The 576,716-nt window shown below is 43.3% G+C and overlaps 5 protein-coding genes and 2 non-coding genes across 11 annotated transcripts in view; 3 read left to right on the top strand and 4 right to left on the bottom strand.

The window, feature by feature from the left end:
- TULP4 (TUB like protein 4) overlaps nucleotides 1–175,337 on the bottom strand; it is a 210,022-nt gene extending 34,685 nt beyond the window's left edge. The window contains 7 exon segments of the mRNA XM_045544642.1: nucleotides 5,987–6,153; nucleotides 13,158–13,292; nucleotides 16,134–16,314; nucleotides 31,661–31,822; nucleotides 40,768–40,896; nucleotides 118,874–121,097; nucleotides 175,264–175,337. Of these exon segments, the coding sequence (XP_045400598.1) occupies nucleotides 5,987–6,153; nucleotides 13,158–13,292; nucleotides 16,134–16,314; nucleotides 31,661–31,822; nucleotides 40,768–40,896; nucleotides 118,874–119,125 (1,026 nt within the window). The 5' untranslated portion in view covers nucleotides 119,126–121,097; nucleotides 175,264–175,337.
- Nucleotides 175,338–205,856: 30,519 nt separating this feature from the next.
- Nucleotides 205,857–208,393, bottom strand: GTF2H5 (general transcription factor IIH subunit 5). 2 transcript variants are annotated; one of them, XM_045544641.1, is made up of 3 exons: nucleotides 208,313–208,393; nucleotides 207,420–207,492; nucleotides 205,857–206,260 (listed from the first exon to the last, which is right to left on the bottom strand). In XM_045544641.1, the coding sequence occupies exons 2-3, from the start codon at nucleotides 207,452–207,454 to the stop codon at nucleotides 206,080–206,082; spliced, it is 216 nt and encodes a 71-aa protein (XP_045400597.1). In that variant the 5' UTR covers nucleotides 207,455–207,492; nucleotides 208,313–208,393; the 3' UTR covers nucleotides 205,857–206,079. The 2 variants fall into 2 exon arrangements, with proteins under 2 accessions (XP_045400597.1, XP_045400596.1); XM_045544640.1 differs by lacking the exon at nucleotides 208,313–208,393 and adding an exon at nucleotides 207,702–208,292.
- Nucleotides 208,394–208,432: 39 nt separating this feature from the next.
- Nucleotides 208,433–263,681, top strand: SERAC1 (serine active site containing 1). 3 transcript variants are annotated; one of them, XM_045544637.1, is made up of 17 exons: nucleotides 208,433–208,571; nucleotides 222,020–222,111; nucleotides 223,861–223,897; nucleotides 227,486–227,622; nucleotides 228,828–228,917; nucleotides 229,960–230,091; nucleotides 231,569–231,690; nucleotides 233,290–233,418; nucleotides 242,640–242,753; nucleotides 244,521–244,683; nucleotides 254,239–254,389; nucleotides 255,646–255,787; nucleotides 256,862–256,956; nucleotides 258,495–258,592; nucleotides 259,820–260,002; nucleotides 261,804–261,947; nucleotides 263,503–263,681. In XM_045544637.1, the coding sequence occupies exons 2-17, from the start codon at nucleotides 222,021–222,023 to the stop codon at nucleotides 263,637–263,639; spliced, it is 1,965 nt and encodes a 654-aa protein (XP_045400593.1). In that variant the 5' UTR covers nucleotides 208,433–208,571; nucleotide 222,020; the 3' UTR covers nucleotides 263,640–263,681. The 3 variants fall into 3 exon arrangements, with proteins under 3 accessions (XP_045400593.1, XP_045400594.1, XP_045400595.1); XM_045544638.1 differs by lacking the exon at nucleotides 229,960–230,091 and having other exon boundaries at nucleotides 208,456–208,571; XM_045544639.1 differs by lacking the exon at nucleotides 259,820–260,002 and having other exon boundaries at nucleotides 208,456–208,571.
- Nucleotides 263,682–276,300: 12,619 nt separating this feature from the next.
- SYNJ2 (synaptojanin 2) lies at nucleotides 276,301–359,190 on the bottom strand. Its single transcript, XM_045544636.1, is given in 30 exon segments — nucleotides 276,301–277,242; nucleotides 279,141–279,316; nucleotides 280,836–280,944; nucleotides 282,073–282,185; nucleotides 283,643–283,777; nucleotides 285,738–285,911; nucleotides 286,629–286,797; nucleotides 287,377–287,455; nucleotides 287,571–287,789; nucleotides 291,389–291,506; nucleotides 292,446–292,602; nucleotides 294,308–294,466; nucleotides 296,439–296,631; nucleotides 298,256–298,396; nucleotides 299,233–299,314; nucleotides 301,267–301,458; nucleotides 302,892–303,057; nucleotides 303,129–303,278; nucleotides 303,954–304,035; nucleotides 305,567–305,739; nucleotides 307,764–307,860; nucleotides 310,867–310,928; nucleotides 319,384–319,467; nucleotides 326,576–326,801; nucleotides 330,205–330,254; nucleotides 330,256–330,314; nucleotides 330,317–330,383; nucleotides 330,385–330,475; nucleotides 339,891–339,981; nucleotides 359,047–359,190. Coding segments are annotated over 30 exon segments (4,503 nt in total). The 5' UTR covers nucleotides 359,174–359,190; the 3' UTR covers nucleotides 276,301–276,480.
- Nucleotides 359,191–384,757: 25,567 nt separating this feature from the next.
- On the bottom strand, nucleotides 384,758–496,992 carry SNX9 (sorting nexin 9). Of its 2 annotated transcripts, none has more exons than XM_045544634.1 (18): nucleotides 496,723–496,992; nucleotides 453,542–453,628; nucleotides 447,450–447,524; nucleotides 445,685–445,810; nucleotides 428,437–428,602; nucleotides 424,641–424,791; nucleotides 418,392–418,476; nucleotides 415,193–415,318; nucleotides 414,954–415,071; nucleotides 407,258–407,388; nucleotides 402,571–402,674; nucleotides 400,765–400,868; nucleotides 397,148–397,225; nucleotides 392,840–392,916; nucleotides 391,593–391,682; nucleotides 390,378–390,492; nucleotides 388,247–388,338; nucleotides 384,758–386,443 (listed from the first exon to the last, which is right to left on the bottom strand). In XM_045544634.1, the coding sequence occupies exons 1-18, from the start codon at nucleotides 496,732–496,734 to the stop codon at nucleotides 386,396–386,398; spliced, it is 1,785 nt and encodes a 594-aa protein (XP_045400590.1). In that variant the 5' UTR covers nucleotides 496,735–496,992; the 3' UTR covers nucleotides 384,758–386,395. The 2 variants fall into 2 exon arrangements, with proteins under 2 accessions (XP_045400590.1, XP_045400591.1); XM_045544635.1 differs by lacking the exon at nucleotides 496,723–496,992 and adding an exon at nucleotides 496,024–496,041.
- On the top strand, nucleotides 395,510–395,571 carry LOC123633720. The gene has a single exon (XR_006733735.1). It is a non-coding gene; the product is annotated as a U7 small nuclear RNA (small nuclear RNA).
- A 57,704-nt stretch (nucleotides 496,993–554,696) lies between the features above and the next one.
- On the top strand, nucleotides 554,697–554,886 carry LOC123633582. Its single transcript, XR_006733629.1, has one exon. It is a non-coding gene; the product is annotated as a U2 spliceosomal RNA (small nuclear RNA).
- The last annotated feature ends 21,830 nt before the right edge of the window (nucleotides 554,887–576,716 follow it).

Below are 576,716 nucleotides of genomic sequence, written 5' to 3'. Positions count from 1 at the left end.
CTGAGTAACCTCCCCACGATGCTCAAACCCACAACTTCCAACCTGCACCGGGCCCTTGCTCCATGCTGTTCATTCTTTTGCTTCCTTATTTCTTTTTTTGCCCCAAAGCCTTATTATTTGCTTATACTCACCGTCTCTCCATCTCAGGTTACCACCCTCTCATCGCCTTCCGCACACCCTGTCCAAAGTCACTTGTATGTGTTGCCTCAACTTCTCTACTAGCTGCTTTGTCACTGAGTCTTGATCTTGGCTATTGCAGCTTCACCTCCAGCATCCGGAGCAACACTCATGGCTCAATACAGACTGATTGAATGAATGAATCTTTTACAATGTGACTCCCATCACTATTCTTCTACTGAGATCATTCTTTGGCTTTACGCCTCCAAATCAATTATTCATGTCTGCATCCAACTGTCGTTCTCTTTCTTGACATGTTTCCTTTAACAGTTCTTTATAATGTTCCTCTTCCAGCTCCTTCTTCCTTTTGCTGCGTACTAAGTGAAGGCTATTACTCTACCATCCAAAGTTTCATGCCTGGCCCTTTGCTGGTGTCTCCTTTCTCTCTAGTCATTCCCTCAGCATTTAATACAGTTTCATTTCTCCAACTATGGCCTCTAAGCAAACGATTCCAAATCTTGATCTTCCATCCAATCTCTTGCCTAAGTTCCAGTCCCACATCTCCTACTGTCTTCCCCACCCAGACGTGTGGCTGGGACCCGTAACTAAAATCGTCTGCTTTTACTGCCACTGGCAACCTTCTCCTGGGCATCAAGCAGCCAAATCCCCATCATAGCTCTGATCCTGTCTCCTCCACTCTATTTTCACTGTCCAGTTTGCCTTCCTCACTCTTTCAGGCTGGAATTATGGCAACACTGCTGGATCAGTCTTCCCAAAGGCCTGCCTTGCCTCTCCCTTGCTCGCATGATGTCTAAACATCTTGCCTAGTGCTATGCTCTGAAAGTTCTTGTTGAAACCTAACCCCCATTGTGGTGGTCTTAAGGTGGAGCCTTTTGGGAAGTGACTAAGTCATGAGGGTTCCACCCTCAAGAATGGGATTGGTGCCCTTATAAAAGAGATTGAAAGGGAAGTGCCTCTCCACTTTTCCCCCTTACACCTTGTGAGGATGAAAGAACAAGGTGCTATCGATGGAACACAGTCAGTGATACTCACCTGACACTAAATCTACCAGAGCCTTCATCTTGGACTTCCCAGCCTCTAGAACTATGAGAAATAAATTTCTATTATTTCTAACTCACCTAGTTTAAGGTATTTTATTACAGCAGCCCAAACAGACTGAGACAGCCACACATTCGAGAACTGATACATTTGGTCCTAAAGCACTTTTCTAGCCTTATTTCCTGTTATTGCCCTTCATATAACCCATGCTGTAGTCAAACTATATTCTATTTCTAAAAGTAATTTTTTATTAGTTTTTTTCTTTTTTAAGAAATCATGCTATGATTGCCAGTAGCTAAAGAAGCCAAGAGAAACAAATAGCAAATAATTTTAAGTTATGTGATCCCTGGGAATTACATAACTCGCTGAGCAATGCACAGGCGTAAGATGGGCAATCCTAAGGCTCATTAATTAATTCAACCAGTATTTGCCAAGAGTCTACCATGAGCCAGATACTGTTATAAGCATGGTGCAAAGCCTGGAAGAGTAGGCATCTGGTAAAACTGAGGAAGAGAAAAGTCCAGAATGGCAGGGTCAGAGGAGGATGGAGTAGTGAGAGCTAATTCTACAGAGGATGGAGGGCCAGCTTATGGTGGTCCCTTTAAGGATCAATAGATTTTTTGACTTTATCCTATGGGCTGTAAGAAGCTACTAATCTTACTTGTGATTTTACAAAATGACTGGGGCTGCAAAGTGAAAGAATAGTTTGGAAGGGAAAGGTGTGGCTCAAATACTGCAGGTGAGATGAGGGTGGCTTGGACTAAGGTGGTGGCTAATGTAGACAAAAGGATGTAGACACTGAGATATTTGGGAGGTAAAAATACCCACTGGGATTCTGTGGATAAAGAAATGGACCAGAAAAAGAGTCATGGCTGACTGTGGCTTCTGGTTGAACAGCTGACAGATAGATGGGCCACAACCTGGACGAGGAGCATATTTTCAAGGTGGAATACTCTGAGATTTGAGCATGTTGAATTTATAAGGCTTATGAGATGATTAATGGGTTTGTCAATTAGACAGTTGGATCTACACAGGTCTCTTTCCTAGACTTCAGACCTTTAGGAAGATAATAATTAAAACGGTAGGAGTGGTTGAAATTGCTTGAGGAATGCTGAGTGAGATCAGAGGAGAGACCAGGCAGAGCCGAAAAAATACCCACGAATAGCAGGTGTAAGACTTCTTTCCCCCAAGTTATCACAGCACCAGGTAAATGTTCTACTTCAAAATTTAAAGCATTCCTTTATAATTACTTGTCTGTCTTCCTTAACTAGCTTATGAGTTGCCAAGAGGCATGGCATGGATTGTGTCTTCCTTGTTTAGCTCCAAAATATCAGTGCTTAAAGCTCAGTGTCAGCCACACAGTAGCCCCTCAAAATATGTGTGCTGAATGCTTAAATGAGTGAACGAATACACTTACTTGGCCAAGAAGATATTACACTATCAAAAGATCTATTTAAATCTTATAACGTAACACAAAAAACAAATAAGCTGATTAAAAAATGGGCAAAGGACTTGAATAGACAATTCTCCAAAGATAAGCAAATGGCCATTAAGCCTATGAGGAGGTGCTCAACATCACTAATCTTAAGGAAAAGGCAGATCAAAACCATAATGAGATACCACTTCACACCCAACAGCATGGTTACTAGGAAAAAGACCACAGAAAATAGCAAGTGTTAGTGAGGACATGGAGAAACTAGAATCCTTGTGCCATGTTGGTGAGAATGTAAAATGGTGCAGATGCTATGCAAAAGAGCATGGCAGTTCCTCACAAAATTAAAAATAGAATTACCATATGATCTAGCAGTTCCACTTCTGGGTACATATCCAAAAGAATTAAAAGCAGGGTCTCAAAGAGATATCTGTACACCCATGTCCATAGCAGTTTTATTCACAACAGCCAAAAGATGGAAGGAAACTAAACGTCCATCAAAGAATGAATGGGTAAATGAAATGTGGTATATACATACAAGGAAATATTTTTCAGCCTTACAAAGAAAAAAATTCTGAGACATGCTACAATATGTATGAACCTTGAGGAAATTAGGCTAATGAAATAAGCCAGCCACAGAAAGATAAATATTGTATAATTTCACTTATATAAGGTTGGTAGACATAAACTCCTAGAAAAAGATAGTAGAATGGTAGTTGCCATGGACTAGGGAGGAGGGAAACAGGCAGTCATTGTATAATGGCTACAGAGTTTTAGTTTTGCAATATGTAAAAGTTCTGGTTGAACTTATAAGAAAGATTGGTTGCACAATAATATATGAAATTAAATAATTCAAACTTGAAATAATTCAAACCTAAAGCTGTTAGAAATTTAAATTATTCTGAGCCTTGAGAGGAACGTGGCTATGCAGCCTGAGTCGTGGCGTGCAGCTGCAACTTCTGCCTTTTCCCCCCGTAAGTAATTAAGATCAAATGATGCCAGAATAAGGCCCCCTCAGATCACTGCCCCTCTTCATAGAGTAGTCACGTAATCTTCCTTGGAATGTAGCATTCTGTAACTAATCAAATCATTGTAATATATGCACTAGTCTCATAAGGCAAATGGTGTAATCCTGCTACAGTTTCTCTGTCTCTGTCTATGGAAGTGAAATCTTAACTTCTCCATTTTGGAATGCTGACCCCATTCGTTTGGAGTCAGTGTCTCCCAGATGGTCATCCTCAAGTTTTGTGCTCAAAAATCTCAATAAACTAAAATCCTAAGGTCCCCCCAACCCCTACAACTGAACAAAGCCCCCACTGGCAAAGGGGACCTCAGAAAAACCTTAAAACTGAGCTCCCACCCATGAAGGGAAGGGAGGTTGAACCATTCCCTTACTCTTCCCTTTTGGCGTTTATATTAATTGCAAACTGGACCCAAGGCCAGGCAAAACAAAGGTGAAATCACACCTACAGGCCACCAATTTGCTTAACAGATCACTTTGAGTATATTGTGGCTTGCTCTGATTAACCGACCCCCTTATCTTAACTCAAGCATTCCTTTCTACTGACTCTAAGTCTTTAGACAAAGCTTTATTTCTTTAGCCAATTACAAATCAAAGAATCTCTGGACCCACCTATAACCCAAAAGCTCCTGCTTTCAGATGTCCCATCTTTCTGGGCCAAATCAATGTATACTTTCTATGTATTGATGTATGATTTTACCTGCAATTCCTGTCTCCCTAAAATGTATAAAATCAACTGTAACCCCAGCCCCTCGGGACCAGCTACTCAAGGCTTCTTGGATGTGGCTCCCCAGGCCATTGGTCACTCAATATTTGGTTCAGAATAAACTCTTTAATTTTGTAGAGTTTGGGTTTTTTCTGTTAGCAACTCTGTATGTAATATTTTAGAATCTCATTATTTAAGGTTGACAAATATACTTAATACTGCTGAACTGTACACTTAAAAATAGTTGAGATGATGAATTTTATGTTATGTGTATTTTACCACAATTAAAAGAATATTTAAATAATTAGTGCCTTCATCTAATTACAAGTTTCCCCAAATCTGGCATACCTGCCTCTCTGGTGAACTGCGTGAGGTTAGGCCATAAGAAGATTCTTGCTTGTTAACACCTCCACCAGTTGTCAACTCCCTCCCAGACCTGTCTCTGTTCCACCCTGCTGAGAATTTCACCCTCCACTACAACTGACCCAGAAATGGACTGGTCTAAAGACTTTTGGGAAATAAAAAAAAATAGAAAGGGGCCCACCTGTGCATACTTTCTTAAAGATTTTTAAGCTTTTTTTTTAAACGTATTGTTTAATAATAATTTAGTTAAAATGTAAAGTACATCACTGGCATAACAAACATAAAATCAGAGTGTGATGGATTCAGGATATGGCAGCCCAAAATATGACTGTAGGGGACCAGAATAAGCCACACCAAATATGCCTCCTAGGCATACGGATAATTGTGAGCTGGTTATTTCGAGAAACTGCAGACATAGGGTAAGCTCTGAAAAGTTATGCTTTTGTAAGAGAAATTTATGTCTATAAAGGAAATCTGCATTTGCAAGCGTGTTTCCATCTCTGCACCAGGTAGAGAAGGATGACTGAATTGCCTGGAGACTCTTAATCAAAGGAGCAGGCATGGGCTTCAATCTGCAGAACAAACCTCACCCATGTTTTATGAGATTTCTCTAAACTAGGCCTTTTGCCACACCTTTCTTTCTGTGTTTCAGCAAAGTATTTAAGCCTGAAGTCTAAGACAAGCTTTTGAGATGCTCTCTACAGATTTACTCATTTTTCTGGGTTAACTCCCATGTATACAGGAGGTGTACATGTTATTAAATTTCCATTTTTGTTTTTCTCTTGTTAATCTGTTTTTTGTTACAGGGAAGCTCAGCTGAGAACTCACAAAGGGTAGTGGGGAAAATTATTTTTCCTCCCCTATAAGTGAATACATGAAGATTCAGCACTCACTTCTCAAAGTTTCTGGTTTCTACTCCTGACTGAAGATCAACATCAGCTTATTCTGCTTATTCACTATCCACTCACTTGACTGGGAAATGGAATAAAGCATTCTGGTTAAAAAGCAAAAACTGCTTCTCCCCTCATTCCTCCTGGTTTGCACACCACAATTGAGGTAAAAAAAAAAAAAAAAGATTAAAATTTGTCAAAGAAAATTACAATAAGTATAATCTATTCATGAGTATTTAACAGAAACTGGCAGGGAGGGTGGGTACCAGCACAATAGTGTCATTTCTTGAAAGCAGGCTGTGATGAAAATGTACCTATTTCTTAGGAACATGCTCACCTGCGCAAGTGTGTCTTAGGAACATGCTCACCTGCACAGGTGTGTCTTAGGATGTGCTCACCTGCACAAGTGTGTCCAGTGTGAAGATGTGCTCCCCACGAACATTGTAGAACTTGACCATGGCACTCTTCAGAAGGGGACCGTTGGCAAGCTCACCAAGCTGGGCCTGCCGTTCCATCCCAGCGACTGCCAGTAAGTCCCCCTGCGTGCACCACTGGGCCACTACCTCTGAAATCCCAAAGAAGAAATGGTTAGCACAAGGACATGGCACTCTCTCCACCATTACTCAGCAAGGTTATTAGTTCGTTTTCAGTAGTTTAAAACATAGAGACTCTAAGCAAATACAACAGTGGCTCTTTCCCTTTCTCTGAAGGAAATAAGGACCTATTTCTCTAAAGACAATATAGACTCTATTAAAAACAGGTGTTCATTACATAAATGGGGGATTGCAGCTCCCCTGAAACATAACTAAATCAAGCAGAAACTTAGATATAATAAAACTGGCATGTTAAATATCTATCTCCAATACCAGCACTTCCATAATGAGACTTGTACAACTTATTTTTAGAGAAAGCAAAATAATAAAACCTATGACTATACATGATATAAGTGCTTGTTCCACTGCTGTGTCCTGCACTCCCAGATATGATTCAGATAATTTATAAATGCTAGGAGTAAAAAGTAAATCAAAAGCAAAGCCTAAGTTTACATTCATTTGATCTCTGCACACCACTGGGAAGATACGCTCCGATAAGGGACAGACATGCACATGAGGGCCTAACTGTTATTTGACATTTGATGACCTTGTGGGGGCTTAGAAAAGAAGAAAAATACTCCTGCTGGGTGGCAGTATTGTTAAAGGAATTTCCACATAGAGAGTCAATGCCCATTCACAAGCCACTCAGTGCCTAGAAGACAAGGCTATTAAATGGTTTATCTTATCTCCATGTGAGCTTTATTTATTTCTTGCTGGTCAAAAGAAGCTCTTAGTACCAATAAGATTCATGGCATATTTTTTTTTCTCCCTCAGGACCCTAAAACCATAATCTGGTTTATACACAGATCTCTGAAATCTAGAGCTAAAGTGGCCCGTTTCGCAGAGCAGCTGGAGGGACTTTAGAGAAAACGCTCTGCCGTGACGGGCACAGATTTGAGAGCCAGGGCCAGAATTCACCAGCTCCCGAGCTTCATCACGTCACAAGTGACCACAACATCCCTCTTATTCATGTGCGGTCATGATTCTGATGCTACCGTCAGTACATTCAGAGGTCACTGGTGTTCTTTGATTTCCCTTGAAAACTGGAGCATATTCCCTGGGGCAAGAGGGTCTTCTGTAGAACTTGCTCATAAAGTTAGCCACAGAGCAGAAGCTCAGGGGACAAAGAGGGCTGAGCCAAAGCAACTACAGACAAACACAAAATGGAAATACCTCCAGCAATCTGGAATAGTAAAAGCTTCAATAAAAGGTCCCCTCCCCCACCCCCGTTTTTTCTAATAAAGGGATATGAATAAAGTTAAGCACAAACCAGGAAATGAAAACTCATATAAAAGAATTAAGTAAATATCCTGGTGAGTATTTCTGTAAAGACAAGAGGGAAAGCTAGAGGATGTGTGCATATACTAACTGTGCCAGACACTCAGTGCCTAGATGCACCTTGAGGAAAACCTGGTCATGATCATGAGACTGAATGACCTCTCTGACAGCAGCTCTGGGTACACAAGGAAACCTAAAGGAGAAGCAACTAACATCAACATGCAAAGAGGTGACAAATATGCCAGAGGCTAAGGTTTCTTAAGACAGAAACATCACTGTCATGTTGCAGAAATAAAGATGACAGCACTAATGCCCAGGCTCCTCATCTGACCTGCTCTGGTTAGTGGGTGAGTCAATAACTGTACCATTCTTTTATTTTTTTTAGTTTTTATTTTTTTGAGACAGAATCTCACTCTGCTGCCTGGGCTAGAGTGCCGTGGCATCAGCCTAGCTCACAGCAACCTCAAACTCCTGGGCTCAAGCGATCCTCCTGCCTCAGCCTCCCGAGTAGCTGGGACTACAGGCATGCGCCACACAGCTAGCTAATTTTTTCTACATATTTTTAGTTGTACAGCTAATTTCTTTCTATTTTTTAGTAGAGACGGGGTCTCACTCTTGCTCAGGCTGGTCTCAAACTCCTGAACTTGAGTGATCCTCCCGCCTTGGCCTCCCAGAGTGCTAGGATTATAGGTGTGAGCCACCGCGCCCGACCTCTTTTATTTATTTTCAAAATAAAATTCTTTGAATTGTATCACTAGGTAGACAGGGACAGATCAAGTAAACCCTGGGCACTCGGGGGGCTCTATTTACTAGACAGGTAAGAATGAGACAAAATATTTATGAGCAAACTCTCTGAGACTTCTCTAATGCAGTTGCAGTTATACTGAGACAGCTGTCATCTGCAAAGGCAAGTCTTACTCTTCTAAAAAAGAATAAATTCCATACAAATAATGCCATTTCTTGTTCTGATGTTTACAGAGTTAGCAGCATCAAGGGATACAGTAATAGATGTGGGCTCCTCTGAGGTTTAGCATAACCAGCCCTGATCACAGGATGGCACACCAGTCACCAGGGAAACAGGCTATCGCCTAAAACCCTGACACAAAGACTTCAGGAGTGGGACTGAGAAAGAACAACCTTGAACTGTTCAATGTCAACGCGAGTACTCTCCAGGAGCTGAATTCCTAGGGTTGGAGATTAAAATTCTCATAAATGATGGAAAAATGAAAGTAAAAGCAAACATACACTCAATTTCTAGATGTTACTATGATGAAGAAAGGAAGGACATAAAAGCCTTGCTATGGTCAGGACAGAATTTTTCCATTTCAGAAATGTTTTATAAACTATGTCTGTCTTATTTTAGAAAATAATCACCAATATCTCTGCCCAAGGTTTCAGTAATAATTTTATACGTTTGAGTCTCTAACAATTTGTTCTAGAATACAACCTAAAAGGAACCAACTAATGCTCTGTTCAGCAGCCCTCCTTCCACCTTTCCTGAAGCTCTTGGCGTGGAGTCTCTGTCGCTTCCCATGCAGGGAGACAGGGAGGTCCAAAGCAGAGAAGGCATCCCATTCTCCTGAAGCACCTATTTTTCTCAATGATTTTGGGGTATGTTTGGGGTTTTGGCCTGTTGTATATTTTACACAAAGAAAATCAGCAGATGTACACTATTCTACTTCAGCCAGACAGTCTTAAGGGTCTTTTTTGGTAAAAGCCTGGAAAGTCATTTATAGTCAGAGATAATTAAAATTTGGTTCTATTGTGTTAACAAGAAGCCACTTGTGTGGTATTAGTGCTGGGTCAAAAAGATGCAGCCAAGTTTTAATAGAAAAAAAGTGTTGCTCTCATCAAATACCACAGATATTGCAGCAAACGGTTCCCTGTCCCTTAGGTTACCATGTCAATGATTTACCTTTTCATTATTCATTAGGTACTCGTGTGTGTGTATGTGTGTGTGTATGTGTGTGTGTGTACACACGTGTATGTGGGGGAGAGAGAAACAAATTAATTAGCAAAATGTGTGATGGTAAAATAACAGGCAAATTTTTTTTCTTTAAGAAGCGCGTCTGAAAAGAACAACTGTATGGTCAATCAATAGCTTATGTTATTTTAATGAACCTATGTATATTATAAATATATACATGTAAAAATATATATATAAGATATATATTATAAAAAAAGCAGTGTGTCTTTAGTGAGCACAGAAAGGTCTGAAAAGAAGGGCATGTGCTCAGCGAGGACGATGGTGACAAGTTGGTATCAGGCCAGCCGCAGGAGCAGACAACAACGTGAGCTGAAACCACCCCACCTCAAAAATTCCTTGATTTTCTTAGTGTGCTCAATGATAAAAAGAGAGTAATTCTGAAAAAAAATTAAGAAAACCAACAAAGCCCACGGGGTTTGAGTGCAGGAGGAAATGAGAAGTGCCTCTCAGGTCCGCTCTGCCACCGAGACACAACTGGCTTGGTGAGGGAATGTCTGGACTCATGACTGAATTGTTTTCCTCAAGGAAGGGCCAAAGTCACAACAAAGGATAAAAATCCCAAGTAAAGTGAATTAATTCAGTACTTATTGCGTGATGGACCGAAGTCCTCAAAGTGGAGTTACTCAGCAGACTTTTATCCACGGCAGAAATTCTTCAGCCAACACCGCAAAGCAAAATCAGACCCCACCAGCCTGGCCCCGGCCCCACATACAGATGTGCAGTGAAATGGAAGCGTCTGCCGATGCAGAAGAGGGCTGGTCACGGGACTAGGAGCTATTTGGGATTCTAAGTTCTCTTGCACATGACATAAATTACATGTTGGAGATAAACAAAAGAATCTCATGAGTCACCTTTCTTCCTTGGAAAAGTTCTTTGATGATTTTCCTTTGAGACAGCACCAGAGAAAAACCAAACGGATCTGAGACCTTGTCAGTCCACCTAGGAGACGAGTGACTGACCTGTCTGTAACAGAGCAGATGACCCTGTATGCCAACAGTGACAGCATTCTGTTTATCTCTTCCCGGCATTCACTAACATAGTTCATAGGTAGCAGATAAAGAATAAATTACAAAAACAAAAAAAATATTGTTGTTCATACCACATGTAAAACTGAGTCCTTAAAATATTCTGATACCAAGACAGAAAAGAGAAATTGCCTACATACATCACTGTTGGGACACAGAGAATGAGAACCCCAAGTACGATGCTCTGGCATGCTGAGCACTCTGAATTAAAAGAAACTGAAAGGCCTTAGAAGCTGCCTTAGAACCAAAGACTTTCTAATCTTCTCTTATTTCTCCCTTATTTTCCTAGCACAGGGAGAAATTCTCTCTGGAATTTCCTTATCTAAGGAAATTTCTTTCCAAAAGAAATGCAATTGTCTTAAGACTTCCCTCCCTAGGAAACTCATCAAATAACCAGGAAAGATTTAACCACTCCAGGTAGACTTTTCATCTGTTCTGAGGGCAGCTCCAGGAGATTGCCTGGGAGACTGTCTCTACATAACCAGACCAGTCTTGTTCACAGTGCAGTTCTGCCCCCCACCGTCCCAAAACTTGCCAGTCCCATTCAGTTTCCTAAGGGAATCCTAATGTCTGCCTCCTGGGTCCACTCATTTCCCCTAAAAATCACTTACTACACATCACAATTGCCTACTCCCTCCACCCTCATTTCCCTCTCCCCTATGAAAAGGGTATATAAGCTTTAACCATCTGGCCTGTGAGTCTCATATTTTATATGGCTCCAGTGCTTACACATGTTAATAAATTTATATATCTCTTCTCCTTTTAATCAGTCAAGTGTCAGTCGCTTCAGGGAGCCTTCAGAGAGGATGGAAGGGAAGCTTTTCCTTTGCTCCTACAGCACCTGTTGGATGGCACCCAGTTCGTTTCATTTTAATCTAACTTTCTGAAACTAGGAATACATGGTACAAAACCCTGTCCCCCCTTAAATGATTAAAGTTTTTAGATTAGATCTAGGCTTCTAGTTAGGTAATGACTAGAATGCTAAATTTGCTTGTATCTTTAGAATAAACCTCAACGAAAAAAATTTCACATTTGGAACAGCTACTTTGGGTCCCCTCCCCCATGTACCTCTCATGCGTTCCTGTTCCCATCCTGCACATGTGGTTGGAACGTGCTAGAAGTGCTTGCTCCAATACAACCTGATTTGGTAGGCATAGTACAAATGATACATTCAAGGAGAGAAAAATACAGTTTCCATAAGCAAGACAGTGAAAACTTAGAAAAATTCACCCAGTAAAGAATAAAAAGGAACTGAGTGGTAATTATATTATTTTCAGCCTGGACCAGATATTTGGCAGAGAACCAAAGTTCAGGATTTCAAAACTAGAGGCAGGTTCTCAAAAACATTAATAAACTTGATTAAGGTTTGAAAATGGAATTTTGAAGAAAAGAAGTAGAGCCTAAATTAGTAAATACATGAGAGACTTTATGATGATCATCCTTGTACTTTAGCTCCATGAAAAACAGAACATCTAGAAAAGAATTTACAGAAAAGCACAAGGAATTTAAGTTCATCATTATCACTAAAAATACTTGCTCAGTTCCTACTGGGGCCTATTTGTCGTATAAAGAAGGACTTCTTCTACATAGATCACGTCCCTCAGGAGTTTAGAGACTAAATAATCCCTTACAATTACAGTTCTGAAACAGTAGAATGGGATACCCAAAAGAGGGAGTATAATTTGCTTCTAAAAATACTCCATAATTTTAAATAGAATTAATAAGTGCTTGTGGGGTATAGGGCAGCTATGATTCCTGCCAACCACCAGTTAGATAGATGGACTCGATTCTTTACATCTGGTCATTCCCGAATAATTCAGACCAGCAGGAGTAACCCATGGCAGTGGCTCTCTAGACTGATGGCCAGCTTGGAACAACAGCAACCAGTTGTACCAAAGATGCCAGCTTGTCCTCCACGCCATGCAGATTACAGTAAGGAAGCCTAGGACGTGAATTTCCTAGAGGCAGCCTAGGACGTGAATTTTTAAACTTTTCTACATTGCACAATTCAGTTCTGAAGAGACAACTTGTTTTTCCAAAGAAGTCACCAGGGTCACAACATTAGTAGTACTCCTTAACTGCAAAATTCAGAACATCGTGAATGTCTACGTCCACTGATTTTATTCTGAGATAACAACACTTCCTAACACCTATCAGGAAGGTACCAGTGCTTGACTGCCGCCCTCCACATCAGTGCCTCAGTCTGGCGACGGTGGAACCTCCACAGGTCTTTCAAGGTAATTTCATTGCACAATGATCAGTTCTTTAATGAGCCTGCCAGATTCTTAAAATTATAGGGGCTTCTGCGCAAATGACGTCCTGTGTACCATCTGCTGCCTCAGGAACGGCAGGTGCTGCAGTCCGGTTATCGTGCAGACACAGTGCAAGCCAGATGCAAACACACCTGTACACCTGACAGAGCATCATTCTTGTCATAGTGAGGAGAAGAGCAGGGTAAGATGAAAACTGCATGTCAGGAATCCCTCCTCAAGATAAGACTAGGTGTCGACTTGTCAGAGAAGCAGAGGAGCTAAGGGGAAGTGACCTTAGTTAACGGACTCCATTAAGCCCAGGAAGGGTCACTGTAGAGGACAGAAATTAATAAGTATTGGGTGTATGACGCCACCTGGAAGGTAAACATGCACAGGGCTGCTCTGTGGGGATGGGCGTGTGCAGCGTTCCGTACCTTTCAGCCCTGAGCGGATGACAGTGGGTGACAAGTCATCGTAGTTGTTCATTAAGCTGATGTCTCCCGAGGTGAAGCTGACAGTGAGCAGAGGCTTGATGTTCTGCACCGGGATGGGGTACGCTGCTGGGCCATCTGTGGAACACAAGTGCCGAGTGAAAAGGAGGCAACAAGGATACGATCCAAATCCAGGTACCCAAGGCTGCAGTCCTGCGTGGCGCCTTACACATTGCCTGAGAATGCAGATGTGACTCTGGATTGGGGTGCTACCAAATAAGGCAGGCATTCTACACCATTCGGGGACCACACAAGGGCCAGCAGGAGGGCACTAACAGAGTGCCGAGAATATGTGCGAAAAGTTTATTGACCTGTATGTTAGCGAGTTATGTGTTCCTAATGATGTATAAATGTAAATTATTTTAATGTTATATAATATACAAGGATGGTGGGAAGAGAGATGAATGTGGATTTTTTTTTTTTTTTTTGAGACACGGTTTGGCTCTGTTACCCAGGCTGGAGTGCAGTGGCATCATCATAGCTCATTGCAACCTTAAACTCTTGGGCTCAAGTGATCCTCCTGCCTCAGCCTTCCAAGCGGCTAGTACTACAGGCACATGTCACCATGCCCAGCTAATTTTCTTGTTTTTTGTAGAGAAGGTATCTTGCTATCTTGCTCAGGCTGGTCTCGAACTCCTTGGCCTCAAGTAAGGAGTTCGCCTCACCCTCCCCAAATGTGTTAGGATTACAGGTGTGAGCCACCATGCCCAGCCAAAAATATTTTCTTAATTCTGGTATAAAACACAGAAAAAAAGTTGCTTTTCAATACTAAATGCTCTTTCAATGAATGTTATAGGAAATGAACAGCCACAACAGCCACCATCAGTTCCTTCCTGCTTAGGTTTTTACCATGAGAGACACTGGATGTGGCTCACAAAGAATTCTGCTGTATCTGCAGTGCATGGCCAGCATAAAGAAAACTGCTTCGTAAGTTCAGGGACTTTCGTCCAGATTTTTAGGAAGGGACCGTGATGGGCCAAGGACGAGGTCTTTCATAGGTTGTTTGAAAAAGTAAAAGGAAGTCCTTCCCATACACCTGGGTGAATCGGAGCTCTTTCAGGAGGCTCTTGTGGGCTTCACAGCCACACTGAGCCCCCTGCAGCAGCTGCCGAGGCCGGGCCTGCCATGCGTCTGCAGGTGAGCCCAGTTATTGCTCCCCTTCGCATCACCCTGAGACACTGCATCAGATCCACCTCTGCGCTCAAGTTCCCTGGGCTGCCACCAAGAACCCTGGTACCTCTGAAAGGCAATACCTGACATCCTCAAACTTGCCCCACTGCTTCTGAGAAGGGCAACTGGTCAGGAAGCCACCAGGCACTGAATTCTGCCCCTAGACTCACTCTGGGTCTGCTCAGAAGCTTGGTCTCCGGACCTTGTTTCTTTCAATATTAAAATGGGGATAAGTAGAACTGGATTCAACCTACTAAAGAGGAGTTCTGCTTTAAAAGTATGCTGAGACCATGTTATACAGACCTTGGCTTTATTACTATGAGGCTGTAGAAATATGATCAACACTTCCCTCAAGGCCGGCATCCTATTAGGGAAGGGGGTAGTTAACTCCCAAATGGATTTGTGGGTGTGAGAAACACCCACAAACACCCTCCCTAGACCCACTGATCCTAAAATGCTACCACCAATCTTATTTCTTTCATGTGTGAATGCCTGCTCCTAAAATGAATGAATGAATACGTGTGCACACACACGCATGTTGCTGCGAAGCATAACAGTATCTCTGTCTCTGTGACAGGAAGGAGAAAACAAAACAAGAGCACTGCAAGTACCAGTGTAGACAGACACTGATGGGGGAGAACATTCTTACACTGGTCCTGGGACCAGCCTTCACAGGACATGGCCTGTGGCGGCTGGAAAAGGCTGGAAACCGTCCAGCACACGCCCTCTGACCACTAAGTGCCCGGGCAGCGTGAGCACAGCCGTGCCAGGCAGGGCAGAAGCCTGCAGCAGTGTGTTCGTTTCCAATCAAGAAGCCCTTCTCTCCCATTTCATAATACATTTTCCTCTTGAAAAAAAGAGGTGGTTACAGCTAAATCAGAGGAATAAGTTCTAAGTTCTATATACCACTATAGGATGATTATAGCTAACAATAATGTATCACATAGTTTCAAGTAGCTAGAACACTCCTAACACAAAGAAATGATAAATGTTGAGATGATGGATACACTAATTACCCTACTCTGATCACTATACATTATATGTATCGAAACACCACTATGTACCTCACAAATATGTACAATTATTAAATGTCACTTAAGAAAAAAGAAGTGAATGCAGGGGATGGGTATTGGTGAATAACCAAAGCCCTGACTAGACCAGTGCTGAACACTGATTCTGGGAACCAGCTAGGGGTAGAGGAGGCTGGGGTTTGAAGTTACCCCCACCACGGTATCCAGTGCCACAGTGGGACGCACGGAGAGGCGCAGGCCTTCTGAACTGAGAGCGGGAGAGCTGCTTTCTGCCTGGAATAAGGCAGACGGACGGGGATGTGCAGTTGCTGCCCAAGGTGTGGCCTTCACCATGGCAGACTAATCCTTTCCTCATCATACTAAATTATATTAACCACATAAAACTGTTCACCTTTAGCTTTCTTCATTCTCACTAACCAACTAAGCCCCTCAATCCTCCAGGGACACAGGAAGAGCCAAGCGTCTCATTTCATGTCTAGGAAAGCCTAAGCTGACAGAGTGAAATCAACCAGCCCAATGACTCTGAGACAGCAGAGGAGACAGGTCAGAGACATGAGGCCAGGCCTGTCTTGCATTTCAGCTGGAGAGTGCTTCTCCGGGAGTTCAGGGGCTGTGCATATGGCAGACTTCACCCTCCCTCCTCCAGACGGGTCTGTCCCTCTCAACGCTCTCCCACTTCCTGCTGGCAGATGACAAGGAGAGCAGGGCTAACGAGTACCTTGGGGAGGAGCGTAGTCGTCCGAGTCCGTGTCGCTCTCGCTGCTGTCCTCCACCAGGAAGATGGGGTAGTTCCAGGACATGCCCAGGACGCCATCAGACTCGTGCAGGAGGACGTGGGCCAGCATCCTGCCGTGGCAGTCCATGACGATCACCTGCCCGTCGGCCGTGCCAAACAGCACCTGCAACCAAGGACCAGGACTCTTGACCAAGGGGGAGCAAGGGCTGTGGTTTCTGGCAAACCTCACTGCCTCAACTGGTTTTAGGAGGATAGAATATATTTAGAACTAAAACAAAAAAACAGTTGAGTAACTGAGGGGTGACACAAACTCTTTAGTAGAAGCTTAGCTGGCTATTACTGTAGGAATTTTAGACCTCTAAAACTGAAATGTGAACTGACTATAGAATTAATATATTATATGTTATATGGACATTTTCAAATAATACCAACAAAATCACTGTTTCACTATTTGTGGGGATTTGGTTGTTGTTTTGGTTGTAGGAGAGGGACTTAAAAAAGATAATATTCATTTACTTTTCTTGAAAATGAAGAAGTAGCAGAGATTCATTGTTATGATTTTCTCAAATTTAGAAGAGACAGTTTAGGATTAGATTTGACCAAAGAGAACATACATTTGGTTATGTAATCTTGTCGTCTAACCACATTGGGAAAAGAAGATGCTCCTGAAATAATGTTTTATTTCTAATGTTTAATGTCTAATGTTTATTTCACTGAGACTGATAATGGTATCTACTTATTAATTTATAATTAATTTAATGATGTATTAATAGTATTAATATATTCAATGAGTGCTTATTTTGTGCAAAGCACTATGCTAAAAGCTTTAACTCATTAATCGTCAAAGCTGTGCGTAAGGTACTACTGTTGCCGGTGTGGACCTCAGGTGGGCCTGCCATGTGAGTGTGCCGAGGACTGCTCCTAGGACGTTTTCCTGGGCTTCACCAAGCCTGGGGCATATGCTCAGGGATGTGAGAGTGTGGTGCAGACAGGCAGACGGCCAGAGCTAAACACCACGGGTATGAGGAGGCTGGACAGGTGTTAACCCCCTGCCATGAGAATGGCAAAGGAGCAGCCCACAGCTGCTGGAAGCCTCTCTTGACATGAGTGGCATAACCAGCTGGACTTCCTGAGAGGAACCTTGGGACCTGGATGGCAGGACCTCCACTGAGGAGCACGCCATGTTACTTTCTGCTTTGTGTGATGGTCTCCGTAGTTTCTGCGTTTGTTGGCATTAAAAACTTTACATCTTTTGTGTCTAATGGGACTTGTCTACCCATCACTATCTCACTATAACAACCATGCAAGTTGTTATCTCCATGTTGTAGCCCAGAAACAAGTCAAGAGAGGTCAAGTAAGCTGACAAAGCCATGAAGTGGTCAAGCCAGGGCTGTCTGTCTAAAAAGGCTAGAATTTGTCCAAAGGGAAAGTTATTTAGGCTTTTTTAGTCCTTGCTTCTTTTGCTTTTGACATTAAAAACCTTGGGGGCAAAGACTGTCCATAGCTATATCCCTGGTACCTAACAGAGCTTTGGGTACACAGTGGGTACTCAATACATATTTATGGTTAAATGAATGAATTGAACCCACAATCAAAAGGCAATTTTAGGACACAAAAATGCTGATGACTGAGATAGATTTAACTGCAAGGGAAAATACATTTCATCTAAGTAGTAACAAGTGCATAGAATTTACGGAGCTATTTTAGAATGAATCAATCATTCATCAAATATTCCTTTAAACATGATCTATATTTTAATGAATGAACACTTAAAAAGGCTAAAACAATTTTCCCCCAGAGGCAACAATGAATTTATTAGTGTATGCCACCTATAGGAAAGATAGACAAAACTATAAGGAACACAGTGAAATTCATTTCAGAAAATGTCAAAATTTTGGCTGTCAACAGAAAAAAGTAAGTATCTGATGGCACATTTACAAAGCCCTCCTGTGACACAGGCACAGGCACTGAGACACTGGAGCACGGGCCACGTCTGCTGAAGCCCTGGAAGAGGCAGGCGTCCAGCATGCTTGGTGAGCAGTTTTCAGTGATGATAAACATGGAACATGACTTCTTTTAATTTTCACTGAGCTGCATCATCGGCACATTTATAACTATTCTGATACGTTCACTGTGTGGTCTGATGTTTGTCTGCCTCTCATGTGGAACAGACCATGAGCTTTGAGGACGCTGACCATCATGGACTGCATGTTCACGCATCCCCTATGTTCACATGCTGACATCTGGAGGCGGGGCCTTTGGGAGGCAAGTAGGTTTCGATGAGGTCATGCGGGTGGGGCCTCCCTGATGGGACTAGGGCACTTATAAGAGGAATGAGAGAGGCCTGATCTCTCTCTCTCTCACTAAGGAGAGGCCACGTGAGGACCCAGGGAGAAGGTGGCTGTCTGCAAGCCAGCAAGAGGGCCTCCACCGGGAACTGAACCGACTGACACTTTCTTTGATCATGGACTTGCCAGCCCCAGAACCATGAGAAACATTGTTTAAGCACCGCAGTCCATGTGTTTCATTACAGCAACCTGAGCTGAGACCTGGACCACGTCAGCTTTGCTCGCCTGTATCTCCCTGGGACCTGTCCCAGTGATGGCCCATAGCATTAGTTGCGAAGGGAGGGAGGAAATGCCTCTGCATGGAAAGATCCTTTGGATTAACATGTATTTTTCCATTCTAGAGAAGAACAGATACCAGACAAGAGAATAGACATGTCATTGCTGAATAAAGGACGGGTGATTTCATGAGTTATCAGTGTCAGCATCACATTAAAGCAAAACAATAAAAAAAAACCAGTCCCCAAATCCCCCATCATTAATCCAAGCCAGCTACAGTTCCCATGGGGAGAAAATCCACCACTGAGACTGGAAAAAAGGGAGAAAGAAGTGCTGACAGTCTAGTTGTCAAGAAAGGATGGAGAAAGTTTCTGTTTTGGAACAAGCATGTCACAGACAACTGAAGAACACTGACACAACATGAAATCAGATTTTTAAAAATCTTCTCCATTACAAGTTCCTTTCATGCCTAATCACTTCCAATGAGATAAAGCTTATGTGAGCCAAGGACTGCAAGAGAACAAGACAGAAAAGTCTAATGATAATGAATACACATATGGCAAATGTGATCTCTGCCACTTCTGCTCCCGAATCCTGGTCACGTGCCGAACGTGTTCTGGACAGGCTAGTGCCAGTACCTCCTTCCCAGTCTCAGCGTCCTCTCCAGGCTGCTCCATGCCACTGCTCCTCAGGCATGGCCCTGGGCCCTCTTTCCTCTCCTCTCTAGAAGACCACAATCATGCCCACAGCCTCAAGGACCCCGTTCACAGCTGACTCCCTGCCAAGGCCTCTGCCCTGAGCCCCAGACTCACACATACAACTGCCTTTCTGTCCTCTCCCCCTGGATTTGCCAAGGGTCCTTCAAAGTCAACGTGCATTAAATGAAATGCACAATCGTGTCTTTCCTGTGTGCAACACATGCAGTGAGGTCCCTTCCAGGAAAGACTGTGGCCTGTGTTTTATCTCCAGCATATAATATACTGTTTGGTAAGTAACAGGGACCTGGATATCACACGTGAAGGCTCTTGGGACCCACCGTACAGAATTAATCTTGTTCTAACCACAGCCCCCACAGACTCTGAACTTGGCTCTGGTTCTGCATGTCTGTCTCCCAGTAAACCACAGCGTCTCGAGAGCAGGTCTGCATCCCCAGGTTCTCACATGCTGCTGTCATGAGTGGATGCTCAGCGACTATTAGTAAATAAATTTCTGCCCAAATCTTTGGCCTCTGCCCAAGTTTTCCTACAATGAAGGAGCAATCTCTTTCTTATTTAAACTATAAACCAATGCACAAATTCTCCCATAAAACTGGCCTCCAAACACTTTCAACAACAGATCCCATGAATTTCTCTCTCCTCTCTTCCTGCTGTCTCTGGTGGCTCACAGGCTTCAGTACGGCAGGACAATGCTCCCTCTGTAACTTGCACACCAAGACAGAACAGCTGGTACAAACCCCCATGTCAGGGCACACCAGTTCAATAGCTTTGCAGCCTTGAATACACTCACTGTAGGGCAGTTTTTAATAGCAATGCAATTATGGTATTCACACAATTCTTCATTTCAATGCATTTTGTTTTAAACTGTTTTTAGAAGCAATTATTTTAAAACAAATATAATTATTATTATCATAGTTTAAAGTGAACCAAGCTAGAACCCAAAGGGATTAAGGGAGGATATAAAATCATTGAGAAGATATGTTTTAGGAGCAGTGGTGTCTTATCAGTACCTTCACCTTTCAACCCTGGTACTTGTCTAAATTTTTGAATAAAACCACAGAAAAAGGTCAACTTTGATAATACATGCTTCTATAAATGTTCACCTATTTGGAATAGAGTTCAATTAGTAGTATTGGAAATAGTTCCTGAAGGAGGTGATTTTTCCCCATTTATTTGCTTTTATGATTTAAAGCTGGGGGAATCCGATTAAAAAACTGATTACAAATTCCCACTAGTGACTTCAGCACCACTGGTGGCAAACATCTGCACGTGTAGCTGTGGACATAGGAATGAAAGGACAGCCACGAGTTCCCTTTTTGCCTTGGGAAGGAACCCTTTCTGTTCTGAGATGCTGCTAAAGTAAAACTTTCTTTTAAAGACCTCCCTGTTGGGCTCCCTAACACTGGCCTTCATACATGCTTCAAGACCAGATGTCAGTATTTTGCAACTAAAGAAACATAGTCACTAAAATCAAAGTGTTGTAAATGACAGGAATGCTCAATTGACTAATAGAATATTTTGGTTTTTTTTTAAGAGATGAAATGTAATTTCATAGCTGACTGTATCTTTGGGCTAAATATGTAATTTAGAAGTTATTTCATCTCTTCACGGCAGAAGAGACCACTTATAAATTAAGATGAGAGACTATCTTATGTTTAAAGATTTTCAGAGAATGAGATCTTCTATCTGCCTCAGGCCTCAAATTTAATGTTAAATGATTCCCATTACTAGAATATTCTTCCCCAACTCTTTCAGGCTCCATTTTTAAGTGTATTCACCCTTCTAAGACATACCACCCACATAGCAATTTCTGGTGGTAAAGGGGAATAGTCTGACTACAGAAGCAATAAAAAATGCATTTGACTAGGTTGTCTCCAGAAGGGTACACAAGTAACTGGAAACTTCCTATCTCTGGTGGGCTTGAGGATAGCAGGTGGCACCTTTTCATCATATATCTTTGGAACATTTAGAATTTTACATCATGTGAACATACTATCTATTAAAAAATACTTTTAAATATACCTTGAATGAGGAAGACAAATGCTTCAGGAATACAGCCTTACAGCAGGTCTTTGAAATAAGGCACAAGCACCCGGGCTAGCCATTCACCCAGAGGCCCGAGGGAGTGGACTGCACTTTTTGTGTAAGTGGAAGATGCCAGGTGATGCTGAAATCTGCTTAGCCTATTTAGTGTAGACAGTCCAAACCTGTTGGGGAAACATCGTTTCCTTTGCAAAGTACTCAGGACTGGAGTCAGCTGGCAGGGGCCTAGTCCTGTTTTGACTCTTAACTATTTGTAAGGTTGATTATTCTGCCCCGAGTATCAGTCTCAAATCTCTTCCTGTTTCAAAATGCTACAACCCTTCAAAATATACCTAAATATGATGACAATACTAATTTATTCCTGTGGCTACTAATAAACTTCTTCAACAAACGGGCTGAGAGGAAAGGGATCCCTGGTCCCTGCAGCCAGTAGCAGTTAGAGACACAGTGACGCAAGGAGATGAAACAGCACTTGTGACTGGTGTCCACACCTGTGGAAACCAGTTGGACCCAAGTTAAAGCAGGAAGGACAGATTTTAATCAGTAATAACTACTGCAGCAGGGACGGGAGTGCCACGTGAACTGACCTCCACTCCGATGTGTGCAGAGGTGACTGGGCATTTTAAAGGGAGAACAAGGGAGAAGGCAGGAGGCATGGGCAGGACAGCCAGGGAACAGAGATAAGTGAAAAGCAGGAAGGGACTGCCAACATGATCAGGCTCTCTGGGTTTGCCAACTAGAGCTTATCAAAATTAGACTCCTACCTTCCTACAGAGACCGGGAGATGGGGCCCTGTCTACAGGTGTTGGCCAGGACAGACAGTTCTCTTGGCAACTTCTTTCCTAGGCAGGAACTTAAGAGGGCTGGAGCAGTCATCCTAGGGACACAGCCTTGAGTTGTTATAAACTATGCCAGTGTTTGTTCAAGAGAGGGGGAAGCAGGAGTGGGGAGGGAGTGTGCATGAAATCATTTGTGCTGAGAACCTGCAGTTTTCATAGGCCAAGGTTGAGGCCCAGTTGAGCAGAGGGCTCAGAGGGGCCTGGCCAGAGCGGGGTAAAGGAGTCTTTGTCTTGGTGGTGCACACATGTGAAACGGCACACATTTCACCTCCTCCCAACACGCACAAGGATGTGTTCACTGCCAAGGGCAGGGGCTGCCAGAGCAGCAATACCTGGTCCAGGAATGCCACATAAGGCCTGGGAAGATCAATTTTATAGTCAGCCATCTGGCCAAACATCGGCATTCAGGCAAGGCCTCTGTGTCAAAACCAAGGCCATCATTATGCGGTGGTATTAATAAAGGCATAGAATAAAATTTAACATTAAATTAACAAGAAACTGACTTTAAGAAGTGTACATAACAAAAGCCAGTATATATGAATAATTCCCTCCAGTCTCATTCTTAACCTAATTTGTTAAGCGTAAACTTTGAGAAAGATTTTTATTTAGCATATTTTCTAATTCATCAATACTGAGTGCTCTATCCAGTGATTCATCAATGATCTGAGTCCAGAGATAAAAAAGAGTAACCTGATTTTTAAACATCTTAATTGCTGCTATCAGCCAACCAAAACAACACTGACAGAAGAAAATGAAAGAGAAAACACACACAGCCACACTTGTTTCTGCTAAAGAAATAAATTTGCTTCCACAAAACACTCAACAAAAGTTCCAGAATACACCCAAAAGGAAATAACTCAAAACGAACCCATATCAATCGCTGGATACAGACAGCCCTGAAGGGCAGGAGGCTGTCTCCCAACTTCTTTCCTGAGCAATCCTTTTCAAATTAATTTCTTTGTGATTCCTGTGCTCCTTGCCTATTTTGGCAAGAACCATCCTATAAATGTTTAGTTCAGGGCTTAAAATAAAGATGGGCTTCCCTTTAGTAGTACACGCACTACTAAAAGGTCATGGGCAGATCCTGGCGGAGGGAGGGAAAACCATCACTCTTTGCACTGGTTTAGACTAAATCTCCCTTCAAAGCTGTGCTCCCACACGCGAGCAGCAACTCTACCCTACGGCCTACCAGTCACCAGCAAGAGACTTCAGTACAGGAAGGAACCACTGAGGTTTTACTTCAGTGGGTTTGTGGATTTTTTTTAAAAAAGAAACACTCTAGTACAAGAGCCTGTGTGAGAGAGATTACCATGTTCTTTCCTAGTGTTGAGCACAGTGGCTTTCAAGTTTTTCCAGGGAAACTAAAATCTATGCAGTGCCTGTAATTAACACCTTAAAGGACCAGGTGCAGCAGGATGGGAACCTGCCTGCAGGCTCCAGTGGGGAGGTGACAGCTGCTCTGTGAGGGACCGGCCCTGAGGCTGAGCCCTGCCCAAGGCCAGCCTTAAAGGGAGAACAGAGGGAAATGTCTTCTTAGAGTGAATAGAACACTCCTTGCAAATATGGCATTGTGACCCTTTGTACTTTGGTTTTGTGAAGTTTTACTTGTTTCTATCTAAGAGTGGTCCTTTTCTATGGGTTAGTCTTACTGTATGTCAAATACCAGCAAATTACTTTTCATTTATAAAACTGTGGTGTTTTTAGATGAGAAAGCAAAGGGTTACATTATTTTTTACAAGTTCCCTTTATAAATCATTCCCATCTGACAGGAAACCCTTCAGGAGGAAGGCATCTCCTTGATGCTGCAGACGTGCTCCTTCAGCACTCAGGCAAACTCCAGTCCCAAAGTTCCGCTTCAATCTGAGAAGAACCTTCTTTGAAGTAAACAGAGCAGGTGTGACAAGGGCACTGTGACTATGAAGGAAGTGCCACACTCTGAGGGGATTTATACTCAAGGGTGTTTGGGCCGGATGACATGCTATCTGGGATCTGCTTTAAATACAGCAAAGAAAAGAAGAAAAAAGGAGAAAGGGATAAAAAAGCAAATGTGGCAAAACATGTGGGTTCTTTATGCTATTTTTGATCTGTTACTGAAATTGTTCATAATCGAATGTAAAAATTATATAATTAAAAATCCCTACAGAGTGATTTATTACTTGGACTACTTTTGGGGAGTTAGAAAATCTCTTTGAGTTCTAATTTGGTACTTCAGTAATGACCTCATATTTCTAAAGTAAATGAATAATTATTCTTTTCAACTTACTAGTGTGTTAAAGTGTATACTAGTATCTATGACAGTTCATTTTCCAACAATATCTCTGAAAATATGTTTGTATGCTAATGATTTTTAACATTTATTTTTAAAGTCATTTGGATTAGATGAATTAAAAATTCTGCACTAAAATATTGTTTTTATTAATAATAATCCTGTTACGCTCCTAATTATTCAAGTCCTGATTCCACTCCACTCCACTCCCAATGGGAAATAAAAGTCATATTTCTTGCAAAGTGTGTACATAGAAATGGCTTTGGTCTCGCAGATGTCCCAGAGTGTGAGATTGTTGCTGTTCCTGTCCCCATGTGACACTGATATGTTTAACTGTTGTGCACAGCAGACTTGGGGTCATGCTCACCTTGGCACACATCAGACCACACTGTGTGGAAAACCTCCTTTCAGCCGATGAGAGGGGCCTTGGGACCTACCTTTGTATTCAAAAGCAAACAGATAAATCTTCCTTCTTTCTAAGTTAAAAACACAAAAGAGCATCAGCCCTGAGGCTACAGAAAAAAATGTCACCCACTTGCGCTGCATGTGCTGAAAAGCTGAAAGTTTTATCTTAGTGACTATTTAATACTTATCAGCCCCAGATCCTGTTTACCTTATTTGAAATCATGCTTTAATAAGAGTGCCTGAGAAAATATCAGGTCTATTTAAGACCCCTTCCTTTTTAAAAGTTTTAGTATTTATAAATAAACATTGCCTCTACTCATGGAAAACCCAAGTCTGGATATTGCTAGCAAAAAGATGTATTAGGTGACGAATTCTCATTTCACACCAACAACGCTTTCTAACTTCTACAGAATATTCTTTAAATAAGGAGATTCCCATAGGTGGGTATTTAATACATTGACTGTCACACACACACACACACACACACACACACACACACACACACACACACAAATTTTTCTTTGGAGTAACGGTGTTTTTTTACGAAAACAGAATAAAAACTTGAAAAACAAAATGATTCTAACTTAATGAAAAATTTGTTATTTTTTATTGTTTTCTATGCATGAGTTATATGCAATTAAATTGTCAATATTAATTGTAACAATAAGAACATCAACAAGTAAGATTTTCATGAACCCACTTCAGGGTTTTGCCCCACGGGGGAGGGGACCCATCATGTAACACGTATGCTATAGCATGGCAGCATGAGTTACCCGCACACCACTCAGCTCCCAAGGTCAAGGGACGTGTGAGAGTTTCATACATTTCATCAGATCCTGGACTCAAAACTAGCATGAGTTAAATACAACTCACGTGGCAGTATGTTAAAATATCATGTTTAGAAAAACTCATTTCACCTACATTTTTCATCCTCTATATAAAGTGAAATATATCTGTACCTGTATTTCAGGAGAACCATTAGCTTCTCTAGAGAGCAACACTGTCCTGGTCACATGAAACCTTAAATACTTTCATTTAAGCTATTCTGAGCACAACTTCTATACCCTTTAAATATAAATAAACAGTCCCTCACATCAGAGTACTCAGGAAGCAGAATGATCAGGACTTGGTGACTGAATGGAGGGTGGTGATCTAGAAAAGGGGATTCCAGTTTTGTTCCCAGTTTGGTCATGCGTGATGAGGAAGAGGAGCCTGGCTGAGAGGGGCTGCGAGAGGCGGGACAAGTTCGGCAGCGACTCCAGAATGAGCCGAGGTGCAGGCAGGGAGACGGCTGAGGGACAAGAGCGAGAGGAGTGCGGGATGGCACTGGCAGTGGAAGAAATCACCCAAAAGACAGAAAACGGGGCAAAGGCCCAAGGCTGGGCCCTGCAGAGGGTGGGCCAAGTGGGAGAGGAATGCGGAGCTCTCCCAGGAAGGGCAGGAACCACGGGAGAGATTTCTTCCCATCCCGTTGTACGTGTGCTCTTTAGTTTAGGATAGTTGTCACAAAATTCTTCCTTATTTAAACTACATTCCTCAAATGTGAGTTTGAGGCTCTTTCCTCAGTGGACGCTGTCACACCAGCTGGCCACTGTCCCCAGTAACACTGGATGAGGTGTCAGTGTCTCCACCTTTTTAACGGAAACACACCTCAAATTCTCAACAGCATTCTCTAGTTGCAAGGCTCGCAAAGTGAACTGATAATCAGCTAAGATCCAAAATGTGCTGGAAGGCCATTTTTAAACGTCAATGTCTTGAAGCATGTCCATGTGTCGAGCGGCAAGGTGCGCTCCCCAGACCCTTGGAGAAGGCAGGGAAGCAGCGCCCTCCCCACACACCTGTCCTGACGCCAGACCTCTGGGAACTGCAGAGCTTCACTGCTGCTTTACTCTGCATTAACTTGGGACCCAGATATTTTTTCCAGTCATATTTATATTTATTTCTTTGACATTTTCTATTTATGTCATTCTGGTTTTCTCCCAAGCCTACAAAACTGTTCTATTTATAAATATATCCCAAGTTTATCAAGCTGAACTTGTATCATTGTTTCTTCTATGAATTTTCTATTCTCCAAAATATTTTTTATCAGTCTATTATGAACCAAATTGTGTGCACCCAAAATTCATGTTGAATTTTATTCAACAAATTTGTCAAAACCCCCAATGTGACTGTATTTGGAGATGGCTCCTGTAAAGAGGTAGTTAAGATTAAATGAGGTGGTATGGGTAGGACCCTAAGTCAACAGGACTGGGGTCCTTGTAAGAGGAAGAAACAGCAGGAGTGCGGTGGTGCAGAGAAAAGTCCACGTGCGAATGCAGTGAGAAGACAGCTGTCCGTAAGCCAAGGAGAGAGGCCTGGGGAAAATCAAACCTGTCAACACCTTGATCTTGGACTTCCAGCCTGCAGAACTATGAGAAACACAGTTCTGTTCTTTAAGCCCCCTAGTCTGTGGTACTCTGCTGTGGTAGCCCCAGGGCACTAAAGCAGAGTCTTTACCCACTACATAAACTCCAGGTAGCACGACATTCCCTTCTTGCAATTTAATGGATGACAAATTTTGGCATGAAACAAAATGCATCATTTGAAAAATTAACTATAAATGTAGATGAAATTAAGAACAAGTGAAAAAAAACTTTGTTTTTACAAAGGTTCCATCAAACTCAGCAACCCTCACAGGAGGATAACATGATATTATACACCTTTCAGTGTGAGGTTCAGTATAAAAAATATAATATCACCTATAGAGTACTCTTACCAAAATGACTTAATCCAACTCTAATCTAGACTTAACTTCCAGTTTATAGGAAACACAAGGGCCAGAAGAAGTTAAATGATACTACAAGTAAACAATCAGACAAATCCAGAATGTGGACAGTCTAAGTCACCATGCTGAACTCGTTAAAAAGTCAATGTCATTAACAAAAAAAAAAGGAAACTGTCCTAGACTAAAAGACTGAAGAGACATAATAACCAATAGCTGTATATGAATTAAACTGGATCTCAGTTCCAAAAAGCAAAAAAAGAAAGAAATAGTCTAAAAAATACATTCTTATAACAATTAGGGAAATATGATGATAGCCTAGATACCAGAAAATATCCCTGCTCATTTCCTGGGTGTGATAACGCAGGTAAATGGCTTTATTCTAAGGAGCACAAGGTTGACGTGTCATGCTATGTGTAACTCTCTTTCAAAAACAGTACGACAGAAGTGTGTTCGTGGGGGAGAGGCGGGGCAGAGAGTGCAGATATGGCAAAATGTTAGTTGTTGAATTTAAGGAAGGTATATTCATTCCTTCAACTTTTCTGTACATTTGAACTTATTCACAACAGAAAGTCAGGGTGATTACCCTGAAATATCACCTCTAAACTATCTGGATCAGGACATGAAGGGGAGAATCCATGGATGAAATCCAGTGAGCTCCCAAAGCTCATGCAGACTGAGACACATGATCACATATGATGTATGCATATTATAGGGAAAGGGCTCACAATTCCCATTTGATGTTTATTCAGAGTAGTCTATAACTCTCAAAAGGGTATATAAACTACCACTCTAGAATGAAAAAAATATATGACAAATAGGAAAATGGCTAGACCTAAATAAAACTCAATGCTTGTAAAATATGTACTGCTTATATTTTTAAAAGTTGACAGGAAGTAGATTAAAATCCCATTATAATCTGAAATACCTCAAGATGTGAGGAGGAGGTTTTTCTCCTCGAAGCTGTTTTAACTCATATGAAAGGCAGAAAGTTCTCCAGGAAACAGGAAGAGACACCAAGTCGGCCTCTTGCAGCTCTGCTGTGACGTCCGCCCTTTAGCCGCCCTCCCCACCCACGTGAGGCTGATTTCCCCACCACACTCCTGACGGGACTGCGGTCCCAGTTATGCCCGCATCATAACATCAGGCTGGTTCTCCACCTGTCTTTGCACTCTTTCTTCATTAACAAAATCAAACCAAGCAAGAGATAGGGCAGAATGGCAGCGACAGTAGAGGGAATATTATTTTTCCACATCCCAACGGGACTGACAGAGTACCCAATGCACCTCTTCTATGTTAAATTCTTCCAAAGGTCCTTTATCACTTCATTAATCTGCAAACCTCTTTTTTTTTTTTTTTTTTTAGAGACAGGGTCTCACTATGTTGCCCAGGCTGGCCTTGAACTCCTGGGGTCCAGCGATCTTTCTAGTTTCAGCTTCCCAAGCAGCTGGGACAACAGGTGTGTGCCACTGCACTCAGCTGACAACTTTTTTCTAAAAGGCAAGGGAACCCTTTCCTGGAGCAAAATCCCACCCTTCATAAAAGCAGTCATCAGACAGAGGTTGGGGCCAGGAGCCCACATCTCCCACCCTGGCAGGTCTACAAAGCCCAGTTCAGGTCCAACACTCCCCATAGCCATGGCCTGACTGACTCCTCCAGCCCCACGAGGCCCCTCATATTCCACGAGAGCGCCAAACCACGCCCTGTGATACATGAACACCATGCTGTCTGTGCCTCACAACTTTGCTGGGCTGCCTAGAAGGCCACCCCAGCCTTGGCATGAGAACCACAGTCAGCCTTCCCAGGACACAGCAGCAGCATACTGTGCACGGACAGGTGCCCGGTCCCTTGCCAGTCACACTACACGTGTGCAGTCTGCTGGGGACACTGGCTGGCACAGCTCATCAGGGGACCATGAGATGAGCCTCACAGATGGCCCATGGGTTCCATCACTCTAGGTGAGGAAAGAATGTGAAGCCAAGACTTCCACTTACAGAGGTGCCTTCACATCCGTTCCCTCATTTGATCACTAGGAAAGCCCAGGAAATTGGGCAGGAAATAATTCACACTCCTTCTCACAGAGGAGGAAACCGACGCAGGAGAGGTCAGGTGCCTTGTACAAGGTCACTGAATGGGCTGCAGCACACGTCTCTTTGAGGAGACTCCAGTGATAGTAAACAGTTATAAAAATAAAGCTTTAAAATAAATCTATCTCAATGCTCCATATGAATACACACAAATGCTGGGGGATAATAGAAGTCTTTGGGGAAAGCAAGGGAATAAACTTGGAGTTCAAAATATCTTTTTATAAACCTCATAATACTAATTTTGAGAAGATAAAAAAAGTTTGCCTTTTTTACTTCAAAAAACAGAAACATGAAGTATATAGTGACTAGAAGAAAACAATTCAGTAAAAAAATAAAGTAGCTCAAAAATAAAAAGTGTTGGTTCCATATTACACTGCTTGCTTTTACCAATAATAAACTTAAACCTCTGCTATGAAATGGTCTGGCATTTTATGGATTCTGCTATACTTGGAAAGCATAAATTTTATGTTTACAAAGGTTTTAACTAGTCAATCCTTATATTTTAAAAATGACTTATTAATATATAATTTTATTAGGTTATTATATATTATCACAAAATTCAAACAGCCACAATAAAGAAAATTTCAAAATTAGATTTAAAAAAATGAACCAATGGCTCACTGCCATAAAATAACTACTTATGGCATTTTGATTCATTTCCTCACAGTTCTTTTTACTATGTGGATGGTTTTCTTTTGGTTGTTTTATGATGTGGTAACATACCACACATACCATTTTGTATCCTGATTTTTTTTGTTTAATGTCCTAAGAGTGACTCCAGATTATTACATGGTCTTTATAACCTCATTCTATAATTCACTACTATATAATCTTTTTAGTATTTATACCATAGTTTAGTTAACCATTCCCCTATTTTTAGACAAGTAGGATGTTGTCATATTTTTACTATCATATATAATGCTTTACTGACTGTAACTTTTATTTTCTTCCTTTTTGTTTCTTTCAGATAAGTTCCTAAAGTATATTATCAGATCAAAGTAGATGAAAAATTTTAAGACTTTTCACGTACTCTGCCAAATTGTTTCCTCAAAGGTCTAATATACATTACCAGCAATGAATGAGAATGTTTTTTTGCTAGTACTCTTATTAGTAATCAGTAAAATCATTTGTATCATTTTTTGTTAGTAAGTGAAAAATATACCCTGTGCTAATTTTGCATTTTTTTCTGAGAATATTTTCTACCATATGATTACTGACTAGTTGAACTTCTGAACGTCCTTTTCTGGAAATTATTTATTTATATCCATTATTCATTTATCAATTTGCTATTTATATAGATTTTAAAATAAATTTCTATGAACATTTTATATAATCAAAATGTTAACTCAACGTTTACCATCTTTGTGGGAAATATTATTTTTCCAATTTATGCTTCCCTTAAATTTTTTTGTTTTAATTGTTACCTGGACCATTTTATTGTTCTTTACCTTTATGATTCTTTTTTTTTTCTTTTTTTAAAGAAATGAGGTCTCGCACTGCTGTCCAGGCTGGAATACAGTGGTGCAATCATAGCTCACAGCAACTTCAAACTCCTGGGCTCAAGCAATCCTCCTACCTCAGCCTCCTGAGTAGCTGGGACTACAGGCACATGCCACCATGCATGGCTAGTTTTTTAAAACTTTTTTGTAGAGATGAGGGCTGGGTCTCGAAATGTTGCCCAGGCTGGTCTCAAACTACTGGCCTCAAGCAACCCTCCTGCCTTGGCCTCCTAAAGCACTGGGATTACAGCTCCCCCTCCTCCCGTCCCCTTCTTCCTTCTTGGCTCCCATGGTTTTAACATTACATACCCACAGTCCAGAGGCATTACCTGTTGGTCATCAGGAGTCCATATGCCACATGTGATCTGACTTTCCAAGTTGATCTCAGATGACCAGTGTCTTTGTCCACTGACAGAACCGACCAGGACAAACCCATCCCGGTATGAAATAAGCGCTTGAGTCCCATCATGGCTCCACGTGAAATCACTCACCTTAGGAACACACAGAGAGAAGGGGTCAATTGTAATATGAAAGAGTAAGTACTTTTGTCAAAGCCCAGATATAGTCATTAACTTATTCTTTTGGCTAAGATTGAGATGCACTTAAAGAAACAATATAAAAGACATTATTTGAAAAGTTGTAAGAAAAATAGTTCAAACCAACTACAGTACGTGCTGTGTGTCAGCACTGTTCTATGTAGTTCACATCTGTTAATTCATCGAGCCTCCTGACAATCACCTTTGGGAGGTAGTCTTGTCCCTATCTTCAGGGAAGACCAAGGCAGGAGGTAACCAAGTAACTTCTCCACAGTCGCACACAACAGGGAGGGGAGTGCCAGTGATGACCCCAGGGACTCTGGCTGCAGCGTCCTTCCAGCTGCAGCTACCCTGCCTCTCCTTACAGCTGGAAAAGATTCTCCATTAGTGTCCGTTGGTCACTTAAGATAGTAAAGTTCTAAGTTTCTGATTGCATTCTCTCTCAGTCTTACTAACAATATTCCCTCAATCAAAATGAAGGAAAAAAAATTAACTGCAAACATTACTTATACTTGGGTGATAAGTATAGCAAATGTATTCATTGCATGTATTCAAATTACCATATTTTTTCTCTATTACTCTGCTGTGGTAAATTACTGTATGGATTTTCCATTATTATACTATCCTTGCATACCTACAAGAGCCCAACGTGGAGGTGAAGTGTGGTATTTTATACCCACAGCTGAAGCTGACTTGCTAATGTGTTTAGAATCTCTGCGTCCGTACTCATGAATGTAACAGACCTGTGAGTTCATGTTTATAGTGTCTTTGTCTAGATTTACGAGTTACCGTAACTCCTCAGCATGAGCTGCAGAGTAGTCCTCTCTTTCCACTGCCTGGAAGAATCTGAATAAACTGGGATGACCTGTTTGCAAGTTTGTCAGAACATGCCTGTAGAACCACCTGGCTATATATATTTTTTTATGGGAAGATTTTTAACCACTACTTCAATGTAATACTTTTAGCACTAGTCCCAAACTTTTAAGCTTTTTACCTCTTCTTGAGATAGTTCTGATATATATATATATATTTTTTTTTTTAGGAATTTTCCCAGTTCACGTTAAGTTTTCAGAATTGTTGGCAAGTAATTGTTGATATTTATTTATTTATCCTTTTAATTTACATGCAATAAAATAACATCCCCCCCAGCAGTCAATCCCCAACCCTCACCCTTAGTCTTGGGAAAACAGCAATCTGATTTCTGTCCTAGCTGCTTGTGCTAGAATATTGCATAAATGAAACCAGATGGTATGTTCACTATCACATCTGTTTTACTTAGCATGAAGGTTTTGAGAGTCATCTGAATTCTTGTGTGCATTGGTAGTTCATTCTTTTTATACATGAATACTACTCTGTTGTATGAATATACCACAATTTGTCTATCTGAATTGATTTTTGGACATTCCCAGTATTCTCTTATTATAAAATCACTATGAACATCCATGTGGAGGACTTTTTGTGACACATGCTTGGTTTCATTTCTCTTGAGTAAATACCTAGGATGGAATTAATTGCTGGGTCACATGGTGAATTTATGTTTAACTGTGTAAGAAATTACCAAACTGTTTTCCAAAGTGATTATGCCATTTTACATTCACATCAGCTATGTATGAGAGTACTAGTAAATCCACACATTCACTAATACTTCGTGCTGTTGGTCTTTTTTATTTTAGCTATTCTAATAGCTGTACAGTGATATAACAATGACTAATATATTAAGCATCATTTGCACACTTTTTGGGGGGCATACTTCTTCAAATCTTTTGCCATATATAGCCTGCCCCCGGTATCTATGGGTTCTGTATCTATGGATTCAACCAACTTTGAATTGAAAATAATTGGAAAACATTACGTCTGTAATGAATATGTACAGACTTTTATTTCTTGTCATTATCCCCTACATACAGTATAAAAATTATTTGCTTAGCATTTACATTGTATTATATAAGTAAATCTAGAGATGACTTAAACTATATGGGAGGTTTATGCACGTTATATACAAATATTAATACTATGTCATTTTATATATCATAGAATAAATCATCCATGGATTTTGGTATCTGTAAGAGGTCCTAGAACCAATCCCCCATGGATATCAAGGGACAAATATGGTATTTGTCAGTTTTGGGCCTTCTTATTGTAAAATTTCTCTATAAATTCTAGATAGAATCCTTTTATCAGTTATGTGTACCACAAATATTTTCTCTCAATCTCTGGCTTGCCTTTTCATTTTCCTAACAGTATCTTTCAAAGGATAGAAGTTTAAAATTTTTCTTTAATGCAATAACTGAGAACAAAAAAAAGAAAAAAAGAAAAAAAGAAAAGTTTTCTTAATTTTTATTTATAATTGACACATAATAATCATATATATTTATAAGGTACAATGTGATATTTCAATGCATGGATTCATGGCATGATGATCAAATCAGGGTAATTACCATATTCATCACATGAAACAATTATCATTTCTTTGTGGTGACAACATTGAAATCTTCTCTTCCAGCTATCTTGAAATACATACTACATTGTTATTTGCTATAGTCACCCTACTGTGTGATAGAACACATAAACTTATTCTTTCTAATTATAACTTTGTACCATTAAATCCTGATGACTTCCCGTATCAATTTTTTTCTTTTATGGTTCATGCTTTCTGTGTCCAATCCAAGCAATTTTTGTCTAATCCCAGGCTGCAAAGATTTCTAGAAGTTCAGTTTTTACACTTATGTCTATGATTCATTTAGAGTTGTATGTAAGGTGGGAGTTAAGAACCAAGGTTTACTTTTTAAAATACAGATATTTAGTTGTTTCAGAACCATTTGTTGAAAAGATGATTTTCCCCCCCGAATTACTTAGGCATCTTTTAATTATCTTTGCTTACCTTGCAATCTCTACTTTATCAACAGTTATGCCCAACTTTTCATTAATAAAAATTTTTCTTTTTCCAAGACAGAGTCTTGCTCTGCTGCCCCAAATAGAGTGTAGTGATATCATCATAGCTCACTGCAATTTCAGATTCCTGGGCTCAAGTGATCCTCCTGCCTCAGCCTCTCGAGTAGTCTTCTATTTTTAGTAGAGACAGGGTCTCATTTTTTTGCTCAAGCTGGTCTCAAACTCCTGAGCTCAAGTGATCCTCCCACATTGGCCTCCCGGAGTGCTAGGATTACAGGTGTGAGCCACTGTGCCCGGCCATAAAATTGTTTCTCTTTCTTCTCTTGATCAGCTGTGCCAGATATCTTTCCATATTTTTAATTCTTTCCAAAGAATAAATTTTTGGATTTTGTTGATCGTTACTGTATTACTTTTTTCCCTACTGCATAATTTCAACTTTCATTTGTATTATCTCTTCCTTCTTCTTTCATTGGATTTACTTTATTGTTCAATTAGTAATTTTTTAAGATAAATACTTATTTGACTAATGATCACAGTTTTACTGATTTCTAATCTAAGTAATTAAGGATATACATTTCTCTCAATATCACCACTTCAGTCACATCTCACAAATTTTGGTATGTAATGTTTTCATTATCATTCAGGTCCAAGATTTTATAAATGTCTATTAAATTTATTCTTTAAACCATGAGCTATTTAATGATACATTTAAAAATTTCCAAATACGCAGGGATTTCTTATCTTTTTGTTATTAACTTCTAACCCAGATGCACTTCGTTCACAGATCATGACACCTGCCATGGGAACTCTGTTGGGGCTTTCCTGATGCCAAATCTGGCCCATCACCTATTTCTGTATAGCCCACAACCCAAGAATGGTTTTAAATGGTTGAGAAAAAAAAAATCAATAAATGATATTTTGTTACTCATGAAATTATATAAAATTCAAATTCTAGTGCCCATAAATCAAGTTTTTAATTTCATCAATAAAAAATTATTTGGAAATTCACTTTCTCTTGTTACATAATGCTTACATAACATTTAAAATTGTGATATTACTAAATGTATTACCTTTTAGGTAATAATAAAATAAATGAACAAACACCAAAAGGAAGTTTTGGCTGTTTTCTTAGCCAGGGTTATGAGTTTATGTTGTGTGGTAAGTAATGTCTCTACCATGAGAATGGCATGGAGTTGTGAGATAGCTCTTGACTTTTTTTTTTTTTTTTTTGTATTTTTTTTTCTAGGGTAGAGAGACGGGGTCTCACTGTGCTCAGGCTGGTGTCAAACCCCTGAGCTGCAGCGATCCTCCCACCTCTGCCTCCCAGAAAGCTAGGATTATAGGCGTGAGCCACTGCACCTGGCCATGAGATAGCTCTTCAGTAGCTGGTCTGAGATTACTAAAACAAGTTGTTTTCTCAGATAAATTCAGAATCTGAGCTTTACTGACATTATGTTCAAATCAATTATACTATCTAGTTTTTCTCAACAACTTAAAACAACATTTTTCAGAGACAACACATTACATTCTGGAATAAAATTTAAAAGTTCTTCCATTTTGTAAAGATAATGCTATTTATTTACATGCATTTTAATGTATCTTGGAAAAGATTTAGTACTAAAAGGAAAAACATCTTCTTAATAGAAGGCTAAAATATACAGTTCCAATAAAAAGAAGCTTCACAGAGATAATAGTAATCTTATATCACAAAAAGTAGGTAACAGAGGATGTTTATATGAACTAATTGGGTTTATTATTAAGTCAGCTTAAAGTGATAAGAAATACTGTAACTGGAAAAACAGGGAAAACCAAGCATGAAACACTGGGGGGAAAAGCAGAAATGTCCCTTCTTCTGGTTGTTTTTCAGTGGCAGAGGGTTGCAACGTTTTGCTTTACTAAAAAGAGTTATCAGACGTGGATTAATTCAAGCTGAGCAGCAAGCTCACCGCGCCACTACCTGAGGCAGCTTTTCATCAGACTGTCTCGGAGTGTGTGTGCCTGGCACGGCCATCCTCGGGGACTGATAGTGTAAAATAACGCATGCACTATTCCAAACTCATTTCTGAAATAAAGGACTCATAATCATTTCCTGAAAAAGAAACTGTTAAATCATCTCTTAGCTTTTGACCAGTATTTGATTACTTTGTGACAATGAAAGGCAGGCCACACGGATCTCCTGTCATTTCTTCTAAAAAGTAGTATTTTTCTCTGAGCTGGTTTCAAGGTTGCTCCTCCTCCAAGCCACAGACTGTTCCCACTACCAGATACTTTTTCAGGTACACAGAGCCACCACTCCCTTGATCAGTGATTCATCATCACCAGTGTGTCATGTCCTTTTTATTCAAATGAGATCTAACCCCAACTCAATTAAAAGCAACCAAACCTGCCAAAATGCCAGCGTTTAATGACAACAGCTGTTCAATTCATTCTAAGATTTGAAGAATCAGAGTTCCAAATACCAAAATTATATAAGAATCTGAATCAGATCACAATACACAGTGATTACCTTAGTCAAACCTGGTAGGCGCTTATGAGATTCTGGGTGCTTCCAGATGTTCTGTGGTCCATGTAAGCTCATTTGCCTCCAGGTCTGAATTCATCCTCCCTTTCCTGTTTCTAGGACAAGTGTGTCTGCTCCAAACTCTCAATAGAAAGAAATGCAAGCGGTGTGATGACTGCATTGCTGGTGGTGGTGACGCGTGGCTGCTAAATGGAGATGACAACAGGCCCCTGCTGAGAGGGGCTTCTGCCAGGAGAAAACCATGAGGCGGTGGTGCTGCCTGGCTCCTGGGGCAGGCCTCTCCAACAGTAATACAGTCTGAGCTCTCCTGGATATACAGTCATACGTACTTAATGATGGGGATGTTCTGAGAAATGCGTCATTAGGCCATTTCATTGTTGTGTGAACATCATAAAGTGCACTTACACAAGCGTAGATGATACAGCCTACTGCTCCTAGGCTATGTGGTACAGCCTACTACTCCTAGGCTACAAACCTGTACAGCATGTCACTGTACTGAATACTGTAGGCAACTATAACACAATGGTATTTGTGTATCTAAACATACAAAAGGTAGAGTAAAAATATGGCATACAAGATAAAAAATGGTACACCTGTAGAGGGCACTTACCACGAATGGCGCTTGTCTGACTGGAAGTAGCTCTGGGTGAGTCGGTGAGTGAGTGTGAAGGCCTAGGGCATTACTACATGCTACTGTAGACTGTACAGACACTGTACACCTAGACTGCACTAAATTAATAAAATAATATTTTTCTTTCTTCTATAATAAATTAACAGCTCACTGTAACTTCGTTACTTTATAAACTTTTTACATTTTTTTAACTTGCCTCTTGTAATAACACTTAGCTTAAAACACCAACACACTGTACAGCTCTACAAAAATATTTTCTTTATATCCTTATTCTATAACCTTGTCTGTACTTACTTTTTTTTCTTTTTTACTTTTTAAACTTTTTTGTTAAAAACTAAGACACAAACACACATATTAGCCTAGGCCTACACAGGGTCAGGATCATCAATATCACTGTCCTCCACCTCCACATCTTGTCCCACTGGAGGGTCTTCAGAGACGTAACAGACATGACGCTGTCATCTCCTGTGATAATAACGCCTTCTGCGGCATACCTCGCAAAGGACGTGCCTATTACAGTTTACTGTTTTTTTTCTTTTTTATAAGTGGGAGTATATTCTAAAAAAGTATAGTACAGTAAATATCAGTAACATAATTGTTTATTATCATTATCAAGTATTATATATTGTACATAATTGTATGTGCTAGACTTTTATACCACTAGGAGCACGGCTTGTTTGCACCAGTAATATTACAAACACGTGAGTAATGCTTTGCACTTTGCTATGACAGCTAGACGTTACTAGGTGACAGGAATTTTTCAGTTCCATTATAATCTTAAAGGACCACCATCATATAAGCAGTCTGTCTTGACCAAAATGTTGTCATGTGGCACATAACTGTACCATGAACACGTGCATTTCTGCCAAAAGAGAAAATAGTTTCTTTCTGGGAACAAGATAGTGTGGTGGAGCGTTTTTGACTCAAACAAACTGGTGTTTGGTTTCTGGCTTATCATCCATGAACTTCCTTGGACAAGCTACTGAACCTCCCTGACCTGGATTTTTCTCTTCTTTAACCAAGAATAACAGTATTTCAGAATAGGGTTCCTATGGAGATCAAAAGAAATAATACATGAAAAAGCCAAGCACTTGGTTGGCATTTGTCCTAGCTCCCCCTTCCCTTTCTTGCTCTGAGTAAGGATTTAAAGTCCTCTGGCCATCCTAAATATGAGGACACATCTCACCCCATCATGGGGACTTTCTAGGGAAAAGAGTCCTATGCTTTGGTTAATGGGAGAATTATAGCACTTTAGAGACCCATCTGGGCAAATTTAAAGAGGTCTCTACTTCACAAAAAACCATAAGAGTTGCTACCTCAAGGCCTGAAACTTGTCTTTGGTGATAACCTACGGCTACCGCTCCAAGGCAGGGCAGCTCTGTGCTAGGGTCTGTGAGGCGGCAGGCCCTGTGATAAGATGCAGTGACAACTGCTAAATGCAGACAGTACTACGAGTGCTTTCCATATACAGTCTTACTTAATCCTCACAGTGAGTATTGGAGGCAGGGAATATTATAGTCCCTATATTATGAGGAAACTGAGGCACTGACAAGTTAAATATCTCCAACTCAGAAGTCATGAAGTGAGACTTTTGGCCTATGTTGTCTGACTGCAGAGTTCATGCTTGTGACCACAAATCCACCCTCAAGGTGACAGAAACTTCTCATAGTCGTGGAGATGTCCACATTTGCAGCTCTACTGCAAGAAGGCCAGTTAGTGGTCAAGGGCAGCCCCTATCACTTCCTTTTCTCACTCCACAGAGGCATGCAGGAAACTGATAAGCCTTATCAGAGTCAGTTAATATTATTACACTTACCCTACCAAACAAATAAATAAACTCATAAAAATGCTCTGTCTTTACAAAGAAATAGGTTTGTCTTCTGTGACAGCATCTTAAACTGTTAGTAGATCCTCAGCCACTGACCATAACAGCTTCATTCCTTGCAATTTTATGTCACTTGACTGGTCTGTATCTTTCAAACTTGGGAAGCTCACAGATTTTTAAGGAATGGGTGGGAGACAGGAGGATGAGAATCCAGTACCTTAGAAGTGTATAGAAAGGCAGTTACTGGAAAATCATTCTGAGAGAGTCAAAATAGCCAAGAAACTTCTTGTCAATTAACATCCTTGGAGGACTCAGGTTCTTAAGTCATAGTTTTGTCAAATCCCCAGGACAGGCGCTGCCTGCTCTGATGTGTACAGAACATGTACAGAACATGAAAAGAAGAGAGCCAGGTATAGAGGACTCCGTGAAGCCTTTCTGGAAATAACACAGCTCAGCAGGGTGTCCTCAAAGCAATTGTTCTCCTCAGCATGGAGACAAATTTTATCAGAAAGGAAGAGCTGAGAGATGACAACAGGTGGCCACGCTAATTGAAACCTGAGAGAAGAACGTGTTAAAAACTCTTCCCTTGGTGAGTAGGTTGTGAGAAACAATCACGTAAAGCTCTCTGGGAGAGAACTATGAAGATTACAACACAGGGAAAATTCCTCTTAACAGGAAGCAAAAAAGTGATATGCCAGAAGCACTTCAGAGGACCCAAATTTAACATGTAATCACAACACTGAAGGGTAAAAACTGGTTTCACAGATCTAATTAAAGTTTGAAACTTGGAGAGTTCTCACAACAGCAGCATGGTTCAAGAGAAAAGGAAGTATGATCTCGCACTCTCTCTTTTTATCTAGTGACATATTCAAGAGAAACGACAGGCAGGATTCTAATTTTATTTATTTCTACTCCACCTAGTTCTGGGGAGAGGTTTCGGCACTGTGCAATGCTAACACGTTTGCTCTAGATACTTGGTCCCACTTTCTCTACCCAGAAGTCTTAGGTTTGAAGAGGTGCCGCCCACTCACCTGAGCCCCTCGGTCGTTGACCAGTTCCACAGACCACCTGCCTTCGTACTGAATCCACACAAATATTCCTCCGTCAGCATCACATGTGGCCAGTTTCTGGTATGGCTCATTCCACCTCACCAACACAACCTAGAAAAACCACCAAGAAGATATTTACCATAGGAGATAAATCAGCAGGCCAGGGTTACTTCTATGAAGTGATCAGACTTCAAGAACAAATTAGCATGCAGTCTGTCAAAGGAGAAGACTGGGGAAGAACGTGGGGACCAGTGGAGGGACAGGCAGAGCCCACACATGACAGTGCCACAGGGAACCTATGTACACGGCTTCCTGACAGTAACACACAGCACTGACGTGCACACTGCTGTACAAACAGAGGACCCAGAGCCCATCTGTGCCCAGCACCTGCCTCCTACAGATGCGCCTTCATCTGCTGCTCCTGTGTGTGGGTAAACTCTGTTTACACATTCACTACGTATTCAAATCAGGGTTCATTCATTTAGCACAGAAAGAGGAAAGGGTGAGTCCCACTTAATTTCACATTCCTCCTGAATCAAAATTTTCTACATATTTTCTGGACACCTTATTTCTTAAGAGTTCAGCATCTAAACATGACCAATTTTGAAAAAAACACACAGTTGAAATATCTAAGTTGTTTATCACAGAGGAAACATGAAGAAATTATAAGCTTCAAAATTTGTGAGTATAAGAACTTTGATTTTAAATTTCAAAACTTCTGAATATAGACAAATCACTTTCATCTTCCTCAACTATCACTTCCTTATGTAAACAGGTAGAAACTCCAGTAGGTGGTTTGTGAGAACAGGTAAATGTGGGAAGAGTCTGAGGAAAGCCCTCACCAAGCCCAGGAAGGGCAATGAGGGGACGAGGCTTCTGGGTGGTCCTAAGAGACAAATACCGGGAGGTTCCCATGGTGAAGTCCCCTGAGGCTGTCCCCAACTGGCCTGTCCTGGTGATCGTGATGAACCAATACAGACACTCAGCAGCATCTGGTGTGTTCACGCCACGTGACTACTACTGTGTGGGAGGCTATGACACACCCCGCCGCCCCCAGGTACACTCCAGCCGGGAAGTCAGAACGTCCACAGACACGTGGATGCACACTGTGTGTCAATGAAACGGGGACTGTTGTTCCTTAGCAAGATCATTCCTGCTATTAAAGAGAGATTCGAGCCCTACTCTACTCCCAGCACTTTGCGCATAATAAACTAATTATAATTGTCATAAACACAGGAAACCGGTGTAAACAGTTTCCAAATTATAACTTATATTCGAAAATACAAAGTGAGGCTGAGGACTGATAGTCAAGGATCAGGCCCCTCCTCACACCATCTGTCTAAAGTACGCTTCCTGCTTTCAGACCAACGCATAAATCCCATTACTTCTCAAAGTGATGCCACGGACACACCTGAGTTTAGATCTTTAAACTTGCTTCCAGGGTACCAGAGACCTATGAGAGACCCCTCAGAACAATCTGATTTAGTGTGCATTGAGCAGCCTTGGTTGGACACACTTGGTGGTATCATACTTGTAAAATGTATAACAAAATCCTCCAATTTTCCAAGATGAAATTATTACCCATCTAAAATGTAAAGAATATCATAGCTCTTTTTAAAAACTCTGCAAAAACTGGAGGAAGCTGCGAGGTTGCAGTCTTTCGAGACCTGGCAATCGCTACTTAAACGTAAGCGAGTTGGCGGCTCACCACGCTGAAGGCAGTATGGGTGGGTGCGGACATGGAGAGCTCCCTGGTGGCCCCATCAGCCGCAGTCCTCTGCGGAGCCCTCCTTCCTTGCCCTGGTCACAGCTCAACCCATGTAGCACGTGCACAACCCACTGTAACTGTCAGCTCGTGCCCACGGCCCCCCGCAGATCCGTGCTGCTTGAGGAAGGGGACAGAGGAGTGCTCAGCTCTGAATACTGACACGGCAATTTTGAATATATTGGGCCAAACAATAATATATAATTAGAAAATATGATCCTTATAACATCATATCTTTGAACTATAAAAGGTATTGAAAACTATTTCAAGTAGGTTGTTTTCCAGCTCCCAAAGGCATTTTAACAATTGCAAATACTGCTGCCTGCCTATGATAAACCAGACATTGTTCGGTGGCGAGAGGAGAGATTAAGACGTCTTTGTCCCTGTGTAGTTCAGCTGACTGAACGGTCATAATGCAGCGCTCTTCATGCATCACAGAGCTGGGAACACACACAGGAGGGGGCTCAACGCAGGTGGAGCGGAAGGCAACAAATCCAGATTCATTTTTCTAGTCTAGTTAGTAAAATTCTCTATTGAAATTACTGATTTAATTTTTTTTAAAGTTGAACTAATAACGAAAGTCTTTAAATTACATGGAATGTGTCATAAAATTTAGAATTTCCAAACGGTCAATAAAAACCAACATCACAGACTTCTTCCAGGTCCGACAATGATTTTGGCCCAAGTACTACAATTCACAAATGTACATGCGGCTACAATCTGGCCCTTAAAAAATACACGTTAATTATTTAAGCCCACACTCACTAATGCACTTCAAATGGCACCGTAGAATGGAACATAACAAATAAGAACATGATATTCATGACTGGCCAGTATTTAAATTATTTCCTCACATCTACCATAAGCCTCTTTGTAAAAGAATATTTGATGAGAGGGTGTCATATTCCAGAGCATAGAGGCTAATCACATTATCTATATTTCCCCCTTTTTGCCTTTAACATCCACCAACAACAAACCTGTCCTGCACGAAAACAGCCTGCACAGTCACTGCATGACACAAACACAAAAGAGCAGATGCAAAAAATAGTTTTAAATTTTTTCTAAAGTTAAAGATTTCCTGGTCTTAGGACAACACAGTTGCTGTTGTTGGGCAAGTGAAATGTTCACTGACTCAACTTCATCTTTTTAAAATTCTTAATCAGTTAAGATGCAGCTGTAAGTGGAGATGTGGCCCCCATTCACGCATGTCTTTGAGTTCCAACCGGTCAGAGACAGAAATCCTCCCCGTGATTCTCGGTTTAAAAGCAAAGCCAAACTGCTAATGCTGTTTCTCCGGACTAGCATTCTCATTTCCTCTCCTGTCTGCAGCTCACAGCTGACTGCCTTATCTCCCAGCGGCCCACTTCCTGCTCTCTAAACCCTCCAGTCTGCTTGGCAACGTTAGCACATACCAGTGTGCTGAGGAATTACCAACCAGGGCCAGCTGCGTTTCGGTCGCCCAAATTCTGTGCCAGGGTGCTATGGACTTGCCCAGGCATCCTAAGGTGGAGCTTTCCTTCCCTTTTAAAGGAAAATGGGTTTACTGTGGGCACCAAAGAACATCTATCTTTAGGGTGTTAGCTGAAGGGGTGTGTTCAACTAAAAAGTTAGAGTAAAAGCTAAGTTTTGACCTAGGCCTTTGATTATACGAAAAATGCCATCCTGTTACCTTCTCCAGTATGTCCCAGAAACAGGGCAGAACTGTTGAAAGCCTATCTAGGTTGTAATTTAAGGCTCTAAAATAAGTCACTTTACTTTCTATACCTAGAATTATTTTTATGGAGAGCAAAACAAATATCAGCCCATCTCAAGGATGCTCAGTTTTTAAGGCAAGACCCCTCCAAGTGGTCTTGATAGACATATTTATGCAGGAAGCCACCTCAGTGAACGACCAGTTATCACCAATGTTCAGAAAGATTTTCCTCAACCTAAAAAGAATGAACACTAAACACAAATAGCTCAAATAAGAAATCCCTGTGATTATCATCACTCAGTTCCTCTTATTCTGTAATTTATTACGTGAAATAGCAACAACTTCAATTGCACAAGAAAAACAAAATGATTGCCAGTTTAATTTTGGATACACTTACTCATTTTAACAAAGAACCAAAAGCATCTTGAAACACAGGCTGGAAGAAATTCAATGAGAACAATGGTTCTGCAGACTGCTGCCACCAGCACGAAGTCACTGAGAGTCAGGTGCGGGGGAGGGCAGGCCCTGGAGCCTGGCTGTCAGGACAACTCCTGGCCCCGCCACTCACCCAGCAGCTGCACAGCTGTGGGCAGCTAGCACGCCCTTGCTGCCCTTTCTCCTCTGCCAGCGCGGGCCCTCGCGGCACACCTGTCACGGAGTTGAGAAGAGCACCAGGAGAGAGGACCTGAGAACAGTGCCAGGCCCCGACCGCTCAGTAAATGAGAGCTCTGTATTGATTTATGAACTAAAAATTCCAGAAGATAAAGACTGGTTCAGCACAGCATTTCCTTATAAAGTTTCCTTTTCTTTAATACAGATGGTTTGAAAGTTAATCCCCCTTTCCAGACCCGACTCCTGCCACTGGCACCCCCTACCCAACTCCGCACCCTGGAGGCCAGCATCACTGCATGCTTCATGCCACCTCCGGCTGGGAGCACCCCCCGCCCTGGACGCCTGGTGGGCGACTCCGTCCCTGACGTGCCCAGCACTCCTGCTCCGACTGGGGCACCTTCTACACAGAGCTCCGGTGGCAGGTTCCTCACCAGACTGAGAACTTCTTTGCTTTTGTTCTCAGTGCCCTGCTGCGTGCCAGGTACAGAGCAGACATTCAACAGCTCTCTCTAAGCTGAACTAGTCTTGAAGGACAATTAATCATGTTTCTGTTCCCTTGCTCTTTCTCTCAACAGTAAGATGTTAAAACTGGTACAAATGAGATTTTGGAGCACGGGGTGGGGGAGAAGGGAAAGATAACATCTTTGTTGAGATAAAACTCACATATCATACAATTCACCCACTGGAAATGTACAATTCAATGGTTATTAGTATATTCACAGAGTTGCACAACCATTACAATACATTTTAGAACATCTTAATCATCCCCCGCCAGAGTCCCACACCTTCTAGCTATTACCACCTAACCCCACAATATGACTCTCCCTCCTCCACCCTAGGCAACCAATTTTCCTCTCTTGGGGCTATAGATTTGCCTATTCTGGACATTTCATATAAACGGGATCTTACAATATGTGGTGTTTTGTAACTGGCTTCTTTCCCTTAGCATGTTTGCTAGGTTACCTCCTTTATGTTGACATCTATTGTATGGATAGAACAGAGTTTGTGTATCCATTCATCAGCTGATGAACATTTGGATTGTTCCCACCTTTTTGGCTATTATGAATAATAATGCTATGAACATTTGTATACAAGTTTTTTGTATGGACATATGTTTGCATTTCTCCTGGGTATATGTCTAGGAGTGGAGTTGCTGGGTCAAATGATAATTCTGTTTAACTTTTTTATTTTTTTTGGAGACAAAGTCTTACTCTGTCCCCCGGCTAGAGTGAAGTGGCATCATCATAGCACAGCTCATTGCAACCTCAAAGTCCTGGGCTGAAGCGAACTTCCTGCCTCAGCCTCCTGAGTAGCTGGGACTACAGGGACATCACCATGCCGGCTAATTTTTCTATTTTTTTGTAGATATGGGGTCTCGCTTTTGCTCAGGCTGGTCTCAAACTCCTGATTTCAAGAGATCCTCCTGCCTCGGCCTCCCAGAATGCTAGAATTACAGGCATGAGCCACTGACCCCAGCCCTATGTTTAATTTTTTGAGGAATTCCCAGACTGTTTTCGAAAGTGGCTGTACCAATTTACATTCCCTCCAGCAATGTATGAAGGTTCCAATTTCTCCACATTCTCTCCAATACTTGTTATTATCTGTTTTTTAAAAATTATAGCCATTCTAGTGAGTGAAAGCAGTTTGATCTGCATTTCTCTGAATGCCAGCAATGCTGGGCATCTCTTCATATGTTTGTTGGCCATTTATGTATCTTTTTTGAAGAAATGTCTATTCAGATCCTTTGTCCATTTTTAACTGAGTTGCCTTTTTTATTATCAAGTTGTAGGAGTTTCTCTTCCTAAGCCCTCTGAAACACGGACTACATTTGGGGAAAAAATTTATATTTTATTTCCAGGTAATCAAATTTATTTCATTTCAATGTTCACAAATCCAGTTCTAATTCATTCATTTAATTCAATTTGTTGAAAATAGTCCATGAATGAAATGGTCCAGAGACAGTAAAGGAATTCAGAAAACACAGGTCATGGTTAGAGCCCTGGAATCCAAGGACCAGGTTATCTCTAGTTCTGAACCTGCACATGCTGAGGGACCGCTTTCTAGTCCCAGCTTCTTTGGGACACTTCCCAGGAAACTCACAGCTACACGTTCCTTCCTCCTATTTTCCAAGTCTTCCAGTTGGAAAATAACACATCACATTATGCTCAATCACATGTACGCTTCATAGAGTTGGCAAAGCACCTTCCCACCATGAATTAGCATTTTCCCCCATCATTATTTCCTACTCACTCTCAAATAAATACCTTTGGTGTATACAGTAGTCATCAGTAGTTAATTTAGAGCTAAAACAGACATAATAAACCACTCTGTCTCACAGATGAGAAAAGTTAGGCTAATAAGGTGAATGACTTGCCTAAGGTCACACAGCAGGTGCAAGGCTGGGTCAGGATCCAGGCCAGAGCCCCTGTCTTTTCTCACCTGTTCAGGGTACCTGCCAACCAAGCTGGCCTGTGCTGTCAATCACTCAGCCAATCGATGTGGAGGACGCACACACATGGAAGAACTGCCCTGCCCTCCAGGAGCACCTGGTAGAACATTGAGAGGAACCGCCTCATTTTTTTCTTTTTTAACAAGCATGTGTTCTTGCTGTCATGCATCTGTAATGCAACAATGTCCTAGAAAACAACTGTATCAACAAGTGCTAGTTCTGAGACAACAAAAATCACACTAAAAAGAAATAAATTAAAATGTTGGCCAGGCGCGGTGGCTCATGCCTGTAATCCTAGCACTCTGGGAGGCCGAGGCGGGTAGATCGCTCGAGGTCAGGAGTTCGAGACCAGCCTGAGCAAAGGCGAGACCCTGTCTCTACTAAAAATAGAAAGAAATTATCTGGTCAACTAAAATATATATAGAAAAAATTAGCCAGGCATGATGGCGCATGCCTGTAGTCCTAGCTACTGGGGAGGCTGAGGCAGGAGGATCGCTGAAGCCCAGGAGTCTGAGGTTGCTGTGAGCTAGGCTGACGTCACAGCACTCACTCTATCCAGGGCAACAAAGTGACACTCTGTCTCAAAAAAAAAAAAAATGTTAGTGGTGGTGTATTATAAACAGTTTTTATTTGAACTTTTTTATACTTTTCTGATTTTCTCACAATGAACATATTCTACTTCCACCTTCTCATACTTGTGAAAAAACTATCACTTGATGGTGAATTTGAACAATGTATTTTAGTAATAAAAAAAGTTTTCAAGTCATTTTTACATACATTAGCTTATTTTATCTTCACAAGTATCTTAGAAGGAGGTATTAAATATGACCATTACTATAATCTCCTCATGTTACAGATAAGAAAAGTGAAGCTGAGAGGTGAAAATCTCTCCACAGATTTAATAACTTCTAAAAGTTTTTGGCAATATTTATGGCATATATGATAAAGAAAAAATTACCAAGAAGTAGTCTCATTCCACTTAAGAAAATACCACCAGTATTATCAAGAGCCCTGTGTACTCCTCCCAGACCTCAATCCTCCCTCTTCTAAGAAAAAAACCTACTGTCCTGGGTAGTTCATGCTTTTAATTCACACATATTTTTTTACTTTTGTCATATATATATGACACACACACACACATATATATATATACACATACAATACACTATTTTGTGGGATTTTCTTTTTATTTTAAATATTACAGAAAAATTTTAATATATACCAAAGAAGAGCAATTGGGTTAATAACTTTCTGTGTACCCACCATCCAATTTAAAAATTATCAACATTTTCACATGCTGTAAGCTTTAAAGAACTCTATGTATTCTTTAACTCAACATTCTGTTGTGAAATTCATCCCTGTTGACAAGTGTGGCTCTAACTCATTTATTTTCACTGCTGCATAGTCTTCACAATGCAAATATACTGCAATTTATTTATTCATTCCCTCACTGTCAAACATTTAAGTTGCCTTTTCTTTCCCTCCTGTAATAAATATCTATTTTGCCTCTGTCCTCAGTTCCTGGCACAAAGCTCCTAAAACCCTTGGGATCTCCAGAGTGGTAAGAGTATCCTTTCTATGCTAATGGATGATTGATGGCTGGGGGGGGGGGGCGGGTGCTAAATAGCTTTGGGATGGGAGCTGGTTGCCACAGGAACCGACTGTGTCTACCTTGAGGGTAGAGCACCTATGTAGACTGTAACTCTTCTGCCTGAGAGATCTGCCTATTCTTCCCCATTTGTTTACTTTATCTGTATGGAGTCATGAATATTTATTTAATAGTTTGGGTTATAGTCTAATACAATTTTATTTATTTTCTTGCTCAAATTGCTCCAGCTTTGGCCACTGGAATTCTTTCAGTTGAATCTTGTGTCCCTTTGACGTATCCCCATCATTATGTGTGCCTTTGTGCTCTACACCTTACTTTCTGACAGTACAAGATGCTCCTGCTTAGTATAGTCCCGCTCTAGTCCTTGAATTAGACATTTCTCTGTGAAGTCATACTTCTGTTTATTGAAAAATGGTATTAGAATCAATATCTGGGCACTAGGTGTGCTCATTGCTACTGGGGTGGGTAAATGGCTTTTGACATAAACAAAGTAACATGTTATATGATGAGCCCAGGACATCTTGTTATACCAGAAGGTAAGGCAAATATCAAAAGACCTCTGGAACCAATTGAAGGTGTTCTCACTGACCAAGGATGAGACAATTTGAGCATTAAAAAATTCATATAAGGCATGGAGGCAAGTATGCTAAAATTTCTGTATGCTAAAATCCATGAGTCCATTATGGCCTTAAAAAATAAAATTCTCACTTTAAAGAGCAAATTTACTAGTCTGAAAACCAGTAAACAAAGGGAAAAAACCCAAACCCCACATTTATCCTGCCATTACTTACAAATGGTACCCCATAAGAACTAAACAGTTGATGAGGCAAATGTTTTCTTTGTGTGATCCAGTTAATAAAGAAGGAATGATAAGATTAGGATACCATTGCAACTACCAATGATGCAATGTTCCAGGCAATGACTGCTGAAATCATTAGTTGGAAGGCTGATGTGAATATAGTATGAACCAAATTGATAAGCCCTAAACTCACTGATAAATTTTAACATCACAAAAACAATCATATATTACATACCTTCTGATGGAAGTGCATTAAATAGGCTCAGAACAATACCCCATATAAACTTGAAGTTGCTAGACCTAACCAACTAGTTCACAAAAAATACAGAAGATAAAACACACTAATCAACATCACGGGACACAGGGATGTAACTGGAAAAACCATTTATCTTATAGACTTTCTCATGGTCTGGATTTTTCTAATGCAAGGAAAACAGAGATGTTTTAACCTATAGATTCAACCTATAGATTAAAAGAGATTTAATTTGTAGCTTTAACCTATAGATTAAAGGAGATTTAAAAGACACGGTGGCTCACACCTGTAATCCTAGCACTCTGGGAGGCTGAGGCGGGCGGATTGTTTGAGCTCAGGAGTTTGAGACCAGCCTGAGCGAGACCCTGTCTCTACTAAAAATAGAAAAGAAATTATACGGACAGCTAAAAACATATATATATATATGGAAAAAATTAGCCGGGCATGGTGGTACATGCCTGTAGTCCCAGCTACTCAGGAGGCTGAGGCAGGAGGATTGCTTGAGCCCAGGCGTTTGAGGTTGCTGTGAGCTAGGCTGACGCCACGGCACTCACTCTAGCCCGGGCAACAGAGCGAGACTCTGTCTCAAAAAAAAAAAAAAAAAGACATATCAATCTAATGCAATGTATGGACTGTGTTTGGATCTCTTATAACTAAAAAATAAAAATCAACCAATTTTTCTAAAAGGCAAGAGATTTGAACAGACCCTTCACCAAAGAAGAAAAGAAGATATACAGATGGCAAATAAGCACATGAAAGGATGCTCAACATCATTAGTCATACAAACATGCTAACTAAAATCACAATGCGGTAACTCCACACCTATTAAAATGGTAAAATTAACTTTTGAGAATACTTAGTACTATTATGTTCAAGTCCTGGTTTTTCTTAGTTGATCCTTGTACTCCTCTAGAACAAAGGAAATATAATACGTGTTTCCCTGATATAAATTTCGTAAGTATTAAGCCAGGTCTAACAGTGTCTTCCAGCAGAAAGGATAAGATTTGGATTCTACCATGTGGGTAATGGAAAGCCACTTAAGGCTGCTACTCTTTTTAAAATATGTACACTTTAGGCCAGGCACAGTGGCTCACACCTGTAATCCTAGCACTCTGGGAGGCCAAGGTGAGAGGATTGCTTGAGGTCAGGAGTCGAGACCAGCCTGAGCAAGAGCAAGACTCTGTCTCTACTAAAAATAGAAAAAATTAGCCAGACGTGGTGGCATGCAACTTTAGTCCCCAGATACTTTGGAGCCTGAGGCAGGAGGCTCACTTGAGCCCAGGAGTTTGAGGTTGTGGTGAGCTATAATGACACCACTGCACTCTACCTGGGGTGACAGAGCGAGACTGTCTTAAAAAAAAAAAAGTTATGTATACTTTATATAGATAGCAGATAATTATGATACATATTACATAAGAACATTCTTTTTGAGGTTTACAGTTATATTTTAGTTAGTATCCACTTAATCATAAGATTCATTAGAATCTAACATTTATTAGAGCCAGACAGTGCACCTCAAAGAGGGACAGGGGAACATATCAGAATCACAAGATTTGGGAGTGGGTGGGAGAGACGTATGAGAAACACTGGTGGCCTATAAGTCTTTGTTCCAAAGGAAGCAATGCTTCCACCAGGAGACATAACGATGATTTCAGTGAGCTGGAAGTTAAGCCAGCAGCCCAGCCTCTTTGGGCTCCTCATGCCTCTGAGTCAACAGGCAAAGAGGGGAGTTATGTGCTGGCTGGGGTGACTGGTCCTCTTACCTAGGGAAAACTGGACTGCTACTCCACAATGGAGGTAAGAAAGGGTGTGCCTGGAATACCGGAGATTCCATCCTTAGGGCCTCTCTTAGTATCACCACGCCCTGTGATTAACGTCAATGGAAAACAGCAATAACCTAATCCAGGCAGATCTAAGAATGGCCTAGGCCCTTCAGGAATGAAGGTTTGGGTTTCAACCATGACCAGCTGAGGTTCTTGCTAAAGGCAAAGGGAATACAGAATGGGAAGTGGAAGGTGGTTATAAATACTAGCTATGACCACGGACCAGTTACAGAGATGAGGACTGGAATTGTCACAAGTACTTCCTCCCTATTCTGTTATGACTGTGTCTGAGTGTGCAACACTTAATCCCAACAACAAAGGTGTGATGGTCTTCTTCTAACAGGTAAGCTCCTGACAACCCTTGCAATGACTCAACTTCTGTCATCACCTTTGCATACACTAATACCTTATTTTCAAATGATTTCACATTTCTCTATTTTGTATTTAAGCTAAACCACAAACTCATGTTAACTATCTAGAACCTTCTTGAGGAACTGACAGGAGCCCTGCCTTGATCACCACTCACTGAGCTTCAACACAGCCCTTGGACAGTTTTCCTTGAGGACTATCCCAACCAGACAGCTCTTCAGGCCTCCTAAACTGGTACAGCTTTCAGTTAGACGAGGGACACGGAAATGGCTTCCCAACTTTCTCAGCCATCAGGAGCAAACCATCCGGCACTGACTGCTCACCTGATACCACAGAGGGAACAAACGCAGCCCAGAGGACCCTCTTCAATGTGGAAAGCAACTGCTAGAGGACTACTCTTTCCACTGGAAAGAATTCATATAGACATAGCATAGATGAATGCTAATCACCAGAGTCAATTTTTTTCCTTCAAGATAATTTTTCAACTTCTAATAACAGTCACAGCAGTTAAACAGGCTCATTTCTTCTGAAAAGTTATCTGTTTTCCATGCTGGGAGGACCGGGTAACAAACCTCTCCTTAACAGACATGCCTGCCAACCACTTCCTGTTTGCCACAAGTTCCCTGGCTCAATGGCAGGCCCCTCCTCACACAGGTGGAGAACGGGAGGGTGAGGAACGAGGAACAATATAGTAATCTAAAAATACCAATGTCCAACTCCTCAGCTCCTCAGCCTTCCAGTAGGATGACTGCCGAGACCGGAGCCCGGGTTCCACTCCTCACCGGCCGTCCAGCTTTGGATGAGCTCCTGTTATCCTCGTAGGGCCGGTGAGGAGTCAGCGAGCTAACCCGGCTAACGTGGTTAGAGCAGGGCCTGGCAAACGCAGGAGCTGAGGAAAGGTTAGCTATTGTTCCTCCGTGTACCTTTCTATAGTACTAAAAGAAAAAAAAAAGGTGGGGGCTGGAGGTGTGTGAAAGGTATAACCTCAGCTTTAAATATAAAAATTCAACATTTATAGGAAACACACTCATTGAAGGATCACTTTTCCTCATCATTTTTATAATGAAAATTCAAAGCCGGGCCAAAACCCTGGGCTTCTTGTTCCACTGTCTCTACTGATCCCTGCTTTATTCCTTCTTCTCACCACAGCAGAAATTTTTAATCAAAATAGAAATTTTTACTCATTATTCCAGAGGAGGTGAGCATTAGTCAGAGAGCAGCATGAACAATATCTGCTTCCTCCTCCAACCACCTCTTTCTCCGCAGGCTGTCTTCAGCTCTGCCCTCCCCCAAGTGGTGGCAGACCCTCTCCCCGACCCATGCACCTGGGGACCCACAACACTCACACCCATGACTCTGGGCCACGAAGGAATAAGATCCAGGAGTGGAACAAACTGATCCAGACCATTCACATTATGAAGACCACCCCTAAGACCCACCTGCCCAAAGCTAAGAACAGACAAGCTGCTGGGTGAGGGTCAGTGCTTCTGCCCTGGCTGTGATGCCAACCTCCCAGAAGGGACAAGGACCACAATACCCAGAGCCACAGATGCCATAATGTGCTGGCTCTATGCCGCGGTAGCCCTTTCTCACTTGTGTCAAGTCAAACTTTGCCAGGCTCCTATGCCAAAATGCCTGGCCTAACACTTTCCAAGCGTCTCACAGGGAACACTTCAAACCTACTCAGCAGGTTTTGTTAGACTCTATGACTCGGTACTTATGCAAGGGCTATCGAACTTTCTGCAGAATAGCCATGGTCTTTTAACACCACAGCAGATCCTGCTAGGAAGAAAAATCTAAATAAAACAAAATTTTTATTGCAGTGCACATTCTGGCCTGAAAGAGTACGCAATATCCTGGGGACACAATGAACTCACCACGGGAAAGGTTTTAGTAAACTGAAGAGGGATGGAGCATGAGTGGACATCGACATTTCCACACCAGACACTAAGGAGAATTTGGTGGATGAGAGCTTTGAATTCTCCCAGCCACCAGGTGATATAAATGTTGTCATTCTTATTTTACGAAATAGGAAAATGAGGCTTAGAGAGGTTAGGTGCTTTGTCCTACATCACACAGCCACACAGTGGTGGCACCACCATTCAAACCCAAACCCCATTCCTAAATTATTTAAAGACACCATACACACAAGTGAACTCCAACGGGAAGAATTTTTTAGCTGTAAACCTAGATGACTAACTGCTAGATAGCTAGGTGATTAAGGCAAAAGAAAATCCCTGAATAATTAGATCCCCAAATTAAAATGCCAGTTGAACAAGGGTAGTTAGAAGCACCCGTGGAGATACTCGCTATATTAAAAGGGCCACAATAAGGAACAGAGAGATAGACTGTGGCTTGGGAAGGGAACAAGAGAAGAAGAGGCCAAATGCGAGTGAGCAGGGTGTGCCCCCCACCTTCAGAGCACAGCTCAGGAGCTCAGTGGGAGGGTGGACTGCAAAGAGCTGGTCTAGCTCAGCTGGTACAGCAAACCACTAGGAAGATTTCTGATGACTTAACATTCTAGTTATCCATCAGCTTTCCACAAATCGCTGGGGATTCATTCCCATAAGTTTTTCAATAATCACCTTTACTGTTCACATTAGCCATTTGAGAACAATGCTATAAATACATAAACTTGTTTTAAGTAAACACAACACAAATCACTGATAAGTTTATTGTGTGGTGTGAATATCTGTTGTTATTCTCCTAACACAAGCTGGCAAAAACTCCCAAGGCCAGGATTCTGGCACAGAGATAATTTACTTTCTAACAACTTGACAGTCATTATTTATTTTCTGATGTAGCTACAAAAATAACCTGAAGACCTTACAAAAGGTATACATTTCAATATGTACACTGTGTACTTTCTAAACATAAGGCTTGAAAGAAAGCTAACAGTTCAGTTTAGTCCTTTAATATAGCATTATCTTCCTCATAACCACTTCTTTTAAAAAACTGTAATACAACGAAATGTACAATGTTTTAAAGTTAATAAGGATACTTAACTTTTATTTTTTTTTTATTTTAACACACGTGTTAGCAAGGAAGACTAACAACTTTTAAAATGCTGAATTCTCCCTCCTTTAGCTAGGGAGTGAAAGTTTTTTTTTTTTTTTTTTGAGACAGAGTCTCGCTCTGTTGCCCAGGCTAGAGTGAGTGCCGTGACGTCAGCCTAGCTCACAGCAACCTCAGGCTCCTGGGCTTAAGCGATCCTCCTGCCTCAGCCTCCCCAGTAGCTGGGACTACAGGCATGCGCCATCATGCCCGGCTAATTTTTCTATATATATTTTTAGCTGTCCATATAACTTCTTTCTATGTTTAGTAGAGACAGGGTCTCGCTCTTGCTCAGGCTGGTCTCGAACTCCTGAGCTCAAACGATCCGCCCGCCTCGGCCTCCCAGAGTGCTAGGATTACAGGCGTGAGCCACTGTGCCCAGCCTGGAGTGAAAGTTTGATTAATTTTAATATAACTATGATTTTCTGCATAGAATGCCATTTCTGTTTTCCCATAGATGGCCATTCTTTACCTCCTCAATTTTTGCGATGCAAACAATTTTGAAACAAAAACCACAGTCAACACTGTCCACCAACTAAATAACACTGTCCACCAACTAAAACCAACCTGTGCCTCCATCCACATCCTCCCTCCTATCTTTCCCACTTCAGTTTAACTCCAATTAACAGCTGAGCATTAGCTTTGTGCCAGGCGGTGGAGGTACGAGAAGGCGTGGTACAGTGGCGCCACACTGGGAACGGGACAAAGTTGAAGGGTAAACTGAGGGGCCAGGGGTGGACCTGGGAGGGACGGGACAGCAGGGCAGGGAAAGCTTGCGACGGAAGGCACCACAGAGCTGGTTTCAGGCAATGTTGTTTTTGTTGCTGTTGTTGTTTTTATTACTTCTGAAGCTCAAAGTAGCTCTAAAGAATTTTAACTTGCCCTCATAATATTCACGGGAACCTTCGTATTACTAACTTTCTCATAAATCACAAAGCATTTTGCATATAGGAAAACATACACAAAAGTTTTCTTCTAAGACTTTTCCTGTACTTATCTGTAAAGCTAGTGCTAACATTCAGGATCCTAAAAATCAATCCAGAATACCACACTGCTTTTGACTGATTAATTTCGGCCACTCTGAGAAACAGAATGACACACTCTTACAAAAACCAGATTGTCACTCAAATTTTTAAAAATGAAACAAACAAAAAAAGAAAGTGAGGAGGTAGTGTCTGCCTACTAGGGCAGACAAGCACAGTACCTGTTAGATGACTAGTATGTGACACGAATGCAGAGCCAGGGCTCAGCGAAGTGACAGTCTTGGATGAGCAGTCTTTAAGCCATCGAGAGCTGACACCACCTGCCAAATGCTTGGAAGGGCTCGTCCCCACTCTCGGCCCCCAGTTTCACTCCACGCAGGTCTTCTTCGGTGCTTCCACAGGAGGGAGGCTCAGCACAGCTCCATCGTTCGTCACTAACCACTGTCTAACATTTACTTTTTAATTCTTGGGTTGTGGGTCACTTCACACCTATGACCCAGGACATGTTTAATAGATAAAAGCAAATAGCGCATGCACACACGTTCACTATGTTTATGCAATTCTTGTTAGTTGCCAGGGAAAAACTGCATTATAAAAGGCAGCTAAGCTGGAACTACCTGCTGGTTTTATCTCCTCAGTCCAGAGACCTTATTTTCTGCTTATTTTGCTATACAGCTTAGAATACCATAGTGTCCTCTATCAATGGTTCTATGCTAAGAACTGAAATGTCATCGTTCTTTTAAGTTATATAGTACATGAGAAATAGAAATATGCAAAATAAACAGGAATTATGAAGGAAAAAACCTTCTTTTCACATTCAATTATGATTCTTTGATACTTTAAAAGGCTAGAAACAAAATTCTGCATTCCCTAAACTATTACAAGGATGACTGAAGTCATTTCCAACCAATGCAATTATTTATAAAAAATACTGGGTTGTCTAGACTACAGAATTAATAAGTAATCAACACTGTGATAAATCTCTATTAAATGTATAAGAGAGACTGGAGATGCCAGAGGTATTTTTTACTTACTGAGCATTTACCGTATGCCAGATACTGTGCTGGAGCCAGAGAGGCAGCTAAATATGGCACTTAGCTAACACACTGAGAGCAATGCTCAGGACGGGGGAGACAGGCAGGTAAACAACCACACAACAGTGAGCTCAGCAATGCTAGAAGCATATGCAAAGTGTCCTGAATGCAGTGTAGAGAGAGTGTCAGGAGCTTCTTTAGTCATATGTCTCTGCAAGAAAGGCATTGTGAGATGTCTCCAAACACCCAGAGCAAGGGGAACTTTAGTACCCTCTCCTAAAACACCAATTACCTAGAATTCCTTAAACAGGAAAACAACTTCCCTTCTGCCCAGCACTCCCCTTTTACAGTTAAAATTGGAGTGGGTTTATTAACAGCCACAAACAGAAAATTATGATTACATGTTCCCTAGCATATGTAAGACTGCCCCCCGCTTAAAATATTTTTAATGTTGAATTTTCTGTGCGTATGTGCTGCTGCAGTATGACAACACTGGCACTCAGTCATCAACCTGAATTACCTGTAATAGACCTTGAATTCTTTCTTAACCTAAATTCCATTTTGGCAACTCTGTATTTATATTTAGTTACATGTTACTATTTATTAAAATTTAACTTTTTTCCATTTTGCTGAAGGATCCGTTACTTCGCACGTACCTGCAGCCTGTTGGCAGATACAAACATAATCTTCTTTTTGAAAGGAATTATCAAAGGCAGCTTAGATGGTCAAATAATTCAGCTACCAATAACTATAAAAACAGGAGTCAATTATATTCCATCATGAGGAGAGTTAATCAAAAACAGGATATACATATTTACCATCCAAGTAACTCTGGTGAGTTACACAACTCCCTCATCTGCAAACAAGGGCACCAGCACTTAACTTACAAGACTGCTGAAAAGAGTGTAATAACTACAGCAAATAGGAATTACTACTCATTCAGACTTGCCATCTACCAGCTTCTTCACAAGTATCTCACTTGATCCTCAAGCAAAACCCCTACCAGGTAATTATGACCATTCCCATTTTAAAGATGAGGAAACTGAGACTTAGGGGTGTCCATCAATTTGTACCAAATTTTCAAGCAAGTGGGGACAGAGCTAGGGATAACCGCAGGGGCTGACTGGACCCCAAAGCCTGTGCTCTGAACTCCCCTCCTTTCTCTGCAGATGCTGTAAGAACCCCCACTGGCCAGTGCCTGGACAGGACAAGTCTCCAGAAACAGCATCCACACCAGTGACCATTGAGCAGCAAGTACATCGTTGATGTTCCTATGAAATCCTCACCCAAGAGAGCAGGTGGGCATCTCGATCCCATTTTGTGTTCTCATAATTAGACAAAATCCATTTCTCCCTTCCTTTGGGGCCCCCAGACCCACCTGTGTCCCCTCCCTTCTGCTTTGCTCAGCAGTTGGAAATCCCACTCCAAAATGGGCATGTCCTCAAGGGTCACACCCTTGGGGAATCAGGTTCCCTCCCACACCCTCAGACACAGAAATTTTGGGGGCCTCAGCGAGATGAGCTGGCAGGCAGTGGGAGGCTGATTCCCACCTCTGCTGCTCCAGGAGGGAAGGGACCAGACACCCAGGCTGGCCCACACTGCCCAAGAGTGTCCTTCAACACACTGTTGGCACAAGAATCTCCACCTCAGGCTCTCGAACTTTGGAAAAAAGATACCGATGAGAAACTTGGTACCCTAGCCAGTGGTTCTCAAAGTCTAGTCTCAGGATCAGCAGCATCAGACTCATTGAGGACTCGTGAGAAAGGCCACTGCAGACCAGCCGCACCAGATTCTTAGGGGGCCTCCGTCCTCCCCCACAGTCTGTGGTTTAGCAAGTCCTCCAGCTCATTCTGAAGAAAGCTACTTTGGGAACTAAGTAAGTGCATGCGGAAGGCAAGGGGGCAGCTGAACCAATGTAGTGGAAGATGCGTCAGCCCCAGATGCTGTAGAAGCAAACCAGGCTTCTACCACATGCCCCAGGGGGCTCTGGAGAAGCCTGAGCAGAAGGAAAACAAAAACTGCAGAGGAAGGCCATGGCAGAAAGGTCCTTTATACATATTTGGTACATAGTATTTACTCAGTGGAAACAAAAAAGAGGAGATTCACTGTCTAAAATTTTTGTTAAGAACAACCACCCAAAAAGTGGACAAAAGATATGAACAGAAGCTTTTCAAAAGAAGATAGACAAGTGGCCAATAAACATATGAAAAAAAGCTCAATGTCTCCAGTCATCTGGGAAATGCAAATCAAAACCGCAATGAGCTATCACCTGACTCCAGTGAGAACAGTTTTTGTTAAAAAGTCCCAAAACAACAGATGCTATAGCATGGATATAGAGAGAAAGGAACAGTTATACACTGTTGGTGGGACTGCAAACTAGTTCAGTCTCTATGGAAAGCACTGTGGAGATACCTCAAAGAACTAACATAGACCTACCATTCGTTCCAGCAATCCCACTACTGGGCATTTACCCAAAGGAAAAAAAATCATTTTATAAAAAAGACACTTGCACTAGAATGTTTACTGCAGCACAACTCACAATGGCAAACATGTGGAAACAACCCAAGTGTCCATCAATACATGAGTGGATTAATAAAATGTGGGATATGCATACCATGGAGTTCTACTCAGCCATAAAAAAAATGGGGAACTAATACCTTTTGTAACAACTTGGATGTAACTGGAGACCATTCTTCTAAGTGAAGTATCATAAGAATGGAAACACAAACACCACATGTACTCACTATTAAACTGGAACTAATCAAACAACACTTACATGCACATATGGAAGTAAAACTCAATTGAAATCAAGCAGGTTGGGGGGGAGGAGGGGAGGGGTAAATTCGCACACTACCTGGGTGATCGGCACACTTATAACATTGACTCAAACTGTACAAAAACAATACATGTAACCAAAATGTTTGTACACCCATAATATTCTGAAATTTAAGAAAAAAAAAAAGAATGAGGGATTGACTTAGAAAAGTGAGGGCACTTGTAGAATTAACCTTAATACAGTCAAGGAAAATCTGGGTCTTTATAGTTAGGAGACTGAATGCTGCCCTGTGCACCTTGCATAACGTGGACCTATCGTCCTGGTGGACAATAGAGACGCACCACGTAATACTTGACCATTTTGAATATGAGAGACCATCAAGGCTTGGTGAAAAACAGTAAACTGCCTACCCTTTGAAGGAAAACCGATACAGTACAGTAAGGAAACCTGTGCTAAACAGGCCAGCTTTTAATCAAGGAGTAGCCTTAACAGAATTCAATCCAAATGGCCTGGACCAGGAAATGGAATGCTACTGAGTACCACTACCACCTTGGACGCCACCCAAAGTCTAAGAGGACTGTCAAAGACCTCACGGTAGGGAGATGCGGTGACCATTTCCAATGACCTGACCAGTAATTTCCAAAGAGGAGTGCAGGTGCCCCTAGTGTGTACAAAGACATTGAGTGAGGGAAGAAAACATTAACACTTCTCTTTGTAGCTAAACAAAAAATAAATGTTACTAGCAGTTAATATTAGTGACTGACAATGGGGCTCTCTGGTCCCTAACTCAGGAAGGCTACAGGTCAGGTACATAGGCCAGGCACCAGAGGGAGGAGTAGCATCCAAAACACGTTGCCACCCACTGGCTTACTGAATTCCACACCACATATACACCCAGGTATGTGCACTTCTGAGTCATGTAGGTTAACTAAACTAACCACACAAAATGAACAAGTAGTTTTAAAAGGTCGATGCCAAAACACCAAAGAGTGAAGATAAAACTAACTATGCAAGCACAAGCAAAGACAAGAAAATGGCACAAGTGACAGAATGGTTTCTTCGTCAGCTATACCATAGACCAGGTACAAAGATTATCTGATCAGATCTAACAAGACACAGCCCCCCCACCAAAAAAAAAAGAAAAAAAAAAGGAATTATCGAGAAAGAAATGGGCCAGGCATGGTGGCTCACTCTATTCCTAGCACTCTGGGAGACCAAGGCGGGAGGATCACTTGAGGTCAGGAGTTCGAGTCCAGTGTGAGCAAGAGCAAGAGCAAGAGCCCATCTCTACTAAAAATAGAAAAATTAGCTGGCTGTGGTGGCGCATGCCTGTAGTCCCAGCTACTCGGGAGGCTGAGGCAGGAGGATCCCTTGAGCCCAGGAGTTTGAGGTTGCTGTGAACTAGGCTGATGCCACTGCATTTTGGCCCAGGCAACAGAGTGAGGCTCTGTCCCAAAAACAGAAAAAGAAAAATGACCAAAATAACTGTTTTAGATACGGATCTACACACACAATTATGAATTAAAGCATTGCCACCTTAGATGTTGCCGTATAATAGAATGAATCCATCAGTTTGGCAAGACATTAAAAAATACTATTTATTTCATTAATATCTAATGCTTTCACAATTTCTCTTTTATGTTTATTTTACAATGTACATACTTTTATTACCATAGTGGTATGTAATATATAAATAAATATGCCATTTATTGGGGTGATTGCTCAATTGTTTTTTGCTGAGTGTGGGGAGTGGACTCTGTGGCCAGCGAGTGCACCGGAGCAGGCTTCCGGGAGTTGAAAGACGAGGCGGGCGGTGGCAATGGGCAGATGAGACATGTTCTTTATTGTCAGAGGGGGAGGGGAGGATGCAGCGGCAGCAAGAGCATGGCCGAGAACATGGCGAGCACTTATATATGGCTCAGAACAATAGTGGCAACATGCCACGGGAAAGCACGACCACATGGGTTCACATAGGAGATAACACCTTGGTCACATAATCGTCTAACTCATGCCTCCCCAGAAGGCCAGCGGAAGACATGCTGGCAATTATTTTAGTTTGGCCTAAGAAACCTGTAGAAATGAATTTCCCTTACACTGACAGGTGTTTGTTCAAGAAAAGTCCAGATCATGCCTATGTATAAAAATACCTTCACATTAATGCACTTCGGCAAATTTTAAAAGGTTTATAGATAAAGTTTATCAAATTAAAGAACATTTATCAAAGCAGTAATTCTCAGTGAATTGTTCACATTTTACCTGGTTAAATGTGATTTATATTCAACTCTGAGGCTAACAGACTGTTAAAACAACAGCTGTAAAATGCTAGTTATCACCGTCTCTTGCCTGAATATTGGGATCTGAAAATCCAAGTTAGAATTACCCGAGTGTCACGGGTGAATAGGAAGTTGGTGACAGAGAGAGGATAAAAATTCTCAACCTCTTTTAAAGTGTCCTTTCATCAAAATCCACATGAATGCTAAAGAGTTCTGAGTATAGTGTAATAGTTCCAAGAATGGAGTCTGATATCAGACAAACCTGTATGAATTCTGGCTGCAGAACATAACAACTTGTGGCTTTGAGCAAGTCTTGCCGACAAATAGAGAGGCTGTGAGGAATCAATTAAAACTAAAACAAAGTACCTGGCACAGAGAAAGAATTTAATAATTGTTATGTTTGATTATCTCTTACTTAAAGGTACACATTTGTGAAGTACCTGACCTCCTACCAGCCAGACTTGAAACACGCCGTTCCGCAGGCAGAGTGCTGAGGCCAGCGCGACACCACCGGCACACTGCAGTGCACTCTGCTGACTGTGGTCAACTCAAGTGTGGTCCTCGGACTAGCGGCAGCACCTGCGCCCTTGTTAACATGCAGACCATCAGCACCTACCCCAGTCCCAGTGATTAGAACCCGCATGGTAGCAGGTATTCCACATGCACATTTAAGTTTTCGAGGCAGTGAACTAAAGGAGAACTCATGGTCCAAATGGCTGGTTGTCATGTCAAATAAATGCTGCACTAGAGCTCAGCTGAGGATGAAAGGCAAGTGAGCGCTTCCTTTCTTGGGTCACTGTATAACCCACTCAGCATCTGTAGAAACGACCAAGATGAAAACTGCCAAGGGTTAGCAGGGTCAGCCCACAGGGTCATTCACTGCCTGGCATCAACCCTTCTTGTCTTTACACTTTCTCCTGTTACTTCAAAAGTCCTAAAACCATGGCCAATCTTTCAGATTCCCCACAAGTTAGGCATTAATGTGTATGGCTACAAACCTGAGGCCGAGGAAAGCACCTATTTTATAAGTGAACATCAATCCCTGTGAAAGGAAGATACTGGCAACAGTATACACCTGCACACACACACACACGCTTGTGTATACACACAAATCTGACAACTGAAAGATAAAAATAACCTGAAGGCAAGGGCTGGTACCACTAATCAATCAGACTAATACTCTGGCTTGCCACTTACAGAGTGGCAAACACATACCAGGACAAAGCAAATGCCAGTTCCTAGAGGGAACTAACCATATTAAAGAACCATATTAAGTTGCTGCATACTATGACCGACCCCCCACCGCCAAGAGGCATTTTTTTTTTTTTTTTTTAAAGAAAGAAGGGAGAGGCTGGCATTTGTGGCAATGTAGGCCAGCGCTCAACAGAAGCATCCTCTGGTCTCACCATGCAGCAGTGGCCCTCAAAACCCCAGTGGACAGACCGAGGTGCCCACACTCCTTGCTCACAGGGCCGCTGGAGAAGAGTGGGGAGCCAGCTCAGGTGGTGCTTGCTCTGGAGGCCACAGTGGGCAGGAGGAGGTGGTGCATGGTGAGCTGGTCAACAGGGGCCTGCCTGCTCTGAGCTTGGTCTGGAGACTGCAGAAATCTTTTCCCACACCTTGTATGTACTAGGGGTAATTTACTAACTTTGCACAGATGGATAAAGACTTCGGGCTCCACAAGTGTCACCCCTACTACCTGCAGAAGGAGGCAAGAGGCCTTGGCTAGTGTGCTGGGGTCTCTAAGTTCCTACGAGGTATCACCCCTGGACTGCTCACGTCTACACAGGAAGACCCAGCACAGACCTATTGTTTTATGGTGCTCTGGGACTGGACCTACCCTCACTGCCCTGTAGAACATCTGTAGCTATCCCCTTGGCTTTTAGCCTTTTTACTTTCAAATTTGCATAATATATGAAAAACCAGAGGGCCATTAGTATATTTTATGTATCAAAATAAACCTCTCAATGATGTAGGAGGAGAAGACTGCCAATCAAATAGAAGTGATATCAGAATTTCACCATGGCCCCAATCACCAGTAACCAACACCAGCCCCAGGAACAGCTGAATGGTTCTGCAGGGTTGAAGGCAAGGGCTGGTACCACTAATCAGTCAAGAGGGGGCTATGTTTTGCCACAATGACAAATAATGCCCCGAATCTCATTGTCTTAAAACAGCAAAGGTTTATATCTTGACCATGCTGCACAGCCCTGTGGGTCAACTGAGGCTCTGTTCCACACCGGCTTCCCTCAGCAACATGGGCTGAGGGGCCTCCAGTACCCAAACCATCATCAGCTGCAGCACCAGGAAGCGCGAGCATGGAAAATCAGGCATTGCTTTTCAAGGTCTCCACGCACATTCCATTGTACAAAGGACAGATAGTTGAAAACATCTAACTGAAGGGAAGGAGGAGTGTGATTCTACAGTGTCCTGAGCAGAGGAGAACTGGACAAGTCAGAGCAGCACACAAATGACCATAAACCTCCATCCCAGATTTCAGCAAGCACTTCAGATCCCGGCCAGGACTGACCCTTGCCCCTCACTCAAGAGGGTTTCCACAGTCAGATGGACAGACACTTGCCATCTGACAATTCCACTATCTGGTGGTTCCAGGGCCATTCCCCACTGATTCTCTCTGGTTGTTTTCAGCTTGGTTGTCAGTTTCCACCTAATATTCATCTTATTGTTGAAAATCTCTCTCCTGCTGAGCAAACATATTCTCACTTTCCATAATTGCATCAGCTATTCAATCCCATTGTGATCCACTTCCCTCACTCCCTAGTTAATGTTACAAAAACAGCCATGGCCCTCCCGCTGCCCTTTCATCAGATTACAGACAGAAAGCAGGCTGGCCAATGTTTCAGGACTGAGTGCCAGTGCTTAAGAAAAAAGGCACCCATATTTCTTTAGGGAAGTCAAAACATGGAACTTAAAAAAAACCTAAAACCTCTCCTCCTTGTGACTATTTAAGTGAAACATCTTAAGTTATATTACAATGTGTGTGTATAGAAAGCAGTCTGGAAGGAAACACACCAATGCAAATACTGGTCATCTCTAGGAGATGGAGTTACAAAAGAGCTTTACATTCTTTTTGTACATTTTAAACCTTTTTACAAAATAAATATATATATTATCTATATAATTTCATATATATAGTTACATAAAAATCAGAGAAAGCTATATTTAATTCAGTCCATTTAGTATACTTTCAAAGGATCACTTTCATTACTAATGAATTCCTTTTGCATGTTACTTCTTCCACTCTGCCTTCTTAAAGTATTGCACCTGAGGTAATGAGAGCAAAAGTTGATTATCATGGTACTTACTTGATTTGTTAAAATGGACCTCTGCCCCAAAGAAGACAGGCAGAGTTAAGCTCTCTGTAAACATTTCTTCATTATCTGACTGAATTGCCTAAAAGCAAAGGTGATTCTTTCCAAGAAGACGCAAGCGATGAAGCCAGCAAGAATAGGACAAAAGGGATGAGCCAGCTTGGGCTCTGCCCTGGACATCAAGGCCCAACCTGGGCTCTGCCCCTCACATGGTGGACACAACAGAATGGGGTTTGGGGAGAGGGAATACTAACGATAGCAATAATAATAATAATGACAGCTAACATTTACTGGGTACAGACACTCTGCTTCATTCTCCACTAACATTCATTTGCACATCTAACTCTGAGGATTATTCTAAATAGTAAGAACGACTATTTTCCCTACTTTCCGCAATGAGAAAACAGAGGCAGAGGAAGATGTCATAATTTGTCTAAGGTCTCACAGCTGCCAAATGGTGGAGCCATGATGTGAAGTCAGGCAATCTGAGCCAAGTGCTCATGGTCCTTAGCACTATGTTAAGTCACCCAACATCACATTACAAATCAACTCCAGGCAACTGAGCAAAGAATTAAAATGCCAAACCATGACAAATCCAGCATAAAACAGAATTGTAGAGATGTAACATCTTTGAAAAATGACAATTTTGTAAGCTTTCAGGCAATCAAAGAAAAGCAACAGACCCAGCTATAGAAATATATTAATTATGTTTAGGTCTATGGTGGAAATCCACTGTTTTCAGATGTCCACACTTTTGGTTTCTACAAGGGAGGGAACACCCTCTAGTCCATCCCAGGTGCTCTACAGAACCCCCTCACTGTGCCGCAGAACAGGCAGGCCAGCCAATCAGATCTTCCCTCTTCTACTGACAGTGATTGCTCCGAGGGTGAGCCATTAGAATCACTCCTGAAATTTTATAACTCAACCCTGGAGGTCTGGGGGTCCATGGTTTGAATATTTTTGTCCCCTCCAAAACTCATGTTGAAATTTGATCCCTAATGTGGTGGTACTGAGAGGTGGAGTCTTTCATTAATGGATTAATGGGTTATGATGGGAGTGAGACTGCTGGCTTTGTAAGAAGAGGAAGAGAGACCTAAGAGATAGCACGCTCAGCCCCCTTGGGGCTCTGCACAGAGTCCCCACCAGCAAGAAGGCCCTCACACAATCCCAAGCCATGCGCTTGGACTTCCCAGCCTCCACACTTGTAAGAAATAAATTTATTTTCTTTATAAATTATCCAGTTTCAGGTGTTCTAAGCGACAGAAAACAGACTAAGACAGAGAGAGGGTCTGCCTTTTCACTTGGCATTATGAGTGAGCTATTAGGATCATGGAAACCTGGGGCTACCACAGAAACACCTATGATGGAAGAAGCTGACAGGAGAATCAAGTCAACACATACAGAAAGCAGAGCTGAAGACAGAGCAGAGAGCTGCAGACACTGCCTAAATCCTGGGACCAAAATGTGCCCAAAGTCAGACCAATCTATAGGGGACAACTCTATTAGAAGAGACAATAAATTCCCTATTTTGGGTTAAGTTATAGTTGAATTTATTCAACTTAGAACTAAAAGTGATGTAATTAATGTTAATTGAAATTACTAAATTACTAAAATTAAAAGATCCAAATAAAATCTAAAAAATGTGTCTATCAAATGTTAACAAAAAGCTAAGAGCATAACAAATTGGAATTCAGGGTTTTGGTGTGTGTTTTTTTTTTAAACTTGAAGGTGTTACCAAATCAACAAAAACAATTTAAATGTTCATCAAGACATGGCTGAATAATTAGATAAACAAGGGTACATCCATTCATTTGAATAATAATCTTTTTCATTCTTTCTTTCTTTTTTAGATCTGGCAAGAAAAGTTATTCACATATAGTTAGGCAGAGAAAAAAAGGCAAGCTACAGACCAGGAGTACCATGATTGAATTTTGTTTTTTAAAAAGCTAAGTACATTTATATGCCTGTTCTTATGTGCATGAAAAAGTTCATAAAGAATACCATGCTGTTAATGGTTGCTTCTCTGGACCAGAGAAGATATATCATTTTATATACTTCCTTAGAGTTTCTCATTGTACATATGAAGGACTTACATAATTAAAATGCTTTAATACTATTTAAACCAAATAAAACCATCTGGCATAACTGCTGGCTCATGTGCACATACATTTTTGTTTAACAGGCTTGAACCTGGCTTTCCTCTCCAACAGATATTCCAATCACCAACCAAAGGGTCTTCCTGAAAATGGAGTGCGAGAGGGGGAGCTGGGCAGGTCCACCTTCTGGCCAAATCCACACTAACAGTACCAGATTTGTGTCAAAAGCACTGTTTGCCAATGCAAAGGAAAGAGGCACATCACATGATTCTTATGTTCTTTTATAACATTTTATAGTAAATTATATTAACTAAAACCTTAGAAAAAATTTTGTATAATAAAATCCTGAAAGCCACTTCTATTGATCTCCACATCAAAACACAATTTTTAAATGTATACAATAAGTTGTACAAGAAAAAAGAATGCTGTCTCATTTTTATCTCAGAGAAAAGTTGCCTTTTATGGATTTAGTGAGAAAAATCCTTGGCCTAGTAAGATACTTTCAGCAAAAACATACCACATCTGGCAAAATTATGGAATTACTGTTTATTTTGGCTTCATAAATCTCTGTGGAACTATGAACCAGTAAACCACATCATCTTTGAGTTGGGACACTCATTTTTAAAACCCAGACAAGGAATCAGAAAACCAGGCAGACTAACAACAGTAAATTACTGGTGTGTACCACGGCAGCTGCCCTGTCTGTGGTGGGAAGTGCCACCTTCGCTACCACACAGAGTACTTCTGTAGAACTCAGGGACAGTCTGTGTTCTAGTCTAGTCTGTGCATACCCTTCTTAGTGAAATCTCAATTATGATACTAATTGGCCATAATTTAGAATTAACTTACTTAGATGATTTCAGAAACTTTTTTTTTTAAACAGCAACTTTATTTTTCAGGTAATTGTTTTGCTAAACAATGATATAACTATACCTGTGCAGGATAACTATACCTGGGATGTAGGCTTTGTTTCATTCATTAGAAAATGAGTATATTATTTTTCCCTAAACAATTTATGTGACAGATAAGACTAATTTTATTACCAGTCTTCTATATAAACAAAATTTCAAGGTTAATTATTTGCTAGTTAAGCATAGAAATTATTAAATCTTGTGCTGCATAAATTAGATGTAATCTGGCAATTTGTTACAATAATAGAAAAGGGAAAAGATGAGATTATCTACTTTGGCTAAAACATTTAGATGTCTGAATCTCTTAAAACACATTTCTCCATCAGTAACTATGCTAATATGTACTAAATAAGACAGCAGAACTGATTAGCTATAGAATTCATCTGTTGTGGGGATGAGTTTGAGTTGTTCACATGTACTTTCATGAAAATGAATTTAGCTATGAAAACTAAGATATATTTGCAAAGATTCATTGAAGGTAGGTCACTAGGAAGAAGATTTCAATTGAATTAAGTCAGGGTGATAAAACTGTAAAAAATTAAAGATAACAATCCAGAGAGATAGTGACATTGCTAGCTTTCATTTGCAGGGGGCTTTAGAGTCTTGTTCAAGTGAACAGTTATAACCATTAAATTGTAGACAAAAACTTGAAACAGATGAATTGTATGACATGTGAATTATATTTCTGTAAAGCTGTTAAGAGGTTGTGTGTGTGTGTGTGTGTGTGTGTGTGTGTGCGCGCGCGCGCGCGCTCATGTGTACATGCAAAAAAGACAACCTGAAATTCTATTAGAACCTTTCTTAAACTATTGGCAGTGCCATGTTTTATAGCAAGTAGCACATGTCTTGGATGATGGAAAAAACATCATGGTATCCATGTGGTGAATATATGAAAAAACTATTTACTGATCACTCTGCTAATGAGAAATTATGCTTTAAGTTAAAGTAAAATGTTTAAAGTATTTCTGCATCATTTTTAAGTCATTCCCTATTTTAACAAACTTTTCTCCTTTCTTCAGATTAATCAACCACCTTCCAGTCCTAATTCCTTCAAATGAGAACACCTACGACTATATGTTGTGTTGGAGAACTTCACAAAGTTTTAAGGTATATGTGGTACAGGTGGTCATTTAATACTCAAGGGCAATACCAACTTGGATATTCCCAGGTAACAGTGGAGTTCAAGTTTGAATTTACACTTAGATGTTAACACAACGAACTTATATTGAGAACTTTAACTGACAGAACTATAAAAACAGCCCCACACTTGGCGCTGCTGCTGTCCTGGGCCGTGTGTTCCCCTTTCTGAGGACGGGGGTGGTGGCACTGCAGCCCCCGCGCTCCACCCACTCTCCCAATACATAGTTTCCCCCTAATTTTACCCTTTGTTTTTACTATGTTTTTCCATTTTCACTACTTTCTCCCAATTTTTCCTCACCTGTTTATTTTTGTAAACCACTATGAACTGAGAAATAAACAGAAAATAAACTAATTCCCTCCAGTTTTCAAAGTTTTAAAAAGAGCTAAAACTGCTAGATACAGTTTTAAGAACTTTCCAGGCATTAATTCATTTAGTCCTCACAATTGCTCTATGAGATAGGAACTATTACTGTCCCTCTTTTACAAATAAAGGATATAGAAAACAGAAGGATTTAGGAACTTTCCCAAGGTTAATAAATGGTTAAGTCATATTCCTAACCCAGGCAATCTGGTTTACATCTGTGTACTTAACCACTACGGTATACTGCCTTTCTAATCAAGGACAGTCCGATCTGAACTCTGTAGCTATATTAAACTATAGTCAAAGAATTAAAGATTTCTTCTTATACATGAGATACATTTATAACATAGTATTTTGTAAGAAAAAAGAAAAAGACATACAGTTAAGTAGTAAAAATTGTTTTACATTGCCTCTATTAGCATCTATGAATACCTTATGCAAGTTTTATTCTTTTGAATTAGGGGTAGAGTATATATTCATTAGTACTCTGTAAATTTCATTTGTCACCATGAAAGACTGGATGTTCTCTAAATTATTTCAAATTAATAAGGTTTTACTTGGTTACATTAAGAGCAGTCACCCTTCTATTAATGTTTCAGTACTGAAATTTCAAATTTGTTATTCTAATTCAGAAGCTAACCTCACCTGGATTTTATAATAAAACTTACAATTAATAGGGGTAGTGATCTGAGAGTTATGGCTACGTTTAAATTAAAAATAAGTGTTTTGGGTGAATATGTCAGCTAGCCAATTGCAATCTTTAAAATCAAAATATTATGTATTTGTGGGCTTCTCCTGACATAAGCTGAGTTGTATGTCATATTTGATGGCAAGAAAATTCTGGAGAAGGGAGGATAAAAATCAACTTTAAATAAGAAACTTAAAAAAAAAACTTTACATACCAAGTACTACACTATATATAAAAGATAGTATGTATATGTATATATTATAAATATATAATTAAATAATGTACGAGGGCTGTCTGGAAAGTATCCAGCCATAATTTTCATAAGTTTCCATATTATATGGCTGGACCCTTTCCAGACAGCCCTTATATACATAATATGTACATAATTATGTATATGTAATTATATGTTATATATATCATATTAATCATCACAACCCCTTGAGACAGATGTTATCACCATGTTACAGAAGAATTTGAGGTTCGAAGAGTAGCTAGCCCAAGGTGACACATTTACTGACCTGAAATCCAGGCCAGAGTCTGCTGACCGCAGAACCTATGCTCTTTCTGCCACAATGTACTGCTTTATTCTAACCAAAATCATCCCTTATGGCTATCATCTGTGGTACAACCTAAGGGCACTAAGCTGGGCATTCTGACTGCAGAGAAGTTGTGCCTAATACTACTAGTAGCCCAGTGACGCAGAAAACCAGCAGGAAGTCGCAGCATGCTTCACCTGTAATGAACCGTAATGAGAAGCCCCTGGTATTTTGATATTTTTATCAAGATGGTAATTTTGGACAGTGTGGAGGTAGAAAGTCAACAGGTGATCATGCACTTTTTCTGTTTTCCTCGGTAATTACTGAATAGTATACTCAGAACCTACATTCATAACAGCAACACACTGAGGCAGGTGAGGGCAACTTATTTTCAAATGAAAGCACCAGTTTGTTTATTTTAGTAAAATAATTCTAAACTCAGTTAAAAGCCCAACTTTGGGGTTGGTAGATACAATCTTGAATTAATTTCAGAATTTCTAAAACCTGCCTCTAGGAAGTTTTCCAAGCAGATCATTTGATTTTACAGTTACTTTGTATTAAACATACTCTAAAATTTATGAGATGAGCCCTTGTGTATCCTCTGAACCAGCAACTCCCTCAGTCCTCCACACCCCAGAATATCTTGCTCCCAGAGTCTTTCAGCCACAACCAACAAAGGCAAGTTCAGGTCTGAGGCCTCAATTAACATAGAGACACTGCTCATGCCTAGTTGGGGTTATAATGTCACCTCAATCCAATTTAGACAGCTGGCTAATAACTTGTCAAACAAATTCAAATGCTGGCCTGAAGAAAGGATCAACCACTGCCAACTAATAAAAGATATAAAAATAAATGCTACACAGGCATGTAGTTTTTATACTAAAAGTCAAATTTTCTAAATTAAATTACTTTGTCATAATGTATACAATATTATGGGAATAAAAGGGAATAAAAAATTGTCTTTATATACTAAAAAAATCTGCATTTGGAATATTTGAGATGATGTATTTCAAAGAACCAAAATATTACTGAAATTAAGAAGGCTAAGATGAGCTCACAGAACTTCACGGCTGTCTCCCTCAGCCCACCAACCTGACTCAGCAGTCACTGACAGACCCACCTCCTCCATCCACAGTCTCAGGATAATGTTTGGTTCTTTAGTATGAAGTCTCAATCACTCGCTCCCTGCTAAATCCAATTACTTCTTTTATGCTCATTTTCTTCCAAAACCTTATCCAAGCCACATTCAACTCCTAGAAGACAGTCACCTCCTTTGAAACCCTTTAAAGGGGAGTTTGCCAAATGTGTCCATCTAATCAGCCCTGCTGAGAGTTGTCCTTTAATTGTGAAGAACAGATACAGATTCCCTTGGGTGGCCTGCAGTCACCACACTACTCTCCCATCACATCCACGTGCCAAGCAACCACAACCGCCCATGTGCCCCGGGAAGGCTTTCCCAGATTTTTACTCTGGCTCTGCCTTCACACTCAGAATGGCCTGACATGCTCTTCTGTGTCCCTCGAGCCCTTCCCAATCCAGCTTAAAGCAAGCTCTCAGTTGCTGTGGACTCACCTGGTGTAAGTGTTCTGTCCATTCTAGAATGCTAATGGCACATTTCTATTCACCTTTGTAAGGTACATCCACTTATAGTTACCCACAACCTCGAAAATAGACCTCAACCCAAGCAATGTAAATTCACACCTTGATAATAACTAATATATGTATACTACTAATTGTTATATGTGCTGCTTTTTACTTTTACCATTGCATTACAATCCTCACAACAGTACCGTAAAAGTAGATACGACCATCCCACGTTAGAGCAGGGAACCTGGAATAAGATTTCATAGAATTTACAAAGTAGGTCTTTCATCACCCCCGATACCTACTGAAATGTATACTCGCAGGTGGTGCTTTTCTAAGTGAGAGTAAGGAGGCACGATGCCGTGAGAAGCACCTCAGGTCTGAAGTCACAAGACTGGACTTGAGTCCAGGGCCTACACCTTAATGGCCATGGGACTTTGAGGCAGGTGCTGAACAGAATGGTCTAGGGCAAGATAGGTTGAATTTAGTCACAGTTTCAACAAAATCTGTCAAACTGCTCCAGCAAATGCTTCTTATGACCCATTGGTGGCTAAACTGGCTGTGACCTTGAAGCCTGAACCTGAGTCTTCACTCTGGTTTTGGCACAGCCTCATTCACCTCTCAGGATCTCCTTTTTGACTTCCCAAGATTAATGGCATTTATGATGTTATTTGGCTCACTTATGTGAAAAGGACATTGCTCTAATTAATATGCCAATCCTTGCAATGATGACCTCTCAACTTCTCAAATAAATGCCAGAGGTAGCTATGCGCAAGTCTCATGGCTTACAGAGGGACTGCCAGTGCAGAGACAGGAATTAACACTTGTCCCAGCTTACCAGGTGGCTTGCCCTACACCACGCTATTTGAAGTATCTCATTTCATCCTTACTACCTCCCATGAGGTAGAACTTATCTATTAATCACCATCCTTTGAGAGGTGGGAAGCTGGCTCAGAGATTTAAGGTACACTCACTAAAATCAAACTACCAGGGAGTGGCAGACCAAGGACTCAACTCTAGGACTCCAAAGTTCCTCCTCACCCTCTGCTTCCTGGAGGAGTAGAGCAAATGGAGAGGGAAGGAGGGCAGACTCCATCATCCGCTTGGAGGAAAGCATCTACAACGTGGGAAGATTTGTCTTCCCATTCAATTACGAAGCAATTCAAACCATGAGAGAAAGTCCTCATAACTATATAGGGTACTGAAACCTATTCTTTGCCCTCTGTTTCTCAAGGAGGTAGAAGATGAGATCAGTCAGTACAAGGGACCCTGGATAAAGCCCCAAACTAAATCGGCAGATACAGACAAATTTTCCCCGATGCATCTAATCCCCAGTTAAATGCATTCCCAGAAATCTATTTCTTAAGGTTTTGCTCCTGACAGTTTAATACAACAAGAGATCACAATGACTCCTCTCTGGAGGCTTCTGAAGACCATGTGTCAGGCCAAGAGCCTCAAGGGAAGGACAGACTTGTTTTCTTATCTTTCTTTCGGGAGCCTGGCACAGCATCTGGGCTCTCATCAAAGAGAAAATCATCCATTGACGTAGTGATCCCGACTGTGGATGCAAACAGCCCTGACCATACTGCCCTGGCCCTCAGTGCAACAGTGCACACAAAACCTGGGTCAGGTGTGTTTCTTCCGGCATTTTGTTTTGCTTGGAAGTTGTTGTGAGATAACCAACTGAGCTATTTAAGGCATGGTTGCTAAACATAGAAAGGCCATTTAAGGGCTAAGAAACATTTATTCAGCATAATTGTCTCCTAGCTCCATGTTATTGCCAAAGCAAAGAGAACTGTGTGGTTTGGATGCTGGCAAGGGGCTGTCCAGAGTTCTTGCTGAACCTTTGTGGAGGCCCTTAAAGTATACTCACATCTCAACTGATAACAGTTTTAAAGTATAATAAAGATTAAAATAGAAAACTGCTGATGAGACCTTAAAGTAAATGAACCCAGGACACTTGTCCATTTTTATCTTCAAACTCTTAAGGTCTAAGAGACATCTTTAATTCCTCCTTTCCCTTAAGACCTTAAGTCAAGTCTGCTACCAAGTCCTTTTCATTTTTCTTTTAAATAACTGTTGAAATTCCTGCTCTCTATTCCCCCTGCCACCACCCTATTCCAGCCCCTAATCGTGTGCTAGAGCACCCCCTAGGTGATTTCATCAGACTAGTGGCTTTTATAAAAGTGATTTTAAATACACAAAGGTTCAGTAAGAACCTCGCTATCACACCTGTGCCACCAGCCTGGACTTCTTCCTAGATAACTCCAGCAGCCTCCTAACTGGCCAGTCTACTTCCCGCATGGCACTTGGACTTCTGCCACCTCCCTTTGAGAGTGACATCACCCTCATGGCTCCACCCATCACTCCAGGAAGATGATTCCAAAGAGGTCTCTCTTGAGCCCTGAATTCTCCAGGTCCAAATTTCCAATTAAATACAAGTTCACTTCTACTTGGATAACCCACTCTCACCTCTAACACAACATTTGCAAATTTAACTTATCTTTCCCCCCAAACTGGCTCTCCCATCTTTATTGATTGCTCAACTTTTATACATGATATCACCATACTCCCAAGATAGAAACCCTAGAATTAATCTTTCCTTTTAAGTCTCAATGTGCTTGGTATACATTACTATTATAAAACTTGGTATATATTACAATTTTGCAGACTGTAAAAATGGCCAAAATTCATCTTCTTCCCACCTTGCAATGTGTCTTTTCAGCTCCTCCCATCAAGAGGTAGAGCCTATTTCTCTATATCTGGGCTTGCCCTGTGACTTTGGCCAAAGAATGCTGCAGAAGAGAGGATGTGCCAGTTCCAAGCCTAGGCCTCAGGAGACCTTGCAGTCTTCTGCTCTCTCTCAGAATCCTGCCCACTGCCATGAGAACAAGCCCAGGCTAGCCTGCTGGATGAAGAGAGACGCGTGGCCTGGCTGCCCCTGGCATTCCTCCTGACAGCCTGCCAGGCCTCTGAGCAGAGCTTCTTCGCTGACTGCAGCTGATCAGACACAGCACTGAGTCTAGCCAAGACCAGAAGAACTGCCTAGCTCAGCCCAGGCCATCTGCTGACCCACAGAATCTTCAGCTAAATAAATAGTTGTTTTAAGTACTAATTTTTGGAATGGATTGTTATACTACAATACATACCATTACAAAATTTAATTCAGTGCATTAGAGGAAGACACATAAAAATGTCCTAGTACATAGAAAGCCCTCAATACATGTCCTGTGCCACTCCACATGTGGTTATGCAGAAGTCGGCCTCCCCACCAGACTGTGCTCCTCAGGGGCAGGGATCCCATCATGTCCATCTCCATATTCTCAATACCCAGCACAGTGTCTCGCACAAATGTAGGCGAGACTGTCAAGTGAAGATGTGAAATATTTGCAATTTTAGGGCAAATTTCTTTTAAATTACAATTAATACATTACATTACATAAATTAGAATACATCACATTTAAACTTAGGCAAGTTACTTAACGTCTAAATATCCATTTCCTCATCTATAAAAACAATGGATAAGAGTAGTATCTTGCTCAAGTAATATTTCTGAGGTTTAAATACCATAGTTCGTGTTGCCTGCATAGCACAATACCTGGCACATAAAAAGCCATATACACATGTTGAGAGTTAGTACCCATTTCCTTTTCTCTTTCCAAGTAAATCATTACAAGCTACTTAACCACAGTGCTGTTATTTTCTGCTTAAGACAGTGCTGAGCACGTAGCAGACGTGCTAAGTATTTCATTAACAGACTGATTACACACACTGCACAAGAAGCTCAATAGCTTCCCACTGCCCATTAAAATTTCAATTACTCTATGTAGTAATAATTTAAAAATCTTACCACCTCATCAATCCCATGTTATGTAATATCACATACTGTATCAATTAGAAAGACATTCAGGTACAGGCAACAGAAGCCTGAGTAACAGCGTCTCAGACAAACAGTTTTACTTTTCCATGAAACAAGAAGCCCGAGAGGCAGGCAGGTGCTGTCATTCACCCACTGGCTATCAAAAGCACCAGAGCCAGCTACTCTGATTCCCTCGGCCTCCCCTCGTGGGCACAAGATGGTTGCCACAGCTCCTGGCAACAGAGTAGGCATGGGGCAGTGACTGCCATATCTGCTCCTGTTATGTGGAAAACAGAAGTTGTCCCAGGGCTGCCAGCCATCTTCTCCTTATGTCTCAATGATGTCCCGTGAGAGAGGCAGAGAAAGCAAGCAGTTAGCTCTTCCAGCCTCTGAGGCTGCGGCAGACTATTTCCCAAAGAGGCTCACTAATATATTTCACTCTGCATGATCTTGTTAAATTGTGACACTGAAACTTCTCCATTGATTACAGATATTTTAAAGCTTAATTACATTCAGCCACATTATTCTTTTCCCCCACTACCCTGGCTTCTTAAATCTGGTACAGATTCTTGTTCACGGAGATCTCAACATATTCCTGTATCATGTATACCAGTGACTCCAAACACTTACAAGGTAAAGAGTAGGTGTTGAGTACGCGTAAATGAAACCGAATGCCCTGTGTTTTATGCTACAGTTTCTCTTATAAACCCCTCCTTCACCATAAAGCCAGCTTCCTCCTTACCACCCAGTGACAGGCCGTGTCTTTTTCTTCTCCAAACTCAGATCAGATCTGTCTCTGTAGATTCTTCCCTGATTAACTTCTCCCAACCCCAGAGAGAGTGCCTCTCACTTCTCCTTGTTGTCCTGCAAATTCCACACCCTTCTCATCCTCCCCACTTGTCCCATGACACTGGAACTGTGTGTCCCCTCCCCAAGCCCACTCCCCATTACTGAGGGAAGGACCACATCCTAGTCATCTTTTTATCCCCGGCACAAATGCTGACACACAGTAGGGATTCAACAAATGTCTGTCGGATAGAGGAAAAGGAACACACTGAATGGCCAATTACCAAAAAAAGAACCTATTAAATTAAAAAATGTCCATTTAATTGCTTAACTTATATTTGAGAATCTGACTTCTTTAATGCTTAGTTTAGGTAAGCACAAGGCCATAGTTTCAAAGAGAAAAATAACACCCTAGTAACTATGTAAACATATCAAAAATGTCCTTTACAAACTACTTTGGGAAAATGCTGCATTTCACACCTATTTTAAAACAAAAATATGATGAGTCCTAGGAGGTACCGTTCATGAATAAATTCACTGCTAAAAAGCTGAAACCAGGAATTCTCATATAATGGTAGTGGGTACATTACGATATTTCCTTTATTCATTGTTACTGTTGTTAGAAAAGGGCAAAGCTCTTAAAAACAACTTTCACTACTTGTAAGCTATGAAAAAGTAAAACAGTGAATTTCTGAAATTACATGCAGAATGAAGGAATAAACTGTGTTGCCTAAGTCAGTAGCAGACTGGAAGCAAAATCCCTGACCTCCTCTTCTATCCCTGTGACAATTCTCCTCCTTGATCTGGCAGAGCTCCTATGATAGAACACAAAATGGGGAGCTGATCCTAGAAGACGAAAGTAGTAGTTATCTTCTTTGAATTTCATAATTCTTCCCAATTTCTTTCCATTTTTTGGAAAAATCAATGTAACCCAAAGAATATCACCCATATTTGCAATATATCCACACTACCAGTTCACTCCTGGAAAGTGTCTGCTATTCAGTACTTTTTTTTTTTTTGACATGGGGTCTTGTTATGTTGCCCAGGCTAGAGCACAGGGGTTATTCACAGGCATGGTCATAGCTCACTGCAGCCTTGAACCCTCTCCACCTCAGCTTCCCAGTAGCTGGGACTGCAGGCGCCTACCACCACGCCTGGCTGCTGTTTATTTCTGATGAGCATGTGCATCCAAGGAGACCTTTGCATTATTATGTTATTAATAGCAACCTAATGGCACTTTTAAAACAAGTCAAGAAACAGTCTGTATAATCAAGGATCCCAAATAGCACGATGTGTCAACATAGAGATTCACGGTTTCCCAGTTTGAGATGTCTTACAAAACAAAGGAAAATAAGCCTTTCTCACACTCCTCTTAAAAGGACTGTGTAGCCTATTCTCGCTGGTCAGGTCTCCCGGTCTTCCTGCCGATATGAAGCCTACCTAGTCTTCAAGAACCAGCATGGTCCTAAATCCACATCTCCAGTCACACAGGAGGGCTCAATAAACATCTGCTGAATACATCAACATGAACAGAACCCTAAAATATGCCACATGACCAGGCAGTTGGCAAATGAGTATCATGAATAAGTCCTGGGGAAAAATGCATGTGGACTGAGGTTAAAGGCAGGTTCTTGGAGGAGTCTGCCTTTTAGATACCTAAGGATGCCATAACCTGTTTAATCCAAATGGACAGCATTACCACATGGAGATAAACTCCATAACCAGGAAGTGGAACTGAACAAATTGTTTTCAAGTCTGGTCCAGGTACAAAGTCACCTGGGATGATGATGACTCAACTGAACTACTGTGCATGTCACACTATGTGCCTGTTATTCAGAGCTTCCCTTGGCTGTCTCAACCTGAGGCTCCTCAAAGAACACCCCCAGCAGGAGGCAGGACAGGTGGTGAAGAACACCCTGCTGCACCTCTGCTTCCTGGTGAAGCTGCTGCCTCAGAGGGCTGCTAAGAGGATTCAACAGGTTAATACAGGTGAAGCACCTAGAACATAGTAAGAGCTATCTAGGGATAAACTATGATTGCTGTTGTAATTCCTGTTACCACCCTTATTAGACTCCACATTTTCACTCATACTGAAGACCTTTCTCTGTAAGAACCTGACCTAGCATTTATTTACAGGTCAGCTCCCACTCCCCTCTGCTCATGACCTATTTTAACCTTCAGGTTCTTTCCGTCTGAGCAATGTTGAGCTAGTCAGACCTTGTTCACTACTAGTAGTACATGCTGACACAGAATGCTATCGGCACTTTCCATTATTGCTACATGAAAACAACCTAAATATCAACTTGATTTCCTAGTTCTTTATACTTATGCTTAATGTTTTCTGGCTAATTTGCTACCAGTGTGAGCTGCTTTTTCAGACTATGAAAGTAATGAAGCAATGAAAACAGAATCATACATTGTATATTATATTTGCTGGTTAAAAAAAAAGATAATACTTTAGAAATATGGTAGCTAGGATGAGATAATCACATAAAAGTCCTGAGGGGAAAAAAGTCAAGATTATTATAGATGGGGGCCATGAGCTCCATATGCATTAGAAACATTTTATTATAAGGATCAGGTTAGCTACAGTGTATAAAATGCTGGTCATTTCAGAATTCACCTCTATTATTAAGAACAATAATTCTCAACCATTACTGAAGCACTCCAGGGCCTTGCCAATTATCTCATACTACTCAAATTCTTAAAATAGAAATTGATTTCTAATTCAATTTAGTCTTTAAAAAATATGCCACACTGCACTTTTAGGAAAGGTTGAGAAGTCAAAAAATCAACAATGATATTTCTGCTATTATGTAATACAATGGGTCCTTTGGTTCAACATTAACAGCTTTAACAAACATCCATTTCCATCTCCATAGTTGCTTGTTCTTCTGATTATTCTGCCTTGGAGGACCTGGAGAAGAAGGAAGAGCAGTTGAAATCATCCTGCAGTTGGAGGGTGTCATCTTTGGAGGGCCTGATCAGTCCTTGCCTGTTTTGCTATTGTTGAGTTTCTGTTTTTCAGTTTTTAAAAAATCATCCAATAGCTTTCTTTTTTCTTTCTTTTTTTAAAATAGTAAATAGAATGGAATTACATTTTTTAAAAAAACTAGAAAACAACAGGGGATTCAAATATACTCTCAGATAAATACTCTTAAACGGCCTCTGCTCTAGAACCTGTAGATCTCATGCTTCCTGGCTGCAATATACCAAAGAGATGGTTATTTTATCTTAAAGTATTTGGGCTTAAATAGAAGTAGAATATACTTGTGCCAGATTAGGGAACTAAATACTTTGTTATAATTTTTCTTGCGGGCTTCACTTCACTTTAGAATAAATTATTAGTAAAATGTAAGGTAGACTTCTGATTAAATATTCTAAAAATGACCACTGAGTGCTTTCTATATGCTAGGCGCTATACTTTACAGATACATGTCATTTAATCATCAAATAATCCTAAAATTTAATGTCATTACCTTTTATCAGTTAGAATTTTGATTTCTAACACATATTACAGGAAACTAAAGCCAAAAGGCAAATCAATTGGTTCCCACAGGCAGGAGTCCAGTCATCACTCCAGGGCAAGAACACAGCCCAAGCCAGGCCCAGCCAACGTCATCAGACACTGCATCATTCCATGCTCCCAGCTCTCCTCTGTATTGACTTTTTCTCCGGTTCCTAGTGTCAGAATGTCAATGAATGCTACTCCAAATCTCACATTCAATTCTCATGCAAGTCCAGTGGGAAAGAACAAAATCTTTTCCCTTGATACGTTACGCAAAACCTCTCTGCATCTCACTGCTCTGACAAGGTAACGACCCATTTCATTGTTGCCAGAAAAACATAAAGCCTAAGCCTAGGTCACTGGCCATCGCAGCTGGACTAGACCTCCAGCAGGAGCCCCGCGGGAAAGGGCAGGACTGGTAAGAGGGGTGAGTGGATGCAGGATGTCAAAAATAACAGATGTCTACCACACTGCCCCATTTTCTAGCAGAGAAAACTTAAGAGACTCAAATAAATTGCCTAAGGTCAGAGCTGCTGCTATCTGACTCCATTTACCACAGCAAACCAGTGAGGGGACTCCTGCTTAGACTGCAGAGCTTGGTTTTCTGTCCCAATATCCCACTTTGAATTAATTTTCTGATGAAAAGTTTCAAGGTCATCTTCCATATGCAGTTCACAATAATGCTCCCTAATAACACCTCTCAAATAAAAGAAACAAGAAAAATATGAAGACACCATTATATCTGAACAAACCCACTCTGAAGACTTATGTAATCTTGGTGTTTTTATTATTTATTTTCTGAATATGGATCTCATGTACCATAAAATTCAAAGGTAGAAAAGGGATGCAGAGGAAGCGAATCTCTCTCTTACCCTACCTCCTTGCCACCCAGTTCCCTTTCCAGAGGCAACCACTGTTACCAGTTTCTTGCATGTCCCTCCAGAGATATTCTATGCATATATAGTAGAAGCATACATGTGTAGATTTTCTAAAACCAAACGACAGCATCATCTGTTTTCTACCTTGCTTTTAAAAACATACCAGAGGACAGGTGTGGTGGCTCATTCCTATAATCCCAGCACTTTGGGAGGCCAAGGCGGGGGAATCTCTTGAGGCCAGAAGTTTGACACCAGCCTGGGCAGATGGCAAGACACCATCTCTACCAAAAAAAAATTAAAATTAGCCAGGTGTGTTGGAATGCACCTGTACTGCCAGATACTCAGGAGGCTGAGGCAGAATTGTTTGAGCCCAGGAGTTCAAGGCCACAGTGAGCTATTATTGTGCCACTGTACTCCAGCCTACGCAACAGAGTAAGACACCGTCTCTTGGAAAAAAAAAAAAAATCAGAAACTCATTCAGTTTCCACTTTTGAAAATCTCAAGTGAAAATGTCTAAATGCAAGATATAACAAACCTCTCTACCCAGATGGAGCCCTGAGTGTCAGGATCCCATTTTTGCCCTTGCCTCACTGGAAACCAACTCAAAGCCCCTTGATACTCAATTTTTCTTCCTTGTAAAATGACATTCATCATAAGCCATCATAACAAAATAGAAGCTGCACAAAAATAAAGGCTCTCCTGAAGTTGAAATCATGACCTTTACATGAAAATCTATGTGTATTTTTTAAATTGATTCTAATAAGATGTTATAAAGGGAGACGCTTCTTGCAATTTGGTACGATATTTCCTACAATGGCTCTTTGGTACTATTAATATAAAATAGAAGAATTCCAACAAGCACCTTCAAAACAGGTAAAACTACATCATGGCACACTTTTTATAAGGTTATAGTCACACAGAGACCTAGAACCACATGATAAGGATTCTTTGTACCATGCTGAATGAACAATCTGCTAAATATCATACAAATACTGCAAAGATAAAAAACATTAAAAATTTTTAACTTCTTGCTTGTTCCAACATGGACAACTACTATATATAATTTTAATGCACTTTAAAAAAGAGTGTATGTATAGATTTTAATGAAAATGATGGTACCAATATACATTCCATCCCCAAGTTGTGTTCCCTGAAATTGTTTTTATAACTAGGATAGATCTGTGAAGATCGATTCCTCTTTTGGGACTGAGGGTCTGTGTTCAGAAAACTGAAATAAATTGACTGGCTGACCCAGGGGCCGAAGCTCCAAAGAGTGATTTGACCAACTGAGCTAATTAGCCCAATTCACAAATGCCGTCAAACACTAGTAGGGACGGGCTCCTGGTATGCTTCACACACGAGACAAAAGGCATGTCCGATGTGGTTCAAAATGGCCAAGAGCATTACTGTTCTCAGCTGAGTCAAGAAGTTAAACTGAAGAGAACAACTCGATTCCGTTCTAAATCATTTTTTACATAGTCACTCTCTAGATAATCTTTTCTTCTACAGACAAACCAATCACCAGGCAACAGAATCACAGAAAGGAAATTCTTGGATAGCTCAAACTTCAACATGCTGGCATGTTGAAATCTGGCATGTTGGATCAGGTAGTGTCCATGTGGCCCAGAGCCCACCCACAGAGCACTGCTGCACACTCTGCTCTCAGCCCTCCCTGACGGAGCCGTCCTGCCCCTCCGTTACCTCCCTCCCAGTGCCAGGCCCTCTGCCCAGCTCTCCCCAACAGCACCTAGTGCCCAGTCATCTGCAATTCTTTCTTCTACTTAGAAAGTTAACAACAAGAAAACTTCTGAGAACCATCTGACTGGAATAAAATTTACATTTCCTCAGAATTTCTGCTCGCCAGATTTAATATGCTAGCTGTAAAAATTTTAAATTCATAGTCTAATTTTTAAAAAAATTAACCATGAATTAATTATTTTTATTAAGGTAGAAGGAGCTCTTTGGTTTGTATTAAGCCTTTTCATAGGTCTATTTTTTAAAATAGATTCTGCACCTCCAATTCTAAACAGATACCATATGGCTGCTTCCTTACTAAGTTATTTATTTTTCAAAAAATGTTAACTACAATTTTGGCAGTTCTTCATTAAACATTATTCATAAAATATAAACAAACGGCTCCAGCAATCATCCCTGAAGACACTTCAGAAGCTTGTAAAAAATCAAATTCCACCGCCTTCCGACTGACAATGACCCCTCTCTGTCCCTTCCTGAGTCCCCTCTGGGCCATGCTGAAATAGCTGGATTTCTGAACAACCTATTACAACTATCTAGGAGAAAATGAGTTCTCTGCTTCCAAGAAACCGTTGCTGGGAGCAACCAGGTCTCTGAAGGAGAGAGTGGACACCTCTATTCCCACAGATGTCTTATGGCCAAAGAGGACCAAGGCGTTATTCTTATGGGGTTTTTCTCCCTCCAAAAGTGAAGTCCAGCTTGGAAAATAATAACTGGGAAGGCCAAACCTGGTGTTTGAGAGGGAGCTGAGCAAAACAAGGGGTGAAAAGCTTATTCAAAGAAATAATAACAGAAAACTTTCCAAAATGTGAGAAAGACATAAATATCCAGGTACAGGAATGTCTTAAAACACCAAACAGATTCAACCTGAATAAGACTACCCCAAGGAATTTAATAATCAGACTCTCAAAGGGCAAGGACAAAGAGAAGATCCCCAAAGCAGCAAGAGATAAGCAGCAAATAACATAAAAAGGAGCTGCAATTCCTCTGGCAACAGACTTCTCAATGTAAACCCTACAGGCCAGGAGGGAGTAGAATGACACTTTCAAAGTACTCAAAAAAAAAAAAAAAAAAAAAAAAAACCCCAAAACAAAAACCAACTACAACCCAAAAATATTGTATCCAGAAAAATTCTCATTCAAACTTGAAGGAGAGATTTTCAAAGTCTTTCATAGACAAGCAAAAGCTGAGAGAATTCATCACCACGAGACCTGACTTGCAAGAAATGTTGAAAGAAGTTCTTCAACCTGAAAGAAAAAAAAACCACTAACTTGCAAAAAGAAAACTTTACAAGTTGTAAAGTCTACTGGTAAAATTAAGTACACAGACAAATCCAGAATACTCTATTAAATTGTGTTTCCAGTGTGCAATCCACCCATAACTCTAGTATATACCCCAAAAAACAAATCTATCAAAAACAGTAATAGCTATTACAACCTGTTAAGAGATAGGTAATTCAAAAATATGAAAATTGAGACAACTAACACTCAAAACAAGGGAGTGATGGAGTTAAAGTGTTTAATTTTTATGTGTGTTTTTACCTTTGTTTCTATTCTTTTGTGTTCTTAGATGTCTCTCTAAAATAACTTATTATATCTATAAAATGTATATTCTCCATTTCCTCCATGTTAAACACAAAATCATGATTTTCTTTCACTTATTTTGAAAGGTGAAGTTTTGATAAATAATTCATAACTGTTTTTGATTTGCACCTAAATGCAGAGAAATTATGTCTGTGCATCTCTAAACAAAGCTGAATTTTTCTTCTAATATGACAATAATTATTTCACTATTTTAATATGCATTTATGAACAGTAAGATTTTGCAAATAAGAATTGTGTGTATACAGAAAGATAATAAAAACAAAACACATGTTGACTGTCATGTATTTAACTCAGATTGGAAATAGGCACTGAAACAGTAATAGATAAAAATATAGCTGGTACTCTAAGTAAAAAAAAAAGAAGTGCCTTAACCTTCATGTAATAGTGATTCATATACAAATATTATTAGTTCCTTTGTGCAATCTGTAATATGTTAACACATTCCCTAGTAAAGTCATTTCCGAACTTCCACATCTGGATCCCAGAGCAATTATCTGTCTACTTTTAGGCTCTGTTAGTTATTTGTAACCTTGTATACACAGCCAGCAAGAGAAGTTTCTATAGTTTTTATGTGATAGAACAGGCAATAAAAGAAGTATTAATTTCAAACAGCATATAGTTGGACAATACTCCCTGGCCCTAATAAAAAGACTACGACTTTGTGAGGAATTTCAAGTTGGATTCATTACATGACATTTGGTGTGCACGGGTTAAGTGCAAATATAGACAATGTACAACCCCAGACACCAGAGACCTCAGAGAAGTATAAATACAATTATGAAAGTCCCTCAATGTTGGCTAGTCAAACCTGGACAAACTCCAAGCATAGTCTGTCTGTTATGCTTTCAGTAACTACAACAGTATCAGACTTCAGTGGAACAAGTTTGGTGTTTTCTACAAAGGATCACTTTGCAGGACATACCAGAAGATGCTGTGGTCACAGTCAGCACAAAAACCCAAAGACTACAGGTTCATATCCCTGAGCAAGAGCTGATGCTTCTCAGCAGTGTATTTTTAGACACAGGACAGTTATACAACAGAGCTATTTCAATGACGCTATGGTCCGTCAGTGTAGAATCCAATAAACGTCATCTCAAAGCAGTCTTTCAACTATTAGAGAAATTTCTGAAGTTGAGGAGTTCGAATATCCTTGAAGCAAAATGGCACCTAAAATTTTTATAGTGGTGATTGGAAAATGTTCTAAACTATAATATAAGGAGAAACAGGGTTGTAGACTTGTCTACAAATAAGTTAAACTCTAAAATTAGGAGGAAGGTGGTGTAATTTGGAGGAGTATATACTCTTTATGAGAAAGAAAAAGATACAATAAATGTAGAAGTGACGGTAGCCAGGAAGCTGCTCATATGCCTAACATGTTTCCCCCCTTCAGAAGGAAAACTAAGCTGTTTACCCTGTACATTTCTATATAGTGCAGATCTTTTATACTAAGAAAGTACATGTATTAATTTTAAAAAGAAAATAAGTGACTTATGCCTGTAGAAGAGGAAAATACTAAATGCTAAATGATGTGAGGAACAAGCTATAAGCTAGAGATTTACTTTTGATTCAATAATAAAATATAACACTAATCTAAGTAAGAAAAAACTAATAAAAAGCCAGGCTATTGGGCACATTAATTTTGTAATTTTTTAAAATTATGAAATGTTTTAAATCTTCAGGAGACAATTCAATAGACAACTATGTACTCACTAGTTGGATTTAACAAATGGTACTATTTTATCCTATTATCTTCAGTTTTTTGTTTTTGTTTTTTTTTCTTTTGAGACAGGGTCTCTTTCTGTTGTCCCAGCTAGAGTGCAGTGGCATCATCACAGCTCACTGCAACCTCCAAATCCTGAGCTCAAGCGATCCTCCTGCCTCAGCCTCCCCAGTAGCTGGAACTACAGGCTCACATCACAATACTCAACTAATTTTTCTATTTTTAGTAGAGACAGGTCTGCTCTTGTTAAGGCTAATCTTGAACTCCTGGCCTCAAGGGATCCTCCCACCTTGTTCTTTTTTTATTCAATCTTCTACATCACTTAGAAAACAGTATCAACTTGAAGACTCATTTTTAAAGCACACAATATACAATAAACCAACCTCTGAGGCAGACATTGATAGTCTCATTAGAGACTGCCAACCCAGAAGGCAGCAAGCTGAGGGTCTATCAGTTCCTGAAAGTTTCCCCTTTGAGGCTCTGGACCCTGCCAAGCCCTCCCGGATGGACAGACACCAAGAGCACACCGTGCTCCGGCAGGAGCTGGCTGCACAGGGCCACGGGCAGGGCTGCTCCTTGGCCAACAGGGACCTGGTGCTGCATGAAATCCGTAATTTGTGTTATTTATGGTTACCCTAGCCTCACTTTTTTTTTTTTAAAGAAAAAATAGGGATGGGGGAGGCATCAATGGCTTTATTTTATCAAAATCTAAAAATTAATTTGGACCCATAGCCCGGCTGGGCCCAGCAATCATCAAGTCCCCAAGGCCAGTGCCGAGGCAGAGGCCCTCGGGAGTTGCTACTGGCAGGAGCCAGTGGTGGACAGGAGCCGAAGGGCAGGCCTCGAGCCAATCCATGGCCAGGCCCACAGCAAAGTCCATCAAATAAGTATACAAAAATGTAAATTTTTTGTGCCAATCGCTGTTTAACTAGGAAGAGAGGGTAAACTCTCAGTTTTAAAATTTTTTAATTTATAAGTTTCTGATCATAGTTTCCTTTTGAGAATATAACCAGGAAGGAATACAGAAATAGTTACCAAAGATTTGTTTTCCTTTAAACAAAGCGGGTGTTTCTCCCAAGTGCCACCAGTATTTCCACAATAAACAAAGTGAGACTTTCATTTCCTTTCTAGGTAAATGGGGGAGGGGAGGGTGGTTGGCACAGAAATCCACACAAATGAAAACCACAAATTAGGGGCAAAATCTTCCTGTGAAAACTATCTTAATGTGTCACACCTTTCTCTGTATTCAGTACAAAGGAATTTGTATTGAAGAGAAGCCCACGTGGAATGAATGCCCCAAGGGCTTCTGTGGGCAGCCAGCCTGTCTCCTGCCCCTCCCAGCCCCCTCCCACCCCTGGCTGCAAACCTGGCAAATGCCCTGGGGGTAGCACTTGTCTCCCAATCTCAGTTAGGAAACCTCATCACCTGTCAAGACCCAAGTCAAATGCATGCTACAGCTTTTGAAAGGGGTTCTCTGACATCATCAAAGTATTTCCCTCTAGGTTATCACAGTCCTTCAGTCAGCCATTTACTCTAAATTTTCCATGACTGGTATATTACTGCCCTACGAGCATGTCTCCCACTCTCGAGTAAGAGCCTTTTGAATGCAGAACCATTCTCATAGGTCTTTTTATAACCAGCGCCAGCCAGACCTGAGAGGTAAGCCGCCTGTGGGGGGTACTTGTGCTGTTTACTACAAGAACCAGCAAATTCATTTATTATCCCTGTTACCCACAGTGATGCTGAGAAATATTTTATCATGAAGTTCTCTTTGCAAAACAGGTGCTAACTGCCCTAAACAAGGCATAAATCCACATGAGTCCATAAATTTTCCCAAATGAATCGATTCAATTAAATAAAGTGCTATGTATACATACCACAAGGACTGACAGGTTTGTTCAAATAAATAAAATACCTCATAGGGCGACAGTAGAATATTCTGGGTACAATATTCACAAAGTACACTTAAAATTTACACATAGAATCACTGTTGCTCTAAGAATAGTTCGTAGAGCTGTATCATCTTAATTCAACAAAGTCTTTAGTTTAAAAAAGTATCAAAGGTTCTCAGGTCCAAGAGCTCTCTCCCTTCCCCCACCTGCACCCCTGCCTGGTTTTGCAGAGAAGATTCTGAGAAATAGACCTTTGGGTGGCATGAGAAAGGCTGAAAGCCTGCAATTCAGGGTCTTCTCTAGATTAGCAACAATATTAAAAACAACTAATGTGTGTGGTGATTTAAAATGTTCAGAGTTCCACTTAAATTCTCCAAGTTAACCCGCAAAGCACTCCTGTGTGGTAGCTAGGGCAGGCACAACCACAACCCTTTGCTCACAGAGGTGGACACCAGGTTCAGAAGGGTGAGTGTCCAACCTCACTTCCTAAGTGTGAAACTGAGACTCCAACCCTGTAAGTCTTCAGAAATCCATGCTTTCTGAATACAGCATGTAACTGAGGTCCTAACTTTTACAAAGAACAAAAATTAAGAGGTCAGAGAGTGAAGTCAGCAGCAAAGATGGAAGTGAAAGCTCTCTGCCTAACTCTGCCCAACAAACCACAGTGACTGGAGAAGGCCAGCGTGGGCACATGCTCCTAACAGGGCCGTGGGCAGTCACTGCAGGGCAAGGCCAGGCCTCGGCACCAGAGAAACACTTTATGTTCCTTTTCTGGGCACAGGATCACAGCAAAGGCGTAGTTCTACTGGCCAGTAAAAACAGTGGCAGAAAGCGCAGGTCCTTCTCTAATCCTCTGACGGAACTGCTGGCATCTGTGGTGCTGTTGGCTTATGGTCATTTTCATGTAGGATCTCAGATATGCATCACATGCCAATACTGAATCCTGGGAAAGACAGTCTTCTTAGGGTGGTCCTCTAACCAAAAGTAAACATTTATATTTCAGAATGACTGTTATTAAGATGGACCACAAACAAATGACTCCACCTGCAGCTCGGATTTGAACCCAACACAGGCCTCTGCCCAGCCCTGCTGGTAACACCAGTGGTGAATCCTTTCACGTTTCAAATAAGAAAGCATGTTCTCCTCAGGCAAAAGGCTACAAGTCCCAGTGATCGCTGTCTCCAGCGAGGGTGGTCACAGATGGAAGCGGATGGATGATGCTGCAGTGCTCCCTGGGGACAGGGCACTACAGACAGATACTGTATCCCCCAGCTCAGAAAGCAATGCCTCCTAGCAACCAGATTAAAGAAAATGTTAGCCACTGTTATTCTGTGTATTAGTGACAGAAATCTGTTTTTTAGAAATGGAAGCACCCAGCCCTAAGTTGCTGGGCACAGCTGGGAAAAGGACAGCCTCTCCAATTACAGCCACTTCACAGTTTCTGGTCTCAACCAACTCCTAACCCTCCTCGGCAGCCCCTTTCTCCACCCTTGGCCAGACTCTTTTCCAACTGCTAAGGTGCCACCTCAAAGCTGCACCTCCTCCTTATACCACCGCCTCCGCCTGCAGCCAGCCTTCCACCTGCTCCCTGCTCCGGAGAAAGGGTGCATCTCCCTCCTTTCATGCCAGGTTCCTTGGTGTCCTGGCCCATCAATGCCCCCATCTATGATCCCTCCTCTTCTGCCAGAGCCCCTCGACCTATAAAAGATAAAAGGATCTCAAAGTTGTTAAAGACTGGACCCTGAAGCCCCCCACCACCTATCTGTCAAGTTTTCCTGCTCACTCATGGCCAGTATTCCTGAAAGAGAGCCTGCATCTGTCTTCTTGACTGTCAGTACTCTCACGCTCAGCATCTGCCATCAACCACAGCTGCACTGAAAAGCAGTGACCCCCAAACTGCCAAATCCAAGAGTCCTTACCTGCTGCCCTCTCCATACACGAAATTCTTGTCCTGGGATTTACGTCACTGTTCTCTGGTCGTTTCTGACCACTCCTGTTTTCTCCAAAGGCTCTTCTTCCTTCCCTCACCCCTTAAAGCTTAGGACCCTCTAGGTTTCTTTCTGTGGTTCTTTTCTCATCCTTAACACTTGGCTTGGATGACTTTATCAACTCCTAGAATTTCAACCACAGTATAAATACCACTTACCCCCAAATGTTTACTTATGTCTGGCCCAGATCTCCTTCTTGAACATGAATTTTTAAAAATCAACTTTAAGTATAATTCACGTACAATAAAATGCACATTAAAGTGTACTTTTTAAATGAATTTTGACACATTTACATATTGATGTAACTAACACCACAGTCAAGATTCCATCACCCCCAAATCCTCTTGCCCCCACCCACTTGGCCACCCAGGCTATCACTGATCTGCTGTCTCTTCTAGAGTTTCACATAGATGGAATAACACACTATGTGTAGTCCCTTGTGTCCGGCTTCTTTCACTCAGTATAATGTTCTTAGGATTCACCCATGTTGCTGCATGTATAAATCTGAACTTGAATTTTTAATAGATTATCTTACCTGATCCTTTAATCCCACAGTCCCCAAATGAAGTCTGTATTGTTTGTACTAGTCAAAGACATCCATTCATAAATCTGGGAGTCATTTTGGGCTCCACTCTTCTTCCACGCCAAACCCATCAGTAAGCCCACTAATTTCACCTCTGCACAGCTTGCAAACTTATCTTCTCCATTCCCATTTCCTGAGCACACCCTTTCTGCCTAGATTCTTGCAAAAGCCTTTTAACCAAAGTCCTAGCTTCCAGCCCCTCCCCTCCTCCAATTCAGAACCTACAGCATACATAGACAGAGCTTCTATACATGCAAACAACACAGGCCACCCCAGTTCACGCCTTCAGCTGCTTCTCATCATCACAGGACAGCGTCATTCCCTCCTTGGTATTCAGAGTCCCATACACTCATCCAGCTTCCTCACCTACTACACTGTCTCTTGGACAAACCACTCTGACAGACTTCCACTTTCAAACTCTGTGTATAATTCAACTGGTCTGAACTTCCCCTGTAGAATTCCCTCGCCTTCTCCTCACTGCCTCCTAGACACTTGTACACGTCTCTATCCAACTACTTATATTTCACTGTATGGCAATTATTTACCTCTGACAATGAGCACCTTGAGGGCAAACATTTTATCCTTTCTTCACATTTGTCAGTAAGTTGCCTCAAAACGAGTTTTTTTTTTTAAAGCAACAAAATGAGGTTTCAAGCATGGTGGCTCATGCCTGAAATCCCAGTGCCTTAGGAGGCTGAGGCAGGAGGATCGCTTAAGCTCAGGAGTTCGACAGCCTGGGCAACATAGCGAGACCCCGCTGTCTCTACAAAAAATTTAAAAATTAAGCAGGTGTGGCGGTGTGCACCTGTAGTCCCAGCTACTCAGGAGAGTGAAGCAAGAGGATCGCTTGAGCCCAGGAGTTCAAGGTTGCACTGAACTATGGTCACGCCACTGCACCCTAGCCTGGGCAACAGAGTGAGACCTTAGCTCTAAAAAATAATAAAATAAACTTAAAAAGGCAATGAAATGAGAAAACTGACACTCTAAGTATGCCTAATACAAACATTCCAAGTATACAAGAAGACAGAGTTTTACATTTATTCATTGTAATAACACCAGACAGCAAATGTGGTAACATATAATGAAAATGCCAGCCTATTATGACAACGGAATGTACACCCCATGGCTTCACTTGTTCCGTAATGATACTTTCCAAATGCCTTAAAGATGAACTAAAAGAAGTTAAAATGTATAAAAGCTACTCACATTTTAGCTTCTATCCTCACTAATTTCACTCTTTTTTTTTTCCCATCAACTAACAATTATTAAATACTTTCCTCCAAGGAGAAGTGCAACATTCTCCAGTAAAATTCCCTAAGGTACAGTGGTCATATAATTACCCTCAAAATTCCAAAGATGCTCCTTAGGAAACAGTGGCTGATCGAGAATGCTGGAGGGCCTTCAGGTGGGGACACATGTTATATAAGAGCATCTCCCGTGTCCAAAGAAAAGCATCCTGAAGGCTGGGGCCAATTTCCATAGCAACCACTGCAGATAATTCAGAGAGGACACTGTGCTCTGACATTTCTTAACTAGTGCCCACATTAAATAAAACCACTTTAGAGAATGTCCATGTATGTCTACTTACACGAATAAAGTTAAAGGCTTTATTTAAAAGATTTTTATTGTTAGGGAATTCACTGTTTCAATCTCCAGAAACAAAAAAATCTTAGTGTTTGCAGGGACTTTAAAGAATGATGTATTCACAGGGATCTAAAATTAAAGATACAAGATAAAAGTACTACTGTTCTTAAACATGTTAAAGAAGCAATGCAGTATTTTAAGACTCTTGGTATCTGTTAACAAACAAGCAATGCAGTATTTTAAGACTCTCCACAAATTGCACTCAGTAAAGAGACACCTAAACTAATAAAAGACGCTATAAACTTATAGCTGAAAGTTGGAAAGGTATTTTCAGGTAGAGTAGAAAAGAGAACACATTAAGAATTATATTAAGCACACTGCTCTCAATTTACAAAGAGTACTAAAATATATATACATATTAAATACGTTTATTGTCCTATGGCTTCAAAATTTCAAAAAAATATACATAGCTGTAGGATCTGGAAATAAAATTGGAAAGCAATCACATTTGCAAAAGACTAATCGGGGAGAATCAACTTAAAGTAGGATATAAGCAATCTATTTAAAGAAAATTATAAAACTCTAAGGGGAAATAAAGACAAATGGAGAGATATATGAGGATTCTATCTGGAATACTAACTATAGCAAAGGAGACGTGCCCAATTAATATGTAAGTTTGAAGCATTATCAAAAACTCAGTGAAAAGAGCCACATGGAGGCAGGGACGGGAGACACAGCACAAACTCCTGGAGCCAGGACGTCTGGAGGCAGACAGGCACTGCACGCTGCACAGCAGGATCAATCCCATGGAATGCTTCTAGCTGGTTCTCCCTTGTTTGGGGCCTGAAAATTGTTTTTGTCAGCAGGAACCTGCTCTCTATAGCCCTGGCTATTAAGAATTAAAAATGATAGTAAATTTTATCAGGAAAATTAGGAAGATAGAAATACCAAAGAATATTTGGAAAGGAAAAACTCTTGCTTTTTCTTTGTTATTTAAATCATAATAAAGTTTTAAAATAAATAGGTTTGTGTATTTATTTTAACTATAAAATAAAGCTAAATGTGATTATTAGAGATACAGAGAGTATGATTAAAGTAAAAGGGCTTTTAATATTTAAAAAAATATATTTTACTATATGGGGAGAACATGATACATGAACATATAAAAACTTACTATCCTCCCAAAAGTTAAAGAACCAGTATCAGTCCACATAGATGACAAATTGATATTATTTAAAATTGCAACCTAATTAACAAGTGAAGAAATAAAAACTAAAACCATGATATACTACTTTATACCCCTTAATTAGCCACAAAAAAAATTAAGACTCCATAACTCCAGAAGTTTTTTTAAAAAAAGCCAAAAACACCAAAAAACAAAACCTGGTGTTCAACATTCTGCCAATTTTTCCAAAGCAAATCTGGAAATACACAACAAAATTTAATGTTATTCAATTTGTTATTCCTATTCATCTAACTTTTGAGACTGTAGCTCTAAAAAGTAACTCCAAAAGAATATGTATAAAAAGAATAATACAGTATTTACTCTAAGGAAAATTTGAAAATATTTTTTTAAATGCCCTCGATAAGCAAATGTTTAAACAAATAATGGTATAGCAATACAAAAAGATGCTACTTTCTGATGACAAATTCACTACCTTTGTCAATACAGACAATCCCTGAATTACACAGAGTGGCTAAGTTTATGAAGTCCACATACACAGTGATAAAATATAGTTACATAAGAGAGTACATCCATCAAGGGTTTTTCCCAGGAAATGGCACCAGTGTTTCTTTGTATCTTAAAAACACAATATGTATAACTATCAGTTGTAAATGATTTAATCTGATAACAAGTCTTACTCTTTCTTTTGGCTAATCTGCAAAAACAGGTGTCACTGAGCCCTTTTATTCAGGGGCAATACTCTCACCAAACCTTGTGCAGCCTTGGCCTCGAGAGCAGCCTTGGCAGAGAGCTGGGGCACAAAACACAGTGCAAGGGGAAGAGCTACCTACATAGGCTGAGGCAGAAGACAGTTCTGCACTAAGAGAAAGGGCTTAACCAAGCATTCGTGCCCCACCTGGTTTCTCATCGAGATGCCTAAGTAAGTGTGAGTATGTGTGGCTCAGTACTACACAACTCAGGACCATTTTCCATGCAGGAAAATGCAAATGCAAAATATACACCCACCTGAGCTCTGAAAGAGCATATATAGACACTGATGAAGAGCAAACATAATAAAAATTATGCAAAGTCAACATTTAGGATTTACAACATATTTATTTAGGTTTTAAGTGATCAGTCACTACGAACATAGAATCTCAGCAAAAAAGGGATTTTAAGTATTTTACATAAAACATAAATGTTCAAATGAGATATTAAGATCAATAAAAAAATCCAGGTAGGAGAGCTTGCATTTTGAGAGATAAACAATTTAGAAAAGGCTTATAGATTTTTTTTTTTTTTTTTTTTGAGACAGAGTCTCACTTTGTTGCCTGGGCTAGAGTGAGCGCCGTGGCGTCAGCCTAGCTCACAGCAACCTCAAACTCCTGGGCTTAAGCGATCCTATTGCCTCAGCCTCCCGAGTAGCTGGGACTACAGGCATGCGCCACCATGCCCGGCTAATTTTTTCTCTATATATATTTTTTTAGTTGTCCAGATAATTTTTATTTCTATTTTTAGTAGAGACGGGGTCTCGCTCAGGCTGGTCTCGAACTCCTGACCTCGAGCGATCCACCCACCTCGGCCTCCCAGAGGGCTAGGATTACAGGCGTGAGCCACCGCGCCCGGCCGAGAAAAGCCTTACAGAGTCTTAATCAGAGAAGTAATGTAATCTAAATGTTATGTAGGAAAATAAAACTAAATTAATGGGGATTAATTCAGTAAACATGAATGACTCAAAAGTTAGGAGCAGCCCTATAATCTGAATGTCTATGCTACCGTTTCAGGTTTATTTTAATGGCTAATTATAAAAAAAATTCTGATAAAATTCTTTCCCCAAAAATGTATGTTGACTAGTCAAAAACTATCACAATTACTCCACCAAATGAAATTACAGATTCCTGAATATGCCCTACTGCCCACACAGTAAGCTTGACTCACTTCTTACTAGCAGATCCATATGCACCAAGCTCACCTTGCCCCTGTATTTGTGTTCCCTGAGCTCCATGACTGCTCTGGGGACTCAGTCCCACGCGCAAGCATGGGGAAGGCCCGCCCACCCAGGAGGGCTTACTCCTGCATGGGTGAGCAGTCATCAGGGACTCAAAGGAAGGGGGTCCTGAAAACAAAGCGAGGCAATGTTCCCCAGAGCCAGGAAGAATTTTTGTTACAGTCAAGGCCTACCTCAAAAGCCAGGTTCAGAAAATGTTCTATGATCATCCTCCACCTCCAAAGTACCTACCCCACCTCTGACTCCCAATCCCACCTGGTTCTGGCTCTGCCCCAGAGTAGGGTTCAGTTCCCTGGGCCCAGTTCACCTTCCAGCCTCTCTAGTCTCCACCAAAGGTGCAACATAATGTGGCTTGTTCAATGTCACAAATACTAAACCAGCCTCTATTACAGGGAAATGTATGATGCTAAATTCCCCAGGGGATACAGAGATGAAATGGTCACTGTCTAGCTTTGGAGCAATTCACACCTCTCCTAGGACAGACCTGGCCCAGAATGAGCCAGCAGATGTGGAGTGAGTCACGCACTTCAACAAGTGTACTGCATGAGAATGTCCAAAATAGGGTTTAATTGCAATATCATGTTCACCAAATTATGTTTCCTTTAACCCTATAATTTTCAATGTCTGTTTTTGAAAGTTGTTATTCACTACACTTCGAAGTATGATTTGTATGGAGGTGCTCCTGTCAGGTGCTCCCAAGGCAGCCTGTATTTTCTCTATCAATGCGCCACAGCCCTCTGTTGTTACTGCTGTCTAAATTCCACCTTCCTCCACTAGGCTGTGGGCTGTGTGACGGCAGAGGCAGCAGAGTAGACAATGGTTATTTCTGACACCCACTCCATTCACTCTCAGCTTCCAGTGCAGATTCCCCATGTTCCTCTGGGAACCACCATTGCCTACTCTCAGCCTACGGGCTTGAACAGGGACAACCTGAGACCCAAGACACCCACCCCTGCTCAGGGTGCATGTGGCTCAGGCCTGGCCAGTCAGAGCATTGCCCCCTTTGGGTTACAGTGACTGGTTTAGGGGTGGGCACATGACTAACTCCACAGAATAAGAGTCAAGACCAGCACTTTTATTGGAGGGAAAATGAGGTTCTCTTTTCACTGGAGCGAGAACTGGGAGACAATCAGCCTGAAGCAGCCAAGAGCAACCCGCTGAAAGAGCCAGCCTGAGAACAAAGCCCAACCACAGAAGCAGACAGTGGAGAGCCACTAGGTCCCAACAGCTCAAGCCATGGCTCAAACCTGATATCCTCTGGATATTTTTAGTTCTGTGAGCCAATATATTCCTTTTATTAATTGTTTAAGCCAATTTGAGTAGCTTTTCTGTGCTGGCAACCAAATAGATCATAATTAATAAAATTTGTGTTCATCGTATTCACCACTCTAATCATGGCACTTAGTGTGGTTAGTAACACACAGAAGATGCTTAATATTTTTTTCAAATGAGTTGAATGAATGTGGGGTCAAAAATATTTTACATAGCACTTTTAAAAATAAGAAATATGTAACAGTAAAACAATTACCACGATTCATCTTTACCAGGAAAAAACATGAAAAGTTGGCTTTCCAGGAATAAATGTATTGTAAAAAAGAAGCCTTTCATTTATAGTAGTTATTATAAATCCATGCAACTTAAATGAATTTCAGACCACATGAAAGGCTTGGTACTTCCTTCCAGATTAAGCTAAGTCTATGATACCCATCGACGGCCATGTGGCAACATGATTTGCTCTGCACTTTTGATCATTACAAAAGAGATGTAGGCTACCTCAAAAGAACATCTGGCTCTGGGTCACATCTTTAAAAATCTAATTGGCTCTTTTTCCACATAAGAAAACTAAGCTAGCTGCTCAACAACAGGGCCAAATGTTCCTAATAAATGTCATAGCAGCTGAGAATGAATTTTCTTCTTAATAATTAAATTCTCCATTCTTCAGACATGAAGGAAATTCCATTATACAAGTGCAACAGCAGAACATAAGCTGGGGTGGGGGGTATAATACTGAACGAGGGTTCAGTATGAATTCATTACCATATTTTGAGTTGTTTTTCAAGTCACAGGGACGGATCCCTGAATACCAAGGCACACTTTCACCCAATCCTTTCTGCACCCTCATGACCTCTGGCCACAGTTGTGGAAGGGTACACTTTAGAGCCATGAAACAAAGTCAGATCACTGGTCTATGTGATAATAAACCTGAAATAGTAAGGCCTACCTCAATGTCACTAAAGCCCTGGAACTGATTTTTCCTTCTGGAACTAAGTGACTACAAGAAGAAATACACTATTTACCTTTTATTTTAAGGTGCCAAAGCCAAGTCACTACTCCCATGGAGTGTACACTCAAGTAGAAATGACAAAGAGTCAAGTACACTCAATATCAATCAACTTATCTGACCAACACTCTTAAGACCCAGAGTACTCAAAAACAAAATTTTTAGAAGGAAATAAATGGTTTTTTAAAAGAAAAAAAGACTCAAAGGTGTATAGCAGTTTTGGAACTGTAACAAATATACTAAAAGTAGGAAACAGAAGAAACTAGAAGAATTTATGACCTAGGAGCTGGAAGAGTTTTTAAGAACCCATCATTTTCAAGATTAAGAACATGAAAGGCAGAAGGTAGCTGATGTAAAGCTGCACGTCATTGACTACTACAGCTGGACCCGAGCCCAAGCCTCCTCCCTATTGCCCCACATCCACCACTGCAGGCAATTTTTAAGAGACGATCGCTTGGCATTAACTCATTGCTCCCCGATCCCTGTCTTTGTTTTTATTGTATATCTATTTAAAAAACAAATGAACCACTACAGTATTATTTTCAAGTATTCAGTAACAAAGGGAACCTGCTCTCTGTCAGCCTCTGGGTTTAGGGGAGCTCAGTACCAGAGGGGGGCCCTTCACACAAGTCTCAGCAGAAAGGTATTTGAGGACCTATTTCTCAGTCCCCACCTGTTTCACACATAGATGTATTCACTATCCACCTCCTCAGACTGCGTCAGGAAGAACAGGCTAAGAAGTTTTATGGCTTGTAAACTTTCTTTCCAAATAACCTCAGTCCTGTGACAAAATGCACAGGGCTCTAAGACACTGATGAGACTTGGACTGGATTCAGAGCAAAATGCTCTAAGAAATCAGGAAGAAAACACCTTAAACAAAATGACTCATTTAATGGGCAGAATCTCAGAGTGGACTGGCCTTAGGGACTAATCCAAAACAGATCAAGAAATCAAAGAGTTTTTTTTTAAAATGACTTATATTCCCAATTCTGTCACTAAGTGAAATTCTAACTATACCTGAATGGTAATCTCTCTGTTCTTTAACTATTTCTAGAAGGAGTTTAAAAGCAAACTGCCTGGCAAGTCTAAGAGTGCTTAATTAGTATTTGTCCTGCTGTAAGGAAGCCATGGATGAAAGATTCCTTAGTGAGTACAGAGCATATGCTGATTTTCTTACCAGCAGTTTTCTTCTTGTTTTTTTTTTTTTTTTTTTTTTAGAGACAGGGTCTTGCTCTGTTGCCCAGGCTAGAGTACAGTAGTGTCATCATAGCTCATGGCAACCTCGGTCTCCTGGGCTCAAGTGATCCTCCTGTTTCAGCCTCCTGAGTAGTTAGGACTACAGGCATGCGCCACCATGCCTGGTTAATTTTTTAATTTTTTGGAGAGACAAAGGTCTCACTGTGTTTCCCACCCTGATCTTGAACTCCTGGCCTCAACGCCATCCTCCTGACTAGACCTCCCAAAGTGTTAGGATTCCAGGCATGAGCCACCATGCCTAGCCACCAGCAGTATTATTTTATGAGTCTTTTCCTGAGCTTGAAGAAAATACAGGCGAATTCCTCTGTAACCTACATATAGGAAAAGACTTTCTAATTATGACTCAAAATCCTGCCACAATAAAAGATACTAAAAAAATTGACCAGATAAAAGTTTTAAAAAAAAACCTTCTGCATGGCAAAAAATAAAATAAGCAAAGTCAAAAGTTAAATAACTGGAAGAAGATATTTGCAATATATGTCACAGATAAAGGACTAATACACAAGGAACTTAGAAAATTTGAAGACAGTAAAGTGACCAAAAATCTATAGATAAATGGATGAAAGATATAAATAGACAATTCATAAGATTTAAAAAATGCTTCTTAAGTATTTGAAAAGATGTTCAACTTTATTCCTAATAAGAGATATTCAAATTAAAACCATACTGAGGTACCATTTCTCCTCTACCAGACTAGCAAAAATGTAAAAGCTTGATAATACACTCTGTTGGTGAAGCTATGAGAGCAAATGGTATTCTCGTACATGGCTGGTGGGAAAGCAAATGATTCATCATTATAGAAAGGAGTTTGGCAATGTCTAACAAAACTACATGTCTTCACAGTTCAATGTAGCAATCTCACTTCTAAGAATTTACCCTGAAGATAAACCTCCAAAATATACACATGTTATTCACTGCAGCATTATTTGTAATTGCAAAATATAGGAAATTCCCTAAACATCCAAACTTAGAAATTGGTTGAATAAACAATGCTATACCATTATGCATATTTGAGGAAGACAAAATATCACAGACTGGGTGGTTCAAACAACAGAAATTTATTTCACACAGTTCTGGAGGATGGAAGTCCAAGATTAAGGTGCTGGCAGGTAGTTTTCATTCTGAGACCCCTTATTTATAGGCGGCCACCATCTCCCTCTGGCTTACGTGACCTCTTTTTTGTGCAAGTTCTCTTGTGTGTCTTCTTATAAGGGCACTAATTACCTCTTGAAGGCCCCATCTCCAAGTATCATCACATTAGGGGTTAGGGCTTCAACATATGAATTTGAGGAGGACACAAACATTTAGTCCATAATATCTTTTTAGTAGTTTTTTTAAAAAAAATATTAGTAGGGGTGAAGCAATTCTGAATGATTATTTTAGATGCATTATGGGAGAAGGAAATATCAACACGAAATGAAGGAAGGTATCAGGGTGGTCTGGAATTGGAAATATTAGTATAAATTCATGATTTCTAAAATATACATACATGCACATATATGTGTATGATGTGAATGTGTTTATATACACAGTATGTGTGTCAGTTTATTGTCTCTCAGCTCCAACCACACCCATCAATGTATGCGCTATAATAAACAATGGAATTCCTTTAAGCATTTCTCTTTTAAAGTGAGCACAATGTTAAGCTTGCTCAAGAGAGGGCACTAGGGACACTGTAGGAAGAAGAGACTTCCTGCAATTTCCAGGGCTCTTGGTGGTTGGAGGATGCCATGTGGGTATGAGAGAATCCAGTAAAGTCTGCCCATCCCCTGGCCCAGCACACAGTTTCTCTTGTGACCTAGGCACTTTGACCTAGTGACAACCTTTCTACAGCACCCTCAACATGGAAACCAGAGCTCCTGTCACTTGTCCTGTGGGGTCACACAGCGAGTGGTCATTCATTCTGCAATCCCTTGTCCTCCTCAACCCCTGCATGGCCCATTCACTTTGAAGGCCTTCTGCTCCCAGACTTCCCCTGCACACCATATAACCACTTGGTGATTGCCTGCTCCTCTGCCTGCACTCCAGAGGGTTACTTACTGCTTGCCCAGCAACTCTAAACCAACTCCAGTCCAACTAGGCCAACAAACTTCTCTGCTACGTGTTGGGCTAAACCACACCTTCTCCAGTGAGATATGAACCCCTTCCGAGCTTGTCCTTGTTTGGATGCTCTCCCACTTGGGTCCTCTCCCGCAGCCCTAGAGTACTATAAAGAGTTTCCTTATATCTTATAATTACTCTCTTATCAGTTAATCATTCTTTACATTAAACTTCTGTTTAACCTACTGTGTGGCTTCTGTCTTCCCACTGGACCCAGACCACTACTGCACGTGAGTATGTATGTTTGTATGTAGGTATGAATGTGCTGAAAGGACCTAGAAGCAAAGATGCCCAGTAGCAATGAGCACATCTGAGGCCAGATACTGGTTTCTAATACCATTCCTATTAAAAACAACAGCATTCCTAAGAGAAATTACTGTTTTCAGACCTGGGGCAGGGTAAGTACAAGATGAGGTAGAACATCTTGTTATGCCAGAAAGTGAAGAGGTACCACAATAATTGGGGTATATCACATGGACACATGAGCCAGCCTGAAGGGGCTCCCATCAGCCAAATCTGGGACAATTTTAGCAAATTTGGATCCAAATAATTAAAGACAATAATGATTAGAGGAAAACATCAAAATCCATGGGTTCATACTGATAACAGATAGGCAAATGGATGGATGGAGGAATGAACTGGGAGAACAGGATGCTCTTGTTTACATGTGTCAGCTGCCAACACTCTGTGGAGGGAGTACTGGAGCTGGAAAATCACCATTTTACCACTACCATAGAAAAGATTGGTTCAAGAAAGAATCAACAATGGGTCATAAATCTAGAGAAGCAATTCTGATAAAAAATAGAATATTTGTATGACTTTAAAATATCTCCCCACAGACTGCTTATCAAATGCTAGAGGGAAAAACAGTAACTACATAGTAGAGAAAATGGACAGCACTTTGGCCAGGTGACCAAAATTAACATCACCAATGAGGGGCAGATGGACACTGTGTGCCTCCACATGCCACACCCTGAGAAGGACACATCATTCAGGCAGTATTCTGGCTAGGAATGACAAATCTGAATTTAATTTTAAAAAAAAGGGGAAAGAAAGAAAAATCAAACAAACCCAAAACATTCTATTAAAAAAGGAGAGGGGTATTCTTCTAAAATGTCAACATCATAAAAGACAAAGAAAAACTAAAGAGCTGTTCCAGATTAAAAGAGTCTAAAGATACCTAACAACCAATTGCAACACCTGATCCTAAACTGGATCCTGTGTAGAGGAACAAAGAAAAGCTACAAAGGATATTACGTGGACAATCAATAAAAGTGGAGTATGGAGAGTAGTTTAAGTACTGAATCAATGTTAAATTTCCTGAAGCTGACAACTGTACTAGTGTGGTTATGACAGAGAATGTCCTTATTCTTAGGAAATACACACTGAAGTATATTGGGGTAAAAGATCAAGATACAAATGATGGGGGGGTGCAAACACACCCATATACATAGGAGAGAGAGTAGAGACAGTGTGTGCATGTGCATTCATCAGTATAAATGATAGAATAAGGAAAAAAAGTGAATAGGTGAATTTGAGTTAAAGAGTATTCTTTTTACTTTACTCCAATTTTCATGCAAGTTTGAAATTATTTCCAAATAAAAAAGTTTTAAAATGCCTTTTAGCCAAAGTCCTAAGACATGCATTAATGTGCTCTCTAGGTGAGCATGCAGCCCTGCCACAGCCCTCAAAAAGAAAGAGAATTGTATACAACTACGTGGTCCAACATGATAGCTACATGTGGCTGGTAGCTATCATATTGGAGCACTTGCTATGTGGTTAATCCAAATTAAAACGTGCAAGATTTCAAAGACTTCGTATGAAAAAAAGAGTATCAGTTATCTAACTAATAATTTCTACATTGATTGCATGTTGAAATAATATTTTAGATATACTGGATAATATAATATATATTATTAAAATTAATTTCACCTATTTCCTTTTACTTTTTAATGTGGTTACTATTTATAATTTAGTATTACATATGTGGTTCATCTTATATTTCTACTGTACAGTGCTGATTTAAAATATAATAATGTTCTTTTTAAAAGATGTGTTGATCTCTTAAGTATTTCATTATTAGGGGAAAATGTCAATTTACATTACAGATCCTGACTCCCCTAAGATGATTTCAATCCTGGAAATAAAGTAGATAATTAGGTTTTTTAAAGCATAATTAAGGGAAAAGAAAATTTTAAGGCCTAGGAGACAAGAAAAAGCTCTCTGGTCATATTGTTTAAGTAATTCCCTAATTAGTCACAAGTGCCATCTGTAGTGAATTTCCTAAAGGGGAAAAATAAGACCTAAAATTGTGAAAAATATCAACTGAATGGAGAGAGAGAGATGGTTTTTACACTTTTGTTTTCTTATGAATAGAATCGATTTCCCAAGCACTAAACATTAACTCATAGTGTCTTATAAACAAAGCCATTAAACACTTATCTTTGCTACCAAGGAATTTACATAGTAGACCTTACTGACAACAATGGTGCTTTTAAGGTTACTTATTTTTCTGTTTGAAGGTTCTAATTAATGAACTCTTCCTTAAACTCTAAAAATTTAAGAAGAAAGAGAAGAATAAACCAACAAACAAATTAGGTTTTGCTTTAAACATTGTTATAGGGATTACACACAGGGAGGAAGAAGCAAGGCTGGAAGTCAACTTTAACGGGAGGACTATTTCAAAACACAAGTCCCTGGGACAGAGACAATTTCCTCTGTATTTTAGTAAACCAAATCTAACTAGGCCGACTGGAAAAAACAACACATGTCAGTAAGAATTCCCTAAAACAGCAACAATGAGGAAGAGAAATCAAATGTAGGTTGCCAGAAGGTACAATAAAAACACCCAGCAGTATAATTTTGGGCAAAATGCACAGGCGTGTTTGTTTTGTAAGTTCAAGTCAAGTATGTGGGTAGAACCAGTTGGAAATACCAAACTGCTGCACCATACAGATCTCGCATTCTCCCTTCCCGCACCCTCCCCACCCCATTCTACACCATATCCCAGAAAAATGACTTTGACTTCTAGACAAAAACTCCCTAGTAAAATACGATACCCACTGCCCTGTGCACAAAGGATCCAGTGCTGTGTTTATGCCTAAAAGCCTCCCTGTCGAAGGATCAATATCAGGTTCTGCTGGCTTGGGTGGAAGCAAGCAGATGCATGAACCCTGAGTAAGATGCGTCAAGAATGTCTTGCAGATAAGGAACCAACACACATTAGGTACCCAGCCTCCCAGAATCTCAAACCTATCCACCCTCCCAGCTGGGACACCTCCCGCCATGCTGCAAACCCTCACCTGCCTCACACCTCACATTCCATTCCCATATTTAGCAATCATGAGGCCACTCCTCAGGAGAAAGGCCACAGCTCCACTGTTCCAGACTCAGGAGGAAATGCAGAGAAGTAAAACACCCAAGGACGACAGTGAGACCAATAATCACCAACAGGAACTAATAATTAAGGAGCTCTTTTCTATTCTAGAGGCTGTGATGCCCATTGTTCTATGGATCACAACTTTCAGTTATCACAACCACTTTCAGAGGCAGATGTGATCATCCCGGTACAGATAATGCTACCGTGGTATACAGAAGGCAAGTAACTTGCTCCAGCTCACACAGAAAGCTCAGTTCAAACTCAAGCAGTCTGGTTCAAGAATCCATAGGTACACCTATTAATAAACCATGGACAGTGATTATACAGTTAAGGAAATATTTGCCCAGGACTTCAGTAATAATCTAATCCACTCTCATTTCGACAAGATGCAGCTTGAAGCTGCTTCCTCATAAGGCTATTACCAAAAAAATTCCTACGTGTGCCCATATCCCTCTCCCATTCTTTCCAGTTAAAATGCACCCAGAAGACAGTTTTCCCGTGTATCTAAGTTACTTTCACACATGGTCATTTATTTCTATTAGGAGAAAAATTAAAACAGTTTGCTAAAGAAAAAAGAACAATGACATTATTTTGACAAATTATGTTTCCTAAATAAAATATATTTCCATCATATTCTGTTTTCAAAGGAAAATAAATCTACATTTAATGTCTTTAAGCTTTTAAAAATACCTTAACAGGAGATTTCTGATTTAAGATGGAAAATGAAGATGATTCTGATCCTTCTCTTGGAAATCACCTCAAAACAAGTAGGAGCATGAAAATAAACACAAACACCACCCTCAGGGGTGCCAAGGGACAAAAACTATAATCCTGTACCACAACATCCAACGACAGAAAACAGACAGAGGAACAGAGAAGGCCAAGCGAAGTGGCTGCAGATGGATGCCTGTGAGAAGAAACCCTAGCAAGGCTCAGGACTGGGAGGCTCCAGGGACCGAGGGAGGTGCAGCCTGGGCTGAGCTGAACCCAGAGGGCCCTGGAGAAAAGCTACATGCAGCACAGTTGAGCCCCTGTACCCACTACCAGCTCCTCCACAGCCCTCTGAGACACAACTGGGCAATTCTCCCCCCACCACCACCATCAGGCAGAGGGTTATCCTCTGGGCAAAGTTAGCCACAGAGACTAGTCCTGGGAACCCCAGGCTCAGCAAAGATGGTGACAAGGACTGAAAAGAGGAGTGATACTCTGAGAAGCTGAATTGCACAGTGGTCAAGAGTATAGAATCTGGAGGGTTCCTGGGTTCTGTTTCAGCTCTGTCAATTAGCAGAGATGTCTTATGTGGGGCAAAGTACTTAACATCTCTGTCCCTCAGTTCCCTCATCTATAAAATGACAATAATAACAGGTGCAAAGGTGCAGAGCTGACATGAGGATTAAGTAAGTTAAAGTACTTAGAGTGGTGTTTGGTACACAGTGCTCAATCAGTATCAGCAAGTCCTGCGGCCGCCGCCTCCTCCTCTGACTTCTAGAATCACCAGCTGTCGCCCAGTGTGTGCGCACACACACCGCTCAGCTCTCAGAACGCTGGCAACTGGAGTAAATCCCCAGGCATGTGACTGCAAGGGCCTTATCTAAAAAACCAGAACCACTTCAGAGAAAGATGCTTGGATGCTGACATTTGGCGGCCTCCATCAAAACAGCTGGTTCTCCCCAGATCATTCAACAACAAAGCCCACCTACTGAAACACTCCCCCCCAACACACTCAGAGGTGCCAAACAGCTTTATGGTACACTACCTTTAAATTTGAATAAATATTCAAGGATCATTAGGCATATAAAGAAGACATCAAATATGAAAAATGAGGGGGGCAGGAGATTCAAATAAAATCATCCCCACACACACTTACACATATCTCTAAAAAAGGAACCTCAAAAAACAGTAGATCTAATGTGTAGAGAAGAAAACTTGTTTAAAACCATAATTTGGCCCTCAACACAAGAGTTTGTTTAAAAAAAAAAAAAAGAAAAAATTAAATTAAATTTAAAAACCATAATTTGTATCCTCAGAGAGGTATAAGAATATACAGTATCCATAAAATAAGAACTGAAGCAGAAGATTAGAATGAGCTATTAGAAATGAAAAACATCATGGCTCCCAAAAACATTTCATTAGAAACACTGAAAAAATAAAGTGAAAAATCTCTCAAAGTCAAACAAGTAAAATTTAAAAAATCAGAAAGTTATTCTAAGAGGTTCAATATCTGACTAATAAGTTAAATAAAACAGAGAAAATCCAGGATGCAGGTGAGGAGTAATTATTAACAAAACAGTAAAAAATCTGTCCTGAAACCAAAGAACATTGTCTCTCCACCAAATGGGCCCACCACATTAAGTGAAAAAAAGACATTCACTAAAGCACATCATCACAAAATTTCAGAATACCTAGGAAAAACAGCAGATGCAGAAACTTCCAGATTTTTTTTTTTAGTCACATGTAAAGGATTTAGAAGAATAACAGCCAATTTTACAAAGCCCTCACCATATACCAGGCACTGTTCTACATGTTTTACATACAGTAACTCATTTAATCCTACAACATATCCTATATAGAGAAAGTACTATTTATAAACCCATTTCACAATAGCACAGGGATATTAATATTATTAATAAATAACATACAAGGGGATCTACAAAAAGTGCATGGAAAATGCATACTACAAAAAAACTATGCGTGGATTTCAAAATTTTTTCTCACCAAAATAAACTCATAATAACTTGTTATAACATGTCTAGGTTCATGAACAGGACCTAGTTTGAGACACTATTAAGGATCAGACATCAGTTTGAAAAAAGCCACTATCAGCAACATGAATTCTGCTAAAACTGAAGCAAGAACAAACATCAAACTTGTGGTGAAGCTTAGGTGGGAGAATGATGAAATCACTGATGCTTTATGAAAAGTTTATGGGGACAATGTCCCAAAGAAATCAGCAGTTTACAAATGGATAACTCATTTCCAGAAGGGACAAGATGATGTTGAAGATGAAGCCCATAGCAGCAGACCATTCACATCGATTTGTGAGGAAAGAATCAATCTTGTCCGTGCCCTAATTGAAGAGGTTTGACAATTAATAGCAGAAATAATATCCAACACCACAGATATCTCAATTGATTTGGCTTACACAATTCTGAATGAAAAATTATAGTTGAGAAAATTTGCCAATGGATGGGTACCAAAACTGTTGCGTCCAGATCAGCTCCAGACAAGGGCAGAGCTTTCAATGGAAATTTTAAACAAGTAGGATCAAGATCCTGAAGCATTTCTTCAAAGGATTGTAACACGAGGTGAAACATGGCTTTACCAGTATGATCCTGAAGACAAAGCACAATCCAAGCAATGGCAACCAAGAGGTAGAAGTGATCTGGTCAAAGCAAAAGCAAACCAGTCAAAAGCAAACATCATGGCAACAGTTTTTGGACATGCTCAAAGAATTTTGCTTATTGACTTTCTGGAAGGCCAAAGAATGATAACATCTGCTTATCATCTGTTTTGAGAAAGTTAGCCAAAGCTTTAGCAGAAAAATGCCCAAGACAGCTTCACCAAAGAATCTTTCTCCACCAAGACAATGTTCCTGCTCATTCCTCTCATCAATCAAGGGCAATTTTGCAAGAGGTTTGATGGGAAATCATTAGGCATCCAGCTTACAGTCCTGATTTGGCTCCCTCAGACTTTTGTTTCCTAATCTTAAAAAAAAATATTTAAAGAGCACCCATTTTTCTTCAGTTAACAAAGTGAAAAAGACTATAATGACATGGTTAAATTCCTAGGACCCTCAGTTCTTCGGGGATGTACTAAATGGCTGGTATCATCACTTACAAAAGTGTCTTGACGTTAATGGAACTTATGTTGAGAAAATCAAGTTTATATTTTTTATCTTTTAATTCCATTTTTCCATAAACTTTTTGAAGTCTCCTCATACTTAAAGTCACAACACTACTAAGTGATAGAGCTAGGATTTAAATTGAACTCTCAACTTCTATGCTTCTCAACAGCAACTCTGGAAGTCTGAAGACAAAATTCTGAAGGAACCTACCTAGAAATCTATACTCAGGCAAACTATCAATCAAGAGTGAAGGTAGAATTAAGATAAATTTTTAGAAATACAAAGTCTTAAAATGTATGACTTACCAATTCTCTCTTAGGAAGATACGGGTGATTATGCTCCAACAAAAAGGAGTTAAACCAAGAAAGACAAAGACACAAGTCCAAAAAAACAGGTTCTCTGGCAAAAGCAAGGGGCAAATGGAATTCCCAAGGTGGTGATAAAAGGAAGTTTAGGAAGTCAGCTGGGCAGCAGGCCCACTGAGCAAGCAATCCAGGGAGCAGTAACAGGAGAAAGGATTCCCAGACGAAGATCTTAAAAACAGAACTGATAAACCATCAAAATGGTTTGAATGTGTGGAACTGTAATGAAGATGTAGGAAGATTTTGCAATAGATAAAGAAACTAAACACTAGGGAGAAAAGAGAACTTTTATCATAGTGGGAAAAAAGTTTGTACAAAAAAGGAAATATAATCTGGCTCATCTGTGAACAATAGTGACATAGTTAAAATAAGGTTAACACTGAGTAATAAATTACCCAATTATTGTGATAAAGCAATAATGAGATGACTAGGTAGTGGGACAAAGCTGGGTTGAGTGAATAAGAAGAAAGAGAATGAAATCTCCACCTACCAAAATGGCAATGAAGTTAACAGACAAAATTCTAAAACTGGTTCATCAAAAAGATGATAATATGAGCCTCTGGTGAGTAGCCAAGAGGTAGGTGGGAAGAAGACGTTAGTTAGAACATGTCTATTTTTCATTATTAGCATTTACCCATGTGTAAGTATTACCGTAAAAAAATTAAAATTAATCTACACTACTGAGCTTTGGTATAAAAATAGATAAGCCAGTTTAGGTGAAATGAAATTCTGACCTAAATACAAAGCAGTAATCCCATTTCTGCCTCTTTGATAGAAAAGTTCCTTGTTTGGAATGAGAATTTATAATACACATTTATAAGAGCTGTTTCTCAAATACCTTCACTCTATAATAATTGGCTACATTTAAGTAGTTAGGCTCATTCATACACTATCATAGTATTATGGTGACTGATGTTTAGATTATCAAGAAATATAGCCAATGCTATCAATTCTCAGTTATCTACATTGGCTGATAAATGCACTGAAACAAACAATAATTTTTACACTTGCATTTGATTCTTTTCAACACTTCTATTTGAATATGATAGTATTCTAATAGTTGGAACACAACCCAAACCAAAGGCATTACCTTCTTGCATCCCACAAGCATTTATTACTATTGTTTTTATCATGATGATTTATGTCTGGTCCCACCTGCCCATCCTGCTTTGCTACTACTCTCCAGCACTTTGCCAAACTCCTCCATATCCAAAACATACACCACAATCATTCACAACTCTGTTTCTCTGCCCATAATGATGCCTCTTCCCTTCATCTTTTTGAAGCAGTGTCTCATAGATGGAAAAACATACAGACATGAATTCAAATCCCAGGTCTGCCATCATCTAGCTCTGCAACCTGGGACAATTTCTGTAACATCTCTGAATCTCAGATTCTTCAACAGTATAGCAATGATAATAATACAAAGCTGTAGAGAGTGCCAAATAAAATAATGAAAATTTAAAAATGGGCATATATATATATATATGGCAACTGTCATCAGCAGTACCAACATCATTGACATGCAAACATTATCTGTCCTCTGATGCAGAGGTCACTGGGCAGGAACAATTCCTTTTTCATCACTGTAGAGCCAAAGCCCAGCAGCGTGTAGCCTAGCATGGGATTTTAAATGTTTTATGGAACCAAAATGAACTTCAAGGTCCAGCTCATACCCCAACTGCCCCAGGAAGCTTCACTGACCACTCTGGCCCATGGCACTTCATCCTCTGACCTGTTACAAAGCTCTGTAGATCAGCCTAGCACAATAGCTACCACCCATTTCTTCAGGCCTGGTCTAAAAAAAGAAGAAAGACTTGCCAGGAAAATGAAGTTAACTATGGCTATATTCAGGGAATGTAAAAATATATTTCTAAAATATCTACTTTACTTCATTCACAGACTGCTCCATTCTCCCAGCCTCACTATGAAGATTCTTTCATTCGGTTTTTCCCACTTACGAAATCTTTAATAATAAAGCTGGCAGATAAAAATGGAACATCCACCAAATTCTAGTAGGTACATGCTATTGGTTTAAATTTTTTTCCAGGATATAAAATTAGGTAAGTTGCCATTATACATTTCACTCAATACAGTAAGTTTATCTGCAAAGAGTACAGAAAGTCCTCATTTTAACATCATTGAGAGGTTCTTGGAAACTGTGACTTTAAGCGAAATGATAGACTGTATGCCATAGTAACTCTACTCTTATTTATATCACTTAGCCTATAGTAAAACTGGTTTCATTATACAGTTCATCGTTTTGCTTAAAGTCACAGTTTCCAAGAACTTACTGATGACATTAAGTGAGGACTTACCATATAGGAAAGGGGTTGTGATTTTACAATTCATATCTCAAATACTGCACAGTTTTGAAATCTGCTGGTCATATCACCAAAGCCACAAACATTCAACAATGTAGCCCTGAGCTTCTCATGCCCCTATTACCACCTGTAGGTGATCCTAACGATGGCTTTTTTCCACTGATTACACCCTCTCTGGATTCAATGTACCTAAGTGAGGGAGGCAGACCTCCTACAATTGAATACATAAAGCTAATACCTAGAAAGGAAACAAGACAGATATGGTCACTTAACATGCTAAGATATGCTCACATAAATAAAGAGAGATGGTTGCTTTACCTGAAGAGCCACATAAAGTGAGTTACTAATGCCAAAGTCACTAATGAATTATCTTTAACTCAGGTCATGAACACATGATTATATAACTTTTCACACTTGACTACAACCACACACTGAATACTTAAGTACAGAAACAGTCATATCTTAGCACCTGCATAAATCAAATTATTAAGGCAGCACCCTGGTTAAACCATCTACTATTGAAATTAATCAAAGTACAGAATGTTTGAATGGATAAAAATCCCCATTTCAAACCACAAACATTTCACAGTACAGTCAAAAGGTGCAAAGAACATCACTGCCTGTCCAACAAGGACGATTTGCTCCAGGGCAAGCACAGACCTATATAGGTCCTTGTCCTTGTCAGCCGGGCCCCTACAGCATTTTCCTGCAGATGCCTGGAACTCTGACGAGGTAAGTACAGTCACATGCTCAGGTCGGGGCTGGGGAACACGGTGACCTTCTTATCTCACAGAAGAGCGAGATGTTTCTCTGAAGTCTGAATGTGGCTTAACCTTCTTGCCTCCCTGACAAAAATACTATCTAAATTCTAACAATTTCTCAAGGCCCCACTCAAAGGTCATCTTCACCACAAAATCTCTGGTAAGCCTCTTCCTTAACTTCTTGAACAGCCGAAAACTTTCTTTCTGTACTGAAATGAAAAGCAAATGGTGGAAACTGAAGTACACACCCCTCACCTTCATTGCCAGACTGGAGATTCCATGAGGCGTGACCTGGGATTTCTCTTGCCCCACAGTGGGAAGCATGCACAGTGCCTAGCACACAATAGGCATGCAATAAACATCTGCTGAACACACATGTGTTTTCAAAACTAAACTGAAAAACAAAAGTCAAGAAACAGTTGCTGGCCTCATAAGTCAGAAAAGTAACAATTTCTAGGTACTCGGTAGTATCACAGGACTGGAAAGTAAGAAGATAGTTAAGTATGTAGGGTGTAAGGTACTCCAATATCTCATTTACATACACATGGCACTTCCACCATTTTCAAAGCCCTTTCAAAAACATACTACCCTCACAGATTCTCACAACTCTGAAAGAAGGAATTATTATTTCAATTTCACTATGAGTAAACTAATGAATTGAATGACTTGGACAGGACCATACTAGCTAGTAAAGTGGTAGAGATAGAACTTCTTGGAATTAAGATCTGGAAAAACAAGAACAGAAAGGGAAAAAGAACAGACTATCACTAAAGGAATAAAACAGCCCTCCATTACATACATCATTACAATACCAAAGTTGATAATAACAAATTACTAAAAGTCACTTCCTATGAAGAATGAATAAGGAAGATAAATGATTTGCAGTGAGTTGTTGCTAGCTTTAATCCAAATGAGCCAAATTTTCTCATTAGAATTAGTATATAGATTGTTAACTATGTTAAATGCTATATAAACGTTTGAAAATCAAATGTAGTTTTCAAAACATTATGCACAGTGATGCAACACAGAGGCTGGCTGAGCAGGCCACAGTGGCTCTGGGCCTTCTTGAAAGGAGGGGGAGCCAGAGGAAGGTACCAGGAGGGTCTTCAGCATCACCACTGAGCACAACATAAACCTACAATTCAACTGCAAGGGAAATCTTTCCAGTAATCTAGAAATTCCCATGCTTTTTGGAATTGTGACATGCGTCATATAGTGGTTTTAGGAGAGAGAAAAGATAACTAGAGTACCTCAGAAGTAAATTTTTTAGAATGTTGTAACAACCCTTAAGAAACACTTAAGAAATTATCTACATTGTTTAGCAGAGTCCTCCACAATGGCTAAGTGGTAGAGTTTAAGCCAAGCAACATATGAGGAGGCTTGAGTGAGGCATGGGTGAAGGGGAAGAACAGCGGGCCTGTTTCAGGTATGACTCTGAGGTCAGATACAGCAGGAGGTCTTGCTAATAAATGCAACTGGGGACAAGGGGAGCCCAGAGAGATTCCTGAACTTGACTGAAGGTGGCCGTCTACTGAAATGGAGAAGATAGAGGGTGGGACCAGCTTGGTGGCTGAAGGGGCAGGGGAAACGAGTTCTGTTCTGTCTGGGGGGCCTACAGTCCGAGAAGCCTCCTGATTGATGTCCAGTTTCGCATCTCATATATAAAGCTGGAGAAATGGAGTCTACAACTAGAGGGAGATGGCAGACAGGTACCAATTTGGGAGTCATCAGCATACAGGTGGGTTTAAAGCCAGCTTAGAGAGAGAATCTAGGAAGACATGCATGCCTGGCACCCTCTCACATTTAAAACACCGAGGAGGGTGGAGAGTAGAGGCCAGAAGAGTAACAGGAAACCCAGGAGAGCCTGGTGGCCTGGACAGTGAGAGAAGACAACATTTCGACCCTGCTGTGTTGCCGAGACATTGATGCAATAGAGACCTGAGGGTACAGCAATGTGAGGTCACTGGAAAGGCAACCACCTCAGTGGAGTGGCAGGGAAAGAAACCACGCTGAAGTGGGCTAAAGAGTTCAAGAAAATTTTTAAAAAGTGCGTGACATTCTAAACAATGGAAGTGAGGAAGTTAAGACAGAAAGTATAAACAGATTTTCCAGTAAGTTTACAGAACCATGCAGGCAGGTAAGCACAGTGAAGCATTATCTATCAGTGCAACCAGGTCAGTTTAGTGCAGAAAGAGGCAGGGGGAAATCAAATAAAACATCTCAGAGGAGCCATCACCGAATCCAACAATTCAGGCAAAATCACTGCCACAGCGACTTGTCCCTATAACGAAACTAATTCCAAACACACATGACTGCTTATCTGCTCTTAAGGCAATCCCCTTAAACAAAAATCAGTACTAACCTTGACTAATTTGCATGACGTCTATAAGAAATTGTTTTCTAGAAGAAAAAAATTCCCAAATTATTTTCTGAAATAATCTTCATTCTGGAACATAATAATCATTTTGCATGATGTACATGCCCACCTATTGAAGACTCTTTTAAAAGAAAAGACTCATCTTTATTGAATGATTGAACCACTGCCATACTTTACTGTAAAAGGGCAAATAAGAAAGAATCACTTCTGAACCACTCACAAAGATTCCTCCTTGGAATTTCAGTAGGTAAGCACACAACTATCCCTCTCCCACAACACTGCTATCAAAGGTTTCAGCAGAGATATTGGCAAAAGGATGTTTTCCTGCCTACAAAAGCCATGTAAAGTTAATTTAGGAAAAGTTGGTTTGGTCCATTACTTGTCTTTTGTGGCAGTGGTTCTTTTTTGTTTTGTTTTATGAAAAGTGCTTTCAGGGGGGCATATTTTGACCATCTGACTAGAATCATTAGCATATTTATCAAATGTGAAGCTATTTATTACAGGTTAAGAATTCCCCTACTATATGTTTCACTCTAGCAAATATACCTGACACCATTTTATTGCAAATTTCCAACAGCAGAACACATAAGAATAGCAAACTAGTCTAGAAGGCTAGACACAAATATTTATAACAGTATCTAATTTCAGATTCAGTTTATTCAACTGAATACATTTATAATTTAAAAAATGTTAAGAAATAACATTTGTTAAATACTATACAATATAAAACAATTTTACATATTTGCTGTAAATAAATTACCTTTCATTCAGTTTTTTTTCCTTTTTAATTCAATTGTGAGATTAGCAGATTACTAGATCTGACATCTACAATTTGGTTATGTTCTATGGCCAGAAATATAATGGAAATCTTGTAGCAACAGTTCTTTCAATAGAGTTCTTAAGGCATGTCTGGTGGGGACAAAGGAGTTTTTGCTCATTGTGCTAGAAGGGGAGTGAAGCCAAGGTAACTAAGCAACGGACAAAGATGAGTTAATGTTATTCTTCCTGGAAATGAAAAAATAAAAATAAAACCTTTGGTTTTCTTTCATGATTTCTTTAAATAAAGATACAAGTTCATAATCCCTGATTCAAAAATCCTTGCAGACAGATAAGTTTTAAAATTCAGAATTGTTTAAATTTTAGAAAAGTAATACAAGGCAGATCCTATTAATTATCCAACTTCCTCATAATAAAACATAAGTATTTCTGCAGATGAAGTGATGGGATGAAGACAACCAGTGGCTTCACATCTATTCAGGTCTTGTCATTCAAGCAACTATACAAAAACTTTCCATTTTCAGAGCCCTTAGATCTCACAATTGTAGATAAGCAATTGTGGAGTCGCATTTAACACAAGTTTTAAGAACATAAAGATAAGTTGAAGGAATCAACTTATCTGGAATCAAGTTCAACATTCTGGAATCAAGTTCAGCTCTTCTCCATACAAATTCCATTAATTTAGGCAAGCTGTTTAACATCTATAAGCCTGAGTTCTCTTATCTATAAAATGGAAATAATGATACCATCCCACGAGTTCGCTGTAAACCAGTGGAAATTAGGCTGGAAGATGCCTGATACCAAGTTGGGCACTGAGCAGTAGGATGACCAACCATCTCAGTTTGCCTGGAACTTCCTTGGTTTTAGCAATGACAGTGCCACATCCTGGGAAATCAGGACAGTTGGTCACTCTACTTGGCAGACACTCAATAAATGGAACATATTCTAATATGAAGAACAGAAATAACTAAAAGTAAAAACGCCAAGTGTAAAAATCATACAAAATAGTTTCAATAGTGAAACAGCCAGACCACTGTCTGTGTTGTAATTCTCTCTTTTGTGGTAGGAAGAATTCTAAAATCACATCCCCTGGTGTGCACACCCTGTGGAATCCCCTTCCTTGGAGTGGAGGTGAGCTTAGATTCCTCAGCAGAGCCCTTTTCAGAGATGGAAAGTCAGAAAGTTTTTGAAGCTACAGCAGATGCTCTCCTGCTGGCCTTGAAGAAGCAAACTACATGCTGTGAATAGAGCCACACAGCAGGGAGTGGTGAAGGCCTCTAGGGCTCAAGGGCCTCAGTCCTACAACCCTAAGGAACTGATTTCTGCCAACAACCTGAATGAGCCTGGAAGAGGGGCTGAGCCTCAGAGGAGCTCACAGTCTCAGCTGGCACCACATTTCCCAACCTTGAGCAGAAGCCCCAGATACACCCTACCAGGAACAGAACTGTGAGACCAGAAATGGGTGATGTTTTAAGCCACCAAAGTCTTTGCTAACTTGTTACATACCAACAAAAAATATCCTTTAAGAGAATATTGACTTCATGAGTATAGACATATATGTATGTATGTGTGTCTGTATGTATATACCCTTTGTATTATGTTTAGAAGCATTTGTAAAATAATTTCTTGCATAAAACCACTGCTTTTGAAATTTAAAAAAGTTCAAATTCAAAAGAAATTTCTTAGTAAATTAAACTCCGGCTGGAAAAAAGAATCTCAAAATACTCCTGGCTTTATAAGTGAAACTTTCATACATTGACAGAGGTGTATAAAATGGAGCCACAACTTTGGAAAACTGGCAATTTCTACTAATCCTAAATGCATGGCAACACTGTGACTTAGAAATTTCACCTTATGCACATGTAGGAGGTCCACACAAAGACATGCACACCAGTGTTCACAGCAGCATTAGTCATAATAGCCAACAACTGGCAGCAATCCAAAAGCCCATAAACAGGAGAATAAAAAAACTGCGGCATCTTCCCTCAATGGAAAACTAACATCAATTAAAACGAACAAACTAATAGTATGCAGAGGCCTCATGAGTGGGATTAGTGAGTGCCCTCATAAGAGGACACAGAGAGACACTTGTGCTCAAGGAGAAGTCATCGTATGCAATACAAAAGACGGCCTTTACCAGAACCCTACCATGCTGGCACCCTAATCTCGGACTTTCAGCCTCAGAACTGTGAGAAATAAATTTCTATTGTTTATAAGCCACCCAGTTCATGGCATCTTTTTTTTATAACAACCCAAATGAACTAAGACATATGCTTCAAAAATATTCCTCCTCCTTTACAATAGCTATTCAATTACCATATAATGACATTTTAAGGTGCCTGAAAAAGTCATGGATTCCTCATAAGGAAACACCAAATAAGCCACTAAACAGTGAAACATGAATACTGTCAAGTACTATACAAGTATACCTCTGCAAGAAATTATCAACCATGCTCTTCCTTTAAACACAGTGCCTAACACGCATTATTCAATACATGTTGGTTGAATGAATTTCATAGATAATGCCACTGTTCATGGTTTAGAAGCTCAGAGAAATCTATATGTACAAATACACAGCCTAATAACCTCAATATAATATACCCTACAGATGTGAAAAACTATAGCTCTTGTCAATTGACTTCTTTCACTTCCAAGTACAAGAAATACAAGCCAGGTGTTAAAATATCACCGAAGAAACGCAGATGTTAACTGTGCAAGGGGAAGTGGGCACCATCTTCATTTTTCACGCTGTCAGTCTTACATGGAGCAGGGGCAGCTCTTTGCCATGGAGACTTGGAGCATGACAGGTTAGGTACAATCGTCTATTCCAACTCCCCACTCTGGTCTGAAAGCACCCTGGCCTCCCTACTGCTGGGCATCATCCCACTGCCTGGCCCCATCCAGAGAGGCAGCGGCAACAGGAAGAGGAGAGCAGGGGTGGGGGGGAAATGACCCACTCAGGGAGGGACAGGCCCTCCCTGAACTGCGTCTGCCTTAGCATCTTTTCACTGGAGCACAGGAGACAGAACTCATGGCATGAAAGTCTCACTTAGCAGTAGGTCTAAGAAACCGAAGCAAAGGAAGTTTCAAGTCCATGGGGGGGCTCAGAAAGACCACCGGAAGTGGCCAGACAAAAAGTGAAATAAAACCACAGCTCACCTCACTATTGTGGCCCCTCAGGTTGAAGTTTATCCTCTGTGGAGTACTCCTGTCCCTGCGGCAGTGGCTGGAGGTGAAAGTCACCCCGACCACTCCGCGCCCATTGCCCGTGGCCAGCCAGCCTTCCTCGTAGTAGCGCCTCCTGCACACTGGTTTCTCCTTCTCGCTCTTGGGGACGCGCCCTTTCCAGGACAGGCAGAGGATGTTGGAGTCGCTGCAAAGCACAGGCCCATGTTCCACCGCTGCATACATACTTTTTTTCAATGAACTGTTTTACTTAAAAAGTAATGCTCAATGCTGAGAAATTTAAACCAATTTCTTTCATTGGTTTATTTATTTTTGTGGTTGGCTTGCGTTGCTTTTTTCCCCCTTTAATTAAGACTGACCTGAATCTAATTAGAAGGTCAGTGTTTTATAAAGATCCACCAAATGCATAGTGAAAAAATTCCTCTATAAAAGATGGATGGCAGTCTGCTAAGAAAAGGTAATGCTTAAAAAAATGGGGTCCATTTTTATTTTCAAGTCCTTAGAGGAAGAACATGCTGATCCTTTGGAGAAAGAGCATCGTTAGTAAGTGGTGATCAAGAAACAGTTTTCTTCTTTTTATTCAACTTGGTTATTCTCATTCAGCCTGAGATTCCAGTTTAGTGTAGTATGATTCCAGAGACAAAGAGTTGCAAATACATATATTTCAAGTAACTTAAGGCTTTAAGAATCCCTCTAGCTGGAATTTCTTCCTCAGAAGTTCGGATGCAGAAACAGAACACACAAGATTATCTTTCTTTTGAAGCCACCCTCTAATATGTTTTCTGAACTAGACAAAGTTCTGCTGCTAAAGCTGAAAAAGATTGCATAAAGGGAAAAAAAGGCACACAAACCGTGCAAAACAGATCAGAGTTTGTGCAGACAACAGTCCAAATTTTAGGAAGAAAAAAAGACTCTTTCTCTGCTGTTCAGAACCAGAAGCACCCCACCTCAAAGCTTGGCCCTGTGTCCCTGGGGAACGCAGGGCTCCATCGGACCACTCCTCCGCCGGCTGAAGCACCCCTCAGTGCCATAGAGGCTAGAAAGAAAGCCCCTTCACTCAACAGAGGCAGGATGTTCTGATGCTCTTAAAGTGTCCCAGCATTTGCCTTGGGTGAGTCCTAAAGCCTCTTGCTGACAAAACAGAGCCACGCTCCAGGTTTCTGTTTCTTCCGCCTGCCTCCTTTCTCACTCCCCTAATTATTTTTCCTCTTTTCTGTCCTAAAGATCAGTATTTTTCCATCTTGATGAAAAAAACTAATCTCAGAATTAAGTCCATCAAGTAATCTTTCTCTCACAGGCAAGTCTTCTTGGACTCAACAGGGAAGATAATCTCTTGAAACAAAAACACAAGCCAGAGTCGGATTCTCCCCTCACTATTTCCCTGGAGAGTGATCATGTGTTGCTGGTGGGTGCTTTCCTGTGTGCACAGAGACCGTCTCCAAACACCACACCTGTAGTCCAGGGGAAAGGAAGCTTTGCTTGGATTTTCCTTGATATTTATTTTGTAATCATCTGTTTCAATTGCTCTTTTAAGATACTATCCTATAGATGCAGGAGAGGAAATGGGAAATAATAAATTAAAATTTCTTAAATACAGTTAACTAAAATAAGCAAAGGAATCAGTTCATTGTTCAAACTTGTCCATCAGACCTGAACTTGCTTTCCTCCAGCCATAACCACCATAAGAGTTACTTTTCAGTCCAGAATTTTAAAGTCTGTCCAATCACCAAACCAACTGAAAAACAAAAGTGCAGAAAGCACTGCACGATCCCACTGCAATGTTTCAAATCACGCTTCTTTCTTAGTCACCTTCTCACTTCGTTCCTTCTTTAAACTGGAGAGGTATTTTTGAGGCTTAATCTGTGCAAATTTTTTTTCTTCTTTTTGCAGACTTTCTTTACCCGTGAAGACCATATGGAAAACTGGCCACAAGTGATGTATTTTTCTCCCTAGGCTCCTGAGCCCAGTGGTGTCGAGTTGCTCAATGTGATTCTTAAATTAATTTTCATCAGTTGTAAAACTCTCAAGTGTACACAAGAATGAGCCTGTCTTCCCGTGTAAATGTGTATGTATAGAAAGAAGGTTTTAAATATACATAGACACACATTCTTCAACTGGCACGAGAAGCATCTGTTTGCCTAGTCACTTCAGGAACCATCAGATTATTCACGGCTAGAAGGCCCTGGAGTCTTAAAATCTGTAAAACAAAAAAGGATATAAAATAAAAGAACTTTAAAATACTGAAGAATGAAAGTTCTGACAGAATAATTGCTGAAATTGCATCTGGACACCCATCTTTACACTTAATATCTATCAAATGGAGTTATTGACTGCACTGATTGATAAAATTCAATAGTAAAAGGATACACCTTACCAACTTCAAGACAACACAACACAGGGGTTTGACTGCGCTGTACCACTGAATTAAATTTGTCAGTGGCTGGGCATATCTGAATGAATGCAATTATTACTGCCATTCTTTTGCACCACACTGTCCTTTCTAAGACTCGGGGCCCCGAGTGTGCAACTTTACCCCTCCAGAGGCCAGTGTCACTGTTTAAGCAGACATCCTCAAAAAGGAGACTAAAGAGGCTCAGGCAAGTTATTTGGACTGATTTTCTTCACTATCAGTAAAAGATATTCCCTGAGACACAAAGCAGCAAGGGCCTTTAAAACCTCTCTGTCCCTGGTTACCGGTAGGTCACAGAGCAAAGCATAGCTGTTTTCTTGGCTTTAAGTTGTCTATTAGCAATACAGTCCTAGAGAATCTATCTCTAGCAAATCCATCCTGTATTCATTCCTACTGCCTGAAGTCCAGGCCACATCACATCCTCTACAAACACTGAAAGACTCTGTCCCTAACTTCTCCATCTCACTTCCAGAAGGCACTCAGAGCAACCTTTCTGAAATTAAACAGTGATTCTCTAAGTCCCCGGAAGGCTAGCTGAAAGAGAGCCCAGCCGGAGCCCAGAGTACCGGACACTGCAGGGCTAGGGCAGGGCCCAGGTGTTTGCATTTCTAATAAGTTCCCATGAGATGTTAATGCTACTGGTCAGGGGACCAGGCTTTGAGAACCACTGGCCTATGGCATCAAGTCCCAGCAAGACCCTAATATGAAAACTACTTTCCTAGCAATACTAAGACATTATTTGCCTTCTTCTCTGTGTTAACATTTGTATCAATGGTACAAAAGAAACAGTGGGTTAAACTGCCAGCTCTTTACCAGGACTCAAGGTAAGGGTACCTATTACCAGTAGTCATGGATTTAAAAAAAAAAAAAGCCAGCTTCATTTAAGAATATGTCCTTAATATAGCTGTAAAAATTATTAATTTATTAAATATTGACCCTGAGTATATGGCTTTTTAATATTCTGTGTGCTATAATAGTAAGTACACAGAAAGTACTCCTGCTGACTACTAAAGTACCATGTTAACCCTGAGAAGAAGCGCTTGTGCTATATAGTTTAAACTGTAAAATGAACTACTTGCTTTTTTCATGGAACACCACGTTTACTGGAAAAAAATAAATGATAAATTATGGTTATTCTGGCTTGGGTACTTGGCAGATGTTTTCTCGAACATGAACAAAGTAAGCTGGTCACTTTAAGGAAAACAACTGACAGTATTTGTTGTCAATGATAAAATCTGAGCTTTTAAGTTAAAACTAGAATTTTGGAAAACCAGCATCTGTCACTATGAGCTTGAGTAGCTCCCCAGAACTTAAAGACATTCCTCATGCAACTAGGGGTGATATTAATAAATGTGAATTTTGATTTTGTATTTCATATTTCATTGTGTGTCAATATCTGGAAGATTCACATACTTGGTGAACCAAAATGTTTCCAAATGGCCAATGATTATACAAATTTTACTTCAGTAAAACATTCATTTGAGGTACAAGAAAGACAAATGGATTTTAATGTAACCAAGTATGAAAAATTCATATTTCAAATTTTATATTGCAACTAACCTTTAAACTCAAAAACTACCACATGTTGAGTTTTGGTGTAGTATCAAAGAAAAATATCAGTGATTACCTGGAAAGACTATTAAAATACTCCTTCCTTTTCCAATTACATATCTGTATGAGGCAGAATTTTCTTTATACACTTCAACAAAAACAACAGATTGCAACAGACTAAATGCAGAAGGAAATATGAGAATCTAGCAATCTTTTAGTAAGTCAGACATTAAAAATAATTGCCAAAATGTAAAATAATACACTCTTTTTAGTAAATTTTGTAGTTTTACAAAAAACTATTTTGAAAAAAAAAGTATTACTTATAACATTTAATGCGTTTATTTTTAAGTGAATTAGGGAATATTTTTAAATTTCCCAATTTTAATTTTAATATGGTAAATATCAATAAGATACTTCAATTAACAAAAGCTCTTTGAATCTTCAATAATTTTTAAGAGTATAAATGGGTTCTGAGACCAAAAAAGTTTGAAAACCAATGAATTACACTAACTCTCTAAAATGTAAATCTTAAATACCTATTATAGTAAGGTATACAGGATAAATTTTCATAGTAAAAGCACAAAGTGTTTCATTGTATATATGTTGTTATGGTTTTTAACCAAAATTTAAAAATATTTTTAAAATTATAAAGCACCATATATGCTAGACAAATACAGCAGTTATTTTAAGAAAAAATGGCATGCTACTCTATGTCTAACAGATACAAAAATCTAACAACAAAAAAGAACAATCACAGCATCCCAATTACTAAAAGACTGGTGCCAATTTTAGTGCTACCACTAATAGAAATGGGTAATGTTGGAGACTTCAATTCCCTTCTTTCTGCCTTGTTTTCTCATGAGCATGGGAAAATGAGGATGGTAACTGATTAACCAGTTTCTAAGGGATAAGAGTGTCAAAATCAACACTAGTAAGGGGACGCATTTGTATAAAATGATTAAAATCTACCCAATTGAAAGCAGAAACTTGAACAGATATTGTACACCAGTGTTCACAGCAGCATGATTCATAGTAGCCAAAAGGTGGAAACAACCCAAATGCCATCAATGGATGAATCGGTAAACAAAATGTGGTGTGTGTATGTATATATGCATATGTGTGTTTGTGTATATACGCACACACACACAATGGAATATTAATGTTATTTGACCTTAAAGAAAATTCTTATACACGCTACCATATAGATGAACTTTAAGGACACCATGCCAAATGAAACAAGCCAGTCACAAAAAGACAAATACTGTATGATACCACTGATATGAAGGATGTAGGATAGTCAGATTCAGAGAGATGGTAAATAGAAGGGCAGGTGCCAAGGGGATGAGGGGAAGGAAGAACAGGGAGTTAGTGTTTAAGGGGCATACAGTTTCAGTATTGCAAGATGAGGAGTTTTGGAGGCAGATGGTTACAAAACAACATGAATGTACTTTAATGCCACTGAATTATAAATGTAAATTATTGTAAATTTGACATGTATATTTCACTTTACTTTTTAAAACTCAAATTTTTTAAAAAGCAACTATTCATATAAAGTCTTTCCATAGCAGATGAAAGTAAACACTCCTCAGCTGGTCATTCTGATGTTTCTACCCTGAACACTGGGCAGGCCCACGGGCAATCCTGGAGTTCTTCGCCGGGAATAAGCAACGCTGACCTCTGTGGTCTGGCCCAAACCTCCTTCTGGCAATCACAGTTTACTTTCAGAACATTCCTATAAATCCATGAAAAATCCATTCCTGCTTTTAGGAGATTTCAGTCTTAAACCAAACAATACATGTGCCTGATCTTATTAATCACCTGACAGGAGCCTAGCAGCCAAGAATTAAGCTTGTAAGATGCTTCCACTCTCCCTGCTATCCAGTTCTAATGGCAAATCAGGAGCCCCAGAATTTGGGAAAGTACAGCTTAGAGACAGAATGGTACAAAGTTGAGAAAGGAAAATCCTACAGGTATTATAGACATTCCTGAGTTAATCAATCAACAAACCTTAACTGAACATCTATTAAATGAAAAGCCCCTGTGCTGTGTTCTCTGCCTCTCTTGTCCCCAGTTAGATACTCTACACTTCCTAACTTGAGTTATTTTCACTACAGTTTCTTTTGTGTTATCCGATTTCTATTTTCCGGCAACACGGATAAAATTTACTAACGGGTGGGGAGGTAAAAATGCATTTTTGGTTTGTTTTGCTTTTTAAATCATTTGAATTACTATTAGAGATCAGAAATAAATTAGGGAGGATATTTTCCATTTATATAATTTTGACAGAAATACAATCATTAAAAGTTGTAAGAATGCAAACACTCTGAAAAATTTATAATTACTCTTTAATGTATATGTGTGACATATCCTTCTACATGTATATCTCACAGCGAATAAGTTTTTTTTTAATTTAAGAATTCTTTCATAAACAGGTTTAACAAGCTGTGAACTACATTAGGCATCAGTCCTCTGGGATTTTTAGAAAAGTTATAATTATTAAGAAAGTTTTTTTTTTTTTAAATTATTGTAACCAACCTTAGTGAGTACTCTCCCAACTTAGAAAATGCCAATAAGGCATCAAAGATGCTATTTTAATTCTTAAGCTGAGGTCTCTACAAAGAAAACACATATTAACAGTAATGAATGAAAATAAGAGAAAATTTCAAATAAAGTCCTATTTCTTTCTAAAGGATAAAAATTTAAGACAGTGGTTAAAAAGAAGAGTGAGATAGGATGCAAAAGTGCTAAAGCAGGTTTGGGGGGAAAATATATAGATGTTAGATGAATGCAAAGCAGGGGGGTAAAAACACAGTAACAATTTTTCAATAAAATACTCAAAGACTCTAAAGTTTAAGCTTTTGACTACAGGTTTGTTTGGGGGTTGGGGAAAAGAAAGGGAGGGACAATTTCCTGTTTGGTGATTGAAATTAAACACATTCCAGTTTCTCCTCCAGGGATGCTGACTCTGCTGCCTTGGGGGCCTGTTGAAGTATGTTCACAGCTCTACCACCTGGGAAAGGGCTGGGGGCCCCCTCTCCACACCCAGGCCTCCCTGGCTGCCCCTTTCCACAGATGGCAACACGTCCTGAACTCTGCATTTCTTTTTAAGTAAAGTAACTATAATGACCTGCCTCTAATCACAGTCACTCCTTTCCTTCGGGAATTTTCCAGAACCCACAAATACCCACTGAGTACAAGGCAGTTCTAACTGTTTCCTAATTAGTTTCAATAGCTGCCTAGAGGCTACTTTAAATTTGCTTTCAAAGACTGTCTTTTAAGGCAGGAATACTCTTAGCAATCACTTGTTCTGTGACTACCTAGGAACACAAGGAAACACAGACATGAAAAACTGTAACACCACTGCAAAGATAATGGAGTTTAATAAGGACTTTACATATTTATTGTGTTGCCATTCTCCACCTCTTAATTCTCAAAACATGCTAGTGAGATAATAATGTATTTAGGATTAATGTTTAACATATTTAAATATATGTATAGCTAGACTTATTCAAAAGATGCATTAGTATCAAATCATCTTCCCATTGACTTACACTGTAACTTTTAGAGATGCAGTCCATAGAAAGCTCTGTCTTATTCAAAATACCACCAGCTCCTTTAGACACAGCACATGGAAGGACAGAGCATGTGAGCAGACTTGCATGGCAAGGGTCTTTTCTGTTTGTGGTAGAGCTATTTTCTCTATTTAATTAATCATCCCTACTAAACCATAAACTCCTAAACAGAGATTATGTTTTACTCCAATTTTTATACCATCTGCAATTCCCACCAATACCCTGTATTTCATTAAGTGTTCAATAAGCCACTGAGTATGGCACAGTGCCTCAAACAGTTTTTTAAGGAAGTAGGAAACAAATACAAACTGAATGAGTTTCTCCATATGAGACCCAGGTCAACACCAACCACTCGGAGCCTGGGTCTCCTGGAAGCCCAAGGCTGATGAGCACTACAGCCATGTGCATAGAGAATGTAAGAGAAAAGGCCGTGGGTCCACTGCCATGTTCAGAGAACCACTGAGAGGTATTACATCTTCAGGGCAAGTTACTCCCTATTCATTTTCTGTGCCTCATTTCAACAGCCAGTTCTAAGAACATGAACATCTAATTATCTGTACAGAGAAAGAAGGGAATGCAACTTACAAGACAAACAGCTTGTTTAGTAGTTTAAAAGAAAGTGGGAGTTAGATACTTCTTAGAGCGAATCTATGCCTGAAACTTGATGTTAAAATACTGTGGTACCATATTGGGGCTCACTAGTATCGAAAGTCAGGTGTCTTCATTAAAAAAGGACATTTATCAAAGTGACAAAGACTGAAAGAAATGATAATAACTAGTGTCACATAGGGTGCAGAGAAATGAGAAAGCAACTTGGTGATGTAATTCAAAAGACTTGAAATGCTGCAAATCTTTTGATTCATGAATTCTACTTCCAGAAATGTATCATAAGGAAATAATCTTGCATTGTGCAAAGACTTAGCTACAAGGATTTCAACCACAGCATTTTTATAAGGGAAAAATATGAAATAATCCATATGTACAAAATGGGATATTGGTTCAATAATGTTGATAAAGACATAAAACAGAATACTAATCCACTAAAAATTATATGGTAAAAGACTGTGAAACAACATGAAATGATGTTCTCAGTAACTTAAGTAAAAAGTGAAATTAAGACAGGCGCAGTGGCTGACACCTGTAATCCTAGCACTCTAGGCGGCCTAGGTAGGAGGATCACTTGAGGTCAGGAGTTTGAGACCAGCCTGAGCAAGAGCGAGACCCCCAACTTTGCAAAAATTAGCTGGGTGTGGTGGCGTACGCTTGTAGTCCCAGCTACTGAGGAGGCTGAGCCAGGAAGATCACTTGAACCCAAGAGTTTGAGGTTGCAGTCAGTTATGATGATGCCACTGCACTCTAGCCAGGGCAACAGAACAAGACTCTGTCTCAAAAACAAAACAAAACAAACAAAAACAGTGAAATTACATGTTACGCTTCCAGGATGCTCAGAAGGACCTGCCCACTGCTACATCTTGGGTAAATTACAACAAACATAATCACATACACACAAACATAAGAGAAAGTCAGGGTTATCCAGGGGGCAAATGCAGATACAGTAGAAGCACTGGAATCAGAATTCGGGTGACTAATCATCACAGTTTGCCAGAACTGTCCCAGTGTTAGCACTGAAGGTAGCACATCGCAGGAAGCCCCTCAGTTCTGGACAAACCTGATTGGTCACTCTATCAGACAACCAAACTTTGGTCCAACCACTAGTGGGAAGACTGAACCTGAATCACCTACATCCAGCAAGACCCACAGGCTAAAGCTGTCTCAGGATTCTAGCACCCTTTGGTTGTAGCTTAGAGCGAGTGCAAATCTTACGTGCATGTAAACATTCCCAATTTAGGTAGGACCTAAAGATTCCCACAGAGAAGATTTAACCAAAAATCTGCTCACAATCAAAAATTTGAAAACACACAAAATAAGTCACCACAAGTTCTACGTAGAAACAACATAACTTAGATCCCCAAACCTTTGGAAATTGGAATGAACATAAACAGAATTTAAAATAATTAGGTTAGATATGTTTTAAGGAATTAGAAAGCAAGACACTATCTAAAATGATCAGGGAGAACCAAATAAAATTTTAAAATGGAAAATCTAATTACTGAAATAAAATGCAGTATATGATTGAGACATCAGCTAAAAAAAGAATTAATGGACTGGATCTAATAGCTTAAGAAATTACCCAGCAATTTTTTTGTAGCACAGAGGGAGAAAGCGATAGAAATATAAACAAGAGATTAAGGGAAATGGAAGACAGATTAAGGAGGACAGATCTAACTGGAATTCCAGAAGGACAGAACAGAGAAAATGGAGACAAAATATCATAAGACATAATAACTGAGAATTTGCCAGAACTGATGAAAAATGCAGATACAAGAAGCACAGTATACACCGAGCAGGATAAATAAAAAAGAAAGTCACAACGGGCACATTTAGTACAACTGCACAATAAAAACACAAGGAGAGGAGTTCAGAAGCAGCCAAAAAGAGAAGGCAGGCCCTTACAAAGGAAAGACAGATACCACAACAGCAGCACTGGCCACCAGAAATCAATGAAATAATATTTTCAAAGCATGGAGAAGAAATACAGTATTCTGAACATATAACACAGAAAAACTGTCTAAGAATTAGAATGAAATAAAATTTTTAAAGGAACAAAAGCTGTATTTTAAGGCCGAGTGACCTCACAATTTAACTCCTAAAGAATATTCTTCAGGTAAAAGGAAAATGACTCAGAAGGAGGGTCAAAGATAGAAGAAGAAAAGATGAAAAAAGAAACTGTTAAACATGTAGGTAAAATTAATGTTCAAAAAAGAGTAACAACAACAGCAGTAACAGCAGACTCTTACATAATATATAAATCTTATTAATTGCTAGATACAGCTCTAAATGTTTTATAGGTACAGCATTTCTTATTTTAAAGCCTTAACCTTATGAGAAAGGTCCTTTTATTGTCCATATTTTACAGATAAGGAAACTGAGGCACAGAAAAGTTAAATGCCTTGCCCAGCAATGCTCATCTAGTAGGTGGCAGAGCTGGGATTCATATCAGGCTGCCAGTTTCTAATACCTGTGCTTAACAATAACCACTAGGCTATGTCTGTTGGGGTGGGGGGACAGAAAACTGAAAAAATAGACAATTTGATCAAAAGAAGAATGATCAGAGCCAAAGTCCTCTAAGGCCTTTATTTGTTTCAGAAGGGTGATTAAAATACTCATTAACTTTATACTTGATTATGCTAGGTAAGCATGATAAAATTTAAAGGGCAATCACTAAAAGACTTGAAACAAAGTATACAACTTCCAAATTGCTGGAGAGGGAAAAACAGAATGCACGCGGGAGGGACTCAAATCAATTCCCTAGAATGAGAAAAAAGAGACAAAAGGCAGAATAAATGAGAACAAAAAAGCTTCTGCACAGCAAAAGAAATATGCAACAAAGTGAAGAGACAACCCATGGGATGGAAGAAAGTATTTGTAAACTATTCATCCTGCAAGGGATTAATAACCAGAATAGATAAGGAATTCAAACAACTCACTAGCAAAAGACAATCTGATTAAAAAATAAGTAAAAGATCTGAATGTCTACACATTTCTCAAAAGAACACATACAAATGGCCAAGAAACATATGAAAAAATGCTCAACATCACTAATCATCAGGGAAACACAAATCAGACCACAAATTGATAACATCTCACCTGCGTTAAAATGACTACTATCTAAAAGTCAGAAAATTAACAGATGCAGAGAAAAAGGAACACTAGTACACTCTTGGTGGAAACGTAAATTAGTACAGCCACTGCAAAAAACAGTTTGGAGTGGTTTCAAAAAATTAAAAACAGAACTACCATAAAATCCAGCAATCCTGCTGTGGGGTATATAACCAAAAGAAAAAAATCAGTATATCAAAGAGATATATGCATTCCCATGTTTATTGCAGCACTACTCAAATAGCCAAGATATGGAATCAACCTAAGTGTTCATTAGCAGACAAATAGATAAAGAAATGTGGTATATTATACACAAGGGAATGTTAGCCATAAAAAAGAGTGAAATCCTGTCATTTTCAGCAACATGAATGGAACTGAAGGACAGTGTATTAAGTGAAATAAGCCAGGCACAGAAAAGACAAATATCCCATGCTCTCACTTATATGTGGGAACTAGAACAATTGATCTCATGGAGGTACTGAATAGAATGGTGGTTACCAGAGGGTGGGAGGGGCATGAAGAGGGGTTGCTTAATGGGTATAGAAATACAGTTAGATAGAAGGAATAAGATCTAGTATTTGGTAGCACAATAGAGCAACTATATTTAACAATAATTTATTGTATATTTCAAAATACTTAGAAGAAAAGATTTGGAATGTTCTCAACATAAAGAAATGATAAATGTTTGAGGTGATGGATATTCCAATTACCCAGATTTGATCATTACATATTGTATATTTGTATCAAAATATCACATGTACATTGTAAGTATGTACAAACATTATGTATCAATAAAATCTTTTTAAAACATGGTAGAAGTATTAATACAGCAGTAATCACAATATATTAATAATTAAAAGACCTATACTTGCCAGTTAAGAGTATCAGATACAATAAAGCAAAAAAGTTATATGCTCTCACAAAAGACATACTAAAAACCTAAGATCACGTTAAAAATGAAAATAAAAGTACAAGAAAAGAATATATGTCATGTATACAAAAACCAAAAGAAAGCTGAGGTAGGTAAAAAGACTACATTTTAAGGCAAAAGCAGTTAATACAGAACAAAGGGGGCCACGCAGTGATAACTACTCCTATTTACCTGTAACATATTGTGCCTCTAAACTGATAAATACCTAATAACATTGAAATACACAAATCAAAAACTGATCGGGGGAAAAATGAGTTATTCACCATCAAAGCAGGAGATTTCAATCAGCAATCTCAATTACATAAATCAAGTGAAAAAAAGAGTAAAGATCTAAAGATGTGAACATAACAAACTCGGTCCTGATATAGAATCTTGCATCCAATTAAGAAAATGAACACTGTTCTCAGGCACACAAGAACATTAAAAAAATTTACTATGTCAAGTGACTCTCAACATATTTCAAAGAATAAATGCCATACAGACCATATTATATAACTACAAAGCTATTAAATTAAAAATCAATTACAAAAAATATAAATTATAAAACCGCATATTTTGGGAAATTTTAAATACTTAAACACACTTCTAAATAACCTCTGAAATGAAAAAAATCATAAAGTTTAAAACACTGGATATTAATTAAACTGCTACATATCAAAATTTGGAGGCTACAGCAAAAGCAGTACTTTATAGGGAATTCACTGCCTTGAATGCTGACATTAGAAAAGAAGAAATATTATAAATTAAGGTGCTAAACATTCAACCTAAAAAGTTAGAAAATTACAGCATAAACCAAAAGATAAAGGAAAGAGATGATAAAAAATAAAAGAAAAAGAAACATTTGAGAAGCCAGACAAAGCCAAACATTGATTCTTTGCAAAAAGTAATTGAAGACACAAACCTCTGGCAAGACGGCCGGGCGCGGTGGCTCATGCCTGTAATCCTAGCACTCTGGGAGGCCGAGGCAGGCGGATTGCTCGAGGTCAGGAGTTTGAGACCAGCCTGAGCAAGAGCAAGACCCCGTCTCTACTAAAAATAGAAATAAATCATCTGGCCAACTAAAAATATATATAGAAAAAAATTAGCCGGGCATGGTGGCGCATGCCTGTATTCCCAGCTATTGGGGAGGCTGAGGCAGTAGGATCGCTTAAGCCCGCGAGTTTGAGGTTGCTGTGAGCTAGGCTGACGCCACGGCACTCACTCTAGCCCGGGCAACAGAGCAAGACTCTGTCTCAAAAAAAAAAAAAAAAAAAAAATCTGGCAAGATAAAGAGAGCAGCACAACTGAATACTGGAAGTAAAAAAGGGGATCTAGCTACAGACACAGTGAAACCTAAGATAAAATAATACTATGAACAACTTAATGCTATAAAATTTGATAACATGAAATGGACAAATTCCCAAGAATCACAATTTAACAAAACTAACTCATGAATCAGTAGTTTACAATCATTGCACAGGCTTGGAGCAGTGGCTCACACCTGTAATCCCAGCACTCTGCCAGACCAAGGCCAGGATATCACGACTAGCCTGGGCAACATAGTGAGACCTTGTCTCTACGAAAACAAAAAAACAACAACCCACAAAGAAAACACCAGGCCACATATTTTACAGACAAGTTCTACCAAGCATTCAAAGAACAAATCACTGCAGTATCACACAATTCAACCAGAATATAGAAAATGTAGTAACACCCACAACTAATTCTATGAGGTTATTATACCTTGAAACCCAAACCAGATTTGGAAAGTACAAGAATGGAAAATTAAAATCAGTATCATTCATGAATAAGACAAAAGTCCTAACATTAGCAAATCCAACAACATATAAAGAAAATAGTAGGTTGTGATCAAATTGGGTTCATCCCAGAAATGTAAGGGTAATTTAACATTAGAAAACCCATTAACTAGAAGTATAATTTATTAGCTATAATTCAAACTAAAAGATTATAGAGAGGGAAAAGATCATTACAATACAAACACAAAAAGTATATGATAAAATTCAACACTCATTTTTTATAAATTCCAAGTTAGGAAGAAAACTTCCTTATTCTGATAAAGGATATTTACCAACAATCTACAGCAAACATATTTAATAGCAAAACAAGATAAGAGTGTCTATATCATGCTGTACTAGGAATCCTACCCAGAGTAGGAAGATGAGGACCCTACCGTCACACTCTACAGGAGGTCCTAGCCAGCACAGTAAAACAAGAAAAAGAAATAAAAGGTATAGTAAGATTAGAAAGGAAGAAAACCCCTTAGGCTGAAATCCCAAACAAATGTACATACAATATTAAAGGTGATTTCACAAATGTTATGTCATTGAAGATTGCCACGTAAAAGAAGAAATTATTATTATCATTTTCTCTGTGAGAAAGTTAGGCTCAGAAAGGTTTTAAGCAACTTGCCCGAAGTTAAAGTCCACTAGCACATTAAGTGCAGAAACCAGAATTCAAACCAACTGATAATTTCAATGCTCTTAGCACTAACCAAATAACCTCCCCTCTATTACCACTCACCCATTTTACCATCAGGCTAAACGACAGCTGCAATAATACCATTTGTCACCTAAGAACAGTCACTTGATCACATTCACTGCCTCAGAACACCCTCCTCGCCTGGCATTCAGGGCACTTCACAGAATGGCCCCACGGCTATCTCACCTGCCTCATCTTTCACCTCTGTCCTCTGTAAAAATTATGCTCTTTCAAAGTATACTTACTGCTTGTACCAAGCCACAAGCTAATCCCTCGTATTATAACACTCATCCCAAATTCCCCCAATTTTAGCCATCTTTCATGATGCATCTTCAAAACTACCTATTCCATAAATCCTTGCCAGCTCCTCCCTAGTAGAGGTATGGACTTCTTTTCTTTAATCTTCACAGCAAATTTTTATTAAGTTGCTCATTCAATTCTACCATATTATAGGTACTTGAGCCCCTATCCTCCCTGCTAACTTGGGAGTTATTTAAGGGTGAGGACTTTTAAATGCCTGTCATCAAGATATCCAGCAAACACAGTCACACACGCGCGCGCGCACACGCACACACACACACACACACACACACACACACACTAGATATTCAATAAATGTATGTTCAATTGAATAAAAGTGCTTTTATTTGTACATGGTGTTAAAAATGATTTCTCCTAGGAACAAGTGACCCTATGTAGGAATAAAAATGCTTTCCCAATGATGTGATAAATTGTATTCTTTTATAGGCCAGTAAAATACTGGAAAAGTCTTTTCATTGCCACAGGCAGAAATAAACACATGCATGCATACCTTTGGCCACACAAGTGCTAGACAGAGCTTAATACAACTTCATTCACACTGTAATCTGAACCCAGACCTGCCTGGATCTCAAATTCATATGCTCCCAGTCTGCCTCCCCTCTTCACAGCAAACATCCCATTGTATACTAAGATTTGTTTCCTGGTTTATCTTTCCTACTACAATGTGAACTTTCTGAGGGCAGGAAAGGCCTTCATCACTGAATCTTCAGACCTAGAAAAGAATTCTAAATAAACACTTGCTGACAAATTACCATTAAATGTAGGAAGAAGCCCAACACTCTAACCCCTTCCAAAAGCATCACTGTGCATCCTCACAAAAAAATAGAGATGACCCTGATAGGTCTTATTATATTTTCCATTTTCTAATTAAGAAGGAAATTGTATATTTTAGAAAATTTTTCAGTGCAAGAGCTGAAATAAAAATTGGGGGCTCTTAAAAGGCTAAGTTGCAGTCATCTAAAACATCGTAGTCTTGGATGACAGTAAATATATTGAGCATAATTATATAATAAAATTCATCTTGAATTACTAATAAATGCCATTACAATAAAGAGTTCCAAGTAGCTAAAAATATCTCTAAGCTCCTGCCAATGTCCCACAGTTACATGGTGGTTATATGATATCACTACGCACACTGAAATTTACAATGAATACTACTAGTAAGAAAAGATCTTTTCATAGACACATGGTAACACAGAAAATTCAAACTAATATGTACATAAAAATAAAGTTTAGGTATAGTAAAAAAAATTACTCTCTCATCATGGCTACAGAGAAAATGCCAAACATATGCAGTTTCCTTTATAAAAAAGAAAAAACGTAGAAATAATTGCCAGGGAAAATAAAGGACATATAGAAACAATTTTGCACTGTACTTCCACTACCATGTTCCATATTCCTGAAAATTATCTGTACAAAGAAAGGTACAATTATGGTAAATCTGAATTTTAAAATGTCTTCTGGATTATTACTTAAAACTTTTAAAGTTTAGCTAGCACAAATTTCAATAAATTTTTAAACTTACAATTTGAAATTCTTTCCAAAGAAACTGAATTGAATAGATTGGAACAGACAATGATAGTTTGTAATTTTCCTAATTTTTTACAGCCAAATATTTTCATGAATACCTATATATTGTTAAACTAAAATGAAAACAAAACACCAATTTACATCATGATGAGTAAATCTGTTTTCACATCTGCTGCCATCTTTTTCACTTGCAAAAATAATCCCCTGGCATTTTCATGTTTTTCATATAGAAAGGGCTCAAATGGAGAGCTGAAATGCAGCCAGCGACTGAACAGAGCCCTGGCGATAGCCCAGCCGCAGTCGGGCTCTATGGAGGGGACGAGTTCCAAGTGATTCCTTCCTGGTTCCAATGGTGAGCAGAAGCGCCTGGCCCTTGCCAACAGATGGGCAGGGAAGACAGAGAGGGCATGCCCAAACTGTCCATGTAGGCCAGAGGGCAGGGCAGGACAGCAGAGGAACAACCTAACCCCTGGACCAGTGCCCATACAAAGGGACGCACTTCCAATCCTAAATATGAAGTGGCTGTGGGCTATTCAACAATTTCCAACACACAGAAAGAGTGCCAATGTGGTGAGCAGCACTCACAGCCGGGCCTGGCATGGAAGGAGCCAGCAGGCCCGGACTATAAGGGAAACAGCAGCAGGAAACCAGGTAGGAATCATCTCATCAATCAGGGACTGAGAGCAGAATACAGATGTCTACATTATAAACAGCCAGCAAAAATAGTTCCTTACCTTGCCAAAACTCTCACGTAATGACTTACTGGAAAGAAATATTTTCATTTCCTCATTACAAGGGCACTACTGTGTTTGCTCAAACAACAATAAACAAATACTATAAAACATTTACCACAGGAGGCTGAGGTGGGAGGATGGCTTGAGCCCAGGAGTTAGAATGGGGATAATATCTACCTCACAGGAGTGCTATGACCATGAAGGTTAACCAGCACATCATCTGCCCCGAATATGTTGTTGCTTCTTCTCCACCCTCTTTCGTAGTCACAGATAACACAATGGTTACCATGAGCTATAATCACACCACTGCACTCCAGCCTGGGCAACAGGGTGAGACTCTGTCTCAAACAAAACAAAACAAAACAAAACAAAACAACCTACCAAGAGATCAGTCCAAGACTAGGTAATATATAGGTAATATGAAAACACAAGATCTGGTGCCTGAACTTAAACAGGTCACAATGTTATGAAGGCAAAACTCACAAACATGAAATAATCAGAGAGCAGTGAAAAATGAAAGTGTAGAGCTCTGCATGGGCTTGAACAATCAAAGATCTTGAGGAATCACACCAGCAACAGAAAAGCATGTAGCCTGAGAAGTGGGGAAATAGACAGTCCCTGTACCATGTGACTATTAAAGGCGATGGAGCGGGAACCACAACATATTTGTGGCAGACGATGTGCTGGTTAACCTTCGAATGGTCATCGCACCCCTATGAGGTAAATATTGTCCCCATTCTACAGACAAGGAAACTGAGGTTCATACTTTAGGCAAGTTACTTAACCACTGTAGTCTCAGTTTTTTTCATTTGTAAAATAAAAGAACTGTCATAAATCAGAAGTTTTCAACCTGGGACCCAAAAGCACCAGCGTTTTCTGGTACTGACTCAAAACCCTAAAGTGGGCAGAGGCCTGGGGCCAAATACACCAAATCCTCTGGTCAACATCTCAGGACCCATTTCCTCATAGAATGTTTTGTCATTATAACAACACTGGGAATAGTACCTAATATATAATGAGTGGTCGATAAAAAAATTTAGGAATGAATGAATTACATAGATGGCACATCATAATCGACTCTAAGCTGATTCTCATTCATGGAGGCTCCTTTCCTTCTATGTCCAGCAACGTTTTTGTTGTTAGCATATTCAGAGCTTTGAATTAGTGGGCTAAGGGCAGCATTCCTCCAGAGGGGATTTGCATTTATTTCTGCCAAGCACCCCTGGGCGTGTCCAACTCAGAAGTATTTATTTAGTTAGTTTCTCAGCTTGGGGGTTTCCAGACCATGCAGGTAGCATAAATTCAAATCCCCAACCTAATAGTCTCAAGAGAGACTTTTTATTGTAAGTTAAGAAGCAGCCCGCTCAATTTGCTAAGCAATATTTTTGGGGGTGTTTATTTGTTTGTTTGTTTGTTTTCCAGCCTAGCCTTCATCTGGCCTCCCTGAGACCCAGCCCCCAGCCCTCGGTGCTCACTTACCACTCTGGTTTTAGACCTTCTTTCTCTCACTCTCTGGTAACACTCACTCCTCTCTTTATCACTTGTGGATTGCTCTCACTTTCTTCTGATAAAATTTTTTAAACAATATTTGTTGTATCTTTCTCAGTATTTCTAAGAGTTTATAGCAGGAGTGTTTTCCTTATTCTATCACTTTGAGACAGGGTCTCGCTGTTGCCCAGGCTAGAGTGCAGTGCCTTGTCATAGCTCACTGCAACCTCCAACTCCTGGGCTCATAACCTATCACTTTTCAACTTCAGATGTGATTTAGAAATCATCCCCAAGGTAAGCAAGAGCTGAAACCAGACAAGCAGGCAGAGGAGAGAACATCCCGCAGACTCCCAGAGTGGGTAAAGAAAAACGAGAGAGGCCAGAATTGGCTAGAGAGGAAGAGAAGCTGACGTGCATGGAAAAGACCTGTAGGGACAGAAGATGAGAAGCAGGAGTTATTTCATAATGTCAAGACAAATCTGCTAATCAGAAATTAGTTCTGAAGGATGACTGGTAAGTAAATGAAAATAATGATTATCTTTACTGGTATTTCCACCAAGAAGAGGATAGTTTAAGAATACAGTATCATCACTTGTGTATATAACTCACCAAAAAAATACACAAGCACATTGATACAAAGTTAAATCAAATTCAAGAGGAGACACCACATAGGAAACCCCACACAGAGAGATAAAAAGTGCATGAAGGGGATGTTCTGTTATTGGAAACAAATTACCAACTGTGCTATGCTAAAGTCATTAAGATTCAAAGAACAAGCCAACTCTTGCTACATTTTACACAAGAATTTTGTTATACAGATTGGAAACTAAAGGAACCACCACCAAAGGCTTGGAAGCATTTATTACTCTAATTGAATTATTATTGAATGTAGCCAGACATAATGCTTCAATATTTTTAAAAGTATTTCCTTTTATTGTAACAATAACCACATGCAGAAGATAGTTACAAGTTGGCAAAATGAGGCTCAGCGAAGCTAGATAAGGATCCACAGCCCCATCAGTGTATCTTAGCACGTACAGACCCACATCTCTATAGATTTTCATGTAATGTTCTGTACATGAAATAATTTAAAAGAATTCTAAACATAGAAAGGGTTGACATGAAACAAGGTTCATCAAGAAGTATCTGTGTTCCTATAGGATCCAGATGCCTGCTTCCCACAGGTGTCATTACGATAACACTAACAAGAATAAAAAGCATCAGGGAAAATTCAGTTGATTCGTGACTACTGCCGTGCCCTAAGTAGGTACAAAAATGTAACATGAGAAAATTAACTACAGAATTTAAATCTCATAGCTGTTCTTCCCAGAAAACAGCGTTACCACAAATAAGAGTAGACACTGAGTAGCAGGAAAAAAGATAATGATCCAAACCTTCCCTTAAACCACATTTCAATTAATGGCTATAATCATAGCTGGAGATAATGAACATGGGTTTGGGGTTTGGCAATGATTTACAACATCCAGCTTCTCAGAAGGATTCATAACCTTTTAGAAATAAAAGATCAGTTCTCTTTTCTTCAAGTTCTTATACTACAATCTTAAGATCTTAAATAAAATAGTATTTGTGCACCTAAATGTGGAGATATTCAGCTTGGCCCAGGACTAAACAGAAAAGAAAAATTTACTGGAGTTAGTGGGAAAAGGTTATAGAACCAACAAGCATAAATTCAATGGAAGTACTTAATGAATAATGAGTATGTGCTGTTAATTTAAAGAATCTATTAAAAACATGACTCTTTCCAAGGAAAATTTAAAGTACTTTATTAAAAGCACATACAAAATAACATTATTTATAATAACTTTTAAAAGGAAAAACAGAATTAAGAAACAGAAGACTGCAAAAATGTTAACACTACGCATAAAAAAAGTTGGCCTTAAGCATGCTTATGATGAGGACAAAGAGAGAAATGGGATGGATTATATAAATCTTATCAGAAATGAAGAAACTGTCTAGTTAGCCAGGAAAGATGTTTTTCCTAATATTGAATTTTGAAGGAAATTCACCAATGAAGTGCTAAAGAAGAGCCATCAGATGGTGGAAAGGATAATGACTATAACAATTTCACCAAATGCAGAAACAGGATCTACAATTATTTCCTATAGCCAACATGAATAAAAGCTTAACATTAATGAGTAACTCAGTAAAAACAATTTTTTAAGGACTAGGGTAATGTGGTCCAAAACATGCTATGAATAGAATAGACAAGAGAACATGTCCTTCCCCTTCTTCATAAAAATCAAAACTCTCAATGAGATTATTAACAAACAAGCTAAGGGCTCTAAAGCTCAGCACTGCATCTCCCTGTTTAGCTGTGTGAATTGTGACCACCTGTCCCTGTCATAACTTCAGGCTGATGGAAGGATAAAAACAAGAATGGGAAGAACACCTCACTATTTAGGCCAGTTCTGTAAATAAAAAAAGGCAAGAACTTCAACCTAGGAGTAAAGTCTGAATTACCTCTCTCAGATACCCATAAAATGCATGGAAACAAATGAGATGCTATTTCTTCTTTTTGAACATCCTGTCTTTTTTAATATTCTTCCCAGAACACCCCACCCCCAAGGTAAGGCAGCTCGACTGGTCCCATGTGATAATCCATTCCCCTCTCACCTGCCCAAAGAAATGGGAACACAAAGGCTACAAAATGGCTATTTTTCCTCAGATTTAACATATCTGCTATTCGTTTCTTTTTAAATAATATTTAAAAAAAACAAAGACCAACTAAATTTATTTATCCCTCCATCTGTCCACCTATTCACTCACTGTACAAACATTTTAGTACCTAACATCCCAGGCACTGTGCTAAACAGTGGGAAACCAATGAATAAAACAGCCTTAACTTTCTTATTTATATGACAAATGATGATGTTTCTCTCTCCCAATTTAAGCAGTTAAAATGTGTACTGCAAGGTAAGAATGCATCTTTCAAACACCATTAGAATGTAAGATTGTCTCCTGCAAACTGAAGGTGGCTTAGGGCCCCAAATACACAATCATACCTTCAATTAATCACCCAAGTACAGCCACCATCATACGGACAGCCAGGCCTTCAGTTCTGTCTCAACAGCCAGCAGTGTTCATAGCTGCAGAGGCACTGAGGCAGGGTCTCACTGAAGGTGGAAATCACACTGTGCAGGACGCCTTCTGGCTAGCTTTCTCCTCTGCCATGAGAAGTCTTTAATCTCACTTCTATAAGAAACTGAGCTTCATAAGAAAAATAAAATCTATATTCAGGCAGCCATTTGCTCCAAAAAGCTAAGAAAATGGATTCCTGGTGAAGAAAAATGAAGAAAAGATGACCTTAAGTAGGAAGAAAAAGGTAAGAAATGACCAGTTGAAAATACTGACAATAAAGAAGCAATAAAAAAGATACAATGGCACAGAAGATAGTATCATGCACTTGGCATGCCTTCAATTTTTCATTTTATAATACATAACATTTCCTTTCTTTAAATGCATTCCCATTACATTCACACTGAGGCCCAACTCTCAACAACATTCAAGTTGATAAATAAAAGGAAATGGAGATAGAAGATCTGAGAAATATGCAATTTTCTTGCTTACCAAGTCCCCAGTGATTGAGAAAGCCAAGCCCTCACATCTCAGTGACGAGTCTCCTGTCCATCCAGATGGTTAATGCCTCACACTTACGTTGGTCATAAAGTAGCATCACCTCATTTCACAACACCGTTCTGAAGTAACAGCCCTCTGGTCTAGGGAGTGACCGCCTAGGCAGAAAGGTTCACATGCTGAATTCCAAGCCAAACATGGATCAAGTGTTCACAGCTGTCTGCTGTTTTGAGAACTTCCTGGAAAGAATGAATAAGTCTGCTGTATATCTCAGTAAGAATATGGGGGACCTACACCATCCTGGGGGAGGAGGAGGAGACAGGCCAAGGATACTTTCCCAATTATGTTATTGTTAAATGGCCTGGGAGAGGCAGAATCTCTGTATTCTTTCTTTTTTATAACATAACTATCTGAATTTAAATAACGTAACTATCTGAAATTAAAACCAAATGAAGTCATTTGAAACTAATTTTTGCACCAGTTAAGCCATGTGTTAAAGACCTTCCTCATTAATGTATATAGATATCATATATTTAGACCAGAAAGCATCTTTTAAACATATTACTACCAAACACAGTATTACTGTCTCTTCCCACAACATTAAGATCAGAATATAGCAATCAAGGGCACAGAACATATCTTTTTTCTATCACACTTGAGCTGAAATCATGGACAGGTACTAAAGCAGTTTATACGTAAATTTAACAGTATCTTTTAAAAGTTTAAACTAGATGGTAGAAAGCATATGTGATTCAAATTCTGAATAATTATTAATTGCTCCAGATTATCAAAAACTATGGCTAGTATTCTGGATCCCCATGGAGTCTATGTAAGAGAATGCTGACCTCACTCAGGCAAGCTCCCTAAATAAAGTCTGTGACTTACCTCTGAATTTCCTTACTTTCTTTGGCCTTACCACAGTGCCCTACACATATAGGAGGTCCTCCAGAAGGACTTGTTCAATTAGTTGTTTTGTGGGGTTTTTCTCTAAGAGACAGGATTTCACTCGGTTGCCCAGGCTGGACTGCAGTTGTGATAGCTCACTGTAACCTCAAACTCCTGGCCTCAAGAGAGCCTCCCATCTCAGCCTCCCAAATAGCTAGGACTACAGGCGTGCAACACTACATCTGGTTAATTTTTTAGTTTTTAGTTTTTTGTAGAGACAGGGTCTGGCTACATTGCCCAGGCTGGTCTCAAATTCCTGGCCTCAAGTGATCTTCCCATCTCCACCTCCCAAAGTGCTGGGATTACATGTGTGAGCCACCGTGCCCAGCCCAGTTAGATGTTTAAAGGGGGAAAACATCAGGATCAAATAAAGAATATTTGCTGGCATCTATCTGAAAAACAAAATAGGCCAGGCGCAGTGGCTCAGATCTATAATCCTAGTACTTTGGGAGGCTGAAGTGGGAGGATTGCTCGAGACTAGGAGTTCGAGACCAGCAAGAGCAACATAGCCAGATCCCGTCTCTACAAAAAATAGAAAAATAAGCTTACTGTCCCACAGTGCAGCCTGGATACCTTTAGGAGTCTCAAGGGAGCTGTGAAAACACGGCCCCCAGCCTTCCCCCAATACTTCATCTAAAGCAAACAGAGGGCAGCACACTTGACTGACAAGCAACAGACGAGAGATCCTGGAGAGCTCTGCCACCTGCCTGTGATGAAGTTAGCACAAGGGGAAGGAGCCTACATCCACCTTCACTGAGAGAGCCCGACACAGACTGGAGTGTGGGCTCTGATACAGTGGGCCACAGTGTCAACAGAAGTGTAGAGCACCCCAGGGATAAGGTGATGAGGGCTGAAATGATGGTCTCTGAGTAACAAAAACAGAGCTGCCTCAAGCCAAGCTTCAGAGGGCCCAGGAAGACCACAAAGATTACTACTGCCAGAAAAAGAAGAGAAGGAAGCTCTCTAGTACCTGCACACCTGGGACTATTGTGGGAAGGGGCAGTTTTAGGATATCTGCATCACTGAAGTGAATGTTCCACAGCCCAAAAATCATCCCAAAGTGTGTAGGTATTAATATCTGATATTTAAATTAAGGTGCAGATTGACAGCATCCACACAAAAGCCAAAAGTTACTCTCTAGGCCACCAGAAAACCAAGCCTACTGTGACAGCAGAAACAAGACACCTTCCTACACAACCCACACTGAGTTCTTCCAGCAGCTGGAAAAGCAACAGAAGCAGCGAGAGGAGGAGGAGAAGCAAGAGGAGCTGTTCTCTCCACAGCCCTTGCTTCTGGTGGCCCTAATACAAACCTCCCCAATTAATCCACACACTATGTTGTTAAAGTCTTTTTGCAAACCAGTTGTTCAGAACTCTGAATAAATATTTCTAAAGAAGTAATGTCACAAACAAGTCATTGCTACACAGGCTAGTCTACAAAAGTCATTTTAACTCACAATGTACCTGAGCTGCAACACCAAAAGTACTTTCTCTGATATTCTTTAATATCAACGAAGAAATCTCATTTCCCTGAGTGGTCACTAAAGGTGACATTCAAGGCCCAGTGTATTCGCTCACACCTGTAATCCTAGCACTCTGGGAGGCCAAGGCAGGAGGATTTCTTGAGGACGGGAGTTGGAAACCAGCCTGAGCAAGAGCAAGACCCTGTCCTACAAATAAATAGAAAAATTAGCTGGGTGTTGTAGCATATGCCTGTAGTCCCAGCTACTGGGGAGGCTGAGGCAAGAGGATCACGTGAGCCCAGCAGTTTGAGGTTGCAGTGAGCTGTGATGACACCACTACACTCCAGCCCGGGCAACAGAGCAAGACTCTGTCTCCAAAAAAAAAAAAAAAAAGTGATATTCAGGATCAGGAGAAGCCAGGCAAGCAAACATTTGTGGATTCTAATAATTTAGGCCCTCTCTCTTTGCATAAAAGAAATACCTCAGTAGGTTTTCAGAGAAGGAGGTACTGCTTTGTACCCATCATTTCCCAATTATCCCAAATTAAAAAAGAGACTGCTAGGGGAAGGGATCCTACGACCTGTGTGGACCAAACTGGGACCATCTATATTGACTTGCTGTTCCCTGCATACATGATGAGCTCAGGACTGGAGAACGTTGCAGTAGGCATTCATTAGAGTCATGTTTACCCTTCCACTGTCAGCTAAGAACATGTTGTTTTTGTTGCTCTAGAAGAAAGATCTCCCTAGTTTATTACAGTCATTACTCATGCTCAGTAAGAGACAATGTACTCCAATTTGGAAACTATGTGCGAACTGCACACTCCTACGTCTCTTAGCAGAGGCCTACCCTCCCTCAATACTTTCACAGAATGACACTTCTTTGGAAATCACAGGGTCTTAAATAAAATGATTTATTGTTCTCCACAACAGAACTACAAATAAGATCTTAATTAATCTGCTAACAGTTATTGCCTGTTTACTAATATCCCAAATTCTATTTTTTTTCGCTTACTACAGAAAGTCTCATAAGACTCATTTCCTTGGACCCCCATGCTAAGAGGTTTGGTTATTGAAGAAAGTGAAAGAACTTGTCATTAAAGTAGTTGTGACATCAAAGGTGGTTTCAGAATCCCTAGGGACAGTGACACAAAGCCACTGTGGGTTACGGCAGGCATAGAAAGAGTTACAGGGAGTCGTGACTGTGACCAGACTTGGTGCTCAATTTGCAAATCAGTGCCAGGAGAAACTGGAGTTGGTGAGGGTCGGGCATGGGGCCCTTGAAGATCGCCTTATTCAAGGGCCTTTCACAGCGGTGATGAGGCCAAACCCCTTCAGGTTCAGCTCCTTCCCACGTGTGGGAGCCCCCCGGCTGGTTCCCTTCCGCCATCCACAGAACCATCCACGGAACCATCAGAACCTCCACAGTTTTGACTGCAGCCACCTCATAAAGTTCACACTCTATGGCACATGAGCAAGACTAGGAGGGAAGCAACAAAAAAATGCAGCTGCGGATGTCCTGCGGGTTCTGGAAAGCGGCAGAACTGTGCAAGCATTCTGCCACTCAGTGATGGGCTGTGTCCCAGCTGACACAGGATTCAGCTCTTTTGGATCTCAGAAATCATCTTTCAACTAGAATAAATTAGGTTTCTAATGCAGCCTAAAATTTAATCTGTACTTACTTCTTTCAACAGCTATCGTGCTCTAGCCCTCAGGGAGATTACACTTTAATGGGGAGACAACAAAAAGGAAGTAATAAATAAAAAGCTATGAAGCAAGAAAGATAGACGTGGGCACATATGAGGACACAGGAAAAGACGGGGGGAGGGTGCTTAGAAGAGGCCTCTTAGACAACAGAAAGGAGCTTATATTTTATCCTGAGTGCATGGGAAGCCAGTAGATAGTTTCAAGGAGTGAACCAAAATGTTCCGGTTACATTTCAGGACCAGCAGTGCTGCTCTGTGAAGAGGTTGGGAAGAGGCCAGAGCGCACGCAGGAGCACAGGGAGGACAATGCAGCCATCAGGGAGTGCCGCAGGCGGCCTGAACTAAGATGCTCACGGGGCAGGGCAGGCGACAGCGGCCTGGAGACAGCTCCTGTACTCAGAACCAACAGAACTTCTGCTGGCCTGGACGTGGGAGAGGAAATGGAGGGGTCACCACTTTGTCTACAGGATGTGGATAATCACAGTATGGCAGTAACGGTCACACGCAGTCTCTGCCAGGACTGTGTTCCAGCCCCACCACTTCCTAGCTGAGGGACCTTGAGCAAGTAACAATCTCCTTGTAGTTCAGTTTTCTTATGTGTCAATTAGAGATAATAATAGTATCTACCTCACAGATTTGTGGTGACAATTCAATGACTTAGTATTTATGACATCCTTAAAACAGTGCCTGGGACATACTAGGAGCTGCATAATCTATTACTACCACTACTATTATTACCATCTACCTCATGGTACTATTGCTAGGACCAAACAGACTGTGTTAATTCAAGTAATATTTTTTAAGGCAGTGTCTAGCACATAATAAACTCTCAATAAATGTTAGCTATTATTATTATGAGTAATTCCCAGGTGGCAGCGGCAATAACTGAGCTGAAGAAGAATGGGATTGGGGTGGGGGGTGCCATGAACAGACCCAGAGAACCTGTGGAATAGGTTGCATTTGACATGCTAAGTCCGCAACATCTGGGAGACATCCAGATGGCAGGGTCAAGTAACTAGCTGGACACTTGAATCTGAACCTCAGAGGAGAAGTACAGACTAGTAAGAGTCATCAACATAAAGATGAGTTAGCCACAGAAAATGGTGAGCTCAGCAAAAGAGAGGATGAGGATGGAGGAGAGAATCTAGTGGCAAACCCCATGGAACCCCAGCATCCTGAGTCAGGTAAAGGCGGAGGAACCAGCAGAGGAGAATGGGAAGGGAGAGTCTAGAGGGAGAAGGAAAACCAGTAGAGAGTGGACTCCCAAGACCTGGGCAAGGACAGGGCCTGCTGAGGGCCCAGTGGGATGAAGATGTTGGACATGGTCCCCTGGAGGTTACGTGTGACCTGGATGAGGACATTTTTACCTTCTTATATTCTCATTTCAACTAGACCTAATTTCCACTTACAACAGTATGTAAGAACATGCATTCCAAGGACGTTATAGTGCCGTGGGAAAAACTCTGAGCTGGGAGTCAAGAGACACAGGTGCAAGCTCCAGTGAGGTCTTAGGTAAGTCCCTCAACAACAAGGCCTCCATTTTCCCCACAGGTAGAATGACAAGCTCAGATCAGATTCCCAAATGCAGGCCATGAGTTCCCTAAGCATCTACAAACCCAATTATCAAATTCCATAAGCTTTTTTCCAATATTTAAAACATACACTAATCACTTCTCCTCAGCCTTTGGCTAAGATCAAGGATAAAATATGTACTGAGAACTATGCGCCTACTATGGTAAAGTTATACAAACTAAGCTGTCACATTTTTTTTTTACTGAAACACTCTATAAACCTGGGAAGCAGCAGTGATTAAGAAGGGGGACTTGGCCAGGCGTGGTGGCTCGCAGCTATAAGCCCAGCACTTTGGGAGGCCAAGGCATGAGGATCACTTGAGGAGTTCAAGACCAGCCTGAGCAACATAGCAAGACCCCATCTCTCCAAATAATTTAAAAATTAGCATGGCATAGTGTACACACCTGTATTCCCAGCTACTCAGGAGGCTGAGGCAGGAGGATTGCTTGAGCCCAGGAGTTTGAGGTTGCTGTGAGTTAGGCTGATGCCACAGCACTCTACCCTGGGCAACGGAGTAAGAGACTGTCTCAAAAAAAACAAAAAAATGGGGGGACTTCGGAGACTGACTGCCTGACTTCAGATCCGGCTCCATCACTTACTACTTCCTGTGTGACTGAAGCTATTTTATTTAACCACTCAAGGTCTCAGTTTTCCCATCTGTAAAATGGGGGTTATGACAAGCCTTGCCTCAGGAGTGTGGAGGGGTTCAGTGAGTAGCCTCTGTAGCAGCTCTCCACTGGCTTTCCTCCCCCCTTTCAATGCCTCTTTCTCCATCTCCTCTGCAGCTCTTCAACCTTGACTGGCCTGGGATGGGGGGCTCCACAGGGCTCCCCACCAGACCCTCTCCTCCTCTCTCTCTACCCTCTCCCTCGCTGAGCTCATCATGAAGCATAACAAAGGACTGAACAAATATGCGCCATTAATACCATTATCTTATACTGAACAAAGTCCTTAGTTACTAACAAGATCATAGCCATTGTGAGGCGGAAAAAAGAAAACAATAAAAAGAACCTGACAGTAAAAACACTGGTGACCGCTAGTAACTCCCAACGTTAAATTCATCAAAAATTCTACTTCTGGATGTCTGAAATACATCTGCCAACATATCATATGCTCCTTGGCACCTTGAATTAAAATCTAGTGGACAAGGCTTTCTCCCCTACCAGACTGTCACTTCCCAGATGGCAGGACCCACATCGATCTAGTGACAGCATATGATCAGCAGCCATGGGACTAATCCCTTGGTATGTAACCCACTCACTCCTAAATTCACTCCTAAATTTCAGATTCAGAAATTACAGATTTTAAATTTTTTCTGCAAATACTTTTAAAGCTTCCATGGCACAGGTGCCCCAGTAAGTCCTTGCAATGACTTACACCACGCCACACACCCCCCCTTTGTCTCACCTGAAGCAAATTCTACAGACTTTCAAATGTAGCATTTCAATAAGTTTCCCCCAGAATCGATTAATTCTCAGTGCTTTCCAACTTTGAAATCCAACTTCTCAGATCATTTTATTTTACTTTAGGAGGATAGTTACACTTGAATCAAAGCTACCCTTTCAAAATTTCTAAAGTGGAAAAAGAAGAAAAGAAAAACACCTCTTTGAGGTACAAGACAAAGCCTTGGGAGTCAGACGTTTCTCTGCCTTTCCTCTTCACCAGTGAGTCACGACACAACTGAGGAAGCTGGGTCAAAATAGCTGCCCCTTGAGTAGGCCTTAAATGCTTTCTCGATTCTCACACGATAAGCAGCAATTGATACTGAAACAAACAAAACAGGGCAGAGCAGAAACTACTGCTAAACTGCTTATATTAAATAAAACAATTACAGCATATATTTACACTAGGCGGCTACACAGCTCTGAGGCAAAAGTGAAGGCAGCGTGAAAGTTGCCACCGTTATGCACGAGCGAGCCCAGAGTAAACGCTTCTAACTTGGCAGTGATTTCACTGGTGAAGGATCAAGAACTTCAGGAAGAAATTTTGAAAGCTTAGAGAACGCTTAAAAGAAGGCAAGCATCAAATCAGAAGAAGCCTGTCAATTTTAGCTGCAATAGTTCAAAGAAAAGTGTGAAACAAGGAAAGCAGCCAACGGACACTCAAGCAAGAACCACATTCTGAGTGCCACTGCAAGCCCGGCCCTGGGCTGGTGCTGGCAATGCCAACTTCAAAGTCCAGTCCCTGGTCCTGAGAAGCACCCCACACAGTGAGAGAAGACGGACAAAACAGATAAACCTCAATATTACAAGATAAATGCTATAACCAGAGTTGAGAAAACAGGTCCTTGGCAGCGTAAATCCAAGAAGATGGTACAAGAGCAAAGCAAGGAGAGACCAAACTTGGGCCAAAGCAAGCAGAAGTGATGGACAAGAACTACACTAACAAGAATATCCCAATAATGAAGACTTTAAAATAAACCAGGAGAAAGTTAAACCAGAGTTCTTCAGGTTCAGAACTTAAGGTTCAGAACGTAGGAGGTTCAGATCTGGCTGGCAATTTCAAGGAGGAAAAAATCAAATCATATTTCCCAGATAAGAAAAAAGTATTAATGCTATAGATTAGAATTAACATTTAATAGATACGAATGCTCTATATTTGACACTTGCCATCTAACTTCATAATTATTAGCTTTTTCAAAAACTCAATCCTTTTGTTTCATTTTGTCCTACATCTAGATCTATAAGCAAGAGAGTGGGCTTAAGGAATACAGATAAAGGGAACAACCCCGTAAAGACCAGGATGGCAGCACAGTGACAGCAGCAGAACAGAAGCAGTTACTGGTACAGCTCTGCAGCCAGACCGCCTGGGTGTGCAGCCTGGTCTCACACTCCCCAGCTGGGTGACCGACCATTCTGTGCCTCCATTTCTTCCGTTTCCATTCCTAAGGAATGTTGGAAAGATGAAACAAACACATGCAAAGTACTTAATCACCTGCCTTCCACATGGTAAAGTGCTAAATAAATGTTGGACATTACTATTGTAATTTGATTTATATTCTACCCATTAATTTTTAAAATCTGGAATAGGCCAGGCCTGTAATCCTAGCACTTGACTCGGAGGCCGAGGTGGGAGGATCACTTCAGCCCAAGACTTCAAGTTACACTGAGCTATGATGAGGCCACTGCACAGCCTGAGCAACAGAGTCAGAGAGACCTTGCCTCTTAAAAAAAAAAAAAAAAAATTTAAAAATAAAGAAATAATCTGGAACAAAGTAAATTATCAAAAGGATATGCAGAGACAATTATTATTCACCCTGATTCCACTTGAAAATTAGGAATAAAGAATAGTGGGGGTGGAAATAAAAATGATCTCTGATTAAAATTAACATCTATCAAAATCTTCAAGGACCGACAATTTCCGCTAAACGGCCTTCGTATGTTAACAAACCTGGGGCTCCAAGAAAGGCTGACCAAGAACTGATGATTTCTGCATTACTAAGCAAGGGCCCACTCTGCCTGTTTCTCCACATTCACAACCTCCCAGTGAGACAATAAAATCCCCATTTTACTAATGCTTAAACCAAGGCTCAAAGAGTTTACGTAAGGTTATCAAAAGTCACCAGACTATTAGTGACAAAGCTAAGATTTGGTATCTGACTCTAAGATCCATACTTTTCCTACCAAACAATGTTGCCAAGATTAACAACAGTAATTTCCACTCCACACCCGTGTTGCTCTGGAATAGGGAGGGAAAGTTGTGTAATTATTTGGTGAGAACAAAACCATGTATGAACCCAAGCCAACTCTGTTCTCAGACTCCAGAATTTCTAAAGGAAATAACAAATGACCAAACCCAGATTTAATATTAAAATGACAGATTTGGAAGAACTTTCAAAATACTCTGGTCTCTGGGCAGAGGCGCAGATAGATGTAGGCGACAAACACACTCCAATTCTAGTCCACCTTTCCAGAAAAACCAGTCTGGCAATATGCAGAAAGTGACTAACAACAATGAAAGGCTAAAGTGTGGATTAAGACAAAGATGCCCACTAAAAGTGCTATTCAACATCATTCTAGAAATTGCAGGTAGTATGACAGAAAGAAAGGTCACATAAAAATGGAAAGAGCCAAAAATCACCCTTATTTATAAATAATATAATTTTCTATCTGGAAACCCAACAGAACTGAATGAAATCCAAATAATTAAGAGAGTTTGGTAAAATGGGAAAACATAATTGCTATGGTCTGAATGTTGGTGTCCCCCAAAATTCATATGTTGCAACCAAATCCCAATGTACTAGTATTAAGAGGTGGGACTGGCTGGGCAAGGTGACTCACACCTGTAATCCTACCACTCTGGGAGGCAGAGGAGGGAGGAGTGCTTGAGGTCAGGATTCAAGAACAGCCTGAGCAAGAGCCAGACCCCATCTCTACAAGAAACAGAAAAATTAGCCTGGTGTGGTGGTGTTCACCTGTAGTCCCAGCTACTGGGGAGGCTGAGGCAGGAGGATTGCTTGAGCCCAGGAGTTAGAGGTTGTGGTGAGCTATGATGACACCACCAAACTCTAGCCCAAGGGTGACAGAGCAAGAGACGCTGTCTCAAAAAAAAAAAAAAGGTGGGGCATTGGGGGGATGATTAAGTTAGGAGGGCTCCATTCTCATAATGGGATTAGTGCCCTATTTTAAAAGAGGCTCCAGTGAGCTCCCTCACTTCTTCTGTTGTGTGAAGACACAGCAAGAACGAACCATCTTTGAAGCAGGCAGCAAGCCCTCACCAGACAACAAATCTGACGGCACCTTCATCTTGGACTTCCTAGCCTCCAGAAATGTGAGCAATAAATTTCTATTGTTTATGAATTACCCAGTCTAAGGTATTTTGTTATAGCAGCCAAATGAACTAAGCATAATACACAAAAATAAACTGAAGATGATGAATGAGCCCATGTGTTTACCTAGTCCCTCTTCCAAATTCTCATTAAAATGATCAAACATATAAAAGAACAGCAACAACAAAAAAATCCAGCAGAAAACAGAGAGACGTAGCACTGATGGGCCCTTCGAAATTTCTAAAAGACATGGAGGAGATGGAATTAGACTGATGAAAAAGTACCAGAGAGCCTTCGTACAGCCAGGCAAAGGCAAGCACACCACCCTCAACTACACGGCTCTCCTCAACAGCTGTCCAAAGAGTCTGTGTCTACACAGGACCAGTGAGGACAATGGGAGTTTGACCTTGGTGGGCCTTCTTGTAGCACATCTGCATGGAGCAAGGAGGAAAGGGAGCAATACTCCAGTTAACGTCGGAACTGCACAATGAGTTGACTGGGAGGAGGTATAGATCCTGTGGCAAAGCAGTGAAATGCCCTTGTGATCTGAAAGATTTACTGTGAAATGGCTATTAACTGTACACAGAGGCCTAACAGAGCAGCAACAGATGTGGGAGAGTCAGAACTCAAACTGAAGACCTTTTTCTGGAATCCTCTCAGGTCCTATCCTCCCACAGCCTAACAGCCGTATAAAAGGAGGGCAGAGCCTACCTTTGATTACTCTGTATGAACCCACACTGGCTTCTCTTATCACTTAGTTGCTTTGACTTTCTGTGTTTGACATGTTGGCATACTAACCTGGATGTAAGATCTTCGGGGGTGAGAATCACATTTTCTAAATATATTATGATTTATCTACTTAGTGGACTATTACACAGTCTTCAAAAAGCATAATTACCAAATGTCCATCAACAGATGAATGGGTAAACAAAATGGCTATGTGCATGCAATACAGTATTATTCAGCCTTGAAAAGGAAGGAAATTGGACACATGCCAAGTGAAATTAGCCAGTTGCTGTATAATTCCACTAATAGGAGGTACCTACAGTAGTCAAATTCAGAGACAGAAATAAAATTGTGGTTGTCAGGGGCTAAGGGAGGAGGTTACAGAGAGTTATTTAATGGATATAAAGTTTCAGTTTGGGAAGATGAAAAAAGTTCTGGAGATGAATGGTAGTGATGATTGCATAGCAATGTTAATGTACCTAAAAGCCACTGAATTTTATGGCTATCCCTCAGTATCCACAGCGGGTTGGTTCCAGGACCCCCGTGGATACCAAAATCTTTGGATGCTCAAGTCCCTTATACAAAATAGCATATTATTTGCATATAATCTATGCACATCCTCCTGTATATTTTAAATCTGCAGTCCCCAGGCTCCATGTTGTGGACTGGTATCGGTCTGTAGCCTGTTAGGAACCGGGCCTCACAGCAGGAGGTGAGTGGCGGGCAAGTGAAGCTTCATCTGTATTTACAGCCGCTCCCCATTGCTCCCATCACTGCCTGAGTTCCGCCTCCTGTCAGATCAGCATCAGCATAAGATTCTGCATTATGGTGAGTTGCATAATTATTCACTATATTACAATGTAATAATAATATAAATAAAGTACACAATAAATGTAATGCATTTGAATCATCCTGAAACCATCCCCTCTCCTCCTAGTCATGGAAAATTTTTCTTCCATGAACCAGTCCCTGGTGCCAAAAAGGTTGCAGACCACTGCTTTAAATTATCTCTAGATTAGTTATAATACCTAATATAATGTAAATAGTATACATTTACTACTGTATTTTTATTGTTTTCACAATTGTTCTTTTCTTTGAATATTTTCAATCCTCAGATGCAGAACCCATGGATACACAGATCTGACTATATGATTAAAATGGTAAATTTTACATATATGATATCACAATAAAAAATTTTTCAAAAAAAGTTAATTATGAAAACCATATTGAGACATAAACAAATGTTTATGCTATGTTAAATTTTAAAAAACATACAAGGGTGTATATAGTCTTGATTACAATTACAAAAAAATAAGAACAGAATTCAAGAGAATGCTGTGCTTAAGAGTTGTAATACTAGTAGAGACTATAGGTGATTTTCCCCTGTTTTATAAACGTACTATAATATTTTGTTCCTTTTCATGTTTAAATGCATAAAAACAGCAAAATCTGATACCAAGATACTAAAAAGGCAACACTAAGGCAGTATAACCACAAAGCTCCCTCATTTGCTACTCCTTTCTCCATTCATACAATCCTAAATTTGGAGTGAAATGCAAAGGTTTTATATATGCTTAATATCTGGGGACTGTGTAATGACCTAAGAACTGGTGGGGACCTCTAGGCACACATGTAAGATTTCATTTTAATCAAATAATCAGTTTTCCTCTTATCCTCATTTTCAACATCTAAGAAGAAAACAAATATTTGCCTTACTTGAACCAAAATTTTCTGTCAACATAACTTCCTCCTTAGTCATTACTTTTAAGCTATCTCAAATCCTTTGTGGGAGAAGGCTAAGCTGTAAATAAAGTTATCATAAAACAAAATTTATTTTAAAAAGGAGGGGCAGGGAAAGTGAAATGGGAAAAGAATCAGAACAGGAATCAGAAGGCAGGTTCTGGCTGACCCGCTCGTTCCTGGCCAGCAGACATAGCACGGTGCTCAGCTACCCCGAAAGTCACCCTCCAATCTGCCAATGCACGCACTATCTACTCTGCCCTTATTAAGAACATTCTAAAGGTGACAGCATTTGTAAACATGCACTGAAGAAAATAATGTGCTTTATAAGCTAAAAGGTGGTGCCTTGTCGAATGCACGGTATTAATTTGATAGCTCTGCATTGTCAGACGCACCACATGAAATCAGCCCCTTACAGATGCTTTTCTGTTTTATCATTAATACTTCTAACTCATCATTTTGAAGGCACCAAATCTCCCCAGTCCTTAGAGCTCCCTCAGTTTTTCATGTTTGATAACAGAGGTATGGTTCAAGGCATTCTATTTAAGACAGGACACTGCGGGGCAGCCCCAATGGTCTGCAGAAAGAGGGTCACAAGGGATAAAGGGTTTCCCACGACCTACAGGCAGTGCTCCCAATTTCCACTCAAGAGCAGGGCTCTTTCAGCACTATTTTGGAACACCACTCGGCTGTTAAATCCTTTAAAGCAGCAAAAAAATGTTTCCCAGCCCTCTGAAGGTAGGGAATTTAGCAGGGTCAGGGGTATGTCTGAGCAGCCTTCCAGAGGCAATTCAGGTGCCCACTGTGCCCCTCCCAACTCACTCCACACAAGCCACATCTTCTGGGGAAGGAAAATGGTTTGAGTTTTAAATTTACATATACCAGGCCAAGAGTTCATGACCAGCCTGGACAAGATAGCAAGACTCCATCTCTATAAAAAAAAAAAAAAAATTAGCTGGATCTGTTGTCGCAGCTACTCAGGAGGCTAAGGTGGAGCCCAGGAGTTTGAGGCTGCAGTGAGCTATAACTGCACCACTGTGCTCCAGCATGGGTGATAGAGCAAGACCCTGTCTCTAAAGAAAATAAAAATAAACAAACAAACAAACTAAAAAGTCAAATGGGTAACAAACCACCTGCATAACTGATGTGCAAATAAAATAGATCCTGGACATCTGAGAAGACAATAAATCAGCACATATATAAATTCCCAAATTCTCAAATACCACTAAATCCCAGCATTATCAGACCAGTCTTTCTTCACATTAAATGTCCTTTCAGCAGCAGTGGCACTGCTTTCACTACTGGCCACTTCATAAAACCTTCGCACAGACTCCTAGATTTCTCCTGACAGCATTTCCATCAAGGCAGTGGGCTTTCTGTGCATGTCCCAATATCTCGAGCCACTTACACTTCCACTAAGTTTTGCCTTTTACTTAACAAGCAAAGTTTTACTAAGTACTCTTCTTTTTAACAGATTCATTCACATTACAGACCTAAGCCACCAGGAAATTTAATGTCTATTATTTAGCCAAAATTTCCATTTTCTAGCTAATAACACTTTGTCAGAATTTTCACCTCTGACAACAACACTAATAATTGTCTTTCTTCTGTAGAGCATTTTTCACAAAGAAACAAAGTCTTTAGCAGCTCGGGAGAGTTACTGTTTATAAATTAAACAGAAGATAACAAAACCACCTTGAGGTTGGAATGTGAGGTGACTGGCTAGGCTCACTCACTAGGCCATTCACTCCTCAAGTGTCTAGTTCTCATAGCCCCACAGCCCAGGCGCAGTTGCAATTGGTGCTTCAGCTAAACTACATGGCCCTTCAGAGTCGTTGGTAAACAGGTCAAGTCCTGACTATTAAATCCAAGAATGCAAAATGTTGACTGTACTCACTGCTGATAGGCTAAACAAAAGATGTTATGTCAACCTAAAAATACCTCTAACAAACTGTCAGTAAGTTTCTGAAGTACCACAGGTAATTTATTTTTAAATAGGTAGGTGGGTTCAACCGGGCACATGAATCATACACATATATGGATGCAGACATGTAGATACATCTCTTTGACTTCTTTGCCCTCAACCACCATATACACGGTATTAGTGGTATTGTTATGACTAATGGCAAGACATTAACATTTTCAAAGAGCATGCATTCAGCCACACAAACAATATTCTAGGTGCAGGCAGCAACTCCCTCCTCACAAAGGAAACATCTAACCTGGGGGAAGAGAGCTTGACTCCACCATCCATTCCAAAAGCAAACCAATTGCAAAATGTCCACGATTGGCCACAGACCAGAAAAGCAAGGTGATTTCCCAGGGCTCGGAATGATGTAATTCAGCTTCTCCTGACACTTTCCATTCTCATCCACTGTTTCTGGATCCCAGAACACCACCCTCCACCTTCCTTCCATCCCTCTCCCCGATTCTTTCTGTATCCTCACTGAATGGGGGCACAAAAGAACTAGAAAAATTATTGAACTAAGCTCCTGAAAGGGCAGGCACCCTGTCTGGCTTGTCCCCAGTGTGTCCCCAGCATTTAGCACAGTCCTGGGCAAGGAGAAAGTTGCAGGAAGACTTCAGTAGGCCTGAGGTCCGGGTGGGCTGAGGGATGCTACCCCTGGGACTCTGCCTCTGGAAACTGACCTCCAATTCACACTCTCCCAGGGAGCACTCTAGGCTTGTCACAAGTTACTTGAACCTGAGGAGCAGGCAGCCCACAACTAATGTCTCCAGAACATCTCTGAGAACAAAACAGGACTGCTGTGAAAGCCATGCAAGTGCACAAGGGGCTTGCGGAGAAGCCTGAGAATGCTGAGCAGGGACGATGGCGCAGTGTCTGCGACAGCTGGTGCCTTCAGAAACCTGATGCCAGGCAATGAAGGCGCTGGTGCTTCTCCCATCTGCATGAAGGTGCACCCTTTCCCCACCAAAGCAGAGACTGACAGGCATCTACCCAGTGTCCAGTCTCCCCTTCTTCCTCACAACAGAAGCCCAGTTTCATTTGTGGCAGCAAAATGCCCAGATTAAAAGACTCATTTCCCCCAGCCTCACCTGTAGTTAAGTGTTGCTGATGAAATGTAACTGGAAGTCAAGCTGCTGGGGGAAGAGGAGGCTTCCAGGAAGGATCTTTAAAAGAGACTGACTCAGTGGTGGTCCTCTTGCCTTCCCACCCTCTCTCTTCCTGCCTGGTTATGCTGTGATTGCGGAGCTCCAGCAGCCATCGTGCACCTTCAGGAACTCTGAAGCTAAGACAGTTAGAGAGCAATCTTGGGAACCTGACGACCAAAGGGCCACCAGCCTGGGCCTGTCTGCCTCGAATTCTACATGAAAAGCAAACATTCGTCTTGTATGAACCACTTGAGTTTTCTGCTATGTGCAGCTGAACCTAACACTTATTAATATATTTATACTAAAGGAATTCATATCCTTTGGCTGTATTTTTTAGATTCTCCATCATCCAAGTCACTGTCTCATTTTGACAATATTTATGTTCAGTAATATCTGATGGATAAATGAATAACTGGATCCTACTCCTAAAGCCCAAAACATTTATTTGGTTAAGTCAATTTCCAGTTTTAAAGCTCTCTAAATGTTTCAAGACTGCCCCCAGTAACCCAAGTCCTTGTAGGAAACATACTACAGTCTTAAGCCACCCTGAAACTTCAGCGCTAGAGCCTGGTGGCTGAGATGAAAAAGTCTACTTGTAGCCCTTATCCTTCTTAACCTTCTGACCACCTCCTCAGTTCAAAATGCACTGTACAAAATGGTAGCCACTAGCCACACATGGCTACTTAAATTAAGTACAATTAAATAAAAATATAAATTGTTTCTTAGTTGCACTAGCTATATTTAAACTGCTCAATAACTGTATGTGTCTAGTAGCTACCTTATTGGGCAACATAGATATAGATCATTTCTATTATCACAGAAAATTATAGTGGAGAGCACTAGTCTAGAAATACACTTTTCCCTTGGCTTCTACGACAACAGCTCTCCTTGCTTTGCCCAGGTACTCCCCACCCCTCATCCTCCACCTCTGCTCAAAGCCTGGCAATTCTCAGTGCTCTATCCAAATGCCTCTTCTCTCCTCACTCTGCCTAAGGGATCTCCTATGGCATCAACTGTCATCCATATGCAGAAAGCTTAAACACTCATGAACATTTTAATATCCTCAGAAACTTCCTACAAGAACCCAATGTTTATCTATATCATGACTCTGGTATAATGAAGACTGTACCTGGGTTCTGCCTGGTTCCTGGCACAGAGCTCCTAAAACCCTTAGAATTTCCTAGGTAATATAGGAAAGTCCTTTGTTATACATGAGAACCCACTTCTGGCCACATCAGAGTTTGTGCTAATGAGGCCACACAGGGTGGGCCCTTAGATACGTTCAAGGGCAGGGCTGGCCACTCCAGAAAGACTAAGCACGTGATTAGAGGGTTGAAACTTTTACCCCCACCCCGACCTCTGCAGAGGAAGAGAGGCTGAAGACTGAGCTTAACCACCTGGCCAATGACATAATATGACTCCAAACTCTGAACACCCAAGCTCAAAGAGCTTGCTGGTTGGTGAACACATGGAGGTGCCAGGAGGACGATGTGCCCTGACTCCATGGGGAGAGGGCATGGGAGCTCGGCATCCAGGGCCCTCCCAGACTTTGCCCTGTGTGCCTCTTCCATTTGGCTGTTCCTGAGTTGTATTCTTCAGCACAAAACTGATCTTAAATATAGTGCTTTCACTGAGTTCTGTGAGTTGTTGTAACAAATTATTGTACTTGAAAAGGTGGTAGGAACCCCCAAATTTATAGCCAGTTGGTCAGAAGTGCAGGTTGCCCCAAGACTTCCAGCTGGCATCTCCCATGAGGGTAATCTTATAGAGCTGCGGTCCCCAAGCCCCAGGCAGCAGCTCGGTACCAGTCCACAGCCTGTTAGCAACCGGGCCTCACATCACCACCTAAGCTCTGCCTCCCCTCCATCTGTGAAAAAACTGTCCTCCATGAAACTTAGGAACCAGGCCACACAGCAGGAGGTGAGCAGCGGGCCAGTGAGTGAAGCTTCATCTGTATTTACAGCCACTACAGCTGCTCCCCATTGCTGGCATCACGGCCTAAGTTCCGCCTCCCCGGCTCCCCTCCCTCCACCCTCAGCCCTACACCTCCACTCTGTGGAAAAACTGTCTTCCATGAAATCAGTCACTGGCACCAAAAAGCCTGGGGACCGCTGTGACTGAGCCCTCAAATGGATGGGTCTGACAATAAGTTTGGGTGGCTAGTGTCAGAATTGAGCTGACACCCTAGCTGTTGTCAGAGAACTAGTGTCACATTATGACCTCCTGGCCACTGTTCTGATATTCAGTCAAGAAAGAGTGGTTCATAATGGCAATCACTAAATGATACTTTCAATTCTCCTTGGATTACTGTATACAGGTTCACAATTCACACAAGGTATTCAATCTCAACTTAATTCCAATTCATACAGAGTTCTCAAATTCATAGAAAGTATCTATATGTGCAACCAAACAACCAAAAGAGGAACAGCTATTTTTCATAACCTCAGAAGTCAGTGGGGTGTGATCTGCTAATGAATCAGTGACCCTGATGAGCTCCGACAATAGCAAGGAAGGATGATCCACTGGTACACCCTGATTTGAGTGACTGCAATGTCAGAAAATTCAAATTTACAAAGTTAAATTAGTAGATTTTAGAAAAGGTTTACAAAAGGATTCCTTCTGACAGTAAGCTCTATGCATTTAAAATATAATCTAATTTAAAATATTTTATTTATACTCAGTTTTTCAGAAATGCATCTCCCACATCAAGCTACTCTGATTAAACTTTAGCCACAATTCCTCTGAGCTCAAACAATGCTGATATGAAAATAGACTATAACTTATCTTATTAAAAAAGAAATTTGATTTTATAAAAAGTAATTCCACAATTTATTTAGCAAGTTCATCTCCTCAATCTTGCAGGATTTTTTGTTAGTGGTGACGGTGGTGTTTTGTTTTAATTTAGTTTTTAGTTTTATTGTTTTGTTTTGCTTTAAATTTTATCTCAAGGCCTGGGTACTCTCACAACCTTGGTCCTTTCATATTTGTTAACTGTTAGTGGGTGTCCCTCACATTTCTGTAAACTGTAGCAGGGATGTCCCTTCTTCGGAACTGCAACAACCCCCTACTGGTTCCTATTCTCCCCACAGTTACCATGGCATCACCATTTTCTACAACAACTCAGTAGCTCTCCCCTGGAGCACAAAAAGAATAGTCTCTCTCTAGACACCTGGGTCATAACAGGAAAACCATGGAGCCCGGCAGCCAGGTTCTGCCCCTTGGACTGAGGAGCAGAGAATGCTGGTCTGTGACAGACAAGAGTAACTCAGAAGCACCAAGGGACCCAAGAGAGGGGAGAGAGACAGAGCCACGAGAGAGTGTCCTGGCCCCTTCCATGCAACGTCCCAGTCTCTGTCACCTGGCCTGGATTCTGTTGACAGCCCAGAATCCTTCCAATCAACTCCCTTTTTTGCATAAGTTAGTTCAGTTAGGTCTCTTTCACTGGTAACCAAGAAGCCCCTGACTAACAGAGGGCTCTAGCATGGTTTCAAAAGAGGAAAGACAGAAACCTGCAGATAGTCAACCAAGCCCAGCAGGGTCCTCAAGCCAAAAAGACGCCACCCACCCCTGGGAACCTGCTCCTGGGACAAGGCTTAAACAGCATAACCCCAAATGCACTGCTTCTCACCAGGCCTGCAGGGCTCCACAGCAATTTTCTGGCAGGCCCTTGGGCCACATTAACTCATCTAACTAACCTTCCAGCTAATTCTAGGTTAAAGAAGAAATGAGTTGTTCTGTATTCCACACCACTGCTCTAAGTGCAATATAGGAGCGACAAAGCAAAGTTCTCAGGACACCATCAAAGACACCATACCTGCAGTTCATCTCCTCAACCTTGCAGGACTTTTTGTTAGTAGTGGTGATGGTGGTGTTTTGCACCTTCTCCAGCTGCAAGTGCAGCAAATCAGACCCAGAAGAAATGTGGGCATAGCACCTCCATTTACCTAATCAACTCCCAGAAGGAAAGGAAGTAAGCGCAAGCTTAAAAACCAAAGGGACATCACATTGGACAGAACATACTGATTTATCACACAGAAGCAGCATCTGCTATTTTTAAGTATGACAAAGTACTTGGTTAAAACACAACACATCATGACAATGGCACAACAATATGAATGTGCTTAATGCCCTGAACTGCACACTTAAAAATGGTTAAAATGGTAAATCCTGTTATGTATGCTTTACCACTTTACCACAATTTTTTAAAAGACATACCATGCGAGTTAGAGACAGAATGAATCCCCTCAACTGCAAACACACCGTGGGCAGTGTACGCACAATAGTCATATGAATAACAAGTGCCCCAGCCCCAGCAACTCAGGGCAGCACTGGGGCTGACTTAAGTGGCTAGATTGGATGGGCAGAAAAGAGTCCTGGCTTTTTTGGGAGGAAGAGGGGGCGGGAGTTGTTGAACCAAGCAGCCATCTTCTGAAATTAGTAATAACAAAAACTCACTCCACAGTTTATTTCCCCCAACCTACTAATACCTGATCAGCACGGTCTTAACATCACTAGTTCCTAAATATTTCAACATAAATGGAACAGTTCCTCACTCCTCAGAAATCACTGCTGGTTTCCTATCAGCCACAAACAGATGGCAACTCAGAAGAGTCCTGTTCCCATTATGCCAACTTGGCAGGAGTCTCACCTGCTGCCACCTGAAACACCAATCCCTCCCACCTTTGCACAGAAGGCTCCCAAACACAACTAAAACCCTGCCTGGATGCCCACTGATCAGCATCCTTAAAAGCATGGGGAGAGAGGTCTCATTACAACTCCACTAATTAATAAACATAGGGAGGGACCACATCACATCCTAATGTAATTACAGGAATACTGTAGCTTTTCATTGCACTTCCACTATATGGTTCAGACAGGTTCTCTGCCTGATTACACTGGGATGTAATCCAGTTTTGCTAATATATCCATATGTATAAGATTCAGAGCAGATCATATCATATCAAACCTGAAGGAAAACTTTTAGAGATGCTAAAATGTTCCAAGTCAGACACATTAAAACATCCTTAAGATTTTATTTACAATGAAACCACCTATCTTGTTTCTATAACCTAAATACAGATTTCTTGGATGCAATTATTTTTTTACTTAAATAATCAAACACTAAGAGAATGACAGATTGTTCACAAATTACCCCTAAGTTAGAAAACATGAAAGCTGCCTCTGTGTGCACATGTGTGTCTGTACGGTACTATATTTTGCTACCATCTTTGGCTACTTAAGAGTATATTTAGCTCCCTGGGGAAATGTACCTCATTGTTACTGATAGCTATTATGGTAAAATAGCAGTGTCAGAGGTCCTCAGACAAATAGGCTGAGCTGTTAGTGCTGGAACAATTTTAATGTTCATGAAAAGAAGATTGGCAGTGCTGTTACCATATCCTGAGGATATACAGGATTATCTTCATACACAATCAGTTTCTTAAGCTCCAGACAACCCTCTTAGCCACAAAACCAGATAGACAAATTCAGCTCCAGTGGTTGAGAGATCAAAGCCCACATTATGAGAAGGCTTGTGCTGTGCACTCAGAACCCTGGGCAGGCACAGCTGGCATTTTAGGCAGCCAGAATTACTGTTTAGAGTTGTTAAATAATTAGAGAATTTAACTGTGTGTTAGCATTGGTCATATTAGAGAATGCCTTTAAAAAGTATTAACAACGTAGCTAAGAGACAGAATTTTAAGTTTAAGGAGGTTGGGTCACAGGGAGAGCTAGGTGGATGAACGTGGCTGACACTCAGGTCACATTTTCCAGTTCTCACAAGTAATTTGAACCTTTTCCATTTTTGTTCTTGTCATCTTTTCCCATGAAATGAGAAATCCAGTCTTATGTTTCATATGTAGGAAATTTACTTTTCTGAATTGATTTTGTTGCCTGAATAATGAAATAAATCTACAGTATTTGAAATGCTTAGAATAAAATACAACTCTTAATATTAATAAATGATAGAAAGCTCACAGTTTGCTTATCTTACTCCATTAGTAATAATTTTTAATACTGGGACAGAAAGGATAATCAAAGTGGCACACACACTGTTTTTGTCTCCTTATCCAGCTTTGATTCCAAGAGACTTGGGAATAAATGAAGTAGTGTAGCATGGGGTGCTGCCCGGAATCTCTCCTTTATGGCTCACTAGTGTGTCGGTTCCCAACCTTCCTGGATTTATGACATCCTGTTTGTGTTTGATTTTGCACCTTCCTCCTCACGACTCTAATGGCTATGACAGCCAGGTCTCTGTTATCAGTGGGGAGCAAAGTGCTGATATATGAAGTCCATGAATTATTACTCTAATTCAATTTTATTTAATTATATCAACCTTTAATTTTAACTAATCACAACCAGACCTTTTCTGGACTATTAACAAGCTTCATGATTACATTGCTATATGGAATATATTTATTTAAATTTTTTGACCAATTAAAATGTTGTTTTGAAAAATTTTGTGATACAGTATAAAAAGTAGTCATAGTGAGATTTATATCTTCTGTGCATTTATGTGCAAAAAGTATGAGAAAGTAGTATTAAGTATCATTGTAGGTCCCTTCTAGGCTAAAAAGGCTTTTTTTTTTTTTTGTAACAGAGGTATATTAATACATAGAAGCAATAATGTTTATGAGGTGTTTCAAAATCAGCTTTCATAAGTGCAATATAAGTTTACTGTAAAATAAAGAGTCTCAAGGTTGACCACATGGTGTAGAAATGGTAGGGGTATCGTTCTTCATTCTGAGAGCCCCGGGATATCATATTTTCTTCCCTTTCTTGGCTTTCTGTGTTTTGCAAGTAACTGTGGTCTCCTTAGCTGACTCAAGGTCATATAAATGCAATCTCTTTGGCTGTCCTTCACCCGTATTTGGGTGGTGAAGCTCTTTCTCCTTCACATGACCCAGAAAGATTACATGTGCTTGGTTTTGGGGAACTGACCTATTTCTCTGGTATATGTAAGACAGGCAGAACTTGTGGGAAATCAGGTAAGCATTGTCAGGTGGATGGTAACAATAATTTCTGGAGGTCAACTTAAGCCAATTACTTCAACCTTTTAATTTTAGTTATTATCAAACCTCTTACTAGATTGTCAATGACTAGCAATATTGGTTAAGTTGGACCTCATCTGGTATTAATGAGTGGTCCAAGGTGAGATGTCTGAAGAAGGAGGTGTGCTGGGGAGTTGGGCACATTCACAAATTAGGTCAGAATAAGCTCTTGGAAGTTAAGATTTGGTTTAATTCATTTCTCTTCATTTTGTGTCTACCTGGCCTTAAGTACTGTCTGTTACCAGAAAATATTATTTTGAGAAGTGAACTATCTTATAGCATGGATTTATCTAATGTTATTCGAAGACAATTGTTAATCACCTGGGATGCAAAACTTTAGCCAATGAATTTTTAGTCCAGTGGTTTAATTATGGTCACACTCTCTTCTGTGTGAAAAATGTTTTGTTTCTTCTTCTTGGCCTCCATGTGGTTTTGCTTGTGGAACTTCACTGTCACAAGAGATTTACAACCTTCTGCTTCTTAATTCTTTTTTTCTGTTGCCTGAGCTAGAGTGCAGTGGCATCATCATAGCTCACTGCAACCTCAAACTCCTGGGCTCAAGCAATCCTCCTGCCTCAGCCTCCTGAGTAGCTGGAACTACAGGCATGTGCCACCACACCCAGCTAATTTTTCTATTTTTTGTTAAGATGGGGTCTCACTCTTGCTCAGGTTTATCTTGAACCCTTGGCCTCAAACAATCCTCCTGCCTCAGCCTCCCAAATTCTTAATATGATAATTGAACTAATGTTAATCCTTAATATGATTCTAACTCTGACTTAATATAAACTATATATATAGGGACATCTTGAAAGAAGTGTATTTTCTCTTTTAATTCTCTGGTCTCCTTCTCAATTTAAAAACACAGAAATAACAATCAAAAATTACTGAGCTATATTGGCTCTAATATAAACTGTTAACTGAGTTAGAAGTAATTGCATTTTATTTCCAAAGACGCTTCTTTTTTAAATATGTGAGTTTCTCTAGAAATCCAGGTAAATGGACCTCCAAGAGAGAGAAGACTGCTCACCTGTGTTGCATGCTTTTCCGCTTCAGTCTCCTGTCTGGGCTGATTGGCTCGTGTTGAAATTTGAGTCTAGTTTTGACAGTGCAGTCTTTGCATGGTAGAACTTCTACTTTTGGTTTGACCATATCACTCTTGCAGGTACCAAGTAGCCAAGCTTGACATGTTGGACTCCAAGGGGAAAAGTTTTGGGTTCTAGAAGGGGATTTTAGTTAGGAATGGTCAAACAAATTAAACAGAAGGTAGCCTTTGGTGGTGCTTTCTCTAGCAGAACTCCCAGGCTGTGGGGAATCAGAGCCATTGGATGGTTGTGAAAAATATATGTGGTTTAAGAAGATTCTCAGTGTGAGTTTGGAATGTGTCATAGATTTGAAATATGTGAAAACAGCTGTAGCAGGTAGAGCACCTAGGCATGTAGACTTTTTTCTTTTAAAAAGTTTATGGAGTTTGCTATGTTACTGTTATAACCCCTTATATGTATATTATAAATATTGTTCACAGTTTGTTGGCTGCTGTGGAACTGTGTTCATGACATGTTGGCATATGAAAGTTTAAATATTCTATGTAGTCAAACCTATCAATCTTTTTTCCATTGTTTCTACTTTGATGGTTTGCTTGGAAAGTCTTTCCTCATGGAGTGTTTTTTTCTTTCTTTTTTTCTTAAGCAGATGTTGGGTACTTTACATTGTTTTTTAATAAGCTTTTTATTTTTGGAATAATCTTGGATTTATAGAAAAGTTAGAGAGTACAGATTTCCCTTACCCTTCTCCTGGCTTCCTCTAATGTTAACATCTTACATAATTATAGAACAATTAGGAAAACTAAGAAATTAACATTGGTACATTATCATTAACCAAACTTTAGACTTTGTTCAGATTTCATCAGTTTTTTCACTAATGTCCTTTTTCCCAGGGTACCACATTGCATTTAGACCGGGTAGGTTTAGATCCTGAAAACAGCATGTTTGATAGAAACTTTGCAGTTTTACAGTTCACAGAGCCGCTGTACACACATATATGTACTTTGGATGGAAAATATTCTTATCATTGGTCTTAATAGACACGTCTGCTCCATGAAGCCTACATCCTGGCAGGGGCACTGTTCTGTATGTACAAGGCCACAAGGAACTCAGACATAAAATGCTGTTCAAGTTGTCCAGACTATTAATCACTGCTTCCGTTTTCCGTTATTCATTTATTATAACTCCCTAAGATGTTTTGCTCTCACTCTGCTACCTTGTTCTTTTGTCTGAACCTGAGTGGAAAACTAGGATATGTTGTTGCTGACTTTTAAGTCTAGGAGAGAAAGTCACCCTCACTGTGAGGATCCTTTCTATGTTCCTACACATCAAAGAAACCCAATATGTAAACCATTATATCCCTGGCTTTGCCATCTAGAATCTGGGTGCTAGGCATGACCAGTCTTCCAGTTTTATGGCCTACCTGAAGCATGTTGCATGGATAAATACGTGTCTTACTCTTTAGACAGGTACTGAAAACATGGTGCTCAAAGGCTTTTCTACACAGAACTCTTGATTTCTCCAATATTGAGACAGAAAATTATACATGCAAATCAGAGGAGTAACAGCCTCAAGAAGTTTAAACTAATTTTCCTTTTGTGGTTGGCAAACTGGTAAAAGAAAAATCCAGTAAGATGAAAAAACTCTGAACCCAGTGACAACTGCCCATAACATTTAAGTGGAATTCAAAAACATTGAGTAACAGTTTTTGAAAACATTTTTTAGAACTTAGTGTTCCAGCTAGTAACTAGCCAGATCAATAGCTGAGACACAAAAGTAAAGTCTAAGACTTCATAAAAATCTTTTGTAAGGCTGGGCGCGGTGGCTCACGCCTATAATCCTAGCACTCTGGGAGGCCGAGGTGGGTGGATCGCTCGAGGTCAGGAGTTCGAGACCAGCCTGAACAAGATCGAGACCCCGTCTCTATCAAAAAAAATAGAAAGAAATTATCTGGCCAACTAAAAATATATACAGAAAAAATTAGCCGGCCATGGTGGCGCATGCCTGTAGTCCGAGCTACTTGGGAGGCTGAGGCAGTAGGATCGCTTAAGCCCAGGAGTTTGAGGTTGCTGTGAGCTAGGCTGATGCCACGGCACTCACTCTAGCCCAGGCAACAGAGCAAGACTCTGTCTCAAAAAAAAAAAAATCTTTCCTAAAAGATTATTCATTGAAAGCCTTAACCAGACATTAATAGATCTGACATTACAAAATAACACTTTAACCCAGTAGCTCTAAATGCCCCCTTCAAACTGGGAGATGTCCAAGAATTAAAACTACCAAGAAGGAAGAGCAGAAATAATGGTAACAACATAATACCTCATATAATGTTTCCAAATCTTTTCACACTCATTACAGTCAAATTGAGTCTTTAATTTTCAAGAAGTCAGAAATTAGTATCTCACATTGCAGTGTGTGTTATCTTTTTCAAAGCTCTCTCGCATCCACTTTAACTCTAATTGTGCTTCTGATAAAAAATAATAACAGTGAGAAAGATGTTCAAATAAATCTATATTATCTGCACAGCACCTCTGCATACCTACAGGGTAACATCCTACACTCTACAACCTACTATACCATTACTGTCGGAGGCTTTTCATAAATACTACATTTCAATTCCATTCTTAAAATATTCTCCCTCAAGGGTGAGTATCTTGATACCACATAAGTCCAAAGAATGCTACTCCTATGTACTGACATCAGAAAAATATATATATGATTCTGAATTAACCATATTTAAAGGGAAAAAGAACATTTTTTTAAATCCATGAATAATCCAAAATTTAATTTTGACCATTTTCCATGAAAGCAAGAAACCAAATAGAGTTGACCCACTGGTATAGGTCCTAACATGTTAAAGGGATGGTTTAAGGGAACAGAATGCCCCAAGTTTATCAGAGTATGCAGTAATTTTACAGAGATGTGGTAATTAATTTAGCATTTCTGAGCAAGGAAAGTATTTAACTATTAATAAACAGGCAGTACACTTATCTATTTTCTTGTCTTCCTGGGATGTCTTCCTCTTTCTTTAGTTAAAACAACCTCAACTCCCCATGTGCCTCCTCCCCCATTCTAGATGGTCTTTGTGGGAATGAGCAACCCTACACACACACACACACACACACACACACATACACACACACACGTGTGCACAAACAGGCATGCACACAGAGCCAAAGATGGTCAAATTACCCAAACTAAGTCAATCACATGCTCAGTCCAAGAAATCTGAATCTCATGACAGGAGAATGAAACTAGTTTGTGCAGTCTTTGAGACCATGGCAACCTAAACAATCTATCCATCAGATGGTTCTTGAAGCCTAGATCTTCTGAGGTTGGCCTCCAAAGCCCAGTTGTTCAGCACCTTCTGTGCCTATACTACATCTAAGTTCTACACCTACAGTTCTGTAATCTATCATTTTCATTCAATAATATATCATGAGAATCCTTCCAGACTGGTCAATATAAATGCATATCACTATTTTCAATGGCTGCATGCAATGAAATGCTATAATCTATTCAATTCCTTATTTAAGGTTTTTTCCTGTTCTTTATAGGATGTACATATATCTTTCCTAATTTTTCCTATTATTTCTTTAGGACAAATTCCTAACAAATGTTTACTTTCCCAGTTGAAGGCTAAGCACATTTTGCATCCTGATACCTAAGAGCAGCTACATAGAACAAGTACATCAATTTCTACCTGGATGGAGACTATCTGAGAGTACACACTCCCTTCACCTGCACCAGCACTGGAATTACCATCATCCTCATTATTCCCATTCCACACTGGGAGATGCCCAAATAGTAAAATTATTAAGAGAAGGAATAACAGAAGTCATCATAACACCATACTTTCTATTAAGCTTTACCAAATCATTTCACATCCAGAAAGGTCTAAACTGGGTCTAAATTACATTGTCAACATAATAATGAAAAACTGGCGTCTTAGTCTGCTCTGGCTGTCATAACAAAACACCATAACAACAGAAATTTATTTTCTCAGAGTTCTGGAGGCTAGAAGTCTAAGATCAAGGTACTGGCAAGGTATGTTTCGTTCTGAGGCTTTTGCTCTTGGCTTGCAGGCAGCTGCCATTTTGCTGTGTGCTCACATGACCTCGTGTACATGTGTGTGTGCACTCACGCACGCATGAGCATGTGCACTTACAGGAAGCAAGCAAGCAAGCTCTCTGCTATCTCCTCTTACGAATGCACTACTCCCATCAGGAGGACCCCACGCTCATTACATCATGTAACCCTAATTACCACCCAAAGGCCCTATTTCCAATACCCTCATGCTGGGAGTTAGGGCCTCAACATATAAATGAGGGAAGGAGAGAGCACAAACATTCAGTCCATAACAAATGGTATCTTATTTTTGCTTTGAATTTCATTTCTTTAATGACTAGTGAAAGTGGATATTTTAACATGCTTATTGGCCATTTATTTTTCCTTTTTTTTCCTCGTAAAAATGGTCTGTTCTGATTCCATGTCTGAAATAGAAAGTGTACAGGATGAACCTGCAACACCTATCTCACCACACCAGAAAGCGAGGGCGCTATTAAGATTACTAGATGCATGTCAGAAGGACTCAGGAACCAAACGAATAAGCCTCTTCTGCCCAAAGAGGGGCCAATTTGAGCATTAAAATGACAATAACTGCAATGGACTGAAACACACCATCTAGGCTCATAACAATACTCAAAAAAGGGAAGAAAACTCTCATCCATCACCACTGGAGGTTGCTAGGGGATCACCTCCTAACTTTGAAAACTGGTAAATCAAAGGAAATAATCAGACATTTTCTCACCCTTCCTACACAATCTATACCTAAAGGTAACCAAATAATTGATGGAGAATTTCTACTTGTATATGTATTTCAGCTAATAACTAAAGAGGGAATGATAGATTTAGAATGTAATCATACTGTAATCCCTCATGAATCAATCAAGAATGGCTGCTAATGGAATGCAGAACAGATATTTTTTAAAAAATAGTTGCTAACATCACAAAAAGAAAGAAGTCAGACCTCCTGATGAAAATAATCCTGCCCCCACCAAAAATAAAATCTGATTCTTCTGATGAAGCCTCTAAATCAAGCTACCAGTGTATAGGAAACACAAGAAATAAAGGAACGTATTTAACATTACAGGGATGCAATCAGTGAAATTCAATTTCTTCAATAAAAAATTTCAAAGAAAAGATAGAGAACCTATAGGTTAAGAGACAAACTATCCAAATGCAATGTATAGACCCTATTTGGATCTTAATTCAAGCAACACAAATACACACACACACACACACACACACACACGGCAGTCAAGAAGTACTGACTGCATTTCTGATGATATTAAGAAATTTTTAAAGATGAGATAATAGTATTATAATTATTTTTAAGGGATCTTTTTCTTTTAGATATGTACTAAAATATTTACAGACAAAGTTATATATTAATAACAGTTTAATTTGCTTTAAAATAATCCAAGGGGAAGGGTGTGGGAGGTATGGCTCAAATAAGATTACTGATGTTTCAAAACTGCAGAAGCTGTGTGGCAGATACATTGCTTCATCATTTTAGTCTCTACTTTTTTAATGTTTAAAAATGTCCATGATAAAAAGTTAAAATTAACAAAAAGGGATCTGTTCATGTCCTTAGCCCATTTTTCTAATGAAATGTTCATCTTTTTCTTACTGATTTTTACAACTCTGTATAAATTGAGATGCTCAATATATGTGCCATACATATTTTTCCTGCCTGTCTTTCATTCATGTCATTCTTTACCATACAGACATTTAAAATAAAGTACACTGTAAAAACTGTTTTCAAATCTTTTACCTTATAGGTTTTTGTTTAGTGTCAAACTTACCACATTCCTCACACAAAAATTATATTAACATTTACCTACGATTTCCTTTCAGATTTATTTTAAAGGATCCTCGTATGTCCTTCCATTCAGCAAAATATACTACCACTGTAACATCAGCTGAGAAACAAAATTATCTGCATCACCCACAAATTTCAGGAAGACATGCTGTTAAGTCAACACCACATGGAAAGGAAGTGATACGACCTAGCTAGGACTCAACACACTTACTGGTATCATCCCCATGGCCGTGTATGTTAGAGTTTCTATGCACTAAATAATAACTAATTTGTTTTGTTTTAACTAAACAAATGTTCTATAACTTCCAGTCAGAGTTCCTGATTGCATCTCAGTCTTCTGGCTAAGATCAAGGGCAGAGTTCCTGACCACCATGAGGTTACCACAGTTGTTAATATTTAGTAGACAAAAATTTAGGGCCGGGCGCAGTGGCTCACGCCTGTAATACCAGCATTTTGGGAGGCTGAGGTGGGAGTATCGCTTGAGGCCAGGGGTTCAAGACCAGCCTCGGCAACACAGTGAGACCCGGTCTCCACAAAAGATTGAAAAGTTAGCCGGGCATAGCAGCATATGCCTGTAGTCCCACCTACTCATAAGGTTGATATGGGAAGGTCACTTGAGTCAAGGAGTTGGAGGCTGCAGTGAGCTATGATTGTACTCCTGCACTCCAGCCTGGGTGACAGAGCAAGACCAGTCTCTTAAAAAAAAAAAAATTTAGGCCGGGCGCAGTGGCTCACACCTGTAATCCTAGCACTCTGGGAGGCTGAGGTGGGTGGATCGTTTGAGCGCAGGAGTTCGAGACCAGCCTGAACAAGAGCGAGACCCTGTCTCTACTAAATAAATAGAAAGAAATTAGCTGGACAACTAAAAATATATCTAAAGAATTAGCCGGGCATGGTGGCGCATGCCTGTAGTCCCAGCTACTCGGGAGGCTGAGGCAGGAGGATCACTTGAGCTCAGGAATTTGAGGTTGCTGTGAGCTAGGCTGACGCCACGGCACTCTAGCCCGGGCAACAGAGTAAGACTGTCTCAAAAAAAAAAAAAAAATTTAGAATGTTTATAAACAAAATGTAGTGTATACATACAGTGGAATATTATTCAGCCTTAAAAAGGAAGGAAATTTTGACACATACTACAGCGTGGATGAACCCTGAGGACATTATGGCTATGTGAAATAAGCCAGTCACAAAAGGCCAAACGCTCTGTGCTTCCACTGATATGAAGTACCTAGAGTAGTCAAATTTATAGAGATAGAAAACAGAGGGTGGGTTCCAGGAGCTGGGGGTAGTGAAAAATGAGGAGTTAGTTTAATCAGTATAGAGTTTCAATTTAGGAAACTGAAAAAAGTTCTGGAGACGGATGGTAGTGATGGCTGCATAACAATGTGAATGTACTTAATGCCACTGAATTGTACACTTAAAAATTATTTAAATGGTAAATTTTGTTACGTGTATTTTATCACAAAAAAAATCAATAAAGCATGTTAAAATTTAGTAACTAAATTAACACAATCCCAGACAAATTTAAAGAGATCTGACGTTTTAGTTATGTGCAGTCTCAGCAGTCTCACTAAGGGCAAACATACAATTTCTGTGAGGCTTTTGGTAATACTGAAAATATTTCACAGAATCCTAAACGGAAACCAATGCAGTAACTAAATCATAGCAATTCATAACAGAGCTTTTACTCAATTTTTAAATGCATTTTACAAAGCATACGCAAAGTGGGGCCACTCTACCTTCATTCTTTCTCCATCCACAGGATAGAATAGGAGAGAGATGGTAACTGATGTTAATGCCAGGGAACTGAGGAAGAAACAGATTCCCATCTTGCTTAGCCATCACATGGCAGCACTCAATAAGCCATCCTGAATTCAGACACTCAGAGACTCTGCAGCAAAACCAAAAACCTGGGCTTCACATTCTGTCCTACAAACTGTCTAGTGAGAGGGCTGAGATACAGCCTGAAGGCAGGCTGCTGTTTCTTTACCATTCTTTCATTACTTGGATCTCAGCATCAGTGTTGGATGATTCAATTTAAAAGTGTCTTCATGTACCACACATGCAGTGGGCACATTAAAATTCTTTTCTATTCAGAGTTTTTGTAGGAAAAAAGTGTGAATAACCAAACTGCCACTCTTATAGCTTCATATAAAAACTAGAAAGTTCAATGATACACAAGGCCTTTCTAAATAGGACATTATTTTAAAACACATAGTAGTCAATACATTATGCTGTTATTTCTCAGGCACAGGAAGTAATCGTGGCTTTCTACTTGTCTTCCATGTCTGAAAGCTCCATTGTGTTAATAATGTTTTCCCCATATGACTCTCTCACTCACTACCACATACTTCTAACTCTAGAGGTCAACACCTCCCCCATCACATAAAAAAAAACTGCTACTTCCACAGCCCTTACTAAAATGGAGCTCTTAAAATTCCTACGGGAAATTCACATCCTCTGATAACTCTTTCATTCAAATCAAGTACTATTCTTTAAATTGAGAAAACTAAACAGTAGATTTGGTTGTTCACAATTCATTCATATAGCCATTTCTACAATAGTTAAGTACCAAGATTAAGGAAGGACACTTGTAACTCCCATTCTGAAAGTGGTGTCACTGCCCAAAGCTGAGATCAGCTTCCAGAGTGCCTCTCCGGATTGCAATGTGATTATGTGCAAGGAGCCTTGTAGCTTCACACTCATCACACCCCAAACCCCAGCCATCAGCGCTGTGAAGCCTGGTGAGAACTTTCCAGGACCACAGCGCCCTTCCAAACTCCAACTGAGAAATGAAGACCCCAGACACAAAGGAAGAGGCACAATGAAAGCGACCCCTCACCCCAGCAACGGGTTTTGACATTCTCCAAAACCTTACAAGTAATTTCCTCCGTGCTTTTTTAAAAACCTGCCTACCGAGAGGACTAAATGGATATCCTTAAGGTGTAGAACTATTGTAAGACGAAAAAGAGAGGAGAGCCCCCAGATAGAAAAATCCAGGAAACGGCTCCCTGGCAAGGGGAGGTGATTGTCCCCAAGGGGAGAAGTCTGTAGGAGACTTTCTGATCACAAGGGCAGTTCAGCGGGTAGAATGAACAGGTGACTGACAGGAGCCTCACAGAGGACAGTGTCACTCTCATTTCCTTCCACAAAGCTAGATGGCCCTCACCTTCCCAACCTTGAAGCGGTGTCATGACAGGAAGAAGCAGACACCTCCCAGCTCCTTGCCCCAAACGGGTCAAACTTTAGAACCGGCATCGTGCCCTGTGTTTTGAAGCGCACGGCAAAGAGGAAGGGTTGGTGTTAGGAGCGGCATCTCCGTGATTTGCCAGAGGAAACAGCACAGACTCCAGACAGCAGAAGCGCCGGGATTTCCATGCAGCTGCCACGACAGGTGACCGGGCCCGCTTTGCAGACACCCCGCTCGCTCGCGGGGCTCCGCTGAAGGGGGGCCGGGGGGGCGGCGGGACCGCGGGCGAGGAGGTGGGCAAGTGGGAGGGAAAGCCGCTTCCCCCAGACGGTGGGGAGGAAGAGGAGCAGCAAGCCCCGTCTCCCCGAGAAAACCGTTTTCAGAATTGTCTGTCTCCACAATTAAGAGGGAAAAAATGGCTCCAAGCCAAACGCCTCCTGCTTTACACATACACACGCACACGCACACACACCCCGAGCTCCTGTTTCGCCTCGTTTTCTTACACGCTGGAACAAAAGGCTGAGACAGCGAGCGGCAGCGCCCACCGCCCGGAGCTCCGGGCTCAGGCGCCGTCCCCACGCCGCACCCTCGCCGAGCAACCCCGGCGGCCCACCCCCGGCCCCCATCCCCGCCCCGGGCCCTCCAGAGCGAGCCCCGGCGCAGCGCCCGCCCCCCGCCCGCCGCGCCCACCACGCCCGCCGGCGCCGGGGCTCCGGGACCCGCCGCGACGGACACACGCCCCGCAGGGCTCGGAGGGCGCTCCGGGCCGGCGCCCCCTCCCGCGGGACGGCGCCAGCGCCCCGGCGCGCCGCGGCGGGTGACAACGGCCCTCGCGCCCGCCTCACCTCCCGGGCGGCCGTGGCGGCAGCCCCCGCGACTCCCCCGCGCCTCTCCGCCTCCGCCTCCAGCAGCCCCGCCACCGCCGCCGCCGCCTCCCCCCGCGTCCCGACCGAGTCTCCGCCTCCCTCGGCCGCCGCCGCCGGCCCGACTGCGCACCACGTGACCGTGCCACGTGACCCGGCGCGGCGAGCGGCGCCTCCCCGGCCTGCTGGCCCGCCCGGCCCGCGCGCTCCGGCCGTTGGCGCCCCGCTGGCAGCCGCCGCGCCGCGCGCCGCCCTCGGGCCGGGCCGCTGCGGGGGGGGCCACCTGCGCCCGGCGGAGCCCCCGCCTCCGGCGACCCCTGCAGCCCTACGCGCGCAGTCCGCAGCCCCTCTCGCCCGGTCTGCGGCCGCACGCACAGCCCGCGCAACGGGGAGAGCTGCCGCTAGCCCGGTCTTCGAGGGCTCGTGACCCCAGGGAGCCTTACTCCCCAATAATGTCATGATTCGCGTGCTGTCCGAACTTAATTTCAGCCGGAAGTGAACGTCACAATGTCTTAAATTGAAAACCACCGGAGAGCACAGATTTGCTTGTACTATGAACCAGCGTAGCTCCCGCTGAGAACAGTCATTCATGTGTCTTTGGTGGCGAGGATCTCAGATAGAGTCTGCTTTCCAGTTGGTCTTATGGAGACAGGACCAGATAGTGTCATTTTAACTCACACAAGGAAGAAGAATTCACAGCCTTTTCCTCTCTGTTAAATTGAGGTCCTGCTAAGAATGGAAACTTCACGCATCTCTCCATTTTCCATCATGCATAAAGAAATAGCATTGCTGATTGTGTGACTATTCTCATGTGTAGTTTAAAATTTTAAAAAATAGTCGAAATCAGCTTCCTTTTTTCCTTAATTTGAAGCATGAAATTCCCTATGTAAGACTAGCAGCCACTCTTTGCAAGGGCTCAGCACTGTTGTCCATTTTGCCTTCATGCAAAAGTTAATCAAATCAGTTTCAGATTTAAGAATTATGTGAATTTTGTCAAAAGAAAAAGAGTTGGGCTGGGGGTTCATTAAGTTCTGAAATTCCATGCCTATAATTTTATAAATGTTGCCAATGCTACCTAGATATTTTTATTTTAAAAAAGGTAAGCCAAGCCGGGCGCGGTGGCTCACGCCTATAATCCTAGCACTCGGGGAGGCTGGGGCCGGAGGATAGCTTGAGGTCAAGAGTTTGAGACCAGCCTGAGCAAGAGCAAGACCCGTCTCTACTAAAAATAGAAAGAAATTAACTGGACAACTAAAAATATATAGAAAAAATTAGTCGGGCATGGTGGTGCATGCCTGTAGTCCTAGCTACTTGCAAGGCTGAGGCAGAAGGATTGCTTGAGCCCAGGAGTTTGAGGTTGCTGTGAGTTAGGCTGACACCACGGCACTCTAGCCAGGACAACAGAGTGAGACTCTGTCTCAAAATAAATAAATAAAATAAAAATTAAAAAGGAAGCCAGATTTGGTGGTGGCCTGTAGTCCCAGCTACTTGAGCCTGAGGAGGGAGGATTGTAGGAGCCTAGGAGTTCAAGACTGCAGTGCACTATAATTAGGCCTGTGAATGGCCACTACACTGCAGCCTGGGCAACATAGTGAGACCCTGTGTCTAAAAATATTAAATTTAAAAAAATACTTGAAAACAAGAATAGTTGCCTCATATATGAATGCACATAAATATAATGCATTTAATAGAAGTATTAATATCTGTATTATTTGATAACAATACTTTATCCAGGACCCCTAAACTTAATTTTGAAATCTTTAAGAAATAAAACTACATTTAGATCTTAGAGTACGTTAAACATAAAAAATAATCCTGACTCAACTCTATGTAACTCTATGCTTCAGTTTAGTGATCAATATTATGCAAAATACTGTGGGGAAATCAAGGAAGAATATAATATGGCCCTTGCCTTCAAAATTTATAATTTCTAACAGAGTAGAAGGGTGATTACCAGGGATTGGGGAGATGTTGGTCAAAAGGTAAAAAGTTTACTTATAGGATGAATAATTTCTGGATACCTACTGTGCAGCATAGTGACTATAGTTAATAATGTATACATGAAATTTGCTGAGAGGAGATCTTAAGTACTCTCATCAATACATACCAAAAGATAACTATGTGAACTGATGGATATGTTAATTAGCTTGATTGTGGTAGTCATTTCACAATATGTACGTATATCAAAACATCACATTGTACATCTTAAATATATACAATTTTGTTTGTCAATTATACTTTAATAAAGCTGGGGAAATTTTAAAAGTAAAAAAACATTGTGACTTAAAAAGTTAAAGTTCTGAGTGTCTAAAACTAGGTTGCAGAGTAATGTATATGATGCTATTGCATTTTAGGGGTGAAAGGGAAAACAAACATTCTACCAAAAAAAATCATAAACTAAACATTTTGTGATTGTATATGCCTGGAATAAGATTAAAAAGAATACCTATAAACAAAGTCAAATAAAACGAAACTATTTTCAATTGGAAAAAAATTATAATTTCTAAACAGAGTTACTTTAAAATATATACATAACATTTTAGAAACTCTCCCTCTCTCTTTCACACACACACACAAACTGAGATCTGCAATCAAAGGCCTGGAGCAAAGTATGGAAAATCTGACTCTTACTGTTAAACTTTAAAGAGTTAATGAAAGGATTGAAGGCAAAAATATGCATTTGAAGAACTTCCTTGACCCAACAAATACAATCTATATAACAGTATAAAAATGACAATATTAACAAATACCATCAAGACTAAACAACACAGTTTTTCTTCTGGAAAATGAAAAAATACTAACCTTAAAACCACTCTTTTACTAATACTGTAGTTTTCCATAAGGCCCACATGCATAAGCTCTCTTTCATGCAAGCACTTTTATGCAAGTTGGGTATATTGGATACAAATATACCCAACTCTCAGTAAAACTGTGAAGTCCCTCCACTTTGTTTTCTGCCTCTATAATTTCCCACAGTTCAGTGGTTTTGTGAATGTCTTTCAAGCAAGCATCTTCAGTGGCTCTACCACTCACTGTCAAGTGACAACAAGAACAAGATTCCTAACACTGTTTCTTTAACTGTACATTCAAATAACATCTACCTCACAGGGCTGTTGAAAGAATTAAATGAAATAATTTAGGCAAATTATGTACCTGACACTTAAGAGATACTCAATCAAAAATAATAGCTAAGGTTTACTAAATGCTTACCGTGGGCCACACGATGTGCCTTGTTGGGTCTTATTTTTACCATCCTTTCTGTCCCGTGTCCTTCAGTGGGTGCCCTGCATCCCCCACGTTACACCCTGCCCCCTCAGAGAATCTCCTCTCTCCCTCTGTATTTTCAGAACGAAAATAGTTTGCTTAAGACCTTTTAAACTTGGAGACTCATTTGCAGTAATCTATTAAATCTGTTGTGAACCTGCATTTTATACATTTTAAAAAACCTTTCTAATAATGAAATGAAAAATGTTCCCTCTTATTTAGAAATCTGAGGCATTTAAGAGCCATTAGGAGGGAGATTTGGCAATGGGGACCCTTCCACTGGCCTTTGAAATCCTTCTGAACCAATAATTCTCATTTTGTTGTATTTAAAATACTTTTGGCCAGGCACAGTGGCTCACACCTGTAATCCTAGCACTCTGGGAGGCCGAGGCCGGGGGATCGTTTGAGCTCAGGAGTTCGAGACCAGCCTGAGCAAGAGCAAGACCCCGTCTCTACTAAAAATAGAAAGAAACTAGCCAGACAACTAAAAATAAATAGAAAAAATCAGCCGGGCATGGTGGCGCGTGCCTGTAGTCCCAGCTACTCAGGAGGCTGAGGCAGAAGGATTGCTTGAGCCCAGGAGTTTGAGGTTGCTGTGAGCTAGGCCGACACCATGGCACTCTAGCCCAGGCAACAGAGTGAGACTCTGTCTCAAAAAAAAAAAATACTTTTAAACATTAGAATTTTTGGCAACACACTCGAAGAAATTAAACCAACCCACAATAATTGCTATAAGAGACAATATCTTGTGGCATTTGTGATTGTGACTATTAACTGGCTGTCCTTTAGCTCTAAGTTGAAGTTCAAGAAAAACTTCTTACCACTCTGACCAAGCTCCCAAAAGTTCTGAGAGATATGTGACCTTTCTTTGGAGGTTACTCTGTGCCTTGGTCACATAATGAACTCAGAGCTCAAACTGAATCTGATGGGCATTCTGGTAACAGAATGACTAGGTTGTGATATAAATATTGCACAGTGGTTAAATGTGGCTGTGCACCTGTAAAGGAGTATAGGAACTGCATTGTGGCTAAGCACCACTGTCCTAGTCCAAGCCTAGGCCCAGGGGCCAAGGGATCTGCAGTCACAGCGTGTGCCTGGGCCAACCTTTGTTCCTTTCTCCTCTCTCCCCACTTCCTTGCACTCCTCCCTCCCCATCACTCTAAGACACCCAGTTGCTGAAGCTCCAGAAGCTCCTCTCACTAGGCCTCTTCCCTGTCTCCCTATCACTGAGCATCCGGGTGGGCAGCTCCCCCTCCTGGCTGCGACATAACTCAGAGCCCAAAGTTTCTGCTGATGCAAGCTCTTCAGCCATGAAGACACTCGGCACTGGCAGGGGGAAACTGGATCCTGGGCACAGGGAGATGACAGAGGACCCAGGGCTTTGGGAGAATCAGATGCAAGCCTTTAGTCTTTCCGTGTGTCCTGAGAGACAAAAATGCCAGTGCCAGCTTAGGCTTCCTTACTGGAAGAACACCGTTTGGCATGAGGGAGGAAATGCCCAACGTCCCACTGTGCTCTGCAAAGCCATGCCACACCCAGACTGTTGCTCTCAGTTCTGAATGCTACCAGAGCCGCATGTGAAGGGACGTGACAAGTTGCAGCACATCCTATGACGGATGACCAGGGTGGTGAGGACTCTAGAAGCTGTCTTATAGTGTCATACAGTTTTATAAATAGCTGCTGAAGAAAATAAGAATATTCAACTGCAAAATAAACACACTTAGAAGACTCTGCCTGTGAACTCTGTCCCATAGAGAGTGGTCCAATGTGAGTGTTATCTCTTTTTCATCGTTTGTGGAGCTCCTGTGCAAAACAAGAGCCAGTGTGTGGGAATTTATGGGAGATTCAGTTCAGATAAGGAAAAGCCTTTAATGGGGGTTGTCAGAGCAGCCTTGAGGGGCAGCCTTGAGCCCCCCGAGCCCAGTCTCTCACTCTGGGCAGCTGGACACACAGAGCAATGCCAAGGGCCTGCTCATTGCTCTTCCTTGACACCTGGAGCCTCTGGTCAGCCAACTGCTTCGTTGTCCCTATCCTGCTCTGAGCCTCCCAGAGCACAGAAAAACCTGGACCCAAGGTCTAGAACCAAAAGCACTGCTTGGCTCATTCTGGAAAGGAAAAAATGAGACACAAGAGAAAATGGCTTTAAAAAAAAAAAAGGAAAGTGCTTTTATAATTGTTTCCTTGCCCTCATCCGGGAGGAGAGAGGAGGTGAGCAGTACCTTGCCCACAGTTGGAGCATCTTTCTCCTTCCTCCCAATCCTTTCATTGCTCAGGTGGTCCTTTAGGAGCCCTGAATTCTGACCAGACTCTTTCTGAGTAGATTAATGCAGTTGAGTACACATTTTTCTCTAAGCAGAGTGGTCGATGGTCTTCCAAAAGGCACTGAAGTTGCTGTAGGTAAGCCACTGTTAAGGCAGTTAGGCACTGTCATCTTAGGAAGCCAATCCTGCCAATTCTGTTCTCTTTCGTTAGAAATAGGCAAATGATCCTGTTCTGGCCAATTAAACATGAGGGGGTAGTCTACTAGGGAACCCTTTCACAAACTGTTTCTTACCTTTTTTATTTTTTTATTTTAAAAAATTTTTAGATGGGGTCTCTGTCTCCTAGACTTGAGTGCAGTGGCACCGTTGTAGCTCACTGCAGCCCCAAACTCCTGGGCTCAAGCCACATCAGCCTCCCAACCAGCTGGGACTATAGGCATGCACCACTACACCTGGCTAATTTTTCTTATTTTTTGTAGAGATGGAGTCTCGTTGTTACCCAGGCTGGTCTCAAACTCCTAGCCTCAAGTGTTCCTTCTGCCTCAGCCTTCCAAAGTGCTGGGATTACAGGCATGAGCCATTGCACCCAGCCTCTTAGCTTTTAAAAGAGGCATAAGGACCCCCTTTTCAGCACGGTCTTTGGGTCAAACTATTTTCATAATGCAAAGATATCATTTGCATCTCATTCTCATTTTCTCATGAATGTACACTGGACTTTTCCAGAGCCTACATGACGTGCGATATATAACAGATTGTACAAGATGCAGATGCGAGAAACCATCTGTCCTCTGTGAAGCCAACATTAAAGAGATTTGTAAAAATGTATAATAAAACAAAGCCACTCTTCTCACTAAATTTTTTTGCCTTGGAAAATACAGTGGTTTTTTTTTTTTTTTTCATAAAAATGTGTGATGTACGTTATCATATAACAGGTTTGTTATTAATATTTTAAATGAATTATCATAAGTAAATATTTTATTTTTTCTCAGTTTTCATTTATAAAATGGTTAATATTGATAGACATAACCCACATTTAAAAAAAAAAATCTTCTTAGGGACCTTAATTTTTAAGCATGTAAAGGGAAGAAGTCCTGAGAATGTCTGAGGACTGCTCCCACGGTGAGGCTGTGGTGCCCGGGGCTGCTGCTGCCATCTTGTGACCACAGGAGGAGCCAACCCCGAGGTGGGGACAGAAGAACAGAGATGGCAATGCAATGGCCTGCGTCTCTGACCCTCAGGAATAGCCATCATGTGTCTACGCTACACACCCTCACAATCTTGAAACGTCTTATTCTCTGAGATGATAAATTCCCTTGTTGCTTAAGAAATTTTAGGTTGGGCTTCTTCTTACAAAATCTCCCCAGCTGTTCCAGTTTACAGTTAGCTCTGAGGACTTCAACGACCGTTTATTGTGTGTTTGTGTTTCCACATCTTTGTGGATTAGTGACATTATTTACCAAATGAAGACACTGAAGCCCTGAGACAAAACTTAAAAAAGAGATAACAGAGGGCCGGGCGCGGTGACTCACACCTGTAATCCTAGCACTCTGGGAGGCCGAGGCCGGGGGATCATTTGAGCTCAGGAGTTCGAGACCAGCCTGAACAAGAGCGAGACCCTGTCTCTACTAAATAAATAGAAAGAAATTAGCTGGACAACTAAAAATATATCTAAAGAATTAGCCGGGCATGGTGGCGCATGCCTGTAGTCCCAGCTACTTGGGAGGCTGAGGCAGGAGGATGGCTTAAGCCCAGGAGTTTGAGGTTGCTGTGAGCTAGGCTGACGCCACGGCACTCACTCTAGCCCAGGCAACAGAGTGAGACTCTGTCTCAAAAAAAAAAAAAAAAGAGATAACAATAAAATGTAATAAAAGTGTCACTCATGAAGTTTAACAGAGATCATCGGTGCTCTGGAAAATCAGATGTCAAAAAACAGACAAAACATAGTGAAAATACATTAGAACCACACACTGTTAGGAAAATAAGCCTTCTGATTAGGACTATGTGCTTAAACCATTATAATTTCTATTTTTTTAAATCGTTAATTTTTATGTAAATGGCAGCCATATTCAGTTTAACTCAGTAAAAAGCTTAGATTTTGTAACTGCAAACTTCAGACTCTGCAAGTGACATTTGCCAATAGGACCAATGGCCACAAATATCAAGTGATACCTCTGTACCGTAATGAAGCATTTTTCCAATGACAATCACATATTAGACACTCAATAGATAATTTTTGTTATAGAAAAAACTAGATAAAGAGAATCTCTGAAAGACTTAAATATTTAAGTACTGTTTAAGTATCAGACCACAAAAGTAAGCAATCTCAGCAATGATTTACCTACATAGAAATGACTTTACTCACAGCTGCAAAGTCATGCAAGAATTTTGGATATTGTAGCAGAGATGGCCAATTGTCACATAAGCTCTTTGATATGATAGAGTTGTAACTAGGAAGTCTCTGCCCAGCAAGGGATATGTTTCCCAGTACCCCCTTCTGCTAGGTGGGGCCATGTGACTGATGCTTGCAATTGGAATGTGAGAGGAAGTGACGTGTCTCACTTCTGGCCAGGGCAGTTAAGAAATGGGTGTGCTTCTCCACATTCTCTCTTCCCTGGCCAGCCAGCTAGACGCAAAAAGCAGGAGGCCCCGGGGGAAAAAGCCACGAGCTAGAAAACGTCTGGGTTACTGAATTACTTGTGACTGGGAGCAGACTGCCAGTGAGAAACATCTCCATGGGACCGCTAAGGGAATACAAAATAAATTTCATTTTGTGAAGTCTCTGGAAAATGCAGCCTATATTAACGTAAATGCTAAGCTATTTCAAAGCATTGAAGTTCTTCTAAGTAGGCATCAGAAAAGTTTTTGATCTTAGGAGAAAAAAGAGCAAGTCTCATGTTTACTACTGTATCCCATCTTTAGTGCCTAGTACAGTGGCAGGTAGTGATTAAATATGTGATGAATAACTGAGTGGATGAATAAATAAATCAATGGGTGAATGGCTGAGTGAATGGATGGATAAGTTAGGTGTTCATATCAAAGCTGTCTTAGTCCACTTTCTGCTGCTATAACAGAATACTACAGATGAGGTAATTTATAAAGAAAAAATGTTTATGTGGCTCACGGTTCTGGAAGCTGGGAAGTCCAGGAGCATGGTGCTAGCCTGTGGTAAGAGTCACGCCACGGGGAAGGCTAGGAGGCAGAAGGCACCACATGGTGAGCAAGGCTTTGAGACAGAGCAGGAATCGGGGCCAAACTTATCCTTTTATCAAGAGCCCACTCCCTCTAAAACTAACCCACTTCTGTGGTCATGGCCTTAACCCATTCATGAGGGCTCTGCCCTCATGGCCTAATCACCTCTTAAAGTCCCCACCTCTCGACACTAGTACAATAGCAATTAAATTTCAACATGATCTTAGAAGGAGACATTTAAACCATAGCAAAGCTGTAATAGTTTTGAATAAAATAACATTAAACATTAGTGGGAACGTTTCTACATGTTAACTAGTATTTGTTTTGTGTATATTTTAGGTAAAGGAAGAACTAGATAAAGCTACCTTAAAAGGCAACAAGTTTTACTGGAGGTATTAAAGAATAGACCAGGCAACTTCTTGGCAGAGATGTGAGATGTGGGTAGACAGGTTCAAGCTTGGAAGGTAGATGGACTGGTTTTGCCTTGATAGTCCTTGATCTTTTAAATAAAGTGATTAGATACACTGGTTAAGGATATTTATCTTTAGCTATTTTAATAATGAGTACTATTTTTATTTTTTAAAATTACTATTTTAAGAAGTAGAAATATAAGTTGACAAATTTATATCTCTAAATGGTTTTCAGATCACATACCAAAGGAATCATTATAAATTGAGTACATATAATTATAGGCATGTAAGGTACCCTACAGGAAATTATCAGCTTCTGAAGTTCTGGCCTTGCAACCCTAAACACATAAAGTCACAATGATGAATATCAATTGATATGACAGTAAGAAAAATATTTGTCTTTGGTATCAATTTTAAGAAAAGTTTAGATTATATATGAAAAATTTCATAGGATTAGAGAGAAGATACACATTGACATTCCTTCATTTCCCTAAAGTGTAATTCTAAATATTAATTTTATTTCTCATAGTAAGACTGAAAGAAGGAATAGGAAGTTGGCTTAGAAAAATAAGTCAACACAAATTCCACAGATTAAATAGTTTTCCTAGAAATTATTCTATTTTAGAAAAAAAATCAATCAATCAATATATATATATATATATATATTTGTCTTAAATGGTCCACACTTTCTCCTAACCTTTCTGCATCTCCTGAGCAATACAATAGAAGAGATGCAGTGTAGACTAGTTGCCTAGCAACCTGAAATTAGTGAGACATGTCCCCTTTCGTTGACTTGATTTTAAATCAAGCTCTTCGGCCAGGCACGGTGGCTCACGCCTGTAATCCTAGCACTCTGGGAGGCCGAGGCGGGTGGATCGCTTGAGGTCAGGAGTTCAAGACCAGCCTGAGCAAGAGTGAGACCTCGTCTCTACTAAAAAAAAATAGGAAGAAATGATCTGGCCAACTAAAAATATATATAGAAAAAATTAGCCGGGCATGGTGGCGCATGCCTGTGGTCCCAGCTACTCGGGAGGCTGAGGCAGTAGGATCGCTTAAGCCCAGGAGTTTGAGGTTGCTGTGAGCTAGGCTGACGCCACGGCACTCACTGTAGCCCGGGCAACAGAGCGAGACTCTGTCTCAAAAAAATAAATAAATAAATCAAGCTCTTCAAGGGCAACTATGAGATAGATGACAAAAATGTAAAAGCTCCAAATGCTAGCACCATGAAGTGGGCTTTAGGAACAAAACTATATATATAGTCCACATATCAAGATATTGAGGTTGATTTGGAAAATATTAATTTTAGTCTAGAATTCTCTATCTTTTCCCTGTGATGACTCAACTCATTTAAAATGCCTCTTGCTGATGAAGAACATGGATCTCCAGTCTCTGTGTAGCCTTTTTATTTTTTTTTAATACAGTAAAGGGCATATGGAAACATAAGGATAAATTTGAGGTCTAAGACCAAGAAAGCCTTTGTAAACTCTTTTACACAGTGTTATCAAAAGAAGAAAAAAATATATAGAGCCTGTAATCCCCAAATCTAGAAGTTTACAAACTAGGAAATTATATACTCTTTTGCCAACACAATGTAAACACATTATTTCTCTAGAGGAAATTTAGTCTGAAATCCAAACCAAATTCATTTATTTCAATGTCCTTCTTCCAAGAAGAAAGAAATATAGGTTATAGTAGCATTTAATTTCCCTACCATGACACAGGGATCAAAGTAAGGACAAATTCTAGGGCATGGAAGTTTGGATCCCCCCAGGTCCATAACTTAACCTGCATCTGTGCTTTTTTAAAAATCATTATTATTATTATTATTATTATTATTTTGGAGACAGAGTCTCACTCTGTTGCCCAGGCTGGAATAGAGTCACTATTCACAGGCATGATCATCATGCGCCGCAACCTGGAACCCTGGGCTCAAGCAATTCTCCAGTCTCAGCCTCCTGAGTAGCTGGGACTACAGGCATGCCTGGCTGTGGCTGTGTTTTTAAAACTCCTGGTCAGGGCTCCTCCTACTGGAGTAGCTTGTTCAGCACCATGTCATATCAGACGGGATCAAGATTCAAGTTTTTAACACAAGTGACACAATGTTGCAGACTCAATAAGCCACAAATTCCTTCTTTGTGGCAGGGGAAAAGATTTCACACTAAATGCTGATTTTTAAAAAAAATCCATATCACCTTTTGCATTTACGTTATAATTGATCTGTACATTGAGATTTTGCTTAACATTTACACAGGGCTTATGACCTGCCTGGCAGTATGCTAAGTGCTTACATATAATTGTTGTAATCCTTACAACTATATGACAAAGGTATTACTAATCTTCACTTCTTGAGTGGGAAACTGAAATACAGAAGTGATTTTTGAAAAACAAAACAACTTGCCCAGTATCATAAAGCTAGTAAACGACAGACTCAGGATTTGAGCCCAGGCAGTCTGACCCCAGAGCCCAACGCTCTTAGTCATACGCTGCCATAAACCTGGAGTAACAGAGGATGTCACCATAAGTATTGAACAGATTCTACAGGGTTCAGAGTCAATGGTGTTGAGATGATCTTTTGAAATATTTTTTTAAAATTGTTTTTGAGATATAATTAACATATAATAAAATGAGCAAAACCTAAATGTTCAGTTGTATGATTTTCACAAATGTATACATGAATGCAAACATCACCCATGATAAGAAATAGTTTATTTCTACCAAACCGGGAAGCTCCCCTGAGCCCTGTCACAGTCACGCCTGACCATCCTTCCCTCACCCCCAAGCCCAAAACCACAGTTATAATTTTCATTACCATAAGTTATTTTTGTCTGTTTTCTAATGTCACACACATGGAATAATGTATGTATTCTTTTGTACCTGGCTTCATTCTGCCACTATTAGGTTTCTGAGATTCATTCATGTAACTAGGTGTCAGTAATTTTTTCCTGTTTGATTGGCAAGTGTCTCAATGTTAGAGAGGGAGCTATGTCTTACAACTTTTACTAAATGGAACTAGAAGTTTGATATACTTTTTAAAATCTTGTAATTTTGTCTGACCTGAAAGTTTACCAAACATAGTTAAAATTTGATTTTGAATTAATACATATATGCTAAAATGAAATGCAGAATAAAGAGATTCAAACTTCATCCATCACAGAATCTTTTATGAAAATACAAGTGGTCGCTGGTCCTCCCTCCAACGCCCTAACTTTCCACGTCACTGGAGCCGCTGCAGGAGTCAAGGAAAGCTCCCCCAGAGCAGGAGAGGAAAGGTGAGGCACAGGTTCTCGGGCACAGCCCTGGGGAGCTACAGATGCTGTGCGAGGAGGGGGCCGAGGGACAGGTTGCAGTCCGTTTTGTCGTCTAAGATTCTCACCGCTCTGTAAACCCCCATCTTCATCATACGCTATCCCTTGATGGAGAACACATGATCCAACTTGCTGGGAACACCGATGGTCCTGAGCCTGGTACTGCTGTCATTCCACACTGACTCTGTTTTCTTTTGTGGCTGAGTATAAGCTGTGTACCCTACATCTTCGTCTGTCCTGCTTTTTTTTGAATATATGCTAATGGATATTTCCTACCTCTGTCTCCACACCTGCAGCTCACACCGCTTATTGTCCTCATAGACAACATTAATTTCTCAGACCTCTATTTTCCCTCAATGTAAAAGGACTAAAATAGAAACTACAGGTTTAAAGGGACATCTAGTTTTTGGCTAACAGGACAAACAATGATATAAAATAAGCTCACCCAAATGTATAACAAAAATATTAAGGCCCCAAAGAGATAAGTAGGCAAACGATATGCCCAGATAATTTGTGAGAGGAAGTAGTCAAAACTGCAGCTGCCTACTGCACACTGTACATTGCTACGCCACATTGTTCTCCCAAATAGCAAACTGTACGTCCTGGTGCCACTGGGTTTCTGCCCCGCACGAATTCAACTTCTACATTCCCAAGTCAAGCACATTTTCCTCCTTAACCCTTCTTCACTTGCTTCCTGACTGGTTTAACCATTCCTCTCTTTCTCCCCCCACCCAACCTCCTAGATGTTATACCTTTATTTTACTCTTTTCCATCTCCATGGCAACCTCAACACTTGAGAACTCCGCATGTTTCACTGGGTGTGTGGAGACAACTTCCTAACCAGATCTGCTTCCGGCCCACCCGACTCCATTCATTCTGCATACTCCGGCCGGTGGCTTTCACCTTCTAAAAAGATACCAGAAGCAAATCTCTATCAGAATCTATAATCAGAAGTTAATGAAGGCGAATCATGAAATTATTTTGTTTAAAATGTTTCTGTAGCTTCCCATTGCCTACAGCAGTGGTCCCCAACCCTTTTGGCACTGGGGACTGGTTTCATGGAAGACAATTTTTCCAGAGTGGGGGCGGGAGGAGGCGAAGCTCTGAAGCCTGGGGGTTGGGGACCACAGGCCTATAGGATGAAATCCAAACATTTTATCATAAAAATACAAGGTCCTGAAGGACTTCCTCTCCTGCCACTCTCCCAAACAGACCCTATTTGTCCTCAGGCCTTACTAAACAGCTTGCAGTTCTTGGAACATGAGGCACTGCTGCACACCTCTATTGTTGTGCCCATGTCACTGTTTCTGCTTGAGGTCCCTCTCCTTCCCCCATGCCTGGCAAGTTACTCATTCTTTCCCTTTCAATGTGAATGTTACCTCTGTGAAGTTTCAAGCAGAATTAGATGTTCCCACCTGTTTTATACAGCATCTTATAAATACTTAATTATGGTATTTACCATGTTGTGGTCTCTTTCCCGCACTGGAGTCTAAGCTCAGCGACAACAGGGATTTTGTTTTCATTTCCTCGGACCCTAGCACACTACTTGTTTGCTGAATGATGGAAGCAGACATTCTGATCAGTGTACTATGAAACTAGTACGCTTGGACATTGCTGGTGGCATTTTCACCTGCTATCCTCATTTTGGAAAGCAATTTTAGAAACATACATCAAGGACCATGAAAATATTGCTATTCTGTAACCCGCTGACTCTCTATACAGGAATCTTAAGAAAACGGTCCAAAATTTTTTGTACAAGTTATTCACCATTGTATTACTTAGATACTCAAAATACTGGAAACCACCTAAATTCCAGCAATAGGGAAATGTCTAAATAAATTATGACATGATACAAAGGAACACTGCAGTCTTTAAAATTTGTGACTTTTGAGGAACCCAGGGCAACATGGAAAACTGCTTATCTTCCACCACCACATGATACACATTTACATGTGCACTCTGATGGCAGTAGTTCCCCTGGGGTGGCCCCAGGACCTTGCTAAGACCAGGTCTGCTTCTGAGATTGTCAGGGGCAGGCAGAGCAAGCAACCTGAGTCACTTGAGTCCAAACCAAAATCCTTCCAGGACAGCAGAAAGTCAGAAGACAGAGAAACCAGGCACAATTGCTAAGTTCAACAAGAGGTGGGGAACCTGCAGCCTTGGGGCCACACGTAGCCTTCTGGATCCTTGTGTGCAGCCTTTTGACTGCATCCAAATTTTACAGAACAAATCTTTTTAATAAAGGGATTTGTTTGGTGAAGTTTGGATTCAGTTGAGGGGCTACACCTGGGGATCTGGAGGTCACATGTGGCCTTGAGGCCACAGGTTCCCTAACCTGGCGGGCCTGTGAACACTATCGGTCTCGTGAGGCCCCGCAGCTGAAAGGACACAAGGCACAGGGTCAAGGCAGGCAGCAGTCAGTAAGGCGCTCTGTGCACAAGGGAAAAAGGACCCAACCTCCACCCTCTGGGTTCAGGCAGGGAGGAAACGGTTCTCGATGTACCATTTGGCCAAAGCAGAGTTCATGGTGAGCTGGGCTCTGGAGTGAGCCAAGTGGGAGCTCTTTCCAGGTCAACTGCCTGAAGAGGCCCTGGGAAAAAGCAAGTTGGCAACGAAGGGTGTCACAGTCAGGACAGGTACCTAAGCTGTTCACTGACATATCACTGAAGTAGAGAGCAGGGATGACGGGAAGACAACCTCACAGAGAAAGGGTGGGAATGAGGTGGGCAGAGCCCGCATCAAGGGGCTGTGGGTTGAAGGCCAGTTCTGACACTCCTTTCTGGGACGTGGTCCATCTTCCCCAAAGCAGGGCCTGGAATGTGTCTCTGGGCCAGGAGATGTCCACAGAGCTGCAGGGCACACCAGAGAAGATTTGAAGGAGATACAACAAAATGCTAATTTGGGTTGAATTAGGGTAGTGAGGTAGTGGTTGATGTTTTTATTTTCTTATTTTTCTGTAATGTGATATTATTTTTATTAGGAGAAAATTAACATTTAAAATAAGAAATGGCCTCTAATGACTCTAGAGCCAGGAACAGGCTGGATCTGCTGCAGTGCTGTAGATCAGCAAGGGAAGCCCGTTTTCTTGACTGGCACAGCTGGAGGGAGCCTAGTCCCCTCACAGGAGTGGCTACCCTGCTGTGTGCACACACGTCTTTTCTGTGCTACGGGGGTCCAGGTCACGGCTTATGGCTGCTCTCGGGCCCCCTGCAGACATGGGAGCCGAATCCTGTAGAAGGGCGCCTTTCTCTATACCCCAAGGCACTGGCCAGTAACAAAACCAGGCTCCTGCCACCTTTGTCTAAGTCACACAGAGACATTGTACACGGCAGCTCCATGCTTCCCCTCTGTAAGGCGGGGCCTCTCAGAATTTGCATTTCTTTTACTAACATAACAGTGAGCCTATTTCTTGTGAAGTAATGAGCCTGGCTTTATTTTGCTAAGGGTGCATTTGCCCCTCTCTGGCTGGGTGACATTATAAAGCTTCTTCACATTAACACCATACCCACATCACTTGTTTTTAATCCCCAGCTCCCCCCCAGAATTGGGGTGGGAATAGAAAGGAGGCTTTTAGGTCAGTGTCTGTAAGGTGCTAGGTTGATCAACAGCCAGATGATGAGTGCTAGGGAGAGACCCTCATCTGACCCCTGAATCTGCTATTTGTAATGGTTATTAGACTCTTGTAGGAACAAGCATGCCAAGAGAATTTAATAGATATCTTTTCTTCCTAACTATATGCCAAACAACCAAATGATCAATGGATAGGTCAGCTGGCAGATTTATGCAATGTCTATAATGCCATTCAAGAAAACCGTCTTGGGTTTGGGGAGGGAGACAGCACATGTGCCATAAAGCAATCAGTTCAAGAAATGTGAGTATTAGATGCTTGATAATCATGAGGAGAAAGACATTGATGGTAATGCATCTTTATCTTTTAAAGGGAAACTGCTGTCAGTTTTGTTTCATTTACACTTTGGGAGACAAATACACATAACACATATATAATATTCATAACCTATCCACATAGTCATATCCTCTGCCTCATTAAATATTTTCTTTAGCTTTTATTTCTCCATTATGCTGGTCAAATATGTTAATAACAGGAAATACAGATAACAACTCATAATCTCATCTAGGTACAGTTTGGTTTTGGTTATAATTCCAGTTTTGTGGGGTTTTTTTGCATAGCTATACACATTCAAATTCATTGGTCTGAGTCAAAATTTTTTCTCAGCGAAATGTTAATCATTCTTGTAATCAAGAGCTGGAAACATGTAGTTTTCCTTAGATTTAACCTGATCAGTCCGACACTGAAAGGAATGGAGACTTTAAGGGAGAGAAATGGAGATTTCAGTATCTGTGATGCAAGATGGATTAGATACAAATTTACATTTGGCATTTTAATTGGGTTTAAGCACTCTCTGTAATAGCATACTATGCCACAGATAATTGCCAGAGTACTCCATGAGTTTCTCAGTCACAAAATGAGGGATAAATAATATCAGCTATGGTAGGAGGAGTAAAACAGGGTATGATAATGGAATAATATTTTTTCACTTGGTGATTGTTTTTCATTTCCCACCTAGATTCAAAAAGGGTTTGAGGCTGTACTTTCTCCAGAAATTAGATTATTTATAAATCTATTTAGAGACATGAAAATCTTCAAAACTTAATGATTAAGACTTTTTTTTTAGCCACAGTGCTCAAATAGGTCTCCTCTGGTCCTAGCATACAACAGCACAACTCATAACAGTCACAATAACCATGTGCACAGACCACTCTCTCCTGTGACCAAATCACAGCTCAGAGGGTTGCCTGTGAACACGGGATTAGAACAAAGCAAGTGAATGTTCACATACAAAGTGTGCAAGGGAATGAACATCTGCAGGGAAGCAGAGCAACAGGACTGTCTTTGCTGTATTTTTATCTACCTCATCTGACTCTATGCTTTGGAAATTAGGGATGTGCCCTCCTGGGAAGTCCCTTGCAAGGTGCTGGAGAGTACATGGCAGTCACAGGATGAACACAGCACATCTTAGAGCATCGATTTTTCTCAAAAGTTTTGAATGTTTGCACTTCTGTCACTGGCACGTGCGAGTAAATAATTAAATTCTGCTTTTCTGGGTTGCCAAGTGAGGACCAAGTCTGTTTGATTCAATATATCCTGAGTCTGTTAGGCAGTGACTGGCATTTAGTGGGTGTGCAATAAATATTTGTTGAATGAATGAACAAAAAAAGCATGGATATTACTAACTTGATCATCTAATATTTTTACATAGAGAATTTGGTGAAGATATGCTAATGTTCAAAGCCCATGATTGTGAATTAACTGGTTTTAGTGGATACCCCTTCTATTGGCTGCCACATGGATGCACATGTTTGTCCCCAGTGTGTTTGTAAAATACAGGGCAACTTTGTCTTTCCAGATACTTGGCTGGGTCAATGGGCCCTTCTTAGGAAATTAGGAATTGGGACTAAAATGTCTTCGTATCCATCTGGCAGGAATCTTGAATGGACAGATGTAAACCTTAGAGCTGTGAGCCACAATGTTACCTCTTGAATTCAAGAGTGAGAAGCAGAGAAGGCTGGTCCTTGGCTGGAAGGAAGATGTGCCCAGAGGATGTCAAGAGGCAGAGAGCAGCAGGAAGATCTCTAATTTTAAGTTAGATGTGAAACTCACCTTCATCTTTGTCCATGGGTTTCATTGAGATACACCTTGATATTAATAATACATTCCTCTTTTTTTGGCTTAATTTAACTGAAGTGCATTTCTCTGTTAATTAGCACTAAAAGAGACTAAACTATAACAATATGCTAGTGAATAAACTTTCAGATTTTCAGTATGTATTATATATCATGCACTGTAACAAATGCATGTTTACATGCTTTATTTTATTTAATCTTTAGAACAACCCTATGAGGTAGGTATTATTATCTGCATTTTGCAGATAAAGAAACCAAGATTTAGAAAAGTTTAGTAGTTTGCCCCAAATCACCAATTATTAAATGGTAAAACTAGGATTCAAACACAGAATTCTGAATACCAAAATCCATGCTATTAACCATATGTTCTTCTTTATTATTTATTGAATCAAATATAGGCATATTGTATACTAGAACAAAATATTCACACTTAGAAACTTTTGGAAATCTTGAAGGATATACAAAAGCAGACAGAACAGTGTGATGAGCCCCACTGACCCACCCCCCCAGCTCTACCCCGTCATCAATTTCTCAGTCTTGGTTGACATAGCTCCCCCATCCCCACCCCACTATGGTTAGCATCGTACAATCTTACATAAGCATGATGCACTTGTCACAATGCACAAAGCATGATTGCTACATTATCATTAAGTAAACTGCAGACTTTGTATATTAATATATTGATTTTCTTAGGTTTCACCTCATATCTTTTATATCTTTTTCCTGTTCCCAGATCCCATCAGATTTACAATCTTATGCCTATTTCACATGTAGTCATCATATATCCTTAGTCTCTTCTGGTCTGTAATAGTTTCTCAGTCTTGCCTTGTTTTTCATGACCTTGACATTTTTGAGTACTGGTCAGGTGTTTTATAGAATTCCCTTCAATTTGTGTTTGATGCTTTTTCTCATGGTAAGACTGGAGTTACGGTGTTTTAGGAAGAAAACCATAGAAGTAAAGGGCCGTTCATCACATCAAATTAGAGGGACATGTTCCCAACATGACTGATCACTGAGTTAATCTTGCTGACCTGGCTAAGATGGTTTCTCCAGGTTTTGGCACTGCACAGTTACTTATTTTCCCTTTCCAGAATCTACTCTTTGGAAACAAGTCATTCAGTGCAGCCTCTACTCCAGGAGGGTTGGTAGGGGACTAAGCTGCACCTCCTGGTCTAGACAGTATCTACATAGATTATTTCGGATTCTTCTGTAAGAAAGACCCCAGGTGATTTTAGAAGTTGAGAGTCATGATCTAATCCCATCATGATGATTCTCTTTGCCAGGGAGTGGTCTGGGGATGGACATGAGGGGAGGTTCTGGGGAAGATTTTTCTCCCTGGTGAAAAGAGACAGTTATACGAGGAGGAAGTTTTCCCTTATTTTCTCTGCAGGGAAATGGAGCCTTCCTTTCTCTGTTTGGGCAGCTGTTGTGAGCACGTTAATCCTTGGAGTGACAGGATCCAAGGATCTATCTTGTGACCAGGAGACAGTAAGCCAAGGACAAAAAGCTCATACTATTAGGGTGGCAGAATAGAAGAGGGGTTTCTCCTGGAACTATTTGCCTGCAGACCTCTTGTTATAATATATGGGGGAATGAAGCTTCTTTATTGTTTAAGTCATTCTTAGTTGGTGTTCTGTTATTTGAAGTCAAAGCATTCCGATACAGGTACCTCATCCATCTTTTTTAGAACTATATCTATCCTCCACATATAAGATATGATAGACATTTAATAATTATTTTTTGAATGAATGAATTGAAGGTATTATAATAACCATAGAATAACAATGTAACTAATGCCAGTATATTTTGCAATTAGATACTGTACTCCTGTTTCTTCTCTCAAACACAATAAAGCTGTATAAATTCTGTCACTGGAGAAAATATTTATTAGCATGAATACATGATGGTGGTAAATTTCTTGATGTAAGTTTACCAAGTTCAAATTGAGGTTTAGTAAATGTATAGATACTTATGAATTTTTAGGATTTATTGACCAAAGTATATTTAGTATGGCTGAGGCATACAATGGAATACTGTACAGCAATGAGAATAAACTATAACTTCATATGATAGCATGGATGAATCTCACACGTATAATGAGTATATAATCTAGTTGGAGATGCCAGACTAGATACTGCAAGGGTAGACACTACATGACTCTATTTATATAAAGTTTGAAGATGGCAAAGTCTATCTGTACAGTTCAAAGTAAGAACAGTGTTTACTCTTGGGTAAGCAGTGACAGGAGGGTATATGAAAGAGCTTCTGGAATGGCAGGAATTTTCTTGATCTGGACACTAGTTATAGAAGTGTGTTCAGTTTGTGTAAATTCAGAGAGTTGTAGATTTATGATTTGTGCATTTTTCTGTTTTTCTGTTACAGTTCAATAAAAAGTTTGCTTAAAAATTTCAGCCTGAAAAAAAATCTATCTCTATCATCTTATTGATCAACTTTGGGAGGAGATAACCTCTTAAGCAATACTTATTTACAGACAGCTCAGAATGGTTTACTATTATATTTTTAGTGAAATATAGAAGAGGGAAAACTAGCTTATTGCAGGAAGTCTCCAATTTATGAATATAAGCTGTCATTGTATAACACCTCATTTGTAATTCAATTGTTACAAATAACATTTTTCCATGGGTTTAGCATTAGAATGATATCTAGGGTAAAGATCAACCCATAAAAATAAAAGTGAAGCTGAAATACTATATATTTCCCATTAAACCGACGGTGTATTATTTTTCCTGTTACATACACACATAAGACTGAAACAGCTTTCAAAAATGAATATAAAGATAAAACAAAGTTGAGATTAAATTCCACTTTAAATCCATCAGATTAGTAAAAAATAAAGTGTTGGTAAGGATGTGGAGAAATAGAAACTTTCACATATTGTTGGTGCAGCATTAATTGATTCAACCATTTTGGAGAGAAATATGGCAAGATTGCTTGAAGCTGAAAATGTGCCTAACCTCTGACCCCGTAACTCCACTTCTGGGAAATAATGGAGGAACAGTTGTATGAGAGGTCTTCAAAAAGTTCATGGAAATGTGTATTGTAAAAAAAAAACTGTGTATGGATTTCAAAATTTTTTCCACCAAAATAATCCTACACTAACTTGTTATAATACATATGAACAGGACCTAATTTGAGGCATTAAGAAGGATAAGACATCACTTTTAAAAGAGCCCCTATCAGAGGAAAATGAATTCTGCTGAAACTGAAGCAAGAACAAACATGAAATTCATGGTGAAGCCTGGGTAGAAGAATGGCGAAATCACTGACGCTTTATGAAAAGTTTACGGGGACAATGCCCCCAAAGAAATCAGCAGTTTACAAGTGGACAACTTGTTTTAAGAAGGGACAATGTGATGTTGAAGATGAAGCCCACAGGAGCAGACTATCTACATCAATTTGTGAGGAAAAAATTCATCTTGCTCATGCCCTAATTGAAGAGGATCGACAATTAAAAGCAGAGGCAATAGCCAACACCATAGACAACTGGTTCAATTTACACAATTATGAATGAAAAGTTAAAGTTGAGCACTTTCCACTCCATGGTGGCCAAAACTGTTGCAACCAGATCAGCTGCAGATAAGAGGAGAGCTTTCAATGGAAATTTTAAACAAGCAGGGTCAGGATCCTGAAGCATTTCATGGAAGAATTGTAACAGGAGATGAAACATGGCCTTCCCAGTGTGACCCTGAAGACAAAGCGCAAAGCAATGGCTATGGAAGAGGGCCTATCAAAGCAGAAGTGGACCAGCCTAGAGCAATGGTCATGGCAACAGTTTTCTGGGATGCTCGAGGCATTCTGCTTGTTGACTTTCTGGACAGCCAAAGAATGATAACATCTTATTATGAAAGTTTTTTGAGAAAGTTAGTCAAAGCTTTGGCAGAAAAACATCCGGGAAAACTTCACCAGAGAGTCCTTCTCCACCACAACAATGTTCCTGCTCATTCCTCTCATCAAACAAGGGCAATTTTGTAAGAGTTTCAATGGGAAATCATTACGTATCACCTCACAGTCCTTGTTTGGCTCCTTCTGACTTCCATTTTCTACTCTTAAAAAATCTTTTGGCCAGATGTAGTGGCTCATACCTGTAATTCCAGAACTTTTGAAGGCCAGAGCAGGAGGATTGCTTGAGGTCAGGAGTTCAAGACCAGTCTGGGCAACACAGTGAGACCCTGTCTCTACAAAAAATAATTAGCCACATGTGGTATGCGCCTATAGTCCCAGCTACTTGGGAGGCTGAGGCAGGAGGATCACTTGAGCCCAGGAGTTCAAGGTTGCAGTGAGCTATGATAGCACCATTGCACTATAGTCCAAGAAGCAGAAAAAGACCCTGTCTCAAAAAAACAAAAAAAATCTTTAAGGAGCACTCACTTTTCTTCAGTTAGTAATGTCAAAAAGACTACATTGACATGGTTAAATTCCCAGAACCCTCATTTCTTTGGGGATGGACTAAATGGCTGGTATCATTGCTTACAAAAGTGTTTTGAACTTGATGGAGCTTATGTTGGGAAAGCAAGTTTATATTTTTTTATTTTTATCTTTTAATTCTATTTTCCACAAACTTTTTGAAGTCTCCTTGTATAATGGGCAGGAGGAGACATACAAAGATATTTACTGCAGCATTATCTGTAACCTTAACATTGGGAAACCACCTGAATGTCCATAAAAAAAGAAAAAGATAATGGGTATATATTCACAGGACTGATAAGTAAATAACAGCTATAATTAACTGAAACCGTATATATCAACATGGACAGATCTAAAAACAGTGTGAAAAGAACTGTAGAATGAGTTTACAGTATGATACCATTTATGTGTCATTTATGTTTTAAAAACACACACAGAACAATAGTACGTATTTTTAATGGATACATACTAAGACAAGTAAAAAAGGTGGATGATTACACATCAACCTCACAGTGGTACTTTCTTTGGGAGAGTAAAACAGAGCTCTGTGATTAGGGAAGAACACAAAAGGGGATCCAACGCTGTACTATTTCTTTAAAAATAGCAGACTCAAATATGAATGTTAACATTGAGTGATACAGATATTGATATATGATTCAATGTATTTATGTATTTAGAGGAATTTGGAGTGAAGGAAAAATCAGGATATGAAACTTAAAAAGTCACAGCTAGGCCAGGCGCAGTGGCTCACGCCTATAATCCTAGCACTCTGGGAGGTGGGAGGATTGCTTGAGGTCAGGAGTTCGAGACCAGCCTGAGCAAGAGTGAGACACCCCCCCCCCCAACCCCCATCTCTACTAAAAATATAAAGAAATTAGCCAAACAACTAAAAATAGAAAAAATTAGCTGGGCATAGTGGCGCATGCCTGTAGTCCCAGCTACTTGGGAGGCTGAGGCAGAAGGATTGCTTAAGCCCAGAAGTTTGAGGTTGCTGTGAGCTAGGCTAACGCCACAGCACTCTAGCCTGGGCAACAGAGCAAGACTCTGTCTCCAAAAAAACGTCACAGCCAAATTAGTACAGTGAAAGGTGTTACAGGGCTGATATAGTTTCCAGAGACAGTTGACTAGTTCTCTAGCAGAATCTGCAAGATTAAAAAACAAAACAGAGCAATAAAGTAGTTTAGGAAGTATGCACCTTTGCTCTTGCTAAGAACTGAGGGATTTTTCCCCCTTCTAGGTCCTCCATTATTGTGTGATAGAGCTTAGCTAGTCAAACTACGACCTGCCAATTAGCAGCACTGCTAACACTTGGAAGCTTGTTAAAAATGAATCCCAGACCTACTAAATCAGAATTGGCATTTTAACAAGATTTCCAGATGATTTGTATTTACTTTAAAATTTGAGAACCACCAATATGGAAGCAGCAGCCCTCAACAGCATATCTGCTTTGATCATGACCATAATAATTTAATGCTGGAAAATTTTCAGAGCAGCTTTTGGACCAATTGCCCAGTACAGCCATAGTTAAAGGTTTAATTAAGCACTCATAAAACGTTTACCTTTTATTTTATTTTATTTTTTTATTTTTTTGGAGACAGAGTCTCGCTCTGTTACCTGGGCTAGAGTGCCGTGGTGTCAGCCTAGCTCACAGCAACCTCAAACTTCTGGGCTCAAGCAATCCTTCTGCCTCAGCCTCCCGAGTAGCTGGGACTACAGGCATGCGCCACCATGCCCAGCTAATTTTTTCTGTATATTTTTAGTCGTCCAGTTAATTTCTTTCTATTTTTAGTAGAGACAGGGTCTCGCTCTTGCTCAGGCTGTTCTCGAACTCCTGACCTCGAGCTATCCTCCCACCTCGGCCTCCCAGAGTGCTAGGGGTTTACCTTTTAGCACAGTAGCCTTTACTAAATTTCCAAGATGCATTAATTGCAAATTATAGCTTCAAATAGCATATGATTTAATGTGTTTGATAAAACTGACATAAGACTAACTCCTCCATTCCATGTCCATGGAAGTTCAAAACCTTCATCAAGATTTCTGTGAATTCTTCATGGCACTAAATTAGTTTTCTCTGTATATCTCACACAGTCCTGCCTCTGCTCTCCCTGTTTTTGAATGTGAAACTCAACATCTGTCCTTAATTTAACAAAACATATACACAAAGACCTTGTAAGTGTAGATGTTACTGAGGGGTTTGGGGAGACAGAGGAGTGACTATGAACTATGAGTTGATACTGAATATTAGACATCCACCTCAGAAAGACCCTGCCAGAATAATAATATATTGACATAGCTTAAGTGTTTGTTTCACCAAAAAAATTATGCATGGTAAACAGTAAATAAACAAATGACTAAGATATCTTGCAGTGAATTTGTTTTTTTTTTAAAAAAATCTAACCAATTAAGAGTGCTGCAATTGCTTTCCTCAATCTAATCAAAGGCTCCAAACCAAGCTAACTATCGTCAATAAATAAGATGCTGTGACTACTTGGGGAACCAGTTACCTAATTAGTGAATTTTAACAAAAGCTGGTTCCTTGCTGGGTAGACTCAGCATTTCCTTGGCAGTAAAAGGAAACAGCTGTGCTAGCAGATTAGCCACTGAAAACCAAACAAAACCTCCTACCCAAAGTGTCTACTGCACACACTGGCCCAGGGGTTCTCAGCTCCAGATACTCATAAGAAGCACCAGCAGAGTCTTTTAAAAGACGGTGATGCTTGGTCCCATCCCAGAACAACTCAATTTAAGTAACTGGGGACTAAGGCCAGGTATCAATATCTTTAAAAAGCTCCCCATGTAATTCTATTCACCCTACAAATGTACTCAAGAAATCAAAACTTTCTTTTGAAATAGAAATCCTGCTTCATGATTTTAATAAAAGATCAATAAAAATTAAGTGATAAAACAAGTGTCAAAGCAGTGCAATCTCCCTGGGATGAGAAAGTAGGACGTTTTTGCACATTTTTTTTCTTTATTTCAGAATATTATGGGGGTACAAACACTTTGGTTACAATTATTGCCTTTGCACCACCCAAGTTATAGCTACAAGCGTGTCCAACCTCCAGACATCACGCACCGTACCCATTAGGTATGATGTTTCTATATTCTTAGAAGGTTTGAGGGCTAGCGTGGTGGCTCATGCCTGCACTTTGGGAGGGGGAAGGGAGAATGGCTTGAGGCCAGGAATTCAAGACCCTCATCTCTACAAAAAATTAGCCAGGCGTGGAGGCATGTACTTGTAGTCTCAGCTACTTAGGAGGCTGAGGCAGGAGGATTGCTTGAGCCCAGGAATTTGAGGTCACAGTGAGCTACAATGGAGTCACTGCACTCCAGCCTGGGTGACAGTTTGAGACCCTGTCTCAAAAAAAAAAAAAATGATTTGAACATTGTCATCAAAATTTTAATTGTGGTTATTCCTGAATGGTGGGATTATGGATGAGTTGTATTTCCTTCTTTTGCTCCCCTTTTTCAATCTACCTGCAATCAATGTGTATTGCTCATAAAAAAAAAAAAAAAAAAAGAACTTCAATTAAAAATAAAAAAGAGGCCTGGTGCCATGACTCATGGCTGTAATCCTAGTTTGGGAGGCTGAGGCAGGAGGATCACTTGAGGCCAGGAGTTGGACACCAGCCTGAGCAAGACGAGACCCCATCTCTAAAAAATAAAAATAAAAAATAGAAAACTTAGCCAGGCATGGTTGCCCATGCCTGTAGTCCCAGATACTCAGGAGGCTGAGGCACAAGGATCCCTTGAGCCCACGAGTTTGAGGTTGCAGTGAGCTATAATGACACCACTGCACTCTATCCTGGGAGACAGAGCAAGACTGTTTCAAAAAAAAAGAAAGAAAGAAAAGAAAAGAAAGAAAAACAGAAGAGAAAAAAGGTACAAGTTTATCTTACCTTTCATTAAACAAAAACAGGGTGTAACAAGGAATAGTTTAAAGAAAGTAAAATGTAACCAAAAAGCTCTGTAGCCAAAATAAAACCATGTTGGAGGCAGTAGGAACAGGTTTTCCACTAAAGTAAATCAAGTTTAGTGATAAATTTGAAAAGTGTTCCTGGAACAGAGAATTAAAAAGCAATGAAAATAATGAGGTAACATAAAATATGTTAAACATGGAGAATTAACTAATGAATTAGTGTTTCTGAAGAAAACAAATGAAAAGAGTTGTTGAAGTTGTAATAATCTGCTCATCCAAAAATTACATTCCGGCTGGGCGCAGTGGCTAACGCCTGTAATCCTAGCACTCTGGGAGGCCAAGGTGGGTGAATCCTTTGAGCTCAGGAATTCGAAACCAGCCTGAGCAAGAGCGAGACCTCGTTGCTACTAAAAATTAGAAAGAAATTACATGGACAACTAAAAATATATACAGAAAAAATTAGCCGAGCATGGTGGCACATGCCTGTAGTCCCAGCTACTCAGGAGGCTGAGGCAGTAGGATCGCTTGAGCCCAGGAGTTTGAGGTTGCTGTGAGCTAGGCTGACACCATGGCACTCTAGCCCAGGCAACAGAGTGAGACTCTTGTCTCAAAAAAAAAAAAAAAAATTAAATTCCCCAAAGCAAAACAAACCAAACCACCTAGATTTTAAGAGCTCAGGAAGACTTATATATTCCTGGCAATATTAAGAAGTGATATATACACACTCTGGTTAAGTCTCAAAATTTTCAGAGAAATAGTAACAGTACAGAGGACCAAAGGAAAGGGAGGGATTAAGAATGGCAGCCAGGTAGAAAAAGAACAGGGTATGAAAGCAAGAGATGAGGTGTGACAAATTCCTGCAATCCAAACAGAAAAAAGTTTCCAAAAGAATAAATTCCAAACTAGATTCAGACAGTAAATGTCTGAGGACCATGAATTCTATACAAGACTGGTTAATCATTCGAGAATGAAGGCAAAGACAGGAATGATCTCAGGAATGTTAACTACCCAGACATCTTTCCTGATAAAGTTGCTCAGAGTCAGTTTTGAGGTTAATGAAAGCATTGGGTCCCTGCTGGACCATTTACCCCAACACCCTTTGCTAGTAATTTCCCTCCACTTTCATTTGCTTGTTCCTGCACCGTACTGTCATAGTAGAGAAAAAGATACATACATATATGTATATGCGTGTGCACTGAAATTTCTTTTTTCCCCATTATCACTGTGCTCTCCTAGAATCGAGGCAACTCAATTTCCTAACTATTGAATGGGCATTCCTGTTTTCACAGATGAGGACTCAGAGGCATAGAAAAATTCAATGTCACGTTTGAGGTCCCGGAACTAGTAAGCAGGGATCTGACACTTGGACTCAAGCAGGCTGGATCCAGTCAGTGCTCTTTTTTTTTTTTTTTTTTTTTTTTTTTTTTTTTATTTTAGCTCATCATGGGGGTACATAAGTTCAGGTCATATACATTGTCCCTGTCCCGCCCATCCCCCCGAGTCAGAGTCCCAAGCACGTCCGCTCCCACTCTCCAGACAGTGCGCCTGGCACTCACCATGTATTCATACCTCGATCCCCTCCCCCCCCACCTCCCCGGGTCTGCACCCTCAAGCATGACCAGTCAGTGCTCTTAATCACTTGCCTATCTTGAGAACGGTGCTTCTAAAAAGATTATTCAAGAATCTCATCAATAGACTTTTCAGTGTTATCTTTGCTGCAAATGAAACAGAGCTATGTACACTTGAGAATATTTATTGATTATACTTACAAACTGCATCATTTCTCCATCTTTAAGATATGCCCTGTTCCTGTTAAGTTTGTTGAGCAATGGAATGATTCCAGTATTCTATTTACAGCAGAGGCTTTTTATCAGAGCTTTTATTATCAGTTTCTTTTCTAAGTTTAATGTGTAAGGTACATTGTTTACCAACTTCTTAGAAAAAGTACGATTATATCAAATCATCTGTAAAAGCTAACATTAAGAGCAATGACATCATTAATAATTTTGATTACCACATATAGTGTCTATCAGAAATAAAGGACAGTAGTCTTTGTTGTCTATTATCAGTAATGTTCAGTTACTGTTCACCAAAACTGATTTCTCATTAGACATTTTTACATCAACTGTGATGTATACACAGGATCCCCAGAATTTTAAAATAATCACATGAAACTTTACAAGTAAATTGGGGTTCAAGGAATTAAGAATTTTTGACCCGATACGGTATTTTTCAAACAGGCTGGGCATGGTGGCTCGTGCCTGTAATCTCAGTGCTTTGGGGGGCTGAGGCTGGAGGATTGTTTGAAGTCAGGAGTTCTGAGACCCTCTCTTTAGAAAAAAATTTTAAAAAAATGAGCTGTGCGTGGTGGCACGTGCCTGTAGTCCTAGCCACCCGAGAGGCTGAGGTAGAAGGACCGCTTGAGCCCAGAGGTTTGAGACTGTATTGAGTTATGACTGTACCACTGCACCCCTGCCTGGGTGACAGAGCAAGATCCTATCTCAAAAAAAGAAAACAACAAAAAACCAAAAACCTCATCAAGAAGTATAACTCTAAATATCACAATTTTAGTGCATAGATATCTGTGATTGGTCAGCTACCTCCCATAAATTAAAATGATTCTTTTACACAGGAAATTTTAAGTTAATACTACCTTTCATAATATTTACAACTTTGTTAAAAATAAAGACAGTAGTAAGTTTCTCCAGTGCCAAGTAGCCAATGTCTCTTGTTCTGGACATCTAAACTATGCCAAATCAAATAATGCCAATCAGAGTCCAAGAAACAAAGCCCAGGGAAAATGTCATTTGTATATTTCCTGCTCACTCAGTTGGGGAAGTCAAACAAGCAGCCGCAAGTGGGCTTCCTATTGTCTCACTGTCTCATCTTTCTTAATACAGTGTCCAGAGAAACATATTTAACATTTGCCCCAACTCAACTTTTTAAAAATAAGAGCTAATGAAAGATTTTCCTTCACTTAATACTCCTTGCAGTCACTGTTCAATATAGTTTTCTCCTAAATACCTTTTCAATGCTGGGATTCTAAGAAAAATTTTCTCTAAGTTTCATGTTAATATATAAGGTATCAGGTGACAAATGCTGAAGCAAACTAAAAATTGATTTAGACCTGCTTGAAATATAACAACATTTCAGCATAGCTGGAAATTCTGAAGACACCTATCTTTTATTTAACAAGTTTTAGCACCAGATGTACCAGTAACATCAAAATTGTTTGTGTTGGTATGCGGGAATTGAAATTGTGTGGACTGAGTTATACAGGTGGGAATCATGATAAATACACCTAACTGTGGAAATTTCCAGATTCAGTAATGCATGTGTGAGTGAAAATGGTACACAGGTGCTTTGAATAAACGTATCATAAGGAAGTGGGTAAATTGGGTTTGGTAACATCATCAAAGTTCTTTTCTCTTTGAAAATTCCCATCCCAGGAACCCATCCCAATGACACTATCTTCAGGAGGGGAAGCAAAACCCCTATCAGTGTTATTGTTTCTGCCTCCAGTCAATTATAGAACTATATGCAACGTATTTTAATCTAACATGTTGCTTCCTGAAGGCTGACTTTGCTTCCGTCTATTCCTACCTTTCTTAAATAAATTTAATAGGGTTTCTCATAGGGAAAAAGGCACAAGACTGATTTCTTAATAAAAGAATGCTTGCCCTGATGGGAAAATGTCACCAACAAAATTTGAACAAGGAAAAACTAAAGATGCAAAGCAGCATGTGCCTTTCCCATTTGGTTGTTTCTAACTGTCTGTACTTTAAAAACATTATATTTTTAGACAAATGCAAACTGCAGTTTACATGTAGTAACATGAAGCGACATCTTCACCAAGAGAGCTGCCTGGTATGTAGATATCTGTGAGACAAATTTACCAAAGTTCCCATCTCGGCATATTTATCTAAACAGTAAATTTTTGAAGTTTCTAACTGAAAAAAAAGCAACCACATCCACACTACAAAAACCCATGATCATTAACAGGAACAAGGAAAATAAATACCTACGTCATACTGATAATTTAAAAGCACCTCCGTTATATTCTTAATGTATTAAATTGGTATTAAAAAGGCTGAAAAAATATAAACATTTATATTTTAATAAAGGATAATAAGTCAAATTACAGCCAACTGTTAAAGGTTTTTTTTGTTGTTTTTTTTTTTAATTCTAGGGTACAAAAAAATCAGTTCAGGGGGCTTTTTCTGGGCAAATGATCCCTCCGTCTTTCCCACAGCAGGCTCCTAAGCAAGTAAATCTTTCACATTTGCTGCTTATAATTCCTAAGTGGCCAATATCTAGTATTTTCACTTCTGGGTAAGCGAAAAAGCATTTTGGTCCATTAATTCACCCACTCGCTCCTGGAGCACACTAACCAACTCTGCTATTACAAAGACATGCGTTTCATCAATGTCTTGAATGATGAACTTCTTCCCCAGGGCATTGGACTCATCCAAATACAGCAGAAACTGCTTCATGGCAGGATCACTGTAGAAATAAACACACGATTATAAGACACCTTGTTGTCACATCACACCACAAAGACTTGAGCAATTAAATTTGAGCATGTAGAATTTTTAGAATGATTTTTAAAGTTCTGAACTGTTACTCAAAATCTCATTTTCTCTCTGCTTCAAGTGTTAACAATCTATAGACTTATACCAATACTGTATTTATAACACTCTTTTCCTTGGCATCAAATACAGACATGAGGAAAACTGAAGGACTTTTCCAGTTATCATCCCAACCTCTGCACCTGATTGTGACGGAGGATCCACCAGATCTGGCCATAATCCTTTATCAATCTGTTATTTGTTAGGCCTAAAGTCTTTTTAATGTGGCTACTAACAAATTTAAAACTATGTACGCGAACCACATTCTATTTCTGTTGGACAGTGCTGCTGTAAATGTTGGAAGTGTCCTAGGGCTTGGTCTTGCTCGTTGCCAACACAGCAAACAGTACCATCATCCATGCAATGGTTCATATTAGGAGTAAAGAAAGGTAGATAGGAGTATTTTCAGACAAAGGGAGTGTCCACAGGGCAGAGTTCCCAGATGAGACAGAATTACTGATGGGGCAAACAAGCAAGTGAAGACTGAGCAAGATTGATCCAGCAGTTCAGGTTTAAAAACTAGGTGATAACTAAGTCCTATATGTTGGACTACTCTGCCCATTATGGTTTCTAGCTTCTCCTTTGGAATATGTGCAAAGGAGTTCAAGAAACCTTCCTCAACTGGCTCTCTTGTTTTTCCTTCTCTTTTTAAAATTCTACTGTTTGTAATGGTGAAGACTTAAGTTCCCGAACTCTTGCAGGTCCTAAAATTCTAGTTAAGTCCTGATGGTTTGAGAATACAAGCACTGTTTCCCTAAAGAGGGCTAAATCTAACGAATATGCTGGCTCTGATCATAATGCCAATTGTATCAATTCAATAAAGAGACTGAAATCTGGCACCAGGAAGAAACTTATCAATAAAATCTGTCCCACATGTTAAATACGAAAACTGAAACTGACAAAGCTGAAAGACTTGATTTCATGCAGATCTTCAAAATAAAACAAATAAATGGATAGGATTTTAGAAACGATATACATGCAAATCAAGATTCAACATGTAAAATTAAAACTCACAAAGAATCAAAACTACTAACCATTCTATAAGCACTCCTTTCAAGACGTTGACCATCTTTTCCCAGTCAGAATGTGCAGATGACCTCAAGAATGCTAATAAAAAAGGTGACATACAATGCAAAAGCGTCAACTTCAATATACTTCGGGGATTTACCTCTGAAATGAGGCAAAATATTAACTGTCAATGTTAAAACAGTTAAATCTATGAATGACGGAACATTAAAAACACGGATATTCTGATCTTTTAACATAATTAAAATGAATCTACTTAGAATATCAATAATGAGAAAAATCTTACTTACAAACAAATTCTACCCACGAACAATTAATCCTAATGAGGGCAAGCGGCATTAACTCCACAGCAGCGTGCCCAACCCAAGTGTAAAACATGTCCATTATTCAAAGGCTCTCTTGTCCCATTCAGGAGAATGATAAAAGGTAAGTTCCTGGGAGGCAGGAATCACAGACTGGCAGTTCTGAAAGAGGCCTCAAAAATTACAGACTGAGGCCAACCGCCTCATTTCACAGGTGAGGAGACCGGTTGAAGAGATTAAGCCATGGCCTCCGGTCAAAGGAAAAAAAAAAAAGTACAAGCCAGATCTCCAGATCTTGTGTTTCTTCACTAAATGAACCACATCCCCCACGGCTCTACGCTCGCAGGAAACCACCCAGCGTCAGCCAACTTAACCCTTTCACGTCTACACCTGGGCGGGAAACCCACGACTGAATTGGTGCGGACAGCTGCCCGCGCCCGCTAGGAAGGGCCCGGAAAGCGGCGCGACACTGCCCCGTAACCCAGCACCCGGAGGACAGGCTCTTAGGTCTTCCCTCCTCCTCCCATCTTTTCTCCGGACCCTTCCGTCCTCCCTCCATCCCACTTTCTCCAGTCGCTCAGAAGCAGCTCGCCACCCACCTCCGCCCACAGACCCACGGGCGCTTCGGCGTCGCAGACAGAGTGCGCCGGCGCCTACTACGTCATCGCGCCAGACACGCACGCGTGGGTGGAGCGTGCTGGCAGGAGGCAGGCGTGGGCCGGGCCGAGGGGGCGGGGTCACGTGCCGCCCGTCGCCGGGTGGAGGGCGCGGGCTGGGAGCTACCGAGAAGGGTGGGCGCCCCAGCCGACTGGGTCCCCGGTGAGCGGTTGGGGGCGGGCCGAGTCCGCGAGCCGGCAGGTAGGAAGGGGAGGCCGGGCTCGTGGGGGCGGACGAGGGTGTCGGCGCAGCTCGGCGCGGCGGGGAGTGGGAAGCGGGGACCGGGCACGGCTGGGGCGCCCGGCTGAGGGCGCGCGGTCCCCGACCGACCCGCTGACCCGCCGCGGGGCGTGAGGGCCTCTGTGTGGTCCTCGCGAGCCGGACTCTCTCACGGTCGCTGCCCTTCTCTGGTTGCTGTGGAGGCTCTGAGAAGAGCACCTAGCGGTGCATCACGTCGGGCTGGTAGTCGTGGAAAGATAGTGCCAAGGAGTAGGGGACAGCCGCAGTCAAATCTGAGCTTCCCAGACCGCTTCTTGCTCCCTCTCTGACCGGGGAGGTGGACTAGATTGAATGCCAATAGGTCTCTAAACTCAGTAACGGTCATTTTAAAGTGAAAAATTCCAGAAGGTTCTAGAGTTAATCCCTTTCCCGAATTCTGATCTGTAGTCTAAGAGCACACGCTGTAATTATTTTAACTAGTTGAGATACGAGGTTCATGCTTTCTGTTCCTTAGGTTAAATTGTGCTTCCCTAATTAAGTTCATGCTGCTTTGGTATTTCGTGTGTTCATGTGATCACTTAGGAACCCACTTCTTCCATTTAGTTCCCTCTTTCTATCCCTGAAATCTTTTCCAACTGGTGGAAATACAGTTGCACTCTCTTTTTAAAATTTGCCTCCACCTATCGTTCTTCCCACATGTCTTTTCTTTACTCTTTTTCCTCTTGCATACATTCTTCTCCTTGACCATCTTATCAGTTCCGTCCCATTGAATGCCACTTTTGAGCTCCAAGTGTTGCCTGTGCATTAATAACCTTTGAGTAGGCTAAACACCACCTCTCAACTGAACTGGCTTTCCTCACTCATCTTCACTTCAAAACCTGCTTTTCTTCCTGTGTTTCCCCAAATCATCCAGATTTAAAACCTCCATTTAGTCACCAAACATTTTCATGTACCTAAAATGTTCCAGAGTCTTCACATTATTCACAACAGTAATTTCCCAGTAGATTAAATAGCTAAAGATGAAGGATACGTCTGGAAGATAGAAAAAATACAGGAGACTATTTTTCTCTAGGAAAGATTTCCTTTTTTGTTTGCTTTGTTATGGTAAAATACACATAAGATTTACCATTTTTACCATTTTGAGGTTAGTGTTCAGTGACATTCACATTATTATGCAACCATCACTACCTTCCCTCTCCAGAACTTTTTATCTCTTGGGAAGGATTTCTTAAGTTACAAAGCACCATTGAGGATGTTACCTCATTACTCCAAGCTAAAGATGATGGTGACTTGAACTGGACAAAGTGGTAGCAGTGAAGATGGAGAAAAGTGGATGGATTTGGAATATGTTTTGGTAGCAGAGAACAAATTTTGCATGGTGTTTGGATATGGGTGAGGGGAAAACAAGGACTCAAGAGCAACACCTGAGTTTTTTGCTTGAGCTATGTGGTAGATCATTTACAATCAGAGACCATTTACCTTTTGGCTGATGGTGATGGAAAAGATGAGGAAGAGTTTGGGGAGAAAAAACAAAGAATTTTGTTTTGGACAGCTAAGTTTGAAAGGCCTATTGGACATCCAAGTGGAATTGTTCAATAGTTGTTGGATACATGACTCTGGAAAGGTTGTGGCTAGAGGTACTTTGGGATTACTGGCATATAGATATTTAAAACTGTGGTGTGTTAAGATTAGATTCAGCTGTATTGCACAGAAAATATAATAGTGGCTTAAATATGCATATGATTACATAAGTAGGCAGTCCATGGCTGGTGTGGAAGCAACTCCATGATCATAAGGCTGGAATTCTTCTGTCTTGCTGGTCTGCCATCCTTAGGAGGATGCCTCATGGTTAAGGTGGCTGCTTTAATTCAAACTGTCACTTGCTCATTCTAGTAAGAGGGAGAAGGGAAGGATGAAGAAAGATACATTACTCTTTTTAAGGACACTTTTCAGAAGTTGCACGTGACACATCCATTAATATTCCATTAGACAGTTCTTAGTGACCACACTTAAGTGTAAGGAAAGAAAGATGATGTCTTTATTGAGTAATTTGTGTGCCCAGCTACAATCCAGGTTTTGTTAATAAGAATGAAAGGGTGAAATGATTCTTTTTTTTTATTAATAGGCTAGATCCCAGGGAGAAATGATGTTTAATTTCAGTGTGGTTTCTTCTTCAACCAGGACAATGAAGCTACCATTATGAAGACCCTAATGGCCTCCCTGTTAATTTTTTTTTTTAATTTCTTTTTTTTTTAGAGACAGGGTCTCATTCTGTCACCCTGGCTAGAGTGCAGTGGTGTAATCATAGCTCTCTGTAGCCTCAAAATCCTGGACTCAAGCAATTTTCCTGCCTCAGCCTCCAAAGTGTCTAGGACTACAGGCGTGTGCCATCATGCCCGACTCATTTTTTTAAAATTTTTTGTAGAATCAGAGTCTCACTGTGTTGGTCAAGCTGGTCTTGAACTCCTGGCCTCAAGCAGTCCTCTCGCCCTGGCCTCCCAAAGTGCTGGGATTACAGGTGTGAGCCACCACAGCCAGCCAGCCTTGTTAAATTTAGTGGAATTTTTGAATTTTATTTTATAGTGATAATCTCTACCTTTTTAATTTCTGTGTCTTTCTTAGTCTCCTCAGAATTTCACCTTTTTTTGCTACTTAAAATCAGTGTTTCAGATTTAATGTAATCACAATCATAATCTCAAAGGTTCTTTTAAACAGAAGTTGACAAGCTGACTCTAAAATTATGTGGATGGGCCAAGGACTTAGGATAGTTCATCTTGAAAAGGTAGAACAAAGCTGGAAAACTTGATACTACCTATCTTCAAGACTTACTGTAAAACTACACTAATCAAGACAGTGTAGTATTTATATAAGGATAGGCAGAGCAGCGGAATAGAGAGTCTAGAAATAGGTCCCTACTTATATAGTCAGTTGATATTTGAACAAGGAATTAAGTCAATTCACTGGGGAAAGGAAACTTGTTTCAACAAGTTACACTGAAACTATTGAATATTCATTTAGACAAAAAATCATCCTCAACCTCTTTCTCACCCCATACACAAAAATTAACTTGAGATGGATCATAAACCTAAATATAAAAGCTAAAACAAAAATATCTTTTAGACAGAAATCATAGAATATCTGTAAATTTTATGTAGGCAATAATTTCTCAGGACACAATAAGCTGTAAGCTGTGTGACGCCAGCAGCAGCCTTATACAACTTGTGTTTACCATGTCTCTTGATTGCATCATTTCTCTTGTGTTTGATTTACTCTCTTGTTTGGTTCATCATGGCCCGTAAGCATACAAAATCCATGCCTAGTGTTGCCAGAAAAAGGCCACGTTGAGTGATTGACCTGAAAATGAAATTAAATTGATTAAGGACTATAAAGATAGAAAATTAATAAAGGTTATTGCTCACCAGGCAGGCATGTCCCCTTTCCACTGTAGCTAAGCTCTTTAAGAACAAGTACAAAGTGGTGAAAACTGTTAAAGGGTCTGCTTCACTGAAGACAGTGAGACTAACAAAAATTCAAGGGGCCTATATCAGATATGGAGAAACTTTTAATGGCCTAGATTGAAGACCAGGCACAGAAGTATATCCCTCTCAGCACCATTTTCATGGCCAAAGCAAAAAGTTTACAGTATTCAAAGAAGAGCTGGATCTGACTACAATGTTGAATTTACTGCTATCTCTGTGTGGTTTAAGCCATTGAAGAATCATAATTCATTACATAATATGAGAGTGAGTGGTGAGTCTGTGAATGCTGATACGAAGGCAGCTAAAGAATTTTTGGAAACTGGATAAGCTGATTATGGAGGAAAATTACTTTCCAGGGCAAAGCTTCAATATGGGTGAAACCTCCCCATTCTGGAAATGGATACCTGAAATAACTTTCATTCATAAGGAGGCCAAGTTAATGCCAGGTTTCAAGGCTTTTAAGGACAGGATAATTTTGGGGGGCAGTGTTGCGTGTTATGAATTAAAGCCCTTTGTGACCTGGCACTGTGAGAGCTCCAGCACTTTCAAGCATATCAATAAGCACATGCTGCCATTGTACTACAGGAGCAGTAAGAAGTCTGGGATGACTCAGCGTCTGTTCCAAGATGCCCTTCCAAATTGCTGTGCCAACAAAATGAAGTAGGACTGTTTGGAGAATAATACACCTTTCAAGATTTTGCTTATTGTTGTTAATGCTCCCACACCTCCTCCTTTTATTGGTGATCTTCATTACAATATCAGAGTGGTATTTCTCCCTCCAAATACCACTTCTTTGATCCAACCAATGGGTCAAGGATTTCTAGCAGCTTTCAAGACCTACTATCTAAGGAGGACCTTTGCCCAGGCTATTGCTGCAACGGAGAAGGCACTGACGCAATTCTGGAAGGATTACAATATCTAAGACTCATCATGAACCTTGCTTGGGCTTGTGGTGATATCACAGGGAGTGTGTAATGGCATCTGGAGGAAGACACTCAGGAGATTCGTCCTTTTTTTTTTTTTTTTTTTTTTTTTTGTTTTGTTTTGTTTTTTTTTTTTTTTTTGAGACAGAGTCTCACTTTGTTGCCCAGGCTAGAGTGAGTGCCGTGGCATCAGCCTAGCTCACAGCAACCTCAGACTCCTGGGCTCAAGCAATCCTACTGCCTCAGCCTCCCGAGTAGCTGGGACTACAGGCATGAGCCACCATGCCTGGCTAATTTTTTTGTATATATATTTTTAGTTGGCCAGATAATTTCTTTCTATTTTTGGTAGAGACGGGGTCTCACTCTTGCTCAGGCTGGTCTCGAACTCCTGACCTCGAGCGATCCACCCGCCTCGGCCTCCCAGAGCTAGGATTACAGGCGTGAGCCACCGCGCCCGGCCAAGATTTTGCTTATTGTTGTTAATGCTCCCACACCTCCTCCTTTTATTGGTGATCTTCATTACAATATCAGAGTGGTATTTCTCCCTCCAAATACCACTTCTTTGATCCAACCAATGGGTCAAGGATTTCTAGCAGCTTTCAAGACCTACTATCTAAGGAGGACCTTTGCCCAGGCTATTGCTGCAACGGAGAAGGCACTGACGCAATTCTGGAAGGATTACAATATCTAAGACTCATCATGAACCTTGCTTGGGCTTGTGGTGATATCACAGGGAGTGTGTAATGGCATCTGGAGGAAGACACTCAGGAGATTCGTCCTTGACTTGAAAAGATTTATCAAGGATGAGGAAGTTGCAAAAATCAGTAGGGTTGTGGTTGAGGTGGTAAACAACTTCAATCTGTATGAAAATGTTTTTAGCTGCTTTATTCATGTTCACCCAAAACTGGAAACAACCCAAATATCCCTCAGCTGGGTAATGCATAAACAAACTAATATCTATACAATGGAATTGTACTAATCAATAAAAAGAACAAACTACTGATACACAAAACAGCTTGGTTATGTGAAGGAAGCCAGACTCATAGGCTACATACTGTATGGTTCCATTCATAGGACATCCTTGTAAAGGCAAATCCTTAGAGACAGAAAACAGATCAGTAGTTTTCAGAGCGGGGTGTGGGCGAGACTTGCCTACAAAGGGACACAGAAATGTGTTGATAGAACTTTTGTGTTTTCATTGGATTGTGTTGTCAAAACCCTTGGAACTGTACATTTAAATGTGTGAATATTAATGTATCTAAATCATACTTTAAGGTATATGAACAAAATTGTTTTATCACCTTTTCCTCCAAAACTCAGAGATAACCTACAATGTTCTTGATAGACAACTCAGGACCACTAATTTTCTAGAGACCAAAATTTTAAGAAACACTGTCTTAGACAAGGGAGAATTATTGGAAGACTTAAAGCAGAAAAATAATATGCTGAGATTTTAAAAGTTAAATTTACTTCCAGGCAGCATCCTTTCCTCCCTCTGTACACATGAAAATTCTAGGTAAAATGTAACAGAAGAACTTGGAATTGTGAGAAGGAAAAGAGGAAACTCAGAAGAAAGTCCTAGCACTGAGGCAGAAGGTTGAAGCAAGTTACAGAGTTATCAGAACCTTATAGAGACCTTAATTGCTTGGACCTAATGTGCACATACAGTTAAAGTCAGCTTAGCCTAAAAGTGGTAATCTTGAGGGAATATGCCTTCAAGGAAACAGGGACTAAAAAATTTCCTTCCAGTAGACAAAGGAAACACTGTGAAAAGTTGCTTTTAACAGCAACATGAAAGAGTGGAAATTGGAACTTTAATTCTATACTGCTTGTGGTTGTGGGATTTGAATTCATACTGTCCTCATAGTGCTGGGAACCCAAATTGAGAAATCCATAAATATGTAATACCTGTGGTACTTTGGCAGCAATGAATTTTAAACTGTAGTATAGACCAGAGCACATAGGACTCCCATAGGAAATACTCCTACTGAAGATGAGATGAGCTCTCAATCAAAGATTACAAAGTATGTAAACAAACAAACCACCATGAAGGATAGCCAGCCCTAATTACCAGAAATAGTGATTCCAACAGAGACTTTACAATAAGTGTGTTTAAAGTGTAGAGGAAAATTTAGAAACCACATATGTCAGCTTTTTGTAGCATTATAAACGATCCCATAGCCTACTGGCTAACCCTTTGTTATTGCTTACAAGTCTAAGGACTGAATATGGGGTTTGTAGGGTCAGCTAGAAGCTGGTTTATCTGGTGTAGCCTCACATGCTTGGAAGTTGGTGCTGGCTATCAGCTGGTACTTGTTGGCTTCATTAATGGGGATATTGGACGTTTGTCATCCAGCAGACTAACCTGGGTGTCTTTATACAGTGGTGGTCACAGCGTTCTTGAGCAGCAAGACAGAAGCCTCAGAGTGCACATGCTTTTTAAGTCTCTGCTTGCATCATGTCTCTATTGTTCTATGGCCAAAGTTACATATAAACTCAGTCTAAAGTCAGTATGGGAGGGAACTACTAAAGAACATGGTTATAGGAAAAGGAATAGCTTATGATCATTCTTTTTTTTTAATAATCTGCACTTTAAGACAAAAACTGTGTGTAAAAAGAGCAGGCAAATGTGAAAGTGAGCCAAGTAGAAGTTTTAGAACTAAAAAAAGTTATTGAAATACTCAGTGGATGGATGAATGGCATGTTTAAATACAGCTAAATAGAGGATTGATAATTTGGAAAATAGATTTGGAGAAACAATCCATAATGCATGGCAAAGAGATAGACAAGAAATATGGAAGAAGTTGAGCTTTGAAGGGTAAAATAAGAAAATCTAAAGTATACCTAATAGGAGTACCAGAAGGAAAAAGTAGAATGGGAGTCAAAGTGGTAATTGTTAAGAATATTGCAAAATTGAAAAAAATGTGAGTTCTAAGATTGAAGGAGCACACCAGATTCCTCAGTGGGATATGTAAAAAGAAAACTGCCAGATGGAATATAATATTGATAATGAGTAACATTATTGAACACTTAATTTGGAATAGGCACTATTCTGTGTGCTTTACATGCATTAACTTATGTAATATTTATAACCGTTTAAAGTAGTCACGTTATCATTGCCATTTTATAGATGAGGAAAGTGAGACACGGGTTAATTAGTCCAAGAGCATATGTCTAGTTGTATTTTAAAATGTGCCTGGGATTTTGTTTTAACCACATCTGGTAATATGATAGACACAGAGACAACTGCCTTGAAAGAAGAATTTATTATGTACAGTTCTCAAGGGAGAGTGGACACACGACACTACTCTAGGCCACGTGGGGAAGTACCAGGGTCAGTCAGGAGGCATAAGGAGCACCGGCAAAGCAGAGGCTAGAGCCTTTATTGTGGTTTTTGTGGGAAGGAGTGGGTGAGACACGGTAGGCATGCTGAACAAGTTTAGGATTGGACGGTTGGAATAATTTTGGCAGGTCAGAGGGGTGGTCCCTAGTTGTTCAGTACCTGGCTCTGAGGTGATTTAGGGTAGGAGAACATTGGCTTGGTGGGAGAGGGTTAGTTAAAGAAGGTGGTTGGGGGTGTGGATTCAAGATTAGTTGGTTTGCATGTGAAAGGCAGGCTCACAGGCAAGTTGTTGCTACCTCTAGGAGTTATCTAGCCTGGGAGGGGAAGTCATTACCTGACTCTGCACAGCCCTAAGATGTCAAAGAATCATAAAATAAAAAACATTAATATAAGTCCTTGGTGGAACTGGATTTTAAACAAGGCAGTGTGGTTCTACAGAGCACATTCTTAAACTTCTTTACTGTTATTTTGCCTACAGAGAGACAATAATTAGACTTACAGCAGATTTCTGCAGCAAGAAATATTGAAAATATCATCAATGTACATATCATTAATGTAACAGAAGGAAACCTACGGTTACTCTGACTTCTTAACCCAGAATTCTAAGGCCAGCTATTTTTTAGCATACCTAAAATGTAACGTTTTTAGGCGTGCTAGTGCTAAGATTGAGAGTGCTAACTACACATAGGCCTTCATGAAAAAACTGTCAAAGGATTATACCTTCATCAGGAATGATTTTAACCCAGAAAAAAGTTTAGATGCAAGAAACTATACTAAGGAAAGAAATTGGCAAAATGTCAATAAATATTTAGATTGACTGCTTTTAAAAATGACTTTTTGGGGAATGTTCTAAAATAAAATGGACTTAAAATACTAGACAAAAATACCTAAGAAATACGAGAGGTCATATTAGATTTAAAGCATTTTCATATTCTCATTTGGTAGGATAATGATAATGTTGTATACTCTATGTAGCATATTTAAAATGTAGTTATTTACTAAAGGAATAGAAGTAAATGATTTAACTTTAAACCAGTTAAAGGATAGTGAAGAAAACTTGATCTGTCCAGCATATAGTACATGTAAATTGATTAAACTCATTTATTAAAGACGAATTTTGAAATTATAAATTATACCAAAGGATTATAATCATGATGGGAAAAGCTATGATAAATACTTGTTAAAAGAAAACTGGCAAGGAAATATTAATACGTGAAATAGAACTTAAGGCAATGAACATTAATAGGGTTGAAGGAGGACAGTATGTGATCATAAAAGAAAGTACTAATAATCATCAATTTGTATGCAACTAATGACATACCTTTTCACATCATGACCAAAAACAATAGGTTTTGTTTGGCACACTGATTGGAGAGTTCTGCAGTAGAAAGTAAGATAGATGAAAGCAGGGGCATATTGTTCTGGCTCATCACTAAATTTCCAGTGCCTAAAAGAGTTCCTGGTTCATAGAGACTCATTTAGATAAGTGTTTGTTGTATAAATAACTAATTTAAGGAAATAATGGACAGCTCTGGAGGAAATTGACAAGTACACAAGTCAGTGTGAAATTTTTGAAAACCTTTCAGATACTGGCAGATCATACAGACAAAAATTAGTAAGGCTGTAGAAACTTTCAACAACACAATCAAAAAGCCTTATGTAATAGCTTTTTGATAATTCTTGCAACAAAATATAAGCTTCTATGATATATATAAATATTGACTGCAACCAGGTAACAGAGCAAGTCTTCACAATTCCCAAGAATCTATGCCCTGTAGTACAATAAAAAGATAATCTTTAAAAATTTCGTATGTTTGGAAACTAATAAAGACCATATTCCTGAACAGTTTACAGATTAGAGAAAAATCACTGGAAATTTAGAGGGGGAGTTTATAGTCTTAAATGCATTTATAAAAGAACAAGAAATGCTCATATTAAGAATTATTAAAGAAGTTAGGAAAAGGACAGGATGCAGCTAAAGAAGAAAATGATTAAGAGCAGAAATAGAAAACAAAACAATATAGAGACAATCAGCAAACCAGATGATTCTTGGGAAAAATTAATAAACAATTTTTATATTAATGAACCTCTAGAAAACTCAGAAATAAAAAATAAGAGACACAAATCTTAGGAACAAAAAATGAAACTTTAATGATAAAAAACTTAAGAATAGCATGAATAACCTTATACAATGATTTTGAAAACAAATGCACATTTTCTTGAAAATAGATATCAGGACCAATTCAAGAAGAAGGGGCCGGGCGCGGTGGCTCATGCCTGTAATCCTAGCACCCTGGGAGGCCGAGGCGGGTGGATCGCTCAAAGTCAGGAGTTCGAGACCAGCCTGAGCAAGAGCGAGACCCCGTCTCTACTAAAAATAGAAACAAATTAGCTGGCAACTAAAATATATATAGAAAAAATTAGTCGGGCCTGGTGGCACATTCCTGTAGTCCCAGCTACTCGGGAGGCTGAGGCAGGAGGATCACTTGAGCCCAGGAGTTTGAGGTTGCTGTGAGCTAGGCTGACGCCACGGCACTCACTCTAGCCAGGGCAACAAAGTGACACTCTGTCTCAAAAAAAAAAAAAGGAAAAATCTGAATAGGCCAATAATTAGGGAAGTAATTGACTCTATAAAAAAGGCACATTATCAACCAAATAGGATGTGTGGACCTTGTTTGGATCCTAATTCTAACAGATCAATAGTGCAAAAGAAAACAAAGTTTATGAAATAATGAGGATGTTAATCAGATATTTGATGATATCAAGGAATTATGTTTATTTTGGAGGCATAATGGTGGTTTTTCTTTTTTTCAGGAAAAGGATATACTAAAGTACTCAGGGGTTATGTAGGACATTTTGGATTTGCTTCAGAATAGTTCAGTGGTGGTGGTGTTGGAAAGTGAATATGGGTTAGTTTTTTTTTTAATTTGTTTTTTGTTTTTGATGGGAGAATATTGGGCATCCAGTATTTTTTCAGAAAGAGCTGAATGAGGGGGAGAGTGTGAAGATTGAGAAAGGCAGGTAGTTGATGAATCAAGGTCCCCGTGGAAGTGAGGTAAGATTTAGAACATAGATGGAACATTTTCCTTTGAGAAAGAGATGAGACCTTTTCCTCAGAAACTGGGAAGAACAATGCACTTAAAGATCTATTTGGAATCTGGTTAAGGTGATGCAGATAAATATATGTTTGTAGGCCAAGGTAGATGTACTGTGGAATTATGACATGTAAGGTTTAGGGTGCTTTACTTGCATTCGTCCTTTTGAGTAATAGGCATTACTCGGAGCTGTAATGTTCAAGGTAGGGAGGGAACACCAGGTTGTAATCCAGAAGCATTTCTATGTAAGCATTTCTGATAATGAAATTTCAGAGGAAAGTTACCAAATTTCTAAGACTTAAGCAACTTATCATGACTTCTTTTTTCATTTTAGATAACTTTCACTTAGTAGCTAATTTGGTATTTGTAACTTTGTGTTTCATTTTGTTAAAGAGTTCCACCCACCCCCCAATTTGAATAAACATTAAACTCCACAATACCTGGATTTGTCCCTGCTTGTTGGTGTGGGGACAGAAGTTAAGGGAGTTCATAGTCTTCATTGTCTGAGTGAGGTAAGGGACAAGATGATCTGAAAAGGATGGAGGTAGGCTAGGAGGCCTGGGCAAGGGTGTGTGGATTGTTTAGAATGGTCCCTGTGGCACTGAGAAGAGATCTGACTAGGATCTCTGCTTCTGAGAGCCCACACTGAAGTTGTCATTTATTCCCCTCCCCCAGTTTTGGCTGTACAGGTGTAGGAGCAGAGAAAGCACACTTTTCAGATTAGGGTTCCAGGATAGTAGAAAGGGGGGTTTTAGTATATTGAAGCAAGCAGAGAGGAGTTGGAGTGGAGGCTGGCGGGGAAGACAATACAGACAGCAGACGGTGCTCACTCTGGGAAAAGCAAGGGGAGGAGCATTTGTCCAGGCTGGAGAGTAGATGCACAATCAAGCCTTGATGAAATAATCAAGACCCAGATGAGGAAGTAGAGGAAGTATGTTTCCAGCATGCTCAGATTTATACCCAGGACTCGGTGGAAGGGAAGCCTGTGGAGGAGGTGAGTTTAAGTTATTAATAACACTAGGAAGGTTTTTAGGCCAGAGAAGTAATTGTAAAGGTTATTTGTATAATGTCTTACACTTGACTGCTTTTGTAGTAGATGTTAGGGTTGAAAGAAACAGGGTGTTTGCTCTGTGTTTTTTTAGTGTATTTTTTGTTTGTTTGTTTTTGAGACAGAGTCTCACTCTGTTCCCCGGGCTAGAGTGCTGTGGCGTCAGCCTATCTCACAGCAACCTCAAACTCCTGGGCTCAGGTGATCCTTCTGCCTCAGCCCCCCCCCCCCCCCCCCCCCCCCGAGTAGCTGGGACTACAGGCATGCACCACCATGCCTGGCTAATTTTTTTGTATATATTTTAGTTGTTTGGCTAATTTCTTTCTATTTTTAGTAGAGATGGGGTCTCGCTCTTGCTCAGGCTGGTCTCAAACTCCTGAGCTCAAATGATTCACCTACCTTGGCCTCCCAGAGTGCTAGGATTACAGGCGTGAGCCACCGCGTCCAGCCTTTTTAGTGTATTTTTATGTAATAACTAAAATACGAATCTGTTTACCAACACTGCCCTGGTTTTGTGAGCACCTACTTCGTCAGTCTTTATATATCATTTTTATTGCTATGTGTGTCTTACAGAGAAGTAGCAGTAACCCACTAAACAAGAAAATAAGAAACAATGACTCTCAAAACAATGACCTTTACAAGTTTACTTGTTGCCTAAATTAGTTTGCTTAGTCACAAATTGATGCAGTGGAATCACAATTAAGAAAAAATTTGAAAGTTTTTCATTTTGTGTTATTTCTAACAGATGTTTCTTACTCATGTATACTAATAATTTCTACCATCCCTATAAAGCTGCTAGAAGTTTTTAATATGTTGAACCAAAGGACCATTTCTCACATTAGTCCCTCATGGTACCTTCCTCCTTTATTACCCGTATAGCAAAAAGAAAAAAAAAAGTCTCATTATCCAAAGACAATCTGTTATGGTTCTAGAATACTGAGTTGTTCTAGAAATGACTATCATATTTACATCATCTTTACTCAGTTGATGAATTAGTTGGATGACAGTTCTTTTTTGATAAACAATTAAATTTTAAATATTTTATTTATTTATTTTTTCTTTATATAGGCCACCCTAATTTCAGAAAACTTAACAAATTTTAAACAATGTTGGATATCATCCTGAAGGAGCTAGAGAAAAGCTAAACACTTTTATGGATTCTAAGTATATCTTCTGTGTAGAGCTTCTCATTTCTGCAGGGCGTTCAGTCATCAGAGATAAATATGCATATATAATATATGCATATTCCTCTTTGGTATTCTAATTAATGATCTATATATTCTTGTTACCTGTTAATCACTGTTAACAATTGGACGCAGTTTGAAGAAGAATGATGAAATTACTAGCAAAATATTCTAATAAATGTGTTTTAGGTTTTTAAAGGAGAAATTTTTTTTAACTGAAAAGTTTTTTTCCTAGTCTTGAAAAATCTAATTCTTTGGGCAGTCAGTCCACTGCGATGGTAATGTGTTCTTATAGTTGAAAGAAATGTTCTGAATTAGATGCTGAATTACATTTGTTATAATTGTTCCACATGCACAGAATGTCCCTGGCTGCTTATTGTGTCATCTGTTGCAGAAGAATAGGAACCTCTACTCCCCCGCCAAAACGGGACACATACTGGAGAGAGATCAGTGAGTACAGTTTAAACAATAATATTTCCTTATAGAAACAATGATTAAAATTGTGGTTAAGTTTCCATGGTGGACCACACGAACTTATTTATTAATACCTCATGATTACGTCTCAGATTTGTTCATGACTTTCTGTACTAATGGTCTATCCAAAAATTGTAGGCCCAGAGCCATACATGGTCCTTTTTCTTAGAAATTCTTTTTCCTCCCCTACTTTTCCTGTCAAATTTCATACTCATCCTTCTAAACTTAAATGTAATTGCATTCTCATTCAGGGGATATTTATTATGCTCTAGCAAAACAAAGTGCCAGGCAGATTAGGTTTGGGGAATACAGTGCTGAGCAAGAAGGATGTTGTTGCCCTACTGGGGCTTGGAATCTGGCTGTGATCTAGTCCCCACACTGTAGCCTTTCGCTAGGTCCCTGACACCCTACACCAGGTTGGAGCTGTCACTTGTCATTTTGTAGAGTCAATATAGAACTTGGTTAATTATCTGACTTCCCTCATAGACTGTAAACTCTGTGAGGGTAGTGTTTTATCTTGTTTACCATTATATCCTAGTTGTTTATTCTTATATGTGGCATATAGGTCATCAAATAGAATTGTTGAGTGATAGAATGAAATAACCTACTTTCTCTGAGTACTATTTCCTTTATTTGTAAAATCTGATTGGCTACAGCTTACACAGCTAGCCCTAACTACAGAGTCATTGAGGAATTTGAATATTTTTAGGTGGTAATCAGGTTATGTTAGTAAGGATTAAGAGGCATGTGTATTGGGTAGGCAATTATTAATAGCAGTGTCTGCCAGTAGGATTTTTTTTAATATTAAAAAATGTTTTCTGGCCAGGCACAGTGGCTTATACATGTAATCTCAGCACTTTGGGAGGGTGAGGTGGGAGGATCACTTGAGTCCAGGAGTTTGGGACCAGCCTGGACAACGCAGTGACACCCCATCTCCAAAAAAAATTTAAAAAAAGATAAAAGCCAAGTGTGCTGGCATGCACTTCTACTCCTAGCTACTCGGGAGGCTCAGGCAGGAGGAATGCTTGAGTTCAAGAATTCAAGGCTGCAGTGAGTTATGATCACACCACTGCACTCCAGCCTGGGTGACAGAGACCCTGTCTCTAAAAATAAAAAAATTGTTTTCCAAGTTCCAAACGAAAATGTATTAAAAAACTTGTAGAATGTATCCTATATCTTACCCACCAATTATAATTACTTTGGGAAACATCATTTTGTATCCCTACTTGACAACACAATCCCTTAATCTAGTCCTAGTAGTCATAGGGAGCATTCTCCCCATTCCTTTATTTAATTGGTTGTTAACTAAAAGGGGTCAGAAGGTAAATGAGTTTCCTGGACATTGCATTCAGTGGAAGCATAGTAGTCCTGGCAGTGTCACTGGGGAAACGGGGACTAGGGACTCTAGTGATTTGGCAGGGGATGGAAGAATAGGAGGTAGAGGAAGGCGAGGAGAAGTATGAAGTGCCATGAATATAAGTTATATTTTTGAACCCAGCGCTTATTGATTGGTTTGTTTGTATCTGAGGATAGGAAACCATGTGTTGATAGCAACTAACTATATTATTAGAAAAATATCAATAACTTCTCTGATAATAATAGAAAAATATCAATGAGTTATCTGATAACATATGACATAGGTAGAGACTTACACTGCTGCCTATTTCCTGTTACACTTTGAAAAATAAAATTCATCACATTGACTTCTTTTCTTTCTTTTTGAAGGAAATATAATAAAATTTACTGGATCACTTCTTTTAGGGTAAGTTGTTAACTGACATTAATTTGGCTTCATTATAGTACTATTTAAAACCTTGTTGGAAGTGATTTAAGGGTGGCGTGGGATAGTCAGAGGGTATGGGTTTTGGAATTAGACAGATGGATTTAATCACTGGCTCTACCACTCAAATGTTATCTTGATCTGGTTTCTCTACCCTCTGAAGAATGTTTTCTTTAGATCCGAGTGTGCAGCACGGACTCTGCTCACCTGGCACTGTTGCTGTAAGGAAAACACTCAACATGTACACAGCAGGCATTCAGTTAGCTTTTGTACACTAAAAATCACGTCTGGTATTAGGTTCTAAAGTGGGTGAAGAAGGTGAAAATAGACTATAGTCAAAGGTATTTTTAAAAATCTCTTAAATCACCATAAAGTGTTCATGAAAGGAAATTGCAGCTGACTGAGAAAACGAACAGAGTGACATCTCCCATTTCATGTTCTTCCAAAGGCACATGCTTAAAGAATGGAGTGACCCTCTTTCTGCAAGTTGTTGTTTTTTGTTCTCTTTTCCATTTTTTGGGGGGGATATATATGTTAAATGTACATCTAATACACTCTATTGTATTTGTTAATACTTTTTTCACTAGTATAAATATAAAATCAACTCTTAGATACTAAAATGACAAAGGAGATACATTTGGCATTTTATCCAAATGCATGCATTTCTCCATGACACTGTAATTAAGGCGAAACATATTTAGATGATATTTTCCCTTTGACTCATTGAAGGATAAATGTACATATTCTCTTTTCTGTAGTATAGTTTCTTTATCTAGACCACAATTATATTCAGGAATATAATGAAAATCACATCATTTTAAAAGAATTTTATCTTTCTTGGAAAACATGATAAAAATTCTGAATACATTTGCTCCTTTTGGCTTTTCAGATAATTCCCCAAAAGAGCAGAGGATTGTGTAGAGCGTTGTCTGTATTCTCCTGGTGCTGGCCAGTGTCTGAACTTTCTTTCTCACCTGCTTACTTTAGGGTAGAATCAGAGGTCAGGAGAAAGTGTAGGATACAGATGTTGCCAGCTCTGAATCCAGGCAGCCTTTGTGTCTGGAGTGTATAAATCAATCTGATTAGGGAAAAAAAAGGCTTCGTTTTGGGTTGTACATATAACAAACAACACTTAAAAAGCTAATCTTTGTGGAGAAACAGTTTGACGTTATCTAGTAAAGTTGAATGATATTTATACTGTGACAAAGCATGATTTCTACTTCTAAATCTGTATCCTAAGGAAACATACACATATGTACACAATATAGATATGTAAGATGTATGACAGCATTGTTTGTAATAGACTCAAACTAGAAATGCCCTAAATGCCCATCTATGGTAGAGTGATAAATAAGTTGTGGTGTATCCATACAATGGATGAATCACACAGACATAAGGCTGAGCAAAAGAATACATATAATGTGATTCCATTCATATGAAGTTCAAAAACAGGCAAAACTAAGCTCTCTTGTTTAAGGATGCATATATAGATGGTAAAACTGTAAAGGAAAGTAAGAACATTATTATAATAAAAAATCAGAATAAAAATTACTTATAGAGATGAGTAGAAATGAGAGAATGGGTCAGGATCAGGGAGGAACACACTGTAGGCTTCTGGGGCAGTGTTAATGTTCTGTTTCTTACCTGGATATGATTTTGTAGCTATTTTTTATTAAACTGAAATGTGTGTGTATATATAACAGTTTTCCTAATAAAATTGATTTACACACTTCCTAGATTCAGACATAAAGGCTGCACTCTGCCTGCATTCAGAGCTACCAACATTGGTATCCTACAGTTTCTCCTGACCTCTGGTTTCTACCCTAAAGCAAGCAGGTGAGAAAGAAAGTTCAGACACTGGCCAGCACCAGAAGAATACGGACAAGGCTCTAGAGAATCCTCTGCTCTCATGGAGATTTATGTGAACAGCTAAAAGGAGTAAATGTATTCAGAATTTTTATCATGTTTTCCATGAAAGACAAAATTCTTTTAAAATTATGTGATTAATTTTCATTATATTCTTGAATATAATTGTGATCTAGGCAAAGAAACTGTATTACAGAAAAGGGTACATGCACATTTATCCTTTGCCTGGATATAATTATGCAGCTATTTATTATCCATTAAGCTGAAATGTGTGTGTATACATATATACATACTGTCATGTGTCTCTTAATGGTGGGGATATGTTCTGAGAATGTGTTAGGGGATTTCGTCATTGAGGGAACATCATAGAGTGCACTTACACAAACCTAGATGGTACAGACTACGACACACCTAGGCTCTGTGGTATAGCCTGTTGCTGCCAGGCTACAAACCTGGACAGCATGTGACTGTACTGAATGCTGTGGGCAACTGTAACACAATGGTAAGTATTCATGTATCTAAACTTAGAAAAGGTATAGTGAAAATAGCAATGTAAAAGATAAAAAAAAGGACACCTGTATAGGGCATTTAGCACAACTGGAAGTTGGTCTGGGTAAGTCAGTGAGTGAGTGGTGAGTGAACATGAAGGCCTAAGGCATTACTGTACGCTACTGTAGATTTTATAAATACTCTGCACTTAGGCTACACTAAATTTTTTTTAAGAGGGTCTCCCTATGTTGCCCAGACTGGCCTTGAACTTCTGGGCTCAAGAGATCCTCTTTACTCAGCTTCCTGAGTAGCTGGGATTACACGTGTGAGTCACTGCACTCAGCAGAAATTTTTTTTTTTCACTTTTTAAAAATTTTTGTCAAAAACTAAGACACAAACACACAGGTTAGCCCAGGCCTACACAGGGTCAGGATCATCAGTGTCACTATGTTCTACCTCTATATCTTGTACCACTGGAAGATCTTTGAGGCAGTAACATGCATGGAGCTCTCATCTCCTATGATAACAATGCCTTCTTCTGGAATGCCTCTTAAAGAACCTACCAAAAGCTGTTTTGCAGTTAATATTTTTTTTTCATAAGTGGAAGTACCCTCTAAAATAATGATAAAAAGTATAGTATAGTAAATACATAAACCAGTGACATGGCTGTTTATTAAGTATTATGTACTATACATAATTGTATATGCTAGACTTTTTTAACATAATAATTGTACATATTTATCAGGTACACAGTTATGTTTCAGTATGTGTAATGTATAGTGATCAGATCAGGGTAATTAGCATATCCATGACCACAGACATTTGTTATTTCTTTGTATTGGGAACATTCAGTATCCTCTTGTGCTACGCTTGTGTACGACTGGAAGTGCGGTAGGTTTGTTTACACTGGCATCAACCACAAATAAGCAAGTAATGCACTGCACTACAACACTGCAATGGCTGTTACGACACTAGGGGATATGAATTTTTCATCTCCATTGTAATCTTATGAGACCACCATTGTATATGCAGTCCATCCTTGACCAAAAAGTTGTAATGTGTTGCATGAGTGTATAAATATATTATATGCACATTATTGTATATGTGTTTCCAAGTAAAAAAGAAGTTTATCATGAAAAGCTTAATAAAGGAGAGTAGTTCTTGTGTTACATTTGGATCATGTATTTATGATGAATTTTTTTGTTTATTTTTAAGGGGTTCTTTATTTCTTACATATGAAGTTCTGGCCCTGAAGAAATCTTTGACATTAGATACTCAAGTGGTAGAAAGAGAAAAAATGAAGTCATATATATATCTCCACACAGTTTCTTTAGATAATAGAGAAAATCATGGTAAGTTTATTGTAAAGTAATCCCATCTTTGTGGAAAATGGAAGCTAGTTATTGAATTTAAAAATGAGCCTATTTAAAATAGTATTTTAGGATAAATTCAGCTATGTCTAAGAATCACCAAACCCTATGAGAACCAAATTCCTAAAGAATTAATTAAAGACCAAATTTTGGACTTCTGCATTTAACCCAAGTTTATAGCTCTTCTAGAACTAAGTGAAGTAAGGACTAGCTGGCTGTTTTAGTCTGAACTTGGAATGCCACACCTTAGTGGGGCCATTAATTCAGAGGCTAGCCCTCAGTTTGGCAAGTACAAAAATATGATTTTGTCATTTAGCTCAGAGGTATTTCTGCTTTAAGGGATTTATTCATGGAAACAAAACTCATGAGATAGATTTATAAATATGAATACCAGTTCAATTATTATCACAAAGTCTAGAAAACCTATCTCTACTAGTCAGGACATTCTCCTCAATATTTAGGTCACACGGAAGCCTCATTAATAATTGGCAACCAGATGGTTGCTTGGTGAACATGAAATTTTAGAGTAGAGGAATGTATTTTCATCAAGATATGGGTAGCTTGGTGAGTCACCACACTTGACTTACAGCTGCCTGTTCCTACATTGTCAGCCAGAGTGTGTCTGTTAGCACATGATGTTCCCTGAGTGGGGCAGGCTGTTCTGCCCCCCTGACTGTGAGCTGTATGTGTCACTACTCTGTGTTATTGGTATTTATTATCATATCACCTTGTTGCATTTCAGCATGCTTTTATGGTGTGTTTACAATTTCAACTACACAGATAATTGTTATAGTTTATAATTTACTATAGTGAGGCTTAATCTCATTAGTAAGGTATCTCCAAATTTCAGTTTGAGGTGAGCTTATGGTAGGGGCATTTTCCTGGATAGTGCTAGTTCTATATTGCGTATGAGGATTTTGTTAGCTTTATTTATGTAGTGTTTTTGTTTTGCTTTGTTTTTTTTACTTTTTCCCTGACTTGGAGATGATCTTATTTTGAAATCCAGAGCTCTGTGTTCCCATAATGTGTTTTAGTTGCATTGATAGTGACAGTAGAAAGGTAAAGATGCTATTTTATATTTTTTTATGAAAAAAATTAGAGTTTAGTTTATACATTTCTTTTTGAAGTATTGGAGCATAGCATTAAGAATACATAGTTGGTTTTATTTAAGTTTGTAATAATTTTAGGGATTGTCTACCAGGCAAGAAAAGAACTTCACAAAGCAGTAAGAAAAGTATTGACAACATCAGCTAAGATATTACGGAATCCATTTGCCAGTAAGTATGAAATATTTAACTTGGAATCCTTATCAGTAATCTGAAAGTTATTTGATGATCAGTGTGAGATTTTTTTTTGGTCATTTTTTTATACTAATATTTTTATAGCGATGGAAAATTAATTGAGGGACATTCTCTTGCATTATATTGAATTTTAAGGGCTTAATGCTTTGGGTAGTTTTCTTCCTTAGATACCTGTAAATAAATATGAGTTTAAATATACCCTGTTGTATTCATGAGTGTTTCATAATTTTAAATTTGTTAGAAAATCTGTTCCATGCCTTCCTATAATGAGAACACAATCAGGCAAAACTACTGGAGGTAGCTATAAAAGAGCTGAGCTGATCTCTTTAAAAAGTTGGCATCATGAAAAGGAAAAGGTGGGAAAACTTTCTAGAATTAAAAGAGATTTAAGAAACTTTATCAAATCCTCTTTTTAAAAAGCCTTAAAGATATTTTTTGGAAAAATTGGGGAAATTTTAACATGGAGTTAGACTGGATTTTAGATGATTTTGGAAGACTTTTGTTAATCTTGGGTATATAGCAGACTACAGCCTTATCTTTAGGAGATACAGGTGAACTGTGAGGGGGTAAACTGTCATCAGGTCTGCAACTTCCTTTCAAATAGATTAGAAAACAGTTTTAAAGGGATTTCATGCATATAGATGAAGCAAATATAGCAAAGTAATAAGTTATTGAATCTAGATGTGATAAGTTTATGGATGTCAGTGTATCATTGTTCAGTTTTCCATATATTTGATCTTTTTCAAAAATAAAACATTTTTGTGGGAAAAAGAAAATAAAATGACCACATAGCACAAGACAACAGAGTATATAAAACAAAAGCACATATATAATACTCAAAGTAACTATAATAAAATAATGACTGAACTGAGAGCAAATATGTCAGTCATTATCAATACCTACATATGGATTTATCTCTCCTTTGCAAATTTCAGATCTTTATAAATTACCATCTTAAAAGTAAGGATAAAAATGTTTTCTTAACTGTACATTATCTTTTTGTTTTGTTTTTGCAAAGCCCCTTTTAGTACAGTTGATATAGAAGATCATGAGTGTGCTTTGTGGCTGCTGCTGAGGAAGAGCAGGTCAGGGGACAAAATCGAGCGGTTGGAGGCTGTGCAGGAAATGTCAGAGACCCACCAGTGGCACGGTAATGAGACCAACTGAACAGGTGGCACACCCTCACCTAACTCTTGATTTCTGATATAAAAGAGAAGGGAATGAGATTAAGGAGGGAAAATAACTCAGGTAGTCTTAATGTATATAAAAAGTATTTTGGTTGGCCATGGTGGCTTCATGCGTGTAATCCAGCACTTTGGGAGGCTAAGGTGGGAGGATCACTTGAGCCCAAGAGTTCAAGACCAGCCTGGGTGGCAACATAATGAGACTCTGTCTATATAAAAATAAAAAAATTAGCTGGGTGTGGTCTTGTGCGCCTGTAGTCCTAGCTACTAGGGAGGCTGAGGCAGGAGGATTGCTTTGAGCCCAGGAGTTCAAGGCTGCAGTGAGCTGTGATTATGACACTGCATTCCAGCCTCATAACTAGGCCCTATTTCTTTTAAAAAAAAAAAAAAGTATTTAAAAAATTTAAGGGCCGGGGGCTGTGGCTCCTGCCTGTAATCCTAGCACTCTGGGAGGCCTAGGCAGGAAGATTGCTTGAGGCTGGGAGTTCAAGACTATCTCGAGCAAGACCAAGACCCCATCTCTACAAAAAAAATAAAATTAGCCAGGTATGGTAGCACACTTGTAGTCCCAGCTACTTGGAAGGCTAAGACAGGAGAATCACTTGGGCACAGGAGTTTGAGGTTGCAGTGAGTTGTGATAATGCCACTGCACTCTAGTTGAGGTGACAGAGTGAGACTCTGTCTCAAAAAAAATAAAAAAAATTTAAGAAGACATTTTATTGATAAAGAAAATAGAAAACTTGCTGACCTGGTAGTTAAGAGTGTTTGGTAGGAAGCAGCCTCAAAAATGAGGTGTATGTATATTGGTATAACTTTCTACCAGAGCAAAGTTTTGATTACATATTTTCTTGAGAGAAACTCTTGATTCCAATAGTTATTGCCTAATGTGCTTGCATTTTCTTTTGGTTCCTATTTAATGGGATTTTGTTTTTGATACGTAAAGAATGGCATGTTTAAATCAAAGTACTACCATCTGGAACCTCAGACTAAATATTCGTGGATATCATGGAATACCAAAACACCATGCCATCACCACAGAACAGTAGATTTACATGCAGCCTCATGTGTTTTGAGTAGTGGTCAGAACAGATTTTGAATGCTGGAATTATTAAAAAAAGAAGTTAAATTGGTTCTGACTTATCAGTTTTCACATTTGAGCTTCATTTTTTCCAAAACGTTAGACTGTGATCTGATTCCCAGATATATTAATATGTTAAGGAACATTGTGAGAGGAATCATGGAAATGTTGGGTATCTATTATATTAATAGCTTATAGGTAATGTAGGTGCAGTTGTAGTTGTGAAAAAATACTTGGGAAATTTTGGATTACAAATTTGCAGAGTGGTTTAAAAATTAGAGTGCTTCTGAGTAGTTTGTTCATTTAATGCTTGTGACGATTATAAACTAATTTGGGTGTTAACAAAAGATACACTTTTTTGATAGATTACCAGTATAGGATAATTGCTCAAGCCTGTGATCCAAGGGTTCTTATTGGTTTGGCAAGAAGCAAAGAGAGTGATCTTCGCTTTTTTCTTCCCCCACCTCCTTTGCCATCTTTAAAAGAAGTAAGTAAAATAATCCAGAGAGTGAAAAATAGCATCATCTTCACTTTGGGTGCAAAGTGAACTGTCAAAAAGTAGTTCTTGCCTTCTTTTCACGAGCAGGCAAACTAGGATATAAAACTAAAATTGTAGTTTTCATACAAAGATTTGCTTCCTCAGTGTTGTTCCTCTTGTATTATTTTCTGCCTCTGGGGATTGGGAGTCTGTGTAAACCACTGGATGACTCCATAACATCACAGCATATCAGCATCCATGAGCTGATCCCTTCTAAGGCTGCTGTAGATTGGGTTTTCTCAACCTTAACACTATTTACATTTTGGGCCAAATAATTCTTTGTTGTAGGAGGCTGTTCTGTGCTTTGTAAGATGTTTAGCAGCATCCCTGGCCTCTACTCCCTAGGTGCCAGTAGCACCTCCCAGTCATAACAACTAAAAATGTCCCCAGACATTGCTAAATGTTTCCTGGGCAGCAAAATAGCCCCTGGTTGAGAATCACTGCCACAGATTTGAAAGCATGTTTCTTGAGTACCTTTCCTAGACTAGACTATGAAACTCTTAAAAATTCTATGTTAGCAATCAGTTTTTGAAATGTAGAAAAGTGAATATACTAGATGTTAGGGTATGGAAAGCCAGTGCACATGAGTTTTGAGAAAGATTTCTCCAGATAAAGTTTAAGATGGGAAGAAGTTAATTTACTTTTTTCTGGGTGGAGATAGGGCCAGAAAAAGGACCAGCATGGAGGTGAAGAAAGGAAGAATGTGCTGGCCTCGAAAACCAGCTATTCAGACTTTTTAAAGGTTATATTATAAATTAGCGGCCTACAGTTGAGAAACTGCTGCATCTGCTCCTTTCTTTCTTCAGAAAGGGCGACAGGATGTCAAAATCCAAGAGTTGGCTCCCTCCACTTTGCCTAGGAGTAGAGATTAGCCTAGTGTGGGAGATGTGACTCTGCCGTGGAGATATGGCTGAGGCCTGAAACTCGCATCCTGCTGTGCACGCAGGAACTCTGTAAAAACGGATCTTCAAAAGCAGTCTTAAAAGAGAAAGATTTACATCTCTTTTCCAGTCTGTTCAGCTCTTTTCAGAAGTTGTGTAAAACAGAACTCCTCCAGGGTGCCTGTTAGAGAACTCATAGGATGATCTTTAACTGTTACTAGAAAATTGCAGGATTAGATATTTTCCTGTTAATTTTGCAAGGCTGCCCCTTTCACTAGATATTAATTATTAGAAAAATGAGATAGTAGTGAGCTCTGGATTTAAAAAGCAGTAGCTTTAGTTAGAAAAGGGTATAATAATTCATTTTGAGTCAAGATATCAAGAATGTCAAGGTGTCACTCTGAGGTGAAAATTGAGAGTTACAATTTGCAATAGGTCTCTCAGATTGAAGTAGCAGACCTGAAAATATAGAATTCAAAATTAAATGATTGTTTATTTACATGGCTGGGTGACTGCTTTCAGGACTGAAAGTACTAATTTATCTCTGCTTATATGTTTCTCTATATAAATATTGTATGTATACACATACAGCCTTTGATTCTTTGAGTATTTTTTTGTCATACTCAGTTATTGAGTTTATTTATGAGGAATTTCTCTTTTGTTTCAGGATTCTTCTATTGAAGAAGAGCTCCGACAGTTGCTGGCTTCTTTACCTCAAACGGAGCTAGATGAGTGTACCCAGTATTTTACGTCCTTGGCTCTTAATGAAAGTAGTCAAAGTCTAGCTGCTCAGAAGGTTAGCTCATTTGTTCATTCAGTAAATATTTTTGAGTGTCCACTCTTTTCAAGATACTGTGCCAGGGGCTAACAATTAGAACCTTAGCATAGTTATTCAGCCATAACTGAGTGAACATACTGACTTCTGGGTTGTGCCCTAGGCTAGGTGTCAGGAATGACAGGGGGGAAGGTAAGTAAACAGTCAAAGAGTGTGTAAGAGATTCAGGTTCCTTCAAGAGCCCTTTACTCTGCTTACGAGGTCATTTATAGCTTCACAGGAGGTAACTCCTAAATTGCATCTTAAAGAATGAGTAGATAGTAATTTGTAGTTTTAAATACCACCTGTATGCTGATGCCTGAATTGATATCTCTAGTCCTTTGTTCTCACCTAAGCTCTAGATTTGAATATTCAACCTCCTACTTGATGTCTCTGCTTGAATGTGTACTAGGAATCTCAGACTAACAGGTTGAACCTGCCCTTGCTCCACAAAACCCTTCCTCCTTTAGTAGTTTCATTTTAGTGAATAGCATAGCAGCCACCTAATTGCTTATGCTGAAGATGCATTCAAATCCCATCTCCGAGAGGCCAGCTGCCATTTTACATCTTCAGTCCTATGCTTACCACTTCTATGTTCTCTCTTCAATTCTAGCTCCCAAGGGTTTCCCTTTATTTCTTCTTTTTTAAAAATTTTATTATTAGTTTTTGTAGGGATGGGATCTCACTATGTTGCACAGGCTGGTCTTGAACTCCTGGCCTTAAGTGATCCTCCTGGTTCAGCCTCCCGAAGTGCTGGGATTATAGGTGTGGGCCATTGTGTCCGGCCTGTTTCTTCTTTTCTTTAGACCTTAGCTATGTTTTAAAATAGTTTTTATTGTATTTTATCAGACATTCCTAAATGTTTGTGGTGGGAGGGGTTCAGTAGAAGCCAAGTTCACCATCTTGTTGGATCTGGAAGACTTCCTCATCATTTCCCCATCACCTCTCAGCCAGACCTTGCGGCAAGCTCCTAACTGGTCTCTCCAGTTCCATTTCCTGAGGGCAGCCAGAGTGATCTTTTTAAATACATCAGTTAGGAGACTATACTTTCAGGGATCGTTTGTATGGTTTGGCACTAAAAACAGCAGTTAGATGCAGTCACGTCACTCCAAATGGCTTCCCATCAAATGTAAAATCCAAGTCCTTTACTTTTCATACTCAAGACACAGACATGCTCTTGTCTACCGCATGGCTTCCCCCAAGGGTGGTGCCCCCCAGTGATAGTGATTAAGATTGGCAGGAAGTTGCCAGTGGGCACAGTTGTAGGACTAAAGTTTGTTTGGTGGCAACGGGTGTGAAAACTGAAGGAGACCCTAACACAGGCCAGGAGAGCAGAGTGTGCTTGGCTGTGGGCACAGTCTCATCAGAGCTCTCAAAGTGCCCTAAAGGGACACTCAACTGCTGATGTCACCCTCCTCTGGAGTAAGGTGGCCTTTGGATGTGAAAAGTCATTCTGGTGACAATTTTGCTGCTGTTTTAGCTGTGGGCCCATTCCCTGGATCTAAATAACTGGTGTGAACCGATCCCAGTACATGCCAGAGGGCTGCTTCCCAGTGAGTCAAAGGGCAGAGTCCTAGGCGTAGCTTCCTAAACAGACTCCAACTCCAAGCCTCCTAAGAAGGCTGTTACTGAATTCCAGTATTCTTGGGGTATCATCTCAGCAAGTTTTTGTCCTAATAAAATCTCCTATCTCTAAGAGAAATCAGAACAAATAACCATTACTATTAACTGTAACTGTATTTTGTCAGTAAAACAAATCACAGTATTTTATATTCTTTTACTAATTGAATGGTTTATCTTCTCATTTTCCCTTTTATGAGAAATTAGGGACACGTCAGTAGATACAACTTCTCTAGTAGACTTTATAATAAATTTCCCCTTTGGGGCCATATTTTAGAATTTCTCTAGTGAGTTATAATTGTTGTATTCTTTTTGATGCTCAGAAGTCCATTGTGTGGCCACTAGAGCCCTTCTTTAGGCTGGCCTTCTTGTCCTTTTTAATTCTGTTCCCAAAGAGGCTATGAAGGCACCTTTGTTTTCTGACACTCCCTGGCTCTGCTTGATTCTTCCTGCCCTACAAGATTTGGCTGCTCCAATGAGATCTGGTTCTTCTTAGCAGAAAGTAGATTAGAGTCAACAACTCAGGCACTAGGTATGCATATTATATTGTTCCATACTAAGATAGAGCAAATGGACCCAGGGCTCCTAGACACTAAGAAACAGAACAATTACCTTTTTCTTAAAAGGCCTTAAATTCGTGATGACATTTTCAATCCAAATAACACCTTTATTAAGATATAATTCATATACCATAAAACCCTTTACAAGGATACAGTTCCTTGGGTTTTACTATACTCAGAGAGCTGTGCTATCATTACCACTCTCTAATTCTAGAATATTTTCACCCTCCCCAAAAGAAACCGTGTAACTGTTAGCAGTCATTCTCTATTCTGTGGCTCTGCAGCCCCTGGCAACCACTAATCTGTTCCTTCTCTCTATGGATTTACCTATTCTGGACATTTCATATAAATGGAATTATCCAATATGTGACATTTTATGTCTGACATCTTTCACTTAGCATGTTTTCAAGATTCAACCACATTATAGCATGTATCAGTATTTCATTTCTTTTTATGGCTAAATAATATTACATTGTATGGCTATATCGAATTTTATTTATCCATTCATCAATGATGGACATTTCAGTTTCTATTTTTTTGGCCATTATGAATAATGCTTCTATGAACATTTCCTATTGGAAAAAATAAACTATACTGTAAAAGAGAGGGAAAAAAACAGAGCATTTTTCCTACTTTCAAACACCACTTCATAACACTTCTGACACCAGATGTGTGGAGGGTTTATTCTTACACATTAAGCAGTTCTCCAGCAGACACCAGCTGGGTGTCCCCCTGTTCAGTTCTGACACTGTCTACCTGGAGATAGTGTCAGAGTCCATAGGCTAAGGGCTCAGTCCCATAGGACTGTCCCCTAGTTCAGATGCCAATAGCAAGTCCCAGGTTGTGACCTGTGCTTCTAATCAACCAGCTATAAATTGGGAGTTCCCATGACCCCCTGTTTGGGTTTGATTAATTTACTAGGATGGCTCACAGAATTCAGGGAAACACATTACTTACCCATTTATTATAAAGAATATGACAGAGGATACAGATTAACAGGAGATGGAAGAGATGTATAGGGCAAGGTATGTGGGAAAGGACGTGGAGCCTTCATGCCCTCTGCCGGTGAACCCCCACCAGACATCTCCACATGTTCAGCTATACAGAAGCCCTCTGAACCCTGTCCTTTTGGGTTTTCATGAAGGCTCCAATACATCAGCGCAATTGATTAAATCATTGGCCATTGGTGATTGACTCAACTTTCAGCCCCTCTCCCCTCCCCAGAGATTGGGGAGTGGGGCTGAAAGTTCCTACTCTCTAATCATGCCTTGATCTTCCTGGTGACCAGCCCCCATCTGGCAGTAATTTAGGTGCCCTCCAGCCACAGTCATCTCATTAGCATAGAGGTGTGGGGAGGAGACCAAATATATGTTTCTTATTAAATCACAACATCAACATTCATGTGCAAGCTTTTGTGTGGACATATGTTTTTAGTTCTCTTGAGTACCTAGGAGTAGAATTGCTGGGTCATATGGTAACTCTGTGTTTAACTCTTTGAGTAACTTTCAAATGTTTTCTACCGAGGCTGCACCATTTTACATTTCCACCAGCAATGTATGAAAGTTCCATTCTTTCCATGTACTTACCAACACTTGTTGTCGTCCATTTTTTATTACATCCATCCCATTGTGTGTGAAGTGATATCTTCATTCTGGTTTCGATTTGCATTTTCCTAATGATTAATGATGTCAAACATCTTTTCATGTGCCATTGGCACCTATAATATCTTCTTTGGAGAAATGTTTATTCAGATCCTTTGCCCATTTTTTTTTTTTTTACTAAAGTGGTTTTTGTTTGTTTTTATTTATGTTTTCTTGAGATGGGTTCTCACTGTGTTGCCCTGGCTGGATGGAGTACAGTGGGTATTCACAGGTGCTATCATAGTGCACTACAGCCTCGAACTTCTGGGCTCAAGTGATCCTCCCCCCTCAGTCCCCTGAGTAGCTGGGACTACAGGCACTCACCACCATGCCTGGTTCCCTTTGCCCATTTTTTAATTGGGTTACTTGTCTTTTTGTTGTTGAGTTGTAAGAGTTCTTTATATATTCTGGATACAAATCCCTTATCAGATACATAATTTGCAAATATTTTTCCCATTTTGTGGGTTTTCTCTTCACTTTCTTTCAGGGCCCTGGAACCCCCTGTCTCCAAATATCCCCGCAGGAGCCCTGGGCAGAATTGACAGTGGGGATTCAATTGACACTAGCTGCGTGGAGAGAAGGGTACAGGGGTGGGTAAATATACCTATTTGCACACATTTTTTTTCTCCCTGAACCATTTGAGAGTTAGGTACAGACATGGTGCCCTGAGGACAGTCTTTGAAAGAACCACAGTATAGTTGTGAAATTCAAAAAATTTTAACATTGATGTAATATTGTTATCTAGTATACATGCCATATTTGAATTTTTCTGGTAATTCCTTTATGGCAGTTTTTTGTTTTTTAAAAATCTAATCTAGGATCTTATTTAGGATTAAGCATTACATGTGACAGTCTTGTCTATTTAGTCTCCTTTTAGCTGGAAAAATTCTTCAGCCTATCTCTGTCTTCATGACATTGATATTTTTAAAGAGTACAAAGCAGTGGTTTGTAGAATGCTCCTGTTTAGTTGCCTTCTGCTTCCTCGTTAGATTTGGGGCGTGCATTTATTACAGGAATACAGTATAAGTGATTTCCTGTCCTTCCTAGTGGATCACACCCAGAAGCGAGTGATGCCAGTTCATCCCTTTATTGCTGAAGTTCACTTTGTTCACTTGGTTAAAGTGATGTCTGCCAGGTTTCCCTGCTTGAATGTTAATATATTTTTTATCTGAAGTTAATATGGGATTTGTATAGAGAGGAGGAGATACTTTGAGACTAGGAGATAATCCTGTTCCTCTTCAAACTTTCAGCCAGTGGTTTTAGTATCATTTCAAGGAATCTTGCTTGAATAACAATTATTGTTGTATGGTTGAAGAATGGTGACTTTTTTCCCAATTGTATTGTTCCTTATTCCGTTATTAGGAAGTGCTCTACTATAAGGAAAAGCTTTCCTTCCTCCTTCCTTTCTTCCCTTCCACCTTTCTTCCCTTCCTCCTTTCTTCCCTTCCTCCTTTCTTGCTTTCTTATCCATATGGGCTCATGGATTATTATTTTTATTTACTAGATTATAATCCATTACTATCCTTATTCATATTGATGCTCAAATTGTCCCCGATTTGGCTGTGGGAGCCGCTTCAGGTTGTCTCCCATGTCTTTTGGAAATGTCTTTGTTATTTTTTGAGCACTTCCGTATTTTCTGATACTAGAAAATATTCCAGGCTCATGTTAAACTTTCCCTGCTCCAGTGCTAGAATCAGCTGATTCTTCAAGAAGCCCTTGTTCCTTTTAGGGCTAATAGTATTTAGAAATCAAGCTCTGGGTTAGGTAAGCTCATTGCTATTGGCATTGCTTTTGGACTCTTTATGTAGAGCTGGGGAAGTGGCAGCTTCGTATGGTTCAATTCAATATGTAAATTATATTTTTTAACATACTAGTGTGAAGGCTGTTGTTGCTCCACTGAATAAGAACATTAAACTGTGGACTAGTTTGTAGATCAATATTAGTCACATTATTGATCTCAAATAATTGTTGCTAAGGTATACTGGAAAGAAGGGTAGATTCCAGATCACCAGTATCAGAATGTGCAACTTCACTCTTTGTTTGATAGTTGGCATTTAAAGGAATAATGAGTATAACCATATTTGCAGAAGGCTACAACAAATGAGATATGATGTGAATATATCTGTGCTTTCCATTGCTGACAGAATCGCAGATACTGCTAATATGACTGTAGTTTATTGTCTATGTTCATAATTGAATACTATGCAAAATTTCCGAGATTAGGAAAACAAAGGTGTAATTTTTTTTCCATTCAAGTTTACCTCCTGCCTACCATGAACTCTATCTATTCGTGTCCCTTAGGGACCCTGGTTTAAAAATTCCTGCTTTAGAATGAGCATTATTTTTTAAGCCTAGTTAATTTGCACAAATTGTATAGCTTGAAGGTTGTAACTTTTTATGAGGAAACACGAGAGATTAGCTCTTATGTATTATTGTTGCCTTTTAATTTTCATATCTTTTTATTATTGTTTTGAACATTTCACTTTCTCCAGATTTTCCTATGCATTTCTTTAATCCTTAAGAAATTATTTTTTGTTGTACTTTATGGAATTTGATGTGTAGCATTTGTTAAATCTTTATGGATTTATTTTATCTTGTTATATCTTGATCGAGTGATAAAGTAGCAATAAATATGTACATTTATTTTTATGTTAGGGGTTAGAATATAATCCATACAACCACACCATGAACTTACGATAACTTTGTATTCATTCCTTTTGGTTTGTACTTCTTACTGCCATACAATGTTAATACCAGTTGGTAAGTAATAAGCTTTGCCAACAAGAATAGAGTTGGAACTGTACTCTTATAATCACACTGCTGAAATGATTAAGAAAAGCTATCATTTTTCTTTACCTTCTCCCTTTTTTTTTTTTTTTTGAGACAGAGTCTCACTTTGTTGCCCGGGCTAGATAGTGAGTGCCATGGCGTCTGCCTAGCCCACAGCAACCTCAAACTCCTTGGGCTTAAGCGATCCTATTGCCTCAGCCTACTGAGTAGCTGGGACTACAGGCATGCACCACCATGCCCGGCTGATTTTTTCTACATATGTTTTTAGTTGTCCAGATAATTTCTTTCTATTTTTAGTAGAGACGGGGTCTTGCTCAGGCTGGTCTCGAACTCCTGACCTCGAGCAATCCACCTGCCTCGGCCTCCCAGAGGGCTAGGATTACAGGCGTGAGCCACCGTGCCCGGCCTACCTTCTCCCCTTTTTTTCTTTGAGACATTTAGGGTAGAAAGAGGCCAGATGATTCAAGGGTGCATGGTGGGAAGAGGGTTTGGGGAAGCCAGCTTGGAGGATAAATCTTTGAGAACAATCTCCCATTCCCCAAAGTCCACCAATCTACTGCTTACCATTGACTCTGCCAGAGAAGGGAATGACTTTTAATGAATTAGTCCCTTCTCAGTCCACAATTTAAATAGTGTGGATCTTTAAGATCAAAGTATGTTTAAATTTGGAAAAACAGAACATTAGAGAAGAAGGCATGAATAACATTTATAAAGTGACCAAAAATTATTTTTAGTATTTACTTGATTTACTGAACCATGGACCTTATAATTAACTCAAAATACAGAACCTTATGGATTATATTTCCCGTAGAGAACACTGGGCTTTATATACACATTTTTGAAAGACATTACCTTGTAGTTGTCTTTTTTTGCCACCAGGTGGCCTGTATGCGCACAGGTATGACCCCTAGCTTGAAGGTGAAGCGTGTCAAAAGCACCTGCTTTCCATCCCTTCCATCTCCCCCGTCCTGACATACATGCACACACAGACACACTCTTCTACACAAATGGTAGCTCATGACACACACACTGTTCTGCACCTTCTTTTTTTTAAGGATTTATCTTGAGGATTGGTATATATCAATCTATGAAGAGACTCCAGCATTTTTAAACCTGCCTAGCATTCCATTGTACAACTGTACCATAATTTATTTAACTGAACCCCTATTGGTGAATATTAGGTGGTTTTCAGTCTTTTGTTATTGCAAACAATGCTGCAGTGAACAAACTTGTATGTCTGTTATTTTACCTATGTGTATCTCTCTGTAGGATAAATTATTAAAGGGCATAGGCACCTGTAATTTTGATGGCGGTTGCCAAGTTGCCCTCTGTAGAACTTGTGCCTTTGGTACATTGATATTATCAGCAGCAGGGTGATAGGAATGCCTGTTTCCCCAGAACCCCCCTTGTCTGATAGGTGAAAACTGTAGTTTCTTAGTGTAGTTTCCACATGCATGCCTTTCATTATGAGCAAAGTTGAGTGTCATTTCATATGTTTTAGAGGCATTATGTTTCATATCCTATGAACTTCCTATTTATGACTGTTATTTATATTTCTATAGCATTGTTGGTATTTTTATCACTAATTTGTAGGAGATTATTGTATATTAGTCACATTAACCCTTGATCTGTGGTAAGAGTTGACTTTTTTCCTATCTTATTTATTTTATTTTTTTAAATTAAATTTTTAAAATTTTATTATTATTTTTTCATACAGAGTCTTGCTCTGTTACCCAGGCTGGAGTGCAGTGGCACAATCATAACTCAATGCAACCTTGAACTCCTGGTCTCAAGTGATGCTCTCATGCCTCAGCCTCCTGAGTAGCTGGGTGTGTGCACACTACAGGCATGTACCACCATCCCCAGCTAGTTTTTAAATTTTTTGTAGAGATGGGGGTCTCACTGTGTTGTCCAGGCTGATGTTGAACTCCTGGCCTCAAGTGATCCTCCGCATGGGCCTCACAAAGCACTGGGATTACAGGTGTGGGCCACTGTGCTCAGCTGGCCTATTTTATTCTTTATAATATGTTTTAATATCTATTAGGAGTAGTCCCCACTATTCTGTTTCATATTTTTTATAACTATTCCTATTTATTTTTCCATATGAACTTGAATTTCAACTTGGGAAGAATTAAAAGCTCTGTGATCATTGTTATCATAGTCTTTATTTTTAATTTGTCCAATAATGCTTTTTCTATTTTTTATTATTTTGATTATTAGACTTTAAGCAGACAATTAATCTGGAAAATAATATACTGTATTAACTACCCAGAGCTGAAAGAAATGACACTAGAATATTTTGATCAACTCTGGGCTCGTCTTACTTGAGAAAAAATTGTGTGTTGTCACACTTTCAAATAAGAGGATACAGAGGAGAGAATTGAGAAAGACTCAAAGATTGCTCTCTTCTAGGAATAATTCTGAATGTTTTATATTCTAATAAGCAACAGTTTGCATAAAGTTCCCTTTAAGTTTCTAAAGTATTTTGAGTCCCTACATACTAGTATTTTCTAATAGCCTATATAGTACAGAGATTTTTGTCACACAAAAAATATTAGTTTTTCAGTAAAATTTTTAATTATTTTAATTTTAGGGTGGCTTATGGTGTTTCGGAGGAAATGGACTTCCTTATGCTGAAAGTTTTGGAGAAGTTCCTTCAGCTACAGTGGAAATGTTCTGTTTAGAAGCTATAGTAAAACATTCTGAGGTAACTTACATTTTCAAAATGTGATTTACTTTTCATGATTATATTGAAAAAATTATACAGGTTGGTTCATGCAACGGAATCATCATTTATTATAAAAGGAAAAAACATTTTCAATTGTTTTAAATTTCTGCTTTTTTTTCCATTTTGTTAGAATTAATAATCATGATTTAACACCAATGTATGAGTTTCATTTTTGCCAAGTATTTCTAAAAATGGATTTAATCTTAATTGCATATAAAGAAAACAACCTATCATGGAAATATGGCATTCACCTTTGAGTTATGCTGTCTTCTACTACCTTTCTCAAATTATTCTTACGTATAATATTTTCAGGTAAACAATTTCCATTAAAACAACTGCCAAAGATGTGGCAAGATTTAAAAAAACAAGGAAATATTAGATGACCATATGCTTGAATTATAACTATAGACACATCAATGATTTTTAAAATTTTTGGTGTTGTGGAAACTTTCCTATCTTGATAACAGTTTAACTTGAAAAAAAGCAATAAACCTTGTGGTACTCAAACAGTGCAAAAACATCACGCAGGGAGTTTGTTTAAACATGTGTTTCCTGCTTGCCTTTAGCAACTTTAATTTAGTAGATTTGCTGTGGAGTCCAAGAATTTGCATTTGTAGACAGCATCCTTGGTAAGGTGAATGCAAGTGGTCCATCCCACAGCAGGAGAAACACCACCCTAGAGATTCTGAACTCTCTTGAAAAGCATGGTACCCTCTAGTCATCTTTAGTTCCCACCTGTGGAATGAGGCACCAAGCATGAAGCAGAGTGGATAAAGTGTTGTTGTACAAAAGGGAAGCGGGTAAACTACCTTCTGAATATTTTCTGAAGCAATATATGTAGCTTCAGTAGAAAGTGCAGTGCGTGGAACATAACAGTTACCTCTTCAGAAATCTCTCAAGTTATTACAGGTCTCTCTTGATACACAGTATGTCTAAAAGGCATATATTTTAATGCACTTAAAGTGTGATAAAACTTAATAAAAATTTAGAAAATGAAAATTGTCATGTATGCATGACTTGTGTCAGTGAACGAAACTAGTGATGGGAAGAGGCAAGGCCGTTACCTCGTGATGTTAAGAAGACTGGTTGGTCAGTTCTCTTACCTTACCTTAATATACATATTTCCTTTGGTTTTCTTTTTGTTTTGTTTCTTCTCTCCATTAAAAATTCAAATCCCTTTTTTCTTTATTTTTGCTTAATCTTTCTGTTTAAAGATTTTTTTCCAGCTTCTGAGTTTGGGCCAGGCTTGTAGCTGTGGGCATTGTGTGCGGTAGCACGTGGGGCCATGGCGGCTGCTTGTCTTTACCTGTGCAAGTCCTTGTTTGCTGAAGTGGAATCTGCCTGCTTGCACAGAGGAGTTTTCTGTTATCAGGTGGCAGATTCCTCAAGGGTAGAGAACCATTTTATGGTAGTTTCAAGCCAAAGTATCACTATAAATTGAAACAGTTTTGTGATAATGACATTGTCAGGTTACATCCAACCAAGAGCTAAGCATAGCAAGAGTAACAGTTTTAGAAGTCCTGGTGAGAAATGCCTTCTTGCGATTTTTTTCAATAATTTTAAAGCATATCCCTCTTAGATAGGGATTGGCTTATTTATTTAAGCTGAGATGAGAGTTTTGAGTAGTCTCCCCGCATCTCTGTCCTTGAGCAGGAGCTACCTAGCTGTCGCCATCAGCTTGCTATGTCATCTCTTATAGTGAATTTGTGCAACATAAAGTGAGCTTTCATTCATTTATTGTGCTAGATATCCACGCATTGTGATAAAATCAAAGCAAATGGAGGATTGCAACTACTTCAGAGGCTGTACCAGTTTCACAAGGACTGCCCTAAAGTACAGAGAAATATAATGCGGATCATTGGAAATATGGCTTTGAATGAACATCTTCATTCTGCTATAGTTCGCTCAGGTAACACCTTTATATACTTAGTATTTTTATTCAGTCCTTTGTTCTCCTACCTCTAGCCTCATGATCATAAATTTTTCAAAGGACTTAAGACTCTGCTTAGGGTTAGTTATGGGTCCTTAGAATGTATTATTTTGGTAGGGGCAAGGAATTGCTTGAGATTGTAGATAACCTATATTTAAGATAGTCACTGTATAGATGATCACAGGAGAGCAGGTTTTGACATGGTGACCATCTAATTTGTTTGTATAATTTTTAATATGATTTAGTTAACCAAGAGGCACAGTCAGACTACAGAGAGGCTCACTGTATGATTAATGATTTTCTCCCTTGTAAGTAATAAACTGGCTGTGGGGAGATACTTAAGACCAGGCAAATATCCTGCTTCTCATCCTCTGAAAATTCCTGCCTGATCCAGTCTTTACTTTGATGGATGCAGAATGATGATTTTTCCAACTCTAGTCTACCTTCTTCATTTACTTTTCAGCATTTTACATTCTACCGGAAGCAAGAGCCCTTCTTTCTCTCTCTTCTCCCTCCCTCCCTCTCTCCCTCCTTCCCTCTCACTTTCTCTCCCTATCAGCATGAATACATGAATTCTTGTTTTTAATGGTTTATAATTTATTGCTGTACTTAATAATTTGATGCCAGATTATCCAGCTTTGGCTAGTTGGAACCCCAACAAAATGGCCAGTGTCCTTGTGATACGCACGTATCCTTTCTGGTATAACAAGATTAACAGGCTCCTTTTTCTGAGTGACCCTGTTCCCTTTTAGTGGAGAATGATGTTGAAGACCAAGATCTAGGTGATAGGAGTGCTTATTGTTCCTGGGGTGTCTTTGCTTCTTGGCTCTTTCAGTAGAAAGAGCTAGGTAATACATATATATACACACATATATACATACACATACATACAAATAAGTACACAGAAGTGCACATATACATGTGTGTATTCATATGTATACATACATTAGAGACTATGAATTTATACTTTTGATAAGTTTTTAATTTTGATGAAGTGTAATGTAGGACTTTAAGAAATCAGCAAGCTTTTTCTATAAAGGGCCAGGTAGTAAATATGTTAGGCTTTGAGAATTATTCCTCTGTTACATATTCTTCTGAGTTTTTTTTTTTTACAACTCTTTAAAAATAAAAAGACTGCTCTTTATTATTTCCTGCCTTCTACTTACTATGAATTTTATTTGTTCTTCTTTTTATAGCTTCTTAAGGTGGAAACTTAGATCACTGATTTTTAACCTACCTTCTTGTTTCAGTTGTCTATTACCGTGTATCAAACCACCCCAACACTCAGTGGTTCAAACGATGGTCATTTATTTTGTTCATGAATCTGGAATTCGGGCCAGGTTCTGTAGGGAACTTAGCTCTGCTTCATGCAGTGGAAGCTGGGCAGCTCAGCTGTGGGATGAGGATACACTTAAAGGTTGGTATTGGCTATTGGCTGGGAAGTCACCAGGCTGGGAGCTGATGACATTTGCTCCTCTTCACATGGCCTGGGCTTCCTTGAAGCATGGTGAGTTCCAGGAACAAATGTCTCAAGGGAGGAAGCCAGGTCTTTGCCCTTTTATAACCTATCCTTGCAAGTCATTTCCTTTGTAATCTGTTGATTAGAAGCTAGTCACTAAGGCTAGCAAGGGAAGGGCTTTAGAGAGGGTTAGACTCATCACCTCTTGATGAGAAACTGTCAAAGGATTTGAAGACATGTTTTTATTTATTTATTTTTTTTGAGACAGAGTCTCACCCTGTTGCCTGGGCAAGAGTGAGTGCCGTGGCGTCAGCCTAGCTCACAGCAACCTCAAACTCCTGGGCTTAAGCAATTCTACTGCCTCAGCCTCCCGGGTAGCTGGGACTACAGACATGCGCCACCATGCCTGGCTAATTTTTTCTATATATATTTTTAGTTGGCCATATAATTTATTTCTATTTTTGGTAGAGACGGGGTCTCGCTCTTGCTCAGGCTGGTCTCGAACTCCTGACCTCAAGCGATCCACCCGCCTCGGCCTCCCAGAGTGCTAGGATTACAGGCGTGAGCCACCGCGCCCGGCCAAAGACATGTTTTTAAATCACCATAATTATTTTCTCATATTGGTATTTAAAACTATAAATTTTCTTCTAACTCTGCTTTAGATGCATCCCTCAAATTTTGGATATATTGTATTTTCATTATTTTTCAGCTTGAAGTATTTTCTCATGTCCCTTGTGATTTCTTTTTTATCTCGTGTGTGTGCTGCATAATTGCAGACATTAAGGGTTTTCTTGCTATTGTATGTCTCTGATTTCTAATTTAATTCCATTTGTTCAGAGAATACATGCTAAGATTTCAGTCTTTGGAAATTTGTTGAGGCTTATTTGATGGCCCATTTTACAGTCTATATTAGTGAATGTTCTGTGTGCAATTGAAAGGAATGAGCATTCTGCATTAGTTGGGGAAAGTGTTCTTTACATAACAATTAAATGAACTTGATTGATAGTGTTGCTTAAATCGTCTCTAGACTTTTACTAATTTTTGTCTAGTTCTATCAATTACTGAGAGATGTGCTAAATTCTTGAGCTATGATTGTGTGTTTTTCTGTTTCTCCCTTTAGTTCTGTCAGATTTTTCTTTCTGGTAAACTATTCATTTTTTTCAATGGTTGCATATTTTTATTTAGTTACTTAAATTCACACATAAAAATTGTATATATCACATACAGCATGTTGTTTTGAAATTTGTATACATCGTGAAATGGTTAATGAACTAATTAACATATGTATAACCTCACATACCATGTTTTTGTGGTGAGAACATTTAAAATCAAGAATACAATTCATTGTTATTAATTATAGTCACCAATAGATCTCTTCAGCTTACTCCTCCTAACTGGAATTTTGTGTCTTTTGACCAACATCTCCGCCACCCTCCCTCTTATTCATTTTTTATTATTATGTAATGTCTCTTTATTATTATATAATGTCTCTCACTGGTAATACTTCTTTCCTTTAATTCTACTTTGGTATTAAATTAGCCACACTAACTTTTTCTTATGCTTACTGTTTGCATATACATATTTTATCTTTTTCCCCTTTTATTTTCATCTTTCTGTGATTTTAAAAATAAGTGTGTCTTTTTTTTCTAAGTGTGTTTTTTACAAATGGCATGTAGTTGAATTTTTTAAAAAAAATTCAGTTTGGCAGTCTTTCCCTTTTAATTGTAGTGTTCTGTCTCTTTATTCCTAATGTAATTATTGATATTGTTTGGTTATGTTGATCATCTTGTTCATTGTTTTCCATTTGTCCCCTCAGGTTTTTTTTATCTTTTTCTCTTTTTTGCTGACTTTTCTTGGGTAAATTACTTGAACATTTTTTATATTGGTATTTCTTTTCTTTTGTTTTCTGTACAGTTTTGGTGTATTTTTAATTAATTAATTTTTAGAGCCAAGATCCTGCCCTGTTGCCCAGGCTGGAGTGCAGTGGCACAATCATAGCTCACTACACTCTCTAACTTCAGAGCTCAAGTAACCCTCCCTAGTAGTTAGGACTATAGGCACGGGCCACTATGCCTGGCTATCTTTTTATAAAAAATTTTTTTGTAGAGATAGTGTCTTGCTGTGTTGTCCAGGCTGGTCTCAAACTCCTGGGGTTAAGCAATCCTCCTGACTCAGCCTCCCAAAGTGCTGGGATTGTAGACGTGAGCCACTGTGCCTGACCTATTTGTATATATTTTTTAATGGTTGTATCCTTAACTTATCACAGTCTACTTTGAATTAATATCATTACCACTTGATATGATGTGAGAGTCTTTTTGTTGTTGTTGTTGTTTTGTTTTAAGCCATTACGTTTTGGTGTGATGTGAGAGTCTTACAACACTGTAATTCATTTCACATCCCCTGCCCTTCTTTGTGGTATTGTTATAATGTATTTTACTCCTACATATGTTATAAACTTCGGAATATGTGGTTGTTATTTATTTATTTAGAAACTAGAAACAAGGTCTTACTCTGTTGCCCAGGCTGAACTGGAACTCCTGGGCTCAACTAATCTTCCTGCCTCAGCCTCCCTAGTAGCTGTTACTATAGGCATGTACCACCACACTTGGCAACATTATTGTTATTTTTGTTTTAACAATTGTCTTAATCCTTTTTGTGCTACTATAACCTGAGGCCATATACATGGGGCTGGGTAATATATAAAGAAGAGAAATGTATTCTCTCAACAGTTCTGGAGGTTGGGAAGTCCAAGATCAAGGTGCCAGACTTTGGTGTCTAGCATTTCGCATGGCAGAGGCTAAAGGGCAGGCTAGCCTTCACATATTCATGCTGCATGAAGCCTCTTTTTTCAATGTTTTTATTTAAAAATTTTAAGTTTTTGTGGATTACATAATAGTTGTACATATTTATAGGATACAGGTGATATTTTGATGCAAGCATGTATATATACTATGTAATGATCAAATCAGGGAAATTGAGATATCCATCACCTCAAATATGAAGGTTTTTTTTTTTTTTTTTTTTGAGACAGGGTCTTGTTCTGTCACCCAGGCTAGAGTGCAGTGGCATCATCATAGGTCATTGCAACCTCAAACTCCTGGGCTACAGTGATCCTCCCGCCTCAGCCTCACTGGTGGCTGGGACTGTAGGCACTCGCCACCACACCCAGCTAAGTTTTCTATTTTTGTAGACTCAGGGGTCTTGCCATGTTGCTCAGGCTGGTCTTGAACTCCTGGCCTCAAGTGATCCTCCCACGTTGTCCTCCCAAAGTGTTAGGATTACAGGTTGGGAGCCACTGCACCTGGCCTCATATTTATTTATTTATAATCTCCAATGTTCTTCCTTTTTTTCTATATATATGAATTTATGTCTGATATCATTTCCCTTCAGCCTAAAGACATTCGTCAAGTATTTTTTGTATATTGGGTCTGCTTGGGTGCTGCTGGCAACAAATTCACCTTTCATTTTTTGAAAATGTCTTTGCCTTTATTTTATATTTGGAAAAATATACCTTTTCTGGATAAAAAATTCTTTGTTCACTTTGCATTATTTTTTTCTGTCAGCACTTTAAAAATATCATCTCAGTCTCTCCTGGCATCCAATGTCTGATGAAAAGTTTCTTCTTAGTCCCACTTCTGTTCTCCTGTATGTAATGTGTCTTTTTTTCTCTGGCTTCTTTTAAGATCTTTATGTTTGATTTTCAGCAGTATGACTCTGAAGTGCCTAGGTGTTGTTTTTATATTTATCCTGCTCAGTGGTCCACTGAGCTGACTGAATCTGTGCTTAATGTTTTTGATCAATTTTGGAAACTTTCCTGCCTTTATATCTTTAAATATTTAAGCTTTTTGTCCTTTTTTCTCTCTTTTCTTCTTCTTAGACTATGTATATTAGACCTGTTGATTCTGTCCCACAGGTCATTGAGATTCTGTTCATTTTGTTTCAGTTTTTTCCCTCTGTACTTTACTTTGGATGATTTCTATTGACTTATCTTCAGGTTCATTGATGGGATGGAGACTAAAGGATTCAAAGCAGGACAAAGACCTGATCAAGTCAATTATCTTACTAAAGAAAAAAATCACTATTATTGAGTCCTCAGCCCTCTTGTTTGACTTCAGCATCTCCTGGACAGCCCACTAACCACCTTGGCCTCTCAGTTGCATGACCTCATCTTCAGTGACTTCCTTCTCTGCTCCTGTGCTGTCTAGTACTCCACTCCCACTTCATACATTGAACTTACTCATTGCCTGAAAGCACTTCACCTAAAAATCAGTAATTCAGCTCTCTGAGCACATCCTCCTCTCATTCAGGCTTGTTTTTGCATCTACTCCATAAGACTGATTTTCTTCTCTGCTGAAATCACCTATGCACTGACCCCTTTATTCTCTCCCAAAACATCAGTCCTTTCTATTCTTCACTTCCCTCCTGACCCAGCTTCAATGCCTGGTCCATCATTTCAGTAACATTCTTGCCAGTACCTACAGCTCCCTTTCCATTCTGTCCTTTTAGCACTCCCTTGGTGAAGACCTCAGTCCCAGATGAAGTCTACCACCTGCTTTTTCTATGGCTGAGCATAGAATCATTGTAGATTGGTTGTCACTGTGCTTATGAGGTCAACAAATTAAAGGACTCAGCAGTCATGTTTCTCCAGTCAACATGCCTTAACTTTCTTAGCAATGACTATTCTAAACCTTCTCCATATTACTCAAACCTTCCTCATGTTCCTTCTCAGCAGATGACCTCTCTTCCCACTTTACTGACACAATTGAAGCCCTAAAAGAAATTTTTCCTCCATTTCACACTACCAAATGAACAAATTCTGTTCTTTCCTTTTCTCATTTTGATAAAAGGAAAAGATGCCACTTTTATAAGGCCTCCAGCCATGCTTCGGTCCTGTCTCTCTTCACCATCTCAGGAACTGCCACCGTTTCCTGGTCTTTATGGTCAGCTGCGCCCTCTCAGCCAGACCTTCTGATCAACACACATTAGAAGAAGATGTGAAAAACAAACTAAAGTCTTGACTCCACACTTCCCCCAACATCCATCCTCTTTCCTTCCTTTTATAGCTTAGCTTTTGAAAGAGTTATCTGTACTTTGTTTTGCTCAGCTCCCATTACTTTTCAGTATTCCAGTTTGAATTCTGCTACCTTACCCTGTTTTATTTTTTTCCTTAGGCATCTGTTATCTTTACCTGTTTTTATCTATTTTACATCAATCTTAACAGTATCAGATCTGCAAATCTTTGCCTTCAGATTTACAAAAATTAAAAAGCTTGATAATATCTACCGTTGGTGAAGGTGTATGAAAATTGGCCCTCTCATACACTGTTGGTGACAGTGTAAATTGATGCAGTTTTTTTGTTGGGACTTAGCATTTGACCTAGTGGTAATTCTTCCAGGAACTTCTTCCACCTGAATACTCATGGGTGTTCTTAAAGATCTGTGGTTAAGAACGTTGGAGTATTGTTTATAGTATGGAAAAATTGGAAACAAGTTAAATGTCTGCCAGGATGAATAATGGTTACATAAACAATGGCATATTCATACTATGTAATGCTATAGTTATTATAGACAGAGTGAAGTTGATGTATACAGAGAGCACTCCAAGACATACTGCTGAGGTATGAAATCAAGGCACAGAACAGTAGGGATAGTTTGATTCCATTTAGGTAAAAATTATGCATGCAGAGCTATAATGTATATGTATAAACTGCATTTTTCAAAAGGTTTAGAAGGGTGTCCACCAAACTTCTATTATAATTTTGGTTATTCTGAGGATATAAATGGAGTTGGGAAATGATGGGAATGCTAAAGCAAGACTTTTGTCATTAAATGCTGCTTTTAGTTATTTCTTTGTTTTTTACAATTAACATGTACAGACATGCATCAGCTAACAGTGGGGATACATTCTGAGACATGCATCATTAGGCAATTTCTTCTTTATGCAAACCTCATAGCATGTATTTACGGAAACCTAAATGGTACAGCCTACTATTATACACCTAAGCTATATAGTACAGCCTATTTCTCCTAGGCTGCAAACCTGTACAGCATGTTACTGTACTGAACACTGTAGGCAATTGTAACACAACGCTAAGTATTTGAGTATCTGAGCATATCTAAACATAGAAAATGTACAGTAAAAACAAAGTATAATCTTATGGGACCACCTTAGTATATGTGGTTAGTTGTTGACCAAAACATTATTATGTGGTGCATGACTGCATTCAGATATTATATAATTTTAAAACATTAAATAAAGACACAAGTTTATCAAAGGGCGTTTGATATTTTGTTATAAGGCAGACTGTCTTGGGCATTGTGAAAATGTTTTGTCAGCTAAAGAATGCCACAGAGATGGCTTGTACCATACTTTTTCTTGTGTTTCCTTTCTTGTGACTCCATTAACAATAAAGCCATATTTTTATACATAACAACAATATACTTGTATATTCTATTCTATAGGTAGAATTTTAAAATATTATTATTATTATAAAATCTTTAACAGATTTTGAAGAGGAATTTTTTGACCTTATAAATTTGGATATTGTTAAAGAATTGGTCTGAAGCTTCTTTTGGATTATTAAATTCTGGCTTCTCACCGTCACAGTGATTCACAACACTTGTCATAATGAGTGGGAGAAGGACGTAGGAACAGCTGTCATCTGTTGAGTGCCTGCTGGGCCTGCTAAAAGGCCCAGTGTTTTCACATACATTTATTAAAACCTCCTGTAGCTCAGAGTTGCTCAATAATTTGACTGAGGTTCCACAGCAAGTAAACAGGGGACCAGAAATTTCAGCCCAAGTCTTTCTGACCTCATGGCCTATGTTCTTTATTTTATGTTATATAAATAATATATAAATAGAGTCTCATTGTAAGTACCTCAGAAAACAGATATAGCAAAAAAGCTAAACCTACCTTTTTTACATAGATCTCTTCCAGCCCACCTCCCTCCTAAGAAGTAATAATGTCATTAGTTTGGTATATCTTTCCAGATTTTTGTGTGTGTATATGTGCACGCATGTACTTTTATACATATTTATATACATAAAGTTTTAAAAACAGAAACAAAAAAATGAAATAATACAATATATAGTATTATCCATGCCTTTTCTGTTTGCTCTTTTTCTTTTTCTTTTTTTTTTTTTGAGACTGAGTCTCGCTCTGTTGCCTGGGCTAGAGTGAGTGCCGTGGCGTCAGCCTAGCTCACAGCAACCTCAAACTCCTTGGCTTAAGTGATCCTACTGCCTCAGCCTCCCAAGTAGCTGGGACTACAGGCATGCGCCACCATGCCCGGCTAATTTTTTCTCTATATATTTTTAGTTGTCCAGATAATTTCTTTCTATTTTTAGTAGAGACGGGGTCTCACTCTTGCTCAGGCTGGTCTCGAACTCCTGACCTTGAGCGATCCACCCACCTCGGCTTCCCAGAGTGCTAGGATTATAGGCGTGAGCCACCGCGCCTGGCCTCTTTTTCTTTTTTTTTTTTTATTTCAGCATATTATGGGGGTACAAAAGTTTAGGTTACATATATTGCCCTTGCCTCCCCCCCCCGAATCAGAGTGTTTGCCTCTCTTTAAAAAATGGTTTTTCTTTTCTGAACTCCAAGTTTTACAAGACATTTGTGTATCAAACAAATCCATTGTTAAGAAATAATTTCTTCAGTTGTATTAAAGGCCGTTGATATGATTGCTGATCAGGATGAAATAACTAGTATTAACCCACTGAGTTTTATAATTCTTGCAAAAAGCAAAACAGCACACTATTTTGTTCACATTTGTGACCTCATCGCTAGTAAATGCAATTTGTTTTAGATTTTCTAAATAACGAAAATGGCTCTTGAACCCCTCTTTCCTTCTTTGAGATCCCTTAAAGGGTATGTGGTTGGGGATGTCACAGTATCATGTCGTGGGACTCTGAGGATCTTAGGAGGGTAGAATGAGAGTGCAGTGGTTGAGCTTTTCCACCAAGGGCAGACACTCGAGGTTTGCCTGTCTCCATCACATTCAGTTTGAATCCACTCCCAACAATGTGAGACAGATTCATGTCAGTATTGAGGATGTATGTTCTTTTCACCAGGCTGGGTTTCCATCGTGGCAGAAGCAATGAAATCTCACCACATTATGAAGGTTTCACATGCTGCCAGAATCTTGGCTAATCTAGACCGAGAAACTGTGCAAGAAAAATATCAGGATGGGGTGTATGTGCTGCACCCCCAGCATCGAACAAGGTAAGAAAACATAAAGCCTAAGAGGGCTTAAATTTTTAATTTATTTCTGCATACTTTAGATAAGTTAAATACCTTGTAAGTCAAATATCTTGTTTATTGAAACAGTTTGTCTGTAGTAACCTCAGAAGAATTGAAGATGGTTGTGAAAAGTATGTGAACTAGCTGGATTATCAGGTTATTTCACAAAGGGCTTACGATAAGCCCTTGCAGTAAGGCTGCAGTCACCTGTTATAAAGTGTTGCACTTAAACTTTGTAATACGCATTTTCTTTGTTTCAAGGCACTTTTACTTAGATCTGAGTTAATAACTGATTTGGATTCTAGAAATCAGTCTGAATAAGAAGGAAATATAACATTGTTGTCTGCAGGCAGCCAAATCAGCCTGGGCCTAAAACCCAAAGGACTACAGAGTGTTGATGCTGGTGTCTAAAGCACGTGTGGGAAAGACCGAGTGGTCATACATTTGACTCAGGCTCCTTCTTAAAGTTATTTGTGGTAACTATATCTGGTTGTATCATTGCTGAGACAATATAGAAAGGATCACAATGAAAACCTTACACATTTCTTGGATTTTCTTAGGGTACTTTTCAAAAAATACCTCAGAAAATAGCAAAAAACTTTTAAATTTGAAAAACGGATTCCCTGGTTAATTTGTTTATAAATAAAATATTATGGTAATATATTTTATATGTGTTGCATAATTGAGTGTGTACTATACATAGCTTGCAACTAAGACCCTATCTACAAGTTTTAGTGTCCTAATCCAAAGAAAGAATGTTACTTTAAAATCTCATTTTCTTTTTCTAATAAATATATTTTCCTTAATACATTTTGAAAATCTTTCATTTTTGAAAATCTCATACATACTGATTTAGAAACTATATTAGCATATTCTTATTTAATTTCTCAAATACTTTCATTGATTTGTAGGATATTCTCATGGAATTCTTCAGAGGGTAATCTAACTGTGACATCTGTCACTTGATTGATCACTAAGCTCATTATGATTGATTGTGGTGGGTCTGCCTGGCTAAATATGTTTCCATTTTTAGAGAGAGAGCATCAAGCATGCTCTGTGTATGTCTTTGCCAAAACTCTTTCTAGGGTTCCTCAGCAAACCTGTGCTTGTAAAGCTTGCTCTAATTAAGTTTTATTTTATGTCACATAAAACTGCTAAAGCACCGTTCGCAGAGAATGCTGTGTAGATTCTTACCAAATGCACTTATTCTGCTTCTTTTTAAAACTCTCTCCTGTTAGTCAGCCCATTAAAGCAGATGTCCTTTTTATTCATGGCCTTATGGGAGCAGCATTCAAGACATGGCGCCAGCAGGACAGTGAGCAGGTTGTGATTGAAAAGGCTTTAGAGGATGAAGACAGGTATACAACGTGTTGGCCCAAGGTAAGGAAAAGGCTGACTCTGGCAGACCACCTTTATCTCACGACACGCCAATGTGTCTTTGGCTTTTGGGTCCCTCATTGTGACTTGCTTATTTTTCTCTTTTTACTGGGATTTTTTTTTCCATGCAGTTCTTTCATTTAGGGACACTTGTAGTATGTTATGATAACAGCTGGGCTGGTCACCCTGTGTTAAGTAATTTCTGTTTAGGGTGCAGTCTATGACTTTAAAAGAATAGAGTCATGGACTATTTTTTAATCCATCAAGTAAAAAACCAGGGGCAAGAGCCAGTAATAGTTCACTTCCATTGAAATATAATACAAAAAACACAGTATAACCACAATTATATTTGTAATTCTATGGTCTTAATTATTATAAAAATAGACTTTGAAGAAGGAATTCTACTTTGAATTTCTTTGACATTATTTCTTCCAAAGAGCCTTAACTCTGGAATGAATTCATTGAATGGAATTTTCTTAAAGCTCACTTAAAAGCAGTACTGCATATATGAGTGAATAGTTTCCAGGATTTTGTTCCGCTACTTCTTACTCATTCACACAAAGGCTTAGCAAATGGAAAGGGTGGTTTGCACATTTTCTCTGGTGACACTGAAGTACAGAGATGACAGTAGACCCAGAATCCACAAAAACAGAACTGTGACTATTATTATTGGTGGCTCTGAATTAGTACCTCAGGTCCCAAGTCTGTCAGACTATACTGTCTATCCTGAGATAATAGCTTTCTACTAAATGCTTTCAAAAAGCCAATTTGATATAGAATCCAAAAAACAGGCCTTGCTATTAGCTGTAGCAGATTAAAATTGAGAAAAATCTCTTGAAATCTTCATTGGCCTTATGCTATAATTATTGATACCTCTTTGTGACCAGAGATGAAAAAGATAAAATGCTGGAATTGTTTTTATAGTCACCTTCAAACTTTATTCCAGTACTATCTTTAACTAGTTGACAATATTGCAAGAGGTCTTTAGTTACAAATTTCAAGTTATAAATTTCACTAGGCAGTAATTGGGGTGGCAGAAATTCATACATGTTCTTATGTTCCTTTTATTTTACTTAGACATGGTTAGCAAGAGACTGTCCTGCTCTCCGGATTATATCTGTGGAGTATGACACCACCCTCAGTGACTGGAGAGCAAGGTGCCCCATGGAAAGGTAACAGAGGGGATTTTAGACTGGGAGGAAGGTGAAGAGTTCAGGCCACAAAAGTGGATCCTCTGGGATAGGAAATGATTCTTACGTTTGATGCCACAGATAGGATTTCCTTATGAAAAACTAACCTAACGTTTTTTCCTCTTCCTTCTGGAAGGTGTTAGCTCTAAATAAACAATGAAATAGTAGAAGGCTTAGATACATTGTCAATGTCAGAATGTTGGCCTCTTGACGTGGTTCATTTACAAAAATTCCCTTTTTTTTTTTTTTTGAGATAATGTCTTGCTCTGTCTCCCAGGCTGGAATGCAGTGGTCTCATCATAGCTTACTGTAACCTCAGACTCCTGGGCTCAAGCAATCCTCCCTCCTCAGCCTCCCAAGTAGCTGAGACTACAGGCACATGCCATGCCTGGCTAATTTTTCTATTTTTAGCAGAGATGGTGTCTTGCTCTTGCGCAGGCTGGTCTCGAACTCCTGAGCTCAAGCTAGGATTACAGGCCACGGTGCCTGGCTATTTACAACTGTTCTAATAGTTAAGGACTATGGATTCTATAGCAAAGTCTCCTTTTGTACTGGAAGTAAAAGTCATGTTTTTTGCTTCTGTGTTCACAATCATGTTGTCTAAGGTAAGCAAAGAAAAGGATGCTGAGCAACATGAGCTGCTGTATCCCTTGTGTGTCCTCTGTGCCACTTGCATCACAGGAAGGAACACTGGAGTGTTATAGGACCGAGATTGTAGCAGGATCCTACATTTCACTCACTGTGCAGCCTCAGACAAGCCAGTTAACTTGTCTGGGAAGTTTTGTCTGCAGATTGGGAGAGTTGGTCTAAATCAGTGTTATCAAACTGCTTTGTGAGTGGACCTTACATATGTGCCTGAGAAGGGTGTTTCGGGTGAGTGAGCAGAACCCCAGGTCTCCTTCCCTGTTCTACCCTGAGGAGCTCCGGAGAACGTTTATTTTAAAGATACTTAACTACAGATAAACAATTTGAAACTCTCAGACTAGATAGTTTTTAAGTTCCATTTTTGTTTAAAAATCACTTTATTTGAATTCTCTGATTATAATAGTTTCCTAGCATTTCTAAATAAGAAACCAAAATGATGAAAGCTTAATATTTGCAGCATAAATACATGTAGGACTAAAACTCACAAAAGAGAGCATAGTCTTTAGTGATGCTTTCATTGTCAGGCTCTGGAATGAGAAAGGACATCCACATCCTAAGTGGTTGGGGGCAGGTGGGGTGAGATACAGGTTTGACCTGGAAAAATTGCGAGAAACATATTAGATGCTGAAACAATGCTTGTTTAGTAAATGAATGGTCTGTTCTGGGCTTAGATATTCCTAATTATGCCAATGTTAATATGTTACAAATAGAGATTGAACAATTTCAGAAATTAAGTGGAGAGAATAAGGGCGTTCCTAACTCCAAAATGTAGTATGTAGCACTGGCCTCATAAACAAAAGTTCTTGACTAATTAGATCATAAAATTGGGGGCATCAACAGCCTCCTGTGTTGCCTGCTGTTTTTGTTTTGTTCAGAAAGTCCATTGCATTCAGAAGCAACGAACTTCTTAGGAAGCTCAGAGCTGCTGGTGTGGGGGATAGGCCAATGATTTGGATATCACATAGCATGGGAGGTAAGTGTGGCTTCATCTTTGCAACGTGACTGTTGTGAGGCTGTTGGCAACCATTGTGGCCAAGCTAAAGTTACTGCATCTCTCTGTTTTACTTAATAGCAGCCCTCTCCCCCCAAAAAATAATGTTTCTGGCTATGGCTAGGAGTTTTAAAATTACTACTCTCCTTCCACGCCATTTGTTTTTCTGGAAGGGAACAACTTGTAACAAACCATATAAGAGAGAGAGGGGTTTGACAATATAGTGCTTTCGTGTAGTGGTAATGAAGAAACATCAGAAGCAGTCCCTGGCTCATGTAAGCCTGACTTGTAAATATCCCTCAGTATTCCTGGATGGCCCCAGGGGCTTCCCTTTCTTTCTCCCTGCTCCCTCTCACCACTGCAGTCCGTTGCTTCAGTGCCCACAGCCCTGGCCCCGGCCCCGGCCCCTGGTGCCTGCCTATGCCGGCCCAGGGCTGCTGAGTGGAGGTTTGATTGCCCGTCTGCTCTTGGGGTCCTGGTACTTGCTTATTGAGCTGCATCCTCTGTCCCTCCAGCCCACTCTCACCATCCACCTGGCAGATGGCCTTTCTGCAGCCCCTGGCCTAGTTAATTGGATGAAACGCTGAAGATTGCCAACTCTGAGCCAGAGCTTTTTGCTGCAACAAGGATGGATATAGCCCTTTGTGGCCTCAGAGACCCACTGTCATCGTCTGTGTGATCTCTGTGTTTCACTATTGGTTATAAACCTGGGGTTAGGAGGATGGAAGAGAAGGTGCCTTCCTAGGTGCAGTTCCCATAGAAGCTGTGTTTTCCATGGTGGACCATGTATTTTTGAATGTTAGTGCTGTCCTGAAGGGGTGGTCATTAGCAGACTGTTATGGCAGGCAGGGGAGACTGGCCTCTGCGTATTCATGCCGTGCAGGAGCACCCAGCTCAGGCAGTGCCTCACATCCCTTCTGTGAGACTGGAGATCCTGTGATACAAGTGTCTGCCCTACAAATGAGTTTCTAGAATCTTACCTTTTTGTAGGCTTGTACTATAAATTCTAGAAGATCAGGAGTATTATCAAGTGTTAATATTTTAAGGCTGTTTCTTGTACTTCTGTATAGAGAATTATTGTATTATACTGTACACAGAAAACATCTCTTTTTGTATACTTCTTATTTTGCATTTTTTAAAAATTTTTTTAGAGTAATAGAGGGAAGGAAAATAGCTTATGCATTGGTTTTCTTTCTTCTCTGTGGCCAGGTCTTCTTGTCAAAAAGATGCTGTTGGAAGCCTCTAAGAAGCCAGAAATGAGTACTGTTATAAACAATACCAGAGGAATAATTTTTTATAGTGTCCCTCATCATGGATCACATTTGGCTGAATACTCTGTTAACATTCGCTATCTTCTCTTTCCTTCTTTGGAAGTCAAAGAACTCAGCAAGGGTAATACTTTTTGTCACAAAGGAAATGGGGGTTGTATTAACATCAGTTATACAGGAGAAGGAGAAAAAAAGTTTTTTCCTTGAATATATATATATATATATATATATATATATATATATTTATTTATTTATTTATTTATTTATTTAATTAATTAATTAATTTTTTTTTTTTGAGACAGAGTCTCACTTTGTTGCCCGGGCTAGAATGAGTGCCGTGGCGTCAGCCTAGCTCACAGCAACCTCAAACTCCAGGGCTTAAGCGATCCTACTGCCTCAGCCTCCCGAGTAGCTGGGACTACAGGCATGCGCCACCATGCCCAGCTAATTTTTTCTATATATATATTTTTAGTCGTCCAGATAATTTCTTTCTATTTTTAGTAGAGACGGGGTCTCGCTCAGGCTGGTCTCGAACTCCTGACCTCGAGCGATCCACCCACCTCAGCCTCCCAGAGGGCTATGATTACAGGCGTGAGCCACTGCGCCTGGGCTCTTCCTTGAATATTTTATTGTTTGCATATAATTGTGTCCGAGATTATTGATGGAAAATTTTTGATTTGGGTTTGACTTTTCTTTGATACCTTCTTTTTTTGTTCTTAAGGCATTATTTACTCAAGTGTAGCAATAACTTTAATATTATCTTAAAATTAGAAAAATTATATAACATTTTGCTTTAAGTATTATTCCAAATTATTAAGAAACTGCTTTTTTCCCCATGAGTTTGGAAAATCATCAACTATTAAAATATAAATGAAGGCTGAGTGTGGTGGCTCACGCCTGTAATCCTAGCACTTTGGGAGGCTGAGGCAGGAGGATTGCTTGAGCCCAGGAGTTTGAGGTTGCTGTGAGCTAAGATGATGCCACTGCACTCTACCCAGGGCAACCAGGTGAGACTTTGTCTCAAAAAAAAAAAAAAAAAATTAAAAAAAAAGATATATAAAAAGATGAGCTTTTGAGATTTTTAACACTCATTTTAAAGCAGTATATTTTTCTTGATTAATAAGCATTTTTTTTTTTCTCTCAAACACCTATTAATCAGAATTTGGACTCTCTGGCTTGAGCCTTAATATACCAGTTGTCATTTTGATTATATTTTCTCTTTGTTCTGCTTTATGGAGAATTTCTTGATTTTATCTTTTCAACCTTCCAGTGAATTTTACTTTTTTGAAGTCAGATTTTATTTTCTACAAGCTCTTTGTTGTTCTCTGGTTGGTCTTTACTCATATCCTCTTCTTGTTTTGTGGCTCTGTTATCTTTTCAAATCATTCTAAGGATGCTGATTAGAGGAGTTTTATGTTCTTTTCTGTTTCCTCATTTCGCTGCTGCTTCTGCAGCTAGCTTTTCTGTTTCTCTGGTCTGTTTCTTTAGGTCATAGGCTTCTGCTAATACCTGGTGCTTCTTGGTTGCCCTTTCACATTTGAGGCTGAGGGGGTGGAGGGTGTGCTCTGTGACTAAACACAGGCTTGTTGGTGGGAGGCTAGGCTTTAAGGGTGGGGTGGGGTGCCAGCCATCACACTGGGGACCTCTGTAGTCCCACGCGCCAAACTGCCCTGGATACTGCTTCCTGTCAGCCAGGAGTATCAGACCGCTCCTTCCTGAAAACTGGCTTCTCGGTTCTTTGTTGAGTTAGCCCTTTCCTTGAATCTTAATGGCTTCTTGGCAGGGAGAGAAAATAAACATGTATACTCAGGCCACCATATTGAATCAGAATTCTGATTTACTCTCTAAATTTGAAAGATTAATGCACTTTATTGTGAATTGGGTAAACAGAACTTACCACAATTTTGTTCTGTATAATCTTACAGATTCTCCTGCGCTTAAAGCACTACAGGATGACTTTCTGGAGTTTGCGAAAGACAAAAACTTCCAGGTGCTGAGTTTTGTAGAAACTCTACCAACCTATATTGGGAGCATGATTAAACTCCATGTGGTGCCCGTGGAATCAGCAGGTATTGACTCTCTTGAAATTTGTTGGCTGTTAGATGCTTAGTTGATTGTCCCCAGCATTTGATTGTAAATGTCAACTTTTATATCCAGTTTCTCAGTTTTAGGAGATAGTTTTATGGAAATCTAGATTAGAATTCTGTTCTTTTCAGCCATAGATTAAAATTTCTCTGCAAACATATAACCTTGGTATTATCCTTCCCTTTAACTGATTAGATGACAAAGGTTAATTGGCTAACTCTAAGTTCATCAACAGTGAACTCTAGTGCATTGAAGTAGGAGTACAAAGCTTTCTGTCACCTAGATCGAAAGGGGCATTTATTTAACAGATAGTTACTTGTAGAAACCTTAAAACAATCAACTAAAGGTGTGGGAGCTTTAGTAAATAGATTTATGTGGAATATTCAAGCAGTGTTAAAGTGCATAGAGTTGAGGGAAATGGCCAATACCTGCTACTCCAGTGTATTGTAATGCACTATAGGCTCTTTCAGAGTAGAGCCCAAATCTTCACTTTCTTCATAGTAGATACCCTGTACATTTCACTATTTCAATTGCCCTTCCCTCAGCCATTTCCTCAACTTGCTTGTTGTCCCTGGGAACCTTCATCACCTTTGAGGCTGGGTTCTGTGCTGTCCTGGGGGCACCCAGCTGTACTGAGTCTGCCACCAGAGACGGTGTCTGGTGTGCCTGCCAGATGAGTGTTCAGTCCACATAATGTTTTGTCCTAATTTCATTATATACTACCTAAATGAAATGAAAAATACTTACTACTTTGTAGTGGATCCTAAGAGAATTTTAGCTCAAAGTAATATGCTGTAGGGTCAGGAGTTACTATTTAAAGAACTGGAAGAGTTCAAAGAACAGCTGCCAGATGTTTTAAAAAAGGACTTTGGAAGCTTGAAGCAAATGCAAAGTTAATCTCATAAACCAGCTGCTTATAGTGACATAGCCTTGTCCTATCACCAAGGGGCTCTTCTTCCTTCATAACTACCACCACATTCCTTACCTAGGTGCCTCACCAGTGCCTCTTGTCACTTCCATCCAGGTCCACTTCATTAGACTGAAATATCAGAAACCCTTCCAAGTCTCTCAAGCAATCAAGCACTAAATCATCTTTCCCTGGTGGAGTGCATGGGGATTTGGGTGTAGAATGGATCCTATGTGAGACATTCCCATTCTTTTCATCAGGACAGGAGAGCTTGTTCTGAAGTTTATAATATAAACTCTATGGGGTTATTTAGCAGAAACCTGCAGGTGTAAGGAGGTTTTGAAGATGCTGGCGCTCAGGCTCTGCTCACTATTAAATTAGAAGTAGGCCAGAACATATACGAAAAATTTGTGAAAAGCATAACACTGTGATTATACTTACTGAGAATCTATTCTTGCAAGGTTCATCAAATGTAGTTTTAAGCTACAAACTTTTAAGTTTCTGTATCTTCTAAGAGTCCTGTATTCATAACCAAAGCAATATTTAGAACTACTTACTTGGCCTCTTTCGCTATTGACAAGGGAGAAGCATATATTTTTACTTTAGTTTATTGACATTTTTGTTTTCTTCAGATTTAGGCATCGGAGATCTAATTCCTGTGGATGTTAACCATTTGAATATTTGTAAGCCAAAGAAAAAGGATGCTTTTTTATATCAACGTACTTTACGATTCATCCGTGAAACTTTAGCCAAAGACCTTGAAAACTAACACTTGTCTTCCGTTTTTCATATGTGAAGTCAGTGCAAGAAACTTGGTGTTCTCTTTCTCTTTTTAAGCTCTAATCAATCATGCAAATATAGTCATTATGGCATCAACGTGGTCTGGAGTGTGTTGCAGAGAACAGAACATTGAAGCACTGTAAGCACCAACGCAGAGTCAGCAACCACAGAAGGAAGGGCTAGATTGAGTTCCTTTGAGACTTAAGGAAAATCCCTTCTGTGCTACTTATGGTTTGCTGGTGGCTAGAGTCCCCCTTTCCATGTGCCACTGTCTTGGCGCATCCTGGAAGAGCACTGGCAGGTTCCAAAGGGCGAGTCACTGTTAACTGACCATAAAAATGCCATTAAGAGAGGACCTAAAATGGAGAGAAGAATAAACTAGAACATAAAGGACTCTGTTTTAGTTCTGGGTACCCATGTACTATAAATTTTTAAAACATGTCAGTTTTTTAAACTTTTAGTTTTTTAACTTTCAGTTAAACATTTGTTTAACACATTATTACTAGTATTAACTGTTAGACCTGTTCTCATGTATGGGTCAGTTCCTTGCATCTTTCCATTTTCATATTGCTGAGAACAAATCTTTTAAAAAAAATTTTAGCTTATAGTAATTCTTTCCAGATTGTAGCTACCTATGCTTGTAATTTGTCCTAGATAAGGATACAGTAGCTAATGCATTATTGATCAAAGTTGAAATAAAACTATTCTAAGCCATTATATGTATTAGCAATACTTAACATCAAGATTCTCAGATTCTTTTTGGCTAAATAAAGTATGACTTTCTTTTTTGCTCATTTGGAAATGGTATTAATTGACCTCTAGCATGTGAAAAATAAATAGGAAATCATGTTAGACTTTTTTTCTCTTTTGAGTAATAGGATTATTGAACTATAATTCACATATCATAAAATTCACCCTTTTAAAGTATATAATTCATTGGTTTTTAGTATATTCACAGAGCTGTGCAACTATCATTGCTATCTAATTTCAGACCATTTCATCATCCCAAAAAGAACCTTATATCTATTAGCAGTCACTTCCCACCTCCTCTTTCCCCAGCCCCTTGTAAACACTAGTTTACTTTCTATCTCTATGGATTTGCCTATTCTGGGTATTTCATATTTCTTAGGATGTTTTCAAGGTTCATACATGATATAGCATGTGTCAGTACTTCATTCCTTTTTATGGCCAAAAATATTTCATTGTATGATATGCCACATTTCTTTATCCATTCATCAGTTGATGGACATCTAGGTTCTGTCTTCTTTTTGTCTGTTATGAATAATGCTGCCATGATCATTTGCGTACCAGTTTTTGTGTACAGATTTCTTTTTTTGTTTGTTTGAGAGACAGGGTTTTACTCTGTTGCCCAGAGTTGGAGTACAGTGGCATTATCATAGCTCACGGCAACCTCAAACTCCTGGCCTCAAGCAATTCTCCTGCTTCAGCCTCCCAAGTAAGCTGGGACTACAAGCATGCGCCACGACATCAGGTTAATTTTTTAATTTTGTAGAGACAGGGCCTTGCTATGTTGCCCAGGCTGGTCTCCAACTCCTGGCCTCAAACTATCCTCCCACTTCAGCCTCCCAAAGTGCTCTGATTATAGGTATAAGCCACCATGCCTGGCCTGCGCAGACAATTTTTAAAAGGCTTTCTTCTAACACAGGGTTTGGGGCATAGAGCAGGAATTATATTTGTGATCCTACTTACCCTCCTTAGCTGGGTGTCTTGGTGCAGGGTCCCACTTTGAGATAATTTGTAGAGCCAAAAGAAACCACCAAGAAATGGAACTGTAGTTCTGACAAACGTCCAAGGTGAGAGGGACGGAAGTCAGTCCAGGGGTTGCCAGAGGAGTCTGATAGCCTCACACATATGTTAAGCTGGGACTGCAAATGGCTGTATATACAAAATAAGAGTGACCCAGAAGGAAACATTCTGTGTTCATTACTCTTGGGTGACTCAGGGAATCTTAAGCCTACAACTTGAATTTAGAGGATCCCAGACTGGTAGTGGCCCCAGGCATCTGCCAAAAGCAAAGGAGGAAGATACATTCATCTCAGCCCTTAAATTATTCCTACAAATAGTTTTTCAAATGCCATAATCAGTGAATAGTCAAAGATAACCAGGCATACAAGGATATAAGATACCGTGAATGGGAACATTAAGCAAACAGCCCCCCGCAAAAAAATAAATAAAACAAAAAACACAATTGGGATGGATGTATCAGATGATAAAACAACTATGCTTACTATGTTTGTTTTAAACGTGGAAATATCTTCAGAAACAGAAAACTATATAGTGACTTATATTTTAGAAAGTACCAAAAATAGATTCTAGACAAGAAAAATAGTTGAAATTAGATTGTACACACCTGAAGAAAATCAGTGATTTGGAAGAGAGGTCAGAAAAAGTATTCAGAATGCAGCACAGAGAGGCTAATGGTGGCAAATACAGAAGAGGCTAAGGACACATGCAAATAAAAAGAGAAGAAAGTCTGTCACAACTGGGCGCAGTGGCTCACCCTGTAATCCTAGCATTCTGAGAGGCTGAGGCAGGAGGATCGCTTGAGGTCAGGAGTTTGAGGTTGCAGTGAGCTGTGATGATGCCACTGCACTCTACCTGGGGTGACAGAGCGAGACTCTGTCTCAAAAAGAAAAGAACAGACTATCACATGTTTAATTAATTAGAGTACCAGAACGAGAGAAGAAAAAGAACATCTCAGAGGCAGTATTTCAAGAGATAATGGTTGGAGGTTTCCAGAACTAATGAACAACACCAACTCACAGTTCCAAGAAGTTAACTAACCCAAAGCGAGCAAATAAAAATAAATCCACATCTATATAGAGCATAGGGAAAGCTGCTGAAAAGCCAAGCCAGGAGGAAAACCTTTAAAGTAGAGGAAAACAGTTCAAAAGAACAACAGTTAAAATTACTGCTTCTGAGAAGTCATCAGTCCCATGGAAGCTGGAAGACATTGGAATGATATTGTCAATGTGCCAACGTAGAATCATACATCCAGTAAAAATAGTAAACATTTAAAATATTAAGATAAAATACACGTTTTATGTAAACTAAAACAGTTTACTACCACCAGACCTTAATTACTGAAAATGTTACAGGGTGTACTTCAGGCAGAAGGCAAATGACCCAGCCAGAGGGACTGAGATTCAAGAAAAAAAATGCAGTAAAAAAAGAGGTAACTATTTGGATACATTAAATGAAATTGATTTTATTGAACAATAATGTTTTTTTTAATTTGTTTTTGAGATGGAGTCTTGCTCCGTCACCTGGGCTAGAGTGCTGTGGCATCATCATAGCTCACAGCAACCTCAAACTCCTAGGCTCAAGCAATTCTCCTGCCTCTGCCTCCTGAGTAACTGGGACTACAGACGCTTGCCACCATGCCTGGCTAATTTTTTGTTTCTATTTTTAGTAGAGACAGGTCTTACTCTTGCTCAGGCTGGTCTTGAACTCCTGACCTCAAGCGATCTTCCCACCTTTGCCTCCTAGAGTGCTAGAATTATAGGTGTGAGCCACCAAGCCCGGCCAACAATGTTTTGAGTGGGTGTTAAAATATGTGACATTAAAATACACAGTAACTATACCATGCAAGTGTTGAAGTGCTCCAAGGTTGTTGCATTATTTAGGAGGAAGGTAAAAACAATGATTAACACTAGACTTTGAGGATTTAATGATACATGTAATTTCTAAGATAACCAATAAAAGTACAAAAATAGTGGGTAATGACTCACAAACTAGGAAAGCTTAAAAAGGGGAATGATAAAAACGCAAAAGGTGGCACAAATGGAGGGAAAGAAAAAGCACAAAATGGCATGGGAAATTAAAACCCAAAGATAGCAATGGTCACATTAAATGTAAATGAGCTAAATGTTGCAGTTAAAAGATATGTATGTCAGGCTGGATAAGAGAGAACACCAACTGTATGCTGTTTATAAGAGACACATCTGCAGCATGAGGGGGTTCAGAAAGGCTCACAATTAAAAAGATGGAAGAAGACACATCATGCAAATACCAGAAGACAGGCGGTGTAGCTGTATCAGACAAAACATACTTTTGGGCAGCAAGAATTATTAGAGAAAGGGTCAATTCATAGTGATGAAAGAATAAATTCGCTAGGAAAATGGTAAACTTTAATTGTGTATGAATGTGAGTACACGGCCTCTAATTATATAATGCAAAAATGGAGAAAACTACAAAAAGACACCACAGTATATTTTAACACACATCTCTTGGTATTGATAAAGCAAGCAAACCAGAAAAAAAGAAAATGTAAGATTTGAACTACCCGATTTCTACGTTTTCAGAATTGACCCACTGGAATATTCAGAGCACTGTACTATAGCCAAGAAATAGAGAATACACATTCTTTTCAAATGTGATCATATGGGCAAATGAACTAAGTATCCATATTAAAAAAAATGAATGGTGAAATAAAGCCAAAGAAAATAGAAGGAAGAAATTTAAAAAGAACATAAATCAATGAAATAAAAAAAATAGTCTCAACAAAACTAGAAGTTGGTTATTTGAAAAGACTAATAAAATTGATAAACCTCAAGTGAGAGCAATCAGGCAGAAAAGGCACAAATTAGCAATATTAGGGATACATACATGAATACTTACAGGCAAATATTATTAAATTTTAAATGAAATAGAAAATTCCAAGGAAAATACAGTTTACCCAACTTGCCCTCGAAGTAGAAAACATGACTAGTCAGTCCTCTATTAAAAAATAGAATCAGTGATTTAAAAATCTCACAAGGAAACCATAGTCCCAGTTAACTTTACTGGTGAGTGCTGCCAAAATAGTTTCAATATTGTCAAATTGTACCAGTTAATAGAAAAAAGAGTGTACTGCCTAACTCATTTTACGATGTCAACAAAACTTTGATACCAAACTGTATATAGACAATATAAAAAAAGGGAAAATTACAGGCCATTCTCACTTATGAACATAGTTGCAGAAACCCAAAGGAAAAATACTGACAAACTAAATCCAGCAATGTTTAAAAGGATAATGTAATCTCTTCAGATTACATTTATACCCAGAATGCAAGGTTGCTTAGCATTGGAAAATTGAGCAATGTAATTCACCACATTAACAACAGGCAGGAGGAAAAGCCATAATCATTTCAATATGTGCAAAAATATCTTTGATAAAATTTAACCATTCATGCAAAAGATAAATTTAGCAAACCAGGAGGAGAATTTCCTTAATTTAATAAAGGATATCTAAAAAAATTATCATACTTAATGTTAAAAGTATTAACACTTTCCCTTTGAAAACAAGAGTAACACAAGAATGCCTACAATCAGCATTTTTACCATTGTACTAAATGTCCTAGCTAGCTCTGAAAAGGCAAGAAAAGACACAACAAAGAACAAGGATGAGAAAGAAGAAGCAAAATTCATTGTTTGCAGATGATATGATTATCTACATAGAAAATACAAAAGAATCAAATCATGTTTTATCAATTCTGAGACATGTTTTAAAATATTTTAACATGTCTGTAATTGGGCTCCATCTCACAATAGATGGTGAGTCATAATTTAGCTGGAAACTTTCTTAAAAATAATGGTATAGCTGGGAATGGTGACACACACATATAGTTCCACCTGTAGTCGGGAGGCTGAGGTGGAAGGATAGTTCAAGCCCAGGAATTTGAGACCATAGTGAGAACCTGCTAAAAAAAAAAATTTTTTTTTAATGGTATATGAATGGTGTATCTGTTAATGGATGGTATATTAGGTATATTAAAATATAGTAAAATTGTTACAGTTTTATGAGAGTTTGGTAAGTTTGCTGATGCAGTCAATATACAAAAAATTTTTCTATATTTAAGTATACCAGCAAGAAATAGCAAATTAATTTTAAATAAGAATTATTATTATTTTTTTTTTAGACAAAGTCTTGCTTTGTTGCCCGGGCTAGAGTGAGTGCCGTGGCATCAGCCTAGCTCACAGCAACCTCAAACTCCTGGGCTTAAGCGATCCTACTGCCTCAGCCTCCCAAGTAGCTGGGACTACAGGCATGCGCCACCATGCCCGGCTAATTATTTCCTATATATATTTCCATTTTTTAGTAAAGACGGGGTCTCACTATTGCTCAGGCTGGTCTCAAACTCCTGACCTCGAGCGATCCACCCGCCTCGGCCTCCCAGAGTGCTAGGATTACAGGCGTGAGCCACCGCACCCGGCCTAAATAAGAATTATTGTTAGAAATAATCATGGTATTAAGGTCATGAAAGATGATGTTATTTAGAGATACATATTGAAAATATTTCAAGAGTCAAACAGGATAGCAGAATTACTTTAAAATAGCTCAGCAAAAGAAAAAATATAAAGCAAATCTAGCAAAATGTTAATTGCTCTCAAATCTATGTTTTAAAATTTTTATAACAAGTTAAAAACTTTGGGAAACATCAGTGAAGACCTTAAATGGAGAAATATGCCATGTTCTTGAAGACTCTTGAAGATTATAAAGAAATCTTTTCTATTCCAATGCAGTCCCAGTCAAAAACAGTCAAAAATTCCAGTAAGTCTTTAAAAATGGAACTTGATGAATTGATTCAAAAATTTATGTGAAAATGCAGAGTCAAGAATAGCCAAGATCCTTTTTTTTTTTTTTTTGAGAGAAATCTCCATCTGTCACCCTGGCACCCCAGATAGAGTACAGTGGCGTGACTGTAGCTTACTGCAACCTCCAACTCCTGGGCTCACGCGATCCTCCTTTCTCAGCCTCCCAAGTAGCTGGGACTACAGGTGTCGCCACCATGCCCAGTTACTTTTTTCTATTTTTGGTAGAGATGAGGTCTTGCCCTTGGCTCATACTGATCTCAAACTCCTGACCTCAAGTGATCCTCCTGCCTCAAGATACTCTTAAAGGAAAATATGGTGGGAGGGCTTGTTCTACCAGATATCAAAGTTAAATGAAATAAGACCAGTGCTCTGTTGGCATAGTGATAGGTAGACCAATGGCACAGAACACAGAGCCCAGAGTTCGGAATTCTGAACAGCCGTATGAGGAAGTCAGGGAAATCTCTCCCCCAGAGAGATAGCTATTCAACTGGTCAAAATTAGCAAAAGCAATCATTCAGAGTCTGTAGAAATTAAACAAAAGGCTTACAACAAATCGTAAAGCATTTATTCAACAAAAATCTAAGGAATCTTGGTAGGGATAGTGGGAGGCCATCACACTGGCGCTCGAACTAGAGCCTTCACTCATCCCACAGATCTGCCTTGCAGAAAGACCTATTCCAGTGGGGTGTCGCAGAACTGACACATCAAATCAACCAATCTTTCTCTCTCTCTCTCATGTACACACACACAAAATTTGTATGCTATGACTAAAAAAATTATTTCATATTGACGAAATCAGCTTCAAAAATCAGTCCTGCACATGGCCACAAAGCAAACCACCTTAATATTAAATAAATTTAAAAAACAAGATGTTTTCCTTCCTTCCTCCCTCCTCTTCTCCTACCCCCCTGCTTTTTTTTTTTTTTTTTTTTGAGACAGTCTTGCTCTGTCGCCTGGGTTAGATAAGAGCAATGGTTTGTTATTTAATAAATGGTACTAGTATAACTATCCCTCAGGAAGAAGGCGTTGGACTCCTACTTCCTATCAATTATGAACTATGTTCCAGATGCTTTGAAGAGTTGCTACTGGCCCAGGCAAAGCCTATAATCTTAGCCACTTTACCACACAGATTTATTTAGATATTTCTACTACCAACTACTTCTATTAATCCACAGAATAAAATTATGAACTGTCATTTAAGGTTCTGTGAAATTATCTTTCCCCATCAGCAAACATCCTTTCTATGTATATAAATCAACTTTGTTACTTTTCAAATTCTTAATCCTTCTGCACTGCAAAAGACAATGTCAAGAGAATGAGAGGACAAGCCACAGATTGGGAAAAAACATTTGCAAAAGACATCTGATAAAGGACTGTTATCCAAAATGTACAAAGAACTCTTAAAACCCAACAATAAGACAATGAACAACCCAATTAAAAACTGGGCCAAAGATCTAAACAGATACCTCACCCAAGAAGATATATAGATGGCAAACAAGCATATGAAAACATGTTGAATATGTCATTAGGGAATTTCAAATTAAAACAAGATACCACTACCTACCTATTAGAATGGCCAAAATCCAAAAACACTGACACCACCAAATGCTGGCAAGAATGTGGAGCAACAGGAACTCTCTCATTCATTGCTGGTGGGAATGCAAAACGGTATGGTCACTGTGGAAAACAGTTTGACAGTTTTTTATAAAACTAAATATATTCTTACTGTATGATCCAGCAATCACACTGCTTGGTATTTACCCAAGTGAACTGAAAATTTATGTCCACACAAAAACCTGCACATTGATGTTTATAGCAGCTTTGTTTATAATTGCCCAAACTTGGAGGCAACCAAGATGTTCTTCAGTAGATGAGTGGCTAAACTGTGGTACATCCAGACAATGGAATACTATAGCTACCAACTGTGAAAAGACATGGAGGAAACTTAAATGCCTATTACTAAGTGAAAGAAGCCAATCTAAAAAGGTTACATACTGTACAATTCCAACTCTGTGACATTCTGGAAAGGGCAAAACCACGGAGACAGTAAAAAGGTAAGTGGCTGCCAGGGATTGGGGGATGAGGGAGGGAGGAACACGTGGAGCACAGAGGATTTCTAGGGCAGTGAAACTCTTCTGGATGATACTACCATGGTAGATACGTGTCACTCATGATACATTTGTCCAAACCCATAGAATGTACACCACCAAGAGGCAACGCTAACGTAAACTATGGACAATGATGTATCAATGTAGGTTCATCAATTGTTAACAAATGTACCACTGGCGGGGGGACGTCGATAGTGGAGGAGGCTATGCCTGTGTGAGGGCCAGGGTAGATGGGAACGCTTCTGCTCAATTTTGCTATGAACCTAAAACTGCTCTAAAAATAAAATTAACTTTAAAAAATTAAAAAATAGTTAAGAATTCTTAAAACTCTTCTCTCAAATCTTCCCTGTAGCGGGTTAACTGTTAACAATTATTCTCATTCGTACCCTCATTATCTCATTGCGATTCAGGCGAACAAGACAAGCCCCTGTGAGAATGAGGTTTAAACTCATCCCCCCTACTACTTTGGAAAGGAAGGTTCTGCAACTGGCAGTTTTCTTCCTCCCCAAGTCCCAGTGCTGTGAATTCAATACAGTACTCCCTACTGGTCAGGAAGGACTAGCCATATTTACTATTTGGAGCATATCAACATATTATTCCAGAATATCATCAGAGAACATTTATGACCAATATTTTGTGCATTAGTTAGCTTAGAACAAACCTAGACAGAACCTGGAGTGTTTACTCTTTTCTCCTGCCTCAATGCAGTAATGTACTCAAACTACGCTAGCATTTGAAGCTTTTATACGTTTGCTATAAGATCCCACTGAAAATGAATTCTAACCTCTCAAGTCTTAATAGATAATGTAGCATAAAGTTATTATATATGTTAGGACTATGATCCCTGCTAGCAAGATTCAAGTCAAATTCTTAACCAACTGGTTACTTTTCTACTTTCTCAACTTAATTTGATGGTTAAAAATGTGAACCAAAAGAAAAACTCAGAGGAATAACTAGTAATTGCATGTGCTCTACAACAGAGGCTAGCCAAAGATATTCCACGGTTGTCTTCATAGCTGAAAAGAAATAAGCCCAATTAGGAAAAAAAAAAAAAAAAGGCAAAAACATTTAATAGGTATTATGTACAACTTCAGTACAAATCACTTCAAAAAATATTACAGGGTTTTTATTAATCCCTAGTCCCCCAATAAATAATTTTTGCAGCTTTCCTTCCCATGCAAAAATGACTTCATTATAAAGTAAATGTTTTACTGCATGACTTTGTATATACTTACATGCACATCAGGGAGAATATTATTAAGTGTCTTGAACTTGAGCTTTAAACTTTTATAGCAATTGCTTGGGCAGATGTCCTAATTTCAGTCACTTACTGGAAACAAACTTAAAAAATCAACAAGAAGATGGAGAAGATTGTGTTGTACCAGGGAATTTAACTGGGATCACAGAGACAATGTTGAGTTGGAAAGTACTGTACCTAACATACTCCACAGTGAACTGTATCATGTCAGAGGACGGTAGTAAAAAGATAAACAAGGTCACAAGAAGTCCTGTATAGTAGCATCAAAGACAGACTAAAAATAAAAAAAAACACAGAATGAAATCTCCACGATGGCAGCTGCCCATTGTCAAGATTATTTAACCAACTCTGCTGCTAACATGAGAAACCTACCAAGTAGTAAGCATTGATCTGAAAAACAAATAAGGCAATTTAATGTCCTTTTTTTTTTTCTTTTTTGTAAGAGAACTCTGGTGTGAGAACTCTGAGTATTACCAACTCAAAATCTAGTCTATATTGTTCACCAAATTTGAACACCCATGATCAAATAATATTTGTTAAATTTTTTTTTGAGACAGCATCTCTCACTCTGTCGCCTAGGCTAGAGTGCAGTGGCCTCATCATAGCTCACTGCAACCTCGAACTTCTGGGCTCAAGTGATCCTCCTGTCTCAGCCTCCCAGGGAGCTGGAACTACAGGTGTGCACCACCACACCCAGCTAATTTTTCTATTTTCATTAGAGATGGGGTCTCACTATTGCTCAGGCCGGTCTAGATCTCCTGACCCCAAGGGATCCTCCTGCCTCAGCCTCCCAGAGTGCTAGGATTATAGGCGTGAGCCACTGTGCCATGCCTCTTTGTTCAATTCTTAATGTGAAACTACTCATAATTTTCTTGTCACCCACCTCAAGTCAACACAATTCTCTGTGTTAATACTTACTGTCACACTCTTAGGAGCTACTTGTGTGATAACAGAAATTCTGTTTTCTGTACCATTTATTTGCTACCTAGAACAACGAAGAAATCTAAAAATTAGGCCTAGTCCCAGCATTGTAAGCAACCTGAGTGGAACTTACTTATCTCCTGCTTTTCTGATTGGTTGTTACATATATCTGCTTTCAAATTCACCTCTTTTTTGGGGGAAAAGAGGTCATAGGGAAAAGAGCATTTGAATGAAGAATTCTGCAAATGTGCATCCTGGCAAATCACTTAACTTCTCCAGGAAGTTCACCTTGCTTTCTTTCCCTGACTCTTTCGAGGATTATGTTGTTTACTTCTTGTGTTTGTTAGAGGTAAAAAGTTGTATAAAGTACTTAAGTGCCACTGAAAGCATCCTGATCACCTAAATACTGTCATTTATGACTGGTCAACCATGCATATTATCTGTTTAGTTCTGTGGGTCACTGATTCCTTTTTCTTTAGTCAGTTTTCAGATGAAAGATACACCTAGTTTTGTTTTTGAGTCCCAGATTTAAGTAATCTGCAGTATGTTTTGATAGTATCAGTGAAAACTAATTCTGAAATCCCAGAGGTCTCATTGGTGACGAGAGAGTGGTCTATCCCAGGCAAGATGATCCTTACCCTCCTAACCTCAGCATTTAGGACAGAAATTCCCCAGTGAAGGATAACATGTATCACTTCTGTCCGTTCTCTGACATGAAAGACTCCTGAAATGGTAGGTGGTACAATGAGATCTTACTAGTGAACTTATTAGCAAAAATATGATATCTGCTCCAAATGGATTCTAGACCTTATAATACTACTTTTAAAATATAAAACAGTATGGTAATGTCTTTTTCAATTATTGAATAGGTGAGAAGTGGTGCTGGAAACATGCAGGAAACTTACATAAGCAAAAAAAAAAATAAACCGAACAATCACATAGACAAGCAAACCCAGAAATGCTTCCCTGGGGGTTCTTGTATACAGGGACACGTGGTACTTTCCTTCCTGAAGCTCCAGCCAGGCAGACCAGGCTACAACCGACATTCTTCATATTACAACAATGAGAATCAATGCCATGTGCCAGCACGTGTTTTCACGCTTTGTGCTTTTTTAGGTATAGAATATAATGGGGAAAAGAATCCTTGAAGTTTCATTTAATAAGGACTTGATGGTAGATAAAAATTGGTTTAAGTAGCACATCATGGGCATAGGACTGTGGCAATTGACAGGGCATGCAACGTCTAAGACTCAGCACAGGAGTCTTCAGCTGGTTTAAGCTGAGGTTAAGCTACTGGTATATACTTTAGAATCTAAACTCTACGACACCAACTCCCACGGATTCACACATAATCAAGGCTAACATACATGTACATACTTAAACACAGGGCTCATGGGAATGTATAGTCTAGTGGTTTGGTTGACCTATTTGCTGCTTCCATCCCTGATTTTTTTTTACCTTAAGTGGGCCAGGACAGCTACTAATGGTCCCACTTCCCTTTTAATGTAATCCTTATTTTATGCATCAACCTTCAAGTGGATCACCAAAAAATTATTTCAAATCTACAAAATACAAATAAAACAAAAAGTCCCCACCACACACACACACAAATCAAACAATCATTTACAGTTCAATGGGAGAGAACTTCTTGAGCTCCATCAGTTAGATTTCCTTTCTTAAAATCCACACACTGAATTTAAAAGGACTTTCCTGTTCCCCTAAGAGGAAGTGTAAGATGTATAAGTCTTGAATAAAACATATTTTGGTGGCTGAATAATAATCTTATTGAATAAGAGACATAATTTTTGTAAACTACACAAGAGTGACAGATGCACAAACGTTTTTTCAATGTGCCTTTAAATAGAGGTCTCTTTTGACCCGGCCAAGTAATGCCTGTAGGGAGAAGGTACACATTCTACAAAAGAGTGGCCTTCTCAGTAGCTCAGTCATGTTTCTGCCAGTGGGTCAAACACCTGCAACACCGTCCTCTTGTCTTTGTCACTGATTGTCATCCAGTGACTGAAGTTTTTTTGCTCACGGTCTGGTGGCAGCTCCACCTTGGCAGCTGAAGCACTGACTTGCGCTGGGTCTGTGTGTGCCTTGTCGGGGCTCCTGGTCCCCGAGTCCAAAGGGTCAGAGCTCTTGGAGAGCCAGGCATTATTCAAGAGTTTAGGATGGTGGAGAAGGCTCCAGAAGGGATCCTGATAATCCCCAAGAAGGGAGGCTGTCTCTGACTTCAGCACTTTGGTGCCATCAGTTTCAGGGCTTGTAGCAGGTGAAGTGCCAAGAAACTCCACTGGTGGAAAGAGAGTGCCCACGTCAGCCTGGGGTCCAGAGGGACAGCCGCCGCTGCCACCACCACTGCTGCAAGTGAGACCCTGGAGAAGCTGGCTGTTGCTCTGCAGGACCTGCAGGTGGAAGGCTGCGGGGGCTGACTTCTTCCTCCTCGGGGGGACCTTGGGCACAAGAGATGGAGCCTCCGGAGATGGTAGCACGGTGGCTCCTGCCACAGGAGGGGCTTCATCTGGTGCAGGCTTCCCGCTGTCTGGCCTCCTCTCTGCGCCTTTCCCAGGCTGAGATGTTCTTGGTTTGGGAACAGGAGGGACTAGAGGGACTGTGGCTACAAGAGGGGTTTCAAGGCTTGTCTCCGGGGGCCCAACTGTAAAACGGACAGTCTGCGGCTCAAATTGTTCATCCGGTGACAGGGGCTGAGAAAAGGCAAGACCAAGAGAGTAACTAAGGAGCCAACACTTGGGAAGTTGGGAATCAGAGAACACTCAGTGGTCAGCAGGGAACAGAGATGAGGCTAGGCTGACATTCTAGCAAATTCCAGATTTGAGAATGTCTGGGATGCTGAAATGCGACCAGGTAAGAAAAAGCAGGAGAAACACACACATTGATCAGGGCATACCAGCATGTCCAACAAAAGATGACTGGGAGGTTTAAAACCAGGGCCACAGTGAAGAATTTGAGACAAAGTTTTCTTTGTTACTTTAGGAAATGGGGTTATGCTCTTCCCTTATGAAGAGCAAACCTCTTTGAAAAACATTCTTTGAGATGCAGCTTGGCCTGATAATTATACAGTCTGTACCATGCTAGGGTGAAGTAACATGGTACAGCATTAAGCTAATTGAAGCACTAATGGGTATACTTTCTCCTTAAATCTTTTGTATTTAAATACAGAAGAATAGAAAATTTTATGCAGGGACTTCACTTCCTTGGTTATGATTCAAATCTAACACAGGAAAACCCCAAACAACTGCAGTGCAAAGTGAAGCTTTTGTATAGAAATGGCTATCAGTAGAGTAGTTAAGCACTGGCATTTCAGTATTTCTTTTGGTTCTTTAGAAAACAACTAAAAAAATAATCCCTTCTCCAACAGCCTTTTACTCTAACTTCTATGTGGCAGGCTGGACAAATAAATCCATTTCTGCTCCTGGCTTTTAAAAGAAAAGACAAGACAAAACAGACAGTCCCCGACCTAGCATCATTTGACTTAATGATTCTTCAACTTTAAGAGGGTGCAAATGCAATACATGTTCAGTACAAAAGCATACTTCAAATTTTGATCTTTTCTTATTATTATAAAATAGGCTTTGTGTTAGATGCTTTTGTCCACCTGTAGCCTAAGGTACGTGTCTGAGCACATTTGGGGTAGGCTAGGCTAAGCTATGGTGTTCAGTAAGTTCGGTGGATCAAATGCATTTTCAACTTAACGATATTTTCAGCTTACGACAGGCTTATTGGGATGTAAGTCGAGGAGCATCTGAACGGGATGAGGAGGGAAAGGTCCATTTTGTAAAAGGCATGGCAGATGGACAGATGGCAATGGCCCACAGTGGGACAGAAGAGCAACCCAGAAAACACGAGGCCAGCTCCGTCGGGAGCGAGGGGCCGAGGCAACCGCCCACGCTCCCGGGCGGGCAAGCAGCAGCCACTCTATGAGCAGACAGGGATTACCGAGGGTCCGCTACTACCACCGAGATCAAACGGAAGATCCAGATGTTTCTATAGGTGCCAGTCTTTGGGCTGCCACTGTCCTTACAAACTCATGTCTTTGCAGCAGTAAGCAAGGCCGAGAAGCTTGAGAGCGAGAGCAAAAGACGATCTGCAAGAAAAGTGGCGAGGAAAAGCTGCGCAACCTCCAGCAGCCTGAGGCCGCGTGCCGGCCTGTCAAGACTGCTCAGGCGGGAGTCGGTTATTGTTTTCCTAAAGCCAATAAAACCTGCACATGTGAAACCGTGTGCACACGACAGACCACACACAAATGGGCAATACTGGAACACGTGGGGAAATGCATCCCACATTCCCTCTGGGCACTCAGAACATTTAGGAAGTGTGCTACCTCCAAGCTGTTCTTGTTACAGTGAGAATCTGCGGAAAGACAGCGAGCTCCTGTTGTGCTGCTCAGCCAGAGCTGAGACACAGCAGGGATGTGCGGGACAGAGGGGCTGTCAAGCCTTCCCTCAAAGATGCAGCCGTGTCTGGTACCGCCATGTGTACGCAGAGACCAGGCACCTGGATTTTGTCTGTGAGATGTCTTTGTTCTTATCTAACAAGACATCCCAGCAACTTAGCAGTAAGAGGCTATGCGACCAGGTTTTACCTTTCCTGTCCTTCTCAAGGTTGGCTTCTTGATGGCGGGAACTCTGGGTGGGGGCCGCCGGGGCAGGAGTGGGGGGACCTGCAGAGTCTCCGACTTGGCCACCCCTGCTGTGGGCTCTGGTGCGGAGGATCCCTTGTCCCTCAAGGCCATGGCATTTAGGGCTGCTTCTGGGGCGCCTGCAACGCAAAATCACATGGCTGAAATGTAAAGGATGAGGCGCTCCAGTGCGTGACTTACTCTTTAGACAATCTCCATCCTGAGGATAATTAACCAATGCAATGGATTTCCTTTTTTCTAGAAAATCTTTAAGGAGTGTCAGGATCGACTAGCTAGTTTGGCCCCAGCTTCTCCTGCTCGCCATGGGGTGGTGATCTAGGGCCCATGGGTGGTCTGGGTGGGGGCCAGGGGGGCCCCGAGATCGCAGGCAAACCTTTCTCAGTGGAGATGATCCAAAATGCATCAAACTCTGACTGGGCCCACAACCAAGAAAATGTTAAGTTGGGACTGCGGGTAGATTTCAAACCTGTACTAACATCTGTATCTCCAGAACTTTTTTTTTAAGAAACAGTTTTATTGAGATATAATTCCATGCCATGAGATTCACCAATTTTAAGGTACCATTAGTGTTTTTTGGCATATTTACAAAGTTGTGTAACTATCACCACTATCTAATTCCAGAACATTTTCATTACTCCAAAAAGAAACCCTATCCCATTATCAGTAACTTTCTGACTCTATGGACATTTCATAAAAATAGGATCATATAATATGTGGCCTTTTATATTTTCTTGGTTTCACTTAGGATGTTTTCAAGGTTCACCCAGATGCAGCATGTATCTGCACTGTGTTCTTTTTATTGTTAGAGCTGAGCCTCCATTGTGTGATATACCCAATTTTGTTCATCTATCCATTTATCAGTTGATGGACACGTGGGTTGTTACATCCATAGTTTTAGTTATTTTTGTTTAATTAAAAAAAGAAACCATTTGTGGCAGTATTATCCTCCAACAGTGTTTCTTAACCTCTTAACTCGTGCCCACCTTAAATACTATTGGCGAATTACAAAGAAGTTAATGCACTGGCTAAAAGCAAATTAGATACCTTTGATTGCATATATCCTTTCAAAGGGCATGATTTCCCCTCAGCCCTTGGAACAAAGTCAAAACCCATTAGCTACCAGTGATTTTGAATGAATGATTTTAAATGAAGGTGGTTAACACAGGTTACGAGAAGAACAAAACACCAGCAGGCAGTGTGGTGAAGAGCTTCCTCCCTGCCTGACAGTAAAGAATTTATTCACACTTGCCAGCGATTTCAAAGGTAGATTTTGTGCCTGAAATAAGGGCACACGCCTTAACTGCCTCTTTTTTACAGAGCTGGCATAATGACCTAGTGCCTGATGCATTAACCTTTTTTAAAATTCATTTTTGTTTATTTCAGTCTGTCTCTTAAATGTTGCCTAAGAATCCCAGGATTATTTTTATATATTTACTGAATTTTGAATATACAATTTTAAACAGACAATAAATCTTAGCAATTATATAAAATGTTGCTAAAGGGTACTTTCATTTAATACTGCCTCCAGAAAAATGAAAAAAAAAATTTATTTTCTTTCCTAGACCACTTTGAGGGGAAGATGAAAAGGAGAACCGCTGTTTCTCCTTAGCCACGGAGAAGAGCCCCAGAGAGACCTACCTCCTTTGGCTTCCAGCAGACACCGAATCGCTGCTTCTGCCTCCTGAGCGTTGGTGGTTTTGATCTGCTTCACGTTATAAGGCTTACTTATTCCAGTCCTGGCTTTGGGCTTGCGGACAGAATCAGGGGGAGAGGTGAATTAGCACGGCAAGGGATCAGCCTCGCATGCACATCCGCTACCTGCTGGTCCGTGCCGAGTGTGGAGCTTACAGAGCCCTCTCAACGGTGAGAAAACAAACTCCAATCTACCCAGCCGCCCTCCACCCTCCTTCCCCCAGGGGCACTCGCCTCCCGGGGGAGGACTGCCATGGTGCTGAGAACCCATGGCCCCCGTCTCCCACACCGGGCGGTTACACGTTTCCGTATGTGGACAAACCGTCCATGTCAATAACCAGGTAAAAGCCAGAAGGCAGAAGCAGAGGCCACTCCTTCCACGGTCTGGCTGAGTTATAAAAACACCCTTCAGATACACGTTTCCTTAAAAGTGCTTTTTCTACCTCTTCACCCAGTGTCTGGGTTGTCTTTGACAATCCCCCTTCGTTCCCGTAACTACTGGCGTCGAGTCAACCCCTCCACCTGCCGTGGCTGCTTGAGCACCGGCCAGGCCCAGCTCTCCAGCCTTTCGAGTGGCATTGTGGGGCACAGCAGCTGTCACCCAGCACCGGCTTCCTGGCCCACCCTCTATTCCACTAACCTCCACCTACACTCTGAACCCACAGCTCATGGAACTCTCTGGAACCCTAACCCTTCACCTCCACAACTCTATATGACTGTTACTCTTTCTCGTGTTCCCCTACTTTGTAACTTAGGTTGTACCACTCTTTTTAGTTTCTTCTCTCAACCAGCTTTATGCCAGCACCATCATCATCTTCTCTAGATGACCGACCTGAATTTCTCCTACCGACCGCTGCTCTGTGCACCAAGGGCAAAGGCAAGAATCGGAAGGGAGAGACACAGATGGGTGTAGAACTAGCAGCCCCCCCTTGCAGAGCTGGGCATTTTTTGTCATCAAAAGTGATTTTCTCTGGAACACTCTGTACAATCATCTAAAAGCCCTAGAAAGGACCTGCTACTAAGAGTTATGGGGTCTGGGGACAAGGTGGTGGATAGGTAGAGAGTTAAAGAGACATAAAACTATTTATTCACTGAAAAGAGGTGATCCTGCACCGTCCGGGGACAAGCCCTCGGGGTTGGAAGGCCACCTGTTGGACTCTGCGCTGAACATGGAAGGACTCACCGGTTGCTGCAGTGCTCCCGGCAGGAGTTTCGCCGTCTGCAGAATGGAATACTGCCCGTGGGTGCCGGAGGAGATGGACGCATCGGAAGCCGACTTTTTCACCAGCAAACCGGCTGCAAAAACCAACGAGAGCAGAATCTCAGTGAAGCCACGACTTCCCCGCCAGGGCGAGGAGGCCGAGCGGGCCAGGCCGGAGGTGCCGGGCAGGTGGCAGGTGTGGGAGGCGGGTGGGTGGGCGCCCACCGGGCAGGGCCCCCAAGGATCCAGGAGCTTCTGCAATTATCTCACGGCTCTGCCTAGTCATGCGTGTGCTCCAGAGAAGCATTATTTGAATCCAATTTTAATCTAATCTAATATAAAAACCAACTGATTTTTAAATGGTTTAAAACATTAGTATTATTAGGATGAAAATTTTAAAACATTTTGTGGGGAAAAATAAAAACTAAAAAAAAAAAAATCCCAAAGCAGGGGAACAAATTATGTTAAATTATACTTGCAGCCATGTTATACTTGCATCATTTTAGAACATTTAATGACACAGAAAATATGACACAATAAATGAAAGACTACTAAGCAAAACGGACATCAAGTTCATAAAAAAGTAAAAATTTTGTGTAGCTATAGATATATCTAACTGGAAAAGGGCTAGACGTCCTTTGGTTAACAACTATTATCTGTAGGTAATCAAGTGAATTTTCAAATTTCATTCTTCATTATAGTTCTCTATTTTTGTAAAATGTCCACAATAATACATGATTTATAAATTCTATTTTTATGTTTACTTTTTATTTTATTTTTTTCTGAGTATAAGCTCAGAAAAGCAAAAATATGCTTAAAAAGTCTCGTGCTTCTGGCTTGCCACAGATCACTACTGTACACAAGCCACGATGAACCCGATTCTGAACGTGGCGGCTTAGGCAAATCTAAGTCTGACGGTCACATTTGTTGTTGGGGAGAAGTAAACCATAGTAGTAACATGGAAGCTGGTCTGAAGCACATCATGAGTTTATTTTCAGGTTATTAAGCAAAGTCTGATGGGCTGAGCATTGTCTGCAGAGCAAGAAGAAAACCACGATGCCGTGGCAGCCACGCTGGGGAAGAGCTTGTTCTCCGAGTCCGAGGAACGTTGATAAACAAGAATCCTCGGATCACAGAGGGTGACCCAGGTCACCTTCATGTTAGGAAACTGGGATTACTAGATCCTAATAAGCAGAGGGTGGGCTGGGCGGTCCCCGAGGAGGGACGTGCCTGACTCTGCAAAGCTAGACAAGCCCCTCCAGCGCTGCGGCCCCCGTCCCATTCCACGAGGCCCCAGCTGAGAGCAGCCAGCAGAAGCGCAGTCACTGGAGAACAGCTTTGGAAGGAATCGTGTCATTTGCCATGAAAAGCACAAGGATCTCCAACACCAAACACGTCCTGGATTTAAGACAGAAAGGCGCCCGTGGGGGAGAAGCGCTGTGGGGACTCAGAGGCTGGGAGAAGTAGATTTGGAGCCAGGTGTTCGGCAGCAGGAAACAGGCAACTGTTCCCAGCAGGCATCGGGGAAGCCGAAAGCAAGCAGAGTCTTACTTGGAGGGGGGGGGTCTCTGCGGTGGGTGAGGAGGCCGAGGCCTATTGGGGACCGACAGAGACCTGCTTGGAGAACGGTGGCGGAAATCCCCAACTGCTTCCAGCTCCTGCTTTAACTCCACCAGGTCCGCGTCATCTGGAGGACATGGTGGGTCGTGAGGAAGACGGTCTTTTCTAAACACGCGTGTCAGACCGGGGTCTGCGCACACAAGCTGACTGTGGCAGTGGACCCGCCGCAGGGCAGCTCAAGGCTCTGCGGAAACAGCCCCCTTCCTGCTGGCGAGGGCAGGGAGAGGCCCCCAACGCCTGCTTGGAGCGTTCGATAAACCATCAACAAGGTTTATTTTCCAGACATGAGAGACACTCAATACTTTACAGCGAGGTGCGTTTCCTTGTGAAACAATCAAAAAGCCACACAGAGGAGAGAGACGCTGAAAACCAGAGCCCCGAGTTCACCCAACCGTGGAGAGACAAGTTTTTAATTCCTTACTTTAAGACATGTCAGCTGTGTTGGAAGCTGAGAATATTCTCCCTTCTCTGGCAGCAGGGCAGCCTGGCATCCATGACAAGCTCCTAGGGGTGAGTATCCTGCCCAAATCCCAAATCCCGTAAGCCCACTGCCGTGTTCACAGGTGTGAGCCGTCCTCACTCGCCCTGCACGTGTCTTCTAAGAAGCTGACAGGGGCCCGAGGAGGCGCGTGCTCCTGTTCTATTTCACGTAAACTTGGGACTTCTCTCGCACACCACAGCGCGGGCCTGCGTTTCACTTTGACTCAGACACTCCACCCTCACATCCAACAGCTCCGTCTCGGGTATCTTTGAGGCTGGCTCTGGGCAGAAGCAGTACTTCTCCTTCTAAAGGGAATGGCTGAACACCCACAGCATCGAGGACTGTCCTCTTGATGCCCGCCAGGTGGCAAGGCCACCCACATCACCCCATATTGCTCTATTAGTTTCTTCATGCACAGAAGGCATTTGTGCTCACACCTGCCCTGGCTGCAGAGGCAGCTTGAATGACAGCCACCCCTGGAGAAAAGGGCCACCTGTTCTCTGAAGAGCACATCCCCTCAGTCACTTCAACCCCAGGGCAGGAGCCTTCTGCACAAGCAACTTGCAAAACCACACCCCCATGCTTCTGCATTGGGCAGTAGCCCCCAAACCTGGCTTGTGTCCAAACCACCTGGGAGCGTCATGAAATGCCAGATCTGCAGGGTCCCACCCTGCCCCTGCCAAATCCAAATCTCCATTTCTGAGCTCAGTAATCTGTGGCTTGGCACGGGCAAGCGATCCATCAGTCTGGGGACTGTTATACAGACAAAGGGGCGTGGGGGTCTTTGAACCCTCCCTGGGAAACACCTTAATTCACTTTCAGCCCTATTCTCCATTCTCAGCCGTAGCTCAAGGGTCCCAACACATGGCTAAGCTCCTACACCTGCTGGTTAGAACTGTCCTCTGACTGGGGACACGCTGGGCTGGCAGCTGGAGGCATTCTTGGCTGTGGATGGGACAGCGTCTGCATAGCTGATGCTGAAATACGAACTACCCCACTTGCCAGCCATGTAACTCTAGTGGGTTTTAAAACTTACTGCAAAGAGTTACTGTACCATTTAATCTTGGGGTGTGCAGTTCCATCCGTATGACCTTTCAGGCCCTCTTGAGTGCAAAATGATAGAACGATGTGAGTGAATAATGACTGTATAACAATATAATATTATATGAATATAACAACATACCAGCAACTCAGGTCACAGACATTGAATATGTCTCTGATGGGATTGAATCAGAAAAGTTTTGGGGGAAAAAAAATCACAAATATAAAACCAGTTTGGAACCGTGGACATTTGAATATACAGAGGAAACAGGAATCATCTTGAATCTGGTATGTATTAGGGGTACAAGTTGTAAAAAATAAAGTAACTAGAGGACATCAGTGTGTGGCAGCTAGACACGTCCCCACAGCTCAGGCCCCACCCCTCGCTGCGCCTCCCCCGCTCAGGCCTGTCCTGGGACCCGCATTCTTGGCTGCTGAGGGAAAGAGGAGCCTGCTCTGAGTGCATCCCATGCCAGAGGCTGCTGAGAAAATGAGGCTGCGCTACCTTTGTACGTGGGACGCTGCTGCTTTTTGGTGAGTGCAGGCGACGTGCGGGGAGGAGCCACTGCCGTGGAGCCAGGGGCACCAGGAAGGTCGTCTCCCCCCAGTTCGCCGTCTGAGACCACAGGCTGGCCGAAGTCATCCACCAAGTAGTCTTCGTCCTCTTCAAAAATATCCCCTGGGAGAAGGACACAAACCACAATCAGAAGGTAAATGACTAGGGCAGAGGGTACAACCTTCCTGCCAGGACACCGCCCCGCGCCCTAGGCCTCAGCAGGACGGGCCCCTCCTCCACTCACGCCCCAGCCCTGACATCCTCAAAACTGATGCTTAAGGCCGGGCGCGGTGGCTCACGCCTGTAATCCTAGCACTCTGGGAGGCCGAGGCGGGTGGATCGCTCGAGGTCAGGAGTTCGAGACCAGCCTGAGCAAGAGTGAGACCCCCCCGTCTCTACTAAAAATAGAAAGAAATTATCTGGACAACTAAAAATATATAGAGAAAAAATTAGCCGGGCATGGTGGCGCATGTCTGTAGTCCCAGCTACTCGGGAGGCTGAAGCAGGAGGATCACTTGAGCCCAGGAGTTTGAGGTTGCTGTGAGCTAGGCTGATGCCACGGCACTCACTCTAGCCTGGGCCACAGAGCGAGACTCTGTCTCGAAACAAAACAAAACAAAAAACTGATGCTTATAATTAAGTTCAGCCGTCTCCGGGTCCCACGTACCACTGTGGGCTTCTTCCCCACATGGACACCGCCCGCCCCATCACACGGATGGCACGCCCGCACTTGCGACATCCTCTGTAACCTCTGCAAGCCAGGCTTCCAGAGCAGACCCGTAAAACCTCACGCCTGCTGCTGGGAGAACCGCTTGCCTGCCCTCCCGCAGGGTCACTAACCTTCTGACTCATAGTCCAGACTCGTGAAGTCAAAGTTTTCCTCCAGCAAACGGGAGTTGGCGGTGGGAGACACGGGGGCCATGCTGTCCCGTTTCTGAATGATCTCCTCACGCAGGCCTTTCAGCCAGTCCTTTGTCTTTGGTCGAATCTTCACGGCTCTGCCTTTCACCTGTGAGGGCAGCGTGGCAGCCACAGGTAAATACAGAAGTCGCGACAACTCCATCTGGTCACGCAGTGTTTCTCACTCAAACCCACGTACCCAAAGCAAGGCCAGTCTTCTTGTTTAGTGAGAAAAATAGAAGGTCCAGACCCCACGCGGGCTCAGCATGGCTCTCACATGTGTGGCCTAACGTTGAACTACCGTGTCCAGCTTCCCATTCGGAGCAAGTTTAAAACCAGGATATCATCAAAATAGAAGCTACCTATGAGCTGCATATTCCAAAATACACGTTCCAAAGAGAAAGAATGGCACACTCTCCCACACGGGGGTGTGAGCGAGGACACACCAAGTGACTCAGGGGGAACTACACTCTAAAACTTGCTCTTTCCCCCCAGTTCTGCAAGTAGTGAGGGCTGGACACGGGGCAGCTCAGAACCAGAATGAAGCATGCAAGCTCCTTCCCGCACGTGGTGCCTGCACAGGGGCACAGGCGGGGCACAGGCCAGGGCAAGAGGAGAGGGGAAGGCACGACCTGTGAAAGTGGGATGGATCCGACCCCATCCCATGGCGCGGCCAAGCACGACATACCTTCATGCCGTCCACATCCAGGACGCTGAGAGCCGAGTGACTGTCTGCAAAAGTCACCAGCATCTGCCCGTGGTTGATCCTGGAATGAACGAGGTTTGCCTAGTCAGTGCCAAGCACGACTCGGCAGCTCTCACGGATCCTCACTGACACCCCTGCCCTCCCCCCCAGAACCCGCGGCAGGGGGCAGTGGTTACCTGACGAGGACAATTGTTCCATAATTCCCCAGTGTCTGCATGAGTTCGGTACGCAGGTCCTCAGGAAACTCGTTTTTCTCTTCTGAGGTTGGCGACTGAAGGTTTACTACGACGGTGGCATCCAGGGGGCCCTGGGAAGAGGACACTTCCTGGAAAACCCTCTCTCGAGCACCTGCATCGACTTCTTGTACTTCCACCTCCACGATGGCCAGCACGGGTCTGCGTCAGAAGGGGAGAGGACGGCAGTGAGCCCGGGACCCCGAGCACACACCCCCAGCCTCGGGGCCCCGGGGCTCTGCTGCAAACTGTCCACATCGGCCACCTGAGGGGGTGGCCGCCAGCAGTGAATCGGCAGGTGACTGCAGGCTGGCAGCCTTGTCCTAGCGTTTTAGTCTTTTTCTTTCTCCAATATTAGTATTACCTTGGCTTTGTTACCTAAGGATGGTTTGAGGGAAGAAAAATACTGCAGAGCACTAAAGATGTAACCCAGGACTTGAAAAATAACCAGCCATCAGCACAGATCTTTCACGTGGTCATCCCTGGCACTGGCGAGGTGTGGGGAAGGGGCGTTCTCACTCTGCCAGGGCTTCAAGCTCTTCACACGACTATTTGGCAATTTGAATTAAGAGTCTCAAAAACGTTCATCTCTTTTCACTAGTGCTCTCACTTCTAGCACTTTATTCTAAGGAACTGATCAGAAATCCAGATAAAGATTTGTATGCAAGGTCGACCATTTACAACATTGCTGATGCGATGGGAAAAAGAGAAATGATCTAATTGTTCTGTAATGGGGAAGCAGTTATGATACATCAATATAATAATATGCTATGCAATCATTAAGAATAATGTAGAAATCTATTTGATACACACAGGAAAACAGTTTAGCAGGAAATAATGTGATCATCATAAATAATGTTGATATACAGATGGGTGTTACTCTATAAAAATTTAGAAAATCCTATATTATGAAGATTAACCTTATTGAAAGCATTTACAATACAATATTAACTGGAAATAAAAAATAATATACAATAATATCCAATATGGTGGCAGCCTTTAAAACTAGATAATACTGTAAAAATTAAGATATGATGGGGTGATAATATTAATAGTATCCTGCCCAAAATTTATATTACTATTGTTAGATAATTTTTTTTTTTGCATCAGGAAAAAAGCTAGCTAAGAAACTCTGACACAGGGACATGCATTAAGGTGAGTGATTTTTATTTTTTATTTAACTAAATTAATTTTCAGACAGGGTCTTGCTGTCACCCAGGCTACAGTGCAGTGGCATCATCATAGCTCACTGCAACCTCAAACTCCTGGGGCTCAAACGATCCTCTTGGCTCAGCCTCCTGAGTAGCTGGGACTACAGGCATGTGCCAACATGCCCAGCCAATTAAAAAAAATTTTTTTTTAGAGATGGGGTCTTGCTATGTTGCTCAGGCTGGTCTTGAACACCTGGGCTCAGGCAATCCTTCCGCCTCAGCCTCCCAAAGCGCTGTGATTACAGGCTGTGAGCTACTGCACCTGGCTATAAGTGATTTTTAAAAACTTCTTTTAGCAGAAGCACTTTTGTGAGGAGCCCCATGTTAGATGAAGTGGCACATCTCTGGGTAAAAGCAGGAGTGCATGGCGAGTGGCTTCATTCACCCAGTGACAAGAAGGAATGAACTACCAAGTCACGCGTCCACCCAGGGGAATCTCCAGAGACCTATGCTGGGGGGAAGCCAGTCCCAAGACTCTGATTCCGTTTGTACAACATTCTTGAAATGACAAAATCATAGGCCAGGAGGAAAGCCGGGTGGGGGCTGGGGTGAGGAGGGAGGGGGTCGGGGAATGAACAGGGTTACAAAAGGGCACCAGAGGGAGGCCTGGGGGACGGGGCGCTTGAACTAGAGACTCAAAGGGTGTCACCATCGGGGAAACTGGGCGGAGGGCAGGCAAGTTTAATTTAAACAATATTACTGCAGTAGGTAAAAAAGCAAATGCTAAAACAGTTCACATAATATCCTCCTCATCCTTTTATACGAATTTTACATCTGTGAGCATGTGTGCCTCTATCGCACCTGGAAAATACAGCAGAAAGACACATAAACCACTGCGGGACATAGTCTCGGGGTAGGCGCGTGAATGCTTCGTTTGTGTATATTTTTCCCTAATTATCAATAATCAAGATGTTCTACTTCTGTAATTAGGAAAGCAATACACGTCTCAAGTGCCTGTCACACCAGGGCGTCCAGGTCTGCGGCTCCACAGTCCTCCCCAGCCGCTCCAGTGCTCCTCCACCTCCCCCCCAGTTCCTCCTGTCTCACAGCCCCAGCTCCACTGACGCTCCACCGACCAGCTCCAGCGGCTCCACGCTGTCTATGCAGACCCAATACGTCTCACCACCTGGACCCACAGCCACCCTGGGCCAAAGCCACCGCTGTGCCCTCACTTGGTCACTGCAGTCGTCCACTCCTTAGCTCGGAGCAGGGAGCTGGGGGCTTCTGACCGCCTCTCCGGGCTCCCCGGAGTCTGGTTTCTTGCTCGTCTCACCCCTGCGCCTTCCCCCCTCTCTCTGCTCCAGCCTCTACCCTCTCCGGGCCCCACCCCGACCGCCCGCCCTCAGACCGCACGCGGCTCGCGGCTCACACTCTCATTTCCGTCAGCTCCCGGCTCCGAGGTCACCCATCTGAGAGGCCTTCCCTGGACAGCGGGTAGAAAGCAGCCCAACCCTGGCCTGCCGCAACTCTGCTTTCATTGACAGCACTTATGTTTGCTTAGTGTCTGTCTGTCCTCTCTAGAAAATTCCATGAGAACACGGTTTCATCTGCTTTGTTCACCGCTTGCCCCCGGTGCCAGCAGCAGGGCCTGACATATAAGGACCCCCAGTAAATACGGGTTAACAAATGAAGGTTTCTAAATACACTCATTGCACTAGCAAATCTTAACACCGCACATCTGAAAATTCCCCAAGATTCATTAGACTGGCAACAATAGGCATCTAAAGGATGTACAAGGATCTAGAGCTTTAGACCTACTGGCTAACCGACTGTTCACGGCTCTTGTTCTTAATTTCTTCCCTTGTAAAAGTTGAAACGGACATGATAGTTTTGGCAGCAGCCGTGGGAAGACCAAACTCATCCTTATTCACACCATCAAACACCAACTTCTACTGTCTGTTAAAGGACGTTCTGAAGATGAGTCCCCTTGCAGCAGCCCTAGCGCACATCCTGGTGCACACCCCAGGCTGGCTGCCCCTCGCCCGCCATCCCCTGCTGCCTGTGGCTTCCTTCCCATCCTCAACTCATGATGCCTGAAGCCAAACTAGCAGCACGGAACATTTAAAAGTCTGAATCCAAGATTTAAAAACCCTATAGGGTTTGCAATAATAAAATATCGGGGAAAAAATCATCAGTAGCTGAATGGGTAAATTCCGTGGATCTGTTCAGTGGAATGCTGGACAGCAGGGGCAGATGAATGAACCGGTCTATAACATCCACAGGATTGTACCTTGAAAATGTTAAGTGACAGAAAATTGCGCAACAAAAGCATTTAAGAAAATTTTAAAAGCCACAAAATACGATAGAGGTTGTATCTTTGAAATTTTCATAAATGTCATGTATGATACAGAGCAATGACAAATGCTAACAGTTATTTATCCTTGGGGGCGGGTACACGAATATTAATATTTGGTGTATCATTCGTTATTCTTTAGTGTGTTGTGCACACACACACAAATTCTACGGGACAGCATGCCGGTTCCCTGTGGAGAGGAGGAGACGCTGGCTTCCCCGGCAAAGGAGAAAGTGTCCTTGGAGCCAGGACCTCACCTGTGATCAGACGCTTGTAGCTCCGCGCGGCCGTAATACCTGAGGGCGCCAGGGGACCAGGTGTGTCTGACTTTAGTGTCAACATCTAGATCGTTGTTTAGAAGGCTGAGTTCTCCAGCTACTCATGGAGTTTCCACATGCAACAAATCACAACACACAGGAATGCGATTACGGAACTTGCACGACAGAGATCCGTATCACAACCCACCTCTCGGCTCAGGCTCATCCGCTTTACCCCCTTGAACTTGAAACCAGGCTTCGGCTGCTGTGGGCCTGGGGTTAACTGTTCGAAACAGTAGTGACCATGGCCCCCTACAACTCTCCCCAGCGTGGGGACTGTGGGACCCACACACTGCAGCTGCGGGTCTCTGCCCGGGGCCCAGGGCTTCCAGGACAGCTGCAGACGCCTCTGAGTGCTTGGGGCCATGCGGGCTCACAAACCGCTCTGAAGGAAAAGTCAGCGTTTCTATCTACGGAGGCAGTTTCTTGGCTTTGAAATCTCAGCAGACATCTCCTCTTGATATGTGTAATTACTGTTTATGTTCTAGTCTATAGTTGTTCTAACTTTAAATAAACTTCACTTTCTAGCTGGGCATCAACAATCGTTCAAAACATCCTTGACAACTGATTGATTTAAAACAAATCAACTCTTATTTCCACTGTGTCTTGCTCATGTTCCAGGTGGAATCGGGGCTTTAAGCAGAGAAGAGTTTAGTGGAACACGGTGGCTGCACGAATGACGTGCGTGGGCGGGGGTGTCACGATGCTTTGCTCCTCGTTCCCCGGAACAAGGGCGGGGAGGCAGCCGTGGCACAAGGATGGGGACAGCCAGGAGCAGCCCCATTTGCAAGTCACCGTCCCCAGAAAGAGGCCAGAGGGGGAGCTCGCCCAAAGCACAGCTTCCAAAGCTTAGGGGTCAACATCTGGGATGACTTTTGTGTCATTCCAGGTTATTAAGAAAACTGTAACTTACAAAGCAGAGCACTAGGCTGAGTAAACGTGAGTGTTTTCCTCTCCGGTATTTACCGTTCAGCCTCCAGAGCTCTGGGACACTCACCTGTCTTGTCAAAAGGATGCTTCTTCCTCCACCACAGCACCCTGTCTGTCCAGGCCGGGGTGCGGCATTTGTCGCTTGTATCGTAGGCGGCCGAGCCAACATCATACTTGTAGGTGGGCCCAAAATCGATGGTTCCTTCATGAAAGTCCTTAAAAATCTATCGGGAGAAAAAGAAGTCACAAGACTACCTTAGTTCTTCTAGATTCTGTAGGTTCTATAGAAAAACAAAACAAAAAGGCACTTTCCAGAGTGTTCTATTCCCAAAAAGTAACAGAAGCTACATTATACTTGCAAATACGTCAAAACTGGACATGTACGTGCCCTTTGAATAGCAGGAGAGCGGTGATCCTCTGCTCATCCCACTGATGGGCACTCCACCCTCGACCCCTCCCCTCCAGTGTCCGATCCGTGCTGTCCACTGGTGGCCCCCAGGAGACGGCGGGAGGCCTGAGGTGGGGTCAGGCGTGCTCTTGGGCGCAGTCCCAGGCCTGGTGCAAGGCCCGGCCCACACCCCACGAGCTTAGTCAGTGCTTGTTGAGCAGATGAATTGAGCACACAGAGGCAGAGCGAAAGCCAGCTCTCCCCTCCTTATTTAGCTTTGGATTATCTTTGGTGCTGTGGGAAGACCCAGGAACAATCACTTGTTCTCTCAGCACATCACTGAAAGGGTGTGAGAATGCCGGCAGGAGGAAGAAAGGACAACCTGTTTTAGGGGTCTGGTGTGGTTCCTTGTCCACCTGGCCACCCCTTGCCGACTCACATACTGGCAAGGGCAGAGGTGGGAAGGCACAGAAAACCTTGAAGAATGTCCGAATCTCACTTTAGGAGAGACCTTGTCTTCCCCAGCTTGGCACATTTAACCAGCCTCTTTCTCAACAGGTAGACAGAATTTACACAGACTTCCTTCATCTTAGCCCATCCTGCTAGGATGCTAACAGGCACTGAAATAAGTGAACAGTATTAGCTGGAGAAAAACATAAATCCTGGACATTGGAAGCTGGCTGGTGTGACCTTGAAGAACAGAAGATATCCCATGGTTTAATCTTTCCTATTTATGTCACAACCTAAGGAGTCCCTAAAAAACCATACGGGCCACGTAGGGGGAAAATATGTGCTCTGTAATTTGACAGTATTGGACCAAACCATGGCTCTGTGACCTTGGATAACTTATTTGACCTTGTCCTCAGTTTTGTCTATAAAATGGGAATAATACTAATCTGTAGGGTGGTGATGAGGATTACATGCACAAATTGTGTGTATTTAGATAGTATTATAACTTGATAGTGTTTTTACTAACGAGAGATAGCGACATCGCCAAAAGAGAGTATTTTGAGCACAGTGCAAAGTGTCATTGGTGATTTATTACATCTGAAGTAAAGCTGCTTGCTGAGTAGGCGGTGAGGTGGATTTGGTGTATGTCGGCATTCAACATCCCCACACAGTGAAATGCTCGGGTGCTGACACTGGACACACAGCTACTTCCTCGCTGGTGAGACAGAGGTGCCTGTGCTCAGCCTGTCTGGAAGTGGGAAGGACGCAGGTCCACCTCCGAGCACGGAAGCATGAGCCCAAGCCGGGCACGGACACTCCTTGCCGTCAGCTCCCAAGCTGGCTTTCCTGTGCAATGGCCCCTCCGGCCACGGGACACCCACATGTGGCAGCCAAAGCCCGTTAAGGAGAGGCAGGAGGTGTGTGTGAGCGGCCACTCCTGTTACTGCTGTAACTTCACACTCCCCACATTTTCTATAACAGCAGCAACACTGTCAAATCCACTCACGGAACCGAATCTGCCGAACACTAGTGTATACATTTCATTCCATATTGTAGAAGCTGCTACAAAATAGTTTAAAAGCACAACTTACTTTTCCACTTGATTTCTGTAGCTGTAGTTGATCAAATTCCAGAAGTTTCTTCCAGTCTTGGCGTTTAACAAAATAGAAGACTTCTTCGTAAGTGAGGTCGATGCGGTAGTTGAAATCACCACACCAAAACACATAATCGTGAGAGAAGATGTTTCTCCCCTAAGTTGTAAAGAAGATCACAGTCACTCCAGCCCATCTTGCAGGAAGGAAGGAGAGGGGAGAAAAAACAAGCTCACCGGGGAAGTGACAAGCAGCAGTATTTTTTATTAAAAAGTTACTTTAAAAAAAAGTTTTCTACTAGAGCATCTCATTTTTCACTAATTTCCTAAACCTACTGAGGAATTTTTACGCAGCCCACTTTATTTTAAACAGCATTTCTGAGTGGTTTGGAGACAGCTCAGCTGTCACTGGGGAAGCAAGGCTGCCAGTGGGTCCCATCTCCGGGACGGCTGTGCTCTTGCTCTGCTACGTCTGCTCCCAAGAATTGCCCGATCACTCAGCGTAAACAAGATGTAAGAAGAGCAGCCTTAAGTGCTCAGACCGTGCACCTTCATAAAACTTCATGACTTCGGAACATTTTCACCCGCACCCTCCCTCTCCTTCTCACTCCTCTTTCAAACCTGCCCAGTCGCCAGGAACCCACAGCCCCGCTGGCCCTGGCCAACTCCTGGGGTCCTTGCCCACCCTGTCCCTGTCCCCAGAGACCACAGCCATGACAGCAGTTCCTGCGGATCAACTGCCTACAAGGGCCGGGCTCTGTTCAGGGCACACACTGTCCTCACAGCAGCCCCTGCGTAGCAGATACTACTGGCTCTGTTTTAGATTTTAAAATAAAACAAACCAGTCCAGAAGTAACGTAACTTGCTGAAGGCCGCACAGGTAGCACACGATGAGAATGAGATCTGAGCTCAGATCTGCCGAGCCCCAGAGTCTCTTTCTGTTCTCCCACACTATGTGGCCTTCCCGCTTCCCCCACGACAGTTATCTGGGCGGAAGACTAAAACGATCCCAGCCGAATAAAACGAGTGCCTAGGTAGCACTGTCTAACAGAACTTCCTGCAGCACTGGAAATGTCCTTGGTGCTGTCTGACGAGGGAGCCACTGGCCACATGCAGATACTGGGCACTTTCAGTGTGGCCAGTGCAAGCAGGGAGTCATTGATTTTAACTACTTTCATCACCAGTGGCTACTGTACTGGACGATACTAGTGTAGAAGATTAACTTTTAGGTACCCTCAATATTTCTGTTGTTGGGAAAAAAAGAGCTATCTTACAAACCCTTTAATTATTTGGAGTGTGTCCCATGTTTGCATTTCTAAGTGATGAGGGTTGGACTTTCTTTTTTTAACTACGTTACATATAATTAAAAATTTCTGAGCTCATTTGTTTCTTCTCTAACTCAAGAAACAAAAACTGTTACAAGGATCGTGGCACTTATTAATGAAAACCAAGGGATTTCTGCCTCGAGTGCTCCTGCAGCCCAGTACACAGGACGTCAATTTTAAGGCGGACGAGCCCTGGGACCCGACCCGCCGTCTCTCAGACGCTGGATGCTTCCGTGGCGGGAACAGCTGAAGCCTCACAGGGGAGCCTGCCTGCACCAGGCTGGAGGAGTGCAGGGGGTCTCTACATGGGAAGGGGAGCATCACAATCTAGATTTGAAGGTAAAGTCCTCCGGCTGCAGAGCGAGAACTCTGGACGGCCGCGAGAGGGCGCAGGACGCCCACCACGGGCAGCCTAGGGACGCCGGAGGCTCCCGGGCCAGAAGTCCAGGTTTGAAAGAGGGTGAGCTTATCTGAGCCACAGCTCACTGTGAAGACTGCTCATCTCAAGGAAACGGGGATTTCTGCTGTGTGGATGCAGCTGTTCCCACCACTTGGACAGGACAAAGCAGGGACACGTCGGTTTCTTTCCCCAAAGCATCACTTCAATGACAGAATCGGAAATGCACATATGAAACCCTAGGGTCCTACACACACTCGGGGACTGCTCAGGCAGGAGGGGACAGAAGGCTGCTGGGTGGCCTGCCCCGGGCACACCGTGTACACCACCCGTGTGCCCCGGGCCAAGCCCTCAGGGCAGGGACCCTCCTGCGGCCGAGTCCCCAGGCCTGGCTCCTAGCGGCCGCTCACCGTGGGGAAGCAGAGCTTCTGCGTGATCTCCCTGTAGTCCTCGTTCCTCTCCTTCACCTGGGACTGGCCGGCGGTCAGGTGGCTGCACAGGAAGCAGAAGCTGGTGCTGTGGAGCTGGAAGCGGATGCCCACGGCGCCTTTGTTCCCCGCCTTCCCGCCCATGCCCGTCTTCACCGTGTCGATCGCCACGTCCCTGCAAGAGAGGAATGTGCACCGCCGGCACTCAGTGGCCGGGAAGGGAAGCGTGAACCTGCTCTGCTGCAGAGAGAGCCGGCAGCAGCGCCACACCTGCCGCTCAGGGAGCTATCCATCCCGTCTCCACCAGCCACGCAACAGTAACCATGTGACCGTCACGGGCTCCATGGCCAGGAGGCCGTGGCCACTTCCCTCTCGCTGCCAACAGCTGCCAGGAGCATCTTCCCCACGCCCCGACTCGGAAGTGCTCTGGGCTCATACGAGCACCTGGTGAAGCCGGAGACACGGCAGGCCCTGTGTGCGCCCCACCTTCTCACTGCCGGCAGGTGTGGCGTGGATGTCACCACCTGCCACCACCCCCACATCCCAACCCTGTGCAGCCATCACACGGGGCACAAGGGAGCCACCCAGGCACATCTTAAGAACTAGGAAACCACCAGTGCCTCGTGCTGGGCCGCGCGGTGGTGTCAAACTGACTTTAATGCAATGCAGGCTCCTGCTGGCGTTAAAACGCCAACTTACAACGCATGCGAGTGAACAGGGGGGTCACAGAACTGTTTCTGTGACTATGCCACAGACTGAGGCCTGCAGGCACATCTGCTCCCTGGCAGACAAGGTGAGGGTGACAGCTTGCCAAAGGGGGACAAGCTGCACAATCGCGGGGCCAAAGGAGCAGGGAGCCGGGGACACAGGGCAGGGAAACCTGGAGCTGCCCGGCACTGCTCCCTTCTCAAGTGGCTTGTCTCTGACGCTGACCCCAGCCTTGCCTTTCCTCTAACCCTCAGTAACCTGCAGCCACTAACTTGGGACGCTGACCAACTGCCACAGAACACAAGCAGAGGAACATGGACTTAAACATTTTCTGAAAGTCACAGGAGAGGATTATGAACCCAGAGCACGGTCTCACTCCCCACGTGCTGCACGGGGGACGCCTGTGGTGCCCTAAGCTCGTGCGGGGGCTCAGCCGGGCACAAGGCTGCTTGGCGTGGGGGGAAGGCGAGCTCGGTGCCTGGCAGCAGCAACCACAAAGACCACGACATTCTAAGGCCATGAAGCCAGGCAGCAATATGAGGCCACCGGAAAGTTGAGGAAAAAGCCGAGCTCCTCCAGTATCTTCAAACCCACACCCATCCCTTCCTAACAGGAAACGCATTTCCTAAGATTTCCCCTTTCTGACACTCACAGAGCTGTCACTCTGAAAAAACAACAGCGGACGGGCAGTGGTGGAGGCCCCCACATGCTCCCTAGAATTCTTCCCGAAAGAGACAAAAGAATTGTAGTTTCCTGACAAATTACTCAGCTCTTGGTCACAGGTTTCCTGTCTGTAAAATTCCACCAAGGAACTCCTTTCCTTGCACAGGGCTGGGCTTGGGTGAGCACGGTCATGGAACACTCTAAGAAGGCTCAGCTTCCTGGGTCAGAAGTTCCCCACTGTGGCTTTTTAATGGCTAGACAATATGCTATTCAGCCTAGTTTTTCCTTGGGGGTTTTGCTAACACTTATCTGGAATAATGGCACGTCCCCATTCCTGCTGCAGAAGAGGAGGAAGAGGAAGTCATAGAACAAAACACAAAGACTAACAACCCCTTGTTCCCCAAATATTTGTAAACAAAGGTTCTTACCTGATGAACGGGACATGGTATGGACGTACAAAGATATACAGACAGACGCCCACCAGCTGTGCCGAAGTCAAGAGAATGTACCTATGAGAGCGTGAGATGGCTTTCTGAAGCTGCTCACCCCACATCTTCCTGTTGGTGGTGCTGGAGAGAAAAGACAGGAAGCGTGGCAGCGCCGTCTCCCACCCGCCAGCGGCCCGGCCCTGCGCGCAGTCCTGTCGCGGGGCTGGTTTCACGCTGCCCGCGCCCGGCGCCTGCCCGCCTGCCACCCGCGGGCGGCCCGCGTGTCTTCGGCTGTGTCTCTCTCATCACGGCTGCCCCTCCTCCACCCCGACGCCAGCGTGGGACCTTCTGGTAGGAGCTCCAGAGTCAGTTTCATTTACTTGTTCAGAAAATTCCTTGAATTTTCTGGGCAAGTTGGGGAGAGGGCAGAAAGCCCGGTTCACTTTACACCAAATGTTAATCCAGTGGTTTTAGTAGGGTTTGATTTTACTTAATTTTTTATTTCTTTAAGAGACAGGGTCTCTGTCGCCCAGGCTGGAGTGTGTTGGTGCAATCACAGCTCAATCCAGGGGTTTTGATTCTTCGTCATGGTGTAAAGGAGGGGCGTGCCCCCTCCCTGCATGCACTCTTCTCGCCTCTCCCCAGGAAACGTGAGTCAGCCACGTCCCAGCCCCGCCCTGCGCCCCAGGGTCCCACACACCCGCTCCTGCCGTGTGAATCGGCCTCAACGTGTGGCCGAGGCCTGACAGCTCAGAGAAAACAGCAGTGACCAGCCCTTCTCTCCACTGCCTTCGTTAGCAGGGAGAAGAGAACAGGGCGGTGCGTACGTGAGGCGGGGGACGCAGCCAGGGGACGTAGCCAGGGTCACAGTCGGCCGTTCAGACGCAGGCTGGCTCGAGGAGAGCCTCGGGGGCCCTGTCCCTGGCCAAACACCCGACTCAGGAAGACCCCTCTTGGCGCCCCGCACGGCCCCTTACCTGGCATTGACGATGTTCCCTGCACTCAACTCCACCATCTCTTCAAACCCCACAGCAAATATGTCAGCTGGGCTGCTGTCATCTGGGGAACAAGGCAGGAGATGAAAGAAATCAGAACCAACAAGTCCCGCGTGACTGGATGGTGGGGTCCCCATTCCCCTTTTCCGAGCCACACTGTCCCCTGACCGAGTCCAACTCAAGGTGGCTGCCACCACTCTCGGGAGCTGCTCTGACAGAACCTGCTGCAGAAACGCCTGGTGTCAGTGCACCCCAGCGAGCCCAGAGGTGCTCTTTGCGCATTCCGCCGTTGTTGCCTGCGAACAGGGGCGCGTAGGGCCTGGTGCAATCCCTGCAGCCAGGTACGGACCTCTCCGGTTACGTCCTCAGACGCTCGGGTACCTGAGCCCTCGAGCCCAGACACGGTTCCAGCTGCTGCAAAACGTGAGGCCCTGCCTCCCTGGCTCCAGCTGGGGAAGTGGCCTCCATCAGTGACAGCCAGGCAGGCTGTCCACTTCCTTCTCCGTGGGCCACACCGGGCAACCTGGAACTTCCAGCTTCACCAATCTTTTTTTGTTAAGAAAATAATACCTGGTGGCCGGGCGCGGTGGCTCATGCCTGTAATCCTAGCACTCTGGGAGGCCGAAGCGGGTGGATTGTTTGAGCTCAGGAGTTCGAGACCAGCCTGAGCAAGAGCGAGACCCCGTCTCTACTAAAAATAGAAATAAATTATCTGGACAACTAAAAGTATATATAGAAAAAATTAGCCATGCATGGTGGCGCATGCCTGTAGTCCCAGCTACTTGGGAGGCTGAGGCAGGAGGATCACTTAAGCCCAGGAGTTTGAGGTTGCTGTGAGCTAGGCTGACGCCACGGCACTCACTCTAGCCTGGGCAACAGAGTAAGATTCTGTCTCAAAAAAAAAAGAGAGAGAGAAAAGAAAATAATGCCTGTTCTGGCTTGATCTATTTGGCAACAGTAACTATACCTTCCTTTTCCTGAACCCGGTGGCTTTCTAGGGGTATTGCTGGTGACGCCAATAAATCCCCTGCACGAGGGCAGCCAGCCTGCCGAAACCACCCAGCCTCTCCTGCAGGCAAACAAGAGGAGTCGCTGTAGGATGGGGGAGGGGCTCTCCCGTGCTGATGTCCTCAGCATCACGGGGCCTGCTATTGTGGCACTCGGAACGGTTTCTGGATGCGTGACAAACACCCACACAGGCCACCACTGACATGGAGAAGCCCAGAGACCGTCAGCCGCAGACTCGGCCACCTGCCCTCTGAAGGGGAGAGGGGGGCGCGGACCGTGTGTGCCGCAGGAGGGGAAGGGTCCGAGCGCCGCACATCTGGGCAGCGTGGAGCACGTACACAAGCGCAGGCCACCGCGTGTCCCCTGGACCACAAGTTGCTCCACAACAGGCAAAGAACCAGATCACAAGTCTCCTCCTGAGCCCCAAGGAGCAGAGGCAGCAAGGCCCCGAGTGAAGGCCGACTGGACAAGAATCCCCTGTCCCTCACATCCTGCGCTCCGAGGCCATTCGACACCTTATATCGCATGATGTAAAAGGTGAAGTGTCAAATGTGGAGTCATTTTATTCTTAAAAAGTGCACAAATTCCTTCGTGACTCCTTAAAGCGGATGGTAGAGCTGCTTTGGGGAAAGGCCAACGTGAGGGTTACTGGGTCAGCAGCGTATCAAAGCCACGCCTGGCCCAGCACGACAGGGACGCAGCTCTAGAGCCCCATCGTCCTCCTGGCCACAAAGAGGTTCTACTGGTCAAAACCCAGTACTGCGAAATCTCTACTCAAAGAGATTCAGCCCTGATGACTCTTCTAACCACTGGGAAAAGAAAAGGAGTCAGGGAATTAATTTGCTGGGCAGAATTCTGGAAATTAGACCACGGTGCTTTTTCAACATTCTGAGGAATGAAAACAGCAAACACTAAACTCCACAAGGCAGCGGCTACTGCAAGGGTCAAGCCTGACACATCGGGGTGGACGAACTCCGCGTTTGTCCCCACTACGGCAGCTGCCCTCACCCTGGGGCCCCGCGGCGCCGGCCAGCTGGGGCGCGTCCAGCAGCCAGTCCGTCAGCTCCGCGGTCCCCAGGAGGTTGCTCCGGAACTGCTTTCCCCCGTTCACGTTCCATGTGCCCATGGCGATGCGGACGCGCTTGAGATTTGTGAATTCAGACTGGCGCTCCATCATAGCTTTCAGGATCCTGGGAGTCACTGTTGGGGGGGTATAAAAAGACATGTTGCTCTGCCATTCAGAACTGCAGGCACCCTCCAAAAATATGGGGGGGGCCGCCTGTGCCAGAAGACAACTGGCCAGCCTCTAGCTACGCTCCCTAAAGGAAGATGTTAAAAGGCTTAAAACCACAGAAACCCCTGTGCTTCCCCCGCTGGCATTTCTGCATAAAGGTGTGGAGACACAGGACTGCAGACTCACGCGCCACACCCCTGCCCCAACCCCAGCCACAGCGGCCAGCGGCCGGGTGACATCAGATCACCAGGAGCCTCAGACACAACAGGGACAAGCCCTGTCCCCAGAACCCACCCCACACGCCCTGATCCCGCAGAAGAACAAGGCATCGGCATTTAAGCGAGGGGACACCACAACTGACCATATTTAAAACATATAAACACACACACACATGCGTAACTTTAAACATCTTACCAACCAAAATACCCCTTTTTGCATTTTCCACCTTCCCTCCTGCATGCCTAAAATGTTTTCTTTATCTTGGACTTAATTAAGACTTTAAAAAGTCATTACAGGGAACCATCTCCGTGGTTAGATAAGCCAAAACATATTTGCGTTTTTAAACTAGTGACATGACCCAAATCTACCCGGAGTCTGCCCCGCCACTAAGCGAGACTCACCGCGCTACTCAGGGCTCCCCTCGGCATTCGCCAGCGGGCACCATGCCCAGGGGAGAAGCTCCCTATCCCCACGGCTATCAGAAGCCAAAATGAGTTCCCCCAGTGACGGAAGAATGAGGGAAGAACAGGGCTATGAAACCATTTTAAACACAGGCAAATTCGTTTTTCAAAAACACCAAAACTTTCTAAAACAAAACTTAGAAGGACAAATACTGAGGGCACTTTCCTTTTCCATTAGGCCTATCATGTTGACAGGCTCCGGGTGACAAAATGCCATTGAAATGTCCCCTAAGAGACTTCCAACTGTTGAGGAATCACGACGCTCTTGCCGCTGGGACCAGAAGGTGCCACACCCCGAGGGAGGACAGCGTCTCCTCCTCTGTCTCCACAGGCCCTGGGGGCCGGGAGAGAAAGCGGAGGCCGACTGCATGGAAAGCCCCCGCGCGGTGTCAGCTGAGGTTTCTGGGGTGGGCTAATACTGGAGGACATCGCCCCTTTCAGGACAGCACGCCGGCCCTGGCAGAGCCCTCTGGGTCCCTCCCCTGCTCCCGGCACGGGAACACAGTCCCAGCAGGAAAGCAGAAGCGCGAGCTCCCGCTCTCGGTCAGAGAGAGCAGCCTCCCGGGAAAGCGACGGCTGCCAGCCGCGTAGGTCGCTGGTCAGACCATGAGACCAGCCAGAAGCCCAGATGCCCCGGAGGGTCCCCCACCCGCCGCCTGGATACGTGAGGGGAGTGGGACACGGGGGCAGCGAGCCCCCCGGCAGGCCGGGAGCCGTACCCAGCAGGGCCGTGTTGTCCAGCAGCATCCGCCCCTTGTCCGCCGCCTCCTCGCCGCACACGTCCCCCACCAGCAGCAGCCTGATGGCTTCCTGCTTCACCCCGTCGAAGAAGTTGGACTGGATGGTGCGGGACACGGACCGGGCCCCGTCCTTCAGCTTCCCCACCTGCCAGGACCAGACCGCAGGCGTGAGAGGGGCCCACGCGCCCCTGCCCTCCCGCCCTGGGCGGGCCCTACCTTGGCCTTCCCCTCCAGGGCCCTGCTGCCCGTGAACACTTTGCTCAGGCTGTGCCCGTTCAGAGACCACATGGCTCTGAAGGACTCCACGAAGCGGTCAACGATGGGCTTTGAACTCAGCCCCAGGCTCTTGAGCTGCAGGTGAAGGACCTGGGGGAGAAGTAACGGACAGTTGTCACTGACGTCTCCCAGGGAGCCCCCACCAGGTGCCATGCCAGGAAGTCCCCTATTCAGCAGGGCCCGGATGACTTGCACACCTCCCGAGGGGGAGCAGCTCACACAGCAGAGAAAGGGGCTTCCCGCCACAGCTCACGCCAGCTTTGCTTAGTGCTCCCAGCCCCTCCTCTGACCCCCTTCCGCCCCCGCCACCAGGGGCTGGGCAGCAAACAGTGGTGGACAGTGGGTGGTGCTGACATGCCCCCGTCCCGGCCAGGAGAGGTCAACCAGGCAGCCGGGACAGACTCGGGCCTCCTCCTCAGCTTCAAATGCAGCCTCATCCAGTGGCCTCACGCTGCCCTTGCCCAGCGATGCAGCCATGACAATGATCACACGAAACTACTGGTTCCTCCAGGGACACCTGGAGCCTTTGGGCACCATGTCTGGGATGCGCTGCATACAGGGTGTGAGAGAGTGTGCCCGTGACAAAGGAGAGACAGTGGTGGCACCAGCGAGCCAGCCGCCCAGGGAACACCTCTCCAAACGCTCCAGCACATCCCTGTCCACCTTGCCCACAGTTAAGAGGTCATCCGGTATTGCCACCCTCCTCTTGCTGCTGAAGGCACAGGACATGGTACAGATGGCCCAAGAGGCCAGGCAGGGACACACCTCCAGTGCAATGAAGCCCTGCACGGTGTTGGTTCGGTCCAGGCAGTCAAGACAGTTCATCCGCACAGTACCCTTCTGGAAACTTAGGACAAGAAGAAGAAATGTAAACAGTTACACGTTGCATGCGAAGGAGCAATTGCCCTAGCACAGCAACCTATGCCTGACCCTCACTCCCAAGGAGACTTGTGCCAACAGGGAACCCCTCATCTCCTCCCCAGCGGCCCCCAGGGACCCCGGTATGTGTCCTGATGGGTCTCAGCACTACTGGAAGGGCAGGCAGAGGCCAGCACACACTGTCAGCAGCCTGCACATCTGGGTCACTGTAAGGATAGTGGCTCTTGTCATTCACAGCAATTATGTTCTGTAAAGTTGCACGAACACTGAATTAGCCAACACGGAAGCATGGCTCCTAGAGGAAATACAGGGTCAGGTTCCCGTGAGCCTCCGGTCACAGTTTCATCAATTGATCAATACCTAACCTCGTTCTACATGTTTCTGTATAAAGACGTATTATTAAATACACACGTTCATCGCCGTGCCTGCAGCACGTGACGCAGGCCCACGCAGGGCTCCTCGGACGGGTTTTCCCCAGGAGGGGCGTGGCGGTGCCGGACAGCACCTCAGCACCGGGCCTGGGGCCATTTTAAACTGTGAAATCACCAACAAACACCACGAAAATGTGGAAAACGTGACACTAAATCACGAAGAAGACATTTGTTTACAGTATGAGAGCTGAAAGGAGACGGCAGAGCGTTGCCTCATTTGATCTCAGCCAGGAACGTGCTCACGTGGCATCTCCGATTTTTCACCATTCTCAGGCCGGGCGCGGTGGCTCACGCCTGTAACCCCAACACTCTGGGTGGCCCAGGTGGGAGGATCATTCGAGGCCAGGAGTTTGACAACAGCCTCATCAAGAGTGAGCCCATCTCCACAAGAAATAGAAAAATTAGCCCGGTGTCGTGGTGAGCACCCGCAGTCCTAGCTACTCGGGAGGCTGAGGCAGGAGGATTGCTTGAGCCCAGGAGTTTGAGGCTGCTGTGAGCAAGGCTGATGCCAGGGCACTCCAGCATGGGAGACAGAGCAAGACTGTTTCTCAAAAAAAAAAAAAACACCTTTTTTTCACTGCTCTGTACATGTCTGTGACTGTCCTTGAAAGTGCTGTATTGATTTTGGGGTTACAAATAAGCTTTAGTGAGTAGGTGAATTAAAACATATGAGCACCTGCTACCGATGGCTTGAGGGCACCGGACTTCCTTTTCCTCCTCGGCTCTGACCAGGGGCGTCCACACCCCCGTTTCCTCAGGCCATGTGGGTCTATCCAGCTGTCTGGCTACGACCAGTAACGGCGTCCCCTCCCTCGCACAGGTCTGCATCACAGCGTGGCGCTCCACGTTGTAACCCACTCCCTTTAATAGCATATCTCTTTTGCTAGGAAACCACGCCTTCCCACCTACTCACAAGATCCCAAAGCAGGTCTATGAGGCCAGGGAGAGGACAAGACTGGAACCCCAGGTGCCCAGCATCACCGAGCCTGTGACCCAGGACGCTCTGCACAGGGTGGCTCAGCAGTGAGGGAAAGGGCCTCCGTGACGGGGCACCCGGGCGACACTCACCGTGGACTTACATTCTCGCCCCTCGCGAACACGTCCAGGTCCTCCCAGTGCAGCTGCAACTGGGGCCTCAGCAGGTTCTCCAATTTCTCGAGCTTCCCGCCTTTGGCAAACTGATGGAAGTCAAAGTTTATCATAGGCGTGTCGCTGGCGTGGCAAGAAGCCCAGAGCAACTTCTGAAAGGGAGAGGGGAGGGTGGTGAGGGGAACGGAAGGAAGGGAGGATGGTGCCGCCGTGCAGCTAACCACAGCCACGCGGCTCAGCTCAAAAGCTTACAGGGGACCAGGCTGTGGACCTGTCCTGACCCTGAGAGGGAAACCCAGCACAAAGGCCTGGGGGGACGAAACCCATAGGGACAGCTTGCCTGCACAAGGGCAGTGGGTCCCCCTTGGGCAAAAGGAGCCAGAGTAGCTGCGGCTCCCTGGGGACATCACACTCCTGCAGAGTCTCCGGAGGGCACAGGTGAGGGGGGGTCGCTTTGTTCTCCTTGTAGCCTGAGCGCCCCAGGCCCTCAGGGACAGTGGCAGTGCAGGCTGCGGAGCTCATAATCCAGCTCACTGTTGCCCTGGTAACCAGCCGGCCCATCCTGACAAGCACAAGCTCCATGTGTGAGTGCTGGGGGGGCCCTGAATGGCCAAGTCCCCAGGCTGAGAGACTTGGGGGGGGACGCAAAGCCCAGTGCAACTTCAGGATGGGGGAGACGGTGGCCCCGGAGCTGGAGTGAAGGGGGCACCGTGGGTGGCACAGCACGGGCTGCTGATGGCGCCCCATGCTCTAGAGCCTTCTGCATGCAGCTTCCCTGGCCGGCAGCTTCTCAGCTTCCCCACCACAGCCCGGGGTAAAGGACACACTGGCCGCCTTCCCAGGCCACGAGGCTTCTCCTCAGGTCGGTCCAGCATTTGCCCAGCCAGAGGTTCTAATGACACTGAACACTAGGAGGACTCTGGGTCACCCGGCCTGGCACAGTTCACAGTGCCCATCCGCCACAAGCCAGAGTGTAAATGGAGGCACAGTTGCGTTGCCAGGAAAGGCCTGCTGTGACAAGGACGCTGGCTGCCCGCACGGCAGGCCCAGTGGCTCAGTGCCATGCACGGCGGAGCAGGTGCTGTCCAGCAGGACCGACAGCGCCAGCCCAGGCAGGCAGCCTGACAAGGGCGAGGGACGCCAGGCAGGGCAGGTGTCCAGCCAGGCCGCTGCCCCTTCCCTACCTGCCCGTCCCACCTGCGCCCCGAGGTGGCCACCATCTCCCATGCCTCTGATCACAGTGCCAGGGCACCGTGATGGCGGGAGGGGCCGAGGCCACCCTGTCCCCAAAACTCAAGGCATGGAGGGCAAAGAGATGTGGGGTTCTTCCTTTTTTTTGGCTTGCATTTTTTTTTCTTCTTTCTCAAAATAAGCAGCCAGCATCGCTGCCAAGATGGGTGGGAAGGGAGATGCTTCTGGAGCTTGTCGCTAATAGCAACAAACCAAACAGGAAAAGCAGGTCTGGCCAAATACAACTGGCGGCCAGAAAGTCCCCGCTCCAAGCCTGCAGGTTTTCTCAGCAGAGGGAAATGGGCCCAGCTGGACTGGCTTCAGCCAGCCAGGGGTCCGGGGTCAGGGGCTGGCCACAGCGGTCAGCCCCCACACCCTGCTGAGGTGACTTCGAGCCTTGCCCATAAGGGGCTTTCTTGAGCCTCAAACAACCAGAGCTTTTCTCCTTCAGGCAGGAGACGTGGGAGGCCGGGAAAGGAACAAGGAGCAGCCACAGCTCTTTCTGGAACGTCTTGTGACACAGCGGCAGGCCAGGGAGAGCGGGCGGCTGCGTCACCTGCTCCCCGACTCCTGGCCCAGCCGGCCTCTCCCCAGCCGCCCTTGCCCTTGTAAGAGCCGGCTGGGAAGCCATGGGAGCTCGGCCCTGACTCAAGCCCCGAGGCCGTGACCTGCAGGGCTACCCTGGAGTGGGGCTGAGCTGCCAGGAGGAAAGGGGTCACCTGCCCCTGCTGGACTGGGGGGGACGCTTGGAGAGACCGTTAGCCCGCAGTGCCCCACGGCGAGCCCAGGGGCGGCTGGGGACGGAGATGCTCTGACTTGGAGCCCTCCTCCCTATCATCAGCTCGAGTCACCAAGTGGGGCTGGCCAAGGTCTTCAGTCCCCGCGGGAGCCGCCTACCCTCACCACCTGCACCAGCCCAAGCGTGCAGGGGCCCCGGGGGCCTTACCTTGAAGGCTCTGTTGAGCACCTCCTCTCCGCCTCTGCTTCCCAGCAGGTTCACAACCACCTGCTGTCCGTACTGCTCCTTCAGAAGCACCATGTGCCTGCAACGGCAGTGGGGCAGCGGTGACGCGGGCCGGGCGCAGATGGCGGCCCCGTCCTGCCCTCGAGGGAAGAGGGGCCAGAAGGGGCTGTGTTTTCTCGGTGCCAGAGGCCCAGGGCCAGCCACCGCCCGTGACCCTAAGTGTGGAAAGGGATGCTGGCTGTGTAGACCTCCGCTCAAGCCTGGCGTCAGAGAAGACGTGCGGCACCTTCTACAAAGTACCGCCACTGACTCCGGAACAGCTAACCTGACCTTTCACGAACAGAGTCTTGTAAATGCAACGCGCACGTCTGTGCAATTAACCTCTTATCTCGCTTGGTACCCGTCTTTCTCAAAACTAGAAAAACTGGTGGGAGAGCTCCCACCTCGGCATCCAGTTTTCCCTCTGAATGCTGCATGTCATTATGCATGAAGCCACAGCGCGGCTTATCAGAAACCAGGCTCACGTCTGATCATCTGTCTGGTTCCTGCACCTGCTTCTCAACTGGTTCCAAATCCCAGGCTGGAAGAGAACCAGTATTTACTCAGTATTACTCGATATTTACTCATTATTACTCTATATTACTCATTATTACTCCATCCTGCCACCAACCCCGAACTCCCCTGATCCAGTTATTCATCCTCTCTGAGCTCCTTCCTTTATCCATATGGCAACACTGCTCCCCCTTCTGCAGGGTACGGCCCTGAGGACTGAAAGGGGCGAGTGAAAGTGACAATGACAGTGCTCAGCGCGTGGGAGCTGATATTTCCTTCCTTTTCTTTAATGTAAAAATATGGACAGACTTGTTATTGATAAACTGAAAGACTCCTTTCGCCGTCCCGGGCATAAGGGAGGTCCTGGCCCCCACACCGAGGTCAGTGCCCACAGACTTGCCGCTGCCTGGGTGGCGCTGCGCGTTCAGGCCTTCTGTTCATCCCTCTGACCTTCGGGGAAGGGACAAAAGCCAAACACACCCTGACGCGCACACCGAGGCTCCAGGCACAGCAGCCCTGGCAAGTGCAAGGGTGACGGAGAACAGCTTCGCTGTGCCGTGAAGGGAGACCCAGGCAGCGCCCGTGAACGGTGACTCGTCACCATGCTGAGATGGCAAGACCCTGCCGGAGCGGCTGCAGCCAAAGGCCTGCTCCAAACAGCCCTCGGACACAAAGAACGGCCAGAGACAGCCTCCACCACCGAGGGCACCCCTGCGGCCCCGGCAACGAAAACCGAGCGTCCTCTGGGTAAAAAAGCTGTCCACGGAAAGGAGTTTTTGCAGGAAAGAAGGGATTTACTCTACACCAATCCATCAAAGAACCGGAAGAACTTGAGAGCGCAGCGAAGGCCGGAGAGGAGGATTGGGAAGCAGAGAGAGCACACACACCAGTCCAGGGATGCCTGGCCACGCTGGGGGCCGTCACAGCGTCCCCGTCCCTGGACAGATGTGCCACCTCATTTCTGCATGCTACTCTCGAATCTAGCACAGTCAGCACTTCATATGAAACGGCAGCTCCTGCAAGGGAACATGTGGGCACACGATGCCAGTCAAACGCTGTGGTCAAACAGCACAGAGAGGAGCTTCCTGCAAGCTGACACTGCAAACAGGAGCTGCCCGCGAAAGGACTTACGTTCCAGCAAGGTGTTCCAGGCCCTGCAGAAGAGACCTAAGCTCACCCCTAGATCTGGGGACACCGTCCAAGGGCAAGGCAAGTTCTGGGGTGCTTGTGGGAAGACAAAGATCCCATTCTCTCGGGTAGCAGCATCGCACCTTGCACTCCCAGGCTGCTAAAATGTCTTCAGTCTTGTAAATGTGCTTACACTATATGAGTGTATTTTTTTTTTTTTTAAAGTTCACAAACACATGAGGGGTTCTGAAATAAGCCCAGCATAACCCTTTTCTCCTGTTTTGGGTCAGCTTCAGGGAGAATTTAATTTTTAGTTGCACATTTACTATTCCCTAAAACATTTAGAACTACGTATGTACAATGCTTAGGACATACCAATAATGTTCTGGAAAAAGGCAATAGCATTTTTATCACTAGATTATACATCTCTTTATAGTAAAACCTATTATTTGTAACATTTTTTGGTAACATGCTAATTAGGCAGTCACAGCTGGGCTCACATTACCAGTGTGTTATGTTCAACAGAAGAATATGCAAGCAAATTTACAATCCAAATAAAGCTTTAGTGGAATGATGATAAACGCCATTTTCAAAATTAATTTTTTTTTTTTTTTTTTTAGAGATAGGGTCTTACAGTGTGGCCCAGGCTGGTTTCTAAGTCCTGGCCTAAAGCAACACACAGAATAGCTAGGACTATAGGTATGTGCCACCGTGCCTGGCTAAAAAATTGTTTTTGAGGCTTTTTATTACATTCACTAAGATAATTTTAAAAATTAGATTAAAAACGCAAATATTTTAAGAAGCTATTAACTATTTCAAGTACATACTACAAACAGTTCAGCTTAGCAATGCTGTAAGCAAGCTGCAAAACAGTAAGTGTGTTATGATCCAATTTGTGCTTTAAAAAATATATATGTATGTACCAAAATTTTTTCTGGACTAATATATAAAAAACTAATAATAGTAAAATCTATAAGAGTGGGAATTGGAGTTAGGATACTTTTATTTTTCACTTTATACCTTTCTATACTGTTTAAAACCTGGGAATATATTCCCTTCACAAAACAAAAACAAACAGCTATAAATATTCTATAATTTAGGTTATCCCTTATTAACCAAGGCAAATAGATGAAGTTTCATTATAAGAAGAAACTGATAAGATAAAATAATTGCAAAGTGCTACCTGAACATTGATTGACTAACCTTCAGGAAACCTGAGAACGAGTGAAAATTCCATTTTGCAAACTCCCTTCTTGTACAAAGGACCAAAGTAAAAGGCAGATTGAGGTTCAGGGTTTGGGGCCTTTCCCTTCCTGCCACACTCTGTCCCCTGCACCACTGTCTGCTGGGAGGAAGATCCTGAGGACAAGGACGAAGGGCTCGGGCAGTGTCAGACAATCCCTACCTGTCGAAAGCAGGGGCGCTGGCTTCCAGGCCTCTGTGCAGTCTCAGATGGTGGGAGCCAACCTAAAGCAAAGAGAGGTGACAACAGTGAGTCTCCCTGCCGTGCACACGGAGGAAGCGATGGCTTTCTTGTTCTCCTTCTCACTGCCAGCCAGGCCACTGTAGCAGCCACTCGGCCACCTCTGTGGCCCCTTCACAGCTCAGGAAGGCTGGGCTCCCTGGACTCTGCAAACAGTGCTCTGAGCTCCACCCAGTTCCACCTGCAGCAGGACCACGTCAGCTGGAATTCTTCCACAGAGAGAAGAGAAGTTCCAGGGGAAGACCCTCAGGCAGATGTCAGATCCCCAAACTCCCACTGCAGAGGTTAGTCAAGCCAACTAGAGGGACAGAAACTGCTTCCCAGCCTCCTCTCCTCCTTCAAGGACCTCAACTTTCCCCCCAAATCTGAGATATCCTGATAATCTAATTTGCCTTATTATTTAGAGCTATTTATTTAATACTCAATTTAGTCACTGGAGCCAGCTTGCAGGGGCTTTCACTGGCCAACTCAGGGACAATTTGAGCATCAGACTATAATAAGAACAAGAATGGATTATAACCTGATGAATAAAATAGGAATCCACAAATCTATACTGATGATCGTTGGGTGGATGGATGGATGACTGGATGGATAGGATGGATGACTAGATGGATGGATGGATGAGCAGATGGACAGAATGGTGGTTTGGGTGGGTGGATGGATGGATGCTATGGGTGGGTGGGTGGGTAGGTGGATGGATGCTACGGGTGGGTGGGTGGGTAGGTGGATGGATGCTATGGATGGGTGGGTGGGTAGGTGGATGGATAGATGGGTGGCTGGATGGGTGGATGAGTGGGCAGGTAGGTGGGTGGGTGTGCGGGTGGATAAGTGGGGAAGAAGGGAGGGCTCTTCCTTATATTAGAATACCAACTGATAAATGTGGAGAAAATAGTAGAAAATCACCATTTTACAACTGTCATAGTAAAGAATAGCTCAGCAGAACATCCATCAATGATAAATCTTAAGGGAAAGTTTGATGAGAAGCAAGATGTTAGCATGGGCTGGAAGTGCCTCCCATAGATCGCTCATTAGCTGAAAGGGAAACCACATTAACTGTGAGTGGATAATGTGAATAGCACCTTGACTGGGTGGCCAAAATTAACATCACTAATGAGAGGCAGAGGGACACCCTGTGCCTCCAGAAGGGGTGCCCTGCAAAGGACATGGTGTCACTTAGGTACCATTCTGCCCAGGGACCCATACGCTGAATCTGATCACAGTGAAACCCCAGGAAACCCCAAAAGGGGAGACTCTCAATTTAAAGAAAAACAAGGCCTGCATTCTCCAAAAATGTCAATGCCACGAAAGACGGAAAGGCTGAGGAACAGATCGAGACTAAAGAAGACTAGAGATGTGACAAGTAAATGCAGATGTGACGCTGGGTGACGGGGATGTTACAAAAGATGTTACTGAGACAACTGGTCAGTCTGGAATATGGACGGCAGACTAAAGCACGGTGTCAGCGTGGTACTCCACACGTGCACCTGTGCCGTGCTGACGTGAGACAGCACGTTCTGCACTCAGGTGAAGGACACGATGCATGCCACCTACTCTCCAGTGGTTCAGAATAAATAATAGCATGTACGGTACGTGTGCCACACAGGTTACAATGTCATGAACATGGGTGAAGGACATATGGGAGCTGTCCCTTCTGCTCTTCCGACTTTCCCGGAGCTCTGAAATTATTTTAAGAAAAAGGTTTTTATAAACATACGGTTTTGGTCTTGCTTGTGTTTGAGTGTTGCAAAAGCGGTGTCATTGGAGTCACCCATATTATTGGATGTAGCTGTTACTGAGTGTGTATCACATATTGTTACACAACTCAGCACCACGGGTGATGCATCTCTGCCATTTCATACTTGAGGGAAGTATCATCTACAGAACCGGCTTCTCAGCATTGTATTTAGACATTTTCTATATAAATGATTCAACAAAGACCCAAACCCCTTGTGGCCCTAAGACACGCCGGTCACGAGGGTAACGAGTCAGTAAAAGGAGGCATCTCAGCTGTTAGCTGACGCGGTCCCGAGAGGCTCAGCCCAGCACCTTCACTTTGCTGCGTGTGCCCACCCTGCCCCCCTGCCTTTTTCCTGGTGGCCGTGGGGACCTGGCGGAGGAAATGGCAGATACTGGCTTCTAAAACATTCTCGGCTGCCGCACTGCTGAGCAGACTGCTCCCTCCCGCACCCCGAGGCGAGTCAGCTCCACCCTGTCTCTGAGCCTAAGCTGGTCTGTGTCCCCTCAGCCGCCATCTGAGAGGTCACTGAGGCCGAGGCAGCTGTTTTTGGAGCTATTCCCGTGGGAGCACAGGAGGAAGTAAGTACAAAAGTGGCAGTTCAGGGCTCAGGGGCCTGGTTTGCGGTTGTGACAAGTTCATTACTAGATGTGTCTAAGTGTCTCTTACCAAGTCATGATCCAAAGTCTCTTAAACAGGTGGAAACTGCGGCCACAGGTGACCAGACTCCCCAGGCGCTATAACTCCCCCCTTATAAACATGACCTCGGTCCCATTACAAACTGCAGCATCAGTCCAGCACCGAGTGAGCACACCTGAGCCACGGGGTACCGTGGACAGACAGGAAGGAGACGGGACGCTGAGTCCCCCACCTGGGATCTTTACCACCCAACCAGGATCACCCTGGAAGGACCCCGACACTCTGTGGTTTCTAACTAGTCCGCATAACGCGTGCAAATTGATTTGACGGAAACTGCGCCCTTAAGTACTGGGCCCGAGCAGCACGACAGGGCGAGGGGAGGCATCTCCCTATTGTGTGTTCCCCTCAAGCACAGCAGTGCGGCTCGAGGGATGTGGGGAGCAGACGGGGGTGGGGCCAGGAGCCGCAGGTAACAGCAGGAGAAGGCACAGCCCAGACCAGAGCTGAGCATGACTCTCCAAGGCCTCTGGCCTGTCTCTCATCCCGGACTTAGACACCCCCTTCCATGTGACAGGCCAGGCCCGAATGTCATAGGCACGGTCATGTCCCCACCACGGCCAGTCCCACATCACAGCTGACAACAAACCTTTCAACCTGGGAACACCAAAAAGTCAAAGGCACCACCTGCAGGTGAATGACCAGGGCAGGAAATGGGCAGAAATGACCTGTCTGTCTAGACCAGTGGTTCTCAAAGTGTGGTCCCTGGACACCCTCTGCGTGCCTGTTAGACACGCAAAGTCTCGAGCCCGCCGCAGGTCTGCCGACCCGAACTCTCCGGTGCACACGCGCTAAAGTTTGAGCAGCGCTGGTTTTGACTCATTTCTTGCCTCCCTGCGTTCCCTTTCTGCTCAGGTTGCAAACGCCTGGGAAGGGGTAGAAGGTGCAGCAGGGAAACACAGCTCCCGGGCCACGTCCGCACCTGCAGAGCCGCAGGGGACCCCCCGACCAGGCCCAGCCCGAACAGCTGCTTCCTCTGGCCTCAGGCTGGGTCCCTCCATCTCCTAAAGTGGACGGGGCCACGGGCAGAAGTGGAGGGGCCGGGGCCCATGTTCTCTCAGGAGGCCGCCCTCCCCCACCACTGTGAGTATCCCTTTAGTCTGGATTCCTGAGGCCTCATGTCCTTCCTCCACCTCCACCCTGCTCCACCATGGACCACATCTTCCTCCTCTGGTGTCACTTAGTCCCGAGGTCTCAGTGTCAGAAGCCCCAGGAAGGAGCTGCAGTTGGGGGCAGAAGCCACCACTGCTGCTGGCCGGCCCACAGCAGCTGACTGCCGCTGCTTTTTTTAGCTTCTCCTCCTCCTCCTTCACCTTGTCCTCCTCCCCTCTGGCTAAAGGACTCCTGTCTGCCCCCTGCAGTCATTAGTTCAACCCTGTCGACTGAGACTGAGTTTACAGGAGTCGGCCATCAGAACAGCAAGGTCTCGAGAACTCCTGGCCGTGAGTCCCAGCAGTCACCGTTAGCACTTGACAGGGCCTGTGACCACAAACGTGCCTGGAGTCTCTCCCCTGCACCCTTGTTCCTACCCTACTGAGGCTGCCGGCAAATCTCATCCGCAGCAGCCGCCATCCGGTGTCCGTCCCTGCAGTCTTCCCTGCCGAATGGAACCGTCAGACCTACGTCTAAACCCATCACCCACCCTGCAGCCCTTCAGTGCAGCGTCCAGTGTGTGCCGGAGCCAGCTCACGAGCCGACTGCACACGCGGCTCTTCCCAGCTCCAGGTTCAGGTTCAGTGACGTCGAGCCAGTGAGGGTGGCCGTGATGGGCGCTTACGCCACAGCGATGCACAAATGCTGCAAGTCCAAGCGCCCGGCACCCAGTCCGACCCCAGTAAAACTGGTTCACCAGCATCTCACTTTCCTGCACACTGGGGTCATCTAGAGGCCTTCAAAAGGACTGCTGCCCGGCTCCCAGGCCCAGACACTGTGACTTGATCGGCACAGTAGCGAGCTCCCTATCGGGACTGTTTAAGGCTCCGTGGGTGATTCTAACGTGCAGCCAAGTTTGGTGCCACTGCTGTCATGGCTCCTGGGATGGAATGTGAGCTCCTCAGTGTAACGCCCACCTCCATCTTGACCTGGCCACTGCCCACCTCCCCCCTGCCCCCGTGGCTGTGCCCCCATGCCTGGGCTCCAAGCAGCTCCCCTGTGCTGCTCTCCGAGTTTGCCGTGGTCCCAGGCTCACGGCATCTGCACCCGCCGCTCCCTCTGCAAGGCCAGACTGGCTTCCCTGCCTGAGTGATTCCTCCCGTCCCTCCCGGTCAGTCGGGACAGGAATCCGGAGGATGCCTTCTGGACCCCGGAGCAGCCAACCTCCGAGGGATCTCAGCCTTACTCTGGTCACAGCTCTGTTCACACCACACCAACACATCCCTGCTCTGTGAAGGCCCCCTGGGGCCCCCATATGCCCGGCAGATGCACAGTGGGTGCCTGTGGGACGAATACATGGCCCGATCTGGGGCTGCTAATCTGTGAGGGACAGTGGACGGAACAGCCTAGGAAATTGTCCTTGTGCAGCACACCTCGCAGTGTGCCCAGGAAGGCTTAGGGGACCCCGACTCCGTGCTCAGGACGCAGAGAGCCCCACTTTCCCCCCACAGTGGGAGCTTGTCTCCCAGGTGTCATCCTCTATTCCTGTTATTATCCGTGACAACTACCACTTCTGAGTACTTTTTAGGTTCCAGACACTGTGCCGAATGCTCCTATGATGATCTGTAATCCTATCGCCCTATGGGTAGGGACTGTTAACCCTGTTTTACAGAAGAGTGAACTAAGGCTTAGCAAAGACAAAAACTCAAAAGTACGCGCTTGCCAGGCTGGGAAGCCGGAATTTGAATTTGAACCCAGGTCTGTGCAGCTTCACAGTTTATTCCCCGCATCGCTAGCACAACCCTCCTCGCCATGAGGTTCTGTCCGTGGTGGCTACTGGGAAGCTCAGGACAAAAACGTGAGGCTCCGCCAGGCAGGCACCCAGACCCATGGCACGCGGTGCAGGCTCCGGTTCATCTCACTAGGAGCATGCGTTGCCTTCACCCCAACCTCTTCACATACTTGTGAAACTGTTACGCTATGAGGCATCTCACATCCTTCTGGGAACAAAGAAAGGTGAAAGACACAAACGCACACCCGGAGCTCAGTGAGCAGCTCCCGACGGGGAGGGTGCAGCCGGCAAGAGGCCCTGGCCCGCTGTGCACCCTCCTCCCGTGGTTCTGTGACACGAAACTGCAAAACACAGACTGAACTCGCCCGTGCAAGACACACGTCTGCACACGCATGTTAAGGGAGGAAGACTACGGTGACAAGGGGCACACAGTCTTCAATCAACGACACAGGATCATAAACAGGCTCTATAACTAGCTGCACCAAGGACCTAAGTCATTTTAAGGGTAAAATTTCAATGTTGCAATTTGTAAACTACACAACATATTTACGTGGTACAAATCAAATTGTTAAATGTACACGGTTGCCAGAAATGGAGTCAGATGTACTGAGGGTGCCATTCTGGTGAAACCCGCAGACAAATCCTCCCCCAAGGTCCTCCCTGCCTGCCCCCCCACCCCTGAAAGGCTCATGGTTTCCTGGGCAGCCCCTAAGAAGGCACAACTAACTCTGCAACACAATACGTAAGCTATCCACCCCCAAATTTTTGACCTTTTCCTCTAACCTAGGCGAAGGAGGAAGGGAAGAGGTCAAAATGGAGAAAAACAAGCAGAACTGACCCTCAGGCTCGATACTGGCAGGTGACCCGAGACCACCACCACGTACAGCTGTCCTCCTGGTCCCCTCTGGAGATGGCTTAATCTCTCTTTGACGGTAGAGGATAAACACGGGTATTAGGCCCAAAGGTTAGCAAATCCTTAATAAGATCGACGAACACTAAAGCCTTTTGAAACTTGTTCTGAAGACACCACTGGAGGCTTTGGTGAAGCGCAAGTGTTCGGAACCTCAGAGGGTGACACAGCCGCCCACACGCTGCGGCGCCCGAGGGCCACTGCCCGGTCCATGCTAGATGGGGGCACAGTCGTCCCACGGCAGGCCAGGCTGCGTCCGCAGCATCGCAGAGGTCAAGCTGGACACCAAAATTAATGAAAGAGGGGATGACAGACGCGTATGGCTTTGTAGACAAGGGGGATGAGAACACTGAGAGCCCTAGAAACAGGACGGAAGTGGCCAACGGCATCGAAGGCCTTAGGGAGGGCAGGGGAGGAGGGGAACCAGGAGACGCCTCCTGTGAAGTCAGAGGGTGAGTCACGTGGGGGGAGGACCAGACCTACTCCCGCCAGCCCGACACTCCCCAGGGTCAGACGGCCCCGCGGCACAATCTAAGGACAAACTCGCTGATAGTCAGAACCGTCCCCAGTCGCAGCCGCTGGAAGGAGGACCCTGGAACTGAGGGAGGGAGTGGAGCAGACGACCTTCAAAGGGCCTTTCCCAAATTCTAGAATCTATCAGGACCATGCCCCCAAGTTTTGGATTTCTGACAAACTTTATGAGAAATGTAACAAGGTCTCCCTGTTTCCTTTATATACTAAAATCATTTGACCAATTTTTTCATTCTTCTAAATACAGAGCTCAAGAAGTTGCCAAAGGAAACTTCTGAATTTAAAGAAAATCAAGTTTCAAAACCCCTTTTGGAATGTCCCTAACGGGAAATCTGTAGAGACACAGAGCGGATTAACGTCGCTTTGGCTAATGGGCGTGGGCTTTTCTGCAGTGACGAAAATGCTTGAAAATAGATTACGGAGATGGTTACACGACTCCAATGCACTGAAAGCCACTGAGCTGTATGCTTTCAATGGGTGAAGCTTATGGTATGTAAGTTTTGTCTCAATAAAGCTGTTTTTCAAAAACACCTCGCTTGGGCATCATTGCCCCAGAGGAATTTCCATGTCAGGAACTGTCCCCGCGAGTGCTCTCTTGATGCCACCGGACATCTCGTGCATCTTGGCTGTCCCTTTCTAGAGGAAAGACTGAATGTGACTAAAGCCCTCTCTTCCCACCAGAAGTCAGTTCATCCATCTCACTCCGAGCACTGACCTGGTTGCCACCAACGCTTTCGGCACGGCTCGCCCGTGGCCATGGCGGTAACTCACCCACTGCTGGCCCTGGGGCAGTTGAGGGCCGTGCTAAGAAGCTGGACCTAAGCCGGGGACTCAGAACTCAGCTGCGTCAAACACCCGGAGGGACCTGGCAGATGGTGCCCCGGGCCCCTTCAGCCACTGGCTGACAACCCACCTGCAGCCACACGAGAGGCCTCGGTAAGAAGAGCCGGAGACGACAAAGGCCCCGGCCTGGAAGCTTCACAGATGCACCCATGTTCCCTCAGGACACGGAAGACGACGCGGGGTCAGGTGGCGGGATGTCCCTCCACTCGGCCCACAGCCCACCTCGTTAGAGAAGCCACCGGGGGAGGCAGCGCGTCATTTCGTTGATGGCAAATGTGTTCTTGGGACGTCTTCCCACCCTGCGCTCTGCCCAGGAGACAGAAAGCCAAATCCCCCCGGCACTGGCCGGAGCCTTTTGTGGCCGGCAAGGGGTATTTTTAGAAATCACAGGAAAGCTGTGCAGTCCTCACGTGGCTCCACGACAGGCAGAACCGATGCCAGACCCACCACACGGCCACGGAGGGCCCGGAGCCTTTCTGGAGCAGCTCTCAGAAATGTCCCCAGAACCCGGAACTTAGGATCCAACTTGAGGTCACTCTACCCAGGCGCACAGCGTGGGTCACTCACTCAGCAGACGCTGCTCCCGAGTGTGCGGTGACCACGGCACAGGCCTGCCGAGCAGCAAGCCCCAGACCGGGTGCGTGTTTTCTGTACACACACACACACACACACACACACACACACATGCACACGGCTCAGCTTAGTCCACACAGGCTGAGGAAAAAGACCAGCAAGTACACCACGGAAGGAACATGTCAAAAGAAAACAAACCACAGCTGTTGAAGAGAAAGGCAGAGTGAACAGTAACACGGGGACATTTTCCTTTTTTTAATCACCTACCTGAAGCCCTGGCTGCTCCCAAAACAGCGGAACTGAGCCTCTGATCTGGACAAAAGACGACACTCCATCATCCATGTAGATCGTCTGCAGCACAAGGGAACAGAAGGGGAAAGATGTTCCTCAATGAAACTGAATGTCCTGGCCGGTAACGGGATCCGCCGCCTGCGACCCGACACCGGGCAGAATGAAGGGCAGACCGTGGACTTCGGTGCCCTCTGCTCCTCCGCCAGGGCTGGCGCCGCTCCCCAACCACGGGCTGGCGGCGGGCGGGCACGCTGGCAGCTCACTAGCCTCTGAGGAGGGGTCTGCAGGGGGCCTGAGCCCCTCCAGGCCTGCTGCCTCCCCGGGGTGTGTGGGAGTCCACATTCCTGGGGCACAAGCTCACCCACCTCCCTGCAGAGTCCAGCAACGCCCCCAACCCCCGTTTCAGGGTCAGAGCCAGAGTGCTCTGGGATGGAAGTGCGACCTTCCTCAGCACCCTCTGCTTGTACCCCGTCAGCTGGCTAGGCAGCAGAGCACTGCTGGAAATGGGCTGAATGAAATAAAGTGAGCAAGCTGTAGCCAAAAGACCTAGCTGACGACACTAGTCAGTCTTGAACTTGACAACACAGGTCAAGACTCAACTTGAACTTGTACTTGGCCCTGGCCCTGGCCCTGCCCCACTGTGTTCTTAAACAGGCCACTCGGTCAACACGCACCACACGGTTTCCACAGGCTGCCAGTGTGACAGTACCTGCAGAGAAACAAATGACATGCTTTAAAACACGTATCTCCTTCCCTACCCGCATACACAGTTATCTCAGAGTGTGCCTGCAGGCCTCCGCTGGTCCCGGAGCACAAGGGAGTTTCAGAAGGACAACGAGTGCCGTCAGGGCGAGGCGGTTATCAGATCTCGGCTTTATCTGCGCAACTCTACCCTGGCCTGGCGGGGCGGCCGGGGAGCCACGGTGGGGCCTTTCCACTTCTCGGCAGCCTGCTCCCTTACCGGGTAGCTTTCCACGCGGGCGAGAGCACGCTCAGATCACACGTGCGTTAGTAATTCTGCAGTGGAGGACTTGAAAAGTAGAACCACAGGAATTACGTGAGCCGGGGGAACCACAGGAATTCCTGAGCCTGGTATCCATATTGCTGAGCTGGAATTCTATGCTCAATCTCTTAAGGAAAAATGCGCTGGGTTGAGAACTTGCTGTCTGTTTCCAGGTATCGAGTACCAGGAAATTTGTTACCCTCCACTGTTCTACTAATGAAAGCAGAATAAAATAAGCAGGTTGTTTCAATGACCGCAGGCATAGCTAGCCACCATGAAAATAAGCGCGTACAACGGACCAGCACCAGCCCAGATTCCTGGGAAAGAAACCAATTCGGCCAGCATTTTTATATAAAGACAACTCTTAACAACGCCCAGGGGCTGATTACAGCTAAGGACTGTCATCCTCAGTCTGGCTACCACGTGCCGATAATGCCACTTGCAGCATCAGACCAGGGCCCCCTTGCGCCGAGACTTGCACAGAAGCAGCTTCTGCAAAGCCCGGCAGGCCGGCAGTGCTCCAGACCAGCCCCACCACCGGGGCAAGAAGAAAGGATGCTCCAAAGTGGAGTTGCTCCTTCCCATCCTAAGTCTGCGTCCCACGCTACCAGCGGGACCACCTTCTCTGTTCCCAGGGCGATGGGCATAACCCGCTGTCAAACGCCAGGGATGCATTTCCATGTCGGGGGAAAGAACACAGAGCAACACCAGTGGAACGTGCAGCGTCTCACCTCACAGATGTCATTTTAACAGAGGGCATTTGGGGTCCCGGCGGGCAGGCAGGCAGGAGGGTGGAAAGAAGGTGGGCTCTTGGACAAGCCCAGGCCGAGTCTGACAGCCACTTTGCCCAGCAGGGTGGCCTGGGGCACATTACTTAACCACCTGCAACCTCTGTTTCCCTTTCTTTAAAAGGAGTTAATGTCACGTGGTGCCCAGAGAGGGGACGTGCCGTGAGGGGTGACAAGAGCAGGACGCCAGCACGAGTGGGCACTGAGCACAGAGCTATCTTCTCTTCCCGCAGGAGTGTGTCCCATGTGAGCACGGGCACAGCCACTTTCTGGGGGCAGGTGGGGCTCCGGGGTGGGAGGAAGGAATCCAGGAAGGAAGACACAAGAAGTGGGAGGGAGCCAGGGAGAGCCGCAGGGCCCAGAAAGAAAACAGGGAGCCCCAAGGGATGCTGCGGGGAGGCCAGGCTAGGGCCCAAACCCCCAGTGGAGCAGGGGAAGGAGACCCTGAGTCTCGTTTTCACAGCAGGTGGGAGCAGAAACCAACGGCCACCATGAAAAGAGAGGGATGAGGCCAGAAAACTCGCGCCTGTGTATAGACGCTCTCAGCTAACAGGCTTTTGCTGCACTTCTACTTCTGGATGCTGTGTCTGCAAACCAACTCTTTCCAGGTCTGCAATTCTTGGGGGTCATACCCAGTCCTCCTGACCTCCCTGGATTAGTCAGTGGCCTTATCTTCAATAGCCAAATATTTATCTTGGATCTTTTTTTTTTTTTTTTTTGATAGACTGAGGGGAGTTTTTGGTTTTGCTTTCCTGCCTGGTGAGTCACTGCTGCAGGGCAAGCCTACCAGGTATGACTCACCAGAGCTGAAAGACTCAAGTTCCTCCCAAGGGGACTGAGATACCGTCCACACATGTGCACTCATGTGCACAACACACATGCGTGTGCATACATCTCACAGATGCACACACTGTACATACACATATGACACACAACACACGTGACAAATACAGTGCACTTATGATACACCACCCAAATGCATGATGTATCTGACACACACATAATGCATGCACAACACACAAATGTGCACAGTACACACACAGCACACACAAAACATACATGCACATACAAGTGTACACACACAGCCTGCCTTGAAGGAGGAAGATTTATTCCTCTTAATAAATAAAAGATGCAAGGGCGGGCATGGTGGCTCATGCCTGTAATCCTAGCACTTGGGGAGAGGAGGTGAGAGGATCACTTGAGGTCAGGAGTTTGAGACCAGCCTGAGCAAGAGTGAGACCCTGTCTCTACTAAAAATAGAAAAATTAGCCGGGTGTGATATTGCACGCCTGTAATCCCAGCTATTCAGAAGGCTGGGATAGGAGGATCGCTTGAGCCCAGGAGTTTGAGGCTGCTGTGAGCTAGGCTGACACCACGGCACTCTAGCCCAGGTGATAGAGGGAGACTCTGTCTCAATCAATCAATCAATAAAAAATGCTACACCAGGCAAGAGCGGGGGTGCTGCAGGTCCCCTCTTCCTTGGCTCACTGAGGATCATTCACGAGAAGCCAGATGCCTGCCAAGTGTTCCCTGCTACAGGCAGCCAGTCTGCTCCTGGTTTGGTCCCATCATTTGTGTGCCAGTGACGGCTGCACAGGCAATGCCGCTCTTGCATGCGTTTATCCGGCCTCCGTTTCCACACGGCGAGTGGGCAGGTCTGAGGGGTCTCCTTCCCTCAGCAGGGCCCAGGCCAGCGACCCCGGGTAGCAACCCAGGCAGCATGAGGGCCAGCTGCCTCCAAGCATGCCCCTCCTCCTGCTGTGGGCTCAGCACCACTTCCTGAAGCTGCTGCCTGCACCCTGGGGTGTGGCAACCAAGATTCAAAGCCTGTCACTTCCTCAAATGTCAGGTGGGGACACACTCTGTCTATGGAACCACTTTAGGGTCCCGGGAAGTGGTGCACAACCTGCTATTTCACCGTAAGCGAAGCCAGGGATGCACAGTGGGGGCCCCACAATTGTGGCTCTGCAAACTCAAGGGAGTAGGACGAGCCAGGCTCCCATGACTTATCCAGAATTCCACCAGATCACCCAGGTCCTAAATGGGCAACCTCCAGCAGGTCACAAGACAGGTCTCCCCCACGAGTGCTGTGCGGACCAGCTTTCCCCGGGCAGCGAGCTCCCTCCTGCCTCAGCTGCCACATCATCATGAGAAGCAGGGCAGGCAGGGAGGAGGCTGCCCTCAGCAGGAACATGAGAAGTGTATATTCCACTTGAACATTTCTATGTTTTAAAAAAATCAAAAACTCACACCAACCTAAGCACCTCTGTTGCTATAAAGTGCCATAAACAAAAACATTCAGTGACTCCAGAGACAGAGAGCAAGTGGCTCTCTTGCTATGTAGGAGGGAGGCAATGAGTTTCCCATTCCTTTGGGGACATTTGCTTCCCTTTAGCCATTTCTGCTCCTCCTATGGCCATACCGTTCTTTGGGGGCGCTGACCACCATCAGGGCCACGGCCAGCCCATGTGCGTGGGCGAGCCTGGGCCACAGGCTTTCCTTGGAAGCAGAGATTCCACTGCTGTCCCCTGCTCCTCCGTCTCCTCGCTCCAGGGCCCCACCTTGCCTGGCCCGGCCTCCAGCACACGCCTCTCCTGCCCTTGCTCTGCTGGGCTTCCATCTCCCTCTAGAAAGGCAGAGCCACCTGCCAGGGCCACCCTGCCACCTCGTTCCTGAGGCATCCCCTGCAGCCCCTACCCACTGGGGAGCAGAGCCCGGCAGCTGGCAGGCCTGCAGTGGGACTCTGAAGTGTCACCTCCCCTCCCGTAGAGTAGTCAGGCCATCTAGGGGCTCTGCCGGCATGGCCCAGCCTGGGCTCCCACCGCCCACCAGCCCCAGCCTAAAAGGCCCTGCTCTGGGTGCCAGGCCACACCCCTCGTGTCCCATGTGTCCAGTGGAAATGACGTCACCACGGGTTAAGTTACAGTCCTTGGGGTGGGGAGTGGCAGCTGCGGCTGCCCGCACCTCTGGGTGGACGGCAGATGGTGCTGTCCCTGGGAGCGAGGTCGGGTAGGGACTTCACAGGGAGCAGCCCGGCCTGGCCCGGGGCCCGGAGCCCAGGGGAGGAAAGTGGGATGAAAACCACAGGCCAGGAAGACCACAAAGGCACACGGGGGCCAAGAATCCCTCCCTGACCCAGAGAAGGAAGCGGGGGTGGGCAATGTAAACAGCGTCGGGCTGAAGCCCAGGAGCCGGAGGGGCAGGCTGTCCATCTAAGGCCTCTCGGGCCACCCCGAGGGGGGAGACTGAGGTTTCATGGGGCCCCAGTGAGTGAAATGGGAGCACAGTGTGAAATCGCAGAGCCGAATCCTCCACCCCAGCTGTGGGAACGCTCTCGAGTCTGTAGAAAATGAACAAAGCAACGATCGTAGGGGGATTTTCCTGAAGCTGAATGCACTGCGCACGGAGCACAGTCCTCTAACAGGAGGGGACGGCCCTGGTATGGGCTCAGTTGTGTCCCTTCCAAACGAGATACGTTGAAGTCCTAACCCTCAGTACTTTAGAAGGTGACCATGTGTGGAAATAGGGTCCTTGCAGACATAATTAGTTAAGGGGAGGTCACACGAGGGTAAGGTGGGCCCTTGGCCCAAGGAGAGGCGGCCACGTGCAGACAGACACAGAGACTGGAGCGATGCTGTCACAAACCTAGTTACGCCTGGGGCCACCAAGACCAGGGAGAAGCAAGGAAGGACCCTCCCCTAGAGGCTTAGCAGGGAACATGGCCCTGGTGACAGCTTGATTTCAGACTTCCAGCCTCCAGAACTGGGAGAGGATAAATGCCAGTGGTCTGAAGCCACCCATTTGGGTACCGTACCACGGCAGCCCCTTTTCATTTTCAGTGTTAAAATGCCTTGTCTTTCAGGGAAGGATGGTGACGGTGGGGACAGTTGTTTCCCCAAGGACCTACTCAATATGACACCGTAGATGAGATGCCAATTTTTTTATACTAGTTGAAATCCAAAAGTCTGGGGTCCATGAACCCCAGGACCAGACCCGGGGCTGCCTGCCAGGGGCCGGATGGAGAGCGAGGCCCGGGCCTCACTGCAGGGCCTGACAGGGCCTCGACTCTGGTTCCGTCGCCAATCCCAGGGTCCCTGGCACTCTGCTTCATACCAACACGCTCTGCACCTCCGGCCCCCTGTACCCAGCCCAGCACCCAGCCCCTGCAGGTGACAAATTACAGAGATTTGCTGAGTGAAGCAAAGGTCTCAGGCTAACAGCCCAGGGATAAAAACGAGGATGGAAAGTGGCAATGAAGCGGGGCGTGAGGGCGAAGGGAAGGACTTCCCTGCAGACGGAGCAGGAAGAGAGGGCTCGGCCTCCACCTGGGGGCCACACATTCTCTCCCGCTCTCTCATTTTTAACCGGATATTTAACAGCCTTGTCAATATCCAGGAGCGTGAACACTGTGGCCAGAATTACAGGCAAGTAATTGCACCAGCTGTCCTAGTGCCCCTCCTCCCGGGTGCCTGACTCCAAGGGGCCTCCTCGTCTTTGCATACACCCCTCTGGGAATCCCAGCAGGCAGGCGCCCCCACAGGTGGAGGCAGGTGTGCAAAACTGCGCTGGATTAAAGCGGCCAACGTCCTCCTAAGGAAGCCCTCTCACGGTGGCAGCAGTAAGGAGGGCTGCAAGGCCGCACCTGCACAGGTAACACAGGGGGCTGGAGCTGGCCACGGGCAGCAATGTTGCCCCTGTGCCTTTATGGGGCTGTTCTTTTTTTTAGCGTATTCCACCTATTATTCTACATGGTGACATTATCCTGCAGATTGCAAGTTAGAGAAAAAAAAAAAAAAAACCCAAAAAACAGTTGTAAGACAGCATCTCTGAGAATGAGAACAGAATTTAGGAAAAAAAACAACGAAAAATTAAGCAGATGGCTGTATTGTAGGGGAGCTGTCAGCAACTGCTGCTTAACATGCAGATTTCACAACTCCAGGTGCTGATCCTTCGAGGATGAAACTTCAGTTGATTTAGGATACAAAGTAAGGCTTCTTCTCCCATCCTTCCATTGTACTGATCGACTTGTTTTTGTCCTAAAAAAATTTTCAGACCCTATTGGTTCATCTGTCAGCTGCTCTCAGAATAACTGCCACCCTTGTGACCACAGCAACAATTCCCGATTCCTTTTAGTGAAAAATACCTTGTGTGAGCAGCATTTCCCCAGCGTGAGACGTGAACCAGAGAGGCTGCACCGCGCAGGCAGAGGCCAGGCCTCCACGCAGAGCTCCACCGACACGAGCGCTCTACTCACAGGAGTCACGCCAGAAGCCACCACGAATGCATCAGGGCCCCTTCTGCCCCAAGTGGAAAACACGCGTGTGCCGGCTGCAGCTACTCTGACCCTCGGGGTCCACGGACGGGCCTGGGCACTGACCTGCTCTGTCTCCACGAAGTTGGACACGTGGCCATCGTCGTTCACGCCGCGGGTGTGGAAGCGGGCGCCGGCGCGCTCACAGCTGATGCGGGAGATGAGGCAGGCCTTGGCCTGCTTGTGCGAGGCGTACACCGTGCGGATGGCCACCACCCCGCAGATGACCTTCAGCAGCCAGTCACAGCAGCTCACCTGGTGCTGCCTCAAGGGCACGTGCAACAGCTGGTTCCTGCAAAACGGAGGCGAGCACCCATTCAGGTCCCCTTCCGTCCTCCGGCAAACGCTGCCCCCGCAGCAGGCGCTGGGGAGGCAGGCGAGGGGCTGGCGCTCTGGGTCGGGATGGGGCAAGTGCACACTTTCCCGAAGGGCCCTGAATGCAGGATGTCCAGATCTGGGGAGTTCGTGTGCTTTGGAGAGCAGCAGAAACTGCAGGGCCGCTGTGACGCATACAGGAGGAAGGGACAAGGAGTCCTTTCATAAAGCTACCGCCAGGTTGTCACTATCGGCAAAAGAAAGCCCGTCACGCACCTTCAGGAAATTCCAAAGGAGGCTGTGTCCAGCCCTGTGGCCTCCACGTGTTTTTATCACAAGCCCCATCAGTAAAAAACTCAATCATGTTTTATGATTAAGCAATGATCATGATAAATGAGACAAATAATCACATTAAATACAGCACACTTATTTAAATTACATACACACACACACAGGGGCTGTGCATGATGAAAGCATTCCAGAGCAATCCAAAATAAAGAAAGGAGGATGAGAGTATAAGTTGAGCGGGGCTCCGGCATCCCCTCCCACACCCGGCGGACTGTTCCGGCTCTGGAGTCCGCGGTGATACCGACCAGGCAACACCCACCCTGGGCACCATTCCAAGTGTTTTGGCATAGGTATTATCAGTGACCCCATTTTACAGATAAAGAAACTGAGGCACAGAGAGGTGAGGAAACTGTTCACAAAGCCAGGCTGTGGCAACGTGGAGCTCGGAGCCTGTGCTTTCAGCCCGAGATCCTCTTGACGAAGGCCCCACATTCCCATCCGTGCCCACCACCCGCCATGTCATCCTCTCACCCCTTTCTCGCTCGGGTTCCCCGGTCCCAGGGGACCTGAGCGGTGCCATTCTGAGGCCTGTAACCCACTCCCAGGGAGGCAGGAACCGTTGCCAGGAGACTCGCTCTCTCAGGGTACCGAGCGAATCTAGATCGAGATGCCCTACTTGTTTAAACAAGGCAACCCGATTCCTGCCCTTGAGCCTTCCTCAAAGACAGCAGCATTTCCTCTCTGCTGGCAATGCTCGCCGTGAGCAGGGACAGACGGGGGCTTCTCCAAGCTCCCTGCTTGCAGGCCGGGCCCCCAGCTGCGAGCACTGCCCGTCTGAGCTCATGCGTCCGGCCACAGCACTGCCCCACAGCAAGGACAGTGACCACAAAGCACCGTCTCACAAACACACGTCCCTCCTCTGAATCACTCTCTAAAACTCAGCTAAACCAGCCCCAGAAACACATATATCACATCTGCATGTGGCACCCAGGCAAAGCCTCCAGAACATCCCAGAGTCTGCCGGCCCCACAGCCACGGCAGCTGTCGTCAGGAGTCAGGAGCAGAAAGCGTTTGCCAAATGGACAACCCTGAGATAAGCCCTCTTTCCAGTGGCACATGCCTGACTCCCTGGGGGAAGATGGCTCATGTTCTAGGAGGAAGATCCCCAAATCCATGAAGGGAAACAGAGCTTTGAGTTTCCTCCAGGACTTACCTGTGCCGGGAAGCACTGTCAGGGTGATCAGAAACCAGCCTGGGAAGATGCTGAGACTTCACCCTGTCACTCCCTACAATTTACTGGCCACGGCCAGTGCTGACCCCATCTGACCCCTGCTGTGGGTCTGCAGACCCCAAACGCTGGGCCACAACACAGCGGGTCAGGTGGCCCAGCCCGTGGCCGCTCTGCCCGGGTGACTCAATTGTGGTCAGTTCTGGGGGTTCCACCCTGAGCCCAACCCCGGTGCCTTAGCACAGCCAGCAGCCTGGTAGCCGCTGAAGTTGCTTCCTCCTCTCCCATGCAAGACGTGGTCTGGTGTCCACTTCGGAAAGGGACACCACAGTCCTTTTCCTCACGTCCCTCTCAGCCTCCACCTCGTCCTCTTCTTCGCCTCACTGTTTGTGTCCCTCACGTCACCCACCGCAGAGCTGGCACGAGGGAAGAGCGGTTACAAAGGTGCTGGGGAGTCCAGACACCCCAGGGATCTCCTACAGTTTCCAAGGAATGTCACACCACTGACGCCCACCACCTCCGCTCACCCGACAGTCTAGTCTAAAACGGGCCAGCACACGGCTGCTGGGTAGAAATGCGGGACCTCGGGCCCAGCCCGGCCCTGCTGTATCAGAATCTGCATTTTAACAAGCCCAGCAGGAGAGTGGCATGGACTGCAGGGTCTGAGCACATTACTGACCCTCGAGCTCAACAACGTCAGGGAACCAGAGAGGATCAGAGGTGAGGGGGCACCAGGGTGCATGCAGGGACGCGGGCAGTTCCCTCTCTCCAAGCAGGAGTCAGAATTCCCTGCGGGGGCCTTGGAAGCAGCAAGAACAGAACACTTGCCGCCCGACGGAAGCCTGTGACAGCCTCTGTGTGGGCACAGAGATGCAAGTAAAGGTCAGAAATCAGCCTCGCCCGTCCCATCCCAGGGCTGGGACAACTGATGCAGCCCAAAGGCAGACCCTGGGATTCTAAACCATCGCATCACGTGAGGTTTGTTGGAACGACTCCCCCAGCAAGATTTGCACCCTTTTTGCCTCTGCCCAGCCTCGCAGGCCCCCGCGAGCATCCGAGGGGACGGCACTGCTGACGACCAGGCCAGCGCGCCAGTCTGGGATCACCACCACCCGCCCACAGGACTTGGCGGTCCTGACCCCGGGCCCAGAAAGGCCAATAAAGAACGCTTAGCTCTGTCCTTACTCGGAATGAAGGAGCATCAGGTGGTCCCAAACATGCAGAAATCCAGCCACCTTTGCCCGGACGTCAGGGCTTTCCTTAGCCTGTTACTACAAGTTGCCTTGGGCAAGCTGACTCAGTTTCCCTGTTGACCAAGTTGGTTTGGCTTATGATTACCAGTTTGGGATCTGGAGCCAGAATGCCTGGGTTCAAATCCTGGCTCTGCCACTTATTAGGTGTGTAGAGTTTGGCAAAACTCCCTCACTTGTTCATGGCTCAGTCTCCCTATCTGTAAAATGGGGTAACAGACCCTTCCTCATAGATTGTGAGGGTGATAGGAGTTATTCCCCAAGGAAAAAGGTGACTGGAACGCAGGTGCGTGCAAGCGTCAGGGCTAACAGCTGCACACGGAGGGATCGCTGAGGAACCAAATGGGCTGGTCTAGGCAGGGACGCAGGGATGCACTCGGCAGGTGCTGCTCTTACGCACCGGTCCCTCACGGAGCCACTGTTCTTTCCTCAATCTGCATTGGACCACTCTGAACACACCCGAGCCCGCGGGGAGGGGAGTTTGGGGCCCATTTTCTCCTCACTGTGCTGAGCCTGCAGGGCATGGACCACCGCTCTCCAGAGGTGACCCACGACATGGGGACAAGGGACTGAGGAGCCAACCGGAGCCCGTCCTCCATGGGACCTGCCCTCACCAGAAGAAGGAGCTGCCCCACTCGGAGCTGTCATCGCCCTGCTTCTGCGTCCCGCACGGTCAGGTCGAAGTGGGACCCGTCATTGGGCCACGAGAAATAAAACACCCCGAGCTGAGGATCTTCCTCAAGGCTGCGAGGCGGTCCTCCTCCTTGGCCTCCTCCTGGAGCGGGTAGAAGTCGGGTGGCAGTGATCTTGTAGATTTCGGCATCTGGAATCCTGCCCACAGATGTGCAGCCGGTCACCAACACCAGGAAGCTCAGGAAGTGTCCCCTGGAAGGGAAATCAGATGTGAGAGCTCAAGGTCACAGTCGGCACAGCCGCTGAGCTGCTCAGGGCGACACAGAGGAACAGACAGCTGTTTCCAGCTGCAGCCTTTGGTGACTTCCCATGGACCTGTCACCTCCCCCTCGCATTTCCACACTCACTGGCTCAGGAATCTGCCCGTCACCCGCGCCAAGCATGCAGCCCTCTGACCGGCAGCTCCGGCCTGCCTGGGAGCAGACTAGAAATGCAGATGCTCAGCCCCGCCCCACTATCAGGGTGGGGAGCCCTCTCCCCCATCTGCCACCAAAGCCTCCCCAGCCCACCCTCCCACTAACTCCTCAGCCACTGCCTTGACTCAGGACCCCCAGCACGGGGTCCGCCCTCCCAGCTCTGTCAAGGGGTGGCCTTCTCAAACCCATCTGATCACAGCCCTCCCCTGCCCACGTCCCTCCCACTCACCTACAGGACTGAGACGGAAGCTCCCCACAGGCCCTCCGGCTCCACAGCTGCCCACCCGTGCCCCTGCCCCACACGTGGCCGGCCACTGTCACGGGCTGGCTGTCCTCTGCAGCTCCTCCAATGTGCCACATGCCCTCGCACCCTGTGCATTTGCCAAGACACTCCCTGTGCCTGGGACATGCTCCCGCTGTCTGCCCAGCAAGGCCTCCACGACCCTTCCCTGCACACCTTCCACCTCGTCTCTGCCCGCAGTACCGTGGGCTTCAGGCCCCAGCCTCCACCTTCTGGAACAGCACGAGCCCCCGACATGCTCCATGGTGACCACCCTGCCTTTGTCCTCACCCTTTACCAAGCAAACTTCTACCCACACGTCTGGGTCAACTTGAGCCCTGAGCATCACCTCCTCCAAGAAGCCTGCCGTTCCCTCCCGAGATGCGGTTAGGTGCCCCTGCTAGGTGCCGAGAGCATCCTGGGCAGCGCTCCTCACACAGCCGCCGATATCCTTCCCTGCCTGTGTCCCCTACAGACAGGGGCTCCTCGGGGGCGGGGCTCTGTTCACTGCTATCTCCTGGGCCTGCACAGTCGGTGTTCGATGAATAATTCCTAAATAAATTCCTGCCAAGTGCCACCCAGACCACCTCCGACCCTGCTGCCAGGCGAGTGCGGCACCCACTCTGGGCCCCACATGTCCCTGCCGGCTCGCTTTCTGTTCTGTGGTCCCCGCCAACACACACAGGGGCCCCCCACACATGCTGTGCCCCCAGACTTAGCTGGGTGGACAGCTGGCCTTGGGGCTGGCGTGGCTCTGGCCCAGAGGACACTGTTCCCACCCGCCAAGGTTCAAGGGACCTGCTCCCAGCAAGATCTACTGCAAAGGACGGGTGGCAGCTATGGAGTGATGCTTAGAGATGGTTCACTCCTCTGCCACGCTGAGAAAGGCCCAGAGACAGGCAGTTCCCTTCCCTCAACACCTCCCCCGACTTCCTCATCAAACCCAAGGGAAGAGGCTGCCTGCCGCAGGCAAGGCGGTGCTGGGTTTTGCTTAAGGAAGGTTCCCTGGACGAGTGGGTCAGGGCTCCCACATGCCACCAAGATGCCATGGGGTGTGGCAGTGGCTCCTGTCATGTCTCCCCAGTCACATCAGGGAAACTACTTTAAAACTACACAAGAATAAAGGCAGGTACCTGAGGACAGAGAGGGCTGGGGACTCTTGGGGGGGGAGGGCGGACATCCTAGAGCCACGGCCTCAGGGCACAGAGGTCCCCAGCACTCCTGCCTCTCCTGCAGACCCAGCCCAGGGAAGTGCAGAGCTCAGCAAACTGCCCCTGGAGGGGCAAGGGGACAGCCCCCGTGGCCTGGGCCAGGAGCGGTTTCGAGCAGCAACATGGAAAATTCTGCTTCACGTCACTCCCTGCGAGACACGAGGCTGGTTTCCAGCACACTCCCTCACAGCCTCTGCGTGGGGGACCCGAGTCCCTGGCAGCAGTCCCAGGGTGCTGTGAAGGCAGTGGCATTTCCTGGGCAGGACAGCAGCCGGGGGAGGATCCGGAGGGGCGGGGCGTGCCACAGCAGATGGGAAGACATCCGTTCCCCTGAGAAGGGGCAGGGGCTCCGGGTGTGGGGGAGCCGGCACCTGTGGGCGCTGCAGCCTCAGCTTCGGAACAGCCCCACGCACGGCTCAGGCTCTGCTAACCCCCCAACAACCGGGGGCATCACCAGCCCATCTTACAGGGAGGGGAGCAGAGGCACAGAGAGGTCAAGCAGCCTGCCCCAGGTGACACAGCAGGGAGCCGGGATTCAAATCCACTTTCTGGCGACACCACCTGGGCAAGATACTCAGGCTCTGCCTGGCTCCACCGCGGGTGCTCCCCTCTCCCTGCAGACGGTTTCGCCAACCTGCCTGAGGGTGCTGCTCCCACGGGGCTAGCGCCATCTCGCATAGGAGCGACTGTGCCCCAGGGAGCTGTCACCTGCCCAAGCACATCACTGGTCGCATGGGAGCCGAGATGCAAATGGGGGGTCTGCCTTAAGCCCACACTCTGCCAGCAGTTCCCAACCAGGCTGGATTGTCTTTAAGGATTCTGTACAGAGTGTGGCCAACCAAGAACCTGCTACTGACTGACTGTGTGTGGCCCCCCGCGTTTATACGCCGAGACCCTCATCCCCAAGGCGATGGTGTTAGGAGGTGGGGCCTTTGGGGGGCGATTAGGTCATGAGGGTGGAGCCCTCCTGTTTGGGATCAGTGTTCTTATAAAAGAGGCACGAGTTAGCTCCCTCGTTCCCTTCTGACATGTGAGGACCCAGCGAGAAGGCACCACCTGTGAACCGGGAAGCAGGGGCCTCTCCAGCCACCGAATCCGCCGGTGCCTTGATCTCAGACTCCCGGCCTCCAGAACTGCGGAGACACATTCCTGCTGTTTGAAAGCCGCCCGGGCTATGGAACTTGGTCACAGCAGCGCAAAGGGACTAAGACAGCATTCCCTGCTCATTTAAAAACTGACAACAAGCATTTTCTTCATTAACTAGTTGTAAATAATACATTTTGCAGCATATTCTACATACTGACATGTAAAAATAAAACTGCAGCTGCTGTTGTCAGCAGTGCCCGGTGGCATTGCCACAGTGATTTGACACTCACGGTCACATATTGCTTAAAGGAACACATGAACGAGTTCTTTGACAGATGGACATTTTACTCGTATTTCCATTCTACTTCCCCACAGAATTTCATCCTAATGCAACGTGATCTGTGCTTCCACATCTTCCACTGGGCACCCCAGCTCACCGCACAGTAGCTGGTTCCTAAACGCAACGTGTTTAAAAAGAGTTCCCTCTGGATGTAAACAAGACACGGTAAATAAAGCGTTTTGAAAAATTATCATTTAACATAAAGAGCAAAAATTTGTTGGAAAGGCCCCTCTTAGTGAGATGAATAAATATTATTTATCGAAGGAATGAAAGTTTTACACCAATTCTAACTGTATTTTTCAGGTGTAAACACTAAAAACCCTTGTTCACATTAATTAATAGATAGGAATAGAAACAGGTTCATATAGAAATGTCACACAATTCTTCAAATTCCTTCTGAGTTAGTGCTAAATAAAAACCACAATGACCTTACTGACAAAATTACTCTCAATGCTGTCAGCCGATAGCCCACTTCTGTTCTTCAATTTTGTGGGACGCAAACAATTAGATTTCCCCTGACTTGCAAACCATTTGTTACCTAGTCACTGATGTGACTTATTTCAACACTGTTGACAGCAACACTGGAATTGTCCCCTGGCTTGGCACCCTAGGGGGAGCTACTTCCTCGAGCAACACACTCAGCAAGACTCCGGATGGCGGCAAGGCCCGCTTCCCTTCCTAACACGGAGGCAGGAGGACACTGAAGGGACAGTGCAGGCCAGAAAACTGCCCTCCGCCCCGGCACTCGACAATCAGAAGTGCTGAGGGGCAAGACGTTGTTTTCCTTAGTACTGGCCGATCTGTGTGACTGCAGATGAACCCGTGCCGCGCCTCAGGACAGCTGTGGAGCCACTGCCTCTCGGAGGGCCACCTCACCCGGCACGCTGTTCCCTTCCTTCCATCCTGGCGTTACTCTGTCCTGCCCAAGCTCGCTCAGTAGCCCGAGTGTACACCCCATGTACCACGGGAGCCAAGGACAGGTCCTGGTTCCAGCCCAGCACCAGACTGCTGGGGTCACTGTCCGTGTGGCGCAGGCCAGTGACCCCCGCATGGAGAAGGTGCCTCTTAGGGGAGGGATGAAGGTGAGGTCTGCGGGACCCACCTGCCCCAGGCACCTGAGGCCTCTCCCAATGCTCACCTTGAGCCCAGGATCCCAGCTTTGTTTCTGTGAGCAAGGTTTTGTTTTCCAACAGCAAGAAGCTACCCAGGCCCGGGGAGGGTCTCAGCGTCCTCAACTGAGGCTGAGTCCAGGGCCCTGAAGCCAGCGGACCTTGTAGCAAGAGAAAGGCTGGGCTGCCGGTGGCTGTGGGGCCTCAGGCAAGGCTCTTGCCCTCTCTGGGCTTCACAAGGGGACGTACCAGGTGGTCTCCATGTCCCTCTCCGGTTCAAGGCTCTGGTTTAAGGGCTCCGGCGAATGCAAGACCTTGCAGGGGTCAAGGGAGCCACCGGAGTTAGGTGGGGGGACAGGGGAGGGGCAAGCTGTGGGTCACAGGCTAGAAGATACACTAGACCTGGGAGGGGACACACATACACACCCCCTCAGAGAGCAGAAGGCTCAGAGTCCAGATGACCCCATGTGGCACCTGAGTCGCAGGGTGGAGAACAGAATACGCCAACCTCTCTGTTGTCCGATGGGGACAGAGTCTCAGCTTGGGAAGATGAAAGAGTTCTGGTGATGGATGGTGGTGACGGCTGCATAACAATGTGAATGTGCCTAATGCCACTGGACTGTACACTTAAAAATGGTTAAAATAGTACATTTTATGTTACATATATTTTACCATAATAAGGGAAAAAAAAATCTAAAACCTCAACATCAACTCAGACATTCTGCCCCCATCAGGGCTGCCCTCAAAACCCAGCTCTGAGTCAAACTGCCAGTATCCCCTGGCCCCTGCAGCACCAGGGTCTACGTCTACCTAGTGGCGGCCACTTGTCACCAGGCCGTGAGGGTTTGGCTGTCGGGATCCTGAGGCGTCACACACATGCCCTGTCATGGGACAACACGGGGCCCTGCTGCACTCCGTGCTGGCACAGCCCAGCCTCTGAGCCTGCCCGGTGCCCACCCCCATCTCCTCTTCCCGCTCACAGACTCTCACGCTTCTGAGGACTTAGAAGTCTCAGCCTTACCTCCCTCACGTGAAGCGAGGACCTTCAACCTTGAGCCTCCCCCCAGCACCACAGACTCTAAACACCATGTACCTGTGGCATAGTCTCAGGTCCCTCTTACCCCCCGCCCGCAGCAGAACACAAGCGCGGTGTAGACAGCGGGTGCTGGAGCCAGTACGACAGCTCACGGGCACCCATGGGGCCCGCCCTTCCCCAGCTCCACACTGGCGGCCTGAAATCAGCCCAGGTCGGTGTAATCACACCACGGAAACTGGCAAACACTGCATATGGGAGCTTCCCTCCAAGACAGCTGTCAAATATTTACCAGCCCACCACTGGGCATTGGTATTAAAATAAATTATTCTAAGACCGTCAAAGGCCAGTCCATTTCAAGACTCGCTAGAGAACACTGCATCCCAAAAGACTCAAACCTCCCTCTTCGGAAAATTCTCATTCTGAGCGGACTGCCCCTGTGTGCAGTAACCCCCTCCCCCACAGCGTCCGCGACCCAAAGCCACACAGCCTGGCCCCTTCCCTCACACCAAGTTCTCCCAAAGTGACCCTCTGCAGGCCAGGCACCCCCGCCACTCAGCACCCGCGCCTCCCTGCAGCCCTCCCAGCAACTGAGGAACAGGGACACAGAGCCCCTCAGGTGGAGGCGGGGAGCATGGACTGCGCCCCTCAGCCCCGGAACTGCCACTATATCCAGGCCACATGCTAACAACCTGCCCAGGACCGCCTGCCTAGTGCCTGAGGAGCACTCCAGACTCTCCAAGGCAACCGTGTTCATCACCTCATGCAGACCGCTTCAGAACTATGTAAGATAGAGATGAGGCAGTTTTCCTAGTTTTAGAGATGAGAAAACAGTCCTAGAGAGATTAAATGAATACAAAAGATGGGTTGTGAAGCTGGAACCAGAATCCAGGAGGACTGTTTGGTAGAGTATTTATAGGCTGTCATGTACAGTGCCACAGGCAGGCCACTGCACAACTCCAGGAGACACGATTCAGTACAGTCTGGGATTTGAACACAATCCCTGAGGCTATGAAACAGGGATGCCTTGACAGCTTAGGTTAAAGAGGAGTTAAATCCCTGAAATCACTGAATTCTTTTTTCTGCTACATTCTCACTTTCTACTCTTTGTACTGTGTGTGCTTCAGGAAGCCTGACTCGCTGGCTAATCACGGGGGCGCCAACCCCTTCCTGCTGGCATTTCAGGGAGGAATGAGGGACTCTGGGCTCTCTACAAAAACCAAGAAACTCGGGATAAAGCTGTTATGCAATTTTTGTGCACGTTTCTTAACTTCTAATGTAAAAGGCCATTTTCATTTAGGTTAGTTGAAATTTGTCCCAAATTAAGAGCCTGAGGAGAAGCCCCTTTCTTTGTACAAAGACCCTCAGCTAAACACGTCAAAAGGGAGGCCCACTGGTGACCCGGCTGCTCATCCTGGTGGCAAGCAGAAGGTGGAGTTCTGCTCTGTGCTGCCCGACATGCTCACAATGACAGCAAAACAAAACAGATCGTAGTTCTGGGTCAAGGACTTACAGGGGAAAAGAAAGTCAAGTTAAAGCCAAAGGACCCTCACTGTAACCAAAGGGGATCTGAAAACTGGATGTAAAGGCCCAACCCTTCCATTCTTCAGACGCCCTGGAGCATCCGTCCCCAACCCTTTTGGCACCAGGGACGGGTTTCATGGAAGAGAATATTTCCAGGAACAGGGGTGGGGGCGGATGGGAGTGATGGGGAGTGGCTGTAAATACAGATGAAACTTTGCTCTCTCGCCCACCCCCACGGCTCACCTCCTGCTGTGTGGCCTGGTTCCTAACAGGCCACAGCCTGGGGGCAGCTGGGGATCGCAGCCCTAGGGCACTTTCTGGAATGTGTCAAAAACAGGCCAAATAATCCTGACATTCTAAAAGTCAAACCTGCCTGCACCATGCTCAGAGACTTCCAGCCCACCCGGGAAGGTGGGGCTGGGGTCTTAGCAGACATCAGAAACAGGGTAGGGACCTAACGCCCCCCCCCATGGCCCACCAAAGACGACATGGGCTGAGGGAGGGGGAGGGCCTTGCCTAGGGCTGCTCCAGGAGTTGGTCACCTCTCTCCACACTCCCTGTCCCCTGGGCCAGGGACCCTGAAGATACCCTGGCTCACTGCGACAAGATTTCTTTGGGGGCTGCCACTCCCCTCAGTTAGGACCAACCAATTCCCCATAGCTGATCCTAGATCACAGCCCAGGAAAAAACACTGCTCCCCTGGGACGGGGAAAGGAACCGCTCTCCCCACCCCCCTTGTCAGCCCAGCAGCCTGCCCCTTTCAGAAGGGCAGAGCCTGGTGGCTGGAGGTGGTCCCTGGTGCCACAGGCACAGGTTACCAGTTGAGAATGGTGGGACCTTGGGCCAGTTACTGAACTTCACTGGATCCTAGTCCCCGTCAGATGCAAAATGAGTCATTTGTTACTGTAGCAGAAAGGGTTGTCAACTATTAAATACAATTGTAAGATGCCCAGGACCGTACCACATCCTGCGGGCCTAGATGTCACAGTGCAAAGCATGAGTCTTAGACAGGCAGGCGCGGCGGCTCACGCCTGTAATCCGAGCACTCTGGGAGGGCGAGGTGGGAGGATCGCTTGAGCTCAGGAGTTCGAGACCAGCCTGAGCAAGAGTGACCCCCATCTCAAAAAAAAAGAAAAAAGAAAAAAATGAGTCTTAGAGCAGACAAGCCCAGTTCCTAAGCCTCTGAGCTTCCCCTGCTGCACCTGCCAAGCAGGATGATGACGGTACCACGTGACAGGTGGCTGGGACAGCACAGCTAACAGATTGGACACGTGAGGCAGTGCCCGGCACACGGCAAGCGCCACACAAGTGAGGCCACCGTCCTCACCACCACCATGACAGGGGCAGGGGCCACGGGGTTTGTAACCTCAGAAGGACCACTGCGGAGGGAAACTCCCCTCGGAAACCTGTGGGCAGGCAGCACATTTCCATGGAAAAATGAAGTGTCCGGAGGCAGCGACATCTGGGTCTGAATCCCAGCTAAGCTTCTCTCCTTGGGCAAGTTACTTCGACCCTGAGCCCGTTTCCTCTACTCTAAATGGGACAAGATGCATCATCACATTGGCTTATTTTTAGGATTAAATAAGTTAACGTATATCTAGCCGTTGGCACAAAACAGACGTCTCATAACTGCGTTTTGTCCTGTGGGCACTGCGTGTTTTCCCTAAACACTATTTGGAAATGACCAACATAGTGACTGTAGTTCAGGATTATAGTTCCCATGACAGAAAAGACCCCACTAAGTAAGGGCAAGCATAACAGCGCCTCTCTGCCGGCTTCAAAAATCCTCTGTCTCTGAAAAGAGCTGCTGTGTGCCACGAGGGGAGTGCAACTCGGCCCCGGAAAAGCCCGAACTGGGACAATTCACAGCCATTCCCATCTCGGCCAGGCAGGACCAAGAATCAGGAATGCAACCCGTGCTCTGGTCTTGGCCCCAGAAGTCACTGGAGATCACAGCCAGGTGGCTGATGGCATGGGGTGGGGCCCGAGGGAGGAGGAAGGAAACAGCGGCTGCAGAACCCCAGGGCTCCCAAGGTACAGGAAGAGCAGGGGTGTCACAGAGGTGGCTGTGCCCCTTTTCCCTCAAGTTCCTTTCCCTCCCACCCCACAGTGAGGGTCTGACAGTCAGACACTGGCTGCTTTTCTCTCCTGCCAACAACTCCTAGCCCACCCCTCTGCCCTCCAGACACACCCAGAGAGTCCAGAGATGTGGAGCCTCTGGCATCTGTCCTGGTCCCTGTCCCCATCCGCCCACCTCGATACCCTTTCTAGAGTACAACAAACAGCCCTGGGCAGGAGCCGCAGACCAGACTTTGGAAACACTTAGGTCCTTGTGGCAAACAAGGAAGGTGAGCCGCTCTGGCACCAGGGCTGGAAGCCACGCCCTTCTCCACCAGCACAGACAGGTGACAACCAGGCTACGCTCCCCTTTACGCTCCCCCCCACATGGAGGAACAGGTTCTGGGGTACAAAGAAACATGCTAAGAGAGGAGAGCAGTTAAAACAGAAAGCCTGAGCCCCGCAGCCTCCCCACAGGAACACAGAGAGGCTTCTGCCCGCCACGGCGGCAGTGGGGGGCTGACAGCTGCTCTTTCCGCTCAGCGGCTACTCACCAGATTTTAACCTGAGCTCCCCCAGGCAGCCGTAAGCGTCCGTGAGCTTGCCATACTGTCCTTTAATGACTTCCTTTTCTTCCGGAGCTGGGGGAGAAACACATCACAGAAGACATCAGCGACAGTCTCCTGCTCGTTCCTGTTCATTCACACCCGGCTTGCCAATCTGGCTCCCCACCCACTCGAAAAAGAAAACACACAGACAATAGCTCGGCCCACAGAGTGTGGAGGTTCTGTGCTGCTCGGATCCCAGCGCTGCACGGCTGCAGACCTTCCCATGAGCAGCTTGCTCTCTGGCAGCGCCGACAGCTTCCTGGGGGCTGCAGGAGGTGGGGTGAGCGCCAGGGCGGCCAAGGCGCTGGGATTCTGGGCTCTGGCTGGGAACGGGCACCTTGGACCTGGCCCTTTGTCACCCTCCGCAGGCTTAGAAACAGGACCAAGTCATCGTTAGTCATTTGTGAGGACCTTTCTTCCTGAGTGTGACCCGCTGAAGGCCTCATCCTGGAGGTGCCTGCGCCCCCAAGGGACCTGCTGCCACCTGGGGGAGACAGGGAGGGAGGCCGGGGCTCAGCGAAGCCCGGGGAAGCGGCCTGCCTTGCCCACCGGGTCTCCAGCAGTGACCGTCAATGCCCAAGCAGAGGACAGCCAGTGAGAAACCAAAATGACAGAGGGAAGGACCTTCAGGCTCAGCGAGCCCTCACCCCTACAATGATGCCACAGGCCCCTCTGGCCAGGACAGGGGTGGGCCCTTGGACCCCTTCTCAGATAATGTTCCAAATGCATAGAATGAATTATTAAATATAAACACAGATGAACCTTGAAGACATTATGCTACATGAAAAAAGCCAGTCACAAAAGACCTCATAAATATTCCATTTATGTGAAATGTCCAGAACAGGCAAATTTAGAGACAGAAACCACATCAGTGGTTGGCAGGGGCTGAGCGTGGAGGAGGGGGAACGTGGATTATTGCTAATGAGTATGGGGTCTCTTTTAAAGGGGACAAAAATGCTCTAAGTTAGACTATGGTGATGGCTGCACAATTCTGCAATTCTGTGAATATACTAAAAAACATGACCCTTGAATGGGTAATTACGTTGTATGGTATGTGAATTATATCTCAATAAAGCTATTATAAAAAGTCAACAAAATAAATAGGATTGCAAAGGACGCTAACATTATTGAAATGCAGTTATCAAGACTTTTAAAAATGTTACAATGTAGCAATATAGGTATCTTACTTAGTATTAGCATTTTAAATAAGAAGGTCTACTGGGGTCTGTTAACCACATTAATTTCAAACTAGCGACAAGAATGAACACTGTATTGCGATATCTGCAACCACCCTAATGTGACGTGAAAATATCTGTCATTCCTATTGGTTCCGGAGTCAGAGACGGCTAACACACATTGGTGACCAAGTCCGAGATGTAGCACATACTGGTTCTACTGCCTGCCTTCCTAATTAAATGAAATGCTAAATTTCAGTTAGGATTTATAAAAATAAAGATGGACTTTCTCCCCTATGCAAGAGAACCAACCCTCGAGGTCTAGGCAAAGAGCCGTCAGCAGCTGGGGTCCCCGCACGAGAACCCTGGGGCTGGAAGAACCACCTGCACATCCTCACGAAGGTAAGAGACAGAGCAGCTGACTCCTCCGCCTCGTCCTCCCGAGCTAAAGAAAGGAATTCTCAGACTGCCTTGACTCCCAAAGTGAAGGAATTTCAACTAAGAACTAAGATCCCAAAGTGAAATGTTAAAAAGGGAGAAAATGACAGAACCACAAAGCCCTGAGGGCAGACGCTGGAACTGTCTGACTCCCATCACTTCCTGCTGTCTCTACAGATGTGGATTCGGGAAAGGCCAGGGTAGAGGCTTAGACAAGCATTTTAAGCGGGTGAACCCAGCTTTAGCTGGCACTCATCCTGCACCCCGGCTCAGATGACCTGCTGCCCCACATTTTCCAGGACAGATTCAATTTCCGGGTTCCTCTCAACCATCCACCAAAGTGCACTGTACTCATCAGACCACGTGCCTCGACTGGGACTGGGAATACCGTCAGTCTGACAGTCCTGCCTCCCCCTTGAAGCTCTTCCCACTCTCAGCCCCCAGGGGTGGGCCCTGGAGCCCAGGGGCCAGTGTGGGCTGTTCCCGCCTTGCTCTGCAGCAGGCCCAGGAGGGCGGAGGGCAGGCAGCAGGCTCGCACCACAGGACCTGCCACCGCCCACCAAGCAGACAGCCTGTCCAGGCTGGGGCTCGGGACATAGCTGGCAGGGCAGAGAGGTGGGACAGACCCGAAGACCAGAGACCCCTTCATCCATTCTCGAGGCAGGACTGGCGACAGGATGTGACTTAAAGACAAAGGCTGATTACCAGCACAGCCAGAGAGGCCAACAACCTGAAAACACACTCCATTCTCATTACTCACGGTAGTTCTGTTCTATAAAGTCACTAGCAGAAACTGAGGCATTGCTCCCAGAGGAAATACAGAGTTAGGGTCCTGAGAGCCTCCGGTCACAACATTTTTATCAGCCAATCAATACAGAAACTTGTTTTCTGTGTTTCTGTTAAAAGATACCGAGCTCCCGGAGGCGCCGGCACTCCCTGGCTCGTAGCCCCTTCCTCTCTCTTCAGGCTGCAGCACGTCCAGTCTCTCCTTTCCTGCCTCCCTCCTCCGGCTTCAAGGACTCTGTGAGTGCACTGGGCTCACCGAGACAGCCCAGGGTCCTCGCCCCCTCTCATGGCCCTCAACCAAACCACATCTGCAAAGTCCCTTTGCCGTGGCAGGTCCCAGGCTTACAGGTTCTGGGGAGGAAGACACAGACCTCTTTGGGACCCACGGATGGATACAGCCCACCGCTCGCGGCCCACAGGTGCCCGCTCTCTGCTCGCACACTGGCGGGGTGAGGAGGACAAGGCGTCCTCTCTCCCCGACCCCCGTTCCCACATCCACCTGGAAGTCCTGAGAAGCCCACCACTAAGGCGTCCGACTATGCCATGCGCCTACAGACCCCTCCTACTCGATGGCCTGTGAGACGCCAACCTCACAGGCAAGGAAGGTCCCTGCCCCAGGCCACAGGTGCTGCAGGCCGGCCAGGGAGAGGTAAGCCGGCAGCTCTTGGTGCCACATCTCAGCAGATGAGCTGATAAATGCAGTAACGTGATTCTGACACCACAAATATTTACTCCAGCCCTGGCAGCCTTACCAAGCCTCACACAGAACCCCTAAGCCTTAGCACTATCTGGCCCTCACTTTGTTGACCATGACACAAAGAGCCCTTTGTGCATTCATTCAACTATGCAAATAAACCTGACCAAATGACACTAAGCGACAGGAAGTTGCTAAACAAAGTGCTGTGGTCAAATCCACACTTTAGCGGTGGGAACATGGAAACAAAACTGCCCCCGTGGCCTGCTGGATTAGAGATGACAGGGGTGGACTTCACGTCCCTGTCACTGGGAAAATTAAACAAACAAGTTAAAACAGACTTTTCATCCTAATATTTTAAAACCAAACAAACAAAACCCAGCAGGGCCCCTGTCCCACTCCAATCCTGCAAATGATTGGGCCCCTCGTAAAAACAACTTTACCCTCGACTTACAATGCGGTAACTCAAAACAGACCCCACCCTTTGTGGATATGACAATCACATGAGAAAACGCTGTTTTTCTATCGCAAACAGACTACGTGTAAACAAACTGGCAGGCCTAAAACAATACAAATTTATTCTCTCAAAGGTCCAGAGGCCAGAAGTCTGAGGTGCGGGCAGGGCTGCAGTCTCTGAACCCTGCAGGGAGGACCCCTCCTCGCCTCTCCGGCTTCTGGGCTTTGCCAGACGTTCCCTGGTAGTGGCTCCATCGCTCCAGGCTCTGCTTCCATCGTCACAGGGCCAGATTCTCCCCGCGTGTCTGCCTTCTTAGAAGAACAGCAGTCACACTGGGTTAGAGGCCCACCTGCTCCAACACGACCTCAGCATCTCCAAAAGAGGTCCCATTCTAAGATGCTGGGGGTTAGGACTTCAACATGTCTTTCTGGAGGGCACAGTTTGGTCACCCTTTCATCGGTGAGCCGGTCCTTTCACAGCCCGACTTCCCTGAAGACTGTCTCGGCAGTGAGCTTCATCTCCAAGCCTCCCGTGGCCCCTCTGATGTACAAGGCAGGCGCAGCCCACCAACAGGACGCAGGGTCCCCGTGCTGCCCGCCGCCCACCCCCTGCACTCCCAGGGAACTGCTCCAGAATCACCCCACCCTGCTTGCCCCAAACAGCTGCATTTTCTCAACCAGGCTTGAAGGGAGGGGACATCCTTTCTGCTCTCCACAGACGTCACAGAGCAGCTGCCCACACACACCAGGCAGGCAGCGAATGAATGAATGAAGCCACGGGAAGGGGCTGTGGGTGCCCAGAACACACCCCCTCACCGGGCGGCTGATGGTTATTGTAGTCAGTTGCTGGCAGAGCTGCAGGGCTTTCAGAGAAACACTCCTGATTTTCCAGTGTTGGCCCCCAATCCCGGTTTATTTTCAGCACCGCCCAGCTGGATGCCCACCTCTGCACACTGCCCCTGGCCATTTGCGACTCTGCCCTTCCGTCTCGGAAACAGACAGAACCTTCCTGTCTTCCAGACTTTATGCTGCATTTCAAGCAGGTTTTTCCACATGAGAACGTGTTTGCTTCCCCTCTGCTGGCCATGAATTTCCGGCCTGTCGGGGAAAGTCCCCGCATCCACTCCCCCAGGATCCAGCAAGCACAGCTGGCCCCTTCCAGGCACAGGGACACGGCAGTGAGCCAAACGGATGGAAATCATCTGCTCCAGGGCGGAGCTGAGGCCGGCATTTGGCACGGCAAAGAAGGGACAGGGGTAACAGATGGCTGAGTGACAGCAGGGCAGACCTGGTGGGGTGGGAGCCTGGGGCAGTGGCACCGCCGGGCACAGCCAAGAGGGGCGGACAGACGAGATGGATAAGCACAACACAGAGAGTGACACGAGCACAGGAGAAAAAGTGAGCAGGGGGGGTGGGAATTATTGGCGGGAGGTGGGGGGTGGGGTGCGGGGGTCGTGGTGAAATTTCAGGTAGTGCAGTGTGAGAAGTCCTCGCCGCAAGGGCGACATGTGAATTCAGACCTTAAGGAAGCGAGAGACAGCTGAGTGGAGGACAGGGGCAGGGGACACCACCGGCCTAGAAGGGCACGTGCAAAGGTCCCGAGGCAGAAGCATTCCTGCCGTGTCCAAGGGCCAGCAAGGAGGTCTGTCCCACCCAAAAAAGAAAAAGAAATACAAATCACTGGCCCCACCCCAGGCCTACTGCTGCTTCAGAAACTCTGGGCTTGAGACCCAGAAATCTGCGTTGTAATGAGCCCGCCAGGTGACTCTAATACCGAAGTTTGAGAATCACTGCCAATTATTCCGAGTCAATCGCAGACATATTATTCCATCTATAAATATTTCAGTAAGAATCTCTAAAAGATAAGGCCTCTTTTTAAAAGCATAATCAGGACACCATTTCCACCCACAGTCCCTCGACATCGTCAAGTATCTGGGCACATCTGAAGGCAGAGCCTTGGACAGACGGGACATGGGATGTGGGAGAGGCAGGGTTCAAGGATGATGCCAAATTTGTCACCTGAACGAGTGAAGGGACGGAGTGCCTGGCACGACAGCAAAGACGGAGAGGACAGGTCCGTGGGGACAGAGCTGTGTGGGTCTGGAGTCCAGCAGAGCGGCCGGTGGGAAACAGCCCAGGGATCCCCAGCCGACAGAAGGCGTCTAAAGTCAGGAGATGAGGGGTCCCCAGCAGGCGAGTGGAGGGACACTGGCCTCTGGGTACGTGTTTGAAGCACAGAGGGTTGAGAAGTGGCCAAAAACACATAAGAAGACACAGATGCACACAGTGTCCTGCGGCCAGAAGTGTTTCAAGGAAGCGAGAGTGGTCTGGGGCTGTGGAAAGGCCACAGCTCAAGGGGCTGCCATCCCAGCAGGGTCAAAGATCACTAGGGGGTGAGTCACAAGACGGAGGTGGAAGACGAGGAGTGGGATGTTTCAAACAGATGACGTAGGGCCCAGGGCATGGCCATGGAGAGAGTGGCTGGGGCCAAGGTCTGCAGAAGGATCAAGGCAGCCACCGAAAGGACCGAGAACGAGGGCAGGACTGACATCCGAGAACTGACAGAAAGAAGGAACAACCACCAAGGACCCGATGATGGCAACAGGAGGGGCAGGGGACCAACGGTCAACAGAACCAGTTCCCTTTCAGCAAGAGAATTTGACCATAGGTTGACTTTCTAGTCCTGTTTCCCTGGCAACCTGGGAAAAGTCATCTATGTGACTCAACAACACAGCTTATGACAGAAATAGCCCTGACTGGCAGGCGGCCTCTGTTGGGAGAGGAACTGCAGGTGAGCTGGGAATACGACGGGCCACGCGGAGCCTTCAGGAGACCCTGGGAGCTCCGCACCCCCGGGTCCCGTGGTCCAAGGGGCGTGGAAGAGGAACTGCCACCACCCGAGGCTCCAGGGGGACTGGGGCTGGCCCCACAGCAGAACAAAGCTGGCCCCCAGATTCTGCATCCTGGGACAGAGCTCTGCGGGTCGGACCACCCCGAGGCAGGTCCCAGCGCTGTCCCAGTGTCTGCTCTGCACAAGTGCCACGCCGCCGGGCTGTGGTCCTGGCCAGCAGGCAGCCAGTCAGCTCAATAGCCAAGCAAACCGCACGCTCTTCTTTCTTTAATAATATTTTCCACACTGATGTGCCATAAGGAAATGCCAGCGAAACCCTGCCCGCAGCACAGGGAAGTAAGTGGGTCAGTTTAACGGTGCAGACGGCCCGGGCTGGGGCACGGCTGTGGCTACGTTCTTGGGCAGGATATTAAACCATCTTCTTGTATTTCGGGTCTCAAGAGGACAGAGCCATCCAGATCGAGGCCAAAGTCCCCTTCACGTGCTAATTCTGGGCTCGGTTCACGCTGGCTGGTGCAGCTCTTCAGAAAGACCGTGGTTTTCCCGGGGCAGGGCAAGCGGCCAGGCACGGGGGATCAAAACGTCTGTTGGAAACAGACGCCGAGAGCCAAGATGAAGCTACCTGGCCAGACAAGCCAGCGCGCCCGGGACTCTGCTGTCCTCCCCACGGCCTCTCCCTCCCCACAAAGCCCAGGCCACGTGAAAGACACAGGGAGGAGCATCTGAAACATCACTCTCAGCAAACAAACGCACCACCTCGCACCAGCGCCGACGCCACACCTGGTGCCACACCTGGCCAGAGAAAGTCGGGGAGAGTTCAGTCTCCTGCAGCCAGAGCCAGAAACCCATTTCAAGGGAGCCCTCTCCACCCCCTCCCTGCGCTGAGCCACCCACCTGCCGTGGCTGAGGCCACCAGGCCGCAGGGTGGGCCGGCTCCTTGGACAAGAGGCTTGAGCACAGGACTGGCCACTGAGTCTTTGTAGCTGAGTCTTTTTTTCCTTCAAAAGAAGGAATCAAGGAAAGCAATTTGTACTTTAAAAAAAAAAGCTGACACAGGGCTGGACGTGCTTGTGGCGGAGCCAGTGACGGGCCCAGTGCCACCGGTAGCTCCTTACGCTTCAGGACGGGCAGGGCCAGGCGGCTGTTGGCCTCCCACTGATAGGGAACAAGAGAGAAGCGCAAGAACACCCATTTCTCCACTTATGTGTGCGTGGGACGCGTCACTCCAGGGTCTTCACTCTTCCCCAGGGAAGGCTGGAACGAGGCTCTGATCCATCACGTCCCCACGCGACAGACTCATTTTGCTCCCAGTCGCACAGGGCCCTGACTGCCCACGGTTCTGCTCCCGGCTACTTCTCAGCTTTCTTCGCTCCCTTTATCCCAAACCAGCCAAACCTGCTCCTCAGTTCGCCTCTACTGCTTCTCAGGTGATTCCGCTCACCCCGTGCCGCCTCGTGTTTCCAGGCAGGTGCAGAGAACACGAGACCCACACAGCCCTTTAGAGGCCAGTGGTGTGACCCACATGGGCCCCTACTGCTACAGAGATGGGGGGCGGCCGAGGGAAGGGGAAGCCACAGTCCCTTCCACACCTCAACCCCACCACTCCACAAAGACACTAGATGCCTACTGTGTGCCAGCACCGGAGAAAAACAGGCAACCAGGAAGGAATATGAGGGCAAGGAGAACAGCTTCACAGAAGGCAGGTGGAGAAAACGCTTCTAGAAGCAGGTGTGATCACCTGGGGCGATGCCTTTGGAGGGAGGACTCAGCAGGGGAAGCCCGTGGGGACCGAGGAAGGTTTCAGAAGAGCACGAAGGATGGAGCCTGGCTGGAGCTGTGTGGAGGGCGGTGGGAGGAGGCAGACGGCAGGTTCCCTGTGTGACGGGAACCAAGAGGTGAGGTGGGGACCACGGCGCAGGCTCTCGGCAGCCTCGGCCTCTGATGACCACAGTGGCACACAGGCCCAGGAAAGACAAAGGGACAAACAGCCAAATGAAACCCCGAACAAACACATTAGTGACACTTCATTATTCACATCCCCCAACACGTCATATTCTGGGCGCACATTGTGACTATTTTGGCCTTTTTCTCCATATGGGCCTGTGGAACTAAACACACCTGCTTATTCACAGGGCCCTGTCCAACATCAGGGAAAAATATTGTACTATTTTCTACAAAAGGGTAAAAGAAACCTCCTCAAGTGACCCTAGTTGTCGTCATTTCATGGATTTGGAAACTGCTTCCTCCAACTCACCAGCCAAAGGCTTTCTCTACCTGGAATTAGCTCCTGCCTTGAGGAAGGAAAAGCCTCTTGGCTGGGTGAGAACTGGCCCTAGAATCCTGATCACGCTGTCATAGGGATTCCCAGACCCCGTCCCGAGGGACACCGGTGGCCCAGAAGATGTCGCCAGGTGTTCTATGAGCTGAAGGTCAAACGGGTTTGAGAAATACCGAGCTGAGCAGGCGTATCGACTGCAGGGTCTCAAAACCTTTCATGAGCTAACAGGAGCTGCACGTCCCTAGAGAGAACTGGTCTCCCGGTCACCTGCGTGCGAAACCCTTCTGTCCGGGGCCACCTGCCTTTACAGAATGGACGCTGCCTGCCCCTCGCCAGGCCAGACTCCCCCAGGGGCCTGCCTTGCCCTCACCCTGCCTTCACCGATGGGGAGCCTCACATGCCGCCTGCCCCGAGCCCTCCACACTGCGGCCCCCTCCCGACCACTTCTGCCACACCCGTCCTGCCACCGGCCGCTTGTTCAAGCCTCAAGCCCCCGAGCCTGGCTCCACAGAGCCCCACGTCCCCACTGGAACCTAAGCGCTGGTGCTCCCTGGAGGACGAGGCCAACCTGGGCTTACCTGGAAGCCTGCGGGGCCGGCCCAGAGCCCGCACAGAGAACCAATGAACGGGGCGGGCTAAGGGGAGGGACACAGGTGCCAGGGCACAGCCACAGGCCAGGAGTGAGGGTGACTGAGCAGTGCCACCTGGGGCCTGCGCTCCACGTGGGCGGCACGACAGAGAACCAGCCCCTCTACCCGACACTGGCCACACGCGACGGCCGTGCTGGGCAGAGCCGGCTGCACTGGCTCCATTGTTCGGCCCCTTGTGTTTTTCCTTCGGAGAATTGCTTATTATGTCCCTGGCTGATTTGCCTGTGGGACTATTTGTCCTGCTTCATATCTACAGGAGTCCGTTACATGCTGTGAGCATCAGCCTGGCCCTTCTGTACGTGGCAGAGGGCTGAACACAGCCTCCTCCTGTGCTGCCTGGTGTCTTCTGATAAACTGGGGTTTCCTGTTCTTACGTCAGTCAGCTCCGCCTCCAGACGGACACGCTGTGCTCGCTGGGCGGGGGTCATGGAGCCGTGCGCTTGGAGTACGTTCATGTTTCTATGCGTAATAATTCAATAAAAACATCTCTTAATTCTGTCGGGTTTTTTTCCTTTATGACCTCTGAGTTTCATGCTTTGCTTAGAAGGTCTTTCCATACCATAAAAGTATGAAAGCATCTCCTATATTTTCTTCCAATACTTGGAAAGCTGGACTTTTTCTTTTACATTTAACTATTAAATACCTCTGAAGTTCATTTTAATGTAAAATGCAGGGTTGTGTGTCAATACAGAGAGTTGTGGTCACAGACTTAATAAAACCTTTTCTCCCTCCCGTATGAAAATTTAACTTCCTAGGTCTGGTTCCCTGGGAATCCCAGTCAAGGCAGAATGTCAACTGTTGCCAGACAAAGTCACTTATGGTGAAAATGACCTTGACTGGCAAATTGCTTCCGGACAGGGAAGACCCACAAGTGAACTGTAACTTCTCCATGAGGATGCCGGGCACAGGGCTTTCTCAGTAACTCTCCCAACAGCATGTCCTCGCCTGAACCCTGCAATCTACACAGTGAGGGAGGAGCTAGTGACCAGGACAGCTGTGTGCACAGCCTCCTGCATGAACTACCGAGAAGACCACTCACCAACCTGGAAAAGCAGCCAAGCTCCCTGGCCCGCTCCTCTCTGCGCAGCCCTGGTCGTGGGGCCTGGTCCGAATACTCAGCTCCATAAAGCAAGAGCTCTGTGTGGCCCTGCGCTGGTCCCCTGCACCAACACCTGTCCCTCCTCCCAGCTGCTCTAAATCACCACCTTAATGACTCACCAGATTACTTACACGAGGCTGTCCGAGCCCTCCGTCCCAATGCAGTGCTTTGCACTGACGGCCTACACTGCTGTGAGGGCTTTACAACATGTTTGCTGTGTGGAAAATCATCAGTCCTTGGTGACCTTTTTCAAAATCCTCCTGGCTATTTCTTGCCATTCTTTCATCATTCAACAGTGTTCCTGAGCCGCTTCCCCACACCAGGCCGTGCTGGGAATGTGGAACTGACCAACACACGACCCCTCTGCATCGGTTTCCTGGGGCTGGCCTGAGAAGGGGCCACAGATGGGGGACTTAAAACAGCAGCAATTTATTCTCACACAGTCCTGGAGGCCAGAGTCCTAGACCGAGGTGTTGGCAGGGCCACCTTTCCCTGTCTCTCCAGCTTTCAGTAACCCCAGGCATTCCTTGGCTTTGGCAGCATCACTCCAATCCGCCTGTCTTCACACGGCCATCTCCCCTCTGCGTGTCCCGTCCTCACACGACATTCTCCCCGTGTGTCTATCTCTGCATCTCGTCTTCTTAAAAGGGCACCAAGCACTTTGGATTAAGGGCCCACCCTACTCCAATATGATGTTGTCTTAACTTACATCTTAATTACATCTGCAAAGACCCTATTTCCAAATAAGATCACACTTCTAGGTACCAGGGTTAGGACGTCAACATACCCTTCTGGGGACACAATTCAATTGGCAGCACCAGTGGAGGTTGCATCCGGGCGGTGGGCACAGAAGACACACACACAAGCAGGGGCATAAGGCAATTTCAGTGATGAGTGCCTCAGAGAAAGGAAACCAGGGGACGGGGCAGTCACAGCTAGTGCATGGAAGCCACAGCCTATTCCAGACAGAGTGGCCAGCAAAGTCTCACTGACATCACTGAGTTGAGCGCGGTGGAGGCGGCAGCAGGCAAACCCCTGGGGAAGGGCAGTGCCGGCAGGTGGGCGGCAGGTGCGGAGGTCCTGAGTGGTGGAGAGAGCTCAGGGGATGAGGTGGACAGAGAGGCCTGGGCCGGGGGACAGGGCTGTGCTGGCCACCACGGGGGACAGGGGAGGGGCCCGGAGACGAGTTGGGGCAGTTCCAGGGATGCTGTAAAATCTGCCCATTAAGTTTTAGATAGAACTCCTGTTGGACCTTAATTGGATTTTACTCACAGATAACTTGCATTTGTAGATTCACTGGAGAAGAACCGACATCTTTACAGTGCTGATGTTCCTGTCCTAAGAACATGTACACGTTTCCACAGATTTGGTGCTTCACGAAAGTTTTATGGCTTTCTTCTCCTAGGCCTTACATATTTTGTTTAGTCTCAGAAATTGTGGGGAATCGAACTTTTTTTCCCATTACCTACTCTAATTGATTAATGATGGCAGATGGGAAGGTTATTGGTTTTTTTATCTGTTGACATTGAAAAGCAGCCCCCGTATGAACTCACTAGGTCTAACGCACCACCACGCAGCTTGCCGCCCAGCTCTAGGAGGTGTCGACATTTTCCCGCTGACTTCACCTGCACCCCTCCCCACGTGTGCACGACACATGTGTCCACCCGCCTGCTTCCTGGAGTGCACCAAGCAAACCCTGGACATGAGGCTCATTTCACTCAGATACTTCAGGATCCCACTCTTGGATTTCCCGAGTGTGCAATCTTATCACCTGCACCCAAAAGACTTTAAGAGTGTTCAGGGGAAGAATACAGAAGCCACAAAACGGAAGGCTCTCTTAGGAGGGCCCAGGAGAATCGAGGGGACACAACTAGAGTGACAAAGTCCACCGTCTGAAGCTCACACACTTTTTTTTATAGGATCACCCCACAATTCTTTGTTCTTGGTCTAATTTCTCTTTTAAGGCAAAATTCTAATAAGCTCTCAGTAACCTCATTTTCCTGACAGCAAAGTGAACCAGAAACCTAAAAGAGGAAGATGCTGCCAAAGTCAAATACACGCTCAAAAACCCTAGAAGTCTTAAGCCGTCCGAATGCACTATCATGTCATCGTATTTCCTCATTCCATATACGTGGCCTTATGTGATTTGCCCCTGTGCTGTAGGCGTGAGCTGCAAACACCACCACCCAGGCTAGAGGAAGGCCTTCCTCAGCTCCACCTGTACGGCAGCCCAGAGCCCGCACGGGGCCGCAGGTGGATTGGACGCAGCACACCCTGGGCACATTCAGACAGTCACAGCCTGGAGAAAGCAGGTGGCAGGCAGGGCAATGGGGGGCGCTCCGGGCCAGGAAGCCCTGGGGAGCCTCACACAGAGGCTGGACTTCTGGGGGGGGTCTTCATAATTGCTAATATTTTTAACGTCCTAATGGAAATCATACCTCTTCCCCTGTCAATAGAAGTCAAGGTCTATTGTTTCTAGTTAAAATCAATTTATACTACCAGACAAATCTCTCAGTCCTCACCCCAAAACACAGTTTCATATATATAGTCCGTCTGGAGGGTGAGGCAGGTGGCCCTTTGAAATAAAAATACAAGCTCCTGTTTGTCCTCTCTGGACACGCCGTTCCCGCAGAGCTTTGCGAGGCCTCCCATGTTACCCACCGAGCCATGGTTTTGCGTGTGCCTCTCCCTGCCGGGTGGTCGCGGGTAAAAAGGAAGCAGACACGCCCAACCAGATGGGTATTGTTAAGGGGCCTGGCTCAGGTCTGGGGTGGCCCGTCATTTCCAGCCCTGGTTTTCCATATTCCTTTCTTGATCCACATCATTTACATAAAAACAAATAGCCCTGATTGTTGACACAGACTGTGACAGCCAGTGTCACTGTTCTGCTGGCCCGGGCACATGTACTGCCACCGCGTGTGACAGCGCTCCCATCGCTTGTCTCTGCTCCGCTGACCTCAGCTTTGCTGAATCGGCATCGGGAGCTGCAGAGAACTGTCTCCTCCTCTTAAGGAGAATTTTTCCAGCATACGATATTCACCAGTCATTGATAAGATTCATGGTGAAGCTAAGTTCATGCAAAGTATAATCAGTTAAAATAGATTAAAAAAAACCTGCACATTCCCAGACACATAAGCCACCCCCTTCCTAACCAAAGGACAGTCCAGCTTATTAAAAACAAATTGCTCTGCAGTAATGAAAGGTGTCGTTTTGAGACTGTCATGGCTCTTGGTAAGTGTCTGCTAAAGCAGCATGGAATTAGCATAGTTCGTGATAATTTAATAAATACCTTTGTCTTCTCAATTTAAGCTTGAATTGCTACTGTTTTTGATAAGTTTTTGTCGGTTGTATAAAGGGGCAGAATCAAGGAGAGAGAATCTCATGTATTTTCATTAATTCATAAGCATCCCATAAAAACCACATAGCATCCGATTTCTAGGTTTAGCTCAGCCGCAAGGCTGTCATAGATTTTGTCTTGCCAAATCACTTCTGCTAAGATTCAAATTTCTGGGTAGTTTAAAATTTTAGGTGTGTGAAGTAGTGATGGTGCCTATGCTTAGTTTTAAGCCTTTTCTTTTTAAGACACATGGAATCCCGGAGTAGGAAAGGCAATACAGGCTGTAATCCACTTGCTTTCAGGTTAATATTCTGAGGCCTTGGTGGGGCTAACTAAATTCTCCCAAGGGAACAACCTGCCCTCTCCCACCCCGCGCCAGCTCCACATCAACACCAAGCAAAGAAAGCATTTGGAGCCAGCGTTCTCCTCAGGGGAGGCCACACTCCGCTTCCAAAGGACCTTGGGGACATCTGTCTTCATTTCTTAGCACCTGCGATGCCCTGAGCCTCGCAGGAGTGTGTGGGATGAGGCCCTGTCCTCAGGGACGTGGCCCGAGACAGAACCGTGGCTGGCTGGCATGCTGCACCTGGGACCCAGGAGAGCAGGCAGGTGGCGACATCAGCCCCAGCCTCAGGGACGGAGGAGGCCGGACAGAAACAGGCAGAGCTGCAGGAATACAGCAGTTCCTCAAAAACCTGCCTTGGGATGAGGTCACACCCTCACATTTGTGCCCTGGGCCTGCTCCCACAGCCCAGCGTGGGGGCCGTGGCACCTGCCTCCAGGGCTGGTGCACGCCCAGCGAATCCTCACTCCGAGTCACTTTCTGAACCAGGAAGCTTCATGGGCAAGTGGCAACGTGCCGGCCTCTCCGGCCATGAGCGCAGTTGGCGTGGCCCGTGGGACCTGCCCTGGGGCGTCCAGCCTCCCACACAGGGCACAGGGCACAGCACCGACCCATGGCAGTCGCTGTCCCGGTGCCCCTGGGGCAAAGCACAGTTCCACTCACCCATGTGGCAGAGTCCCCAGCTCCAGAACCTGCCAGAAGCAGGCAGGGACGTGCACCCCCATGGGGGCCCAGCACCCTCACTTCGGCACTCCTCTCAGCTCCAAACCAAGCAGATCTCGGGGAAGACTCGGCCCAACGTTCTGTCTGTTAGACAGGCCTTGTGTTTTTCCCGGCGCTGGGGAGGATGCATTCCCTCAGCACCTGAGGCCACAGCAGGCTCTGGTCACAGTGCTGGGGGCGGCCCATGGAGGCACTCGCACCCACGTTTTTCCTAGACATGGAGCCTCCCCTTTGTCACGCTGCACCCTCTGCTCAGAAAGCGGCTGACTGGGTCCCCAGGTAGGAACCTCCTTGATCAAAAAGTGTGTGTCACATGAAACCCAAGATAACCTAGAGACAATGGGACAAAGTGAGTCTTTTTCCATATATATAGGACATTCCTTTCCTAAGAACGAGATTTTACTGAACCTAGCGTTCTCTGCAGCCTCCAGCCTTGTTCAAATCCTCGCTCTGCACTAACTAGAGGTGGCTCCTCGGGCAAGTTCTTAAGTCACTCTGTGCCTCAGTTTCCCAACTGCAAAATGGAGATTATTAGTACCTGCCTCAAATGGTGAGGATTAAATAATATAATACCTGTATCCCTCTTACATCAGCACCTGGTACACAGTAAGCGCTCTATAAATGTTAGCTGTTATTATCAAGATGAACCAAAGTTTATTTAGCCAGTTAAAAATTCAAAACAACTTGCAACAAACATCTTTGAAGCAAAATGGTCTCATGATCTGTGAATACTTCCTGAGTTAAATTCCTACAGGTAGAATACTGGATCAACAACACATGTACTGTTAATGGTTCTCATTCATTTGTCTAAATGTTCCTCGAGAAGGAAAGACTGACTTGCATTTACATGACCGTGCTGGAAAGCTGCACTTTCTCCAGGTGAATTAATAAAATGGCTGCTCATTTGATTCTCCTTAATGCTCTGGCGCAGGCCAAACTTCCCAGTCAAGGTCAAACTTCCCAGTCCAGGCCACAAAGCCTGAGAAGGGAGCAAGGCCCTGCAGCCATGTCAAGGCCCTGAGGCCACCTCACCAATGCAAACAAAGCCATGTGGCCTCTGCACAAACACAGCAGCTGGGAGAACCCAGTCCTGCTGTTTACACAGAACCTTTCCCCAGAAGCTCAAAGTAATTTAGGGACACTCATTATTAACTTAATTAAGTCTCTCAAGCCTCCTCCTTCCCTCCCTTCCTCCCGGCTGCCTGCAATGCCAAGCAATGCTGGGGGAGTGGGGAGGCAGGTTCCACTTGCACACGAACCCACGTGTAAACACAGGGACACTCCCCAGCCGCCCTTCCCGGGGGCTGTTTGGAGAACATTGAACTTTGGAGCATTGACGCTCACTCTGAAAACAGATAAAACCATTAACAATAAGCACATTGCGCTTTACCTGGTCCACCCTAAGTCTATAAGAAACAGAGAGACAAAAAGTCACCAAGGACTTTCTGGCCCAGTGTGCGAGCAAGAGAACATCTGTACGCCAATTGAGGACGGCGGGCAAGGGATGCTGGTACATGCTCACCTGCGCTGAAGAAGCCTCCTACCACTGAATCGGGTTACCAAGAAAACTCTGAAAACCTTTTAAGCTGGTGCTAACACGCTTTGTTTTTCTGCCTCTGGAATTTCTGCTCCCACTGATCCACATAAAAGACAGATTCTCAATCCAATTCCTTTAGAAGCAGGAATTTGGAACTATTCCTTCAACATTCTCCTGCTCGTGGGCCAGATGGCCTAGTGTGCGGAGTTCACGTTAAAACAGGAGGACAAGTGAGGACACGTTAGAACAGGTTAGAACAGGAGGACAGGTTCAGACGGGAGGAACTCAACAATCAACCACTCATGGACAATCCGTCTTTCCTGAATATCGCAACACAGTTCAAGACCCTGACCGTCTCCACGCACTGCCCCAAAACACTAAGGAATTACTGAACGCCTTCGGCGGGAGGCATTTTTCAAGTTAGGATCTTTCAAGGGTAAACTGTGCTTTGAGGGGGCTGGGCCCAAGGTCAGAGGGCACGTGCTTACCGTTGTCAGGCCGACTCCCCTAAATCTCCTGTTGCTCCCAGTAAAAGCAGCAGCGGGCCAGGCAACAACCCACAACTGTAGTCTCAGCCCCTGGTTGCTCACGGGGAACCCACCCCAGAACCACAGCTGAAGTGGGAAGGAAGCCGCTCCCCACACTCCACTCTTGACCTTGTCAAGGAAAGGAACGCAAAAATGCTAGCTCGTCCTTTGGAACACACATGGGAATTTCAAGTTCAGAGCTCTTCTATCAATAGTGATACATTTAGGATATTTTAAAAGTTTTAAACAACTTTCTGGTACCCGAAGGCTCTCTCCTACAATCCTCTGGGCCAGCAACACCACCAAATGCTACAGCTGCTTCTTAAAAAGTTTCATTTCATTTAAGCAAAAGAGACTTTAAAAAGTTAACTTTTCAGCCCACTGTCTACTGAAAAACGAATGCTAGGTTAAGTGACATGTGGACTGCACGTGAGCTGAGGAGGAGCCAATTCCTTTCATTACACCCACTGGCCTAAAACCCCGAGTACTGTCATCACCAACATAATGTAAGCGCATTTCAGCCCAAACTTCATTTCCTAATGGAAGATATGCACTATATTACTTTCATTAATCATTTTTAAATTTTCACTTTTGAAAAAATAATGTATTTTTTTCCATGTGGCTTCAAAGGAACTCTTAAATGTGTATGAACCTTGCCAGCTGAAGGATACTTTAATCTCTTTGATGCAACATTAGTTTGTATCATGAAATTAATCTCTCAGTTCTAATAAATGGGGTATGAAGTAGACATCTAAAATGGAATGGAAATTTCTGTGGTTTTCTTTCAGAGCCATACCAAATGACCAAACTTGGACTTTTCAGGACAGAGCACAAACTGAAATAATCTGAAAGTAAGTTAATCCACGATTTGCTCTACATTTTTGAGCTGAGAATACTGCAGACACTGTTTTAATAATCAAGTGACTGAAAACAAGCTTGGATAACTACATGTTAATGAAATGATCCTGGAAGCGGAAATAGAAGACATGGTCCTTCCAAGACGTATATCAGAAACGGGGGTCGACACATACAAATGTGACAAAAAGACTAGAGACATTTATAAAGTATTGTGGAAACATATGCCTGTTGCATTTGCTGACCACCTAAAGTACAAGCGACTCTGCTCTGCACTGTTCAGTTAAGAATACCACAGAAGATGGCAAAGCTGGATACCTACTGGTATAAGCCTACTCTCTAGTCTTCATGTTTAAAATTCTAACAGTCCTACCTGGTTTCACCAGCTTTGGTGCTACCTAGGTCTTCCTCATGATTGTTAGCCACAAAACAAGGGACGAGGAGGTTGGCCATACTAGGAAGTCATACGTTGCATGACATTACAGAAATAGACACTTGGAAGTCAGGTGAACTGTTTCACTTTGGGCAAGTAAGTTTCTTAGCCTCTTTGGGCCTCAGTTTGCTCATCTGTAATACGGAGATAATAATAGGTCTTTTGCAGAACTGTGAAAATTAAGTGCAATTATGTCTCTAAAGTCCTTAGCACAATGCCAGTCTCAAGGCTTCTGAAGCAAAGCTTCTGAAACCCATAGGTGAAATACACCAGCTTGGCATCGCCTAACACCCAGGATAAAGGGAGAGCCACTAGGTAGTATATTTGCTTACAAGTTCCATACATCGCAGTATTGAGGCTTCTTGACCAAGTACTTTCGTGAGACAAAGGTAAGAGACATCAGCGGTTTCTCTGGAGTCTGTGTTTTGGTGCTTTGGTCCCCATCCCCTCCCGGAGTGGAGGCAGCCAACAAAAACGAAAGGGTAATTACTGGTTTCACCAACAGGTGCAAAAGAAAAGGCGCCAGGCACAGGATGGGGCCGGCTCCTAAGTCCACCCCCAGGGATCATCATGAATATGCAGCACCCGGCCAGAGCCAGGTGTGAAAGATCACAGCCGCCTCTCCAAAGACCGAACCCTCAGCCGCGTGGACCGCAGACCCGAGAGGGGCGGCCGGCCTCCGTGCGCCACCGGCCCCGGCGGAGAGCTGTCTGGCGTCCTCCGCGCCACTTCATTCAAAAAAGCCACCCCCTTGCGCGCGATCTCCAAGCCCCCGAGGTCCCCGCGCCGCCCTAGCCTGGCCACCTCGGGGGAGGGAGGTGCCCATCGTCCCCAGTGTCCACGAAGACAGGCGCCGTCTCCTCCGGGCGTCGCCGCCCCGCGGGCAGGCCAGGCGGGGGCGCGGCGCGGCACTCACCCAGCGTGGCCACCGTGCCGGCCTCGAAGAGCAGGCAGTCGCCGCGGCCGCGCGCCTCCAGCAGGACGCTGCTCTCCCCCGCGGCCTCCGGGCGCGCGAACAGCCGCAGCCCTTTGCTCAGGGCCATGGGCGCCGGCGCGCTGCGGCGGGTCCCGCCGAGTCCGGCCCGAGCGCGCTGCCCGCGACGGCGCCCGCGCCCCAACTTGCAGGAGTTTCACTTTGCGCCGACGCTCCCGCCCCGCCGGGCTCCTCCCCGGCCGCCTCCCTCTCCTCCTCCTCCCTCTCCTCCTCCTCCCTCTCCTCCTCCTCCGCCGTCGCCTCCTCCTCCTCCCCCTCTCCTCCTCTTCCCGGGCAGGTGAGGGCGCCGCCTCCCGCCTCCCGCCGGCGCCGCGGGGCTGGGGCGACACACAGCCGGGCGGGCGGCCGGGAGGGAGATTCCGCGCATTCCTCGGCGCGGAGGAGGATGCCCGCGGGGCCTGGAAACGCCCGCTCGCCCGCGGCCTTATATGGGCAGTGCGGCCCGGAGAGCCCCGCGCGGCCGCGGACCCCTCCCGCCGCCCTCTGTCGTCCGCTTCTGCGACCCTGGGCGAGCGGCTCCGACTGTGCCTCGGTCGCCCTGCAAAGCCGGGGGCGGGGGCGGGGGCGGGATACGGGGGCTGCCGCACAGGGTGAGGGCGAGGACCGGGTTACTCGCTAAGGCGCCCAGTGAGCGCGTGGAAAGTGCCGGATAAATGTCGCCGTGTCCTTGCGTTGGACGCGTGAGGGTGTTGGGGTCCACAGTCCCCGCCAGGCAGAGCTGTGGGGGATCAACAGTGTGTTGTCGCGTAGAGAAGTGGGGCCCCGATCCCCGGACCACGATCCCCACCCCCAGGATCCCCCAGACCACGTGCCCTCGACTTCTTGAGCGCCACGTTCCTCACGCGTCAGATGGTGACGGCGCCTCGCCCGTGGCCCCGGACCCACATCTGCGCATGTCACGTTGGAGGGGGCGGCCTGGCAGCGAGTACGCTGAGGCACGGCCCGCTTGGCGCCGGGTTCTGGCGCCCAGGCCGGGCCAGGTCGGACCTGCCTGCAGAGGAGAGCGGAGGCGGGGGCTTCTGGGCCCTGCGTGCGTCACCCCCTGGGGCAGTCTGCAGGTTTGGTTTCCTTCTCTTGTAACGGTGCGTGTCGATGGCTCCAGGGGCCTCCATCGGGGCATTCCCATCGGGTCCCCAAACTGACCTCGCTCGTCTCACCCCATTCTGCACTGAAGCAAGAAGATGTCTCTTAGGAAGGCGCAGTCCCCACTGCCAAGCAGGACATTGTGATGTCCTTGCAGACATTCGGCAATGACCAGACATTTGATCCTTGGTGGACAGCCTCTCGGGCTGACTCGTGTAATAAAGTCATTATGGGCAACACAACAGAGATCATCTTGGGCCCTCAGTCCCCTTCCTTGCCCACATCAACTGAGATGTGGTGGCTATCCCAGGCATGGTGCGGTGGAAGGGAAATACCATTACCTCATGAGAACAGTGTGCCCATGAAATGAGGCGGATTAGCCTCTGACCTCCTCTTTTCTTTTAAACCCAAAGTTGACTTCTTCCAGGAAGCCTTCCTAGAATGCTGAGGTCCCAGATAACAGTGTTTATATACACTCAACATTCTTAGACTTTAGTTTTCACTTGCTCATATGTTGCTTGAGAAGTGTTTTTGTATCTTTTCTCTTAGCCTTGTTTCTCAAACTAAGTAGTAAGGTCTTCGGGAGAGACGACCAAGTCTTCTATTTATTTTCTCTCTCCTCTTTCCTAACTAGCATCATGCAAGTTAAACTTCTGCACAGTGGCATGTTGTACATATTTTAGAAATTTTCCTACAGTCAGGACCAGCACTTGAGCTTTATAGCTTATAGAATCTAAGACACTATCAGCTGTAAAATGAACCACTATTTTATGTACCACGAGGAAAAAAACAAACTTCCTATTAGACTATAACATGCCACTAACTGTCAGCTCTGCTGTGATTTCGGCAATGTTAAACTGCACATCTCAGACTCAAGAACTGGGGTGGCTGCTCCCCCATCTCTAAGTATCGGCTGCATGAGGCACAGAGCTGCTGGGTTTTCGAGTGTGTGCCATCTGGTCTTGGTTGGGGTGGCCCATGTGGGTGGCAGACGAAGGACCATCTTTTATGTTCACACTGTCTTGTAGGCCACGGGTTAGTTGACACTGGCACCTTGAGCAGCTGGAGAAAGAAACCAAACTGAGACCTTCAGGGAAAGGGTCTGCTCGGACACCTCAACCCCAGATGGAACCTGGGAAGACAAGGGGGGCAGCTGCGTGGGGAGAGATGGGCGCATCCCATCCCTGAGCTGCAGAGCACCTGCAGGGCGTGGGATTGGGAAGGGGCTAAGGGGAAGGAAGGAAAAGCCAACTCCACCGGCCCCTGAGTAGGCCACAGCAGGAAGTTTAACTCATGTGGTGTGGGCTGGGGGGCCAGGGAGCCCAGCAAGTTAGCAAAGCACACAAAGAGGGACAAATAGGGGCGATGTTACTGTCTGAATGCTTGAACTCCTCCCCCTAAATCCATATGTGGAAGCCCTAACCCCCAGTGATATGGTATGTAGAGGTGGGAACTTTGGGAGGCATTTAGGGCGAGATGAGGCCCTGAGGGTGGGGCCCTCACCTTAATGGGATTAGTGTCCTTATAACAAGAGACACCTGAGAGTTTGCCTGCTTCCCCACCCCGTGCACCTGCCGAGGGAAGACGAGGGCCCTCACCAGGAGCCACGTGGGCCAGTACCTTGATCTTGGAGCTCCCAGCCTCCAGAACTGGGAAAAATAAATTTCTGTTGTTGAAGCCATGAAGTATTTTGTTATGGCAGCCTGAGCTAAGACGGGAGAGATTTTGAAGAAATTCATGTCTATATTTGGTGCCTGATTGCATGAGAGGCACAAAGGACAGTCAGGACTCAGAAGAACCCCAGTGTTTCGAGAATGAGACAGTGGTGCTACCCTCACAGAGCCTTGTTTACCTGGGACGGGACTGGGTAGTACAAAAGAAGATAAGAATCTCAGGACCGCCCCCCCCAACACCTTATGCAAAAGGGAAGGTCCAGACTGGAGGCTGAGTCATGCAACACCCCCTCCCAGTGATGCTAACCTGCATCAGCCAGACCCCAGGGGAGGTCAGAGCCCTCAGGCACCTGCAGAGGACAGACAGCCCCCACAGATCGACAGAAGCTCCTTGCTGGCCTCCCATAAACATGGACAGGCACATTGTAACTTTGGGTCTGCAGGTTAAGTCCAGCTCCTAGAACTGAAGTCTGTTCAATTCCATGTTAATAAACGTTGATGACAAGTTTATCTTCCCAGGTGCAGAACAGAGACGGAACATTCTTCCACCCACCGGGGACAGCTGCATAACTGATGCTCCCTTCACTCCCTTTATCTCTCATCGTATGCAAAATGTAGCGTGTTACCTCACCCCCTCCCTTTTTTTCCTATAAGCTTTCCCTTTTAAATACCGAAGTTCCCAAATTCCCCTTTTGGAAAAACAGTCACAAGTTTGTCTGTAGTTTGTCCCCTGGTGCGTCCTCCAACTTTGGCTTACTGAACCTCCATCGATGGAGACTTTGCGTCAGTCACTTACTCGGTTGTCAGTGGGCAGGAGAGTCTGGTTTGAGTTGTGCTGAGTTGAGATGAGGCAGTTGTCCAGCTGGCAGTGGCTGCATAAGGCCAGATGTGAACATGGCAGCTGGAGGGGCACAAGCGGGAGCAGGACGTGGCTGTCTGAGCATGGGAGGGGCAGGAGGAAAGCACTAGCAAGAAGCAGCCCGAGAAAGCAGAGAAGCCAAGGGCGTGGCCCGGAGAGCTCTGGGAAGCCCTGAGAGGCCAGTGGTTTGAGAGCCTCAGGAAGGGCTCCAAGAATGAGGACTCAGAAAAGGACGGTGGTTAGGTGAGAAGGCAATGGTGACCTCTGCGTGGGCAGTGTTACTGGAGGGTTTTGCAAAAAGGCAGCTGCAAAGAATCAAGGAAGAAATGCAGGCGGCTAAGTATAGTCTGCTGGCTCCAGCTGCCTGGCTGGGAGAAGCACCAGATGAGCAGGATGGGGACAGAGGTGACAGCTGGGCCCCTTTAGGCCTGCCTGGCCTGCACATGTGGGAAGGCAGGCAGCGAAAAGCAGAGCACGAGAGCTCTAGAGGCGAGGAAGGAAGGTCCCCGAGGGCAGGTGTTCCGAGGAGGGAGACAGCGGTGGGAGGACGGCAGGGAGGTTGTGAAGGGGGTTGGGAGGCGGGTGACAAAGGGACAGGGCCATGGGGAAAATGGAGAGTGGGAACAGCCCAGAATATTTGCTGCGGCTGAGCCCAGCTGTCATATTCAGTATCCCCCGGGCTTGAGCAGGTGATGGGGTTATAAAGCTCGAGGCGACCTCCGCTGCCCGTCCCTCCCGGCCTTGGTGAGAGGGGGAGAAGGCTTCGGTCCTGGGGGCTCTGGGGTGGTGCCCATGACACAGCCCCTGAGCTGGGGTGTGCCTGCAGGAGGTGCACGGGAACGGGAGGGAGGGAGGGAAGAGGGTGAAGAAGCTGAGCTGCCACGCAGTCCTACGGGCCTGGCTGTCCCCAGGGGGGCGTCCTGAGTGCATTGACCACCCTGGCCATGGAGGAGGTAACCGGGAGGATGAAGACTCCCTCCTGGAGGCGGGGTCTAGGGCGGACGCTTGGTCACCACCTGGTCTGGCATTCCTAGCCTGGATCGAGGCCCGTCCTTCTCCTGGCCGTGCTAGCAGCCAGAGGAGTCCTGTCGACGCCACCACTCAGCTCAGCTCACTCTGCACAGCTCACCCCGGGAGGCCCAGGTCTGGGTGCTCTGTGGCCTGCTGCATCTGGGGCCCCACCTGCAGCTGCTCTCTGCCTCGTCCAGCCGGGCACACTGCTGTCCACGTCCCTCGCGTGGGGGACGAGGCGAGCCCTGCTCGGGCCTTTGCGTGGGAGCAGGTCCCCCGATACTGCATGGCGGCTGCTCTCGCGTCCTTCAGGTCTGTTAAAACATTGTCTCCTTAGTGAGGCCTTCCCGTCCCATGTAAACATCCTCCACCACCTGCCCCGTGAGGGGCTGAATTGTGTCCCCCCAAACTCATGTGTTGAACTCCCAACCTCCGGGACCTCAGAATGTGGTGCCTTTAGAGATGCGGTCTGTAAAGGGGAGGTTAAGTCGAAAGGAGCCCATTCGCGTGGGTCCTGATCCAACACGACCGGCATCTGTATAAGAAGAGGAAATCTGGACACAGACGTGTGCCCACAGAGGGAAGACCACGTGGGGACAGAGGGACAAGACGACTGTCCACACACCAAGGAGAGAGGCCTCGGCAGAAACCAACCCTGCCGACACCTTGATCTTAGACTTCCAGCTTCCAGAACTGTGAGAAAATAAATTTCTGTTGCTTCAGCCACCCAGTCCTTGGTGCTTTGTTGTGGCACCCTGTGCAGAGACTAATACACCCCAACATTTCACGTCTTTCCTTGTTTTATTTCTCGCCTTAGCACTTACCACTCTCTAATAAGTAGCCGACTTATGTATCCCATTTGTCATCCATCGCCCCTGCAAAAGCTCCCGGGCAGGGTTCCCGTGCTTTGTTTAGTCTTATTTTCCCTGGTGTAGCCCTGGTGCCCGGAACACTGCCTGACCGCAGCAGGAGTCTGGAAGTGCTTGTGCAATGAATAAATGAATCTCCTCATTACCTTCTAGTCCCTGTGGAAGTGGAGGAGTCGCAACTTCTTTTGCTCATCCATCGCCGTGATTCTTTCTCTGATGGATTGACTGAATAAATATTTACTGAGCACCTGCTATGTGCCAAGCATTGTTCTAGATGCTGGGGATATAGCAGCAAAAAAGCAGACAAAAACCCCTACCAAAAGGAAGAAATCAAACAAAATATATAATGTGCCGATGGCAGCATGCTGTGAGGACAAGTCGCGGGGAGAAGCGGGGTGCACAACTTTAACAGGGGGGCCCGTGCAGCCTCACAGGGAAGTGGCGTTTCAGCTAAGAACTAAAGTGGGCGAGGGGTGAGCCACGTGGGTATCTGAGGGGAGGGCGTTCCTGGTGCAGGGAACAACTGGGGCAAAACCCGGGGCAGGGAGAGGAAACTGGGGCAGCAGGGGAGGTGGTGGAAGAGGAGCCAGGGGACAAAGGGGGCCTGGCTGTAGGCCACTGTGATGTGTTGGCTTTTATCCTGAGTGGTGGGGGCAGAGGAGAGACATGCTCAGGATAGCTGCTGAGTTGAAACCTGAGCACAAGGGCAGAGGGAGGGAGACTGAGTAGGATGAGGTAGGAGGCTACTGGGACAAGCAGGGGAGTTGCTGGTGGGGCCCAGACCAGGCTGGCGGTGGGGCGGGGAGAATAGGTCGGATTCTGGATCAATTCCTGAAGGGTGAGTCAGCAGGATTCACTGACACAGCAGATGTGGGATGTGAGAGAAAGACAGGCATGTGGACGTCGGAGATTTTGGCCGGAGCAACTGGAAGGATGGCATTGCCATCAGCTAAGATGGGACGAAGGTGGGAGGAACAGGTGGCTGCAGGTGGCGCAGGCAGTTGGGGCATGTTAATGGAAGGTGCCGATTACAAATCCAGCTGGAGGAGTTGAGTGGGCAGCAGGTTATGCAAGTCTGGAGTCCAAGGGCAAAGTCTGGACAGAGATGCAAATATGGAAGTTATCATTGTCAAAAATAAAATCAGATCAAATTTTAAAATTTTAGAAATGCATGCAGATTTTATCATGCTTACAAAAGGCTGTGGTCTCCCACAACCTGGGAGGCCACAAACCGACAGTGCTAGGAAGCCCGTTCAGGGTGGTTCCAGCACCATTTATAATGCATAAAGGAGGCGGCGTCTCAACCTTTTTTGTGATTGGCTGTTATACAGTGACATTCTTCCTAAGGCAAGAGGAGTTGTTTAAGCTGATTAAGCTGATTTGTTTATAGGTGTGGTTTAATGTCACTGATTCATGCTGATGAGGACACGCACCTCACGTTGTGTTTCATTTATGATGAGAGCTCGCGTTTTGGGAAATTGGGATGACTTGGGTTTCAGTTGCATGGTTATGGGTAGTTGGCACTGGGGTACACCTGGACCACGTGTGGACGGGATTCAAAGCCGTGGGGCAGAGCGGATTCACGAGGGGCTAAATGCTGACCGGCAAGGGAAGAGGCCACCCCGACATGCGGGCCTGAGGGAGAGGAGGCACCTGCACAGGCCACTGAGGAGGAGGACAGCCAGCAGCGCCACCGTGTCCTGGGTCCCAGGGAAGGGAGCGTTTCAAGGAGTAGCCAGTGGCCAGCAGTGGCCGGGGCTGAGAGGGGTGACGCAGGATGTGGTCGGAATTGGCCTTTGTGCTTAGCCGTGTGGAGGTCGCTGCTGACCCTATGAGAGCAGTTTGGAGGATGAGGGGGGCACATCAGGTCTTTGCTTGACCTGCTGTATACACGAGGATCTAGTTATCATTTTCGGGTTATTAAACGCGTGCAGTCACCTTGGAGACGGGGATAGTGACCGCTCCTCCGTAGCTTCTCGGGTGACTCCTGCAAAGCCTCGTTGTGCTCCGGTCGCCTGGTGCCGTAATTACACTCGTTCCTCTCGGGCCGTCCCCTAGTTTCCCCACTTCTGAAATGCGGTGAGCACACTGGACAATTCTCGAAGGGTCTGACTTCGAGGGGGAGGATACATCTGATTTTCTGGGTTGGCTTCAGTTCTGTGTAACTTTATAATTCCCTTAAAAGGGATTCATTAAATGTACAACTAATTATAATTTAATTTTTATACCTTAATAAAAGTTTTCATCTAAATACATTCATAAATTAGAAAAGATCCTGTTGTCAGACTGCATGTCCCTCTTTGGGTTTTAAAAAAATACGATCACCAATATATTGGCAAAACAAATTGACCCATCAGCAAATAATATATCTATTGATTCTCAACATGTAATGACTTTCTGGCTTTCCAAGATTTTAACAGTATGTTTTAAATAAAACTTCATAATTTTTCAAAAAGTACTTTTTAACATAAATACAGTTGATCCTTGAATAACTCGGGGGCGGGGTGCTGGCCAACCCCTGTGCAGTCAAAAATATGAGGATAACATTTGACTCCCCCAACATTTAACTATCAATACTAATACTGTTGACGGAAAGCCTCACCAATAATATAAACAGTCAATGAACACACGTTTTGTATGTTAAGTGTATTATATACCATATTCTTACAATCAAGTAAGCTAGAGAAAAGAAAATGCTGTTAAGAAAACCATGAGAGAAGAAGTATGCTGATCGGACTGTAGTGCATTTGTGGACCCTGTGAGAGCTGTCTGTTCACAGGTGAGTCTCCTGCCTGAATGGGGCACCCGCAGCTGCGGACCCCAGTCTGCGGGACGCAGCTGGCAAGTCAACCTGTTCTTGCGATGCCAGGACTGCTCCCTGCCCCTCAAGAGCACTTCCAGCAGCACTCCTGCCACTTTGTGCAGGTCCCATGCTGTTATTCAAGGTTTATGCTATTGCACAAGCACGTGAGAAGCTCAAGAGATCACTTTTTACCTCGACAGGCAATTTACTGGAGAGATGAACTGCTCGTGTGGAGAGGATGAGAGTCTCCGGCTTCTAAGTGAGTTCTCACAACACCGCAATAGCAACAGGAGGTGGCTATGAAATTATTGCAGTTGTACAGTATGTACTATCGTTAACTTTATGCAGTTACTATTTAATACTGCATCTTTACATTTGTCTACATTTCTCTGGACTGTAAATGGTGCCATGTGCAGTGTGTGTATGTGTGTGAGTGTGCATAAGTTTTGATACATTTTAACTTTTTATAATAGATTTGTGTGTATTTTTTGATAGTAAATGATGAAATAGATTAGTATCTACTTTTATGCATTCATGACATACCTTTTTCTTAATTTTTTCAACATTTCTAAGTTACTCCGTTTGTCTGCAAGTTTTTCAAATTGTTGCACATCTCCAAAAAATTTTCCAATATATTTATTGAAACAAATCCATGTATAAGTGGACCTGTGCAATTCAAACCCATGTTGTTCAAGGGCAAACTGTAGTTCATTAGGTTTACATATTTAAAATTTAAATATTTAGTTAATAGTTAAGGCCCCAAAATTCCAATATTCTTAACTTACTAATTAACTAATTCATTTATTCAAACTGCAACTTTCAATGAATTGGTTAGTAGCCTCCCTTAACTCTGAATCCTTAAAGCTGCTAGAGAAATTGCATAACCTTGCAGACTGGTATCATTTTTAAAATAATAATTATTTAATATTATCCATTAGTGTTCACATTTCCAATTATTTCATAAATGTCATAGTTTTTTCCCCACAGTTTGTGTGAATGGAACACAAATATTGCTTACACAAAATGGCTGATATCTCTTAAACCTCTTTTAATATGTAGGTTTTCTATTTATTTTTTTTCCCTTGCAATTTACTTGTTAAAAAAAAAAAACGGGTGTATGTCCAGTGGTCCCCCACAGACTGGATTTTGCTGAGTGTGTCCCTATGGTGGTGTTTGGTGTGTTCTCCTGCCACTGCGGCTTGGTGGTTGGGGCTGGAAGCTTGAGCAGACCGTTCCGTGGGTGGGGTGTGTTCTTCCACTCATAAGCCTGCGTCTCAGCCTCTCTTTGTGACGTAGCAGCCCCTTCATCATCGACACCTTAATCCTTGTAAATTGGTGATGTTCTGTCATTCCTTCTTCAGTTAGCAGCTAAAATTCTTCTGTAAATGGCAAATTCTCATCTGCCATTTGTTTACCCAGTGGTGACACAAACAAAAATTAACGAAATAGGTAGAATAGGATTCTTTTTCTTTATGTACTAGTGTTCAAAGCAATGAGTTGTTGCGAACTCACTAAATTGGTCTAATATCCTCTGATGGTGACCAATGAGTTTTTTTCCTTTTTCCTTTCATCGTGAACTCATGAGTTTAAACATATTTAAACTCAGTGTTTCAGCCCATTGTATCGAGCTGGAGACCCAGGATGATGGCGACCGGGAGCAGGGCTGATGGCCTGTGTCTGGTCAGGCTCTCACTGAGGCCAGGGGTTCGAGACTGAGTCCACACAGAGGCGAGCGCCTGACCGAAGGCTGGGGGTTACACAGCACCAGGCCCCCCAGCAGACAGACCAAACCCACATGGAGTCACGGCCACTAAACGCCACACCATCAAACTGGAGCTTTAAGGAAACAGATCCCAAAATAGACCAGGTTTTTTTTTTCTCCTGAAAACAGCAGATTCCAAGGTACCTGACTCAGCGTAATAAGGAAGTCCCGTGTTTCCACCCTAACAAAAAGTAACATACAGTAACCTGATGTTAACCCATCAGCTTTTCTCTACTGTTCCGTCTTCCTGTCCCCACCGTACAAAACCCAGTTTCCTGCCACCGCCCAGGGAGGCTCATTCTTGTTCATATAAGGGAGGCTGCCCCGATTCATGGCTCTCAAACAAAAGCCAGTTAGATCCATAACTAAGTTTGTTGTCGTTTTGCCTCTTGCCGGCAGCAAGGCTGGAGCTGTGGGTTGGGCACTGGCTGTTAACTCTACTCAAGCATGGGTCAGCCTCGCCTGGGGCCATTTCTCCTCCTTGACCCCTGCGACCGCCCTGTCACCCGGACTCCTGCTTCCAGCCCTATCTGCGCTCAGCACACAGATCGGGTTGTGTCACTCCATGCTCGGCTCCGATGGCACTTTGGGTGTATCCGCTGTCCTCTCGTGGCTTGCCTAGCCCTGCTGTTCCCAGCAGCCCCTTGACTATCCCTCACCCTCTGCATTCAAGGCACGTTGCCCTTGTGTGGTCCCACGGCTGTGCCAAGGCCCATGTCCAGGGGCCAGTCTGTCCCGTTCCCACAAACCGCCTTGGAGTGGCCGAGCCCTCTCAGCTTGCTTCTTCTACCTACACGTGTCCCTTTCAGAGGGATCTGACCACACTGGCCTCACCGCGTGCTTGCATTCCTTTCCTTCCAGGCAGGGCCACTCTGTGCAGTCTTTCCTGTATCTGCACTTTACCCGGTTGCCTTGACTCAGACAGAATCTGCAGGAGTTCAATGCAAGGATCCCGCGCCAGGGTTTGGATCCTGGCTCTACCCTTTCATGCTGGGCGACCTGCAACCATTACCTCAAATTCCTCATCTTTTAAACAAAGACATACATCATTATTTATCAAAGGCTAGGACAGAACCTGGCAGGTAGCCGGCACTGTGTAAGCACGAGCTGTCACTGCAGCGCGTCGTGCCACTGTCCTGCTGGCTCTGTGAAGCCAGGCCACGTCTGCAAAGTTTAGGGCTGCACACCCAGCGCCGGGTGCTCAGTGAGTCCTGCGGTGGGAGGAAATGATGCACACCTGGTTTGGAGCTGGGTGGGAAACTGAGGCTCTTAAGGAGACATCGGCTAAATGGCGGCTCAGCTCTTACGTGCCTTGGTCTTTCCTTCCCAAGGATCCAACACCGCTGCCCAGTGCAGGCAGCTACACTTAGCGGAGAAGCAGGATGTTTCATTTCGTGTCCGTGACCCCAGGCAGCCCAAGGCCCAGGAGAAACAGGGGCTTTCGCATGAGACTGAGCTGCCAGTTACCAGCCAAGAGGAGGACACGTTAGTCCCTTTCTAGATCCCTGGCGTCAGTGGTCACAGAAACAGCTGTGCATCTTTGCCAACACCCCCCTCCCCGTCTGCATTAGGAAGACCCTCGTGCACAGGTGAAGCTGGGGAAGCCTGTCTGGGGCCGCTGCCTTGGCGCTGGGGGGGCTGGGGTTGCAGAGCTGTTAATAGGGAGGGTTGGTTTGGAAGTTCGTTGTGAGTTGTTCTTTTTTGTAAATAAAGCATGTGAAGCACTGATATCTGTCTCTATCTACGGGCACCCATGTGCACATGTGCGCACACACACGACACGACCTGACTTAGGGCCTTACAACTGGACACAGGTCTCGGTAGAGTTTCAAGCAGAACCCTCAAGGCTGTGACCTCCCAGAGGATGCCCCACGGCCACCCTAGGGGCTGGGCGCGTCCCAGACACAGGCTAATCCCCATCAGCATGAGCCTGGCAGCCGCAGGTGCCACCCAGACGGTGTTGCGCTCAGCAAGCCACAGGGCCCCAGGTCAGAGAGCTGGGCCACCCCCGGTCCCCAGGTCCCTCCTCCCCTCTGGTTTATTACTGAAAGTCAACACACCTGCCAGATAGACGGGTTGGTACAGAGACTATGGGCGCCTGTGGGCTCTGAGGACCAGAGGAGCTTTGTTTACTTCTGTGGCCAAGACCATGCTCCCCGCACAGGTGTGCCAGCCAGTCAGCAGGCCTCGGGCCCCCACCCAGCATCACAGCTGGAAAAACCAGCCAAAGCACACGCCTCGCAGGTGTGTGGGGAGGGAGGGGCTTCAAATGCCAACAACAGCAAGGTCTGCTTATCCTTAGGAGAAACGTTCAATTCAATTCCACATCCAGGGAGAACCTACTACAGGCAGGACGAGTGTGCAGACTGGAATATGACTGTCCCATCATTGTCAACTGAGGAAGCTTGGCAGGGCCTCTGACAAGGCACCCCCCACCTCCCATACCAAGGCACAAGAGCTGGGCAAACGGGCGGGCGGGGAAGGAGGAAGGGCCCAGCACAGCGCCACCTCCTCCCTGGCGTTCCCTGTGCAGGAGGAAGAACAGGCCTCCCAACGGTGCTGTCGCTTCAGGGTGTGGGCAGGTCTGTTTCCTTTCTATCCTTAACCTTTCTCCAGAAATACCCCTGTTCTGAGTGGGTTGCAAGATTCACAGAGAAAATGAAACATAACATGAAGTGTTTTATAAAAAGGCCTATATTAACACTCCACAGAGTGGAATAAAAAGTTACAGGGGGGCAAGTTTGGGCTCAACATCTGGAAGACCTTTCTAGCCATCGGAGGTATGCTGCTATAGAAGAGGCTGCCTACTGCAGGAGCAGGTCCCTGTCCCTGGAGGGAGGCACACAGAGGCTGACACTGACCCCATCCGTGGGTGTGGAGAAAGGAGTCATTCTACTATACTTTCTACTATACTTTGAACATTTGTATGTTTACAAATGTTCAAAATAGAAAAAAATATTTCTCCTAAATTTTGTTTCACCATACAGTTTTGAAAATTAAAGTGCAATTGCAAATTACTACATGGTGATTCCCTTATGAATAAAATCAATTTGGTTAAGTCTAAACATATAGCCTACATTATAGCACTTTGTACTATTAGGTGCAAAGTACAATGTCATCAGGTGGACTTTGGAATGCTTTGGCTGGAAGTAACAGAAAACTCAACTATCAAAGATTTAAGTAAACAAGTCTCAGGACAGGCCATCCATGGCTGGAGTAACAGCTCAGCAATGTCATCAAAGACCCAAGCAAGCTCTTTCTCTTCGTATCTTAGCATGTTGGCTTGTTGTCTCATAATCACAAAATAGCTGCTTCAGCTCCAGGCATCATACCAACATTCAAGGTAGAGAAAAACAGAGGAATTCACACCAGCTGTATTTGTCCCTTTTATAAGAAAAAGGCAAAAGCTCCTCTAGAAACCCCCAACAAATTTCTACTTAAGACGCATTGGCCAGAACTGTGTCACGTGGCCTCCATGAGCTACAGTGGAGACTTTTCCAGTCTCTTCAGTTGAGATGGACAAGAGAGAAAGGGGCTGGGAACCAACAGTTTTGAGTTAGATGATCAACTGTGTCTGCTGTGTACCTGAGAATCAGTCTTGTTCTTTCAGCACAAAGCTCAATGCTGCCTTAGGAACTTAGTTATAAATTCTTTCTCCAAACTTACAACAATGCATTGTGTTCTTATTAAAATATACTTTCTATTTTCATTTTTTCCATATCTCATTTATTTTCTCTCCAGGGCAATCATGGTGAATAATCAGGAATTATTTCTGGCAGGACTTAGGAGACACTAGGTCTCCTGACTTCTCCCCCAGTGTTTCTTCTGTTGGCTCCAGTCCCTCTCTGACTTCATAGTTTATCTCCTTGAGGGAATTCGTTTTCTACCGTAGTGCTGACGAATTCAGCCGGCTGAGGTTTCCTCGTTTGCCGACTGATGCACAGATTGCTGTTTTTGGCAGCACAGCTCTAGGAACGGGAGACCAGCTTGCCACTGCACCGCGGAGAGGTTTCTGCAGGAAGTGGAGTGAGGTATTACAGCGCTTTTGCAGATCAAGCCATGTGACTGTTTCAACCACAAACCAAACATGCATCCATGCAGAATGTGACAGAAACGGTCACAGAGGATGTGCCGCAGTTCAGTGAGCAGGAATAAAAGGAAAAAGGGAGCCAGGCGTGGTGGCCGAGGTGGGAGGATCGCTTGAGCCCAGGAGTTTGAGGCTGCAGTAAGCTATGATTGTGCTACTGCACTTCAACCTGGGTGACAGAGTGACACCCTGTCTCAAAAACAAAACAAAACAAAAACCTGGAAGCTGCTGTCCCAGGTCTGCTGACGCACATTTGTCTTCAGTCCTCACTTGTACAGCTTCCCAAAGCACCCCTTGTTAAAAAAGGCATTCTGTTGGATTCGATTCTCAACCAGGACATGGCAGTATACTCTGTGTTTAAGCAAACTTATACATTGAAAACCTGTGACGTGTGAGCGGGAGGCCCCCATGCCTGCTCCGTCCTGAGGTCGGCGGAGCGGCTGTTTTCCAGGCCACCCACACGTGTTCAGCCGGGCGACAGTGCCTGGGTGACCCGTCCGCTCTCTTCCCGTCTGCGACGGTTTGCTCGCTTTTAGTCAAATAAGCTTTCTCTGCCTCTCAGTGCCAAGACCTGTGTAGAAATCTCCACGCTACTTCCTGAGGTTCTCTGTCCTTTCTTTTCATTCTCTCGGCCACAACTGTTCTCATTCCTCCCGAAACTCTTCACGCAAAAGTCCAAAGCTCCACACTGGGCCCGGCAGGGCCGTCAGCTCTGAAAGGCAACACGCTATTGACAAGGCAGACTTTGCCTTTCCCGGCTCGGCGGCTCGCCATCCCTCCCCTCCCTGGGCGCGAGGGTGAGAGCAGATGGTGCACCGGCTGTCACCTGCCAGACTTCTGTGCACAGGAGCCTCTGGGTGCCCTCCGTGGTGGCGGCGTGGGTTCCAACCCTGTCTGGCTCAGACGGCTGACCCGAGGAATCGCCCGAAACTTGGAGAGCTGAGGGGAAACTGTCCGCCCCTCCCCTCTTCACGACACTCCTTCAGTGCCTGTGTGTGTGTTGTCAGAAAATGGAAAGAGAAGAAGCAATTCCAGAAACAAAACGGATACAGGTGATAAAATATGAAAGTCTGGTTGGGTATGGAAATTGACCTTTACTCAGTTACCCAGACCTTTAAGAACCTGGTGAAAGGCATAAATCCTTTCGCCAGAAAAAATGTAAACTATGCACATGAATCACCGGCCTACAGTCCCATGTGGTCACCGATTCTCTCCCACACCCCAGGATTATCTGGGCCACAGGTTAAGAATTCCTATTTTAGAAGCAAGTTGAAAGAAGCTGCTATCAAAAATAACTCTAAAGGTGGTTGGAAAATAAATCTTAACTACAAAGAAATTTCCAAGGACATTAGGGATGCCGAGCTAATATCATGGAAAAGAGCATTGAGAGCCGTGGCTTCTCAAAGAAATACTTCAATTCCCCAAGGGTCACCTCCTCTCCTATCGCAGCTGTACACCTACCACGTGTGCTGCTCAATCTGCCAATCTCTGTTTGATGTGTGTCAGGGAAGAATAATCCCCTCTGAATTACAATTGATTTGATCCATCTGGAAGTGATTTAAACATCAACAAAAGGATCTAATCTCATAAGATGATTTATTTGCTTTTGTAAATTTTTGTTTTGTTTTGCTTCTGCTGCTTTTCATTTCAGGGGTGGATTGATAGTTTTCCAGATGGCACACTTTCAAATACTCCTGCTTTATTAAGCCAACGCTTTTCTAGACCCCTGCTTAGGGGCGGGGTGAGCACATGCTCGGGCTCAATGCAGAAGAGGGACTGTACCAGTCAGCAGGCTGGGCTTCCCCCTGCTGCCTGACAAACAAAGCCAAGTCTCAGTGGCTCAACAGAACAGGAGTTCCTTTCTTGCTTTTGTGAATTCTGCTACAGATCCAAGCAGCAAGCCCGTCTCTCCTCTGTGCTGGCTCAGCCTTCTGAGATGCTTCAACTCTGCAGCCCCGTTACGTCAACACTTAGTCCCACTGTCGCCGTGGAAGGAACAGAAGAGCTGGAGAAGGACATGCCTCCACGTGGAACTGTGCACATTGCTCCCGGCTACATTTCTTTGGCCAAAGCAAATCACGTAGCGATGCCTAACTTTACAGAGATGGGGAAGCATGATCCACTGGGGGGTCTAGAATGTGAGAACCAAGTGATATAAAAGTTGTAATGTCTACTATAGAGATAACTGAAACATGCTGGAAGATGAAAATAAATTTTGAGGAATGTGTGTGTTAAGATATTCTCTGGTAACAGGAGAACTACCCCCACCTTAAATTTTAAAAATAGTTGACAGGTTTTCTGCTTCCAGCTATGATGAAGCAACAGAGGCCAGTTTGCCCCTCCAGCCATCCTTAAGTAAAGAGAAAACCAGACATCATATGTGAAAATATTTTCACACACCAGACATCAGGAATTGCAGGACTCTGATCACTGAGAGAGGAGAAACATATAAGGTGAGCCCGATGAGGGCTCCAAATTACTGCCTGCATGTGGTTTCCAGGCCCAGTACAGGGCGGGGGAAACCAAATAGAGTCCGTTGGTCTCGCTGAGATAAGGAGTGAGATCAGACAACATTAGTTTTACATAAAAAGACGGCTCTGGTTCCACTCTATAAAGTTTCAAAGCAAACCTTTATAGGATCAAAATGATTTCAAGTTACTGAACTACATGTCAGGAAAAAAGCCCAGCGCTGTTTAAAAGAATACTACAAAATCTGGCACCCAACAGTGTAAAATTTTATAATGCCCAACATCTGATAAAAAAAAATACCAGGCATGCAAGGAAACAGGAAAATATGATCCATCACCAAGAGAAATATCAATCAACAGAAAAGACACAGAAATGAAATACATGATAGTATTAGCAGATAAGGACTTTAAAAGAGCTATTATAAGTATGTTCCATCTATTCATGAAAGTAGAGGAAAACATAAACATAATGAGAAAATTAATAATATAAAAAGACGCAAATGGAACTTCTAGAGATGAAAAATACAATCTCTGGAATAAGAAATACATAACATGGGATTAACAACACACAGACGCTGCAGAAAGATCAGTGAGCGTGAAGACATAGCGATAGTAACTGCTCACAGCGACTCACACTGAGGAAAACAGATTAACAGAGCATCAGTGATCTGTGGGACAATATCAAGTGGTTTAATATGTATGTCTTGGCAGTCCCAGAAATAAAGGAGAGGGAAAGAGAGAGATAGAAAGAATATTTGAAGAAATAGGGCCAAAAGTTTTTCAGATTTGATGAAAACTTTACACTCATAGATCTAAAGATCTTAACCAACCCAAAGCAGAAGGGGCGTGAAGAAAAGTACATTCGGGCACATCATAATCAAAGTGCTGAAAACTAGCGACAAAGAGAAAATCTTAGAAGTAGCTAAGGGAAAAAAACACGTTGTTTACAGAAGAGCAAGAATGATAGCAGATTTGCCATCTGAAACTGTGCAAACTAGAAAACAATAGAGTGACATCCTTAAATACTGAAAGAAAAAAAAACAAACAAACAATACATCTAGAATTCTGCCCCGAATAAAGATATCTTTCAAAATTAAAGGCAAAATAAGGACTTTTTCAGACAAACAAAAGTTGACAGAATCAATTAACTAGCAAACTTATACTACAAGAAATATTACAGAAAACTCTTCAGGCAGAATGAAAATGATGCTAGATGGAAATTTGGATCTACACAAGGGAATGACAGGGTTAGAAATGGTAAATGCATCAGTAAATGCAGGACTTTTTCCATCATTTAAAAAACTCTTGAAAAGATAATTGGCTGTCTAAAGCAAAAATAATAACAGTGTATTTTTGAGTCTATAATACATGTAGAATAAAATGTACGACAACAATACCACAAAGTACAGATGGGGAAAATGGAAGTAAAATGGAAGTTCTTATATGTAAAGTGGTACAATATTATTTGAAAGTAGACTGTGCTAAGTTAAATGTATATAGTAAACCCTAGAACAAACATCAAAGAGGGGGAAGAGAGGTCACATTGAAGATAAAATAAAATTGTAAAAAGTACTTCATTCAAAAGAAAGCAGGAAAGGAAGAAAAGGAACAAAGTTAGAAAAAAATAAATGGCAAGATGTACATTTAAACCCAATCATATTGATGGTAATATTAAATATGAGTGGTCTAGTAACAATTGACAGCTTTATGACTCTAGTTCAGGAACAAATATATATTTTACGTAGAAAGGGAACAGTGATGACTTTACTGTCCATAATGGAAATGACTGCAGGAGGGGAAATGCTTCCACCAGGAGACACAAGGGTCCTTCTACTTTGAGCCATGGCTGCTGCTTGGTCTCTTTCGGCTCCTTGGTCCAGGAGACCAGAAGGCAAGAAAGGTGTCACCACCCTGTCAGGAAACTGACTGATCCAGGAGAGGCTGTTGTTCCAAAATGGGGCCAGGGAAGAATACCCTTGGCACCCAGGTGATCTCTCAGGGGTCTCTGGGTGGTCACATGCACAAATTTGGAGGATAAGTGTAGGCCACTTGTGTCTCAGGGCCCTGCTGAAACGCCACCTGCCTTCCTGAGTTACGGCCTGAAGGCTGGCGTCCCCCCGGCTTCATATATTGGAACCTGATACCCCGTGTGGTGGTATGAAGAGGTGTGGCCTTTGGGGAAGTGAAGTTGAAGGGAGTGCCCTAGTCCCTTCTGTCCCTTCAGCCATGTGAGGACACAGCAAACGGAGAGCAAGCCCTCGCCAGACACCGAATCTGTGGCACCTTTGTTGTCAACCCGCAAGGGGATTCTGACCTAGATCCAACTGCTTGCTGCACAGAAAGCTGATTACTGAGACAATGACTGTCAAGGAAGAAAGGGAGTTTATTACAGATGACGGCACCCAGGGGACAGGAGCACTGCCTCCAATCTGTCTCTCTGAGCAACCAGGGTAGGGGACTTTATAAAGGGTTTGGGAAGGTGGCTGTGTGTTGGGGCAGGTTGTGTTGAAAGCAACGCGTGCAGGAGGTCTCACTCAGAAGTCACAGGTCGGTGATGGATGGTGAGTCTTGGTGTTGTTATCCTGTGAGAAGTCTGCCGTTTCTGGGAGTCAACTCAAAAGGTAAAAGGATTAAACAGAATTATACTGTTCTGGTCACTGAACTCTCCTGGCCTGGGAATCCAAAGCACAAGAAAACACATATGGGGGTGTCACTGCATGTTTGCTCATGGAGCCAATCACACCTTGAAATGGGACTTCCCGGCCTCCACTACAACAGAGCTGTGAGCAATACGTTTCTGCTGTTTACAAACCACCCAGTCTAAGGTATTTTGTCATAGCGTCCTAACGGACTGTGACACTAAATTTTCCTGACTCCATCCCCTCTCACCATTTAGTGGTCCCCAAGATGTCTCTTAGACCAACGGTACCCAATCTTTTTGGCACCAGAGACAGGTTTCCATGGAAGACAATTTTTCCACGGATGGATGGGAGGGGCAGGGGGAGGCGGATTCAGGTGGTGATGCGAGCTATAGGGAGCGGCTGTAAATGCAGATGAAGCCTTTGCTCGCTTGCCGGCCGCTCACCTCCTGCTGTGCAGCGTCACCCCCCCCACCTAAGTTTCATGGAAGAGAATTATTGCACGGCCCGGGGTGGGGGTAGGGTGGGGTGAGAGGGCATGGGGATCGGGTAGGGTGGGGTGAGAGGGTATGGGGACCGGTGGCAGCAGAGCTCTGCAGCCTGGGGGTTGGGGACCGCAGCCTTAGACTTTGCACACACCTGCACTTATCCCATCTCTCACAATCGTCTGTGACTCCACAAACCTAACTTGAAATGTGGGTTCTCAAACGTACGAAAATACATGGTATAATTATGCAGCCATTAAAAATTATGTTTATAAAAGTAGTTCTAATGCAATGAGGGAAAAGCAAATGATATAATGCTAAGTAAAGAGAGAACACAAACTGCACACCCAGGAAGGTTCCTACTGTGTAGAAAAAGTACATGTAAAGAAAAAGACTGAAATACTTCAAAGATATTAAATTGTCTGTCTACACACCCCCTTCCGCCCTTGGCCCCATTCTCTTCTTCCTGCGGACTCTCCCTAGGTAATCACACGACAGCCTCGCCTCCATCAGTCCCCGTCTCTGACCGTCAACAGCGTGTCTCCGCGGCAGCCTCTCTGGGCTGCTGCACATCCACGTGTTCCTGTCTACTCATCAGCCCCAGCCGGGGGTCCTGTGCCCACCCCGAAAGCCTGTCCCACGTGTTCTCAGTCTCAGAGCCACTCACCTCCCGTGTTCTGTAACTCAGTGGGTGGCACCAGGAGCCTGGGCGCTTCCTCTTGCCCTGTGTCCATCTGTCCCCAAGCCCACGGATCTCTCCTGGACACATTGCTCTAACCTGCCCACCTTGCTCCAGGCCTGCCCCTGCACACTCGGCCACGCCACTCCTGCCTCTGGCCCGCATCACTGCAATCGCCCTTTAATTGGTTTCAGCGTCCAAACTTGTCCTCTATAATAACGTCCTCATTCTCTCTGTGGCCAGCCAGAGGGAGCCACTACAAATGCAAACCCTCATCACCCTGGTGACTCAGGAGCAAGGCCGGGATTGTTCGCAGGGGCACGGGCAGGTGCCATCTTCCCGACACACTGGCCTCCTTCCAGTCCTCTGCCTCCAGCCTGCCTGTCCCACCTGGGCCTTCCTGCTCGCCGACCCTTTGGTTGACCGCGGGCTTCGCGAGCTAAGACATGGCACCTCCTTGAGGCCCAGACGAATCATTAAGTAATCACTAACCTTTGTTAGATGAAGGATTGAAATGAACGTAGCCCGAGATTGTTCCCTTATCTGTATAACGAAGGAACTGGTGAACGAGAGAAGCTGGACAGAGCTAACTTCCTACCTGCGGTTCTAGGAACACCTTCCATGAATGACCACTTGTAGCTTCCTCACTCAAGATTTATATTTGATGGCTAAGAAACAAAATGGAAAACCGCTATTAATATCTCACCAAAAATACCCTGGGTGCTGTTCAGAGAACAGAATCAATTTTAAAAATAACCTAAATTGGGCAAACAAAGCATGAGAAGTGGGCGCACTTGCAGCCCCCTGCAGAGGGACAGAGGTGGGTGGCTGGCCGAGATTCGGGAAGGCCCTGTCCCTGGCCCCACGACAGTCCCAACAAGGCTGGGTCCTCCCTCCCTGGGTCTCCACATGCTTCAGGCTCATTTTCCAGCCAAAGCATATCACACGGCATTGGCTTTAATGTTCCAATAGGAAGTGCAAACAGTCTCTTTGGCGGCTGGCACTTCTCTGAGACCACACTGTTGGGAGTGTTGCTGGGAAGGCCTAGGGACTCGCACGCCAAAGAGCTAGGAGGAACTTTTTAAAATCTTGCAGAGAACCGGTTCCCTTTCCTGCAGCCTAACAAATGCCTCCTGTAGGGAAGAAGAAAGATTTCAAAACTCCCTCATCATTCTAGCGCTTGTCATTTTGTGAAGGACCAGACTTTGGCAAGGCAAAGAGAATCAGGAAAACTTACCGACACCCGGAATTTATAGGGTGCTTGGGAGGCTCAGGGCAGAGGCGCTGCCGCCACTGGGTTTAAGTCCCATTTATGGAGACAGCGGCAGCGACGGTTACAGGAGAGACAGCTGGCAGCTCACTCGCGCACCCAGTGCCGTGGGAGTCGACGAGACAGACGGGCCTGCGGGGACTGCCCGGCCACCCTGCCCGCAGCTGCCTTTCCTGCGAGGCCGGTGTGCCAGGAGCAGCCACGGTAACACCTGGGGGGGCTGGTTCCTCCTTTCGAATTGCAGGGTTGAGGAGTGATGGGGACAGAAGTTTTGGGACACACCCTGCCCTGCCCTTAAACTGTGATGGGGGGGGTGGTCACATGGGTCACGTGGGAGGCAGTCCCAGGGGAGGCTGTACCAGGAGAGTCCCGGCCTGAACCTTGGCCCTGCACTTCCCTCATGATGCAGGGAGGGGCTTCCGGACGCCTCTGTTGTCACGCTCACACTCTGGGGATGAGCTGACTTGTTCAAGGTGACAGATGCTGGCATCAGAGTGGGACCAGAGCCCTAGGCTCCTAACTCACAATTCAGATCTCCTTACCAAGTATTTCTTCACTGGTAGGAAGTCCCCAAACTTGTGATGATTCCTACATCCCAGGCTAGGTATAAGCACGGAAGGAGATTTGCACCTGGAGGGAATCGATGCCTGGCTCATAGCTGGTACTAATGAATGTTCAGTGAACAGATGATTTGGGTAATTATATCCAACAGCTTAGATGGTTTTTGGATCATGATACAAGCTCATTGTAAAAAAAAAATAAAAAAAACAATTCAGAAAAATGATCTTATAGTAAAGATCACCTTTAACCACAGTCCTAAAGAACTGGAGAAGTTCAATCCCTAACAGCCATGTCCTGGCTCCTGGTCCTAGCTCTGCAATTTTAGTCTGGGCACCTCTCCCATACCTTCTATTCCAGCACTACCCTGGTCTTTTATTTTTAGAGACAGGGTCTCACTCTGTCCCCCAGGCTGGAATGCAGTGGCATGACCACAGCTCACCGCTCCCTCAAATTCCTGGGCTCAAGTGATCCTCACGCCTCAGCCTCCTAAATTGCTAGGACTGAGGCACGCACCACCATGCCTGGCTAATTTTTGTTTTCTGTAGAGACGGGATCTCACTATGTTGCCCAGGCTGGTATCAAACTCCTGGGCTGAAGTGATCCTCCTGCCTCGACTTCCCAAAGTGCTGGAATTATAGGCATGAGCCACCATGCCCAGCCTATCCTGGTCTTTTAGATTTTATCAATAATCATTTTCAATCCTCAGCCACATGCATTTATTGAGCTCCTTCTGTATGCATCTGAAAACACCTATTGATCCCCAGGCAAATAGCAGTTGTCTGTTTACCTTAAGCATAGTTTCTCAACCTTGGTACTAGTGACAATTTAGGCAAATAATTCTTTACTGTGCAGGCTGTGCCGTGCATTGTAGAATGTTGAGCAACATCTCTGGCTTCTTCCCACTAGATGACAGTAACACTCCTCAGTAAATGCCTCCAGACAAGGCCAAATGTCCCCTGGAGGGCAAGATGGCCCCTGGCTGAGAACCACTGCTTTAAAGACAAGTGATGGGGCTACCTGTTCCCTGTGGCCTGGGCACTTGGCGTGGGTGGTCACTGTGCCCGTGCTCACGGCGGTCTTGTACCCAGCAGAGCAGTGCATGACCCCAGCTTGCAGGCAGACCAATGTGTTTTCAGCTCGACAAGGGGCTTCTCTCCAGAACTGATGACTCTCCCTCACCCCCCCATCCATTGGCCTCCCCCCCACCTCCTGCAGGCAGCTCCCAGAGCGAGCCAGGTGGGAAGCCCCCAACTGTTAAAAAACAGCATTTCAAAACTTAAGAGTTCACCTTTCAAAGCTCACATAGTTCCTGCACTTAACTTCACACATGACCTCACTCTCATTCTCTTGTCAGAGTTCACAAATCCTACAGACTGACTGCTTCACTGGACTTGGCAATTTTTCCTAAGATATGGGCATGGATCTCTCACCTAATGGCCTTTGAGCTTACTGTTGAGTCAGAAGCTAAGCCGTCTTCTCCCCCAGAGTTTTAATGGCCTTCAGACAACTTCGCTAGTTGTCCTTTGGATGGTCAGCAGCATCCACGACGTTCTCATTTCTGCTTTGCTAGAATTTGAGCTTGTTCTCCTGGGTCTTTTCTGCCGTGTGCTGATGGGGTGTGAAAGATCATCCACCACCGTCTAACAGTCTAGCCAAGTGTGTATCTTCCTGGTGGCTTTCTTCATTTTATTCTTTCATTTAAACAATTTTTCTTACAAAAGTACCTGCTGGGTCTGAGATTTGATGCTGCTGTACTTAAAAGCAAGTTAGTCTGTCACAGATTCATGGATGCTGGCACACGAGACTCCTGGGTCAGAGACAAAGGACTTGATGAGCCACAGCACAGCAGGCAGCACGAGCGTCAGCATGTATATATCACCTTCCCCTTGCCCTGCCAGTCCCCGGGGGAAAGTGGAAGGTGCAGGAGAGCCTGCCCAAGCAGCGTGTAGTTACAGGAGCGGACCTGAGCCTGGGAAACCCACCATGTTGCAGCAGCAGCGAGCCAGCCTGCTCTTCCTCCCAGCCGGCATCACCTCGTCGCTCAAGGCTGCCTGGCGCACACAGCCTGAGCCGGCCGGTGAGCAGCAGTCAGAGCTCTGCTTCTCGACACAGCCAGCAAAGCCAGGCAGAGTCCAGAGACCCACGGCCAAATGTCCTCACAAAATCGTAACTCAAATTTTTCTTTCTTACTTTCTTAGAGAAAGGGGTTTTTAAATCAAACAAGCTGAAAAAATTGAGTAATATATACATGTAGGGAAAAAAGGACCTTCACTCATTACTGTTACCAGTTCCACACAACCACCTTTAACTTTCATTACATTAAATGTTGCAATATTTTGGATTCCCACCCTTTAGGCAGCACCTGTGGAGTCCCTCCACTGAAGGTGTGGACCGGCAGAGCTGGGACAGGTGGTCACACACAGCCTGTCAGCCCTGCATCAGAGGAGCATGAGCAGACTGTCCGCCTGGCCGTGGGGCCCAACGGCCACCACTGAGGCTGCTCCCGCTCCGTCCTTCTCTGAGGGCAGCGTTGCTCCGCCAGTGCCTGTGTGAGTCGCGTCTTTCTTGGTGACCCAACACCTGCAAACCCTGCAGTGTGCCTGTTGCTCCTGGTGGCAGGCAACCAGTGCCGCCTGCCTGACAAGCGGACTGACCTTCTCCTCCACCAGGCCTTTAACTCTCTCCAAATACTTATCTACTGTTAATATTTGTACACTGGCAAGAATTGTAAATGTTATTGTTTATAGCTCCTCTGTGCTATCTAAAGGCTGATGCAAATAATTAAAAATCGAAACATCAACATATATAAGAACCACGTGGTGCATTGGATCCAATAGAGAAGGAAATACGTACTATGTCATCAAACTTTTGCCACTTGAAGGAGAATCTTCCAAGTGTCAACCTCCAGTGGATTATCTAACTCTCCTTACTTTCCTGGTTCACAGTCAGCTGCCACTGCTCTGTGTATCCCACGTCACCTCCTTTCCTTAGACCCCGTCTCCGTTTTCCTGGCCCCTTCCTCATGGCAATCAGGTCAGAACACCTGGGAGGTCATCACAGGGCATCAGTACTTGTTCTTGTAACTCTGCAGCTGGTGGTGATGTGCTCCCAGGACTGGCAATACCAACTCAAGAAACTAAAATTATTATTATTTTTTTTTAATTTTTTAAAAAAGCAACGAGGCTTTATTTGAGTGCTCCCGGACGAGGTTCACGGGTCCCAAGAGGGGGGCCCGAAAAGTCGCTGAAACTAAAATTATTAATTCATATCAGAAGAAATGTGTTTTGGGGAAAAGTTCATTACCTGTATCATTTGCAGCAGCTGAAATAAAAAGCAATAAACCAAAAGAAGAAAAAAAAAAAATCAAACGAAACCACCAAAAACTGTTTTTAAAAAGTGCTTTGAGAATTTACTGTACAGTTTTTTTTAAACAATTTATTTATGTGTTGGCTTCTACATGCTTTTACATTTGTGTAAAACATTTATACATATTCTTTACAATTTGTACATATATTAAATGGCTGTATCATAAACACTGTTCTATGGGATTTTATAAAAGAAAAATCAAGTGGGGAAAATTACTTGTAAAACACTAATGAAAACCCGTGATATTGAAGAATAAGACGTTCCTGTGTTCACCTTCATTTGATTTCCTCATCTACCAATTTTTTGGTTTCATTTTATTTATGCTGGCCCGGACTTTCCGTTTTCTATAATATAATAGGTCAGAAACACGAAAGCAGTAAGAGAGAGTGTGGTAAGGCAACTGTGGAAGGCGAACGCGCGTCCGCAGGAGAGACGGTGTGTCTGGGTGCTGGGATTTAAAGCTGACGGTGTGTCAAGGTGCGGTTTTCCTGTACGCCCTTACCTGAAGTCCTGGTGCTCAGAAAAACTCTGTCTGGAGCTTGGGGCACAGGAAGACCATCGGTCTGTACTTTCTCTTCAGTGTAAGAAGCCGGGGATCCTGCACACTATTCAGGCTGTCACCCTTCTCAGTCCCTGAACTTTCCGTGGGGTGGGGGCATGAGGGGCAGAGGGGCCAGACTGTGCTTTTTATCTTGTCTGACACCACACGGGCCTGCTAGCCTCAGTCAAGTAGGTGCCACCTGTCACCAGCACTTCTCCTTGCGTCTGATGAACAGCTAAGAATATAGAGGGGAAGTGTCTCGGGCCCAGAGGGTGTCGCCTTTGCTCCCTCCCCTACAGCCCTCCTGCACACAGGTATCAGCACAGCTACTCCTCCCTGGGAGGAAGGCCACATAATTTTTAAAAGCCCCCCAATTTTCCTGACTTACTCTTTCTGGCATGAAATATGCCTTAACCACAATTAGGAAGAAGTGCAAAGAGCACTGGTCCTAGTGTAAGAGCAACGCGCCAGAAACGCCCCCGGGGCAATGGGTGGGCTGGTGGCTCTGCCCATCTGCCGAGCAGTGGTCCCCCTGCCACGCACCGCACCACGAGGGAGCCCCTGCCTCCTCCCTCCTGAAACGTGAGCGCTGGAGCCGTAACTGTGGCAGTGAAGGTACGCAGACCTCCCTAAATGGACAGGAGCCCAGAGGACTGAAAAGAGTTATAAAAATATACATATATATTTTTTTATTCTGCCATATTTCATATTTTTAAGAAAGCAATTAGTAATTAATTATCTGACATTAGGTAAGAAGTTGAAGATTGTAGGTGACTTATAAATTACAATTCTATGTAAAATATCAGTCAGTGGGGGGAAACCCCTAATTTTCCATTCAAAATTCTGATAACTTTAAGCACTTTCCAAAAATAGAGATAATTTCCATTGGCTTAAATAATGGATATGGAAAAGAACAAAAGAAGACCATCCCTAAATAACTGAGGCATTTAGGCTGGTTAATAAAATAAATGTGGTTTTTTGCAAATATTTTTGTTTTTCTTTCTTTCCTTTTTTTTTCCCTTTTTTGATAATGGGGGAAAAAAAACACATTTTGAATTGCATTGCCCCAAGTCGGAAAGAAGCACTTCGGAGTTTTCTTCACCTTCAGTCCTGTTCTACATGACCGGGAAGCGGCTGAGGGCCTGCCTCAGCTTTTCTGCAATCTGATGAAACAACAACAGAACAATTTTGAGACGTTACCCCCATTGTGAGTTCACAGCATTCTATTATTTACAATTCTCCCAAGTTAAACATTACAGAAATTTAACTGGTCTATCTGGCTCAACTCCACCTCCACGATGCTGCTGGAGAGACGGCCCTACGCCACGTCGTCCCAGCATCCCCCTGCGAGGTGTCCACGGCATGTTCCTGCCTCAGCCATGGCAGCACGGCAGACTATGCGCTCCTCCTCACATGGGTCTGCTGGATCGGGTGTTCGTGCCCACTTAGAGTCCCTGCCTCTCCTGGACAAGTCTGAGCTGCAAAGACTCCACTGACGGCCACCTCTCCCTGCCCACACCCTGCCCTGCTGCTGCACGGCAGGAAGGTGGCAGAGCCTCTGCCACAAGCTGACAGGTGCGGCCATTCTGCCGTGTGCCTGCGCCTCCCCCAGGGGACCACATGTGCCTGGAAGGCACAAATGTATCATTCATCCCTGGATGTTAAACATCTGGAGTGAGTGCTTAGTATTACAGATATTCAGTAGATGTTTGCTCCATGAACAAATGCACAAGTTTTAATAATTCAAGAGTGACTTTGCCATAAAACTATGTTAGATCTGAAACCTGGCAATGCTGTATCAGCCACTTATGTTCATACAAAGACACTGATGCAATGCATGGTTTTTTATTTTGAATTACAATATCATTAATAAACACACCACATTTGAACTTGAAAATTATTTAATAAATCAATAGTATCAGAATTTCTAGAGTTGCCCTTGCATTATTCTCTCACAGAGACAAGTGCAATCTGCTATATTCCAACACACGATGAAAGGCAAAAACACGATGGCATTGACATATGAGAAAGTGCGCATGTGGAGAACACAGGCTCCACGTCCTGTCAGGGTGAACACTGCGTAGGTGAACGCTTTCTCTAAGCCAGTCTCCCAAACCAACTGTCCCCAACATGTGACCCACAGCTATGCACCAAGCACATCGAGCACAGCCCCCCCTCAAGGATTTGCTGCTGGAGACAGGCATTTTCGGCAGTGTCCAGCCCAAGATGCCACACGCGTGGACGAGGGCTGTGGGCTGGCCTGGCATCACCCTGAGTCACATAAGCTAGCACCACTGACGGGGGAGCGGAGTGAGAAACAAGGCCACAGACGGCCAGCTATAAAGTTACAGAGTTTACCTTCAGATGTCTGAGTTTGCATCTATATGCTGTTAGATCTTTGTTTCTACACACTCTGGTAAGCAACAGACGTACTGTGTAGAGGTATGGAAATTCAAGTTTTCACTATTGTTATCTGAATGAAAATATTTAAGGCTTCGCTGTTTTGTTTTCCTGTTGAGACTCCTTTGGTGCTCTGTGAAAACCCCATTCATGGAAAACAAGGGCTGCTTTGGCTTCCTGTGTGGTGCCAGGCTCCTTCCCCGGCTGAGGCTGGAGCCCGAGGGACAGCAGGGTGACCTCATCCCATTCAGCACTGTTCCTGTGCACAGCGGCACAGAGCGGCTGTGGGCAGGGGAAGGCGCCACACAATGAGGACTTCTTGGGGCCTCACAACTGGCTCCAATGCCCCTTCTTCAAAGGGAAACCTTTTTAACCCAATGTTATTCAAAAGGAAAAGCAGATGGAATTGAAAGAGATTAAAAAACAAACCTTATTCTAACTTTAACCTCCTTTGGTTTATTACTTAGGATTAAAGAACACAAACAGCTTAACTTCATACGGTTGAAGTCATTTACCAGAATCCTCCTCCCAAAGCGCGCGCGAAGCATGGATGGGAACCAACTCACCGTTTCGTAGAACTGCACTTGCTGCTCCAGGTACAGGCGAATGACGCTGTTGTAGTCGTAGATCCGATTGCTGTGGAAGTGATTCATCTCAGCTGCAACGCAAACCCAGACACCAGTCAGTTTTCCCCCGAGTCTTCAAATGACAGCACCTGGTTTCTCTGCTCAGCTACGACTAATCACCACCCGGCCCTAATCTGGTTGGCTTCAGTCAGTGCCAGTTCTTGGCAAATCACTTTCTAAAGAGGCTAGAAAAACAAGCTAAATAGTTAACGGCAAATACCACTTTCCAGTAGACGGATGATTTTCATTGATTTGCATATTAAATACTCTAAAGCCCAACACAGATGAATCACCCCAATGTGGACCAGTACCCCAACAGGACGGATCAAACAGGAAACAGACTTGCAGGACCCAGCAAGGCACCTGGGGGCCCTGTCCTGCTCCCTCTTGCACAGCAGCTACTTCGGCAGGTTTCTTGGGAGGGGCTAGCAGAGGCGCGAGGCCTCTCTTCAGCAACGGGGCAAGGCTGCCTGAGCCCAACCTCTCACCAGGCAGGAGGATTTCACGCTGGGGGATTACATCCTTCACCTCTGCTGAACACATTGGTTCCCCATCCCTGCCCCTGCAATCTGCCTCATTACCTCCCCGATGCCCCCCACACACCGGGCCCGCGAGGTCAGCTGACCGCAGCAGCTAATTGTTCTGACTTTTGCACTCAGTGACCACAAGTTGTACAAAGCTTATTTACAATGTGGATAACCTCAGACACAAGTTCAAAACCAAATTCCCCATTTCAAACCCTTCGAAACCCAAATCTTCAGCAAGGTTTCCACATTTTTGCCACTAGTTGCTTCAGCTCTGGATCTTCCACACACATGCCTCTCCTGCACGGATTCCCAGTCCCGAGGGTTGTTCCTTGGACAAGCCTGCAAATACGCTTCATTCTCTCCTCCCTGGTATATCTTCTTTAGGTCCTCAGCATCTCAGACCACAAAGGGGACGCTCTTCTGCTTGGGCTCTCGGCCTAGCGTCCGCCCTCCAATCTACTGGATTAAACCCTTCCCCCTGGATGATCGCTTATCTTCCCTCCCTCGAAACCTTTTAATGGCCTCTTAATGCCCACGTCAAGCCTAGACTCTTCTGTTTGCCTTTCAAGTTCTTCCACGATCATCAAAATTATTTCCCAATAACCTAAAAGTCTGTTTTACTCTTGCAGGCCCATGATGCAATGAGGGGCCACGATTTCGTGTGCTCTCCCGGTTCTCTGCCCAGGCGTGTGCCAGCCACCCACCCACCAAAACACAGGAAACACCCACTTGCTGCTCCCATCGGCTCAAAAACATTCAAATCTATAAAAATTAATATCTATTACTAGAGTCAAACTATGCCTAAAGTGATACATCCAAACCCTGTTACATTCCGTGGTCCCGGGGCTCTCATGTCACAGACTGCTAAAAGCTAAACTTGGAATTTAATAGAGCATTATGATATTAAGGGTTACAAAAGGAATCTTCAATGTCTCTCAAACAATAAAATGTACAGGTTTAATCAAGCTGTCATTCATAACTTTATCAGGGAAATGTGTAAAAAATTAAATAAATATTACAGATTTTCTTTTTTTTTTTTTTGAGACAGAGTCTCACTCTGTTGCCCAGGCTAGAGTGAGTGCGTGGCGTCAGCCTAGCTCACAGCAACCTCAAACTCCTGGGCTTAAGCGATCCTCCTGCCTCAGCCTCCCAAGTAGCTGGGACTACAGGCATGCGCCACCATGCCCAGCTAATTTTTTCTATATATATTTTTAGTTGTCCAGATAATTTATTTCTATTTTTAGTAGAGATGGGGTCTCGCCCAGGCTGGTCTCGAACTCCTGACTTCGAGCGATCCACCTGCCTCGGCCTCCCAGAGGGCTACGATTACAGGCGTGAGCCACCGCACCCGGCCAAATATTACAGATTTTCATCAACACTGGGATCCTGCAAACAAGGGGCGTATGAAGGCATTTGAAATCAGCTCTTATTTATTTAACTGTCGTTCACATTTGGATTTCTCTCCAGCAAGGGAAACATCAACTTTGCTGGGGCCAGGATGGGTGGGGGGACTCCACTAGTTACTCATAACCCTTTTATCTTACCTTGCAATGCATAAGACATGGTGCTGACTCGTTTTGCCATGTTCTGTTTGTCCTGTGGGGTGATTTTGCTAGCTGCAACTAGTTTATCACTTTCTTTCACTTTTTCTATTGCTCCCTGTAAAATATAAAATGAAAGAGTATTAATAAAACAACGCTAAAAGGATGAGTCATTAGTTTAAAATATAACAATGCTCACACAGTCTGTAACGGACTTGCTACTGAACAGGAAAACATCCCAGCAACATAAGAACAGAAGAAAGCATCTAAATTTAACTTACTTCAAGTCCCTTGGAAGCAAAAAGGTTGCTATTCTTGAAAAATGTAGCTAAGCTAAAATTTACAGTTTTATGCTACAACAGAAGAGAAAACCACTATCTATTACCATCTCTGCAATATTTAGAAGCCACTGCCATTTTAAGAGTAGCACATAATAGGAAAACAGGCATTAGCAGGTTTAGAAAGTCACTTGATTGGCACAGGGTAGAGTATGCACATGGGTACTCTGTCTCTTTTATGAAACAGAGTATTTTACAAGCTGGCACTTAAGTGTGCTGACTGTAAGGCTTGGGCTTTCCTTTGATTTCTGTAAGAGGCACTGAATCAATTTAAATTAATACTTAGATGGAAGTGGTTGTAAAAGTGGCCAAACATTTCCCACTTCAGGATCATCACACTGCTTGTTATTTAGGGCTGCCCGGAAAGAAAAACTCTATACTTCTGTATAAATTAGACACCAGGCCTAAAACTCTAACTCTGCCGGCACAAACTCCTACAAGCTAATTGTTCTGAGTTTTGTATTAAGTGGTATAAAGCTTCTAATTTGCCTATGATACCCTTTCATGATATTTAAATTATAAAGCAAAATGCTAAAACGGCCACATGCCAGGATTAAGATCCCAGACCAGCCCTCATAGAGACTCTGCTAACAAATCCAAGGACATCACCACACACTGGAGCACTGCAGTTGATCAAGACTCACAACCCACAACAGATGGACGTAATGTGCAGATTTTGAAAAAGGAAGAGAAAACCAGAATTCAAAGGTGAAGATATCCCGAACCAATTTTTTATTTAGTTTAAAAACCTTTATGATGGGAACTGCAGTTTCTTTTTAAAATAATAAAGATAAACATATAAAAACCATATTGACCACGGCTGTGGAGTCTGCCTTGGTTCAGCCGGTGTCGTCCCCTGCCACCGTCTGTGGCCAGTTACCTTGTGGGTGCCGATGATATCCGGGAAGCAGCCGAGAAAACCTTTATACTCGTGGTTACATTCCATCAGGAAGTGGAGATCCTTCTTTGGCTAGAACAAGACACAGGTTGGTTGTTACTGGCAGAGCAATAAAGAAAATCAGGGAAAGGAAAACTATTATATCTGAGGACCAGAAATCCTCTATGTGCTACACTAAATTATTGAGTGTTAGGCGTTCAGACTAGTTTTCCTAAGAGAAAATAATTCCCAGGACTATTTGCTATACTCTGAATCATATGTTGTAAAGAAAATGATAAAACATCATATAATTTTTAAGTAGGTTTGTAAAATTAGCTATTTTGAGGTGGTCAATACCATGAGGAAAAAAAATTTAGTTAATACTATATGTTTACACACAAGCAAATAAGTTGTTATAGTTTAGTGTCCAAATTTTAGCAGAGAAAATAATATTATTAAAAAACCTGGTAATCATTTTAAGTGGCAACTTTAAATTTTTCCATTTTTTGAATTTTTAATAGCTATTTTACTCACATTTCTAAAAAATTAATATTTTTTACAAGAATCACCAAAGTAGTTAATGACCACATCAGTGCGGTAGCATGTATGTATATCCACAAACATAACATTTTTAAGTCTTCTGAAAAAAAAAATGTTTTTTTAGAGGTTTAAAATAACTTAGATTCCTCTTAAGGGAACTTATCTGTTATCTGGAAACACAGACACACATACACACACACACTGAAACTGGGCTTCTAAAGACTCCAATAAAACCTACGTAGCTATAACAAGGACCTCCCTGTCCAGGGGCTGGTAGCAGGTGCTTTCTCCCCTTCATATTTACCAAGACTTACAGTAGCAGGTGCTATCTATTAGCTATTAAATCCTGGACACCATACAAGGCAGGCACTGCCTTGCAGTTTAATGGAGAAGGAAAACCAAGGCTCAAAGAGGCTGAGCAACAGTCCAGACAGATCTGAGCGGCCTTCGTCCCTGGACGTCACAGTCCCCAGATGGCTAAGGAGGGATCAGAGGCATCAATACCGCAATGCATTCATTTAGATGTCTTGATTACAAATTTATCCATCCACTTTGGCTTAACATAAGAAACACTGTTATAAATACAAATAACAAAAATACACAGAAATAGAAGAGGATATCTATTCAAAAAGTCTGACTTAAGAAAGGTTTTAAATATGTGGATTAGACAGTATAAAACTTTAATTGGAACTGTGTGATTATGTTAGTACCTGTTCTGCCACGAGACTGGCGATTTCTTCGTATGTCTTCCCTGCTTCTGTTATTGCATCATTGAGGTCTGTTTCACCTGAAAATGATTAGTTTTATCAGTGGTTATAAGTTACAAATATTTTCTTTTCATCTATTTTATTAAAAATGTATTATAGATTTTATTAGTAAATTTTATTATAGAAAATTTCAAACATTTTGGAAACTAGCAAGCATGGTATAATGAATCCCCATCACCTAACCTAACTTGATGCTCACGGCCAACCTTTCTTCAGCTACACCCCTCTACCTCACTGGACACACAACACCTCATCCGTAAGTTTTACCCAAAATATAAGGACCCTTTAAAAAATAGGGACAATACCATGACCACACCTAAGAGCAGACCATCACTCTGACATAAAGAGGCATCTCAGCACATGCTGGCTGCCTGAGTCCGGACACAAAGCCCACATGGCGCACGGCTGATGTTTCTTCCTCTACACATTCTTCCCCCTCACCCCTTTGTCTTGCAAGTTGCCTTTTGTGGGGTGCTGACTAACCCCGATCATCTGCCTTGGCACCCACATTCTGGGTTTTGCTGACTGCATTTCTGTGTGACACTCAACACACTTCTCTGTCCCTGTGTTTTCTTTACAATAGTTACTGGATCCAGAGGCCTTATCAGATTCAGAAACACAATTTCCAGTTATTTCTGTTTTCTACGATGTCAGAAGCCATGAATGATCATTGTCTAGATCTTTTATTTTAGTGTGGGTTTTCTATTCCACTTCTATCATTCCACCTTTACTAGCTGAAACACTTCTATAAAGAGCAACTTTATCAACTTTCTGGTTACCCTGAGGTACAGTTCAAACAAGAAAAGGAGGTCAAAGGCTGGATTCTTTCTCTGTACACTATTCAGAATAATGAGCTGACCCCCCACCATCCTCCAGAAGTGAGTGAGAATAATTTTTTACAGTATCTTTACAATGTTGGATCTAAATATATTTGATATTCTTCATTCTGTATCAGTTATTATTTTCACCAATGCTCAGATTTTCTTTTCGTTGGCCAGTGGAAGGCTCTTCAAACTGGCATCCAAGCTCTTTTGACAGGAGCCTGGGTTCATTGTGGTGGGACGTGGTGTTCAGATACCACCTGTGAGTGCTGTTGGGAATGCTGCTTGCTACTCAATTGGGTAATTGTTCTATGCCTTTTCAGTGAACAGAGAAAAGCAAATTTGTATTTTTTTTAAAGAGGGAAAATGCATAATGAATTCATATTGATAATTCCAATTCAAATTTAGAACTTCAGAAGTTTTAAAAATTTATTTTAAAACTTTTTTTAAAAAATCTTAATTGTTCAACAGTAACATAATTACATATTTGCTTTACCCTATAATATAGTTTTAGAATAACAATATCAATATTGTATTTCTAACTGTATGATCACTGAAAACCACTAAAATTATTTTGCAGTCTTTCTGACCTTAAGGCATCTGATACTAGAGATGTACAAAGTTACTATTTTAAGGTGCTTTAAAATAATTCCTCTCTGTGTGGTTGTTTTCATTTTGATGTATCAAGTCAGTTGTTTTATTTTGCTTTTGACTACTAGGGATTTTTTTCCCATTTTGCTTTAAGTTTGTTTTCTAATAATTATGTAAAACATTCACACGGTTCCAAAATCAAATCAAATCTACAAAACAAGATATAACCAGAAGCCTACTCTCCTCCCCACAAATAACCATTTAAAAATTTTTACTGATTACATAATCCATAATATGGAATATTTCATGGATTTGTGTGGGGGCCATGCTAACATTCTGTGTTGTTCCAGTGTTATTTCACGTGCGGTTAAAGGAGCATTGAAAGTGGTATTTATAGAATCAGAGACATCCTTAGGAATCCAACTGATTTACATCGCTGCAAGATGCCATGGCGCAGCACAGCCCAAGACCAACGTCTCTGAGCAGGCGGATGTGGTAAGGAGCATCCAACACCCACTGACCTTCACTGCCCTTGGAAATAGGAGAAGCTGGCTGATAGGAACTTGAACTGTTCTTTATTCAACATAAAACACAAACCTCTAGTACTTTTAATACTGGAAAAAGTGTTATTTGCAATGTGATATTTAATAACATGTTGATTGATAATTATAGTACAGGAAATGCTGAGGAATCACCGGCGGCTCCCAGCACGGGATGTCATGGACGAGCCTTGTGCAGCCGGGCTCAGTATCTTAGGGTCATGCTCTTGCTGCCCACTTTCCATCTGGGTGCCATCTCTACCGTGGTGGCCTCATGCCTACTGCCACCTGCAACTTTCTCTACTCCTCCTTTCTCCATATCATTATGTTTCTTTTATGCTTTTTCAGGCTAAAATTACATAGACTGTACAATGCTGGAGAGAATCTGACCATTTTGAAGGTATGTGGACTCTACCATATTTTTAAGAGGATGAGTAATATATGCAAAGACTTATTCACAGTATAAAGTCAATGAAGAACTTTAGAAACATTTCCCAGATTACCAACTGTCTTCTCTTTCCCCCCTTTCAAAGACTTTTGGTTCAATTATCTGTACCCTCTACTAATAACAACATCATAATTTAGGCAATAGTGAGTGATACCTGTCTCTTCTAGCACTGCCCAGTAGAACAAGTGAATTGCTATTTTAAAATTCTAAGATTTAGTGTTATAGCTCTTTTAGAATTTGTCTAGCAGGTTTTCTGGTTTTTACTGGAAAACTCTCCACATGGAAAAAAAAATCTGTAATTTAGTTCTGCATGGCTTCTATGTTTTCTATGTAATTTTAAATGGCTTGGATCCTAAATCTGGGTACATATATTAATACTGTAATCTAGCTACAAACTCTGAAGTCACTGGAAGGATCATTGTTAGGCTTCCATTTACGGTTAGGATGTGGACGAATGCAAGAAACTGTTACTTTAGCCACAATAAGAAAATACCGAATAAACTAAAAAAGTCATGCTTTTCCATAAAGTCATTGAAGTGCTGTAGGAATGAAGAAATCCAGATTAACTAAATTCAGAAAGGGGTGAGCTCTTCCACCCTGAGTGAGCTGTTGAGTCAGGGCACAGTGGGTGGGAAAGGGAGTCTTCTGTGTGTACAGGAACTTCGCTGGGACTAGGAGGCACCGGCCGGGCTCCAAGGGATGAGGCTGGGCACCCCAGTGCTGAGCCGGCCCTCCCACAGGGACTCCTGTGGACTAAGAGGCAACAGTGGGAAGCTGTGGGCTGGGCTGAAGAGCAGTGAGAGTGCTCTTAGTTGAGGTTAAGGAAGGTAGAGCCGCAGGTGAATTCTGACATCAGGACCAAGTAGCTGATTTTCCAGCATCTCTGTCACAGATGCTGTCAGGACACAACAGAGCCACGAAGATGGAGGGGCTCCTAGACATCTGCCTGGTCCTCAGGCAGTGGTTCTGGTCCTGGCTCTTCCACCAACCCCTTGTTACCTTGGCCAAGATGCTTCTCTTTCTAGGCCTCAGGTTCCTCGAAGAGGCCAACCAAACCTCAAAGCCCCCTTCCTGTCCAAAGGTGTCGACAAGACACAGTTAAGCAAGGCCAATGAGAAACACTGCTATACGGGAGCTCCAAATCTTACATTTGGGTGAGTCTGACTTCTTGTTCCTTAAAACATTCAGAAACTGACATCCAAAGCACTATCTTCCCTGAGTGTTAGGATAAACACCTGGTGAAAGCACCAATTCTATTATTTTGGTAAGTGATAGGAGATACTCAGATTTAATAGGTCCTACCTAGCTGACAAATGCCTTTTCCTTTTTATAAAGGAAAACAGCTAACTTATTCTCACAAGTGCTGCCTACATAAACCATGAACTCTTAATACCATGGGTAAGATATGTACATATGGGTTAAGTTGAAACAATTATGTGCTAAGGAGAAAATTAGGCATTATGTGTTTGTTACTTAGTCAAGTATGTTTCCTTCAAATAACCTTGATGAAATCTGGCCTTTATAAAATAGGAAGACCTGACAGAGTTTGGCAGAGAAATGATATGAAGAGTAGAGTCTTACACACCATGGCTACCTGTTACAGTGAAACAAAAGAGCTATATTTGAGAGCAAAGAAAGGCAAACACACTAGCAAGAAAATATAAATTATAAGAACCTTCCACCTTTCTCAAAAGCCATAAGGTGACAGCACAAAATCTTGAGCATGGCAGCCCAGCCAATTTGCACATCAAGGACAAGGGGCTTCCCTGCAGTTACTGTCTACAAGACCCCAAAGAGGAGACAGGTCTGGATAAGACACCTTTAAAGGCTCAGTGAATAAGTAAAGACGTACCTTGATAGCCACTAGAACTAAACACTGTTGCTAAGCTCTGCAAGGCCTTTCCTATCTTCTGATATTCCTTGGGCAGCGCTGAAAGAGAAAAAGGAATAAATTGTTAACTAGTCTTCTGAGCAAACTGAAATGGGATTCAACTATTTTCTAAATGTGATTACAATAAAAGACATTTGAAGTGATTCAAAATAGTCTATACTCTTTAATATTGAAGCAAAAGTGATTATTTTTTCAATTAATGATTTTTTTCAATCAATTCTTTTTAAATGATTGATTGTTCAACTAATGGTAGTTACTATTCACCACCCCCCCACGTTCTCAGGTACTGAATGAAACCTAGTGAAACGGAAGCTCCTTTAGGTGAATTCTAGTTTATGAAATACTTTCACACCCTCCCCAGTGCTCAGTCATCACGATACCCCTCCTACCAGATGCAGAGACACTTCTCCATGCTGAGGATTAGGGAAATAAGGCTCAGACAACTCAACTGCTTGCCCTTGGTCACGAGGCTAATAAATGGTGGACTTGGATTGTGATTCCAAATACACTGCATTTCCCACTCTCTTGTGTATATATGTATAAATGATCATTTGCAAACCAATAACCAACCAAACAAAAACTGACAGCAACAAAGTGTGGAGAAAAATACAACAGTCAGACTTCACAGGATCAGGGAGGAAGGGTCTGAGTTTTCTCATCTGTATAATGAGACGATTCAGTAAATGATCCTTATGGTTCCTTTTTAAGGTGCTAAAATTCTAGGATCATTTTGGAGAACTTCCAGAGAAGGGTCTCTGCATCTTAGGCTACTTTCCTTGCATTTGTACATAGTCCCTTTAAAGGTATCTATGCCTCTCAAAAGAAATCATTATTTGAATTTAAAGACTAATATTTACAGTATTAAAGCAGAAAAAGAAAAATGTCCAGGCCAGAGAAATCTGAAGTAAGGTCTATAAGCTCCTCGTATCAGGAAACACAAATTCAAGCTGTATCAGCTCAGTTAATTTTAATGACTTGTTTATGCTTTTGTGCCTCAGTTTTTGTCTCTCTGCCCAGGGTTAAAGACACTGGCACGTGTTTCACCACATGGAGTGTGCACTAGAGTTTTCGTTATCAATTAGGAATTTTTAAAAACTATTTTGTGGCCTGGCATGGTGGGTCATGCCTGTAATCCTAGCACTCTGGGAGGCCGAGGTGGGTGGATCGTTGAGCTCAGGAGTTCGAGACCAGCCTGAGCAAGAGCGAGACCCCATCTCTACTAAAAAATAGAAAGAAATTATATGGACAACTAAAAATATATAGAAAAAATTAGCTGGGCATGGTGGCACATGCCTGTAGTCCCAGCTACTCGGGAGGCTGAGGCAGAAGGATTGCTTAAGCCCAGGAGTTTGAGGTTGCTGTGAGGTAGTCTGACGCACTCTAGCCTGGGCAACGGAGTGAGACTCTGTCTCAAAAACAAAACAAAACAAAACAAAACAAACAAACAAAAACCACGATTTTGTGAGAGAAGTGAAGAAAAAAGACATGCCTGAATTAAATCCTAAACAAAGTGCTTCAATCTCTTTCCCTCGTCCCCCAAAAGAGCAGCCTTAAAGCCAGTGTTCCTCGTTTTATAAATCTGGCCTTACAGATTACATTGGACAGAGCTGACCAGACGTTAGACATGAAGGATTTAATTCTCTAAAAGAAATCATAGTCCCAGATTTTTGTGATATCCTAAAAAAGTCTGACTGTAAGATTCACACGTACTTAAAAACACAGCTTTCAAAGAAATAGATTTAAATGATTTGTTATGATGGCCCTATAAGAGTTTCTGCCAAAATGACCTTTGACACTGAGCCTCTCCGTTTATGCTTTAGAGAACAGTGCCACTCCCGTTTTATTCATGAGTCACTCTGTGTGACCCAAGACTTGACACGGAAGTTGTTTTCTAGAAGCTGCACTTGCATACATTTTTTTTCAGGCTTATATCTAGGGTACAGTATCATATTTCCTTGCCATGGGAAAGGAACAACTGCTATGGCTCCTGGTAGCTGCCCCTCCAGCAGGAACAGCTGTATGCTGCAAACTGTTCTGTTCATGTGCAATAGCATGTGGATGGCAGGGGCCACTGGGATGGGCGGAGGGACACTGGCCAATGGCACAGGCAAGACAGGGCCTGGCAAACTTTCTCTGCAAAGTCCCAGACAGTAAATATTTTTAGGCTTTGTGGGGCCAAAAGTTTCTGTTGAAACTACTCGACTCTGCCACTGTAATATAAAAGTAGCCACAGACAATACATAAATAAGTGGCTGTGTTCCAATAAAACTTTATTTACAAAAATAGGCAGCAGGCCACATTTGGCCTGCAGACCATAGTTTGCTGATTCCTAATGTGAAGCTTAGATTTTCAGGTCTGGATATACTATTAATAGATCTTAATATTGCTATTACCTTTGCTGTACTATTTTACTAATTCATCCAACAAGTCATCCCATGTTTAGTTTCCTGTTCATTAAAATTATTCTTGGATTTCAAATGCTGATTCTTTCTTTTTATTTAGAGGAAAAACATCACCTTAAAAAATTCTTTACAAAAATAATTAAGCTCTTTCCTATACTGAGTATCAAAGGACTGATATAAAAGTGGTTCTATATTGCTCTTACAAAAGTAGAAGCCATTTTTCTTTAAAAAATAATAACTGAATACAACAAATATTCCTGTAGGGTGTTATGAGCTGAAGGCTGGAGAATTCGCAGTGACAGGCTAGCAGCGCCCATTCGTCCAAGACCGACGGTGCACAGCTGGGGCCGCTCTTCTCTGTGCTACCAGCAGGGGCAGGACAGATGGGAGAGAAACCCCGACGCTCTGCAGTAGTCAGGACACCTGTGGGAACTCAACTGCAATGGCCGCCCCAGCGTTTCAGTGATGTTCAGAGCGTTGGGGCACAACAGGCATCGTCCTGCGGCATTTTCCCCATAGCTGGACAGGTGACAGTGCTTCTCTATCCTGGGATATCTGACAACAGAGCTGCATAGTTCTAGGGAACATGGGCAGAAATGGTTCGCAGAACGACTCTCCAAACAAACGAAAGGGAGGGAGGCAAGAAGTTCTTGGGGACATGCAGGAGTGGGCAGAAAGCCGTGACTGACACTGTCACCCTCCCCTCAGCAGGGCTCCCAGTCTGAGCTGGCTGACGTATTTTGTATTCCAACTATACTGGCTTTTCCTAAAAATTATGGCTTTAGTCACGTATACAATATCTTATCAAATGAATGAAGATTAAAAAGTAAAATCATGAGGTTAAAACTAAACTACAAGTACTCTTTAAACATGCAAAAAAGATTAACTTTCCATTGATTATAAAGCCCAAAATGACTGGAACTACTAAGCAAACACGGTGTTTTTTATGAGACTTCTTGAACTGGATTTGTTAGAGTCAATTTGTTTATTGTTTATTATTTATTGTTTAACTTGGGTGGAGAAGCTCACTTATGCAGAATTACAGGCGTGACATTACTGTGGTTCACCCAATTCACTTCCGTGTGAGGTAGCAGGTTCCCCACTAGGACAAAGGTCATCAAACCGCGCCTTCCTGCCAGCTGGAAGCCCACCCCGGCCGCGAGGAGTGACACCTACGTCCTGTGCACCGCTTCCAGTGCTCCTGCCCCACGGTCAGCAGCTCCTTCACGCCGTCGTCCATGGCCTTGGTGAACTTCCCCACGGCATCGCACTTCTGCTCTCTGGGCACAGCCAGCGCCAGCCACGCGGGGAGGAGGAAAGGCAAGGGGTCAGGGGGACTCAGACCACACATAACCACAGGTGCTTGCTGTGTTTAACTTTGCTTCCTTCCCCCCCTCAGTTCCTTGGGAGTTTTAACTAAAATTATTAGAAAGTAAATAAAATCATCATTTCTCGAATATCTTATTTAGTGAAATTCCAATCATTGGAGGTACCATCAAATATAAAAACAGTATGGGCTGCTATGGTAGCTGCTCATTGATTCCAACAAGTACTCTAATTAAACAGACAATAACCTGAATACACAATCACCTAAGTGATACTGAAGATGTCTGTTCTTTAAGGATGTAAAAAGTATACTTACCTTGGTACTAATCGATCAACACATATGTGCACATATGGAAGGGAAGCAACATTCACTGGGGATCAGGCAGGTGGCGGGGAGGGGATGGGTAAATTCACACCTAATGAGTGTGGTGAGCACCGTCTGGGAGGGGCACGCTTGTAGCTCTGACTTGGACGGTGCAAATGCAATAGATGTAACCCAAATATTTATAACCCCGTAAAAATTTTGTAATAAAGAAAAACAAAGTATATTTACCAACCTGAAAAGACCATCATAATATACTTTTTTTCCTTTTTTTTTTTTTTTTTTGAGACAGAGTCTCGCTCTGTTGCCCAGGCTAGAGTGAGTGCCATGGCGTCAGCCTAGCTCACAGCAACCTCAAACTCCTGGGCTTAAGGGATCCTCCTGCCTCAGCCTCCCGAGTAGCTGGGACTACAGGCATGCGCCACCATGCCCGGCTAATTTTTTTCTATATATATTTTTAGTTGGCCAGATAATTTCTATTTTTTAGTAGAGATAAGGTCTCACTATTGCTCAGGCTGGTCTCGAACTCCTGACCTTGAGCAATCCACCCGCCTTGGCCTCCCAGAGTGCTAGGATTACAGGCGTGAGCCACTGCGCCCGGCCATAATATACTTTTAAATGAAAAAAGCAGTTGTATAGTGTGAGGTCATTTCGGTTTAAACAAATAATTTTTCCTATAACCACATACATCCAGAGGAGGGTCTGGAAGACCACACACAAACATTAACATGATTTTCTCTCTGGGTAGCTGAAAGACTGTGTGTGCATATATTTCTTTGACTATATTTTTGGTAACATATAAGCAATGATTTTATGATAAGAAAAAAACTTCTTTAAAAAAAGATTTCTTAGTCCTCACACAGAAAAGGAAATGCTCTCAAGTTTCACCTGAGGCTGTAATAAAAAAAATTAAATGATTAAAAACAACATATTAAAAAAAATGTCCAGAAAAAGCAGGTTAGAGTTTGTTTCCTGCAGGGCCATGTTCAAAGATTTTTGCTTTGCTGAGTATTATATTGCGTGGGTGTCAGGTGGCTCCATGCCATTCGGCATTTGGTTCCATCACATTTTATTGGAAATAACTACTAAACACTGTGTCAACTATGAAATCACTGACTTCAAGGGAGCAGATCTTAATCTGATGTTATGGTTAGAAAGACAGTACTTCTATGTACAAATAATGTTTCCCTTGTCATCTGACTACAAACCCCACGCATTTCGTAAACTCTAATCTGATGGTCTGAATTTCAGCTGTGGCTATATTGGCCAAGACTTGTAAGCCAAAGGAGGTGGATGCGGATGGAGAGAAAGGAAAGTTTGGCGGTGTCTCTCACATTTCTGTTAAGTCCAAGTCAGGTGCCTCTGGTTCCATGGTGGAAAATATCATCACTCCTGCCAGCTCGTCTTTCTCAGCCTTCCTCTTTCCAGTTTTCCATTCCTGTAAAGAAGCACATTACAAGGTAACGTGGCGAGCAGAGTCAAACTGGTCTCCCAAAGTTCCCTAATGGAATCAGCTCGCTAATCATCTTTCTCTCTCTCATGTTCAGGAAGCAGCTCCCACTCCATCTCCCTCTGTACCACAGGCCAAATCCTCACGTAGCTCAGATGTAAGCTCAGTGAACGAACAGTGTCGCTTCACAGAACGGTCCTTGTAAGACCAAGTCTTTTGAGAGTGAACTGACTTAGTCACATTCCTTTTCCAATAGCTACCAATGCAAATGCAATGAATAAACACATCCTGTAGATGTTGACAAAGTGCCTGAAATGTTTAGGTTAACTGTTTTCTAAAAAAGGTAAATGCTTCTCTAAAATATAAGATAGGAGCCAATATTATGAGCTATTTTTTAAAAATGTATTATTTTAAGATACACACACAGAGAGAAAAGTGCCCAAAGCAAAAATATACAGTGTAATGAATTCTAACAAAAAGAATACCTGTGTAACTATCACCCCGGGGGAAAAAGACCCCGCTTTCCAGAAGCCCCCTTATGTCCTTTCCCAGTCACTGCACCCACTCCCCTCCCCCACAAGGGTAACCATTATTCTTTTAGGGTTTTCATTTCCTTGTTTTCTGCTACTGTTTGAATGTGTCCCCTCCAAAATTCATGTGTTGAAACTTAATGGCCAACATGATGCTGGTGCCTTGACCTTAGACTTCCAGCCTCCATAACTGTGAGAAATAAATTCCCGTTCTTTATAAACTACCCAGTCTCAGGTATTTTGTTACACCCGCATAAGCAGACTAAGACACTTTGTTTAGTGTTTTACCACCTAAGCATGCATCCTAAACTACCATTTTGTCAGTTTTTTCAATTAGCAAAGAACCCTATAATATGCATTCTTCTGTGTCTGGCTTCTTTTGCCCAACCTTGCTTAGGAACTATTAATATATTCACACTGTTGTACATAGCCATAGTTCGTTCACCTCATTGCAGTATAATATTCGATTGTATGACTATGCCCCAATTTATTTATCCATTCTACTGCTGGTAGCCACCCCATCAAATTACGAAGAAAGCTGTTATACTCCTCCTGGTGCCCATGTGCACGCGTGTTCTTAGGAGTGGCAATGCGAGTGGCAATGCTGGGTCAGCTTCAGTAAATGCCAAACTTTGCCGAACTGGCCTCACCAACGTTCCACCAGCAGAGCCCAGCAGCACCTCAGCTCACCAAGACGACCCTTCGTAGGGTCAGTTTTTCTAATTTTAGCCATTCTGGTGAGTATGTAGTAGTATCTTATAATATTGTGGTTTTAATTCGCATTTCTTCATTGCTAATGAGATTAAGTACTTTTCTATACATATGGTACCTTCTTTTGTGAAGTACATTACCAAATAGCCTATTTTTCTACTGGGACGATTATCTTTCTTACTGATTTGTATAGGTTTTCATATATTCTAAAATCTAGCCCTTTGTTGTTTATACATGTTGCAAATATCTTCTACTCAGTGGCTTTTCACTTTTAATAGCACTTCTGAAAAAAGAAGTTCTTAATTTTAATGTAGTCTAATTTACCCATCTCTTTCTGTACGGCTAGTCTTTTTTTGTGTCTTATTTCAGAAGTCCTTCCCTACTCCAGGGATATGAAGCTATTCTACGTTACCTTCTGGAAGCTTTACTGTGTTGCCTTTTATATTTAGATCTGTGAACCATATGGAATTGGCTTTTTCAAAACTGCATACAATGAAAACTTCCAAACATAAAAAAAAGTGGAGAGAAAAGTACAATAAGCCCTTACAGACTCGGCTTCAACGCTTTGCCAATCTTCACGGCGAAAGCTCTCAGAACCTCAGTGGCACAGGCAGCTTCCCACGATGCCGTTTCAATAGTTACTCACTTCAATCTACACACTTTCCAAGAATGTCACCACCTCTAAATTAGAAATGATCGCTATCGTCTATAAGTACTTTGATGCCTCCACATTGTGGGAGAACTTTTATCTCCAACTTTCACATCAACTGGTTAAGTCTCTCCACCCTCACCTTTAGAACCTAATCCAACAGCTATCATTGATGCTTGCAATACTTTTGAGATTTTTCTGGAAGCATAATGCTTCCTTTGGCTACAGTTTTGACACATTCCTTTCAGCCAATGTTCAAAGAGCAGAAGAAATTTTCCAAATGTCTCGCCATGACTCCACAAGAGACCTGTGGCCTGGTCCTCAGCACACTTATGCACTTGCCTACTGCTGCAGCCCGGGAGTTGCCAATCTTCTTTGATAGCTACTCTCCTCCATTCTATGTTTGTTTGTTTTGGTTTTCTTTGCTTACTTTAAAGGATATCTCAGATATAATATCATTTCACTTGTAAATACTTCAATATGTATCTTTAACAGATAAGTTCATGTTTTAAAAACACAACCACAATACGGATATCAACCCTAACAAAATCAACTGCAGATAGTTGTGCATTTCATTCCCCTACCCCCTACTCCCACCCCGGGGCATCCAACTGACCCAGCACCACTCACTGAAAAGACTGTTCTTACCCTACTGCACTCACAGCCGCCTTTGTCATAAATTCAGCGTCCACTCTCTTCTGTTCTACAGGTCTGTCTGTCTAGTCTTGTGCCAATACCACACTTTTAAAACTCTTTTACCTTTACAATGAGTTATCTAATCCTACTTCATTCTTTTCCAAGAGCACTTTGGCTATTCTGAGTACTTTGATTTTAGACATAAGGCATTTTTATTGTTTTCAATTCAGGAAACACAGTATTAGAAAATTTATTTAGGTCTTCTTTTATATTTCTTTCAGTAGTGTTTCATAGTTTTCTATGCCAATATTTTTTTATTTGATACTTTTAATGCTATTGTAAATGGTAGTTTTTTTAGACTTTCAATTTCTGGTTTTGCTGATAAATTTGCAATGTCTTGTATCCAGTTACCTTACTAACAAACTAACCACTTCTAATATTTTCTCTATAGATTCTTTGGGATTTTCTATGTCCACCATTTATTTATATGAGCTGCTACTGACCACAGAATCAGTTTTTATCTAGTTCTACACTGTCATTTATCAGATGAAGAAATTCTGGCCCAAAGAGATTAAACGCCTTCACCCAGATCAGAGGCAGTTAGAAGCAGAGCTAATACGAGAACTAAGTGCTTTGACTGCAACTGTTCTCTTCTCTCTCACACCACTTGTATGGTGAGCTGATCAATCTTTGAAGGTGGCAGCCATTGAAAACAAAACAACCAATGTCTAGGATTTATTATTATTCTTAAACCCTACCATGCATAAAACATGACCTTTAGAAGTGCTTTCTACATCAAACCCTTGGCAAATCAATCAAATAAGCTCTTGTTAAAGTCTTGTGGGAGTCAGGAGGGCAGCACACTTGGAAGGGTTCCATGTGGTTTTTTTGTTATTTTAACTACAATGTAACAAAACACTTACTAAACTCACTCAAAGAACTTAGTTTCACTACTGTATAGCTTCATGCCATAAATACTGTGACTGAGTATCATACCTCACCAGAAGAACTAGGGTTTGCTAGAACAGCCCACAAGGGTAGGCCTATGATATATATAAATTCACAAAGAAATGCTGAAGCATTTCAATATTTTCTAATTCCCTACCCAGCAATGTCAAAAGAGCCTGTCAATTCTAGAAATAGGCAATAACTGAAAGCAAGGACCAAATATTGATACCACGTTAAGTGTATGCACATGCCTATTTAAGACCTATTGTAAATGTGTTCACTTCAACAAGGAAAAAGTGCTACAAAGTTCCAACAGGATGTATGATATTCTATTATTTGATTAAAGACAAAAATAACCACATAATTTTTTTCCAGGATCATATTTAGCATCTGCTGTTGCTTCTGAGCTAACTCACGCTTTTATTCTTTAGAGTGTTTTCTAAAATATGTAATATTTCTCATGGAGAAAAAGTCTTTGAGAATAAAATGATACAATAAAGAGTACAGTAAATGCTTATTCAGAGTGAAATTATTTTCAAAGTAGATGTCAGGCAACCAGGTTTTCTTGACTTAAATAAAGAACCGATGACCGCTGGCGGAATGACCGGCCATGGGGCAGGCAGAGAGAGACCAGCGTTTACTCCAGACTCACAGCTACAGCTGTGGAAAAACAGCCTGCTCCAAGCACAAGGGCTCACCTCTGATTCCGCTCTTCCTTTCCTAATGCTGCATCGTGAGGTAAAAGGTGATCAGAAGAAATCATTCACTCTACTCCTCTCCCTTCATGCTGCTAATGCCCTTCCTAGTTTGGGGTCTGTTTTATTTTTAAAAGCATCTGGGAAAAAACTGCTCACCTATCACATCCTCCACCGGGCCTTCCCTGCCCCTGCCAACCCTGAGGCCATCCAATCCCCAAGGCAGGGCAGCTTTTCACACATCATGACGAGTCCCCATGGTTGGGATTTAGTTTCTGTCCTTTCATTGTCATTGGAAGAAGTGGGAACTAACCAACACAATTTTAACTACTTTCAGACATAAATTTGGCATGAACGTGACAACTCTCAGTTCTCTAAGACCATAATAATAAAATGTCCTACCTTCTCATCTCGGAAATTCAGGAACTGCTGGAAAAGCTCACTTTCTGAGATGACGGGATGCCGGCACATTCTGGTCACCCAGGCCTGAAGTCGCTCCATGCGCATTTTGATAAATTCCTCTTCAAAGCGGCCTGCAAAAGACAGATGAAGAGTCACATACAACTTGGTCTGACGCGAATTACTATTACTGTACTATACCTGAGAAACCATTCACATGGCTGTTGGCTACGGGGTAGAAAGCTATGTGGTAAGTTGTAAACAATGGTAATTTTTCACTAACCTAAAAACAGGAAACAGAGTGAATGCAAACACCCACAGGTAAGATCCAGTGACTGTTAATTTTTAAGTATGAAATTCCACTTTAACACACTAACAACTCTTTTAATTGTGACATGAATAATCACAGCCTCAAAGGGCTATTTTCTTCGAGAATTGCTATAAAGTGCAAAAAAAATTTAATAGGAAATCTTATCTCAATATGAAAAACTAACATTAGGCCAGTTTCTCTGTGGCCACACGAAGCCCCAGAGGCAAGAAAGGAGTCGTAAGCGGAATTTAAAGTCATCCTTACAAACTACATGACATTTCTATATTTATAAAAATGTACCCAAATGCAATATAATCTATAAACGTGTAAGTTTAAATTTAATGTTTAGGAAAGTAAGTTAGGGCTGTAGCTTTTCCCTCCATCTTGTTTTTTAAACTACTTAAACTGAAAACAGCAAAGGAATTTCTCCATGAATGCAATAATGACAGTCATTCCAATAGTGAATACTATTCCAGAACTTATGAGCATATTAAAATAGAGTTTAATGAGTGATCATTTTGTTTTAAAACGTAGAAAATTAGCTTGACAAGCATGACACACCAAACATCAAGTGAACGCTGAGAATTTTTATAAGCCTACTAAACAAAAATTACCATTAACTGAAAGGCTTCTCCAGATAGAAGTTCCAGCTATGCCCAAGTGAGGCGAGCAGCTCACCCTGTCACCCAAAAGCAACTATAGAGCTGGACAACACTGACAGGAACAACCAGATCAGAGCTCTGGAAGTCAACCAAAGGCAAAGCCATCTGAGAAGTGTTTACGCTTGAAAAACTGAACTTCAGGCAAGAACAGTGGGAATGTGTGGCATTCAGTCCATGTGCCCCCCTGCCCGCTGCTTGGTTGACAAGGAGTCGCTGCCAGAGCGGGGCAGGCTATGAAGACTGGCAGCTGTGGCTTCCCCGCTGGGGTGGAAGGAGGCTCACTTGGAGTGGTGGGAGACGTCCACGTTCAGTGGTGGTGTCAGTGGGCAGGGACAATCTCAGAGGCAGGTGAACAGGGAGGGCCAACGCCCTATCAGCCCAGGTTGCATGGTTGAACCAAGCATGTTCCAGGGTGAGGCTGTGTGTATAAATGGGTGGAGACTAGACAGGGTCCAAGCCAGCCACACACTTGTGACCAACTCCGAGGCTGCACACACAAGTAAAGGAGACACAAAAGGGCCCAGAAGGAATTAAAGCCAAAATAACTTGAAAATGACTTGAGCTTTGAAGGGACTCCCTCTGCCTACCCAGTTCCATCGACAGAGATCAGAAGCCTTACTGGCTTGAGGTGGGTGAGCACTACCTCTGTTCAATCTTAGGCTGGCTGCCTACCAACCCACACAGACGCAGGAGCAAAGTCTAGGGAGCCAAATTTAAAAATTAAGTAAACATAATAATAGCTGAGCTGCAGGGGAGACAGATTTCAGAGATTTAGCCTAGGTAAGTTACATAACAGACAAACAAACATAAAGCAGAAACAACCTTCTGGGAGGTAAACTCCCAATCCAGAGTTGCTAAAATATATTCTCAAAAATGTCCAGGTTTCAACAAAAAATTAGTTAACTTTTATTGATTTATCTTCAGATTCACAGATTTTTTTCTTCTGCTGTCTTGAATCTTCTGCTGAGCCTCTACAGTGAACTTGTATGTAAAGAAACAGCAAGATATGACCCATACTGGGGAAAGAAGCAGTCAATAGAAACTGTCCCTAAGTGTCCTCAGATGCTGAATTAAAAGGGGGAAAAAAAAACCCAACAAAGTGGCAGAACAAGTAGGTTCTACAAATATATGCAAAGAAAAAAAGGAAGTCATGCTTAAAAAAATGAAGAAAAATATGACAGAGTCAGCATACAGAGATTCTCAAGGAGGAGACAGAAATTAATGGAAATTCTGGAGTTAAAAGTACAGTAACTAAAATAAAAAATTCACTGTGAGACCAGCATTTGCCCTGATACCAAAATCAAAGACATTACAAGAAAACTATAACCTCATGAACCAAATTCTCAACCAAATATTAGCAAACTGAATCCAGCAATATATAAAAAGAATAATGTATTCACCATCAAGTGAGGTTTAGCCCAGGAATGCAAGGGTAGAGTTCAGCACTGGAAAGCTGATCAAGGTAATTCACCACATTAACAGTAAAGAAGAAAAACCACCTGATCACTTTGACAGATATACAAAATATATTTGACAAAATTCAGCATCTATTCCTGAAGAAAACTTTCAGCAAACTCGAAAAGGAAGTTCCTTAACTTGATAAAAGGAAATCTACAAAAACCTACAGCTAATATCCTACTTAACGGTGCAAGACTGAACACTTTTTCTCAAAGAGTGGAAACAAGGCAAAGATGTCTGCTCTCACCATTCTCACTTAACATTGTACTAGAGTCCTACCCAGTGCAATAAGGCAAAAACAGACATAGAAGGCACACAGATTAGAAAGGATGAAATAAAACTGTCTCTGTTTCAAGATTACATGATTGTCTACGTAAAAAAAAACATCCCAAAGAATCCACAAAAAAAGCTCCTGGAACTAGTAAGTTTATTTATTTAGCAAGGTCACGGATGAAAGGTTGATATATAAAAATCAACAGTATATGCAACAAACAACAGGAAAACAGAAAATTTAAAAAACATTACCATTTATAACAAAACACTACCCAATGAAATTCTTACATACAACAAAATACATGCAGAATCTATACGCTGAAAGACTACAAAACACTACTGAAAAGCAAATATATTTGTATTCATGGATTAGAAGACTGGATATCAAGGTGTAAAAATTGATCTATAAAAATCAATGCAATTCCAATTAAAATCCAGCATGATCATTTATAGATATCTACAAACTTACATTTAAATTTACAAGGAAAGGCAAAAGAAAAAGAACAGCTGAAAGAATTTTGTAAAAGAACACACTATCTGATTTAAAGACATACCATAAAGCAAAACTAACCAAAACAGTGTGATGGACACATAAATCAATAGAACAGAAAAGAATCCAGAAATCAACTCACACATGGTCAAGCGATCTTTTTTTTTTTTTTTTTTTTTTTTTACAAAGGTGCAAAGAAGATCCAACAGGGAAAGGACAGTCTTTCCAAAAACTGGTGTTAGAACCACTGGATATCCAGATGCAAAAAATAATGAGCCTCTAATCATACAGTACACCATATACAAAATTTAACCCAAAACACATCACAGACCTAAATGTAAAACCTAAAACTATAAAATCTTTAGAAGAAAATGTGGTGAAGTTGGTCTTAGCTATAATACCTAAAGCATAATCCATAAAAGAAAAATTTCATACAATGGACTTCATTAAAATTAAAAGCTTTTGTTAGGCAAAAGACACTGCTAAGATGAACAGAGAAGCCACAGCTGAAACAAATTATTTGCAAATTACATATCTGACAGAGGACTTGCTTCCAGAATATATTGAAAATTCTCAAAATTCAACAACAACCCAATAAAAAATGGGCATAAAATTTGAACAGATACTTTACCAAAGAAGATGCAAGGATGAGAAAAAGGGCATGAAAAGATGCTCAACACCAACTATCATTAGGGAAATGTAAATTAAAACCACAATGAGATACCACTGCATACCTATTAGATTGGGTAAAATTAAGGAAAGCTGACACTATCAAATGCAGGTAAGGATGTAGAAGTACTGACACTCTCCCACGTTGCTGGTGAGGATTCCAAAATTGTGCCGCCGCTTTGGAAAACAGTCCAGCAACATCTTTTTTTTTTTCTTTTTTTTTAAATTCTTTTCCATTCTCGGGTGTACTGAAGTAACATCTTAAATGTTAACATATACCTACAACGTGACTCAGCCCTTCCACTTCTAGTTACCCAAGAGAAACAAAACCTTATGTTGATACAAAAACTTGTATGCAAATGTTTACAGCAGCTTTATTCCTAATTGCCCAAAACTAGAAACTCAAATGTTCTTCAATGCTTGCATGGATAAACAAACTACAGTATATCCATACATTGGAATACTACTTGGCGATGAAAAGAAACAAACAAGATACAGCAAGACAGATGAATCTCAATGCATTATGCTAAATACAAGAAGCCAGACTCAAAAGACTACGCAGTATATGCTTCCGTTCATAATGATGCTCTAGAAAAGGCAAAGTTACAGGGACAAAGAACAGATCAGTTGTTGCCATGGTTAGGACTGGGGGAGGGATTGAAAATACAGGCCAGCACCAGGGGTGGTGGGAGGCGGAGAACTGCTCCGCAGCATGAGCGCAGTGGTGGTTGCAAGGCTCTGGTGGTAGCTGTCAAAACTCATAGAGCTGCACACCAGAGTAACTTACTGACGTAAGTTTAAAAATAAACTCTTAAAAAATGCAGCCTGAACTTCCTTTAGAAATAATGAGTACAAGCTGGGTGGGACGGCACATGCCTGTAATCCCGGCTGCTTGGGAAGACGGGTTGAGCCCAGGAGTTCAAGACCAGCCTAGGCAACACAGCAGACCCCATCTCTAAAAACAAAATAAAATAAAATAAAATAAAATAAATGTTTAAAAAGTACGAGTACAAATAAGCATAAGTCTTTTAATAAGAAAGAGTATTATGGACCAACATATCAAAAACTTGTTACCTAAAAAATGGGACTTGAACAGCACAATGGGCCTAGACACCTACTGTTTTAAAGTCTCTCAAATTTTGCACTTGTTAGTAGAACTAAGTTACTAAGGGCTACGTAAACTTAGGCGATGCAGAATCAAAGTCTCCTATCTTGGAGAGAAGATGATACACCTGGGCAGAAACGACCCCGCAGGTCGGCACAGACCTGGGATATCAGGAGTTCCCCATTATGAGCAAGTGAGTAATACAAAGAGTTTGGCTGGTTGGTATTTAATGATTCTTATTTAAAAATTGCCCTCATGAAAATTCTTCTGACACAGCTGGTTTATCTCCAGACTATGACTTCAGGTATTACTTTATGTTTGGTAAGATTTTCACACCGTGTTCCAGAGAATTAGAAAAAAGGAGGAAGGAGGGACTTTCATTTCCCTGTTTGCAATGAACCTTATACCTAGGTTTTCACTAAGAATATGAACATAACAGTTTGGCACCAGGAATAAAACCAGATTCACTCAGTATTATTTCCACAAAGAACAAAATCTATAACAAATAAAAAATGTTAACTGTACATTTTTCATGGATGATCAAGTCCACAGAAATGTCACAACATCTACTTGGCATTTCTTTTCCTTTTCTCCAGTAGTTGAGAGGAGTTTTTATGTATTAATGATCTGTGGGTATCGCGGCAGGAGGCAGAGAGAACAGGGAAATAAAGTCCCCTCTGTGTTTTTCAGCTTCCTTGGCACATACCCCAGTCAGTGAATCAAAGCTCAACTTTCTTCACACTGAGGGGCTGTGGCTTCCTTGCTTCCCTATGACACCCTCCCTGGATGCATGCCTCAACTGTTTTTTTAAAAAACAAACCTTAGTACAGAAGGAGAACCATGACTCTGTGATGCTTTAACATAGCGCTGAATTATCTGATTCAGAATAAACAATGTGTTAAAACCTAAAAGATAGGAGAAATTTCTACAACCCTGACATAGCCCATTAATCCATTTATTGAAACACTGTGGCACACATGTGATAACCAAGTTATAAAGAAGAGTACCAAACTCAACAGACTGAAATTTTAAAAGGCAGAACTGAAGTTTTCATGGAAAGAAATCTACATCTTTATAAAGAAAGCTGTGATTTAAAGCAGTAAGGACAACAAAAAATGAGGGACAGTGAGTATGTGGACTGGGGTGGAACTGGGGTGCGGTGAGCACTTGCGTGGACGGCGGCAGCAATGCACACCAGCCTGCCCTCACTCCTCTGCCCCAGCGCCACAAAGAGTACTGAGTGTCACCCTGTGGGACTGCAAGGATGTGTCTGTCTACCCAGCAGTGCAGCCCCACTCTCCATTCTGTTGTGACAATTTGAAATTTTTGAAGTTTTAGGAAATATCAAAATCAAAATTTCTTTAAAAGCAAAAGTTTCCATCTCCACAAAAAACTTCAGAGAAAAATAAACATAAAACAAAGTAAAATATAAAGTTTTAAGGAGAGTAACATTGTAAGGGTACTATTTCTAGCTAAAGATTCACTGGTCCGCATCTCATGACACAAACAGAGCAAGCTTCAGGGTCAGCTTCGGATTCCTCTCTTAGCAACATTGAGGGGAGCAATATCAAGGGGAGCCTGTTTAATGTCTCTAGATCTGTTTCCTCACCCATAAAGTGAGGATGCAATGCTTAACTGTGAGGACAGACGTGGGACCTGGCACGAGGGACAGGCTTCACTGCTGCGACACAACGCAGCCCTGCCATCTCAGTCCCTCCCTAAACTATCTCCCTCAACTCCGGCCAAGCGAGAACTACACCGTCTCTGGTCTTCCCTGACCTTTGGGCCAAGAACCCTCCCTTCACCCTGCTGGGTTTGGGTCAGCCTCTCTGGCTCCGACCTTTTATGATTTACTCTCACCCTCGATCCGTTCCTTTCCATAATTACTACTTCATTTATCTGAAATTTTTCTAGCTTTATACTAAAAGCCCTTCTAATGTTCTAAAGTCAGCAGCTTCATTACAACTATTATTCTGAGAAGCATATACTGAGTCCTTGAGGATTTACATACAGCACCAGGTTCCACACTAGGCCAGAGACTAAAAACAAAACAATGACAGTCCCCAGGAATAAAACCAAATATCTCCTATCTGCGTGTTTATAAGGTGTTCTGGAAATACCATGGATTATTTACCAGAAGAGGTTTTCTTGGGGGGGAAGCAGGGGAAGTGTGACACTTTTAATAAGAAAGAAAAGGGAGGAGGTAATAATAAATGATAAGTAATTAAGTAGAAAATTGGACATCTTCCTTTGTCAATACTTAGAAGCTCTGTGGCTTCCCCATCCAATGTTTATTTACTTCTAATGACAATGACACAGCTGGTCTGCATAACCTGTTTATACCATTTGGGTCATACATTTTTATTTTCATTTTAGCCTGTTTGGATCATTTCTACTTTCTCAGGTGTCATTTTTCACATTTTTTAAATGTACATGTTTCTTTTGTAGGAAAGGATATAGCAATAAAGACAATAACTCTGCTTGAATTCAAGATACATATACAAGAGATATGATAGCAGATGTTATTAAACATTCCCACTAGGTGTTTAGGTAACTCCCAGATGGATGTACAATATGCTATGGTTCTCTCTGCTTAGCCGTATCTAACTACCGTCTCCACACTCATGCCTCTTGCTGCTACAGGATGGAAAACGCCACCGCTGACTTACAGGAGGGTAACCTGACTGGAGTCTTTATACTGTCATCCTGAGTTTACTGTTACACACACTCACCTGTGACCTGTTTGTCTGGAAGAGAAGGGATTGGAATGGCTGATCCAAACTTAACCAGGAGCCGCTCATATAACCAGTCAAAGTGCTTATACCTGTGGTTTACCGATCGGTTAGTGTTCTACAAAATAAGGGAAAGAGAAGAAAAAGTTACCAGTGCCGACTATAGAAAACAAAGTAAAAAAGCAAGTCGCACCCAGTGATGCAAGCATGACTCTGGTTTTGGTAGCTTGGATACTTACAGTAGGCGTTAGCTGATATTCAATGTAGCTCTTCAGACCATACATCTTGGAGCCTTTCCTGGGGTCTGCTACCACACAGTCAAACGTAGAGGTAGGATAAACCCACATCGGGCCATAATCTCCAACCTATACGACATTCCATGAAGAGTAATTTTGTTACATGGAAAAACAATAAATACAATTGGTATAAATCAGCAAATAATTCTTTTTAGAAGTAAAAGTCCTTTGGAGGGACATTCTTGTTCTTCCTTGAGAAGTTACTTCATGGTCCCTGTTCCTGCTGGATATTATATTTAAAGAACACAATTGTAGGACAAACCCTTCTGCTCCCCACATGGGCAGCTCAGCCCATGGAGAGGGGACACCAGCTTCCCTCCCCTCCAGGAGAGTGATGGTGGAACACGACGTCTCTCTCACATCCAGCTGTCTCAGGCTGTCTCAGGGAAGGGCTCATTTTTTTTCCACTCTACCACGGACTGGTAGTTTTGTGAAATATAAAATTATACGTTGATTTGTCAACAATGTCAAATTGCCATCAAGTTTTCTAAACACTCTCATTTTCTGTACTTCTAGCTGATTAGTAACAAGCAGTTTTTAGATGGGCAGCTGGTCCATGGATCATACTTTGAGTAGCATCATTCTAGCTCAGAGAAATGCCTAATCTGGTCAGAGTCTGATAACCATTGTTTTACTACTAGTAGGGGGTACTATGTCTCAAAAGCAAGAGCCAGGCTAGCCATTTTTCTCTTGGGACTGCTTGTGCGTAAGCACACTGGGCTGGCAACTTCCTGTCCCCAGGTATTAGCCCCACCTGGGCAAGGCTTGGCCAAAGTGGGTAGGCCTCCATTCTTTTTCCACTGGCCTTCTTTTCTGTGACTAGAGGGAAAAAGTTAAAAAATTCTGGTGAGGCCTATTAGGATTATACTAGATCACTGGGGCTTTAACTAGTGGTGGGAGGTGAGGAAAGGAAACAGCTAAGTTCTATGTGAGGTACAGAGAACTTACGAGTTTTGAGCCTATGGATCATTTCTGCTAGACACTGCTAAGTAACGATAGGTCTGCTGTCCCAAACCTGGTTGTTTTCCTCTTGTTTAAAACTGCACGCAAGGCCACGGAGGCAGCTGCAGAGGGACTGGGATGCTCACGCACAAGCTCTGGGAATCGCCTCCCGCATCACTAGTCTCAAATTGATTCTGGATAATCATTCATTTCATAAACTCTGACCATGGTTATACATTTCAGAAATCCAGATTGCAGGACAGGAGATCTTATCGAAGAAGAACACTTAAGAGCAACAGGAAACCTTATTATACAGAGAATATGTTATCTTCTTGGATTGGAATGGAAAAATAATTGAATTATAATACAATTCAGGATTAAGGAGAAAAAATATGTGGTCTATAAATGGAACACTATTTCTAGGAAACAGATTCATTCAGAGATTCAAGGAGGAATGAAAATTTATAAAATAGGTTTTATTCTTGCAGTTAGAAGTATAGTACAAAAGTGAAAAGAAAATGAGAAAAACTGTGCAGACTGGGCTGAAGGAAGAAAGATGTGTTTAGGCTGAGATCTCAAAGGCAAGGCCAGACAGATATAAAAAAGAAAAAAGAGATATGCCTGGTCCTTATCCTTTTTAAAGATGGAAGAGGGCAAAAGTGGGTTGGGGTATGACAGTCCAGAGGTTATTAGGTCAGGAAGGTGACCAAGTTTAAAAAGAGACTAGAGAGATCCCTGAGGACAAACTCCCATGACACCCCAGAGAGAGCCGGATCCAGGAAACTATCTTAAAGCCGCAGAGCAGGACTTTGTAAGACAACCTCAGCGACTGGGACGAGGGGGCAACTCTGATTGACGAAGGCCAATACCCACAGGCCATGTTTTTTTGGTGGGTTACTGTGTTTGGAAAGCTAAGAACCAGGTCTCTGCTTTCTCTTGGCCTCCAGGAGACTTGATGGCTTTCCTCCGCTTGCTTTTCCATGCAGCAAGCCCACATAGGCAGACCCGCCTGCTGGGTATGTACGTGGGTCCAGTTCTACCTAAACTTGTGGGACAGCGAAGAGGCTGGGGCCTTTGGCTCTGTGCCACCACTGTCATGCTCATGACAATGTCCCCTTGCAGACTCTGAGGGGTAGGGCCATGGGCTCTTAATTCTGCAGAGTTTTAAGTTTAATGAAAAGAATAATAATACATGCTCTGTATTAAAAAGAGAAAACAGAAAAAATTAAAATAAACTTTAACTATTCAGAAGATAATTACCTCAAATTTACTTTGAGGGAAAAAGGATAAGAAGGGCTCTTGGTTACAGCCCTTCAGTCTGAAGGTTTCCAGGACTTCAAGCTTTTCAAAGATATGGGGACAAGCAATTAAAGAATTTAATATCATTCCTGCAATTTTGCCAAGCCTTCCAGGGGACCCAAAGATTATAGAGTAAGACCAGACATTTCCTCATCCTTGTGAGTCCATGGTGATTACATTTAGGGCTTCCCCCACCACTTCTCCAATCTTATAGTTACAGGGTTAAGTCAATAGGGTCAGAAGACAGCCACGGTTCTCTCTTCCAGAATTTCATTTGAAACTACACAGCTAGAAATTGCCTAGACAGAAAATCAGCAACCAAAATATAGGCTGAAACCAAAGGGCCTGTGTTGTGTTATATAATCAAGTTACTCTAAGACAGATATTCTTAATGATGTCATTAACTCCCTGCTTTTATTTGGTAGCTCCTTATCTTGGCTGGGCAGCTGATTTACTGGAAAAAAACACTAATTATTGTCAACATATTGGAAAAGGTACCTATTCTGGTAACATGCATGTACTTTGCTAGGGAAGAAACATAAATATATGCATTGAGTTTATTACCTAAACATATAAGGCTGGTAGAAAAATATGTAAAATATACTTTAAAACACTATATAAAAGAAAAAATTTAACATAATAAGTATTATGTATATTGTTTGTTCAGTACTAAGGGTCTAAAAGATAAAGAATATCTAAACAATATAACAACAGGCATTAAATCTATGTTAATTATCTTTAGTACTCCTACAATACTAACATATCCTATCAGTCATTTGGGGCATTAAATGTGTTTAAAAATACTTTCCAAAAGACTAATAACTCTCTTGGCTTCAAGGTACAGTAGTATAAAAGAGCTTAATTAGAAACGAAGCAAACAAACAAAATTGAACAAACTTACAATGATGGGAATTTTCTCTTTGGGTTTTGCTAGTTGCTTGGCCAACAAATACTGTTCCGTTCCAGGTTTTGCAAATCCAGGAAATCTAATCACGAAGATAAATGTTCGTAAGTCTTGTATCTTTCCTTCTAGGAATTCTACGACTCTCGTCCACATTTACTTAATACAACAGTTTTAACCTTGTTCTGTCTTTCAGACTAAGAAACTGTGGTAAATGAAACCCAACATTATCAGATTGTTCAATGGCCAATTAGGCATTTAATTAAGCTTGATCTGGTGAAGAGAACAGTTTGACTCCGCAGGTGTGATGTTTATGGGTACTCTATTTGCTTAACTGAGTCTGACACATTCCATCACCCAACACAGTGTGAAGGGCAGACCTGCAACATCCCCCAGTTCCCAGGGCCAGTGAGTAGTGAGTGCACCATTATGAATTGGCCACAGGGGGCAGCAGCTACATGCTGGCATTTCTACACCCAGATTAAAGTTTCCTTTCAACATTCTCACCCTGAAGGTCACAATTATCCCAAAGAAGCTGCTCCTATTCATAAGCATTTGTGCTATTTTCCTCAGAAACTGCCTTCAGAAACAGTTTGACACCAAGAAAACAACTCTCTTTAGTAAAGCAACCCAAAGCATAAGAAATTTGGCTACTGGTTGGAGGGTCATTTAAGACCTGAAATCATAAAATTGACCACTTCCAGAAATCAAATCTACATCCAAAGGACGTGTCTACAACTAGAGGATAGCTGGAACAAATGCACAGCCCTCCAAAGGGCTACTTCTGAAAAAGACAAGATTAATTTGGGTTTTAGAATATTTAAAAAAATAAAATAAAATAAACAGGAAAACACAAAAGAAAGCAAGATATCTAAACTGGAAAGAGGAATCTTATTTCTCCAAAGTTCCAGCTGCATCACTTCTAATTTCATTCACACACCAAGCCAAAGGCCACTGTGATGCTCGCAGGGGCTGTATCTTCTTTTCCTTCATTCTTGACTGACTTCCTGCCAGTCCCCTTTCCCCAGACGGTCCTTCAAGCACAGCTCACACACAGAGCAAAGAGGAGTCCCGGAGCAGGATGGCCTGGGGTTTGAACTCCAACCCCAACACTCAGGTGGCCTTAGGAGCCTCAGGCTCCTTGTGGGAAGAACGGGACCAGATGAGCTACCTCTGAAGGTGATAAGGGAATTAATCGAAAAGATTTATGAGAAGAGCCTAACATGTATTCAATACATTTAAATTATTGGTAATTATGTCATCATCTCTTTGAAAGCATTCCTGCAGCCTCAGGTAGAGCTTTCTCTGTCCTTCCTCAGCATTCTGAGCATATTTTTGCTATAGAGTTTATCACATTTATTTACACATTTTAGCACACTAGAAGAACTTTAGAGAAAACATTTGTATTTTCAGGACCTAGAGGAGTTCTGGGAGCACACTAAATGCTTAATGAATTAATGGGCTAGCCTGGAACACTTTTATTAAAGAACTCACACTTCTGTGGGGATTACATACTGTGAGAACTCCTTGACCAGACTGTAAGCTTCTGAGTGCAGAGATCACATTTCACACTTTTTGGATATTCTTACGGACCACAGCAAAACTCTAGGGCTGACTATACACACCCAGTTAATACTCACTGAACAGCAATGTAATTTATTAATTATTTGAGCATTATCAAGATGGATTCTTATAATGCTCAAGCATATTTAAATTTCTGATCTCCTTTTCTAGTATAAGCTTTATGTTCCATGGAACACAAGTGCCATATAAAATGGAATAAGTACTGAAAAAGTAATTTAAAAAATTATTTTTAAAAAAATGTTTACAACTGTTATAATTGACTCATTTATACATTAATATAGTTAAATAAAAATGCATAGGGTCTTAAATTGTTCCCAGCACTACAGAGAGACAGAAAAGCCTCAGAGGTATAGGTTCCAATTAGGACCACTGTAATTTGGTTTCCAGCTGCAGTGACATTTAAGAGCAGAAAGAATCCTTAAAGCCAACCTCTTTGCTTTAGATAAATGAAGAAACTGAGGTTCAAACAGGTCACCAAACGTGCCTAAGATCATACAGCACATCAGAGGGCAAGTGCAGAGGAGAGAAAAGCACAGGACACTAGAGTCAAAGACCCAGGCGCCAGCCAGAAACCTCACTCATCAGCTGTGAAGATGTGGCTCCTCATTTTTGTTTCTACTTCCTTGTCTTCAAAATAGGGCAAAGAGACAAATTACACTTAAATGGGCTTTAAATAAACTTTAAATTTAGGTTTGAAGAACACTTGACTGTAATATACGTCACTACTGACCATACTGAAAACTTCAAATTTGACTCTATGAAACCAGACACAGCTGACTAACAAGACACAGAGTGACCACCTTTATTATGCATGCAACTGAGCAGGATAATACATAATGCAAGAAACTGGAGAAGAGGTATAAAAAGTGTACAGTGAAAAGATAAATCACTTCATCATCTGAAGCTATTTAAATATACTTCGGAGACTTGTAGGACTTATTAAACTAGAACTAGACCTAGATCTTCATGCCTGAATATTAATATATGCCAATTGTTTTCAATTTTTGCCAGAAATAGATTAACATTCTTTGATACCTGCTTTGATCATAAACTTCGCATACTGAGAAAAAGTATTAATAATTTCAGAAAATAAACTATTTTAAACATAATTGCTGAAAGAAGAGTACTTAAAGATTCTTACGGAAGTCATAGTAATAATTTATATCGCCTTCAAGCTACACTGATGTAAATTACAGACTGATCTAGAACTCGCTACCAAAGTATCCTACTGTGAAAAGTGCATATTTACTCTTTCCCACATGCTCTCCTGTTATGTACTATTAAAACTTTTTAATCTAAGAGAAATCTAAGTGGAAACAAGTATCTTAAACATATCAGGCACAGTAGCTGCGAACATGTGCTTTGGAGACTGAAAGACTGGGATATGGACTGGAAAACTTACACTGGTGTGAACTTGAGTGTCACTAACCTCTCTGGGTGTCAGTTTTTCTCACAGTAAAACAGGGATTCTATGAGGGTGGCATAAAAATGCATACAAACCACTTTGCACAATGCCTGGCACATGATGAGTGACTGATAAAACAGTAAAACATTTAAAGGGGAGTTTTATTATTATTTTTAGCTTTCTGTTACATTAGCAATAAGACCTTAGTATGTCAGAGTTGATAAAGGTAAAAGTAGTAAGAACTATTTAGCAAATCATTAAATAAATATTTCACTTATTAACCCTATAAAATGAAAATTTTTTTTTTTTTTTTTGAGACAGAGTCTCGCTGCATTGCCCGGGCTAGAGTGAGTGCCGTGGCATCAGCCCAGCTCACAGCAACCTCAAACTCGTGGGCTTAAGCGATCCTACTATCTCAGCCTCCCGAGTAGCTGGGACTACAGGCATGTGCCACCATGCCCGGCTAATTTTTTCTATATATATTTTTTAGTTGACCAGATAATTTCTTTCTATTTTTAGTAGAGACGGGGTCTCGCTCTTGCTCAGGCTGGTCTCGAACTCCTGACCTCGAGCAATCCACCCGCCTCGGCCTCCCAGAGTGCTAGGATTACAGGCGTGAGCCACTGCGCCCGGCCTGAAAATTCTTTTTTTAATAAAAAATTTTTTAAAAATTCTTTTTAATTTGTAATCTTTCTGTCTTTTTAAAATAGACTTAAAAAATAGGCATTTTTAAGACAACTCTCTAAGTTGTCTACAACAGAAATGTTTTGCAAACTGTAAACCTCTAAATAAATGTTAATGCAGTAGCTGTGGCTGTGTAAGACTCATAACTATGGGGCTGCAAAGCCAAAGATGTTTGATTGTATTTTATTGAGGATTTTTGCATCTATATTCATAAGACATACTGGTCTATAGTTTTCTTTTTTTGTTGTGTCCCTTCCTGGCTTTGGTATCAAGGTGATACTGGCTTCATAGAATGAGGTGGGGAGGATTCCCTCCTTTTCTATGTTATGGAATAATTTATGCCGAATGGGTACCAACTCTTCTTTGTAGGTCTGGTAAAACTCAGCTGTGAATCCATTTGGTCTGGGGCTTTTTTGTTGTTGTTGGAAGGTTTTTTATTGCTATTTCAATCTCATTGCTCGTTATTGTTCTGTTCAGGAGTTTTATTTCTTTCTGATTGAGTCTCAGGAGGTTGTGTGTTTCCAGAAATTTGTCCATGTCCTCTACGTTCTTGAGTTTATGTCCACAGAGATTTTCATAGCATTCACAGATGATATTGATATTTGTGTGGTTTCAGTTATAATATCCTTTTCATTTCTAATTGAGCTTATTTCAGTCCTTTCTCTTCTACTCCTGGTTAATCTAGCAAGAGGTCTATCAATTTTGTTTATCTTTTCAAAGAATCAACTTTTTGTTTTGTTGATCTTCTGTATAATTTTCCTATTTTTGATTTTGTTTAGTTCTGCTCTGATCTTAGTTATTTCTTTTCTTCTGCTTGCTTGGGTTTGGTTTGCTCTTCCTTGTCTAGTTCCTTGAGACATGTCATTAGATTGTTAATTTGTAATCTTTCTGTCTTTTTTTTAATATGCTTAAAAAAATAGGCATTTTAAGGCTATGAAATTTCCCCTTAGGAATGCTTTTGCTGCATTCCATAGATTTTGATAGTTTGTGTCCTCTTGGTCATTTAGTTTGAGGAATGTTTTAATTTCCATCTTAATTTCATCTTTGATTCAACAATCATTCAGAAGCAGGTTGTTTAACTTCCATGACTTTGGGTAGAATTGGGTGTTTCTCTTGGAGTTGATTTCTAGTTTTATTCCACTGTGGTCTGAGAAGATACATGGTATGACTTAAATTTTTTTGAATTTCTTAAGCCAAGTTTTGTGGCCTAAAATATGATCCATCTTGGAGAATGTTCCATATGCTGATGAGTATAATGTATATTCAGCAGTTTTGGGGTAAAATGTTCTATAAATGTCTGTTAGGCCTAATTGTTCTATAGTCCCATTTAAGTCCAATGTTTATTTATTTTCTGCTTGGACGATCTGTCTAGTTCTGTCAGTGTGGTGCCCCCAGCACTTACAATGTTGCTGTTTATCTCTCTACTTAGATTTAGTAGGGTTTGCTTTATGAATCTGGGTGCTCCTGTGTTAGGTACATAAATATTTAGGATTGTTATATTTTCTTATTGAATTGTTCCCTTTATTATTATATAATGAGCATCTTTGTCTTTCTTTACTATTGTTGATTTATAGTCAATTTTACCTGATACAAGAATGGCTATACCTGCTTTCTTTTGGTTTCCATTTGCATGGAATATTTTTTCCACCCCTTGACCTTGAGTCTGTAAGAGTCCTCGTGAGTTAGATGTGTTTCCTAAAGACAGCAGATACTTGGCTCATATTTTTTTTATCCATTCATACAGCCTATGTCTCTTGAGTGGGGAATTCAAACCATTTATGTTGATTGATAGAATTAATATGTGGGGTGCTGTTCTGTTCATCCTGTTGGTTAGTACCTTATTGCTTTGTTTTACCTGTTGTACTATTGCTTATTTGAGCTCTGAGCTTTAGCTTTTGGGTGGTTTGACACTGCAGGGTGACCACGGTGTTGCTCCATGTATAATGCAGTTCTGAGTATTGCCTGCAGGGTAGGTTTGGTCTTGACAAATTCCCTCAGTGTTTGCGTCTCTGGAAAAGTTCTTATTTTTCCTTTGTTTAAGAAACTTAGTTTTGCAGGATACAAAATTCTAGGCTGGCAGTTGTTCTGTTTAAGAGTGAAGTTGGAACCCCAATCCCTTCTGGTTTGTAATGTCTCAGTTGAGAAGTCTGCAGTTAGCCTGATGGGTTTTCCTTTGTAAGTTACTTGACATTTTTGCCTTCTGGCTCGTAGGAGTTCCTCCTTCATGTTGACTTTGGTCAGTCTGATGAGTATGTGTCTTGGTGATTGCCTCTTTGCAATGACTCTCCAAGGTGTTAGTTGAGCTTCTTGTACCAGGATGTCTAAATCTCTAGCAAGACCAGAAGTTTCCCTCAATTATTCCTTCACATAGGTTTTCCAGCCCTTGTACATTTTCTTCTTCACCCTCAGGGATGCCTATGATTCTTATATTTCACTGCTAATGGTTAAATAAAAAAGACCAACTTATACCCAAGTCTTAGGAGATCACTGCAAAGACAAAAAGCCAGCTGCCTTTGTGTATTTTATATGTACTCTATACACAGGTCCTGACTTCCCCTCCTCCCCGGTAGACTTACTTGTTAAGCGGCAGCTTCATGGAGGACGCACCAGCGCGACTGTTCCCCCGCTGAATGCCTCCTGCTTCAGCTGATTCTGAATCCTTAAAGTAAGGGGAGGAGGACTTGGGGTCATCCCAGTCTTCATCCCAGTCATCGTCATCACCAGTTGCTAGAGTGGAAACAGAACATCATCAGTAAAAAAATAAAAATTAAAAAAAAAAAAGAAATATGAAATTAATCTTCTGATAACTATTACTGGGCTAATCCATTTTTTTTTAAAAATGGGAGAAAACGGTATAGTATAGGAGTATAATGTAGATGTTATGAGTGTAGTCTATTTTAAGGCTTGAATTGTGGATTCTGCCTTTTAGTGCAAAGGACATATTAGAAACAACTCAAAAAGGACTGTCGGATCAACTGATTTTTGTCAAGGGCACCAAGAAGACACAATGGGGAAAGGACAGTCTCTTTAATAAACAGTGTTGGGAAAATCAGATACCCACATGCAAAAGAATAAAACCAGACCCTTATATTACACAAAAAATAACTCAAAATAAAGACCTAAATGTAAGGCCTGAAACCATAAAACCCCTAGAAGGATCCACTGGGGAAAAGCTCCCTTACACTGGCCATGGCAATGATTTTTTGGATATCACAAGAAAAGCTCAGGCAACAAAAACAAAAACAACAAGTGGGGCTACATCAAACTAAAAAGCTCCCATACAGCAATGGAAACAATCAACAAAACGAAAAGGCAGCCCACACACTGGGAGAAAATAGTTGTGAACCGTTTGTCTGACAAGGTGTTAATATCCAAAATATATAAGGGAATCACACAACTCAATAGGAAAAAAACCAAATAACCCAGTTAGAAAATGGACAAAGGACCTGAATATACATTTTTCCAAAGACATATGGCCAACAGGTATATGAAAAGGTGCTTAACATCACTAGTCACTAGGCAAATGCAAATCAAAACCACGATGAAATATCACCTCATGCCTGTTAGGATGGCTAATAGCAAAAAGTCAAGAGATAACACGAGTTGGCAAAGGTGTGGATAAAAGGGAACCCTTGTATGCTTTTGATGGGAATGTAAATTGGTACAGCCATTATGGAAAACAGTATTGAGGTTCCTCAAAAAATAAAAAAATAGCACTACCATATGACCCAGCAACGCCTCTTCTGGGTTTATACCCAAAGAAATGAAAGCAGTTAGGTATCTGTGCTCCTGTGTTCAATGCAGCATTATTTGTAACAGCCAAGATATGGAATCAACCTAAGCGTCTGTGGATGGCTGGATGAATAGAGAAATTGTGGTATACAAGTACAATGGAATATTATTCAGCCCTTACAAAGGAGCTCCTGCCATTTGCAACAACACGATGAACCCGGAGAACACTATGCTAAGTAAAAATAAGCCAGACACAGAAAGAAAAATACTGCATTTCTCACTTACATGAGGAATCTTTAAAAAGTCAAACTTAAAGAAGCAGAGAGTAGAAAGGTGGTTACCAGGGGCAGGGAGAGGGGAAAGTGGAGAGATGCAGGTCAAAGGGCACAGAGCTGCAGTTACGTAGGGGGAACAAGTCTAGAGATCTGATGCACAGCATAAGGACTACAGTTAACAATGTTGTAATGTTGTAGCGTATACTGGAAACTTGCTAAGAGAACAGATTTTAGGTGTTCTCACCACAAACACACATGAAGGTAACTATGCAAGGTGACACATGTTACTTGGTTGACAGCAGTAATCATTTCACTATGTATATGAACATCACAACATCATATTGTGTACCTTAAATACATTTTTTAAAAAGGACTGTCAGTCCAAATAACTTCAGATAAATGCAGACAATAAAAACGTTAAGTGGTACGTAAGAAAAGACCTGCTATAGGCCTTTACCCTGATAAATCTAGTCTTATAAGTAAGTAGAACAAAATTCCCTTTAAATCAAGAAGCTTGGGAGGACAAAAGGGATGACAGATATTTGAAAAGCAATTGTTCAACACTAATAACAAAGGTGAGAGAGGGGCAATGAGGGGAATACAGGAAAGAATGGGCTGCGGGGTGGGAGAAAAAAGGAAGGAGAAAAGAACTGAACTATTAGAAGGATCTGGGCCAAGTGGCTGGAGAACCAGATGTCTGCTGCCCCACCTCGAGTTTCCACCCCCACGACTCCTGGTCCTGCTGGCCGCCAGCTCCCATCTACGACCGCTGGCTTTGAGCCAGCACCTGTGCCCTTTTCTGGTGCTGAGGGCAAGGTCCCTGCCATCCAGAACAGACAGTCACTTCTTGGCCCAGTGTGCTCACAGAGGAGACAGGATCCAGTGATCATTAAAAAATAACAGGCAGATTCCTATCTTTTGTTTAATTTCAGAACAGACCTAAATAGCCTTTCTTAATTCCTGATCTACTTCCCATTCTATGCATTTCTCTTCTGCCTTAGTGTTTCTCTTAGCCGGGAAGTCAAATAGGTAGTTATGGAAAAGATAAAACAGCTCATGCAAAGGCCACACCCAGCAGGATGAGCCACATGCTGTCCACGTACACAAGATTTTAAAACAAACGTGTTAGTTGCTAAGGTGTTATAACGAGAAGGTGACATAGAATCGAGACTTCCTGCGTCTCTGAAAGTGCGGTGACAAGAACACCGCTCAGCTTCGCCCACACAAGCAGCCCCCGCACAAGCAGCCCCCATGGGCGGGCGCAGGGCCGCCCCTTCAGAGAAGGCGCTTTCCAGTCTTCCGCAGACCCCACGGGCCCGCTTTCCTCCTCTGCTCACAACACAGCCCCGTCCAGCATTTGGATCTGTGATTCCTCAACAGATAACTGAAGATTATAACGAATGACTATTTATATTTGGATCTTGGTTTGATACAAGTGAATAAGAGCAATTGCGATAGTTCTTTTGAATAAAATCTATTTTCAACTCAATGACCCAGTGTGTTACTGTGAGAGAATAAGAATTACACATTTGGTTTCAGCCCCCAGTTCCTGGCACGGAGCCCCTAAAGCCCTTGTGATTCCTGAGCAATACGGGTGCTTTGTGCATCTTCCCTTCTGATATTTGGTCTTTGACCCCAGTTCCTGACACTGAACTCCTAACCCTTGGAGTTTCTGAGTGATAGGAGTGTCTTTTGTCCTGATGAGGTGACTCTTTGTGGGCTCCTGGGTGATGGCTGGTCACCAGAAAGGCCAAGCCATGATCAGAAGCCTGGAACTTTCAGCCCTAGCCCCACCCTCCCCTCAAGAAGAGAAGAGGTGCTGGAGATTGGGTTAATAATCGACCCTGCCTATGTGCTGAAGCCGCCATAAGAATCCCTGAACTGCAGGGTTCAGAGAGCTTCTGGGTTGGTGAAGCGTGGAGGTGCCTGGAGGGTGGCAGGCCTTGGAGAGGGCATGGAAGCTCTGTACCCCTTCCCAATACCTTGCCCTTTGCACCTCGTCATCTGGCTATTTATTTGGATCCTTTAAATTAACCTTTGTAATAAATTGGCAATAGTAAGTAAAGTGTTTCCCTGAGTTCTCTGAGCTGCTCTAACAAATTAATTGAACCCAAGAAAGGGGTTGTGGGAACCCCCTGGATCTGACTCCAGGTAGACAGCGTCGGGAGTGAGATAAACGGTGGGACACCCAGCTGGTGTCGCTGGAGAACTGTTTAGTGCGTGGGAACAACTCTCCCCATGCCATGTCTTGGTCACAGTAGTGTTCTGGGTTGTGCTGAGCGTGGGAGTAGAAAAAACCGTTCGTTCTTTCCTGTCTCTCACACCCAGTCACTTATGGGCAGGCGGGGCAGAGCCCTCTCCTCACCTGGACCTTGGTAGGCCTGGGGGTGGCCAAAGGCCGTGTCCCAGTTGTTGGGAGTGTTTTTCTGGGCACCAGCCCCGTCTGGCTTGGCCCCCCAGCCATCTGAGCTCTCCCAGTTCCCGGATTTGGAGGCACTCCAGGCTGACCAGGGGTCACTGCTACTGCCGACCTGTTGAGAGGGGTCAAAAGGAGAAAGAATATTTGTGACTTCTGGAAAACATGACTCAATTCAGTAATTAAATACAACTGGAGTGCTGGAAAAAATCAACAGGATTTAAAACAAATTTAAACAATAATTCTTTTCCAACATGTAGGAAAGTACAAAACGCAGCATCAACCTAATTTTACTGATATTAACATTTTGCCACATTTGCTTAGGAACTTTGAAAACAGTAACAAAGGAACTATTAGACACAGCTAAAGCCCTCTCTCTTCTTCTGCCCCAGCAGTCACTACTTTTATGAATAGCGTATTCATTCCCATGTGTTTTCAGACTTTCATTGTATACATACACATTGAAAAATAACAACTGTTTTGTATTTTTTTAAATTGACCCGAACAATGTCATATTGTATGTATCTCTTTGCAAGTTGTTTTTTTCACTCAACATTATGGTTTTAAGATTATACAAGTGATAAGGACTTGTTTCATTCACCTTAACTGCTTTATAGCAATCTATTGTATTTTTAAGTAGGTTTAATTTTTATTTGAAAAAGTAATACATGCTCAGTAAAAAAATTCAAAGAGAATAAAAGGATATGCAATTTAAAAAATATGCCTAACCCCTTAAGATGCCAGTCGTCTCTTCAAAGACAACTACTGCTGTTAAAAGACACAAAATTACAACAAATTTAGTTATAGATCTAATGGCTTTTGTTCATGATTCATGAATCTCGGCAGCCTCCACCTTGCAAACTAGAATGAGCTTCCGCTGGGCTACAGCAGGACACTGGGTTTCGTAAGGTGTGAATAAGAAGACAGAATAGGAAAAAAGCTGAGTGGTTAACATCAGGTTACTTGAGGTTACCTTTTTTTGGTAAGGGTTAAAGCAGAGGGGACTTCCTTATTACGCTGACTCAGGTAGACTAGAATATCCTGTTGTCAGCAAAAAACTGGTCTGCCTAGGGACCTACGGGCTTCCTGAAAGTTTCAGTTGGATGACATGGCATTTACGGGAGGACTCCACTCTGGATCAGTCTGTGCTGGTGCCCGGTGCGGGAGCTCCAAAACAACTGTCTCCCATAATTTTTATTAATGCTACTAACAAATTCCTTATATACGCTTAACTGAAACATTCCACGCAGAGAGATCCTGTCTGTTTTTAAACGTGAGAGTGGGCCCAAATTATACTCTCTGCTCTGTACTTTCTTTTCTCTTAAGAGCATAAAACATTTTCCAAGTACATCAGCAGGTATCGATACAAGATTCTTTGCATGTCTCCATAGAAATCTGCTATACATATATATTTCCCATAATTTAACCAGCATATGCTGATATTAATTTATCTTGTTTTCAGTATTTTGGTACTGTAAATAATACTGCAATCCAAAAGATCTATGTGAAATTCCCAGAAGAATTATTGCTGGGCTAAGGAAATTATGTATTTAGAAATGATAGATTTTGTCAAACTGCTTTTCAGAGAGACTTCAGTTACATTTCTGCAATCCTACTGACATGCTTAGGGGTTTTGTCTTACATAAAAAGGAGCTTCCATACTCCAAAATTATTTTTATAATATTTTCTCCCATTATTCCTTTGAGTGATTTTATAGTCTGACAATCAATATTGCAAATAAAATTCTGGAACAGGCAACACATGGCACCCAATCTCAAGGAATACTTTGGTAGGAGTATGGGAACCCACCTCTCAACCTTGATCTGCCTATCCCACCCCTGAGGCAAGCACAGTTTTTTGGGTTTTTGTTACCTTCATTTTTTTACATTTAAATCTTTGATTTGTCTGGAACTTACTTTGGTATAAGAAATAATATTCTTGTTGCCCTACTAACATTTAATGAATAATGCATCTTTCCCCCACTGATTTGAAACAGGACCTTTATCATTATTGGATTTGGGTCTATTTCTGAACTTCATTATTTTTTAGTGATCTATTTGTACTAGTATCAGCCGGGCGCGGTGGCTCACGCCTGTAATCCTAGCACTCTGGGAGGCCAAGGCGGGAGGATCGCTCAAGGTCAGGAGTTTGAGATCAGCCTGAGCAAGAGCGAGACATCGTCTCTACTAAAAATAGAAAGAAATTATCTGGACAACTAAAAATATATATAGAAAAAATTAGCCAGGCATGGTGGCACATGCCTGTAGTCCCAGCTACTCGGGAGGCTGAGGCAGTAGGATTGCTTGAGCCCAGGAGTTTGAGGTTGTTGTGAGCTAGGCTGATGCCACAGCACTCTAGCCCAGGCAACAGAGTGAGACTCTGTCTCAAAAAAAAAAAAAAAAGTATTTGTACTAGTACCATGCCTACTTTGACAGAAAAACCATTAATATTTTAACATAAGATCTCTTAGCTATTCATTTTTACAACTGAACTTTAGCATCAACTTAACAGTTTTCAACTAAAGCAATATGAACTTTGTCAAGACAAAAGAAGTCAAACTCTGTAATAATTTAAAGAGGTTTATTCTGAGCCATATTTGAGGATCATGACACAGAGCCATGCCCCAGAAGCCTTGAGCAAGTGGACTCGCTGTGGCTGGGTTACACTTTGGTTTTATACATTTCAGGGAGACAGGGGTTACAGGTAAAGTCATAAATCAATACATGGAAGGCATACATTGGTTTAGGCTGAAAAGGTGGGCCATCTAGAAGGCAGGGCGGGGAGCTTACAGGTTATAGGTGGGTTTAAAGATTCTTTAACTGTAGTTGGTTAAAGACATGAAGTTTTTTGTCTAAAGGCTTGGAATGTTTTAAGATAAGGAGGTCTGTTAATCAGAGATAAGCCAGCAGACATATTTGTTGTGTAAATTGAGGACCTGCAGGTTTGTCTTGCGCTATAGCCTTAGGCCTGTTAATGAGTTACAAAGGGTATCTCCAAGAAGGGAGAGGGCATGATGAGGTGTGTCTGACCTCCCCTCCTCGAGGCAAGCAATTTAGTTTTTTTCAGGATATCCCCTTGGCCAGGAAGGGGTCATTCAATCAGCCAGTGGCAGGGGAAGCCCTAAGATTTTATTTTAGTTCACAACTTTAACATTAGAATCTCAAATTAAAAATGTGTTCATTTTCATCTGAATCACCTTAAGTTTACTGATAAATTCAGAGAAAATTAGTAGTGCCCTTTCCTCCCACAATTTCAGTTTTTAATCTGTTTAAGAATATAAAATGGCAAGTTTTTCCCTTGAGTCTTCTTTTTCACACACACACACACACACACACACACACACACACACACTCACACACACACACGAGAATTGGTTAAAAAAAAAAAAGAGAGCAAGTGAGTGAGCGAGAGATCTCTAAGAAAATTGCCCAAACTGTCTAATGCACCTCTGTAACCTCTGAGAATGCTCTAGTAGCTGTTGTGTTTTGACTCTCCACCAACTGACAGCTGGGGCAGCCAGCTAGTTACCACATACCAGATGCGTAAAAAACAGAGTTCATGCTTTACAGGTGGAGTATAATGTCACTGTAACATCCCAGATACCTCTAAGGAAAAAAGAAGTTACTTGTGATTTTGCTCTAAAAGTCAAATCCTAATAGCAGAAAGACATTTTATCCACCAGACTGCGCAGTTCTCAAGCACACAGCTTACAAGGGGACACTAGGCTTCAGGACGGACTCTCGGGCCACCCTCAGGGACGCTAGAAATGAGGGCAATCGTGTTGAGGGCCTGACCATCATACTTCGGTTAAGAGGAACCTCTCCTTACACCGTTTTCTTTAGGGATAGAGTTTTAGTCAGCAATATATACTCTATCTATGTCCTTCAAGCTCTAAATTATTAGGTTTTATTTTTCAAATGAAAGCTTTAAAAGCACCAAAGTTTGGGGTAGTGAGATGCCAATCAGTATAGACAATCCTTTGTCTAGAAGATTCAGCATGATTTCCATAAACTCCTGACTGTGAAATGGTGGCATGGCGGGGAGGGCAGTGGAGCTCAAGCTCCAGGCTGCAATTCTGACTCTACTTCTTTCCAGCTGTGCAACCCAGGGCAGAACTCAAACGCGGGCAGCCTGACTCGGTTCGGAAGACTGCTCGAAGCTGAGTGTAACTACGAAGGAACACAGGGCTGTGCACTTGAATAACAGGAAGAGTGAAAGCTCAGTGGGGCCTTCCAGAAGGCCCTAAGTCTTAGCAAACTGGCTGGGAAGGATTTTCATGAAGATAGAAGAAAAAATTAGAGGTGAGTTATTCATAGCAAGTGTTCTCAAAAAATGAAAATCCATTTAATCAGGACAGAAACAAATAACACAATTGTCCTTTGAAAATTACTTTGTTCATAATTTATAGGCTTGTGGTAATTGTTATGTTACTTGGTTATATACACGATCCTAGTTCTCTACCTAGGTTATGGATTCTCCATGGGTGACTTTGCTTCTCTTTGTTTTTTTCCCTGGAACATTCCCTCTATCTTGTTTCAATCTGACTCCTGCTGATAACACATCTTTCAAAACCCAACCAACTGGAACTCCCTTCTCCAGCTCCTATTATGGCCCCAGCATTCGCTCCCTCTCACAACAACCTCACAACCTCTCCTCACCCGCAGGGCCTTCCTCTCCTGTCAGTAACTAGCAACCAGTGGTCCCACTCTGTCTCTCTGAGCCCACCATTCCCACATGTCAGTCTCTGATTTCTTTGCTCTCCTTTGCCTTTTAACTACAGACATTAAAACCCATTCTGCACCTTGGCCAGGGTTTCTAATTCTCAGGTGCCTCTACTATACTTCTCTTCCACCTTTCCCTCCTCTTCCTTTCTGCTGAGCCATGTCTTCACCCTCTTTCTTTTCCCACCCTTTATTTTGCCAACTTCTCCTGACTCACTGTCAATCACATGTAGTTAAAATCTCTTCATTAGAGCTCACTGACCACAGAATCAATTCCAAGCTTCTCGGCAGATCAATCAAAAACCTCTGCAGCGAGGGTCCCAACTCTTCCTTCCGTTGCATTCCCCATTCTCATTACCCCAGCACTCACCCTTGTTCTGAAGCTTCAAACTCCACACATTTTCCTAGACTCTTCTACATCTCTGCCTTTTCTCATGCTACACTGTGCTCCATCTGCATGCTTCATCCTCCTAAATTTGGCAAAGCCCTCCCCCATCTGCAGGCTCTGGCTTCCCCACAGCCTGCCTTCCCACTCTCTTCCAAGGCCAGTCTTTTGCCATGGTTATCTGCTTATCAGCTGGTCAGTCCTACTGGTAAGTCAGGGGCATAGCATTGTCTTATTTGGAGAACATTTTCCTCAAAAGATTCTCAAAATGCCTTGCATAAAGTGGCAAGGACTCAAATATTTTAAATGTGATTGTAACAAAGGGAATGGCCTGGGGAAAAAAAATGGCAAAAATATTTCCTGCCTCTAAAGCCTGCATCCCTGCCTCAGGGCAGTGGTTGGGGGGGGGGGGGCAGGGTCAGTCTGTTGTTTATTTGGGCAACAGGAGATGGCCCAGCCCCACCTGGTCAAGGGAGGCCCCAGGACTGTCTTCAGGGGAGATGGGATGATCAGAATTATCAACTGCAATTGCCTGAAGCTGAGAACCCGTCCTTTAAAAGCTCTGTATTTGTGTGAACGTTCAGGAAATTTGGGGTTTTTGAGATGAGAAGGTCTACCATATTTCCTCCTTTGCCAGCAAAGTAAACTCTCTTTCCTTCCTCCTCAAACCACTTGTTCTCGTTCTTCTTCAGCCTCATGGACAAGCACCGAGTTTTCAGTAACATGATGTTCTTGATAATTTGTATGAAACACATATTACTCCTTGTTGTTAGGTCTAGAGCCGAGAGAGAGAGACACACAAAGCTTCGTGTGTAGCAAAATGCTGTTTATTTTGAGTATCTGGGTGCAGATAGGTGGAGCCCAGAAAAAAAAAACATCCTGAGAGAAAAGGGGAGAGCCTTTGGTTTTATAGTGGGGTTCTCTGGGGGGAGTAAGTAAGTGGGCCAGAACAGCCAGTTGTAATTAATTCTTTTTCAAATGACCAGCTCCTAGGACCCCGCCGTCCCAGTCACATCCACTCTTCAGCTCCAGCGTGGCCCCTATCAGGAGAGCCAGGGCGGGATACACTTCATCCCCACGGTGGGTGGAAAGGAACGCTGGCTGCAGCTGGCTGGGGATTCTCCACACTCCTGCGGCTACTGTTTTACAAGCCTAAATTCTGCATTAACCACATTCTGTCCTATACATGCTTTTTGGGTTCCCACCTGGAACAAACCTAACACTTGTCAAACATCTAAGCTTTATAATATTATCATGTCACAAAGGGGGAAATCAGATTCTCCTTATGTACACTGATTTGAGTCTTTCCTCAGGAAATAACCTGCTGTGGTCAATTACAGAATAAGTGATATTCAGTACATGACCACAGAAAAATATGACTTTTAGCACCTGACAACACCTTCCGAGTTGTAAAAGTGGTATCAACTCACTGTCGAAAAGTTGGAAGATACAGACATGTAAGAAAACAAGAACGGTAAAATATTAATAGTAAAACCTAGAAGGTGGGTATATGATTATTCACTATAAAATTCGTTTAACTTTTCTATGCATAAAATTTTAACTAAATGTTGGAAAATTCAACACACCAAATTCGTTTATACAATCACTCTGTCATCTGAGCTCCGTCAGAAGGTAAACGAGGACACAGGGAAGGGCTGTGTCCATCAGGGTGACCTGTCATCTCCGCTGCCTATGAACATGGGGCCCGGCACACAAGTATTTAGCAAATTAAGCTTTGTTAAATGAATACACTCCCAAGGCATGTTTGTTTGGGTCTTTATGACAGACACATTTTATCTGTTTAATCACTAACTCACTGATCATATCGGACTCTCTTCCTGACCCCAACTAAATTAAATGCTCCTTACGGGCCAGGAGCCATACACTCGACAAATTTGCTGGTTTAACACCCTACATTTAAAAGCTATCCTAGCTTCCTAAGACAAATAGAGAAATACATTTACATTGGCTTTACACTGGGAGACTTTTAAAACATACCCACTGAAAGGATTTATAGCATTAGCTGAGTTTCTTCAGAAAGCAGACTGGCTTGAACCAGACTGTAGAGCCAGAAAGCCACAGAACGGACTCAGAAAGGCCACGAGGGTGGGCGTGATGGACGCACACAGTAGAGGGTGATAACCGTAGGAAAGCTGCTCACATTACAATGATACAATACGGCACAAAGGGGGCCAAGGAGAAGGAGAGATTTAAAATCCACTGGGTTTTAAATCCCTTTATGAAAGTGTTGGAACTTGATTCAAGTAAACTTCACATGGGTATGGTGGTTAAGAATTTAGGCTCTAAAGCCTGTCTATGTGGGTGTGAATCTCAGCTTTACCACTTAATGGCTCTGTGAACTTGGGCAGTTTAGTTCACTTTTCTTAGTTTGTACACTTAGAAAATAAACAACATTATCTTCCTCAGAGGGGTTTGGTAAGGATTAAGTGACACGATGCACAGAGTGCCTAAAACAGTACCTGGCACACAGCATGTATTCAATAGAGGTTATCTGAATGCATGGGGCCATCTAAAGTATAAAGAAGAGAATGGAGCCTGGCAGTTCTTAGAGTGAATCCCCATCTGAGTAGTACCTCTATTAGTTCATGCTACACAGGACAAGGTCAGACAGTTAAATTTCCAAATGGTTCCAATGCCAGGTCATATTAACAGAGAAATTTTTAATTGAAGAGATAATAATAGGCATTTAAGATATTTTCTATTCTAGCCAAAGATCTGTTTCCTTCAGATGTATAAAAGAAAGAGGAGGAAGACAGACATGTTTCATCATAGAAGTCAACAGTAACCCCTAATTCTTAGGACTTTTGGCACAAACATTTTCTGTGTGCTCACTGCTGAGATACTGATTTTTTTCAAAACCTAACCTTTATTGTAACAAACTAAACTACAATGATCTAGTTTAAAGATCCTTTGGCCTCTGGCATTTTTGTTCTCCAACCCCAAAACCCCTTCGGTCTCTCAACTGCACACATCTGCTCACACAATAATCCATTCAACTCCTTTCTCAGCTTTCAAACTCTGCAATGCCTCTTCTATACTTTTCTTCCACCTTTCCCTCCTCTCTCATTTCTACTGAGCAGCGTCTTCATCCTCTTCTGCTCCATCTCTTTATGGTACCAAGGTCCTCCTGACTCACTGTCCACCATGGAAACAAAAACCTTTCATTAGTGCTCATTGCCTATGGGATAAATTCATCTGTCTTAGTCCAAGTCGCAGCTGAAAGGCCTCCCAGGTGTAAATCCCAATCACCTTCCAACACCTACATACTCCACCTTCTATGTTACCATGCCCCAAGAAGAGCTCTTGGAAGATACTTTACCTGAAGCAATCACCTCACTTGGGGAAAAAAGATTGCTTTTAGGGGTTATTAAATATTTATTTCCTCTTGCATTCAAGTTTAAAATTTACCTTATTTATGGGAGAAGAAGATGAAGAAGGTGGTGACTGACTGAGACTTTCAACACAACCAATCTGAGCCAAAATATCCACCTTAAAATAAAAAAGGTGTTCAGTGAACAGGGGTGAAAAAGAGTATACCCAAGCTTTTAACTAAAAAACAGCAAATTTATGGTAGGATCAAAGTCACCAGAAGATTCCAGCATGCAACTCACTCACAAACATTACATGCAAAAAGTCCCAACTGTGTAACAGTGGGTTATCTTTAATGTATTGTATTTTCTAAAGTCTGCTGCTTGGTATCACTGAAGCACTAAAAATAATCATAAGCAGCACAGCAGGAATGGAACAAATATCATGCGTTCACACAGCAAATGAACAAACTCCGGAGAAAAAAATATAGCCAAGCTTATAAAAATGTTAAGATTTTGAACCTGTTTGTTTTCAAAGGCACTAGACGTGTGAGAGTCCAGCCACAATGAGCAAAGCCACCTAGTCAACTGGAAGCTAAGCACAGAGACAAACATGAGTCCTACCAAACCCAGCTGTGAGCAACAGGACAGCCCAGTGAGTCTGTGAACTTGAGAGCAAAAGTAAATGTCTTTTGGTACAGGCTCCTGAGCTTCTAACGGGGTCACTACACAGCGTCCTTGTAAGAAGAGACAACTGAAATAACCATGAAGCCAATCAACAGCTAAAGTGCGGCACAGTTGTTCAGAGGACAACTTTGGAGCTCAGCTTCTAGACTTCAAATCCCAGTTCCCCAATTGTCCAGTGGGGAAGTCAATACTATTAACACTCACACATTGTTATGAGAATGTACTTTTCAGGGACAACTCTCTTGTGAAGTAAGTAGTGGTATTATTCTGATTTTACAGATCTAAATAAACTTCCTTTTGAAAATCAATTAATACACAAAGTAGACAATCAAGATGGTATAACAGGGACCCAGTTTATGCTTCCACTTAAAACTAAAAATATGACAAAATATATCAAACTGTTTGCAACTGATCTGACAACAGATAATGAAGAATAGTGATCCTGAGATACAGGAAACAAACAGGGTAAGTCTATGGCTGCCCAAGGTTACCCCCTAGAAAGGCTTTCCGGTCCACGGGTCAGGGATGCAGAACCCCCACGAAGCCCAGCGGGTCTGTGGTTTGAAGAGACAGAGCTGGAGTCCGGGAAGAGTACCGGGGAAGACGGCTCTGCAGAGAGCGAGCTCTGGAGATCTGAGTACTGACCAGCACATAGTGTGAGGAAGCTTCCCAAAGGCAGGCGAAGAACCATATGAAAGAATTAAGAGAACAATCCCTCACACAAGGCTGTTCCCACCTGCCAGAAATGGAAAACCTTATAATTCATGGGACACTGAGTATAATACTAAAAAGGGTTTTGCTTCAGTAGAAGGGCAAAAATATCCCTAAAGTAAATGTGGCTCTGGTTTCCACTTAAAAAAGCTTAAAATAAAACCTGGAAGAATTAGACCATTTCAAAGTAACTTAAGTACATTCCTGAACAAAGCTCAAAAACATTTATGGGAATGTAAATATATTCAGTATATAACAAGGTAAAAATCACAATGTCTGGCATTCAATAAAAAATTACCAGGCATGAAAAGAAACATTATGACTCATAATGAAGAGAGGAATTAATTAATCTAAGCTGACCCAGTAATGATATAGATGATAGAATTAGCAATATTTTAAGAGCAAGAAAGCTTTCAAATATTAATGAGGTAGAAGATCCAGTTGAATGGGCTTCCGAGGGGTGACGACTTTAAGCACAAAGAAGAAAAACCCACACTGAATCAATGTAAATCCATGGGTCCACTATACCACTGGGGGGAAAAAAAAGACAGGAAAGCTCATTTGGCAGTGTATTTGAAGCAGCTATAAAATAACTTCTTACTTTGAAAACTGACAATTAAAGAGAAAGAATTAGATATAGGAATTCAAGTTAGCTAACTAGGAAGCTAAGTCCTTTTTTACAGAAGAAAGCCAGCTCAGTCATTATGGAAGGAATCACATTATTGATTCTGGCAAGGATAAGCAATGGTGGTAAACCATTATATAACTGGTCATTAGTGATAAATTAATACCAGACAGATTAATTTCTGGTCAAAAGGAGAAAATATACAATATAGTGGAGGCAAAAGACTGTCATCAACCTAACCCAGGGGTCACTCTGATCAGCAATAGGGGGGTTGACCAGATAGTCTGTCTTCTGATGTGATATAACATGAAATACACAATAGCACCTGTGATAGATTCTTGCCCCAAATGTTCAATTTGAGTCCATTAAGCCTTTAGGTATAATTTCCAACTTACAGGAGTACGAAGGATAAAGGAACGACTCAAACAATAGCACGAGGAAACAATCAGACAAATCCAGACTACAGGAATGTACAGGACAGCTGGCTAAGTTTGAATTTAAGAAAATGTTTAAAGACTAGGGACTGTGCTAGAGAAAAAGAAGATGTAAAGAGGCATAATCAGATGAAGTACTTGGTCACAGGACAATCTAGGTCACCTGGGAAAATTAAAATTGGTCTGACATTAACTAAGATGAAAATGTACTGAAAAGGAAAGGTAAAGATGATCAACTTTAAAAGGTCACAGTAAGGTTTGTTTCACTTTCTTATTATTCTTGTGCTCACTGGAGTAGCACTTTTAATTTCCTTCAAGAACTTTCCTTTGTATTCATAACTTGGCTGTTTGGCCAAGTCTTGTCTTCCACACTAAGCTTAATCATTTCTAACTTTTGACTTAAAGTGAGAGACGTGGGACTCTTCCTTTCACTTGAACGCTTCGAAGCCATTATAGGGTTATAACTGGCCTACAGGGAGGCCTGAGGTGAGATGGGAACAGCCGGTCAGTGGAGCAGTCAGAACACACACATGTATGGATTAAGTTCACTGTCTTCTACCAGCACCGTTGATGGTACTCCAAAACAACTGGAGTAGTAACGTCAAAGATCATTGCTCACAGATCGCCATAACAGACATGATAATAATGAAAAAGTCTAAAATATTGTGAGAATTACCAAAACATGACACAGAGACACAAAGCGAGCACATGTTGTTGGGAAAATGGCACTGATAGACCTGCTGGATGCAGGACCACCAATAACCTTCACAACTTGTAAAAAACTCAGTATCTGTGGAGTACAATAAAGTGAAGTGTGATAAAATGAGGTGAAGACACTTAATGTCTTCTTTTGGAGGCAACGGGGTATATGACTACAACGAACAATCACTACTAAGTACCAGGTACTGTTTTAAATACTTTAGAACCATTTTTTTATTTACTCTTTCCAACAATCCTATGAGGTTTTTCAGACAAGGTACAGAGACGCTAAGCAGCTTACCCTGGGCCACACAGAAGCGTGAGGTCTGGGATTAAAACCTAAGCAAGGTGGCTCCAGAGCTCACTGCCATGACATCCAAGCTATGCTGCCGCTTGAAAGAGGACAGAAATCCATTAGAACAGGAGCTTCCAATTATTTCCCTCCCCTCACACATGTGAAGGATGCAGAACACTTCTATCGGTAACTGTGGCTCACAGTGGCACTCAGTCAGGGTTTGAGAGTAGAATAAGGAGGGACACAGAAAGAAGAAATATTTCAGAGAAAGAAATGGGAACATCAGGAAGAGAAACTAGTTTTGTGGGGAAGTAGTAAGTGTTCTGTTCAAGATGAGTTTGCGATACAGAGGAGATATGCAGATAGAACTGTTCAGCAAAGAGCTGGAAATTAAGCAAATTGGAAAGAAAATTCAAGATTAAAGAGACATTTATAAGGGAATCATCCACATGGTTAGAGAGGGTAGAAAAGCGAGAAAGACTGGAAGAAAAAAGGATAAGTGCATTGAGGACATGCTCTGAAAAAAGAAAGAGGTGGGAAAAGAAGGAAAATAATTATTAAATGTCTTCCTTGTGTCTGACACCACTCTACTCTGGTGGCCCAATCCTCTGACAATTCAGGAAGCAGGTCTTATACTAAAGCCACAATCCTTACGTGGTAGAGCCGACTGCCAAGCCCAGGTCTAAAACCAACACTTACAAGCTGCTCCCGACCCCACTGTCAGGGCTGGGCTGAGAAGCCGTGAGACAGAGAAACAGACGTGCCAGGGACACCATGCCACAGAGGCCAGAGGGTTCTAACAAAAAGAGACGCCACTTCATTCCATCCCCCCACATATATACCTATATATCTACTTATCTATATCTATCTTTCTAGTGAGTGAAGAAGATAGAAAACAAACCTCTCAGGTCAAAACCCTCCAGATAAAACATCTAGGTCTATACAACTTTTAATTAACATTTAATCCTTATTGTTCTTATTCTTCAAAAAAAGTATGAACATAACTTCCCATTGAATTCTCAAAAGTAAGCACCCTAAAGAAGCAGTGATCCACTCCCGTAATCTCAGCACTTTTGGGAGGCTGAGGCAGGAGGATCTCCTGAGCCCAGGAGTTTGAGGCTGCCAGTGAGCTATGATCACATCAATGCACACAGTGAGATCCTGTCTCTTAAAAAAAAAAAAAAAAGGCAGTGATCTAAGTTTAAGGTCTGTATTAAGATTAAGAACCTTTTTAGAATCAGGGCAACAGTATAATTTAAACACCAATAACTGGGTGAAAAACAAGACTAGGACAACTATGAATACATTTTAACAACTTAATTACCATCAGCTGGTTAATTCATTCTAGTGGTACAGGCACTAGTATGAAATGCTCTTGGAACTATAAAATATAACTGATAACTCATAATAAAATTAACAATAACCACTAAAAACTACTCTTTCTTTCTAATGTGTTATGATGGCTGTCCTCATCTAAATAATATAAAATATGTACTTGAGTAAGAAAACAATGTGAGTTTGATTCAGTTCTTGAGTATTCTTCAATAAATTTTCTATGTACTTTGTGTGGGCGGGGGCGGTATTTAAACACAAGAAAGATAACATTACCCCATCTGATGTGTCTTTAAAAAAAAGTCATACATCCATATCTGCACATCTGAATCCACCCTCATCCTTCCTAAAAGCAGCCCCGTTTTCCTGTGGGGCTGTCCTGTGGTTTATTTGATCAGTCCCCTGTGGCCAGACATTTACATTCCAGTTTTCTGTGTTACAAACAAAGCTGCAGTAAACTTTCTTGCCTAGAAATCTGTGTTCTGAGAGCAGATCCAAAGGACGAACTAAGAATTGCAGGGTCAGAGAGGATATGCATTGTAAATATTAACACATGAAACTGGCCCCAGAAGCTTCAATTTATCCTTTCACCACCTTGGCATCACTGGCCTAAATACCTTTCTTCACCCTAGGTCTTATTATAGTGTTTTCATTCACTGCCAGTTTGATAGAAGAATCTCAAAATGAGCATTTTTGCAAGTTTATTGACTATTTATACTTTTTCCCAATGAACAATCTAATCACACTTTGTCCAATTCTTCCTGAGTTGTTCATCTTTTTCTTACAAATGTGCAGTTCTCGGTACATTAATGAAATGAATCTATATCTGTCCAATGTTAGAAGTATTTTTCCTAGTTTATTATTACTTTTTGACGTAAATATATCAATTCTCTCCATAATGGCTGCTAGACATCCTGTAAGGCTTAGAATGGCCTTCCACATTCCAAGGTTTTTCAAAAACAAAAATGTCGCGTATATTTTCCCCAAGTACTTAAAAAAAAACAGCTTTATAATTATCCAAATTAAACTGTTAAGTCCATTTAAAGAATAACACATTATATTCCTTTCACATTTACAATCCTAGTCCACACTGTAGCCAAGTGACTGGAAGTTTTTGCTGATGACAGGTTCTCTCACCTACGCTAAGGGAAGACAGCAATCACAGCCATCATGGCGGTGAACTCCTCACTTCACCTCTGTGATGGCTCAGTAAGAATCTAGAACCCAAGTGCACCCCAAGCAATCCAAAATTAGGAGTTTTAAGAAAAACAAAAGAGAGTGCTATTTTACATACTAGGTTATAAATTTATCAACTGATTACTCTGATGTGTAGTACAGATGAAAAATATAAAATCAAGGAAGGCTCAAATAAATTTAAAAATAGGAGCTCAAAGTAAGTTATTCTAGGAGTTCTTCTTTAAAAAGATATGATTTAAAGAAAAAAGTATTAACACAAAGAAAGCTGGATGCCCAGGAGCTGAACGGGGGCTTTAACTGCACTTGTGGGAAGAGAGGCAAACTTAGACTAATTGATGCTGGGAAGAGTGAATGGATACTGGTTCAGCTGGCACCGCGTACAGAGCGGAAGACATGCAGCCCCGAGAGGGGATGTGCCTTGTGGGGCCTGGTGGGTGGAGGAGAGGCCCCCACTTCTCCCATGTACTTGTCCTTTAGACAAAACTGTCCCTGGGAGAGAGCAGATGGCAGACAGAGTGGACAACCAGAACATCCCAAGAAGTACATCCCTGGAACAGACATAATATTTTCTTAATGACATTCAGAAAATGAAAGAATGGGCAAAAGCTAATAGCAAAAATTTTAAAAGCTACCAATAAATAATGGTCAGCTGGTTTCTTACCCATAACATCTTTCATGGCATTTATGTAAATGTACCATAATTTTGGCCTATTTAAATTGTTCTCATATCCCAGATAACAGAGATCAGAGATAGATGTTGAAAATATTTTTACTTAAGTCAAATTCAGGCCAGGTGCAATGGCTCACACCAATAATCCTAGCACTCTGGGAGGCCAAGGCGGGAGGATCGCCTGAACTCAGGAGTTCGAAACCAGCCTGAGCAAGAGCAAGACCCTGTCTCTACTAAAAATAGAAAAAATTAGCTGGTATGGTGGCAAACGCTTGTAGTCCTAGCTACTCGGGAGGCTGAGGCAGAAGGATTGCTTGGGCCCAGGAGTTTGAGGTTCCTGGGAGCTAGGCTGATGCCACGGCACTCACCCAGGCAATAGAGTGAGACTCTATCTCCCCCCCCCAAAGAAAGTTAAATTCAAATGCTCAAATTAATTATGAACATGCTTTCTGAATTTGTTAATTCTAGTATCAGTTCATTTTTATTTTGCCTTCAAAGGATTTGATTAAATTCAGCATTAGATTGGATAAGTAAAATCCAACTTTTAAAAAAATTATCTAATAAATAATGTTGATGAAAAAAACTTAGACTTATACTAGTTTATATTACTGCATTTAAATACCATGGAAAATATTTCATAACAGAACAAGACTTGAACCTGATTTTGAGTTTATGCTCATTAGCTTTAGTGCTTCAGCCTATTCTGAGAGAATGGCTGAAGTAGGTCCCCTAAATCAAAATAAGATGAATATTTCTATTTTTTGTTTCCTTCACTTGTTCTATGATCACCTCATTATAATTACCTTTTATTAAGATGTTGCCCTTTACTTAATGCAAACCCATTTCATGGATGTTTTTTATGTAACCCACTGAATTACATCTGGGTTGATCCTTGTTCCCAGGGGACTCTTGGCACTACCTGGAGACACTTCAGGTTGTCACACTGAGGGGGTACTACCACCACGGGCTGGAAGGCTGCTGAACATCCTGCAGTGCACAGGACGAGGAAGTATCAGGCCTAAAATGTCAACAGTGCTCAGGTTGAGAATCCCTGGGAAAATTTCAATAAGGTCTACTAGTATTTCTTCACATTTCACAGTGAGTAACCTTTGACCAATGTTCTCAAGTATTACAAAGTAACAAAATATAGAAAGATGTTCTTCAAGTACAGTGATCATCTTGACCCTGAATTTTAACTATCTGGGTCAGACTAATTTGTAACTCAGGATGTCTACAAAAAGCTATTTTAAAATGTATAAAATTTGCAGTTAATATATGGTAATACAAACTCCCTTGAAAGGTTAAGATATAGAGATAATTCTGTAAGCAAATAATTATAAGTGATAAAAATATTAGGTTTCATATAATTTAAAACTTTTTAAAAATATCAAGAAATAATATCTACTAAAGCCCATTCATTTCTAAAGATGTTGGTAGCAACAGTATTTTGATATCTATCTTCTCAGTTTTCTTCTTATCATTCACTCCAGATAATCATTCAATGAAAAAGGACTAGGCAAATTAACCTGAACTGGTCAAATTTTAATTAAAAATAATGTAAAATTTCACTGTATTTTTCTCAAATTACCCCACTATTCTAAGTTTTCCGGAAGTACACAATGAGAGTGCCAAGTGCTAAGTGCCTGAATCTGCTAGTGACTCTTACATGCATTGCTTCTACCTGCAGGATGAGGGGCCTCTAGCTCTGGGAGTGGAAGCAACGTGCCAAGGTCAGAGAATATATTTCCTGAGCCAGCAGGGGCTTTGACCTTGACCTAAACAAGACAACTCTCTTCTTCTTTCCATGCCTTCATTGAGAAGGTATGTGCAACTTCCGGGGTCTGTGTTCATATCATGTAGACTTCTACAAGCAACTCTGAATTAACACCCTGCCTTTTTCTCTCAAAATCAATTTTTAAAACAGTCTTCAACAGGCTTAACAGGTAAGTTCTTTGTTAATACCCAACAGAAATGCCACAAAAAAAACCCCTAAAAACTACTTTGTTTATGCTTTCAAGGAATGGCAATAGCTGTAATGCATCACAAACCTTCACAAACGCACCTTGCTCTCAGTCAAGCCAGCCACGTCCAGAAGGAGGACGTGAGACATACCTGGTTATTGCTGTTGGCAGCTGCCGCGCTGGCTTGGGCTGTACTTGCTGAGAGGGAATCGAGGAAGGCTTGGTCAGCCACTGAATTTCCACAAGAAAATGGATCTTTTCCATCACTGGGTAAAATCTGAATAGCAGAAAGAACCACAATTATTTTCATAGGTTTGGGTCATTTCAGAGAGTCCCTGAGGGCAAGCAAGAATTGTCACCTACTATGGAAAAGGGTTCATATTCTTCATTGCTACAAATTTCCCTCTAAGTGCTGCTTTCGCACATTCCACATATTTTGATAAGTTGTATTTTTATTTAGCACAAAGTATTTTTTAATTTCTCTTGAGAGTTCTTTGATCCATGAGTTATTTAGAAGTGTGTTGTTTAATCTTCAAGTATGTTGGGGTTTTCCAGTTATCTTTCTGTTGTTGATTTCTAGTTTACCATTGTGGTCTGAGAGCAGACGTTGTATGATTTCTTCTAACTATCTTGAAGTATGTTTAATGGCTCAGAATGTGGTCTTGGTGAAAGTCCCACGTGAGCTTGGGAGGAACGTGTGTTCTGCTGTTGTGTGATGAAGAGTCTGTAGGTGTCCATTACTGGACATCAACTGAGTGATGGCAGTGCTGAGTTCAGCTATGTCTTTACTGACTTTCTGCCTGCTGGATCTATCCATTTCTCACAGAGGGGGGTTTATATTCTTAGAAGATAAGCAAACCCACAAATGTCTGTAGTAATGATTCCTTTCTGTAAGTAAGAAGAATTCTAGAAAATGCAATTACTGCCAATATCAAATCCTCAGATTTTCTTAGACTCCTGGATGCACAGTGCACAGAACTAAAACAAGACATAAACTAAGACCTGTGGACTAAGTTCAGGGGCCTGTGAACCGTCTGAAGCTGTATGGAAAAGGTCGGGGTGTGTGCCTGGGCCCGCATTTCTGAAGGAAAGTGTGGATTTCCTCAGATTCTCCAGAGAGTTCCAGATTCCCCAGCCTTCACTCTCAATCAAGAACAAGAGAAAGACAACCAGGTCCCAGGTAAGCATCCTCCCAGGGCATTCTTTCCTGGGGGTGAACCGAAGGTACCTTTATTCTTGATCCAGCTCCAATTTTACTGTCCTTGGTTTCTCCCTACCACCACCTGAGAGAGGCAAGTTCGCCAAGCAGCGCATGCTCAGGTCGAGTGACCTTCACACTGCCAGCGGGGGGCGCCAGGCGGTTGGCTCAGAGGAAGGTTTGTTGGCTGCGCGGGTGTGTCCCGGGCCCAGGCAAGTCAGGTGAGAGCTCACCAGGGTGCTGCAGCACCACACCTATCACAGCCGGGCTTAAACCAGGCAATTCTCACAGCAGCTCCTTCAAGATGCCCTTCTGCTTATGGGAATGGGAGAAGAAACTGAGAGGTATATGGTTTTAAAAAAATCTATTTAAACTCTGTGAATCAGTTGTACAACAAACAGTATTGTAGGCAACAGCTATTATACAATATCAGCAAAGGAAAAATAGGAACTTTTATTCAGCATAATTAAAAGTTGCTATCCTCAGAAGGAACAACCTAAATATTTGTAGTCACTCTTTGGAGCTTGGGTCTATAGGTAATTTTCCTTAGTTCTGTTTCAATGTAGTTTCCATATTTTAATAATCAGCATGTCTTTCTTTTACAATGGAAATTTTTACAAAAAGTTGCTGCCTTCCAGTCTATCCCATAAGTTGATCGTACATAAAAAGCTGCTTGACAAAGATCAGCTTTAATTAATAAATGGCAATAGGTTCTTACTTCCACATAGTCTGTGGGAACAAGCCCCCGTTCTCCTTTGCTGTTTCTTCCTTCCAGCCATCCTCCACCAACATCCTAAGAGAGTTATCAAAAAATAAAAAATAAAAGAGAGAGAGAGAGAGACAGAAAGAAAAATGATTATAGTTGGAATTTCCTGCAGAAATTCTGCTTTGGGAACTGTTATACATAAAAAAGTAATTAACATTAAGCTTTTTATTTCTACAGAATACTGTTCAAAATTTTAAGTTTTTAAACATTCTCTTTACTCCAGAAAATGATGTAATCTAAAAACAAGAAAAATTAAACTTCAACAATAAGTGATCAAAGATTGAAGAATAATCTATTACTAGATTACCATCTTTTGTAATTCCTTTCTGTTTACTGGCCTGTGGTAGATGACAAAGTGGTCTGCAGGTCTGACTACTGCAGGTCAAGTGGCAAAATGCACGACCCCAGCCTTGGAATCTGCACTGTCCTTTATGACCTCTCTGGTCAGGTGAAAATAATCCAGGGGTGTTCAGAGCCTGGCCTCTAGGGCCTCTGCACACCTCAGCTCACTGTTTTGGAACAGCCACTATGTGAATCAATTTCGGTTGCTAGAAGATGACAGACACAAGCCCCAGTGTCCCTGTTGCCCCATCCAAAGCCAGCCAACCTCACAGGAGAACTGCCAGGCACACGGGTGAAGCCACCTTAGGCCATTCAGCCCCTAGCAGGCTCCAGGTGACTGCAGACGCATGCACAGCCCAGATCAGCAGAACCATCCAGCTGACTTATAGATTTCTGAGCAGTAACAAATGGTTATTGGTTTAAAACCACTAAGTTTTAGGATTGTCTATTATGTATGAAAAGCTAAATGATCCGTGGTTCCTTACTTCTTCTGGATAAATAATATTAGTAAACTAAATAATAAAGTAGAACTCTATACCAGGATTCCCATTTTTCGATCTATTATCTTGGCAAAGTCCTACTTTTCCCCCTTAAAATAGTAAGAGTTTTCTTAAGTTTTTAAATAGTACCCTAATTAGTTAATAATTATCTGAATCTGCGTAACTACATTCTCATCACTTTTTGACCACAATAGCAACTTGAAGACAATGTTATTTTACCAAGAAAATGAAGAAATACTTCATTAAAAAAAATTAGGGGGGTAGACCTAAGAATCTTTAATTTCTCTTATGGTTAAAAATGGAACCTATTTACTTATATACACCTAGCATATTATCTAAAGTTACTGCATATACTTTCTACCCAGTAACTCTTTTTTGTGTCCAAAATTATAAAATAGGTTTGTCTAAATACTTTCACTATTAAGAAACTACCATGGCCTCTGCCATTCCTCATTCTCCTTCCTTCATCTCAGTCCTCACTCTCGCCTCCCACAGAAGGCTGGGGTGGGACACACCTGCATCTCCTCCTTCCCCTCTCTGTTTTTTTTTTTTTTGAGACAGAGTCTCACTCTGTTGCCCAGGCTAGAGTGAGTGCCGTGGCATCATCCTAGCTCATAGCAACCTCAAACTCCTGGACTCAAGCAATCCTCCTGCCTCAGCCTCCCGAGTAGCTGGGACTACAGGCATGTGCCACCATGCCCGGCTAAATTTTTTCTATATATATTTTTAGCTGTCCATATAATTTCTTTCTATTTTTAGTAGAGACGGGGTCTCGCTCTTGCTCAGGCTGGTCTCGAACTCCTGAGCTCAAACAATCCGCCCGCCTTGGCCTCCCAGATTGCTAGGATTATAGGCGTGAGCCACCGTGCCCGGCCCTCCCCTTCTCTTAAAGAGTATCCTCAGCCTTCCTGCACTTTCCTTGACATGCTTACTCTGAAAGATGGCCAGGAAACCCACCTAGCTCCAGGCCTGATCTCTGGTTCTCCATTTCCAGTTTTGAACAGATGTAAGCTTTCCATTCAACATACCCATAACTAAACTCATTTAATCCTTCCAAAGAAGCTCTTCTGCCTGACTCACATACTTCAATAAATCCATCACTCTCTCAGGTGCAAAGGCCAAAAACTTCAGTGATCCTAGACTCTTTTCCCATCAACAATATCTAATCAAGCACCACGTCCTACAAGCCTGACTCTCTAAGCTTCCTGCATCCATCTTCTTCCAATTCTATTGCCACTACCCAAAGCCATGTCCCTAAACTCTAACCATGCCAATCCATTCTGTTAACTAATCACTAGATTAATTTCCTTGAAGCGCAGATCTCATCATGTCATCTCCCTACAACATCGTCAAAAATAAAACCCAAGCAAAACCCTTAAATGAATCCACTGCTCACCAAATGAAGCCCAGAGCTATAGCCTGGTCCACAGGTGCTGTCTGATCTGGGGCTGAGAGACAATTTTCTTAGCCTGTTTCCTACTGGTGTTTACATACCCTGTACTCCAGGGACACTTGTTCACATGCAACGTTCCCCATCAGAGAGGAAAAGCAGATGCTTCAAGGCCAAACAGATGTGGCTTTGACTCCTCGTCTGCCATTTACAAGCAAGTTGCTCAATCTCTGTGAGTCTCGTTACCCTCACTTGGAAAACAGATTCATAATACCTGCCTCATACAGCTCAGGGGAAAATAAAGAATATACTTATTTTTTACAAGTATATTCATTATATTAAGACTATACTAAGTATACATTATACTTAGCCCAACACGGGACTCATGAGCTGTAAACAAATGGTAGCTGAGACTGTTAAAAGAAATACCAAATACTTTCCAATCTCTACATCTTTGGATTGACTGTTCTGTCCGGGATGTCTTTCCACTTCTGTCTGATGACACCCTACCCACAAACTTCAAGAGCTATCTAGTCAGATTTCATCTTCTGCATTAAAGCCTGTCCTGACTAAAACACAAATAGAAATAGGCTCCTCCTCTGCTGACCTGCCAACAGCAACTTGTCGACAACTCTGACACTTTTTTGAACACCACCCTGAACTTCTCCTCTTTTATACTGCAAGCTCCTTATAGAGAAGAGGGAAAACGGGATATATCTTCATGTTTACCCCTTAGAGTAGCTAGCACATAACCTCATCCACAGTAGGTACCCAGCAAAACTTCACTGAATGAGAAAATTTTTTGGATGAATTTTAAGTCTACAATGCTTTTAAGGAATAAAAGGATACTGAATATATTTTCTAGGACATGTAATCCCAGAGAACAAAACTAGGAAATGTGAAATAGATTAACAAAAAGAATGGTTACAGAAAATGTGATCTTCTATATTAATCTGTCAAACTTGAGGTTGAGTGTATCTGAAATTGTTTGTTGACATTAATATTCTAGTGAGATTTTAAACTAAAAGAAACAATTTTCAAGCCAGCAAAGTTTATGTGGCTATTGGCACTAGGCTAATGGGCTATTTGATTATATTAAGAAATTATTTATTTTGTTAGGTGGGACAGAATGGTATTGTCATTATAATGTCTAAAAAGCACCTATTTCTTAGAGCTACATATTGAAATATTTATGGGTGAAATGATACTATGGAATTTACTTCAAAATAAGCAAGTGTGTTGCAGGAGAGGGAAGCTGGAGGAATAGTTGGGAGCACAGACGACACAAGACTGGCCACAGGTTGATAATTACTGAAATTGGACAGTGTGATGATGGTACAAAGGTGTTCATTAATATATTCTATCTCCTTTGGTATGTATTTGAAATTTTATAAAATAATTTAAAAATGAAAATGTGTTCCTACCTTCTGCTACACAATATACATAGTATAGTACACTATGCGTAGGAAGTTATATTAATAATAAGATGTGGTTTCCAACTTCAAGGAATTCCCAGTTTAAAAGGAGGCAGGCACAAATAAATACAGTAACGGCACCACGACAGCAGGCACAGCAAGAGGAAGGGCTAGGCTCACAGGGCATTCTGGGCTGGCACTGAAGGCTTTCATTCTTTCTGGAGAAGACATCTTTTATGACAATAAAGAAAGCAGGACGATGGTACTTTCGGTTTTGTTTTGTGGCAGAGAGAATGGGGGTGGAGTAACTGGATGAGGGAATGCCAGGCAGGGAACAACACAAGCAAGAGAGCAAAGACCTGAGAAACAACACCGTGCGTGTGTGTCGGGGGAGGCCGGCCAGGTAGGACAGGGCAGGGTGGTGGGTGTCTTGCAGACCTACAGCTGACAGACAGCAAGCTACCAGAGAGGAGTGACATGGTCAGACTGACTTGAGCGACAGGCAGTGAGGAAAGTGCGTAGTCCAGGTAAGAAGATGAGAGCTCACTCAGGGCGCTGGCACTGGGGCAGAGTGGGGAGGAGAGGCTAGACGTGAGCAATATTTAAGAGAGAAAAATCAACGGCCTATGTGACTTACAGTCAGGAGTCAGCTGGGGTGACTGACTAGATGGGGCATGAAAATAAAAATGCAGAGAGTTCAGGAATTGGACTAGCGTAGCCAGAGTGGGGATTTGAGTCTTGGACATGGTGAGTTGGAAGTGCTTGTGAAAAAACTAAGTAAGCTGTCCAGCTGTGATTAGACACAGACGGTATCAAATCTGTGGTTTGAGCGGCGTGGTCAGGCTGCAGATATAGATTTGAAATCACTGGCATATATGTAGCAATAAAAACACCTGAGATTGTGCAGCCTAAGGAAATGGGCTGGAGATGGAGTGACGTGGGAATACTGGCACTCAAGAGGCAGGATGGGGAGGAGACAGTAATAAAAACAGGCACCGAGGCCTCTCTAAAAAGCAAGGCACACAGGGCAAGGGCAAAGTTTTCTATTTTTGTACCTCCAAGGTCCCTAGCCCAGGAATGTGCACACACTAGCGAGTGAGTGACTGTAACGAGAGAGAGGGCACGCAGAGGTGGTGGCCTGGACGGAGGAGGAGGCCTCTCCAGGAGCACCGGCCAGAGGGGGAAGCAGGGAGCAGTGTCACAAAAGTCAGCCAGGGGAAGAAAATAGAGTAATAAGGGGTTAAAGTTTTGCTCATTCTACAACTACAAAAAACAAACTCTCCATACCCACTTTTGTTCCTTTCCCATCTATGTAAGTCTGCAATGAAATACTAGTAATTGATACAATTTTCCTTAAAACCTTATTTCAGATGAGGTTCATCTTAAAATTCTGCTACATACTTTAAGGATGCTCAACACTTACAATAAAGTCACATGTAAAAAGGATGACTACACAAATTGAGGCAAATATCACACAGAAGTAATAGAAAAAACAGGAACTTGGGCTAATAGGAATGAAAAACAATGAATATTATGTTTGCCTCTGAACTTCCTGGCAATACAGATCATACAAGAAATCCAATAGTCTACAAATATTTTATTTTATGAAACAAAAAATGCCAAATCTCCAAGAGAAAAAACCTGAGATGAAGGATCACATGGATGCTTATCAGAGAAGACAGCAATATACCTAGTTATGTACGCAGAGACACACTCATCCTCACATTTGAAGATAAATGTGTATGTGTGTGTGTATATATATATATACACATATATAAGTGTACCCTGAAGATGTGTGTATTTCTGTGTATATGCACATATATTCAAATAAGGTTTTGTAAAGATGTAGGAACACTTGATAGCCATGTAGTGATTTCTTACTGGAATAAAAGATGAATCAATAACTTGTAATTCAGCAAAGATAACTCCATTGGGAGCTTAGCTAACTTCACTGGGGCCTAAGTATATCTTGCTTCCTAGTAATCTAATCTGATTCAAGGAGAAAGCTTAGAAAAACAATGATAGTGATCAATAAGCTATTTAGGAAAATCAGTACCATATCTATTTGTCCTAGAGACACAGTATTTTGGTGCTAGGAGAAAGCAAACTGAACTAAATTCCAGAACTATAGGATGCTCCCAAAGTTATAAATGATAAAGAAAAATTATAAACATATTGAAAAAGGTGTAAAATAAAGAGACAAACTCAATTACGTACTCAGCTGTCTTGAGGGACTTAACTTTCTGCAATGATATAGCTTCTTAGTTTTCCATCAATACTTGGTAAGCAACAGGAAAAAAATGCATGTGGGTTTAAATGATCAACTTATCAAAAAAAATAAAATCTTTAAAATAAGTTCACATGGGACAATCGGATTTAAATGTATGGTCCTCTTACCGGGTTCGTAATTGTGATGATTTCTCCTTCATTAACTGTCAGTTCATTATTTCCAGGTTCAGCAGCAAAGTCGTACATAACCCGAGCCTGCTGGTAATGGAGAGGAAAAGGGGAAGTTACTGATGTAAACGCAGCAGTAAAAAAACCAAACTTTTCCAGTTCACTTTCTAAACATGCTGGCATGAACATGACAGTGGCTGTGGTTGTTCTGGAAGAAGGGAAGACACGGTACCAAAACAACTCACTAGCTATACCAAGAAGAGTAACAATAACGGTGACAGCCCCTGCTCTATTCTGGAAGCCGAGAAGGTTTCTGGCAGCTGCCCACCCTGCATTTAGAGATCAGCCCTACAAAAAGTAACTCAAAACACGCCTATTTCGTTAACAAAAACAACAACAACAAAAAGCATGCCCTTCCTTTTAGGAGGTAAGAAATGCAATGAAATACTAGTAATTGATACAATTTTCCTTAAAACCTTATTTCAGATGAGGTTCATCTTAAAATTCTGCTACATACTTTAAGGATGCTCAACACTTACAATAAAGTCACATGTAAAAAGGATGACTACACAAATTGAGGCAAATATCACACAGAAGTAATGAAAAAAAACAGGATCTTGGGCTAAGAGTCATGAAAAACAATGATACCGTTCCATTCTGGGAACACTCAGGAACTGAGGATATAGACATACACATACACACACATATGTAAGATTCATACATATTTAGAAGAATCCCTTGCTATTAAAACTATTACTACTCCTTATCTAGAATTAGCCACTGGGATGAATTTTGATAATGCAGTATCCCTCATCATATTAACTCAGAAATTTGAGATTTGGGTACACTCTTAGGCTATAATACCTTCCACCATACTAGGACTTACATAGAGTATTGTGTGCTGGTCAGGTTACCTAGACACCTGTGATTTTCAAATTTTTCCCTGAAATGAAATGTTGATTTCATATAAAACAGACTAAACAGAAGCTGTTCTAGTTGGTTCAGCCTCTTCCTCAAGAGGATCCTTGGGACAGCAATCAAGAAACGTGAATTCCTTGCAACACTGCCACACGCCCATTCCGAGATAAACCACTTGTAAAAAATGCATATGTATAAAATATTTTACACATACCTTTAAAATATATAATAAATACACACATTTTAAAATCCATTTCAAATTCTAAATAATTGTCTTTCAGAGACTATCTTCCAGAAGTCCATCTAATAAACAGGAGACCACATGTGCCTAGGAAACATATGGTCTGTTTGAAAAATAATTGTTTATCCTAAAAGGCAAATTCAAGTTGACCTACAGGACTAGCCAAACAGGACTAATGGAGCTGCATTAATTTAACAAATATTTACTGAGCACCTACCATGGGGCAAGAACTTGCAAGGCACTCTTGCTTGCCACTGTTCTTTCTACATACTTGCTTAATGGTGCCTAAAATTCTTTTAATGAGGATTAAGGATTATCTAGTGATAAAAGGTTAGAAAAAACCCTAAAAACTATTTTGAAATACATCAAAAATAATAATATAGACTGATAGACAAATATGTGATATAGCAGGTAATGTGAAATGTTATTTATACAATCTAGATAGTGGGTTTATGGTGTTCAATGGAAAATTACTCCAACTTTTCTACATGTTTGAAATCTTCTCTAAAGAAATGTTGGAGAGAGACAAATAGTGTAGAGTCTGTCGATCAAGAAGTCCCACCAGTCCCACCAGTGCCTCCCTTCTGCACAGTGAGAGCTGGGAAGGGATCAGAGAACAGACCACGGGCAGCACAAACCTATAGCGGGTCTCACACAGGACAAACGGGTCATGCCGAGGTATTTTCCTCACACAGCTGCAAAAGTAGATAGAATGATGCTTGTCATGTGGTGGAGTATTTTTTAAAAACATGTCACATCAACCTCAATTCTTCATGCCATGAGGACAGATGGGAGATAATGCATGAGGCCGCTGTGCTGGAAGGAAGTGAGCGTCACCCTGGAGAGGAGCCGAGTGTGTCAACAGCCAAGATTCACGGTGGCACAAGGAACCTGCTGTTTTGTTATTGTTCCTTAGGAATCCTGCTTAAATTTTTTAAAATCCAGCTAAATCCAATTCGTTTCCAAATATAGGATATTTAAGCCTCTTATTTACTGAACTTACAATTTGGTGAAACAGAATGCAAAGCAAGTCAAAAATAAAGAAATGGAAACTCCGTTACACATTTAAACACTACTGCACATTTGCTCACTGCTATGGTTTGAATGGCTTTGGCCCCTCCAAAACTCATGCAGACACTCAATCCGCAATGCAGCAGTGCTGGGCGGTAGGGCCCAATGGGAGGTGTTTAGGTCACAGGTCTCTGCCCTCATGAATGGATCAACACCACTATAACAAGGGTTTGTGGGAGCGGGTTCAGTCTCTCCTGTCCATGTGAGGACACAATAGTCCACCCCTGTAGAGGAAGAAGTGCTGAAGGCGCCATCTTGGAAGCAGAGAGACCAGGCGCGACCCTGCAGCGCCTTGAACTTTCCAGCCTCCAGAACTGTGAGAACAAATTTCTGTTCTTTACAAATTACCCAGTTTCAGGTCTTCTCTTACATATAGCAGCACAAAACAGACTAAGACACTCACAGAAAAATGTTTATAAATATTGTAGGTTTACTTAAAACACTCAATTAAGACTTAAAAAAAAAAAACACTGAAGATGCTCCTTAGAAATTAGAAGTGAGAGTAATTTTGGAGAACAAAAGGATTTAATAAGCATATCTCCAAATGAGCATAACATGTCAATAGAAAAATAAACAAACCTGACTACTTAGCCTAGAGAAGATAAAACTTCGGTAAGACTGGAAACCTTTAGCACTGAACACCTCTGGGCACCATCTGCCAGCACCCACCTCCTCTCTTTCCTGTCCTTGCACTTGGCTTCCATCTGTTTTTCACTCTCTCCCTTTATCGCTCCCCACTTTTTCCAATGGTTCACCACTGACAGTGTCCAAGCAGAGACGCTGACCTCAACCCCAAAGAAAAGTCCACTTTCCTATCCTGCCTTTTCCAGCGTTAGCTATACTAAGAAATGACTCTTCAACTATCTTCAAGAGCTAAATTTCCACATAGTTCCTGGTCAGTAGGTAATTCCAAACTGTATGTTCAACACATACTGTTAACCACAATCTCTCCAACAGCAATTTCAAAAAGCATTACAGATGACGTGAATGGCTAGTAGATATCAATCTTATATTTCTGTTCCATTAACTACCAATCTAGTTACCAGTAAAATAAACATCAGCAGATTCAAAGCTCTCAAATTAAAAGCTCTGGACACTGGACTACTGAGTGTGCCACCACATAGCTGTCTGCTGTGTGCATAATCCATCATCCTTAACACGTACTTCCTCTTCTGAGACGATAGAGAGTATGAAAATATTCATTCTTTTTGACCTATGTTAAATATATCTGTTATTTTGTCTGCCCTACATCCCTTCCTTTGGAAACTGGATAATCAGAGCTCTTTCTCAGACTTCTTTGATATGGGTGCTGGCGAGTACATCTTTCTCTCTGGTATTGTTGTCAATGGTTAACCAGCTGGGGTATGAAGAAAGTCTGTCTGAAAAATGAAGTCAATTTATCGTAAAATGAGAAAGAGAAAAGGTGTCCTGAAGAGATCAATTGAAGGACAAGCCTGATACTAATTCTCCCCTGGAAGACTTCTTAGTTACAGGAGGCAACGTATCTCCTTTTGTGCTTAAGCTAACGTGAATCCAAGTTCTGCCACTTGCAATCCAGACAGACCAAGTTAATACGAACCAATAATCCCAAATCAAAAAATTTATCAAGGAATCATTCTAAATAAATACTGGATTTAAGAACTATGTTGCTGCATTATTATGCAAAAAACTGAAAACAAACACAAAAAACTGGATCCTAAAATGAATAATAATAGAGAATTAAACAGTTCAAAATAGAAAAAAAAAAAAAAAAAACCCTTGCAATAAAAAAAGTTCATACAGGGGTTAGAATGAAGAAGCCAAGCCCCCATTCTTAACCAGCTGCTTCTTTGGTTTTATATAAATCATAACTAAATCTTAAGGAAAAGCAATAAATCTTCAGCAATGTTGCTCTCCCATCTTTAAAATAGAGAAGCTCAATTAAAAAGTAACATATGCAAATCTTCAGAAATTCAAGGGAAAGAAGGATTAATTTGCCACCCTTGAGAACTGAAGTTTTGCATGTATGATAGATCATATTTCTATATAACTGGTTTACCTCTTTAAATGGCAAGCTTGCCTTACTTAAGCACATTCACAGTACTTATAAATTTTACAGTATTTAATACCTTCCTCAATCTCATCTGTACCTGTCAAGACTAGAAGAAACAGAACTTAAGTCTACTAGACCCTGAGCATCATTATACTATTAATATATGTTGATGTATTTGTCCTTATTCTAAATGGCTAAGGCTTAAATGCTTTTCAGTATACAGTAGTCCCCCCTTATCCGTGGCTTCAGTTACCTGCAGTCAACTGTGGTCTGAAAATATTAAACGGAAAATTCCAAAAATAAACAATCATCAATTTTACATTGCACACCATTCTGAGTAGTGTGATGAAATCTCACGCCATCCCACCCAGGATGTGAATCTTCCCTTTGTCCAGCATATCCAAGCTGTAGATAGCACCTGCCCAGTAGTCACCTAGTAGCCATCTCAATTAGCAGATTGACTATCACGTATCACAGTGCTTGTGTTCAAGTCATCCTTGTTCTACTTAATGGCCCCAAAGCTCAAGAGCAGTGATTCTGGCATTTTGTTATAATTGTTCTATTTTATTATTAGTGATTATTATTAATCTCTTACTGTGCCTAACTTATAAATTAAACTTTATCATAGGTACACATAGGAAAAAACATAGTAGGTATAGGCTTCACTACCATCCGTGGTTTCAGACATCCACTAGGGGTCTTGGAACATATCCCCCTTGGATGAGGAGGAACTACTGTATATCAATCTGTGATTTCCACAGCCTTTGTTAAATCCTGGCCTGTGCTTTTTCCATTGCTATTTTAACCAAATATAGAATCTTACTGCTGTAAAAATTTTATCTTTTTAGATCCAACCTATTGGCTTTCTATGGCTGGGCATGGTGGCTCACATCTATAATCCTGGCACCTTGGGAGGCTGAGGTGGGAGGATTACTTGAGGGCAACAGTTTGAGACCCAACTGGACAACACAGGGAGACCCTATCTCTACAAAAAAAAAAAGAAAGAAAGAAAGAAAAAGAAAAATCAGCCAGGCAGCATGGTGGCACATGCCTGTAGTCCCAGTTTCTTGGAAGGCTGAGCCAGGAGGATCACTTGAGCCCAGGAGGTTCAAGGCCGCAGTGAGCCAGTAAGCTGTGATCGCACCACTGCACTCCAGCCTGGGCAACAGAGCAAGACCAGTCTCAAAAAAAAAAAAAAAAAAAAAAATGCTATCTGAATTCTGAAGCCATCATCTAATCATCCTTTATCTTTTCCTGCTGAGAGTCATAAGAAAGTTTGATAAGCTAAGCACACTTTCTATAGTTTCACCTGTGTCATTATTAAAATTGTTAAAATTTGGCTGGGCTGAGGTCCAAGAGAGCTGCACATGATAAAACCCCAAGGGGATATGTATAAATTAATTATCATGCTTTGGGAATGTTGATCTTATAATTTCCTTAAGTGTTTAAAAGCAATTTCTTCAATAATCCATTCAAGAGTATAGTTAAGATGACAGGGTTTTTGTTAAGGATTTAACAGTTGTTCTAGCAAAAGATCTTTTCTCAACAGAAGAAATAACTAAAAAGGATTGGTAGCAGCAATTGAGAATGGCTAAAAATTTAATTTTTTGTATGTAAAATTTTCAGGAATAAAATTCTGGTGAATTGGTATGTTCTTTAAAAATTTTTTCCATGAAAAGGTTTTTATCTGTTATCCTGAAATATTATGCACCTAAAGGAATTTTTAAGCTGGTGGCCAATTAATCAAGCAGTTTGGGAAATTTCCAAGTCAAACAGAAATGTAAATAGAAATTCACTGAGTAGGAATACAAATTCCAAAGAAATATTTAGAATAAACTTAACTCTGAGTATAACAAAAGGCAATTATAAAATCCCAAGGAGGAAAATAAGTTGTGAATATTTAAAATAAATAAATTGTGCCATCCAATTCTACACGACTACTCTCTGTCTCTACTCCCGCGCAGTACAGTCCTGGAGGGGACCTGGACCACAGGAAATCCTCTGAACTGAGGCCATGCCGTAACAAACTGCTAGGGCGTGGGATGACAAGGTTCTATATGCAGGGTACGCAAGAACTATTGAACAAAGTCATTTTAACAGTTATTTGATGTGGTGGCATCAAACTGGCCACATCACAAGTAATATCACTATGACCAAGTAATGCGCTAAAACAGACACTTCTGACACCCACATGTGACTGCCTGTTCCGTGCACTACTTCATAATTAAACACACATGAAACTTTAATTGAATTTTTTATTTTTAAGGTCATGTCAGAATGGCTGCATCATACGATACACTTTGATTGGGTTGCTTTTAAATCAGGAGTTGGTTTTCCTTTTCCTGCAAAGGGCCAGAAAGTAAATGTTTTAGAGTTTACAGGCCATACGGTCTCTGTTTCTATAGTACAAAATCCACCATGTAAGATATGTAAACAAATGGGTGTGGCTGTGTTCCAATAAAACTTTACTTATAAAAAACACATAGCAGGCTACATTTTGTTCACGGGCCATAATTTGCAGGCCCCTATAAACATGACTGGGAACAAAGTTATATAAAAACTCCTAGCCTTATCATAAAATGTAAGTTATAAAGAAAGGAATATATTCAATTCATATCATAAAGTGTTAATATTTCCAATATATAAAGAGCTTCTAGAACTCAAGAAAAAGACCAGCAACCTAACAGAAAAATGGGCTGAGGAAAACACAGTTCATAAAAAAATACAAATGGCCCTGAAACATATGAAAAATGCTGACTCTCACAAACTAACAAAGATAAATTAATCTGCTAAATGTTGCCAGATTTCCCTCCATTAGGGGTTGTAACATTTAAACTTCTATCAGCAATATATACAAAATTAACAGTTCTCTACAGCTTCACAGAGTAAATCGCTCAACTTTTGGATTTCTGCCAATCTGATAGGTAAGGAATGCTACCCTCATGTAGTTTTAAAGATATAATTACACTTTGACCCAGACATCTCATTTCAGGAATTTGTTGTCTAGATGCCTCTTTGCCCATGTGTACAAGGTTATTTACTGCAGGCCTGTGTGTAAGGACTGGAGATAATCCAGTGTCCACTAACGGGGAACTAATTAAATGAACCAAGGTATGCTATCCCAATGGAATATTAAGTAGCAATAAAATAATAAGAACAATCTCTATATCCAGACATGGAATGAATATATAGTCAAGTAAGAAAAGCAAGTTGCAGAATATAGCATACAGCATGCTACCTTTTTCACAGGCAGAACAATATTTGTATTTGCCAGTATTTCCATTAAGATGCACCAAAGAAAACAATAAATTAATTTTAAATTGGTCACCTAGAGAAATGAGAGAGAAAAATAAGTGGATAAGAAGTGAGATTTCTCAGTATGTTTCTTGTTGTAACATTTTAATTTTTTTTTTTTTTAAAGAGACAGGATCTCATTCTGTTGCCCAGGCTGAAGTATAATGGTGCAATCATAGCTCACTGTAACCTGGAGCTCCTGGGCTCAAGCGATCCTCCTGCCTAAGCTTCCTGAATAGCTGGGACTACATGTGTGCACCACCATGCCTGGTTAATTTTTTTTCATTTCTCATAGAGACCAGGTCTTGCTCTGCTGCTCTGGCTGGTTTCAAACTCCTGGCTGCATGAAATCCTCTTGCCTTGGCCTCCCAAAGTGCTGGAAGGAATTACAGGCATGAGGCACTGTGCCTAGCCCCAAATCATTTTAATTTTAACTGTATACATAATCACTTGTCCAAGAATTCTAAATAAAATGAGAGGAAAAAAGACACCATTTACAATAACCGCAAAAGATGAAATATTTAGAAATAAACTTAAGGAATGAGTAAAACCTATCTGGAAAAAATTTTTTAAATGTTCCCAAAAGGCACAGAAAATTGGGGAAAAAAACTGGGTGTATGGCAGGTTATTTTTTTTTAAATGGCCACAATAAAACCCTCCCATCCTATATGAATAGCCTTTTGTAATATGACTTTGTCATTCCTTCCATTAAGACTCTGGACTTGCTCGTGTGCTTGCTCTGGCCAAAAGAATAATAGCAAATGTGATACAAAGACACGAAAGGTGCCTGCATGTGGGGGCTTGCCCTCCCTTGCTACCACTGCTCTTCCTCCCCTTTCTCACCTCTGCTACCACTGAACCAGCCTGGGTTAGCCCCTGCAGATGACAGACCACATAAAAGAGGCCTTAGCCATTGTAGCTGTAAAAGGTGAGACCCCAACATGTGAGTGAAGCCACTTAAGACTGTCCAGACCACAAGAACCACCCATAGACAACCCACAGAACTATTAGAAATAAGGCCAGGCACAGTGGCATACCTGTACTCCCAGCACTTTGGAAGCCCAAGGTAAAAGGATGGCTTGAAGCCAGGAGTTCAAGACCAGCCTAGGCAATACAGCAAGACCCCCATCTCTACAAAAAATTAAAAAATAAGCAGGGCATAGTGGCGTGCGCCTATAGCCTCAGCTAGTTCTGAGGCTGAGGCAGGAGGATTGCTTCAGCCCATGAGTTTAAGATTACAGTGATCTGTGACGATGCCACTGCATTCTAGCCTGAACTACAGAGCAAGACCCTGTCTCAAAAATAAAAATAAATAAAATAAAATAATAATTTTTAAAAAAGAAGAAAGAAATAAAAAGTGTTTGTTGTTTTGAAGTCATTAAGCTTTGGAATAATTTGCTATGCAACAAAAACTAATTCATACAAAGAGCCTCCTTATGTTTTTAGATGAGAAGCCCCAATATTATCAAGATAGTAACTTTCCCCTCTCTTCCATTAATTCTAATACAAATATAAATAGAGCTTTTTTTTCTGAAACAGGAGAAACTGATGATAAGATTCATTTGGACATAAAAAATAAACAAGAATGGCCCCCAACTTTTTTTCCAAAAAGACCCCATAACAAACAAAAAATCCAGGAAACATTAGAAAAGTAGAAAGTCCATAACTAGTCCCAAAGACATACAGAACTGTAGTTAATATGATAAAGATGGTATTTTACTATTTTAGAATGAGTAGCTAGAAAAAAATAAAATTGGATCCCTACCTCACTTCCTACACCAAAATAAACTGTCAGATGGGTCAAAGATTTAAATCAAAGGAAAAAAAATGGTAATCACATATCGAGTGTTCAGACTAGGATCTCCAAATAGCATTTTTCATTAAAAGGAACCAGATTTACTTAGAGAAACGGCTGACTCCAAGTTTCATGGGAAAAACCCATACACAAGAACAAAACTCATATACAACATACAAGATGGCCCTAGAACATCTTTCCCTGCCAGATTATCAAAGACGCCAGCAAAGCCTACTATGGTTGGGTCAAAAGGACACAGGCACCAATTTGAAGAAGAGCTCGCTGTCAAAATGTGAAACAACTCTAGCATCGATAAGGATGACTGCAATGGACTCAAATGTTAAGTTTATTTAAATCCATGAGTTCATAATGATAAAACTAATTGGTTACCATTACAGATACTAGGGAAACAACTCATTTTGAAAACTGGTAAATAAAGGAGAGAAAAGTCAAGCCCTTATCCTGCCTTTCCTTTAAAAACCATACCACTAAGTAACCAAGAAGTGGTATGAGTTTCTCTTTATAAAAATATTCCTGCCAATAAATGAAGAAACAATAACAGAATTAGAATATCATTTTTCAATCCCCAAGGATTTGACTCATCTAAGCATCGTGCATCAAAAAGACAACCAGACATGACTTGCCTTCTGATGAAATACAGTGCCAGTTATGAGATACACTTGAAAAAAAAAAAGGAATTTGAACCATATCGACCTTCTAGATTTTAAAACCTTTTCACAGGAAATGCAAAGAAACATATTAAACTATGCAATGAGGATGCAAATCCAGGTACTACAGAATCCATTTTCTCTAACAAATCAATTCCAAAGACAAAAACAAGGGACTAAGAGTAGATAAGGGAATCTATAAATTAAGAGACTTAGAAGATTGATCATGATCACAATATACAGCCTTTATTGGGATTCTGAGTCCAATAAACTGCAAAAAGATTATGAAATCTGAATATTTAGGGACTGTGATATTTTAAAGGTATTCTGTTTTAGGTACCAAAATCATATGTGATTATATTTTTAAAAGACTCCCCATCTTTAGAGATATACACTAAAATATTTATAGATGAAGTGATAAAATATCTGACATTTCTTAAAAAGTAATGCTGGAGGAAGAGAAGTTGATGGGTCTTAACGAAACAAGAAGGCTGTGAGCCAGCAGGTTGCTAAAGTTGGGTAATGGGTACATACAGCTTTATTACACTACTCTACTTCTGGGTATGTTTGACATTTTCCACAATAAAAAGGTTTAAAAAAACAACAAAACAGAAAAAGTACCCAAGGGGACCAGGTACAATGGCTCACACCTGTAATGCCAATGGTTTGTGAGGCTGAGGTGGGAGGATCATCTGAAGCCAGGAGTTTGAGGTTGCAGTGAGCTAAGATCACGCCACCATACTCCAGCCTGGGCAACAGAGCAAGACCCTGTCTCTAAAAATAAATAAATAGAAAGTGCCAAAGGAAATCTTAGGAGGATATTTTTAAATTCTTTTGCAATAGAGGAGGACTTTAAGTATGAAATAAAATCCAAGGCCGGGTGCAGTGGCTCAAGCCTGTAATCATAGCACTCTGGGAGGCTGAGGCGGGAGGATCACTTGAGGTCAGGAGTTTGAGACCAACCTGATCAAGAGTGAGATTCTGTCACTACCAAAAATAGAAAGAATTATCCAGGCATCATGGCAGGCTGGTATTCCTGCTACTTGGGAGGCTGAGGCAGGAGGATTGCTTGAGCCCAGGAGTCTGAGGTTGCAGTGAGCTGTGATGATGCCACTGCACTCTACCCAGGATGACAGAGCGGAAGGGAGGGAGGAAGGAAAGAAAGGAAAGGAAGGAAATCCCAAAGTTCTTAAAAGGGAGAAATTCCTCTTCACCCCTAATAAAACATACCTGCCAAACAAAAGCCAACATAAACAAGATGAAAAATCATTGAAAATCTGGGGAAAATGTTTGTAATTCATAACAGATTAAAGGTTGGTTCCCTTACTCTATAAAGGGTACCTACAAATCAGTAAGAAAAAATGGCTCTTAAAAATGTAAAATCTCACTCATAAAAGAATATAAAACATTTAGATATTTATTTTTCACCTATCAGACTGGAAAAAAAATGAAAAACAAAACTTTGATAATACCACCATGCTGGTGAGGGTGTAAGGTTCAGAAACACGTATCCTTGCACAGAGCTGGTGGAAGCAAGGGGCAATTTGGTAACACCTATCAGAATCACCGAGAAATTCCATTTCTGGGAATCATCCTCTGGAAATTTTGCAACACTTGCAAACTGACATATACACAAGGTTATTCACCACAGCACTATTTATAACAGCAAAAGATCAAGCAACCCCCTAAAAGGTAGGGACTGGTTAGTGAAATACAGTACCTCTGTAAAATGGAATCTACTATCATGCAGCAAAAAAAAGAACAGAGAGTTGCTTACTTTTCTGACGTGGAATTATTAATACCTCTAATGTATATTAAACAAGAAAATAAAGTAAGTTACACCGTGTGCGGAAAGAAAAGGGAGGAGGTACACTCAGTAAGAACGTAATTGATAGCACTGCCTCTGAGGACAGAAGGTGACTGAGGAAGGCAGGAATAGGAGAGGAATTTTCAGTGTTATTCCTTCTGCACCTTTTTAGTGGGGTGTGTGTGTGTGTTTTAAACAGGAACCTATTACCTAGTCAAAGCAATTAAAGCATTGTCTTGCACCTGTACCTAAGATGCTCAGAGTCATGTTGAAAACACCAGAATCTATGAGAGAGTGCTTCCCTCATTATAATAAAGCACAAAACACTCCAAAGTTGAACTATAATAAAAAGCTGATTGGACGGCAAACAGAATCTGTATTTATTGGACGGCTATATAATTGGTTAAACCATATTCCTGGAGTTCTCATTCTGAGTGTGTTAATTCTCCCATGTGTAAATATATATGTAAATATACTTTTACAACAAAAGAAATATAATGAAGTTAAAAAAGGAAAAGTTTAAAAATGTTCCTCTTGCCCTGCTAAAGGGCACAAATGCTAATAGTTTTTAAAGTATCCCTCAAAATGTTATGCATTTTACATATTTGCACACTAAATCTTCAAAAACACATACATGCACACAACCAACTAGAACCACAGTATAGTCTTATGTATTTTTAACATTTCTTACATACTCTTCTACATTTCATTTTTTATTTCATCTTAGTGCCTTCATATCTGCATAACTACCTTGTTCTTTACCACAGCTGCAAGGTTACTAACTCACTATTCAACCTCCAGGGCAAAGCACATTAAAGGTTACTTAGCTGTGGCTAAGAAAATAACCTCACTCCCAGCCCCAAATTAAAATAGCTTTACTGTTTTTCCTGATTATAAAACTACATGGTCATTGTAGGGAATAAATAAATATCTATATCTATATAAAACTTTAAAAGCAAACAGTACCCAAAGTTCAGAGGTAACTGGCAGAACGTGACTCCCAGGAACGTGCCCGTCTCCCACCGCGCACCAGCACTGCGCACCCAGGACAGGGAGGAAACGTGATGGTTGGCAACAGAGTGATTAATAGCTGGCTTTGAAGCTAGGCACACGGGTTCGAATCCCTCCTCCACTGTTTCAACAGCCATGAAAACTTGACCCAATTCCTTGACGTCTCAGTCTCAAATTCCTCAAGAATAAGATAAGGATAACAGCATGTGCCTCATGACACCGATAAACTGATAAAAATAAGGCACAGAAAACAGTGGCTGGCACAAAAGGCCCATGTCAACTATCATGACCTTTGATTTTGCTGGTCATATATATGTTCTCTGTGCTAAAAATTGTGGCATAACTATTTCCTCTTTCTAGCCCTCCACAAGTTCTGGAATGAGCCTCCAGGTTCAAGGGAAAGTAGAGCGGATAGTTACTGATTCCCAAAATAGGTTGTTCTGAAGTCTGGCACTGTGCCAGTTAGGAAACCAAACACCCTCCCCTCCATTCCACAGGGTTAGCCAGACCCCTCTTCTACCCCAGAGCATGATCAACCAGGCCCCTGCCCACCCCCAGGGGTCAGACAGGTACACACATCCCCACCCCCAAGTGTCAGCTGGACCTACAGGCGCAGCGGCCACTGAGTCCAACCGACTGGGCTGCACAGATGCCCCATCACAGACTCAGATGGCCAGGAGAGGAAACTCCTGTCACTGGAGCCCTGGGCAGGAGTTTACCCAAGACACGACCCACCCCTGCTGGGAGGTGGCCTGGTCCTGGGGAATGGTGCTCAGGTCCTCTGGAAAGGGGAAACAAGCATTTTACTACATGAAATGCTAGAGGTTTATTTGTATCTCATACACCATTCAGACAAGAACCAAAATAAATTTATACATATGCATATTTGTGTGTGTGTGTGTATGTATGTATGTATGTATGTATCGGGGTGTGTGTGTGTGTGTGTGTTTATAGGATACTGAGGTGAGTGATCATCCTATCATTCATTCACACTGGAAGATGTAATGGGCCCACCAGGAAAAAACAGGACACAACCAAACCACCACCACAAAACTTGTGGAGGTAAAAAAAACAAGAGGGAAGAAATCAAAAATTTGAAGATAAGGGAATGACAAAAGTAGGAAGCATATAACCTCAGAAGCAGAAAATAAAAACAAAAGTTAAGTTTATATGGGTTAGCTGCTATGGTTTGGATGTTTGTCCTTTCCAAATCTCGTACTGAAATTGGATCCCCAATGCTAGAGATAGGGACTAATGAGAGCTGTTTGGGTCATGCAGGCAGCTCCCTGATGAATAGATTAATGCCCTCCCTCAAGGGTAAGTTCTCTCTGTTAGTTCCAAGGAGAGCTGGTTGGTAAAAGGAGCCTGAAATCACCACGCTCCTGCTTCTGCCTTCAACACGTGATCTCTGCCCAAACTGGCTCCCCCTCCCCCTCCACCATGAGTGGAACCAGCCCAAGGCTGCTCACCAGATGCAGCTACCCAAGCTTGAACTTTCCAACCATCAGAATCCTGAGCCAAATAAACCATTTTTCTTTATAAATAACCCAGCCTCAGGTATTCCTTTAGAGTAAGATTAAACAGACTAAGACAATAACTTTTCAATAAAAATAGGATATATATTCCATGCCTGCAGTTAAAGATTGGGGTTTCTGTGCATGTAGCATGTGTACAAAACTTGTGGAGCTATAAAAACAAGAGGGAAGAAATAAAAAATTTAAAGATAAGGGAATGACAAAACTAGGAGACATATAACCTCAGCAGCAGAGAATAAAAACAAAAGTTAAATTTTTGTGTACAGGTTGGTAGAGATGATCCAGCAATGCTGAAGATGGTCCAAAGGGAACCCCTCAACCCCAATCATTTGAAAAATTATCAAAATAAAATTTAATAAGGAGGCTAATTTTAAAATAAACTAACAAAAAAGTCAATAGCTTCTCTGTAAACAATAGCGTGATAAAATATATACATATATAATTGGGGGGGATATTCCCAATAGCAACAAAAAATAAAATACAAAGCAGAAGAGATAACCAAAGCTTAAAAAATCCTTGTGAAGAAAGTCGTATCAATAAATTGCACTATGCTCCCAAGAACAATGGTACAACACTGCAACAATCATATACAGTTGATTCCTGAACAACACAAGGGTTAGGGATCCTTACTCCCCTCCCCCCCTGCACAGTGGAGAACCCACGTGTAACTTCTGACTCCCCAGAAACCTTACTAATAGCCTCCTGCTCATTGGAAGCCTTACTGACAATATAAACAGTTGATTAACACATATCTTGTACGTTATATATATACTATATAATTACAATAAAGTAAGCTAAGAAAAGAAAATCATAAGGAAGAGAAAATATATTTCTATCCATTAAGTGGGAGTGGATCATCATAAAGGTCTCCACCCTCATCGTCTTCACGTTGAGTAGGCTGAGGAGGAAGAGGAAGAGGAAGGGTCGGTCTTGCTGTCTCAGGGTGGCAGAGGTGGAGGAGGTAGAAGGGCAGGCAGGAGAGGCAGACACACTTGGTGTGACTTTCATTGAAAACAATCTGCCTATAAGTGGACCCGAGCAGTTCAAACCTGTGTTATTCAAAGGTCAACTGTACAAGCATATTGTAGTTCATCCAAAATCCCAAGAGATTTTTTTGAGAGAAACTTATGAATGAACTTGTCCCAAATATACCTTGTTCACTTAAAAAGGGACACCAGAAACATACTATTGTAAGACTGGTGGTGGGCACCCCTCCCCTCCCTAATGAAAGAAAGAAGCAGCCCACCAGACCTGCTGAAAACAATGCCTGCAGGGCCCAGCGAAGTTAAAGAATAGCCACACCTGGATGGTTACCCTGCTAAGGGTCTCAGTTCCTGGAATCCATACATACACCAACCCCTCCTAGTTCTCAATGCCCACCCTAAAACCGTAAGGGAACCAGAAAAAGCCCCATCCCCCAGCTCTAAAACATATATAAGTCCACACAAAATTCTGGGCAATGCGACTTCTCGGGCCCCTCTCTTGGGACCCATGAACTTCGCCTGGGCCCCTCCCTTGGGACCCGTTACCCTTGCCCGGGAACGCTCAAATAAAGCCTCTTTACTTATCCGTTTCAACTCTGCTCGTCTTTCTTTCTCTGGTGCCGACCATCCAAAAACCTTACAACCATAACTTGAGATGTACAGAATGACAAAGCTTCATTTTTAGTACTTTAAGGCCACAAACAATAATCAATGGCTGTATGTTAATAAAGATTTCGGATATTTTCATCTAGCTCCTTCATACAAACTCAGCACAGTTTCTAAAAGGGCACAAATACCTTAAAATATTTACTTTCCCCATGAGGTTGAAAACTTTCTCCAAATTAAGCTGTCCCATAAAATAAATTGCTATTTTAGCTATTAATCCTTTTTGTTTTATGCTAATGACTGCCAGCAAGTACTAGTTAGCCCTTTGCTATACTGATTACCGTTTACTGAGCAACAGTCCAACAATTCTATCTAGAAAAACAGTACATTACCTCATAAAAGTTCAGAGTATTAGTCCTCACAAAGGAATCTATCAAAACATTCCATTATGCTCAGTGCTTTAAAACTACCTCCTCACATTGACTGAAATTTCTCCTAAATCTGTATTTCTCAAACAATACAAAAATTCTCAGAGGACTCACTGCTGTGTCGGCAAAGGTGCAGGAAAAGTGGTCAAGGCTACAGTGCAGTCTTCGTTGCTATTTGGAGATCTTGTGGATAAACTGCGAAACACTGAACACATGCAAAGTTGGCAAAAAATAAACTTGTGTTCTAGTACTTCACTTTCCAAGTGTAACCTGAATCAATGGAGGGCCTTCTAGAGAACAAAAATATTCAAAGGTGGAACTAAAGTACAGATCTAATAAAATAAGAAAGAGAAAAACTAATACATTAAATGAATAATGATACTTCAAAATGCAGTAGTTAAAATACTAATTAAAATTGAATATGAGAAAGCCACAATGGAGTAACTGCTATAACTCATACCATTATACAGACAGAAAATTGGATAAAACATATTAAACATTTGTTTCTAGATATGGAGCAACAGGGCAGCCAGGAGAGTAAATTGGGAGAAGGGAAACCAATGAGCCTATGATGCCTCCAGCTTTCTGCCTGGAAGCACTTTCTGGCCTAAATGTTGGGAGAAGAATCCAGAGAGTCCCAATTAGGAAACGCAGTTCCTGCTAAGCTGAAGGGACTCCTACTAAATTGGAAAGACAGAGACTAGAATTCCAGAAGGCTAGAATGGCTGGAATCTACAGAGAGTGGTAGGCTGGAAAAATTCCCAGGGGTCCGGCAGAGGTGGGAGAAATTCAAGTTCAGGCTAGCCAGAGTGGAGAAACTTCATTATACACATTAAGCACTCTACTCACTACTGTAGTGACCCCAGAAGGCTAGGGCAGGGCCTAGCAGCAGGGCTAAACATACCTTAAGGTAAGGCTACTCTAGACTCATTGTAACAAAACTTAGGAATAAGCCTTGAAAGATCAAAACTGATATTTTAACTGTCTACCAAAACAAACTAACACCCTTTAAGGGAGACAACAAAATCCAGGTACTTAATCACATACCAACACAATGTCTAGCATCCAATAAAAAATTAATAGGCAAGCCAAGAAATACAAAAATGTGACCCACTGCCAGGATGAAATGATCAGTCCATAGACACAGACCAAGAAATGACAGAGATAATGATATTGGCAGACATTTTAGAACAGCTTTTATAAATATGTTCAAGGATGAGAGGAATATATGATCATAACAAGGAAAAAAATGGATGTCATAAAAAATAACCAAATGAAATGACTAGAGCTGTAAAACATAATCTCTGAAATGAAAAAAAATTACTGGATTAGATACTCCATGAGAAATGATTAGTGAACTTGAAGATACGGCAATGGAAACTATTTGGAGAGAGAAAAAAGGTTGAAAAAATGAGCTGTGCCTTAGTGACTTGTGAAACAATAACAAGTAGTCTACCACACATGTAACTGAGATCCCAGAACAATGGGGAGAGGGAACAGAGAAAAACAGTTGAAGAAGTAATGTCAAAAATTTCCTATTTGAGAAAACTATAACCCACAGATCCTAGAAGCTGAATAAATCCCACAAAACAAAACTACAAAGAAAACCACAGAGACATCACAGTCAAATTGCAGAATATCAGCAACAAAGACAAAAACCTTAGAAGTGGCAGAAGGGAAAAAACAGATACATTACACACAGAGGTGCAAAGAATAACTGCAGATTTCTCATCAAGAACAATAAGATACAAGCCAAAAGCCATCTTTAAAGTGCTGAAAAATATTCTATCAACCTAGAATTCTATCTCCAGCAAAAACATCCTTCAAAAATGACAGTGAAATAAAGCCATTTCAGGCAAACAAAAGCTGAAAGAATTTGTCATTATCAAACAAAACTACAGGAAACATTACAGGAAGCTCTTTAATCAGAAGGAAAATTATACTAGATGAAAAAAATGCATCTACAGAAATGAAAGAAGAGCATCAGAAATGATAAATATGGATGCCATACAAAAAATTTCATTGTTTAATTTCTCTAAAAAGTAACTGACTAAAAAGATAATTGACTTTGAAGTGCTATAGTATTACTTGAATTTAGGATGTTTTAAGACAGGGATGCATATGGTGAACCTGAGAGCAATCGTGGAAGGGAGGGAGGGAAGGAGGGGAGAGAGGGAAGGAGGGGAGGGAGGGAAGGAGGGGAGGGAGGGAAGGAGGGGAGGGAGGGGAGGAAGGAGGAAAGAAATACATATGGACAACTAAAAAGGCTATGGTATAGTTAAAACACAAATACTACAAAAGCCATCAAAAAGAATGCAGGAAAAGAAAAAATGGAACAAATAACAGATGGGGAGAAAAATAGCAAGACAGTACCCTTGAACCAAATCAAATCAATAACTATACTAAATGTAAATATTCTAAATACTTAAAAGGCAGAGACTGTCAATTTGATTTTAAAAAAAAAAAAGCAAGACCCAGACTATACTATCCACAAGAATGCACTTTAAAAAGAGACAGAACCCTTAAAAGCAAAAGAATGAAAAAGCAGGAAAGCTGAAAACAGATGGTGACTGGGCTGCTGGGGCTCTAGCTTATATTAGGATACCAGCTAGGGTAGCGGAAGGAAGTGGGTACAGTCTTTTCGCCAGGACTGAATCGCTCTGCCAGCTGGCTAGGTGGTCAAATCAAGTATGTGCCAGTAAGACCAGGGTTCAGGATCTCTGAACACCTGTATGCCTCAACTCTGGATGTGTGTGGAAGAAGCAGGGGGGCAGGTGGACATCACTACAAAATTGCTACACAACAGCCAGGAGAGAGTGAGCAGTGAGGAGGAGGAAAGGATGGGGGCGGGGAGGTTGTCCTGAAGATAATTAGTCCTGGAAAAAGGCCAATTTAAGGAAACCATACTTCAGGAAGTAGACAACCATTTCATAATTTTAAAAAAATGAGCAAACTTTAGCTTCAAAAAAGAGGAAATGTCAAGTACTGGATATGCCCTCCCACATTAAACAACTCATACACTGAACAAAACAGATGAAACAACAGTTTTCAGGACTCACAGAGCACAGGACAGTGATCCTTGAGAGAGGGGAAAAAACGACATAAGCGCAAAAATTTTCTCGGCTCACTGCCTGGAAAGTTGTCAGGACTCAGTGCGGGGAGGGCCGCCCAGGTACAGCCTGTCAGTCTCTCTGCACTGAGGTCCCTAACAGGAGTTTGGGGAAGCCAAGAAGCCTCAGTTCACATGGCAGAGTATGAGAGGCGAACACGATACACATAAAGAAGGCTCAGTTCACGTGGCAGAGTATGGGAGAGCAACATGATGCACATACACTGTGTTGTGGAGCTCGGCAGAGGACCTTCCCTCTTCTGCTGAGAACTGATCAGCACAGACATAGGAGAAAACTGCTTTTAGGATGGACAAAGAACCCCAGAAGGAGCAGGCAGCCACTGTGGGGAAAACCTGTGACACACAGGGCATTACTCAGACGGCTATCCCTTCAGTAGTGGGGAAAGAATAGCCCCACGACTAAAGGCTGCTTTGATCTCACTGTACAAACTTCAGAGCAAGCATCAAAAGGATCAAATGTTTGCAAGTAACTTAACTGTATCCCAGAACACAGCTCAAAAGAGTGTTTTGAAAAATAAATGACTATCCAGCACCCAAAAAGGTAAAATTCACCATGTCTGGCATCCAATTGAAAATTACCAGGCAGCAAAATGACTCCAATGTGAAACAAAATCAATTGAAACTAACCCAGAAATGTCTACTAATTTTATCATCTGTGGCAAGAATAACATTAAACATTAAATTAGTTACAATAAACATTAAAATTAAACAGTTTTAAATTAAATATTAATACAGTAATTAAAAAGAACATAAATCTATAATGACACACAAAGAACTCTTAAGATATTTACTTTAAATGGTAAATGTCACAGAACAAGAGTATGATCCCATTTATTAAAATGTGTATGTCTATGTATAAATGTAATTTTAGAAACATTTGGAAGGATATGCATATAACAATTAAAAATTACCCTGATGATGATCAAGGAATATAGAGAGAGCTTTAATCTTTTACCCTAGATATGTCCTTTGGGGTTTTTTCTTTACTGTGGGCATGAGTTATTTAGGCAATTTAAAACAAACTTATTCACTCAAAATACATACAAATAATAATACATATCAAAGTAACTAAGGCTGAGTACTAGCTCTTATGTAAAGGTTAGTATTTATTCAATGAGAATCTATTCACTAACTTTAACACTAAGGACAAGTTACTTAGAAACAATTGTTGCTTAGTAACAACAGGTTGCTTATATATGTTATTTTTCTATATCATAAAAGGTACTTAGTGTCTAAACAGTACGGATTCATGATGATAGATAAAATGATGAACTGAATAATAGAAATTTAATCAAAAATATAATAATATACAATATAAACAGTACTATATATTATTACGTGACTCTGGAGGCATACTTGCAGCTATCATTAACCAAAAAGCTATTATGACTGCAAACTCTAGCATAGTCTAAGTCTAGTACAGTATAACATAATGTCATAAGAAATAAGAAGTGAGAGAAATTAGGGCAACATGTGGCTGAATCAAAAAGGATTGTGAATTCTGAGAATCATGACCTAATATAAAAGCAGTTTTTGATGTTTCATAATTCAGACATTTCATTATTTCAAACTAATTTTCTCCCCAATTAAATCAAATGATTATGGTTTTGTGATATTTGAAAAATTCAGACACACTTCTTTAAACAACTGAAGTCAAACAAAGCGAATCGCTGGCGAGAACATAAACTGGTATAGCCACTACAGAAAACAGTTTGCCCGTCCTCAAAAAGTTAAACGTAGAATGACCACATGACCCAAAAATTCCACTCAAAAGATTTGAAAGCAGGGAATCAAACAGATACTTATACACCAGTGCTCACAGCCAGCATTGTTCACAATAGCCAAAAAGTGGAAGCAACCCAAATGCCCACCAACAGATGAATAAACAAAATGCAGTGGAATATTATTCACACATAAAAAATGAAATTCTGATACATGCTATAACATGAACCTTGAAAATATTATGCTAATTGAGATAAGCCAGACACAAAAGGACAAATATTATATTATTCCAGTTATGTGAGGTACCTAGAATAGGCAAATACTTAGAAAGTAGAGCAGGAGTTACCAGGGGCTGGAGGAAGGGGAATGGGGAGTTTTTAATAGAGTTTCTACTTGGGATGATGAAAAAGTTCTAAAAATAGACAGTGGTGACAGTTGCACATCTTTGTACATGATACCTAATGTCACTGAATTATATACTTAAAAATGGTTAAAATGGGGTATTTTTTCTGTATACTTTACCGCTATTTTTAAAAGACCATAAAAAGAAATAAAAATGTACAGTTGTAGAAAGAGAAATGGTGCCCTAACTGAGCACTCGTTCCTTCTATACAATTGCCTTATGTAGCCAACACCGGCACACGTAGGCACATTCACAGCTACTGGTGGCTAGCAGTACTGTGGACTAGAAAGCCAAAGAAACTAGGGCATGCTCTCAAATGCGGCCTGCTAGGAGCCTTAGGGAAAAATAAAATCCTTTTAATACAGTCACCAAGCATTATAAAGCAGATGTAATGAGTTTAACATTGAAAAAAACACTATCAGATTTTTGCTTTAGGGCACTCTGAGGGTTACTTGTAAGCACATGACCTTGACTCCAAATTCAAAAAAATACGAAAAGAGAGGAAACACCATGAGAAGAGCACATGAGCCCCCCAGTTATGCAGGGCTCTCAGTTAGGCTTTCTATCCAGGCCCTGGTTACAAATTACTCTCTCCTTCCCAGGAGCACTTAAACTACTTGTCTGTCACATTTTTAAAAGAAAAAAAAAACAACAAAACCTCCCTCAACCCCACATACTCCTTTGACTAATGCCTTCTCTTAATCTCAAAAAATTCAAATGTCAAGGGAAGCCATCCATATGCCCTGCATCTACTTCATTGGCTACGCACTCTTCAACCCACGCTAGTCAAGCTTTGCCCACATCGTGTCACCACTGGCCAAGGCCACCAGTGGCCTTCTGCTTGCTAATCCCAATGACACTGCAAGGCCCTCATCCCACCTGACCTGACTGCATCTGATACTGCTGTCCACCCCTTCCTTCTGGAAACACTCTCCTCCCCTGGCTTCTCCACACCTGCCCTCTTCCGGGTTTCTTCCTTCCTTTCCGCCTTCTCTCCTTCCTCAGGCCTCTTTCTGGAGGCAGGCCACGCTAAAACGTTCGTGTTCCCCAGGGTCCCATGCTCTTCTTGCTCCAGACATCCTCCCTGGGTGATATCCACCCTCACAACTTCACATGCCATCTTTATACTGACGAATCACAGTTCCATTTCTCGAGTCTTTTCTCCCAAGTTTCAGACTTGTAAATCTAATCGCCTAGCAGATTTCCACAAGCATGTTCCAAAGACACACCCTAAACATGCCGGAAACGGACTTCATCAGCATTCCCGCATAAAGTCTGCTCTCCCCTCAGTGTTCCGGAGAGTTCTGGATGGAAACTCACCTTCCCACTCACCCTAAGAAGAAACCTGAAAGTTATTCTTGATCCTTCTCTCACTCCCTTCCACCTCTACGAAAGGCCTGACAAACCTACTTTCTAAACATTTGTAAAATCTGCCCACTTCTCTCCATCCCATGTGAGTTCCACTGTCCAAGTCATCATCACCTCTTTTAATCCACTTCAAAAGCCTCCCCCACATCTGCCCTCCCTTACTCCAATTCCTCTCTGCCCTACAGCCGGGATCTTTCTAACAATTACACTGAGAACTGCCACCCTTGATTAAAACCCTTCAGTGCTGTCCACAGCTCTTACAAGTTCAAGCATAATGCTTGACACATAGTAGGTGCTCAGCACCTATTTGTTCACTAAATAAACTAAGTCCAAATGTTACTAAATGTGGCTTATAAATAGGTCGGCCACATATCCCAACCTATCCAGGCCAGTCCGTTTATGCCTGTCATCTCAGGGTAATTAATGGTACCCCCTCTTTTAATCTCAGAAGTATTCCAGTTTGGACAAAAAAAATTACATGATCATCCGACCCTGAATACCTTTCTGGCCTTAGCACTTACCATTCTTATCTTCAACTATAAATTCCAGACTTACTGAACTATTTTCAATTCTATAAACATGTCATGCCTTTTTGCCTCTGGATCTCTGTTCATACCTTCCCTCTTTCTGCACCTGACTAGATCCTACTCATCTTTCAGGTCTCAGCTTAGATTTCACCAGTGGGAAGCATTTTATGACCTCTAAAATCTGTTATCCCTCCTAGGGACTGCCTCAGAACACTCCACTTCTCCCATCGTATGTACACTGTGTTATCACTGCTCGTTTACATGTCTGCTTTCTCTACACTGTAAGTTCCTTCTCTATCTTGCTCAGCATGTCACCTGACACAGCAGTCATGAAAATATTTGTTAAATGGATGAATTATTAATCCATTTACCACACAGCACAGTGCCTACTACCTAGGAGGTGCTTAGATGGCTCACATGAAGTCACTGCTATTTCCCAATAAATTTAATGTTCTAGTTCAGTTTCCTTAAGTATAGAAAGTGCAGTTTTCCTGAAACAAAAAAACTTATTTAATAATTTCGCCTAGGATTACTGCCCCAGCTGAAAGAACCAAAAGCCAATACTTTAACTGGCAATCATAAAACTCTTAAATTTATAAACTAAACTTTATTTTGTAAAATGCCAATGCCTAGCCCCTACAGTTCTTAATTACACTTTTTCTAAATCTCTACCATGGTTTGGGGGAAGAATTTTCCCCCAAAGCCTAGGGTTTCTGCTTAAAGCCATCGGAGCCAATTTAAAAATTGTGCATTCTCTTGAGATGCGATGTGGTTGCTAAAGCCAATGACTGATACCCAACTGAAGCAAGGTAGCCCGGATGTTTCATTTATCAACAAATATGCAAGCAGCAGTTCCCACTGCCAGGCACGGTTCCCAGAGGACTCGGTGGTGGAAAGCCAGCAAGGGCCCCTCCCCTCGGAAGCCTTTGTTTCAGGAGGGGGAGACAGCCAAGCCACAGAGAGGCAAATCCAGGTGGCAGGTGGCGGTGAGTGAAATCAGAGAAAGCAGATGTGACTTAGGTAAGTGGGGGGAGGGTCTAGCTACAGGAAGAACAAGGGACAGGGAGGGTGAGGCTGGGAGGCAGAGGGGGCAGCAAGGCACAGGCCCAGGGAAGGGCTGTGGGAAGCCAGGTGTAAAAGCACAGACCAGAGGCCAAATAATACAAAAGTACCTTTACAGAAAGAATTTTTAAAATTAACACCTTATTTTTAGCAGGGCTTCCCTGCTGTTTCTATGCACATAAACTAGCATTCAGAGGGGAAAAAAAGGGATACTATTTTCACAACTTATGCATAAAATATAGTAAAAACAAGTTACAAGATTTTAGCACTACTAAAACCCAGAACAAAAGATGTGTGATATATTCCGTAGGCGTCCACCCTCCTTCCTGGGCCCAGGGCAGAAATTATTAATCGACCAGTCGCAGTTTACACATCTGGGTCCGCAGTGCTCCTGCTTGCCACCTCTGTCCCAAAAGCTCAATAACCAAAATGGATGAAGTTTAAAAAAACACATTTTCCAGTTAGATAACTCCTAAAGAATATATATTATATAATTTGTGACATTTAACTTGTCCTGAGATCTAAACAGAGAGTCAGGAAAACTTTAGGTTAACCATTTTTCATGGTCTCCTGGTTTTATAAAAGGATTACCCTGAAAGTATAATTAAGAATCTTTTCTTAATGACTCAGGGTCACCATCATAACCACGAATTACTATGTAACATAAAAGACACCGAACACTTATTTTTCAAAGTATGTAAAGCAAACTGCTAGACTTAAGTAAACTGTATAGATCTTTAAGCTACTCAAGATGATACTTCTTACAATCAGCTACATGAACCAACACACAGCTGGGTTAGAGGAGGAGCGCGGTCTCTGTTTAAACCCTACCTGGGCTGAGCCCAGCATTCTTAACCATGATTTATTTTTATCAGAAGTTCCTCTTTGGGGCAATTTCTCTTCTAGATTCACAGAGCTAATATAAACCTCCCCACAGAACTACAGCTGGTTTTTACTGTATCACAACTGTAAGGTTAAGGATATCATAAAATAAGACTGCCAAAGAGAATTAAGTTAGAAAAATAAAATACGATTTGAAGAGCTAACTTAAAGTTCATTAAACAAAAATGGAAGAATGAATCATACGTGGTCAAAGGAAGAAATTTTGACTAAGCAGCAACCAACAGAGGGGAAAAGATTACAAAATGAGGGATTCATGACATGCAAAGACAGAGAAGCTAGAAGACAAGACCCTCAGAGGGGCCCTTACTGGACACCTATGCAGGACAGGTGCCTCTGACCAGGTTTCTGCCAGGATGCTTTATTTCCTTTCCAGTTCGTCCTTCCCACAAACTAATAAATGCTACAAAAGCAGGGAAACCAAATAGGCGAGGAAATATTGCTGAAATGGCAACAACTAAGCATCTCTGGGGGTGAGGCACTTCACAGGTCCTTATTTAATTTTCTAAACAACCCTAAGATGGTGGCACTGCTCAGTTTTGCAGAGAAAAGCAGCTCATACCAATTACATAAATTAGGTAACCCGTTTTGAGGCAGAAGGACCAGAAGATACAAGAAGTGGAATTTTAACCCAGTTCTTTGCCCCACACCTTCCACGTCAGTAATTATGCCAGAGTCCATCACAGCGTGGCCCCTTAACTGACCTTCCAGCCACTAATCTTTCCCCTCCTCCAATCAGCTCTGCACACTACGGCTAGAGGCTCTCTCTTGATAAAGAATAGTCATCCTGTCACATATCAAAAATTTCTAATGATTGCCAATTACCTGAGATCAAGTTCAGATTCATTTCTCTGGCATTTAAGAGCCTCCCTAATCCAACCCCATCCTAAAAATCCAACCCTATCTCCCACTGCACAATACCAAGTCCCCTACCAGATCACCCTCTTCTCTTGCCCAGTAAAACACCACTGGAATAAACACTATAGAATGCTCACAACATTCATGACCCCTTCTCTCTTCTCTACTGGACTTCCCCCCACCCCATTTTGTTACGGTTTTCATTCTCCCTCTTGTGAGCCAGGGACAGATGTGCAGCCAGGGATACATTTAAGGCTCGTAGGCCAGCCTTTCTCATTGTTGGTGCAATTAGCATGGCGTTGGGGGGAATCAATTCTTTATATTATTTTGGGATTATCTTGTACATTATGAGAAGTATAGCATCCCTACAAGGGATATGACAGGCTGTGGCACAATTACAGACGAGGAACCATAGCCCAAAATGATTAATTTGCCTAAGGTTACAGAGCTAGAGAGCAGTGAAGCTGGGATTGCAACCAAGGACTATGCAATGGGCCCTTTCCAGAACACCAAGGTGGCTCCCAGCTTTTACCTAAATCATTTACTAAGTACTTAACTACAGTCACTCCACCAGGATATGAATTAGCAAAGAAGAGTCACTGCCTTCAAAAGGCGAATGAGAAACAGTCAGCATATAATGTCGTGCGATAAAGATGCACGAGCAGGAGAGAAGCACAGTGCGCAGGCAGGTCACCGGTGGGCAGGCAAGGCCCTGTCATCAGGGAGACGACGTACCATTGGAAGCAAGGGCAGCGTGTATGCTTAGCTTTAATGATCTGACCGGCAGCTTCCATTTTGGTATTGGTATGGGATTGCATAGCTGTGGGTTTTTGCAGCTACTGTCTTAACACAAACCAGGAGGGCCCCACGGACAGAGACCGTGTTTATTTTATTTCTTTTACATCCTCAACAGTAAACTTAGCTACTTTAGTTGCAAATATAAGCACTGAATATAGGCTAAATGGAAATGCCAAGAATGATAATATCCTGTCACCACCAGCCGAATATATTTTCTTCATAGGATGAAATCTTCCCCTACTCATAGGGTGGAAGGAAAGAGTGCCTCCAGAAACCGTAACTACTGTATTAAGTGCCTCGTGCTTGGAAGATCCACCAAATTTACAGAGCTATGAACCATTTTCCTCTTTCGTAAAGTAGAAAAATGATACCACCACATTACTTTAAAAATAACAAAATCAAAGTAGTTTACTAAAGATAATCTTCTAAAATCCACTTTCACTGAAAATGTTATGAAAGCACCTCTGATCATCCTGTAAATTACGGTATGGCACCAGGATACTAAGGGACGTTGATCAAGTTACAATAGTAAGGAACAAAACAACACTGACTTCGGCATCTACCCTCATTCTTTTCAAAATCCAATCTTAGGTCCATGAAAACCATACTCTAACAGTTAGTCTAACCTAAGTAATCCTGGGTAACTAGTGGCAAATCTGAAAAATATGACTCATTAACATGAGAGTATTATACAGCCTGTATTCCACGTAACCAGTTCACCATATGCACTGATGCTCTGTTTTGTATAAAACATGTGCATGTGGAATTTAGCAGCCTACTCTCTAATACACAGTGGTAATTCTGATCCCACCAACTGAATCATATGCTTACCAAGAAGTAGCTGCGATTACAGTGAGTTGTACTTATTAGAGTAGCTATGCAATTGAATTATTTCATAAGCTAATGAAACATGAGTACAAGAAAGTAATTGTTTCTAAGAAATCTAAGCTGAATGTTTTGAGGAATTTGACAAAAAGTTGCTGAAAAGTTTATTGTCAAAGTGTGGTTGAGACAACAGTTAAGACAAATGGGAAAGACATTTGCAAAAATCTAGGATTATATACTCATGACGCTTTGAATTATCTTCAAATTCTTTAAGCTCTTTAAAAGAAACTAAAAATGGAAATTGTAGGCAATGTGCTGTGAGTGTAGATTATGCAAAATGGATCACTTAGAACTGCAAACAGATATATACTCAAAGACCTTGACTTTCTATGAAGGGCTTGGTGAATAAATGTATATTTATATATTTTAAGTTAAAATAAGATAGTTAGTACACACTTGACCCTTGAACATGGGTCTCCACTGCGAGCGTCCACTTACATGCAGATTTTCCTCCATCCCTGAGACAAGACCAACCCCTCCTGACTTCCTCATCCTACTCAATGTGAAGATGATGAGGATAAAGACCTTTATAATGCTCCACTTCTATTTAATAGTAAATATATTTTCTTTTGCTTATGATTTTCTTAATAACATTTTCTTTTCTCCAGCTTTATGGAAAGAATACAGTATTTTGATACATATAATATACAAAGTATATGCTGATCAATTGTTTACCAATAAGGCTTCTAGTCAACAGCAGGGTATTAGTAGTTAAGTTTTGTGGGAGTCAAAAGTTATACATGGACTTTCACCTGGGCAGGGGGCTGACTCCCCTAATGCCCACATTGTTCAAGGGTCAACTGTATATCCTTTTCAATCCTCTTTTCCATCAACTCTTCAACCATCTACAGGAACCATTTTAAAGTGAAAGGCCAGCCCCCACCTTCCCACACCTCTGATCCAATAAATGCATACACATAACCCCACTCTTCCCAACTCTCCCTCTAAGCATCCTCCTATTGCTGGCACCACTTAAGCTGCATAGAAAGGTTTCAGAAAGGCCTTGTCTCCTGAGGATTTTAAGTGCACTGGAGTCAGCAAGAGAAAAGCAACACATGCACCTATCCTAAAATCTTTAGGTATGTTACCTGTATGGTCACACTACCTGGGGAAAATTTGTTTTGAATTAACACAGGCAGATTCGTACAAATGTCAATCAGTAATAGATAGCTCTGTTAATACACATATTATCAGGCAACATAAACACAGCAAACAATTTATGAATGTCTACACTGCATACCAACAGACTAGATATTTGAAGATATCAAGGATTTATTCTTAATTTTTAAGTATGATTAACAGGATGGTTATGTGTTTTTTTTTTGAAGTCTTCATTTTTGAAGATATATACTGAAATATTTATCAAGAAATACTGTCTGGAATTTGCTTCAAAATAATGAAGGAAGGCGAAATGGGGGAGTGGAGGTTAGAGGAAATAAAATTGGCCAGGAGCTGATAATTGTTGAGGCTGGTAATGGGTACGTGGGGGTTCACTGTGCTATTCTACTTGTGCCTATGTTTGAAATTTTTATAAATAAAAGTTTAAAATAAAAAAACACTGAATCATGCCAAACTGTTTGGATGATATCTTTAAAAGTCATAGTATGGCGAATCCTTGTAATTTTATACTGCCTCAGCAACCACTCTGAATGTGTCAGACTCTCTCCCACCAGAAGCAGGGCTCAGTCACCCAAGGCACCTTCCAGGTCTACACCTCTTCCCAGCGCCTCAGTGCGGTGGGCCGGATACCTGCCTATGCAACTTCCTCCTGGTAACCACCTCCCTGTGGGACACCCACATACAGCCTGTGGGACTGGCCCCTGACCCTCACACCCCACACAGACTGTGCAGACATGCTGTAGTGACTAGCTCTCAGTCACAGCGTGACTTCCTCGAACTCGTGCCTGCCTGCTTTAAACCCACCAATTAAACCTCCCTGAGGGAAAACTGGACAACGCCCTGGACCCAATAAAAAAGCACTGGCCCATGGATCTCTGGGTCTCTGTCTCTGCCTGGCCTCCCCAAGCGTGACCTCCAAGCTCGCTGTGTCCCCCAGGGCCTGTAAGGAATAAAGTCTTTGTCTTCATCCGTGTCTCTCCTGATCATTGAAGGGTGCTCTCCATCTTAAAGATCTTAAATTAAAACAGACATGGAGTTTTAAGCACAGATAATATGAAATTCCAGTAATATAATTTCACATCAAAAACTCACTTAATGGAACCAGGAAAGAATAAAGATTCAGTGAACCTCACAATCCTAAACCAGGATGATGCCACTTCTTCTAGGCCCATGAGAACATTCTGACCCAATTCTCAGTACTCCAGTACTTTTTATACTGCTGCTCTCAAGACTGCTGAGGCTTCGGGAAGGTTTACACCAGAAACCAGCAAACAGTGATCCTAATTAGAAGAGGAATGCAGTCAGTACTGATTATAAATGTTTCTTATCTTCCTGAAATCTTTCAGACTGAAAATAGTTTACTTATTGTCTGCGTGGACACCTGTCAAGTGAACAGAATGATGGTGCAACAGCCAAACCAACTATTTTAGCTCAAAGGGGCAAATCGTCTGATGGGTTGTATGTATTTTCTTTCAGTATATCCAGGAAACATAATCTGAAAATTTCTAACAATCTCAAATTTAATATGTTAGAGTTTTTTAATCACTATTTCTTAAAAAAAATTTTTTCAACTGATTTGACTGGGGTCTTCCTCATATATACAAGGATAATTTATCAATCCCTTTGAAGCTCTCTCGCTGACTGACTTAAATAGAGCACAGGATTTTCCTACTGTGACTTAAATTGGATAGACTCAATTAAGTTTTAAGAAGGGATAAAATAAGATTTAAATCCAATATCAAAGTGAACAGTGTTAACTCCATGTAGTCAGCTTTGGCCAGTAAAGGCAAGCTCGACAAAGAAGAAAGAAAAGAAAGGAAAGAAAGGACAGATGTTAGTCATTTTTGGTGTGCTGAGAACCCTCCAATGGTTTCATGTTGCCAAATAAATGACAAAGCCCCTGTGATCACCTCCAACTCCCTTTGCGACCTGGCTCCCAAAGATGCCCTCTTCTTCCCTTTGTTCACTCAGCTCCAACCACAATGGCCCAGCAGGCACCGGCCCGGGGCCATGCTCTTTCCTTAGAGATCCAAATGACACCCACCCTCCCTTCCGTCTTCAGTGTCACCTTCCCAGTGAGGCTTTCTTGGCCACCTCATCTGATACTGTGCACACACCCCTAACATTCTCTCTCCTTCCCAGCTCTATCTTTCTGCTCCTTGGCTTGTCTACTGCCATTTCCCCACTGGAATGCAAGCTCCAGGAGAGCAGGGAGTTTTGTCTCAGGGCAAAGATTTTTAAAATCATTTTCTTCAATGCTGTATTTCGAATGCTTCGATGGTTTCTGGCCCAGAGTAGGTACTTCACAAATTTACTGAAGGAACAAAATAAGGTGATGATCTACTACTATGTGTATCCAGTGAGATTTGCTTCCTGCAAACTTAATAAACGGATCTGCTAGGCCTGTGTGGTGGTATCATATCATGGATTTTCTACCAATGCCAGTGTGCTTCCAACCTCATTCATACCCTTGTCCTCCAGGCTTCTAACATCCTGCTTTGTTTTTATCTTGTTTTAATGTATGAAAGGTAATTTACCAGAATTAACAAGGCACACTGAGGCAATGGCAAAAGAATCCAAGGTATACCCAGATATGGGAAAGGGGGTTAACCTAAAGATTCAAGTAAATAAAGAGAAGCAAGTAGAAAAGTTCATCACCTCCACAACAAGAGTAGCTGGAAATTAGAAAAACTAGTTTCAGCTCCCCAGACAGTTAAGATAGACCCCATACCTTGGGTCTAACAGATCCCAGTGTGTGTTCTGGTTTTGTAACAACATGAGTACCAGCACCCAACCATAACAACTATTCCTGGCTATACGGCTAGACGCTTTGGTAAGGCCTCTATGTAAAACTCTACTTCATTCTTGAGATAACTTGGCAGAAACAATACTTTTGAAATGTTACTTTTTCATCTTTAGTTTTTTCTGTTTCTTTCTCCCACCGCTACAACCCAAACCAGCAGTTCCCACTCCCCTCAGAATGTGACCTGACGGAGCACAATAAAGGCTTTCTGGTTTGGGTTTCCCAAGGCCCTGAGAAGAGAGAGATCCCCAGGCCTGGACAGAAAATACCTGTGAGAAACACTGCAAGGGAGAGGTAGAGTGAGGCCCCTGTTCCTCCCACCCCCACCTCCACTCCCAAAGCCCGGAAGAGATTACCTGGGCTGCAGGAAAAGGTGGTGGGGAAGCAGAGTGCAGACTAGAGATAGCGCGAGGACCTGGGGAGAACCCTCACCCTGCATTCAGAAGCCCAGTGAAACAGCAAAACAACAGGAGGAAAAAAACCCAAAAAGCTATTTATTGCATTAAGAGAGAAAATGTCGGAGCTTTGCAGAGATATGTGCCCCAATACAACACGGAAACGCAAAATGGTCCCTGTGCCTTCAGGTATAGCAATGAAGTGGTGGAGGGAACCACTAACCTGAGGGGTACAGACTAAAAGAGCAACACCTGCTGGGGAGGCCAGATGGGGTCATCCCCAAGATCATGGCACTGTGTTAGCATTCCTACCCTCAAATTACGCTTACCAAGGTCAAGAGGTGGCAGCCTGGGAACTAACAGATTATATAATAGTTCCACTACTCCAGTAGGATGGGGACATAATTTGTTGTCAATTATTACGGGAAAGTTCTATTTATCCCCCACCTTGATTGTGCAATGGAATTCATGCCTGAATCCATTCAATTACTTGTATTTTACAGATGAGGAAACAGAAGAATTAGGTAACTTTCCAAAGAAATGTAACTGAACCTGATTGGGATTTGAGCCCAGGCTCCTAAGTCTATGCTATACCACCACCACTGCATTAATCCGGTAGAACTGATTTTATTCATTCATTGCATCTCTAAAAGAAGACACAACAAAATTGTTCTTCTAAATATGAAATTCAGGGAAACCAAACATTAATAAGGGAAGTGGGCTTTTATATAATAGCTACAATGAATCACAGGGGAATGCCAAAGACCTCAAAATTAATTCATTACATACATACATCATACATCCCTCTACAAATAACAGTAATTACATGAAAGTATAATTGAGAAATATTTAATGCCAAAAACACATTATGAAGTTTTTCGGTGTTTTGTTTTGTTTTAAAGATGTGGTCTCGCTCTGTCTCCCAGGCTAGAGTGCAGTGGCATGATCATAGCTCACTGCAGACTCCAACTCCTGGCCTCTAGCAATCCTCCCACCTCAGCCTCTCAAAGTACTGGGATTACAAGCATGAGCCATGGTACCCAGCCTGAAGTCCAGTATTTTTAAATGAATCAATATTTTATTAACATAATCTATATACATTTTAACAATGGTATTGCCAGTGTGAAGAAGATACACAGTCTATAAACAATGTTTGCCTATTTAAAGATCCAGGAAACACTCCAGCTGGGAATCCCTACTCTAAAGTAAGCTCTGGGTATTGCAAACCAGGTATACAAAACACTCCAAACACTTTAACTAAACTGCTTACCTGGAAATCAAAGGGAGCAGATCCATTTTAACCATTCCAAGACACTATGTCCTCAGCCACAAGGAATTTAGAATGAACTATACCACGGAAACAGATTTGCCTAGCATATGCTGTTCACTGGTTCCTAAAAGTGGCTTAGTGTGACCAGTTCCAGGTAAAATTTTAAAGCACAACCAGAGAGACTGGACACTTACACCTTCTCTGAAATGTACTTCTGTCCTACAAGGTCAGTCACTATAATAAATAACATTTTAGAGGAGACCTGAAACTAGACATATCCTCATTTATTTTACACCACTCCCTAACCTACGAGAGTATAGAAATGACCCTCTTCTTACATCATGACTAATACATATCAGAGTATTTAACCAGCACTTGTTTTTACATACAATTTTCACACTGTGGCCTCTCTATTGACATAAATTTATTTTTACTCTTGTAAGTTTCTAATGGCAGTGAATCGTGGAAAATAGATTGGAGGGCCTCATTTCTGATGCCAAATACTGTGCTATCATCACTGTACACTATGTATATTCTTCTACCATGGCATATAACACTTAACTGAAGACACTAAAATGTCTGTTTCTCCCATGAGACTATAAATTCTAAGCAGGAAAATGTACATGCGTTTTCAACTACAGTATAAATTCTGGAGAAAGACTGAATGAAAAAACTTGCTTTTGATTTTTGGTAGCAACATAGCATACTTAACATTTCCTGTAAATACCACTTTGATATTCATTTATAATAATATTCTGATGTTAACCATAGATAGTAAAAATTAAAAGCAGTCCTTCCATAACTAATGGTACAGTCTATGCAGTTTAAGGATCCCACAACAAGAAACTGAATGGTGTAAATGCCAAGGATTTCATAATCTCCTGCACTTTTCTTATTTAGACACACATTAATCCTTATTGATTCTGCAGGGGCAAGTTATGTGAACACAGCCTCTCAATCACAAAGCTTAAAGCATGCCCTTGCCATCATGCATATATGAGTCCTAGATAAATCAATTTGATTATTCAGAGGTAGATTTATCTAGTTTGGGGACTATTCCCATTCTTTTCTCTGGCTTTGACAAACATTTGTTTCTTTACTTCCTGAAAACTTCCAAGTGGGCAAATTCAAATTCAAATTCAAATTCACCAAAATTAAGTACAAATACATATCACACAAATAAGATAAATAACTGGATTTACAATATCATACATTATCTGAATTATAAAATAATTAAAAACAGATTTTTTTACATAGTAATTCCCCTTAGTGAATTAAAAAGTATTCTCATTATACAACCATTTTAGGAACACAGTATACAAAGCAAAAATAGCTAAACTAATTATTGTGAACTACAATAAAGCACAGAATTGTATAGCATGTTTTCTGAGTAACTTAAAAGGCAACAGGGAAATAACCAGCTACCAAAATAATCTGAGATTCTAATAGTGTTGAGACATTTTGCATATAATACAAATGACCAAGCAATAGAACACTGAAAAGTCACTGAAAGCACTGCAAGTTGACAAGAAACTAAATGGCTTTTGAGAATACTTTACCAATCTTGTGGTTTTCAACACATTTGAACCCAGTGAGATAAAGAACCCTTTAGACAAGACACGAGCGTTCCCTGCACACAGCACGCTAGAGCAGCGCACCTGTCTGCTGCCTCACAGATCTCAGGGGCTCTACCACAGAACCCAGGGCTGTACTCTTCTTTGTCCATCCTCCACAACAGTACTTCTCAAAGGGTGGTCCCTAGACCAGCAGCATCAGCATCAGCAGACCTCCAGAATCAGAAACTGGGGCAGAGCCCAGCAATGTGTGATTGTGACACAGCTAGAGTCAGGGTACCGCAGCCCTACCATTGATACCTAACCCTCAGGAAACATCACTTGTAAAATACTGATGCACTTTAGTAACAGTCCAATTTCTCTCCCATGGAAGCTTATTACCATTGCCATAATCTTTCTCTATAGCAGATTCCTAAAGAGTCAGAGAAGAGGAGAGTTTAGGAAAAAAACACTTAATACCTACGTTTTAGAGAACCACCACTATCACTTTTATAACACAAACTACAGAAAGGGCACGAGATGTTCCTACTTATCAAAAAGGGGAATGGTTTTTTAAACATTGAGAACTTTACTTCTGGACATTATATAGTAGTAAAACTATCAGAAGTAAATGTTATAATAATTTTTAAAAATCTCCATACTTTTTGATATCATCTTGGCTTTAAATGGTTAAAACAGATCAATCTATTGTAATCAAAGATCTCAGTAACCTAAAGGCTACTGATTTCCTTGGGGGGGGGGGAGGTTTTCAAGGACATTGAATATGCTTTACCTACTGGTAATGTCAGTCACAGGACAAAGTACATCTGATGCATCAACGAAACAGAAACATAAAATCATAGTATTCGACTCTCAACTCTAAAATCTGAGGACTAAGTGATCTTAGGAAAGTGGGGAGAGGCAGGGAGTGATGGAAACCACTGCAGACCCACAAAGGATTAGCTGCTCTGCCTCCTCTGAGCTCCCCAGGGAAAAGGCATACGGAGGCAGGTAAAATTACACATTTTATTGTAAATTTTTAAGACCTTCAGGTTCAATTCTGGTTGTTCAATAAGTTTTTAGTTATCTTTAAAAGTTAAAAAGCATACTGTTTTTTCCTTTGGGAAAAGAAAATATGGTACTTTAGGAAATAAACCTTATAATTTATTTACAAAGTAATATTTGTAATCCTGAGTACATTAGCATTTTTCTAAAGTGCCACTTACTGTAAGTATTAATCAAAAACATTTTTTCATCTTAGTATAATTCAAAACAAATTAACAAAAGGTAGGTAAGTTTGGGAATCTGCTTTAGAGGCCTAGTTAAAGACAGTACGTTTTTAAATTTTAAAAAATGACCTTTTTTGTCTTTATTACAAAAGCAACAAATATTCATTACTCAAAATCTTGAGAATACAAAACAAGCTAAAAGATGAAAAAATGTTCCTAAGTGTAGTCACCATGAGACAGACAACTACTATTAACACACATATCTACATTTTCAAGCCCTTTTCTGTGAATTTATATTAGAAAATACATTTAAACTGGCATTAAACTGGTATATTTTAAACAGCTCATTAATATTTGAATGTCAACTCTCTTAGGGAGGATCCAAACCTTTACTACCAACACAGGAGAGGCACATTATAGCTGCTGGAATGTCTGCTGAACTAAATATTTGGGATCCGACAAGACAAAGTCTGGACTTGCAGACTGTTGAGATGTACTATATAAATATTTTTAAAGCATCTGAAATGATAAGAGTCAAAACTCACTCAATGAACTAAAAGAAAATAATAGGCATTTCCAGACAGGTCCTTTGAAAGCCTCCTGGCTTGAGGAGTTGTGCCCCTGCAGAAAGAGAAAGCCGCCTTCCTCTACGACACTGAGCCCTGTGAGGGCAAGGACACGCCTTTCATACTGACATCCCAAGGTGGAGGGGAGGACCTGGCACTGGGCTCATGGAAGTTCAAATGAATGAGTCAGCGATGACAACAGGTAACAGTTACCAGGATAAAGTTACCTTTTCCCCTCCTTAACTTATCCCTAAACTTAGGTGTCTCTTTGACTTAATGAATCACCGCAAATCTATGATTTTTGAGTACTGCCTCTGTAGGTAATAATACTATATGACTTGATTTTCAGATACTAAAAATAGCCTAGAAAAATTGAGTCAGACTGAATAGCATCCTTAAGTACTGTATTTACAATGTCTAAAAATGAATAAGAAGGATGAAATCTATCATGTGTTTTTAATAGTCAAAAGAAAAAAAAGAAACAAAGAAATACCAATCGGAAAGTTTTGAAATGCCCAGAGTGAAATTCTGAGTGAGGTTTGGTTTCAATAAAAATGCTTCTTCACCTTTTCCCTCAAAGAACAGATTAACACTTTATGTGCATTTCCCCCAAAGAACAGATTAACACTTTAAGTGCACATATTCTACTCCCTTCACTTTACAGCCTTTTGTAAAGAGGCTCTGACTTGGAGTTCGTCCTGGCAAGTACAGTAGGCTAATATCTGAACCATCACCAGACTGAAAGAACGCAAGTGCTGAATAAAATATTAAAAGCAACACACACACACACACACACAAACAGCTCTGGAGAGGTCACAAAGGAAGTGAAAGAAGAGACCCTGGAGAAAGCATGTGCTGAGGCAGGATCTCACCAGGAGTCTCCCCCAGACCCTGGAGACCGAGTCTGTGCTCTTAGGACTGTACGGTTAGCAGGGAGGTAAGAGACAAAGACTTCTGTATTAAGCTATAAGCTGGGACTCCAAAAGGATCTCAATATAAGGGTACAGAGAAAAGTCTACGCAAGGAAATGTCTTATCATTGACGAAGAATAGTGGGAATGAGGGAACTTTTTCCTGAGATCAGAGGTCCACATTTATGCTACACTGCATGGCTGGAAAAACATAAGCCCGAAGGACATAATGTTCCCAGGAGACGGATAAAACCACACACAAGTCCTCCCTGGAAGAATACAACTTCAAGGTAAGTGTAAGAAGTCCCTCAAAGTTCCAAAGAAAATGAGCAACCTACGAAAAAAATAAAATCACAAAACACACAAGAAAGCGAGGCACCATGAGTGAGAATTAGCAGAAACAGATGGCTGAATCATTTCTCATAGAATCAACAAACACAAAATAATAAATTTCTTATATGCTTTAAGAGACGCTTAAAAATATGAGCAAGGAACCAGAGACTATAAAGAATGACTAATCAGATGTGAAAAAGAACCAAATATAATTTCTAAAAATAGAAGATAATTGAAATTGAAAATTAAATGGATAATAGAGATTAGGCCTGACTGAAGAAAGAATAGTGAACTGAAAGTAAGCGCCGAAGAAATTATCCAGAATGTGGCACAAAGAAAACATAACAGGTTGCAAGACTGGAAGTTAGATTTCTGCTCGTCCTTTTCATGCTAATTGGAGTTCCAGAAAGAGAGAATGGGGAAGAGGTAATTTTCATGACAAATTACTGAGAATTTTCTAGAACTGCACTCTCTAATACAGTAGCCATTAGCCACATGTGGCTATTTAAATTAAAAACAGTTCCGTAGTCAGACTAACCACATTTCAAGTTGTCCGTTAGCCGCATGTGGCACTAATTCTAAACAGAAATTTTTCAAATCCACCATTTTAATATCGCCATGAAGCAGACAAAAGATCAGTTAGACACAACAAATCAAGCAGAGAAAAGCAATTAATAAAGAGATAGATGTGAACGGCATAATTAATAAGTTAAATCTAATGGACATACAGTATACACACACAAGAGAATACACATATTCTTTTTATGCACAGATGGAACATTTATGAAAACTGACTAGATATAAAGTTAGCCTCAACAAATTCCCAGGTACAGTACTGGTTATTAATCAGATCCCTGATCACAATGCAATGAAGTTAGAAATCATCAACAGAAAGATAAACAGAAAAACCCTACACTTTCCGAAATTAAACACATTTCTGACAACTCATGAGTTAAAGAAAACTCTTTTTAAAGTCTCAGAAGTATGAAACTTGTTCCAATTACCTTAAAACATAAGAACCAATTTCTTATGTAATCATTACTAAACATGAATTATATTTTAAAAACACTGCTAATACCTAAGCTGCAGATATAAATTTTGCACTGTACCTGTGTATTTTTTAAAAAAAATGTTTACTACAACTCACAATTAAAAGAATGAAAGCTTACAGTTGGAGATTAAAAGTTTTCTTTAACTTTAATAAGTGAGTCACTTATCTCACTAGATTATCTTTTTTGCTCTTTCCAACTGGTCACTGCGGATACAAAGGTGAGCAAACCACATTGTCCCAGCCTTCTGTAGCTGACAGCACCAAAAGGAGACAGCCATTAGTCATAGAAACAAATGGAAAATGGCTGTCAGAAAGCATGATGTGACCCTGTAACATTGATCAGGGCAATCAGGAAAGGCTTTCCTGGGGCAAGGATACTCTGACACATTGAGGCCTAACTTATGCAAAAAGAAGGTACCTGGGGGAAGAGGACAGAGCATTCCAGAAAAGAAACAGCATATGCAAAGATACAAAGTTTTAACTGGGCAATAAAAGTACAACTATAATTTTCAGATGGTCAATATATTAACATAAACAGAGCACAGTAGAAAACTTTGCAAAATGTCTATGCTTTCTAATCTATTCCTTTTTCAATGAGAAATTCTTTCATCTTTCTACTGTTACAAAATTTATCTTTGACTTTACAAATACTGTACATTCAAGACACTTAAAAGTATTACTGTTATACAAAATAGAATGTTTAATATTTTCCATACTGTTTTTAAAAAATTATACAAATCAACTTTAATCCTTAAGACCCTTTAGAAAGATATTTCTGTTCTTTTCTTCCAGTAAAGAGGTTTCTGCACAGGAGAGACTATAAAGTATACTTTCTAAATTGTTCTCACTAATCTACCTCATGGAACAGTCCTAAGCAATTCACTCATTCCCTACCAGTATTTCTAACATTCAACACTCAATTAATTCAATCAGTCAAGCTATAACACACGTAATAGCTTTAGATATTGAAGCTGAAAAGTTAAAAAAAAATCAGGAAATCCTAGAATCTTGTTACGATTACTCTTAAAAGTGATTATGTAAGCATAAAAGCACCTAAATTAGTTACCAAAGGTTAACTCTGACATAAAAATTACAGCTAAATTCTACAGATATGGATTAACTTCCACTATTTTCATGTCCCTTTTGACATATATTGAAAAAAAATTTCTTAATTTCTTCCCCAAGGTTTTATCTTTTAAATAAAACTCAGTTTACTCAAGTCCACCATAGGATTATGTCAAAATATAGCCTTCAAAGGTTTCCAACAGAGGTCAAGACTAAAGCACTCATAGTAACCTTTTTCTATATTTGTAAAATGAGACATGATTAGACTGAGAGTATGCACTTAAACTGAATTCAGTATTCTACTAAGGATTAGAAACAAAAAAACAGATAATTCCTTTAAAATGTACAGTTAATGATCAATTAACTTTCTTTACCAGCAAAGAATTGCCCAATTAAAGTTCTTCCTCTAAAAGATATTTTTTTTTCTATTGTGAATATACCAGTGGAGTTTCTAAAAGTCATGACAGTTCAGAGATAATTGCATTTTCAAGAAAACATGCCAAGAACAAATAAGAAAATTGTATCTGAAGAGAACTAAAGCCATTCTCTGGTAAATTCAAAGGGAAACCCAACATATGTAATATATCTAGATATTGAATATATTTCTCATCACTTAGTGCTTATAACAAGAACTTGAGTGCCATGTGAGCTTAAAATTTTATTAAATGTTAGTAGCTATTACTAAGTACATTTTCCCCACCTACCCATTAAAGAAAAGGAAGAAAGAATCAAACTACTCAGATGCGGAGAAGGGCAGGGGTGTGTGTATAGGGGTTGAGGGAAGCAACAATGACAACTCTACTCTCTTGGGAGCAATTAAAAAAAAAACAAAAAAAACCCCTCTGGTCTGACACAAGAATCACCAGGAAGTCGGAAAACCAAAAAACCCGAGGAAGGGTCCTTTTTTAATAAGCGCTTCATTGCTCTTCCTTTTCTTAAAATGGAAGTGGTTTGTCACAACTGTAAACATGGAAATGAGTATGTGTGCAACAGTGATTAGAAAGCTGAAAGAAACGAAGTCAGAATTACTGGAATTTGCCTTCAGAGTGGTGTAGATAACAAAGTAGGAAGTGCTAACACATGCTTTAAGGCTTGTGTTTAGTGAGGACACATGAGACTAAAGTTTGGTAGAGGAACCACTGTCCTTTTCAATTTTTTGAAAAAATTAAGTTCAGGCTTAACTATCAAATAAAAATTTCATTATGTATCCCTCCACTAGTTGCTAAACTGTATTCCACTTAAAGGACAGTGCATGTAACATGCTTCAGTAGCTCAGAATGGAAAACACCACAACACTGACCACAACTGAATAGATCTCTACGTCATAAACCACTTTTAAGGTTGCACGATGAATATGTCCTAGGATGTATAATCGGTAATTTCTGGAATGTTTGACAACAAACCTCAAAATCAAATTTCCTTAAAAATCCCTGGTTTAAGTTTTATTTTTAAAAAGATCAATGCAAAATTAATACATGTTAAAAAGGTAGCAAGTTCTATCACATCTAGTAAAACCAAGCAACAGCACAGCTAATAATATACTAACAAGAAGATAATTATTTCAGTAACAGAAGCAACAGGTTCCCTGGAGGAGAATCTCCATTTCTCTATAAACACTGCACCTAGACGGATTCAGAGCGCAAAATTTAGCAGACTGAAATGAAATCAGACAACTCTGACTTTTCAAAGGGATTTCAAATTTCTTATCACTTTTCCAAATTATACCTCCACCAAACACACACACCCACCACCAACAACAAAATTAAGGTTTTCACCAACCCAAAAGTAGCTTAGAGATCTCAAAAATAAATATGGAAAAGGATGCTGATGTTTATAAAAGTGGCATTACAAAAACTATGTGAAAAAGTAAATCCACTCCTCGCACCAATCACAGATCAATCAAGAGCTCACTGATGGAGCCTCCAACACCCAGGTCCTCCTCATTCCGTGATCGTGCCTTTCCCAGTTACATCAAGTAACTATTGAAAACGCCCAAGAAAAGGAACAGGGGAGGGTGGCTTTTGAAGACTCAGGTATCAAAGGGTGACTGCTAATTTCATAAACAATAACTTAAAATAAGCAAACCACCACTCCTGGCCAATTACCAAACAGGAGTTAAAGTTCCACCACGTAATTCGGGCCTGACCCTTTTTTTCAGGCAAACAGGCAATCGAAAGCATCGTCATTTCCCTCTTGATATTTTATTCATGCTGGCAAAACCATTCAGACTAAAAAGGTAGCAAAACAAAAGAAAAAAATAAGAGAAGCGAAAGCCGTGGAGCGCGGGGAGTTCACGCCGCGTCTCCCTTCCCCGGCAGCGAACTCCCGCAGGCCGGGTTGAAAATGCCGCGTCCTCTCGGGCGGGGGTTCGGTCCCCAACCCGCCCCACGGGCCGAGGGTCCCGCCGCCGACTGAGGGAGGGGACGTGGGGGCGGTGGGGAAGCCGGACACCACGGAGCGCAGTCGCCTCGGGAGCCCAGCGGCTGCCCCAGGACCTCCCAGGGCTGCGGGAACTTTCCGTCCAGCCCCCGCGGCTCGTCCTGGCGCGCCCGCCCGCAGCCCACGCTCGGGAGCAAACTTCGCACAGGGCGCCGCGCCCGGGGTCCCGACCCGCGCCGGAGCCCAGCCCCCGCCGACCCCCGCCCTCCGCGCTACCGCAGCCGCCAGCCCGACCCGCAGCACCCACGCCCGGAGGGGCCGGCTGGGCCGCGGACCCGACCGGCGACCCCACCGAGGGCACGGCGCGGCCCCTCGGCCTCCCCGGCGCCGCCAGCTCCCGTCCTGGCCCTTCCCGCGCCGCCGCGGGGCCGAGCGGCCGGCCGGGCCTGCGCCGCGCGCCCCTCACCTTGGTGGCCATGGCGGGCGGGTCCCCCGGCCCGGGACGGCCGGCTCGTCTCCCGCGTCGCGGCTGGTCGGCCCGAGCCGGGAGGGCGAGAGCGAGGACGAGGGCGGCGGCTCCAGCTGGGCCCCGCGCGGGGGCGGCGGCTCCGCGGCGGCCGCGAGTCTCGGCGCTCAGGCCCAGCCGCCGGGCGCTCGGCGACTCCAGCCGCCGCCCGCTCCTGCAGTTCCTGAAAGTCCCCGGCTGCACGGCCCCCGCCCCTGCCGGCCAAGCCTCCCATTTACCGCGGCGTGCGCGGCGCGGCCGGCGGAAGCGCGCCCGGGGCCCTCGGCCGCAGCCCGGCCTCCGCGCCCACTGGCCGCCCCCGCTCCCGGCCTCCGCCCCGGGCTGCCGTCGCCGCTCGCCACGCTTTGTTCGAGGCTGTGGGCCGCGGCCTGAGTGGCGGCGGGGGTCGGGGCTGGCGCCCTGGGGCACGGCCCGCTTCCCGCATGGCCGCCCTGCGGGAAACGTTCAGTGGTGCGGGGAGCCGAGTCCCACCCGGGTTCCACAGGCCGGCGCCGCACGCCGAGGCGCGGAGTTTCCCGCGCATGAGGCGGGAGGGGGCGATGGTGGCTCCATACGTGCCCCGCAGGGCAGGAGTCACTGCCCGGGATCCTGGCCCCACGTCGGGGTTGCTGCGGGGTCGCGTGTACTCGGGGCTGAATACCATAAGTGCCACATAAACAAACGGGAAGGATCGGGGCAATGGCTTCCTGGCCCGACGGGCCCTTCTCGGAGCTTCTGCCACCAGCCTGGAATTTCTCTCAGGCTGTGATCAGGGCTGTAGCTTCGGGGACGGGGACGTGTGGGGACGTCTTCTGAGATATCCCATTAACCTCCTTCTCAACTCTTGATAAATTGCAAAATGCCTAAGGGCCGCAGAAGTTTGGGGGTGCAACAGGTTTCCTGAAGCGGAAATTAAAGGTCTAAAATTTTCCGGTTTTTGTCAAACTGTTTTTCTTCAGAGTTGGGAAATGAGTTTTATTAATAAAGGAATGACTTGAATTGAGCGGCAAGTTTGTCATTCAAGTACAAAAGACACTAGTGGAAGACATATCTTAATTGGAATAATAGTCTACTATGTCTGGTTTTTATTACCAGGGATAAAAGAGGCAACTCTCACATCAACTTTATTAGGCCAGGAAAATGGTATAAGAGTTAATGTCAAATTTGTGTCTTCTCAAATATGTTCTATTTGTGCTCCGGAGATTTCACTAGTCCCATTAACCTCAATAATGGGGTTTAAAATAGATAAGGTGCTATAGAATTTTCTGTGAATTTTTGTGTTTGTGGAGCTCATGGCCAAGGCCATGATATTCATCAAAATATTCTTAAATAGTTGTCTTTCTAAGTAAAAGGAAAGTTGGGAGAACCATACTCGTTAACAGCCTACTTGCTTTATGCTAGGCTTTTAAGTGTCTCCATCTCATTTAATGCTTATAACAAACCTTTGAGAAAGTCACTATTGTCCACTATTTACAAAGATGAACAAATCAGGGCTCATTTAAATAACTTTCCTCTTTGGTAATACTTACTAAAATTGAAAATGACCATAATCTTGAACCCAGCAGCTCTACTTCTAGGAATTTATCCTCCTGTTAGACTTGTATTAAATACTAATAAGCAGATGTTCATTAAAGCATTGTTCTGTATTAACCCCAAAAAGAAAGCCACTTTTATGTTTCTTAATAGGACTGTTTCAATAAATAAGGTACATCCATAAAAACAAAATACTAGGAAGTCCATAAGAAAATGGTAATATTTTAATAGGTATTAATAAAGATAAAAAGAACATTATATATAGTACAATCCATTTGTGCAAAAGATATGAAAAAATATATTGTACATGCCTAGAAATGTTCTGAAAAATTTCTCCAGATCCTATTGTAATAATTTTTGGCCATATATCTGTATTACTTTAACTATTTAAAAACATGAATTTGGCTAGACTCGGTGGCTCACACCTGTAGTGCCAGCACTTTGGGAGGCCCAGGAGGGAGGATAGCTTGAGGGGAGAATTTTGAGGCTGCAGTGAGCTATGATCACACCACTACACTCCAGCCTGGGTGACACAGTGAGACCTTGTCTCAGAAAAAGAAAATAAAAACATGAGTTTCAATGTTCATAAACAACCAAGTAAATAACTTGGCTAAGAGCACATACTGGTATGTGGAAAAATCAGGATTTGAACTCAGGTAATGCTATAAGTAATGAATTTTCTGTATTCTTTTAAATGTGGAGGCTGGATACAGCTCTCTGCAACAGTTCAATAATACGTGCTTTGCTAGGTCACACCTGTGAAAACAGGCCTTTCCAAGTGCTCAATTGGCAAGTTCTATGCCACCAATCATCCTGGGCTTCTGGTGCCAAGAAAGCAAGAGGACCAGAGAGTTCAAGCTTTTCCCACCTGAACAATTTCTACTGCCCTGGTTTTATTTTCTAGAAGTAATGGTGGAGAATTGGTATAGCCATTATGAGAAATAGTATGGAGTTTCCTCAAAAAACTAAAAATAGAACTATATGATCCAACAATTCCACTTCTGGGTATATATGCAAAGGAAATGGTATCAGTTATTTCGAAGAGGTATCTGCACGCCCATGTTCATTACAGCACTGTTCACAATAGCCAAGGCAGGGAATCAACCTAAGTGTCCATCCATGGATGAATGGATAAAGAAATTGTGGTTTGTATAAACAATGCAATATTATTCAGCCTTTAAAAAGAAGGAAATCTTGTTTGTGACAACTCAGATGAACCTGGAGGACATTATGCTAAGTGAAATAAACCAGACAAGTATAAGGGAGATTGCATTTGTATAGGCAACAGGTTTCTTAGGCCAAACTAAGATGACTGCCGTAGTGTTTTTTCTGGCCTGGCCTGCTTGGTTAGCCAGCCTTCCAGGGAGGCATGAGTCAGCACACTCATGTAACCAAGGTGTTATCTTCTGTGTGAAGCCATGTGATCTCGCTTTCCCATGGCATGTTACCTCTATTGTTCAGGGCCATATATAAGCACTTGCCATGTTCCTGGCCATGCTTTTCGCCACTGCTGTATCCCCCCCGACAATAAAGAACATGTCTCACTTGCCTGCTGCCACTCGCCTTTTCTTCCAATTTCCGAAGCCTGCGCCGGAGCACGCGCTAGCCACAGAGCCTCCTCCTCACAACACAGAAGGATAAAAACTGCATGATCTCACTTATATGTGGAATTTTAGAAAGTCTAACTCAGAAGCAGAGTAGGATGGTGGTAACCAGGGGCCAGAGGGTGGAGGAAATGGGGAGTTGTTGGTGAAAGGGTACAAAGTTTCAGATGTGCAGAATGAATAAGTTGTGGGGATCTAATGTACAGCGTTGTGACTGTAGTTAATACTGTATTGTATACTTCAAGTTTGCTAAGAGAGTAGATCTTAATTGTTCTCACCAAAAAAAGTATGTGAGGTGATAAATAGCTAGTTAGCTTGATTGTGGCAAACATTTCAAATTATATATCAAAACATCATGGTGTACACCTTAAACATACAATTTTTATGTGTCAGTTATACATCAATAAAGCTTGGAAAAATCATTTTTAAAAAAAGTGACAGTGAAGACACCAGACTTAGGAAATAAAAATGAAATCATGACAGTATTATTGAGGTAGTAAAAACACATGGCCTTGTTTTGTAGGACCCTGACGGGCAGTTGTTGATGTAATCCCCAGGTGAACAAGATCGCCAGCTCCTACTCATACCACCTCCTGGAGCTCTCCACTCCCAGCACACCAGCCTCGCACTCGCCTCAACTCCTAAGCATCATACCTGCTTCCATAAGGGGACCAGGCCCAGCTTCATAGGCCTGCGACCTGTGTCATTGTGCACGGTTCCCTGCCTAGATGGGCCCTGTGCCTGCTGTCAGCATCTTTAAATTCTTCATAGTTTTGAACAAGGGCCTCACATTTTCATTTTGTACTTGGATTGGCAAGTCATGTAGCCTGGCCTGGCAAGGATGTTGCATTTGTTGCTCCTCCGTGTGAAACACCCCCCCACCCACTGAACACCCATTCCCCCTGCACATACCCACACACCTGCCAACCTCTACGTCAGAGCCCAGCTCAAGTGTCATAGCAGGTACAACAATTCCTTGGGGAAATATTCCCTGCCCCCAGCCGAAGTTCTGTTGATATAAGTCTCAGAGTACTGGCTTCCTCATCTTTGAAAACATTTCAGTTTATAACTCATTGGAGTGATTATCTGCCAGCCTTCTGGCCCAGACTGTAAGTTAAGGAGAGGGGGCTCTGTGCCCGTATCTCTCTCATCATTGTGCCCCAGCACAACCTCAAGCTCTGAGTAAGCCCTGACTAAGTCTTTGTTTAAGGAAAGAATGAGAGGAGTTGCAAATCACAAATTAGACACTGTAGTATTCTTTTTTTTTTTTTTTGAGACAGAGTCTCACTCTGTTGCCCAGGCTAGAGTGCCATGGCGTCAGCCTAGCTCACAGCAACCTCAAACTCCTGGTTTCAAGCAATCCTCCTGCCTCAGCCTCTCGAGTAGCTGGGACTACAGGCATGTGCCACCATGCCCAGCTAATTTTTTTCTGTATATATTTTTAGTTGTCCATATAATTTCTTTCTATTCTTAGTATAGACAGGGTCTCATTCTCGCTCAGGCTGGTCTCGAACTCCTGAGCTCAAACGATCCACCCTCCTCGGCCTCCCAGAGTGCTAGGATTACAGGCGTGAGCCACTGCACCCGGCCCTGTAGTATTCTCTTGGGTCTACTTTCAAGCAACATATATGATTCTGTGGAACACATTAGAAAACCACTGTATCATTACCTAAGTTCATGTGAAACATTGTGCAATACAAGTTTCCTGCAAGTTTTATTACTTTATAATATTCTAGTTAAAAAACTATTCGATGGAAGTGATATCCCTCTATAACATTTCACGAAATGTGGATTTTGACTGGTGTATATAAAACTGCTAACTTAAGCAGTATTTACTAGAGATGTAGTAGCTAATTCATTATTTAAAATGTGATACAGACTTTAATTATGTTCAAGAGCCCTTTAGTGTGACTTACTGTTGAAGTGCATGTTTATCTCCTTTTATGCACTTTCTAGTTATTGGTTGGCATTTGTTTGTCTTGGATGTAATTACCAAATATACGGAATTATAAAATCCCAATCCCCTCATTTATAGGTGCAGAATCAAGGCCAGGGAGGTTAAATGACTTACCCACCCACAAATTAAACTAGTGTCAACTTCTGTTACCACAGGTCTCCAAAACATGTCATTTTCAAACTAAAAACATTCTAGGTAAAAAGCATGAAGGTCCAGAGAGTCACTGATGAAAACAGGACAAAGACTCCCATCCTGAACTGTGCCAGGAGCCACTGCCCACACTAGAAGAACAGAAGAAACAACACCCTTTCATCTCATCTCATGAAGTCCAGCTGCCCGGTGGAACAGAGGCTTCTCCCACACTAGAAAATTTACTTCCCGCAGGATAATCACGAGGAGCTCTGGGCAAAGTTGCGCAGTGGCAAGTTTTATCTTCTGCTTCTACTTGATCACCCATGCACACCCTTTTCTTCCGTTCACCCGCTTCCTGAGCCAGCTACCTCAGAGCTGGTGCCCTATATGGGCCTGTCCCCAGAACCCAGAGCCCCAAACCCCAGGCATTGAGCCTGGCGTATGCTAAGTTCAGGTATTTCCTCTATGGCATGAGTTTCCGTTACACCATTGGTGAGCACACAGTTGACTATTTAAGAAATTTGATTTGCATTTGCAGACTGTTTTTGGTTATTACTAGATTGCCCTTCAACAGAAAAAAGAGCTGTAGCCAGAGCAACAGAGCCCCTCCGTTTAGACTTTGTACCCTTTTCCATCATGCCAAGGAGATAATGTAAGAAGGATTCAGAGGAAGCAGTGCCCAGCTGTTAAGACACAGCTGGTGGTGGTAGGAAAAGAATGGCCATTAACTCCTGCCCTGGGTTTGTTCAGTGTGGTCACATGCTACGTGAAGCACTTACAAAGTTAAAGCACTTTTATTTCAACTGCAGAAATGAATAATAACTGCACTGTAACATTGAAATGATAGTTTTTAAAATTCATTTTTTTAACACTTGAAGTTTCTTAGATACAGCTGTGTTAGTTCATCAAAACACAAATACAGTCGCTGTATCATTTCCCCTCTCTTTTTTCCTCCTCTCTTTCTGAGTAGTACATACTTTCACATAGACACATCTGGATTCTGTTACTTACAAACCATGTGACCTTAGGTACATTACTTACCCTCAGTTTTCTGAACTGCAAAATGCGGATAATAGTACCTACCTCATGGGTTTGTTGTTAAATGACATAATGAACTCAAAGGAGTCAGCATGATATTTTATACATAACAAGTGCTCAATAAATATTAGTTACAATTATTCTTGTTGTTTCCTTCTCCATTCAAAATTAGTTTTTCTGAGCTATTAGTTTCCAATAGCTCAGAACCCAACTAAGTCCTGTGTCAACTAATATGAAACTAATGTGGGAATGTGAAACTATGAAAACTGAGGTGGAATAGGATGAAAATGTGTGATGGTCATGTAATATACATGTTGGAAGAGTACAGAATAATACAGACCCCAGAGTCAGTCTGGGGCCAGCACAAGGGGACATCTCCTCCTCCCACTATAAGATGTGAGTTCAATGAGGTTAAAGTAAACCTCCGGGTGACCTTGAAAATAAACAGTGTACGAGAGTGCAACGGGTGCCTTTCTGGTCCCAATAAATGTATGACATCCTCACCTGGGACCAGGTGCTGTTACAGGTGTGGGAGATAAAGTCCCTGTTCCCTTAGAACTTAATAATCCATAGCCAGCAGGGAAAGGCAGCAAACTACAATAAATATATTAGTGCTAGGTGCTTTAATACATGCTCTAAAGGAAAATAAAGCAGATTATCCTAATGGGGCTAAAGAGAAGTGGGAGAGGTTATTTTATATAAGGTTTTCCCTTGGCATTAGGCTAGCTGATTAGATGTCTACAAATGTATGTGTTTTTCACTTTGTCTTTGTTGGTTGGCTAATTGATTTGTTTTAATTTTTGTTCCATTTTTACTAAGTCACTTCTCTCTTTCCACTGTCTGGGAGACACAGAGCCATGAACAGCATCCAGAACTGGAAATTGAGCAGGAATCTGATTGCTAGGACCTGAGCAGGCCAGGAGGGGCAGTAGGTATGGGGAGGAAGAGACCAGAGGCTGGTGAGGCTGCACAGGTGGCAGAGGTGGCACTGGCATGCAGGCGCAGGGGCCGTTTGCTCGTGGTTCCGTACTAGACTGCTGGATGAGGTAGACCCGACTCCCAGAATCAGGGCCGAGCTAGGTGGTGAGGGCAGTGGTGAGACAGGCTGTAGGCTTCTCAAGTGAGGTCCCAGCCTGCAGGATCCCTGATGTCTCCTGACTCTTTGCCCTAGGATATTGCTTTAATTCCCTGACCTGTCACGGACAGTCTCTGGTGTGAGTTCTCAGAAACACATTCACGTTCAATGATTGGGCACAAAGATGTGAGTAATAGCAGGAATAGGAATCTTTGGGTAGCATAGGACATTTTGCCAGCTCCTGTGTCATTGTGCAAGTCACAGACTAGGGGGAGTTACTTTCAAAGCTAAAAGCCCCACAGAACATGCCAGCACACCCTCACACTCACTCCCATAGTCCTTCTTGGAAGGCAACTCTAATGACAGTGCTTGCTAAACATGAGTACTGGACATTTGCTGAGACTGCCATAATTAAGAGGTGGACACTATGAGTTACATCCTCTGTCCCTTGAAGTCCTGCTCTTCCCCAGCCTTTGATCAGAAAGACTACCGGCTGCCGAGTGCTGAATGCTGAGCAGATGGCCCTGGCCCAGGAGTCGGACAGTCCTTGGCTTGAAAGTCATTTCTGCTGCTTACCACCTGTGTGAACTTGAGCAGGTTATTTAATCTTGATCCTTGGGGCCAATTTCTGTCTCAGTCTATCCAGGCTGCTATAATGAAATACTGTAGATGACAAATATTTATTTCTCACAGTTCTGGAGGCTAGGAAGTCCAACATCATGGCGCCAATGAACTTGGTGTCTGGGGAAGGCCCCCTCCCTGGTTCATGGACAGCTGTGTCCGCACATGGCAGAAGGATGAGGGTGCTCTGTGGGGCCTCTTTTAAAAGGGCACTAATCCTATTCATGAGGGCTCTGACCTCATGACCTGATCACCTCCCAAAGGCCCCACTTCTAAATACCATCCCATTAGGGTTTAGGATATTGACATATTAATTTTAAGAGGACACAAACATTCAGTCAATACCATAGTGATACTGCCCTGAGTTTGTTTTGGAGATTTAGTGAGACAACCTTTAACTGGAGTAGCATGCTGCTCTAGTAGATCTTGCTAGTTACCAGTAACAAGATACTTGGTGGGCTTCACTCTGGGTGCCAATATCTTATCGTGGTTCTTAGTTCTATAACAAATTTCCCATACACTGTTCTTCAATAATTACAGCATTTTTACTAGTCACAGTCAGCACCTGTATTTGCTCACTTCTGTGACGTTTCTTATTTTTCTTTCCAGTCCTTCTCATTCCTCAATATTCTCTTTCTTTGACCTCATGTCTTCCATTTCAATGTCTTGGTGTGTTTAATCTGTTCTCTAATATGTATAGAATCTCTAACTCTAGTTTCTCAGAACTTTTACGGGCACTTCAGCAATTTTTCTGCTTCTTAAAATCATGAAACCTTTGATTGAGTAATGAAATGTCAAAATGCAAAATATTCTTTTAAGTAAACAAGCACATAAAACTTACTATTCTAATAAACACAAACTCTGCATTAGTTTCAAAATAGGTAACACGTTTAATTTTATCCTTTGTAGAAATTCTAAGCTTAAGTAGTAAATAAATAACTATTCAGAAACACATATGGTTCTTTCTTGTAAATAGTCACTATCTACCTGTTACTTGTCCATGTCAATATTCATAAAGCAAAGGGGTGGTTTTCAGGTGGCAATTGTGTGTTCACTGACTGGCAGGATGCACACCTGAGCCCTGCCCCAGAGCTTGGCAGACGCTCTTACCATGGCTACTTTGGTCTATTAGCTGCTTTTTAGTTCATTCATAAGCTATTTATTGAGAGCCTACAATGTGCAAAGAGCTACGAAAGATAAGCTCAAAGTCACGAAAAATGCATTTGTGTGCTCCTAGAATTTAAAATCTCATAAGAAAAAGAAGACATCTATCCTGATAGTCTAAGACAGCCCGGGCTGGCACTTCACTCTTACTTAACGATGTCCTCTGCTCCCTCCTGAAAACAGAACTGTGCTGTTGTAGTATGAGAACCACTGGCAGAAACACCTATGTTTTAGAAAACCTGTGGTTTCAGAAGTAAAGAGAGGGAAAAAGCTGTGAAAAGCAGAACAACTTAGGGGAATCAGTCAAACCACACTGCTCACATCTCAAACCCCAACACATCCACCCCTAGCAAGTGAGTCTTGCAGTTGGCCCGGCCTCCAGAACCTTGCCCTGAACTCGACAGTGACAGACTAAGTTAGCACATTCCTTTGAAAATGTCATGGTTTTGGGGGAGGATCAAGGACCTATTGGTCCCTCATATAAAACTGGCTTGATAAATATTCAATAGGTTGAATGGAGTGAGGAGGAAGTAAATACTGCTGTAACGTGGTTACTAACTCTGCGAGGAATCTGATACCCATGATATGAGCAGGCCTGGCTCACAGAAGATAGGAGTACAAGGTCTTTCCTTGGTGGACACAGTTTTCCTGACTGGCTGCATAGTTTGTGGAGACAGAGCAATATAAAAATGCAAGGCCCCTTGTTAAAAAATCATTGAGAATTTCAAAGCACCAACAGAAGAACATTAAACCAAGCATGGGGGCCTCTTAATCTCAAGGCCCTGTGGACTGTACCAGCCCTGACAATGGTTTCTTCACAAGCAATAGTTGTCTCCTATGCTTGGAATAATCAGGAAACTTCAAAAGAAGGTGGAATCTGAGCTGTATCTTGAAAGACAGGTACATTTTCAATGTTTCAAGGTAAAAGAATGGCGTGAGCAAAGACACAACAGTGAAACAGTTCAGCCTGTATTTCCCTGATGTCAGTTAGACCACGTTCGCTGGGGCAGATGTTAACATGTGGGAATAAGATCAGAAAGATAGAGGGTAGATTATGCCATATAGAAACCATTAAAAATTATCTTAAAGTACTGTTTCTGGAAGATAAATTTGCCCATGGTGTGCAGGATACATTGGAACAGGCCCACTCCAGAGGAAAAAGAGCAGTTAAAAGGCTCTGCTATAGTTGAAGGCATTCGCTTGGTTATGGCCACACTATTCTGAAACGTCCCCCTCCCTTCTCTTCTGCAGGAACTTGGAACCGTTAAATAACATTTACAGGAGGTCATTGGTTTGGACTGAGCTCCTACACTAGGCCCAACAGACCAAAGCAAAATGGAGTCACTCATGCTGAAGTTCCACGTGACCAAGCCAGAGCTAAGTTGCTTATCTGACCTTCCAAAATATTAGGAGAGAGAGAGAGAGACAGTAGCCAAATCCCCAACCAGGCCAGTATTAGCTGGCACGATAAGGAAGTCCCTTCTGCCTTACTCTTTATAAGGAAAGTAACTGTGAAATCCACTTTTTGTTCTGTTTCTGCTTTCCTCAGCCCTTTTCTGTCTACAAAGCCAAACTCCTCAGCTCAGCTCGCTGGAACGCTGGCTCTATTTTATAAATGGGGTGTGGCCTACTTCTAGAATCAAAAAAGCTAATTAAGATCTTTAAATGGGTTGTTATTTTGTCTTTTGATGGTATCTGGCGACTATGAAGGGACCCAAAGGAGCCTACTGACGACTCTGGGACCCCCTGAGGAACGTGGGGGTTGGGAGGTGCTGCTGTCCCCGTAGCAGGTCCCCTGTCTTCCTCATGGAGCCCGAGGGTTGCAGGTTTGTCTCAGGTGGGGGTCTGCTCTTTTTGCATTGAGCCCCAGATCTTTCTGGCTTTTGAATCCAGGGTTAGTTTGTGCTGTGAGAGAGCGTATGACCTTGCGGGGTGTGCAGTGCCCGACAAGTCACTGGCAGGGGTGGCAGTCACGACAGGAACAGGGCTGGGTCCTGTAGCAGGGTCTGACAGAACCTGGTGGTACGTGGCAGGTACCACAGGGTGTGTGGGTCTTGGCTTTCAGAAATTCACAGCGATGTTGTGTTCTGTCCTCTTTTTTCCTTGCGATTTCTAGCAATATGGGATTGCTTTCGTGCATGGTGGTAGAAATTCATTTTCAATTTCTTAAACATGGTGAGTCAGCCATCAATTAATCACTATTAATTGATGAAGCCACAATTTCCTCTCTGATCTGCAGTGCCAACTGCGTCATAGTACACGCGTGGGTGTGTCTCTGGCTTCTCTGTTCTGTTCCATTGGTGTGTTTTCTAGCTCCATGCCAGTGTCACATTGTCTTAATTACTTTATTTTTATAATATCTTCTTACCTAGGGTAGCAAATAACCCCCCAATTCAGTGACTTAACACAATTTTTTCCTCCACTCACAAAAATGAGCGTTTGTTGGGAGGCTGGGGAGGTCTCTGCTCTGCATAGCCATTCAGGGACCCAGGTGCTTGCATTTAGTGATGTCACCATCCCCAAAGTCCTCAGGGGGCTCCACTGGATCATTGGCATCTGGCTGACATATAGGGAAGGAGGGAAAATATTTACATCCACTTCACGTTGGCCACGTTCAAGCCCTTGGCCTCATCTAATTGTAAGCAAGCCTGGAAATGCAGTCTAGTTGTGTGCCCGGAGGAAATGGGTTTGGCAAACACACAGTCTGCCATAATCTCGCACACAGACAACAATAGGATATGTCAAAACTGAACACATAACTGATCTTGTAAAATTTTCTCACAGTAGTGCTACTCTTTTTCTATTTCCAATCTCTTTCATCAACTAAACGCATAATCTTTCTGTTTGTGGTATCTACAGCGAATTGTTTCCTCCTATGGTTTATAATTTTTGTTTGTGAGCTCATTCTTTAGGACTTTTTCCCAAGAAAGTCATTTGTCTTTTCAACTAAGAAAATATCCTTGGAAAGTAGTTTATATTTTCTTCTGCTAGGTAACCAGAGATTTCACCAGTCTGAGACTAATTTTCACATTAAAATTTTAGCCTGGAAATTCCCACACTATGAAGGCACTGTAAATTTTGACTCCACACCTCTGCATGGTGCAGTTTTAGAACTTCAATATTTCATGGGTGATGTTTTTCCTCCGAGGACCTTGGCTAGGGCACACTTTATTGTTACTTCCTTGGGAAAGTAGGAAGAGATTTTTAGTTCCCCTTTCATTGAGAAGATAGCTTATCCAGTGTCTTAGTTTATTTAGGGGCCTCAGTTCCAGCTCCTTGCCTCATGTGGGCACAAGGCTACATCACCTGCCTTTGCTTGAGTATTAAAATCCCACCCATAGCTCTTGGGGCCTAAATGTAGATCTAATCCCTAACTTCACCACAATATCTAAGACCTCAAGTTACAAGTTTACTACTTACTCTGACATTAAGTTCCTTCTTTGTACCTGGAGGTACAAAGGTACCTGGAGGTTTTGAGCTCAGCTATGCATTTTAATTAATTTTCCTATATTTTGTCTAGTGTTTCTATGTCTTTGTGGCATGTTTCTGGGGCCTGGGTTTTAGATCTTACATCATTTTGGAATTTACACTGAAAATTTTAAATAAGAGAGGGACATGATCAAATTTATTTTACAATGGTAACTGTGATAGATCTAAGAATGAATTGTAGAAGAAAGTGACTCATGGCTCAGGGATCAAGAATGCAAGTGCAATGGCCACAATTTTAAAATGATGAGTTATGAAGGGTCCCTTCTCCCTACCCCACTCAAAGAGAGCCTGTGCCCTTTAATTGCAAAGAGAATATTGTGAACTGGCATGGTCAAGAGGGGGTTCAAGGAGGAGGTAACAACTGCTTCTATCTTTGAAGCATGGGAAGGAATGACTTAGATGGTACAAAGAGGAAAGAGCCTTCTTTGGGGGTGGAAAGGCACAGGACGAAGCCCGGGAAGGAAAGTAGCAGGAATGCACATGGCTTATTAAAGGACTGGGGAGGAAGACAGCTTGAGCAGAGTGAAGGGGCTGAGCAGGCGGCAGTGGAAGGAAGTTGGAATAATCGTGGAACCAGATTGGGAATATCCACTATAGATATTTTCATTCCTGGTGATTAGTAATAACATCTTTGCAATCACTATACTGGGCTTTGTCAGTGCTGAAGCCAAAAATAATATTTTAAGATTGACATACAAAGGAAGTTGGGTCCAAAAATGTAGTTGTCCCAATTTTCAGATCATCCAAATGTTCTGTTGCCATGACAATCTGAGTTTAAATTTTAGAAAAAAAGTAAATATTTGGCAATTGATTTAAATCAACCACTTCTGACTACATCAAAACAAACAAAAGTGTTGGTTTGGATACTACCAGCTGCCATTTTTTACTTGATTTTAAGAGTCTTTGTTAGAGCATAGGATACAGATGGATGTTTGATTTGCTTTATATTTTAAAAAATGAGATTCATTTTAGAGTTATAGACCATGTGGGTATTTAGAGAGAAACGTTAGGACGTTTTTTTTATTCTTCCCCCTAAAAGTTGCAGAGCCAAAATTATGCCAATGGATTAATGTTTCACAACTGTGCTTCTCTCCACAGCGATCAAATGTTTTGGAGGGTTTGAGTAACTGTCACATCTGTTGAAGATAAGTGACTCAGTAACCTATGGCATCTGCAGAAATGGGAGCATAGAAATGAGAAGATGATGGCTTTACCATCCGGAGCAGAAAAAGAAGCCAAAGCAAAGAGATGCCTTCTATTTTTTCTTTTTAAAATGATGAATATTTATAGCGTAGCTCAGTTTTAGGCTAACACTGTTTCAGCTGTTTATCCTTCTTGTTAAGAGTCTGATGAAAGAGATGAACATACGTTTATTAATTTTTTGTGTATGGACTTCCAAAAAATATTCAAATAATAACTTTCAACTTACAGACTACAGTGGGATGAGTGCCTGTTACTGCGACAGGCTCTTAATACCCGCACCACAAGACCTGGCCTGTGGCCTGGAAGAACTGACAGACGTGCTGGGCTATAAGGCACAGGCCTTTTCTTACACATCTGGTACCTGCAGCACCTGCCATGGCGCCTGGCCAAGAGAAGACACTCAGTAACGCTCTGCCGAGTGGCTGAATATGCGTACATCAACACATACAGAGACAGGATAGAGCAACAGAAGCTTACATTTAGACCATAGGGTATACAAGGGGGGCAGTCACAGGCAAACTGAGGGAAAATGTAATACAGAGAAGCACTTTGAGCAACATGGAGTGAATCTAAGCCTTATTTTACCTCCTCAAGTGGGAAAAGTAGATGTATTTAAAATTCTGAAGTTTCCCACCTTTTGTGTCCCGTGTTCTGTCCTCATTTGCGGTGGGCACTACGCACCCGGCAGCTCTACCAGTCACTAAGCACTGGGTGGTTGTGTCGAGAGTCCCCTGCGTCTGGCAAACTGGAGCTGACGGTCGCCGCGCTGCAGGGGCCACGGGAAGACAGGGAGTCGGCAGCGTGTGCTGTTTTCAGAAAGCCACGCCCGGAGCCACGTCCAGGATGGTCAGGACGGCGGGGAAGGGCGTGGAGAGGAAAGGGCCGCGGGGAGGTCCAGGTGAGAGGGGATGAAAACCTGAGTGGCCAAGGGCTGAGGGGAGGGACCTTGGAGACAGCAGCTCAGTGACCGCTTACACATGGCAGTGAGACCGAGGGAGAAGCCAGCATGAAGGCCAGCCTCTGGCTTTGGTGGCCTGGTGGCTTGAGGTGCAGTCACCGAACACAGACGAGTCAGGAAATAGAAGGCACCAGAGCGGGGCAGCTACCACTTCACCCCGTCACAAAGTCACGCTAACATGACTCATGGTCTCAAAATCCCATCGAGGGCTTCCTGCTGAACTCACAATTCCTTTGTAAGGAAAAAAGGTTTTTCTTTGTGATTTATACATGTAGCTGTGCCAAACGTTTGTCTTTTTGCAAAGGCTGTGCAGCACCTCGCTCCCCTCCTGCTTCTGGGGCATCCCCCCGTGGGTAGGGTTGGGGGGCACAGAGCGCTGCTTCCTCTACAGGAGTAAAGGGCGGGCGCCTCCCTCCCCTGGCTCCATCACATGTCCTGGGTTCAACCAGCGGGATGCTGCCATGGTGAATGTTATGTGTCAACTTGGCTAGGCCATGGTATCCAGATATTTGGTCCAATGCTAGTCTAGATGTTACCATGAAGGAATTTTTTAGATGAGATTAACATTTAAATTATAGATTTTGCGTGAAGTAGATTACCCTCCATAATGTGGGTGGGCCTCCTCCAATCAGTTGAAGGCCTTAAGAATAAATGACTGACGTTCCCCTAATCAGGGGGAATTCCGCCAACAGATGGCCTTCAGACTTGAGCAGCAACATTAACTATTCTCTGGGTCTCTAGCTGGCTGGTCTACACTCTCTCTCTCTATGTGTACACACACACACACACACACACACACACACACACACATAATTCCCAGTAGTTTCTGTAAAGGAACAGCACTGTACACTTTTGCGAGAACATTTCATTTTGGGTGGGACTGCTAAGAATCAATGTGTCCACTTCATAAAGAAGATCAGGACATGAGAACCATCAACACGCTGCTTTGGTTGCTGTCATCCCAGGAAAATCCTCTGAGCCACCTCTTGATTCTATGAACCCCCAACAGCCTTCCAATATATTCTTTCATTCCTTCTGAAACTTAAGATAGCCAGAGTCAGTTTCTGTTGCTTGCAATAATGAGCCCTGACTAAGACATTAATACATGTTCATTGTTGACAAATTGCAAACTCCAGAAAGAAACGGAAGAAATGCACATCCAAACAGATACAACTAATTTAAACATTTTTCCTTATAGATTCTTCTATACATGTTTTCCACAACTGCACTCATATGTGTACGGTGTTCTATCCTACTTGTTCTTTGTATTACAAAGTATTTCGATGTGTCATTAACACTGATGATCTTACTGATACTCTTGGCCCTATTTCAGTCGTGCTGAAGTTTGTTTTCTGTTTGTTGTGCTTCCTTGCTATTTTCTTTGTTTACATCTCTTGGCATCTGGGATTTATGCTATATTTTATTTGCTTTCATCTCCTAAAGTGATTTGGACATAGACATTCTGTTTTAAGTCTACATGATGTTACCTATAGGTTTATGAGCCACATGTTTAAGTCAACTTCTCTAATTATTACAGTTAAGGACAATATTTGCCCTTAGGTACAAACCCTCCTTCCCCACATACTCTCCCTGGATTTTTTGTTGTTATATTATAATACATGTTAAGTATTTGCTCATATAGATCTTTTTTTAAGAGGTGTTTTTTCTTAGTCAATTTTGAAACCATATTGGAAACATTATGTGCATGTTCAATTGCTTTCAGTACTTACTGCGGGATGTTCCTGTTGTGCCAGAAGACAGGAAGGACCCAGTGAATGACAGGAACATGGTAAAGGACACAGAAACCAGCTGTATGGGCTGCACACTGAACAAATCAGTATGACTGGTATCAAAATGAATAACTATGGTAAACGATGATAACCCACTGGGTAAAATAGGAATCCGTGATTCCATACAGATATGATGAAATGACATCATAAATAAATGGGGAGAAAAGAAAGCTTTTCCTTACTGTAAAATGCCAACTAATAAAAGTATAAGGAATGATGGACTACGAAAATCACTTTTGACCACATAGTAATTACTAATGCAGCCAGCAAACATCAGTGGACACTAAAACTAGTGGGCAAAAATTTGATGAGGACCAGAATATTTTCATAGTTTCAAAGCAATGCCTCCCAATAGCCTTACTGGTTTCAAAAGAGAAAAGGAAAAAAAAAAAAAAAAACAACCTTAGGGTAGAGGAACTGGAAGGAAACACTTTAATCAAGTGATCAAAGTGAATATTACCTGTAATGAAACAAACAGAAATCTTGTTGCACCATCTTCGAGGGTGCAACGAGACAGATTCAGCATGATTTCTGTGATATTCCTGCCAAAAAGCACAACCTGAATCTAATCACAAGGAAATACCAGGCAAACTAAACTGAGCAACATTCTAGAAAATAACTGCTTGTAATCTTCAAAAGTGTCAAGGTCCTGAAAGTCAAAGGTAAACTGAGGAACTGTTCTAGACTGGTGAAGACCAATGAGAAATGAGAATAAATGCAGTGCCTGATCCTAGACAGGATCCTTTTTTATAAAGGGATAATTGGCAAAACTCGAGTGGGGTTTCAAACGTCCTTTATGTCTTTTTGTGCCCATGTGCACCCATCATTTAGCTCCCACTTATTAGTGAGAACTTGTGGTGTTGGTTTTTCCATTCCTGAGATATTTCACTTAGGTTAATGGGCTCCAGTTCCATCCAAGTTGCTATGAATGACATTATTTCATTTCTTTTTATGGCTTAGTAGTACTCCATAATATACATATACCACATTTTCTTTATCTACTCATGTATTGATGGGCACTTAGGTTCGTTCCGTATCTTTGTAATTGTGAATTGTACTGCAATAAACATTCCAGTGCAGGTGTCTTTTTGATGAAATGACTTCTTTTCCTTTGGGCAAATACCCAGTAGTGGGATTGCTGGATCAAATGGTAGGTCTACTTTTAGCTCTTTGAGGAATCTCCATACTGTTTTCCAAAGAGATTGTACTAATTTGCAGTCCCACCAGCAGTGTATAAGCATTTCTTTTGCTCTGCATCCATGTCAGCTTTTGTTGTTGTTTGACTTTTTAACAATGGCCATTCTTACAGGGGCAAGGTGGTATCTCATTGTGGTTTTAATTTGCATTTCCCTGATGATTAGTGATGGTGAACATTTTTTCATATGTCAGTTGCCTGTTTGTCTATCTTCTTTCGAAAAACTTCTGTTCATGTCATTTGCCCACTTTTTAATGGGATTGTTTGTTTTTTCTTGCTGTTTTGTTTGAGTTCTTTGTAGATTCTGGAAATTAGTCCTTTGTTGGATATGTAGTTGGCAAATATTTTCTCCCATTCTATAGGTTGCTTGTTCATTCTGTTATTTCTTTTCCTGTGCAGAAGTTTTTTAATTTAATTGAGTTCCATTTATTTATCTTTATTGCTGCTATATTTGCCTTGGGGGTCTTAGTCATAAATTCTTTGCCTAGGCCTATGTCTAGAAGAGTTTTTCTTATGTTTTCATCTAGAATTTTTATGGTTTCATGCCTTACATTTAAGTCTTTAATCCATCTTGAATTAATTTTTGTATGTTAATGGCAAGAGATATGGGTCCTATTTCATTCTTTTGTACATGGCTATCCAAACTGGGTTACTGAGAGGGGCTGGCATCTGCTCTATATCTTTGATGGTTTCTTGAACAGGAGCCTGTATGGATAGGTTGAGCCAGATGAAATTACCACTGTTGACTGTTTTTGACCTTGAAAAACATGAATGGTATAAGTTCAACCAAATACTCTCTTACAGAATGTGAATTTCAATCCTTCTCTAACATTTTCTCATCTTCACAAAGTCCTAGAATTAAAGAAACACTCTATATTGTTATATATAGACACACAGGATGGACACTACCTAACTATTGGAGTCACAACTCTAGAAGGAAGAACTAGCTGAGCAGACCCATTTAAAGAATTCTGCCATAATGAAAAGTGTTACATAAGTTGGGTGTAGCATTGCATGTCATACATTAACATTAACACAAATGACAGATCTGTGCCTTCTTGAAGGCAGGAGTTGATAATTATGCTTCTTCTAAATGTCATGATCCTGAGAGGGTGCTCCACAACACTGTGGACCCCTAGGGTCGCCAGATTTAGGAAAAAAGAAAGAAACAAACAAATAAAATCAAGATGCCCTGTTAAATTTAAATTTCAGATAAATGGTGAATAATTTTTTTAGTATGTTTCATGCAATAGTTGTAAGAGAAGCAGGACATTCTTTTTTTTTTTTTTTTTGAGATAGAGTCTTGCTCTGTTGCCCAGGTAAGAGTGCAGTGGCATCATCATAGCTCACTGCAACCTCAAACTCCTGAGCTCAAGTGATCCTCCTGCCTCAGCCTCCCAAGTAGCTGAGACCACAGGCACGCGCCACCACGCCTGGCTCATTTTTAAATTTTTTGTAAAGATAGGGTCTTGCTGTTGCCCAGGCTGGTCTCAAATTCCTGGACTCGAGGAATCTTCCCACCTTCGCCTCCCAAAGTGCTGGCATTATAGGCATAAGCCACTGCGCCCAGACACAACATTGCACCAGGCCAAAACATTCTTATACTATTCATTGTTTATCTGAAATTCAAATTTAATTGAGAGTCCTGACAAATTTAACTGACAACTCCATGGTCTCCATTCAGTGCTGTCAAAGAGAACAGAATTCTGGCCCTGGAAGGCCACATTCTGGGGCAATGGGCCTGGGGTTGGGATGTTCACAATTCCGTCCCTGGGAGAATGGAGGCACAGCTGACCAGAGGCCAAGGCACAGGCCACTTCGAGAGTCACCAGCTGGATGCACATAAAGAAAATCGTCCTTTTGAGAGCTCCTATAAAAATAATATTTACCTTTATCAGGAGCTTTACATGCGAGTGTACTCTATAATTATTCATTCGTTAATTGCTACAACATCCTGTTGAGGTTGGTAAACGTTTCTACTACCCTCATTTTGCAATGAGGTAAGCAGGGGCAGAGTAGGAGGCTGACTCACCAGGCAGCCCAGCAAGTGGAGGGAACGAGAGGGGAGCGCGGGGCGGGGCCTTGCTGTCCCGGCTGGGCTGGCAGGCTGGCTGGCCTCAGGGCCCACCCTAGGAACACTAAAGACCAAATAAAGACCAGAGAAGAGGAATAAAGAGGAAACTCACAACCTCACATTCTGAACAGCCTCATTGTTGGTAAACGAAGTAGACTAGAACAAAAATATGCATAAAGGAAACTATTGAAGACAGAATTTTTCCCCCAAAGGAGAGAATAGCTTACTCACTCTTTGTCTCTCCCCAAACCAAGGTGAATTTTCTTGTCAGTGCCTGGAAAAAGAAGATAAAAGACAAGGAAAAATTGTTCCACTCTGTAATAATAACAACAATGGACATGAACCGGATATCTTATATCAGGTATTTTACATATTTGATCAAATTTAATCTTCACAAGAAGTCGCTGTATGCTGACTGTACCCATTTTATGGATAGGAAAGTTTACGCTCAGAGAGCTCAAGAGACGCACTGAGACTGTCACACTGCTAAGTGGCGGAGGGGACTTGAGCGCATGTACCATTGTCCTCACAGACCCTTCCACCCACACACAGGAAACAAACCAGGACACCCAAGTCTAAGTAAACTGTTTGTCTTTTAAAATGCCACTTACAGTAATTTTTGTTTATTTTGTCTATTGCTTTAATTCTAAAGCAGTTGCGGGACAAGGGCCGTGCACAGCTGCCAGTAGAGAGTCCGGCCCAGGCTCCTGGGTCTTTGACAACACTCTCAACACATCGTCCCCTTGGGGCCCCCAGAGATACCGTGAGGAGGGTGAGGCAGGCATCACTGTCTTCCTTTGGAAGATGAGGAAACCAAGTTGCAGAAAAGTTAAGGGATTTGCCGAAGGTCACGCAGGGCCAGAAGTGGGACCAGAACACACCTTTGGGTTCATTCCATTGTCCTTATTGAAAGTTTGAGGAAATTACAGTAATCATCCCCAATCTGCAGTCTGAGTAATACACTTTGTCCTCACATACATTTCCTCCTCGCCACCATGATTAGCGGCTGGAGGCAGGACTCTCCTGCTAATGCACTTTCGGGGCTCCCTTAGGCCACGGGGCTCTGACCTACCTGTCCAGACTCACCTGTTCCCTTCCCTGCAGGAGGCTGTCATTCGGGCCAGCAGGTAATACTGATCCTCTGCAAGGGCCTCACAGGACCCACCCACACCCTGGCTTTCTGTTGCCGCCTGGGAGCCTGTGTAGTGCAGCAGCCTGGGTTTAAAGCTGGTTGCTTTTGCACCGGTCAGACCTGGGATCAAACTCTCTCTGTACCACTGTCCAACTGTGTGACGTTGGGAAAGTCACTTTACATCTTGAGAATCCGTTGTCTAATAGACTAGAGAAGATGGGGGATTAGAGATCACGTATTCAAAACACCCAGCCCGGTGCTAAGGCAGAGTAGGTGACCAAGAGATGGTTTGTATTACTGTGACATGTCCTTATACTCATTTATATTTAACTCCTAACCATCCTTCAGGATTCCCCTGCACTCTTGCCCAGCTCAAGGGAATTCTCTTCTCTGGATTTAGAATGGATTTTACCCCTATGGCACCCAGTTCTTACTGTCTTGTATTCTTTTCATGAGTACAAGAAATGTTGATGAGGAAGTCCTGTGGGTTGACTTGCATCCCCACTAAAGATACACTCAAGTCCTAGTCTCTGATACCTGTGGATGTGACCTTTTTTGGAAGGGTCTTCGCAGACATACTCAAATTAAGATGAAGTCATACTGAGTTAGGAAGGGCCCTAGCCCAGTGACTGGTGTCCTTATAAAAAGAGGGAAATGTGGACACAAATAGATTCACAGGGAAGAAGGCCACGTGATGATGGGGGCAGAGACAGGGAGCGCCAAGGATTGCTGGCAGTGGGGTAGGGAAGGATCTTCCTCTAGCATCTTCTGAGAGAGCACGGCCATTCTGACACCTGGGTGCTGGTCTCTAGTCTCCAGAATTGGGAAACAATAAATCTCTGTTGCTGTAAGCCACCCAGTGAGTGGTAATTTGTTATGACAGTCTTAGGAAACTAACACAGGGTTTCTGATTTAACTCCTGATTGGATAATAGGCTCCTTGACAGGGCAAGGACTGGCCTCTTCACACGTGGTCAGGGCTCAGCACAGCTCCCCACACTGGGGAAGCCTGTGAGGGACCCTGACTGCTGACAGCAGCTGCATGCTGGGGCCCTCGTCCGCTGTCCCCACCCCAGCGGCTGCCTGGCAGCCTGTGGCACTGCAGGAGCAGCAGCCTCCCACGTCCTGGGGGCTTGCCCTGCTGGCAGTGACACCAGCAGGAGAAATTCACTAAACGGTTTGCGTTCCCCATGTTAGCAGTAAAGTGTTTGCTAAAATGGGAAGAGAAAGCATGAGAAGTACTGCAAACTGAACCTTCAAATACAGATGATTTTATTAGACAAGGGTCTTACTGTATTGTTATTCCAGGGTTAAACAGAGGCATCGCCTAAACAACAGGAAATGCAGAGAAGAGCAACATATTTTCTGTTAATGATGGATGACTCTGCAAAAGAGGCCTCATTTTATACTTATTCATTCGTTCATTCATTCCCTTGGATATTTGTTGAGAATTTAGTAGGTGTATAACACTTGCTCTATGCCACCTTTGGAAGGTCATTACATAAAAGAACTCAACAGAAATTCATGGGCTTGGCAATTTGAATTGTACTGTGGGGAGGGACATTAGTATTTGTTGAGTGATTGCACTGAGACACTTTGCTAAGAGTTTTAATATATGATTTCAGCCAATGCTCCTGATCATCCCATGATGTAATTATTTCTAGTTCCCCTTACAGGTGAAGAAATCAATGCCTCAGAGGAGTGAAGGACTTGTCTTAGGCGAGTAGCCAGTAAATATCATACCTGAGATTCCAATCTGGCTCTGCCCCATCTGTTGTCTGCTTTCGCAGTGGCTTCACCACCCTTCCATCCACCAGAGACTAGAGCTCTCTCAGCAGCAAAACGCATGGGGCCAGGCCACATCCCAAGAAGTCACCTGAACGCACCAGGAACCATCCACCAGGCCGTGCATTGTCTTCTTTCCTTCCATCTTGCAGCTCCCTCCTGCCTTTGTTTGCCTCTCTCTTGAGGTGGGTGGTTGTCGTTTCTTTCTGGCACCTGCTTCTGGTAACAACATGCCCTTCCATCGGGATGGCATGGGAAATTTTCTTCCCCATTGAAAACCTACAAACCTGTGGGCTGCTGACCAGCGTGGCCCACCTTCCTGGCCACCAAAATAATCACATGACCCAAGCCAGGCCAATCAGAGTTCTTCCCTGGGATTTTTTCATGCTATAAGAGGAAGAAAACTTGTCATTTCTCTGTAGCTGTTGTCTTGGGGTGATGTAAGCAGGGGTTCTTGTGACCATGGCCTCCTCTCATTCTGCCCCCTGGAGGACAGACACCAGGATAGAGCTGGAATGAGACAGTGAGAAGCTCAGTGATGTCATTTGAGCCCCTGGGTGCCAGCACCCCTGTGCTTCCCGAGTGGTAGCTGTTAAGTCCCCATTTTGCTTATACTGGTGTGAAATGGCTTCTGTTATTCAAGGCAGAGGGTCCCAATTCACAAATCTGGCTACATGCCATTTTTCAACTTCTCTCTTGCCAAACCTTAAATTCCATTTTCCTATTTTCCTTCTGTTCATCACCCAGAGAAACCTCAATTCTGGCTAAATTTACCTCCTCTGTACATACACCTGGGTGCTGAGCTAGTCTGCAGCAGATGCTGTCACTGCTGATCCGTGGCCCCCAGCCCTCCCACTTCCACCCTCTCTTCTGTTCCCAGTAGCAGCTGCGTGGAGCCTTCTCCTTCCTCCTCAAACTGCTGACTCACTTCTCTCCTCCCTTTCAGCAAACAACCTTGTCCCCTACGCAGCAGAGAAAATGGAAGATATCCGAGGACAAGTCCCTCGACGTCTCTCCCCACCCTGCCATCTTTCCAATTGTGCAGGTGGCAAATTTGTGAAACCAGAAGGCGGCTACTGTTTGAACCAATATCCTAAGAGGGAGTGCAGAATTTCTCTTAGGGAGAGAACTGCTCTTTACTTTCAGAGAATGTCTTGCCTTTTCAAATGTGAAGGGTAAGTGAGGGAAAGACGAAGGTAACTGCTGCAGCCCCGTAAAGTCACCCAATGGTAGGACACAAAGTGTTGTCGGACACTGGAGCACAGGCTCGGAGCAGAGTGGGCCCAAGTCTCACGGCACAGACTGGCTGGAGGAGAAAGATCAGGGCACTAAAAACTGGGCTGAGCCCTGATTTTTAAAGACTTTTAAAGCTCCCAGGAGGGGCCGACCAGCGCAGGTCTTTGCAACACAACCGGGCCCTGGGGAATTGGACCTGTCTTCCTCGCTCCCTTTCCACGCCGTGGGAGAGAGCCCATGAGGACTCCCCTGAGGCTGGGATAGCTGGGGGACAGGGGTGCTGTGCCTCACCCAACTCTGTGACACAGCAGCCTTAGGGTCCTGGCACTGAGGGGGATTAAAAGTCGGGCCTCACACCCGTGAGGGGCAGGACCGTGGAAGGAAGTGTGCCCTCCTCCCTCCCCTCTCCCCGGCCACTGCAGAGGTAGGAGGGTGGTCCTGCCTTTCTTTCTAGGGAGACAACAGCAAAGAAAGCAGAGAGCGCAGATTTGCAGGGTTTGGAGCCAGGTGAGGGTTGCAGCAGGGACTGACAAAGACCAAATGTGATCCAGCACCCCTGCCCGCCCCGGCCTTCCCCAAATCCACCAGAGGAAGGAGACCCTGCAGGTTGGCAGAGACTGTTCTATTGCAGGGGGGGCTAGTCACATGGCAGGCACTTGGTGGATGACAGTAGGACCTTCCTTCCCCTGTCTGAGGCTCATGCCCTCTCTGTGCTCTGCCCTCTTTGCCCGGGGAGCTCAGTCCAGTCATCCCCTCTCCCTGTCTCGACCCGCTCCTCTCTGTGGGCTCCTCCCGGCCAGTGTCTGGCGCTGGCGCTCATATCTGCTCCACTGACCAAGAACCTTCCTCTCCTGGGCATCTCCCTCCCGCTGCGACCCATCGCCCTCCTCCCATGGCCAGCCACATCCCCGCCACTCCTCCACCTCCACTCCTGGAAAAGCTTCTTCCCAGCGCCCTCCCCTCGCCACCGGCCCCTCTGCCGCGGGCCTGGGTTGCTCTGGCTGCCACCTGGCCTTATCATCTTTCTCCAGGACGCCATCGCTCATGGTCTCCTGGGCAGGTGCCTTTATCCTGGGGTTCCCTACGAGTCACCTCTCCTCTGTTCTTACTCCAGACACTTTCTCAGGGACCTCAGCCCCTTTCAGACTGCCAGTTCTCCAAACTCCAGAGCACTCGGCATCTCCAACTCATTGTCCCACAAACACCTGACATTTGACATGTGCAAAGCCGACCTCATTGGCTCCCCTGGAACCTTCTCTGCTCCTGCTCTGTGATAATGCCTTGGTTCTCTGGATTTTGTCCTTGGCCTCTTAACATCCTCACTCCTCACATCCAACTCAGTGCCAAATCCTGGTGGCAGAATCTAGACTCTGCCCAGACGGTCCCATTCTGTTTGCCATGTCGCTGAACCTGGGGATTATCTCTTGCCTGGATGACAGCCAAAGCCTTCTAACTGGTGCTCCTGTAAGCCCTTTGGCCCCCTTTCAATTTTGCTCTTCACCCAGAATTAAGGTTTCTAAGATGCAAATACCTCCATTTGTCCCTCTCATGCACTAAGCCCTTCAGTGACTTCTCTTGCCCTCGGGATAACTAGGCTGAAGCTCTGACTCATGCACAAGGCCTTTTCATTCTGGCCTCACCTGCTGCCTCCACACCCCCTGCAGGTGTGTTCACTCCCGGGACAGTGACCTCTGTGCCCAGCTGCCCACGTGGAGAGGGCAGGGAGCAGGCCACTGTGTCCACATCCCAGCTCCGGGCTTGTCACGCTGGCTGCGTTCTGGCAGGTGCTCAAGTATTTGGGGAATAAGTGAATGAAATTCTTCCCTAACCAATTTGTGTTTTTTTGCTTTTGGATTTTACCTAATAAAAAAATAATCTTAGGGAAAGCATGACATGAGAAATTATTGAAGGTGTTTTCTCTTAAGAAAGAAACATAGAGCATGGATGCTTCGTATGTTTTACAGAGCGCACACACTAACCAGTATTGAAACTGCGATTGCTTTAGTGATATGTCGTCACTGTTTCCTTCCCATGCTGATGTCAAGGTTGTAACCTTGACAGGTTACAGGCCCTCCCTCTCCTGTAACCTTTCCTCACAGGCTGAGAAACCCAGTCGCCAGTGCACTGAGAGAGAGCACACATCCGCAGGGACAGACTTCTCATTAACCCAGCTCGCACACCCGCCATTTGTAGCCAGAAAGCCACGTTATTAACTTACAGTGGGAGCCACAGTGCAAGACTCTAGGGCCCTCCAGCCAACGCGTTCTCTGCCGTCTTCCCTCCTGGAAAGATAAGCCGCTCTCAGAAGGCCGCTTGAGCCTAGAGCCTGGGAAGGAGAATCAGTTACAGGGTCCCCATGTTGTTTGGGACCAGGATTGGCCACCTGGAATGTCCTGCATATCACGGACGTGCCTGCTGCTCGGGCTGGACAGGTGAGCCTTGGGCAGGATCCGTCCTCACTGGAAGATGCTGGAAGGTGCTGCGCATTTAATCAGTTCACAGCCCGTGTGGTTGTAGGCGCATGTGTTTAGAGTAAACTTTACCAGAGATGGGGAGAGGCAGGAAGTGCAGTGGAGGAGGGTTAACATACCACAGCTGTCCACACCGAGTGCCAAGCAGGGCTCGTGAGACGGTGCTGCGGGGTTAATCTCTTCATCCTCAAGGCTGCGGAGAACCCTGGGAGCTGTCAGGCTGGCCACCTCCAAAAACCCCTTGTCCCTGCCTGTTGTGGGTTAAATTGTGTCCCCCCAAAAGATACGTTCAAGTCCTAATCCCCAAAACCTGGGAATGTGACCTTATGTGGACATAGGGTCTTTGCAGATGTAATCCGTTAAGGTGAGGTCACCCTGGGCTAGGGTAGGCCCTGATCCCGGGACTGGTGTCTCTGTAAGAAAAGGGAAATTTGGACACACGGAGAGGAGAAGGCTGTGTGAAGACGCAGAGGGAGACACAGCCGGGGAGAACACCATGTGACACCGAGGACTGCCAGCACCAGAAGCTGGCGGGGTGGGGGTGGGGCGGAATGTCCCTCAGGGCCCCAGAAGGAACCAACTCTGCCGACGCCTTGAGTTTGGACTTCTGGCCTCCCGAACTGTGAGAGGACACGTTTCTCTGGTTTTCAGCCACTCAGTTCGTGGCACTTTGTGGCTGCAGCCCTAGGAAAGAGCAGTGGCACACAAACAGTTCCACTGTCCCTGCGGGCAAGCTTGGGGAGACGCTGGCTCACATCAGACAAACGCAAACGTGTCTTGGCTCTCAAAAGCTTGTGGCCTCCCACCCTGGGTATGTCCCTGGTTACTTCTCTCCATGTGGCAGCCTGACTCACACCGTCTCACCGACTCTCCTGTCCTCTCCACCTCACTTCCTCTCTTTACCTCTTGTCTTCGGAGGGTCCCAAACCAATTTGTGCGTCTCTGTCCCGTACGAAGCAGCTTCGCTCCTGGCTTTGGCCCTGCACTTGGACTCGCTGAGGAGCAAAGCCTTGCTTGTGAGGACAGTCACAGGATTCACACAGGTAACCATGCATTGACTTGCCCATTAGCAGCTATGCTATTAAAAAAGGGCAAGTTATTGAATAAGTACGCATGTACGTTATAGAGGAGAGTGGGTGTCACACCCGTTTATATATGGGAAGACCGGGGCTCAGGCAGTTTAAGCAACTTGCCCAGATGGAGTTGAGGTGTGAACTTAAATCTATAGGACTTCAAAGCTTTTCCTTCTAACTATATTACTAGACTTCAGAAGATGTAGCCTTGTAAATATTTGGAGGGGCTTGCTAAATTTCTCCTTTTCTTCCTATAATTTTTAGTATTTTATGGAAATTGGTGGTTGTAAGTGAATATGGAACACCTAAAGAAATTCAGAATGGTGATCCATACTTGAGAGATTTTTAATCATTCATTTTCTCATTTCATAGTAAAAATGATAATAATTATTTGATCCAAAACCTGGAGGCCTATGATACTTTGTATAGCAACTCTAGAGAATTTATACAGTTCCCTGAATAATCAGATTTTTGTATATATCTTAAGGGTTTTGCTAAAGGCCTCTCTCTTTTTTCCTTCCTGAAATATAAGCACAGGCATATTCACAAATTTTCTTTTAAACCTTTACAATAATAACTTACTTTCCAACGCAAATTTTGTGTTGCATGAGACTCAGGCATCCCTTGAAATCCTTAGCAGAAGAAAATAATAAATCATTCATTTTTTAAAAGTCTTTTCAGCCAAATGGCCTAACCATTTGGCCTTGGCTTGAACTCATGGAATTTTTTAGTCTGACTTATTAAACTAAGTGAAACCTGGGTGAGGAAAATTCCTGTTTTACTCAAGCAGCAAACCATAAAAGCTCATGTTATTAAAACTCCCTCAGTCTCCTGTCTCCAGAGCTAGTGACAGTGAGTCTTCTGTGTGTCCCTTGCTGTGGTGGACTTTACCCACAGACCCTCCCTGACACACTCACTGACCCCAGGACCCCCGAGCTGGGTGGTGTGAGCTCCTCTGCACTCGTGTCCTGCCTGGCAGGATAAATCAACGGTCTGGAGGCCTTGGACGGAGTCCAGGTACCATCAGCCAAGCAAGACTCTGCATAAACACGTAGAAAACATGCAGCCCTGGGCAGGATCGGCTCTATAATTTGCAGACCTGGTGCAAGATGAGAATGCAAGGCCTCTTATTGAAAAATTATGAAGCATTTCAAGACAGTGACGGCAGGGTGTTAAACCAAGTGCTGGGCCCAGCCAGCCATGTGATGGTTTAGGTAGCGTGCCAGCGAAGCCAGCCCTGCCCTGGGGACTGCCTGTTCTGCTTTCAGACCCCTGGCGCTCTCCGTCTGCTACCTGTCGCCGGGGCCCTCCTTGTCACTTACATTCATAATCAATCTCCAAGCTCTGCTGAGGCTATAGCCTAGATCCCTGGAGAACACGTTCATCGCTCCCCACTCTGCTGTCTCTCACCACCAAAAATAAAAAAACCTGAACATGGACCTCTAGACTGGCCCTTTCTGACCCGCTTCCTTCCCTGCATCCTCAGCGCCTGCTTCACTCTCTCTGGCCTTGGCGTGTCTGCCTGGCCTTGTCCCATGCTGCCTCTGGGAGAGGATGCTGCCTCTGAGCCTCTCCCAGCCTGGCCCCCTCGGCCTGCGGCCTGCGTCATCCTTTCTGTCCTCCCCTGTCAAGTCACATGCAGGCTTCAGGTCCTGGCTTAAGCGCAACGTCCTCAGGAAGCTTTCACCGCCTCCCAGCCTGGGGTAACCCCCGGCTGCCCACTCCCCCTTCTGTTGCTCCGTGTATTTCCTGTGCATGAGGCAGGGGCTGGCTCTGCCCCCTGCCCAGGGGCCTGCGCAGGAGGAGAGCTCTGCTCGCATTAGGGGACTGGTGGATGGATTGAGCCAAGGCTCTGTCGTGACTTCAGTACCACGAAGAGACAGAATTGCTGTCATTTAGCAATGAGGGAAATGTCATGCTTGTTGTTGCTGCTACTACATGAAAGGCCCGCAGAACATTCTGGGCGACTGGGGGTTCTGTGGAATTTCAGTGTGACTCATCTGAATGAGTACTGCTCACTGGACATGTCCGCTGCTTGTATTACACTGTTGGTATTAAGTGTGTTTTGAAAAGGTACCTTCTGGGATAGATGTGAATTTAAAAAATTCCTTCTTCTCTGTGTTCCTAGTCTGTGACAATATACATATATTACTTTGAGAATCATGACGAACAAACCCTCCCCAGCAAATTTTAGTTTGAGAAAAGTACCAGGCAAGAGCAGTTTGCTGTTAGGTTCATTTTCTTTGCAAATGTATTTCCTCTGGCTGGAAAGGGGAAACGTCCTTCCTCCCCTGCTCCACCAGCCATAGAAGAAAGGGTGTGAAGAGGAAGTTAAGTATGGGGTAAATGGTGCTGCCAATTCATCTTCTTTTATAAAATGTGTATAAAAGCAAGAGGCAAACATAGCCCTGGAGCTAAGCCACGAGCGCTGCTGGGCCCCAGGGTCAGCATCTGCTGGCGTCCTGAGCTACGAGAGGAGCGAGGGCCGTGGCCTTCAGCTCCAAGGCCATGGCTGTGCAAGGCAGTGGTTTCCAACCACCCTGGGTCATCTGTCCTCCGTCACTTTTTTCTTTCTGTTATGTCTTCTGCTACACGGGTGAGGAAAGAAAAGACACAAAATTTAAGACAAGTCTGTGCAGTAGATGAGTCCCGATTTGTCTGGGACTCAGGAATTACCTGGGCCCGGGACTTTCAGTGTTAAAACTGGGATGGTCCTGGACAAACCAGGCTGAGTTGGTCACTCTACTACCTGATGGCGTGGGAAGCAGCAGACGTAGCCCCCCATGGTCCCCTTAAAAGCCCCCAGTATGATGTCACATGTTGACACAGCACCTCCCCAAAGCACCACCGACCTCATAGCGTTGCCATCTTCTAGGGCAGTTTGGAACATCAACTCTGGCCTGGAATTGGAAACCCACACCACAGGTTTATCTTTAGCACATCGCTCTTTAAAAAATTTTCTAGAGTGAAGCCCCTTTAACTTTTTTAAAAAAATAATTTGTGATTAAAGAGAAAATAGGATTCTTGTATGAACTGAGACTTTTAGCACATGTGAACTGTCACAATTGTTCCCTTTAACTTGCATTGAATGCAAATTTCAGTTCCTAAAACACCCAAATAAGGTAATAAATATTAAGGGAAGGAGGTTTGATTTATATGTTTTTCCAAAGTGATGACCTAGTAGGAAAATTGCTGATTGAGGGAAAACGCATTGAGGGTTCGTGCTAACGCAGAGACAAGCTGCATGGCTGTCAGAGGGCTGTCAAGTGAAAATAATTAGTGTTGGGCACACCACTTTGCACACCCGACCTCCAATGTTTCTAAGTATCCCAAGAAGTAGGTGCCGACATCGTCTTGGTTTTACAGATGAGAGAACTCAGAGAAGTTAAGGAGGAGGACAGGATCCAGATATAACTGTCTCCAAAGTTGATGGCATTCCCATTGTGGTTTTGCAGCCTCTCTTTTTCTTCAAACAGGGGGAAAAAGCATCTACTTTCTACTTTTCTATAGCTCTCGTGCTAGATTACCCACTCAGAGCCCGGGAGTTAAAGTGCCAGTGAGCTGGATACTTCCAGCTGAGTAAGAAAGATGACATGGTCAGAAGCCACTTCGTATTTAAGGAAGGCTCTCTAAGTATACCCTTATTTAGGGAAATGGTCTTTATAGATGACAAAGAACTTTCACATTCAATAGGAACAGGAGGAATAGCAGTGGGAGTAGTAATAATAATAGTAACAATAAAAGTACCTTTTGTTTAGTATGTGTCACATGCCAGGTGCAGTTACCTATATTATTTCTAATTTTCCAAACAGTCCAATGAGGAAACGGAGGCTCTGAGAGGTGGCTGAGCGTGGCTTTATCTCAAGCTAGCCCCAAAGTTCAAGCTTTTTGTACTTTATCAAATTATCATTTTTAAATTAGTTTCTCTCATTTTATAGCTGAGGAAACAAAAATTCATTGAGGCTAAAGGATTTGCTGATTTCACATGCTTAAAATTAGCAGGGCCAGATCTTACACCCAAGTCACCGGAGGCCTCTTCGTAGAGAACTGGGAGCAGCACTGGTGAGAAGCTGCCAGGCTTGGGGTCCAGCCAGCCTGGAGTGCAAAGCCCCAGGGAAGGATGCAGTTGTAAGATCTGAACTTATACTTGTTCATATCAGGACAGAATGGCCCAGAGTTAAACAAGGAAGGAAAATGTAAGTACTCAGAAGTGTCACACGGAACCAGGACTGACCCTACCGCTGGGCTTCTGAAAGGGCAGGCCTGAAGTCCGAGAAGCCATCAGGGCTTTGCCTCTCCTCTCTGCAGGGCAACTTCCGGGCACCTCGTTGCAAGATGTGGGCGTGTTGGCTACCACTTTGCCCGTGATCTGGGCAGCACCCATGTTTTCACAGGATACCAGCCATGGGAACAATTTCTTTGTTCCATTTCATCCTCCAGGAGAAGGGCCAGTGAGTGGCCAAGCCTGGGTAGGGTGGCACCCTGGTCCACACTGCTGTAGACTGGAGGCAGGTGACATACAGAAAACAAGGCTAGTCCACCCCCTTGGAGCTGGGAATCATTGTGAGTTGACAGATGACTTGGTAGGTGTCTGTTTTGTGCCCAGGTGTCAGAATTCAAAAGTTAGAATGAAGCACTACAATAACACCCAGACCAAAACCACAATACAGTTAAACAGTGTCTGAATTAGAGACAAGATACTTAACCAATTATTTATTCTATTAAAGTATTCTGGAAAATAGGTATGTGCTGTTAATATAAATACTGTCTTGATCATGGCAATTAGCTGTTTTAAAAACATTTCTAAAAGAGTTTTTGTAAGGATAATTTAGATGTGCTCCCAATCAGCTGTGCTCATGGGCCCAAGACCTTTTATCGGGTTTTTGGTGCAAAGGAGTCTGCAATGACAGGCTTTCCTGGCCAACAGCCTACTTGTTTCCAAAGCTCCCTTATGAATAAACATTATAGTCTTTGTGCAAGAGAGTCAGGGTAGAACATCAGCAGATGTGAAATTTTTGGCCCTTCATGGTGGAGGCTGCCCAATCTATGCTAGCTCCTTTCTCTCTGGAAAATTACTAAACTACATTCAAACAATAAATAAATTTAAAATGAACCCCTGAAGCCCCCACAGTTGCAGCTGTGCCTCCATTCATTTCTGCAATGCAGTGGGAGTGGGATATCCAGCATAAGCACTTGCCCAAAAAGATTTCAGGTCTAATTCTTTGTGGAGGTGAGTGGGGTCCGAGGTGGGGGTGAACGGTCTCTGAGGGTAATGTTCATTGTTGAATCGAGAGCAATCTCCTCATTAACTCGCGGCTTTCTTCCTGTTGCTTTTCAGATAATCTGTATCACAGGTTTACACTCAGCCTTTGTTGCTATTTCAGGTTGATGTGAATTATTTCCACGTGAACTCTCAGAGCACTGGTATCTGTAATTATGCTTTGCAAGAGCTGTTGGATGCTGCCAGCACATTTTCCTGTGTTGCAAGGCAGTAGCTGTAAAGTTTTGACACATGGTTATTTAATTCTCTACAGTCCAGAGAAAGAGTCTCAGTCACATTTGGCCTCCACAAGGAAGTGCGAGGGCTGCTCCCCTCCCGCCACATTCCTGCGCGGTGCCTGCTTCAGATCGGCCCCTCGGGGAGCTCCACGCCTGCCGCGTGACGCCCCGCGATGCCGAAGTCCACAAGTGATTCATCGTCAGCACAAAGGGAAAAACAGACTGTGTAGCAAGGTGCCAGATGGCAGCACATCCGGAATTTTTTTTTTTTTCTGTCTTCTACTGGGCAATCCTGACCTTGTTATCACACATTTGAGGTGGCAATGTGACGTAATTAAACTGATTTACAAAAGTCACAAACAGAAACCAGTGTCATTTTTTTTTTAGCCCCAGTGTGGTTAAGGTTACTTCCTCTGCACATTTACAGCAAAGGCCCTGAACGTGATTGAGGGCAGCGGGCCAGCTCTGATAGGCTGGGAGAGGTCTATGTGCTGGTTGCTGCTTCTGCACTTTATATTTTCCCCTCAGTTTTACCAGGGAAAAGGCCTTAGTGGACTCAGTTAAATGTGAAGCTTGTGTTTTCCTGCACTGTTGGCCAGTCCAAGGAGAAAGCCAATGAGCATGTGCAGCATAATGATTTGGAAATACATTCGAGAGGGCACAGGCCTGGGAAATGCCACAGATGACTATTTTAGATTCAGAATATCATAGTTAAAACTAACTTAATTCAGTGCAGCACCAGACCAGAAATAGCCCCAAACATGCATATACAAAGCAAGCATACATCTCACTATATGTACATGCAGCTTTAAAAGGCAACCCGGACATCCCGGCACCTCAATTTTTAGAAAGGGGCCGAGACAAGATTAATGAGCATTGATGTTTGCTTTGCTTTCTTCCTCTGCCGTAGAAACACTGCCTGTGAGGGCCTGGCACACTTCACAGATACAGCATTTGGAGAACAAGAAGCAGAGAGGCTTGGGTGGCTTGTGTAACACCCTGGAAACATAATGAGGCTAATTCTAGATCTGCCAGTCATCAATAGGAAGTACTTGGCTGTGTTGCTCAACCTGCAAAGTTTTCCAGGATAAAATTTCACACTACGTCACCTTGGTGTTTTGAGGAATTGCCAATAAGCCAGGTTGTCAAGCCCATGGGAAACATAAGCTGTTAATTGGCACAGGTGGGTTGGGCTGCTGGGATCAGGCAGGTGCATAGAGAGGGGGTGACTCACGGAGAAGGAGGGGTTCCACCTGTGAGGGACAGTCACCTGGTCTTTGTCCATACAGGAAAGGTGAGTCACTAGATCCGTGGCTCCCTGCCTGACCTGCTTCTGGGTCAACCATTGGAACCCCTGGGCCACCTGCATCCCCTCGGTGGCTTGTTTCTCGAATCGGATCGGACTGCTCCCTTCTTAGCCTCGCCCTGCTTGTTTTGCGCTACTCGGGAGAGGGAGCAGACACTCTCCGGCAGGCACCTGTCTGTGCCTTTAGTTATCTACATCCACGAGGAAGGCCTGGACATCTGTGGGGAAAACTCCTCTCATTCTGGGATGGCGGCAATTTCCTCAGCCCTGCCGCTCTCCCCCCTCCCTGCCCTGGGCCACAGGAGCGCGGCACCGACTCGGCGTCAGGGTGGGCAGAGGCGGAGCGTGCCGGGCAGGTAGACTTCTCTAAAAACATACTGTTCTTTGTGGAAGATGCTACATAAGCTGGAATTCAAAACCACCTCTCTGAAAATGCCTCCCTCCCTGCATAGCTTGCATGTACATATGAAATATACACAACAATAAACCTCTGTTTTCCTCCTGTTAATCTGCCTTTTGTTACAGGGGTCCATTCCAACTAAGAACTTGTCAGAGTCGAGGAAAATGTTTTCCTCCGCTACGGTAATTAGCTGGAAAGAGACCAGAAGGTATTTTCGTTTGTTTTATTTTCCACTTGATTTGGGAGATTTGGTGGTATTCATAGGATTTCTGCCATTCTCCTTTATAGAAGAGACATCCACTTTTCAGAAATGCAGCAAAGCCAATGAAAAGAGGAGACTTCTGGTTATAAATCGAATCTGTCAACTAGTAAGTAGCAGTGGGGGTGCTGCCCCCAGAGCTGCTTCTAGACCTTCCCTGCCCTTCCCTGCCCGACAGCGCTCTGAGCTTGTGAGAGGTTAACAGATGACTTGGTAGAGCCTGTGAGCTCTCACGTCTTCTGACTTTGCTCCCTGGGTGAGCCGGGCTCCCAGAAGCCCTGGCCTGGCCCCTTTCCCACTGTGCTGCTTACCCAGTTTCCCAATGCCAATTTTCACTCTGATGTCCTCAAACCTTTCTAAGCACGCTGGTCTGCAGCGGAAATGGACGTTCCAGATCTAAAGCTGTATTTAACCTCCCGAATATGCTGGCTCTGGGCTCTCTTTTCCCCTCTTGGATCCTGAGGAACTGAAGCAGCCGAAAGAGCTCATGTATGCAACACCCCTTCCTGCACCTGCTTCTACTGGACCCTGACAATAAGCCGGGAGTAGCTAGTCAGGTATCATTGGCCCCATTTTACCAATGGACAAGCTGAGGCTCAGAGCAGCTCAGTGGAAAGTTCCTCCTAAGGTCATATAGCTCACATGTGCAGAACTTGCTTCTTCTTTTTTTTTTTTTTAGAGACAAAGTCTCACTCTGTTGCCCTGGCTAGGTGCCGCCATGGTGTCAGCCTAGCTCACAGCAACCTCAAACTCCTGGGCTCAAGCAATCCTCCTGCCTCAGCCTTCTGAGTAGCTGGGACTACAGGCATGCGCCACCATGCCCGGCTGATTTTTTTCTATATATTTTTAGTTTTCCATATAATTTCTTTCTATTTTTAGTAGAGATGGGGTCTCGCTTTTGCTCTGGCTGGTCTCAAATTCCTGACCTCGAATGATCCTCCCACCTTGGCCTCCCAGACTGCTAGGATTACAGGCATGAGCCACCGCACCCAGCCACCAGAACTTGCCTCTAGACCAATCCTTCGTGTCCCATGTGCTTATATCTTTTTTCAAAAGCCCCCCCCCCTTATGCTTAAAAACTCTTTCTGCTATGTGGGGTACAAGGCTAGAATAACGGGAAAGTGGTGACTCATAACCAGTTTCTGACTATGTTACTGCACACAAAATAAGGTTCTTTGTTGATTTTTCCAAAGCACATATTGCATCTTTATGAGTGCTCTTAAACTCCAAGCATAATGACAGACAGCACATCGTGGACTGCTTGATACATGTCATCTGAATGGAAAAATAAGACATGTCTCCAACACCCTGAAAATAAGTGATGTACTGAAACTAACACCAGAGAAAGGAACTCGTGAAGAACACGTTAGCTGTTCTAATACAGTCAACTGACTACCTAGAACACAGTCAAAACTACATATCTGTGGTGTAACTAGTTGTGTAGGTGTGGGACTGCCATTGTTTGTGGCAATAATAGAAAGAAGACCGTTTAGGTGGTTTTCTTCTTATTTTTTAATTCTCTACAGAAAATGCACCCCAGCTCCCAGGTCTCAGCATACCACCAACTGTAACAAGTGATTCATACATCAGTGATTCATATAATCCATCAGCTCTTTGCAAAATTATTTTTATAGGTCTTTTTGTTGGTGTTAAATAAATCTCATTTCCTACTGCTTGGTTGCCAGATACTGCCTTTCCCAGCCTGGTGTCCCCCAGTGGCCTACAGGCCACATCGGCCAGGCCTGAGCCAATGAGAAGTGGCCTAGAGGTATCCTGAAGACCCCTCCCCATTAGCGAGAGGGGCTGGGGGAGGTCTGTGATGCTCCCTGTCCCCCACCCAAGCACAGTGCTGGTGAGCAGGCCACCAGGTTGGCCTCTGCCCTGATCCTGGGTTTCTTCCCGGCTTGAACCCAGCCCTGAATGTCAGGCCAGGCAGCTGGAACCTACTTCCTCCCAGCCCCTGGATCCACTGTGTCCTCACTGGCGGGCCCTGCAGCTGCGCCTGGACAGACAGCTCTCTAGAGCCGCGACCGGCATGCCCTGAAGCTAAGCGCTGTCCTTGTGGGATCCCTGGCTGTCACGCCGTCTCCTACACCAGCCTCTCCAGACTGACAGACCGGTGCCACTCCGGGTGAGACGCGATTTCCCTGGACTTGGTGCCGTGGACCTTGGACACTCCTGGGGGAGAAATGTGTGTGTGGGGGGGGTCTTCCGGCCTGGTTTAGGTGGTGTGGTGGGTGGTAAATGTGACTAATTTCTTCTTTCTCTGTATGAAAAGAGCCCTGAAATGTACATTTCCTGAAAATTTAACAACAGGTTCTCTTGAGCCCGTCTGGGCGACCTCCAGCATGTCAGGCCCGGTTCGTGTCCCAGCCCCACGTTCCCACGGTGCCGCGGTGCCAGTCCCACTCCGCCCGCGCCCGCCGGGCCTCGGTGTTCCCGCCAGCTCTGCGGCTGCCGATCTCCGGTTGCTGAACTCGGTGGCTAAATTTCAGTCCTTATTCCGCTTGGCCTGTGATGCCCCCTCCTTCTTGCAACTCCCCACGCCACCGTTCTTTCCTGCCGTGTTTTCAAACCTCTCCCGCGGGCTGGGCTCGTGTTCCTCTGCTGGCGCTTTCACCGCTGGTGTCTGCCAGGGTCTGCCCGTGACCTCTGTTGGTCTCCACTCCCCTGACCCGGGACACGAATGCCCCCACAGCCCCACCTTCCGTTCAGGTCCCTCCAGTCTGGTAGGTGCGACTTCCTGCTGCGCATCCTCCCCTGACCGGCTCTGCCGCGTCTCCCGCTCCGCCTGCGCCGTCACCTCCCGGCCTCCTGCTACGTCCGTCCCACGACTGCGCTGAGTGGCCGCCACTGCCAGTCGCCGCACACACGCTCACCGCGCAGCCCTTCATCAGCTACGGCGCCGCCCTCATGGAGCTTCTCCAGCGGGAACGGTGTCACCATCTGCCCGGTGACCCAAGCCAGAACTCTCCAGTCATTCTTGCTTCCTGCCTGTCATGGTCCTTTGGTCAGTAAATCTGAGCTGTTCTTCTTCCTTAATGACTCTGGACCCTCCCCTTCTTCTGCCCCACCAGGACTGTCTTTCCACAGGCCCTTGTCGCTCCTCTCCTGGATTGGCAGCAAGCTCCTCACTGCTCTGCCCTTCCCCAGACTTGCTGCATTCTAGTTCGTTCTCCATACTGCTGGAATACTGTTGTTTCTGAAATCACATTTGGGGTGTTGCCATTTCCCTGCACATTCTCCCAAACACTCTCTTAGCCTTCAGAATAACATCTATTCTCCTTGGCATGGTATAAAAGGTCTGTTAGGGGACCGGGCCCTGTCTGCTGCTTAGTCTTCTTGTCACTGTTCTTCCTTGGACCCATGCTCCAGCTGTAGGGACAACTCTGAGGCCTCCCCACTTTGCCGGAGCTGTTCCTGGTGCCTGGAATCCTCCACCCCACAACAGCCCTCCTCCCCCTGCCCTTCTTTGACTGCCAGCTCGTCCTCATCATCCTTGATAGCTGGGCTCTGCGGCGAGCTTGCAGGGACAGCTGCACAGGTGGGCGCTGCAAAGCGGAGGGGGCACCACGACATCTGTGGTCCTTGTAGGTTATGACAATTTTCTGGCACACCATGGTAAAATGAATGGTGTCATTAAGGCCATCGGCGGGGCTATTCCTGTCACCTCCTCCTGGAAGTGTTTATTCGTGCTCCCAGTTTGTGTCTGGTGACTCTTCTCTGTCATGGCCATGCCATACCAAACTGTGACCATCTGTTTATTGGTCTCTATACTTCTTTAGAGAGGACTGTTCCTTTTATCTCTGTGTCCCTGGCACCAGGGGCGTGCAGGGACCCTGGTGGGCAGTCAATAGCAGTTTGCTGAAAGAATGACCTTACCAGTGGTCACAGAGCGAGGTGGCCAAGGACGGGGACCCTGAGCTTGAATCCTGGTGCTGCCTCTCCCATGTGACTTGGACACATTGCTCCACAAAGCAGCCACTTCCTGGGACAAGTGTGCGGCTTACGTGAGAAAAGTGGCTGTCAAGCCTCCAGCGCATGGGGAATAAATGATAACTATTATAACAACTGAGTATTTTTGGGTGCTACAGTGGCTTCCGTGTTCTGCTTCACAGTTCACTTTCCTGGACTCCCTTCACCAGTGTATTTGTTAGGACTTTAATCCTCCTGATTTTTACTAGAGAAGTAATCCTGATATTTTTACCTGCCAGGTCCTGGGCTGGGGGGAGTGTAAAAAAGTCATTGCTGTTTCAGAAATTAGTGTGGGGATGTGTGAGATAACGCAACACATGGGCAGCACAGCTGAAGTCCAAGGGCAAGGCTGGCAAAGTGAGCCGGACTATCTGGGCACTCTCGACGCACTGGGGCTTGCAGCTGCCTTCCTTTGCGTGTTGGCACGACTGCCTTCCTGCTGGAACACTCCGCTCCCCTGACCTCTGCCCTCTCCCGGCAGGACGCAGGGGCTCCCCAGAGTTGGACGGTGTTGCCCCCTGGGGACTTTCGGCTGGAATATCTGCTGTGTTAGAAGTCACAGGGGTCCCCACGTGATTCCAATCCTCAAAGTCAAGGAGCAGGACATTTTGACAATCTTGGAAGAGCATAAACCAGGACCCCAAATTGGAAGAACTCTGTGCATAGAGGGACAAGGAGTTCTTGTCTCCAGACATGGTGGACTGGATTGCAGTGAACAAAGACAGGGAATCGTGTTGAGGTAGAGCTTTGCAATTTGCAGAGTGCTGTGGTGTATGTTTTCTACATCTTTCAATAGCACCAGTGGGGATGGTATTAATGAAATAAAATCAAAATTTTCTTGGGAGACTGACATTTACTGTCACCAGGTATTACTATTGGCAAACGTCCTGTCAGTCAGCTGATGTTCCGTCTCATCTCAAAGGAGGTACTTGAGAGGAAATCTAGTTTCAGCCGAAACCCCCTGTGAGTGTGACTCAGGCCTTATCTTCCCGCATCACCTGAGCTCCGCCCCGCCTGGCTGCAGTGTCTGAGCAGATCAGAGCCTGAGGGGACAGATGCGATCCCTGGACGGGCCTCCCAGGGATCATTTTCCATTTCTGCCTTGCAGCCATGATCCCAGAAATTGGGAAAGGGCACTTTTAGGATTAAAAGCGTTTAGCTTCACATCTTCCTTCCTAGGAATGGAAAATCCAAATCACTCTGAAGCAGTGCTTTCTTTTCAAGACGCTAAGCAACTTCTTTCAGACAATTGCTTTTAAATCTCTCACATGCAAGCTTAAATAAGTGACATTGTCACATTATCATCCGAGTGGGTTAAATGGAATTGAAGGAAAGGGATCTTTTCTTCCTTTAATCTTTGAGAAAAAAAGGCAAACTCTAAAATTATGCCAAACAGTCTATCAGTAGTTTAATTGCTCCACATGGTCAAAGAGCAATGTCTACAAACTCTGAGCTGGTATCTGTCTATCCTAGATGCGTCCTCTTCCCTGCTAGGAAGGGAGCAGCAACAGACACTCAGGAATATGATGCCAAGAGAGCTCGCTAGGAAAGAGAGACGGCTGAGAGAATTTCTCCCTGGACCGTGTGAAATCCTCTATTTTAGGAGAGAAAACATCCTTCCTGGGCGCCCCCAGCAGGTTCCCTTCCCATCTCAGGGGTCAGGGCTAGGTCACGTGTCTATTTTATGTCTAAGCTGCTCACTGGCAAGTGGAAATGGGTTGCTGTGAGTGGTTTGGACGATTCTTTTGGGGCAGAGTGGGTAGAGCGTGGGGTCAAGGTCATTTTGGAGATTGTATCTCGAACCCTCCAGGCCCAAGCAGCTGTGCTCTGGTTTTAGGCAGTTCAGAAGTTTTCTGCTTTTTATTTAAGGTCTTTTGTAACAGAGGGAATGGCCTGAAAAATGGCAAAAATATTTACTGTCTCTTTAAAACATCTCTACTGTTTTTGGAGAACTAAAACGTGTATCTCTGTCTCAGGCCAATGGTTGGGAGGGACTGGGTAATGTCTTTTGTTCTTTGTGCTACAGGAGATGGTTCAGCCAACCGGACCCACCTGGGGGGTCCTGGGTGGAAGTCACAGGATTGTCTTCAGTGAGATGGGCTGATCAGGATCATCACCTATAGTCAATATGATGAGGACGATGGCATTTTAGACAGGAGTCTCCATCCTCCTCCTTTGCTAGCAAATCAGTAAAATTCTTTCCTTCTCCTCAAACTACTCATCCTTGTTCTTCTGATGTAGCCTGGGGGACAAGTGCCAAACTTTCAGTAACACTTTGGTTGATTAAATGAAAGCAAAAAAGAGGTGCAATTATATCTGTACTCCAAATGTGAGGAGCAGGACCTACCTGTGTCACATACCTGAGGATGATTTTTGGCCTTTCAGGGAAATCCTCAATTGCAGGCGCTCTCCCATCAACCAGCAAGAGAGGAAATGTTGCCGGGGCCCTCTCTGGGGCGTGACTGTCTTGGTGACATCCAGGGCAGTGTGGAGATCCACTCGGGCCACCTGGACCACCCCCGGGGTAATAATGATACAGCCAGAATAACTTGGGCAACTTTGACCCCTAGCAGTTTTCTTTTAAAGTCCCCTGATTTGGGGTTGGAAGTACACTACAGGGTAAAAGGAGTCTTTTGGCCTTGCTTTCAGAGGTGCAGCCCCCCATGCAGGACCATCAGTGTTATCAATGTTTGTTTTCTTCCACGTGCTCAACTAGGAAACGCTGAGCGCAGGTGCCCTGTGAGGCCAGCGGGGTCCCCGAAGCCCAGGACATCAGGCACAGGGCAGTATTTCCTTTCCCCTGAGATTGTTGCTCCTGCAGACATGTTTCCACCTCCCGGAACAGTTTCCTGGAAGTTGTGACCAGAGGACAGGCAGACCAGCGGAGACGCCATGCTGGGGGAAAGCGAGGGAGCCGAGGAAGGGATCTCCCGGGCCGCGGCTCTGGGCCCTTGCAGTACTGGCGGTTTCGAGGCACAGTCTATCAAGGGATGAGCCCTTAAAACATGTCCCAGCCGAGTGCCTGCCTTCCTGCACAGCTGCGTAGCCCCTTTCCTCCCTTCTTGACGCCGTTGGTGGAGCATCCGGCAGCCACCCCGACGTCTCCCTTGCTGACAGAACCCTGCTTCTTCCCGGTGTCTGTCCTCCCAGTGCTTCCCATCGCCTGCCCTGGACGCAGAATCTCGTGACCCCGGGCGATGATGGTGGCCCCTGTGCCTGGTGTAGGAGTGAATATACGACCTGTTCTGGCCAGTGAGACATTGGGCGAAATCTGGAAGCTTCTGAAAATGTTTTGTTGTTCCTTAGAAAATAGAGAGAGAAAGAAGGAGACAGACCCTTTTTTCCTCCATACTTTGTCACAGCTGTTTCCACTCTTGGGATGTGGCAACCACCTGTGGGGAGGAAGGGAGCCAGCCCGAGGCAAAACTGATCCACTTTGAAGAGAAAATCTGCATAGACTCTGAGCAGAAATACAAGTTAGCACAGTTGCCACTACTGATGGTAAATACTCCCATTTCTTTAGCATATACCCTGTATGAAGCCAGTGCTAAACACTTTGCATGCATTATTTCATTTAATTATCAAAATGACTCCATGAGGTAGGGACTATAATTATTCCATTTTATAGATGGGGAAACTGAGCTCCACAAAGGTAAGTAATATTCCCAGGGTATCAAAGCTAGTAAGTCTCAAAGCTAAGGGTCAAACCAGACTCTGACCACACCCCATTGCCCATGGCCCTGAACCCTCTCCCCCTCTAATCGCGGGAACAGCAGACGTGCATGGAGTGGAGACCTCTTCATCTGATGGTTTCACAGAATCAATATGTGAGTTCCCCTGGGATGTGAAATCTAATTGAAACTCTAATAGTAATTGAGTATATAAAATTCACTGTTTGACATGAATTCTCTTGTGAGTTTTATTTAACTTCTCTGTACTTTAGATTCTCTGTGATATTGTAACAAAGAGATTTTCCATTACCTACTTCCTTAGGATGTAAGAAGATAATTGAGATAATGTATCTGAAAGCATTTGCAATATCGAGAAGAAAGATACCATGGAAAGTCATGCTGTGGTTAATGTGATTTTTTTTTTTTTTTTTTTTGAAATAGTCTTGTTCTGTTGCCCGGGCTACAATGCAGTGGTGTCATCATAGCTCACTGCAACCTCAAACTCCTAGGCTCAAATGATGCACCTGTTTCAGCCTCCTGAGTAGCTGGGACTACAAACACATGCCACCATGCCCAGCTAATTTTTCTGTTTTTTTTTAGAGCCAGGGTCTCGGTGTTGTTCACACCAGTCTTGAACTCTTGGCCTCAAGAGATCCTCCTGCCTCAACCTCCTATGAGTGCTAGGATTACAGGCATGAGGGTTAATGTGATTTTAATAACTCCTCCTAATTCTTAGGATGTTGATAATGTAATGAAATATTAATTTGTTGGAAATTTTCCACACAACTCCTTAAACTCTCAGGAGAAAAGCCTCTTTGAAAATGAAAATGAGAAATCAGATGAGTTATCAGCTACAGGTAAAATATTTTTTAGTGCTCAAAATGTCATCTTGGGCAGAAGACAAGTTTGTGGTAAGTAAGGGGCAGTTTTTCTTATTTTACATTGATGTTTGTAAAACATAAGTAAAATATAGACCCTTTTTGAAAGGAAAAATGTCTCACAAATAGCTAAGTTAAATTATTTTTTATGTTACTTCAATATGAACAAATCTGAAACTAAATACAGAGTCCTTACACTGGTAGGTCTAATACAATTCTAAAACCAAGATAAGTTTATAAATTTTATAAAAACAAAATGATAAAACCAATAAAATTCAGATCAATAATGTTAATTTAATATGATGGATGATGTTTTGTTGAAATGAAATAGGTTGGGTTTGACAGCATAAAGAACAAAAAACTCTTATTTGGCTCTATGTTTGAGAGTTTTGGTTCTATTCTTGGACTGCTTGGATTCAGACCCCAGCGCTGCCTCTTAGTGGGTATATGGCCATGGGCAAGTTACTTAAACTCTCTGAGACTCGGTTTCCCAACTGGAAAATGACGTGATAATAGTATTCATCTCGAAGAGCTCCAGTAAAGATTGACGGCGACATCTATCAATAACCTAGCATGGTGCCTGGTCACAGTAGGGGCTCAATAGATGTTAGATATTACTAATAATATTATTTGTTTTACATTCTTAATGCTAATGAAGAGGATTCATATTTTCCATAAGCATGCTTTACGTGGGTTTAAGAATTTCATGACTTTGTTTTTTTAGTTCACGATGATCAAATCTTATATTTAACCAAACACAAACTCTGTTATGAGCCATTTTTGATATCAGGTGTTGATGAGGTATCACTTAATAATAGTATAAAGCTGCCTTGTCATTTGAAGATCAAGTCTGAGGCAGTGTTACAATGTGCCTTAAGTGAGTCGTTAATACAGTTATTGCAGGAATTATTAAAAGAGTAACTTTTCATGACATATTTACTCCTGTACGTACGGCAAGCTGATTGGAATGAAGAAGGGACAGAAAGCTCAACTGCTCACAAGATTTGATGATCAGTGAATTCTACCCCGTGCTTGTGAAGTCTCAGTGCTTTGACTGGTTTTCACAAGATGTGAACTACTCCGGGAAGCCACGACTCGGTCAGGTGTGTGGCTAAGAGTCCGCGGACCGTCCTTGTGCAGGCAGACGCCTTCGTGCGCATGCGCACACCCGCGCGGCGGCTCCTGTTCCCTGTGGCCTCTCGCGCTGGTCGGTGCTGGGGCATCACTTTCCTCTAGATAGGTTTTTATTCTCTTTCTCAGAAAATACACTTACTCAGAAGTCACACTTCAAATGACAGTCTGTCCTAACTTTAACTGCCAAGGAGTCTGATTCCCTCCGAAAAGCTCTGCGGAAATGTCTGCCGCCATCGCGTATCCATCCGTCTTTGTGGTCAGTGCCTTGCCCTGGGCTGAGGGTGCCAGGGTGTCCTGTCCCTCCGCTGGGCGGGAAGAATAACTTCCTGGAACAGGCTCCTCCACTGGACAGAAACATAGCGTTGGTGCTTAGTATCTAGGGACAATGTGGTCTTCTGCCTGGTGACAGACACTCAGGAGCGTGGCTTGTTAACTGCGCCCAGCGTCCTGTTGCTGTAGAATACCACAACTTACCTGTTTTGTAAATTTGCATTTTAATGTTTTTTCTTAAGAGAAACACCTTGTGTCATGAATACCTGCAAGCACAATCTTAGAACACTTCCACTTTGGGGAGAAATGCCCTTCACATGTTTCAAGGCTTCACAGAAAGATTACGTAAAAAATTGATAATTAATTGTAAATTAAAAAGTAACTTGTACTACATTGGATTCCTGGGGTTCTGCCGGCAGGATGCCATTTGTTCATTTCCATATTCTGTTTGTTTTTACTGATGTTTTGGATTCTATATTTGTCTTTTCTGTGTTCGTATAACGTACAGGAGAACCAAAATCCCAGGGTGAGCAGGTTTTGATGAAGAATAACAGAGCATTTATGTCATGTGTTTACACGAGATTGAAAATTCTTCTCTAAATGTATTTGTTTCCATGCCTTCAGATGCATAGGTGGGAAAGAGAAAGGGCAGTTTGGGATTCAGGTGGCACTTGAAGGAATTGGTGAGGGGGGTCAGCCTCTCTGCCCCCCAGCCCTGCTGTGCATGCGTTTGTTCACCCCGATTTCCCCCTTGTAAATAAATCTTTCATATTCTTGTCCTTAGGTGCATAAAAAGAAGAAAAACATGATCTTTTTGTGGTTTGCTTTTTCTTGGCTCAGGAAAGTGAAATTTAAGGCTAAAATCGCCCCAGGCAGAATGGAAATGCCAAATTTTCCAAGTCAACTTTTCCTGGGTTAAAATCAAACAGGGCCGTGAGAATCAAGCCTTCTTTTCCTGGCTCAACAGATCACAGAAGGAGCAACAACAATGTCATTTAATATCCGGGAAAGCTTTCTATGCAGAGGACTTTATTATGTTTGGATATGAAAGAAGAGAATGAGGAAAAGTTTCTGAAGCAAAATACAAAAACCCAGGCCTGGAGTTTCAGTGTAGCAAAAAATGGCTTCTTTACCCCTGAGGGCTCCAGCCTTCATTGACACCCGGCTGCAGCCATGATGGTTGCTGCTACAAATTGGGCACCTACTGTATACCAGGCTCTTGATGTATATAATGTCTAATTCTCAGAATAACCTAGCAAGACAGGTAATTTTATTCCTGGACCCACTGGACTTAAACCAAAGGTCCTCCTTTTTCATCTCATTCCATTTTGCCCTTGGTTTGTCCTTTTAGAAAAGAACAGCTGATCACGCTCATCTCGACAACTTTCTTCACAAACTTGCCTGTTGCCAGGTTTTTCTCAGCCAGGCAGCATAGGCCCAGTGCTGTGCATAGCCGTCAGACACGGCTTCGGCCTCTGCCTTTTCCTTCTCACACCTCTCCCAGCCCGTAATAACTTCCTTTCCGACATACTCTTCCCCCACCCTCTCTCTTCCTTTGCGTCATCCTTAATGTCCTCTGGCTCTCAGATGCTGGCTGGAAGATCTCCTCCCCGTTAGAAGTCACAGCTTCCACAATATGTTTTCTCTTCTGGTTTTGCAGTAATGAATGGGCAGCAGCAAAGATTTCAGAGCTAGCAGTGCTATTATTGCTGGATGCCAAGAGGCTGGAAATCGGCAGGGGCTGGGGGGGGGGCTGTTCACCTTTGCTCTTCCAAGCACTTTACCTTTCCTTGGGCGGGAAGTCAACTAGACAGACAGAATGATGGAGCTGGTGGGACCTGACTTGACAGACGTTGAAAGGAGGTTCTCTGCCAGAAATGTGATTTTTAGTTAAGAGTCTTATTTTGGCTGCAAAGGTTGAGGTATCTGTCTTTCTTCCTGGGGGTGGCCTCCCCCTTTCCCTAGGTCTGCATGCTTGGTGGATTTGTGCCGGAAGAATGCTACTAGAATTCAGCATTTACCAATGAGCCATGACATATGTCAAAAACTGCAGTCTTAATTGTTTTTAATGGAATACAGCTAATTATACATAATTAAAATGAAGATGGATTTTCTTGTTGCATGAGATATTTGTCGTGCTCGGTTTTCATCTAGTAACATCACAATAAAACCAACAGCAGCAGCAATACTGGACTGCAGTATTGTGCAATGTGTGGCCCGTGATCATTTACATCAGAACCGCCCGCAGTTGGTCATTGAAAATGCAGCTTTCTGGACTCAGATGCAGGCAAGCAGAATGTCTGGGGTGTGCGGCCCAGGAATCTTCGTGGTTAGCTAGACTCTCGGGTGATTCTTAAGAACACCAGTGTTTAAGATTAATTGAATGAGTACCTATTTTGTGCTAGAGACTTATCTGGTTGGAAAAAATCTTCATAGCAATCTTATAAAGTTGGTATTATTAACTTCAATTTTAATCTGAAGCTTAGGGAAGTTGAATAACATCTCTAAAGTCACACAGCTAATAAGTGACAAAGCCAGGACTCAAGGCCCATGGAATGAAGGCCTGTGCCCTTTCTAAATTGTCCCTCAGACACCCCCATCTGCCAGGCCACCAAAGCTGTCTGAGACAGCAGTGAATGGGCACAGGAGAGTCCCCTGGCAGAGGCCCTGACCATGGGAAAACTATGGCAGCTGTGAATTCTCCGATTGCCGATTCATTTTCTTGTTGACTGTGGGGCTCACAGATCCTGGGAGTCCATGCTCCCCACTGTATGGGGTGCTTTAGTTGATTCTGGAAACCCATCTTTTTGCAGACTCTAATGACTAGAGGCAATGCATGGCAGATGCTGTTGGGAGCACACCTGACACTCATTTGCTCCTCTCCCAGTGCTGGGGGGCTGTGTGCTTCAGGGAGGGGCTGGGACCACTCCAGCGCCTGGTGTGTGAGTCCTGATCAGCTAAATTTTACTGAGGACTTTATTGTGCTTGTCATTGAGTCAGCAATGCAAGTGACACCCACTTCTTGTCAACGAGATGTGAGAGGGATTCCTTCCTTACCAAGAGCCATCCAGCCGCTCCATTGAAAGAGCCTGGGCTAACGTGTCACACAACTCTAGGGGGCACCAGGACGTTGAGTTCTATGTGGATAGAGCCCTTGGAGTTGGACACACAGAAAGCAAGGTAAAGGGTGTGCCCGGAGTTGGGCAACGTGGCCATGCACGGAGAGAGGGTTTGACCTTCACCCACGGAACCCTGAGCCACTCGGGATTCCCAATCCCACGGTTACACGCTGACATCAATTGAATAAAGACTTTTAAATGCAGAACTGTCTGGGCACAGTAGGCTTTCTGGGTAAACTGTGTTGCTCCTTATTTAACAAAAGCTAAATTCTAGTGTCTCCCGAGGTTAGAATTTACACTGCAGTTCTCACGAGAGGATAAACTTCCTTCTGGAGCAGTTCCAGGCCGAGGGGCCCTGCAGGGAGGGGCCCAGGGCTGGGCTGAGGCAGGTGCCTCTGCTGGAGCTGAGCTCAGAAGCCTCAGACTCGCAGGCCTGGGGGCCCAGGGCTCAGCTCTCTTCCTCTTCTCTGGGCCTTTGACCGTTAACTTCCTCAGGACATCCACCTCGAAGACCTAACTTCCTCACCTGGCACTGCCCCATCAGTCTGTCAGGATGGGGACACATCTGGGGATCGATCTCTGCCCCTCCCAACTCCCCTGGCAGGAGGCTCTTCCCGACCTCGCTGCAGAAGGACTACCCTCCACTTCCTGGCAGGCCTCAGCCACAGCCCAGTTTGTATGCTCTTCTTAAAGGTGCTGTTTGCTTTGAACATAATACTGTAGGGGAGAAAATGCAATTTCTTTTCTTTCCCTCAGGTTCTTAGTTGAGATAGATGCTCTCCTGAAAACAAAAGTCAGATTAACAAGAGAAAAACCTGTAGGAGTTGACTGACCAGTGCGGTACCCCTCCTGCGGGAGAGGGCTCAGTTCCAAAGTGTTTCTCTCTCAAGGCAGGGGCTTAGGGGCCTTGCCTAAACAGTATTTTGTGATACTGCTGAGAGACAGCATTAAAAAAATAGTATTTTAACAAAGAGCCATAAATCTTACAGTGACAAGACAAAGAAGAGAGCATCTTCAGGCTTCCGAAAGGTGGGAAAGTGCGGGAAGGTAAATTTATGGGCAGAGTAAAGTCAGTCTGTTGCTAGATCCTCCGATGCCCGCTGTCTCTGGGCTGACATTCGAGCCTTGCGCAGGGGCTGATCTGCAGGGGAGACTCTGTCTTTGTAAACTGCTGTCCTGCTATCAGGCAGAGGCAGGGGTAGAGTGTCCCCCTGTTTTTAATTTTCTTCAGCTCAATAATCCCCAGTATTTAAGAGAGGAATATTTTGGTTTTCTTCAATATAACAGAGCATGCAACTTTAAATGGTTTTTGAAAGTATACATTTCTTCTCCAATTAGTGCAATTACACAAGCTCAATGCAGAGAACGAGGAAATGATCAAAGAGCACACACTCAAAAATAAATCCCAAACCAAATGTAATCCTGACACCTGCAGGTAGCCACTATTAAGATTTTATGTATGTATTTATTTTCCATGTTTTTAGTTTCATATTATTATCTCCCTTAAAATGATCATTATTTACATCATGATGATCCTCATAATTATTTTTATCATCATTCGCGTCTTGGGTAATTATTGTGGTTGTTGTTATGCAACGCTGGGTAGCTTCTCTGTTCACACGTGGTGTCCAGCCTTACAAAGCTGAGTAGGAGGATTATCGTAAAGACAAACGCCCACAGCCAGTCTTAGCTGTTGCTGTACTGCCTAGGGTTCCTTTAAAGGTTGAGCCTTCTGGAATATTCCAAGTCCCCTTTGGAGGCAGGGATCATCTCCTGCTTGCTGAGGAGACTTGGGGAGGTCGAACCGTCCCTTTCTGAGCCTATGGAAAGATTCAGAAGGCCCTTTCCCTCGGTCCTAGCAACTGTAGTGCAGGCCTGCAAGTTGAAGGCTGGGTGAAAATTGGGAATAACTGAAAGTTTTAACATCAGGTTTCTGATAAAGCATTTTAAAGAAATTGCCTTTGGAGAAGGTGTGAAGAATAGTAGGCCAGAAAAATAGCCTAGACATCTTTCATTTTCAACAGGAAAAATAATCAAGGGCAAAGTTTCACATTTGTTCCCAGGTTCACTGATGAACAGGCAGAACAGTCTTTAAAACCTGCTTGAAGCCCAGTGCCAGGTGGGCCTCCCTAGCACAGCCAGGGGCACCAGGAGAGATAACAGAGGCCCTTGCAGAAGGAACTGTTCTGCTGCAATATGACATTTGAAGCAAACCTCGGCGAATCCATCCATGGCTCTGGGACCGGAGCAAGGAATCACAGTCACAATCTAACCTTGGGGGAAAAAAGATAGCGTGGCTCTGGGCTGCACCATGATGTCATATTTGTTGTGGAGAACAGAGAACATTGTGAATTTATATACTGCCGAGTTAAAAAAAACCATTGTTTCCAGGGTAGATGCGAAGACAAGGTAGAAATCTGTTTCAGACACATTTAAGGCGCTGAACTGTGTGGTGGTTATACAACAGTCATCCCACTGTATTGCTTAAGGATTAACCACGGATACCAATATCCTTGGGTGCTCAAGCCCCTGATATAAAATGGTGTTTTCAACCTAAAATAATCAAAAAAGTCAGAATCCAGTTTAAAGAGAGTGTATTCAAGTGCAAAGTTTGAGAATGGCCTTTCAGGAAGCACAGATTCCAAAGAATGGAAGTCGGTGTTCCAAAGCCTAGAAGTTTGGGGTCATTTATATCGATAAGGTTTGGGAAGCTTAACAGAATCTTAGCATCTTTCTATATAAAGCTTAATGCATAGTTACAGTAATCTTGTTAGTCAAAGCAGTCTTTTTCTTTCCAGAAGAGTTATATATAACATTCCACACTAAAGATGAAAGAGTCATGGAGTCTTTTGCACCACATGGTCTGAGACAGGTACGTGACAATAAAGGAGGCTGTTAATCTACAACAAAGGTCAGTGATTGGAAGGGGAAGAGTTCTGGTCTCTGGTCCCTTCTAGACATTTACAGGATGAGAACAATGAGGAAGAGAATTAATACATAATCCAAGAGGCAGAAGCTTAAAGGACAGGCTAGTGACTCTGATCACAGTCACATCTCTTTCAAGGCATAAAGTGTTTGAGGGGTCCCAACAGCTTTTAAATTTTATTTATATTCACAGTGTAGGATTTGCATATAACCTACACAGTCCTTCCATATACTTAAATCATCTCTAGATTACTTATAATACCTAATGCTATGTAAATAGTTGCTGTACTGTGTTGTTTTTTATTTGTATTCTTTTTATTGTTGAATTGCTATTTTTATTTCTTTTGAAATTTTTTTCTTTTGTCATCATCAAGTGTCCAAAATTAATTTGAACATTTTTGATCTGTGGTTGATTCAGCCTAGAATGTGAAACCTGTGGGTATGTAGGGTCAACTGTATAAATGTGGTCTTGGTTGAGGTTCTTGACGTGGAACTCCTAAAAAAAACCCTTGGCATTCCCAGCAAGATAAGAGTACTTTTGGTATGCTAATGAGATGAATGCTGGCGCAGGGGGCCTGAGTAGCTTCAGGGTGGGGGCTGGTTGCCAGAAACACAAACCATGTGGTTAGAGATGGGAATTTTCAGCCCCACCCTTGGACCTCCAGGGAAGGGAGAGAGACTGAAGATTGACTTAATCAATGGCAAATGACTTGATCAATAGGCCTGCATAATGGAAACTCCATCAAAACTGTCAACCTTAAATAATGAGATTCAGAAAATATGATTAAGTATAAAGTTTATTCAAGCCCAAAGGTTGAGGATGGCCACCAGGGAGCATAGATTCAAGTTGCCCTGAATATACACTCCAATTAGCAGCAGTTACAAGTGGGTTCTTAAGGAAAACGAAGTGGCAGCTCCTAAGTTGTCTACCAAGAATTTACATTAATATAACATAACTATTGATTGGATATACATTGTTCTTTGCATTACAAATTCCAGGAACACGAAGCTAATGGGTGAGGCAGTTAGTCAGAAACAAAATGCCTTTGGCCAGCTTGATTGCTCGAGACCAGCCTGGGCAACATAGGGAGATGCTGTCTCTACAAAAAACAAAATAATTAGGCTTAGTATATGTTCTTCCTCACTTTTACCAGATTATTTCCTAAGAGTTAAGCAGAAACCAGCCCTGAAGAAACAAAGAATGGAAGATTTATTCCATCTCTGACTTCAGCCAATTACCTGACCCTGCATCTGAGCTCCCTCCCTTTGTACACCTGTGACCGGCCGCCGGCCAGGCTCGCCACGCAGGCCTTCCTGACGGAGCTCTCCCCACACACTGGTGCTGGCTGGTCTGCGGAGGCTACACGCAGGACCCCTCTTGTCCTTTGCTTACCGTTTGATGTGTAGGGCCCAACTGCAACACATTCGAATGTTAAGTATCCACCCCAAAGTGAACATGGGACATACGTGACATGCATGTTTGCTTGGTATGCATGTGTGCACCCCCTTCATGAACATTCATAGCTCCTCCTATGACTGGTTAAATATGTATAATGGGCTAACCAGTTCAGCATATATTTCTGTCTCACTTCCTCCTGTGAACTAAAATAAAATTTTAAGGCTCACCCTCCCTCCACCGGCTGACTAAAGGGACTCCCTCGACTCCCTCTTGGCCAAAGGAATATCCTAAAACTAAATTGCCTGCCAGGAGGAAGGAGGTCAGACGTGCCTTATCATGCCCCCCTCCCTTCTTGGGGACATCTTTTGTAACCTATTAACTGGCCTAAGGCTATGCAAGACAAACCTGTAGGTCCTCAATTTTCACAGCAAATATATGTCTGCTGGCTTATCTCTGATAAACAGCAACTATGTTAAAACATTCCAAGCCTTTAGACAAAGCTTCATGTCTTTAACCAATTACAAACTAAAGAATCTAAACCCACCTATAACCTGTAAACCCCCCCCCCCACTCCCCATTCTAGATGCCCCACCTTTCCGGGCCAAACTAATGTATGCCTCCCACGTATAGATTTACGGCTTTACCTGTAACCCCTGTCTCCCTGAAATGTATAAAACCAAACTGTAACCCAGCCACAGCGAGTCCACTTGCTCAAGGCTTCTTGGGCATGGCTCTGGGTCATGGTCCTCAAATTTGGCTCAGAGTAAATCTCTTTCACATTATTTTACAGAGTTTGGCTTTTTTCCCCGCTGACACTCCTTTGAGGTGATTGCTTTCAGTCTCAGCCAAAGGCTCCACTTCCCAGCCTGCAGGTTGCAACCCTTTTAGGAAATAAAACTCTCCTTTCCAAATTTACAGATTTTGTGATTTTGGAGTTGACATCAGTAAAGCACTCTCCTGAGTTCTGTGAGCCATTTTAGCAAATTATCGAAACTGCAGAGGGGTTGTGGGAACTCCCGACTTTATAGCTGGTTGGTTGGAAGTACAGTGGCCTGGGCTTGAGACCGGTGTCTGAGGTGGGGGTGGTCCCAGGGGACTGAGCCCTTAACCTGTGTGGTCTGCGCTTACTCCAGGCAGTTAGCATTGAACTGTAGGACAACCAGTTGGTGTCTGAGAGATGGGGGATTGGTGGGTGTGAGGAAAAACCCGCAAGGTTGGTCTCAGAGGTATCATGAGTAAAAGCACTCCAGACTGAGGGAGGGAGATGTCAGCCCGGGCCCTGCAGCCCTGATATGGCTAAGATGCCCTTACTACTCAGTCGTATTGGGAGCTAAATCTTCTTTCTCCCTTGATCTTGAGTCCTTGGGCTCCATTTTTGAAGGGTATTCAGACTTACTGTATAAAATATTCATCCAAACCCAAGCAAGAAAAGCCCGCCGGGCTCTCGGCAGCCACTGCGAGGTTTGTTTCCTGGGTGCCTGGAGAAACCTCCAAGGGCCGAGCCTGAGCCAGACAGGTTTGGCAAAGGGGAAACCCGGAGTCTGAGAAATGAAATGACAGAAACTGAGTTTGCTGCAGAACAGACCTGAAGTTATTAGTTCACAGTGAGAGCTTCACTCTCTCAGGCTCAGGGATTTTTTTCTTTTTAATATGCTTCTGAACCACTCTTTTAAGAGAATGTGGTTTCATAAGATTAAGGAAACTTTGAATATTAGAAAAAGAATTTTCCTTACTTATGCCCTGTCTACTTTAAAGAGGGTTTTGAGGTGGCTTAAAATACTAACGCATATATAAAGTAGGACAGTGAAAACAGAGATAAGAAGGCGTACACAGGGGCCGAGGGCGAGAGGGATAAATTTAGGGCTCATTCCAGAAGTTACTAATTCAGGACATAAAGGTGGCTTGACAGATTGAACAGTTCACGTTGACCGATTAAAGAAAACCTGCTAGAGAGATGAATATTTTCAGGTACTGAATTTTATGAGGACTTTTTTTTTTTTGGTGTAAATCCTTATATGAAGGGCCCTGAACAATGTCCCTATAGTAATTTTGTAAAAGATATAAAAACTTGAAAAAAACAGGCTAAGAATCCTTGAGTGAGCATTACATGCAGGTTGACCTGAGTCTTGTGCTTTCCCTGAGCTTCGAGTCATTCACCCCTGCCTGTCCCACAAGGTGACAAAAGACAAAGAGAAACCCTTTGCTAAAATTGCAGTAGACTAGAGCAAAATGGCTGCGGAGCGCCGGGGGGCAACGGTCATCGCTGGAGTTCAGAGGACATGGGGAGAAACATGAACGTGCAACAAAGGTAATTATAGAGGCTACAACATCTGGTTACTACTGGGATACAGTCTTAAGATGGCTCGTGACCAAAGACTCAGACACGCAGACCTTGTGTCCGGAGTACCTACACTAATGTTACGAAAGGAATTGTGGTTAGAGAGCTTATTATCAGATGAAGATAACAAAAGAAGTGGTTTGTACCTTCACTATGGCAGCCCCCGCCAAAAAAGAAGGTAATTATTGGAGAAACAGATTTGACCTTTGGATAACAGAGTAGAAGAAAAATTTACCTTTGCAGCTTAGGACTTAGGAAGAAAACATCAAAACACTTTACCTCTTGAGCTGAGAGCACCTGTGTCGGATTGGATGGGTTTAGGGGACTTTTACCAGCGCCCAGTTCCCCTGGCGAGTGACTCTTTGGAACTGGGTGCTCAGCAGGAACTGGCTTCATGGGAATGCTGTGGACCTCAGCCCCTGGAGCCAAAGGAGTGACGAGGGAGGGCTGGTCTACCCTGGGAACTTGGAAAGGCTCCTCTCCTGTTCAATCCCAACAGCTCTCCTCTTCTGACCTCCAGAAAATGTACATTAAAGAACAGACCCCAGCTACAGCCCTCTGGTTGACCATGAGCCAGATGCCACAGCCATTGCTGTCCAGTCAATAAAATGCAGCTCGGTGAGTGCAGAGCCGATGGGGACGGCCGGAGTGGGGAGCAGGGATCCACAAAGATACTGGACATTCAATCTGCTCTGTGTTTATTTCCCCTCTTTCCAAAAAGAAGCAATAATGGAAGTATGGCATAAATCACTTACTGGTAGAACGAGACAAATTTCTAAAATGGGCTGCTGCATGCAACCAATTTCACATTGAGAGTCGCGCCTTCTAAATGCTGAAAAGCTATAAATCACAAGCCTAATGGATTTTTGTCCTGTCTATTCAAGATCTTCCAGGGCATTGAATTTAGAATGTAATGCATTAGGGAGAAAAAAACACCTCTGCAGAAAACCACACGAGCACGAACATTTTCAGAGTAAACTTCCCCATGCTAAATCTTTCCCTCCTCCTGGTGACAAGGCTTTGCCCCCTTCTCTCTTGCTGTTCTCCCCATCACAGACGCAGGGCTCGCCTCCTAGTGCGGCAGAAAGAACACGGGCTGCCCTGATGATGCCACACCTTGGGTAAGAAACATTGGGCTTGGAGCCACAGTGTCACCCATCCAGTGGACCCAGTGATTGTAAGTGCAAAAAGGTCACACAGGACTTAAGACTTCCCTGCTCTTACAGTAGTAGTTGCTTCAACCACGGCAGCCACCGTGATGGTCATTTTACATTGTGATCCCTGCTGTCTTACCCACTGCTTCCTGGCATTGGGATTAGAGGACAAAGTCTGCACAGCTTCCTCATTCTTACTTTGTCTTCCCTCTTTTCTGCTGTGACCAGGACAAAAACCAGGGAGGGATGTCTCTGCTTCATTAAATAGCAAAGCACATGATGGCCTATGTCATTACAGGAGATGCTCCTGGTGGGCGGGGTCCACCCAGCTCTGGCTTCAGTTAAGGTTCTCAGTGGGGAGACGCTCCCAGCATCCTGGGATCTTTATTTTTGGGAACAGCTGGCTGCTCCCCTGGCTGGGTGGGGCTATTTTCCCGCTGGAGGAAGAGCCGCGCCTGGCTGTTGGCTGTTTGGAGAGCGGCTTCTCCCCGCCGGGCCTGGCTCAGGGCGGCCCGGGCGCCAGGAACTGCCAGTTTGGTCACGAGGGTTGCTCGAGCTCACTGTTTGGGAAACTCAGCCCTGGAAAACAAAGCTGTGTCGCAAGATTTCTCCATTCCTTGGTTTGGACACCACCAAGTTACTCATAAATTTAATGTAATTGGAGCTTTTCTCACAGATGAATCACATGGCAAACACACAAGAGAACTGGCCAAACACAGCCGGACTCTTAGTTTTTAGATTTTATCTTGATTCTTCTTTTCTGTTTATATAACATTTATCCCAAATCTGTATAAAAGAGAATAATAACAACAAGATACAGATAAAACTGACATTGTTTTTGTGCTGGTTGTACCCTAGGGCTTAGAAAGAAGTTTAATTCAGAAAAGACTGTTGACTCTGTCTTCGGGCATGAGGATGACCGGAGGAGGGAGGACATTTATCCGTTGCCCCGGTTCCTTCAGCTGGGGCACGGGTGTGTCCCTGTGGGACCCTCTGTCTGGCTGGCGGAGGACCACCTGCTTTCTTTGCCTTGGAATATGCATGGTGGGCCGCTGAGGCCTCGATGGTGGGCTAGACTAGGATGTCAAGTTTGTGGCATTTGTGTCACTTCTCTCCTTTGCTCACAGCACAGTCGTGAATGGAACTTAGTTCTCTTTCTGGTGCAGCCTGAGATGCGGCTCAGCCCAGGCCTCTGGGTCGTCACTGGTGTCTGCGGTGTAGACGTGAGTGGTACATTTGACCTGTTGTCGGGAGGGTCAGACTATCATGCAGGCCTGGATTTGTGAGATGTCATCACTACCGTGGGGCAGAGAACGAATGACCTGTTCTCTCCTAGAACACAAACCTTCGGCTGCTTCTCACACAGAAAACTGTTTAGAGAGAGGAGTTGCTGAGACTGCTCTCTGAAGTCGCGCACTCCCAGTCAGGCCGCTGTAACTCCAAAGATTATACAGGTCAATGAGGGGCTGCGTTTCCGAGCAAAGCAAAACTCACTCAGGCGGGAAGCAGGCATCTGCTGTCATTCGGGAGGATGGCTGTTTAGAGGTCCCTCTGGGGGATGCCTCTGTCTTCCTGCACCTTTGCCAGGTTGGGGACGCTCTGGTGGGGCTGCTGGCAGGCGGAGCTTCTCCTCCAGGGCCAAGCGTCCGTAAGCGACACAGGTGAAGGGAGGGTCAGTGGCTGGGCTAGAGCATGAGAGACAGGGAGAGGATGGTCCGGCCACAGCGGGCTGCCCTGCCCTCCTGGCAGAGCAGGTGTTCTGTGAGCCACAGCAGCTATGGCGATGACAACGGCTTTAGTCCCAGAGCCGGCCAGACCTCTCCCCCACCGTGACAGCACATTCCTGCCACGGGTGCAAACAGCGCGGACCTCATGTCCTGCTCCGGGGTGCAGACTCCCCTGAACGAGGGGTCTGTTCTGGCCACCACAAGCTCCTGGCCAGCACTCCAGGGATTTAAGGATATGCTCCTGATTGCATCATGGAGAATGTGTATTGTGCCTAATTTACAGACAAGGAAAACTGAGGCCTATAGACACGCAGGCACTTAGCCAGGTGCACACAGCAAGGAGTAGAGCTCAATCACTTCTCAGCCTTTTGACTAAGATCAAGTGTGGTGTCTGTTCTTGTCAGTTTAATATCTGGTATGTCCCCTGTCCAAGGACAGCATATTAAATGGGGTTTTGGAGCAGGGAGGTGGAATAGGAGCTTGCTCTGTCCACTGCACACAGCCAGCTGGTACTGCAGTACTTCAGGAACGGTGCACCCGCACCCCCCATAGGACAAGTTAACAATAACAAAAAAATAGAGCATAGATTCCATGAGAGGCTGGTCGGTCCATCAGTGGCACCCCTTCCACTGGGCAACACACCCTCCCACGTGCTTGTGCCCCCCTTGCCTGCCCACCAAGCTCCAGGTGCTGCTCTTCCCTGGGGTCTGGCCGGGGAGGCGGGAAGGTGGAGAAGCTGGAGCTGATCCGCCAGCTGCTCCCCAGTGGCTCTCAGGTCGGGGGCGGGGAGCAGTGTTGCAAACCACACATGGACCGCTGTCCCCATGGCACCCAGAGGCCTCAGTGCCCTTTCATAGTGGATGCAACAGAAGCCCAGACATGGAAATGGCCAGGTTCGAGCCAAGTCATGGCAGTGATGGGGCCTCTGCTCAGAGCTTCTGCTCCTGCCCTGGGGACAGTGCTGCTCTCAGTCTGGCCAGATCAGGATCTGCTTCCCAGGGGACACTGCCTCCCCCAACACCCTGAAGTTCCCGGGGAAAAGTGTGTCTCTAACTTACCTGAATGTTGACAACAAAAGATCCCCAACACGGGCAGGTGTTCCATTTGTAGCAATGCCTTGGGGACCCTAAGGATGCTGTTGGGGTTTATCTAAGCACTTGGCCGAGGGAGAGGAAGTCTGAGCTCGGACCCCGTGTTTGCACCAGGGGCCAGTCGTACAGCCGACAACCAGCACGTCAAAGGTTTTTGAGTCCTTTTTAGAGTCAGGTGAGCTATACAAGCTGTCTCAGCTGTGCCTCTGTCACAAGAGCCCTGTGAGGTCCATCTGGAAGGTGGGGAAGCGAGGCTCAGAAGGACTGAGTGACTGACCCAAGGTCACACAGCCTGTGGGCAACCGAACTGGCCCTTGAACTCAGCTGCCTGAACCCCTCCCACGCTCTTAACAGGCGTCCATGCTCGTCAGGGCCCTGAGGACTTTCCTGCTCACACATTTATATTTTTCTGGAAGCCAGAAGAACAAAGAAAGCTATCCCAGAAAAATTTGAATAATAATTAGAAAATCACCTTTTTCCATCTTGATAAGCCTGGGGACCGAATGTCTGGAGCTCTGAGGTGGGTGTGACTCCACCGCAAGGAGACCACATAGCTGGGACACCTCAGCTGCTCCCCCGGCCGTGGCTCTCAAGTGGACCCACAAAAAGTGCAGACTTTTGTAAGAACTGTGTTCCCCCCCCCCCAATCCATATTTTGGAGCCCTAATCCCCGATGTGACTATATTTGGAGACAGGGACTTTAGGGATGGAATTAGGTTAAATGAGGTCCCAAGGGTGGGGACTTAATCCATTAAGACTACAGTGGTGTCCTTACAAGAAGAAGAGACCCTGGAGCTCACCTGCTGTCTGTGACAGAGGACAGGCTGCGTGACGGCAGAGCAGGAGGGTGGCTGTCTGCAAGCCAGGAGAGGCCTCGCGGAAACCACTGCTGGTGGCACCTTGACCTTAAACTTCAGCCTCCAGGCCCATGAGAAAGTAAACGCCTGTGTAAGCCACCCGGCCTATGGGGTTTGATTACGGCCTGAGCAGACGGACGGTTTCTTCAGAGCTCCCCACGGCCGCATCCCGCACAACGCGGGGCCAGCACAGGCTGTCGGGTCAGGGGACCCGAGGTCTCACCTTGCCTTCCCACCCGGCAGGGACCTCGGCTTTGCTGACTGGGAGCTGTTTCATACGACTGGTGTGAGAATTAACTGAAGCAAGGCATGGAAGAGGCTTGCCACGGTGTGTGGAACACATAAGGATGTTGCTACTATCCTATTTCTGGAGTAGCTGGCAGGGGCTATTTTTTATGGGTCAAGGACACGGGCTCAGCTGCTCTGGGTTTTCCAGCTGTGGTGCGGTGGTTCCAAAGCACACGTCCTGACTCTGTTGTCGGGCTAAGTCCACGGGCGGTCACGGCCCATTTTCAGTATATCGCAAAGTCTGTAGGATGTCGCCCACCAGCCTGCAGTGACACCACACAAGCTAACCAACACGTCATGTTCCTTTGCTCTCGGCTGGAATTAAACAAAGTCCCATGGAGGCACTGCTCATCTCTGTATGGGCAGAAGCTGAGATCGCTGGATACATACGTCCTTGATTTATAAGAAAATGGGAGCATAAAATACTTATTATCTCATCACGGACCCCACAGCTCCCACGGGAAGGAAATAATGAAGAGGAATCCCAGTGTGGGAAGCAGCCAGGCACTCTGGCTGGAATGCCGAAGTGGTTTTGGGTATTTTTCCCTCAGAAATTTTATAGCAATAATGCACTGTGTTCAAGGCTTCCTTGTTTTTTAATAATTATATGTGTTTTATATATATATTATTCTGCTGCTACACTGCTCTGATTTGCCTAAAACAAAGGCATGTACGGAAGCCGTGAGGGTCTCGCAGGCATCCCGCCACCTGCCACTGCGCATCTGTGCATGGACCAACACCCGGTGAACAGTCGCTCCTCACACTGCCGGCTGGTCGCACCGCGCTCCGCACAGAGTTTGGATCATCTTTGATGCCATGTTGCTGCGTTGCCTTCATGTGCAGGGCACACTGGGGGCCTCCAGTGAGGCCTCTTGATTAACCGGATCTGGCACATTCGAGGCCCCAGGAAAGGTTCTGTCCAGGGTTCCTGCATCTCGTCATGTCGCAGATATGAAAGGCAGATTCCAATGTAGCTGTAGCCCAGAACAGACAGACCCAGGACTCTGGCCCCAGGGTCACAGAACGCAGGATTTGTGTGGGCCTTATTAACCATGCCCTTCTGAGGCTTTGACTCTGGGGTCTTGCTCACCCTAGGGAGACTGTCCTCCCAGGGCCAGCCAATCCCTAGACAGCAAATGACTCACCCAGAGCGCACGTTTCATATGCAAGCGAACCCAGACCCCCAGCCACCTCCTTCACCTCTCTCTGGGCCACTATCCATCTGCCCTAATCGCCCCAGGGCCAGGTACCAGCACTAAGGTCAGCCCCTGTGCCCCAGAGCCCACCCAAACTACTCAGGCTAGCCTGTCCCCAGCCTGCTTACCCTGCACGCTCCTTCCTGCGAAACCACAGTAAGGCTCCTGCTCACATTATCCCCCCATCGCCCCCCCCACGCCTGCCCCCCCCTCCCCCGCCCCAGGGCCTGGTGTGTGGCCCTGCCTGGGGTGGCTGCCTCCTGCTTCCAGGACTGTGAGGACTTCCTCCTTCAACACCGGCAAGCTTATGTCTGTGTGTCTTTGCAGGCCAGGTGTTAACACATCCTGGGGACCCTAAAACAAACCCCCTGGAGTTCTGAAGTTCAGCTCAGACACACAGTCCTTGGCGGGACCCCGGAGGGTGACACTCAGCCTCTGTTTGCAGACATTCAAGGTGGGAGAGGCAGAGCTGCAGGCAGCAGCCACATTCAGTGCCTGTGCTGCTCACAACCCACCCGAGGACACTCAGGAGCTGTGGTGAGACGTCCAGTCCATGTCCCCAGGCTTGTAGACAAGCCCTGAAGAGAAGCTGTAAATGAGGGCGGAGGGAAACTGTGAGACTCGCCTCCCTGCCCCTACTCAGACTCGGATGAAACTCGTAAGAAAAACAAGAATGAATTTTGTATTCTTTCACTTTCCTTCATAAGTTTGTTCATTCATCCATTCAGATATTTGTTGAGTGTCCATCATGTGCCAGGCAGTCCAGTGGGAGCTGGAGGTCCACAGATGAATAAGAGACCATCTCTGCTCTCGCAGAGTCTCAGGCTAGTTAGTGGGGTTGGCCACTGCAAAAACAAGGAAAAAGCAAACTATCCAAGAATAAGGACTCTAGTGGAGGGATGGGTCGCAGAAGGGGTGGAAGAGGGATTGGGGCAGTGCGAGGGAATCGTTAGGGAGGGCTTCAGCTGGTGTGACAGTATCAGCTGGGTCTTCTGGGATGAGCAGGAGTTTGCCAGGCACATCAGGAGGAGGTATTCCAGGGGAGGTAGATGGAGGCCTGAGAAATCATTACTCATTTAATGTGTGTGGATGGAGTGAAGCACCTGAAATGCAAGGGAGTCCATGAGGCTGGAGAAGTAGCATTTATATGTTGTCTCTATTTCTGTTGACATGTAACAAACTGTCTCAAAACTTAGTGGCATAAAATAAGTATTATTTATTATATCTCAAATTTCTGTGGATTGGCTGGGCTCACAGGGGAGGTTCTTCTGCTCCATGGTGTGTTTGCTGGGGCTGCTGCTCCATGGTGTCGACAGCCTTCAGCTGGGACCTCAGTTTGGAATTGGAACACCTAAGGTGGCCCCACTCACATGTCTGGTACCTTGGCTGGGGTGGCTGGACCACTGGGCCTTGTTCCCCATCAGGGAGGTCAGCCTCTCACAGGGTGGCTTCGGGCTTCAAGAGAACTAATGCAGAGCTGCCAAATCTCTTAGGGTTGAGGCTGAGACTGGCCCAGCATCTCTTCTGCTGCAGTGTGTTGGTCAAAGCAAGTCACAGCCCGGCTCTGATGCAAAGGGAGGTGCAGGAGACCATGCCTCTTGGTGAGGTGGCTGCACATGTGAACAGAGGGGAGAGGATGTTTGCAGACCATCCACCACGTGTGTCATCCTAAGGGGTTTGCATTTTGCCCTATAGATGACATGGGTGGCCGTTGAAGGGTTGGGGGTAGCATGGTCAGATTTGTGCTCTAGGAGGACGCTCTGGCTGTGGTTTGGAGTCCAGGCCGGAGAGAACAATTCTGTCAGAAAAAGGCACCATTAGGAGGTTGCTGACCATGGTTTAAGCAAGAGGTGATGCTGTGGGTTGAATTGTGTCCCCCAAAAAAGATATTTTGCAGCTAAGCCCTCGCCCCTGTGCATGTGATCTTGTTTGGAAATGGAGTCTTTGTGGGTGTAATCAGATCAGGACGAGGCCATTAGGGTGGGCCCCAATCCAATTTCACTGGTGGCCTTAAAAGAAGAGGAAAATGCCACGGAAGGACACAGACACACAGGGAGCATGCTGTGTGACAACACAGGCAGAGAAATGCCAAGGGTTGGTGGCCACTACTGGGAAGTGGGAAGGACAGATTCTCCCCGGAGTCTCAGAGGGTGCACAGCCCGGCAGGCACCTTGACTCCGAACTTCTGACTCCAGGACTGAGGACGCCTTTCTGTCACGCTGAGCGGCCAGGTCTGTGGTCTGTGTTACAGTGGCCCTAGCAGACTCGCGACTGGGCTGCCTGGGCGGTGGCCGTGGGCCTGGGGAAGGGAGGGGCCCAGTGGCAGATGAGCGTGAGGGTGAGGGGTGCGAAGGCCGACGGCACCAGGCCAGGGGCTCCTGTCCTTTGTTTCGGCCGCAGGAGTCAGCCTCTGCCAGCCTTCGTCAGCCCTTGTAGACTGGCCACGCTTCGGTGCTGCCTGCTTTTCCTGCCGGCCGGGATCCCCTGGGGCAGCCGTAGGCAGGGGAATGCGGCGCCATCCTTCTCACGTCCCTGTGGGAGCCACCCAGCCCCACTCTCCGTCTGCGAGGTTTGAGGGGGCGACTCCTCGCCCTGCTGGGGGGTGGGTCCTTGGGTCTGGGGCAGCAGGTCCCCTGGCGTGCTCTGAGCCCCTGGGGTTGGAGCAGGGCTGGGCAGGAGACCCAGGTAGCTCTCATGAGGTCGTGCTCCAGGATGCGGTGGGCACGGAGGGAGGAGCCCCGCTACTCTCCTCTCTGGGTTGCTCCCCTGGGGGGACATAAACCTGTAGCGGCAGGGACCTAGATGGGGCTGAGTCTATCCGAGTGCGGATCCAGCTGGAGGGAGGAGAGTGAGAGATCGAGTCCTACGACATAAACGGAGCCCTTGGCTGATGGGAGATTATCCCTGGGAAGCAATGAACCCTCTTATTTTGCTTAAGCTACTTTGAGTTTGGCTTCTGTCACTTGGCAACGCCACGAGTCGTGGCTAAGGTCCTGGCTAGTGAGTTTACCTCACTGGAGAGAATTGCAAGTTCCGGGGAGCACGGAGCTCGGACTGCCCCTCTGGCCCCTGTTCCCTTTCTATAGTTTTCTCCCGCAGAGCCTTGGGGTGGCATATTAGCCTGGAGGAATCTGCTGGAATCATGGTTCACCTTTTGAAGGCCTAGTTGCTTTGCTACAATTTTTCTATTAGTCTGCACAGCCATTTTATCTTCTTTTAAAGTTGGAAATTGAGGCTCACAGAAGAAATGCCCTCGACACTTGCAGGGCAAGAAGCCTGGACTTTTCGCACCGAAGCAGCCTCTGAGGGCCAGGGCTTCCCCCAGACGTAACGGGAAACACCCAGCACCGTGGTATAAGAGTACTCCAGCGAGGGATTTAGGAAGATCCAGTCACTTACAGAAGAGATTGTATTTGCAACTACAAAGGTTCTAGAATACTGTTCTTAAGAGATGCACTTTGCAAAGGAGCAGGAAGGTCCTTGTGTCCTTGCTCAGTCTTCTGAAGCAAACCACACGCCAGGGGTGTCAGGCCTCAGGGCGTATTTGCTTCCTCCTTGTGAAACAAAGTTCCTATGTTTTTCAAACACATTTCCTCTTAAGATCCCCTGAAATCCTCTAAGCCAGGCAGTGGGACACGTGCAGCCCTCAACAGGGCTCCTGCAAAGGAAACTAAGCTATTGACAGTGAGCCCAAAATAGCCCCAGCCCAGGAAATCCTGAACTGATCTTCCTGACTGTAGCCTATTTGACACTTGCGGGTATTCTCAGCTCCCCAGAAATACGGACGGACTTTAACATCACATCCCAACAGCCCGTCTTCAGACAGGAACGGGCACTCACAAGGGGCCTAGCTGGCGGGCAAGAGAGCCAGCCCGTGCTGCCCCAGGGCAGACTCAGCGCCAAGGTCACCCGATGGCACCTTCTGCACTGGCTGTGACTCTTCACGGCAGAGACACATGGAAATGTCCTTTGTTGGTTTCACTGTTCATCCCACTAGGTGTATATATTTGCTTTGATCATTAATGTTGTATCATTATTTCTGGAAGATGTGGTCAGTGATTCTTCTTTTTTTTTTTTTTTTTGAGACAGAGTCTTGCTCTGTTGCCTGGGCTAGAGTGAGTGCCGTGGCGTCAGCCTAGCTCACAGCAACCTCAGACTCCTGGGCTTAAGCGATCCTACTGCCTCAGCCTCCCCAGTAGCTGGGACTACAGGCATGTGCCACCATGCCCGGCTAATTTTTTCTATATATATTTTTTAGTTGACCAGATAATTTCTTTCTATTTTTAGTAGAGACAGTGATTCTTCTTCTAAAATTAAAAGACTTTATGTTTTAGAGCAGTTTTAGGTTCAGAGCAAAATTGGGCAAAAAGTGCAGAGTTCCTGCATGTCCTCCACCCATTCATCAATGCCTCCCCCGCCATCAGTGTCCCTCGGCAGGTGGGACCTTCGTTCCAATTGCTGAGCCAACATTGACACATCATCATCACTAAGAGTCCACAGTTTATTTACATCAGGGTTCATTCCTGGTGTTGCACAAATGCACAGTGACAGGTGTCTACCATTGCAGTGTCATACACAGTAGTGTCACTGCCCTAAACATCCCCTGTGCTCCGTCTGGTCATCCCTCCCTCTCCTGCAGACGTTTGCCCCTACCTCTGGCAACCGCTGATCTTTTTACTGCCTCCATAATTTTTCCTGTTTCAGAATTACACAGTTGAATCCTACAGTAGGTAGCCTTTTCAGATTGGCTTCTTTCACTTAGTAATATGCCTTGAAGTTTCCTCCATGACTTTTCATGGTTTGAAAGCTCATTTCTTTTTAGTGCTGAATAAATAGCTCATCGTTTGCATGGAATGCAGTTTATTTATCCACTCACCTGCTGAGGGACATCTTGGTTGCTCCCAAGTTTCGGCAGTTATAAATAAAGCTGCTATAAACATCCGTGTTCAGGTTTTTGTGTGGACATAAGTTTTCAATTCATTTGGGTAAATACCAAGGAGTGTGCGTGCTGGATCATATGGTAAGAATATGTTTAGTTTTGTAAGAAACTGTCAAATTGACTTCCAAAGTAGCTGTACGATTTTGCAATCCCACAGCAATGAATGAGAGTTCCTATTGCTCCACATCCTTACCAGCATTTGGTGTTGTTGGTGTTTGGGGTTTTTGACATTCTAACAGGTGTCTAGTGTGGCCAGTGTTTCTTCTTAATTAAATTTTAGGCATTATCTCAAGTACCAACTTTGGATGCTGCAGTTCTAACATCTTGAATAAAAGGAAAGTGTAACAGAACCATTCATGCATTCATCATTCACTTCATTATCAGATATTTTTTGAGTGACTACTATGCGCCTGGCACTGGGGGTTCTCAGACAAAAGATGCTCTCCCTGCCTCAAAGAGCTCAGAGCCTCCTGCAGGAGGATGACGGGTGGATGAGTGACACTCAGCAATGGGGGGCACGTGGTAGGAGAGTGCCGTGATCCCAGAGAGGGAAGCCAAGGAAGGGGGTGCCACCCAGCGAGAAGGGGAGGCTGGGCAGGGTGGCGGGCAGGTCAGTGAGCCTCCAGAGGTTAAGGCTGGATGGACAACCGCAGGCTGGAGACACAGAGGGCGGGCAGGGAGAGGCTGGCGGTTTCAGGCAGAGGGTGGGCAAAGGCTCGAGAGCTAAAGCTGCCTCTCAGGGTATGAGGACGAGGACTCCGGGATTCCAGCAGGGAACAAAGGCCTAGGTATGCTTTCCAGGAGGATCTCGGGCCTGCGGGGGTTACGAACAGCAGGGAGTGACAGGAGGGAGGGAACCAGGAGTGTGGAAGGTGGGATCTGCAGATGGGTGGGCTCACTCGCCCCTCAGCCCCTCACTCGCCCCTCAGCCACTTTGCAAACAGCTACGGGGCACAGACCCCTGCCCCCAGAGAGCCTCTGGCCCAGCTGTGGATTATCCAAAATCGCACTTTAGGCGAAATGTTGACCTCTTCTCTTTATTCCTCATAGCTGGGACCAGAGCTGCTGACAAACTCATTTTAAAAGTCTGATTTAAGGTCGTTTATTCCGCGCTCCTTGACTCGCACTCCAGTGGATGGACAGTGCGTCACGAATCGGATGTCAGGAAACTGGCATCCTTCTGAGTCTTTGTTTACACCCCGGTGGCAGCAGTTGGGGAGGCTGGGGGAGGGGCGGGAGGGGACCCGAGGGCTGGCCCAGCCCACTGTGCGGTCACCACCCTGAATCCACGACAGATGGCGGAGGAGTTAATGACCGTGGCCACTCAGCAGCCAGGTGAGTTGTCTGCGCAATCCCACCTGTTGGGCGGTGGTGACGACAGCTCATTCCTCCTGCGGTGCATCGGAAGATGTCATTTCTTCTCATCCCCGCTGCTGGCTTCTTGTATTTTTTTTTAAGGAACACAAACTAGCTAGCAGCATTTACACACCATTAAGCCCAAGCAGTTATGACAAATGTGCTAAAAGTCCATAAACTAGAAAAAAGTAAGATCTTGCCCACAAGCACAGGCTATTGATAGTTCTCAAACTAGTCTGAAATCAGTAGGGAAATTACATCTTGCTGGGCTGCTTCAAGGAGGAGCCAAGGACAAAGGACAAACCCAGCAACTGCAGCTTCTGCAGAACAGCTGGGAGGAAGAGGGGAAGGAGCACTGGGGGAGGGGGTGCATTTGCATTTGACAGACAAACAGCCAGCTCGCTGCCAAGTTGAGTTTCCTCTAAATTAAGATCTTTCATCCATGCCAAAAATATGAGTACCTACTATGCACCACGGAGTGCTCTAGGCACCCGGAATATATATCATCACTGTATTCAAGACAGTCCCTGTTTTCAAATGGAGTTTATATTCTATTAGGAAAGACACAATATAAACAACTTCAACATCATATATGATATAATGTTAGGAAGCAAAAACTGCTATAAGAAATAGAAAAAGCAAGGCATTGCTTCCAGGGGAGTGACAGTGATTTGAGCTAAGGGCAGGAGCAATGCTGGGAAGGGCTCTGGGCCGGGGAGCAGCTGGACGTGGTGGAGCAGGTGGAGGTGGTGGAGCAGGTGGAGGTGGTGGAGCAGGTGGAGGTCATGGCGTGACCCAGCAGGGAGGAGGCTGGAGGCTGGGCAGGAGCCATTTTTACCCTGGTTGGCCCTACAGGCTTCTGAGGTAGAAACTCCACATGGCCAGGGACCACATGCCTCTTTGTGGCAAGGATAAATCTCACAGTCACAAGCCTGGGTGTAAAAAACCCGGGTTTTGGTAACTACTTAATTTCCAACTCTGAGCCCCCAAGCTGTGGGGAAAGAATTAGTCCAGGCATTTCTAGGTAGCCTGTCTAAGTCAGCAATTTCCTTAGTCAGGTTAGAGCTTCCCTCTCACCTTGGGCTGCATGTGATGTGTTTGTCACCATGTCCTCTGGGCAGATGCCTTGGTCCTGGGTCACTGCTCTGTGGCCTCTGTAAGACGTGACTCCCACGGCCCCCACGGTGCTGCTCCCTCGGTAGGCGTTAGAGATCTTGCGTTTGCTCAGGACATTTTGTACCTGTGACAGCAAAGAGCTGCCTTCTTACAAAACTCAGGCCATGATGACATTTCCCAACCGAAGTAAGTGCCGGCGTTGAGGACCCTTTTCCTGCTTTGGACACGGGCACCTCCCTCACCCCGGGCGTGGCTGGGGCATGGGACACGTGCAGCTGCTCTTCTCTGCCCGTCTGGGGCCTTGGAGCGAGGGGCTGGGATCTGGCCACGGGGCTGTCCTGTCTCTCTGCCCCTACCTGACTGGCTTTGATTTCCACGAGCTGCTCTCAGGCCAGCTGGGAGACTGGCCGTCTCCTTAGACTCGGCCCAAGAAGCCGGGCTCCTGTCCCTCTGCTCTCAGGTCCCTCCAAAACCCACGGAGGGGGGCGGGCTGCCCTCTCCCATGGCCCTCCACCCTTGGAAGTTCTCCCTCCCTCAGTCCACACAGAGTTCTCAATTCCCTGTGATGGAAAACACCTGGCCGGCTGGCAGCCCCCTGAGTCTTTGTTTACTCCCAGACCCAGAAGGGCTTTTCTCTTAATGTTGCTGTCTCTGCTCCGGCTTCACAGCAGTCTGTGCAGAAGCTCCAGGAGAATTGACTTCTCCTTTCTGGGCTGCGCCACAGTCCCTGAGAAAGTCCACGGACTCAGTGAGCAGAGGGTGGTGGCACAACATAGAACTGGGGTGGGGTCATCCTTGACCTTGCTGTAGATCCTTCCAGGAACAAGTGGGGCACAGCAAGCACATGACCGGTCCCTGCAAGTCCTGCTCACCCAGCACTGGGGAATGGGCTTCCTCCGGCCTGAGCAGGAACTGTCCTCTGCTCTGGGCCATCGCTGGCTTAGGCGTTTGTAATTCGAAAGCGTTCAGCTCCTGAGGGACGCAGGAGCCAGGGACTGGGTCAGGCTCAGCCCTGGATTCTCAGCTCCTGGCCAACGCGCGGCCCCTGTGTTGCTCAATACCCATTTAGAGACAGGGAAGTGGAGTCTTCCCCCCGCTCGGTTTCCCCACAGCGAGGTGCAGCGAGGTCGGGGATTAGACAGCCCTGGTGCAAAGCCGCAGGCATTGGTGGGGGAGGTAAGTGGCTTTGGAGGCCACCCCTGGGCTCCTCCTCTTCCCATGGGCTCTTGTCACTCTGACTTCCTGCCAGCTTTTTCCCCTTCCACAGAAGCAGATCAACCCACCACTTTTCAGAGCAGTGGTTCTCAAGTAGGACCCCAGACCAGTGACGCCAACCTCCCCTGGAAACTCACTAGAAATGCAGATACGCAGCCCCCAGACCGGCGAATGAGAAGCTCTGAGGGTGGGCCCCGCAGCCTGTGCTCTTACTCGCCTTCCGGGTGATTCTCTTGCCCCTGAAATTTGTGACCTGCTGCTTTAAGGGACATTGGCAGTTATCTCCTGCTCTGCTGCCATCAGCTTTGGGCACAGGCGAGATGGGAGGACTAGGGAGTTACAGAGAACCAGCCTTACAGCTGCGACTTCAGTTCCCCGGTAGGGAGGAAAGGGTCCCCTGGGTCCCTGCCTTGCCTACCCGTCACCTGCAGTATGTCCCTGGTTTCTTGTCAGCATGTGACCTTCACAGCGGTAGTTTTCAGTTCCTGAAGAACCTCAGAATTAGAAACGAGTCCTTGTGCCAGGGGATCCACGCAGGTGAGCACACAGGCCTTCCAGGTGTGTCCCCACAGACGCCCGGGCCGCACCCCTGCGTGTGGCTTTGCTGCCAGTTCACGGCCAAGCCAGCGCCGAGTTTCCAAACAGGGGAGCAGGTGGTGTGGGCTCGAGAGGTGGCATGGAGGGAACAAGGTTGTGTGGCCCCAGACCCAGCAGGCTGCAGGACGCCTCCTGCCGCCCAAGCACCCCTGCCGCCTCCTCCCAGATGGCATCTTAGGATGCCAAAGCCTGGCACACCTCTTGACGTTTTTTGGGCAACAATTTATTCCTTTAACATTTTCTCTAGAAAATTAGGAGGACAAAACCCCCCAATAATCCTCTTTATTTGCCCTAATCTTTTTTTTTTCTTTTTTTTGAGACAGAGTCTTGCTCTGTTGCCCTGGCTAGAGTGAGTGCCGTGGTGTCAGCCTAGCTCACAGCAACCTCAAACTCCTGAGCTTAAGTGATCCTCCTGCCTCAGCCTCCCAAGTAGCTGGGACTACAGGCATGTGCCACCATGCCCGGCTATTTTATATTTTTAGCTGTCCAGATAATTTCTTTCTATTCTTCCTATTTTTTTTTTTTTGGTAGAGACGGGGTCTCACTCTTGCTCAGGCTGGTCTCAATCTCCTGATCTTGAGCGATCCTCCCACCTCGGCCTCCCAGAGTGCTAGGATTGGTTACAGGTGTGAGCCACCCTAATCTTGTATATTTCTAAGCATGTTAAGTTTGACAGTGTTAAGAGCAAACCAAAGTATACGCAATACATTTTCTGTTTTTTTCCTAAGCTAACCAGTTAGTCCGGGTCCCTGATGGCTCTTACGAGGGTCAGCGTCATGCTTACACGACTTATCGTGCCCGATCCTCCTCATTCTCCCACTGAAATCCACTTGCCCTATACTTTCTGCTCTTTATCAGTTCATATAATTTTTTTTTAAAAAGTTTGCTAAAATTGTAATGCCCCCGACTCCTGTTGCCCTCAGATGACATACTTGCCCCGTTAGAGAGGCCCTGGGCGGCGGCACCACAGCGTCTTAGGGGTGCTGGCTTGGGGGTGGGAGAGGTTACAGGTTTGGGACTCATTGGGTCCCTCGGGACACAGTGTGGGAGCTGCCTGTTCCAGGGTGTGAAGTGCAGGAGTCCTGAGACCACTTTTGATTCCGACACCGACTGTAAGCTTGGAGGTCTCCAAGGCTACCCTCAGGCTTGATAATTCGCTAGGAGGACGCCCAGAACTCGGCAAAGCCCTTCTACTCACGGTTTAATTACAGTGAAAGGATGCGACAGAGGGAAGAGGCACTTGGGCGGGGTCTGGAGACGGCACCCACAGAGCTCCTAGGGGTCCTGTCCCCGAGGGGCTGTGCAAACAGCGTCCATTTCCCCCACCAGCGCTGGTGACAATGTGCACGGAATACCGCCAACCAGGGAAGCTCGCCCAGGCCCCAAGTGCAGAGTTTTTATTGGAGGTTAGTCACGCAGACATGCCGACCATCTCCACGGCTGACCTCAGCACCCAGCCCCTCCAGGGCCGGAGCGGATGCCGTGTGGCCATAAACCGCATTGTCAGCACAGACCGTCTGGCAGGCCAGGTGAGCAAAGCTGCTCTTATCAGGCAGAACATTCCAAGGGCTTAGAGATGATCTCCCAGCAGCACAGGGCGGGAGCCAGACCTCTCTATGGCCAGGGTACTGTTTTACCGTGCACAGGGCTACTCGAGCGTGGCGAGCCGACCAGCACCATGCATGGGCCGCTTGTTACTAGATAAATGCAGCAGCTGATGTGTGTGTTTAGAAACATCTACAGCAATTGGACAGAGTGTGTCTATTAAATCTAATAATGAAATATTGATACTGAGGCTTTCCTTTTGCTTGCCTATTTTAAATTATACTTTTCTAGTAATTTGCTTTTATCATATTTTATGAAAATGTTAATGTGAAATGGATAGGATATTTTTTAAAGAGTAAAAATTATTCTTTATCACTGATGGTCAGAGAAGCCTGGACCCGCTCTGTGCCAGCCTGTGCCAGCTCTGTGCCTACCAGTGCTGTGACCTTGGACATGACATTTCAGCTTTCTGGTTTCCAGGTTCTCTTTGGTAAGATCAGGCAGGAGTGGGTGAACTAGATCAGCAGTTTTTCAAATTTTCATTTTGACTATGGCAATAAAATAAATATGTGTGTGTGTATATATGCATATATATATATATACATATATATATATATATATATATACATATATATATATATATGTCATGACCCAGCATGTTGCTTCCCCTTGTGGCAGGCAAAGCAGTTGGCACTCCCCACTCTAACCCTCCTCTTCTCAGCCATTCCATCTAAAAAGAAGCGTGGGTCTGTACCCACTAAGCTGGTTTCGTGGCCGAGGTGGGAGACAATGTTAGGTGGTCTTTAAAGTGACTTCCTGCCTCTGGAGGGGCCCTGAACAAGATTCCAGTGTGTCAGATCTGCAGGCCAGGGCTGGCTGGGGTCGAGCGCTGCAGATTACTCACCTGCTCATAGCCAATCATGTTCTCTCTCTGACTAGACGAAGCAGGGAGTTTTCTCCCTTTATTTCTTGGAATAAAAAATTTTAAAAACCCAAGATTTTCATACAAGGGGTCTGGCTGCTTACCGTCATCGTGTTTGTGTCAGGGACGGCACGGGCTTGTGGATTAGCAGCAAGAATCCACGGGGAGCACTCTCAGTGCTCATGCATCTTGCTCCGGCGTGTGTTCGCTCTGGGGTTACTTGAGGGCATCATCCTAGCGCTGCAGATCACCCACCTGCTCTCAATGCGTCACCATCCGCGCCGACTCCGCAAACCACCCAGAATCCAGCCCAGACAAATCATTTCTGATGTTGTCTGCGGTTATCTGTGTGCTCACTGGCTCTTATGTAAAACTGTGAGCATTGGATGGCGTCAGCTGGTTACCATGGGTTGCAAAAAAGGAAGTAGATGCTGTAAAAAAAAAAAAAAGAAAGAGAAAGATCTTCTGCTCCCCTCTTAGGTAAAGCACCACCCCCTCCACTGCTCCGAGTGACTCACTCTCCTTCCTGGCAGGAGGAGGATGCTGATGAAAGGGCCTAAGGAATAATTCTCAGCAACAGATGCCACTGACGGTGGACGGATAAGGAGGTGTTTGGCGGAAACAAATGCCAGTCCCTTCCTTTTATTAATATAGAATTCAGAAATAGCTCAGCCAGGTCAGCTGGAAGCTCACACATCAGTTCCTGGAAATACATAGAACCCTGTTGGTCACGAGGAAGTGCCACATCGCAGGGGAGAAAATGTGTCCAGAGGTGACCAGGTTCCCTTCATGAGGTCCCTAGCTGAGGTCCTGTATGTTCCGGAAGGGAGGGGTGTCCCTGGGAAGTTGGGGGACAGGTGGGGAGATCCAAACCAGCACAGCAGGTGAATCTGCGATGGTTCTGTGCTTCCCGAAAGGGCCCTTCACGTTCACATTTTCAGTTACCTTCTAGCATGTTCTGGGATTAGGTTTTACTGCAGAAGGTTAGTTTTCACCTAGATCTTAGGAAGACAGCTGGAGCCCGACTCCCGGCTAACGCTCTTTCTGCTGAGCAGGCAGCTGGCTGAGACGCGGGGCTAGCGCTCAGGAGGGCGATGGGAGACAGAGTTTGGAGTCCCAGCAGAGGCAAGCGTGGAAGGCACTGGAGTGGCAAGGTCTGCATGGCAACGAAGGGAGGAGGGCAAAGGGCAGGGGGCCACGCTTTGCCTTGTGTCCTCCTTTGGGAGTGTGGGAAGGAAGCAGAATGCAAGCGGATGCCAGCTGGAATAAAGACGGCAGTGTCACCGAGGCCAGAGGGGAGAGCATCAGGCAGAGGCGTGAGAAGGAGCTTACAGACCGTCGGGCCGCAGGCAGGCCTTCCTCGTCAGCACACCCAGCTGACAGCTCCTGGGGCCTGGGCACCCGGCAATGGCCGCTTCAGGGATGGTAAGGAGAAGATCTTGGAGAGCCCCGCAGCATGCTGCGAAGGGATGCTGAGGATGAAGCAGGGGAGGAGGGAGGAAGTGGATGAGGGGAGAACAGGCCACTCTTGAGACATTTGGCAATGAGAGGAATGGGAGCTTACAGATGAAGAGCCGGGCAAGGAATACATTTTAGTTTTTTTGCTTTCAACGTAGCAGCAAGGTCTGGTGGCATAGAAAAAGCAGCTCACGGAAAGAGAGGAGTTGAAGATGCAAGAGAGCAGGCGCTGGACCCTGGGGTCACAGAGGAGAGAAGGGGCTGGGGGAGCTGGGGTCAAGCCCTACTTTAGCAACTAGAACTTTCTCCGAAGGGAGGAAAAGGAGGTGGAGAAGCCAGAGCTTTTTTGACAGAGAAAAGGGATGACAGGGCTCCGGCTGGAGGGTCTAATTTTTTTCACTAAGAGAAGGAGCGACGTTTTCTCTTATTATTATCTGGTGAATGCTCATTTCCCCCTTCTTCCTTAGTGACAGAACCCCAGTATCACTTTGGGCAGCAATGTGCCAGCTGAAATGCCATGTTTGCTGGCCTCCTTTTCCGCCAGCAGCAGTCACATGACACAACTTGCTCTTGGAGGAATCACAGATCAGGATTTCTGTGAACGCTCTTCAAGGGGGCAGTCCTCAGTGTCACGCACCCATGTTACGCCTCCTTTCCCCTTTGTTGTTGATGGCCGGAGTGTAGCAGCTATGTTGGTGACCATGAAGTGACCTTGAGGATAAAATCCAGTGCTAAGAATGGCAGAACACAGAAAGAAAAGGAAGTCGGCCCATCAATACATGGGTAGCTTAATAGAATGTGGTACATGTATACCATGGAGTTCTACTCAGCCACAAAAGACAATGGTGATCTAGCACCTCTTGTATTATCCTGGATGGAGCTAGAGCCCATTCTACTAAGTGAAGTATCACAGGAATGGAAAAACAAGCACCACATGTACTCACCATTAAATTGGCACTAATTGGGCCGGGCGCGATGGCTCACGCCTGTAATCCTAGCCCTCTGGGAGGCCGAGGCGAGTGGATCGCTCGAGGTCAGGAGTTCGAGACCAGCCTGAGCGAGACCCTGTCTCTACTAAAAATAGAAATAAATTATCTGGACAACTAAAAATATATTTAGAAAAAATTAGCCAGGCATGGTGGCACATACCTGTAGTCCAGCTACTGGGGAGGCTGAGGCTGAGGCAGGAGGATCACTTAAGCCCAGGAGTTTGAGGTTGCTGTGAGCTAGGTTGATGCCACGGCACTCACTCTAGCCCGGGCAACAGAACGAGACTCTGTCTCAAAAAAAAAAATTGGCACTAATTGATTAACACTTATGTGCACATATGGAAGTAGCATTCATCGAGTGTCGGGCAGATGGGAGCAGGTAGGAGGGGATGGGTCTATTCACACCTAAAGGGTGAGGTGCACACTGTCTGGACATGCTTGTAGCTGTGACTTGGGCGGTGCAAAGGCAATATGTTTAACCTAAACATTTATGCCCCTGTAATATTCTGAAATAAAATAAATAAGGAAAAAAAGAACAGAAAAGGACGTTGGAACGACTCCGACTGGCTACACTGTGGAGCCACTGCCTTGACCCTGGCTTGCCTGGCTCTGCACTAATTTTGTGTGACAGAAAAGATATTTCTTTTTCTAAGACACTGTTATTTGGAGGTTTTGTTATGAGCGGCCAAACACAATTCCTATCTGGTGAGGCTGGGGGTTGGAGCGTATGTGGGGGTGTGTGTGTTAGAAGGTGGAACATAGAATAAGTGGATTAGGGGGTTTGAATTTCTGCATTGCTGTATACTTATGTTACTTATGAAATGAAAAAGTTGAGAACTACAGCTGGAAGACAGCAGTCTGGATATCTGAGATCAGAAAACCCACATTCCTATACAAATGGATGTCTACACCGTGCATAGTCACCGAGTACAAGGCGATCCTACTCTTCCCTACATCTTGACCTGGACAATATCGACCTTATAAAGACTGAAATTTACGTTTTATGCCACCAGCAGTTTTTATTGATGGAGGAAAATGTTTTCTTAATTCATTTCAGGTTTAAGATCAATTCTGCAAACATTGATTAAGACATGAAAGGCACTTAAATAAGCATACATATTTCTGAAAACATGACATGTTATGTACATGCATTCACCATTGTTCGGATTTAGGGCTTTGAATCCACTAAGAGTTTAAAATTCTTCTTTTTTCTTCTCATGCCAAAATGTTTGACTATGGCAAAAGACCAACTCAGAATGCTCTAAGCAAAGATTAGCAAGGCTTCAACCTTTTTTTTTTTGTTTTAACTGTATGCTAAAACCATCTCTGTGCATATAGAACCCAGAAAACATGTCTCCTTGGACATGCCACGTGGCCTCTCGGTTTACATATCTTAAAATATCGAGGGCAATTAAGAGCCGTTCATTCCCACCCTCACCATCCATGCCAAGCTTCCTTTACAAACAACCCACAGATAGGAAAGTCTCTGTGGTAGCACAGGACGCTCAGTTGCTTCCCAATCCACTCTGTCTGTAATTTCTGGGGTTTATGAGATTCAAAAATAATTCCAGTTGAAGCCATTTATCTAGTTTTGTGGCAGAAACAATCTAACCTTCAGTCTCCCAATTATTTTTTATGGCTGGATTAACATGCTAACCACTTAGATGTGAAAATCTGTCTCGGCTGTATCATCAGGACCATGCACAATGGGCAAACAGACAGAGGATATACTGGTTTACAAAATTATTAGCATCTTTGACATTTATTTGAAAGAAAATGACACTTGAGATCATTTAATATTTCAGTAACTTATTCTTATCAGAGAGAGAGAGAGAGAGAGAGAGGTTTAAAAGGAACGAACAAGAGGCAGTTTCTCGGAGGGGCACAGTGGCTCACGCCTGTAATCCTAGCACTCTGGGAGGCCGAGGTGGGAGGATCGCTTGAGCTCAGGAGTTTGAGACCAGCCTGAGCAAGAGCGAGACCCTGTCTCTACCAAAAAATAGAAAGAAATTAACCGGACAACTAAAAATACATATAGAAAAAAAAAAGAGGCAGTTTTTCTTTTTCATAAGGTACCAGGGAACAGCACACAATGCCAGCCCTCCAGAGCCGGCAGGGGGACCAGGGGAATGTGAACTTATTGGAAAGTCTCTCTCATTGGGACATGAATACGCTAGACTCCCAAACTCACACGTATTTAATAAAAAATGTAAACATCGATTTGATTTAGGCTCAGCTTTCAAACAGTTGTAAGGCATTAACTAGAAAGTCTATTTAACATTTTCTCCCCTTTATTCTTTCTTACCTGGTCAAGAGCTAAATGGGCTCAACAGTGTACTCTTGTGGGTGAACGAAGGACAACTACTGCTGCAAAGATTCCTATTAAATCCTTTAAATATTAAAAGGTAATATTACTGATACCTTCCAATGAACTCAAAAGCCCCAAGCCGAGGGTGAGAAGCAGTCGGTTGCTGGCATGAAGGGGATGCTTTGTGGCTGAGCTGGGAAGTGGGCAGTGAAGTTACAGGGAAGCCTTTGCAGGGGTGGGCGGGAAGGCCCGAGACCCTCAGGAGCAGTCGGCCAGGCTGTGCCCTTCGCAGCCTCTGGGTGGCTCGGGTTCTAGCATGTCCCAGGAGATGCCACACAAGCCCCGGTGCCAAGGGCACCTACTGCCAATTTTGACCAATTCATTTTCCTGCTGTTGAATTGGCCAAGAAGCCCTCAGCCCAGGGTGTGAAGAGCTCAGGGGCTTTCACAGCACCAGAGGGCCGACCCATCAGGTCTCAGCAGGAACACAGCTCCTAAAATGGGGTTTGGGACCCCTGTCAGCAACCTTAGACACAACAGGAGAAGACCGCAGCACACACGGGGGTGCGGTGGAAAGCCTCCTCCCATGTGCTGTTCTGGGCCAGAACACCTATTTGGCATTTTGCTGGCCCGGGGTGGGGATACGGCATCATTCTCACAGGCTGGAGTAATCACAGTCTGAGCAGCTTTCTACTGGGCTCAGCCCAAATGCTGGGCTGATTCCCCCAGGCACAGAGTGACATGTCGTCGGCCCTCCCAGGTGCAGTCTGTCTGCCACCCTCCTGCTCCATCCACCTGCGTCCCAGGGACGGGGATACTCGGGCTAAGCTCAGCCTTTGAGTGCTGAGTGCCGGGAAGCCCGTGGGCCCCTGGAGCGCTCCTGGGAGAATGGAAGCAGATAAATTCTTAAACAACAGAGTGAGTGTGTGTGTGTTTGTGCTTGTGTGTGTGATAATGGTCCAAGCTTTAATAGCATGGTAAAATATTTATCTTATTTTGTATAGCTAGCATGCAGTCAATCGGTAACACGCTGAAAGAACTTACAAACATCAAGGTCTACTCAGCCACGGCTAGATGGAACCACTCGACATTTATGTACACACTTATCTGTGATGGGAAATGCAGAGTCATCACCTCCCTGAACAAGTCACCCCCAGCCCATCCCTCCAGCCCCACAGAAGCGGGAGCCCCCGGGAGCACAGACAGGGCCGTGGGCATCTCTCCAGTTTGGTTAAGACATTAATTGTCTCAGCAAATTGGCCCATTCAAGTTAATGTCCCTCTTGACCCAGAATAACCTTGATTTGTGTCACCAAATTCCCAATCCCCGCTTGGATACACGATGCCATGTGGCCACATGGCCACGTGGGGCTGAGAGAATTGATAATAAATATTAGATAAATAGTCACTGTGTCAGGACACGTGAATAATGACCCTCCCTTCTTGGGTTTTTCCATAATGAGGTGGGAAGAAGGGCTGGTCATAGGAAATCAGCAACCAATGAATTAGGAAATGTTGGGCATGAAAGGGCTCTACAGACCATTGTCTTTGTCTTCAGCAGAAGAAACTGGAATGGACTGAGCCACACATGCTGAGCCGGGCTCACTGCCACCCACTGAGCACCCTTCCCTTCAGGGACACTTCCTCCTGGGGCCTCTGGGGAGAGGATGGGGGTCAAGGGGCAGAGATAATGTGGGAGGCTACGGAAGCTCCTTTGTGGGGCTGTCACTGTGTGCTCACAGTCAGCAAGTGCAAGGAGAATCCCTGTGTGTTGGTGACTGGGCGTGCGTGGGTGTGTCCTGTGCATTATAACTTACACGTGGGTACCAGTAGTTAGGTGCTCCTGAAAATAAAACATGACCATACATGGTTTACCTTTTCCATTTTCTATACCTGCATGGAGTATGAAAACATAGCTCAAAGATATCGTGATGCAAGAATTCTGCAGGTTTTTTTCAGCATACATTATTTTTTGATTTGTGAATTGCCTTTATTCCAAATAAGACTTGAAAACTGTGCTTCTTTTTTTCTTTTCTTCTTTCTTTTCCTTTTATATAAAATGGCAATTCCTTCCCAGGAGAAACAGCCTTTTTCCACAAATGCAAATCATTTGGGGTTTCTTGTATCAATGATCAATGTATCTTGTCTTTCCTATGGTCATAAGGAATAAGAGAATGATTTTGAACTTGAGTAGATTTGGCTGTTAGATTTATTACCTGCAAAAGCCTTTGCAGAAGCCAGCAGAGAAGTTGCTGAGTCCCCTGCAGCTGCCTCCAAAGTGACTTACTCCCTAAGTACAAAGCCAGTTCCCTCCTAGGTGATAAATGAAAGTAAATGAGGTGACAATTTTATTAATTCCATTCTGATTAGCATCCAGGTAAGAATGACAGTCTACACAATCTCAGCCCAAACTTTAGGCCGGTTTCTCCTCCTCATTTTTTAATACCTTTACTAGGACCTCCAGTTCTGCTTCCAGGTTCGGTGACACATTAACACA

The sequence above is a fragment of the Lemur catta genome, chromosome 2 (assembly GCF_020740605.2).
Source record: "Lemur catta isolate mLemCat1 chromosome 2, mLemCat1.pri, whole genome shotgun sequence".
Taxonomy (NCBI): domain Eukaryota; kingdom Metazoa; phylum Chordata; class Mammalia; order Primates; family Lemuridae; genus Lemur; species Lemur catta.
This window is presented reverse-complemented; position numbering and strand designations above follow the sequence as displayed.

Coding starts and splice junctions, on each gene's coding strand:
- GTF2H5 (XM_045544640.1), bottom strand. CDS start 207,795: ATGGACATGTTTTACACTTGGGTTGGGCACGCTGCTGTGGAGTTAATG. Junction 207,493..207,701: donor TTCGTGGGTAGAATTTGTTT/GTAAGTAAGATT, acceptor CTTTTTTATTAG/CATTCTTGAGGTCATCTGCA. Junction 206,261..207,419: donor AAAGGAGTGCTTATAGAATG/GTTAGTAGTTTT, acceptor TTATTTCTACAG/TGATCCTGCCATGAAGCAGT.
- SERAC1 (XM_045544637.1), top strand. CDS start 222,021: ATGTCCCTGGCTGCTTATTGTGTCATCTGTTGCAGAAGAATAGGAACC. Junction 242,754..244,520: donor CTATAGTAAAACATTCTGAG/GTAACTTACATT, acceptor TTATTGTGCTAG/ATATCCACGCATTGTGATAA. Junction 260,003..261,803: donor AGTCAAAGAACTCAGCAAGG/GTAATACTTTTT, acceptor ATAATCTTACAG/ATTCTCCTGCGCTTAAAGCA.
- SNX9 (XM_045544634.1), bottom strand. Junction 418,477..424,640: donor ATGAAGCTGCCGCTTAACAA/GTAAGTCTACCG, acceptor CTTCGTGATTAG/ATTTCCTGGATTTGCAAAAC. Junction 407,389..414,953: donor TCCAGACAAACAGGTCACAG/GTGAGTGTGTGT, acceptor TGTCTTTTGCAG/GCCGCTTTGAAGAGGAATTT.